This window comes from Monodelphis domestica, chromosome 5, assembly GCF_027887165.1.
Source record: "Monodelphis domestica isolate mMonDom1 chromosome 5, mMonDom1.pri, whole genome shotgun sequence".
Taxonomy (NCBI): Eukaryota; Metazoa; Chordata; class Mammalia; order Didelphimorphia; family Didelphidae; genus Monodelphis; species Monodelphis domestica.
In genome coordinates, this window is record NC_077231.1 from 39,115,295 (window position 1) to 39,692,010 (window position 576,716).

The 576,716-nt window shown below is 38.6% G+C and overlaps 4 protein-coding genes and 1 long non-coding RNA gene across 8 annotated transcripts; 4 read left to right on the forward strand and 1 right to left on the reverse strand.

Moving 5' to 3' along the window:
- The first annotated feature begins 434 nt into the window (after positions 1-434).
- On the forward strand, positions 435-40,055 carry SMCO2 (single-pass membrane protein with coiled-coil domains 2). Of its 3 annotated transcripts, none has more exons than XM_056798390.1 (14): positions 435-828; positions 7,567-7,867; positions 14,752-14,898; positions 15,517-15,625; positions 16,794-16,850; positions 18,237-18,293; positions 21,100-21,159; positions 23,212-23,366; positions 25,782-25,931; positions 27,953-28,049; positions 34,310-34,366; positions 37,004-37,060; positions 38,201-38,361; positions 39,795-40,055. In XM_056798390.1, exons 2-14 carry the CDS (start codon positions 7,734-7,736, stop codon positions 39,991-39,993), a joined length of 1,440 nt encoding a protein of 479 aa, XP_056654368.1. In that variant the 5' UTR covers positions 435-828; positions 7,567-7,733; the 3' UTR covers positions 39,994-40,055. The 3 variants fall into 3 exon arrangements, with proteins under 3 accessions (XP_056654368.1, XP_056654369.1, XP_056654370.1); XM_056798391.1 differs by having other exon boundaries at positions 435-603; XM_056798392.1 differs by lacking the exons at positions 16,794-16,850; positions 18,237-18,293 and having other exon boundaries at positions 436-828.
- A 25,825-nt stretch (positions 40,056-65,880) lies between these two features.
- Positions 65,881-103,568, forward strand: RXYLT1 (ribitol xylosyltransferase 1). Its single transcript, XM_056798394.1, has 6 exons — positions 65,881-66,326; positions 67,652-67,819; positions 71,714-71,816; positions 99,282-99,596; positions 100,678-100,848; positions 102,944-103,568. The coding sequence occupies exons 1-6, from the start codon at positions 66,146-66,148 to the stop codon at positions 103,362-103,364; spliced, it is 1,359 nt and encodes a 452-aa protein (XP_056654372.1). The 5' UTR covers positions 65,881-66,145; the 3' UTR covers positions 103,365-103,568.
- A 36,689-nt stretch (positions 103,569-140,257) lies between these two features.
- Positions 140,258-480,726, forward strand: SRGAP1 (SLIT-ROBO Rho GTPase activating protein 1). Of its 2 annotated transcripts, none has more exons than XM_056800690.1 (22): positions 140,258-141,639; positions 292,549-292,744; positions 302,753-302,915; positions 341,198-341,260; positions 371,551-371,733; positions 372,191-372,319; positions 392,181-392,402; positions 394,300-394,401; positions 405,774-405,971; positions 406,098-406,182; positions 414,910-414,937; positions 420,688-420,721; positions 425,657-425,717; positions 425,855-425,932; positions 428,061-428,195; positions 445,365-445,470; positions 454,451-454,675; positions 457,172-457,251; positions 466,758-466,938; positions 469,071-469,205; positions 469,456-469,801; positions 474,240-480,726. In XM_056800690.1, the coding sequence occupies exons 1-22, from the start codon at positions 141,570-141,572 to the stop codon at positions 474,615-474,617; spliced, it is 3,198 nt and encodes a 1,065-aa protein (XP_056656668.1). In that variant the 5' UTR covers positions 140,258-141,569; the 3' UTR covers positions 474,618-480,726. The 2 variants fall into 2 exon arrangements, with proteins under 2 accessions (XP_056656668.1, XP_056656667.1); XM_056800689.1 differs by lacking the exon at positions 420,688-420,721 and adding an exon at positions 420,011-420,113 and having other exon boundaries at positions 140,297-141,639.
- Positions 480,727-517,837: 37,111 nt separating this feature from the next.
- Positions 517,838-541,118, reverse strand: KICS2 (KICSTOR subunit 2). The gene is made up of 3 exons (XM_001364905.5): positions 540,809-541,118; positions 537,186-537,474; positions 517,838-522,250 (listed from the first exon to the last, which is right to left on the reverse strand). Exons 1-3 carry the CDS (start codon positions 541,041-541,043, stop codon positions 521,434-521,436), a joined length of 1,341 nt encoding a protein of 446 aa, XP_001364942.3. The 5' UTR covers positions 541,044-541,118; the 3' UTR covers positions 517,838-521,433.
- Positions 541,119-553,422: 12,304 nt separating this feature from the next.
- Positions 553,423-556,032, forward strand: LOC130454748 (uncharacterized). Its single transcript, XR_008912562.1, has 2 exons — positions 553,423-553,803; positions 555,828-556,032. It is a non-coding gene; the product is annotated as an uncharacterized LOC130454748 (long non-coding RNA).
- Positions 556,033-576,716: the final 20,684 nt, after the last annotated feature.

Sequence of the window (576,716 nt, forward strand, 5' to 3'; positions counted from 1 at the left end):
TTCTCCCTAAACTCTCATTCCCCTCTTACCTTCTTTATTACTATAAAGGGCAACACCATCTTCCCAGGTTCTCAGGATCACAACTGAGGGGTCATCCTGGATCCCCCCCCCAATAGAAATCCAATCTGTTGGTGGATCAGTTTCACTTTCTCCACATCTAACATGGCCCACAGAACACTGTTATTGAAGGGATTAGTAAAGAAAATATTTTAAGAGAGCTAAGGTGGATGGAACTGAATATATGGGAAATAATAGGGTAAAAAGAGTTACCTTCTAAGATCTAGTGGTATGGATGAATGAAGGAAGCAGAAAGGTGAGAGACAATCTGGAGGCAAGTTAGTGGTAGGGAAGGATTGTTGAATAGACAGAACCTTATTGGATGAAATTAGAGGGTTGACTGACCTCAGTGTTCCAATTAGAATGATGAATGTGGCAAAGTAGCCACAAACCTGCCTTCCCAGATTTGCAGGGAAGGTAAATGGCTCCATTTGTGTTTCCACTGATTGAGGGAATGTAAGCTAGCTGCAAGAAAAATTCCCAGGGGATTTAGCAGATTTAAAGTACATGTTGACCCTACCCTCTTGAAAGCCTTTGTGATAAGAGGTATTTATCATCAACAGACTGATAGTTAAGGTATATACTGGTTTAGACATCTTTGCTCTGCATCGCCCTATCCTTTGTGACAGACTACCTCTGGTTCTTGATTACATCAAATCCCTGACTATTGGGGTTCATCTCTTGGTTGCTATCACCCCATTTTGGACAGCAGGCTGATCCTAAAAGTAGAGTTAACTGAGTGGTCTGGACTGAAGTGAATTTTCCCCAAATGTAAGTTTGATATCCAATTTTCTTTTTAAATAATTATTCTGCTTTCTTTTGACCAAAACATTATTTTGGTCAAAAATCACATAAAAAGCTATGGCTTTGCCTTTTTAAAGGGTTTTAGTGTCTGAGGGGAATCTGATGAGATCAAACAAAATATTCTTGCTTCTATTTATTATCTCCTTCATAACTTCTTTCTTCCCTATTCTCTGTATTTTTAATGGTTTCCTGGATATTTTTTCTTTCTTTTGCATCATTATCCTCTCTACAGTTGAGTATCAATTTAATTATCTAGCTTTCAACAGCTTTTAGAAAGGGATATTTTTTAAATAGTTTAGTAAGAAGAGTTAGTACAAAACATCCTCCCCAAAGATCTATGGTATTCTCTCCCACAAGTACATACAGATCCAAAGGAGAGTAGACTCAAGCTTAGAGCACTAAAGTCTAGCTAGAAAACTGGTGAAAATATGAAAGTCCAAAATGTTTCAGACTCTTTGAATCTCCTTCAACTATATGATCGAGGAGGTTGGTGAAGGATACTGGGCCAAAGTTTTTCCTCTCTTCCCCTTCCAATGTCTGGAATTCCAACGTCTTTTCAACTCTATACTTTATACTTTTCAACTCTATACTTTACAGATGATACTTCGGGGCATGCACAAATTTTCTTGCCTATGGCGATGTGATTCTTGTCCACTATTCCACTTTTAATTAACACTTAGTTTAAAACCTGTCATTGACTGATCAAATGAATGAGTTATATACTCATCTTATTAAAGTATCAAGGATGAACAATTTTCTCTATAGAAGATAAGACTTTATTTTGATAGATTGAAAGAGTTTTGATAAGACCAATTGACTCCAATAACCACTATACTGGAAGGCAGGCTGAGAAATATTTATAATGTATTTAATTCAAGGAATGTACTGAATTGATCATTTATGTACATCAATTCCCACATTTTATGTTAGGTTGGCCAGCAGGGATGTCTCTATTCCCACTACATATTTAATGAAAATTGTCCATTTTTTCTTTTATGATCTTTCCATTCTTTGTGGAGCCAAAAGCATCTCCTTCATCTATAGTTATGAAAGTTGGAATTCCTAACTTATCCAAGATTGTTTTCTAATTTTACCAAAAGTTTTTATGGAATAATGAGCCCTTACCACTCATTTGTATCCTTGAATCTATCAAGCAATAATCTACTTATTTTCCCTTGTGAACATAATCGGATTCATACATCAACTTTTTTCTATTGTAAAATCAGTAATGATAATAGCTACAGTATCTAGATCATTGAGGCATATAAAGAACATTTCATACATATCTCATTTGATCCTCACAATAACTTTATGAAGAAGATACAATTACCTTCATTCTATGGATGAAAAAACCGAAGCTGAGACAGATCAATTGATTTGCCCAAGGTTACATAGCTAGTAAATATCTGAGGCAGAATCTGAACTCAGCTATTCCTGACACCCAAGGGCATCACTCTATCCACTATTCTAGCTTTTTTCTTTGATTCTGCCTGGTTAAATTAATTTATAATTCAGTCTGGTTCTGGGTTTAGGTTTTTTTCCCTTGGAATTACTTTATGATTTGTATAATTTCTTTATGAGGTTGGGTTATTTGAAAAATATTTGTTCTATTATTCTAAGTATTTTATGGTTTTATTATGTTTATCAATTATATTTTTTAAATTATATGTTATTTTTTAATCAGCAAAAATATGGCCTCTCCCCCTCCCTCTGACCCAACACCTCCCTCTTACCCCTGCACTTTGAAGTCTTTTCCTTCTCTATCAGTATCATTTTTCATCCTCTGGAATCATGACGACATTTACACTGATCAGAGTCCCTAAATTATTCTCCTGGTTCTGCTTATTTCACTCTGCATAGTTCATACCAGTTTCTCTGAAACTATACCTTTATCATTGTTTACAGCATAATTGTATTCCATCATATTTATATGCCTTAACATTCATCCACTGCCAAATTTATGGGTACCAACCTCAGATTCCTATTTTTTGCCACCTCAGAAAGAGCTATAAATATTTTTGTATGCCCTCAGGTAGAGTTTGTTTTGCTCATGAATAATCTACTCTTAATCTACTCGCTCTAATTACCCTTTCTCCCTTCTCCCATTTCTTTGCTGAATAAAATGTTTGTTTGTTTTTTCTGTTCCCAGCTCAAGGTATATGTGTATTCTTTCCCCTACCCCCTAGTTAGTTCAAATGAGATTGAGGTTCAAGTGCCAATGCTTATCCCCACCTCTTCCTCCTTGCTTATTTGCATATCTATTTCTATACTCTGATAATATGGGATAATTATTCCTAATTTTTCTTTCCCTTCTAATGTATTCCTCTTCCTCTCTAACCAGTCTTCTCTTAAGATCATACAGAACCACTCCCTGGCCTAATTAGACTCTCTGATGATTATAGGCTTCTCAGGGATATATATATATATATATATATAATCTCCCCATCTTTGAATATAAGCCATTTATCCTTGTTTGGTTCTTTATTACTGCTTGTTCATATTTACTTTTTTATGTTTCTCTAATGTTTGAACTTCAGAGTTTCTATAAAGCTCTTGTCTTTTCATCAGAATGCTTGGAGTTTTATTGGGCAAGTTATTCTTGGCTCTAAGCCTATATTCCAAGCTCTCCACTCCTATAAAGTTGTAGCTGCTATGTCGTGTGTAATCCTGATTGTGGCTTCGTGGTACTTGAATTAATTCTTTCTGGCTAGTTGCAGTATTTTTTTTGCCTACAAGCTCTGGAATTAGGAAATCATGTTCCTGGGAGTTTTTATTTTGGAACTTTTTTCAGGCTATGACAGGTGGAACCTTTCAGTGTCTACTTTGCCCTTTGGTTCTATGAGATCTGGGCAGCTTTGCTTTTAAGATTTCTTGAAATATGATGCTTAGGCTCTTTTAATTGGTTATAGTGTTTAGGTAGTACAATGATGCCTGTTTTTTTCTTCCTTGACCTGTTTTTTAGGTTACTTTTTGCTATGAGATACTTTAAATTTTCTTTTTTTTATTTTGACTCTTTTGATTTTGTTTTGATAATTATTGTTGTCTCATCAAATCTTAGGCTTCTATTTAGTCTATTCTGATTTTTAGGGAGTATGTTATTTGGGCAAGATTTTGTACTAATTGTGCCAAGCTGTTACTTCTCTTTTCACTTAGTTGGTACCCTTTTAAGGGTGATTATAGATTTAAAAAACTTGGTATTGCTCAAGAGCAGAAGATGAGAGGATTAGCACATGAGCTGGATAAAAGATAGACACCAAAGGTAGATGAACTGTCCTGCAAAGGGATCAGGAAGCCCTTATTCCAGAAGTACTAGTCCTCTCTACACATTCCATGTGTTCCAATTATGTGTAGTACAGTTATGAGGAGTAGTAAATCCTTCCCATCTTCCTCATTTCTTTCCAAGTGTATTCCTTTTCTTTCCTCTCTTAAAACCAATTAGATGTACTCCTTGGCCCTTTTGTTGTCTTGATTTGCTCCCTTTATTCCCTTGAATCATGAAAATGTTGAGATTCTTAAGGGACACTTGCCTCTTCTCTCCCACAGAAGTCTCACAGGGACATGCTTTAATGTCTTTAGTCTGATCAGGGACAGCCTGCACCACTTAAAGTTACTTCTCTTGCTAGTTGCTCTCCTTCTGATCCTCACTCTTCTCCAATTGTGCAAAATGTCCCTTTTTCTGCTCTTGAACAATGCCAAGCTTTTTAAAGTCACAATCACCCTTAAAAGGGTAGAGAAAAAGTATCTCACTATTATATAGTTGCAAGCAAAGTCTCAAATCAGAAGTATAAAACTCAGGTTGGTTCTCTGGACAATGCAGAAAATCCCAGCCAGCTCTTTACTCAATAAGATTCTGTGTCATCCAATCAACCAGACAACTCTCAGGCATATCTACCTCCCTATTAAATAGGAAACTTTATTGTCCAGTCAGATCCAACTCTTTTAAAGCAGAGCAGCTACAAAACCTGTCTTTCCCTCTGTTTCTCCTCAAACCAGAGCACATTCAAGAAGTTTCAAGTCTCTTGTACAAAAATATTTATAGCCAAGCTCTTTGTGGTAGCATAAAATTGGAACATGAGGGAATGCCCTTCAATTGGGGAATGGCTGAACAAATTGTGGTATTTGTTGGTGATGGAATACTATTGTGCTCAAAGGAATAATAAACTAGAGGAATTCATTGTGAACTGGAAAGACCTCCAGGAACTGATGCAGAGTAAAAGGAACAGAACCAGGAGAACATTGTACACAGAGACAGATACACTGTGGTACAATTGAATGTAATGGACTTCTCTACTAGCAGCAATGCAATGATCCAGGACAGTCCTGAGGGACTTATGAGAAAGAACGCTATCAACAGCCCCAAGAAAGAACTGTGGGAGCAGAAACACAGAAGAAAAACAACTGTTTGATCACATGGTTCAATGGGGATATGATTGGGGATGTAGTCTCTAAAGGATCACTCTAGTGCAAATATTAATAATATGGAAAGAGGTCTTGATCTTTACACATGTAAAACCCAGTGGAACTGCTCATTGGCTAGGGGAGGGGGTGGGAGGAGGGGAGAGAAAATATGAATCATGTAAAAAAGGAAAAATTATATAAATTAATTTATTAACTAAATAAACTTAATTAAAAAAAGTTTCAAGTCTCAGTCTATAGAGATGCTACAGGAGGGCAATATCTCAAATTCCAGCAAAGTTCAGTTCCCTTCCAATTAGATTCCATCTTTCCAACTGTTAATGTTAAAATTTATGATTGAGACTGAATATATTTTTAGTTGGTTGCCAGGGATTTAAATTCTAAATCCCAATGAAATGCTCAAGTCAGAAGAGAATTTTATGGTGGTTTATTTACAATAGAAGGAAGAAATTAAGAATGAGAGAGAGGAAAAAGGGAAGGATAGCTGTCCCGGCCTGGTCAGAATCAGGAAGGAGTTCCGAGGTCTCAGCAAAGGGATGGGCCTCTCCAGAGGCTGGTGCCTCCAGAAAGCCAAGGAAAGGAGAGTCAGTTGTCTCACTCACCACATGATTGTCTAAGGGAAGCAGTCTCAGGTCTCACACTCAAGCTCCTCCATGGTTAAGTTCCAAGATCAAGGCCCTCTCACAGGAAGTGATGCGAAATATAAAGGCAATTCTTTACGTCACTTCCTCTGTCTTACATGTACCAATAGTGGCTTAAACTTGTCTTTGGACGGGCCAGGGGGTTAGCCAGTTGTTTCTGATTTGTCACTTGCTATCGCACATGGGTCATAGACCTTCCTCCCCCACACTTGATCCTTAAGTGGGGGTGTATACATTCCTGGTTGCCAAAATTCTAAAGACTAAGCAGGGTAGAGTAAATCTAAAATTCACACAACAATCTGCAAATTCCCAGTACAGTAGCTGAAGTCCTCTTGTCCAATAATGCTCCTGCCAGCTTTTTGGCTTCTTTACCATACACTAATGGCTCATGCTTTTGCAGCTATAACTCTGTATCCCATTTTTCATTGAAACACTAGATAAGATAAAAGTTCTCTCCCTTCTTCCAGGCTGGCTTCAGTATCCTCTAGTACAATTGCCATAGAAATCTCCAGATACTTCAACTGACAAGAACATTAAAATAATATCTCACATTTACCTTTGAATGTTGGCTCTGGTATTTTAACAATTCACCTTCAGTTTTGAGAGGAACCCCACTTCATAATTTAAAATATATTTTATAGAAAGATACAATTCTGATTTTGTTTTTTTCCTTCAAAATACTTCTTTTTTCCTCTGAAATTAATAAATATCATATACATTGCTTTCAATATATATCATAAGTTCAACATATTTTTTTAAACCCTTTCTTTATTTCCTAGTAGCAACTCTAAGATAGAAGGGCAAAGGGGGTGTTAAGTGACTTGTCTAGACTAGTTCTGAGCCCGGGTCCTCTTGACTCCAGTCCTGGCACTCTATGCATTGTGCTACCTAGCTATGCCAATATATTACTTTCAAAGGTGTACTTGTCTATGTTTCCTTTTGAAACTTTCTATTGGGTGTATTTTTTTAAACCTTTACCTTCTGCCTTAGAATCAGTACTGTATATTGGTTCCAAGGCAGAAGAGTGGTAAGGGCTAGGCAATGGGAGTTAAATGATTTGCACATGGTCACCCAGCTAGGAAGCATCTTAGTCCAGATTTGAACTTAGGGCCTCCCATCTCCAGTCCTAGCTCTCAATCCATGAGCCACCTAACTGTCCTCTACTTGTGTTTATTTTAAAGAATCAGAAGACATGGGTTTAAATTTTGGTTCTGTCACTTATGGAAAAAAAAGTATAGTCAGTAACTGCATGGAAGAATGCTCCAAATCACTAATTCCTTTATTAGTGATTTCTTCCTTTAGATAATAAATATTTGTAGAGGATGTGGGACACTCATGCATTGCTGGTGGAATTGTGAACTGATCCAACCATTCTGGAGAGTTTGGAATTATGCCCAAAGAGCTTTAAAAGAATGCCTGCCCTTTGACCCAGCCATACCACTGCTGGGTTTGCACCCTAAAGAGATAATAGGGAAAAATACTCATAAAAATATTTATAGCAGTGCTCTTTGTGTTGGCAAAAAAATTGGAAAATGAGGGGGTGTCCATTGATTGGGGAATGGCTGAACAAATTATGGTATATGATCGTGATGTAATACTGTAAAAAATGTAATACTGCAGATTCTTGAAAGTGTACTTTTCCCCCCAGACAGCCAGTTGGTAAATATTTACCAGGTCAGCACTGGAAGGGGCAGGATTGAGGAGCACAGTACAGAAGCTCCAGGGTAAGAAAACAACCAAGGAAGAGGTAGAAAAAGTGAGGAGAATCAAGAGAATAGCTGCTGTAAGCTGTGACTGGTTCAAGCATTTCCTCAAATGGAGATTCCCAGCCAGAACTCATCAGTGAGAGAAGGGGCCCAACTGAAGGAGTGGAAGCATCTTCAGGAAGAGAAGGAAGCTGAACAAGAGGTGGAAAAATCTAGAGAATCAAAAGCAGAGCCAGAAGAGAAGTGAGTATGCTCATTTCCATTTCTATTCAGTAACCACCAGAAATATGGCACATTTAATTGCTCAAAAATTCTATAATCGGGGCTGCCTACTTTTTCCCTCCCAATCTTGTGGATGTGAAATAAAACCCAAGAGTTGTTTTAATTTGTATTTCTAAAGTTATTAATAATTTGGAGCATTTTTTTCATATGGACTTAATAGTTGGGATTTCTTCCTTGAAAATTGCCTGTTGTCTTTTGGGGGATTTATCAATTGGAAAACATAAACTCCTCATTTTACTGAAGTCATTAACTTCTTTCATGTTTATCTTTTGCTTAGATTTATTTAAGTATAAGAGTAAAGTACAATAAAATCCCCAATTTTCTGTCTTTTCCTTCCTGTGCATTGATTATCTTTAAAAAAAAAGAATTTAGATGCTATATCTTTTGGCACATATATGTTAAATATTGGTATGAATTCATTATCTATGGTGTCTTTAAGCATAATATAACTTTCATGTTTCTTCCTTTTTATCATTTTTGCATTTATAGTACCATTATCTGAGGTCATGATTGCTACTTTTGCATTTTTTTAGTTCACCTGAATCGTATTATATTTTGCTAGTTCCTTTTAATTCTTTGTGAAGTTTTCTATTTCAATTGCATTTCTTATAAGCAACATATTGTTGGATTCTCCTTTCTATTCTATTATGCTGTCCTAAGTTGTTCTTTTTTTTAAACCCATACCCTCCATCTTGAAATCAATACTGTGTATTGGTTCCAAGGCAGTGGTAAGGGTTAGGCAATGGGGGTTAAGTGACTTGCCCAGGGTCACACAGCTGGGAAGTGTCTGAGGCCAAATTTGAACCTAGGACCTCCCATCTCTAGGCCTGGCTCTCAATCCACTGAACTACCCAGCTGCCCCCTGCCCTAAGTTTTTTAAGATGAGTTCATTCCATTTATGCTCACATTTTAACCTTATTATATTTTTTACTTCTTTTCCCCCAGACAGAAGCATCTTCTTTACAGAAAAAGTGTGTTTAACAGATGAGTGTGTTATATTTGATAGAATTCATTTTCCTTCCACTATTCTTCTTTTCTTCTTCCTAGTTTCCCACCCCAATCCCTGGTTTTTTCCTTTTCCTTCCTCTTATCCCTCTGAAGTTGGGTTTTACTTTGATAATCTCTCTCCACAACTATCCTTCCTCTTAATTCCCCTCTCTATCCTCACCTGATTTAATTCCCTGATGAATTTAATATATCGCTACATGAATTCTCTCTCTGTGTCTCTCTGTCTCTCCATTCCCCTAACCCCACCAATTCTCTTTTGTCTGGTTCAGTTGAAAGTGAAATTTATGTGATACCCAAGTCTCCAAACCCTTTCTCCAGTTTTTTCCTTTGGAGCACCACATTTATGTAAGAGAGTGTCATCCCTTTCCTCCCTTTTTTCTTTTGCATTCCTTTTACTTCCTTTTTCTTTTTTCTCTTAAGATCTTCAAAATTATAAAACTGCTTCAATGCCCTCTGTCTTACTTATTCCTCCTATAATCTCGTAGACATTGGGGTTCTGAGGAGTAACCTGTTTCTTCTATCTCTATTAGAATATAAATCACCACTCAATATAGCCCCTTACAGATGCTCAAATATATTTACTTTCTATGTTTCCCCTGGCTTTTGTGTTTGTTTTTCAAAGGATCTGCTTAGCTGTGGATTCTTCACCAGGATTTCTTGGAAGTCCTCTACTGTGAAGATGGAATTAACAGCTTCAGTAAAAAAGGAATAATAACAACTTCAGAAATAATAACTATAGAAACAATAATTATAGATATAATGACAATCAAAATAATAACAATGCTCCAAGTGAGGCAAATGATAATACACAACAAAAATACCCAATAACAATATATAAAAAGTGGAGCTCATCCATGCTATACCTGGGATAAAAATTCCCCTCAGAGTGGAGGATCCGAGAGGAATACCCAAGCATCTTTATGAAGATATGATGGGGGGGGGGGGTAAGGGCCTTGGAATCAAAGGGTGAAACTTTTGATTTTCCATACTCTGGTGTTTTAATGCAAATTATCCTTATACACTCCCCACCCACCCCACACACATAGGAATGACCCCAAGCCCTAGCCATAGTTCATCGCTCTGCCCATACAGGTGGAACTGACCCTGTCTCTAGGAAAATGACTGGGTAGATACTACTGCAAAACTTGCTAATTTAGAAGGACCTGAATTAATTTTAACTTTGACAACAAATAACAAACCAGATTCCTCACTTTCCTATAATGAAAAGGAAATGGAAAAATGGAAGCAAAAATTTAAAGCAAAACAGATTAATGGAGTATGGGTGTCATCTGAAGGAAAACCCCTGTTCCCTAGAAGTTTTTAGCAACAAACATGCCAATCTGCACATAAAAACTGTCACTTTGGCACCTAGGGCATTGTAGACTCTATTAAAAGAGTATGGATAGCCCCTGTTATAACTATTATAGTCTCTAAAGTGTGAGCAGCCTGCCCCACCTGCCAAGCATATAACCTGCAGCACTCTTTTCATGGCAAAGCATTTGATGGATGCCCTCTGGATTATACACCTTTTGAACTATTTGCAAATTAATTTCATTAAGATGCCAAAGGCTGGACATTATAAATTTTGTCTAGTCATAGTGCATCAGCTGACCAAATGGCCAGAAGCTTTTTATACCACATGAGCCACAGCAGCTTTTGTTGCCAAGGTACTCTTAAAAGAGATTATTCTTTATTTTGACCTGCTAGCATCAATTGATTTGGACAGGGGAACTCATTTTACTGATTTGGTCCTGTCCCAAATTTATTCCTGTTTGGGGATAATTCCTTAATTCCATGTACTGTATCATCCCCAGAGCTCAAAACAAGTTGAAAGAATGAACAGAGAATTTAAGACTATGATTGGCAAATTATGCACTGAGACACATTTAAAATGGCCTGAAGCTCTTCCTCTAGCTTTATTTTATTTCTAAAGCAGGCCCAGGGGAGATCCACACATCTCACCATTTGAGATGCTTTTTGGACATCACCTTATAAAGGATAAGTCTTTTCCCCCTGCACATACATTGCTGTTGGTGGTGGTGGGGGCACTTCTAATGCTTCCTATATACAGGAATTGCAGAACAAATTGCATGAACTCCATGAATCCAAAGCTGCAGTACAAGTAGGACCTATAGACTTTCACTTCATGACCTGAACCCAGGAGACAAGGTATACATAAAGAATTTCCAGTGCACTGGAACAACTCGGCCTACTTGGAAAGGTCCATTTCAAGTACTGTTGACCACTCCAACAGCTATAAAAATTGGAGAAAAAGACTCTTGGATTCATTGCTCTCATGTAAAGAGAGTAACTTCTATTGAAACTGATTGACTGTATCCTGCCACAGGCATTGGAGATAAAAGTTCATAGACAAGTGGACATTGTTTTGGGAACACATTGAATTCCTGAATTTTATTTTATTATTGCTTTTCTTTTTCTTTTTAATAGAATATTTGATTTGTCCCCTTTCTTATTTCTTGTACTTAAAGTACATATAATCAATATTAATCTTTTTTTGTTTTGTAATATAGTAAGTTAAAAATATACATTTGTTCTAATATTAATGCATACTCAAAAGCTTTAGATTATGGAAACTTTCCATTGATTGGTAATTGTTATGGGACTTTGATTAATGATTGTGTCTGATTTCAGGATAAGGGATCACAAAAGAGCCATTATATAGTTCCAAGGAAGCACAAAGTAATCTGCATAGTGCCTATGAGCACAAGGTCAAAGAGACTAACCAATGTAACTGTGAAAATATGGTTTTCAAGACTGTGAATTGCCAAAACTGTAAAGATAATTTTGGTGTCTTGATTTTAATCAAAAATAAGTGGTCACCATGGGAAAAATTCCCAATTATGAAAATACCCAAGTCAGCTGGGTTTTATGGAGATTTTAATTAATGCAAATGAAGGAATTAAGGGAAGGGAGAGAGACAGAGTAAAAGGAAATAGTAGGAAGGGCCTAGGCCAAATTGCCTAGGCCTGAGCCTTAAGAGAGACTAGTCAGTCTTTAATCACTCACCACAAGATTTGTCCCAAGCAAAACTCCAGTCCTTCACTGAAATCCTCAACTCCTGAACTGAGTTTCAGAGACCCAGCTCCTCCAACTAACCCCAAACTCCAGCTAGTCCGAACTCCCCCTAAGTTCAGAGAGCCAACTCCTTTTAAAGAGAATTTTCTCTTATGTCACCTCCCCTAAATTTTCACATCTACCAATCACAGTAGACATTTTTCCCCAGGACTGACCATTCTTAGTTCACATCTCTCTTTAGTTCTCATCTCTAGACTAAAACTTCACACCTCTTTTGTTAAGCTTGCCTTTTGTAAGTTGCTTGACCTTTTAGTGATTAATTTAACCTTTATAGGAACTTAGCACCCTTTTGTAGTAGATCTAAAAATAGACCTAGCTTAAGGTTTTAGCTTCACTTTAAGTATGAGTTGGGGACTTTTTCATTGTTCAGTAAGGAGTTTACAACTTTATCTTCCCCTAAAGTATGCCTAAGTATGGGTGGAGTAATGTTAAAATTCCCAATACATTCCTGATCAAGTACTTTCATTTGATACAATAAGGGAATAGCTTAACCAAATCTTCTAAGGTAGAGTCTGAGAAATTTTAAGATTCACACCAATCCTGGTGGGATTAATAAGAATCTGTGCCAAAACAGAGGACTTCTTTGAGGTTCGAGGTTGCAGCTGTTTGATATACGTCAGACACAGGTTTTCCCTGAGCCATATTCCCACAAGTACCAAAGTTTGGCTACTATCTTGGCTCCCCTATCCATGAGAGTGAAGGTAAAATCAGACCAGAGAAACATACTTCTATTTTACACAGAAAATGTAGTCCTTTCTTTCTCTAATAGTATGGCAACTTCCTATAGTTCTGGCTGTCCAATGGGTAAGTGCATATTACTACATTTGTCCTAGACTTGGGGGACAGAAATTATCTTTGATTGAACCATGATTTAAGAACTTGTTTTACATTGATTCTTGTTTACTCATAAATTTTTATATACATAGATTTTTGATATTTTCCTTCTGATTTTGAATTTTTTCTTTTCTCCCCAAAATTTTTTTTTCTGTTTTGGGGTTTTCTTTTGACCCTTGACACAACTTATTCACCCCATAACTCAACCATTTAGCCTGAGTTGATCTGGGTGTTGGTCAACACCCTCCTCAGCAAGGGAATTGTATGTTTTTCACAAAATCCACAATTTAAAAATTTTCGAGAAAAATTTCAGGGAAAGAAGCTTTCTAACTCCTTGAATACAGAAAATAAACTATTTGGAGAAAGATGCCTGCAGAAACCTACACGGCATCAAGAAGATCCAGAGTGAACTTTTGTGTGCAATTGATTGAAATCAAAAGGGGTTGAACACAGTTATTCTGAATATAAACTTTTATGCCAAAGGGGACTACCCCCTAATTGTTTTTTTTTTTTGTTAATGCGCCTAGCAAACATTGGTTTTGCTGTCTCTCTCTTTTATTTCCCTCTTATGTCTAACTATTGCCATTTTCTCTTAGAAGGTGCAATATTGTAGGCACCTGTAGTTAAAAGATCTTTAGATGTATAAGCTGATTATGTTAAATGATCCATTGGGGAGACTAGTCTCCCAAAGGATCATGGGGGGAGAATTGTGAAAATGGGATTAACTCTCCTCTTGCCTACTTTTAAATTTAATCAACAAAGGAAGTCCATTAACTACTTATTAAAGGGGTTTGTGTCTCCAGGAGCAACTGACTGCCTCCTGGGCAGTCCTAAGCAAATTTAAAGACTACAATTGGTCTTTTAAAGTGGAAGAAGGAACAAGAAATGATGCAAAGAAGGTTCTTTAAAAGTGGCTAAAACTTCCTGTCATGAAGTCTTCAAGCACTTTTGAGGTTCTGGAGGCTGGTGGAGGACCTTCCTCAGAGTAGACCTGGGAGTCTAGCATTTGGTAAGACTACTCTTAGATCACCCCCTTTGGACTACAACGTGGGTGAGTGAAAAGCTGACTCCTTTCCTGGCTTCTGGAGAGATTAGTTTCCAGAGGAGGCCATGTGGTTATTCACTACCAGGTCCTCTGGCTAAATGGCCCTTCAGCTGAGGGTCCTTTGGTGGAGGGTTAACAAGCCCTGCTTGAGTTGAGCCAGGCACCAGAGAAACATTTAGGATGATAAGCTAGACTGCTTACTCTACCTGCTTTTACATTTCTCTACTTTACTCTTTCCCTCTATTTTGTAAATAAAGCTGCTAAAAAAGTCATTTTGACTTGAGTTATAATATCGGAGATCACATTCTCTTATATTTTGTCAAACCATTAATTTTATCCCCTACACTACTTAATTAAAGATATAACTCTGCCTTACCCCCAGCTCCAAGATTATACTCAACTTTTCTGAATAAATTATTGTAGGTAGTAAGGCTTTAAAACCTTTTGCCTTTGGGAATAGTATATTCCAAGTCTTCCCCTCTTTTATGTGATAATTACCAGGTCTTCTGTGATCCTAACTATGGTTCCTTAATACTTGTACTCTTTCTTTCAGGATGCTTATAAAATTTTTTTCCCTTTCACTTAGAAGCTCTGAACTTTGGCTATAATATTCACTTTTCATTTAGGAGCTGATTGGTACATTCTTTCAATTTTCACTATTTGATTCATATTTTTTCTTTTTTTTTTAAATCCTAACCTTTTGTCCAAAAATCAGTACTGATTATTGTTTCCAAAGCAAAAGAACAATAAGGGATAACCAAATGAGGTTCATTGACACTGTGACTTGCCTAGGTCTCATAATTAGCACATCTGGGCCCCTTTATTCCTTTAAAACTGATAGTATTATATAATGTTCCTGCAGGACTGAAGAGTTATTTCTCAAGATGAAGAATCTTAATGAAATGATTCTGCTGCAAATGAAAATAGTTAGAGATGAACTCCAACAATGGATTGAGAAAAACAACAACTTTCTCAAAAAAATTTACTCATCAGAATATACAATGCAGGGGTAAGTAGGGTTGAGCCCAGACGAATAACTGGGAATTTGATCTCTGTGGCAAATTCATGATGGAGGAGAGAGGCAGAATTTCAGGGATGCTTAGCGACCAGCATCCCCACTGCTCAAGGAAATTACTATGATTCTCAGCCTATTGCAGACTTGAGCTCTTTGAGTGCTCAGGGCTGTCTTTTGCCTCCTTTTTTATCTCCAGTGCTTCTTAGCATAGTGCCTGGCATACAGTAGGAGCTGAATAACTGTTTATTGATTAAAACTGAAAGTTTGTGCATAGAATGGAGCCACTGGGAAAAGTGGGCCCTGAGAGAGGGCTGCCAAAGTGATGGCACCCTCAGTAGGTAGTGGGGGCCTCCAGGATAGGGAAGGGATATGGAGAATGTTTCTCCCCTCAGTGATCCTCCTCACCTCATCAAAGGAAGGAAAATGAGTGAGATGGGAGAGAAGTGAGCTTTGGTATAATTAAATTTTTCCACTGTGCTAAGCCCTGGGGATACAAATAGAGTCCAGCCAGAAGTAAAGACTATGTCGTCTTCTTTTTTGTACCTCCCTCTGTACCTTGGATAGCATCTTTGCATGCAGTAGATATTTAATAAGGCTCTGTTTGTCTTGCAGTTTATTAAGAGAAATGACCAAAATAGACTACCTTATAGAAAAATCAGATGATGAAGATAGCAGTCTATCCGGAAATGAACACCCCCAAAAACTGGAGGCCAAAAAATGGGTAATGTATCCCAAGGATTTTAAGGGCTATTACTTTTCTCTTTTCTCACAAATACATGAGGGGGAAAAAGTTGGGGAATTCAACTATTTCTACCTGAATTTCTGTAATGAAAACAATAAAATCCAAAACAATTAACAGTGGTCCAGAACCTATGAGCTCTGGTTTTGGACTATGACAAATACTGGGGGACTGACTGCCTTCCAAATAATCATTCTTTAGCTCATTCTGCTCCCCTCCAGAACTTTCTCTGGGAACCTCTAGGGCTCCACAGATGTTGGTAAAAAGGGCACCAGATATAAGCAAGTGCTCAAGCTAATAACACAAGTACAAGACGGCTTTTATGCCACCTCACAAACAATATAGAAAACAGAAAGGACTTCAGAAACCCATCAGTGTAGAAACATGCAGTAGAAACTCTCCTCTCCCCCAGTGAGTCCCCTTTCTACCCCAGGGACCTAAAGATCTGGCCTCAGCTAGATGCAGTGGAATTTGGGACTATTTGGAGAGTCAACCCTTCTAAACCACAAAAGAGTGACTTTGCCTTTGCCTTCATCATCTTGTCTCTTCTGGCTTTCTTCCCAACTCTGTTTTGTGGTCAGTTCCACTCTCTCTGGATTTCGTCTTCACTTTTATCTCATAACAATGTTTGTAATCCTTTCATATTGCCATTTTTTCTCCTACCTTCCTTTAGTCCACCCCATTTCCCGAATAGCCAGTCATCAATCTTCAGAATGTTGTCATATCCACTACTAAGAAAGAATTGGGAGGAACTGAAGACTAACCCTTATCAATTATCTTAAGCATCTTCCTGTGCTTTAGATGCCATGTCCTTGGGCCAGAAATAGTACTGGTTGGGTCATTTTTGTGCACCTCTGGATCAGGAATAAAGATTCTAAATTTTGCTGTAACTTTGGGCTGAGAATTGAGAAAGGCAGAGACACACAGAGATCTTTTTCTTGAGGGGCTCCAGGGGACTCACCTTCTACTGAGATTCCACAGCTAGGAAAGCAGGTTTCACTCATCAGCAAGTCATGTAATGGCACTTTGCTAGTCTTAACCATGCCCGGTACAATTAGAAAAGACATGCATGGAGTTTTATCTATTTGTTTCTCTCTTTATATCTATTTGTTTTGGATATGGAAATCACTCATTCTGAAAATATGCACAGAGGAAAATGGACTCAAAAGAATATCCTTCCCTGGACAGTATCCTCAAAGAGTCTGCAGTGAGTATACAGGGAATAAAGATTAGTAAAAGGGAAAAATGAAGAGGGCAGCAAAGTAGAGAAGTGAAATGGAATAAGAATGAAAGGGTAATGGCAAATGAGAAAAAAGATAAGAGAGTATAGGGGATGAAAGGGAGAGAGTGAGGAGATTAGAAATGAGGAATAAGAAAAGGGAGTGAAAAAGAAACATGAAAATATAACCTGTTATTTTATTTTATTATTTTAAAAAGCCCTTCTGTCTTGGAAGCAGTGTTGTATATTGGTTCTGAAGCAGATCAGTAAGAGCTAGGCAGTGGGGGTCAAGTGATTTAGCCAAGGTCACCGAGTGAGGAAGGCCAGATTTGAACCCTTCTCTAGACCTGGTTCTCAATCTACTGAGTCACCCAGCTGCCCCTACATTTGATTTTATAGAGAAAATGATTTTTTTTTGGTAAACTCCATGAGATATTTGCCCCTGAAATTCAAGAAAGCCAAGTGGCAATTCAGCTAACCATCATAGGGCATCTTTCTTGAATTTAGAACTTGTATCCTTTGGGCTTAGCACAGGGCTTGGCACAGAGAAGATACTTAATAAATTTCATTGACCGAAATAGGACTCTAAAAGACCCAATATAATTAGATAGTAAGCTTGTGCACACTTCTCACTTGGACTACCAGAATATTGTGTCCAGGCTGATATCACATTACTCCGACCACTTTATATTGCTTACACATGCTCTCCTGACTCTCCTTTCCCCCTCCCCACCAGCTTGGCACAAACCGTCCCCTCCTACCTCATCTTTGCCTCTTAGAGTTCAAGATCCAGATCAGCGCCACTTCCTACAGATGCCCACACCATAATTGTGAGGACTTTCCCTCTTTTACCCCCAAAATTACTTAGCATATGTTTATATTTATATTTATTTTACTTATTTAGTAATTTATATTACTTTTCTGAATACATGTAAAATATATACTTCTCAAGGGCAAAAAACTTCTCAAAGTTTTCATTTTTGTCTTTGTACCCCCAATCTTACTTACACATATTGTCTGGTACTTAAATATATGTCGAGGGGCAGCTAGGTAGCTCAGTGGATAGAGAAGCCTTAGAGACAGGATGTCCTCATTTCAAATCTTTCATCAGATACTTCCTAATTGTGTGACCTTGAGCAAGTCACTTAACCCCAATTGCCTATGACTTACCATTCTTCTGTCTTGGAAGTATCCATTCTAAGACAGAAGGTGAGGGTTTTTAATAAAGAAATAAATCTGGTTGAATTGAATGAAAAAGAACACCTGTATTAAAACTCCCCATTTTGTTACTGTAGAACAAGCAGTCTTTTTTTTTCTTTTTCCTAAAATAGGCTTTTTTTACTTAGACAAACTCTTATTATTTTTTTTTAATAGGAGAAGATCATAAGGATTAAAGGGCAGGTACAAAATACTGACAAAGAATTAGTCCAGGTAAACAAGCTTTGCTTAATTAATGATGGGGCTGGTATGGGACAGAATTAAGCTAGATTCCTAAACTATAGTAAAACCCCAAAGTGTGTATTTAGAAATTCATTACATTGTGAAGCAGGGTGTTTCTGGTCATTAGAAATGTCCAAGAGCAGCCTGATTGATTAATCAGCGGTCAGGGATGAAGTAGGGGCAATTTCTAGATGAGATGAACTCTAGGATCCCTTTATACTTTGAGTCTAGCATTCTGTGTAATACACGTTTCACGAGAACTGACATTGTCTTGTGTAATCAGTACCATATTAGGACACGAAGAGGAAATCTAGGTTTTCCATGCTCTAATTTTCAAATTTATAACATGGGAAGAATACTTGCCACCTGCCTGATTCAGAACTATAGATGCTTCTCGTAGATATGGCTTTGTTATTCCATCAATGTGGGGTACTTTCTCCAACTCCACAGATTTCTCAGCTCATCCAGGCTTTCATATTCTACATGGATCTTGCCCTTGTCTTTCTATTACTTTGAAATATGGATCTATTCATCAAAGAATTTTAGGATCATAAATTTAAACGCTGGCTGGTCCAACCCTTTCATTTTACAGATAAGAGAATTGAGATGCAGAGAAATTAAGTGACTCACACAGAGATAATAAGAGAGAGGCAGGATTGGAAACGTGGATTGCAAATTCACCACTCTTTCTACTATGGCAGACTGCATGGATACCAGGGGAAGGGAGCATACACATTGTCCTACAACTCTCCTTTGCTTTCTCTTTTTTTCTGATCATACATTTCTCTGATGACATCTTTTATTCCATTTTTGTATAATTCTACAGCCTTCTTATGTTCATGATGAGACTTTTCCATTGCCCTTTGGATGACCCTTCATTTCAATATTATTTTATGACTAACAGCCAAACAATATGGAAGAACATGGAAGCAAAACACAACTGGTCTTTGTTTCAGGGAAAGGCAGGACCATCAAAATTCCTTCAGAATTTCTCAAAGGCAATTGGGGTTGCTCTCCTTCTACTATCAGTGTTGGCTCAAGAGAGATAATATGGTTCTCTGATAATGAGCTCCATCCAATGTCTGGACAATAATCTTTTTCACCTACCTGGACTTTTCTGTGTGGTCAAACTCTGACTACTGGAAATTCCAAACTGGATGCCTCATAGATCTTTCCAACTCAATATGTTAAAATAAAAACTCATTTTCAAACTCAACCCTCTTCCACACTTCCTTGTTTCTCTTTGGGCATTCCAATCTTCCAGGTATACAACCTTGATCATTCTCTCCTCGCACAACCATTTAGTTCTACATTCTCAATATCTCTCATCTGACCCTTTTTCTACTCATAGGGTCGCCATTCTCATTCAAATCTTCATTGCTTCTCAACTGAATTATTTTGTAATAGCCTTCTTTTTGGTCTTGCTGCCTTGCCTCTCCTCTCTCCAAAGTAACTGGAGAGTCAAACCATGCATTTCTCTGTTCAGTAAACTTCAGTGACTCCTTATTCTCTCTCAGATAAAATATTAACTTTGTCACTGAAAGCCTTTTACAACCTGGCCCCAACCTGTCCTCATATTCTATGGTCAAATAAAACTGTCTGTACTGGGATAGAGTAGATTCAGGCCAACCCTAATAGATTAACTTTGGAACTGGAACAAAGTGAGACATTTGTAAACCACTGAAGAGCATTTCTAGCCAAGGCAACTCTTGCTTCCTGTACCACCAGGGCTTGATGTCCTTTCTTCTCCTGGAGTCCTCATGGACTTCCCTGCCTGGGAACAGTATCTCTACTTTGCAAGTCACTCCCAGAATCCTCCTCTCTCTTCAGCCAAACCATCAATGGCCATGGCTCATTCTCCCGGGAGTCTTTGCTCTGATGGCAGGGATCATGGCCCCTGAGGCATCTTTTCTTCAAGTAGCTCTTCTTCTCTGCACTTGTCTGATCAGAACAGTTTGATTCATCCAAACTGGCCTTTGTCTGTTGCTCACACAATTCTTTTTCCACCTTCCACACTTCCCATATTTTAAGGGGTACAGGTCATAGACCAATGTCTTAAGTAAGTTGGTCATCTTGGTAGTTTGCCCCTTTCTGTGATTACATGTTGGATTTACTGGGCATGAGAACTGGTGGGGGACCGGCTCCTTTATATACAACTGTAAATTCTGGTGTCTGAACCTTACTCCTCTACTAGATTATACATCCATAAAAACAGAAACTCTTCTTTTTTTCATCTTTATTTTCCCTCCAGGCTTAGTGTGATGTTTAACAAAACGAGCAAGCATTTTTCTGAGGGCTGAACTCAGTTTCATCTCATGACTATCTTATTTGTACAAAGTCCCCAAATGTTGGCTTCTTCTCCCTCTTCCCACTTTTTGACAGTTTTGCTACATCATTTTGGCACATCTTCTTGATATCATAGAATCATAGAGGAAAAAACCCTCAGAGATCATTTAACCCTTTATTTTACAAATTAGGAAACTGAGGTATTGAAAGATTAAATTATTTACATAAATTTAATCTAGCTAGTGGAGAGTTTAGAACAGAAATCAGGTCTCCTAGCTCCAGGTGAAATGGTTTCTACTTTACCAATTAATTCTACTGATTAAAAAAAAATAAAATCAAAGGTTTGGTGGGAGAATTTGTAACTATTTTTTAAAAAATGTGATTTCATTTAGCTATATTATTTTAACCCATTGAACAAGTAATTCAAGAGACTTAATTGCCTACATTTTGAATTTACACACAAGTTTCTATTTTCAGAGATCTATTTACCATACCTTTCCCTTTTCTTTAGTTTAACAATACTTTTACTGAAGTTCAGAAATTCAAGACGAAACTTCTTCAAAGGATAGAGGTAAGATTTCATGGTGCAGATATTCCAGAACTTAATTAAGATAATTATAATAATAAAATATGATCATATCTTTTTAATAGAAATAGGACGGGAGGTAGGACTTATTTAGCTGGAGAGAAAAACTAGACACAGTTTTGGCCCTCATTCTCAAATAGCTTGAGCCGCTATTTCCCCATTTCTCCCTTTAGGCATCCCCCTGCATGGCTCTCCTCTAAGACCCCACTCCACGCAAGTGAAGGATAGGGAGTTCTTTCATTGAATCTATCTAGAGCCCCATGGGGATGGGGGATTTGTCTCACGCCACTGAGAATCTACTCCAGCTCTTCCCTGCCAAATCTCTCCTCACCAGAACACCAATGGCTCATTTTGTGTCTGTGTCCAGAATCACTTAATGTTTTCCCAGCTTGGAAAGTCATACTAATAGGTCTCTATAAACATCTCTTTGGTTTATCTCTAGTTCCCAGATGGTAACCCTTAGCAACTGAAAAGACAACTCTCCCACACATCCACCTCTACCTGTGAGCAACCGCTGCCCCCCTCAACCACTGCTTCTGATCTCTCCAAGGGGACACCCACCCACCCACCCACACACCCACTGCTATCTTAGAGTTACTAAGGCCAACATAGAAAGTGAACACACTTTAAAAAAATAAATAAGGAATATTATTTTTATCATTTTAATTGGTATAATTATTATATTACATATAATTAATAATAATCATTAATATTATTTTATTATCTATTTTTTATTTTATTTTATTTTTTAAGAAATTTTTAGAAATAAGGGATATGGGCTCCATGAGAGAGCCTGAATGAAGAGAGAGGAATCTCTCCATGATTCTCACAGAAAACTAGAGGCTCTTCCCTATATAGCTTCACCCCCTTCCTCTTTCTCCCCACTCCAGCCTCTTATCTTTCTTGTCTTTTCATTTGTTCTCCCTCTTGACAGAGCTTGGAAGAGGAGGCTATGGTGGGAATTGGTGGCTGCTCCCTTGTCTCCATTCTCTGCTGCTTTCATCTCTATCTCTGTTGGGGCATCAGTTTGTGCTTAGGGACCTTACCCATCATCCCTCAGTACTCTTGTATCCTCCTTCTGAAGAGATTTTGGTTCCCCTGCTCTTATCACAACACCCTGAGGATTGAAATCAAGTTGTATTGTAATTCCTTGAGTAAGAAGGTGCTACATGTTTGTTTGGTGCTGTATAATTTAAATCATATTTCAAAATCATCTTGTGGAGGTCCCCATGTCCCAGGGAAGTCACCCTCAGGACTTTCTCCCAGGGACTATAGGCTTTGCCCCCAAACCTTCTGGAAGATAGAGTTCAGAGAGTCCTTGCCCATTCAGATGAAGACAAATTCAGGTTTGAGAGGAAAGACAAAGGCAGAATCTGCTCCCAAAGACTTCTTGGATACGTCATCCCATTTTACAAAAAGACAGGTTTCTAGTCTTTAGTTGATTTCATGGTGAGTACCCAGAATATGTGGCAGTCAAGAAACTTGGGTTCAATTTCTGTGTGAGCCAAGTATCTTAGACAAGTTTCTGAAGACTCCCTTTCAATTTTCTTCAACTTTTGTGGCTTTGCAGAAAGTATGGGATTATGGATTTATCTTCTTTAAAACCTTTCTGGCCTAAGAGGAATGTATAAGACTGTAATATGTAAAAGAATTATTTATCTATCTAATCAAAGTTTTCCTTTAAGAAGCATTATTGATTTCTCATGATTGTTCAAGGTGTCTTTGAAGCCTGAACCTATACTGGAGCATAATAAAACCTAGGTTTGGACCCCCATAATTTCTGCATTGTAGTATCTATATTTGGCAGCAGTTACAGTACAGGTTGGACTTGATGGCTCTGAGTTGTCTTCTATCTCTAAAATACTATAATTCCCTCTCTATAATGGGGAGAAAGAACTATACTCAAGGTTTACCACAAAATGTTATATTTGTACAGTGTACGACTTCAGGAAGCATCCTGTGTAATTATTTTAATATTCACAAAGCTTGAGAGGCTTAATTTATGTCCTGTATAATTCTTTTCTGAATTGATACTAGGATATGATGGATTCAGATGTTGAAAAGAATGAGGCTCAGTCAAACCAAAAGAATGGGCAGAAGATAGACGATACTAAAACTCAAGACCTAGAGCCTCTGCTTCCTGTATCTTCATTCTTGTCAGAAGAAGACACTCTCTCTTACCCTGAAGACCAGTAAGTTTTAACAAATGTAACAGAATAACTTGACATTTTTTTTGGAGGGGAAAGAGCATAATTACCCAGAAAAATTACATGGAAAAAGTCAGTATTATGGCTTAGATCTAAATTGAGGAAAAACAGAATATTTAAAATCTGGGAGAAATTTTAACTTCAAAATTTAATGTAATCAAGAAAATCTTACAAATGACTTGGCTTAAGAAGGCATAAATAGAGCACCTTTCTACCCTTGTCCTCAGAATGTGTGGCAAACATTTGGAAAGTGGTAGACAATCTTTTCTGAAAGCTTTGAATAGGGACAAAATTTACATATTTCTTTTGGTAGAATTTGCAAAATTATCATTGACAGAATCTCTTTTTTTTTAAAGCACTTCATTGATGCCTTTTAAATTTTATATTGGTATTACTTCTCGATGTACCTTCCCCAATGGTACCTCCATCTAAAGAAAGAAACATCATTAGGCAAAGTAAACCAATATTTGGGCATATCTAACAACATATACTTCATCCACAAGAGAGAAGTAGAAGGCAGATTAGCTGTTACATGTCCTTTAGTCTTACTTTCTTATGCATTATGTTACTCATTTTGTAAATTATTGTCCTACTTTTGCTCTCTGCTCTGATGACATACATACATCTTCTCCAAGTTTCTGTGAAATCTTGATAGCCATCATTTTTTCATGATGTAATATTATTTCATTGCATTCATATGCCATAACTTTTTTCAAGCCACTTCCCTAATTTCCAATTTTTTTTGTTTTTATTTTTTGCCACCATAGAAAGTGCTACTATTAATATTTCAACATATGTGGAATCTTTGCTTTTGTCTTTGGACACCAAAGGGGTCAAAGGATTTGGACACTTTAGTGACTATTCTAATATGGTTTTGTGAGATTTAAAATGGTTGAGATCTTAAACTAGTGATTAAAATAGTGGAAGATATAAATTGTGATAGATATAAGAGAGGGTGAGTAAATTTGACCGCAGAAATATGTTTCACTACAGTGTCTTGGGTTTTAAAATAAAATACAAGGTGGTCGCCATGGAAATATTCCCAATTATTCAAATACCCAAGTCAATTGGGTTTTATAGAGATTTTAATTAACAATACAATGAGTAATCAAAGAAAGAGAGAGAGAGAGTAAGAAAGGAATAAGTATGAAGGGCCTCAAGCCAATATGGCCTAGACCTGAGTCTTAAAAGAGAAATCAGTCAGTTTTTTAACACTCACCACAAGGTCTGACTAAACAAGGATACTAGTGACACCAGGCCAGTGTCCTTCCTCAAAGAGTCTTCCAGCCAGAGATTGTTTCAAAGGGCCTCTCTCAAGAGCCTCCAGAGCTCCTACCCCAGAGGGACAGAGCCCCTCAGAGGAGCTCCTCAAGGAGCTCTCCTTCCGAACAAGATTTCCTCCAAGAGCACTTCTCCTCAAAGAGATCTATCTCCAAGGAAAGAGCCCTCAAGCATCAGTCCTCAAGGAAATGAGTCTCTCAGAATGAGATCCTCCAGAATGAGAATCAGAAATCGAGATCCCTGAATGAGATCCAAGCTCTTATTTTTAAGGGCAAAATTTCCTCTGTCACCTCCCCTAAGTCCTTACATCTACCAATCACTGTAGATGTTTCTAAAGGACTGCCCATTTTGAATTCACAGCTGAGTAGTTTTAATCTCTTTAGTAAGTCAGAAAAAAATGCTGCTGTGTCGACAAATTTCATTAAGAAAAAACCTCTGAATAAGTTATCACCCTTTTAGGTTTAAGTAGTTTACAAGTTGCCCCACCTATATAGGTACCTAGCATCCCATTGTATCAATTTTAAAAACAGGCATGACTCAAAGAACTTCCTGTCCTTTCCATAAGGATGGGTCAAAGCACTTTCATTGTTCAGCAAGGAGTTTTCTGTCCTAAAGCAGTCTTAAGTAGGGTGGAGTAGGGATATTCCCAAGGCAAGGAGTTTTCACATTCAAGTAGAATTCTCACTATCTGCTAGGGAATTTTTTTAAGTAGAAGATTCCCCAATGGGGAAATTTCCAACATTCATAAGTCTGAGAAATTTTAAGGTTTACAGTTTCAAACTGATTCCCAGAATAGTTGTAACAATGCTTAGCTAAACCAACATTGAAATAATCTCTAGTTTTCCTCCAATTAAAAAAAGAGCTAAATCAAGAGTAAAACAGTTTTAAAAGAGAAATGATTTTATTTAGCTTTTTAAAATAATGATGAAATATTTAAGGAGAGAATAGAGCTAAAAATTAGTCCTCTTTTCTATTTGGTTCTCTTTGGTGACAGAGCAGGGTACAGGTTCTATGATCACAGAGAATGAAAGGAAAAATAAAACTGCAAGGGTTAAGGATAGATGTTTCGAGAGTTTTCCTCTTTATCCCTAAATATTGATCCCAGAAATATTTCTGCAGGATTGAAAAGAATATGTTATGTAAGCTAAATTATTGGAATGCAAGGATGTTTCTTCAAGTGAAAAAACTTGGAATTGATCACAAAGACTGGATTGAGAAAAATGACATAATTGTCCAAAAAATAAAAGCAACAGAAGAAACAGTAAAAAAGTAAGTAAATGTATTCTACTAAATATTTGTCTCGTGTTGATGAGAATAAAAATGATTTAAGTCTAAACTAGCCAAGGACAAAAACTGCAACTCTGTTGAGGTAAAAAGCCTTAAAAGCTAGTGTTTCAAAGTCCTAGTTTAAAAGTTTCAAAAGCTCGCTCATTCAACATTATTCTATATTCAATATTGAATTGCTTCAGAAATCCTTTCCACCTTTAAAGCCTGATCCTTTGATCCTAGTAAGTGATACTATCTGGGAAAGTTTGAAAGTTAGCAGTAGCACTTGGCTTCCAATTCCTTCTTTCCAGATCCTACCGTCTTTCTCCCAGTAGGTGACTTTTCTCTTGGTCCATGCTCCTACTCTATGGCTTTTGAGTTGGACACTAGAACTTTCCTGATTCATCTACATCCTAGTGACCTGACATTCTAAGGGTGAAATTGTCCGTGCTCATCTTTTTTCCCCTAGAAAGTTATTAATAAAACCCAAATCATAAACTTCCTCTCACTTTTAGTTAACCCCCCAAACCAAGATGAAATCTTATCTATTCTCAACCAAGGACCTCTGTCCAGTTTAGGTTCTGTGTATTTCCATCCAGACATTAATATGCTACATTATACCTCAGTTGTTTCAGTTATCTGTCTTATGACGCCATTTGGAGCTTTCCTGGCAAAGATACTAGAGTGGTTTGCCATGGTCTGGTACCCTATCCACTAAGCCACATAGCTGCCCTCACACCTCCTTACAGGGAGTTTTGATCCACTTATGATCCACAAGCTTTTTTTCCCCAATGAGGCCAAATTGGGAAATAGGAATAACTTTAAGAAATAGACAAAATCATATAGAAAGTATCTTCCAGAAATAGGCACAGGAGAGAGTGTTAGAGGGTGGGTGGAGTTGAAGGGGCGAAGTAAACTTATCAAGTATTGTATGAAGGTCTTAAAGGTATAGCCCCATCTAGCAGTCTCATTCCCTTCAAGTGATATCCTGCCTTGCTTCAGAGTTCTTTAATTAACAGTCTCTATTCAGAACACCCACCCTCAGTGCATCCTATTCCAAAACCCAAAATTGAAACTCATGCCCATCATAGAGCCTTACAATAATCTCTCTCCTGGTGCAGAGAAAAAACAATGCTGTCTTTTTAAGACAAAGAGTTCATATTCCAAATTCCAAAGAGTTCATAGTCAGTTTTCAGAAGTCTCCATCTTTTTCCAAGGCAAGAAGAAAAATTGTCCCCTCATTAGATTGTGAGTAACTCGAGAGTAGGAACTGTTTTTTGTTTGTTTTGCTTTTGTTTTTTCTTTGTATCTTCAGTTCTTACCACAATGACTGACACATAATGGGTTGTTCTTAATAAAGGGTTATTGACTTGACTTGACTGGCATAAAGGCTTTATCCTTGACAGGGATAGGAACCTGATGATATCCAGGAATATTACTTTTTGGCAGAGGAGTAAGAACCCCCCCCCCCAAAAAAAGAAAAAAAGTAAAAAAAAAAGGAGTAAGAAAAATGCCCAGATAACATTACAATCTATAAATGCCTACTACCAAATACTGAAGAGAACAAAAATGGACATTAAATTTTTTTAATTTAAGAAAATATATAACTAGATCAATGACTGTTTTATTCCTATATTAATTACTTATTGCATTAATTATTTAATTACTATACTAACTATTATTCAGACAAAGGTTTTGAGAAGGTTTACTTATATGTTTGGTCAGGCTAGTGGTTCCTGGGCTTTTTTCTTACTAAGTTAGGGCTAGAGATGGAAGGTCCTGGGTTTAAATTTGGCCTCAGACACTTCCTGACTGGGCAAGTTATTTAACCCCATTTGCCTAGCCCTTATCACCTTCTGCCTTGGATCCAATACTTAGTATTGATGCTAAGATGGAAAGTAAGTTTGTTTTTTTCAATTTGCTAAAATAATGCCTATTCTAATCAAAAGCTTCATAAAAAATATATTTAGGAAGGCTTTGTGCTACAATGCAATCATTCTTTTGGTCTTTTTTTTTCTTTGTAGTTTATTAAATGAAGTGATTAAAATGGAAAACCAAATGGAACAGCTAGAGGCAAATCAATGCCAATACCTTGAAATTAAAGAGGAGTTAAGCAAGCAGGTAAGAAGGTCTGAAAAAGACTATCACGTAGACTTTTATTCTTCTGATGATAGTATTCATCCTTCCCTCACCATCTCCAAGACTGTTATTTTCTTTAGAGACATATTAAAAACTGACAGCAGTTTCTTGACAAAACTTAGAAACTCTAGGATCAAATGGTAAGGACTGGGATGAAGTTTTTAGGACTTCTAATCCCATTCATTGAAGGTAGAAAAAGGTTTGACTTCACTGTTTCAGCCAATTAGTACAGTAGGCATATTTGATAGACTGGTGGAGTATTCTCTCCATTGTATGATAAAAACTTCTGAATTTAGGAAGTTAGAATTTCTTCATTGATCTTGAGCTTTGTTGAACTATGTCTCTTCTTGGAGAGTCAGAACTCTCGGTTTTTTCTCCTTTTATCCCTACAAAATAAAATGTATTTTTACATTTAAACTTTAATAATCTAAGTTAAAAAAAAAGAATGAATGATGAATGAAGGAAGCATTTATTAAGCACTTACTGTGTACAAAATATAGCATTAGATAGTGAGGATGCAAATACAAAAGTAAGACAGTCCCTGCTCTCAAGGAGTTCACATTCGAATGGGGGAAGATACCTTATATGGAAAATTCTATTTCCAAGTCAGATAGAAAAGTTCCATGGTCCTTAGGGTATAGAAGCAGAGCAAATGGTTATAGGTCTCCTTTAATGTCATTTCCACTGATAAAATCATATGAATTTCTTTTTTTAAAAACCTTTTCCTTCTGTCTTAGAATCAATATTGTGTTTTGGTTCCAAAGCAAAAAAGAGCAGTAAAGGGCTAGGCAATGGGGTGTGTGTGTGGGAGGGGGGGGACTGGTGTTGGTGGAAGTAAGGGACCTGCCCAGGGTCACACAGCTTGGGAAGTGTCTGAGGTCAGATTTGAATCCAGGACCACTTGTCTCTCTCTAGATCTGGCTGTGTCTCCTAACTGCCCTAATCCACTGTGTCTCCTAACTGCCCCTGAAATTCATATCAATTTCCAATGTTGAACCATTAGACAGAGCTAAGGGCTTTGGTGGCAAGAACTCTCCTTTCTAGATCTTCATGTAGGAAGTAGCATTTGAGGTGGTCCTGAAGAAAGCACAAGCTAGGGATGGTCAAACCAAGTCAACGAACATTTATTAAGCATAAACAAATTCAAGCATAGTGAAGAAGACAGAAGACAAGTGTCTTCCCTCCAGGAAGACAGTACATAAAAGGAAATGGAAAAGTGAGGAATGGAGGAAAGCAAGCCGTGCAAGGACGGCATGGTGGGGAAGTCCTGCAGAGATGAGTCCGTCTGACAGCTTGCCAAGGAATGAATGAAAACATCAAAAATCAAGAAGATGAAATAAAGGGCTGCTCTGGAGGAAGGGAGGAGTTTCTTCTGAGGCTGAGTTCCTCATGTTATTGGCACCTTTACGTGGAGACTTTAGCAGCAAAACTGTGAGCCTGTAGCTCCACTGGGCTCTAAAGAGTTTATAGTTCTATGGAGCTATAGACTCGCCAATCAATTACCCAGAAATAATCAATTTAAGCCAAGAGGGCCCCTTCGATTGCCAAGAAAGGGAGCGTGTAGAGAAGAGGACTGAGGATAGAAGCTTACAGTTAGAAGACAGGAGAAGAAAAAGGAGCTAAGAAGGAGATGGAGCAATCCAATAGGCAGGAATAGAAAACAGATGAGTCTGGGAAGCGGATAACAAACCTGGTACAAAGGTATCAAGATCTGCTCTGGATTGCAGTCCCTGGCTAAATTAACTACATGTTCTAATGGCCCCTTGGGAGGAAGCAACAACTCTGAATTGGTCCTCATATCAAAAGATTATGCCAAAAAAGATTGGCCACTGAATGTCAACTGGGAATGGATGCCTGGTAAAATCTCTTCCTTCTGAAGGTTATTAAAAAATATCAGGCCCAGATATGGGAGGTCCTGGGTTCAAATCTGACCTCAGACACTTCCTAGCTGTATGATCCTGGGCAAGTCATTTGACCCCCATTGCCTATCCCTTATTGCTCTTTTGTCTTAGAAATAATACATTGTATCGATTCTAAGAAGATAAGGGTTTAAAAAAAAAATAAATAGTAAAAAATATCAGAGAGGCTCCATTTCTTTTATGCATATCATTTGGGCATATCATTAACTCCCAACAAGAAGCCTTTCTGTCTATCCCAGGGCAATGGTGGCTCTTGAGTTCCACATGAATCTTCCTTCTGAGCCTTTAGAGAGATGATTTTATTTTATTTCACTTTTTTTTAAGGACCCTTTTAGCAGAAGAGCAGTAAAGGCTAGGCAAGGGGGGTTAAGTAACTTGCCCAGGATCACACAGCAAGGAAGTGTCTTAGCTAAAATCAAATTATAATTTGAATTAAGAGGCTAATTCAGCAATTCTACATTGAGCTAAATCAAACTATAACTTGAATTAAGAGGCTAATTCAGCGATTCTACATTGAGCTAAATCAAACTATAATTTGAATTAAGAGGATTTTAGTGGGGACAAGAGGAGGGAGAGAGGCATTATTTTAATTCTCAGAAATGAGTTTTGGTGGAGGACCCCAATCTGTATAGTAATCAAAATAGAATTTAGTTTCTGATGAGAGTTAGATTTTAAAGCAAACAAGGAGATTTCCAAGTGGGTGTGTGAACTCTTTCCTTCTGTCTTAGAATATTAATACCAAGTATCCAGGTTCCAAGGCAGTGAGGACTAGGCAATTGGGGTTAAATGGCTTGCCCAGGGTCACACAACTAGGAAGTATCTGAAGTTGCATTTGAACCCAGGACCTTCCATCTCTCTCCAAGCCTGGTTATCTACTGAACCAACTGGCTACCCCACTCTCCATTTATTTTTTGTTGAAAACCTTGAAATCCTAACCCAGCTTTACAAAATTGGCCAAGGAGGGCCTAAACATCCCCTATTTGTTTCTCAATCTGTTCTACTTTGGGGATCCAACCTGCAAACTAGTGTGAGTTAAGAGTTAGAAGGGGTAGCCTCAGGAGGTTATTAGCCCTGGAAGCTAAGCTTTTCTTAAAATAGCCTAAGATGGTATTAAATAATTTTTGCCTGTCACATCACATTGCTGATTCATTTTGAGTTTAGGCTACCCTAAAACCTTTGGTCAGTCTACTATGTAATCACATCTAAATGTGAAATTGATTTTCTTAAAAAGATTTGTAAGTTTTTGTATTTATCCCCATTGCATTTTCTCTTCAGTCGAATGTTCTAACCTGTCAAGGGCTTTTTGAACCCTGACTCTGTCATACAGCATGTTTTATGTAGTTTGTAAATGGAAAACTCCAAAAAATACAAAGCACACAGATCAAGGATTAGTATGCCTTAGACAGCTTCATCCAGAGCTGGAGCTAGTTGAAATGATGCCTTGAGAAAATTCTCTTGAGGGACAGGAGATTGATGCAGCTTTGGGAAAAATCCTAGAAGAGGGAGGGAGACTCATTCCTAAGAGTCCCACTTCTTCTTTCCACAGAAATTGGAGAGGAAGGAAGGCTTCAGGCTATGATTAGCAAGACACAATTTGGTTGAGCCCAGGGCCAACAGAGAACCGTGAGAGTAGACATGGTGCTGAGGTCACCTAAGAGATTTATTGCAACTTCTCCTAGACCCTCTTCATTTCAATGCCCTGCATAAAGTTTCATTCACCCCATGATAGAGTTAGAGTTTTGACTCTCTCTAAAAGCAACAGAAAATATCAAGAGAGTGAAAAGAAACGAATAAAGAAAAAAGAAAATTGGGAACAAGGAAAGTGGGAAAGAGTTAAGTTGAGAAAGGAGTGACATGATGAAATTCATCTAGAAGAACAAAAAGTCAAGACTATGTAGAGAAGCAATGAAAAAAAAATTGCAAAGGAAGGTAGCCTCAGCAGTCCCAGCTTTCAAACTGTGGTAATCTCAAACAAAGTGGTAATCAGCAAAATGATCTGGCATTGGCTAAGACATAGTGGTGGACCTAGTGCAAATATTAATAATAAGGAAATGGCTCTTGATCAGTGGCACATGTTAAACCCAGTGGAACTGCGTGCCAGATATGGGAGGGGGTGTGAGGAGAGGAAGAAGGAACATGAGTCTTGTAATCAGGGAAAAATTATTCTAAGTCATCTAATTAAATAAAATTAAAAAAATTTTTAAATAAATAAATAAAAGCCCAGCTCCTAAAAAAAAAAAAAGAAAAGAAATAGTGGTGGATTAGTGGACTAGATTAGGTACACAATACACAGTAGTAAATGATCATAGTAATCTACTGTTTGATAAATCTAAAGATTTGAGTTTGGAGACAAGAACTCACTATTTGACAAAAATTGCTGGGAAAACTGGAAAGCTGTTGGGCAGAAACTAGGTATGGGCCAACATCACATATTCTATATCAAGATAAGGTAAAAACGAGGACATAAATTAGACATAGAGGGTATTATCGTGAGCAAGCTAGGGGTGCATGAAAATTTTTACCAGTCAGATCTATGGATAAGGGAAGGATTTGTGTCCAAACAAGAGATAAAGAGCATTACAGGATGTAAAATGGATAATTTTGATTACATTAAATTTAAAAGGTTTTACACAAAACCAATGTACCCAGGATTAGAAGCAGAAATTTTTTTACATCACATTTCTCTGATAAAGGCCTCATTTCAAAAATATGTAGAAAACAGTGTCAAATTTATAAGAATACAAGTCATTTCCTGATTGATAAATGGCAAAAGGGTAGCAACAGGCAGTTTTCAGATGAAGAGAACTTAGAGCAAAATATAGTCAAATACAAAAATGCTCTAAATCATTATTGGAGAAATACAAATTAAAACAATTCTGATTTGCCACCTCACACCAATTAGATTGACTAATATGACAGAAAAGAAAAAATGCCAAATGTTGGAGGGAATGTAGAAAATAGAGACGTCAATGCACTGTTGATTGATATGTGAACTGATCCATTCTGGAGAGCAATTTGGAACTATGCCCAAAGGGCTTAAAACTGCACATCACCTTTGAACTCAGAATTACCACTATGAAGTCTGTATCTTAAAGAGATTTCCCAAAGGGAAAGGGGAGGAAAGGGACCTATAGTTTTAGCTGTATAGTTATAGCAGCTCTTTTTTTTGTAGTAGCAAAGAATTAGAAATCAAAGGGACATCCATCAATTGGGAAATGGCTAAACAAATTGTGATATATGCTTATGATGGAATACTATTATGCTATAAGAAATGATGAGTAGAATGCTTTCAGAAAAACCTGGGAAACTTATATGAACTGATGCAAAGAGAAGTGAGCAGAACCAGGAGAACATTGTCCACATTAGCAGTAATATTGTACAATGATCAACTGTGAAGAATTTAATTATTCTCAACAATATAATGATCCAAGCCAATTCCAAAGGATTGATGATGAAAAAATGTTATCCACCTCCAGAGAAAGAACTGTTTGAATCTAAATGGAGATCAAATAATTTTTTAAACGTTATATTTTTCTGATCTGTGTTTTCCTTCACATGACTAATTTGGAATATGTTTAAATGACTGCATGTGTAAAACCTATATCAAATTGCTTGCCTTCTCAATCGGGCAGGTGGGAGAGAGGGAGGGAGAGAAATTATGCTGGAGAAAAATGTATTTGACGAAAGAAAAGAAGCATGGAATGTACTGAATTTTCTATGTAGAGCCTAGCTACAAGGAGATCCATGTAATAGACATGTAGTAAAATTGATCTTTATTTCAATCAATCAAACAACATTTTTTATTAAGCACCTATAAGAAGCTGAGAGTAAAAAGGGAAAAGAAAAAAAATTGTCTTCAAAAAAACTTGGATTTTATTGGGGTGGTGGTAATGTTGTACACATTATAGTATCCACAGAATATATACCAAGGAAGTAAATTTGATGTAAAGCTCCAGGTTGCATGTAAAATCTATATCAGATTGCTCCTTTTTTAGGGAGGAGAAAGGGCAGGGAGGAGGAAAGGAGGGAGAGAATTTGGAACTCAAAGCTCTTTTAAAATGAATGTTAAATACTGTTTTTATACGTAATAGGGGGAAAAGTTAATATTATTTTTAAAGTTAAGTACTTTAGAGCTATTGGGAGAAAGAAGTTATTGACAAGGCAAACGGGAGTGATTCCTCTTAAGTCTAATTCTATCTGGTCAAACAGCCCTAAAAACAATCTTATTCTTTTCTCCTAAGAGTGATCTATCTTTCCTACAGCTGATTTATTCCAAACCCTGCAAGTACCTATTCAGCTCAACCTCATACTTTCTTTACATAGGAGAAGATCATGATGATAAAAAGAGAATTGGAAGAAATGAACAGCAAGTTTGTTCAGGTGATAAAAGATGGCTGTGCTACAAAGAAAATATGGTGGAATTCTTTGAAAAAATCTCTGAACCAAAGAGAGCTATGATTTGGGCATTCTCAACCCATTTAACTCTTGTGTTGGGGTATCACCTCTGATGTGAAGGGCTTAGGTATACTTTGGAGGTTTCATGTCATTATTACCCAGATCATTTGTGAGCTTCAGCATGACACTCTTAGGCTCTCAACTCTCCTTAGAAATACACAAGTTTATAAAGTTTAATTACAAGTCTACAAATTAATAAACCTATATTAAAAAAAAACCCAAACCAAACCAATATAGCAAGCTGATGAGCAACCCTCTTCCTAGGTACCCATAATAGCTTTAGTCCCTCACAGACCCTTGGGCAGGGGTCCCATGCCTCTTCTGGTTGGGCCATGCCTGCCATGTAATTTAGCCTTCAGTGTTCCTCATCTTCTAGGAAATGTTGAACATCTCATGTTTGCTCAGTCTGAGGTGAGGGATCTGACCTCATTAACTTTTATGGGTAGGACTTCTGCTGTCCCCCTCACTGTTCTTAGCTATGTGACTTCATAGGAACAAAGGGAAGACCAGAACTCTCTTATCTGAACTGGAGATAAGGAGGTTGCCTCAATGTGCCTTTCCAGGTCAACTTCTGGGAAGTGGAAATTTTGGAGTCCCTGCTGGACTGAGATGGAGAAACTGAAGTTCAAGGTCTCTCTGTGGGTTTGCACTTTCATAACTATATCTCATGAGGCCCCACATATTTATTTACTTTTGATAGCCAGTTGACACAACTCAAAATAAAGACATTTATTGAAAATAAGTCATAAGAAAAAAATAATAAAACCAACTACAAAACATTCTCCCCATAACCCTGGGGAGCATTCGCCTACTAAAAGACACATATAGAGTATGCTAGAAGAGAGGTCCTGACATGACTGATTCTCTAGAGACAGGGTTCTTAACCTAGGGCTTATGAACTTATTAATTTAATATATGGATAACTGTATTTCAATATAATTTATTTCTTTAATAATGTTATGTACTTTATGTAAACATTGAAAAATATTCTTTGGAGAATCGATTCAGAGGGTTCAAAAAAGGTTAAGAATCCCTGCCCAATAGAGTGTCTTATTTTTTTAAAGGATCAGTGGGGAGGGAGACAGACTTATACAAATATATATTTTTTGTGTGGTAGCAAAGAATTGGAAATTGAGGGGATGTCCATCCATTGGGGAAGGGCTGAACAAATTGTGTTATATGAGGTGATGGAATACTGTCAGAAAGAGCTGGAAAGACCTCCATGAACTGATGCAGAGTGGAATAAGCAGAACCAGGAAAACATTGTCCACAGTAACAGCAATATTGTAGAATGATCAAATGTGGCAGACTTTGCTACTTGGAGCAATACAATGATCTGGGGCAAATTTGAGGGACAAAGAATAGTATCCATTTCCAGAGAAAGAATTGTTGGAGTCAGAATGTAGATGAAAGCAGATGATTTTTGGATTGTTTATTTGGGTTTATGTCTTGGGGTTTGGGTGTCATAAGATTCCTCACAAAAATGAACAATATGGAAATATGTTTTACATGATGATAAATGGATAACCCACACTGGATTGCCTGCCAGCACCAGGAGGGGGAAGGAGAAGGGAGCAAGGGAGATAAATTGGGAAAACTGGCATGGAACTTGTTATACCATGTAATTGGTAATAATAAAAATAAAGGCTCAACAGGAGTTTGGTTGAGTCTTGATGAGCCAGTGGCTATTGGAAAATTTCACACCTAGAAGAGGAAACAGAGACTTTGAACACTTCATTTGAGACCTTACCTCCTCCTTGTCTCTGTTACCCATCTTATATTTTTGAATTTCTTTAACTGAGGGGAGAAGGGAATCAACTGTTCAAAAGTGTCCTGATCCATTCTTCCCCTTCTCCCCACGACCACATGTACAAAATGGAGAAATGCTCTACTGGTTTTTATAGAGAATGACTTCCACATTCAGCATCATATTTTGATTTCTTAAGTAGAATACTGGCATTACTGCTCTGAACAATACTAGGCTACTGCGCAGAAGTCTTTATATTCACATACAAAAGACAAAGCCAGTCCTAGGAAAATAAGCAGGACCCAGTAAAGAGCTGCACTCCCTAACCCGTTATATATTATTGAATAAATGACCAGAGTGGTCATGGAAGCCAGGAAAGGAAAAGGAAATTGGGTTTCCAGCTATGGAGCCTTTTCATTTATATTCATTATAAAAATGATTTGTCTGAATAATAGGGGATTTTAAAAAGAAATCATTGTTATCACTTTCAAGAGCATAACTACGCACTAAACTACTCTAGACCATTAGGGGATCAATGGTAAGGAAGAGCGAAGCATTATGCTACGGAATTCGCACTTCAGTTATCATACTATAAACAGTGTTTCTGAAGTGCAGGAAAGTCGAATGTTCTTTGAAGTGTTTGGAATAATTCTCCTTCACTATATAGTGGTTACACTCCTAACTGGAACTATTGTGGAAGAAAATTGTTATTTTTAAACAGAGACTTTTCTGCCCAAATAAGTGAAATCAGAACATCATCATCTGTAATATCACCACGATTATGTTATTTATTATAATTGTGTGAATTTGTTTAGGTGAATCCTTGCAACGAAGCCCAGGAACTGAAGAGGAAACTCATCGTCCAAATAGAGGTAAGATTTTAGGTGCAAACATTCCTAGATCCAGAGATTGAAGGGATGAGTTCGACCTTCTCATTCTACAGATGGGGAAACTAAAGCTCAGGGAAAGAGCTTAATTTGCCAAAGCTTGCCCAAGTAGTAAGGGAAAGAGGTAGGTAGTATTTGTACCTTCAAAGCCAAACTCTTCCCGTTGAACTGGACAGCTTCGATTTTCCTGCACCAATAAAATGGGTCACTCCATGAAGATAAAGTGACTTTGTTGTTAAAATAATTTTATTACTGGTGGTTTGGGGTTTTTTTTTTTTTTACACCAAAAATGGAGCCAGGGACAATGCTTTTCTTCCTCCCACCTGGATGGTCTACTGACTAGAGTTCGATAAAGGTGGGGATCATTTTCTTTTCTGTTCCAGATACTGTAAAAAGCCTGCCTTTGCACTGGAGCCCCGAAATCCGTGTTTGAACCACAGTTCAGGTGTTTATTGATGGGGCACCCTTAGGCATGTTCACCCATTTATCCCAATCTTGGCTTCAGCAGCTCTAAAATAGAGGTGATGCTCATGGTTAGGAGGCTGTCCAATGAAACAGTGCGGCATGGTAGCCATTGGACAAGGGTTCAATTTGGAAAAACCCCAACCCTGCCCAATGCTGGGCAAGTCATTTCACTCTCTCTACCCGAGTTTCCCCATCTATAAGATGAAGAGGTTGGCCCACAGCACAGCTCTAAATCTCGAATTCAAAGTAAACGGTAAAGTCTCCTTTAAGTCCTTTACGGTTTTCCCCCTTTCCTCTGCTCTCCTTCCCACCCTTCCCGCTACAAATTTCTCTCTCTCCCAACGGGCTTTATTTCTGTCAAACCCTTACCGTCCGTGTCAGTGTTCATTCTGAGACGAAGCAATGGCCAGGGCTGGGCACCTGGAGTTAAGTGACGGGCCCAGAGTCACCCAGCTAGGAAGGGTCTGCGGCTTCACACAGAGGGAGTTATTAATGCCGTTATTGTCCGTATTAGCCGTTTAAAAGGTTTTTGTTTGTGGGACGCAATCCGCAGCTTCCTTTACGCGACGCTCTGATAACACCGGCAGGGCTCCAAAGAGCTTACTCTGATGTAAATCGGCGCTTCTGGGTGTGTTTGTTGTTTCTTCTTCTTCTTTTTAGAACTTCTACAAGGACATGACGGTCATGAACACCGAGCTGGAGAAATACCAGCTGAGACAGCTAGAGGAGACTGAGGCGGAAATGATTACAATGAGGGATGTTGAAGACACGAAGCCGATGGCTCGTCGGACACTGTTTTTAGGGACGAACGCTTCCAAGTGGTAGGTAAAGACAGGGGAAAGCCTGCTTTAGCAAACAAAGGGAAAAGTGAGCAAAGCAGCTCAGACGTGGTCATGGACTTGGACGCTTCCCTTGCCGTTCCACATCTGAGCGCCGCAGATGGACCCTAACAGAATAGAAGTCCCTCGAGGGCAGAGGCTATACATTTCCTCTTCCTATCTTCCGTCCCTACCTTGTACAAGAGTCTGCGGAATTGAATTGAATGAGACAGAATCAGAAGGCTCTTTGCTATCAGTTAAAGAAATTGGAGTGATTATAAAACTCCCATCTAGAATGTGAAGATAAAAATAAAATTAAAAAACCGGAAAAGCACCATGTGGTCGAGAAAAAGAGCACAGTGAAGCCTCAGATACTTCCTAGCAGTGTGATCCTGGACAAGTCACTTCACCCCCATTGCCTAGCCCTTACCTCTCTTCTGTCTTAGAATAAATATTTCTTATTTTTTTTAAACCCTTACCTTCCATCTTAGAATCAATACTGAGTATTAGTTTCAAGGCAGAATAGTGGTAAGGGGCTAGGCAAAGGGGGTTAAGTGACTTGCCCAGGGTCACACAGCTAGGAAGTGTCTGAGACTAGATTTGAACCCAGGACCTCCATCTCTCTACCTGATTCTCAGTCTACCGAACAATCTAACTGCCCCCAGAATAGATATTTCTTTTTAAAAATTTCTTTTAATCGATTAATTTATTTATTTTTAAGTATTTTCCAAGGTTACATGATTCATGTTTTCTCCCTTCTCTCTTCCCTCCCTGCTCCTGGAGCAGACAAGCAATTCTGCTGGGTTATATGTGCATTATCACTCAAAACACATTTCCATATTACAGAAGAGATATTTCTAAGAGAGAAGGTAAGGGTTAAAAAAAAAAAAGCATAGTGTATAAATCCCAGAAAGCTTTCCATGATAATGTTTAGAGACAAAAAGAGGAAAAAAGGATTTCAAATGAACAATCTGGACTTTTTTCAAGGGGGAAAATATTTAAAATGATTAAAATTATTATTTTAAAACTTAGTAAGTGCTCTTGAGTGCTCACCATTGGGGTCTTAGTCCCGTTAGGTATGTAAGATCTCATTTAAGGACGTTTTAGAAATGAAAACCAATGGCTAGGAAAGAGATGTGTAGGTATGTGTGTATACATATATGCATAAGCATATGTACAGAAACATATATGTATTTCACTGTACTTGAATGATAAATAAAAAATCTTAAAATATTAATTAAAATATAATTTAATTTGACTTGTTTTGAAAGCTCACATTGCATAAAGGGAAAAATCTCTCTCCAAAAGTGTCCTAATTCAGTATTAACACACTATTAATGGTCTTTAGAAAATCCTGGCTCCCCAGCGGCCCGCGTCCTGTCTGTATTTTGAAGGTACATGGCTTTGCTTATCTAATGACATTTTCTTTTTGGCAGGAAACGTGTACTGTGGTCTTTTGTGTTTTTCTATGCCTCCACCAGCATTGGATTTTTATGTTACGTACTTTTTATTGATCCGACATTCATCTTTGAAACCATGATCCCTGGGATTCTTGGGCGCCGAAGAATGTGGGAGCTGAAAGAGCTTGTTGCTCCCTTCTGGAATCTGGAAATGGAAGACCTGTTGCCTTCTTAAAGGAAAGGCATATGCCATTAGCCTATTCACTTTTTCCCATTAAAATGCTGGCTATTATAGAATTGTTATTACTTTGTTTTTAATAGAATTCCACTTTTGAAAATATTAAGCCTTAGATGACCATAAAACAAAAATAAAGTATTCATGTTCTACCTTAGAAATAGAAAATTGTTTATTCTACCCTCTGACTACCTGGCTGACACCTAAGAAAAAAGGTCAGTAGTGTGAAGAAGATACATCTCAAGTAGTTAATGAAAAAGGACTGTGAATAAGAAGAATCTGAGTGGCTTCCCCTTGAGCAGTGATTCTCAAACTTTTTTGTCTCCTTCCTTTTACATTCTCAAAAATTATTGTTGATTATTGCAGTGATCAAAGTTCTTAAGTCTTTTAGATTTGTTTGTTTTGACAATATTGATATTGTGTTATAATCTTTTCTCCTCATTCTGCTTAATTCATTTTGCATCTGTTCATACAATTTTCCCAGGTTCCTCTAAAATTTGTCATTTCTTAAAACACAATAGTATTTAATCACATTTACATACCATAACAGCCATTCCCCAAATGATGGGCATCCCCTCAGTTTCTAATCTTTTGCAATCACAATAAGAGTTGCTATAAACATTTCTCTACATAAGAATTCTTTCTTTGGTCTTTTTGAGGATATTGCTGGGTCAAATAGTATGCAGATTATAATTGTTTTGGAGAAATAGTTTCAAATTGATTTCTAGACTAGACCAGTTCATAGTCTCACCAACAGTGCATGAAAAAAACTTTTCTCAAAGCTCCTTGAGAATTTGTCATTTTTCCCTTTTTTGGTCAATTTGGTTAGTCTGAGGGGTGGGAGGTAAAACTTCAGAGCTATTATAATTTGTGCCTTTCTAGTTATTAATTTAGAGAAAATTTTCATGTGACTTTTGATAGCTTGGATTTTTTTCTCAAAAGATTGCCTGTTCATATCCTTTCACCAACTGGGGAATGACAAGTAATACAGGATTTTTAAAAGGACAGAAAGATTTCATATCACTACCTTGGAATTTTAGTTATACGAGACCACAAATCCTTCTGTGATTCTAAAAACAGAGATTAAGGGAGAGTAGGATCAGGGCAAAGAGAGAAATTAGATAATGGATATATATATATATAGAGAGAGAGGGGGGGGGGGTGTTCGAACACCATGAAATCTTTCAAAGCAAAAGCAAGTCCATACCATAGACATTCTTCCAAATGGCTGAGTTAATCGACCACATTTTCCTAACGTTCAAAATCGATTTCCAATATCCAAACATCTCATGAGTAAATCCTTATTCTCTTTTTGCACGTTTCTCTAGACCTCCCAGACTCTTGAGCTGAGGGTCTTCTTACAGACATTGCTGATAACTGAGATTAAGTTTTTCAGGTGATCTGGCAATCTTGAGCACCACCACCAACACCCAAAATAAAAATCAAGTCAATTTAATTCACAAACACATAGGAAAAAACAAATCAATGATGGGTCAGCTGTTCTCTTTAGTAGTAGGGGCAGGAGGGGAGTTTTACATTTTTAAAGATAAGATTCCTATCAAAATCTTATTTTTCTGTTAGTATGACAGGTAAATTACTTTTTGTAATAGTCCACACATAAGATAGATGTTTGATCTATGGAATTGTATTAAGAAATGCATGGTCAGACCTGCGCATGGCAGTAAAGGTCTCGACCTTTGATCTCAGCATTCTTAACATTCTGGTGCGAATCCAGGCTTCTTTGTCTTCACCTGGTTAGAATACTCCACACCTGGAACTTGTTGTAATTTACATTTGAACCAATGGCAGTCCACAGTGTGCTGTTGCATATGCATTACGTACCTCTTACCTCATTATCCTAATAAATAGAGAGGAACACCCAGATCTGCCCTCTTAACTTCCTTTTCTCTCTCACTTGGAACTTGGCTGCATGCCAAGGAATCACTCCCTCTATGGAGCCCCATTGTACTCTCTAAAGATCTTCTTTCTTTAATCTTTCCTTCCTTCTCACCTGACTGAAGGCCAGTGCAATCTGCACTTAGAGCTGAGACTCTCAGATCTGCCAGCAGTACCTGTTCTTCCATTGATCTATAATCTCATACCTGATCCACATTATCGTGATTATTTTTATCTTTCTCCACTGTGTACCCTACAAAGAAAGATAACAGGAACTTATCTGTGCTGTTCCTCCCTGCAATCTGATCTGTGTGTGTCTGCCTCAGTTTATCAAAACCTCTCTCCGGCTTCTGTTCTCCTCAAAATCACATTCCGGTAGATATTCCCTTTTATGCAGTAGCTGCTGGCCGGCTTTCTATACTTTTGGTAACCAAGAAATGACAGGTGATTTTTTTTTGTGGGTTTTTTTTTCAATTATGTTCAAGTTACAAATAAACTTGAGTTGTATTAAAGGTTTCCTACCAAGGGAATGAAAGCCACAGGCCAATATTAAATGGCTTCTGAGCAGTTTTGTCTTGTATCTATTTTTTTTTAATACAAACTGTGTTGTGTATGGTTTTTGACTTACCTGGCTTTAAGAGGTTATAATAAAGAACAGATGCAAATTCCTACCATCCATTAGAAATTCTTTCCTTTTTGTGGCAAGAAGACTGTCCTAAGCTCCAACCATCCTTCACCCACATGAAAATTAGGCTAGTTTTTCCTTTAAAAGTATGGAAAGTGTCTTTGAGACATGATTGGCTCAAGAGACTAAAGTTGGGAGCAGTGATGTAGTTTCCTGACCATCTAGGTACAGACTGGCCAGAATGCTAGCTAGAGGCTGGTGCCCTGATAGAAGCTTTTTTTTTTTAAATATTAGACCATGAACAGCAGTGGGAAGCTATGATCATCTGAGGCAATATTTTATCTCAGATATCTCTTCCCTGCTCTGAAAACCTTTCCCCTAACATGGATAACAATTTGTTCATTGTTTTTATTTATTTTTATTTTTTAATCCTTACCTTCCATCTTAGAATCAATACTGGATATTTGATCAATACTGATATTGATCAATACTGGATATTGATTCTAAGGCAGAAGAACAGTAAGGGCTAGGCAATGGGAGTTAAGTGACTTGTTCAGGGTCACACAGCTAGGAAGTGTCTGAGGACAAATTCAAACCCAGGACTTCCCATCTCTGGAACTGGCTCTCAATCTACTGTGCCACCCAACTGCCCCCTTATTCATTGTTTAATGCATTCCAAGTTTCATTTCATTGCAGTTTTGGACCTAAACTACCAATAGACAGATCTTATTTGGGCCCAGGCAATAGCTTCTCCTTTGAAATGAATGCTAAATGTTTGAATTTGAATGACATTGATGTTTAACTGAGTTTGAGAGAACAACCTCATTAGTAGGTCTAAGCCCTCCAGCACTCCTTTGACACATTTTTTGTGACAGAAAAAGAATTAACAGCATCTATTTCCCCCCCCAAAGAGGATGTGGCTTGCACATTGCATTAATGCTTTATTTTTCAGATATGTTTAAACCACTTGTTTCAACACTTGCAAATAGAAAAATGAAATGGCTACCATTTTATTATCAGCATATAGGGGCCATTTTGGGGGGGGGGGGAGAATAATTTTGTATTTTGTTTTACTCAGACCAGAACTAGTTTAAAGACAATATATACACAAAAGGTGCTTTTGGTTTTGTGTTACCTTGAAGTCTGCTTGTGAGTCAGAATTGTTGTTCACATTTCAGGGCTTTCAAAAAAATCTTAGATCTGGAAGGCTGGACTTGAATCCTACATCCGATATGTTCATAATGTGTACATGTAACTTGATCCCCCTCAGCCTCAGTTTTTTCATTGGCATAATGAGGATAATAATACTTGGAAAGCTGATTTTTTAATCTGAAAATTTTTATTTAATTAATTAATTCAGAATATTTTCCATGCTTACATGATTCATATTCTTTCCACCCCCCCTCTTCCCACCTCCCTCTCATAGCCAATAAGCAATTCAACTGGGTTTTACATGTGTCATTGATCAAGACCTATTTCCATATTATTCACATTTGCATTAGGATGATCATTTAGAGTCTACATCCCCAGTCATAACCCCATCGTTCCATGTAATCAAGCATTCTTTTTCTTCTGCGTTTCCGCTCCCACAGTTCTTTCTCTGGATGTGGATAGTGTTACAGGATTGTCCTGGATCATTACATTGCTGCCAGAGAAGTTCACTACATTCGATTGTACCACAGTTGATGAGCTGATTTTAAATGTTGTTAGACCTAAAGGGTATGGCCACAAAAATATGGTTTTCAAGACTGTGAATTGCCAAAACTGTAAAGATAATTTTGGTGTCTTGAGTTTAATCAAAAATAAGTGGTCGCCATGGGAAAAATTATGAAAATACCCAAGTCAGCTGGGTTTTATGGAGATTTTAATTAACACAAATGAAGGAATTAAGGAAAGGGAGAGAGACAGAATAAGAGGAAATAGTAGGAAAGGGCCTAGGCCATTTGGCCAAATGGCCTGGGCCTGAGCCTTAAGAGATATTAGTCAGTCTTTAATCACTCACCACAAGATTTGTCCCAACGCAAGCTCCAAACCTCCGAACTCCATCTCCAACTACGAACTCCAACTAGTCCGAACTCTCCCTAGTCCTAACTCTCCCTAAGTTCAGAGAGCCAGCTCCTTTTAAAGAGAAATTTCTCTTATGTCACCTCCCCTAAATTTTCACATCTCGCAATCACCTTCTCTGGGTAGACTAAAGCTTCACACCTCTTTGCTAAGCTTGCCCTTTGTAAGTTGCTTGACCTTTTAGTGATTAATTTAACCTTTATAGGTACTTAGCACCCTTTTGTATTAGATCTAAAAATAGACCAGGCTTAAGGGCTTGGCTTCACTATAAGCATGAGTTAGGGACTTTTTCATTGTTCAGTAAGGAGTTTACAACTTTATCTTCCCCTAAAGTATGCCTAAGTATGGGTGGAGTAATATTAAAATTCCCAATACATTCCTGATCAAGTACCTCCATTTGTTACAATAAGGGAATAGCCTTAACCAAATATTTTATGGTAGAGTCTGAGCAGTTTTAAGATTCACAAGGGAAAACCTCATGCCCCAAACTCTATTAACATAAATCTTATTGTTATGTGATAAATGCCTTAACAGGCATTTATCTGCATAATTATGCAGAAATGCTTTTCTTTCTCCCTGGTTGACCCCTTGGGAGTTTTGGGGTATCCTCCAGCCACATGTGATTGAGCACTGAAGTATGCTTGCTTTGAAATGACAAACAGTCATTCCATGACTGGCTGCCAAATAGGAATTGCTAATGAATCAGGGGCTATTTAAAAGGTAGAGTAAGAAAAATAACTAAATAAAAATAAAAGGTGGCTCCCTTCTCTTCTGTTTCCAGTCACTTCCCAGGAGAGGTGATAGAGGCTTGATTGTCCAGACGATCTCTTATTCCTGCTGCCCTATGAATATAGCCCAGACTCCATGTTATCATGGGGACATTTCTTTCCTTGGCAAGCCTGATACGAACATTTGGACTGCTCTTTTTCTGTTCATTTTTTCCGTATCTTAGATGAGTGAGTATCCTAAATGAACATGCCCAGACTTGGAGACAGCCCTGTGAGTTCAAGAATTTTAGAAGTGTTTCCTTTTGATCAGAGCTAAATGGTATCAAGTAGAAGAGTTGGCAGCAACTATTCCAATACTCTTGGACGAGATGACCTTCTGTAGCAGTGCACTGGCTCCTTGGGGGCTTCCATTTAAGGCACGCTCAGTCCCATTTAGTTAAGCACATGAAAGCTTAGAGTAGAATTGCTTTTGAGCATGCATGAGCATGTATGTAGAGAGATACTCCTGTCCCCTCAACTTCAGTGCATGTCATTGTTGTTATTCCACTGTTCAGTTGTTTCTGACTCTTGGTGACCCCATGGACCAAAGTCCTAGGCTTTCTCTGGTGCAGGGAGGAGAGGGAAGGAGATACCTGGGAATTCTGATTAGTCAACAATTAATGACTTACAATTAAAAATAAACCAACAAATAAAAACAAATAAAAATAAGCTTGGGAAGAAGTAGGATTGCACTTTTTTGGGGGGGATTTGTCTTTAAACTGAAAAAAAAAATAAAATTATGGGTAGCATAATAATACAATATGCAAGTATGTAATAAGTCACAATATTTTATTATTGAAGAGAAACAAATTCTTACATTTGTTATGTTCAAAAAAATCTACATCTCCTTCTTCTTTTCCCTATTCCTTCCTTAAGGAGGCCGGTAATACAATATAGGTGACTCTGGGCAAGTCACTTAACCCTCAATGCTCTCCCTTTCCTCTCTTCTGCCTTGGAACCTACACTTAGTATTAATTCTAAGGCAGAAGTTAAGGGTTTAAAAAACAAACTTGTGAATTAAATACTAAGTAGATGACCTGCTATTATCTCCAGAATGAGAAAGCAAGACAGAAATGTCAAAAGACTGAGAATTTGGTCTAAAATAGAGATCTCCAACCCCTCCTCTCTCTGGAACGACTGACCGCATTTTCCTTTATCCCTCTCAAGCGTAAGCATTGCTGTCAGAAAAGATCCTGTAACAACGATTGCTTCCTGGTGTGCCTTCCCTGTGGTGGATTTTGAAACAGCTCAGATGATTGTTTTGATTCAAGAATAAAACATCCATCGTTACTCTTTCATTCATGAGTCATACAAAACCAGCTTTATGAATGCATCCTCCAGTCTAGACATTTTATCTCATTATATTCACAACTCCAAGCTGTGAAAAGATAAATTTGTTAAGGCAAAAAGGTTGAGAAAAGTACTTGAATGAAAACAAATAGGAAGCCTATTTCCATTGGGGACTGAGATGTTTTAAAAAACAACTTAGATACTGAGTCTAGATTAAATACGTGATATATTATGTCATCCTAGAGGGAAGACCCTGATTTTCATATTTCTCCTATCAAAAGTAGTCTAGATTCCTGGGAATATAGTAGCATAATAAAAGCTAACTTGTATATGCAGCACATTATCATTCATGTATCATGTATCACTCATTTTATTCCTGAACAAATAATTCCCCTCCAAATTTTGTGAAATGAGTGGTACAGATATCAATGGTATGATTAAAAAAAAATCCAAATGGAGGTAGGTAGGTAGCACAATAACTGAAAGCACTAGGCTTGGATTCAAATCTGACCTTATATACTTCCTCTGTGACCCTGGGAGAGTCACTTCACCCCAATTGCCTACCTTTGCCACTATTCTGTCTTGTGATTGATATTAAGACAGAAGGTAAGGGATTAAAAAAAATAAGACTAATCTTTTGATTCAGTCACTACATTTAGTTATAATTTTTTGTAATTGGAGAATCATTGGAACTGTATCAGCAGATAGAGATGAGATAAAATCTCCAGTAGCAAAATTTGACTACATGAACTTAATAGATCCTCATTTTATAGAAGAGGGTTAATTGATTTGCCAATTGTCATATAGTGTCACATATAAGTGACAGAACCAGAATTTGAATGCAGATCTTCTAAATCAGAACTTTCCCCCCCAACACTATTCTACCTAGTCAAAACACTAATTAAATGATGGACAGATGGGTGGATAGGTTGATGGTTGAAAAAAGTCTTTATTAAGCTCTTATTATGTGCCAGGCACTATGCTCCATGTTGTGGGTACAAAAAGTCAGCAAGATAGTCCTTGTCCTCAACAAGCTTATGCTCTAATGAGGAAAACATGGATAGGGGAGCTAGAATTAGAAAAGGGGGAAAGGGAGAGGAGCTGGCCAAGGAGAGGGCACAGTGGCCTGGCTCCAGGCAAGATTGTAATCTCCTTGATATCCAGGAGTGTCTTTTTTCTTCTTCTTTTTATTCCCAGTGCTTAGCATGGTACTTGGTACACAGTGCGCACTTAAAAATTGTCTATCAAGTTTATGAACAAAAATTGTCTATCAAGTTTATGAACAAATATTGAATGAAGATATAATGAAAGCTCACCTATTTGGAACCCATGATGGCAAGGGTGGGTCAGTTAAAGTGAATTGATTTACATCTATAGTGGTTTGGTATTATTGAAGTATATCAGACACTTCACACTCAATTCTTGATTCCCTTATTATAGAGATTCAGTGTTAAGGAAAAATATATGGGTCAAGCCCTCATCAAGAAACTACTCTCTGAAAAGATCAAGTCCCATTTGGGTTGCATGGTTAAGCTTGGGGTGGCTAAGTGGATAGAGCACCAGGTCTGGAGTCAGGAAATCTGTAAAGGATAATTTTAGCATTGTGACCTAAACTATATTAATTATTGGTTGCCATGGATATCCCAAATAATAAAAAAAAAAATTTACCCAAGTCAGTCTGGAAATTTATGGTGATTTAATTAATATAGTGGAAAGAAATTTAAGAGGAAGGGAAAAGGAAAGGGTGTAGGATTTCTCCCGCATGGCTTGTGCCTGGCAGGAAGATTAGAGGCTCTAGAAGGTAAGGTTTTGGAGAGTAAAAGAGGAAGGAATCAGCCTGAACTCCAAGAGGGCTCAGCCAAGATGCCTGAACTTGAATTAGCTCAAGGGAAAACTCACCGCCACAACCCAGACAAATAGCTGCAACCATGCCAAGATGTCGGAACACTTAGCACGCTGCCAGCCAGAGACGCCTCTCCGGGAAAAGAGACCAAAGAGAGGAAGTGACATGCCCTATATAGACGGTTTTACATCACTTTTCTGCATCTCATCTGTACCAATGTTAGCTTAGCTTGACTTAGGACAGCCCAGGGGTCTGTCTGCTGTTTCTGCACATATCTGTTGAAGGCCATTTTCTCAGATACTTAATCCTTGAGTATGGTGCAGACATTCCTGACCTTGTTAAACTAAGTAGGGTGGAGAAATGTAGAGTTCCCAAGATGATTTTGTTAGACCAAGTATCTCCATTGTTATGAATCAGGAAATAGATAAATCAGATCTTCTAAAGTACAGTCTGAGTAGGGTGGGGGTAGTTTTAAAATTCACAGGTCTGGGGTTCAAATTTGGCCTCAGTCACCCTTGGTCAAGTTAAGTACTTAACCCCTTGCTGTTCTTTTGCCTTGGAACCAATACTCAGTATCACTTCTAAGACAAAAGGTAAGGGTTTAAAAAAAAGATCAGAAAAAAACTTTGCATTAATAGCAAACTATTTAATTGGAAAAGAATAATATAGAAGGCTTGAATGTATGCCCTTATATACAAATGACAAAAAAGTTACAAAAGAAAGTTAGTGCCTGGGATAGGTATTAGGAAGAGAGAGATGTTTAACTCCACTGTTTAAAAGTCTAGATTAGAAAAAAATCTAGCTAGGGGTTTTCTTGATGAATTTTGAATGATTAATATTTGATAAACTTCTTGAAGGAAAGTAAAACTGGTTCTAGGGTTTCTTCATTTGCCCTTAGGCTAAAGCAAGTTAGTAATCATTGCTGTCTGGTGAAGAGGGGAAGGGTAGGGGAAAAAGCCTGCTGAATCACCAATTTCCCCCATTGTTTTCTTTCCACACATTTTCAGAAGATATTCCCCCAAAAGGGTGGAGCAAAGGTAGTAAATGGAGAGTAGAAACTCTTGGTGGGAAAAAAAATGTAGATAGATCTAGTTAGTTATACCCACATTCCAAGGGTTGGGGCCAAAGGAGGAAGGAGTACAACTCCTTTTGGTTATCAGTTGCAACCTCAAAAATGAGACTGTACTAAAGGCCATAATAACAAGGTAAATAGTAGAAGAAAACTCCAACAATAGGATCATTCTCAGGTCCCATACACAAATGAGTACAGTCTCCCCAGAATCATGTGCTTGTAGAGAAGAGAAAAATGTCCAAGGAAAATTCACATTTCAACTTCGGTACTTTTTTGTTTTATGTCATGGCTGCAAAAACTCCTCATGCCTGAGTTCATAGCTCCATCTCCCAGGAATCATTTGTATCTTGCTGGTGCCATTAGTTGTTCCTTGGCAGAGTTCTGGAATTCCCTTGCCACTGCTTTCCCCTCCAAGTTCATTTCAACTTAATCCTGGTATCCTGAAATTTTTTCTTCTTCTTTCTCCCTTCCCAGAGTGGTTTAGTCATTAACATTCCTAAATTAGTGCAAGTTGGTACCCATTGAGTTTAACTGATAGTTTATCCTTAGGGGAAGATTTTGCCAACTCTAAGAATTGGAAGTAATGAGGGAACTTCTGATAAGAAAGTTTAGGGAGGGTAGAGAGAGGGGGATGGAAATGGGGATGGAAAGGGGAGGGGGTTGAGAAGGGAGGGAAGGAAAGAGAGAAAGAGAGGGAGAGAGAGAATTTATTAAGCCCAAAGCACTTGGAATACAAATACAAGCTAAAAAAAAAGACAGATCCATGGAAAAAGAACAACACATAAAAAAGAAACAAAAAGGAAGGAAGGGGAGGTGAAAGGCTGGGATAGTCCTAGTCCAGGGGCTGTCCTAAGCAGGGAAGGCTTAGGCACTTCCTCAAAAAAAGATTGGGTAATAGGATGTACAATTATAAGCACCTTCCAAGTTTAGAAGACTTCTATTAGAATTCACATCTCTCTCATCATTAACCCAGGAAAAACAAGAAGAAAATTTGAGAACCCTAGTAATATAATTGGTTATTCTTTCCATTAAAAGTAACTAGGCAAGGTGCTAAATTTTTCCTGGAACTCAATGAAGCAGGATATAGGTTTGTCTCTTAGGGATGGTTTATGGGGATATGAGTTCTATTTCTAGATAAGAGATTGAATTCTGAGAATCCATTGACTGAGCAACCTGTTACCTTGCAGGAGTCCTCCCCAAATTAGAAAGAGCCATTTTTATGATTGTGACCTTTAAAAAGATTAAAAAAATTGTAATAGGAAAAAATCCAGGACTTTGAATCAGAAGATCTGAATTTGGGATTCTTCTGAATTATGTGACCTAGAAAGCCACACCACATCCCTAGACTTAGTTTCCTCATTTGTAAATGGATATAATAATAGCTGTACTACTTACCTCAAAAATGTAAAATGTCAAGTAAAGTTCAAAATTAAATATGTGACTTACTTTTTCTATAAACATAAAGTTCAGTGTTAATCTTGAACTATTACTATTTTTAAAAACTAAAATTATCTTCTTTCAAATTTCATAAGAAAGACTGAATGATTAAATTTGAAGACACAGCAGCTTCATACTGAAGTTTAGACTTGAAGTTGTCTATAGGCGTGAATTACCAATCACACTATTAGAATATTCAGTGGCAGGATATTACCATGATATTGGTAATCAATATTTGGGGTGTGTCTGGAAGCTGGGTCCATAATGAATTAAGTGAAGCATGAAGTGTATAGTAGAATGCAGAGTATAGACTGGGTGTTAGTTTAGCTTGGAGTAATCTGGATTGGAAGATGGTGCTATAGAAACTAAAAGGGACTTCCCAGGTTAAGATGGCCCCAGAGTAGAAGAAAGGCTCTTCCTCTCCTCTCCACCAACTGACATAAAGTGCCTCAAAAGGACAATAATCAAGATCAGATGAGTGAAGGGGCTTCACTGGAGGGCACAGCATTGAAGGCAGGCAGAGTTTGGGCATTTCCACACTAAAAGGTGGCAAAATTACTCCCACCAAAGCACAAGCTCATAACCTCTCCTCCACTCCACCTATGGCACCAGAGTCAGAGAGAGTATGAGGCAACCTCTAGGTTCTTGGGGGTGGGGGGATGGGCTGAGGACATCACAGACTTACCCCTGAGAGCAGTGAGACTTGGGATCCCAGGAGACTGAGGAAACATGGAGATTGAGCATGGAGATTGGGCAGAGAGGGACTGCTCACAGTGTGGACATTAAAAAATAGCCTCGGGGTAAAAAGTTCTCTGTAGCTCAATACAAAGATTTCCCACCTTCCTCATTTAGACTTCTGACCCTGGAAGGAACAAAGCAATGACCACCAATAACCAAGAACTACAATCCACAACTACCAAAAAAAAAACAAAAAAAACCCCAACAAGAATAAAAACCTTGACCCTAGATAATTTTTATGCAGAAAAATTCCAGACCACAGAGGAGACAGTAGAAGATGACAAAAAAAGTAAACACATTCAAACCTTCCAAAAAAATGGAAATTGGTCACAAGCTCTTGAGGAGCTCAGATTTGAGATTTTGAACCAAATTAGAAAGATAGAAAAAACTTGGCAAGAAAAGTGGGAAATAGTTCAAAAAGAAAATGACAGTTTAAAAGACAGAAACTCCCACTTGGAAAAAGAAAGCCAGAAATCAAATGAAGTGATAAGCAAATTAGAGAACAGAATTGAACAGCTGGAAGCCATGAAAAGCAGGATAGACCAAACTGAAAAGGAAAATCAAAATAGCTGAAAACCAGCTCTCACAAGACAGCAAGAATTAATAAAGAAAAATAAAAAGAATTACAAAATAGAAGGAAACATGAAATATCTCACTGAGAAGATGACTGACATGGAAGACTGATCTAGAAGAGACAATTTGAGAATCATAGGTCTACCTGAAAACCTAGAAATAAACAGAAACCTTGACATCACAGTAAAAGAAATTATCCAAGAAAACTACCTTGATGTTCTTCAACAAGAGGGCAAAATAGACATTGGAAGAATCTATAGATCACCCTCTACATTAAATCCTCAAAAGATAACTCCCAGGAACGCAATTGCCAAATTCAAGAGCTTCCAAGCTAAGGAGAAAATATTATAACAAGCGAGAGAGAGACAATTCAGATATCAAGGAGCACCAATCAGGATTATACAGAAGCTGGCAGCCTCCACACTAAAGGACCACAAGGCTTAGAATATGATATTCAGCAAGGCTAGAGAATTGGGTCTACAACCAAGGCAACCCATCAAAATTGGCTATATACTTCCAGGGGAAAGTATGGGCATTAAGAGTTCCAAGTATTTATTTATTATTATTATTTTTTATATTTTATGAGGTTTATTAAAGGTTAAGGATTAAAGAAAATACAGAATAAGAAAGCACATGCCTAGGCCAGAGAGGCCAAGACAGGATAACCTCACATCATGGAAGAGACACGTCTGCTCCAAAATGGAAGTCCAAAAGAGGCCGAGCCTATTCACAACCAGGTTTAAATACCCCATCTCGCTCTCAGCCCAGGTGAGAATTCAGTGATATTACAAAGCATTCTGGGGAAGTGGAGCAAGGAATTCTGGGGATTGAAGTCCTGGATTTGAGTCTATTTTTTACATTTCTCCTTGTGATCATTTTTGGAAAAAATTAATTTTTTCACCAAAAGGATCATGAAAACATAATCAACTTAAAGATTACAATAATGTGAGGATAAGAGGGGGAAAAAACAAAACCAATAATTGCTGGTCGCATTGACAAAAAGTCAGTTAGGGGGCAGTCCCCTTTGGCATGAAAGTATACATACAAATAAATGTTCAATCAACCACACCCAAAGTTCATTTTTGTGCACTTGTGGTCTGGAGGCTTCTTCATGGTATCTTCTCCAACAGTTCAGTTTCTGAATTCAGAGAGGTATCATCTTTCTTTACCTAAAATTCTTCTCAAAAAGAATTTAAACTTTGCAATTTAAATAATAATATTTTTTTTACATTCCCCCTTTAAGAGGGTGATTGAAAAAGAAAAAAAACCCCAAAATACGGGATCACTTAGGGATGCATGGCTGAGGTATGAGGTATATGAATCAATTGGCAAGAGAAATTAAAAGACATCAGAAAAATCCAAATAAAAAAGAAAAATTTCTGGATGAAAATTAAAATTAAAAAATTAAAAGAGAACACATTTGAAATCCCCAGATAAAAAGAAAATTCAAAATCCTAAAAATTAAAGGATAAATTAATAAAATTGAAGGATAAATTAATAAAATTGAAATTGAAAGAACTATTGAATTAATAAATAATACTAGAAAGTGGTACTTTGAAAAAACAAATGAAATCCATAAAGTGCTGGTTAATCTAATAAAAAAAGGAAAGAAAACCAAATTAATAGTATCAAAGATGAAAAGGGAGACCTCACCTCTAATGAAGAAGAAATTAAGGCAATCATTAAGAACTATTTTGCCCAATTAGATGGCAATAAATATGGCAACCTAGGTGATATGGATGAATATTGACAAAAATATATGTTGCCTAGATTAATAGAAGAAGAAATAGAATACTTAAATAATTCCATATCAGAAAAATAAATTGAACAAGTCATCAAAGAACTCCCTAAGAAAAAATTCCCAGGGCATGAGAGATTCACAATTCAGTTCTATCAAATATTCAAAGAAAATTAAATCCAATACTATATAAACTCTTTGGCATAATAACCAAAGAAGGAGTTCTATGGAATTCTTGTTATCACACAAATATGGTATTGATTCCAAAGTCAGGCAGATCAAAAAAAGAGAAAGAAAACAATAGACCAATCTCCTTAATGAACATAGATGCAAAAATCTTAAATAGAATACTAGCAAAATGACTCCAGCAAGTGATCCATGAGGGTTATTCGTCATGATCAGGTGGGATTTATACCAGGATTGCAAGGATTTTTCAATATTAAGAAAACCATAAAATTGACCATATCAACAAGCAAACCAACAAAAATCACATGATTATCTCAATAGATGTAGAAAAAGCCTTTGACAAATTATAACATTCATTCCTACTGAAAACACTATAAAGTATAGGAATAGAAAGGCGTTTCCTAAAAATAACAAACAAGATATATTTAAAATCATCAGCAAGCATCATCTGCAATGGGGATAAATTAGAAGCCTTCCCAATAAGATCAGGAGTGAAACAAGGATGCCCATTATCACCTTTATTATTTAATATTGTACTAGAAACACTAGTAGTAGCAATTTGAGAAGAAAAAAAATTAAGGTATTAAAATAGGCAATAAGGAGTCTAAGCTATCACTCTTTGCAGATGATATGATGGTCTACTTAAAGAATCCTAGAGAATCAAGTAAAAAAGCTAGTGTAAATAATCAACAACTTTAGCAAAGTTGCAGGATACAAAATAAACCCACATAAATCATCAACATTTCTATGTATTTCCAACACATCTCAGCAGCAAGAGTTAGAAAGAGAAATTCCATTTAAAATCACCCTAGACAACATAAAATACTTAGGAATCTATCTGCTAAGACAAACCCAGGAACTATAAGAACACAACTACAAAACACTTTCCACACAATTAAAACTAGATCTAAACAATTGGAAAAACATTAATTGCTCATGGATAGGATGAGCTAACATAATACAAATGACAATCCTACCCAAATTAATTTACTTATTTAGTGCCATACCTATCAAACTACCAAGAAACTTTTTTACTGAATTAGAAAAACTGTAACAAAGTTCATTTGGAAGAACAAAAGATCAAGAATATCAAGGGATATAATGAAAAAAATGTGAAGGAAGGTGGCCTAGTAGTATCAGATCTTAAACTGTACTACAAAGCAGTGGTCATCAAAACAATATGGTACTGGCTAAGAGACAGAAGGGAGGATCAGTGGAATAGACTTGGGGTAAGTGACCTCAGCAAGACAGTCTATGATAAACCCAAATATCTCAATTTTGGGGACAAAATTCCACTATTTGACAAAAACTGCTGGGAAATTTTGAAAACAGTGTGGGAGAGATTAGGCTTAGATCAACTTCTCATACCCTACACCAAGATAAATTCAGAATGGGTGAATGACTTAAATATAAAGAAGGAAACTATAATTAAATTAAGTGAGCACAGAATAGTATACTTGTTAGATCTTTGGGAAAGGAAAGATTTTAAGACCAAGCAAAAGTTAGAAAAAATTACAAAATGCAAATAAATAATTTTGATTACATTAAATTAAAATGGTTTTTTTTTAAACAAATAAAACCAATGCAAGCAAAATTAGAAGGGAAGCAACAAATTGGGAAACAATCTTTATAACAAAAATCTCTGACAAAGGTCTACTTACTCAAATATATAAGAAGTTAAATCAATTGTACAAAACATCAAGTCATTCCCCAATTGATGAATAGGCAAGGGACATGACTAGGCAATTTTCAGTCAAAGAAATCAAAACTATTAATAAGCACATGAAAACGTGTTTGTTAATCAGAGAGATGCAAATCAAAACAACTCTATGGTACCACCTCACACCTAGAAGATTGGCTAACATGACAGCAAAGTAAAGTAATACATGTTGGAAGGGATGTGGCAAAATGGGGACATTAATGCATTGCTGGTGGAGTTGTGAATTAATCCAACCATTCTAGATGGCAATTTGGAACAATGCCCAAAGGACGCTAAAGGACTGTCTTGCCCTTTGATCCAGCCATAGCACTGCTGGGTTTGTATGCCAAAGATATAATAGGGGAAAAGACTTGTACAAAAATATTTTTAGCTTCACTCTTTGTGGTGGCAAAAAATTGGAAAATGAGATATCCTCTGATTGGGGAATGGCTGAACAAATTGTGGTATATGTTGGTGATGGAATACTATTGTGCTGAAAGGAATAATGAACTGGAGGAATTCCATGTGAACTGGAATGACCTCCAGGAATTGATGCAGAGTAAAAGGAGCAGAACCAGGAGAAGATTATATACAGAGACAGATACACTGTGGAACAATTGAATGTAATGGACTTCTCTACTAGCAGCAATGATCTAAGACAATTCTGAGGGACTTATGATAAAGAACACTATCCACATTCAGAGGAAGAACTGTGGGAGCAGAAACACAGAAGAAAAACAATTGCTTGATCACATGGGTTCATGGGGATATGATTGGGGATATAGACTCTAAACGATCACTCTAGTGCAAATATCAATAACATGCTTATAGGTCTTGATCAATGACACATGTAAAACCCAGTGGAATTGCATGTTAGCTATGGGAGGGGGTTTGGGGAAGTGGAGAACATGAATCTTATAAGCATGGAAAAATATTCTAAATCAATTAATTAAATAAAAAATTTCAATTTAAAAAAAGAGAAAGAAACTTACTGCCATCATTGCCAAGTACAAATTAAGGCAGTCTTAAGTTAATGCAAGTGTATGGAAGTTAGAATTGGAATACAGACAACTGGAAATTTGGGGGGAGCATTTTGGGATTTAGGTAAGAATACCTAGAGATTTAGGTATGGAATCCTTGATCAAAATTTCATTTCAGTATCACTGAGTAGGAATGATTAAGAATTTAGGCAGAACTCTTAAGTAGTCAAATCTAGTTAGAAATAATAAGGCATTATGGGTCCAATGCCAACAACCCAAAGCAATTCCAATATTTGACTTAGCCCTGATAAATGTTATCTAATATTCACTGTTGAGTGCCAGTGGGTGAATTCATACAATCCTACCTTAGTAATAAAATTATGTATTTATAAAGACCCTAATAAATTTTATGAGTCTCCCCCAACCAACTTGAGATTACAAGGCAGGAGGGCACCTCCCATGGAGGTAAACATGCACCCTAGTATTTTGCTGTGAGGACACAGGAAATTTTACTTGCCTCCAAGATGACTGGTAAGCGAGAGTTGGGGAGATGGACTATTGGCAGAAGAATAATCCTTTTTCTATGAGCTATAAAATTCATCTGTGAAAGGCCTGGCCACTTTTCACATACATTTTCTCCTTCAGTTTTCCACTCCAAAAGGCAGCAAAGGGATTTGAGGGGAGGGAGGAAATAGAATTTATCCTTCCCTGCATTTCCCTAGTGGTAGATTGGAAGAGACCTTTTAGAGACAGAGAAAAGAGTTCCTGGACTTCTAGTTTCTGGTCTCTTTCTCCCTTCCTCTGTCCTTTTCTAAGCAGAGGTCATATTTGAATTCTCAAAATTGGACTTTTCCAGTCTTAGAGGTTACCTTGAATAATCCTGAGTTTGAGCATTTCAGAATAAGACTTATTGTAAGAAAATTTCCTTCATAGAATAAAACATTGAAGAAACCTCTCTGTTATTTGAGGTCTCAGAACTGTTACAGTGTGCTGATAAATGTTTAACAACTGACTTTTTGAGAAACAAAATGTGCATGGAACATATTTTAAAATTTAATCCATATTATTAACATTCCCCTCCTATCACTTACTTAATTTTAAACAATTAGCAAAATAATGTATTATCAATGTATATCAAGCCCTGATTTGTAACATTTGCTCATTTTTAATGTATAAATGCTCATATTGAAAATTTAACAATTGTTTCTCCCAACCTGGCATGAGCTGACTCTAATAAATCTCTGGTGATTGGAATGAAACAAGGCTCTCAAAAGTCTTTGACCAGTTAACATACCAAGGAAATACAATGGGGACACAGCAGGACTTGGCTTATCTTGTCTCTGGCCAGTAGGATAAGGTACTTGTATGATCTTCAGAAATTCACCCAATTGTAGGGACCTTTCATCCATGTGGACAGGACATTTTATTGCCTTAGATCACCAATAAGCTGTCTCAAAGGAGACAGGAACCAATCAGGTGTCAGGAACAGGCTGATTGCCTTTTAGGGAACCCTAACCCTCTCATATCTTTATCTCTAGTCCATCTCTTTATTGAACTCAGACCTTTACCACCAAATGTAAATGGAGGTGCAGAGAGGACTAGCTCCTCTGGTGTGAAGGTGTGCCAAGCCCTTTTCATTCACCTTTTGTGTCTATCTTCTACCCAACTCTCACCTGTGGCTTCAAGAAGCTGTAGAATACTCAGCACCCACACCCTAGTAAAACTATAATAGTGTAAGAGCTAACCTATGTTAAGGATAACTGACCATCAGTGACTTAGGGTGTTTTTACCCCAAGTATGTGAAGACTTCCAGTGAGAGAATGGGCAGATGAGAACACTTTATTCCAATGGCCACGAAGCAGACATGGTAGAACTCTTACGATTCAGTCATACATTAAAGATACCAAAGTTGTTCAGAATATTCTGGACCATGGCCAGTTAGATTGAATTAATTTTGCCACTGGATTTCCATGACTGAAACAGAGTGAAGCTGATGACTTTGTGCAATTCTTCCTCACTTAAATCCAATTTCTGCACAAGTTAAGACATCATCCTGGGATATCATGGATCCTCTTCAAAGTGAAGGATGAACAAGAATCACCAAATGGAAATGAAAATTCTCCAAATAAATGTGATGAAAAATATTATCCACAGCCACAGAAGAAACTCTGAGGATACGAATGCAGATCAAACCATAATGCAAATATGAACAAACATGGAATCCCTTCACTAACAAATGCAATTCATGCTGAATCTTAACCATAACACTAGTACCCTACACTTACACAGAAAAAAAAAATATCAAAACCCAACAGTAATTCTGAAATCTAAATGAAAGCCAATTCAAAACATCTTATTAACATTAACCTAAAATTTAATTTTTAGGCTGAAACAAAGCAAATAGGTGAAAGAACACAAACTCTGCCTCAAATGTAACTTTCATGAAGAAACTAACACAAATATGAACAAACACAGAATACCTTCACAAACAGATAAAATTTATGCTGAATCTTAAACCTAACACTAAACCTAGGTACCATACACCTAAACTTAAACAAATCTCAAATCCCAAGAATAATTCTGATACCTAAATGAGAGCCAACTTGAAACATCTTGTTAACATTAACCTTAACCTTAGATTTTAATCTAAAACAAAGCAAATATGTATCAGAACACAAACTCTGTCCCAAATGTAACTTTCACAAATATCTAATGCAAATATGAACAAACATGGAATACCTTCACTAAAGGATTCAATTCATGTGGAATATTAACACAAATACTACACTAATGTACCATACACCTAAACCTAAACACATCTCAAAGCCCAACAGTAATTCTGATACTTAAATGAGAGTCAATTCAAACATCTTGTTAACATTAAATTTAACCGTAGGTTTTAAGATAAAACAAAGCAAATAGGTACAAGAACACAAACTCTGTCCCACATAAAACTTTCTCGAAGAAACTAATGCAAATATGAACAAACACAGAATCCCTTCACTAACAAATACAATTCATGCTGAATCTTAACCCCAACACTACATTAAAGCACCCTATACCTAAACCGAAGAAAATCTCAAAACCCAACAGTAATTCTGAAACTTAAATGAGAGCCAATTCAAAACATCTTGTTAACATTAACCTAAACCTTAAGTTTTAAGCTAAAACAAAGCCAAATAGGTACAAGAACACAAACTCTGTCCCAAATGTAACTTTCACAAAGAATCTAATGCAAATATGAACAAACAGAATCGCTTCACTAACAGATAGAATTCATACTGAATCTTAACCCTAAAATTACACTAACGTCCCCTACACCAAAACTTATACAAATCTCATTGCCCAACAATAATTCTGATACCTTAATGAGAGCCAATTCAAAATGACATCTAAACATTAACCTTAACCTTAGGTTTTCAGCTAAAACAAAGGAAATAACTACAAGAACACAAAATCTGTCCCAAATGTAACTTTCATGAAGAAACTAATGCAAATATGAACAAACATGGAATCCCTTCACTAACAGAAACAAATCATGATGAATCTATTTTTTTCTTCAAAGAGCTTTTATTTTATTTCTTTTTTTTCCATTTGAATTAGTTTATTTAGTCAATTGAGAACATTATTCCTTGGTTACAATAATCACATTATTTATCTTCCTCCCCTCAACCCACCCTTCCTGCAGCCAATGTGCAATTTCATTGGGTATTACTTGTGTCCTTGATCAGAACCTATTTCCATGTTGTTGTTTGCACTAGAGTCTACATCCTCAACCATATCCCTTCAATCCACGTATTCAAGCAGTTGGTTTTCTTTGGTGTTTTTACTCCCACAGTGTTTCCTCTGGATGTGGATAGTGGTTTTTCTTATAGATTCCTCCAAGTTGTTCAGGGTCATTGTATTGCCACTAATGGAAAACTCTATTACATTTGATTGTACCACAGTGTATCAATCTCTGTGTACAATGTTTTCCTGGTTTTTTCACTCTGCATCACTTCCTGGAGGTTTTTCTAGTCACCATGGAATTCCTGCACTTTATTATTCCTTTGAGCACAATAGTATTCCATCATCAACATACACCACAATTTGTTCAGCCATTCCCCAATTGAAGGGCATCCCCTCATTTTCCAATTTTTTGCCACCACAAAGAGCACAGCTATGAATATTTTTGTACATGTCTTTTCCCTTATTATCTCTTTGGGGTAAAAACCCAGCAGTGCTATGGCTAGATCAAAGGGCAGACAGTCTTTTAGCACCCTTTGGGCATAGTTCCAAATTACCCAAATGTTTGGATCAGTTCACAACTCCACCAGCAATGCATTAATGTCCCAACTTTGCCACATCCCCTCCAGCATTCATTACTTTCTTTTGCTGTCATGTTAGCCAATCTGCTATGTGTGAGGTGATACCTCAGAGTTGTTTTGATTTGCATCTCTCTGATTATAAGAGATTTATAATACTTTTTCATGTGCTTATTAATAGTTTTGATTTTTTTAACTGAAAATTACCTAATCATATCACTTGCCCATTTATCAATTGGAGAATGGCTTGATTTTTTTGTACAATTGGTTTACCTCTTTATAAATTTGATTAATTAGACCTTTGTCAAGAGGTTTTTGTAATGAAGATTGTTTCCCAATTTGTTGCTTCCCTTCTAATTTTGGACACATTCGTTTTGTTTGTACAAAAACTTTTTAATTTGATGTAATCAAAATTATTGATTTTACATTTTGTGATTTTTTCCCTAGCTCTTGCTTGGTTTTAAAGTCTTTCCTTTCCCAAAGATCTGACAAGTATACTATTCTGTGTTCACCTAATTTGCTTATAGTTTCCTTCTTTATATTCAGGTCATTCACCCATTCTGCGTTTATCTTGGTGTAGGGTATGAGATGTTGATCCAAACCTAATCACTCCCATATTGTCTTCCAATTTTCCCAGTAATTTTTATCAAATAGTGGATTTTGGTCCCCAAAACTGGGATATTTGGGTTTATCTTAGACTGTCTAGCTGAGGTCATTTACCCCAAGTCTATTCCACTGATCCTCCTTTCTGTCTTTTAGTCAGTACCAAATTATTTTGATAATCACAACTTTATAGTATAATTTGAGATCTGGGACTGGAAGTCCTCCTTCCTTTGCATTTTTTTTTCATGATTTCCCTGGATATCCTTGATCTTTTGTTCTTCTAAATGAACTTTGTTATGTTTTTTTCTAATTCAGTAAAAAAGTTTTTTGGTAATTCAATGGGTATGACACTAAATAAGTAAATTAATTTGGGTAGGATTGTCATTTGTATTATGTTAGCTTGTCTCACCCATGAGCAATCAATGTTTTTCCAATTGTTTAGATCTAGTTTTAATTGTGTGGAGTTTTGTAGTTGTGTTCATATAGTTCCTATGTTTGTCTCAGCAGATAGATTCCCTAGTATTTTATATTGTTGGTGATTTTAAATGGAATTTCTCTTTCTAATTCTTGCTGCTGAAATGGGTTAGAGATATATAGAAATGCCGATGACTTATGCAGGTTTATTTTGTATCCTGCAACTTTGCTAAAGTTGTTGATTATTTTGACCAACTTTTTGATTCTCTAAGACTCTTTAAGTAGACCACCATATCATCTGCAGAGAGTGATAGCTTGGTCTCCTCCTTGCCTGTTTTAATACCTTCAATTTCTGTTTCTTCTCTCATCGCTACAGCTAGTGTTTCTAGTACAATGTTAAGTAACAGAGGTAATAATGGGCATCCTTGTTTCACTCCTGATCTTTTTGGGAAGGCTTCTAGTTTATCCCCATTGCAGATGATGTTGGCTGATGGTTTTACATATGTGCTGTTTTTTATTTTTAGGAAAGGCCTTTCTATTCCTATGCTTTCTAGTGTTTTCAATAGGAATGGGTGTTGGATTTAGTCAAAGGCTTTTTCTGCATCTATTGAGATAATATGTGATTTTTGTCAGTTTGCTTGTCATTATGGTCAATTATGTGAATGGTTTTCCTAATATTGAACCATCCTTGCATTCCTGGTATGAATCCTACCTGGTCATAGTGAATAACCCTTGTGATCACTTGCTGGAGTCTTTTTGCTAGTATCCTATTTAAGATTTTTGCATCTATATTCATTAAGGAGATTGGTCTATAGTTTTCTTTCTCTGTTTTTGACCTGCCTGGCTTTGGAATCAGTACCATATTTGTGTCGTAATAGGAATTTGGTAGAACTCCTTTGCTTATTCCGTCAAATAGTTTGTATAATATTGGGATTAGTTGTTCTTTGAATGTTTGATCGAATTAATTTTTGAACCCATCTGGACCTGGGGATTTTTTCTTAGGGAGTCTCTGATAGCTTGTTCAATTTCTTTTTCTGATATGGGGTTAGAACCAATATGGTGTATTGGTTCTAAGGGAGAAGAACAGTAAGGGCTAGGCAATGGGGGTTTAGTCACAGTGTCTGAGGCCAGATTTGTACCTAGGACTTTCCATCTCTAAGCCTGGTTCCTAAGTCACCTAGCTGCCCCCTTCTATTTCTTCTTGCAGGATTTTGTTAGTGGTATATGCAAATGCTAATGATTTATGTGGCTTTATTTTCTATCCAGATACTTTGCTAAAATCACTGAATTTCATGTTTTTTCTGAATCTCTCTAGAACATCATTTATCTGCAAAATGAGATAGTTTTATTACTCTTTGCCCATTCTGATAATTTCTTTTTCTTTTCTTATTGCTAATTGCTGCTAGCATTTCTAATACAATATTAAATAATATTGGTGATAGTGGGCATGCTTGTTTCACTCCTGAAGCTCACCCCAGAAGCCTGGAAGGCTTCTAGCTTATCTTTACTACAGAAAATACTTGTTGATGGTTTTAGGTAGATATCAAGGGGAAAATAAATCTATGTATGTCTATGATTTCCAGTGTTTTTAGTAGGAATGTGTGTTATATTTTGTCAACAAGCATTTATGAAGTGCTTACTTAATAAGCACAGCCAGATCCTGAGAAAAGCAGAAGATAATGCTTTTCATGGACCTCTTTAGTAGTCTGGTGAAGCCTATAGATCTCTCCTCTGAATAATATTAAGTTCATACAATCAAATATAAATACAAATTAAGCACAAATAAAATAGAATTACAAAGTAAACTAGTTATATTGAAAAGTATTTGTCAAAACATTAAGTTCACAAAGTTTTGCCAATACAAAAAGAAGTGCTCTAAATATATTTGAACATATTCTGTGCAATATTTTGGATCTTTTCCTTAAACTGAGGGAATGCCCCTCACCTGGGAAATAGCTGAACAAATTATAGTATATAAGTATAATACAATAACTATTTTTTAATTAAGAAAAAGACATGTCAGAGAAATAGGAAGATCTGTATAAACTTGGAATGGAGGTACAGGGTCCCTTGGACACCCCAAATCTCTAGAGAAATCCCAGGTCAAAAAGAGTACACTAGGATCCCCTTGTTTTATGATGAGGTTTTAAGGAATTTATACCTTCTATTTGCACCTCAAACATCATTAGATTTTCTGAGATATGTAATACATCCACCTTTATAATTAGGGCTTAATATCTGTGCTTCTACCCTATACATAAAGGTACCTCACACAGGTTATGTCACCGAAACTTCCTCGTTTGTTCCCCTCCCCACCTTCCTTTCCTGGTAAGTAGTCTGTTCCTTAAGGTACAAAAATCCTGGACTCATATTCCTCAGAGGCAAACTTCACCTGCACCTGCCTCCCTGCCATTCATTCAATAAATTCCTCCATTTTTAAAGATTCATTAAAGTCTAGTAGTTAAGTGGGCACCCTTCCAAACCATTTAATATCAATTTCTCCCACAGTAAACTGAGGCAGAGAATAATCAGAACAATTTAGAGATAGAGCTTAAAATTTAAGAATCCCTTCCAAAGAGCTTTTATGTGATTATATCAATATTTACCTTTTTTACAAATCATTACTAACAGCAACTACTATTATATAGTGCTTTAAGGCTTGCATAGCACTTTACATACTATCTTGTTTTGGTCCTCATAAGAACCCTGAGATAGGTTCTATTATCCCCATTTACAGGTGAGTAATCAGTGGCTGAGAGGTCAAGTAAATGCTCAGGGTCACATAGCCAGTTATTAAGAAAAAATTTTTGAACTCGCAGACCCCATGAAGAGGTCTTGGGCCCACTAGGGGTCCTTGATCATACTTTAAGAACTATTAAGTGTAAACTATAACATCAATATAATTTTTTTTTTTAATTCCAAAAGCTATGAATTCTGGATCAAAGCAATGATCATGTTTCCAGAGGATGGAAAATGTTGCCTGTCTCACCACAGTAAGGATAATATGTATAATGTGAAAGTTTTATACTTCAACCAAGTGACATTTTGTTTAGCCTAACAAACCTCATAGGAAACAATGTTTCTTCCTTCCTTCCTTCCTTCTATTCTCTTTCTTTCTCTCTTTCTTATAAGAGTTTTCCTTTCTCCCTTCTAGGATACAAAGGTTCTCATGATACAGGAATGCCTTTCCTCTTTTCTTGATACAAGGGTTCTCTTTTTTCTTTCTTATGATTCAATGGGTTCTGTCTTCATCTTTCTTATATTACAAGAATACTAGCTTCCTTCTTTATTATATAAGATTTCTCTTTCTTCCCTCCTTTCTTATGATACATTTTCTTCTTACACAAGGATGTCTTTTCTTCTCTTTTGGAGGTATAAGAATTTACTTTCTTTTCTTACAATATGAGAGGTGACTTTTCTTCCTTTTTTGTCTTTCCTTCCTTCCTTCCTTCCTTAGTGAAACGAGTTCTCTTTCTTTCCCAATGACACTAGATCTGTCTTTTCTTCCTTCCTTTCTTATGATAAAAGAATTCCCTTTAGTAGGAAAGAATAAAAGTATTTGATAGTTTGTTTTTTTTTACCGCTTGCCCATTAAAAAAATATAAAACAAATGCCAGAGATGCCAGTGCCCGGAGGGGAGCTTAAGTACACTTGGCTCATGCGCACGTGCATGCGGCCTCTCCGAGTTCTCCCTTCTCTAGCCCAGGAGGAGTCAGGCCGTACAGGGTTCGCCGGGTCTGGGACAGAGGGGAGGGGACGCTCGCTGAGCCGTCGGGGCCGCAGCGGGATCCCCGCCTCCCGGGGTGGGGGAGGAAGTGGGGATAGGGGAGGTGTCCGCACCGCGGCGCGCGGTGGCTGCGGCTTCTGCTCCGGGCACCATGGAGGCGGCGGCAGCGGCGGCGGCGATGGCGGCCTGAGGCGGAATGCGGATCACGCGGAAGCGCCTGTGCTCGGCGCTCATAGCGACCTACTGCCTCTTTTCGCTCTATGCCGCCTACAGCGTCTTCTTCGGCAGGCGCCGAAGCCGTCAAAACGCGGCCGCCTCTCTGCAGGGCCTGAGGGGCGGGACGGCCCAAGGAAAGGGTCGACGCGGCAACCGGGGAGGTAATGTACGCTCCCTCCTTTTTCCACCCCCGCTCCCTTCCCAGCCTAGGTAGCGAAGAGCAGCCCGGCTCTGTACGGAGGGGGCGGCTCCTCCGCCCGCGCCCGGCCTGTGGCGTGCTCTGCGTCCTTCCGCCGTAGCTGGGTGGGGGAGGGGTATCAGACATCATCTTCGACTCCGCCCCTCCCCTTCCTGCAGTTTATCCCGTATGCGGAGTGCTAGTCCTAAGAGCTGGAAAAGGAGTTCAAATCCCGTCTCAGACACTTTCTAGTTGTGTGATCTTGAGTATCACACTACTGGATCGTTGTAAACACCGTATGTAATAATGTTTGTTAAAAAAACAACAACAAGAGATGGGGCAGCTGGCCTGGAAACAAAAAGGCATGAGTTCATGAGCTTTGTGACTCTGGTCCAGTCATTTAACTCCCATTGCCTAGCCCTTACTGCTCTTTTGCCTTGGAATTAATACATAGTATTGATTCTAAGATGAAAGGGAAGGGTTTAAAAAAAAAAACATATCAAAGAAATTCAGGAATGTTGTCTGAAAATTATAACTAATATCGGATCATAGAATTTAGACAGGGTTGGGGATGAAAGACCTCTATAAATTGTGCAGTTTAACAGATTGAGAACATTGAAACCCCAAAAGGTTAAAAGGCCTGTCCAAGATGTCATATGTTATAAATTGCAGAGTCAGGTTTTGAACCCAGGTCTGCAGACCCCCTTTCTTTTGAACTTGACAGAATAATTACATCAATATTTGAAAACTGGTTGTTACTCTGACAGACTATGTAATTTTTATAGTGAATAAATGTTACATTGTCTTTAAAATATGGCATTTTTATGCACAGAGGATTACTTATGTAACAATAAACAAAGACATAGAAACATGTCTGTAATGATATACCTTAGCCAGTTCAACAAGCCACTTTGGAGGAGAAATCTATATTGCTTCACATTTTAATTCTCAAGCTTTTTCAGAACTCAGAAATTCATTAAATAGTGAACTAGCTACTCCTAAAAGTTTCAATTGTGTGCTATTCATTGCACTAAATCAAATTTTGCTTTTCATCATTTCCACAATAAACTACCAAACTTCTGATGAAAGTAGATATATCTAACATTTAAATTATTTGAAGAAAGCTATAGCTAGAGTAGTGAGAATTATGCTTTGAAACTATTCCCTTCCCCTACATTTTTTCCCCCTAAGCTATTTTATTTCTCCTAAGTTATATGCATTTTAAGCATTCTTGGGTCCTGGGAATCTTTCATGGAGAATTCTTGAAGGTGTTCTTGATATCATATTAACATGCTTTTTAAAACACAGAATCCTCTCTGATGAATGAAGAATGGAATCCCTGGGAAGCAGATGAAAAAAATGAGCAACTTAATGTACAACATAGACATGAAACTAGCCTTCAGATGCTTAAAAAAAAGATATTTCAGAAAAGAAAAATAGACCTCAAGGTACAGATCTGGGGCAAGGCTGCCATTGGTGAGTTACTGTATAAAATTATAATAAAATGCATCACAAAATAATTTTGCTTGTAACATTAAATTAAATTGGTATTTTTGAGTGCATCTTATCTTCATCCATGACCAATGATCAAGCTATTAGAATATATATGATATATTATTATATGGGAAGCATTCTGAATTTTTATTGTTATTCTGATAACAATAAAACAGTATATAATAATATATTGTTATTATATCAGCAAATGAGCATTTTTACATACATAGAACAACTATATCAAAAGGATTCGACATGAAACCACAAATCTCATTACATATCTAGCTCATATTTTTACAAAATTCAGCATGCTAATTTCAAAGCTATTCTACTTGTCTGGGTCTTCTTCTGAAGGCCTTCTGTGCTCTTCTGTACATTAGGCAATAATATTTGTTGAATGATTGTATCTTCTCTACATATGCTAAGTATTGTGCATAACACAGTTGTAAAACACTGTCCATACCCTCAGAAGACATACAGCTGAATTGAGAAATATTGGACTAAGAATACATAAAATGATACTGAATTCCAAAAAATGTATAAAATTAACCATTGATTATGTCCATTAGATAGTAAACACTCAAAAAGTTTGCAAGAGAGGAAGATTAATTTGGATAGTTGGAATGCCAATGAGGATAATCATGGTTTAACTGAGAGTTGAGATAGGCCTTGAAATATGGTTAAAATTTGTATAAAAGAAAAAAAATCTAGAAACATTATTACAGGCTAAGGCAAAGATATGGAATTGGCCTTTTTTCTTTTCTTTTTTTTTAAACCCTTACCTTCCATCTTGGAGTCAATACTGTGTATTGGCTCCAAGGCAGAAGAGTGGTAAGGGCTAGGCAATGGGAGTCAAGTGACTTGCCCAGGGTCACACAGCTGGGAAGTGTCTGAGGCCAGATTTGAACCTAGGACCTCCCATCTCTAGGCCTGGCGGCCTTTTTTCTTAAATAAATTTTTGTTGATATATTTTGTTTGTATGTCACTTACCTTTCTTAATGCATCTTTGCCCTCTCCCAAAGAGTCACCTTTTATAATGAAAAATTTGAAAGAGAAGGGAAAAGTTCATCAAAACTAATATATTAAAAAAAAAATCTGATGTTATATGCAGTGATGTATATGCAGAAGTGATAAGATCACTGAACCCAAAGAACACATGAGCAAAAAACATGAAAGGTTGTGTTCTATGAAAAAAAATGTATTGTTATATTTTGCTTTTATATCATCTATATTTCTTTAAGCATCTTTCCTCTCTCCCCTCTTGGAGAGTCATCCTTTATAATGAGTTAAAACAAGGAGAAAATGTTCAAAATTAATTAGCATATTAAACAAGTCTGACATATACAGAGTTCCATATCCTAACCCCACCACCACTATCACCTCTACAAAAAAGTCATTATAATTTTATAGCACTCAGAACCAAGAAGCACTTTGTCATAGCTCTTCTCCCATCAGTTTTAGTCTTGGAACTGTAGAAACATTCAGTTTTTGTTATTTTGCTCTTGTTTTTTATCATTTACTTTGTTATATTCATTGTATTTATTATTTTCCTAGTTCTGCTTACTTCACTTTTTATCAATTCATGTCACTATTCCCATGATTCTCTGTAGTCACCGTTTCTTACACACTCAGTAGTGTTCTATTACATTCATATGCTTCAATTTGTTTTGCTAGACATGTTTTGACGTAGATCTTTTTTAATCAGTGGAGCCTATGGATACCATTGGAATGTTGGGGTCCCAGCATACAGACATTTTAATCACCCACTCACCCCCCCCCACACACACATACACACACGCCCCAGCTTATAATTACAAATTACGAAGCACATTCTCTCTGAGGTTGCCAGGGACTCCCCAGCTCCCAAATATAATGATCTTCTCAATCCCAAAGTTATCTCCATCATCTCATCCATTATAGAGTCATATATGATATTAACTTGAAAGAAAGAACATCCTATTGGAGGAGAACTTTAAGGATCTGTAATTTTTTTCTACTTGACCAAAGATGGTATTGGTGTTTTTTCAATCAACAACTGATACCTTTGCTTATCTTCACATCTCTCAATAAACTTTTTGGAGTTGCTATAATTGAATGCAATGTCATCTTCTCACCCTTGAACCATTTTGTAAGTATTTGCATTGCTCTAATCTTTAGATGATCTGCATCTGCACATTGGAATTTGGAATAATTTCTCTGCCTATATAACCAGTTCTATGTGTGTCCTATTAAAATAGACATTTTCCTTTTTTTCCCCCAACTCATTCCACAAGCATTGTTAAGAATCTAATATGTGCCAAAACTATTTTAGGTGCCGAACCTTCAAAGACAAAAGTGTCCCCAAACTCAAGGAGCCTTTATTTTATTGGGAAGAAATGCTATGCATGTTTATAAGGAAATATAAATTAAATACAAGTTCTTTCCAAAGAAAAACCACAGCATCTAGCCTAGAGGATCAAGAAAAGCCTCAAGAGGGAGTTTCTACTTGAGCTGAGCTTTGTAAGAATCCTGGAATTCCAAAAGGCAGAGTTGGGGATGAAATGTGTTTCAGGCAGAGACTGATTACAGAGGTATAGAACTAAGAGATATAAGGAATGGCAAGAATACTGGTTTGACTCCATGAGTTATGTAAAAAGAAATAGAATGTAATAAGTCTGAAGGTAGTTTAGAGCCACGTTGTAAGAGACTATTATAAATACCAAACAGGAGACTGAATTTATCCTAAAGGCACTGGGGAAGCAGGCAACCATTTCCTAAAGCTTTTTGAGTGTCAGAATGACATTATCAGACCTGGGCTTAAAGAATATCACTTTGGCAGTTGTGTGAAGTAGGTACATGACGGTCCTTTCCCCCATCTGGTCTTCTCTCTATTCTCTGATGAATGTTCCACCTCCCATCCCCACCCCTTGACACTGGTTGTCTCCAATGCCTGAGATGCCTTCCATCATCTCCCACTCTTCATCTTATAGAATCTTCTCCTCCTTTGAGATGCAACCCCAGCACTACATGAAGCCTTTTCTAATCCTGCCAGCCGCTGGTCTCCTCTCTCCCAAATGACTAAACTACTTTGTATTTATTGGTATTTATTCTTGTTATATTTATTCTGTATCTAGCTATGTCCTAGTTGTATATTCTACTGGAACTTAGGTCTCTAGAGCAAATTTTGTGTATCTTTTAAGTGGGAGAAAACAGTTTAAACACTTGTGTAATGCCCCTGTTGAGATGTTAAAACTGTGTTCCACCCAGACATTCATGGATCACTACAGATAGAAGTCTTGATTATGTGTTTTGTACATACTTGTGTGAATTTTAATAATGACTAATATTGATATTGTATATTTTTAATAGATTGCCAAGATTTTCCTTCATCCCCCTATCTCTTTCTCTCCCAAGAGAGCTATACCTTATAAGAAGGAAAAAGGGGGGAAAAAAGAGATCAAAGAGAACAAAATAAATAATAGTAAAAAAAATTGACATTTCATATTCTGTCCCACCAAATCCATATTCCCCACCACCACTTCTGCAAAGGAATGGAACAATAGAGACTAACATTCTAATCTGTAAAATGGTATTTAGAATATTAGTAACATTTATAGGTTTATTTTTAATATGGTGCTTATTTCAAGCAGTAACTAATTAATCAGAGTTACAAAGAAAATGGACATGAGACCATGCATGTGTGAAAGTTCATAAAGAAACAAAACAGAAGAAATGTTTCTCTAGTCAATTGAAATAAATAAGTAAATTTAAAGTCATTATATGAATGTGTATATTTGCAATACAGTATGTACACATCTGTGTATGTGTATGTACATATATATATATATATATATACACACAAATACATAAAATATTGATTTTTTTTCTGGTTACCAGGTCTTTATTTGTGGCAGCATATTTTTGAAGGCCTACTTGAACCTGCTGATGTTGCTGCTCAGTGGAGAGAAGGAAGCTTAAAAGCAGGAAGAACACATTTCAGGTACTAATTATGTAACTTTTTCATTTTTGATGGTATATAACACCATTTGCTTTCTAAGCAGAGGAAAATATATTTACCTCAATTGATTTTTATTCAACCAACTTACTGTAAGAATAGGGAAATAAGCCTCTTGGATGACAAATTATTGTTTAAAGTGGTGTCCTTGGACATTTTCTTAAGAAATTTAAAAAAAAATTTTTTAATTACCAATTCACGTTGACAAGAAGACAGAATTACACTAAATAAATCCTAAAGAACTTTGCATTTTGCCTGTTTCTGTATGCCTGGTGTCTTTTTTCTTTATATATGTACCTATGTATATAATTATATTTGAGTTCCAAGTTGTTACTCTCTTTCCCTCCCAACTTCACACTAGAGAAGGCCAGCATTTGACACTGATATATCTGTGAAACTATATAATACATAGTTCCATATATTAGTTCTTTCTCTGGAGGTAGATGGGCTCTTCTTTCGCAGATCTTTTGTAATTGATTTGAATCTTATAACTCAGAATGTCTTAGTCATTCACATTTACTCTTAAAGCAATATTGCTATTATTCTACATAATTCCTCTAGATTCTATTTATTTCATTCTTCATTATTTCATGCAAGTCTTTCCATGTTTTTTTCCCCTAAAATCAACCTACTTATCATTTCTTACAACACAGTAGTGTTCCATCACAATCATATACCACAACTTATTCATCCATTCCTTAATTGATGGGCATCCCTTCATTTTCTAGTTCTGTGCTACCACAAAGTAAGCTGCTATATTAGAAATATAATATAAATTAGAAATATAAATGTTAGAAATATTAGAAATAAAAAATAGAAAAATCCTTTTCTCTCACTCACCTTAGGAAGTAGATCTAATAGTAGTATTGCTGGGTCAAAGGGTATATATAATTTTATAACTTTTTGAATATAACTCCATATGGCTCTCCAAAATGGTTAGATCAGTTCACAGTTCCACCAAGAGTGTAGTAGTGTCCCCATCATCCCCTCCAACATTTGTCATTTTCCCCTTCTGTAATTTTAACCAATCTGGAAACTATGAGATCGTATCTCAAAGCTGTTTTAATTTGCATTTCTCTAATCAATAACAATTTAGAGAAGTTTTTCATATGACTGTGTATAGCTTTGATTTCTTCTTCCAAAAACTTCCTTTTCATATCCTTTGACCGTTTGTCTGTTAAGATTAAAATTCTCTGGAGACTGTTTATTATTTTATAATTATTTATTAGATAGTAAAAGAGAGTTGGAGAGAGAAAAGGAACATAATTGCATGGCTGCTTGCCTAGCTAATCTGAGTTTGCCACTCACTCATCTCTCTGTTCACTAGCAGCCAAAAAGAGACTGCAATGCTTTTCCTTTGTCCCTAACATACAACTCTGGTGATGTCAGTTTTTCTGGGTCTCTCTGGTTGGACAGACTTCACCTCAACCCAGATTAGAAGCCAGTCATCCCCAAGCCAGGAGTCATGTGGGACAAGAGGCCATCATCTTCCAGGATGCCAGGGAGCCAGAGATGTCTCCTTATACAGAGAAGCCTCAGACCTCTTTTCCAATTCATTCAATGAGTAGGGATGAGATCAAAATGAATTTTCAAAACTTTCCTTTCAGAAAGGATAGAGGGGCACAGATTTTGGTTAAGTTCATACACCTTCCCCCTCTGATTCTTTGGGAGGCATGTTAGTCTCCTGAATGAATCATCCCATATATGATTGTCTCAACAGGATGCGTAAGGACCTAAAGGTGTTATACATTTCATGGAGGGTCTAACTACATTTGGGTGTTTCTTAACATATTAAAAATGATTGATAGATGCATTGATAAAGAACCATTGGGGCATTTCCCTTTTTAGGCACAAGGGTTTTACAATCAAGATAAAATGGGAAGGCTAGAAATAGATGGAGAGCCCAATCCCCCACAATTCACTCCATTATATCCAAAGACTTATTCAGAGTCTCATGATGAAGTGCTTAATTTCTGGGGACATCATCTGTTGCAGATTTTTTTAGTCTATCTGGAATCATGTTGGTCCTCACAGCATCTTCTCCAGGATATCTGCTTTCCTGGTCCAGGCCATTGGCTACATTTTTTCCCTAAAATTACTTTAAAAAAATTCTTAGTCTATGGTTTTTTAGGATACCTTCACAGTCCTCCCTCAGGAGGATGAGATACAAACACATACACAACCTGATGGTAACACAAGATATCACCCTCTTTCAGGGATTGTAATTATCAGAGCTGATAAGCCAGTGATTACAGATATCAACAAACCTTGTAGGGAGTAATAAATGTTAGTGCCAAAGTAGGGGAGCTGTCTCAGGGGAGAATCAAAACATCTTTTGGGGGAATGATTCATATTCTTATAAATTTGACAAAGTTCTCTATATATTTAAGATATGAGACCTCTATCCCAGATACTGTCTAGAAAAAAAATTTTTCCCAATTTTCTGCCTTCCTTCTAATCTTGGCTCCATTGTTTTTTTTTTGTACAAAAAAAATTTAATTTAATCTAATCAAAATTATCCTTTTTACATCTCACAATGCTCTCTGTCTTATGTAGTCATAATTCTTCTCCTATCCCTAAATCTGATATGTAATAGTTTTCATGTTCTTCTAATTTACTTATAACATATCCCTTTTTGTCTAGATCACATATTCATTTTGACTTTATATTACTAAGTTGTATAAGATATTGGTGTATACTGGTTTCTGCCAGAATGCTTTGTAATTTTCCAAACAATTTTTAGCATGTGTTGAATTCTTATCTCAAAAGTTTAAATTTTTACATTTGTCAAACAAACATAAACCTGTTGTATTATGAAGATGTATTCAGACCATATAAAAAGAATACTTTGAACTTTCGATATTGTAATGTTGAATCTTTGGGAGATTTTTGGAAGGTAGAGGTAAAAAGGACTCTTTTTTTTTTTTTAAACTCTTACCATCTGTCTTAGAATCAATACTGAGTATCAATTCCAATGCAGAAGAACGATAGGGGTTAGGCAATTAGACTTAAGGGACTTGCCCAGGGATATACAGCTAGGAAGTATCTGATGTCAGATTTGAAGCAAGGTCCTTCCAACTCCATACCTAGCCCCTTAGCTGTCCCACTGACAAACTATTTTAACATAGATGCCTTGACTTTACAAGTTTTTTTGTTTTATTGATAGAAAATTTTAAAATGGAGAAAGTTCTAAAACTCTATACTCAAAAGAATTTAGTAAAAATCATATTGGAAAATGTGAACCAAAGAGCTTGTTTCTATTAGGTTTCTATTTCTTCCTCATCAATATAAAGAAGAAATAATCACAGTCATTATAAATAATTATTAATGCCATTTTAGCTTTCATTACCAGTTAAATTCTTTATTGTTTATTTTTGGCATTCTTAAAAGACAGTTTTTTTCCATACATATCTTTTCAAAATAATCTCACTTTAAAAGCATCAAGCTGGGACAGCTAGGTGGCTCAGTGGATAAAGAGCCAAGCCTGAAGCCTAGAGGTCCTGGGTTCAGATTTGACCTCAGACACTTCCTAGCTGTGTGCCCCTCAGCAAGTCACCTAACCCCAATTGCCTAGTCCTTGCTGCTCTTCTGCCTTGGAATCAATACTTAATATTGGTTCTAAGACAGGAGATAAGGGTTTTTATTTTGATAAAATATAAGAGTAAAATAAAATAAAAATAAAATCATGAAGCTTTTTGTTAAATATGGTAACAAAGTAGTTACAAAGTTTTAGTTTTCCTTTTATCTAAGTGTCATAGTCACCTTTTTTGTTTGCATTGTCATACACTTGATGCATACTGAGTTTGCCTTCCACTAAAACGCATAGGTTTTTTTCAGCAATGATTTTCTGACCATTTTTTCCCTATCATGTACTTTTTCCATTGATTTTTTTTAAAAACCCTTACCTTCCGTCTTGGAATCAATAATGTGTATTGGCTCCAAGACAGAAGAGTGGTAAGGACTAGGCAATGGGGGTCAAGTGACTTGCCCAGGGTCACACAGCCAGGAATTGGCTGAGGCCAGATTTGAACCTAGGACCTCCTATCTCTAGGCCTGGCTCTCAATCCACTGTTGCCCCCCATTGATTTTTTTTAACCCCAAAGTAGATCTTTACATTTACTTCACAAAGCATTAATCTTCTTAAAGGTAATCCATCATTTTAGTGGTCAGGATCTCTTTTGGCCTCAAGTCTATCATGCAGCATGTTAACTCTCTCTTCTGGCTTTGAATTAACTGAAGATTTGATAACCATCCATTTATCTGTATAAATGTAAATATGAGCTCATCAAATAGGCATCTCCTATAGCACTCCATCTAGACTCTCAAAACATGTGGCATTTTTATTTTAATACTGTCAAAGAATTGGGCAGTGTTCATTCTCTCTCATAAGAGAACCTTACTCTCCAGTGCCCTGGTTGAAGAGTAGGTGATGAATGCTTTGGCCATAGCAGTCCATGGAATAGGGAAAAATACCAAAGTGCCCCTCAGTCCTCTCTAGTACACTACTTAGTTCATGCATTGATGAGAACAGAATAACACAAAAAGAGACAAAAAGATAACAGGCCATCAACTCTAAATATAAGATCCTTATCAACTCAACTTTGAATTGACATACGTTCAGAGGAACTGAATTATACACATTAATATTGATTTTCAGTTCAATCTAGCTAAGCTAAGGAGCTCTCCAGAGCTTCCTGAAGGAAAGGGAACCTGCCAATTAAGGGGGACATGGACTGCTTCCCTGAGAGTGTGTAGAACCATCTGACGGGTAGAGAAGATCAACTAGGACCATGTCCAAAAGTCCATCCTGATCAAGCCAGCCTTTCTGAAGGCTGGATCCAAAAAACTACTGGCAGGAAGAAATCTCCCTTTTCTTGGGGTAATGCTGATTTATCAAAGACATAGCCTTTAGGAGGGAAGGCACAAAACCCCAATAATTAAGAGTGTGAAGATGAAGCCATCACTTTAAACAAGCTGCCTCAGAGTGATACAGAAGAAAGAGAATCCAGCAAATGTATGTCTAGAATTATCTATAGTCTCCTATCTGGTGAATCCTTTTTTTTAAAATACCCTTACCTTCCATCTTAGAATCAATACTGTGTTTTGGTTCCAAGTTAGAAGAGTGATATGGGCTAGGCAATGGGGGTTTACCTGGGGGGTTTCCTGACCAGGATCACACAGCTAAGATGTATCTCAAGCCAGATTTGAATCTAGGACCTCCCATCTCTGGCAGGACTGTGGTTCTCAATACACTGAGCCACTTAGCTATGTCCTATGTAGTGTATTCTTAAATTTTTCACTGAGAGGACTAAGCCCTAAATTTTCTTAGGGTTAATCTCCTACCTTTTATCTCTCATGTGACTGAAGATCTCTGCCTCTATGCTCTCCTCTGGCCTAAACAATATTACATCATCAATAAAGTTGCAGTCATTAGTGCCCTCAGGAAATGGGATATCTGAGTTCTCTGCCCAACAAACTATGAAAATATGAAGGAAAATTCGAATAACCCTGAAGAATATAATGCTGAATGCATTTCTAAGTAAGAGTAAACTGCTTTTGACTGGTCTTAGGCTCAGAATTGCAGTAAAAAAACATTGTCGAGGTCAGAAATTTGATACTACTCCCCCAGGAGCTCGACTGACCAGACCAGTGACTGGCTCAGCAGCCTTCATAAGGTATAAATTCATGTCTTAATAATCTGCCAATCATCAACTATCATCTGTCTTATTTTCTGTCCACACAAAGTTGTTATGAAGGGGGTTTAATAGAATAAAATATTTCAGATTCCTTTTTCTCTATTACTAGGAAGACCATTCCTTTCATTCTCCCTGAGGATTGGTATAATTTAATGTTAACTACACTGAAGAGTAGATGCAACTTCATGGACTTTCATTTAATCCTACCCACAATAACTGTCATAGAAGCTACCTGTAGTATCTATACAGGGACTAACTCCCAAGAAATCATAATATCATACATGGCCCTTTTGTCAGTGCTTAAAACTGAGACCGAAACAGAGGATCTTCCATTTGCATACACCTGAGTAAGGACACTCCTTCCCTTAGTGATTTTACCCCCCAAATATCCAGGAGAAACTATCTGAGGGAGAGGGTGCCCCAGATTGTGGTAGTGAAATATTTTATAACTAACTATTCTTACTATGATGTCTTAGTAAATGCTTTTGCTAAAAGCAAATTAAGTCTAATGTCTTATTGTTAATATGAAGCACACCATTGAAGACTAGTGAGCTATAGTAGTAGGGACAGTCACCCATTAGGTCAGAGGTCCCCAAACTATAGCCCGCAGGCCACATGTGGCCCTCTGAGGCCATTTATTTGGCCCCCACCGCACTTCTGGAAGGGGCCCCTCTTTCATTGGTGGTCAGTGAGAGGAGCACAGGATGCATCCTGTGCTCCTGAAGTACTGTATGTGGTGGTGCCACAAAGCATGGCATCGCTCCCATACAGTACTACTTCCGGTGACGTAATCCTTTGTGTGGTGCCTTGTTCTGAGAGTAACTTAATGAGAACGAGGTGCCACACAAAGGATTATGTGGCTGCACAATGGAAGACGTCAGCAGGTGAGCGGTGATCTGGGGGAGGGGATTCCACATTGTGTATACTGCTGCCCGGAATAGTGGTGGCAGTGATAGGCCTGTGCAAGGTGTGACAGGTCCATCCCAGCCAGCGCTGCAGCCTCCGCTATCCCAGATGGTGGTATACAATGTCACAGGCCCAGCATTGCCTCCAGTACTACATACAGGCATCAGATAGCAGTGATCTGGCCTGTGACATCAGCGGTGGGCCTCTACTGTGAGAAGCCCACCACTGCCACTAGGTGTTTTATAAGAAACTCCCTGTTTTGGGGGGGTCAAATTAATATGACTATCTTATTTTTGGGGAAACATGGTAGTACAATGTCCCCCATACTCCCCCAGATGCACAACATGCCCTGTTATAGTGGGCCATTATGTTGTGCATCTGGGGGTGTATGGGGACCATTGTATTGGGTAGTAATGTGGGGAGAGACTTTTGGGCAAAGGGAGGTGGGGAGTATGGGGACCATTGTACTATGTGGGGGAAGTGAGGCATGAGTTTTTTGTATTGCATGGTCTATAAGTACAGATTCATAAATAGGGACTGCAAGAGGGCACACACTAGTGTCATGCCTTCTTTTTTCCTGCTATGGAATCTGATCACATGGGTCTTACCCACACGATCAGATTCCTGTGTGAGTTCACAGGCCTGCGGGCCGTAGTTTGGGGACCTCTGACCTAATGGGCGGTTCACACAGGGTTATGTGAACTGGAAAAGTGGTGGAGGAACTGGCTCTATAATCATGCCGGTTTCCGCACTGCACCAGTGTGAGCCTGAGGTAAAAGTGGAGTTCCACCAATATGGCCACTGGTGAGACTGAAATGATGTGGACTGGGAAGGCTTCATTGATGGACACAGATCAGATTGCACTGATGGGCAGTGCAGTCTGCCTCTGTGTGGGCAAAATTATTATTGGTATATTGTTTTTGTAGGGATGAATATATATATATATATATATATATATATGTATATATATATACATGTGTGTGTATTTTACTAATAGCAATTTGGAATTGCTAGGAAACAATGACATCAAGAAAGAGAAAAATGGACTTGCAGTGTAAGATATTCAAAGAACAGTGGACTTATGATTACTTTTTCATGCAGTACAAGAATAGAGCTGTGTTTTTGATATGCCAGAATATATAGTGTCTGTGTTCAAAGAATACAATTTGTGTTGACACTATCAATCACAACATAAAGATAAATATGATTGTTTGATCAGAGATGTGAGAAAAGATAAAATATTAAAACTGAAAAATACATTGACAACTCAGCAAAATACTTTTGTGAAGCAGAAGCAGCTAAATATTTTATCACTTTGAGCAAGTTTTCAAGTTGCCAAGCTAATAGCATGCACTGGCAGACGATTCATGGAGGGAGAATTTGTTAAAGAGTGCATTCTTTCTGTTGCCAAAGAGATGTTTCCAGAAAATGCAGACTTACTTAGTATAGTTAGTCTTTCAGGATCTACAATTACGTGAAGGATTGAAGAAATGGGAGACAATTTGCATCAGCATTTGCAAAACTCCGCAGGAAAACTTTCCTATTTTTCCTTGGCACTCGATGAGAGCAATGATGTTCGAGATTCTGCACAGCTTCTAATTTTTATTCGTGGGACGAATGACAATTTTTTTTTTAATTTTATAGTATTTTATTTGTTCATTTCCATGCATTTTTCATTAAAGACAAAGATCATTTTCTTTTCCTCCCTCCCACCCCCTGTGGCCGACGCGTGATTCCACTGGTATCATATGTGCTCTTGACTTGAACCCATTGCCATGTTGTTAGTATTTGCATCAGAGTGTTCGCTCCGAGTCTTTCCTCTGTCATGTCCCCTCAGCCATTGTAGTCAGGCAGTTGCTTTTCCTCGGTGTTTCTATTCCCTCAGTTTGTCCTCTGCTTTTGGATAGTGTTTTTTTCTCCTTGATCCCTGCAGATTGTGCAGGGACATTACACCACCACTAATGGAGAAGTCCATTATGACGAATGACAATTTTGAAGTCATAGAAGAGCTTACTGCACTGCAAAGCATCGTAGGAACAATTAAAGGAGAGGATATCTATGAAAACGTTTCCCAAACTGTGAAGGATTTGGAGCTGAACTGGACTAAACTAGCCAGTGTGACAACTGATAGTGCTCCTAGCTGGTGGGGTCTAAGAAAGGAGTAATTGCTCACATTAACCAAGAGATGGACCAACGTAACTATTCTCATCCAATAACCATACACAGCCTCATCCACCAACAAGTGCTGCTATGTAGTAAATCATTGAAGTGGGACTCTGTTATGAAAATTGTGGTATCTTGTGTTAATTTCATTAGAGCTAATGCACTAAACCATAGACAATTTCAGGAATTTCTGTCTGAGCTAAATGTTGCCTATGAAGATGTTCTGTACCACACAGAAGTCCATTGGCTGAGTCGAGGGAGAGTTTTGAGACATTTCTAGGACTTACTTCCACAGATTACAGATTTTATGCTTTCAAAAAACAAAGAAGTACCAGAGCTCAATGATGCAGAATGGAAATGGCACCTCGCCTTTCTAACAGATATGACATAACTACTCAACAGTTTCAATGTGCAACTTCAAGGAAAAGTGAAGCTCATCTGTGATATGCAATCACATGGAAAGCATTTGAAGTAAAATTAGGCCTCCTTATCAAACAAGTGAAGGAGGAAAATTTCTGCCATCTCCCCTTAACTCAAAATCTGTTAGTGGCAAAATCCTTGATTGCATTCCCAAAAGAAACGTGTGGATTCACTGGAAAAGTTGAAAAAGGAGTTCTAATTTAGATTTAAAGAGCTTCATCTCCATGAACAGGACATATAACTTTTCTGTAACCCATTTTTTATTGACATTGAAAATGTGGATACAATTTACCAAATGGAACTGGCTGAACTACAGAATTGTGATTTTCTGAAAGACCCATTCAAGTCAAGCAGCTTGCCTAATTTCTATGCATCTCTCCCCTCTGAGACATATCCTAATATCAAGAACCATGCGTTCAAAATGGCAACCATTGTTGGCAGCATTTATGTCTGTGAACAGACTTTTTTCAGAATGAAACATATGAAATCTCCAGCTAGGTCTAGATGCACACTTGCATCACTTGTTGTGGCTAGCAGTGGCAAATATGGAACCGGACATTGACCATCCCATTAGCCAAAAGCAGGCCCATAGTTCCCATTGAAATACTGGTTAGTTGGTTGATTTAAATTTACTTGTTCTTTATTTTAAATATTGTATTTGTTCGTATTTTGTTTTTTTTTTACTTTCAAATAAGATATGTGCAATGTGCATAGGGATTTGTTCATAGTTGTTTTTTTAATAGTCTGGCCCCCCAATGGTTTGAGGTTCAGTGAACTGGCCCACTGTGTAAAAAGTTTGGGGACCCCTGCATTAGGTTATCCTGAACCTGAAAGTAGCTACAACCCTCTCAGGACCTCTTTTAATTCAAAAGTTTGGGATTTAATGTTACTTTTTTTGAATTTTTAAGAATAATTATTTTTAGCATGGATACTGTTTGTTCTCCATACTTTTCATAGAATGCACTTTTAAATCTATCTGGATCAAAAATTATTTTTGGTAATTCATTTATGGACTATAAGATTTTTCATTCTGAGATTGAGTTATTTTAGATACCTAGTTTGGGCAGTTTTAAAAACTTATTTGATATTTTAGAGATAGAGAATTATTTTAAATTTAATTTTCGATTTAGATAACCATTTCCTTTAAATGCTTAGTTTTGCTAGCATAAAATTATAAGTAATACATTCTAATAATTTTATTTTCTCTTCTCAATTATGAATTCACCTTGTTCATTTTTTATTTTGGTCATTTATTTTATTTTGGTCATTCTGTTCTCTTTTTATCAATTAGCAAAATATTTTTTTGCTGATTTTTTATCTTTTAAAAGCATCTTTTAGTTATGATTATCATTTATGTAGTATTTTTGTTTTTTACTTTATCTATTATTCCTTTGAGTTTTGATCTTTCTTTTCTGCTTTATCAGCCACCTCAGGTTAAGAAAGGCTTGTCATTAGGTGATAAATTATCTTTGACCATAGAAACTCCTAAAACCATCTATTTATAAGTGGAAGAATTGTTATCTAAATTTCATGTTTTTGAAACTGTACATCTTTTGAAGAACTAATGTATAATATCAGGCATAGACATTACACTTTCAGGGTAAGTAAATGTTAACAATGAAAAAGAATAGTAATTTGTTTAATTGTTCTCTTCTCATCTTCAACTAAAATGAACTCTTCCTTATACTCCAAACATGTCTTCTGTTTTCTTCCTTTTTCCTAGAATGGCCTCCCTCATTTTTTTTTTAATTTCCACAGATCCTTTGAAATCCAACTGAAATAACTTCTCCAGGAATCCTTGCTTGATCCCCTCCCCTTATTATCTCTTCCTCTCCCCAATAAGAATATTTGCTTTTGGATCTCATATATTGTATATTTAGGTGTGTATCTTTCTTAGCACTCCACTAGATGTAAAGTGCATGAGGGAAGGGTTTATAGCCGAGTTATACTTTATATCTCCTCCAGTGCCTAGCATAGTGCTCTCTGTGTTTTACTTTTGAGTCTATTGAATGAATATTGAATACCTATATCTAATGCAGTCTTGTAGAACTAAAATTACATGACCTCTAAAATACGGATAATCAGGCTTTATATTTTTATACTGTTCTATCTAACCATATACGTCAGACTCATTTTTCTTTCTTGTGAACATCTTTTAAAAAAACACTCAATCTAGTAATACTTCAAACTGCTCAGTGAAGGTTGGCTGTCCTTTATTGTTAGATCTAGGAAATAATATGTATGGAGCAAATTTCAATCTCATAAATTCAAGAAAACAGAAGGAAAACTAGGTCACAGCATTTCAACATTATGAATTGGTTTTGAACAAAGAAATTTAAATTGTGTATATGCAAGGAACTTTGGGAACTGAGGATAAAAACCTTGAGGGAAAGGCTGGGGTGTTAAATTACTGGAGAAAAGTCAAAATGAAGGTATCACATTTCCAGTAGAAATAGACTTTTGACCATTGGGTTAGAAGCAAGTGTTACTAAGATGGACACCAAAAGCTTATGGAAAAGAACAAATTAACCTTTCAATTCACTTAACAAATATGCATTGATTGCCTACTATGTATAATCATGTTAAGTGCTAGGAACACATAGATAACAATAAATGTGTTCTTTTTCCATGTGAACAGAGAAGTAAATACAGGAAAGAACTCTTAACAACTGTGAACAAAAGGAAAATTTTCAGAGGTAGCACCAAAACTGAGCCTTCAAGAAGGAAGGTAGTGGGGGCAGCTGGGTAACTCAGTGGATTGAGAACCAGGCCTAGGGACAGGAGGTTCTAGGTTCAAATCTGACCTCAGACACGTCCCAGCTGTGTGACCCTGGGCAAGTCACTTGACCCCCATTGCCTAGCCCTTACCACTCTTTTGCCTTGGAGCCAATACACAGTATTGACTCCAAGATGGAAGGTAAGAGTTTAAAAAAAAAAGAAGAAGAAGAAGGAAGGTAGTGATTCTAAAACAGGAGAGTATAGTCTTGGCAGAGGGGACAGGCAACCTATGCAGAGACACAAAGGCAGGAAGCAGGGAACATCTAGTGGTTCATTTGGGTAGGAAAGTTTGAGTAATATATGTCTCAAAGAGTACATGGGAGCCAGATAGCAGAACAGTTCAAATGCCAGACTAAAGATTTTGTGTTTCATCCTAGAAACAATAAGGAACCAATGAAAATTTTTGATGAGGGAAGTGAAATGTTCACACCTGTGTTTTGGTTTTATAGAGATAAATTAATGGAGAATGAAATTAGAAAGACAAGTCAGAAAGATATTGCAAAAGGTCCAGGATTGTATAAGTGGAAATTTTGTATCTTTGAACTATGTTCCCCAGAATTCCTTTGGTATCTCCCAGAATTTCTCTCCTCTCTCCAGCACGATGCATGGTCAAGTTTTGTGTGTATATATACACACACACACACAATATATGCAAAACAATATATTGGCTGTAACTCTGCCTCTCAGGCTCTTCTCTCACTACCACGGCCGAGTTAGCTCCCTTTTTACTCTAGCTTTTTAAATTTTAGTTATTATTAATAAATCTTATTAAATATAATACTTGGAGTATTTTGGATATTAATTTCTAACCTGAAGGACGAAAGTGATGAGTGCCCTCCCAAACCAGCTTGGGATTAAAAACAAGAATCCTACCTTATGTTGTCCATAAGAAACACACTTGAGGCAGGTAGACATACACAGGGTGAAGATAAGAGGGTGGAGCAGAATTTACTGGGCTGCAACCGAGACCAAGAAGGCAAGCATAGCAATTATGATCTCAGACAAAGCTAAAGCAAAAATAGATCTCATTAAAAGAGATAAGGAAGGTAATTACATTTTGATGAAAGGCAGTATAAGTAATGAAGAAATAGCAATACTCAACTTATGCTCATCAAATGGTTCAACATTCAGATTTCTTAAAGGAGAAACTAAAGGAGCTTAAGGAGGAAATAGTAAAACCATACTATTGGGGGACCTTAACCTTCCTCCATTAGAACTAGATCAATTGAACCAAAAAATAAATAAGAAGGGAAGTGAATGAAATGTTAGAAAAATTAGAGCTAATGGAGATGTGGAGAAAAATAAATAGGGATAAGAAGGAATTGGATATGGGGATTGGATAACCATATGGATGGATTTAAAGTAAAGACTAGAATCAATAAATGAAAAAAGCTACCAAGTTTATAAGCAAGGTTTTTCCACATCATTTGAAAAAAACATGAGACAATAGCTGTTTTAGAAAAAAATACAAACAATAGGTTTAAGGAAAACATTTTGTATCTAATTGGATCTTTGACATTTCAAGGGTTATAGGCATAAATTACCATAACTAAGGATTTCTTCAGAAATTATATAATAAAAGAACTTTCTATTTTTTTGTTATCTGATTTATCTAATTTATCTATGCTTCTGAATAATTAGCTATGCCTTCCTTAAATCATAAATGCTGATTTTAAAAGAATAGGTACAATGATAACATACAAACTTTGCCCCAGATAAGAAATGAAAAAACTGCATCCACTTCTTATTGAAGACTAGATGTGGAATATACTGCATGGCCTCAGAATGCATTATATGTCATATTTGGTTTTCCTTAACTTTTGTTTCCTATTTATGTTTTGTTTTCATCTTTGTTAAGGGAAGATTTTAAACTAGCAGGGAGGAGGAACATATTTTGAAATGAATATAATGTTAAAGGGACAGGTATCAATAGCAATTTAAAAATAACAAAGTATAGGGACTGAAAAGAGTGACCCAAAGTATAGAATATTATAATATAAGATATATAAATAAATTGAAAAAATTGAAAAGTAGTAATTAAGTCAAGTGAAATGAAATCATTGATAAAGAGAACAAGGAAGTACAAAAATGAACAAAGTAACTCAATATCTTTATAGGTAGAGACCTAGCATGACAACCCTTGAAACAAATAAAAAAGATGTAAAGGCCCTCAGCCCTGCTATTCAGTAGTGGTCGTAGAAGAATGGCAGAAAGGAAGTAGAACACCTCTCTGCTTAAACCATTAGTACTATTAGCTTTTTTTGTTCAGCGACCCACAAATCATCCTACTCTTGGAAAAACTGAGCCTCATCAGTATTGGCATTCTTATGATGAATAAAATGAGAAGACAAAACAAAGTTACATAAAAATGCAAAGATGATTCATGAAGTCTCCTTAGGGAGGTAAACATGTTGTGTTCCAAATCACATCAGCATCATTCCCAAATCTTTCCACTTTGACTTCATTCTTGGAGAAAGCCTCTCCAAAATGCTAACTCAACTCTGTGCTCTTAGTTCCCTCCTGGGATTTTCCCCCTTTGACCATCCTTCTCTACCTAATTTTTAATCTATCCTTATCCACCAGCTCCTTTCCTACTGCTTATACACATGCCCAGTTCATACCCCTCACCTTAAAAACCCTCACTTGATCCAACTATCCCTTTAAGCTACTATCTTATCACAATTCTCCCTTTCACAGCCAAAATCCAAAATTCCAAAAGGAAAATCTTTCTATACTATTGCTAGCGCTTTCTTATCTTCTATTCATTTCACAATCCCTTGTCCTGTTCTCCACCTCCTTACTCACCTAAATCTTCTTCCTACAAGTTACTAGTGACATACCAATTGCAAATCTGATGGTCTTTTTTTCAATACTTATCCATCTTAACCTCTTTGCAAAATTTTACACTGTTGATTATCCCCTCCTTCAGGATATTTGCTTCCTGGGTTAGGTTTGGTTTTTCCCCAAAAAAACTATTCTATATTTTTTTCAAATGGCCTGAAAAAACAATTTTAACATTCATTTTATGACATTTTGCAATTAAATTCTTTCCCTCCAATCCCCTTTCCCCTCCCTGAGGAGGCAAGCAATACGATAAAGGTTGTACATGTGCTATCATGCATTACATATTTCCATATTTGTCATGTTATGAAAGAAGACACATATCACACATACAAGAATATACTCATGAAGGAAATAAAGAATGGCATTCTTCCATCTGTATTCACACTCCATTAGTTCCTTTTATGTCAGTGGATAACATTTTCCATCATGGAGTGGTCTTGGATCCTTGCATTGCTGATAGTAATCATTTACAGTAGATCATCATACAATATTGATGTTACTGTATACATTGTTCTCCTGGTTCTACTCCTTCACATACAAGTATTTCCAGGTTTTTCTGAAATCATCTTGTGTGTCATTTCTTATGGCACAATATTATTACAATCATATATCATAAGCTATTTGGCCATTACCCAAATGATGGACATCACTTTAGTTTCCAATTCTTTGCTACCACAGAAAAAGCTGGAATCAATATTTTTATTCAAATAGGCCTTTTTTTTTTCCTTTTCTTTGATCTCTTTGGGATACAAACCTAATAGTATTTCTGAATCAAAAGGGATGCACTAAGTGCAGTTTTATGACCTATTTTACATAGTTTCAAATTACTCTCCAGAATGGTTGTATCAATTCACAGCTCCATCAGCAGTATATTATCATCCTTATTTTCCTATGTCCCCTCCAACATTTATTATTTTCCTTTTTGGTCATATTAGCCAATCCAATAGATGTGAGGTAGTACCTCAGAATTGTTTTAATTGCATTTCTCTAATCAGTAGTGTTTTGGAAGGTTTTTTTTTTTTATATGACTAGAGATAGTTTTAATTTCTTCATCTGAGAACGACCTGTTAATATCCTTTATCAATTAGAGAATGACTTCTTTTCTTTTAAATTTACTCAGTTCTCCATATTTCTGAGAAATGAGGCCTTTGTCAGAGACATTTGCTATAAAAATTTTCCCCAGTTTTTTGTTTCTCTTCTAATCTTAGTTATATTGGTTTTTTGTTTCTGTTTTTGTTTTTGATTAAACCCTTACCTTCCATCTTGGAGTCACTACTGTACATTGGTTCCAAGGCAGAAGAGTGGTAAGACCTCCCGTCTCTGGGCCTGACTGTCAATCCACTGAGCTACCCAGATGCCCCAGTTACATTGGTTTTGCTAGTGCAAACCCTTTTTAGTTTAATGTAGTCAAAATTATCCATTTTATATCTTGTAATGGTCTCTCTATATCTTGTTTGTTCATAAATTCTTCCCTTATCCATAAATCTGAGAAGTAAATTATTCTATGCTCCCATAATTCATTTATGTTATCACCCTTTATTTCTAAATCATATACCATTTTTATTTTATCTTGGTATATGGCATGAGATATTGGTCTGTGCCTAGCTTCTGCCATATTGTTTTCCTCACAGTTTTTGTCAAATATTGAATTCTTCTCCAAAACGTTTGGGTCTTTGTGTTTATCAAACACTAGGTTACAATAGTAATATATTTCTTTGTGTTGAGTACCTAATCTATTCCATTGATCCACTACTCTATTTCCTAGCTATGCTTCTGATGCTTACTGTTTTATGATACATTATGAGATCTGGTACGGTTTCCTACATATCTTCTTTTTTCATTAATTCTCTTGATATTCTTGACCTTTTGTTCTTCCAGATTAATTTTATTTATTTTTTCTAATTCTATGAAATAATCATTTGGCAATTTGGTGTGGTATTGAATAGATAAATTAACTTAGGGTAGAATTGATATTTTTATTATATTAGTTCAACCTACTCATGAGTAATTAGTGTTTTTCCAGTTCTTTATATCTGACGTCTGAAGTGTTTTGTAATTGCATTCAGATAGTTACTGAGTTTGTTTTTGCAGGTAAAGCCCCAAGTATTTTATATTATCTACATTTATTTTAAATGGAATTTCTTTTTCTGTCTCTTGCTATTGGACTTTATTGGTAGAATTTTAAAATGCCTATGATTTATGTGGGTTTATTTTATAACCTCCAACTTTGCTAAAGTTGTTAATTGTTTCAATTAGTTTTTTTGGTAGATTCTCTAAATATCCCTTCATATTATATGCAAAGAGTGATAGCTTGATTTCCTTATTGTCTATTCTAATTCCTTCAAACTTATTTTTCTTCTCTTACTGCTCTAGCTAGCCTTTCTAGTATGATATTGAATAATAGAGGTAATAATGGGCATCCTTGCTTCACCCCTGATTTTAATGGGAAGGCTTCTAGCTATATCATTACAGGTAGTGCTTGCTAATGGTTTTAGATAAATGCTATTTATCATTTTAAGGAAAGCTCTAGTGTTTTTAGTAGGAATGGGGTTTCATTTTGACAAAAGCTTTCTCTGCATCTATTGAGGTAATCATATGGTTTGTTGGTTTTGTTGATGTGGTCAATTATGCTAATAATTTTCCTAATATTTTTCTCCTGGGTTTTTGTAATAACCCCTCGGTAATGATTCTCTTCCCGTCTGCCAGGAAAAAAATTCTTCTCTTTAGTTTAATACTAAACACAATATTCAAGAAAACACACAACAGACCTCAGCTTGTCTGAGGTCAGAATAGAACTCTTCCCTCTCAACTTCTCCTTTCAGCATAGTCTGATCGTTCTATCAGACTGCTAGAATGCATTTTATTCTGTGTTTTATAAGTCTATAAAAAGCTTGGGGGTGAGAGTCACCTCATGAGGAATAAAGAAAAAGCAGCTAGAGCACTCTCCTCTGCTTGTTTCACCAGTCAGAGCATTCTATCTAATAAAAGTTCTCATCAGTTGAGAAGGCTTGAAATAAAGCTAGTTCTGCAGATACTGAGGCTATCCGTGGAATGTGTCCCTCAATGCATATCTATTAAGCACCTACTACCTGCCAAGCACTATGCTAATTGCTCCCCACCAGGAATGGCATGAAGTAGATTTATAGAATGAGTTCTATTTGGTACTTTCCTCTACTTAAGGAAGTTCTATTTGATGAAATAAAGTCATATAACATATTAAACCTGCATCAGAGTCAGGACTCCTTTGGTTCAATTCTTAATTCTGAGATATGCTGGCTGGGTGAGTCTTCTCAATGCCCAAGCTCACTAAAATTAAGTGTTAGAGATGAGTAGACTCTAGTCTCAGTGTGGGGGGTTTCCCTAAAAACCTTTTAACTGCTACTAGATATTGAGGATAGTACCCTAAAAGCCATATATATGCTTTAGTATAGGTTACATCATAAAATTGGCTCATGTCAGATTCATTAGGAATAGGCCTAGGGTAAAAGATGTTAGTATAGAAACTACCCACAAATGCTACAGCTTGAAATCAGTCTATTCAGATGAGGGAACAGAGCTAAAAAATAGGAAAAGGTGGGATACAGGGGAAGGGGAACAGTAGAAGCAAAAGTATGGATCTTATCAACATTTCCTTTAAAAAAAACATTAACATTGTAATATAGTCGTTCCCAGAGAGGGACCCAGAAGAGCCAGAAGCCATTGTAACCCTTTGATCTGCTTCCTCCTTCCCAAGGAGATGGCAACTGAAGGCCACACCAGTTTACAAACTCATTTGTAAAACTGTAGAGGATCATGGCAGTTCATGGGTGGTATTGCAGTGTTGTGCTAATGGACAGAAATGACCCCAGAACCAGAAATAGCTGGGTTCAGATTCTACCTTGGACACATACTGGCTATGTGACCATGGACAGATTACCTCACTTCTCAGTGCTTTGGGAACCTAACTCTGTGATCAGAAGATGCAGGGAAGGTGTAGATCTGAACTGGTAGAGAGAATTTCTTCCCCTTTGTTTCCTGTGCCAGTCAAATCACTTCAATAGTGCCTGTCGCAACCCCATTGCAATTTAAAACAATAAAAAGGAAAGAAGATGAAAATACATATAAAGACAGTTCAGAGTGAGACATAACTAAATTCACTTTAGCCCAAGAGCATTCATAGAAAACAGTGGCAAGAAATCTTGCCACAAATCAAAGAAAATGAAATGATCTTTAATATTTTCATAACCTTTTTCATCAAAGTGGAATTGTTTTGAACTCGAAGGTCACTTTAAAAAAATAGAGAAGAAGAGTGGTTGGATCAGATCAAGTGAATAATCAGTGCAAATGGTGACATGATTTCTAGATTATTAACTGATCATTTTATATTGTATCATGGAGATTCCCAAAGGATAGGGAAAATGGACCAATATTATTTCTGCTGAAAAAAAACACTGAGTACTGGTGTGCATACTGATTTTCTCATCTTTATAAATCACTATTAAAATGTTTTATTTAAAGAATTGAAGTAATCCTTGAAAATATGAGAGGAGAATAGCGAGGCTTTTGCAAATGATTGTCTACTTCAAGCCCAATCTTTAGAGTCACACAATTGACTGGAATTGCAGAAAATATATTCTGCTATGTTAACTGATAACAAAAATCCAATTGACTCAGTAGGGCAGGATGCTATCTTGAAAGCACTTCAAAAAGGAGTCTCTCTGTCTTTGTTAAAATTGCATAAGATTCTGGGGCAACTAAGTAGCACAGTGGATAGAGCTCCAGGCCTGGAGCTGGGAATTCTGGTCTCAGACACTTCATAGCCATTTGACTTTGGGCAAGTCACTTATCTCCAATTGCCTAACCTTTATCTCTCTTCTTCTAAGACAGAAGGTAACAATTTTTTAAAAATGTTATAGAATTCCTGTGATATAATTTTAGGGGTATAGTTTTCTTTTCTTAGTTTATATTAAGCAGACATTGCCCTGGCCACCCTAGAACATATTTTCTAAAAGATAAAGCAACTTTGAGAAAACAAAGATTTAAAACATATTTAAAATATAAACTATTCCCATATTAGACTTAGATAATTTGCAGTTCTCTAGGTCTTTTTCACATGAACTATTGTTTGCTCACGCCTTTATCATCTTGTTGATATTTTGAAACATGATTTAAAACGAAATTTCATAGGGATCCACATAATTAAATCTGGCTCATCATTCTACATCATTAATCTTTGGGGATCTTTATTCTGCCATCCAGCTTGTTAGTTATCTCTTCCAGCTTCATGTCATTTGCAAATTTAATAAGCAAAAATTACATATCCAAGTTTCCTAATGGAGACCCAAAAATTAAACTAGGGAGAGCCCAGAGCATGAAATTGCCTAAAATTTTGGAATTGGAGAATTTAGTTCAGGGACTAGCAAGCTAGGCCACAGCATCAGGCCTGAGAAGCCAGGATGAAAAGAAAGCAGGAACCAAAAATGATACATTGGCCTAAAAAGTGGAAAGAATTTGGGGAGCTACGTTAATGTTAATTTTAGGATTAAAGTCTGAATATATTAATTAAAGGTCGCCAAGGATTTCACTTATGAAAATCCTGAATGAAACACTCAAGTCAGAATGGAGTTTTATGGTAATTTAATTACGAGAGTAAGAAATTATTAGAGGGAGAGAGAGAGGGGGAGAGAAGGGAAGAGGGAGAGAAGGAAGAGGTTAACTCAACCTCCTGGCAGAGCCAGAGGGAGTTTTAGGCCTTGGAGGGCCAAGGCAGGGAAGGGAGTCAGTCCTTCTCACTCACATTGACCGATCTGAAGGAAAGCTGTCTGCGGGCTTCCTCCCAGCTTGAGCTCCAGGATCGAACTGGCGCCTAGCCCTGTCCACAGGAAGTGAGCGAACTCCAGAGCTGTTCTCTACCTCACTTCCTGCGCCTCCCACGTGCCACTGGTGGCTCGAGCTTGGCTTAGGACAGCCCAGGGGGGCAGTTAGTTGTTTCTGATTTGTCATTAGCTAGCACATGCCCATGTAATGTGGGTGTGCACATTCTTGAGTGTTAGACCAAGCAAGATTGAGGAAGTTTAAAAATCACAGCTACCAGGTGCTAAGCTGTGAAATTCACCTGTGAGTCACATTTCACTTTTTCAGACCTTTCACATGAATTGATTTTAAATTTCAGGGGTTTTAGATAGTCTAGCTTTAAATTTAATTAGCTATAGCCAAAATGAATCATTTTTTACAAGTTTTGCAATTGCTGAATTGAAGATAGTTCAACTGAAAAACTGTGGGAAATTGGCTGGCCACTGATTGCCTTCCTGTGCAAATATAGCTATGTAGTTACTCAGATTCTTTATGTTGAAAAGTTCCCAGGACATTCTGACATTTGATTTTTTTTTTCACTGTTGTTAAAGTAATAGAGACAATATGAAATAATAAATAAGGAGCTGGCCGTGAAGCCAAGAAGATCTCAGTTTAAGCTCCCCTCTTACACATTCCACCTGGGTGATCAGGGGCAAATAATTTAATTTCTAAATGTTCTAAATCTAGACACCTCTCCAAGATGATAATTTGCAGAGAAGGTTCCAACCTAGCAGTTGGGAATTTCCTCACCCACAGAATCCCCTATACCAAAGAATCTCCAGACCCTATCCCAAAGTAACATTTTTTTCTTAAATTATTTTAAAAAATCTTTTAAAAACATCAATAATTGAGAATTTTAGTTTATTCTCAAAATGTCATCAGGTTTTTTATTTTGTCAATTTTTAAATTTCCTTTTATAAGTTTCCATTTTCTTATTCTGAATACTTTCTAAATTTAAATTTATTATGAGCTCTCTAAGATTACTTAAGGACATTTTGATAGCTACATCTTCCTTTTCCTATTCTTTAAACATCAATATTGTACTAATAACAAGAAAAAATAATTTTGATATTTCCCAAATTTATGATAAATGTATTTATGACACAAGGTCAAACTTGGCGTTTTCCAAACTTAATACTTCACCATATGCTTCTATGTCTCTGTCAATTGCACCAACAACCTTTCAGTCATCAAGGTACGATTGAAAAAATAGAGCCATCTTTGACTCTTCTTTTCAAATTGATTTTCTTCTATGTTGATGCTAACTAAAATCTCTACTGGCTTTAAAGACTTTTTGTTATCTTAATCCATCTTCTCTCTAGTCAACTTCATTTTCTACTTCTATATCTTTCTTATTAGGTTAGGTTCATTAATAATTCACATTCTCTTTGTTTACTTTCCTTTTTCTGGAACATCCTCCTTAATGCCTTATGCCCTGTCTAATTCTCATTGATTTCCCACTTATTGGAGCTACAACACAATGAAAACCATCATTTATCACTTAATTATATATGGTATATTAATTATATATCTGTTGATTTTTTAACTTTTGCTAGATTATCTGCCCTTTTAATTCAGGCACCATATCTTTTGTTTTTTTCAAAACCTGAATTTCACGAATTAGAAGAGAAAATGAGAATTTTACATAAAACCACAAATCACTGCAGCTTGCTTTAAAAAAATTATAAATTCAACATGTTATTTTCAAAGCTGTCCTGCTTGTTTAAGTTTCTGAACTTTCTTTTCTTTTGAGCACTTTTAAAATGTTTCTGTGACCCTCTTTTTAGTTCTTCTTATGTGGGGGAAACACTGTTACTACCCCTTTTCTCCATATCCCCATTTAAAAAACAGCACAAACAAATCTATTTTTGCCATGTCCAAGACATGTGTCCATTACCCTCATTTTCATGCTTGCATAAATCATAATTCTTAAGTCTTTCAGAGTTTTTTCTTTATTATATTACTGTGTAAATTGTTCTCCTGGTTCAACACACTTCACTCTGTTATCAGTTCATAAATTGTCTCATTTCGTATCCTCCATTATACCAGGAGCATAAATAAGGTCTCAGCAAATAGTTGTTGACTGCTGTAGTGTAACCCAGCTGGTTGTAACAGAACTTTGGAGTTATTTTCATTCTTTCTTAAACTTATTACATTGATTTCCAAAACTTCATTATTTCCATATACCCATTTTTTTACCCCAGATGTGAGTTTAATTTACTTTCCTGCCAGTTTTACTGGAAACATTTTGTAAATCAAATCCATTGTTCTGCCAGTTTTCCATGGTCATTTGGGAGGGGAAAAGGTTAAAAACTAGTGCAGTGATGGCAAACTTTTTAGAGACCACATGCTGTGCTGTGCCCCACTCCCCACTGAGTGCTGGGCATGTCCTGGCCACCCTTACCCCACACAGGGGAGGGAGGAAGCACTCCCATTGGGCTGCTGGGCAGAGGGATGGGGGAAGTGAGGATTGTCTTCCGTGAGTGTAGAGAAGGGGGAGGGGAGTGACAAGGGCTCTGCTCCCCTCTAACTCTACCACTTGTGAACTGTCCACCATACCCCCTGTGCACTCCCACTGGGCTGCTGGACAGAGGGGAGGGGGATGTGAAAAAATGTCATCAGGTGCCATGGAGAGAGGGAGGGGAGCAGCTCCCCAGAGTCCTTCTGCCTTTCTAATAACAAACTGGGGGGGGGGGGCACTTGCCCACAGAGAGTGCTCTACACACCATCTTTGGCATAATTTCCACAGGTTCACCATCACTGTACTAGTGCATTCATCAGGAATCAACACCAATAAAACATGAATCAATTCACTGTTTGTTACATAAATGTGAAAAACATCCTTCATGGTATATGTGTTCATGGGCAGATAAAGCTATCATGTTCTTCATGTAGCTTAAGAAACAAATGGTTTTTAATTTACTTTCTATGAATCCATTCTTCTTTCCTTTCTTATTTCATTCCAAAACTTAATGTTGCATATCTTTGTCTTATATAGTTAGAAGTTAAATTATTACAAAATTTTATTCTTAAAGACAGATGAAATAAAATTATTCTGCAAAATAACTTGGTTATTAAGCTATTAAGATATTAATCAGGTCAGTAATAATAAATGTTTTCAATGTTTCCAGCTATTTTTAGGCTCATAAATGTGCCATATTACTTTAAAACCCATTATTAATAATAATTTTATTAAGGTCTTCCTGTTTTCTCTTTGTTGCTTATATTAGATACTCTGTATAAGCAACCCATAACATGGTCCTGACTCTCTACTAGTTTTACACATTATGTATTATATAGGTACATAACGGGATACATATGATGCCTAATAGGTAGGCATGTTATGATATGCCAGTTTATAATAATTTATAATAATTGTTTTCATAAGCAAGCACTCAATTGAAAGGCAAAATAGAATGGTGATGAGATAACTGATCAGATAAGTGGAGATGTTCAAGTCCTATCTCAGATACATAATAATCTTGTGCCCAAGAGCAAGTGACAACCTTGAGACAGCTCTGAGACTGCTAGTTATCTAAGAGTTGCTGCTCCTCTTCATTGAAGGTAGCTCACCCCACCTCAAGTCCCAAAGTTAAGGAAACTATGGTAGATAGTCCCCAACTTGGGAATTGGTTATGTTTTTTAAAGTTTTCATATGTTATTTAGAATATATTTTCTATTAGAAATAGAAATTTTTGCTACTAGGGACCTAAGGCCAACTCACAAAACTTAGGTAACCCATCATGAGTTAAATTAAATTATTGTAAAACCCAACTTCTATCTCTTTGAGAAAATAGACTCTCATCAATTTCTTCCTACTGCCAAGAAGTTCTAGTGAGAACTTGCCCAGCCCTGAACCAATGGCTGTAGCATCTGGGGCATGGATTGTAGTAGGATAGGGACTGGAAAGGAGGGAGAAAACAGAACCTCATGCATAAAGAGGAGGATAAGGACTAAGGGATAGGAGAGGAGAGCTCAAAGTCCCTGCCACTATAAATTCCCAGGAATGCTGACCTAGGCTAATAAAACTTTTTAGCTGTCCCCTTTTTTTGTTCTTCAGGCCACAAGGAGTGCTACTCACCTATTTCCTTGTTCACTTCTCTCAGACTGGGGAGAAAAGGTCTTCTCCTGCGTTGTGGAAATGTCAAGAATTGCCTATTGTAGAATGCCCTTAGTTTTCTCATATTTGTAAGCAATCAGAAATAGTAAGTGAACTTTGTATCACATTTCTCTTTTTTTTCATCTTTAGGATTTTAAAATATCTGAGCTCAGGAAATATACAACTTCTTTTAAGATGGATCCAAGTGGTATTTAAAAATTATATATATATATATATATATATATATACATATATATAGCCTTAACTTATTGGGACCTAGAATACCTAGAATAGCCCCCTGCACATAGTAAGCACTTAATAAAGTTAATAAAATCATTAATTATATTTAAAGATCTTTAAGGGCAATCATTATCTATGGTTTTCCACAATCCAGTAAAAATGCTTGGAAACTGAAGTCACACAAGTTATGTATATTATATAGATGTGCAAAAATTCTAGGAGATTCTTAGCCTAAATTCAACTCCCTCTCCCAAAACTAAATTAAGTTAAATTGGTTTATGAGTAAATTCATAATTAGAATGTATGTGTAAGCCTAAAAGGCTGTCCCATAAAGCAGTTATTCCTATCAGGTCAATCATAATCAGCTCTTAATTTGAGAGCCAATAAGTGTACGTACATTCTCTCTCTGTCTCTGTCTGTCTCTTTGTCTCTGTGTCTGTCTCCCCCCCCCCCCTTCTCCTCTCCACCCACCCATACTCCATCAAGCTCTGAGAAAAGTGACTTGTAAAAAGGTGGGGAGATGGGTTTTTAAGGTCCCCAAGTCTCAGCGCTTTAAATGACCCTTTCAGTGGGGATACACAGAGCCTTCCCACAGTTCATCAATATTCCCTCTAGCCAGTAAGCCACTCTGTGACCATGCTTTGTCAGGCAGGTGCCATCTAGATAAAGCTCTGGGTTTGGAGGCAAGAAGATGTGACTTCAAATCCAGCCTCAGATACTTACTAACCATATGACTCTGGGCAAGTCACTTACCCTCTGTGTGCCTCAATTTCTTTAATTGTAAAATGGAGACAATAAGAGCATCTGCTTACCATGATTTTTGTGAAAATCAAATGAGATATGATTATAAAGTCCAAAGCACAGTGTAAGCATATAATAAGCCCTATATAAATTTGTCTCATATATCTCTTTCTGCATCTTAAGTTCATCACCTCTCTGCAAGAGGTGAGTGGTGTGTTTCATCTTCTGTCTTCAGAAACCAAATAGATATACCCTTAGTTTCCAATTTTAGGCTACTCTGAAAAGAGCTGTGCCCCTTTATGCCAGTTTTCCTACAGCTTCTTGAACATCTGTCACTTTCCTCTCTTCATTATCTGAATTGTGTGAAACAGAACTTCAAAGTTGCTTTAATTTGCATCTCTAATTATTAGTGATGAAGCATGTTTTCTGGTAGAATTATTGATAGCATAGATTTAATATACTTTGGAAGTTGATGTTTTTTAACTAAAGTATAAAACTCTATAATGTTTCTTTATATTTTTAACTTGTCTCTTTCTAGCAGGTCAAAATAGACTCCTGACTCTGTTAGATACTCTTTTAGCTATCCATCCCCTCCTTTTTGTCTTTTGCAACTTTGGAGACTGTTCCATTTCTGTGTTTATCCAAATCATTGATAATACATCAAGCAGCAAAGACCCAAGCACAGATCACTAAGACACTGAACAAGAGTTCTTCTCTGGCACATCAGTCCAACCACGCTAGTCTCCTTACTGTTCCTCCCACATCACGTTCTCTCTCCCATCTCTGTGCCTTTGCCCAGGCTGCACCCTTTTCCTGGAATATATTTCCTTGGAATCTCTCAGCTCCTTTGAAGTTTGCCTCAAATGCTACAATCTAAATGAGGCCCTTCCTGGGTTTCCCAGCATCTAGTGTCTTCCCCAACCTGAAAAAAAATTAATTTTGTATATGTACATCTCTCCTGTAGAACATCAGCTTCTTTTTACATAAACTGATGCAGAGTGAAGTGAGCAGACCAGGAGGGCATTGTATATAGTGATAGTTGATGACAACTGTGAGTGACCTGGGTATTCTCAGCAACACAGTGATCCAAGACAGTCCCAGATACTCATGCTGAAAAATGCCTCCTGCCCTCCAAGAAAAAATTAATGGAGTGTGAAAAATACTATATTTCATTTTCTTTCTTTTTCTTTTCATTTTTGAGATCTCTTCCATAAAATCACTGAAAAGGAAAGATGTCTTGCATAATTACTTTATCAAATTACTTATCATCTCAGGGAGGTTCAAAAGAAAGTAGAGAATTTGGAACTCAAAACTTTTTTTAAATGTTTAAAAAACTTTTCACATGTAGGAAAAATAAAATATTGTTTAAAAAATAAAAGGAAAAAGCGGGGGTGGAGAGAACATCAGCACCTTTTCATGTGTGTCATGATTATCCCTGTGCCTGAAATTGAGAAGGTGCCCAAAAACTGTTTATGAAGCTAGATGTGTTTACCTTTGCTTTTGATCTTAACACCTCATGTTCTGGATGCTGCTTTTGCTTGGCCTATGATTATTTGGCAGTATTCGACGGCTGTACCCCATCATTTAAAGTTTGGCTTCAAAAGAAAGTCTACCATACAATTATAGAAAATATTTACATGAAGAATTGGGTAAAATTTTAACAGGCTTTACAATGAAGATTAAATGTCTTCACATACCCAGATGTCTGGTTCCTTTGTTTTAATGTTACAGCTTCATCACTGGTCCAGCTCTCCACCCAGGATACTTCTCATCTGATGTAAAAAATGTGGTGCTTGTTTTAAATGGTAGAGAAGCAGCAAAGATCTCTTTTGCCACACAGTGGTTACTCTATACAAAAACTTTGGTAGACACTCAGAAACTCCAGCATGTTGCTGTTGTCTTACTTGGAAGTGAACAATGCAATAACAAATGGATCGATCCGTATCTGAAAAGAAATGGAGGCTTTGTGGAACTACTTTTTACAACATATGACAGCCCCCGGATTAATGAAGAAGATGTTTTCCAATGGCCATTAGGAGTAGCCACGTAAGTATAAACTCTAGGAATCACATTTTCTTTCAGAATTTTAATTCTTTAATTTCTTTGCCATTATAAAGAAAATTATGGAATCAACTTTGCTTAAAGATTTTTCAAGATAGAAAAATCAGTTCTATGCCTGAGTTTGCTAGATATGAGTATAATTTACAGAAGCGAGTTGATAAATTGATTTAGCTGTCCAATTCTCATACTTCTATAACTAAGATATAGAATTCAGTGTTTTAAAAATTCTTTTTGGTGAAACATTTTAATTCCCCATAGGATATTCAGTTCCATGACTATGTTACTGTCCGGCTCAGAATTTTTCATTGGCTCCCTAATAAGGAGCCTATATAGATTAAAATGCAGGCCCAATTCCCAACCCCTGCTGCCACCAGGTGAAATTTTTCTTAAGCCCTTTCTCTGGGTCACTTTGTACTTACCACTTTTTTATCTTATTTCTTACTTATTTGTGTACATGCCTTATTGACACACCTGGTCTATAAGATTTTTTTTAACCCCTCACCTTCCATCTAAGAATCAATACTGTGTATGGTTCCAAGTCAGAAGAGTGGTAAGGGCTAGGCAATGGGGGTTAAGTGACTTGCCCAGGGTCACACAGCTGGGAAGTGTCTGAGGCCAGATTGGAACCCAGGACCTCCCGTCTCTAGGCCTGGCTCATCTATCCACAGAGTCAACTAGCTATTCCCCTCAATGATGGCCTTTTAAATTCCCATCATCTCTGTGGAATATTGTAACCTAAAAGGGAGTCCTCACACACAAAAGTTTAGGAGCATCTGACCTAAGTCTCTTGGCCAGCCAACATGCAAGGACCATGCACCAGTCATTGTTGGGAAGCTCTGAAGGCAGCAAATGTAGATTAGTGATGGGAGGCAAACAAGGGGAATAGAGGTGCCCCTTGGGCAGATGACTGTCTATCCAAAACAAGGTGAAAGAAGTCAGTGTCGTTGGTGTATGTCAGCATAGGGGAGTCAGTGGTGAAAGATGATGTTAGCACCACCCCTGCCTCGGTGCTGAAATGCAGACTGGTGTGAAAAACCATCACTAACGTGCATGTTTCTTCTTATAGATACAGGAACTTCCCTGTGGTGGAACCTAGCTGGTCACTGTTGCACGACGAGAGACCGTTCTTGTGTAATTTCTTAGGAACCATTTACAAAAATTCATCCCGGGAGATTCTAATGGACATTTTGAAGCATGATAAAAACAATAAATTGTGCTGGGTTACAGCCAGAGAAGAGTAAGTTTCTTTCTTTTTGCATTTTCTCTTGGTTTACTAAAGTCAGGCAGAAGACCTCGTTGGCATCATTGCTGCCCTTTCAGGGTTGTTTATCTGCACGAAGTCTGGTTGTGTCTGAAGCCGTTAGGGGCGTCTTACAGGCAGAAGGCAGGGCTGTAAGGGGCAGAAGTTCCCGCAGGGTGACCTTAGCGTGATACTGGAAGTCAAAGGCAAATGTCAATTGCCAGCGCTTTCCTTTGGCATTTGCTAAGTTAGTCTGATGCCCTTGAGAAGTGGTGAATGCCAGGAAGATGTAGCATTCATTCATCTCAGCAGCATGAATTGGGCTGTTTTGGGACTGTGCAGCTGCCATCACAGCTTGTTAAAAGGGAAGGTGAGTGAACCCCTGGGACGATGGATTAAAGGTAGGTCAGTCTGGGTTGCTGATCTAACTCCCCAAGGGTCAGCTGATGGCTGCCCTCTGACCCTCTCAAGTAAGATGATGGCACAAGTAAAGCAGAGGTCTGTACCAGATTGGGGAACACCCCAGGAATGGAGAATGATGGGTAATTAGGAAGTTCTGCAAAAACCTGATCTTCCCGGGAAACCCTCTGGTAGAAAAAACCATTGCTGTAGGAAGACTGATGGTGGCCGAATCAGGACTTGGCTTTACCTGATTCTCTTAGAGATCGACCTCCCAGACAACACCTGCAACCCCCAAGCTTCTTTAAAGATCTGACTGCTACTGAATAAGCAAACACTATTTCTTTGGGATAGGATAACTGTGATGGGGTTAGGGAAGTGGTCAAACAGATGATGATGATGAGTCCTGGAAGCTTTCTCTGTCTCCTTGAGTCCCCTAGGCTGGCTGTGCTAAACTAATGTTAAAGTAACAACAAATGTCTTTAGGTATAGCTGACCCAGAGGGAGATGTTTCTGTCTTCAGGACCGACTCAGCCCCACCTCCAGGGAAACCCTCCCAGGCAGTTGAATGTTCAGTCAGTCCACACAGGTCTTGAGATGGCAGAGATCAGGATCAGTTCATAGACAATATGGGCATTGGGTTCAATTGAGAAATCCTCAGGACAGTGGTGGGTTTCAAATCCTGAGATGAGGAAAGGGGCTGTTTTCAGTCTAGTGTTCAGAACCGAACCTCCCTTCCACTAGCTCACTTCCCAACATCCTCTCTCTCCAGTCTTCCAACTGCCCTGCCTGTCCCTCTTGCTTCTCCATCATTCCATTTCACCTCTGTGTAAAATCTTCCTCATCAAGCCTCAGTGATCTCAGTGCCACCAATACCTTGTGATCGGGAAGAGAAGGATGGGAGTGCTCAGCAAACATGGAGCAACAACCCAGAAAACTGATAGAGGAAATTTCTGTTTGCTTCGCTTAACACATCAGAAGGATCAAAGAAATGCCATTATAATGATCCTCAGAATTTGGACCATCTCATATTTTTTTGCATGGCAGTCAATGAATAAATATTTTAAGGGCAAAAAACCCAGGCTTTTCTATGAATATCAATGGAAGACTCATCTAAAATATTTTAATCATTTTTTAAAAATGTGTTTTTGTAAGAACTTGGAAATTGCATTCTTTGATTTTCTTCTTTATTTTAAAAAATCCTTCAGTAAAAGTAAGCTAAACATTTTTATTATTGTCCTCTTGATAATAGCCCCCCAGAAAGGTTTTATTTAAATTATTCTAGTAGATACTTTGTTCCAAAGCATTGAAGTCTATTCTCAGTTCAGTTTTTAAAGTTAATTCAGTGTTTTATATTGAGAGTACAGAATTCTCTAAGTCAGTTCAGAGAGAAAAACAGGAAAAACATATGTAAATATTATTCATAAAAGTCTTTAGGAAACTACTGGATAAAAAAATTGGTAATTGTAACACCTCAGTAGTAGTCCCAAAATGTTGTTTATTTATTGTGAACTTGAACATCAACAAGTTTTATAATGCATTTATTTCATTCTTTTTAAATAAGATTTTCATTTTCTGATTCACCTACATATTCTTTTTTAGCCATTTCTAGTTCTTGATATTCGAATATAATTTTTAACTGGAAAAGAATTAGTATGGAATGGGAATTCACATTCACTTTCTTCTTTTCTAGATGGAAGCCTCAAGAAACCAATGAAAGTTTAAAGAACTATCAAGACGCTTTACTTCAGAGTGATCTCACATTGTGCCCCATAGGAGTAAACACGGAATGCTACCGAATTTATGAGGCTTGTTCCTATGGCTCCATTCCTGTTGTAGAAGATGTAATGACACCAGGCGATTGTGGGAAGACAGCCGCATCTCCTAGCACTCCACTGAAGCTACTTAAGAATATGGGGGCCCCCTTTATCTTCATTAAAGACTGGAAAGAACTTCCTGCCATTTTAGAAAAAGAAAAAAATATGAACTTACAAGAAAAGATTCAAAGACGAAAAACACTACTTGGGTGGTATCAAAACTTCAAAGGTCAACTCAGAGAGAAATTTATTAAAATTCTAGAACGCTCCTTTTTAATGAATAAAAGAAGAGGTTAATTGTTCATTTGAACTCAAGAGTTCAGATGTGATTGAAAATGTGCTTTTCAAAACTTTTTGTGTATGTATATATTTTTAATGAAAAATGTATGTTTTGTGGTTTATAGTTATTAGACTCCTAAGCATTGGTGTGCAGTGTTTGCTGTGAGCCTTCTTGTGTCTTCAAGCAGGAAACAGAATTAAATATTTTCTCTGAAAATCTAACCTGTCTCACCCTTTCTGCCCATTTTATAAAATTTGGTGGCTCTTCCCCCTAGCTTTATTTACTGTGTTTTAAAACAGACACACCTAAGTGAATATATGTGTATAAATATATGTAGAGAGTACTTCTTTTAAAACCCTTACCTTTTGTCTTATAATCAGTACTGTATATTGGTTCCAAGGCAGGTGAGTGGTAAGGGCTAGACAATGAGCATTAAGTGACTTGCCCAGGATCACCCAACTAGGAGGTGTCTAAGACCAGATGTGACCTCCTGTCTCTAGGTCTGTCTCTGTATCCATTGAGTCACCTAGCCATCCCCGAGAAAGTACATGTTAAATTCTGTAGTTCACTCCTCTTGTCTTCAAAAAGGAAAAAGAATTAAATCTTTTCTCAGAAATTCTAACTTCTCACCTCATTTGTTCATGTCTCAAAATTCTATAGTTTTTATCCTTGAGGCTGTTCTGTCTGACCTTTTGGATTGACATATAAATGTATATTGATTTATGTACCTTGTTCTTCCCCATCTTCAAAGAAGAAATGGAATTAAGTTTTCCCTTGAAAATTTTAAGCTCTTCTCACACCGTGTGCCCATTTTCTAAAATCCTATCCCAACGGCTATCCTGTTAGTATGCCCTTTTGTGTGTGCCATATGTGGGTATGTTCATTTGCAATAAGTAATTGAGTGCTCTGTCCACAACCTATCAGAGGCTTCAAGGCAGAGAGGACCCCCAAGGGAAAGGTTTCAAGAACAAATATCCTCAAAATCAAGTTAGTCGGGTAGCTGGCTATAAAAGACAATTGTGGGTAGGAAAAGCATGGGGCTACCCAAATAACTGACAGAGATAATCAAAGGAAAGAAGGAATCGAGCCAAGAAGCACTGGGTTAGAAACTGAAGGTTCTGGTCATTAGGATAGACAGGGTTTGCAGCAGAGATTGCCCAGGATTCTGGATAGCTCCTAAAAGAAATCATTCTAACAAAATAACCCAGGTCATCCTGTAGCCCTCTGACCACTAAAGTGACCCACTGCTTCTCACCAGCTCTCATAGACATCCTTTCTCTAGTTGTGTGCGACCTTTTAAATTATTTAATCTCACTAAGGTTCTATTTTATTGTCCATAAAATGAGGGTAGAACTTAAAACTGCTTCTGTTCCTAAAATTGTGTAATTTTGACCAAAACTATCTCTTGGCTGCCAATGCCTCCAATTAATTTGTAATGAATTTATAAAAATTATTTTTTAAAAAGATGCTCAAATTGTAATCCAGGTATTTAAATTACTTCCCAAGACCTTCGTTTGGACAGACGCACACTTTCTTACCAGTTTCCTAAAGAAAGAAAATTGCTTCAACATCCTAGCTTAGAAGGGAATTTGCAAAGATAGTAGTAATAATAATGTCTTTTACAACAAGCAAAAGAAAGGAATTTTACTGCAACTCCTCATCCAGTTCAGCCCAGTTCACGGCAAACTATCCATTTTGCTTTCTGAAACAGTTGATGAGCATGTATTGAATACTACAGAATGTATATAGGGTTTTCATGGAGGACTAGCACCTCTGGTGTAAGGGATTACCAAGCCCAAAGGACTGGTTGTCCACTTTTGGTGTCTTAACTTTCACCCACCTCGCACCTGTGACTCGAAGAAGCTGTAGTAGCATGTGAAGTGGCCACACTTGGCAAATAGGCAAAACCTTGTTGAGAATGACCAAGAGTGAGTTAGGGGGATGTCCAATATATAGATGGAGATTTTGAACCCTAGACTTCATTCCCCAGAAGTCCTTGGCATTTCCCAGAATTCTCTATAATCTATCCTGTGTCTCCATGTTGGTGAGATCACATTATTGGCTCCCATGATCTCTCTTCTTGTGTGATGCATCAAGTATGGTGGTAAGCTAAGCAAAGGGATTTTAAATGGGCACGTGGTTTTATTTTGTATCTTCCTTATTCCTTGATTTCTAATGATCTTAGATAAACCTCATGAAATACAATAATTTTATTATTAGATATATAATTTAATTTTTATACCACCCCACGCATGTGAAGAGTTCCACCAGCTGGATGGGCAAATGAAAACGATTTGTTCCAGTGGCCATGAAGGTAGGCACTGTGCAGCACTTAAAGAGAGCATGGTCAGACATCAAAAAAGCCCAGGTCATCTACTATATCCTGAGCTATCACCAGGTATCTTGACTTTTGTCTTGCCACTGGACTTCGATGACTTTGGAAGAGTGAGGCCAATGACTCCCTTAAATCCAACTCACTTGAGAGTCACGCTATCACCCTAGTGATATCATTGCAAACCATGTAAATGCTAATTAATAATATTATTAACCTTTAGAAATAAAGGTGAATTTAAATGAAATTTTGTTCACAATAGGTTTTTTAGGTTTCTTCAATAAGATTTTGGGTTTTTTTTAATGCCTGATGGAAAAAGACGCTTGTTTTCACTGTATATAAACACTAGGTGGTGCTAAATTATTGTTTATTTTTTATTCCTTATTCCATCAGGAGTGATTCTCAAATTTGTTCCTGGCCACTTCTGTGGATCAAAAGGTGGAATCAATCCAGTTTTGCTCATCTTCTCCCTCTTGGCACAAACAAAAGAAAAGAAAGATTTCTTATTGGAAAATGGGTTTTAGTTCTGATGAAACACCGATGATGAGAGATGGTTCCATACTGATTATCATAAATGATGTCTATATTCTGATAGGGAGAGACCTTGCCGTTCCATGAACGTCAATACTACGGGAGACCAGCCTATGGAAGTATGAAAGTCTTAGGACCAAACGCTGAGAATTGTTTGAGAATCTCCAGTGCTTGAATGAATTTCGATCACTGAACTTCTCAACAATAGGCAATTTTCCATTCAACATTTCAAGCTATATGGAAGCCCGCGAGAGCTGGAAAATAAATGCCTGGCACGTCATCAAGCCATTTTATCCAACACCATCATTTTCAGATGAAAAAACCAAAGCCTAAGACTGGCTGGCCCTAAGGTCCCAAAACTTATTCGTGGCAGTGCTAGAACGAGAACCCCACTCTACTGGATCCTCAAGTTTGCAAACCGCACTCATGACTTTGGATATTTATTACAAGCAATGTACAAAGACTATCAAAATCTGAAGTATCCTGTTGCCTTTTTCTTTGTGCTTTCATATCTACTCACACTATTATAAATCTTTATTGATGTCTATTTAATTTAATGTCTATTTAAAGAAAGATTTGAATCCATTTATTCCCTAAGAAGTTATAACAACTTGGAGCCCTCAGCCGTGGATTTTTAAAGACTTGTTGATCCTTTTTCTCTTTAGGAATGCCCCTATTAAGACACTATTTAATGAAATGTGTTATTATATTGTTTTGGTTTTCAGGAAAGAAAACTACTATGTGGTTGAGGGTAACCTCTTTTTTGTTATTATTGTTCAGTTGTGTCTAACTCTGTGACCCCTTCTGAAGTTTTCTGGGTAAAGATACTGGAGCGGTTTGTAATTTCTCTAGCTCATTTTGCAGATGAGGAAACTGAAGCAATCAGGATTAAGTGACTTATCCAGGGTCACACAGCTAACTAGTATCTGAGATTAGATTTTGAATTTGGGAAGAGAAGCCTTCCTGACTCCACTTTTGGTACTCTGTCCTCTGAATCAGATTTGGACTCAGGTCTAACTTAGTGGAGCACTCTGACCTCACTCTGGGCAAGACACAAGGCTCTTGCAGGTACCAGGAGTCAGGAGACCTTTAGAATGACTGCAGAGTGGGCATACCCACCACTATTTTTCCTCCACCCCATTGTCTTAAGTGGTTTGTTTAATGTTAAACAGCAAGCTTTGTTTTTATTCTTAATCAGCCAGAGGGTGGGATAAGAAGTAGAGTTGTGCTTCGATCTTAATATTAAGCCATTCTCCCTTTTTAAAATCCGGTTTGTCTTGGGTCCCAAAGAAAGGGGTTCAGGCTAGTGTTACATTTTCACATCCTAATCATTCTGCTAACTTTCAGTCCAATTTCCAACTACCTATTGAACATCTTACATTGGATGTCGCATAGATGATTTAAACACATCAAGTCCAAAATAAACTCAGTATCTTCCCCGTGCCCTTTCCAAATGTCCATATTGCCATTGAGGGCAGTGCTGTCCTCCCAGTCACCCAAGCAAACAACCTATATGTTATCTAGACTACGAGGATTCTTTCCCACTCTCCATATCCAACCAGTCTCTCTTTCTCTTCTCTCTCCCGCACAAATATACAAATTCTTATAGTTGAAATTAAGTGTGTTTATAAGACAAATTTATAGTATAAGCAAAAGCATTAAGTTGAAAAAACATCAATTTTGAACTTATTTTAATTAAATTTCTTTTTTCCAGTTTGTGAAAATTTATCGTCTTTCTCTCCCATCCCAGAGGTACTAAGTCTTCGAGAGCTCTTTGCTTCTTACAATATTGGTGTCTCTGTACAAATTGTTCTCTTGTTTCTACTGACGATTCTAAATCAGTTCATACATTTCTCACCAGGATTCTCTGAAATCATTCCCTTCATCAGTTCTTACAGTACAGCAACCTTCTATCATATATATTCCAATGCTTTGCCAGCTCAAAAAGAGCATTAAATACTTTTGGACATCTTTAGTTAGATTTTGTTTTGCTGAGGACTGATCCCTCCATTGGGGCAGCTGGGAAATGATTAGACTGTTTGACGATATGGCCTCAGACTGTGGGACCCTGGGCAAGTCATTTGACACTGTTTGCCTCAGTTTCCTTAACTATAAAATAAGCTGGAGAAGGAAATGGCCAACCACTCTAGTATCTTTCCCAAGAAACCTCCAAATGGGATTACAACTGAGAACAACTCAACAACAAATCCCTTTTTTAATCTACCCTTCCTCTTATTCCCTCCATTTTCCTCCTTCTCTTTCCCCCCTATTTCCTCTGATGAGTGAAATGTATTTCTATACCCAACCGTATGTGTACATTCTTTCCTCCTTGGACTAGTTCAGATAAGAGTAAGGTTAAAATATCACCTACTCCCTGTAATAAAAAGATACAGTTGTAATAAAGGGGATACTAGGAGACAGATACTACTGAGGGTGTGTATTTAGAGATGCTAGATGGCTAATGGATCAAGATTTTTCCTACCCTCCTCCCTCAATACCTCCTGGTTTCCACTTTCTCCCTCCTGCCTCCCTTCCCCTCCCCCCCTTTTAGTCAGCCATTTTCTAAGTAACTCAAGAGGAACTATGAGGTTTATGAGGAAAAACTCCTTTCTCTTCCTTTCTCAAGTAAGGAGGTTTATTGGGGAAGACAGGACAAGGATAGAGGATGAGGTAAAAGGGATGGGGGTTTCCCTAGTCTAGCAGGTTTGGATGATATTGGAGAAATGGCAATCAGTCACTATCAGAGACAGTCAGAAAGCTATGAGGACAATTGTTTTCTTCTTTCTTCTTCTTCAAAATCAATCTCAGATATACAAGTAGTTCTTCAAGTTCAGCCACCACCATCAGCCACACTAGCCAAAAGTTAGTTCAAAAGCCTCTCCCCCAGCTACAGAAGCCACAAGGGTCCCTCAGCCTAGGTCAGAAGTTAAGAGCGGCCCAGTCAGAAGCCTCTCTGCCTAGCTCAGAAGTAAGTCTCTCAGTTCAGCTGCAGGCCTGGCCCCAACTGCTTTTCCTAGTAGCATTCCAAATGTTACCTTTTTATTGACAGATGATGTCCTTTGCATTCATTGCAAATTCTCTCTTTTACATCCCTCCTCCCATTTTTTCATGATATCAATATCTATTTGCTCATCTTGATTGAAATTATTTTCCCTAAACTTCTTTTTCCTTCTTTTCTCCTTCCATGGCCATTCCCTTCCCATTCTTCATTTAAGACCATTAAGTGAAGAACCAGTTCAAGCCTTCTGGTATAAGTAGACTCCCTCTATTCACCCTAATGATGAAAAGGTCCAGCGGAAACACATATGTCATCTTCCCACATTAGAATGTAAGCAATTTAGCCTTGTTTTTCCCCCTTATCATTGTTCATTGTGTTTATCTTTCCCCCAAACCTACCCCTGCCTTTAACACACCTGTTTGAATGTCAAGGTTTCTACACAGCTTGGAATTTTTTCACAGGAACACTTGGAATTTCTCAATTTCATTTTTAAAAATCTACTTTTTCTCCTATTAGATTATATTTAGTGTTTCTGGGTGAGTTGTTTTTCACTGTAAGCCTATCTCTTTTGCCTTCTGTAATGTATTCTATAATATCTAACCCTTTATAGTTATGGCTGCTAAATAATTTATAATCTTAACTGTGATTCCTTAGTATTTAAATTCTTTCTTCCTAGATGCTTGCAGATTTTGTTTTCTTTGACCTGGAAGCCTTTGATTTTGGCTATATGTTACTAGAAGTTTTCACTTTGGTGTTACTTTCAGGAGATAACCATTGGATTCTGTTTCCACTTTGTCTTATGGTTCTTAGAGATCTGGGCAGTTTTAATATTCCTTGAAATATGATGTTTATGGGGGGGTTGGTCATACAGTTTAGGCATTTCAGTCATTATTAAATTTTTTTCTCCTCAATCTGTTTTCCAGTGTAACAATTAAATTAGTCTCTAATAATAAAAGTATTATATTTTATGAGGTTTATTAAAGATTATTAGAAATCAAGGATACAAAATAATAAACCACTTGCCTAGGGATGATTAGCCCATTCACAGCCTACTTACTACATGTTGCAATGTCTGAGTAGAGGAAGAGAGAAGAAGAGGTAGGCGTTACAGCCAGTTTAAATACTAATTGTGATCTCGCCCAGGTGGAGACTCAGGTGAGATTATAGGGAAGTACCAAGGACTTCTGGGGATTGAAGTCTGGGGTTCAAATCTCCATTTTTACACCAGGTGAGTTGTTTTTCCTATAAAATGCCTTATATTTTCTTTAGTTTTTTTACTTTGTTTTAATATTTCCTGTTGTCTCAAGGAAGCATTAATTTCTTTTTGATCCATTCTAAGTTTCAGAGATCTTGTTGCTTTGGCATGGTTTTGTACCTCTTGTGCAAAGACATTAATTCTCTGTCCAATTCTTTTTTTTCTGTAGCTCTTATTTCTTTTCTACTTTTCCCCCTAGTATTGTTGTTTCAATTATAAAAACATTATTATATAAAAACATTTTAAAAAATCTTTGCTTCATCTTTCAGGAATTTTAGTTGAATTTGTACCCAAGTTATGTTGTTCCTAAAAATATTGAGGAGTGGGGTTTGGCTGGCAGTAATAAGATTTGTATAATTAACCTTATCATATGAATTTTTTAAGTCAGAAAATTAAGTTAATATAAAATAATGGCTTCAATACATTAATACATCTATCATCTCAGGGATGTAAGTATTCCCTCTAATAATGTGGATTGCAGCCCCATCTCTTCTTGCTTATTCTCTGTGTCTCATCCACTTCCTCTGATAAATCTTCCATAGTCAACACAACATTCTAGAGACCTTCCTTTAGATCTCTTGTCATAGTATGGATGCCAGAGACTCTACATTCCATTCTTCTGTTCTCTGGCCCTTTCAGAATATGACCAGCAATTTGCTTGAATTCATTTAATCTCCCATTAGGTAGCATTTATATAGTATTTTAAGATTTATAAAATATTTCATGTATGTTATCTCATTCGATTTCCACACCAGCTTTATGAAGTAGCTGCCATTATTAGCCCCATTTTACAGATGAGGAAACTGAAGCTGGGAGAAGTTAAAGGATTTGCCCAGGGTCAGAGTCAGGATTCAAACCCAAGTCTGCCTGATTTTGAGTCCAGTGCTCTACTACACCATAGCAAGGAATGGCTAATGCATTTTTTCACTAGCATGAAAAATATTCATGAGAATATTCTCATATTTATGAGAAATGACAGATAAGTTAAAAAAAGAAAATAAGAAAATTGTAATCTACTAAAGTATTTGGATTTTTTAAAAACAAACTTCACTTAACTGAAAAAAGATTATTTTAATTAAAGGATGAATTTTTAATTTTAGGATAAATTAGGATAAAAAAGGATAAATTTTAATTTAATTAAAGGACAAAACTTCTAAACTGTTCCAGAAAGAACCAATTTCAACTTTAGCTTGGAAGGGTCAGCTGTACAAATACGGTTATCTTGGAATTAATAACACATTTCTAGTAGAGCTCCTGAAACACATTTGTTTATAATCACATCATTGACCCTTCATCATTCCTACACACACTCACCCCCACCACTGTCTTATGCTAAATGCAAGAGATCACCAATTCCAGAGCCATAATTTTACAGATGAAGAAAGTACAGTCAAGAGGGAGTACATAATTAGACCACGTCCATAAGACAAGTAGTCAGTGGCAGAACTAGGATTTAAATCCAGGCTTTATGATTAAATCCACCATGAATCACTGCAATATGCTCCCTCTCCCGTGTTTAAAAATGTCTCAGATGGCAGGTCTATGGCTGAACAATTTACATCTCCACACCTGCCAACTCTGTAAATCTTCTGTATTGATTTTCCACTCTCCACAATTGTGCTTCTCAATCTCGGAGCACATTAATGAGGTTCTGGACTTTTGATCACCCTATTAATTCCTTTCTTCTATTCATTGGGGGCCAGGGGAGAGTGTGGGTGAGAGAATTACAAATTGCATTTCAAGGACTTGTTGAAAAAACACCAGGAAGAAAGAGGATGGAATTCTGCTGCCAATGGTGGATGGGGCTAGAACCTCTTGCCAAGAAAGGCAGATCTGCAGTTGGAAATTGGGTTCTTTCTCTTTTGAACAAGAAGAGAGGAGCATCCTGCTGAGCTCAACCTGTCGTGGTCCCTCAGTTATATGAAGAAAATCAGATTAGTCATCAATTCCTCATTAGTGGATAGACTTTTCCCTTTGGTGAACAGAAGAGACTATCCACTAGAAGACATCTTCTCTATCTGTAATTTCTCTAGATCAGGAAAATCCGACAGCCTGACTCTACATCTCTCCAGGGTCTTAGGTCCCCAGACCTGAGCCATCAACCCCTGAGGGGGAATTTAGTATTAACAGTAGTTTAGGGATACCTATTTTCCCTCTACCCTAAACCCCACATTCCTGTCTTCTCCAAAGAATAAACAGACTTTATTATTTAGAAGAAACTGATCATCCCTTTTCATCTAATGTGCTAGGGGAATCAGGAGAATCTCAATCAAGGGAAGCAACCAGAAATCAGAGACTGAAGGGGATTTCCTCTTTAGCTCTCAGCCCTGGACCTTGGTCAAACCTCTCCTCTTCCCCTGTGTAGTCCTACCTAAGAGAGGAAGTAGTGCTTTCTCTTATCTGTCCCCTCTCTCTTAGACCTTTCTGGCTTTGGTTCCTGACCCCTCTAGTACAAAAGTAGGGGGGAACCAAAGCAATGGGAACAAGTCCTAGTGCTAAAACAGGCAATTAACCCTGAATATACCAGTGGTTAATTATATGGAGAGTCTCCTGGGAAGAGAAATTATTATTGATTAAAGAGTAAACCCTATTCATAATTCAAATTTGGTACCCCAGGACTCCATTTCCCAGAATCCCACTTTCATCCTCACGTTATGTCCTTATGTTTTGGAGATAAAGTTTCTGTAGCCCTGCCCCCTCTTCTCTCTTTTCCCTGCCAATGCAGCTGGAAAAAACTTTTCTTCACTCAGGCTTTACTTTTATCTCTTTATTTCCTCTAATTCAAGTGATCATTAATAAATATTATATGTCCCATGCCCCATGTGCCACAAACTGTGCGCCTCAGCCTTTGGACTTCAAAGCCACATGAGGGTACATCAATCGATGATAATGCACAAAGACAATTGTCATTCTTGGTCACCGAGAGACTACCACTATAAAATAGAATACTTGGTGTTATTGGATATTAATTGGAATCTTATAGTACTCAATATAAGATGCTTCATTTATGGAATGGCATCACCAGAATATGATTCTTTTCAGCCTGTCAGTAATTGGATTCACTGCTCTGTTATGAAATCATTTGCAGACATGTTTGCGTCACAGAGCCAAACTCCAATCCAATTTTGTCTTCCCTTTTTTTATGGATGGGGCAATGGTGGGGATCTGCACCTCCAAATTATATGGGGATATCTGAAGAATAAACTTTCTCTGACAAGCAAAGCAGCAATTCTTTTAGAACTTACTACTAAGAGAATCACCAAGGGCACTTAGGGGTTAAAAAACTCAACACATGGCCCCGTTATCAATCAATCAACAACTATTTATCAAATGTCTATTATGTGCTGAGCACTATGCTACTAAAGCACAACTAAAATCCGGATCAGCCTGCTTCATGGCCCTCTCTCTTTATCTACTGTGCTTCACTGCCTTTCTCTAGCCATATACATGGAATTTGACTGTCACTTATCATCCCCCATTCTCCTTCGGCTCTCTACTATCTCCCTGGTCTAAATCCTTTGATCATGCAGCCTTCCTTCCTGGGTAGAATTCCCCTGCTCATCTCAACACATGGAATTCTTTCCCTTTCTTCAAAGATGCTGCTATCTCCTTGGTAAAGGCTTCCCTGAGAACCCCTGCTAGAAGAGAGAAGTACAACCGATGCCATGGCTGTGGCTTAAGGAGAGGACTGTAGCTCTGGAATCTTCGGACCCAAACTCAAACTCAATTTTGCTACTTAGTGGAGATGTTTAAACTACTGGACCTCTATGGACCTTTGTCCTTCCTTCTAAGATGATGTCTAAAGGGCGATGCACCTTTATCTTTCCCTTCCCAAGCTTCTTGTAATACTCTGGACTTCTCCTTTGCCTTTGTCATATTTTAATTTGTGTTATAGATATTTATGGACATGAAATTCAATTGTAAATTCTCTTGTGGATAACTATGCCGGCTTCTTGTTTAAACCTTCAGCAGTGAGCTCGTATAGTCTTGTATAGATCCTAAGTTCTTCTCAAATTGAAAATCATTATACTAAACTTAGCATCTTATTGATGACTGATTGGCCAAATATGGCCTTAACCTCTCACAGGGAGGAAATGGCATGGAGGCAAGACCTGGTGCAAAAAAATGAATGAATGAGCATTCTACTATCTGCCAGGCATTGGGCTAGGTGGCTGGCATCCAAGAACACAAATAATATAGTCTCTTCCCTCAAGAAGTTTACTTTTTTTCCCTCTTAAATTATGCTGCCAGTCTTCCAAGTTACAAGTTTGAATTCAATTCCCTATAGAAACCTTGCCGGGCATGATGGTGTTCCATAGTAATACTGACTCTATACTTCAAATTTTATGGACAAAAGGCTTCCTAGGAGCTCTTTGGAGACACGGGCCATTAAGTTCCAAATGACTGATCTGTAAGCGAACATCTAGGAGGCTATATGTGGGCAAATTGTGGGTCTGTCTACATAAAGCGGAAAAGTCTAAATGAAGGAGATTGTAATTGGAATAGAAAGCTGATGAAGCACAGATACAATATTTGTCCACTTGAGGGTGCTGTGACATAGCACATAGTATGGTTCCCCATGACTGTGCATCTTTGCCTCCCTTAAGTCTAGTTCATGAGCAAGTCAAGATATCACCCTGTGATATCATTGGCCCTCTTCGAAAATGAAGGATGAACAACAACCTTGTACAGTAATTCTTAACAATATAAATTTTACCCAAGAGCTACACAGATTATCTTCCCTTCCTCCATTTAGGAATAATAAACAACTTTTAAAAAATGGGGGGAATTCCAGTCAAGTACAAGCAAAAGGGAAGGATGAGGAGAGTTGAGACCAGATTTAAATCTAGGACCTCCTGTCTTTAAGCCTGGCTCTCAATCCACTGAGCTTCCCAGCTTCCCCCTCTTCACTGATTTTAACTCCAATTTATGCCAGCTATACCTTCCCTCACCAGGTTTCCCTCTTGGAGCAGTAATTGATGATGGGAGCCAGGAATGAGGGAGACCTCTAGCTACATCAACACTCCAGTTTCAGTCTTTATTCAGAGTTCCTGCTGGAGTATCTCCATCTCCGCAGTCATCAGTTCCAATCTGGCATGGTCCTGCTCCCATCTCTCTTCCTCTCCCCTTCATATCTGTCATACCAAACCTCTCTGAAACTCTTCCACCCAGCTCCTTCAGCTCAGTCTCCTTCTCCAAAACTCCGATCCTTCTCCTTTTAGGTTAGGTTTGAGAGCTAGGGCACTCAAACTCTTTTTTACTATATAAATTTACTGAATAAATATTTCACTACTATTCCCAAAAGTCCCTATTACCAGGTCCCAGAACTTCTCCATGTCCACAGGGAAATTAGTCTGTATTCTTGGATACATTTAGAACAGTGCCAGGTACTAATGGGAGGAAACTTTTTTGAGAAGGGGGTATCTTTCTAGTTGTCTTCAAATCAAAGACGTAGGCAACCACTTGAGAATAAAACTGGCCGAAGTGACCAAGGTGACCAAAATGAAATTATATTCTCAGGATCTTGCCTAATGAAAGATATGCATGTGTGTGTGTGTGTGTGTGTGTGTGTGAGCACGCGCATGCGTCCACACTCATAGATATAACTATATCCAATTGGTTTCCTAGAGTTGAATGTTTCTTGATAAAAGTTCCTTGCCACTGCTTCTAGAGTACATGTAGTACACATTTTTAAATTCATTTATTTCTGTGAATTTATTTGTTTGTTTGTTAGTTACATGAAAATTCCCAGGTTTCTCTCTCCCTCCCTCTCTCCCTTCCATACACTAGAGAAGGCATCACTTGAAAAAAATGTATATATAAATTAAGTCTTTTGTGTTTCTATTTATCAGTTTTCTGTGAACATTTACAAGTCATTCTTCAAACATTAATTCTGTAGCTATATATAATGTTCTCTTGGTTTTACTCATTTCTCTTCTCATAATTTCATGCAGGTCTTTCTGAGTTTTTAAAAATAATTTAATTTATTTGGTTGTTACATTAAAATATGCAGTTAACTCTCTTCCTTCCCTCCTCCCATTAGAGAAGGCATCATCTGGCAAAATATATATATACAGTGATCCCTCACCTATGGCAGAAACTATGTTCCAGAGACCCCTGCAATAGGTAAAAATCTGTGAAGTAGCAGCATTTTATATATATATAGCTTTAGTAACCCTTCTCACTCTCCTATAAACCTTTTCCACACTCTTATAAACACTGAGCCAATCAGCACCCAGGACACAGAACACAGCACTGCGGTTGGCCCCCAATAGCACGAAAACTCAGTGATACAGAATTGGATTTTTTTAAACCCACAATACAGTGAAGCCACAATAACTGAACCATTGGAGGTGGACATACACAAGTTATTCTTCAAATAATATCTTTGTGGCTGTATATAATGGTCTGTTGGTTCTATTCATTTAATCAATTCTTACAGCATAGTAGTATTCCATCACAATTATATGGTACAATTTGTTCAGCCTTCCCAAACGGAGGAGCATCTTCTCAATTTCCAGTTTTGTGCCACCATAAAGAGAATTGCTATAAATATTTTGAACTGTTAGGTTCTTTTCCTTTTCCCCTGTTATCCTTGGGAAATAGACCCGATGGTGGTATTTCTGAGTCTAAGGATATGCACAGTTTGAAAATTCTCTGAACATAATTTCAGATTGTTCTCTAAAATGGTTGGATCAGTTCACAGTTCCACCAACAGTGTATTAGTGTCCTCATTTTTATACCTCCAATACCTTCAACATTTGTCATTTTGCCCTTTTATCATGTTATTCAATGTGATAAGTGTGAGATATCTCAGAGTTTTATTGATTTGCATTTCTTTAATCAATAATGATTTAGATAATTTCTTCATATGCCTATGTAAAGATTTGATTTCTTCAACCAAAAACTATCTATTCAGCTCTTTTAACTATCAATTGGAGAAAGGCTCATATTCTCATAAATTTAAGAAAATTCTCTACATATTTGAGATATGTCTTCTATCTGAACTGTCTATAAAATTCCCCTGCCCCATTTTCTGCTTTCCTTATAATCTTGGCTATATAAGTTTTATTTGTGCAAAACCTTTTCAATTTAATGTAATCAAAGTTATCTATTTTACATCTCAGCATAATCTCTTGTGAATCTTAAAAACTACTCAGACTATACTTTAGAAAATTTGATTTAGCTATTCCATTATTATAACAATGGAGATACTTGGTCTAACAAGAATCAGGAATGTATTGGAAACTTTAAAAATTACTCCACCATAATTAGACATACTTTTGGGGAAGATAAAGTTATAAACTCCTGATTGAACAATGAAGGTACTTAACTCATACCTTAGAGTGAAGCTAGAACCTTAAGCTAAGTCTATTTTTAGATCTAATACAAAATGGTGTTAAGTACCTATAAAGGTACAATTAATCACAAAAAGGTCAAGTTACTCACAAAAGGCAAGCTTAACAAAGAAGTGTGAAGTACTCAGAAGATATAGTCTAACCAGAGAAGGTGAGAACTAAAGAGTGGTGAGAACTAAGAATGGGCAGCCCTGGAAAAAAAGCATCTACTATGATTGGTAGGCATGAAAATTTAGGGGAGGTGACATAAGAGAAAATTTCTTTAAAAGGAGGGGTAAAAAGTCAGTTCAGAGAATTCAGTTCAGAGTGGAATTTGATTCTGAACTCAGTTCAGGAGATTGAGTTCAGTGGAGGACTGGAGCTTCCTTGGAGATAGTCTTGTAGTGAGTGATAAAACTGACTCCCTTTCCTTTAGACTCAGGAAGGCCACTTTGGCCAAGGCCTTTAACTACTCCTGGCTCAGCCTGAGCCAAAGCAGTTTAAATTCATTCTCTCTCCCTCCCTCCCTCCCTCTCTCTCTCTCTCTCTCTCTCTCTCTCTCTCTCTCTCTCTCTCTCTCTCTCTCTCTCTCTCTCTCTCTCTCTCTCTCTCCATAATTCCCAGCTGACTTGGGTATTCTATTATTTGGGAATCATTCCTGGTGACCAATTATTTAGATTTAGATCAAAACACTAAAATTATCTTTACACTCTATCTCTTATTTACTTATAAATGCCTCTCCTATCTATTAATCTTAATTAATCTGATAGGTAATATATTACCTATTCTTCTAATTTGCTTATGATATCTCCCTTTATATATAGGTCAGTGGTGGTGAACCTTTTAGAGATGTTAAATTTATGGTTGAGACTTGAATATTTAATTGGTGGTTGCCAGGGATTTAATTTCTAAATCCCCAAATGAATTACTAATGTAAATGGAATTATGGTAGTTTATTTTACAATAGAGGGAAGATATTAAGGATGAGAGAAAAGGGGAGGGTGGGGGGGAAGAGAGCTCTGACTTCCTCAGAGCCAGGTAGAAATTCTAAGCCCCAGCCAGGGGAAAGGAGTCTCAAGACTATGGGCCTTTCTCAGAGGTTCACACCTCCAGAAAGGCAAGGAAACTAAGTCAGCCTTTCACAGTGACCATATAAAAGGAAAGCAGTCTGAGGTCTCCTGCATGATCTCCTTTAGGGGTCCAGTTCCACAGCCAAGTGTCTTCACTCCAAGTCTGAGTGTCTATCTTCCAGTCTCTCCTCAAGGGTCTCTCTTCGCTTCTTCCAGTCCAACTCTGAGTGACTGAATGATATTGATCTATTAATCTATCTATCCATCCATGTGTGCCTCTGTTTCCTCTATTTAAATACCTTTTTCTCTTGTGTCACCTCCCCTAAATTGTTATTTCTACCAATCACAGCAGACGCTCATCTCCAGGACTGCCCACTCAATGTATGAAATGGGTGTCACACCTTTTGTAGTTAGTTAACACCTTTTTTGGTTAGTTAATACCTTTTTGTAGTTAAAATGGGTTGATCTACTTTAAATACTGAGTTAACACTTTTGGGGATTAAAATCTAAAAATAGGGGATTATAATTTTATCTTCACTGTCAAAGAAGAGCCAAATCTAATCTTCACAGAGACCTTAGAGACCAAGTACTCAAACTACAACCATCATGCCACATGTGAGTCCCTTGCCTTACCCCAGACAGGGGATGGAAGAAGTACTCTCATTGGGCTGCTGGGCAGAGGGGCAGGTCATGTGAGAAATGTCCTCACATGCATGTGGTGAGGGGGAAGGGAACAGCCTCCTTCAGCAGGCTTTAGCACATGTACCATAGGTTCACCAACATGGATCTAGATCATGTATTTATTCATAGGTCAAATTTATTCATAGGACCATAGAATATATGTAGAGCTGATAAGGGATATTAGAAGCCACCTAGTCCAATCCTATCATTTGACAGATGAAGAAATTGAGACACATAAAGAAGTACCTAGCCCAAAGTCACACAAATAATAAATGTCAAAGCCAAGATTCACACCTAGAGCCTCTGACTACAGAGGCATTTTACAACCCTTCCCAAGTCACATTTGTCTCACCACTGTACTTCTGACTGTAGAAGAAAGGCTAATGACTTTGTGCAACTCTGCCTCATTTAAATCCAGTTCATAAGAAAGTCAAGATATCACCCATAATGTCACAGATCCTCCTCAAAACAAAGGGCACAACAATCACTGCCCTACCCTATTCCATTCTTTCTCCTATCCAACATTGCCTCCCTTTCATCAGGATTCAATGGATTTTCTTGCTGAAGATGTATATTAATCATAGTGGGAACTCAAAGTATCCTTGTGACATGGAGGATAGATACATCAAGCATGGTCAGGAATTCAACAAGAGCTCCTTCTGAGTAAGTGTTGGACAGTCCTTTGATATTCTATTGATTGCTCCATGAATGAGGAAATATAACCATTCTTGCAAGCCCAGAGCTGGGTTTGAACTAGATACATTATGCCTTGGCAGATATATGGCACAGCCTCTAGCAAAATCCAGTAGCATATGCTGTCCAAGCAACCCCCAACAAGAAGTTATATGGCACCTCTTAAGACTATCTTGGATTTTGCCCTTCTTTTCGTTGTTGTTCAGCTGTTTCAGTTGTGTCTAACTTTTCATGACCCCAGTTGGGATTTCCTTGGCAAAGATAGTGGAGTGGTTTGCCATTTCTTTCTCCAGCTCATTTTACAGATAAAGAAACCGAGGCAAACAGTGTTAAGTGGCTTGCTCAAGGTCACACAGCTAGTAAGTGTCTGAGGCTGAATTTGAACGCAGGATGTCTTTCTGACTGTAGACCCAGCACTCTATCCATTTTACTAGAGGACGTATTGTTTTTTAAAAGGAATTTAGCTACAGCTTGACAACATAAGTAGAAAAATTTCCTGTGCACACAAGACACTCTCCCACAGCTTCTCATGCTTCTAATGGGAGCGAGAACTGGTGTAGCCTGGACTTCTCTTGTCATACCATGAAAAGAAGGAAAGTCAAAAGAAATGATTGATTTGGAAGGTCACGCTTGGCTAAACCACAAAACACTAAGACTTCTCAACCTATTGCCCTTTTTAGATGAAAAAATGGGGAGTTCAATGTGAATATGAATATGTCGGGTCTCACAGTGACCGATGTTTCCTGTCTAAAGTTCAAGGTCACGAACTATAAACCTACACTAAAAGTCATTAGCTTCCCTTTGGTTTTAGAGAACCAGAATAGGCAGATGCAGCAAAGTGGCAAGATTTTATTACATCATTTAATTATTTTGTTAGCTCACCCTCTCTGCAGGGTATCGGGAGGGTTATTTAAAATAAATAAGGCTATCTGTAACCTGAATCCCGCCTATATGTACCCCCTAAAAGTTACATGGAGGTTCAAGACACAATTTAGATCAAATGCTTCAAACGACAGCTCATGAGCCCCTATCTGATATGTCTTTCTAAGTTCAAAACAAAGGTATTTAATTAAAAACAGACTACCAAAGTAAATAACCAGAACAATTCCTCCATGCAGACAAGGCACTTTCCCTCACCTTTTCAGGCTTCTAGTGGGGGAGGGCACATGAATTGCCTGGACAAATCCAAGGATAAGAGTCATTCTGCCTCTTACAACTACACCCTGCTGCTTCCTTAAAGATCTGCTGATGTCATCCTCTGGGCTGCTTTCTCCACTGAGTTGGCCATCTGTTTATTCCCTAATGAGTTTCTACAAACAGTTATCGATTGTCCATTGAATTACAGTTGTCACAAAGCCTCTTTTTCTCCAGGAGGTGCTTGCAAACCATCCTTTATTCAGCTACCAAAGTCATCTTCCTAGAGCTCAGATTTTGTCACACACTCTCACTCCCAAAAATCTCTGCTGGATGCCTTTTGCCTCCAAGATCAAATTAAAAATCATCTGTTTGACCTTCAAAGCCCTTCATATCCTAGTGTCCTCTGACCTTTCCAGTCTTTTTACACCTCTCTGCCAAGTACTCTTCAATGCAGTGACAATGACCTCTTTGCTATTCCACAAAAAAAGATGCTTCATATCTCGGTTGGCCATTTCCTTTGGCTGTTCTCCATGCCTGAAAGGGTCTTCTATCTCCTGGCTTTCTAAGACCCAACTTAAAACTAATCTTCTTCAGGATGATTTTCCAAATCCCCCTTAATCCTACTGCTTTCCCTCCTTTAATTATTTCCTATTTATTTTATATATAGTTTATTGCCTCCATTAGATTGAGTTCTTTCAGGGAAGAGATTATCTTTTGCCTTTTTTTCCCTCCAGAGCTTAGCACAGTGCCTGGCACTTCATAGTTACTTATAAATGTTTGTCAGTCATCTGTTTTTGAAGAAGAGCAATTGATGAGAATGATTCTTGACTTGCTTATGAATTGGACTTAAGTAAGGCAGAGCTGCACAAAGTTGTCAGCCTTGCTTTCTTTTCTAGTCATTGATGTCCACTGGTGAGACAAAAGTCAGGCCAGCTGACTATGACCCAGGCTGTAGTGGATGGCCTTGGCATCTTCCACATCTAACCAAACTCTAAAGCACTCCAGAGTACAGGTGCGAGTCTTCACATGCTTGAAGTAGACAACTCCAGAACTCACCAGTAAGTCTGAGACTCACTGCTTACCCTTAAACTAGTCTAGCCCATCAGCTGAGAGGGTTTTACTGGGATGTGACCACTGGGAATGCTACAGCATCTTGGAGCCACAGATGAGAGTTAAGTGAAAGGTGGGCAGCAAAGGTAGATGAGTGTCCCTGAACTGACTGACTGACTGACTGACTGATTTGCTTCCAGATCATTTGTAATCACAACCCAAAAACTATAGTGTTAAGGCTAATTTTGTGAGTCAAACTCACAGCAAAATATATCTTTTAAATTATTTTATTCCTTCTTCAATGACACCTACTTCAGGCTTTCCTCATATTTGGGATAGGGTGAATAGAAATCTTTTCATTCCCACTCTGCCCTGAGGTCTCACTTACACATAAAATAGTTGGTGAAATCATCTAATTCAACCCTTTCATTTTAAGAGATGAGGAGACTGAGAACTGTGAAGGGAAAATAATTTGTCCAAAATAATATGGTAATAAGGAATAGTACCAGGATTTGAACATGGGCCTCAAATGAGGTCCTGAAGATCAGAAACAACTGAAAAATGACTCAACAATAACAACTTCTTCATCTGAATGTAAGAGTTTTGAATATTGAAAAGGGGGGGTCACTTTTTAAATTAATTTGCATTTAATTAATAAATAATAACAGCTGTGTATGTTTGATAAATAATAGTCATTCATATTTGTTAAAAAAATCATATGTTCATTATACAGAAAGTGTGTTTGCTGCTTATACTGGTCACCCGCATATTTTGTTGGAAATAAAGAAGAAAGTAGCAAAAAGAAAAGAGGGGGTGATTTCTCCAAGGCCATATAGGCATGTCATGGGAAATATGAACCCTGATATTGATTGGTATCAATATTTGTGGATAGTTTTATGTTATGGATTATATAGTTATGGATTGGTTTAAGGAAATTCAGTTGTTGGCAGTTGGAGAAAATCTGCAGGAGACTAGTTATAAAAAATCTATTTATTGTAATTATAAGAAAGGGTAAGGATAGAATATAGGTATTAGCGATGAGTTAGGATAGGAGTTATTAAACATACTTATCTCTAAATCTAATCAAGCCTAAGTAATACCCCTGTTCCCAATCTGCCCGCGTACCTGAACTCCTTAATCTATCTATAATATATATTATCTAATTAACTAAGCTAATCCCCTTTAAAATCTACTTAGACTCCTTCTTATAATATATCTTCAAAAAATCAATTCAGCCTTCTCTGTCTCTCTCCAGTATCCAAGCTCCAGCTTCTGATGCTGTAAGTTTCACAGAAACAGTGCTCTCTTCTGCCCCCTCTGGTAGATTAGAGAACAGTCAGGGTCACACTCTGGTCTTTGAAGCCTTCTTCAGTCTTTCTTGAAAACAAGATATTATTCCCAACCAGCTATCTCCAAAATCCTCAAGGAATATCAGAGGAAAACCACCAACCATGCACCCTTTGAGCATCAAACCCAAGGAGTGAGTCTTGTAAATCCCAACTGCCCTTCCAAGGGAAACCTGAGGATTCCTTCCCATGATCTCATTGGGATTCCACTGTTGGAATGAAAGGAGTCTGCTTCATTCCACCCATCTTCTCTAGCCAACCACCTATTCCCAATGATCAAGAATCTCTAATCACTTAACTTATTAAGAATTGACTTGTTACAGGTAACAAGTAACAGTGTCAAGATGGCACAGGTCATTCCAAAATCCAGGCTCTTTCCAATATGCCACAATGCCTCCTCTAACAGGTCACTATTTCATCTTCATTTGCTTACCTGAATTAGCAAGACCAGGGTCTTCTGCAAGACTCTCCAGTGTCCACTTAGATTTTCATCACTCCATAGGCATAATGTAAAGAATGAAATCTCAATTAAATGGAATCTTGTCTACCCAGCTGAATTGTTTATTCAATCTTTTTCAATCATTTTTTAAAAATCAGACAAACATAAATTAGTTGACAAAAGGCTTGAGGTATATTGGCTTAAGGATGAGAATCTTTCTAGTCTCATCCAAAGATTTCAATTTTGTTCCCACTCTGGATAGGTGAAAACTATTGCAGAAAGCCCAGCACATCATTCCTGTTCTCTTTCATCCACTCACCCTTTTTTCTGTCTCCCTCTCTCAGTTCAATTCCATTCAATGCCAGGAAAGTGAGTCATCTTGAAAGTGTGAGGAGATGGATGGCAAAGTGGAGTTAAATCCCATGGTCCCGGCAGATCTGTAAGACTGTCTGTCCAGCTTACACGTGATCTCAATAGTGAAGATAAATTATCATCATATCCCATAGTACAAAACTGTATACACGGCAGCAATCCAAAGAACTTCTAAATGAAACTCATGATTAATGATGTTCTCAAGCAGGAAAATAGGAGGATGACGCATTATTTTTCTCCTGTTCCTGTTGTATTTATTCATAACTGAGCTATTATTCATGGAAGCATTGCTTTGTCTCTTGGCATAAGGATTTGCAAGTGCCCACTGCCATTTTAAGGCTGTGATTTTAATAGTGTCAGAAGTATAGAAAGTACCAGATCAAGAGGAGGGAAATCTTCCACCAGACTGCATTTTCCTAAAAGTATCAAAAGATATGTCATTGAACTACAATTTTAGGTCATTATCATCTAATATTTTTATGAAGTCTTATCCAATTTGTTTTTAATATAACATCCATGTGATTTCTAACCTAAGACCAGTCGAGGAAAAATGATGAAGTCAAGATTTCTCTTCAGGACTCTTCTATACCCTGTGGGACACGTATTCTTCCCTACGGATGCCATCTTGTCTCCTTGTTTCAAATGCCATGAGTCCACCACTTTGAAATCCAGCTAGCTCTGTTCTCCCAGGCATCTATTCTCGAGTTCTCAGGCCCTCCTTTACAACCTACCTTTCTTTCCCACAATTTTTCAAGGGTCTTGTTAGTTTATTGTCTTACTGATAAATTAATTTGTCCAAAGTTAATGGTAAAAAATGCTTTAGCATAGAGGTTCTTAACTTGGAGTCTGAGAACTTTTTTTTTTAATTTTGAGAAATGTTTCAATACTGCTGGCTTCCTTCATAATCATATGTACTTTATTTTGTGAGTTAATTAATCTGAGAAGGGATCCATATACCTCGCCAGACTACCAAAAGGATCCACAACATAAAATTTTAAGAACTTTTGCCTTACTGCATTATCTTTTCAAGGCAACCTTTTGATTTTAACAATTCATGGAAGGAAATATGGAATATTTTGTGCGGGGAAACTTTTAATGCCTCTCAATTTAGCTAGTAAATATATGAGACAGAATTTGAACTCTGGCCTTTCTGATTTCAAGTCTACTACTCTCTGTGTTGTGCCAACCAAACTTTATATAGTGCTTTAAGATTTACAAAGAGCTTGCCTTACTCCCACCTAGTGTGGTAAATAATAATAAATTGCTATCTAATTGATTTTAGTACCTCAAGTCTTTTCCCACTCCCATCCAATCCTCCATTCAACTATCCAAGGGATTTCTCCAAAGTTTAGTTCAATCTCCTTATTCAATAAACTCAGTGCCTCTCTACTACCTCCACGATTGAAGCATTGCCTGTCTCTGTGTCTTTGTACAGGCAAACCTCCATGACTGGAATTCGTTCTCTCTCATTTCCACTTCATAGAGTCCTTCCAGTCTTCTTTCTTTAAGATATAGCTCAATCCAGAACCAGGAGAACATTGTACAAAGAGACTGATACACTGTGGTACACAAATGTAATGAACTTCTCTACTAGCAGCAATGCAATGATCCAGAACAGTTCTGAGGGACTTGTGAGAAAGAACACTATCCACATCTAGAGAAAGAACTGTGGGAGCCGAAACACCAAAGGAAAACATATGATTGATCACATGGTTCATTGGGGATATGATTGGGGTTGTAGATTCTAAATGATCACCTTAGTGTAATTATCAATAACAGGGAAATAGATCTTGATCAATGACACAGGTAAAACCCAGTGGAATTGTGGGTTGGCTACAGGAGGGGGCTGAAGAGGAGGGAGGGAAAGAACATGAATCTGGTAACCATTGAAAATATTCTAAATTAATTAGTTAAATAAAAATTTTCAATTAAAAAAGATATAGCTCAAGCACTGTCTTCTGCATAGTCCGTCAACTGTCAAACATCCATGTAATCCCTCTCAAACTATTGTATTTAGCTACTTTGTCTTGGTGGCATGATGGATAAAGCTTTGGGGATGCAAATTTATCACAAGATTCTTACTAGATGTGTGATGTTGACTCAATTTGCTCATCTGTAAAATGGAGATAATAATAGCACCTACCTCCCATGTTTATGGTGAGGATCAAATGAGATAATTATAAAGAACTTAGTATGATACCTGGCACATAGTAAGCATTATAGAAATGTTAGATACTATTATTCACATTATTTTTATTTGCTATATACTCATATGTTTAATTGTCTTCCCGCATCTTGGGAAAAAGGAATCTTCCATTCTTTGTATTTGTGTCATTCATTTTGCTTGGCATCTAGTCAGTTCTTAAGAAATGCTCATTGATTGTTTGATATGGATGCCAATCTGGAGAAATTGGAAGCGGTCCCTTACAAAGAGAGTGATGCTCTATTACAAGTATGAATACTATGGAAATAGGATTTGATCAATGATACATGTAGAACCCAGTGGAATTGCTTGTCAGCTCTAGGAGGGGGATGGAAGAGGGAAGGGAGAGAACACAAATTATGTAACCATGGAAAAGTATTTTAAATCAATAAATACATTTAAAAAAAACAAAGAGAGTGACGGTCACCAGGATCCAATTATATTTGAGAGTGGAGGCTTGTTATTCCATATATAAGACGGAGCTCTTGGTTGCCAAGTGGGTTTCCACTGTGAACTTCAAAGACTGCGTATAAAGCAAAGTTGCAGGTGTGAACTGACAACCATCCACCGACATATTCTGACCGAGTGAGACACTGCTGGTCACAGATGGGTAGCAGCACCAGCCAATTATACATTCAGCATCCACTATCAACCAAAGAAGACTAATGTGGATGCTGATGGCTTGTCCCAAAGGCCACATGACATTCATGAATGCTCTGAAGAAAGAGTGAAGCCCTGGAAGCCTAGTGTGGATGCCGATTCCCTGCCCCAAAGGACAGATGGCATCAGATACCTAAAGAAAGAGTGAAAGCTACTGAGCTGAGCCACCCAAAGAGCTGGGCTACAAGCAAATGTCAATGCAGCTGAAAGTTTGGGGTTTCTATCAGATGGCAGGCCAGCAGAATTGCTGACTCTAGTTCACTGAATGAACCATCTTTGCCTCTGTTATCTGGGCACGACTGGTGGTGAGTGTAGATGGTTTGTGAGGAAGGGTAAGAAAGGAAGCAAGCCAAGAAATGAGGCAGGGATGCAAAAGAACTCTACTTCCAGGCCCTTGGAAGCAACCTGCTGCTGAGATGGCAACAGAAGTTGATTCTGGGCGATGGAATTCCATATGGACTCACAACTAATTCCTCACACGTACGTCATTCCAGGAAGTAGTTGGTGCTCTCCAGCACGTGACACGTCAAGGCTATGAAAGCTTTACACAATGGCTCCTTGAACACATGGGTCCAGAGAGAAGTTTACTGGCTCAACCTGAGTGCAGATGTCACAAAGAAGTGTGAGTTGTGCTCACTGTGTGGCAAGAAAAGCACCATCAATTTGTCCGGCATATTTAAAAAACATAGCAAACGTTGGGAACTTGTCTCTACTGGCTCCTTATCTCTTGAACCTATGACCATTTCACAAGATAATATATAAGCCTTCTTTGTCAGGAAGCAGGAGGCTTCTTCGGCTATTAAAACGTTCTGGGAATAACATTTCCTGAGTGTTTGCTACCACCTGCCAGGATCCATTCAGACCAAGGCAGAGACTTGGAAAGTACGCTTTTAAAGGAGATGCTAGCTTTGGCTGACATCGCCATCCTAGAGTCTTCATGTTTCAACTGAACATTGCTGATGATTTTAGGGACACAGAAGCCAGGAAAACAAAACAAAACAAAACAGTCGAGTCAACATGTTGCATTCCAAGTACAGGGAAACATTTTTGCCAGGAATTTGGCACTGTTGCTATTCCATTGTTTCAAGTTGTGTCCAACTCTTTGTGACCCCATTTGGAGTTTTCTTGGCAAAGCTACTGAAGTGGTTTGTCTTCTCCAACTCATTTTGCTGATGAAGAAACTTCAGGGTTAAATGACTTGCCCAGGGTCACACATCTAGTAAGTATCTGAGGACAGATTTGAACTCAAGAAGATGTCTTCCTAACTCCAGGCCTGGCATTATCTCCATTATGCTACCTAGCTGTCCCCTAGCTGACAATATTTGAGTGACAGCCTTGCCTACTTTTTGACTTGTGCTTTGGTATCTCTGAAGATAGGGAGATTGCAGACACATAATAATGGAGAAATAAGATAAAAGAAACTTATCACCTAGTTACAACAGCCACTCAGAAGAGTTCTGACAGAAAGACTTGTCAATATGATGCCTGAGTTTATTATCAAGATTGTCAATGAGGAGACAGATTTGTGGAGAAATCTCAGGGTTGATAGTGTATACAAGACACAAAAAAGATGGAAAGCTATACTATATCTAGTGATGGAGAGAAGAGGGAATTTGCTCATTTTCAGAATAGTCCCAGAGCTTATTGGAGACCCTGTGTAGATCATTTCCCATAACCATTTATTACTTATAAGTAACTTGGTTGGCCTCTTATGAACAAGTAGAGAATGATGGTCATTCTTTTTAAAAACCTTTTTTTATTTTAATAACAAATTTCCACAAAGGTTTTCCAAAGTTAAATGATCCATATTGTCTTGCTCCCTTCTTCCCTCCTCCTCCCAGAACTGACAAGCAATTCGATCTGGGTTATATGTGTATTATCACACAAAGCACATTTCCATATTTTTCATTTTTGTAAGTGAATAATCTTATAGAACCAAAACCCCCAAACAAATACCCAAATAAAAAAGTGATAAATCATATGTTTTCATGTGCATTACTACTCCAAAAGTTCTTTCTCTGGAGGTGGAGAGCATTTTTGTACTAAGTTCCTCAGAATTGTCCTGGACATTGTATTGCTGTTAGTAGCTAAGTCTATCACATTTGATAGTTCCATAGTATTACCATTGCTGTGATCTCCTGGTTCTGTCTGTTTCACTCTGCATCAGTTCATGTAGGTCTTTCCAATGCTTTCTGACATCATCCTGTTCAAATGATGGTACCTCTTAACAGACTTCAAGCAAAAGAGAATACCGCTGCTAGCAAGACTACACTGTCCGTAAGTTCAGGATCCGAGTTCTGTTGGGGACTATGATTTGATAGCTCATGTTTTGGAGAAGATAGGTCTCAGGAGAGCTGGATCCATCTGATGTTGTTCAGTTGTTTTTCCTTGTGCCAGACTCTTCATGACCCCATGTGGGGTTTTCTTGGCAAAGATCCTGAAATGGTTTGCCATTTCTTTCTCCATTTCAATTTGCAGATGAGGAAACTGAGGCAAACAGGATTAAGTGGCTTGCCCAGGGTCACTCAGCTAGTAAGTGTCTGAGGTTGGATTTGAATTTAGGAAGATGAGTCTTCCTGACTTCAGACCTGGTGCTCTATCCACCTCACCACTTATTGGTCCAATCTATCTCTCCAGTGACCACATCAACTTACAATGCCATGGGAGTAAGTGGAGAAGTATTTATGCATGTAATCACATGACAATACTAATATTTATCCATCTAATAATGCATGCCTTACTTGAATGTGTATGTTTATTGATTCATCTCCTAACCTATATGTACTTTGAATGGTTTTTTCTATCTTTTTTGGTTTTAATATTCATTTTCTTGTGTTAATTTTATGTGTATGTTGTCGACATGTCTGTTGGCTATGCATAGTTTTGCTATTTCTTTGCCCAGATAGTGTTTCCACAAGTTTTGCTCTTCTGAAGGCCTTGTTCCCATGTGCTTTGCTGTTAAGAACACTTTTTGGTGCTTTCTGCATATGCACGTGCTACTCTGACAAGTGCATATAACTTGTTCCTCATGTGATTCAGAACTGTAGTCACTGAAGCAGTCTGTCAAACAATGCTTTAAAATGTACTCTATCTAAAGTTCTGGACCTAGAGTCAGGAAGGCCTTAGTTCAAACCCAATTCCAGATTAGCTTTTTGGCACTGAGCTAGTCACTGAACTTTGGTCTGCCTCACTTTTTTCATCTGGAAAATGGGGATAATAATAGCACCTACCTCTCAGGGAAATAATATAATGCCCTTTGCAAACCTTAAAGCACCCTAGAGGGGGAAGTTAGGAGGCTCAGTGATTTGAAAGCCAGTCCTAAGGATGCAAGGTCTTGGTTTCAAATCTGGCCTCAAAAATTTTCTGGCTATGTGATCCTGAGCAAGTCATTTAACCCCCATTGCCTAGCCCTTACTGCTCTTCTGCATTGGAACCAATACACAATATTAATTCTAAGCCAGAATGTAAGGGTTAAAAAAAAAAAGCACTCTAGAAATACAAGCCCTTATTATCATGAGAGCCTGGAGAGGATCCAAGAACCAGACCACACCACCAGGGGGAAGCTTTTGCACTCCTGTCACAGACAGACAGACAGACAGACCGAGGCAGAGAGACAGAGAGACAGAGGCAGGGAGAGAGAGAGAGAACAGCTGATACACAAGAGGCAACAACTGAATCAGAACAACTAACTTTAGCTCTGCCACTTCAAGGGGGAAGGAGATTAGGATGCAAGTGTAAGTAAGTCAGCCAGGTGAACATAGAATGCTGTGCCCATTGCTCTTTGGAGATGGATGACCTCAGTACATTCTCCGTCATCCTCAATCTAATTTCCTGCCCTCTCATTAAATACAAAGTGAAGGAGGGAAGGCTAAGGGAGCACCAAGGAGGCAGAGGAGAGGAGCGGTGGACCAGGAAAGGTCTCCTAAAGAAGGGAGCACTTGGGCTACTGCACAAGAGGATTTATGGAAGGATGACTTCAAATAACAAGCTGTCTTAATGAACTAAAATGTACTATTTTCAAATATTTGACCTACATGCTAAGAGCCCTAAATCTAGAAACAGAGCACCTGGCTTTGATATCATAACGCTGCTATCTGTGTGGTCATGTGCACGTCATGACACTGGAGGGCCTCAGTTTCCTTAACTGTCAAATTAAGAGGTCTCATCCACCTCAGCATCAATGGCACAAAGACACTATGACTAGATGATCTCTGAGGGATCGTCTTGCTCTAAACTTAGGAGCCTAAGACCATACCATTGTGTAAAATCAGACTTATCACTCTTTTGTTTTGTACTTGGGGAGGGCAGGATGGGATGAAATAGCAGCTCTCAAGAGCTGATTATTAAATTTCCAGTGAAAACATTCACATCTCAGAAATACTAGCAAAACTGGGCTTAACTTTTGCCAGTTGAAGTTCTTTGAAACCCTTATTTTATGTCTTAACATGAATTCTAAAACAGAAGAGCAGTAAGGGCAAGGCAATCAATGGTTTTTTTTAAGTTCATTTATTTAATTAATTAATTTAGAATATTTTTCCATGGTTACATGGTTATGTTCTTTCCCTCTCCTCTTCCCAACCCCCTCCCAGAACCGATGCACAATTCCATTGGGTATTACATGTGTCATTGATCAAGACCTATTTCTATATTATTGATATTTGCACTAGGATGATTGCTTAGAGTCTACATCCCCAACCATATCCCCATCGACCCCTGTGATTGAGCAGTTGTTTTTCTTCTGTGTTTCTGTTCCTACAGTTCTTCCTCTGGATGTGGACAGCATCTTTCTCATAAGTCCCTCAGAATTGCCCTGGATCATTGCATTGCTGCTAATAGAGAAGTCCATTATGTTTGATTGGAGGCAATCAATGTTAAGTGACTTGCCCAGGGTCACACAGCTAGAAAGTGTCTGAGGTCAAATTTGAACATGGGTCATCCTGATTCTTTTTTTCTGCCACTTGTAGCAGGATGCCCTACACCTATATGGAGAAGCTGGCAGAAACCAAATAGGAAAGGTGGGTAGAAAGAAGTTTGGCCCTGAAGGAATGATACTTGGACTGAGAAAGAAGGGATAATGAAAAAATGAAATAACTAAAAGAGGCAAAGGAAAAATAGGACACAGATTGGAAAGAGGCATAGATGAATGGGAATTTGTTTTCTTGATAGTCCAGATTTAAGAGAATGATGGGAATAAATGTTGAAATGAAGTAAACTTAAAAGTATGTCCAGAGTGCTCCCTGCATCACCACAAAGCCAGTTATTAAATATTTACCAGAATATTTCTGAATGAGAGGCAATATGTCATTTACTTTCTGAAATGTTGCCTCTTGCATTTCAGGGGTTAATAAACCCTTGCTAGCCCTTCATCAGCATCCCTCCCTCCCAATGATCTTGACAGTCCCTGCTGTCATTATTTGTTTCACTTGGGCTCCTTCCCCTTGAGTAATAATATCTTCATTTTTGCATGAATGATAAGATTTCATACATTCTTCTGGGTTGCCTTGTTGAATATTCATGTTTTGCTTACACTGTGTGGCATCTGTTTGGGAAGCTGTGCTAGGATTTCAAAGTGTAGAAAAGCAGGAAAGAGAGAGAGTCTTCTGTTCTGGATAGAAATCTGGCCATGGAGCCAGGAAGAGCTGAGTTATTTCTTTTAAATAAGCATTTCTTAGGCATTTAATATGTGCCAGGCACTGTGCTAAGTGCTTTTTTAAAATAACCCTTATCTTCCTAATTATAATCAATAACAAGAATCAGTTCCAAGGCAGAAGAGTGGTAAGGGCTAGACAATTAGAGTTAAGTGACTTGCCCAAGGTCACCTATCTAGGAAATAGCTGAGGCCAAATTTGAAGGATCCAGGACCTCTCCTCCCTAAGCCTGGTTCTCTATCCATTGAGCCAGTGTGTGGTTTTTAAAAAATATTATCTCACTTGATCCCAACAACCCTAAGAGGTAGGTACCATTTTAAACACCATTTTCCAGAATGGGAAACCCAATATCAATCTGCCCAGGTCACAGGCTATTTAGTTTCTGGGATAACATTTGAACTCAGGTTTCCTGACCTGAGTCCAGGGTTCTAGCTGAGGTGATAACTAGTTGCCTCTAGGCAGAGAGATAGTGATGCCAGGACCTGAATAAGTCATTTATCATCTGATTTCTTTCCTCATTGGAGTGTTTTCTAAACCAGTGAAATCACAGATCTGATCTAATCTCTACACCTATAAAAGCCAGGAAGAAACAATGGATCTGGTGCTCTGCAAGCACAGGTGAAAATCAGATCTCAGAGATGAATTAAATGTAGGAAATGCTGCTTACTTGATGACTGACTAAGTGACTTAAGGGATGCCTGAGCACAGAGGACTAAAAAAAGTATGAAACCATCTCAAACCATGCCTTTTGGGGTGTTCTATTTCTCTCAAGACAATCAGAATTTGGCTGTTGGGGAGTTGGGTGCTGAATGACAAAAATGCCTTCTTTTCCTTTTTTGGAGGAGCATTCTTATCAATTTATTGCTCTATTTCCTTCCCATTCATCTCTGCCTTCTTTTCCCCTTGGCTCTTTGATTTTTTTTTTCTTTCTATTTTCCATCTCCCCTCCCAAATACCATTCCTCCAGGGCCAAGCTTCTTTCTACTCACCTCTCCCGTTTGGTTTCGGCCAGCTTCCCCACACAGGAGTAGGGCATCAAACAGCAATTGGCAAGCTCTCCTGACAGGTTGGCATCGCTACTCCATTGCCAGGAGAATTAAAAAGATCTTTATCTCATCCATCTCACCTAGCTAGCTACTCTTACATGGTGAGCCAAGTTTCTTTAGGAGACATGTCAATTAATAGTCACTGAGTGTCCACTGGCCACAGAATACAGTATTGGTCTCAGTGGACGGGCTATTTCCCAAAGCTTTTGGCATAGTCCGGTAGGGCATTCTTTAGGATGTTTGTAGGATTACGATGGGCACAGAGAGAAGTGGCCCTTTTGGTTAGCACAGGGAAGAGTGATTTTTCTTCCAAGAACCCTAAAGCTCTTCACAAAGACAATCTCATCCATCACAACACAGTCAAAGTGGGAAAAAGGAGTGTAGATGTCATCTCAATCTAATGGCCAGGAAAATAAGCCTATCCACCATGGACCAGTCTGAAATCTCAGTGTGTTCTAGGTAAAGCAATGAGAGAGAAAATGATGCTCCCATCACCTGGAATCTTACCGGTTTTCCGGATATTGACTCAGAGACAGTGACAGGAAGCATGTGGATCTGGACTTATGAAAAGCAAAATGAAATATTGGAAGAGAGGGGAAGGAAGGGAGGAACATCAGAAAAATAAGGGGGGGGACATTGCAATTCTGTTCGGTTATTGGAATAGAGAGGCAAAGAAGCAAAACATTATCAGGTTCGCTAATAAGATTATTAATGGCATTCTATATACTACATAGAAATGTTTTTAAATATATACAAGTATATGATAATATTATGTGGGATGGAATAAATATATGTTCATATGATATATTAATATATGAAAATAAATATATATGTAATAAATTATAGCTATGTAAATTTTAAAATAAATACATAAACCAATCAATCCCTATACATATAATAACTAAGGAAGCTAGGTGGTACAGTGAATAGAATACTGCAATTGAAATGAGGAAAACATAAGTTTAAATTTGGCCCAGATGTGTGCTGAACGAGTCACTCAATCCTCTGCCTCAGTTTCCTCACCTATAAAATGGGCATAATAATAGCATCTACTTCCTAGAGTTACTATAAAGATCAAATGAGATGATATTCATAAAGCACTTTGTAAGTCTTAAAGTGCTACACAAATGATGGCTATTACTACTTTTTAATATTATATATAAGAAATAATTGATATTATTTGTTATTAATATTATTGTACAACCAATCATACAACATGCTTGCTAGATGTTTACATTAAAAAATAATGGACACTTGGATCTTTAAGACTGAAAGCATTTTTTAATCCTTGTGTTTAGTTCAGTGCAACCATTGCTAACTGAGTGCCTATTCGGTTCAGTTGAGTTGTAGAAGGCAGTAGGATGAACAGGAATTAGTTCCTGCCCTTCATTTATTATTGTTGTTGAGTCATTTTCAGTCCTATCTGATTCTTCCTGACCCCACTTGAGGTTTTCTTGCCTTACTGAAATGCTTTTCCATTTCCCTCTGCAGCTCATTTTGTATATAAGAAAACTAAGGACAACAAAATTAAGTGACTTATCCAGGGTCATATAGCTAGAAAGTGGCTTAGACCAGATTTGAACTCAGGGAGAAGAGTCTTACTGTCTCCAAGCCCAGCTGCCCTTAGGGAGCATAGGAAGGGATAAGATGAATAGCGTGTAATAATATACTAAGGGGAATAAGTAAATTCAATGAAAGCATGAGAGATATTATTTCTGGCTGGGCAAGGGGAAGGCTTTAGGGAGGAGATATGGTAAAACGTGAGCTGATCATTAAAAGACAAATAGGATTTGTTGTACAGGTAGAAAAGGCATGGGGAGTGCTAATGGGTTTCAAGCAGAGGAAGCAGCATGAGCAAAAACAGAGATGAATAGGAAGTCACATGATATATTCAGGGAACAAAGAGAAGTTGAGTCTGGCAGAAATTTGGGGAGTTCTGAAGTGAATAGTGTGGGATGTGACTGGAAAATTAGATTAGGTCGGATAATGGAGGATTTTGAATGCAAAACTAAGTAGTTTATACTCAATAAATAGACAATAGGGAACTATGGAAAGTTTTGGAGCAGGGGACTTGACAGCTGTGATTTCATAACATTGTTCTGGTAGTATTGTATAGGCTGAATTGGAGAGTGAGACTAGCTAAGAAGCTGTTGTAGCTGTCCAGGAAAGAGGATGTGAGGATATCTGCTGGTGGATCTGCCTACTTGTGTCAGGTCTGTCTCTGCTCCAATTTATACTCCATTCATCCATCAAAGCGATTTTCCCAAAATGCAAGTTCAGCCATTTTACCAGGCTACTCAAGAAGCTCCAGTGGCTCCCTATCACCAAAGATTCAAATATAAAATCCTCTGCCTGGCATTCAAAGCCTTTCACAACCTAGCCCCTCCTACCTTTCCAATCTTTCCCCACTTTACTCCTGACCTGCACTCTTAATCCAGTGAGGCTAGCTTCCTGGCTGTTCCATTCCATTTCTGAGCTTCTAGCATTTTCTTTGGCTGAACCCTGTGCCTGGAATGTTCTCCCTCCACAATTCTGCCTTCTGCCATCCCTGACTTCCTTTAAATCCCCCCCAAAATCCCATCTTTTCACAGAAAGTCCTCTTAATTCTAGCACCTTTCCTCTGTTAATTATTTGCTATTTATACTTTATATGGTTTCATTGTATCTATTTGTTTGCATATTCGTATATAGTCTCCTCCATTGCATTTTGGGCAGAGATTGTCTTTTGCCTCTTTTTGTATCCTTCAGAGCTTAGTACGGTGCCTAGCTCTTAGCGGGCTTTTACTAAATGTTTAGAGATTTGATTGCTTTGAACTAGGATGGTGACAGGAATGGAAAGGAAGGGACAAATGTAATCAACCAATCAACAAGCACTTATGAGACATCTACTACCAGGTGTCGTGCATTTTATGGAGATAGAATCTAGAGAACATGGGATTGTTTGGATCTGGGGAGAATGGGAAGGCAAAGGTAAGGGGGAAGTTGAAAACTACCTCGAGGTTTGTCTCCTGAGAGGACAATGTCATTATCAGAAAAAGAGCTGGTTTGGGAAAGCAGATATGGTCTAGACTAGAGGAGTAATGAGCTTGGCTTTGGATACTAAGTCATAGTATACCACAGCTTCTGAAGAATTGCAGTGGATGTCCACCCAAAGGGGCAACTGGACAGGGACTTAGTGGCTATAAGCCCAATGAATGCCATGAAAGACACTGCAAATGAAGAATGACAAGGGAGAAAGGGAATAAAGGATGTTGTCCTTGTCATACACAAGATTGAGAAATAAGATATGATAAGAGTGACATAACCAAGGATTAACCTACATTAGAATCAATAAAATTTTGTTTTGTTTTGAAACCCTTTCTTTCTGTCTTAGTATCAATTCTAAGACAGAAGAGCTTCAAGGGTTAGACAACCCAGTGACACAGCTTGAAAGTGGCTGAGGCTGGATTTAAATTCAGGTCTTTCTGACTCCAAGTGCAGCACTCTCCCCATTTAGTTGCCCAAAATTTTTGTCTCTCTTCTAAGTGACAAGCCTTCAAATTCTTTTTTCTTTTAGGAAAAAAAATCCTTACTCTCTTAGTAACAACTCTAAAACAGAAGGGCAAAGGGTAGGCAATCAACAATTTAATTAATTAAATGATTGGCTCAAGGCCACACAGAATGGAAGTGTCTGAGACCAGATCTGAACCTGGTCCTCCAGATTCCACTAGGGCACTTAACTACCCGATATCTATGAAATTTGAAGGGATGAAAAGAAATGATACTAAAGCTTGCATTTATATAGCACTTAAATGTTTACAAAGCACTTTAGAGATATACTATTTTATCTACAACATCCTTGGGAGGGAGGTGCTATCATTGTTGTTTCCACTTTGTGGATAAGCAAATGGGCATAGAAAGAGCTAAAGTAAATTGCCCAGGGTCCCAAAGAGTGAGTTCTGAAGTAAGTTCTGAATTCATGTCTAGAGTCCTATCTACTGTGCCACTTTGACTGCCTCTAGGGTGGGCAGATGTAGTAGATTTACAAAAGGACATAGGCAAGAGTCACACAAGACAGGCAGTAGGGGTACTCAGCCTATAGATGGAGATTGCAACTCTAATTCTCCTTCACTGGCAGAAAACCTCCATCATGGTCAACAATTCCTCTGAACTCAGCCAGGTAAGAGCTCTTAACTACTGACACATAGTCTGTTGCTTATCCAAACTTGAACCTTTCCAGGGTGGTAGGACTGTCATTTTGTGATGCACACACATAGTCTTTAATGGCCCAGGGTCATCTCCTTGATTGAAGTTTCAGTGAGGTATAATCCAAAGTAAATCAGCAGATGGTTGGAGAACACTTAGCTTCTTTCCATGAGTTCAGCTCACCAGACCTAGATGTGAAGAAGATATTTCGACATCTTATTCTAATATCTTAGTAGATATGGAATTATATGGACTAGAAGACAGCATGATTAGATGGAATCAGAAAGTTAAAACGATTGGATGCAAAGAGTAATTATTGGAACAGCTAGTGTTCTTAGCTGTGTGACCCTGGGCAAGACAAATCCAATTGCTTAGCCTTGGAACTAATATTTAGAATTAATTTTAAGACCGAATGTAAGGACTTCTTTTTAAGTGTAATTATTAATGGATTGATGCACATTTAGAGGCCTCTAGTGAAATTTATTGAGGCTAGTGATTAATGATATATTTATCAATTATTTGGATAAAGACTTAAATGGCCTTCTTATAAAATAGCATATGCCACAAAAGTGAAGGGATAATTAATGAAAAGAATGACTAATTCAGGATGCAAAGAGATGGTCCTGGGCTAAAATCTTATACTGAAATAAAGACAATGAAAACAAACAGGGTTTAAATCCTATCTTGTTCAGTCCTTTGAGTGGCTTAGACTCTTCATTATCCCATTTGGAGTTATCTTGGCAGAGATACTGGAATGCTTTGCCATTTCTTCCCCAGTTCATTTTATTCCTGTCCACACAGGGGTTAAAAATATCTGCGTAATTGTGCGTTAGGGGAGGAAAGGCTGAACAGTGACCAGGATCTGGGAACTTTAGTGGCTTCCAAGTTCAACAAAAATTAGGATGAACCGGTGATACTGAGGTGACCATCATGTGTACTCAGCTCTAGTGAGATCCCAGCTGGAGTACTGTGCTTAGTCCTGTTTGAAAGACACTGATCAATTGGTGTCCACAAGAAAAGGATGAGAACCACGAGGCAACTGTAGATAATACTATAAAGATGGTATCATCTTTTACTGCCAGGATAAAGCTTAAAATCTTCTGTTTGGCTTTTTAAGTCCTTCATAGCTTGGTCCCTTAGAGTCTTCCTTCTATCTCCAATTTATCTTGCTTGTGTGTGGCTGTTTGCCTTTATGTCTCCATTTGAGCTGGGAGCTCTTTGAGGGTAGGGGCTGTTTGTTACTGCCGTTTGGGACCTTACCTGGTACGCACTAGGTGCCGAATAAGTGCTTAGGGACTTATTTTCTTTATGCTGAGGTACTTCAATTGGAAAAGAGAGGGGACAGAGGTAAACCCCAGCTGTCTGCATTTGCCTGGAAGAGGGATTATTTCCCTACGCCCCAGGGGCCAACTAGGAGAAATGGGTGGAAAACTACTGACCCCTTCGAACAATGTGGAATGGCATTTCCTACAACGACCTTTCAAGCGATCCACATTTATGAAGCGCCTACTATGTGCCAGCACTTTGCTAGGCGCTGAAGTGGTGCCTTTCCCATTAGCGAGGATCTCCAAACAGATCGTGGAGGGGATTTCTGTTTAGGTACGGATGGATCTAGATGACCTTAGAGATCCCTTCCAATTTTGTGACCGAGTTCCAAGGGACCACGGCTGGAGTAGGAGGGAGGGCCCGCATCCTGGAACCACACTTCTGCCTAGTCCTCTTGGGGATGTCGAGGATCACGTCCGTCCTCTTCGGTTGGGTGTAAGTAGGCTGGGTGGCCTTGCGCCCAGGCGGGAGTTCGCTACACCCAGGGCGATGGGCAGGCAGCGTCGTTGTGTTTCCCGACAGCAGCAGCCGCCCAGATTGGTGCGTTTCAAGCTTCTAGGGCTCCGAAGGCAACGGCCAGCCACCTCCGTCGAGACCCCAGCTCCCCAGGAGGGAAGCAGGAGCTGGAAGGGTGTAGAGCTGGGTGTGAGAGGCTGGGCTGCGGCGGGCCACCTGGGCCATCCATCTTCTCCGGCGAGCCCTGGGTTTCCTCGCGTGTAGAAGAGGGTGGGGAATGGGAGGCACCGCCAGCCTCCTCCTCCTCCTCGCCTTCCCTTCTCTCTAGCCCGCCCACTGCCTGCTGCTCCGCGGCCGGCCGGCGAGGACGCTGCCGCACCGTGGACTCAAGGTTAGCCGCTGAGTCCGCGCGCGCTCTCGGCCCGGGCAGGCCAGAGGGGAGGCGCAGCTGCAGGGCGTGTATCTCCTGCAGGCTCGCTCGCTGGCTGGTGTGCGCGCGCGCGGCCGTAGGCAACTTTGCAGCAACCCGAGGCGGGGCTCCCCCTGCTGTGTGTGCGTGTACATGTGTCACCCGCGGCCTCACTGGGGCAGCGGGGGGAAAGAGGGAACGAGAACAAGAAGGCGGCGGCCGCGGCAAAGAAGAAGGGAAGTCTGCGCTCTCTCCAGATGGTGGCCTCTGCGATCTCATTCGGGCAGAGCTGAGCGCGCCGCCAGGGAGGCCTGGGTCTGCCTTTATCCTCAGCATCATTAGTCGCCCCTGTCCCGGCAGTAGCAACAGTGTTTTCCCCGGAGAGGAAAGAGAAGAGGCAGCGGCAGCATCCCCAACTACAGCGGGACTAGTTTAGTGCCAGGGCTGGTGCCCGCTTAGCCGGCGAAAAAAGAGAGCGACAGAGAGATGTGTGTGGCAGCCAAGGGCCCCTCGCCACTCTCAGCGCTCTTCTTTGCAATTGGGGGTGCTGGGAGCGCGCTCCCCGGGCTCAGTTTCTAAAGCTCCGTGCAGCTCCGGGAAAGCTTTCTCCAGGGCCAGGCTTAACAATGGTGAAGAGAGCCGGCGTGACCCGGCGGCTGTAGAGGAAGTGGGCAGGGTCCGGGGTGGGGTTTCGAAGGTGGGAGACGCCCCCCGCACCCCCACTGGCTGCTCTCGGGCTGGAGTTTGCCTCACTTCTCTGTCCTCAAGCCCCTGGCTCTCCTTTCCCTTGGCGATCGCGGACTCAGCGTGGGTTGGGAGGAGATGGTGCCAGCACCTGGATTAATCTAGTAGTTGGCTTCAGCTTCCTCGCACCCTCCTCCTCGTCCTCGTCCTCGTCTTCTTCCTTTACCTCCCGCTGCCGCTGCTGCTGCTGGGAACCCCGGCGTGTGGGAGTCTAAAACTCTCTACCTCTTCGAGGACACTGTGGTTTGTGACCATTGCCCAGAACTTGCCCGTTTTTTAACCCCCCGTTTCCCCGAAACAACTGGATGATGTCCACCCCGAGCCGATTCAAAAAGGACAAAGAGATCATAGCCGAGTATGAAAGTCAAGTCAAAGGTAAGCGGGGCGGGGGAGCGGCTACCTTTCCTTTTGTGTGCGTTCGTGGCTTTCTTTGTCACTGGGCTCGGGGACTTTAATCCCGAACTTGCGGGTCAGCTTTGCAAAGGGGCTGGCAGACAGACCTGGAGATGCTGCCCCCCGGGCTTTGTACGGGGCTACTCAAAGTCCTGCTAGACCCAGAGAGAACTGGGAACGAGAATTGCTCTTGCCGGGCTGGCTTCCTACTTTAAATAGGGATAATAATGGGCTTAACTTCATTTCCCACTGCCAAATAACTTACAATGGAGGCTGGCATAGGGGTGTTACTGAGACTGCCCAGTTTATTTGTGTTTCTAACGTTACCATTATGGTGGGGGTGGGGTTTTTTCCTAGAGATTAAGGGTTAACTACCCCTTTAAAAAAAAAAAAAGCTTGCCTAATGCATAGCAATTAGACTGAGGAGAGTCTAAAAGAAGCTGACTCCTTGATAAATTCCAGGATACTGTGCCATCTTTCACACTTATACAGTAATATTGTCTTAGCGTGTGTTGGAAGTACTTGCTTGTAAAATTAGAGTTCCAGTATTTGAGTATTACCTTCAAATCCCTTATTATACATTACAATTGATGTAGATAGCACAACCTTATTTAGGTTGATTAGGCAATTTTCTTTTCTATGGCTACTTATCTGCCTAGTAGGGGCTTTTTTCTTCTTCTAAATATTTTTTATTTCAGTAAAAGTGTTTTGGAGGGGTATTTTTGTGGCTAGTGTTTTTAAATATGAATTTCTGTGGCTATTGTAGTCTCTCTGAGATACCTTTCCTGACTGAGACAATGGGTGGAGTCTAGAGAGAGCTGCTGTGTTCTGTGGAATTTTGAATGCAAAGTTCATGAGGCTCACGCTTTTTATCTGCTTTCACACAGAATCTTAATGAAAGGACCAGTAGAAATTTAAGGGTTTTTAAACTTGTCTAGGGCAAAGGCAGAGGAAGCATAGATTTTTCTTTTGTTGTTTTCTTTTGTTTTCACAAGTTGTGAAAATAAGACTAGAATTTCATCAAGAGACCTTGGTGGGGAAGTATGAATCTGAGGCAACTTGGAATGGTTGTCAGAAATTGAGACTTAGAAAATCATTGACACTTACCATCAATCCATGCCAAGTCAGAATTGTGATGGTATTAAACATTTGTGATCCCAAATGTTTGCAAGGAGACAGATATTTGTCTGATAAGAAATTATAATTATTTGAGCATTTGGGGGATGATTTACAGTGTTAATGATTTTAACTGAGTTATTTCTTTACTGCAAATGCTTGTAAAATAGAGACCAAATAAATTTTCTTCTGGGTGAATGAACTCCACTGGGATTTCTTTTAATGTAGGGCTTACTCTTGTTTGCATAATTTGACATCACTTTTCTTTTTACATTTTTTCCATTGACTCCTTTGAGACATCTCCAAGCATAAAATAGTCTGGTGTTCCTGCTGCAGTGATAGTTACCAGAATGTACTTCTGAATATTATTTTAGTTAATTCAACTTGAGCATCATGGATCACTTGCCTATAATCGGAGCCTTGTTTGAAAATACTTCTATGGCACTTCTTATTCAGATGATTGAGACCATGGTTTCATGGCCACTGGATGGCTTCTTGGTGCCAAAAATATCAAATGTAAATCTTCCACATCATTAAAGCATGAGCAACCTTGAACATATTCCTTTGTAGTATTTGACATTATTCTGAACCTATATGTCATGGTCAACCGCAGGCAGGAATGTGGAATAATTGAAGATGTCTTCAATAGACATACATTCTCTATTTCCAGACCCCTGTTCCTTGACCTTCCCCATCAGTACTTTCAAAGTTGCCATTTAGTTGAGCAAGAATACCATCCCATCTTGTTCTGCCGCTCTTGTCAGGATCCCTATGTTCCAGATATTTCGTTCTCCTGATAAAGTTTGCTAGTCTAATGCCCCGCTGCCTCAGGGTCTTACTTTCTATTAAGGAGATGACAAATGAAACTATACTAATATGAAGCCAGACTAGAAGGGCTAGCATTCCATTTAGACTGCCTGCCCCAAGCTTGTAATTATCTGTAAATTGCCAAATCTGATGGCCTTTTTTCTCAGTTTTATCCTTCATGACCTCTCTACATCATTTGACTGTTGACTACCCTCTCCTTCCTTCTTAGGTTTTTGTAATACTGCTCTATCCTGATTTTGTGTCTTCTTATATAGTTGCTTCTTCACCTAGCACCTATGTGTAGGTATATCCCAAGGTTCAGTTCTTTCTCTTTCCCCCTACTCTCTCTGTGATCTCATAGGCTTCCATGGGTTTAGATTTTATCTTTGCATGTATTTGACTCATAGATCTTTATTTGTTGTTTATTTTTCTTTTTTCTTTTTCTTTTCTTTTCTCTTTTTTCCCCAGTTCTGGCTATCTCTTCCTGACTCCATTTTGGGGGGTTCCTTGGCAAAGATACTGGAGTGGTCTTCCTCAAGTCATTTTACAGACAAGGAAACTGAGTTTATATCCAGCCCCACACTTTCTTCACATTATTAACTTTGTATTAGGCATCTCAAATTCAATATGTCACAATAGAACTCATTACCTTGACCCTCCAGTTCCCCCCACTTATCTTCCCAGTTTCTTCACCTCCCTCCCTGCAGTCATCCTTGACTGCATCCTTGACATCCTTTCCCTAATTTCTTACATTTAGTCAATTGCCAAATCTTGTCCCTTCTACCTCTACAGAAACTTTTGTTTTTCTACTCACATCCATCTCAGTTCAGGCTCTCATCAGCCCCTCTTTAACTATTATAATACCTTTCTAACGGCTCTCTCTACCTACTGGTTCTCCATTTTCTAATACAATGGCCACATAACTGGCAAAGTGATATTTCTAAATCACAGATCTCATAATGCCATTCACTTTTCCAAGAAACTTTCTTTACTGGCTTCCTAAGACTCTAGGGACAAAATACAAACTCCTCTGTTTGGCTTTTAAAGCCCTTCACAGCCTAGTTCCAACTTAACTTTCTGGGATTATTGCACATTACTCTCTCCTCTACACACTCTACACCCTACACAAACTGACCAACTTGGCTGTTCCCTTTAAACAATATTTCATCTCCTGCCTTCATCCCTTTCTTTCGATGGTGCCTTGTTTGGGATTCATTCCCTTCCTACTTCTACCCTCTAGAATCCCTGCCTTCCATCAAAATTCAGCTCAAGGACCTCCTCCTATAGGAAACTTAGCCTGTACTCACTAGCTGCGAGTGCCTTCTCCTATAGAAATTACTTTATATGTTTCGTATTTGATTTGTTTGTTTGTTTACATGCTGCCACCCCTCCCCATTTCATTTTTGTCTTTGTGTGTCTAGGGTCTGGCACACAGTAGGTACTAAATATTCATTGTTTCGAACTGAATAGTAGTAGCTTTTCTTCCCCATCTCTCTGGCTCCCAGTGCTCCATGTATAACATTTTCATTTTAATGTTGGCCTTATGGAAACAATATGTTTGCCCAAAGTAAAGAGATGCCTGGAAGTGGGCCAGAAAGAAGCCATTTTGGCTGGAAGATTTGATGAGAAGGCAACCAGTTAATTGTTACTTGTTAACAATTCAGTGAAAAGTTGGTTGTTTGGGAGGAGAGGAATTGGAACTAGTGGCTAACACAAAGTTCCACGTTTATCTCTGGATTTCAGTGACCCATGTTATATTTGCAGTATCTATAGCAGAATTTAGTAATGTCACACATGGGAACTCAACAATGCAAGCGACACATTTGGACTTAACGGCAGAGAGGTTGTGTTTGTTGTTAATGACTTTCGCTCCATAGTTGATAGTTGCTATGAACTGAGTTATTTTCTTCTACCACTTTTCCAGGGGTAACTCCTATACTCATCTCTATGCATTATGCACAGAAACTGCCAAGAAAAATTTGTTGTTTTTGAACCACTCTGCGGCCCAGAATACAAATAGTACATTTTAGGAGCAGATGGAGCCTGAAGACATGCCAGTTCATTTTGATATGGCCCCAGATCATGCCACAGGTTTCCATGTAGAAATTAAAGCTACCGTGTCACTAGCGTGTTGTTGCAATTTAGTCTTTTTTTTTTTGACCCATCAGAAAGGAACAAGTGAGACAAATGAAAACGAATAAAATGCTATTTTCCAAAGGCAAAAGCAGGCTGCCAATCATGGAATTGTGGAATGTTAGAGTTGGAAACCCAGCTGAGTGGCCATATAATCCAGGCTTGCCCTTTTGCAGATAAAGAAACTAAGTGCTAGAGGATTTGAATGGCTTGTCCAAAGTCATGGAGGTAAATGGAAGAGCTGGGTTGTGAACTCAGGTCTTCTGACTCCAAATCTAAGACTTGTTCCATTGTGGCTTGTTGTCAACCTCTTGGCACTGCATCCTACAAGAGTCTCTTCAATGTATCTGAGTCTCAGTTTTGTTATTTGTAAGGGAGAGGTAATACTGAGGCCATTTCATATTTATCTTGCTTTCTGCAGTGCCTAGAACATAGGAGATGCTTAATAATTGCAAAGTTACAGAAATGGGAAACAGTAGCATGGAAGTTTGGGAATAGACTGCAAAGGTATGTTGTAGCTAGGTTACGAAGGGCTTTAAAAACCAGAGAAGTTTACATTTTATTTAGGAAGTACTATGGAGCTTGTTGAGAAGGCCACTGGAATTTGTTGGGAGAGGTAATGATTTGGTCAGACCTGTACTTAAAGAAATCTTTTTGGCCTCTGCATATAAGATGCTTTGGGGTAGGGAGAGAGTAGAGGTATGGAGACCTTTGTAATAGTCCAGGCAGTTAGTGATGATAGTTTACTTAAGGGAATGGCTAAGAGAAGGGGTCAAATGTAAGAGATGTCAAGGAGATTAAAGGGTTAAACTTCAACTGTTTGGATAAGAGAGAGAAGGAAAGGAAGAGGTTGAGGATAATGTCAAAGTCTGGATGGGGATGACTTCAACGAAAATAGAAAAGTTAGGAAGAAGGATAGACTTGGAGGTAAATAATGAATTCTCTTTTGGATATATTGAAATTGAGATGTCTATGTGAAATCCAATTTGAAATATCCAATAGATAGTTTGTGGTGTAGGACTGGAACTCTGGAGATTTCCTAGATATATAGACCTTAGAATCACCTGCAGAGAGATGAGCATTAAAATTATGGGATGCAGATGAGGTTGCCTTTAGAATCTATAGAGAGAAGAGACAAATACCCTGGAGAGATCCTTTATATCTAGATTTAGAGGCACCACATAGAAGAAGGTGACTGTGGCTCAGTGGTTAAGAGCACTGAGCCTGGAGTCAGGAAGCTCTTAGTTCAAATCCAGTCTCCGACACTTCCTAGCTTGAAGGATCCACTGGATCTGCTGGAGAAGAGAAGAACAAACTACTCCAGAATCCTTAAGAAAATCCCATGGTTTTCATGGAATCACAAAGAGTTGGACACAACTGAAAAACAACAGCAACATGGAAGAGCTAGAAAGGGAGACTAGGAAGAGTGAGCAGCCAGATGAGAGAATCGAGGAAGAATAGTGTTAGGAGGATGGGGTGCCCAGCCGTACCAAATGCTGCAGAGAGTTGAAGGATGAGGACTGAGAAAAAGGTTATCTGATGTGGAAATTAAGAGATAATTAGGAGTTGCTGAGCCACTGTGGTAAGAGGGGTCTTTTTGTTGAGAGTTTCTTTTGCCCATAAAATAAGTGCCAAATCATGAAAATGAAAACTAAAGGATACTTCCTTCCTTCAGACTTCAAATGGTCACATGTTGTAAGGGTGTCTCACTTTCAGGCCTTTCCTAGGATTTGCTGTTTAGTTGTTTTCAGGCCTGTCTTACTCTTTGAGACCCCCTTTGGGGTTTTTTTGGCAAGGATACTGGAGTAGTTCACCATTTCCTTCTCCCATTCATTTTATAGATGAGGAAACTGAAGCAAACGAGATTAAGAGACTTGCCCATGATCACACAGCTAGTAATAGATGTCTTGAACTCAACTTTTCCTGATTCCAGGCATGGCACCCTACCCACTGTGCTATCTAGCTCCCCCACAGTAAAGGATTGTTGCTGTGCAGTCGTTTCAGTGGTGTCTGACTGACCTCACGGTAGAGTTTTCTTGGCAAATATTTTGAAATAGTTTGCAGTTTCCTTCTCTAACTCATTTTATAGATCAAGAACTGTGGCAAATAGTTAAATGATTTGCCCTGGGTCAACACCACTAGTAAGCTTGTGAGGCCAGATTTGAACTCATCAAGATTAATCTTCCTGATTCCAATCCCAATGCTCTACCCACTGTGCCACCTAGCCACCCCTAGTAAAGAATTTTAGACTTTAATCGGTAGTTTACATGTATAAGGGTCAGGAAATTCCCTTGAGAATTGTTGAAGTCAGTGGTCCTAGTTTTTCTCTCCCCTCTGACTAGGGTCTGAGAATCTTAGAATTAGACTTTGGGATGGTTCTAATTTTTGACTACTATCCAAGAAACTAGGGAACAGAGGTGTCTCTCTTCTGCTTTAATCCTCTCCTCAAAGTCATCTTGAAGCAAAAACACATCGTTGAGCCCAGCTGAAGAAGTAAATTAGGCTCCTTAGGCAATAGTTGGAATAAGGTCTCCTTGAATTCAGGGAATTAAAAAAAAATGAAACTCAGTTTCTTCTACTCATTTCAATGCATTTGACAGCAAAGATTTTTCCAAATGAAAGATGATGTGGCAACTCTATGTCTACACTGAGGAGGAGAAAACTAAAAGCATGATTATATTTTGGACTTATGTGTCCAAAAGGAGACTTATTAAAGTATATTCTGTATATCCACTTGAGGCATAAGGAGGGCTGGAGATGGGAGTGGAATGTTGTAGCCTTTTAAATCCCTATCTGAAGTGGGGTGATGGTTTGGCAGATCTAAAGATGGCTTCCCAGATTTCCATTTCTGTATATGAAAATTTCCTTCTCTAATGAATGTTAGAGCTGATCACTCTTGTAGGGATTCTAGGATGGTGATTGAAGAAGTCAGGTGTTATCTACTATTTGTGCTTCCAGAACTTTGCTTTTGAGTGCAGTACTTTTTTGAGAAGGATGAGAGTAGAATGTTCCCAGATGTACCCAGTTTACGCAGGAGGATCTGATGAGGGGTCTTATCTATAGTGTCAGGTGCTAAGGGCTGTCCTGGTCCAGATGGACACTTTATCTATGAAGTTAATATTGGATAAGGATGGGGAGACATTCTTGGATTGTTTTAAGGGTGAAAGTAAAAAGCAAAGGGCAATTAACCGTTATGGGATCCATGCCAGTTATCTGCAGAGGGCCAGGAAAATTGTCTTCAGTTATTTTCTCAGGGGATAAATCAAACACGCCTCAAGGAGGTACTTATGTTTTCTTTCCCCAAGGGATTCTAAATGTGAAATGTTGACTCAGATTCCATGGTGAGGGGAGAAACTTCCAATACACAAAAATTATAACAAGTAGAGGCCTTACTTATTAAGACAGCTGTCTACAAATAGGTGGTGTGTGTGTGTGTGTGTGTGTGTTTGTATCAAGCTATATTAATTCATTTATATTCCTCAAGAGTGAGGAAGGATAGTACCTGTGATTACAAAATTCTAAAAAGCTTACACATATCCTTCTTTATAGGTTAGAAGTAGTCTTAGAAACTACTGACACCAGACATCAGGGAAAGCATTGTACCACTTGTCAATGTTGGTTCTTCCATAGGCTACCATCTTGAAGTCTCTGAATGATGGTCAAATTTCGTAATTGTTGAAGGTATGGGCAAAGGTATGAACTGATGCCACACTTGGAGGTCATTAGATAGTAACCAAATTAGAGTGGGTTTTTTGGTATCCTCTGCCATCAGTACTGACCAAAGTTCACCACTGTCTTAGATTTCCCAGTACCATGGATCAGCACAAAAGAATCATATAAACATTTGTACAGATATCAAGGGAAGAGGTTTCACTCTTTGGTCTCTAACATTGTAGACTTAGGAATGACTGATGATAGAGATATTGGGATTAATCATAAAACATTTTAGGGTTTTCTGTAGTGCTCAGAGGAATTTGTTGTGAAAGAAGGAAGAAGGTGTTAACAAATTCAAACTGTCTTGTTGAGCTTCAATTTGAAAGTCCCAGACTGACCTAGGCATCATTTGTGAGACTTTCTTAGCTCTACTGCCAGGCAGGGGTCATTTAGAGTGGCTAATTCACATACTAGAATGTCTTGTTATTCAAGACATATTAGATCATGTGCTTGGCTATGCCAAGTGGGAAACTTTGCTGTTTAAAGGAGAAAATACAAAGAAAAATCTTGATTTTTAAGGTCTGATTTTCCTTTCAGTTTTTGGTTCTTTTTTCAATTGGCCCATTTATTCTTGTGTCACTTTCATTTTTCTTCCCCACTTTCCTCTGCCTCTCTCTTAATTGTTTTTTAATTGTTTTTCCATTTGAATTAATTTATTTAGTCAATTTAGAACATTATTCCTTGGTTATAATAATCACATTATTTCCCTCCCTCCCCTCCACCCACCCTTCCTGAAGCCAATGCGTGATTCATTGGGTATTACTTGTGTCCTTGATCAGAATATTTCCATTTTGTTGATGTTTGCACTATGATGTTCATTTACAGTCTACCTCCCCACTCATATCCCCTTGACTCCTGTAGTCAAGCAGTTGTTTTTCTTCTGTGTTTCTACTCCCACAGTTTTTCCTCTGAATGTGGATAATGTTTTTTTTTTTTTCTCATAGTGTCCTCCAAGTTGTTCAGGATCACTGCATTACCTCTAATGGAGAAGTCCATTACATTCAATTGTACCACAGTGTATCAGTCTCTGTGTATAATGTTTTCCTGGTTCTGCTCCTCTCACTCTGCATCAATTCCTAGTGGTTGTTCCAGTTCCCATGGAATTCCTCTACTTTATTATTCCTTTGAGCACAATAGTATTCAAGCACCAACATATACCACAGTTCGTTCAGCCATTCCCCAATTGAAGGGCATCCCCTCATTTTTCAATTCTTGGCTACCACAAAGAGCGCAGCTATGAATATTCTTGTACAAGTCTTTTTCCTTATTATTTCTTTGGGGTACAAACCCAGCAGTGGTATGGCTGGGTCAAAGGGCAGACAGTCTTTTAGTGCCCTTTGGGCATAGTTCTAAATTGCTCTCCAGAATGGTTTAATCAATTCACAACTCCACCAGCAATGAATTAGTGTCCCAACTTTGCCACATCCCCTCCAGCATTCTTTACTTTCCTTTGCTGTCATGTTCGCCAATCTTCTAGGTGTGCGGTGATACCTCAGAGTTGTTTTGATTTGCACTTCTCTGATTATAAGAGATTTAGAACATTTTTTTCATGTGCTTATTAATAGTTTTGATTTCTTTAACTGAAAATTGCCAATTCATGTCCCTTGCCTATTTATCAACTAGAGAATGGTTTGATTTTTTTTTGTACAATTGATTTACCTCTTTATAAATTTGGGTAATTAGACCTTTGCCAGAGGTTTTTGTAATGAAGATTGCTTCCCAATTTGTTGCTTCCCTTCTAATTTTGGATTTATTAGTTTTGTTTGTACAAAAACTTTTTAATTTGATGTAATCAAAATTATTGATTTTACATTTTGTGATTTTTTTTTCTTGCTCTTGCTTGGTTTTAAAGTCTTTCCTTTCCCAAAGATCTGACAAGTATACTATTACATAAATCAAACCAAAAAATAAATAAGAAAGAGGTAAGAGAAATGAATGAAAGCTTAGAAAAATTAGCATTAGTAGATATGTGGAGAAAAATAAATAGAGACAAAAAGGAATACACCTTCTTTTCAGCAGCACATGGTACATTCACAAAAATTGACCATGTATTAGGGCATAAAAACATTGCAAACAAGTGCAAAAGAGCAGAAATAATAAATGCAACCTTTTCAGATCACAGTGCAATGAAAATAATATTTAGTAAGGGTACATGGAGAAGTTCTCCAAAACCAGTTAGTTAAAGAACAAATCATAGAAACAATTAATAATTTCATTGAAGAAAATGACAATGATGAGACATCCTTTCAAAACCTATGGGATGCAGCCAAAGCAGTACTCAGGGGGAAATTTATATCCTTGAGTTCATATATTAACAAATTAGGGAGGACAGAGGTCAATGAATTGGGCATGCAAATTAAAAAACTAGAAAGTGAACAAATTAAAAATATTCAGGTGAAGACTAAATTAGAGATCCTAAAAATCAAAGGAGAAATTAATAAAATTGAAAGTCAAAGAACTATTGATTTAATAAATAAGACTAGAAGCTGATACTTTGAAAAAACAAATAAAATAGACAAAGTACTGGTCATTCTAATAAAGAAAAGGAAAGAAGAAAATGAAATTTGACAGTATCCAAGATGAAAAGGGAGACCTTACCTCTAATGAAGAGATTGCAAGGCAATCATTAAAAACTATTATGCCCAATTATATGGCAACAAATATAGCAAACCAGGTGATATAGATGAATACTTACAAAAATAAAAATTGCCTAGACTAACAGAGGAAGAAATAGATTACCTGAACAACCTCATATCAGAAAAAGAAATTGAACAAGCCATCAAAGAACTCCCGAAGAAAAAATCCTCAGGTCCAGATGGATTCACAAATGAATTCTATAAAACACTCAAAGAACAACTAATCCCAATATTATACAAGCTATTTGACAGAATAAGAAAAGGAGTTCTACCAAATTCATTTTATGACACAAATATGGTAATGATCCCAAAGCTAGGCAGGTCAAAAACAGATAGAAAATTATATACCCATCTCCTTAATGAATATAGATGCAAAAATCTTAAATAGGATACTAGCAAAAAGACTCCAGCAAGTCATCACAAGGGTTATTTATTTACTATGACCAGGTAGGATTTATACCAGGAATGCAAGGGTGGCTCAATATTAGGAAAACCATCCACATAATTGACCATATTAACAAGCAAACCGACAAAAATCACATGAATATCTCAATAGATGCAGAAAAAGCCTTTGACAAAATACAACATTCATTCCTATTGAAAATACTAGAAAGTATAGGAATAGAAGGGTCTTTCCTAAAAATAATGAACAGTATTTATCTAAAACCATCAGCCAACATCATCTGCAATGGGGATAAACTAGAAGCCTTCCCAATAAGATCAGGAGTGAAACAAAGATGCCCATTTTCACTGCTATTATTTAACATTGTACTAGAAACACTAGCTGTAGTGATTAGAGAAGAAAAACAAATTGAAGGTATTAAAATAGGCAATGAGGGGACCAAACTATCCCTCTTTGCAGACAATATCATGGTCTACTTAAAGAGTCTTAGAGAATCAACCAAAAAGCTAGTCAAAATAATCAACAACTTCAGCAAAGTTGCAAGATACAAAATAAACTCACATAAGTCATTAGCATTTCTATATATCTCCCACACATCTCAGCAGCAAGAATTAGAAAGAGAAATTCCACTTAAAATCACCCTAGACAATATAAAATACTTAGGAATCTATCTGCTGAGACAAACACAGGAACTATATGAACACAACTACAAAACACTCTCCACACAATTAAAACTAGATCTAAACAATTGGAAAAACATTGATTGCTCATGGGTAGGATGAGCTAACATAATAAAAATGACAATCCTACCCAAATTTATTTACTTATTTAGTGCCATACCCATTTAACTACCAAAAAACTTTTTTACTGAATTAGAAAAAAACCATAACAAAGTTCATTCGGAAGAACAAAAGATCAAGGCTATCCAGGGAAATAATGAAAAAAAAATGCGAAGGAAGGAGGACTTGCAGTCCCAGATCTCAAATTATACTATAAAGCAGTGCTCATCAAAACAATTTGGTACTGGCTACGAGACAGAAAGGAGGAGTAGTGAAATAGACTTGGTAAATGACCTCAGCAAGACAGTGTATGATAAGCCCAAAGATTCCAGTTTTTGGGACCAAAACCGACTATTTGTCTTAATTGGTTTTTTAAGTCTTTTTTGAGCTCTTCTAGAATCTGTGTTCAATCCATATTTTTCTTTTGGACTTTGTGTGTTTGCCTTACTTCCACTGTCTGCTTCTGTGTCTGTACCTTGCTCTTTCTCTCCATAAAAAGTCTTTAGAGTTAGGTGCTTTTTTTGTTGTTTGCTCATTTTCCCTACCTTTTTTAGGTACATTCTGTTTTTTTTTTTTCTGGGAGGTTAGGTTACCCTCTTCAACTTCAGTTCTTCCTTGATACTGCCTTAGCTTTTTTTGATTTCTGCCAGTTTTAGTTTTTCTTTTTTTTTTAACCCTTACCTTCCATCGTATCAATACTATGCATTGCTTCCAAGCCAGAAGAGCAATAAGGGCTAGGAAATGGGGGTTAAAGTAACCTGCCCAGGGTCACACAGTTGGGAAGTGTCTGAGGCAAGATTTGAACCTAGGACCTCCAATCAGTTTTAGTTCTTCCAAGGTGATAAGATGGCCTGAGGCTGGGAGCTCTGAGAGCCTCTTCCCACTGCTGTTTCAGTGAATCCTTGAGATGCTGATAATTTAAAAACTTGCCTCAGGCTTGGGCATAAGCTTTTGATCTGAACTTGATCAGGTCAGGGGCTGATCAAATCCTAGTCCCAGACTTAGGAGCAAGTTTTTGGTCTCACTGTGTTCTAGATTCAATCTGGCACACAGCTGATTGCCCTGTCCAACCAACTACCCCAAGCTAGGGTCTGTGTCCTCACCACATGCTTAAACTGGAACTCCTGGCTTCCTCTGAGCCCACACAGATCACCCACTTCAGCACAGACTGCCTTGGGCTGGGGACTCTGGACGTCACCACAGGTTCAAAACTTCAAAGGTTATGCATTGGCTTAGACATTTGTTTGTCCAGGCAAGGTGTTAGGGTCTGAATGTTGACTTGGGCTTAGATTCTGAACCTGGGACATCAGATATCAGGTCTGGGGGGTGTGGTGTGCCCTTAACTTGCTTTTTACTCCTTGCTATTGTCTTGCTGACTGTGCTCCCCGCCCACCCCAGTGCCCTAGATGTTCTCTGCCTACCTTTTAAGTCTTTCTTTTCTTGAAAGTTGTTTCTGTATGTCTTCTTGTTGGTTCTTTTACTCCTATATTCGTTTTGTTGCTTTTTAAAAATATTGATTGGAGATGATTCTGATAGTGACCTTGAGCTGCTCTACCTTACTCTGCCACCTTGACTCCACCCTATCTTATATGAAAGAGGGTCTTGAGAAACAAGGATTCTGTCATTCATTACCTTTGTAAGACTGTCCTCTCTATCATTAATCCAACTCACTTGCTTATCATGGGTATGTGCACAGTGGATTGCTGACTTGGCAGCATAAACATTTTTGTTGTTATTTAGTTATGTTTGACCATAACTCCAATTGGGATTTTCTTAGCAAAGATACCAGTGTGGTTTGCCATTTCTTTCTCCAGCCTTATTTTACTATTGAGAAAACTGAGGCAAACACTTGCCCAAGCTAGTAAATGTCTGAAGCTAGATTTGAACTTAGGGAGATGAATCTTCATGAATCAAGGCCCAGCACTCTATCCACTGTGCCACCTAGCTATTCTAGGTAGTGCATTATAGTAAAGCCCCAAGAGTCTCTACATCTGATGACTCAGGGTTCAGTTATTATCAAGCTGACATCAGTACCAGCATGTTCACAGATGTCGCATAAACAATTGAAAACATTCATCTTTTGTACCCATTAAACTTATACTATATCCTTTCTAAAAGCTTCCTGTTCTTTTCCTCTCGTCTTCATTTAACAGATTCTGATACAGACAACAATTGTGATTATTACGTTACGAAGACTACATGATGACATTGAGTCATTTGAATCAGCTACCCCAGCAGGGCTCAGATTTGTGTAAGGGACATGGCACAAAATAATTTCCATTTCAGTACAAAGTACAGACAGGTTGTTTTTTTAAAAGCAAATTAAGGCAGTTTTTTTTTTTTAAACCCTTACCTTCCGTCTTGGAGTCAATACTGTGTATTGGCTCCAAGGCAGAAGAGTGGTAAGGGCTAGGCAATGGGGGTCAAGTGACTTGCCCAGGGTCACACAGCTAGGAAGTGGCTGAGGCCGGATTTGAACCTAGGACCTCCCGTCTCTAGGTCTGGTTGTCAATCCACTGAGCTACCCAGCTGCCCCCTTAAGGCAGTTTTATAAAAGCTTATTACCTAGTTGGGGGGACTGCTGTTATATATCGTAGGAGTGCTCGGAGGAGAGTAAGAATCAAGAATGGAGAGGGCATGCCCTACAAAACCCTTGGGGAACGTGGCAGGTGCCATGCCCTCCATCCCTCATGATTCTTTCTCTACTATGTCCAGGCTTAACATAACACCTAGGTAGGAAAACATTTCAATCGAAGCAATGTGAAAGTTAATATAACTCGACAATCACTGTCCATTCACACCAAGTTCAAGATCCCTTTCCCTATTAGTAAGCTGCCCCTTAGGCTTGGTTTGGGGCTGAGCTGGTTAGAGCATCATTGATAACAGAAGGTAAGGAATCTAGGACTCTGGGAAACGCTCTGGCATTCCTTATCTACTGTGGTTCAGATGGACATTGGTGGTTGCCTGCTGTTGGCAGAACAAAAAGAAATCATCCAGCTCTCCCTCTGAAGAATGGGAAATACTTTCCTCTTTGGGGAACACAGGAATTAGGGTGTAGGCACTTGCCAAGTGACGAGAAAAAGGAGACTTGGCAGGTGTGTAAGTATGCCCACCGACTGCCTTAGTCTAGAATGTGTCACCTGTTAAGGTTTTAAGTTATGCTCTGGGGGTTTGAGAAGTCAGTGAGCACCAGCAGTGTAGGCTAGCTGGGAAGATATAAGGAGGTGCTGGTCACCTGTCAAGGGTAAATCTGTAGCATTGCAAATAACTTCTTTTGTAATTACTCTGTGTCTCCTTTGATTATATTTTAAGTAATCCCAATTCTCTCTTATGAACTATATTACTTTAAGCCGTGTGTTCTTGCATAGTTGTTTAGATGTTCTAAAAAGAGGTCCTGACTACTCATTGGTCAGTTGTTGCCCTTCAAAGAGGACCCGAATGACATCCCTCGGTGAGGTCTTTTGACAATAGCATAGACTGAATTTAAGTGAGGCAGAGTTGTGCAAAGTTGTAAGAGAAAATCAAGATGACTGGTGATGACACAGGAGGCAGTGGACGGCCTTGGCTTCTTCAATGTCAAAGCTTCTTGTGCTCTCTAGCCCCCACTTCTGCTGCCTTCGTGGCACGTGGAACAAATTGTTCTCATCCATCCCTTCCAAGGCCTCTAGAGTAGAGAAGGGACGAAAGGAAAGAAAAACCTGGGAATTTTAATTTAACAAATTTTTAAAAAAAGAACTTGAGATCAATAAAACTCTTAAACTGCAATAGAATAACTATTCTCGTGTTTGGTAGAAGGAGGTCAGGCTAAGGCAAAGCCCTAATCTGCTGTAAAAGTCCAAGATTCATAAAGCTTTTCAGTCCTAATTAATTTAAAACTTTAAAATCTAAAAAATGATGAGTCATCTGGATCTTCATCCTTTGCCAATGTTCAAGAGTTTCCTGACTGACTTTCATATGCAAATGGCTAGTTGAGACCTGACTACCCTGATCAAATCCAAGGGGGCTATTCAAAACCCCAAAAGGGCACATCCTCAGAATTTGCTGATGTGACCAATCCTTGTCTGAAAAGGGATTCCATTTTATCTCATTGTATTTGTTCCTTACATCCCATAATTTCATCTAGTAGACTGAATGAGGGGAGAATTTGATGGATCCAGTGTTCCCGGTCTAATCTCTCTCTCCATATATATCAAATAAAATGAACTTTTATTAGTTTCATTTACCCTTTTAGTTATTTTTGCCCTTTAACTCAATGCCAATGTGTTGGAATGAAAAGTCCCTTTAGTAATAGCTACTGACATACTTCTGATCTAACAATCAGAAAATGTAAATCCCTGAAGGATCTGACTGTTCCAGAACTCCCTCTACACTGTGACTACAACAGTTGGCAATCCTTCTAGGACTTGGGAGATAAGACTTAGGGAGTTGCCTGAGGCACATAGGCAACAAGTGAATTGCCAAGGGTCACATAGCTAGTTAGTGTCCTAAACTGGTTCTGAACCAACTCCCTCCCTCAATCATCTTGGCTCTAGACCCGGCACATGTTCCCTTATGTCACCACCAACACTAACACCATAATGATTCCTTCATCAGCTACAGTTAGATGTTCTTAAAACTCAGAACAATGTATCATCCAAATGAATACTGCATTTTAAGGAGGAGAAAAATACTGTATTAAGTGGATATGCTGTGGTTGGGACTACAAGGGCATTAGCTGTAAAGTTAGGAGACTCTACTCTTTCAATGACAGCCCAATAGCTTTTTCAGCCAGCTAAAGTAGTATTAAGCACACATTTTTCAAAAGTGGGGGTACTTTAGTAATTTAAACTCATTTGAAGAAATACAGAGGAGTTTTAATTGGAATATTTAGCTTTTGTTCCCTCTAAAACCTTAGCCACGTCATTTTTATTCTCTAATTCTCCTAGGACATCTTAAAAAATGATCAGGTGTGCCATTTGGAGAAAGCACATTTCCATGGTACCATTCACAAATAGTGACCTGACTGTAACCTAGATTTCAACCATGGCAGCCATCAAAAAAATGGTCTGGGGGCCAGCTGGGTGGCTCAGTGGATAGAAAGCTGGGCCTAGAGATGGGAGGTTCTAGGTTCAAATCTGCCCTCAGACACTTCCCAGCTCTGTGACCCTGGGCAAGTCACTTGACCCCCATTGCCTAGCCCTTACCACTCTTCTGCCTTGTACACATTATTGATTCCAAGACAGAAGGTGAGGGTTTATTAGAAAAAAAAAATGGTCTGATTTTTGTGGGCTCTTGTGGCTGAAAGTTTTTAATGGCTGCCATAGCTAAACTTTCTATCACCCTATAGCCAACCTGATGAGACATCCCAAATGCAGCTAGACCAGTCCTCTTGACAAGAGATGTGCAGTGGTCCTTCATGTCCTCTGCTCATACTTTGAGCCTTCTAGGTTGGTAGGACCTATCACAGACTGTTCTCTGCTGGGCATAATCTTTGAGAATCCAAGGTCACCTTCATGATGAGACTTTGGGTAGGACTTTTTCCTTAAAGTTAGCATCATAGAAAATCATTTATTGCCTTGAACAGGGAAGAGCCATGTGATGCTGATTCTATCCCTGCCAGAAGTTTATATTCAGAGACTGATATACTAATGTAGCCATATATGTAAAAGGAAGTTAAAAGTATCAAAACTGATCTAATAAAGGCATGAAATTACTTATATAATGTATCACTCAAGGACCCTCCATTAAAGTTCTACCTTGTCTTACATTAAGGTGATATGGAGGGGTCTTTGGGTCTATGGAGCAAAATAGAAATTCTGGTAGGTTCTATCAAAGCAAAAAAGCTTTGGGTATGAGCCCCACGATACATTGTTTGGATATCATTTGAAAATTAGTCTGGCTAAATTAGGAGAAACTCCTCCTGAGAAGTTAGGTCATCTGTGCAAACTGGCACAATGGATAGAGGGCTGGGCTTGGAGTCAAGAGTTCAAATTTGCCTTCAGACACTTATACTGGCTCTGTGACCTTAGGAAAATCATTTAGTATCTGCTTGCCTCAGTTTCCTTTTCTGTAAAATTGACATCATAATAGCACCTACCTCCCAAAGTTGTTGTAAGGATCAAATGAGATGAGATTTGTAAAGCTCTTTGGCAATAACTGGCACACAGTAGGTACTATGTAAGTGTTAGCTGTTATTATTAAGATTATTATTATTACCACATGAATTTTTGGGAGGAGCCACAGCAACCCAATTGCCTTTTTTTAAGGAGATACAGTCTGTATTACTGGGGGCCATTTTGATGACATCATGCATTTTTCAACTAGAGATCAATCAAGAAACAAAATCTAAGAAGTTCTATAATCAGACTTGGGCCGTTCAAAGGAAACAATTGGGCCCCTCTGTTATCTAAAAGATTTTAGAAGATGAAATAAAAATTCCAGGGGTTAATGATGATGAAAAAGAGAAAGTTAGGTGAACTTTGGTGGAAAAGGTGCCCTGGATCAGTGGTATCAAACTCAAATAGAAACAAGGTTCCTAACCATAATAAAGATCCCCCATGGATGATTTTAATGCCTACGTTTTATTGTATTTTTATTATTTTGATACATTTCCCAAAACATTAAAAAAATTAAAAAAACCCTCATCGTCCATCCTGGAAGCAAAACTGTGTATTGGTTCTAAGGCAGAAGAATGGTAAAAGCTAGGCAATGGGGGGTAAGTGGCTTGCGTGGGGCCACATAGCTAGGAAGTGTCTTGAGACCAGATTTGAGCTCCAATTACATTTTAACTTGATTTACACAGTATAGTTGAAACTTCTATCCTATATATGTGATAGCGTAAGACCTTGCTTTGGTAAAGAGTTGAAAAAAAGGGGTAAGCTTTAGGAGAAAAGAGAATGAAATCATTTGGAACACGTTGGTGAAATCCTTTGAAAGGCAAGATGCAGGGGAAATGTGTGGGTCATATGAGCAATAAGAGAGAGGACTGGACATTTTCTCTGATCCCTTCAGCCTCTCAAACATCTCCAAAACAGAAGTCTTATGCCAAAGATAAAGCAAATACAGCTGTCTCCATGGCCTGGGACACTCAGAATCCAAACAAAATCAATAAAAAACAAACCCATGCTTCTGCCCCTGAGCTCTCTCAGCACCCCATTTCCACCTCCCATGCTATTGACATAAGGCCACACTATACAAACAGCTCCAAGAACCTGATAAAAGTTGCCACAAAACCCACCCTTGTACCCGGCTCCCCCCATTCCTCTTTCCAGGGCTGTGGAGACCCTGGCTTCAGGCTGTAGAAGTTTGCCTAGGCTATGCTAGACAGCCAACATGGCCTCAGCCACTCAGCATCTGCAACCTCTAGTACCAGTATTGCAAAGCTCTGAACTGGTGGAGCTGCAGCAGATAACTCCAGAGCTGCTCCATTCAGGTCCCAGAACTAAGGAACAAATGGAATGGACAACAAGGTAGGGGCCAGTCATGAACATCTCAACATCACTTGGGGCAGAGAGCAAGTAGTAAACCCTGGGTGGGAAGCTGGGTGGCTTTGAGATCCAGTCACCAAGAACAACCTTCAGAGGGGACAGTCAGGAAATGAGTGGGGAGAAAAAACTACATTTACCAAAGATCTCAAGAAAACTCAAAGCCCTTCAACATATGTAGATCAGACAGCAGGGAAAACATTAACAACAGAGGGAATTATGGCCTCTAGATCTAGTAAATACATTCAGGAATCTATGAGTAAATAGTGCAAAGCAAAGGAAAATGATTCAGCACTTGGTGAGGAAATGGATCCTATGAAATGTGAGGAGAACATGGAACCACAATATGCTGTACTTAGTAGCTCAAAAGAGAAATTAGAATTATGAGAGAATTTATGGTTCACACAGCAAAAGCCCTGGGTGGGCAGAATAGAAAAAATGGAATCTCTGACAAGTCTCGCCAAAGAAACAAAAGAGAGAACAATAGATTGGGAATGTAAATATATAGAAGTGAAGGACAATGTAGAAGAAGAAAACTAAATAAATAAATAACATTAAAGGAAAATATGGGGGGGGGGGCAGGTGGATGGCTCGATTGAGAGCCAGGTCTAGAGACAGGCGGTCCTGGGTTCAAATATGATATCAGATACTTCCTAACTGTGTGACCCTGGGCAAGTCACTTAACTCCCATTGTCCAGCCCTTGCCACTTTTTCTGCCTTAGAATCAATACAATACAGTATTTATTCTAAGACAGAAGGTAAGGGTTAAAAAAAAAAAGAAAATATACTCATTCTGCCAGCAATACATACTACTGATCTTAAAGACAAGATGCATAGAGACAACATAAGGATCACAGTTTTCCTAGAAGAACATGACAGAAGAAAAAACCTTAACACTAGAATGCAGGACACATTAGAAGAAAATTGCCCAGAAGCTCTGAACTTAGATAATGAAATAACTATTGTAAACAATCCTCAGATTGTTTTCAGAAAAAAACCCAAGGCTGCAAACTCCTGGACATAGAGTGACTAAATTTAACAATTCAGTTAAAAAACAACAAGTTTTGCAAGTGATCAGGAGAAATCCCTTTACATACAAAAGAAGGGAAATTCAAATAACACAAGACTATTTTGTACCCAGCAGATAATGTAGGAGGGAATGGAATAATGTGTTCCTAAGAATAATGGAGCTCAGGATGCCTGCAAATTTGAAACCATACATGAAAAGAAAAAGATGGATGTTCAGTAATAAAGAGGAGTTCGAAACATTTTTAGAAGGAAAAAACCCCCAAACTGAAGAGGTTCCATTCGTTTCTCAAATACACCAAATCATGGAAAGATAGGACACCTGAAAAAATGTAGCAACAGAGTGATAGACAAACCAGAATCTTCTTTCTAAATGTACACCAAAGAAAAAGATGAATGTCATAGTCTGTTGGAGGTAACTGGTACCTGAAAGAGGCAGAGAGCATTTACCCAAGGGGGAAATTTAGAGGCAAATGAGGCAAAAATAGTAACCACGGAATGGTATGGCTTGGTGATGTTGTGTGTAATCAGGGACATGGTGGAGTTGGGGGCCCTATCATGGAGCAATGTCTTCTCTGACAGCTGTAATATTTGGAAGTGATGCACATTGGGAAAATGCGAATCCAGGAGTCAAACTCTACAAGGTAGTGACAGAAACCACTAGAAAGGAGAGCCTAGAATGAATACCTTGGAAGCTTTGATTGCATGAGGAGAATAAGGGAGAAAAGAAACCAGATAATTATAGGGATCATAGATCAAAGATTGAGAGAGTAGAGTAGACAAAAAGAGAGTATGGAAGCGAGAATGAGAGAAATTCTTTTTGTAAAGGGTAAAAAAATGAAATAAAAAAACTAGTGAATTGAACCAGTTGAAGGGGAGGAGAGAAAGAATGAATCTACATGATTGAGAGAGGTGGAAGAAGGGAAGAATTATATAACCAGATAAATGCAAGAGATTAAAAGGAACTAATAAGCAACCCCTCACCTTCCAAAAAGAGTTAACAAATAAGAGGACAGGATTGAAGGTAAGGGTAAGAGAAGCAGTGGAAACAGGGCCACCTTAATAAAAGTTAAGGTAAAGTAACTGAAGGAACATAGTCCTGTGTTTATAGCAGTAGAGGTAAAAAAAATCATGATTTGAAGGGAAATAAAAGGATAGTAGATACAGATGGAAGAAAATATAAACTCTTATAACTTTAAATATGAATACATTAAGCCATCCAATAAAATAAAAAAGAATGACAGATTGGGCAAAATCCTATAGTCTGTTGCTTACCAAAAAACATTTGAAAAACAATGACATACACACACACACATACACACACAAATTACTGAGGGAATGGGAAAAAAATTACTGTGCATCAAATGAATTCACAAAAGCAGAAGTTGCAATTATGCTATCTGACAAAGCAAAAACAAGTATTTGAAAAATAAAAAGGATATAAATGAGGAAACTATATTTGTTGATAGAAACCACAGAAAACAGATCAATATTAGCAATAAACTTATTTTTATGCTCCAAATGCCAGAGGGTCTAAATTCATAAAGGAAACATTTAATCTACAAGAAAACAGACAATAACACAATAGTAACAGGAGACTTCAATATCCCCCTCTCAGTTTTTGAGAAGTCTAACAGAAAGATAAACAAAAGGGGAAATGTGGAACTGAACAAAGTGCAGGAGAAATGAGAGTTCAAAACCTTATAGCACCTGGGACAGCAAAAGAATATGATATTTCTCAGCACCACTTGGAACCCTTACACAAATTGACCATTTACACAAAGATATTGCAAAGAAATGTAAAGATGCATAAGTAGGTAATATATCCTTTACAGAGCATAATACATTAAAATATTAATTGGTTCAGGGACAACAAACAAAAATAATTCTTAAATAATGAGTGAATCAAAGAACAAATTGTGTAAAAGAATATGGTGGTGATGAAAAAACTATCAAAACTTATGGTATGTAGCTAAGATAGTCCTCAGGGGGAAAATTGTCATTATAAACATGTCTTGAAAATACTGAGGGGAAAAGAGGTGATTAATGAACCGAATATGCATTTAAAATGAGAAAATAACAATTGAGTACAAAGAAGAGATAATTAAAATTAGAGGGTTCATAGAGAAATTGGAAACAACCCCCTCCATGGAAATGATAAATTAAACTAAAAACTGATTCTTTGAAAAGACTAATAAAATGGACAAACTCTTTGCTAATCTGATTAAGAAGAGAACAGAAAATCAAGTCAGGAAGATATCAGATGATCAAGGTGAAATTATAGCAAAATCAAAAGAATAATCATAACCTATTATGCATATGCCATACTATCAGAAAACCAGATAAAAATCTTAAACAATTCAGGCTTAGAAAAGGAAATAGATCCAACTGTAAAGGAATGACTACAGTAAAATACTCCTTGTCCTGATGACTTCAGATTTCTACCAAACTTTGGAAGAAAAAATAGTACCCATACTTCACAAACTATTCTCAAAAATAGAAAAAGAAGAAGCTTTCCAGAACTCTTGTGAGACAAATAGAGACCTAATACTTAAACTAGGGAAAGATAAAGCTCAGGAAGAAAACTGGTCATCATCATTTATAACATCGATTCAAAAACTTTAAACAAAATCCTGGCAGATTACAGCAATTGTTCTAAGAAGTCCTACTGACCAAATGGGTTTTACATCAAGGAGGCAAGGATGAGTCAACATTAGGAATACACTCAACATGATTTATGTTAAAAACCAAAACATTCCAAACCATGTAATCATCTCAGTTAATGCAGAAAAAACCTTTGACAAAGTACAACACTCTTTTTGCTAGAAACTCTAACAAGTATAGACATAAAGAGATCAATATGTAACTTAATAAAAAGCTTCAATAAATTCAATAAAAACCAAAATCAAGGATCATAGGCAATAGGTATACCCTAAAACCTTTTTCCATAAATAGGGGAGCAAAATAATGTAAACATGGAAAAATATTTTTAAAATGAATAAAAATTAAAAAATATATATGGGAACAAAGCAGAGTTACCAACCCCCCCCCCCATCCCAGTTTATTGATATAATTCTAGAAATGCTACCAGCAACAATAAGAGAAGAGAGAAATTAAAGGCGTAATGTCAGGTAAGCTGGAGATAAAACTATCTCAGTTTGCTTATAAGAGGATGGCTTATTTGGAAAATCCTAGGGAATTAGCAGATAATAATTGAGATAATTAATAGCTTCACCAAATTGAAGACTCCAAAGTAAATTCTCAAAAAATAAAAGCATTTCTATAAAATGATAACAAAACACATGAAGCAGTCATAAAAAGGGAAACCCAAAGAACTTTAAAATGCATAAAGTATCTGGAAATCAGCCTCCCAAAGCACATGAAACACTTGTTATAGCTTCATTTACAAAGTTCTCCTTAAAGAAATAAAGAACAACTTATATAGTTGGAGGAATATTCAGTGTTCATGCAATAAATATAATAAAAATAACTGCCAATGTAATTAAAAGAACAATTCTACCAAAATTATTCTTTTTTTCCCTTTTAATCCAATCAAATTCCCAAGAGAATATTTTATAGAAGTTGATAAAATGATAACAAAATTCATTTGGACAAACTATTTTCTAGAATATCAAGAGAAATGATGAAAAGAAGAAGGAATGAAGGGGGAATAGCCCTTCCAGACCTCAGACTATATTACAATGCAGCCATCACCAAAACCATTGGGTGTTGGTTAAAAAATAGAGAGAGAGATATCAATTGAACTTTGGAGCTTAATAATAATTCAGTAATTGATAAGGTAAAAAACATAAGTCACGTAGGGAAAAATATTAATTTATTTTGAAATGCTGGAAAAACTGGACTCAGGGAGAAATTAGGCTTTTTTTTTGGTCATATTTAAGTTTTTGTAATACCATTTGGGGTTTTCTTAGTGGTTTGCCATTTCCTTCTCCAGTTCATCTTACAGATGAAGAATCTGAAACAAGCATGGTTAAATGACTTACCTAGGGACTTACATACTTATTAAGTGTCTGAGGCCAGATTTGAATGCAAGAAGAGTTCGGTGCTGGATTCTACATGCAACATGCTATCTGTTGAGCAGTCTACTGGAGCCAGAGACCTATATTCAAATCCAAGACCTGCTAATTGCTACCTATATGATTTTGGACAAGATTCTTAACCTTTTTTGACCTCAGTTTCCTTGTCAGTTAAATGAGGACACTGGACTTAATGACCTAGATTCTGTGATCTATTTCCCTCCCCCAGTCTCTTCAGTTTTGCAGATGAAAAAGTTAAAAACCAGAGATAAGTGACTTGCTCTGGCTCACTCAACAAGTAGAGACAAAATCCAGGGGCCCTGAATGAGGCTCATTGCCCTTCTCCATTTTCCCCCTACTTTATTTGGATTTACATTTTAATAACAAATTTCCACATACGTTTTCTGAAGTTATACGGTCCATGTTGTCTCCCTCTCTTCTTCCCTACCCCCTTCCCTGAGCTGACAAGCAATTCACTCTGCGTTATACATGTATTTTCACACAAAACATATTTCCGCATTATTCATTGTTGTAAGTGAATAATCTTATGCAACCCAAACCCCCAGATCATACACTCAAATAAGCAAGTGAAAAACCATGTTTTATCTGCATTCCTGCTCCAACATTTCTTTCTCGGGCTTTCTCCATTTCCTTCAACAAGCAAACCTTTTTGATTTAATGTTGTTTTTTTTTTAATTTGCACGAAGACTAAACTCTATTTATATTTGTAGAGAAAAAAGAACGATGGAGTATAACAGAAATCATCACTTGTATAGTTAGCAAAGAGGTATTTGATGTTTAATAATAGGAGAATGTCTTTTGAAAAAGATCTCAGCTTATATTTTTAAATTGGTGTGAAACAAGGCTACCGCTAGTAAGGAATAATATTATACTCTTCATTATCAAAAACAAAACAAAAAACCCCAAAAAATCCAATTACAGCTGATTTAGCTGATGGCAATTTCCAGGAAGTGATGCTGATTGTCATATATATGTGTATATATAGCCACCGTGGGAAAAAATCCTGTGCTCGAACTGGTCACTCAGATGACTTGCTCATCGCCCCCACCGCTGTGTCCTGTTTTGTGCTGTTAGGAGGGTGCAGAGCACTTTGTGCTGTCTGACTGTCCTCCTTGGTGTGAAGACCTACTTACATGCCAAGTATCGGAGCACTTGGGAGGAGGTTTGTTGTGTCTGCCGATCTTTTCCTCCACATATGTAACAGTCAGAACGTTCTCAAAATCATATTACTGATGTCCAAGCATTCTTTTCAGTCCCATCTAGTACGGTACTCTTCTAGTTGTTTTCCCTAACGAGACAAAGTTGTTCAGAGCACCAAATTCAGCCTGGTGACTAATTCTACGTTTCTATTGTTTTTCAAAGGGGAAGCGAGAAGGGAAAAGAGACATGGAGAGAGTCAGACTTAGGAGGAAGGGAGGATTTCCTTCAGAAAGCTATTGTAATGTATCCTCCGACTTTATTACAAATGGATCATGGATGATTACAGAAGTGTGTGTGTGTATATATATATATATATCTCAGTGAAATATTAAAATATTTGTTCATTTATTAAGTAGTCAAATGAATGCATATTTATTATATTACCAAATATAACTATAAATGTGTTATTAAATATTATAATATAGTTAATAAACACACATATTCTATAATGAATAATATAATATATAAACATAATATTGTATATAATGTAATAAGTATATAAAATGATATATAATATACAATAAAATAAATATTGAAATAATATACTATATGTTACTCTATATTATATATAAATAAATATATTTAATAAGATATTCTTGTATTTGACCCACATGTCAACTCTTCTGAAGTCAGTGCTGTTATTAAACCTATTTTACAAATGAAGAAACTCAGAGAGGAGAAGGGATTGCTCAGGCTCACACAGCCAGTGGGGCATTCAAGGAAGATTTATTAAGCACCTACTTACCATGTGCCACCATGTGCCGGGCACTGGAAAGGCCAAATTCAGAAAAGAAGGAAGGAAGGAAAGCCCCTGCCCTCAAGGAGCTCACAATTTAATGGGAGAGAAAACATGCTACAGAAAGACAACTTATATATGGAATAAATTCAGTGAAATCTCAGAGAAAAAAACACTACTAGTATTAAGGATGACTGGGGAAAACATTTTGCCAAAGGGGAGACGTTTGCTGAGGCTTGAAGGAAGCCAGAAGGCAGAGAGAACTGGCAGTGAAAATGCTCCAAGTCCACAGATGGAGTACTGAGTGCAAGGAACAGCAAGGATGTCGTTGTCCCTGGATTGGATTGAAGACTACATGGTGGTGGGGGAAACGTTGAGGTGTAAGGAACCCGGAAAGAGAGTTAGGAAAGTTTTGAAAGCCAAACTGGACTTTTTATTGGATTCAGGAGGAAATCCCCTAAAGTTTATTGAAGAGCTAAGGGGGCAAGGGGAAGCACAACTGTGAAGCCAGATCAGACCTCCACTTGAGGAGGCAGTTGAGGAAGGGATACGAATCAAAAGCCCATTGCAGGGGGCATCTAGATTGCTTAGTGGATAGACAACCAGGTCTTGAGATAGTAGGTCCTGGATTCATATTTGGTTTCAGACACTTCCTAGCTGTGTGACCCTGGGCAAGTCACTTAACCCCCATTACCTAGCCCTTACCACTCTTCTCTCTTGGAACCAATGCATAGTATTGATTCTATGATGGGTGATAAGGCTTTTATTATTTTTTTAATTAAAAAAATTTTTTTACGTCTTCGGGTATGCCTTAACCTTCAAATAAATCACATTTCCTCATCTTTAAAAGTGAAGAGTTTGGACGAGATGGTCCCAAATGCCACTTTCAGGTCTGAATCAATGACCATATGATTTTGGTGAAAAGATTATGCATTTGCAAAATGCTAGAATCCCAACAGGACTTAGTAGTGCTCAGGAAAATTTGCTCTTGGTAAATGTCATTGGCTTTTTGGCTGACAATATTCCTTCGTTTCCCTGTGTTGCATCATCTCTATTAGACAAGCTGGAGCTTAGTGTAATGACTTACCTCTTCTTTGATGTGCCTGATTGCAGTTACGGATGTAGATTGCTTTGCCATTAATCTCCTCTAGCTGTTCATTAAGAGTTGCCAAAAATAATTCATCTGCTGACCAAAATAGAGAGAAACAGTAGTTAGTCTCGCTTGATTCCGAATGCCTAATTCCGTCATTATGTCCAGATATGGAAATTGGAAAATAATTTTGAGGATTTAAAATGATTATAGGTTGTATTTCTTGCTAATGAAATCAAATAGATTTCTAGGACTGGGAGAAACTGGATTCCAAAGGGAATCAAAGCTATTTCCTTTCTTCGATTGGGACCATCCATTTATCCAGAAGAGATGTTGATTCTCTTATAAGAACCCTACACAGAACTCGTCTTGGAGACTTCGACTGTTAAACTCTCTATCCCGGTGGCCGAGATAAATCATGCTTAACATTATTTCTTCCCACCTCAGATTTCTCTTGTTTTCTCACATGTGTTTGCTATTGAAATCTTTATAATTTGATGAGAGGAGTGTAATCTCAATAGTGAAGGGCTTTGAAGTGCATGCTGTATAGGGATGCGTAGAAGAAAACAAGGGGGCAACTAGGTGATGCTGAGCCTGGAGTCAAGAAAACTCATCTTTCTGAGTACAAATTTGGCTTCAGACACTTTCTAGCTGTTTGACCTTGGGCAGTTCCCTTAACCTTGTTTGCCTCAGTTTCCTGATCTGTAAAATGAGCTGGGGAAGGAAATGGCAAACCACTCCAATATCTTAGCTAAGAAAACTCCAAATAGGGTCATGGAGAGTCAGACAGAACTGAACAACAAAAGAAGGGAAGTCTGATGTGAAGAAATGTGTCCTGGGTAGGTGAGGAATATGATAGCTTTCTATCCTTGGGTATTTGAAGGGATTAGACTTTTTTTTTTCCCTGCTTGGCACCAGAAGGTGGAATTAGGAATAAGGGATCAAAGTTGCAAAGGTTCAAATTTAGGCTTGATATTGGGATCTATTTCCTAACATTAGAACTGTCCAAAAGAACAGAGGGCCACCTGGGGAAGTGGTGGCTTCCTCTTCATGCTAGTCTTCCAGTAGAGACTAGATAGCCACTTGTCAGGTATCTTCCAATGAGGACTTGTGCTAGATGACCTCTGAATTGAGAGTCCCTATCGGGTCTCTCCAAGGCTTTGAGGGGAGGATAGTAGAGAAGGAGTTTTTATTCCAGTTTAAGTTCAATTTTAAGGACTTGGAGGTCCCACAAATGGGCAATTCATCGATTCTGATTTGTTCTGGACTTAGATTAATTTTTCCATGAAAAGGAAATTATTAGTGCACCTGAATATGTGGGAGATGCTTTAAATGACCTGATGCGAGGTTTTAAAGTCCAAATAATTAATAAAGAAGTGTAATTGTTCATTTCTTTCTCTTATTAAAGATGACAGACAGGGACTTTTTTGCTACCTTACTTACTCTAGTATTCCTTTTCTTAAACCTTTGAAATACTAGAAGCCCTCCCCTCCTTTGTACTATCATACATGGACCAGCTCAAGGAGGATTTAGTTTATTAATAAGCTGATGCTTTATTTTTGTCTCATGAGATTATCTGATGAGGAAGCTTATGATGAAATTTAAATGTTTTAAAACTATATGATACGAAGGAAAGACTGGTAAAAGGAATAAAATCAGTTTTACAATTGAGGGAATCTTCGTGAGCTCTGTGTCCTTCATGTATGAAAGGGGCTGGTGCCCTAGTTTCTAGGGCTCACTCCTCCACATACATTTCTCATGAATTATTGTTTTACATAACCTAGATGGCAAAGTGGATTAACCACTGGACATCAAGTCAGGGAGCCCTGAGTCTAAATCTAGCCTTAGATACAAGCTGTATGACCCTAAGCAAGTCATTTAACTTCTGGCAGCCACAGTTCCCTGATATGTAAAATGAGGAGAATAATAGTACCTACCTCTCATGGTTCTTTATAAGGAGATAATATCTGTAAAGTATTTTTCAAACCTTAAAGTGTTATATAAATGCTAGTCATTGTCATTAATAATAATAATGGAACTAGTTCATTTGGTTTTTTTTCCCTAAGGAGACAATTTTCCCACCATGCATATATGTGCTATTTTATTTTTATTTTTGCTTAAGACTTTGATTCCTTTTTATTTATTTATTTTTCTCTTATAAACATTTTTCCAGGGTTCTGGTAGGGAATAATAATCATCACTTGCCACAAGACTTCATTAAGTTAATTCAACTAATTTAGATGCTAATTTTTTTACCTATACCCTGGGATTTTTTTTAATCATTCTCTCAAACTGTTCTTTTTTCCTAGATGTGGGCATAATTCTTTAAACTAAGGATATAGACAATAAAATTTGTGCTCTTCCTGTATGTCTCCCCCCACTTTCATTTCATTCATTTTTTCTTACTTAAAACATATTTTGAGATTTTTGCAACCAGGAGATTTTTTTTTCACATTACATTTCGCTAGGTATAAACATGAATGACCTTTGGGAAATCAATTTTCTGTTTACATTTAGTGGGATGGGGAAAAAACCCTTTCCTTCTTTTCCTAATATCATCACTATTATTAAATGGTCTGAGGGCAAGGTGAATTTATGGAAAACTTCTGAATATTACAAAGTTATGGCGAGATTTGGTTTGCTATACTCATAACAGCAAAAATGGAGTGCGGGCTTATTGAATTTGGAAGATGTTGTCATTTGTATTAAAGATCTCAAAGGTCCCTTCCCCTGCTAATATTAGATATAACATTATCCTGTGATCTGACTGGTCTTCAGTCAATTTCAATTTATTCCTCCTAGTTTAATTCCATATTTTCAAAGGATGCAACATAGATAAGAACATCAAAAAAAAAGAGCTATCAAAATCTTTTCTGTGACCATTTGAAGTTTTCTTTGTGCTTATCTCCATTTGAAGATGGTTGACAAATGGTTTAAATTTTAAATGCTTTAAAAATATTAATAAAATAATTTAAATAATAAAAAATAATAACAGTGATACTTCCTTGGACTTAACTGTTTTCAAATCAGAAAAATTTAAGGTTCTTTCATGCATGTACTTTTTAGTTCTTATAGCACTACAAGATGGAAAGTGACATTTTCATTTACTAGAAGGAGCCCATACCTTAGACCACATCGATGGTGAATTTGAAACAAGATTATGTTTGTATGTGTATTTCTGTGTATATATACACAATAGATCCTGATTGTTAATTATTAAGGGCTGTGTGTGTGTGTGTGTGTGTGTGTGTGTGTGTGTGTGTGTGTTTCCTGATTGTTAATCCATCTGCTAGACCCTCTGGGACTCTGAATTTCACCCTTGTTATTTCTTTTATATAACAGTAAGTAATTACTACTGCTAAAGTCTTTTCTGAATTTCCTTGAGAATACACACATATATATACACACAGCCTTACCTTCTGTCTCAGAATCTATACTAAATATAAATTCCAAAGCAGAAGAGTAGTGAGGTCTAGGCAATTGAGGTTAAGTGACTTGCCCAGGGTCACCCAGCTAGGAAATGTTTGAGATCAGATTTGAACCCAGGACCACCCAACTCGAGACTTGGCACTGTAGCCACTGGGCAACCCAGCTGTCTCCAAGTATTATTTTAAAATCGTGAATACTATTTTTCAGCCCTTCCCTGTTAGCAGTTTTTCAGTACAGTCAACTGTGGGGATTATGCTTGTTGCAGCATCTTCTGGTTGGTGCCCCTCTTCTCTTGGACAGAAGTTAATCATGATGGAATCCAAGATGATTGACAGAATGTGGATGATGTGTGTTCATGTGTGCCCAATAATGTAACTCGGAGGGATCGGATTGCAACTTAAAACCAACTCTAGATGATTTGGGGTTAGCCGTTTTGTAGTGTGTATTTCTTCTTTTTGTAATAGATGGTTGTGCATTTCATCTGTTATCAGGTTAGACTTATCACTGTGGGAATTGCCACCAATTGGCTCTAACCTCCAAGCATTTATTAAGCAACTGTTATGTGCACTCCACACTGGGTTAGGTACTTGGGATACAAAAGACAAAACCAAAGCCAGTCCCTGAACTCTAATAATGGTAACAGTAGCTAACAACGATATGGTACTTTCTGGTCTAGAAAAATGCTTTACATGGGTCGTCTCATTTAATCTCAGAGCTCTTACTCGTCACTGGAAAGGGTGTAACACGAAACTGAGAAGTATATACAGGTGAATTTGAGGAAAGAGCACTCGCCTGTAGGGGTCTCAGGAAAGCTCTTCATCTTTTAGCTTTTTCTATTTCTATTTCTTCTAAACTAGTTTGTTGCTTTTCAAGATCCTAGCTCTTCTGATTTGCACTTTCTCCTCCTATTTTCGTATTAAGATGTCCCAGAGTGAACTTATTTTTAGGACCATTTCTAGTACAAGAGAAAGAGCCCAAGCCCTGACCCAGCTCTGTGGCATGAGATTTTTGTTTCAGGGAGATATTTTTAAAAATGGCTTTTTGGTTTATCCTAATAAAAATCCATACCTTGTTCTGTTTGTCCCTGATCCCCTCCTCCTTTTCTTGGGGGGAGGGGAAGGGAGGGTTGTATCTGTGACTTCATTGGCATGTGAACTTCCCCACCACTTGCAATTTATCATCTTGGAGAGTTGCCTCCTTTAGGGGACTGTAGTTGTCTAGAGCAGAGGTTCTGAGTGCAGCAAGTATATCCAAAGCAGATTAAAATGTATTTGGGGAATATTTAATAAAATCGATAAAAATACAACAGAATGTTAATATGTGGATTTCTAAGTCAATATATGATCTGCGGGGATCTTTGTGTGGTTTAGTAGATCCCCTTTTTATTGAATTTTTAAAAAATACTTTCTTTGTAATAATTCTAATGACAGAAGGGTCTAGGCAAGGGCAAGAGATAAGGAGTAAGTGACTTGCATAAAGTCACGTAGCTAGGAGTATTTGAGGTGATATTTGAACACAGGTCCTCCCAACTCCAGATCTGGCACTACCCACTGTACCATCCAGCTGCCCTTTTACACTTGAGTTTGACACCACTATTCTGGAGTCATAGAGTTAAATGTAGCAGAGGTCAAATTTGAACTCAGATCTTCTGGATGCCAAGACCAGTTCTCTTATCTACTTTGCCAACTTGCCTCTCAAATTATCAGTTTATTCAAGGTTTTAAAATTATGAATCACATTTCAATATAGTTTCTTGATATGAAAACCTCGTCTATTTACCATGACTGTTGAATGTTTTGTACGGTATTAGGAAAATAAAATTTGGTATAAGAATTCCATGTCTCTCACTCCAAACCCATTTAAGACCACCAAGCAAAGCAAGGATCAAATTTTTATCATCTCTGTTATTGTCCCAGAACAGGTGGGTCACTTGATGAGGATACTATTAAATTTTCAAGTATGATTAATCTACCCTTAGTTGAGTAAAGACACAAAGCAATGAGAACCTCATTTTTAATTAAAAAAATTTTAATTAAAAAAATTTCTAATTTTAAAGTGTGGAGAAATCTTTGTATTCCAAATAGCATAGTATTAAATTTAAAAAAGATTGCTTTTAAAGATAATGTTTTTAGATCAGAGTTCCAGGAAAGCTAGACAGCCCAATGGATAGAGTATTAAGCCAGTTCAGAGGATCTGGGTTCAAATTTGGCCTCAGACACTGTAGCTATATGACCTTCAACAAATCACTTAACCTCGGTTACCTAGCCTTTGCTGCTTTTCTGTCTTAGGATTTATACTAGAACAGAAAGTGTAAAGGTTTAAAAAAAAATCAGAGTTCTTCCCCTTTTCCCCCATCATCCAAATGGCCTTTCAATTCTACAGAAGTACTTCAAAAGATAGGGTCTGTCCAATTTTAGATTACTTGGACGGGCATCAAAGTATGAACGCAGTAGAGTAACCACAGATGTATATTTGACTGACCTAAAGGCTACCTACAAGGGGTGTGTGTGTGTGTGTGTGTGTGTGTGTGTGTGTGTGTGTGTGTGTGTGTGTACACAGATGCTATAGTGGGTAAGATGCTTATGTTTGACAATAGCAATGTTTGACTATCGAACGATCCAGCTTGGATGGTTAATTATAAATAGGAGAGCTCCATGCTCTAATTGCAAGAAGAGTCACTCCCCAAGATTCGTGAAATTTCTTGCTGATGTCTATCAGGAAATATCGAAACTCATCAGAAATTGCCAGCTGCTGTTTACGAAATCAAGAGGAAAATGCACTTAATGAAAGTAATATGCTGACAGCAGTGTTGATTGTTTTAAATATCGCAGTTGTGCCCATTGTATCTGTTCTAGAATATTCCATAGGGCATCCCTCCACGATGCCAAACAGTACCAAAGGGAGAAATGTCCCCCTATTCAGAAATGGGTAGCCAAGTCAAATTGGAGGAAGGTAGCTTCTTTGTGAGCTCTGTATGGGAAAGCAAAACACAGGGGAGACTTGAAGAATCTGGAAAGCTCTTCTGTCTTTGTGAAAGCACCAAGAAATATTGGTGTAGCAAATCCAGAAAACAGTGTGGGACACTTTAATCTTTTCCAGTTTTCAGTGTCCTTGGATTTCGAAATTCACTTCATGGTGATTTCTCCGAATCACGAAAACAACGCTGAAATACCATAGACTAGAAAAGTGTAATCAGGAAGCTAATGTAATCAGGACATCATGACCTGTTATATAAAACAACATTTGGTGAGACTGGCTGAGCTACTATAAATGAATGCTAACAGCATCTTATCAGCTGCATGTACTATCTTTATTACATAATCTGAATATTTATAACCCTATTAATAGATTTAACTGTGAAATTATAGTGTTTTTGAAACTACGATTCCATGTAGGATGTGGATGGAGATGAATTATACTTTAGGGGGGACAAATATCAATGGATATTACCGAAATGGAGGGAGTGCTAACATTTCTGGCGTAGGCTACGGTGTGGTAGGGGAATTGCCTTCTCAAACTCTTGTCCTGTGGCAAACAGAAGGCTCCATGATAAAAGCCAGAATTGGGAAAAGAACTACGCTTCAGATAACAGTTTGTTATGTATGCAAATCAAGTATGTAATGGACAACTGCAAATTCCCCAGATCAAGCAGAATTTCCTGTGCCAAAGCTGCTGTCTTGACATCATTCATGCCTTTGGTTGACTGTGTCTCTGTTCTTTCCACTCTCAATTGAAAAGGGCTTAAAGGACATGCTTTCATCTGAATCAGATCTTTAACTTGAACAACCTGTCCTGAATCAATAACATTTCCGACTTAAATAATGGACAGGAGATGGTCTGTTTAGTTTATTAATCCAGACTTTTGTGTCCATGAGCATGTGTGTGGTGTGTGTACTGACTGTACTCTAAGCAAGTACTTTCTTGCTTTGCTGAGAACATAGACCTCCAAAAGAGATTTCTTTTTAATGGGATTAAAATTTTCAATGCAGATTTTTTTTTTTCCCTTCAGAGTAGAAAGTACAATTCAGAATGGAACAAAGAAACTTGTAATTAGGATGTGGGTCTCAGTTACAGTCTTTTCTGTCTAGTGTTTTTAAAGCAACCATTTAAATATGGAACCATTTCAGTAAAAGGAGTATAGAAATTTCAAGAATCTAAAGGACTCTCTTCTCTTACTTGACTTTCTCATTGCTCTTGTCCTACCATGCATCATCTCCCAAATAACCTGCATCTACCTTCTTCCTACTCCTCAGTGGTAGAGTTCTGCTAGAGGATTCAGGAAAACTTGGAAAGTACTCTCTTATTTTTGAAACCCTTACCTTCTATCTTAAAATAGATACTGAGTATTGGTTCCAAGGCAGAAGAATAATCAAGATTAGGCAATTGAGGTTAAGGGACTTGCCCAGGGTCACACAACTAGGAAATGTCTGAGGTCGTATTTGAACCCAGGACCTCCCATCTCCAAGTCTACCCACCTAGATGCCCCATACTACCAAATTTCTTGGGAAAAAAGAATCCTTACTTACCATTTTTACTACCTCACTCTCCACTTGGTTCTCAACTTATAACCACTTTCTCTTTTGGTGGCTGTCTCCAAGGTCTCCAATGACTCCTGCATTGCCAAATTCAGTGACCTCTTCTCAGTTCTATTCTTTTTTTAGGTTTTCTACATTTAACACCATTGATAACTTGCCCCATTCCTTTTTGCCCAATCCTCATTTGGCTTCTGTGACATGACCCTCACCTTGTTGGTTCTCATTCCTCTTCCCCCAGTTCTTAACTATAGGCATTGCCCATGGTCCTATCCCTCAACACTCATCCATTTTCTCCATTTTCCCTTGGCAATCTCATCCATTCCCATGGCTTCACCTCTAGGTTTGACCTCAGTTTTTGCACTCTTTCACTCTTGAAATTACTTTATATTTCCTTTCCCAGTGTAACATGGTGCACCCCACAATAGATCTATAAAAATGTATGTATTTTTTCCTTTGCACCTAGCACAAGTATCTCTGGCCTAGATAATAAGTCACACACAGTTAATAAAGGTTGATTTAATTAAATGGAATTACCTTTGAGGTTCCTACAACTGCTAGACTCAGTCTCTTCTTGGAACTTTGCCTGCTGAATATCTCCAACTGAGTTTCTCACTGATACTTGACCTCCGATGTGTCCAAAAGAGAGCCTATCTTTTTGATCAGCCAGTTGGTCAGTTCTTGTCCAGCTCAAACTCTCTGGCCCTGCAATTTTTTTCTCTGAAAATAGCCTTTCCTAATAGCTTCTTAGTTTCTTTTGTTTCCAGCTTGCTTCTGATCACCTAGTCTCTAAGCATGAATTTTCCTGGACTTTTCCTTCTCCCTTCTCCTTCCTTTGTATTTGATTGCTAAGAATGGTCATTTCTACTCCCGGGTATCTCTCACATATATCCTTTTTCTTTTCTCATTGCCAGCACCCCCTTAGGTTTTTTTTAATTACATATAATATCTAGTGCATGCCACACAGGGCTAGGTGCGGAGGATGACCCAGCAGTGCCTGGTTGACCAGTCTTTCCTGCTGAAGAATTCTTTCCTCTTGGTATTCTTGATACTTCTCTTCCTTTATGTATCTAAGCACTTCTTTTCAGTCTTCTTATTAAATGATCATTTATGTGATAATCATTAACTAGAACCCCACTTTTTCCCCTCCATATACTTTATTATATATTTATTACTTTAATGCTTATTATATACTTTGTTATTATTTCTCTATATACTTTATTATTATTCATATACTCTATTTTAATTTATTACTTGACTTCATTTCCCATGAGTCCAATTATCATCTCTATGGAGATGACTCCCAGATTGATATCTACAGCCCTCTTTTCTCCCCTAAGCTCGGGCCCTGAATTACTAGAAAACCTGCATAGGTAACTACAGGAGATTAAGAGAAATTTAAAAAATGTTTACATTATTTTCCATTGGTATTTGATCATAATTTTTCATTCAAGTTAGTGGCTGGGCAAACCTTCAAAGCCTTGTTCTGATGCTGTGGCCTCTCATTTACTACCTTTCAGGCTGGAGGGTTTGTAAGTCAGTTCAGATAGGTGATGAGAAGAAATATATGAGAAGAAAAATAGAAAAAAAAATTACAAATATGTATATTTTTAAAATCCAGGAACTCATAGGTTTTGAACAATGATACATGTATAACCCAGTGGAATTACTTGTCAGCTCTGGAAGGGGGGAGCGAAGAGAGAAGGGCAAAAACATGAATAATAAACATGGGAAAATATTCTAAATAAATAATTTAATTCTTAAAACAATTAATTATTTAAAAAATGAAACCCAGAAACTCTAACTTTCTTAGTATCAAATAAAATTTGTTACAACAACTTTCTGAGAAATGCTATATTTATATTTAAGTACTATTTATTTAACTTAAACTTAAAATAAATATTTATATTTATATTTAAGTTATATTTAAATGTCAAGCATCATGGAGATGGGGTTGCCCTTGAACTCAGGAGCACCTAGGTTCAAATCCTTTTAACCCACACTGGTTTTGTAATAATGGACAAGTCACTTAACTTCCTCATGCTCAAGACCCATGTTAACTTACAGAAAAGTTGCTGCTGTGGATTGGGAAAGGAAATATCCCCCCAGGAAATTCCCCACGCTGATGAAATAAAAAGTTTAGGCACCCTCTATCATTGTCTTTTCCAAATAATCACAAAGCATGTGTGTTCTTTCATTTTATGTGCAACTGAATATGATCATCTGGAAAACATTCATTTAATTGGCTTATTACTTAAATAGAACATTGATCTATTTAACTTAACACAAGGTAGTGTTAGTAGTCTGCTGTGGTTTAAAAAAAAAAACACAGCTGCAACTACAGTAAATTCACCAAAGCCCAGTAAACCCCCCAAAGCCAATCCCCGTCTTTGACTCTTAGAGAAGGAAATGGCCAATTTAAAAATCAAATTAAATGTAATTATTTTTTTCTCTGGATAAGAGCCAGGATACGAGTCTCTGTTCAGACCAAATAAGTTTGATTAGAAAGCGCTTATTGGGGCAACTAGGTGATTTAGGGGATATCAAGTCAGGCTTGGAGGTGGATAGACCTGGGTTCCAATGTGACCCTGGACACTCTCCTAGCTTTGTGACTCTGGGCAATTCACTTGATCCTTATTGCCTAGCCTGTGTTACTCTTAAATTACTGAGACAGAAAGTTAAAAAAGAAAGAAAGAAAGAAAGAAAGAAAGAAAGAAAGAAAGAAAGAAAGAAAGAGAGAGAGAGAGAGAGAGAGAGAGAGAGAGAGAGAGAGAGAGAGAGAGAGGGAGGGAGGGAGGGAGGGAGGGAGGGAGGGAGGGAGGGAGGGAGGAAGGAAGGAAGAAAGAAAGAAAGAAAGAAAGAAAGAAAGAAAGAAAGAAAGAAAGAAAGAAAGAAAGAAAGAAAGAAAGAAAGCAAGCATTTGCTAGTGTTTAAGCTAAATGCAAGCTCTCTGGAAGATTATCAAAATTACAAGCAAATTGCTGAATTGTATCAATGACGGGCTGGGAATTCCCCACACAGATAGCACCTTGGGGACGTATGAAAAGCCAACTTGTTTACTAGAATCGAGGTTTTTCCTTGTATGTTTATCTACTAAGTGGTCACCAGTTTCATGGAATGGCTTCCCTGAGACAATCATGGCGGGTTGTTTTGTCGTCTGTTTCTGTAGAATTTTTTGGAGACCAAGAAAACACAAACAATCTTAATGTTTTTGTGATGAGCTAACAGAGCCCCAAAGGAATGTCTTGTGTTCCCTCTTCTGTTGCAATTTTAGTTTCTTATCCAAGTTAGATTTTGTTTGGTCCGTTACTGGATTGCAAAATTATCGGTTGCAGTAAGAAATGAAAAGCATTCCAAATTACCATCTGTCTAGGTAGTACTTAGGAGATCCACATACATGCCTCTTCCATTGTTTAGCTTTAGGGTCAAGCCAACAATTTGGCCCTAGATGTCTGCAGTTTTACAAAGTTTTCTTTTTCTTTTTTTGTTATTCAGAACTTGATAGATTTCAGTAAACATGAAAGTCTTGTATAGAAAGGACAAAAAAAGAGGAATATGAAACAATGTTATACAAAGCTATTTTCAAAGTACTACTTAATACTTTTAAGCAAATACTCAAGTTAGCACTTTTGTTGTCTTGTTTGTATATATTGTACTCCAAACCATCTAATCTCATCTGCATTTTTTTTATTTGATTAAGTTTATTTAGTCAATTTAGAACATTATTCCTTGGTTATACTATTCACATTATTTACCTCCCTCCCCTCCACCACCCTTCCCGCAGCCGACATGCAATTTCATTGGGTATTACATGTGTCCTTGATCAGAACCCATTTCCATGTTGTTGTTTACACTAGGATGTTCTCTCATCCACATTTTTCAAAATGCTTCATTTATAGCTTTTTCTTCCTTTTTTTGAGGGGGTGGCATCTATCCTTAGTGCCCCCTTCCTAATTTCCCCTCTCCCAATGCCTCCCTTGTAAAAGTTAGCAGTCAAGCAAAACAAATTCCCGCATTCACTGTTTGAGAGTGTATGATCTATTTCCTCTGTCAAGATGGGGAAAAGTTTCTTCATCATCATAAATTCTCTGAAGTTGGCCAATTAATTGATCAGAGTTCTTGAGTCTTTACAGTCACTCACAATATAAATTATTCTCCTGGTTCTTTTTACCTCACTGCATCAGTCCATATAAATCTTCCCAGGTTTCTCTAATTCTGGCTCTCTCATCATTTCTCAGTATTCAATAATAATCCATTACTTGGATTTATTTAATTTATTAATTTAATTTATGTAATTTATTAATCCATTATATTGTTTAGCTGGTCCCTAATTTGATGAACACTTGCTTAGCTTCTAGTTCTTTGTGTAGTTCTTTGTTCTTAACTTTATTCATAACAATATATTAATTTATTAAACTCTTAATTAAAAAAAAAACTTAGGCTATATGCCAACTGGTGATTTTGCTGAGTCAAGTAGAAGGCACCATTTACTGACTTTTTGGATATATTTCCAAATTTCTTTTGGGAACAGTTGGACCTCTTCACAGCTCTACCGAAAGTATGTTTTGTGTTTGTTCTTCTACCTTCCTTCCCCCTAGCAGTTGTCATTTTCCTATTTTGGAGTCATTTTTGTGAATATAATATGTATGAGGTAGAACTTTCAAATTGTTTCCACTTGGCTTACTCTTATTAGTGAATTTTGAAGCATTTAAAAAATACAGTGGCTTTGAAAGCTTGGATTTCTTCTTTTGAGAACTGCCTATTCATATTCTTTGATTATTTATAAATCAGGGAATAACTTTTTTTTATTACATTCCTCAGTCAAGTCTTGATGTATCTTGGATATCAGACTTTGATCAGAGAAAAATGCTGCAAAGATATTTTCATAGGATAATAGTTTTCATCTTGATATTACCTTAGTGATCATTGAATCCAACTTTCTCATCCTACAGATGAGGAAATTGAGGCACAGAGAAGAGGTCTTGCCTGGTATCACACAATCTTTAAGTGCCTGTCGTTGGATGTGAACCTATGTCTAGATGAATAAGTTTGGCACTCTTTCCTTCACCATACTGCTTCTCAAATTTAGAGAACCAGTTAACTATTTCCCTTCTAATTTTACCTGCATTAATTTTATTTGTTCCTTTATAGATAATACAGTTTTCTTGTATATTTCTTTTAACCATATCTCTAATTACTCATTTTAATTCTGATATTTTCATTGGGAGTGCTTGAAAGTTTTCTGTTAAAAGTTATTTTTTTTCCTTGGAGGTAGAATCTTACAGGTTAAGTTGTTTTTTGGTTATTAGCCTTTATCTCATGCCCTTTGGAATTTTGTAGTCTAAGTTTTTCTCTCCTTTAATGTGGTTGCTGTCAAGTCTTGTGGAACTCTGTCTGTGGTTTATTGGTAAATGCATTTTTACTCTTTTCTTCAGGGTTTACCTGTCAGGACTCTTAACCTTTCTTATTTATACCTACAGTTTGTGTGTGTGTGTGTGTGTGTGTGTGTGTGTGTGTGTGTGTGTGTGTGTGTGTGTGTGTATGTATATATATATATACACACATGCTTTTTTCTTATATTCTTATTTCTTCATGGTGTTTGGGGGTTTCTTTTTGTTTAGTTCTTGATTTTTTTTACCTTTTTTTTTTTGGCAATAGGGCCAGTCTTTTCCCCTCTCATGCTCTTAGATAATCAGGCCCCATTTGGTCCTCACCTTGACTTTCTGGGCTCTTGCCACTGGTTTTTACTTTCTTTATTCATCTGAGCCTAGAGCTCTGTCTGGCTTCAGAGTCCTATAGTTGGGTTGGCCAATCCTATTGCAAGAGCCATTCTCTCTCCCCTAAGGTTGAGCTCTTGCATCCTTTATTCTTCCAAGAAGGTTTTCGTGTGGGCACTTTTGTAGGTTTCCAACCTGTTCCCTTGAGCTTGTCCTGGCCTTCTGGCAAGATGCTGCCTCTGGTACTCTCAGGTCCTGGCTGCTTTTTTGGGACAGTCCTAGGCTGGATAAAGAGGATTGCTATTTCTCTACAGATCTCTTGATTATTATTCAATTGAATTTTTTAGATCAATACAGGATCCTTTAAGATATTTTCTGCTGCCATTTTAACTGGTAGACCTTGTCATGAAGTTTTCAAATCATTTAGAAAGGCCAGTGGTGGTTTTCTTGGGAGTCACATGGTCTGCTGTTAGTCTTCTCTAGGCTATCACCAAACCTGTTTCTAAAATTGAACAAATTTTATGATTCAAAAAAGGAATAAAGATATTTCTCTTAACTACAATTTCAGGGGTGTTGACTTGGAAAGTTACATCCCTTTATTGGAAATTTGCCTGTAGATTTTGGGGATGAATTCATTCACTGGAGCAAAAGAATCCCTTTGGAAATTGAAGTTCTGTGGCCTGAATAATCCTCTATGACTAAATGTGGATGACTTTTTGCATGTACTCTTCATTGAACATGTAAATGGCTGTGGATCAGGATTATGTCTAACACACTGACAGCTCCAACCGAGGCTTGCTCATCGGCTAATAAACAAGGCATACCTCAAATTTGGCATTTCCTTTAAAGGAAAATACTTTTGAATGTATACAGTGAGCAGTGTGGGGAGCATTTAGTCACCAAGTTGCTTACAGGGAACAATATGAATGTCACTGTTTGCTAGGACCCTTTTTTAGGTTCAAGTAGTTTCTAAATTCATGTATCGTGTTTGACTGGCCCAGTTTAAGTAATGAAGTGGAGACAGAGCAAAATGATTTCAGTGCCTGCTGACAAATGCCACAAGGGTGTTGTTGTTTTTTTTTAAGTGAGTCACTGTAGAAAGCATGAGCCAGAAATCTAAAGGAGCTTCCATTACAAAGAAAATCCTAGTGACCAGAGAGGTGATTTTCCCCTAATGATCTATTCTTTTTAGGAGATAAAAGTCACACAGATGATTGGCAAGAGGAGCTGCTGGTTAGCTAGAGCTGTGAAATAGGGTTAATTCTATAACTGGTTCCCATCCAGTTGTTGCTGCTCAAAATTATTTGTCATAGTGTCACAGTTCTTTGACTTGGGGGACTCATATAGAATCAGAACAGGTTACCTGAAGGACTCCCTGAAAGGCTCTGGATTCTGGGGTGTCAACCCTTCTCCCCCAAAAGGTCAGTTCATCTCTTTGACTTTTCTCTCATCTGGAGGATTGTGGGAAAATCTCTACATGTGCTACAATACATCTCATTTGTAAGTTTCTCCAAATGTGAATAACAGGAGCCCCAATTTCCTCACAAGGACTCATAGGCATTAGATATGAACCAGCTGTAGAACATGCATATGATGCCCAGGACTCAAAGAAGCCCATAAACAACTATAGAAACATAACACATTTCAGCATCCTATTAGATTTATTAGCGTCTCCATTTCCTTCTCCTTCTGGAAAGGAAGGAAGATCTAGAGTTCCTGGATTTATATGATATGGTTGTCTTCCTCTAGCCAAATAACCCACATTGGTGATCTTCTTCCTCCTCTTAAGGAACCCACACCCTGATCTGGAAGTCCCAGGGTGATAAAAGTTTGGGAAAAGGGAAAGCCAAACCATTTCCTAGCTAAACTTTTCTATAGGGAAAAGACACTTTTTCTGATGAGTTCTCCTTTCCCCCCACCCTTTCTCTGATGCATACTTTTGGCAAACATTTTGAGTACAACACTAGTCGGAACTTGGAATAGAAGTCTTCCTCAACCACACTTCTTGAGAGGAGATGGTTGGTTCCTCCTAGCAGTATTTTCTTTCTTTTCAACAGTATAGAAATCTTCCCATTTGCCTCTTTCTCTTACACTATACCCCCTCCTTCTGCCCAAGGTACAACCATTATTATTTGGGGCTCTGAAGCCCTTAGCTCCTTCCCTTATCCCTATTCTAGACACTCTTCTTTCATAAGGTCCAGCCAATGGCTAGAAAGTAAGACTTCTTTTTTCTTTTTTTTTTTTTTGGAAGTAAGACTTCTGCTGCACATCAATCCCCCTTAATTCATTAAGATTCTTTGGCATTTGCTTACTTGCACCACACAATATATCACTTTATTCTACGCAAATAGTCCCTAATTTGAAGTAAATTATGTTCCAAAAGTTATGTGGAAATTGGTTATTTGGAATTTGGGTTGGATTTTCCCATTGAAAGAAGCAGGTTTGCAAATGGAAACATTTTCTCTGGCTAGCTTAGAAAAACTCATTTCTCCAATAATATGCAGAAAAAAAAATCAAACTTAGAACTAGGTTCCATCCACAGTGTTTCCTTTAGGACATACCCTGAGCTTTATGACTGGTGGTGTAGGAGAATCAAAGATCCTTCCATCAATCCTTCCCCAACCTTTGAGGCAGTGGGAGTAGAGACTGACCAACTCCAAATCATTGATAATCCTTTTTAAAAAGAATTTTTATTTTTAAATATTTTTTCCATGTTCACATATTTTGTTTTCTTTCCCCTTTTTCCTCCCCCCTCCCAGATCCAATAAGAACTTCTACTGGATTATACAAATGTTATCACTTATACCTATTTCCATATTATTCATTATTGGTAATCCTTCTTGCCTTGTTGAATGGGGAGAGTCATGGCGGAGAGAGGGACACGAGTAGAAGGGTTAAGGATAAGGTTGGTATCTCCAAATGAACCTGCTCCTCACCCACTTAGCTCCAACCATAACACTAGTGAATCTGAAGAAGTCATACTGAATGGATTCATGACAAGGTTTTCTATTATTAAAAAGGCATACCTCTTAAAATCCTTTGATTTTAACTTTTTTTTCATTAGATTTAGATCCCTAGATTTTAACTTAGATTATATCTTTTTACGCTTTTCCCAAGATATCTCATATTATTCTTGTGGAAAAGATGAAGAGATTTTGCTAGATAATAATAAAAATTAATAGGTAACCCTTATATAGTGCTTACTATGTAAGGGGCACTGAGCTAATAAGCCTCTTATAGTTTGATAGATGAGGAAAATAAGGGTGAAGTGACTTACCCAAGATCAAACAATTAGCAAGTGTCTGAGGCCAGATTTGGAACTCAAATTTTTCACATTCCATGCCCAGTGCTTCTTTCTACTGGGCCACTTAGCTGCTGCTCCTCATGAAGACGGCACAATTAAAAATGGATTAATAACTGATTAGGTGACCAAGATCCACAAAGATAGTCACAAATTAGAACACTGGGACTGAAATGAATAAGATAAATTCAAGAGTAATAAATGTTATAGTTTTACACTTCAGTACAAAAAACAAAAACAAACCTTTGAAAGTATAAAATTGAGGCATAAAAAAGATCTGAAGATCTTAGTTGACTGCAAGTCTAATAAAAGTCCTCAGTGTCATATGGAAGCCCAAAAATTCTAGGGGGACCTGTTTTCAAAAAGATGTATTCTTCCAGAAATAAGATCCCTCATCAGGCCTCATCTGGGTATTGTGTCACAGTTTAAGAAGGAAATTGATAAACTGGAAAGCAGTTAGAGGAGAGTCATTGAGAGGGTAAAGACTATGAGTCCATGAATGATGGAAGATTGGTAGAAGGAACTTGCTGATGTGAACTGAATCATTGTCCAAAGCATTAGAAATCTTTCGGGTTCCACAAATTGAAAAGCTTAGGATTATCTCTGACCCTTCTCTTTCCTTTGCCCCCCACATTCAGTCAATCACTAAATCTTGTTATTCTTACAATATTTTTTTTTTCAGATTTATCCCCCTCCTTTTACAGTTTTAGCTCAGAACCAGGGCAAAGCCTCTTCTCTGTGGAATAATTTAAGAAAAGCTTCTCCGCCCTAAATTATTTTTCTCCTACTGCTTGAAATTCTTCACTGTCACATTGTGTGAAAAAAAATTATTTTAACCAACTATAGGTTCATTTAAGTTTGATCTGCTTCTTTAAAAATGCAAATTCCCCTCCAGAATGAGAGGCTGTCAGTCACTCACACCTACCAGGAATTGTTATAATTGGATCTTTGTTATTATTTTTTGAGCACATATTTGTTAAGCTGTTTCCGAGTGTCCTGCTCTGTCCCAGATAGCCTTTTTGGAGTAGACAAAAAATATGCTTTTACTTGCCTTCTTGAGGACTACACTTGAGCTTTGGAGTGACAAAACCTAGAACTGGGAAGTCAAATAATAAAATTAGCTCCTCACCTTGCTAAGATTAATTGTACTATAGAAATGGAAGTTTTCATTAAAAGAGGAGAGTGTCCATTTAATTGTCACAGTATGGTATGATGGCAAGAACACTGCATCAGGACTCAAAGGATTTGGGTTCAAATTCCAGTTTTGCCTAAATTGACCCTCTGTTTGACCTCGGATGAGTCACTGAATCTCTTTGGGATTCAGTTTTTTTCTTCTAGAAGATGAATAAAACTTCTAAAACCCATTCCAGCTCTAACTCATGTTAGCTGAAAAGCTCTGAAGGAAAGAGGTAATTTTACTGAATGGGATTCTGGGGAATGGCAGGGCAGGATGGGGGTTTTATGAAATAAGTGTTTTATGTTGAGGGGTTCAGAAAAAGAGACGGGAAAGTATCAAAGAAACTTGGCCAACTTTGAAATTTTACCTGGTGTTGGTTCTATACAAGTCCTGTCCAACTCTTGCTTGGACAACTATAAATGTTCGAAATGGCCTCATGTGTCTCATCCCTTCAAAGCTTTCCTCATATATAGCAGCAAAGATCATTTCCTGAAATACTGTTTTATATCAGATCACAGATTGAGAGCTCAAAGGGAGCTTCGAAACTATTAAGTTTAGCCCTTATTTTACAGATAAGGAAACTGATATCGGTTAAGTGACTTGCCAAGGGACACACAGCTATTAAGTATTTAACCCAAGCCCACCTCAAATGCAATATTTCTACTCCAAGACCTATGCGAAAACATGAAGAGTGAAACAAGCAAAACTAAGAGAACATTTTATACAGCAACACAAATGTTGTTTGAAGAATGACTTATCAATGTCCACTTCCCAAAGAAAGAGCTGATAAATCAAAATAAGTAAGATATATACAATATTTTTTTGGTTAAATGATGCTTTCTCTACTATGGGGCATGAAGGAGGGTGGGAAATACTTAGGAATTTTAATAGAACAAATTAAATAAATAAAAAGAAAGCAATAAAATTTTTAAAGGAATTACCAATCTCAAGGAGATAATTTGTAAAAAAGACCCTCTATATGAACAAAATCCATACAGAATAGATTGGGGATCATTGCAAAGGGAAGGCACACTAGCATTAAGGAGGAGTGGAAAGAGTTTCTTGCAAAAGGTGACATTTTAGGAAGCCAGGAGGTGGACATGAGAATGGACAGAATTCCAAGGAAAGGAGAACAGAGAGCAAAAATCCAGAGTTGGGAGATAGAAGAGCAAGGAGGCCAAAGTCAATAAATCATAGAGTACATGGACACAAATAAATAAGGTGTAAGAAGACTGGAAAGGTGGAAAGAGGCCAAGCTAGGAAGGACTTGAAAAGCCAGATCGAATTTTATATTGGATTTTAGGGTTCATATGGAGCCACTGGAATAGATTAAGTAGGAGAGTGATGTGGTTAGAGCTGGGATTTAGTCAGATCACTTTGATTCCACAGAATCTTGAAGGGGCTCTCCACCTTTAAATTCCTATCTGGAAGCACATCCAGGACATTCCTAGAAGAAGGGGAACAGAGAACCCCCGAAGAGTTCTAAAGCCACCCTTCTTTAGTCACTGCTCCTTTGCCGAGGAGAGGAGCCACATCTTTTCCATCTGCTGCTTCAGCTGGAATGTCCCCATTGCCCCCCAATTCCTTTGTATTCTTTGGGGAACATTTCAGGCTGAAGATGCTGGCAGAGGCAGGAGGTGAGGAGGGTAGAAAATGGTAGTACAGATTTTGGGTTGGAGCTGCTGTTGCTTTGGTTACTGATAAACAATGGTGGAAATGTCAAGAAGGAAAGCTGAGGTATATCCTTTGGGGAATGCCTATGATAGGTGAGGGGATGCTCCCCAATAAGACTCAAGAGTGTGTCTGTCTTGTGGAGGGTCCTTGTAGCTCAGGATTGGAAGAATATGATCATGAACAAAGTCATTTCACAGGTTAGTTTCTTTATTGGTAGAATGAAAGCTCAAACACGTTTCTGGAAATTGATCTAAATGCTTTACAGAAGGAAGGAAGAAAGAGAGGAGGGACGGAATAAAGGAAGGATGGAATTATTCTTATTTTTTCTCTGTAGGCATTGCGTGTCAGATTGCCAATGACCAAGATCCAACAAGATCTTCACAGTTTAGAACATTGAGACTGAAATGAATAAGATGAAATTCAATAGGAATAAATATACAATTTTACACTTAGGCCTGGTGCTCCATCCTCTGTGCCACCTCCTGTGGGCAATTCTCTAGGACCATAAGTTGGAGAGAAGTGCTGACCTACATTGGTAGAAGGAGTTTCCTCAACTGGGAATTCCTTATGGAAAAAATTCCAGCTTTGGTCCTTATCACTAAAATACTTGTTTGCAAAACTGAAATGTCTATTCTAAGAAATATATGCTATTTACTTAGCAAAACAGAATATTGCAAATAAGCTTATTTTGGAGGAATTTTCACTTCTTTTTCAGTTTGAAAAAGAAATGATAGAATTGATACAGGAATTCCCTGTACTTTGGCAAATTACAAACCATGTATAACTTAGAATTTTAGCTGCCTGTGGTACAGAGAAATTAAGTGCTTTTTATGGTATCATGACTATCAGAGGAGAAATTTGAACTCAGATCTTCTTGAAACTAAGACCAGCATATACATATAACAATACCAGTGTTGCTACTGAATGATCATTATGGAAATGGATTTTCCCTTCAGCTAGTTTCAGAAGCTCCATCTTCTGATATTTTCGAATCCCATCTTAGCAGGAGGGCTTTGAAAAAGATTGTATCTCTGGGCTTAGACAAGTTCTTCTGAAATGTTATTGAAGATAAAGATACTCTTGGACTAAAGAAACGAATGCTACTTTAAAAAAAATCCCCAGATGCCTCATTTTGGCAGAAAGAAAAATAGTTAACTATGGTTGGTAGATGAGGGAGGTGGTGGGAAAATTATTTTTTTAGGTATAAGGTAGAACTTTTATTTATCTTAAAAAAATCTTACTAAGTCTTAGCATCAATACTGTGTATTGGTTCCAAGGCAGAAGAAGCAGTAACACTAGACAAATAGGGGTGAAGGGTCTTACCCAGGGGTCCCCTAGCTAGGTAAGTATCTGAGGTTAGATTTGAATCCAGGACTTCCTATCGTTAGGCTTGGTACTCTCTCCACTGAGCTATTTAGCTGCCCCTGAAGGTAGAAGTTTTAACAAATTCATTTAAAAATTTTAAATATTATTTAAAATAAAAATAAAATAAAAATATTTAAAAATACTGAGCTAATGGAAGCCAGAGTAGCTATAGATTATTCTTCCAAATAGAGTTGATTTTCTGAGACTGTACTTTGTTAGATAGGAGGCCATGTTGTTTAAGAATGGAATTGGGGAAAGGACAAGGCTGGAAGTTGATGTAGAAATGAGGATCTCGTGAATACTCTGCTTCTTATGTTGGCTCTTCCTCAGCAAATCTGGCCTTTTCTCTAGTTTAGCTAGTGTGACTCTGATTATGCCCTTCCCCCTGACCCTCCCACCCCCCAATCAAACATTGTTTAGCTTATTAGAAAATACATACTGTGGGTGTCAGATAAACACAGGGTGTCATTCCTGGGCTCTGTGGACAAAGCTGTAGTTGGGAAATTGAAGATCCGAGAACAGTGGTTCCAGTCCTGTTAGATAAACATTATTCTGAGAATATTCAGGTCTTGGAAATCTAGCTGGGAATAATTAGAGGCAGTGAGGTAATTACGAGACACAACGAGGTGCCATGAGAAAAAATACTGCTAGACTTTAGAGTCAAGAACACCCTGAGCTCTATTCTTGCTTCAAGATACCAACTCACTGGTCAGGGCATTAAACTCTCAGACTTAGTTTCTCCATCTGTAAAATGAGAAAGTTCAACATGAAAGCCTCAAACGGTTCCCTTTTGATTTTAAATCTAAGACTCTATGGGTTCAACTTCTATGTTTGATAGCTATTAGCCTTAGGAAAAGTAACAGTCTCCCTATTTTTTATGACACTGGTGAGGAAATCTCTGCTGCCAATGCCAGGCAGTGCCTTTTCTGCATCTTTTATTTATACCCTTACCTTCCATTTTTGAATGAATACTGTGTGTTGCTTCCAAGGCAGAAGAGCGGTACTCGTCCAGAATCACCCACCTAGAAAATGCCTGAGGTCAGATTTGAACCCAGGACCTTCTCTCTAAGTCTGCCTCTTAATCCACTGAGCCCCTTTCTTAGCTACCTTCTTCTCTACATCTTCTATAGCCCTAGAGAATTTCCAGGACTGCTGAGAAGCAAAGTGACTTTTGAAGTGTTTCAGAGGCATAACTTGGAGCCGAGTCATTCTGCTCTCTACTATAGGATGCTTTTCTCTTTGTAGCCTTTTAAAGGCTGAAAACATTCTAGTCTTGTTAGCAAGTGCTTCCCCTTGTGTATGACACTAGAATAGTCACTGGGGGAGCCAAAAGGAATGATTCAACAATTTGATAGCTAGGAGGAAGCTTAGAGACGAACGTCATCTACTCCAACCTTCTTATTTTGGAGTTGGGGAAGGAGAAGCTAAAGTACCACTGCCTGATTAACTGGGTGATCCAAGGCAAGTGATTCTGTATAAAGCAGGGTTGTAGATCTAGAGCTTCAAGGGGCTTCAGAGACCCTTTAGACCCATCCCCCTTCAGATGAGGAAACTAAGGCTCTGGGGAGGCTGTGACTTTCCTTTCTCAAGGTCACACAAGTAGCAAGCATCAGTAGAATTATTTGAACTTGGGCTCTCTAGATTCCAGAACCACTCACCCAGCATTTCTGTTTGAGAATACTTGCCCATCCTCTGTCCTTCTCTGTGCTCATGAAGACCCTGTACATTGGGATTAGAGTTCCCTCATAATCTACATGAAGGAATTGAAACTTCCGAGAGAGGTCAGTGAATTTTCAAGATCACGGGTAAATTTATGCCAGAGACAGGACTGGTTCACAGGTCTTACTTTGAAAATTGTTTCACAGTTTATTCCAGCAGCAGCCTTCAGGCTGTTGGGAAGGGGAAATCATTCCATAAATCCAGTTAGGCATCCCATTTATGCCATTTTTAAAGATGTTATTCAGTTGTTTCAGTTGTATTTGACTCTGTGACCATACGTGGGGTTTTTCTTGGCAAGGATACCATAGTGGTTTGCCATTTCCTTCTCCAGCTCATTTTATAGATGAGGAAACTGAGGCAAATAGGGTTAAGTGACTTGCCTAGTAAGTTTCTGGGATTTGAACTCAGGTCTTCTTGACTCCAGACCTGGCACTTTATCTGCTGTGTCATCTAGCTTCCCAAAACAAAGTCAGAGTAAGGAATACCACTGTCTATTGTTCCAAAGAGAGCTCTTGGCCAGAGTTGCATCTGGAATGCTGAAGTGAAGCGATCATGGAGGGATCCCTGAGGCCATCTATCAAATCCAACTTCTCTCTGTGTGTATACTTATTTTATTTTTTTAATGCCACATGCCTCATTACTGCACTGTAGGATGCACACTGAGAAGAAGACCCTGAAAAGATTACTGTGGTTGTTGTAAGCTACCAGAAAGATCTAGGGTAAGTAGAACAAAAAAGATGAGAGCTTGGAGAGCAGAATGCTGGAAAATTCTGCTGCTGGGTGCCTTGTAAATTCCCCACCTGACTCCAGGAGCTTGACTATGTAGAACAAAGGGGACATTTTCATATATGTCGATGATGTTTGAGGACAGCTTATTGGCTGGCCAGAAGAATTTCCCAAGTCAGACTTGTCAACACTGACTCCATAAAGTCCTCAACTTCTCTGGCAACACCTTCAGTTGACTATTTGAGATAGAGAATAAAAATAATCTGATTTCTTCACACTTACTTATAATTATAGTAATTTATAGTAATAGCAATTCTAGTATTTTGTAATATAATGATGATGAAAATGTCAGAGCTCAGAAGAAAATAGAGAAATCAAGAGAAACCTAGAAAAGTGAATACATTTGACCACTTGGAAGGGGCAAAAGAAAGACCAATGGCCCTTTGGAATCCTGGTGTCTTCAAGGATCACAGAGGAAATTATCACAGAAATAAGACCTGAGTGTCATTTTATTCTATTTTGTTGATGTTAGGAAGGGAAAAGAGGGAGGAAGAAAATAACAGAGAGGGGGAAAATAAGGAAGATGGAGAGGTACAGACTCTTCTGAAGAGTTGGATATAAAAAGAAGAGTATATACATTAGATGAAGGAATGGATGAAAGCAAAGATTTTCATGAAACTCACACTTACCTAACCCCAATAGGGGCTGAAAAACCATACCCTGCTTATAATGGAGAAATCCTAGTGCCTAGTCTCATAAGATTGAGAGGAAAGCAAAATGTCCAGTATTCTTAATACATGCCATTTTAGTAAGAACTAAGACAAGAGGAGGACTTCCGGTCAAGATGGCGGCTTAGAGAAAGCTAAAGTTCAGATCTCTGGAAAACTCTTCCCGACCGACCTCAAACTATAAGCTCCTAAGGTGCCGAAATTCAAAACGATCAACAGCATAGACCCTGGGAATCCTCCTCCTGGACCTGGACCTGGATCAAAAGGTACGGCCCCGCTCAAAAGCCAGAACCCGAGATCACTCGGACCTAAGGGGTAGGAGCGCAGAGTCAAGGCTACGAGAAGCCGCGGCCCTGCCCCCCTCAGAGAGCAGGGTCCTCTGAAACAACAGCAACCCTCAGGGCGGGCAAGACAGCCTCACCAGCTAGATCCTGCTATCCAAGTCTCAGTGAAAGTCACTGCCCTTGGAGCTCCCGGAAGCCACGGCCCCCTCCCCCACAGAGAGCAGGGTCCTCTGAAACAACAGCAACCCTCAGGGCCGACAAAAAAGCCTCACGGCCAGCTATTCTGAAGGCAACTTCCAGAAAGCAACCCAACCCAGTTGAGGGGGCACCTTAGCAGCAAGGAAATAGAGAGAGCCGGGGGAGAGTGTGGCCCCCTGGTCCGACCCTTCCATTCCAGTTCCACTGAAAGTCATTGCCTTAAGGCATACTCAGTTTAACCCAGGGAAAGCTCATAGAACCGACAATTTGCCCAGGACTAAAGCCTCTGAACACCAGACAGAGATAAGAAAAGATAATCCTCCCCATTCAGAGATGGCAAACTCCACAGAAGCACAGAAGCTCCAAAATCCCAAGAAAAATAAGAAGAAAGGGGCGACTTTGGACACATTCTACAGAGCCAAAATACAAAATACAGAGGAGATAGAAGACGATACACAAGAAAATGCTCCGAAACCTTCCAAAGGAAATGGAAACTCTCCACAAACCCATGAAGAATTTGAATCAGAAATGACCAAAAAGATGGAAGCCTTCTGGGAGGAAAAGTGGGAAATAATGCAAAAGAAATTCACGCATCTACAAAACCGGTGTGACCAAACTGAAAAGGAAAACCAGGCTTTAAAGGCCAGAATCAGGCAGCTGGAAGACAACAATCATGTAAAAGAGCAAGAATTAATAAAGAAATGCCAAAATACCAAGAAATTAGAAGAGAACATAAAATATCTCACCGACAAGGTGACAGATCTGAAAAGTAGAGGGAGAAGAGATAATTTAAGAATAATTGGACTTCCAGAAAATCCAGAAATAAACACCAAACTCGACATCGTGATACAAGATATAATCAAAGAAAATTGCCCAGAGATTCTAGAACAAGGGGGCAATAGAGCCACTGACAGAGCTCACAGAACACCTTCTACACTAAACCCCCAAAAGACAACTCCTAGGAATGTAATTGCCAAATTCCAAAGCTCTCAAACAAAAGAAAAAATCCTACAGGAAGCCAGAAAAAGACAATTTAGATATAAAGGAATGCCAATCAGGGTCACACAAGACCTTGCAAGTTCTACTCTGAATGATCGTAAGGCATGGAACATGATCTTCAGAAAGGCAAGAGAGCTGGGTCTTCAACCAAGAATCAGCTACCCAGCAAAACTGACTATATACTTCCAAGGGAAAGTAAGGGCATTCAACAAAATAGAAGACTTCCAACTTTTTTCAAAGAAAAGACCAGAACTCTGTGGAAAGTTTGATACCGAAAAACAAAGAGCAAGGAATACCTGAAAAGGTAAATATTAAGGAAAGGGGAAAAAATGTTATCTTCTTCTTTTACTCAAACTCTCTTCTGTAAGGACTACATTTATATCAATCCATGTATACTAACATGTGGGGAAAATGTAATGTATAAATAGGGGGTAAAGAAAGACCAAATAGAATAATGGTTCTCACACAAAGATTCACATGGGAAGGGGAGGGGAAGAAAACTCCTATAAGAAGGAGAGGAAGAGAAGGGGGGGGGGTTTACTCAAACCTCAATCTCAGGGAAATCAACTCTGAGAGGGAAAAACATCCAGATCCATTGGGATCTTGAAGTCTATCTTACCCAACAAGGGTAGGGAGAAGGGAAAACCAAGGGGGGAAGGGGGAGAGGGAAAACAAAAAGGGAGGGAAAGAGAGGGGGGAGGGGGAGGGAACAAAAAGGGAGGGACTAAAAAGGGAAACATCAAGGGAAGGGACAAGGGGGTCTGACTCAAAGTAAATCACTGGATTAAAAGGTAGAGTCGAAGAAGAAAAGGTTAGAATTAGGGAAGGCTATCAAAATGCCAGGGAGTCCACAAATGACAATCATAACTTTGAACGTGAATGGGATGAACTCACCCATAAAACGTAGATGAATAGCAGAATGGATTAGAATCCAAAACCCTACCATATGTTGTCTTCAAGAAACACACATGAGGTGGGTTGACACCCACAAGGTCAGAATTAAAGTATGGAGTAAGACCTTCTGGGCCTCGACTGACAGTAAGAAGGCAGGAGTGGTAATCATGATATCTGATAAAGCCAAAGCAAAAATAGACCTGATCAAAAGGGATAGGGAAGGTAATTATATTTTGTTAAAAGGGACTTTAGACAATGAGGAAATATCATTAATCAACATGTATGCACCAAATAATATAGCACCCAAATTTCTAATGGAGAAATTAGGAGAATTGAAGGAAGAAATAGACAGTAAAACCATATTAGTGGGAGACTTAAACCAACCATTATCAAATTTAGATAAATCAAATCAAAAAATAAATAAGAAAGAGGTAAAAGAAGTGAATGAAATCTTAGAAAAATTAGAATTAATAGACATATGGAGAAAAATAAATAGGGATAAAAAGGAATACACCTTCTTCTCAGCACCACATGGCACATTCACAAAAATTGACCATACATTAGGTCACAGAAACATAGCACACAAATGCAGAAAAGCAGAAATAATGAATGCAGCCTTCTCAGATCACAAGGCAATAAAAATAATGATCAGTAATGGTACATGGAAAACCAAATCTAAAACCAATTGGAAATTAAACAATACGATACTCCAAAACCGTTTAGTTAAAGAAGAAATCATAGAAACAATTAATAATTTCATCGAGGAAAATGACAATGGCGAGACATCCTTTCAAACCTTTTGGGATGCAGCCAAAGTGGTATTCAGAGGTAAATTCATATCCCTGAATGCTTATATTAACAAACTAGGGAGAGCAGAGATCAATCAATTGGAAATGCAAATGAAAAAACTCAAAAGTGATCAAATTAAAACCCCCCAGCAGAAAACCAAACTAGAAATCCTAAAAATTAAGGGAGAAATTAATAAAATCGAAAGTGATAGAACTATTGATTTAATAAATAAGACAAGAAGCTGGTACTTTGAAAAAACAAACAAAATAGACAAAGTATTGGTCAATCTAATTAAAAAAAGGAAGGAAGAAAAGCAAATTTACAGCATTAAAGATGAAAAGGGGGACAGCACCTCCGATGAAGAAGAAATTAAGGCAATCATTAGAAATTACTTTTCCCAATTATATGGCAATAAATACACCAATTTAGGAGATATGGATGAATATATACAAAAACACAAACTGCCTAGACTAACAGAAGAGGAAATAGAATTCTTAAATAATCCCATATCAGAAAATGAAATCCAACAAGCCATCAAAGAACTTCCTAAGAAAAAATCCCCAGGGCCTGATGGATTCACCAGTGAATTCTATCAAACATTCAGAGAACAGTTAATCCCAATACTATACAAACTATTTGACATAATAAGCAAAGAGGGAGTTCTACCAAACTCCTTTTACGGCACAAACATGGTACTGATTCCAAAACCAGGCAGGTCAAAAACAGAGAAAGAAAACTATAGACCAATCTCCCTAATGAATATAGATGCAAAAATCTTAAATAGGATACTAGCAAAAAGACTCCAGCAAGTGATCAGAAGGATCATTCACCATGATCAAGTAGGATTTATACCAGGGATGCAGGGCTGGTTCAACATTAGGAAAACCATACACATAATTGACCACATCAACAAGCAAACCAGCAAGAACCACATGATTATCTCAATAGACGCAGAAAAAGCATTTGATAAAATACAACACCCATTCCTATTAAAAACACTAGAAAGCATAGGAATAGAAGGGCCATTCCTAAAAATAATAAACAGTATATATCTAAAACCATCAGCTAATATTATCTGCAATGGGGATAAACTAGACGCATTCCCAGTAAGATCAGGAGTGAAACAAGGATGCCCATTATCACCTCTACTATTTGACATTGTACTAGAAACACTAGCAGTAGCAATTAGAGAAGAAAAAGAAATTGAAGGCATCAAAATAGGCAAGGAGGAGACCAAGTTATCACTCTTTGCAGATGACATGATGGTCTACTTAAAGAATCCTAGAGATTCAACCAAAAAGCTAATTGAAATAATCAACAACTTTAGCAAAGTTGCAGGATACAAAATAAACCGACATAAATCATCAGCTTTTCTATATATCTCCAACACAGCTCAGCAGCAAGAACTAGAAAGAGAAATCCCATTCAAAATCACCTTAGACAAAATAAAATACCTAGGAATCTACCTCCCGAGACAAACACAGGAACTATATGGACACAACTACAAAACACTCTCCACACAACTAAAACTAGACTTGAGCAATTGGAAAAACATTAATTGCTCATGGATAGGACGAGCCAATATAAAAAAAATGACCATCCTACCCAAACTTATTTATCTATTTAGTGCCATACCCATTGAACTACCAAAATACTTCTTCACTGATTTAGAAAAAACCATAACAAAGTTCATTTGGAAGAACAAAAGATCAAGGATATCCAGGGAAATAATGAAAAAAAAAACCACATATGATGGGGGCCTTGCAGTCCCTGACCTTAAACTATATTACAAAGCAGCAATCATCAAAACAATTTGGTACTGGCTAAGAAACAGAAAGGAAGATCAGTGGAATAGACTGGGGGAAAGTGACCTCAGCAAGACAGTATACGATAAACCCAAAGATCCCAGCTTTTGGGACAAAAATCCACTATTCGATAAAAACTGCTGGGAAAATTGGAAGACAGTGTGGGAGAGACTAGGAATAGATCAACACCTCACACCCTACACCAAGATAAATTCAAAATGGGTGAGTGACTTAAACATAAAGAAGGAAACCATAAGTAAATTGGGTAAACACAGAAGAGTATACATGTCAGACCTTTGGGAGGGGAAAGGCTTTAAAACCAAGCAAGACATAGAAAGAATCACAAAATGTAAAATAAATAATTTTGACTACATCAAACTAAAAAGCTTTTGTACAAACAAAACCAATGTAACTAAAATCAGAAGGGAAACAACAAATTGGGAAAAAATCTTCATAGAAACCTCTGACAAAGGTTTAATTACTCATATTTATAAAGAGCTAAATCAATTGTACAAAAAATCAAGCCATTCCCCAATTGATAAATGGGCAAGGGACATGGATAGGCAGTTCTCAGATAAAGAAATCAAAAGTATTAATAAGCACATGAAGAAGTGTTCTAAATCTCTTATAATCATAGAGATGCAAATAAAAACAACTCTGAGGTATCACCTCACACCTAGCAGATTGGCTAACATAACAGCAAAGGAAAGTAATGAATGCTGGAGGGGATGTGGCAAAGTAGGGACATTAATTCATTGCTGGTGGAGTTGTGAACTGATCCAACCATTCTGGAGGGCAATTTGGAACTATGCCCAAAGGGCGACAAAAGAATATCTACCTTTTGATCCAGCCATAGCACTGCTGGGTCTGTACCCCAAAGAGATAATGGACAAAAAGACTTGTACAAAAATATTCATAGCTGCGCTCTTTGTGGTTGCCAAAAACTGGAAAACGAGGGGATGCCCATCAATTGGGGAATGGCTGAACAAACTGTGGTATATGTTGGTGATGGAATACTATTGTGCTAAAAGGAATAATAAAGTGGAGAAGTTCCATGGAGACTGGAACAACCTCCAGGAAGTGATGCAGAGCGAGAGGAGCAGAACCAGGAAAACATTATACACAGAAACTATTACACTGTGGTATAAGCGAACGTAATGGACTTCTCCATTAGTAGCAGTGTAATGTCCCTGAACAATCTGCAGGGATCTAGGAGAAAAAAATACTATTCATAAGCAAAGGATAAACTATGGGAGTGGAAACACCGAGGAAAAGCAACTGCCTGAATACAGCAGTTGAGGGGATATGACAGAGGAGAGACTCTAAATGAACACTCCAATGCAAACATTATCAACAAAGCAATGGGTTCAAATCAAGAAAACATGTAATGCCCAGTGGATTTACGCGTCAGCTATGGGGGGTGGGGGGAGGAAAAGAAAATGATCTATGTCTTTAACGAATAATGCTTGGAAATGATCAAATAAAATAAATAAAAAAATAAAAAAAAGAAACTCCTTAAAAAAAAGAACTAAGACAAGAAAAAGAAATTGAGGAAATAAAGGCAGAGAAGAAACAATTGTTTCTTTTTTTTAGATAGTTTACTTCAAGAACCCTACAGATGAAAGTAAAAATTAATTGAATCTATAAATAACTTCCACAAAGTTGTACAATGTAAAATAAAACCCATATAAATAATCCTTATGGCTTAAAATAAATATAAAATAAAATGATGGTTGACATAGTATGATAAAATTTAGCCAAAATGAATTGATGATTACATCATTAATCACATCCATAAAGCTTCATAATATATAAAACAAACCCAGACAAATCATCAGCCTTTCTACATATCATCAACAAAACCCAGTAAGAAGAGTTAGGAAAAAAATTCAGAATAAATAAAGCTCATATAAAGTGTCTGGAAGTCCAGTTATCTCAATATCCAGGAATTGTATGAAAACAACTACAAAACACTCTTTACATAAAGAAAAAAACTGATATTAAAAGGTAGACTTATTAATATTAAATTATATTATTAGAGTTTTGTAAATTTATCAGTATATATCTCTTTATATAAATTCTATATTTTATATAATTTTGTAATTTATATAAAATATTAAAATGATACTTTAAAAGCAATTTAATGTTCACAGTTGGGCTATGACAATCTAATTTTATTTATTTATTATTTAGTTAGTTAGTTGTTAAATGGCTTTACAATTAAACTGATAGGGATTTGTACATTCATTTGTTAAACAGCATTTCTCCTTGAACCATACATAGCTCATTACAAAAATGCCATCAGAGGAATGTATTATTATGGGATACGTGCTAGAACATGGAAAGATATTCATTATACAAGAATGAGTGGAAATACTTAAAATGATATTGTATAGTTAAAGGAATTCTTACTAAGGGTTCATTTCAACATAAAGGTATAACCAATCTAATTTTGAAAAGATGATACTTCCTAAATTAAACTACAGATCCAATGCTATACCAAACTATCCAAAAGTTACTTTAGAAAACTAGAAAAAAATTAATGAAATTCTTCTGGAAGAACCATATATAATGAATCATAAGGGAACTAAATTTTTTAGAAGTGTAAAGGAAGGAACCTAGTCACACCAAATATCAGACTACACTGTCATGGGAATACATGAAATTATTTCTTGATGGTTAAGAAATTAAAAAGTTGATCAGTGGATCAGATTAGGTATACACGATGGAGAATTACTAAAATGCAGTAGCAGGGTATTCGGTAAATCCAAAGTCTCCAACTATTGGAGGAAAGGCACACTATTTGACAACAGCTGGTAAAAGTGGAAAATTGTCTGGCAGAAATTATGTTTAGACAAGCATCTCACACTGTATAACAGAATAATCTTCAAATATATATATATATATATACACATAGATATACAAGATCATATCATAAATACATTAGTAATGTAGGGAAAGAAATAACTTTCACAACTATGGATTGAGAAAGAGTTCATCACCTCATAAGATAAAGAAGTTCATAGGAGTTAAAATGGGCAATTTGGATCACAACATTGAAAGGGTTATGCACAAAATCAATCTAGTTAAAATTAGAAAGGAAGAAGTCAAATGGGAAGAGTCTTTGCTGCAAGTTTTTAAAATTCTGTGATTGAAGATTCAGAAGGAATTGATAGACATATCTAAGGACAAGACCTATTTCCCAAAAGAAAAATCATCAAAGAATATAAGCAGGCAGTTCTCTGAAGAAGAAAGGGAAGTTATCAACAGGGATCTTAAAAAATTGTTCCCAATGAGTAATAATAAAGATCAATACAAATGAAAACAACTGAAATATCTATACTTCATTCAGCAGAGATGGCAGAAAAGGAATTTTCTTTTTATTTGTTATGGGAGATGTTGAAGGACAACACAGTAACATGCATGGTTGGTGAAGCCCTAAGTTGATCCAGTTATGGTATTCTAGAAAGTGATTGGAAATTGTTTCCAAATGATTCTTGAACCCTTGAAGCAGTGATCCCAATTAACAGGCATAGACCTTAAAGAGGTCAAGGAACAATATGGAAGATCCATAGGCACAAAAATCTTTCTATCAGGCTTTTAAGAATCGGAAATGAAGGGGGACTCATCAGTTGGGGCTATCTTCTCCCTTCCCTTCCCTCTTAGAATCAAGGTAAGGGCTAGGCAATGTGGGTGACAACTTGCTCAGGATCACGCAGAAAGGAAGTTTCTGAAATCAGATTTGAACTCAAAATCTCTTATCTCTAGGTCTGGCTCTCAATCCACTGAGCTACTTTGCTGCTCTCCTGGGACTCATAAGTTGGAGAACAAATTACAGTACATTCATGAAATGGAATATTATGTCATAAGAAATGGTAAAAAAGATAGTCACATGAGAAGAACCAAGAGCTTATTTCTACATTGACTACAATTATAAAAGAAAACTGATGATAGACTCATGAGTTAGCTAGGAGTGGGAGAAGGGCAGATTATGGAGAGGATTTAAGTAGTGATAGTGATACCAAAATAAATGAAGAAATGAATTTCAATGAAACATTTTACACACACACACACAAAAGAGCAAAATGGAATTCCAAAAGGGACAAGAAGGCATATTGGAATTCCCAAGTTATTTGATAAATACTTAAAAAAAATTATTGCAGCTATTTTTTTTAATTGAAAAATTTTATTTAATTAATTTAGAATATTTTTCCATGGTTACATGATTCACGTTCTTTCCCTCTCCTCCTCCCTGATAAATACTTAAAAAAAAAAAAGCTATATCTCTGTAAATTCATAGTGTTTTATTCAATCCTTTTTATTTTCCTTTGTATTAGGGAGTCTGTGTTTATCTTTTGTACAATACATGAATTAAAAAGAAAACATAATTTTGTAAAAGTTTCAGCACTTCAAAGCACTGTTGTCTTGCCCCTCAGCACAGCTGCTGTCAAGTGATAAGAACCCATTTCTCTGTTCTTGCTGACTTTGTCTCAAATGGAGCCCTAAACCAGAAACTGTTGGCAGGGAGCGGGAAGAGGAGAAAAAGATTCCTGAGAAATGTAACTAATGTCAGTCTTTAAATAGGAATAATATGAAAGCTCAGAGCAAGGCAAAGTGAGGACTACTCATACAGGATTTCCTGGGCTGGCAAAGGAAGCTGTGTGGAAGCCACTTTTTTTCCCCTCTCTTAATTCATTCAAAAATTGTGAATTGATAATGGCTGCTCAGCACCTGATTCAGCATATACAAATATAGTACCTGATCTTAGTCAATGTGTTCATGTTTCAAAATGAGTCAAAGTGGGACAGGAAAGTGGCTCAGTGTTTAGAGAGCCAGAACTGAAGATGGGAGGTCCTGAGTTCAAATATGACCTCAGGCATTTCCTAGCTGTGTGACTTTAGGCAAGTCACTTGACCCCGGTTGCCCAGCCCTTAACTCTTGTGCCTTGGAACGAATACTGATTTCTAAGACAGAAAGTAAGGGTTTAGAAACAAAACAAAATGAATAAAAGAAATACAAATAAAGGAAAAAACCCAAAATGAATAAAATAAATATTTTGTTTTTTATAGACTATAATAGAGATAGTCTCTCTCTCTCTCTCTCTCTCTCTCTCTCTCTCTCTCTCTCTTCTTTCTTTCTTTCTTTCTTTCTTTCTTTCTTTCTTTCTTTCTTTCTTTCTTTCTTTCTTTCTTTCTTTCTTTCTTTCTCTCTCTCTCTTTCTCTCTTTCTCTCTTTCTCTCTCTCTTTCTCTCTTCCTTCCTTCCTTCCTTCCTTCCTTCCTTCCTTCCTTCCTTCCTTCCTTCCTTCCTTCCTTCCTTCCTTCCTTCCTTCCTTCCTTCCTTCCTTCCTTCCTTCCTTCCTTCCTTCCTTCCTTCCTTCCTTCCTTCCTTCCTTCCTTCCTTCCTTCCTTCCTTCCTTTCTTTCTTTCTTTCTTTCTTTCTTTCTTTCTTTCTTTCTTTCTTTCTTTCTTTCTTTCTTTCTTTCTTTCTTTCTTTCTTTCTTTCTTTCTTTCTTTCTTTCTTTCTTTCTTTCTTTCTTTCTTTCTTTCTTTCTTTCTTTCTTTCTTTCTTTCTTTCTTTCTTTCTTTCTTTCTTTCTTTCTTTCTTTCTTTCTTTCTTTCTTTCTTTCTTTCCCTTACCTTCTGTCTTGGAACCAATACTGTAGCAGAAGAGTGGTAAGGGCTAGGGAATGGGGGTCAAGTGACTTGCCCAGGGTCACACAGCTGGGAAGTGTCTGAGGCCAGATTTAAACCTAGGACCTCCTGTCTCTAGGCCTGGCTCTTAATCCACTGAGCTACCAGCTGCTCCCCCCTCCCTCTTTTTTAAAGAGAGATAAAGACCAGATCTATCATTTCATTAAATAAGGGGAGCCCGTGGATGGGGAAATTCCCACTATCCATATCAGTCAACACCTTCCCTTGCAACCTAAAGTCTTTTTTTGTTTTTGTTTTTGCTTTTTTAATTATTTTTTTTCATGTTAACACAATTTAAAATAATTGTTTTCTGACATTTTCCAATCTATGTTCTCTTCTTCCTCCTTCCCATCCCCAAGACAGCAGGTTATACATATGTTATCATATCCATATGCCCATTCATATGTATCCTATTAATACATATGATATATGACACATATAGCTCCATGTCCATTGTGTTGTGAGAAAAGATATGTATTGCTTGCACTAGAGAAAAACTAATGGAGGAAATAAAGGGATGGACCCAAAGTCTTAGAGAGTTGTCTAGAACAATAAGAGGTTAAGGTTGGCTTGCCCAGGGTCCTACAGCTCATATGCATCGAAGATGAGACTCGAACCTAGGGCTTCCTGACTTTCTATCTACTTCAGCATCCTACCTTTTACACTATTCTGTGAAGCCTAAAAGCAGCAAATAATTTTAATACCTGTAAAATATGCAAGAGCATTTATGCCAGGAATTTATTCTCCCCCAGCTAATTTTAAAATGTAATTCTGTCAGGTATAATGGGTGCTTCCATTTGTGTACCATTTATAGTATGCTTTCTCATAGCCATTTTAAATGCACTAGCAGGATGTGAAGGAACATAGTGAATGATGGCTTGGTCTGTATTGTAAAAGATTTCCATCCCATAGCGGTTATGGAATTGAACTAGACATTCTGAAAGCACATTATTGAGTCCCAAATCACTTAAAGCAAGGTAGAAACCAAGAGTTCAAAGCAAAAAGCATTAGGTCTTTTCATTGTGCAATGATGGGCACTTAGTTAGTTATTTTTTATTTTGAGTCTTTATGAATGACCTTCTGTTTGGTTGCTTTAAATGATGAAAATGTTGGCCTTTTCATTAAAAGAAAACTTTTTTCCGTGAGAAGACAGAAAGAGTCAAAGGCAGCCTCATCCCCTTGAAAGTTTTGCCTCTGACGAGCTCCACTTAATGTTGTTATTTAGTCAGGTCTGGCTCTTCATTGACCCCATTTGGGGGTTTCTTGGCAAAGACACTGGAGTGGTTTGTCATTTCCTTCTCCATCTCATTTGACATATTGTCATCTGAAGTCAATAGGGTTAAGGGATTTGCCCAGCATCACCTGGGCACCCAGTATGTGTCGGAGGCCAGTTTGTACCCAGGAAGCTGAGTCTTCCTGACACCAGACCAGACGTGGCTAGCTGCCCTTAGAGGAAAAAAAAATCATATTTGATGATGAAGTTAGATTATCGGTTGTTTGTTTCCCACCCAGTTTAAAAGTTCCTGGGCAGAGTTGGAAGAGACAAAAAAATTTTTTTTGGTCAGGAAATCCTAATTGTCTCTGGTCTTCACTGGCTGTGGCTTATAAATAAGTCATTCTTCTCCCTGAGTCTGTTTTTCCCATCGTTAGATTGAGGGGCTAATACTTTCTGACTCACTGTATTTTTGAGATGATAAAATGAGATCCTCTCATTTGAAGAAACCTAAATTCCTTCTGCTATAATCTGTTAGTATAAGCAGTCATAGCCTATCTTTAGTAGGCACTGAGCTTACTTGCTGGCACTAATATTCTGGATATACACATCTCTGATGTCTTATGTTTGTGCATAAATACATGCATAAGGAACACTAGTATTATTGCTTAGATGAGAACATGAGGACCAAAGACATTAAATAACTTGTCCAGGGCCACATATAGAGAGTAATGAACTGAGGCAGGATTTAAAGCCAGGTCTTCAGACTGCACATCCTATGTTCTTTCTTTTTTACTGACTTTCAATTACATATAACTTTTATTATTACTTAATAATCATCAGCAAATGTGAATATTACCAGATACAGAAGACAGAAAAGGAAGTTTGTATATAGACCCTGAATTTTTATGTATAGCTTGTTTCTTTCTATTTATCCATCTATCATCTTTCTAATTCATCCATCTATCCATCCATCCATCCATCCATCCATTTATCTATCTATCTATCCATCTATCTATCTATCTATCTGTCTGTCTGTCTGTCTATCTATCCATCTATCTGTCTATTTGTCTATATGTAGATTACATAGGTAAATAAAATTTAACATATGTGACAAGGAAATCACTTTAAAAGACTGATATATATTAATTTAAGGTCGCCAAGGAATTCAGCTATGTAATTCCTAAATGAAAACTCAAGTCAGCAGTCAACCTTTTATGGAGTTTAATTACAAACAGGATGAAGAAAGGTATTAGAGATAGAGAGAGAGAGGGAGAGAGAAAGGGGAGAGAAGGGAATAGGGCTTAAATACCCCTTCTGTTTAGGCTGGGCCAAAAGGCCCAAGCCCTTAGATAGCTGGGGCAAAGAAAGGAGATCAGTCCCTATTACTCACGTGACCAAAATGGAGAAACAGTCTCAGGGGCCTCCACCTCCAGCTTCCTTCAGAGCAAGCTTCTCAGAGCACCTCTCCAACCACTCAGAGCCAAAACTCTCCAACCAACCACCCCTCAGTCCTCAGACCCCTCTCTCTTTAAGCAAACCATCCAAGTTCCCTCCCCTCAGTTCTCACATCTACCAATCACTGTCCATGTCTTCCCTGTGCCAATGGTGGCTCTAGCTTAACCCAGGGCCGCCCAGAGGTTTGTGGCTTTGCACATGTCTGTTGAAGGTCATATTATCAAATAATTAAATCTTGATCCTTTGCTACAGCCCTTCCTAAATCCTGTTACCCTGAGTAGGGTAGAGATTAGAATAATTAAATTTTGATCTATGCTGCAGCCCTTCCTAAATCCTGTTAGGACTGAGTAGGGTGGAGATTGTAATTTCCAAGACCTGGTTCTGTCATTCCAAGTATCTCTATTGTATCAATTCTAAAATCAATCATGACTCAAAGAAATTCCTGTTCTATGCTTAAGCATGGGTCAAAGCCCTTTCCATTGTTCAGCAAAAGGTTTCTGTTCTAAAGTAATCTTAAGAAGGGAAGAGAAGGAACCTCCCATGCCAATGGGGTTCACATTCCAATAGAGTTCCCACTCTCAATAGGAAATTTTTCAAGTATGAAATTTCCCAATGGTGAAATTTCCAACATTTATAAGTCTAAGAAATTTTAAGGTTTACACATGATAGTATCAACATTACCCTACCAGTCTGCTCCCTTCTAAACTACTTTCTATTCCCATCTGTTTTTAAAACATTTCATTCAGTCTTTTCATTTTGCATCATTATCACTACTCCCTGTCTAATCCCCAATAAAAGCCCTCCATTGCAACAATAAAGAAAAATCAAAACAAAATATTTTTATTTGTATTGACATTTACTGAAAATGTTTGCATGATCCCCCACATAGAGGCTGGCCTTCACCTCTTTGCCAAGAGAAGGAAAGCATTCTTGGGCATCTGTCTTCATCCAGACTTTTCCCACTACATCAGGCTTCCTCTTGTTAGTGACGGTTGAAAAGAAAAATGGTCTCAGGTCTGAAGTTGCCTTTTTAAAAATACAGGAAGAAATGCCTTTTCTATAGAATTTTCTAGACAATAGTATTTTGGCTCTGACTTAATTCATATGTGTGTAGATGTACATATATAAACATATTACATATATGCTTACATATGAACATTTCAGTAGGTGTCTACACACATGTTAATATATTATAAAAATATGCACACACATATATACAGAAATATCCATGCATACATCGAGCCAGTCAAAAATTTTTGTAAAGCAACATTTCTGAATCAAATTAGACATGACTGAAATGACTGAACAACAACAATTTACTAAACACCTACTCCTTGCAAGTGGGGGCATACACACAGCAGCAGCAATAACATGATGTATTGGATAGAAAGTCAACTTTGGAACTAGAAAGCTGTGTGACTTTGGACAAGTCATTTGACCCTCCCTAAATATATAGGCACAGCTCTAGGCTGTATCAGAGAGATGCTTGCATTCCTTATTAGTGTCAACAAGTACGCATATTTCTGTCTCTTAATGGAAGAACTGCTGACCTTATGATTTCCTATCATATTCCATATCACATCACTTCCTATTCTATATGAACAAATTAGAGTGGGAGGAAAATTCAAAGTAGACATTAGACACTCTACAAAGAGATTGTGGGACCCCAGACCACAGGACCTCCTGAGTGAGGACTGGCTAGTTACTACTTCTCTTTGAAGACTCTCTTTCTGTGACTTTTAGGTGTTGCTTTTCCTAGAGACAGTGGACAGCTGTTTAACTTCTCAAGGTACCATCTTTCCTCTGGTTTTGTAATGATTTACACAGGAACATTTATCCACATTTATCCATGTGATTATATCCTATGGGGAATATTTTCCGTTTTTATTTGAAAGGAAATAGAAAAGTATACAGCCTTTCAGCTTCCGTGTTTATGATGGGAACTGATCATTAACAGTGTCCTGGATATGAAATGATATGGCGTGTATTAACACTAGGTGATCTTTTTCTTTTTTTGTAATTGAAAATATTTATTTAATTAATTAATTTAGAAGATTTTCCATGGTTATAAGAACCATGTTCTTTCCTTCCCCTCCTCCCATCCCACTCCTGAAGTCAATAAGCAATTCCCCTGGGTTTTACATGTGTCATTGATCAAGACCTATTTCCATGTTATTGATATTTGCACTAGAGTGATCGTTTAGAGTCTGCATCCCCAATCATGTTCCCATCAACCCATGTGATCAAGCAGTTGTTTTTCTTCTGTGTTTCTGCTCCCACAGTTCTTTCTATGGATGTGGATAGCATCTTTCTCATCAGTCCCCCAGAAATGAAGGAACTTAACTTTTAATTTGTTAACAGAAAAAAGCAAAAATACAGTTGCCTTTGTTCTTATTTAAGGGGGGAGGGGAAGAGCATTCCTACACAGAACCTATTATTTTGACTTGTTTACTTTCATCTTAAATGAACATAGTAAAATATTTCTTGTCACTACTAGAAGTTATAAATCAGGAGCTTTCACTTGCACGCTAGGTGTACCTCAGAATCATAGAATGTCAGCGTTGGAAGGGTTTTGAGAGGCGAGCTAGCATAGTAGCCAGAGCACTGGTCTTAGGATCAACCCCCCCCCCCCAAGTCCACAACTTAGCTGTTACTTCAGGCCACCAATCTAAATTCTCTGACTTTGCTTACCTGCTCTGTAAAATGACTATAAGAAGTCAGTCAACTTGAATCAAGTCAACAAACATTTGTTATGCACCTGCTATTTGCCAGGCATGGTGCTAAGGGCTGGGGATACACAGAAAGACAAATAACCATCTCTGCCCTGGAAGGGTTCGTAGTCTGGTGGGGATGATGACATTCAAACAACTAGACTTAGCGTGATACATGGGAATCGCTTTTTAAAGAGAGATCAGTATGGACGGGAGTGATTCCAAGAGGCTTCTCAGGAGTTAGGGCTGGAACTGAACCTTTAAGGAAAGATGACTTAGCATGAGAGGAGGGAAAGGGAGAGTGACTCCAGATGTGAGACAAAAGCATCAGCTCAAGAGTCAGAGGACCTTGTTCTAGTCTCTGTGTGCTTGTTTAACTGATGAAATGAATGAAGGAAGCAAATCTAAAAATCTTTAGCCATTTAAGGTCACTGTTTTGCCTACAAGATTTCACTGCCTGGCAGATGCTCGTAGTTACCTGATATCATGAACAGGAAATTAGTTTTTTCTCCATCACCCCATTGTCCCAAATACCTTTATGTTCATATGCCCAGGCTTTCTATTTCTGGATTCATTTGGAGCTTAAAGAAGCAGGTGAATGGATTACCATCTTGATTTCTTTAGCTGACTTTTTTCACTGGCCCTCTAAATAAATTTTAGCACGAAGAATTATATAACAAAAGAACACCTCTCTTTTCATTTTCATAGATGTAGAGTTATATCTCTAAACTGATCTTTGGGTGCTAATTTACATTTTTAAGAGGCACGTGAGTGAGCTTTATGGGAATGTGCATTAGAACTTTGTAGCATTCAAGTGCTGATGTATACAAAGTAAAGAGTAAAATAATTATGACAGTTTATAGTCAATGACCCATTTATAAAGGGGGTGGGTGGGTGGTGGGGCATAATCTGAGATAATAATATTCATTTCTTCATAGTTGAATTTATGGTCTAATTGGGACACATGCTTCCTTCACGTGGTAGTTAAGTGGCTCAGCGGATAGAGCATTGAGCCTGGAGTCAGGAAAACCTGATTTCAAATCTGGACTTAGACATTTACTAGCTTTGTGACCCAGGGCAAGTCACTTACTCTCTGTTTGTCTGAATTCTCTGAAGAAGGCAAAGCACTCCAGGATCTGCCAAGAAAATGCCATGGATGCCATTGGATTGCTGCTGTGGTCTACAGGATCACAAAGAGTTGGACCTGACAACAGTAACAACTTCCTACCCAAGTACAAGTTGAAACCACACCTGGTTCTTTGGGATTTCTGGCTGTTTTTAGGAAAAACGAAAACTATAGCTTGTTAAAGGTCCTCCTGATTCTTTTCTTATCTAGAGGGTACCTAACAATAGCTCTAGCTCTATCTTGCATGGAGTACCTCCATATTATGACTTTTTTCTCATTCGTGTTCCATCCAGTCATCCATGTCCTCAATGATGTCTTCTCATGTGAAAGCCATTGCTGCTGATAAGCTTTAGTTGATTTCTATTCAGTATGGGTTTTTCCATTGTCCTTATCAGTATTAAAGTCAACACTCTAGTAGTAAGGTTGGGGGCAGGGTTATGAAGGCTGTAATAGATTTGTGTATGTGTGTGGCCCCTTTATTCACATCATAGTAAAGAAAATGTGACTTCCTACCCTTGTATTGGTTGTCTGTCTTCCGGCATGATCCATGATTACACTTAATGTGATGCTCCATCATGGAGATGAGAGCCCACCATGGATGAAGAAGAGGATAAAGAGCCGAATCTAGCCTTACAGCCTTTACATATTTAGGGGAAAAAAATCTTATATGTACTAAGTCTACTTGGGGCAGGAGGATGGCATAGTGGATAGACTGCTGGTCCTAGAGTCAGGAAGACCTGAGTTGCAATCCTTCCTAGATACTTACTAGCTATGTGACCCTGGGCAAGTCACCTAACCCAGTTTGCCTCCGTTTCTTCATCTGCAAAATGAGCTAGAGACGGAAATGGCAAACCACTCTAGTATCTTTGCTCTAATTGGGGTTACGGAGAATCAGAAACGACTGAAAAACAATTCCACTTGTGAGATAAGACCATTGTCAGCTTCCTCACTCAAGTCATTAAATTTTTGACTTAGACTTTGTGCCCACTCTCTAGTTTACTCAGTAACTGAACAAGAAGCCCTTTATGAATATATACAGCAATTATCTGTTCATTCTCAACTTGAAGATTCCAATGAGAGAGTACTCACAACCTATTAAGGCAACCTATTCTACTTTGGGGCAGCCAAATATAAGAAGTTTTTTTCATTAGTCCCAAATATGTCTCATTGCACCTTCTACTCACTGACTTTTAGCCCTGCCATCAGAATAGTTTTAATGCTCCTTTTACAAAAGAGCCCTTCCGCTACTTTGACAGTTATTTTGTACTCTGTCCCTCAAGTCTCTCCATCCAGAAAAGCCTTGTCCAGTGTATTCCCCTTTGAAGAATCTTCTGATCTCTGAAAAAAAAAGTAATTTTTTTCTGTATCCCAAAGAGATAATAAAAAAAAGGAGGAACCTACTTGTTCAAAAATAGTTAGAGCTGCTCTTTTTGTAGTGGCAAAGAACTGGAAACTATGGGGATGTCCATGGGGAATGGCTAAACAAATTGTGGTACATGTTGGTGATGGAATAGTATTGTGCTATAAGAAATGATAAGCAAGATGATTTCAGAAAAAGCTGGAAATATCTACAGGAACTGATTCAAAATGAAGTAAGCAGAACTGAGAGAACATTGTACATAGTAATAGCAATGTTGGACGATAATCGTCTGTGAAAACTTGGCTTCTCTCAGCAATGCAAGATCGGAGATGATCCTAAAAGATTTTTGACAGGGAATGTTCTCTACTTCCAGAGGAAGAACTGTTGGAGTCAGATGGGTGCGAATCAAAGCATACTATCTTTCACATTAGTACATTTATGGTTTTATTTTGGTTATATATGAGTATGCTCTTATAATAATGACCAACATGGAAGTGTGTTTTGCATGATAATAAAAATAAAATTAAAAAAAGAAAAAGTGGATTAAAAATTATATTTCATTTTTTCAGTTACTTAAAAACAATTTTAACATTCATTTTAAACATCTTTGAGTTCTGAATTCTCCTTCCTCCTCCCTGAGGTAGTAAGCAGTTTGGTATAGCTTATACATATACAGTCTTGCAAAGCACATTTTCACGTTGGTCATGTGAAAGAAAACACAGACCAAAACAAGCAAACAAGAAAAATAAAGTTTAAAAAAAAAAGGATGCTTTGATCTGCGTTCAGATTCCATCATTTATTTCTTAGGAGATGGATAAAAGTCTTTGAGAACTGACTTGGATCATTGTATTGTTGAGAATAGCTAAGTCATTCACAACTGATAATTATTGTATAACTGCATTGTGCATATTGCTGTTATTATGTATATGTTTTTTGCCCATTGTATATATTGTAAATATTGCTGTTACTATGTGCAATTTTCTCCTGGTTCTTCTCATTTCACTTTGCGTCAGTTCATGTAGGTCTTTCCAGGATTTTCTGAAAATGTCCTGTTAGTCATTTCTTATAGCACAATAGTAAGAATAAGTAGATTTACATCTTGTCTACATTTGGCTGGTCAGCCTCTGGCCTGCACAGATGGTTTTTCAGTTTCAATGACTTTGTCGCAGCAGTATTCCTGATCCATGTAGGCAGCAGAGATATGACATTACTAAGCTGATCTCCTTAAAGCCCCATTTGATTGCTGTCTTCTCTATGACTGCTAAATTAAGTCAGACTTAAATTCCAGACCCAGAAATGCTGTATCGTCTTTCACAGTGTCTTGTATGGAATACCCATGTTGCACAGGGTAGTTGCTCCCCAGTTGTCAAACTTTGAATGAACTCTTGACAGCCCTCCTAGAGATGTAAAAATATAAGTCTTTGCTGGGATTACTTTACATTCCTAAGTGATGTTAAATGTTTTAAATAGAGCTTATGCAAACAAGCTTGGATGATTTCAGCTTTCTCTTCTAGTAGCAGTATCTTTTAGTATTCTGAAATACAATACTTCTATTTTCTTCTATTTTTAGAACAAACAAGGTGGAAATCAGGACCGAAATAAGCTGTTCTCCATTGATTTTTTCCTGAGTTATTTTTACAATAGAGACCTAAATTTAGTTTTCTTTTCTCCATTTCTAATGCACAAATGACTTTGGAGAGACAGTATCTAGATAGAAATCAGGAGTTTTGTACCTTTTGAATGATTACGTGAAAGGAAACCCCTTACTTTTCTTCTGCCTCCATTTCATCATGAGTAAAATGCAGCAGAAGAAGATTTCCATCTCCATTGCCCTTGCAAAAATCCAGATGTTATCTAGTAGGGATAACACATTGTCATTATCATTGTTTAACACATTATCATTAATATTGTTTACACTAGTCAGGAAACTGTTGTATAATGGTTTAATATGGTTCTCTTTAGCATTTAATAACAATTTTATCTCCATTAAAATCATATTAGTGTGGGCAGATCATAAATGGGCCCCTTTCCCCCTTTCTCTTCCCTTGGCATGGCCTACCAGGGATTGACAGCAAAGGGAGGGATTTGGCACTGAGTATCGATAAAGAAAGGACAGGATAAGTGATCTGGATTCTAAGGTATTGTTTTTCTGAATAGAAGGAAATGATCTTTGGAGTCTGGGTGCAAACTTTATGCAGATTGGGGGAAAGAAGCATAGCATGATCTTTTCTCCATCTTTGTCTGTTCTTGACTTAGAACAAGAAACACAGAAACTGTTCCAGCCGCAGAGTGGAAGGGGTAGTGACCGACTGTCGCTGCAAAGTTGCTTCTTGGGCTGAGCTTTTATTTCGGAGAAGGACTGATATGGTGCATGTTCATCTCAGTAATGGATAAGACATTTCCAATTTATCTGAGAAAAGAGGAAGCTTTATTAACACAGTGTGACTTTTTAAGGAGCCCCAGCCTGAAGGTGGAACTTCCCATGATTGGTGTGGTGTGGTTTTGTTTTTTTTTCCCCCAGCAGGCAGAGAGGGGAGAAATGATTGATTGCTGACTCTTGTCAGCCCTCTTTCTTTGTCTCCACGGTACCCCTTTCTTCCATCAGAATCTTTTTTTTTTTAGAATAGTCTCTTAGATTCCAGAACATTTCTTCAAACAGTATCATGAAGCAGGAAGAGACTTCAGCATCATTTTATCTACCTCTCTCCCTACTTTTTAGAAAAACTGTCACTAGACTGTACCCAAACAGATGAGAATTTCTCTAGTTTTTGAGGAGCTTTGGACAAAGAGATCACACAATATTATTCACTTCTGCAGCAACCATTCCTTGACTGGCATGAGAGTTCTAAGAATTTCCCCTTAGCAATGACTTTTTTTTCCTTCTTCTTCTACAGGAGTATTCTAGTTTCTATGTAGGACATAGTACAAAGAGTTCCAGAGAAAGACCCGGATGGAGTCCTGGTTCTGATTATTACTAGAAAAAATTTGGAAAACATTGACGAGCTATGTGGTTATACACTATTATTATCATTGATTTAAAGCTGGAATATCTGAAAGATCATCAAATGCAATTTTCTCCAAACTTTTTGGATTGTTCAGCTCTACCAGTAAAACATTTTGAACCTGCATCCCAATATATATATTGGGATATATATATATATATATATAATATTTATTTATTTATTTATTTGTGAATTATATAGGTATAGTAGTAGTTGTCTCTCGGTAACTGAGGATGACGATTGTCTTTGTGCATTTTCATCTGTGATGTAGATGAGTGTGCACAAAGACACTTGTGCATGAAGGAGATTTAAGTGGAAAAGTGGGATGCAGGTTCCACTCTACTAACAGGGCAGCTGAGTGATACAGTAGAAAAAGTACTGAGCCTAAAGTCAGGAAGACTCCTCTTTCTGAGTTCAAATCTGGTTTCAGACATTTACTAGCTGTGTGACACTGGGCAAGTCACTTAACCCTGTTTGCCTCAGTTTCCTCATCTGTAAAATGAGCTGCAAAGAAAATGATAACCATCCTAGTATCTTTTCCAAGAAAATCCCAAGTGGAGACACAACCAAATAACAGTTGTACAAATAGATTATGATTCATAAAAGGTGAACCAAAAATGTAATTTTAAAAGGATGAGTTAGATATCAACCTTTCTGGGTCTTATTTTGTTCATTGGTAAAGTAAGGAAGTTGGACCTGATGACCTCACAGATACCTTCCAGTTTCAAATCTCTGCTCCTATGAAGTAAACAGTATTTTAAAATGATTTTTTATTTTATTAATAGGGCAAAAACCTCTTTGCTGTCACTGAAAATGTTACCAAGTGACTGACTATACATCATTACTTCTGGAAATCTTGATTTAAACCCATACAGCAATTCACAAGTCTGGTTCTAAATTTAGTTTATTTTGATATGTGGTTATAATAGGTGTCATAACGAAAAGAATTACATCACAAAGAATCCAAATGATAGAAGTATATTATTGGCTACATGGATTAAATCATGATACTATTTTTAAAAATTCCATCCACTATTTATGCAAAGATTTTTTTTTTTAATTTGGCTAATAAATTTCCAGTCATGGGTGAATGGGATGATCTAATATTTTCTTTGAGTTCCCCACTGGAGAGTTTGTGTAGCCCTTGGGAGTTATTCATTTAATGACTTATTTAGGAGTCTATCAACTTCCCACTTTCCTGTATATATTCACTTTGGACATCACTGATCCAATCCAACCCCCTCTTTTTATAGAAAGAGTGAGAAGTAAAAGAAACTGTCTGAGAGCAAGAAAATGGTAGAACAAGAGTCCAAACTCAAGTCTTCAAAATTCAAATCCAGGGCTCTTTTCACTGAACCCTCCTGCTCTCGTTATCAGAATTTCACTGTGCCATTGGTGCTGGTCTCTCCCCGGGAATCTTGCACAGATTCCCGGTATTAGCTTTCTAGAAAGTGATTGGGAACCAGTTGTTTGGGGAGAGAGAGCATCATAATGAGCAGAGCTACACCCATGGGGGGAGCGGAAAGGGAATGAGTATTTATTTCTTAAACACCAGTATTATGTATATCAGGTACTGGGCTAAGAGCTTTACCAAGATTCTCTCTTTTGGGTCAGTTTATGATTGTCCCAGCCAAAGTCAATCAATACAAAAGTTCCTCACTCTTTCTTTCCTATCTTTAAAAAAATGTTTATTTGCTTAATTCAACCTCCCTGCCTTTCCATTCCTGGTGACTTTGCCTTAAAGCAATGCAATGAGAATTTATTTCTAAGAACTCATCATTTCTCCTATGTCCCGTAGTAACCAAGAGGCATAGCGAATGACTTGGGAGTCAGGAAGGCTGCTTTGGACAACATGCACAAATCAATGATTTTAGCCCTTCAGTACCTCAGGCAAGTCTTTAATTTTTTACTTGAAGAGCACATTCTATACATTCAATTTTTAACTCTCCACCACGTTAGAGAAGCTTGGCCCAGAATGCTTGAGTAGAGGGCTTTTAACTAAGCTGGGGACTTCCCACAGTGATAAAATCACCAGCCTCCCCAAAACAGCAGCAGCCAAAATCCCATCTCTACCATTGTGAGGCCAAAGCATTACGAATGCCATAGAAGAAAAACTCTTTTATTCCATGAACAAAATATGCTGTGTGTCATCTTCCTTTGTATCGGTCCCCATGAAGACTTGTGCTAGGTAAGCACTATGGCTCCCTCACTGTTGATGGAAATTGCTGCTTGGCATTTCTGTATTTGTTGCCAAAGTGCCACAAACCCAGGAAAACGTCCTACCTCCTGCCATATGAGACAGACACAATAATCCCCCTTTTTGGGTACAGTGTGTCCATCATTTCCTCCTTTTTTTTCCTTAAAATGTTTTCCCTATAGTAGATTCTGGTAATTGGTCCCTTGAAAAATTACAGAAGGAGGCTACATTCCAATTTATAGCTCATTTCTAAATGTTGGAACATATTTAGCTTTTTTCTTTTGGATGGAACATCCTAAGAAATAAAATTTCAGCACTAGTAAGACCAGCGTTGTTCCTGGTTATTGAAGAGAAGTGGTTTTTCTTTGTTGGGACAAATGACCACTTAATAACATTCAAGTACATCGAGTTATTGGATTTTAGTTTCTATAAATTCCATTTTTAAGAGTTCTTATGAACCATTATACAATAGAAAGTGCTTTGAGTACTTGATTATTCCAAACAGTCAAAAATTAAATCTTTAGACATGAAACCCAAACTTTCTATTTTCTTTCATTTGGGAAACAAACCCTAAACATGTTGCATAAAATATGAGTGAATTTTAAAAAATTCCAAGTTCACTGACCTATTTGTCTAAACCAGAAATACTTTTTTTTTGCGTCTCAGAATCCTTTGGCCTATAGACCTTTAGACCCCTTCTCCAAAAAATATTTTTAAATGCATAATAGAAAATGCAGAGGAAACCAATTATATCAAAATATAATTATAAAAATATCTAAAAATCTGTGGTTTTAAAAACTGAGCTCTCAGATCCCCTATTAAGAAACCCTGATCTAAGTAGAATAGAGGAGGATTTGCCAGATTTGAGCTTTTCTTTGTTGTTAATTTTCATACCTCTTCTAGGACAGATTAGCTTGGCTGAAAAAGATATGTTGGAGAAGCCAACTGAGAGTTAAATATTTTCCCTGACTCAAAGCAGGAAATGTGAGAGTTTAAATGATGTCTTTTAATGGAAAATAGGCTTGAAGTCTATACTGTGGCACTTTCACTGCCAAATTAAAAATAAAACATCAGAATGAAGAAGCAAATTTTATAGGATCCCAAAGTATTGTGAATGGTGTGCATGTGTGTAAAATGTAACCTGATTTTTTAAAAAATGGGTGATTTGTACTTATGGAGGGGGGAAAAACCTATGTAGGAGAGAAAAGCTAATAGAGAGGAGATGAGAGACAGAATGAAAGGCTGCAAACCACATTTCGAGGATTTTTTAGCCTCGAACACTGAATGATCATAGCAACCGTCACCAAGGAGACCACTGGAAATCTGGAAAATGCCAAGGTCACACATGAGCTCAGAGACATTCCCTATTGATTAACAACTTCTAGATGTATCAATATTGCTTTTGCTTCCTCTTCTGTGCTTCTAGTCTTAAAAAAAAAAAGAGAATTATCGTAAGAGAAAGAAAAGACAAAATGTGCTTGGCCCTCAGTGGAAAAAAGCAATGTATCAGAAGAGAAACTGTTGAGAACACAGAGGGCCACCTTAAACCCAGGCTCCCTAAACTCTTCAGAAATGTGGATTCTAAAGAAGGCAAGGCTCACAAGCCTTACACGCTCATTTTGCTAACTGGCTGTGGTAGGATTATTGTTAGAGTGAAGAAAGATGGAAATTTACATTCTGGTCCCCAAAGCAAAACGAGCAGAAGGGGTTCCCTTCCACCTAGTTAAAAGCTGATCAGGCAGACTTCCAGGGAGGAAGGAGCCCCCTCTTTCTATAGAGAGCATTGTCCATCAGGGATTGCTAGCAAATTATTTCAGCCTTTAAAGGAAATGATGATTTGCTCTCCAGTGAGGCATAATGGTTTGGTAGGAGTGAGAGAAAAGGCACCAAAACTGTTAATGACGTGGGCTCTCACACACAAGTCCTTGGAGAGTAGAGGAGACTCTCAGATCAAGCCCTTTTCTAATTAGGCAGCCTAGACTATATTCAAATTACTGGGCCATCCCATAGTCCTCCCTTCTGGCAAACTGACCCCCTGCCCCAGGGATATGTGTGTAGCAAATACACAACAGTATTTCATGGAACCCCTGTTTGTCAGGAGGGAAGAGACACAGACAAGCATGCCATGATTTCTGCTGCCTTCCTACCCTGTGCTGTCTCTTTCTCTGGGGAAACTTGAAAGTGGAGACAGAGAGTCTCTCTACATAGTGTGGGACTCTCCTTACATTTTTCTTGGTTTCCTGGGTGACGTTTATGAACCAAGAGGAAAAGAACATCCCCCAAAGTGTACTACCCATGGTCCTTTGTACCAATGTCAGGGCTAAAATTTAGGTTTCTTGCTCACTTCTCCTCATCCCTTCTACCTTCTCTTCCTCCTTTCACATCCTCCTCTCTGTCTCTCTCTCTCTCTCTCTCTCTCTCTCTCTCTCTCTCTCTCTCTCTCTCTCTCTCTCTCTCTCTCTCTCTCTCTCTCTCTCTCTCTCTCTCTCTCTCTCTCTCTCTCTCTCTCTCTCTCTCTCTCCCCCTCCTCTTCCCAAGACATTGAAACTTAAAATCTTGTTCTGCTATTCTAATCAAAACTGCTTACCTCCTAAATGTGATCCAGCCCTTTTGTAATCCTTTTATTCCTCAACACAATGGATGAAAGCTGTTATTTTCTTATAGTAGCCTAGAGGGAACAAGCCCATGATAATCATCATCATCATCATCATCATCAAGTAGTTTTGAACTACTTAATTTCAATTTAATATGTAGAGTAACAATAGTAATAATAATAAGGACTAGCATATATAGAAACCCTTAAGATTTGCAAAATGCTTTGCAAATAATCTCTTATTTGATCCTCACAGCGACTGTATGAGATAGGAGCTCTTATTAGTCCCATTTTACAAATGAGGAAACTGAGGCTGATCAGCAGCTTTATCATCGACATCATCATCATCATCAACAACAACATCATCAAACGTCAAGCGATCTTCTGAAGAATAGACTTATTAGGCATCTAAGAGAGAATTTGATCCCAGATCTTCCCAGCTCCAAGTGTAGCCTTCAGTTGCTATACTATGAAGTTAAATGGAAATTCTAAAACTTTTAGAGAAGCAGTATAGCTCAGTGTTTACTAGTTTTGTAGTCAGGAAGGCAGAATTCATATATGTGTTAGAATTAAATTAATAAACTATGGAAAATAAGAACCTGGAGTTATTCATTTAGATCTCACATATGTCCTCCATCATTTACTAGTTGAGTGAACCTGGTCACATCACTTAATTTAACTAAGCCTTATTTTTCCCATCTGTTAAATGGACCTAACGATAGGGGGTTGGAATTGTGTGACTAATATGAGCAAACTTTTGGAAAGTACTTGGCTGACCTTCTGAGCACTATAAAAATATTTTTCTGATGTTTTCCCAACTTCCTTGTTTTGGGGATGAGGAAATTGGGATCCAGAAAGTTTAAATGAATTGCCTAAGGTCACTCAGCTAGTCAGTTAATAGTCAAGCCAGGATTAGGACACACAAACTCCTCTTTTCCCCCTATAAGCCAACACTGGTGTGGCTGAGTTGGATGCCAGTGAGCTTTCATGTGTGTTCTGGGTCTCTCAATCTCTGAATCCAGGGAATGTTTGTAAAGTGAGTGTAGTGAAGCTCAACCTGTGGGGCCCGCAGAAGGGCCCTGGACCTTTGTTTATCAAAACCAGGACCACACTCATGCCAGCTCATGCCCTTTGGTAGAGGAGTTTTGGGCATTGCCCTCTGGCATAAAATAGCAAGAAATTAATATCTACAATAGGGAGCTATCATAGGGAGTGGGGCAGGAATCATTCCCATTCATCATTAAGAACATACACTAATTAAAATGACTTTAATTAATCCAACTTTGATCTGTGACTCAGGAAAAGCATATGTATGGCATTTCTGAAGAAGGGTTCTCTCTCTACATGGCTGTGTCTTTTCTTTCAGGGGTCCAATAGCCCTTTCTCCTTATGTAAAATTATTATTACTAACTGTAGGTGACATTTTTCATGCCCCTTTGAAGTTTCAAAAAGTCCTTTATATGTTATTTTATTTGATTGGTCAGAATCATCCTGCCTCAAGGATGGTACAAGTAGCACTTCCTCTGTTTTACAGATAAGGAAACTGAGGCTCAGAATAAATGGAGAATGTGTGACCAAGGGTTACTTAATTGCACAAAGTGATAAAGTCAAAATTCAAGCCCAAGTCTTCTTTTTCCACCTCTGATTCTCTTTCTACTATAGAACTTTTGCCTTTCAACTTACACCCTAGGTCAATTAATGCACTGTGTTTATGTGTGAAAGAGAAGGAAAGATAAAGATGAAGACAGGGACTCTTTTGGCAGTTTGGTGAAGTCAATGGGTCTCTCTCCTCGGAATAATTTTCTTTTAATTCATAATTGAAGGAAATGCTAAATTTCAGGAGTACGTTAGTGAAAATAAAGCTATAATTTTTTTTTTGCCATCTAAATCTGCCATTGGATTGGACCCTCAGGTTAAGAACCCGTGCCTTCGGTGAATCACTTATAATGGCGCACCCATTCTTGGATCAGATATATCTTATGGATATTTATTGAGTTATCACTTATTTATGGAGTTTATCATTATAAACATCTTACAGCCCAACAATTAGCATTGATCATAAGTTAATGGACTCTATACAAAGTATTTATGATCTTCATAATCTGAGAAAAATATAAACCTTCAGCCCCTTTAACTTCCTAATCTTAAACCCTATTTTTCATGTTCATGCATGATTTCACCTTGTGGAATTACTCCATCCCACTCTTTCCCTGCCCATTGGCTCTAGTTAACACACTTTTTGGTTTAAACTCCAGTGTGTGTTTCTACTATTTCAGCAATAATTTAAATTCTCTTTTAGAAGCATTGGGGTAAAAGGCATGTGTCACTGCTCGTTTTTTGCTCTGACTTTGGTGGTGGGTTTTTGGGGTGTTTTGGTTTTGTCTGGCCAGAGATTTCACTTGGGTAGAGAACTCTGGAAGGAAATTGCCTCTCCCAAAGCAGATCACTAACTGTTCTACAGCTGATTCTTAGAGTAATGTTTCTCCAGCTGTGTTAAAAGCAGGGGCAGGCTGGAACCAGCCTGAACCAGCTAAATTTTTAGTGTGAATGTTTGCACCTCAGCAACTCCCGCCTGCATTTATCGTTTTGTTGATTGTCTAGACTGAAGAAAGTGCTGGAGAAAATGGTAATAAAGAAGATTAAACTTCAAAGTGTATCATGAACACATTCTCTTCACGCTCAGAGCCAGGTGTTAAATATAGTACACACCTGGCAGAAAGGAACTCTGAACCACTCCATACTGTATTTCTTTTAATGAATTTTATGCTATCGTCTTATTAGGTATTAAAAATAATGTTTTTAGAGGATTTTACTGCAGGGGTTCTGCCAAAATTTTGTTTAAACTGAAAGTTTTACCTCTGTGGAAAAGTTTGAGAGTCACTGCCTTAGAGAGGTGTCTAAAACCCAGAGAGGTTAGTGACTTGCTTAGGATCCCCATGGCTTTCCAAAAGAAAAGGCAAAATAATTTTGACTTGATAGGAGAGGCCTTGGTAAGAACCCTAGGCAGGGATTAAAGACATTCATTTTCTGTAAAATGGAGATTTGAACCCTGGACTTCAGTCCCCAGAAGTCCTTGGTATTTCCCAGAATTCCCTATAATCTCACCTGGGCGAGATCACAATTTAGTATTTAACAGGCTCTCTGCCTCCCAAGAGTCTCTTTCTCTACTTGAAACATTGCTACGTGTAGTAAGTAGGTTTCGAATGGGCTAATAAGGTCTAGGCACATGGCTTATTATTTTGTATCCTTGATTTCTAATCATCTTTAATAAACCTCATAAAATATAATATTTTTATCAGTAGAGACTAATTTAAATTTAACATTTCTATGTGCTCCTTCCCCATTAGGCAAGTCATTCAATTTCTCTGCACAGTAATTTCCTCTTCTACGAATTGTTCTATTGGTTTTTGGTTGTGTTCTACTTTCTACATTTTTTGTTTTATTTACAAGAAGTGACTCTAGATTTCATTATTCTCTGCCCTCTTTGGGGTTAAACCTTCACACAAATCTCTTCCATTCTTTAAAAAGAAAAGTTTAATCCTTCTAGTTCCTCAAACTGTATATATATATAGTACACACCTGGCAGAAAGGAACTCTGAAACATTCCATACTGTATTTCTTTCTCCTCTATTTCATGTGTAAACTTAAAAAAAAAAAAGTCACCCATTATCCCCACCATTCATCCGTGATCCTATTTGGAGTTTTCTTGGCAAAGGTACTGGAGTGGTTTGCTATTTCCTTCCCTAGCTTATTTTACAGATGAGGAACTGAGACCAACAGGGTTAAATGACTCATCCAAGGTCACATAACCAATAAATGTTTGAGGCCAGATTTAAATTGATGAAGATAAGCTTTCTGATTCCTAGCCCAGTGTTCTATCCAGTCTGCCACCCACTTGCTCCAAGGAGACTTCAGTGGACTGCTAGAGCCATTTTCACATATTTAAAAGGCTGGCCAGAGGGAATGGATTTGTTGAGCCACCAAGGACAGTACCAAAAGTGATAGGCATAAGTACAAAGAGATCAATTTAGACTTGACAGCACTACCGACCTCCTTACAGTGAGAGACGTCCAGAAGTGGAATGGGTTTCCTCGAAGTATCCAGGTCTCCTGTATCAAAGGTTTTAAAGAAGAAACTGAATGACTGTCACCTTTCAGAATTATTGCTGCTATTTGGCTGCTAGACGAGGGCCTTTCCAATTCTAAAATTCTTTGATTCTGACACGCCAACTTTTTTTTTTTCAGAATACCTATAACAACTGCTAAGATAATTTTATGAGAATTAACATTCAATATGAAGGGCTTAGTTTTTCACTAATGGAGAAGATAAGCACTGTGCTCTGGAACACCAGGTCTCTGAATAATACTTATTTTAGGAAGCAATGAAAAGATAAGTAAGACTCCCAGGATTTCAGTCCTAATGAGGGGTTTCAAATCAAATTAAAAGAAGAAAAAAGTGCACATACTTGCATGAATTAAAAGGCCTCATTATTTAAATTTAGCAATTTTATGGATATACCTGCTGTGTGTGGAATTAAAATACATAAATGACTTCACTTAACATCTCTTTCAATATCCTGGGAATGTGTCTTTTTGCACGTCTTCTATCAAAGACATTCTTTGTTCTAATGATAGATGAAAGATTAGGATTTTTACCTCTGAAATCAAGTTCACAAACATTTAGTATATACCTGTTTCAATGCCAAGTGCTGGGAGAAAAGAAACTTCAAAGATCAATAGGAAAACATGACAATTTAAAGAAAGAAAACACATTCCATGTGAAAATTATCCTTTTCATCAGTAAGGATTTCATTTTTTTTCATTAATAAGGGGTGACTCAATTTCACTCAGAATTCTGCCTTCTTTTGGAGTAAACCTTCACATGTCTCCTCCATCCTTAAAAACAAAACAAAACAAAAAACAACTTAACCATTCCCTTTCCTCAAACCGTTGTCATCTCCATCTCCTCTCCTTCTAAACATCTAGAAAAAGTCATTTACTGTTCCCACCATGCTACTAAAATTGTTCTTTCAAAGGTTTGTGACAATTAAAAATTCTGAGGGACTGGCTTCTGGATAAAAGCAATTTATTGGTCAGGCTAACAATAATTTAATTTCTCTCTCATATATTCTGTCTCTGTCTGTCTGTCTGTCTATCTGTCTCTGTCTGTCTGTCTGTCTGTCTGTCTCTTCCCTCTCCCTTGATGATCCATAAATACAGCTTTGAAAGCCCATTATCCAGCCCTCCCCTGGATAATCTAAGGCATCTCTACTGGCAACTAACCATCAAGGAGGGATTCCATCAACCTTTCAAATCCTCCCTAAAGTCATAGTGGATTATCGCATATTTGGTCCCATGCCCCTAATGCATACTCTATTGGGAGTGACCTTCTCCAGTGTCTCACAATGGGACATTCAAGGCCTTGGTTCTGCTGATGAACTGACCTTCTCTAGCTTAGCTTATTCATATTTATTGAGAAGACAGAATTCATAATCTCACTTTGCTATCTATCACCCACCAATGGGAGAAACTCTAGGATGGAACATTCCTTGAAGTTTCTAGAAACAAAGGAATGAATAGGAAAGCCTGAGGACTCTCTTCAAATCTGAGACTCACTTCAAAACCCTGAAATAGAAATAATTCAGTATATTAGAACTAAAACCTCTCAGGTTGCTATTAATTGTAAATGATCTTTAGGGTAAGAGAGAACTTTTCTCATTCTCCACCTCTGCAATATTCAACACACTTGTGTTGATGAAGATCTCTAAGAAGATCCCTCCTCTTTCCTTGGCTTTTCTGACACTGAGCTCTCCTGGTTTGCTGCCTACCCATCTTGGCTACTCCTTAGTTTACTTTCACAGTATTCTTCCCACCACCTAAGCTTCAGGCTTCCTCTCTGCTCTGATTTTTTTTTAACCTGAGTACTCTTTTGCTCTTTCCCTCAGTGAGTACATTTTCTCTAGTACATTTCGCTATCATCTTTATGCATATAATTCCCACCTTTGCATCCATTCCTGATCTCTCTGACCAGCTCATCTCCAACTGTTCCCTTTTTTTCCTGCATGCTGAACATCACTGCTTTACCTCCAGTATTTCAAATTCATCAGGGCTCTAGTTAAATTCATCACCTCCTCCAAAACTTGCCTGTTTCTCTTGCTGGTATCATCATCCTTCTAATGATTCAGAGAGAAAATCTCAGTTTCCATTTAAGAGTTGGAAGAGCTAGCACCCTAAGCACCTCATCTAACAAGGAATCCCCACTGCCTGAAGACCCCCTCTACGTAGCCCTTTCTTCATTTGGATGGCTTTTATTATTAGGAAGTTCTTTCTGATATCGGGCTCTTTGTCCCTGGGGCCAAAGAGAACCAATCCAAATCCCCTTTTTATGGGATGGTTCTTAAAATACTTGAACACAATAGGTCCAACCATCCTGGAGAACAGTTTGGTGCTATGCCCAAAGGGCTATAAAACTGTGCCTACCTTTGACTCAGGTCTGTACCCCAAAGAAGTCAAAGGAAAAGGAACTATTTGTAGAAAAATATTTATAGCAGCTCTTTTTGAAATTGAGGGGATGTCCATCAATTGGGGAATGACTGAATAAGTCATGATATGTGGTTGTGATAATGCAATGAGAAATGACAAGGAGAATATTTTTAGGAAAGCCTGGGAAGACCCATATGAATTGAATATAGAGTGGAAGTGAGAAGAACCAAGAGATTATTGTACACAGTCATAGCCATATTATAATGATGATCAACTGGGAAAGACTGCTCTGCTCAAGACAAGATCCAAAACAATTCTATAGGAGTCCTGATGAAAAATGCTATCTACCTCCAAAGAGAGAACTGATTTAATATAAAATTATTTTTATTGTTTATTGTCATACAAAACCTGCTTCCATATTGGTCATCGTTGCTAGAGCACATTCATACATAACCAATACCCCAACGTAAAACCGTAAATACACTGATGGGAAAGATGGTATGCTTTGATCCACAACCATCTGACTTGGCCAAGCACTGATGGAGCTCTTGAGGACAAATGGAAATATATTTTTACTTCATTTTCTTGCTTTTTTGCAACATGGTTAACATGGAAATATGTTTTGTATGATTTCACATCTATAATTGATATCATATTGTTTATCTTCTCAATGAGAAGAAGGGTTGGGAGGAAAGAGAATTTGGAACTTAAAAATTTAATGTAAAAATAAATTAATAATAAATTACAAGAAAAAAAGAAATATTTAAACATGGCTGTCATATCTCACTTCATCCTCCTCTTCTTCAGAAAAAACAAACAAACAAAAAAGACTGCACCCCCTCCTCCCCCCAGCAGCCTAGCAACTGATCCTCATATGAAATGATTTCAAAGATTTTCCTCCTCTGGGTTGTTCCAGATCATCAATGTCCTTTTAAAGGACTTCTCAGAGGGATTATTCCAATATTTCTTAGAACCTGTGGCTCTCTTAATATGGACTGAGATGATATTAGCTTTTCTGGAGATAACTTCTCTTCCTCACTCCCATGACTAATCACTCACCAAGAACTGTCTTTTCTGCCCCCACAATATCTTAAGCAGGAAGGTCATCCAGTGGATAGAACACTTAACCTGGAGTAAGGAAGCCCTGAGTTCAAATCTAGTGTCAGATCCTAGGCAAGTCACATAAAATTCTCTTAGCCTCAACTTCTTCATCTATAAAATGGAATGATAATAATAATATCTATCTTGCAGGGGGTTGTTGTGAGGATCAAATGAAATAATAATTGTAAAGCACTTACCACAGTGCCTGACACATAGTAAACTCTATATAAATATTTGCTATTATTATCTTTTGCATTTGTCCTTCCTTTCCATTCATATGGATAACCCTTGATTTCATTTCCTCATCTCTTGCCTGAACTACCTTAATAGCCTCTTAACTCAAGGCTTCTCTCTCCTTAATCATTCCATTATTCATTTCTTTAGTCATTTTTTTCAGTCATGTCCAACATTTCTTTGCAAAGATATGGAGTGGTTTGCCATTTTCTTCTTGAGCTCATTTTACAGATGAAGAAACTGAGGCAAACAGGATTAAATTACTTGCCCAGGGTCACACAGGTTTTTTGGTCTTAAATGTTTTTTTTTAATGTTCTAAGCATAGTTTTCTCAGATAAAGGAAGCAATTTGGTTTTTTAAAAGGCTCATTATAGGAGAGCGAAATAATCAAAATCTTAATATCCCCTATGGGAGAAAAATAAAAAGCCAAGGCCAGGAAAATTGAGGGAAGCATAAACAGAAAAAAAGTTGTTCTTTTCTGAATTAAAAGCTCCCCCAAAGGAGTCCATTTTAGGTAAAATAAGCACTGGATTTGGAGTCTGCAGACCGGAGCAGAGATCTACTTCTATTCTTAGGAGCTATAGGCTTCCTGAGCATGTTTTCTCCTCTGTAAAACAGTGATAATAGTAGCTACACAACAGACCTTAAGAGTTGCTAGGAGAGATGCACTTTGTAATGCGTCAGAACCTTAGGGTGGCGAGTCCTTATTATTTGAGAACTACTGATATATTGACAGTAGAGTCCGTTGCCACTGGGATGGACATTTAGAGAGCCCTAGTTCTCCCCCAACCCTAGCAGTCATTTAGTGCTGCTCTGTAACCTCACTCAAATTATCTTAAAGAATAAGCGAAAATGCATGAAATGTGGATTTATCATGAACAAGAAAAAAGAAAACTTCATGATAAAACTGAAGAGCAGCAGCCTGGAGATGGCCCAAAGCAGACTAAAATGTAAATTGGAAGGGCAGAGGGAAGCAGCTAGGTGGCTTAGTGGATTGAGAGACAGGAAGTCCTGGGTTCAAATCTAGCCTCAAACACTTCCCAGCTGTGATACCCTAGGCAAGTCACTTAAACCCCATTACCCAGTCCAGTGCCTTGGAACTGATACACAGTATTGATTCTAAGATGGAAGGTAAGAGGTTTTGTTTGTTTGTTTGTTTTTAATAGCTTAAATGATTATTGTGGAATTAAAGCAATACCATTAACATTGTGCCTGTTGCCTAAGAGATGAGAATTGTTTGTCAGGACTATCTTGTTAGATCATAAATTCCTTGAGGGCAAAGACTGTCTTTTTCCTCTATTTTTTAAAACTCCTCAAAGCTTGGCACAGTGCCTGGCACAGAGTAGGTGCTTACCAAATGTTTATTGATTGACCAATTATCCCTTAGGCTTTTCCCCCTCTGGTTTGATAATCTGCCTCAAAGTATACTTTGTAAGTCACACAGTCGTTTGAAGGGAATAAGAGAGAAAGAAATTAGGGAAAAAACCTTGAAAGTAGATGGTAGAATTCCATGAATATTAGTCAAAAGATTCCCAATAGGAATCTAAGTCTAAGGAGCTGGGGCTGTATTTTCTAGGAAGCAAGGGCATATTACATTTCTGAATAAGTAGTCGATATAATTGGAACTGGGAATTGAGAGGTTTTCTGTGGCAGCAGCGTGGAGGGCCCATCGGAAGAGGAGAGAGGACAGTTGGCAGCCTTTCAGCACAGTCCGGGAAGAGGTATAAATCTGAACAAGGGCGGTGATGGTGGGAATAAAAAGGGAGGGCAGGAATTGTTACTTCATTCAGAATGAATAGGACTTGACAGCGAATTCGACATGAGATGAAGGGAGATGGAGAACTCAGAACTGGTCTGATGTTATAATCCGGAGTGCTCTCTTCCTCATTATGATATCTGTGCCTCATTGTGGCATGGAGATGGCCCTGAGACAGACAGACAGACAGACAGACAGACAGACAGGTAGATAGGTAGATGGACAGATAGACAGACAGACAGACAGATAGAGAGACAAATCAATAGATAGATAGATAGACAGACAGGTAGGTAGATAGGTAGATGGACAGATAGGCAGACAGACAGACAGATAGATAGACAAATCAATAGATAGATAGATAGACAGGTAGGTAGGTAGATAGGTAGATGGACAGATAGACAGACAGACAGACAGATAGACAAATCAATAGATAGATAGATAGACAGGTAGGTAGGTAGATAGGTAGATGGACAGATAGACAGACAGACAGATAGATAGATAGGTAGATGGACAGATAGACAGACATAGACAGATAGATAGGTAGATGGACAGATAGATAGATAGATAAATGACAGGCAGGCAGAGATAGATAGATAGATAGATAGATAGATAGATAGATAGATAGATAGATAGATAGATAGATAGATAGATAGATGATGGACAGATAGATGTACATAGATAGATAGGTAGATAGGTAGGTAGATGGACAGATAGATAGAGAGACAGACATAGATAAATAGATAGGTAGATAAGTAGATGGACAGATAGATAAATGACAGGCAAGCAGACAGATAGATAGACAGACAGGTAGGTAGGTAGATAGGTAGATGGACAGATAGACAGACAGATAGATAGATAGATAGATAGATAGATAGATAGATAGATAGATAGATAGGCAGACAGACAAGTAGATAGATGGATAAATAAAATCAGAGTGAGGGGGGAGCTAGGTGGCACAGTGAATAGAGCTCAGGGCCTGGAGTCAGGAAGACTGGTCTTCCTAAGTTCAAATCTAACCCCAGACACTTACTAGCTATGTGATTCTGGACAAGTCACTTAACCCTATTTGCCTCAGTTTCTTTATCTCTTAAGTTACTTGGAGATGGAAATGGAAAATTGCTTCAGTATCTTCGCCCAGAAAAACCCAAATGGATTCCCAAGAGTCAGACACAAATGAAAAAAATGACTGAACAACAACAAAAAAAGACATCAAAAACAACAAAAATAGCACAACACAAGCTCTGACTAGGTGATACAATGAATAAAAAGTTGAACCTGAAGTCAGGAAGATCTGAGTTAAAATCCTGCCTCAAATTCTTACTATGTGACCTTGGGAAAGCCAGTTCACCTCTGCCTGTCCCGGTTTTTTAATTTATTAAATGGAGATAATAATAGTACCTACCTTCCAGGACTATTGTGAGGGCCACATGAGATAACATAGGTAAAAGCCTTTTGCAAACCTTAAAGTGCTTTATAAATGTTAGATGGAAAGACTTCTCAAATGGACAGTGATAGACTGTCTTTGTCATTCAAGGACCAGCCTTGGCTACCAGATGATGAAATGTTTTGGCTATAGTAACCAATGAAATGAAAGCATCAAAGGATTGTGGTCTGTGTGGGTAGAAAGAGTTCCCCAAACCAAGGGCTCACTTGGATCCATTTCAGTGTATAAATCTAGTCCCTGGAAGCAGGTGGCGCGTCAATGAAAAGTAATGTGCTAGATTGGCAAGAGCTCTGTCCCGCTTTGTGAAGAGTGTTGGCCCTGAATCTTTGCTTTGCTCCTTGCTCGCTGGGGGGACGGGAGCAGTGGCTTAAGCACTTTGAGCCTTAGCTTCCTTATCTGGCAAAAATGGCTACTAATGCCTGCCTTACCTGCTTTATAATGTTGTTAACTACAAATGATTCTTTGTTATCAGAATTTGCTTACTTACTTACTGAATTTTTTAGAGGAAGCTGGGAAGAAGTGACCAGTTCAGTAATAAGTATTTCTAAGTATTACTCACATTGAATCAACCATTTCCCCCAAGAGAAATGGTTGGAAATAGCTACAGTAGGGCACCCAACAGAAAAGTTCCTTTTCCCTTTAATCTTTGCTTCCTTTCAAATGAAATATTAAATAGCTAATTCACTTTTGAGCACAATAGCCAGTTCATAGTTGGCAGATAAAAGACTTGGAATTTTAGAAGACGCCAGTAAAAACACTTCAGTGTTCATTTTAACCACATGTGGACTATGAAACTGATAGACTTTCTACTCAGAGCTCTGCTCGTTGAAAAGTCCGGACTTGTGAATGTGGCTAGTATTCGAGGAGCCATCTCAATGAGGGGCATCATAAAATGGGTTGGATCAACTTGTGAGTGACTTGGAAAGAGAGACCATTCCCTGGCTCATTTGTGTACCGAGGGGAAGAGTAAATTTCCTTTTGGTTCCATTAGTGTAAAAGATGATCTCGTTCATTAGAAACTGCAAGAAAAAAAAATTCCAAGAATGTTGGGCTATTCATGAAGATGCTGTAATTCTGCAAGACTAATTTTTAGATTTGTCCTTCTGCTCTTTAAATAACTGGAGAAGAGACAATCTAGAGGGACATGATCATTGTGTTCAAGTATTTGAACAACTGCTACAGAGGAGAAGGACTTGTTTGTTCCATTTGGACGCAAGGGACAGAACCAGATAGATGAAAGATAAAAAAGGACCATTTAAGCTTGTCAGGAAAAACCTCCTAACAGTTTTAGCACTGTCCTGACATGGAAATGGGCTGTCTGGAGAAGTGGATTCTTCCTTGCTGTGTTCAGGTAGAAGCTGGGTGACCATTTGTTGGGTTTGATACAGTGGGGATTCCTTTTAGACATTGGTTGGATTTTTAAGGTCCTTTCCAACTTTGAAATTCTGTGATCCCTGTGTTTATATACAAAGGTAACTGATACATACAGATTCACAAATTCCTTCTGAGTTATTCCTCTTAAAATGCAATTTAAAAAAAAAGTTCGCTAATAATGAATTCCTAATACATTGGATTTCTATTGGCAAAGATTCATTTTCAACCATTTAGATTGCCTATGCATCTTTTTTTTTCTTTTAAGAGTAGAAAAGAGTCCCTAATGCAAATACTATCAACAAAGCAATGGGTTCAAATCAAGAAAACATCTAATGCCCAGTGGACTTACGCGTTGGCTATGGGGGGTGGGGGGGAGGAAAAGAAAATGATCTATGTCTTTAACGAATAATGCTTGGAAATTATCAAATAAAATATATTAAAAAAAAAAGGGGGGAAGAGTAGAAAAGAGTCCAATTAGGGAAAGGAAATCTACCATAATTCTTTCTGCACATGTTTCTTCAGCACTAATGAGATCATGATGATTGCTGTCTTTTTTTGGTAACTCTTGACATGTGGTTCACATGTGCACCATGGTCATCATTATTCCAGCATTCCGTCATCAATGAAAGAGAGAAGTGGTATAGTATTGAACCTAGAAAACAGAAGGCTTCTCCTCTGCTCTTTCTGATCTCACTTAATTTACCCTTGTGTCAGTTTTTCCTTCTGCAAAATAGACAAAATAAAGTCATTCCCTTTACTTGTTTAAGTTGGCCAAGAGGTGTGAGATCACTAGAGAGTTTGGCAAAGCTAGAATTTATTTCACTGGCAAAATAAAGTTTCACCTTATTAAAAATAAAAATGGCAGGTGACTTTTCTGCACAATTTAAAGTTTTGAAACTTGATATTTGACCTTCAAAACTTCACAGAGATTCTGAAAAATAACACACTATCTCACAAGGGCAGGGGGTAGGTATTTTCCATTTGAGAACTTTTTAAAAATCAGATTTTTTTATTTACTTGGAGTAAGGGAAAGAGCCCTAGATGTGGAATCGGGTAATCTGGATTTGAGCTCAGGCTGACACTGGCAGTGCTACCCAAGCATTGATTAAGCACCAGGTGCCATGCCACATGACCTTGGATCTCTCCATTTCCTACTCTATAAAAGGGCAGTCATGATATTTATGCAACTTATCTTCCATGGTTGTTATGAGGAAGTCTCTTTAGGTATCATAAAGTGCTCCATGAATGCGAGTTAAACAAGTTGTGGCTATCTTCCTTGAGATGACCCTTAGTCATTCCTTAGTATTTGTGGGAGTTTTGTCAAGAGAGGTTACCATGTTCTGCCAATCTCGGTGGTTGGTCTTTCTGCCTCTTGTTTTTCTCTTTTCCTGTCTTCCCAACACTCATTAGCAAACCAATTTTCCTAAAATCTAGGTCTAACCATGTCACCTCCACCCAGTCAGTACAGTCCAGGGACTTCCAGTTCCCTTGAGGATCAATTATGCATGACCGTTAAAATTCTTCATAAACTAGTTTCCTTCCTATCTTTCCTGGCTTCTTTCACATCACTCTCCCCCTGGATACTCCAAGATAGAGAGCTAACATTTTTGCTGCTCCTCATACAAGATACTCATCTCCAACTCTGAGCATTTTCTTTCTCTTTTCTTTTTTTTTTAATCAGCCTTTACCATGTCTCTTAGAGTCTGTACTAAGTATTGGTGCCAAGGCAGAGGAATGGTAAAGAGTAAGCAATCAGGATTAAATGACTTACCCAGGGTCAAACAGCCAGGAAGTATCTAAGGCCAGACTTGAACCCACATCCTTCTGACTCCAGGACCAGCATTCTTTCCACTGTGCTTCCTAGCTGCCCCACACCTTTGGTTTTGGCTAAAATTTGTTTGCATGCTAATATGGAGAAGAACTTGAGAGTCTAACTTTAAGTTGGATGGTTATCTGGAACCCAGAGGTGGAACTGAAAAGAAAATAGCTGGGTGAGTGCCTGGTGCTAAAGTAATAATAATAGACATGTAAATATCCCTTTAAGATTCTGTGAAGCATTTAAAATACAGGATCTTACAACAAACCTATTGAGGTAGATAGTACACATGTTGTTATGTAGATATTTCAAGAGAAAATCAAGGTATAGAGAGATTAAATGGCTTGTCCCTGGATGTCTTGGAGGGAAGACTTGAACTGGGGAATTTCCTGACTCCAAATCCCAAATCCAAAGCTAGTTCAGCAGCGACTATAAAGCCAGGTCTGATTCGACTTCGCCTCCTAGTCTCTCATTCCTTTATTTCACTTATTACCCCAGACCCATGGCTAAAATTGGACCCCAGAAATAATTTTACTAAGTCAGTCAATATGTGCTAATTGAGTATGTCTCCTCAGCACTATTCAGAACTTTGAAGAGAAAAAAAGAAATCTTTCTCTTTGGGAAGGCTGGGGCTGAAGAAGAGACCATTTATTGCTTATAAAAGACTATAAGGAAACACTAAAAATAAACCATTTAAGATAAAAGGTTTAAGCACTTTGAATTGCAACCTAACATGAGAAAACTCTGGGAGCTCATAAAATTTTAACAGTGATGAGTCCTAAATTTAATGAGGCAGCCCCACAATTTGAACCGAACCACTCATTTACAAAGGTTTCCCTATTGCATGGGATGAAATAGAAGCAGACAGTGGCACAGCAAGGTTAGTAGGAGAAGCCAAGTTAAGGACCTCTGGCATGTTTGAAAGAAAGGAGGAACACTGTCATGTGAAAATGACATGCAAAATGCAATGACCCAGGACAATCCAGAAGAACTTATGGGAAAGAGCGCTATCCACTTTCAGAGAAAGAACCGTGGGAGCAGAAATGCAGAAGAAAAACATATGATGCATCACATGGTTCGGTGGGGATATGATTGGAGTTTTGATGTTAAAAGATCACTCTATTGCAAATATGAATAACATGGAAATAGGTCTTGAACAAAGATACATGTATAACCCAGTAGAACTGCTTGTCAGCTTCGGGAGTGCGGAGGAAAGAGAGGGAAATTGTAAATCATGTATCCATGAAAACAATTTTAAATAAATAAAAAAGAGGGAAAAAGAAAATGACATGTGGCCCCAATATTTAGGAGTTATGTGATTCTTTCCTGGTGTAAGTCATGATTCAAACAGGCCATTTTTCTTAGGTAGGTTGACTATTCCTGGATGAAAATGGACTTCTTATGAGGCATATAAATACCTCCTTGGAGATCACATCTACTCCCACAGTTCTTCCGATTTCTTCACTCTATAAGGGACTGACATTTTTTCAAGCCCTGACCTCTCTTGAGTTCTACTTCTGTAGTCCAATTGCCTGCTAGATAGTTCCACTTGAATGTCTCACTGCAACTCAAATGCAGCCTTTTTTAAACTGAATTCAATCCTAATCTTTCCCATACTAGCTTTCATCATAATCATAATACTTGAAGAGCTGGAACTGATGCTTCCAAGTAAGGGAACTTATGAACTATCAACATAACCTCTTTATAGATTCTGGGGTCATCAGAACCAAAAGAAATTCTAGATAATGTCATAACTGTTTAATGTCACAGATGAGGAAACTGAGGGCCAATAGGAGTCTAGACTTTCCCAAGGTGATACAGGGCAGTGAGAATCCAGCCAAGACTTGCATCTATGGTCCCTTGACTCCATTTTCAGAACTCTGTTGACTAAATCCTGCTGTCTTTTGTGAAGTGATGATTAATTCAGAAAAATATGAAGATTACCATCCTTCCTCTTCTCCATTTACTCCCTTAATTTAGCAGCCTATTATATATCATTTTGTTCAAATCTGACCTGTCTGTGTCACCCGGGCCTCACAGATTAATTAAAGTAGGGATATAGAATTTAGCCAAGTTAGGGGCAGCTCAGTGGCACAGTGGATAAAGAACTAGTCATACAGTCCAGAGGACCTGGGATCAAATCTGGCCTTAGGCATTTCCTAGCTGTGTGACCCTGGGCACATTTGCCCATTTGCCTAACCCTTGACCTTCTGTCTAAGAGTTGTTACTGAGACAGAAAGTAAGAATTTAGCCAAATTCTATCATCTTCAGAAAAAAGATGGGAACGTCCTAACATTTTGAATTCTCTGCACACAGGGACCTTTTGCCTGTGAACAAGAAACAGGCCTTTGTAACTTCTTAAAGAGACACACAGTTTATGTCTTGTTTGAATGTTAATTAGCGAGCGTGCACTAAGAAATAAAAACAAAGGCATGCCCACCCTTGGGTGCACTTCCTTTCTCTTTCTTCTCTTTTCCAATAAATCCGTTGTGTCCTCCTCCCTGCTTCCCCCCCATTGAGCCTTTCTAATATATCGCCCGCACCCTCTGCTTTCAAATTGGCATTGTCTGGGGGGAAAGTGTTGTCCCTAAGACGGTTTGTGACTTCCTGGGCACGGGGGACTGCCATGGCTTACCAGGTCGGCCAAAAATCCAGGCGAGTGTTTTGTGCATTAGCAAAGCATATGGGAAGTCAGTGATGTGGAATAGCCTGGGGCAGGGGAAAGGAGGAGATGCTTGGTACTTTTCCATTGGAACCCATGCTGTAAGGCCAGGGTACTTCATCTGGGATCTATGAACTTGATTTTAAAAATTAGGATGGGGAAGAGTGACTAAAAATAATGGGTTCTCTTTGTAATCTACGGGTCGTATTTTCTACACTGAAAAATATTCTTACAACAAGTGAGGCTCTGACTGACTGCCAGAGCAGTTCAGAGCACAAGAAAAGATTTAAGAACCCCTTTTGGTAGCAGGGAAGTCCAAAAGCAAGACGTGTCTTGACATGGCTGCCTTCCTAAAGGGTCACCGAAAACAAGGCCAGAGGAAGGCAGCCAGTGGCCGAGCATCAAGCATTACCGAGTTGGGCTGCCTTAGGGAAGAGCTGTAATTTCACAGATTTTTGAAATGTCTCACACTGGATTGCTGCCTTCCTTGCTTTAAAAATTAGATGTTCTCATTTTGAAGGTCATAGGATTGAGGCCTGGAAGGACTTTAGAGATTAGTCAACTAACTAATTCTCTCTGTCTGTCTGTCTGTCTGTCTCTCTGACTCTCTTTTTCTCTGTCAGTCTTTTTCTCTCTCTGTCTCTTTCTCTTTGTTTCTGCCTTTCATTCTCTTTGTCTCCATCTCTATTTTTCTCTCTGTGTCTCTGAATCTCATTCTTTCTTTCTCTCCATCTCTCTATTTTTCTTTATCTCTCTTTCTTTTCTCTCTGTCTCTGTCTCTTTGTCTTTTTCTGTCAGCTTCTTTCTATATCTCTCTCTGACTTCTTCTGACTCCCTCTGTCTCTGTCTCTTTTCTGTCAGTCTCTTTCTCTCTCCATATCTCTCTCTGTCTCTTTCTTTATCTCTCTGTCTCTGTCTCTCTCTACAACTAAGGAAACAGAGATCTGGACAAGTTAAGTCCAGATTTTTGTCTCCCTTCTCCCCCCACTCCCAGAAATCATGTAGGGGCTTTGCTGAGTCCATGTGTGTGTAGGGGAAAGACTCTGAGGACACTTTCATTTCTGAGTTGAACTTCCTGGCTCTGAAAAGGATGGCAAGGGGGCTTATGGATCCCCACCTGTCATGAGCTCATGCCAAGGAGCTACAGAAGTGTCCTACATCTAAAGTTATTGGAATCCCTTGGCCTCGGTAAGACCCTCTAAATTCTTCAGGCCTTCTTTCTCCTGGAAAGCTTTTTGGGGGGGGGGGTTACTGCTTTCACTGCTCCTGGGTGTTTTTTTTTTCCTTTGTGACATTTAAAGTGTGTATGTAGAGAGGGGAAAGGATGGCCTCAGGCTATTGAACAGCTCTCTCTCTCTCTCTCTCTCTCTCTCTCTCCCTCCCTCTCCCTCTCTCTCTCTCTGTCTCTCTGTCTCTGTCTCTCTCTGTCTCTGTCTCTCTCTCTCTCTCTCTCTCTCTCTCTCTCTCTCTCTCTCTCTCTCTCTCTCTCTCTCCCTCTCTCTCTCTCTCTCCCTCTCTCTCTCTCCACTCTTTGGGATATACACTGTTTAGGCATGTTTGGAAATAGAGCAGTAACATTCACCAGTGAAAAACTTTTGCTTTGGGAGAGCAACATATGAAATATATTGGGTTGAGGAGAGGTGAGGAACTCTGGGTAAAATCTTGTATACCTTCTCAGATGTGGTTTCTGTGTTAGTCCTTTTTGCTTAACTGCTGTGGTTTTGTTTTTTGCTAAAATGGAGGGTTCAGAGGGGAAGTATCCAGAGAAATGACTGATATTTGTTAAAATGCATCAGTTTTTTAAAATGACATTTAGCAAATTGGTGCCTATCTCTGTCCTTAAAATATTTCAGAGAAGGCTTACTTTTAAGGCCTGAACACGAATTTTACCAATTTATAGTCTCTTAAACTTAAAGCTAGTAGTGGGGGGCAGATTTGTTACTCAGTGGATAGAATGCCAGACCTGGAGTCAGGAGGTCCTGGGTTCAAATTTGGCCTCGGACACTTCCTAGTTGTGTGACCCTGGACAAATCATGTAACCCCCATTGTTTAGCTCTTAATGCTCTGAAAAGGTTAAAAACTAAAGAGCTGAACTAAATATATGAGAAATGTGGCCTCTGAAATTAATTACTCAAGTCAGAACGACTTTTATGGTAGTTTATTTACAAAATAGAAAGAGTGAAAGTAAAGGAAATGAATGAGAGAGAGAGAGAGAGAGAGAGAGAGAGAGAGAGAGAGAGAGAGAGAGAGAGAGAGAGAATTATCTGGCCTGGTCCAAACCAGACAGGGCTTCAGAGACCCCAGAAAAATGGGGCCCAGAGGTAAATTAAACAAGGGTTCTAGTTACAAGGCTTCCTCCAAAATGAAGGGTCTCTTTGGAGGCTAGTATCTCCAGAAAAGCCAGAAAAAGGAGTCAGTCTTTTCACTCACCCACATAGCAGTCCTAAGGGAAGAGCCAAGAGCAGTCTGAGGTCCCAAGGCAGAGCTCCTCCAAGGCCAAGTTCAAAGGAGAAAAAGCCCCTCACAGGAAGTTGCCACCATTTTTAAAGACAGTTCTTTGTGTCACTTCCTGTGCCTTCTTTCTACTTTTACGTGGACCAGTTGCAGCTTTTGCTTTGCTTCGAACTGCCCAAGGGGACAATCAGTCATTTTTGACTACTAGCTCATGTGGGTGATAGACTCCCTCTCTTAATCCTTAAGTGGGGGTGTATACATTTCTGGAGGCTAAAATCTAAAAATTAGGCAGGGGAGAGTTAATCCCATCTTCATAGCTCTTCTGTCCTAGAACCAATACATAGTATTAATTCTAAGATGGAAGGTAAGGGTTTTAAAAACAAAAGCTAGAAGGAATCTTAGAAGTTGAATTCAAACTCATCATTTTGCAAAGGAGAAAACAAAGGTCAAAATTATATCTTCTTGCCCAAAGTATACATGGGCAGTAAATGGCAGAACCATACTTCAATTTCATGTCCTTTGACTTGAAATCCAATATGCTGGACAAGTTTCTACCCTGTCACCTATGCACGTGTCTCAGTTTTAAGAAGAATATGATATTTGTATTCCTGAGCATAAAAATCTGAATTAGAGTGGTATATCAATGAATATTAATGGAGTCTGGCCATCCTACCAGCTCTGAATCCATCTGATTGTAGTATTGTCTTGTCATGTCTCTTTTTCTCCACACGAGCAGTATGAAGTACTTTATTCAAAGATTTGCCCAAATCTAGGTGAATCATATCCATAGGATTCCCCTTGACTTCTGGTTTAGTGGTCCTGTCAAAAAATGAAATGCTTAGTTGGGCAAATCTTGCTCTTGGGGGAAATCATGCTGGCTTTTTGTAATCCTCACTTCTTTATAGATATTCATCCAATGAAATCTTCTAGAATTTCCCCAGGGAATTGAATTCCTGGGAATTGAACATTCATTGGCCGATACTGTGAAAATGGCAGCTATATTGCACAGTGGTTAGAGTGCTGGGTCTACAGTCATTCTCCTGAGTTCAAATATGACCTGAGATTCTTAATATGAGACTCTGGGCAAGTCACTTAACTCTTTGTCCCAGTTTCTTCCAGTATCTTTACCAAGAAAACTACAAATAGGGTCTCAAAGAGTTGGACACAATTGAAACAACTGAGCAACAACCAAATACTGTGAAGACTCTGTTCCCTTCCTCCCTTTTTTTGAAAACAGGAGAGGTTTGGGGCAAATCTTGTCTTGATTTGTTAAATTATTGTGACTCAGGAATTACACCTGCCTTTTCTTCCAATACCTGTGGTGAGTCATCTGAAACAAGTGGCCTACATTCATTAAGAACATTCTTTTTGGAGTATGTCCCATTCTTCCTGGACTGACTTCCCAAGTGGTGTTGTAGTTCATGGGATCATTTACATTTTTCCTCAGAACTCTTCAAATTCTGCTTTCCTATAGGCTAGGGCACTGTGTCACATGATGCCTGAATTTCTGGATATGTCATTTCACCTGAAGGTTCACATCATTTCCAATTCTTTCTATTAGTGAGAGTCAGAACCAGAAGAGGATTTTATCTTCTTGTTTTTTCCACCTTGTGAAGGATGAATTTATCACCAAAGTAAGCCAAGTGTTTTGGTTTTGGCAGAGAGAGTACTCCAGCAGATGAGTCTAGATAATTGAAATCTCCCATCACTACTAGAACTTTCCTTTTTTTGCCAGTCTTATGATCTGTCTCCCAAGCTTTTTGCTTAATTGCTTTTTCTGTCTTGGTGGTCTATAATATTAATCTAAAAACAACATCCCTTCTGTTTCTTCCTTTATTGAATTGCATCCAAATATTCTCTACTATGCTTCTACTCTGATTCCCAGATTTCTCCACACTCTACAAGAGTATTTGGGGGCAGCTAGGTGGCGCAGAAGATGGGACTGAAGTCAGAAGACTTTACTTTAGATACTTACTAGATATGTGACCTTGGATAAGTCTTTAACCCTGTTTGTCCCAGTTTCTTCATTGGAATTGGAGAAGGAAATAGCAAACCACTAAAAATAGTATCTTTACCAAGAAAACCCCAGATGTGTCCCAAGAAGGGTCAGATATGACTCAATGATAACAACAAAGTATTCCATTCCTTCCTCCCTCCCCTCACCGTAGTACATACACCTTTTGCTTATCTAGTTTCTTTTGAACAAAGCATACTTATCCAGAGCCATGACCCAGTCATGGATTTTCCCACCAAGTCTCAGCGCTGACTAGAGGTTACATTTGCCTCCTTTCATTAGAATTTCTAGTTCTTCTTGGTCCTTTTTTCCCTCTTAAACTTTCAGTATTTATAGATAGAAATTTGAGGCTTTGGGGTTTATTTTCTTAGACTTTGTTGCTGAGAACTTCTGGGCATTTTGACTGTTATTCTTCCTTCTTTGTAGGTACTCTCTAATTTGAGGTATGCACATTGTTATTCTCCTCCCTCTCCCATCCTTTTTAGTTTAGAGCCCTTTTGATTAAATGGGCAAGATATCTTGGAATTGCATTCTTACCAGCCCATGTCAGGTCCAATATAGCCAATCATATGTTATCCTGAACTATGGTTCAGAAATCCAAATCATCTGATCCCTAAAAGACATCTAAAATGAAAGGAAGTTTATTAATTATATAGCAAGAATCCCAGAGGACACAGTGTAGAGCAGACACTGTGCTTCCTTCCTAACTTCCTAACCTTGATGTTAACCTTGACTCCTCACTCTCACCCATCCCAGTGGCCAATTAGTTGCCAGACTTGTTGCCATTTAGTCTCACAATAACATCCCCATTCCACTGCAAAATCCCTTCATCCCACAAAACCCTTCATATACCAGTAAACTTTTTGCAACAACATATGCCAGTGCAATGAAGCAAACAAATACATACATTGATCATGTCTGAAAATGTGATGTATCTTGGTCTATACTTCTCTTGGTTATTTATTTTCAGTATGTCCAACTCTTTATGATGCCATTTGAGGGTTTCTTGGAAAAGATACTGGAGTGATTTGCCATTTCCTTCTCCATCTGATTTTACAGATGAGGAAACTGAGGCAAACAAGGTTAAATAAGTTACCCAGGATCACACAGCCAGTAATTATCTGAGATTAGATTTGAATTTATGAAGATGAGTCTTCCTGACTTCAGGTTCAGCACTCTATACATTTTGCCACCTAGCTGCCCCAAATCTCTTCTGATCTCTGCCAAGAGGTCTGGTCAGAATTATGATTTTAGTTATCCAGAATCCAGGTGATCATTACATTAAGTGTGGTTTTTAAAACTTTAAGAGTTATTATCCTATTCCTGTGTTGTAGTCATTGTCTGAAATATTCTTCTGGTTCTGCTCATTTCACTCTGTATCAGTTTGTGCAAATTCTCCCAGCTTTCCCTGCATCCATATTTTTCATAATTTTTTAATGACAATTTTTTCAAACCTTTACTTTTTTGTCGTAGTAATAATCTAAGAGAGAAAGGCAGGGGCTAGATAGTCACTGTTAAATGACTTGCCCAGGGTCACACAGCTAGGAATTTCTGAGGACAGATTTGAACCCAGGAGTTCCCAATTCCAGACCTGGCACTCTATCCACTGTGCCACCTAGCTGCCACTGCCACTATCATATTTCATATAATCATTTACAATATTTGTTCAACAAGGATGGATATCCACTTTGTTTCTTGTTCTTTGCTACAACAAAGAGTACTGCTATCAAGTGCCACTTTGTAGAGGAGGTCTTTTTCCTGGTTCTCCTCGCAGCTTTTCCTCAGCCACTTTATATCTACTTTGTATCTCCCATATTCCCTGGGTGTGTTCTTCTTGCCTTCCTCATTAGCTTGTAAACTCCTTGCAGGAAACTGTATTCCATTTATACTTGTATCATCAGCACTTAGCCCAGAGCTCAGAGAAGTGGTAAGAGTTTAAGGAATGTTTATTGAGTGACTGGACATTTCCTGGGTTGGATTTAGAGTGGGATTGTGGGCCAGTAAAAAGACAACTGAATTTGGAATCTGTGGACCTAGGTATTCCAGTTCCACCAGTATCACTTAATACCTCTTGTACTTTGGGTAAACAATTTGGACTTATAATTAGAGAGTTGTATTAGATGCCCTCTAAGGTCCATGCCCAGCTGAAAATCCATCATTTCATGATCTTATGATTCGTCACCTCATTTCTTTCCTTTCACAGAAATTCAGAGTTGGAAGATCACTCAGAATTCATGAAGTTTAACCCAGATCTTTATTTTGACATGTTTGCTTCCCTGTATAAATAACTGTGGTTCTTAAAGTAGGCTCTGTCAACTTGATTTCTTTTTTTTTTAATATATTTTATTTGATCATTTCCAAGCATTATTCGTTAAAGACATAGATCATTTTCTTTTCTTCCCCCCCCCCAACCCCCCATAGCCGACGCGTAAGTCCACTGGGCATTACATGTTTTCTTGATTTGAACCCATTGCCATGTTGATAATATTTGCATTAGAGTGTTCATTTAGAGTCTCTCCTCTGTCATGTCCCCTCAACCGCTGTATTCAGGCAGTTGCTTTTTCTCGGTGTTTCCACTCCCATAGTTTATCCTTTGCTTATGACTGGTGTTTTTTTCTCCTGGATCCCTGCAAATTGTTCAGGGACATTACACCGCCACTAATGGAGAAGTCCATTACGTTCGATTATACCACAGTATCTCAGTCTCTGTGTACAATGTTCTCTGTCAACTTGATTTCTAAAAAATATTTTGATGGTGGCATTTCCATGTAATTGATTTCCTTTGTAATCTACATTTAAAAACATAATTTGGAGGCGGGGCCTCAAGGCTTTACCATCCTGCTGAAAGGGGTCTGTGACACACACAGAATTTAGAATTCCTGGTCTCTAGCCAGTCCTTCTTCCCCTTTTCTCCTACTCCATCCTGTTCTTCAAGCAGCCTTTTCTTTGTCACACAGATGTTTATCTATTTTCCCTATTTGCTTACCCCCCAAAAAAGCTGATTTGCAAAACTCATTGCTGGTGGGGAGGGCCAGAGACCTTGCAGGTCTGCAGGAAATGGGAAGCAATTTTTATTTTTCCTTGATTTACAGGCCAGCTGCAAACTCATCTTCATAGCTTGCTGAAATAACTTGTGCTTAAAACATGGGCCAAGCTAAGTGTCTGTGGTGGAAGAGAGAATTGCTAATTGTCATTTTGTTCGTAAGTGTTTAGCAGACCACGAACCACAGTATACATACCCAGTGTTTAGGAAGATTTGTTTTTACCTTCTTGTGTCTCTTAAATGCCAGTGTCATTAGCATCTGCCCGAGGAAAACAATTAGGCCTGCAATCTTAGCGAGAGTTGGAACATGACTTTGGCATGGCCTGAGAAAATGCAGATTCTCTTTCCCAAATGTTGCTTCCAGGTGGGGCCTTTTAACAATGGATCCACATCTGTCATCATCTGCAGATGGAGTGCTTTTAAGGTAGACGTGAGTTTGGGGCACAGTGGCAGAGCCTTGAAAGGCAGAGGGGTTTTCAGTATGAACATAAAGCCGTCTTTAGAGGCCCACGTTGTCAGAAAAGCTCAGTGGGATTACTCAATCCCATCTTTTCTCTTTGGGGTTTTGAGATGGGAGCAGTTTCTGGCAGTCATACGTATCTTAGTTAGCTTTGTTTGTCCTCCAAACAATTTATCTTCTATTATTTTCTCCTCCTTTGTAAATCTGGTACATCTGCACAGATGTCCTTCCTTGACGTGTTGAAATACATAAACTGGTATCTTTCCTGTCCCCACCAAGCAAAAATTTCCTTCTAGACATTTTGGAAAATCATAAAGGGCCAGCATTCAAGACTCGAGGAGTCTGTTCCCAACTCTGTTAGAAGACAGTCAACACCACAAACATTGATTAGATGCCTTCTCTGGGCAAGAAGGCACTGCACAAGGAACCCGTTTTCTGAGTTACTTAGCTATCAGTTTGGGATAAGAGGTCAGCAGTGAAGCCAGTGGTTTTCTTCATGATTTGGAGGTTATAACTACGGTATTTGAGTTTTAGCTCAGTAGGTTGTCTCATTTCACCAGATATGTCCTTTATGCAATATAATCTCTGCTCTCTGGCACACTCAGAACTCAGATGGGGGAGTGGGAAGAGTAATGATATCCATTTCTCTCTCTCTGTCTCTCTGTCTGTCTCCCTCTCCCCACCCCACCCCCCATCTCTATCCCTGCTTCTGTCTTACAATCAATATTGTATATTGGTTCCAAGGCAGAAGAGCAATAAGGGTTAGGCGATAGAGCTAGTAAATATCTGAGGTGAGATTTAAACCTAGGACCCCTCTGGGCCACCTAGCCGCCCCCTTGATAATCCATTTTCTTTCCAAGCTGAGCTTGGTTTCCATACTTTCTCCCAAGTGGATTCTTACTAGTACGAATAATAATAACTCACGTTTATAGTGCCTTAACCTTTGCAAAGTTTGCCTTATATATGTTATCTCATTCGAGCCTTACAACATAATTTGAGTTTGGGATTCCAGATATCCCATTTTAGAGATGGGCACACTGAAACTTTTAGAGAAGTGACTCTTGATTTCTAGTGGATGGAACTCAGTTCCAGTTAGAAGTAACAAATAGGTACTTAATGACGGAATTAACATTCAGACACCCAGGATTTGAGCTTCAGTCTCTCTTACGCCTAATCTGTCAACTCCTCTTCTTTTGTGTGATGCTTCAACTTTTCTGGTGCCAGCACCCTTTTGCATTCATCAAAATGATCAAGATGCCCCCTGAGCTTCTCTTTACATGGGTTTCAGCTAACAAAATTCACTCTTCCAAATGAAGATGCTTTTATATTATTATGAAAATCATTTTGCCCAGAGAAGCTAGGTAGCTTAGTGGATAGAGCACCAGGTTTGGAGTAGGGAGGACCTGGTTTCAAATCCAGCTTCAAACATTTCCTAGATGTGTGATCCTTGGCAAATCTCTTAACCCACATTGCCTAGCCCTCTTGTGCCTTGGAACCCATACTTAGTATTGATTCTACAACAGAAGGTGTAAGGCTTTAAAAAGAAAATCATTCTGACTTCATTGATTCCCTGAAATAATCTTGGCAATTGGTCCCTGAACCCCACTTTGCTCTATGAGACTAAGGGGCCCTATTTTGATACTCGTGATACTGTGCTGGCCTCATATAAGACTAGGTTGTTTTATTTTTTTGCTTAGTCATTTTTAGTCCCCTTTCTTCATGATCCCATTTGGGATTTTCTTAGAAAGATGTTGGAATGGTTGGCCATTTCCTTCCCAAGTTCATTTTACAGATGAGGAAATGGAGACAAACAGATTTAAGTGACTTGTCCAGGGTCTCACAGCTAGTGAGTATCTAAAACCATATTGGAACTTAGGTCTTTCTGCCTTAAAGTATTCTTTCTACTCTCAGAGGTACCCATTTGAAATGGCGTTGTGTAGCTGTGATTTCAAGTTTTGCACGTCTGCTTTTTTCTACCTTTTTTCTTCCTTTCTTACCAGCTCTCACTCCTCATTGCTGTCTGTGTGTTTGTCTATAGGAGAATATTCCCTTTTTATATGGCTTCTGATTTACTGTAAGCTTCGAAAACCAGATACCCAGCAGGCAGGGCAGAGCTGTCCTAATGCTATCATTTGGTGGTAGTGTCCTAGCTGGCTGACTGTACCCTAGAGAGCTCATTAATGGGTCATTGTCGACTGCAGGGGAGTCTCCTGGGCATTACCTCCTTCTCTGCATGCACTCCAACTTCAAATGTGGGACACAGAACTTGGTACTCAGGATATGGTTGGACCATGTAGGGCACAACAAAATGATCAAATCTTTTTTTCTGGACATACTTCTATTAATGGGACAGAATATCACTGTTTTCATTTTGTTTTTGTTTTTTTGCAGTGACTTTGCACAATATTCACCAATGAAGCCCCTTTCATGTGAACTCTCTAGACATATAGCCCTATCTCTGCAACATATGGGGTTGATAATTATTATTTTAAAATTTTTCTACAGGGAGTCGTCTCAAGTGTCATTCTCCAGCTTCTCTTTCAATTATGAAATCAGCATTGTTATTATATCTGGCTCTGGAAGTAAAATCTTAATTCTTTTCTTTTTAAAACCCCATACTTTCTGTCTTAGAATCAATGCTAAGTATTGGTTCTAAGGCAGAAGAATGGTAAGGGTTAGACAATCAGGGTCAAGTGACTTGCCCAGGGTCTCACAATTAGGAAGTATCTGAGGCCATATTTGAACCCAGGACCTCCTATCACCAGACTTGGCTCAGAAATTTCAAAAATAGTTTTTTAGTGTTTTTTTAAAACCCTTACCTTCTGTCTTAGAAACAATAATAACAATCAGTTCCAAGATAGGAGAGTGGTAAGGGCTAGGTAATCAGAGTTAAGTGATTTACCCAGGGTCATACAGTTAGGAAGTGTCTGAGGCCAGATCTGAACTCAGGTCCTCTCAATTCCAGTCCTAGTATTCTCTTACTATGCTACCCTAGCTGCCCCATTCATTTGTATTAATCATACGTATATTATCCCCCATTAAAAATGTTAGCCCTTTGTAAATCAGGATTGTTTCACTCTTTGAACTTGTAGCCCAAATGCCTGAAACTTAGTAAGCCCCTAATAAATAAGAGTGAACAGCAAACCGGTAGTTGAAGTCCACTATAGAAATAAATAAGACAGTTTTATTTGTACGTGTATATTTTTGTCTATTGATGCCTTCTCTATATGGGGAGAGGAGAGGAAGGGAGAGAGTTAACGGGATATTTTAATGTAAAAGATAAACAAATAAAAATTTTAAAAATGTATTCCATATACAGCAATCCCTAAGATCTCTAGGACCCATGCTGACCTAAGCACAATGGGCTTGTGCAGTCATTTGTAACATGAAGACTTAGAATGAGATGATCTCCAAGGTTCCTTCCAGCTACTGAAATATTCATGAACAGGCTCTGGTGACCCAAAAAAGCAAACAGAATCTTTCTTATGCTCTACTAGTATAAGCGCTCATACTTTTGTTGGTGTGGCCCCTCTCGCTGCTGGTACTGATGCTTTGGGGCTGCCCTTGTTCACTGGTGATAACCCTCACTGGTTGGCCTTGACTGTATATAATGAATTGCTGCCCTGTCCTTGAAGCCTTTCCAGCTTGGGGTAGGATTTGCTCTTGGCATGTCATGCTGAGATGAGGCATCTTTCTGCTGGAGGAACGTTAAGTATTCTAAGTTGCATTAATGAAAACATAATTCTCAAAACAAAGGAGGCAAGAGGCTCACTATATTCCACCCTGGCCAGTCCTCATCTGGAACATTGTGTTCCTTCTGGGCACCATGTTTCTAGATGGATATTGGCAAATGGAAATTCACACAAAGTGGGGAGGCAAGGTATGAAGCTATGCCATAATGATCTGTTCAACAAGTTAGGGCTGTGCCCTGAAAAAGAGAAAACCCTGGGAGAAAGGGGGCAAAGGGAACTTGAGATTTTTGAAGGGCAATTATTTGTAAGAAGGAATTCAAGTTATTCCATGTAGTTCTAGGGGATGAAACTGGGTTCCATTGTTGGAAGTTAAAAATAGATATTTAATGATGGAATTAGCAAGTCAAAGAGGAAAAAAGATCTTACTTGTATATTTGCTGGGTACTAGCATCATCCACTAGACCAAATAGACTGGCTTAGTTTTTCCCTAGGAGAGAGGAAGGAAGGAGAGGAGAGAGGGAGACTGATCATAGCCTCAAGTTGTTGCTCTGGTTTCCTGGTCAACGAGCACATAAAAAGCCCAATCTCTGGGGAGTCATAGCTCCTCAGATTTGACAGATGGCCCAGTGCCATGCACTCTTCCTGCCCTACACACCCATCAGATTAAATGTGTTGTCACATGGAGATAAGAACAGCTGCTTACCTAAACTAGTGCTGTAACCTTGCTGAATATCCTTACTATGCTATTGTTAAATAAACGCCTTTCTTTGTTAAACGTTAGCTGGTCTATGGGTGTCTCATTATGTTCTAGTCCAAAGTCTGAACCACTAGACTGGCCTGAGTCTGACCTGGCCCATGGCACCATATAGGAAGAAGGGCAAATGGCATAATGGATATGGGGATCAGATTTGGAATGAGGAAGGACTGAGTTCAAATCCTGCTCTGACATATGCTAAGTTTGTGAACTGATGCTTATTTAATGCCCCTAGGAAACTCTAAAATTATAAGTCACATGAAAATTGCTGGTCTGCCTCAGGAGAAGGGAGTTTCTAGACTGTGTTTCTATACCAATGAAATTGTAGGCCCAGACAAGAAAGAACTAAAGATATCCCAAAATGGAATAATTTGTCCTGTTAAGAATTGAGTTTCCCTGCCACTGGGAGTATTCAGACAAGCTAAACAACAACCATTCAGGATTATCTTGGAGGGGATTCCTTCATGGCATAAATGCTTTAACTGGATGATTTCTCATTTTTATATGACTTTGTGAAAATCACTTGACTGAATTTTTCTTTCTTTGTCTGTAAAACAAGAGGATTAGATTAAATTAGAGATTCTTAGTCTGGGGTCCATGAACTTGTTTTTTTGACGATCATATTTCAAAATAATTGGTTTCCTTTGTATCTTGTGTCTTTAAATTTTATATAAATAAATAATAAGCATTATTCTGAATAGTACATAAATTTTATCAGATTTCTATATCAGATAAAATGGTTAAACCTCTGGATTTGATATCTTATAAGACCTTATCTATTTTTAACATTTTGTAATTTGATGTCCAAAATTGAAATTGAACATAGTCATCGCTGCCCCCCCACCTTAAACTTTTCTTTCTTCTTTCTCTTGTTCTGTTTTGTTCCTACTGTTGCCTGGGATCATATAAAGGATCCCCCTTTCTGCTGGGCCTTGTCCTATTTCCTAATGTCTTCTCTGGACCCAGTTATATCAAATGCCCCTTCTTCCTCTTTATTGTGTCTTTAGCTTGTCTTTCATTGACTCATTTCATCTTTGTCTAGAAAGATACATGTATTTCCCTTATCTTAAAAAAAAAAAAGAATTCTCAGAGTAGGTAGGTAGCACAGTGGATAGAGCACTAGGTCTGGAGCCATGGGGTCCTGATTTCAAAAGATACTTCCTAGCTGTGTGACCCTGGACAAGACACTTAACCCAAATTACCTAGCCCTTACCACTCTTCTGCCTTAGAATTGTATAAATGGAGATTTTGAACCCTAGACTTCATTCCCCAGAAGTCTTTGGTATTTCCCAGAATTCCCTATAATCTCTCCTGAGTCTCCATGTTGGCGAGATCACAATTGGTATTTAACTGGCAGTAATGCCTCCCACATTCTCTTCTCTTCCTTTGCAATGATGTAGCAAGTATAATGGTAAGCTAGGTGCAGGGATTTTAAATGGGCACATGGTTTTTATTTTGTATCCTCTTTATTCCTTGATTTCTAATAATCCTTAATAAACTTCATAAAATATAATATTTTTATTAGTAGAAATATAATTTAATTTTCACAGAATCAATATTTAATAACTATCAAAAGAAGGCAAGAACTTTTGTAAAAAGAAGAATTTTCTACCTACTCTCCCTCTCCTTAAAGCTGCCCTCTCAATTACTAGACTTTTTCAGAGAGTAGTCTTTATTCTGTCCCTATTTCCCCTTACAATCCATTTTTTGTCCCGAGCACTACACAGAAACTCTTCTCTCTTAAAGATTACCAATAATTTCCTAATTACCAAATACAAATGTTTTTTCTCACATCTCATCTTTATTGATCTCCAGGCACTGCCTGGCATTGTTGATCTTTACTTTTTCCTCAAGCTCTTTCCTCCCCCCCCCCAAAAAAAACAACTAATCTTTAATCCATTTGACAGAGTTAACAGAAGAAAAATACAACTGTCTGTTTTTGCCTCAATTCTTCTGTGGTCATCAAAACCACTTAGCCTGCGTGACTCCATATTAGAGTCCTATCATTGTAAATATAATATCAAACAGTGAATGGAGCATCAATAATATGAAGTTTACAATGATCAATAAAGAAAATATAGCAATTTATGTTAGAACTTCTACCATATGACTGTGCTCCGGTAACCCTTTTAGACCATACACAGGCTACTCTGAACCCAGGAGTTCTATAAAGCTAATTGTTTGCCCTCCTCCCTGACCCTTGCCATTTCTCCTACGAGTGGACAAAAGTAGGATGCACCAAATAATCTCTAGTTGATGATCAACTCCAGTAGTCAGTAGGACTAGTCATTAGACGAAGACCCAAGAACTCTAGACTTGGAACTCAGTTCCTCCTTGCAGCACAGGGCGTAGACTTGGGATGTGCTGCTTTTCCTTTTGGTATCTTGTCATTTGCAGAGGTCCTCGGGCTCTGTCTTATTAGCTCCTCAGCCTTAAGAAGGGACATGTCACTCAGGTATCCCTGTAGTCTCAGACCAGAAAACCTTTCACTCAACTTTCTGGTGGCATTCCTTTGCAGTTTCAAAGTCCTTTTATGACACTGGACTCTCGAGCTTTTCTTCAAGCTTGCCTTCCTCCTTTTCCATTTTCCTATCATTTCTTTCTATGCGATTTCCATCGGCAATCTTATCTATCCTTCTGGCTTAATGATTCCCAAATCCAGATCTCTGATTCCAACATCTTCCCCGAGGTCCAGTCCTACATTCCCAACTGCTAGCCACATTTTTAGCTCTGATATCTCCATCTGGATATTCTGCCATCACTTCAGACTCAACATTTCCAATCTGAATTTTATCATTCTTCCCTTTTCCCTTCTTGTAAACTGATGGCTACCTCCACATGGGAACCATCCCTTCCTCTGAACTTCATCTTTCTGTTTAAAAACATCAAAATGCTTCCTGTTCACTTAGGTAGTATAGTAGATAGAATGCTGGACCTGCAGTGAGGAAGAGCTGAGTTCAGATTGAGCTTCAGAAACTTACTAGCTGTGTGACCCTGGGCAAGTCACTTAACTCTGTTTGTCTCTATTAACTGAACTGTAAAATGAGGATTATAATTGTCCCTACTTCCAAAGGTTGTGGTGATTTGCTATTATCAAATGACATAATATTTGTAAAACACTTAGCACAGTCCCTGGCATATAGTAGGTGTTTTAGAAATATATTTATTCCCTTCCCTTCCTTTCCTTTCCCTTCCCTTCCCTTCCCAAATAAGATCCAGACATCTTAGCCTACTATTCTTCAGGCTCTAACTCCAGCCTGCCTTTCCAAACTTATCTCACTATTCCCTTAAAATTCAGACTAGCCGGATTCCTCAGTATTCCCCAGACATAGCCATGTTTTCTTCCATTCCTTTGCTATATTTGCACTTTCCCACTTCCCTGCTTGTTGAAATTCTACGCATCCTTTGAGATTCAACTCAAAAGCCAACATCTTAATGAATCTATTGATGGTTCCTTTAAACGGGGTATGGTTTCTCTCTCCTCCAAATGCCAATAACTCCTTCACACATTTCTAGTAACTCTTATAGAATTTACAAATTCAATCTGAATCGTCTTTTCTCCCATGCCACTGAGTTTGCTGTTTGCATTGCAGTGCAGCCCGTTAAAGCTGAAAGAATACTGGATTGTAGGACCTGATTTCAAGTCCCATCTCTGCAATTTTAGTCTCTATGTGACCTGGGGAAGTTGATTAATCTCTCTGTGTCTGTGTCTTTAAATTGAAAACGAAGAGGTTGTGTAAGATGGCTCTAGAGATCTCTTCCAATTCCATGTTTGTGATACTGTGATCCCAGAGGGCAAGATTGTAGCTTACAAATCTTCATGTCTCCCCTAGTGCCTAGCACAGTGGATTCACAGCAATGGTATGTGTTGGATACATTTTTGTTGAATAAATAACTGAATGATTGCTTCAAGAAATGCTGCATTTGTATGAATTCTATGTGCCTCTTTTCTCTAGCTATTTTCTTGATCATTTTCTTTCGCTTTTCTTATGTTCTTCCCCAGAGTTTATCTTTTTACCTTCAATCAATCAACAAATATTTAGTTATTTATTTTAAGCCTGTACCTTGTCTTAGAGTCGATAATGAATATCACTTCCAAGGCAGAAGAGTGGGAAGGTCTAGGCAATGAGGGTTAAGTGACTTGCCCAGGGTCACACAACTAGAAAGTATCTGAGGCCACATTTGAACCCAGGATTTCTTGTCTCCAAGCCTGATTCTCTATCCACTGAGTTGCCTAACTGCCCTAAACAATGAGTATTTATTAAGCAACCTTTTGGGGCCCAGGCACTGTCTTGGGAGTTGAGAATATAAATTTAAAAAATGAAGTAACTCCTACTACTCAAAAAGAACCAAATTCTAGTGGGAAGACAAGTACATATAAAAACCAATATGGCTTAAACAAAAATTTAATAAATACTCAGGGGACACCTGGGTGGCTTAGTGAATTGAGAGGCCCAGAGACTTGAGGTCCGGGTTCAAATATGGCCTCAGACACTTCCTAGTTGTGTGACCCTGGGCAAGTCACTTAACCCCCATTGCCTAGCCCTGACCACTCTTCTGCCTTGGAACCAGTACATAGTATTCATTCCAAGACAGAAAGTAAGAGTTTTATAAATGAACAAACAAATAAATAAATACTCAGTTAAACAAAATAGTTAAAGGTGAGGTAGGAAGTCCTCTATCTCTTGGAAAGATCAGGAATGGTTTTCATGCAGAAGAGATTCTTTGAATTGCATATTAAAGGAGTAGAGGGACTCTGTGAAAGACAGGTGCAAAGGGATTGCCTTCCAGGAATGAGCCCAGGCCAGGGCAAAAGCAGAGGGTCCTAAATGAGAAACCAAGATAGGACCAGTTTGATCCAGAATTCTGGAGGAAATGTAGGAGGACTTTCTAATATGGAAGGAGTAGAAAAATAGGTTGGTTCAAGATGTGTGTGACACCAGGCAGCTAGGTGGTTCAGAGAATGGAGAGCCAGGTCTGGAGACAGGATTTCTTGGGTTCACATGTGCCTTCCTACACCTCCTAACCATATGATCCTGGGTCAGTCACTTAACCCGTATTGCCTAGCCCTTACCACTCTTATGCCTTGGAATTGATAACTGGTATCCATTCTAAGATAACATTTTTTAAAAAGCTAAATTAAAGAATTTATATTTTATCTTAGAAACAATAGGGAGCCACTGGAGTTGGTTGAGTAGAGAAGTCACATGGTGAGATCTATACTTAAAGAAAATTATTTGGGCTAAAATAGGATGAATTGGAGCAGTTGGGGGGGAAGCTCAATCAGAAATGGGGGTTATTAAACCATACATAAAGATCCCTGCTGTGGCATACTGACTTAAAAAAAAATGACATCTGAACAACATTTAATTAATTAAAATTATATATTAAAATTATCAATGTTCTATTGTGTTTTTATTTTCCTTTGTTAAATATTTCCCCATCAAATGTTAATGTGGTTCTAGCTGCATTACTGGGGTAATATGTACATCTTTGTTACCTCTGATCTGAAGGTCTGGAGATTTGAGACAGAGATACCAATCTGGAGGTGGCTGCTGTGATCTAGATGAGAAGCACGGATGGGCTAAACCAAGGTGCTTCTGGGTCATCCTGGTAGTTGCGTCTTCTTCACAGAGACTTGTCTGTCTTGTGATCCCTGTTTTTTTTCTGTCCCTTCCTTCTTATCCATGAAAATAAATTTAGTCTGGAATTATCAAGATGCAAAGCATTGTCTGTCTCCTCTAGTCTCCTGGAAGAGAGATGGCGGCTTCTGCAGTCTCAGGCATAAAAACATGGATGGAGAATTTAGCTCAATTGGGTCATTGTTTGATTCTCCAAAGTGGGCTAAGAAGTCAGGGCACGGAAAGGGATCTAGAAGTGAGAGCAGAGTTAGAGTCCCTCCTCAGGGTTCCTGTTTTGTGCATTAAGAGAAATCCTTGAACAAACATGACAGCTTCCGATTCTTCCTTTCTGAAAGGGCTTCTTTGTTAATGACTGGATCCTCACGGCTGTTTTACATAAGCAGCAATTCAGAGAGTGTCATAACAGGGGAATATAGGGAAGCCAGGCAGAGTGGCCAAGGGAATAGATTGCTGAGCTTGGAGCCAGGAAATCCGAGAGTTGGATCCTTCCTCAGTTTCGGGCTCCTCATCTGTAAAATGGGGGAAATACTGACTGTAGTATTTGCCTCAAAGAAGATGTGAAGATCAAATCCGATTTTATAGATGATTAGATAGAGATAGATTTGTGTATGTGTATAATATGAATTACAGCAGCAGTAGTAATAGTCATTACTAGTAATGGTATTATAGCTGTCATTGTCCAAAGAAGTTACATAGGACTTTTAAATTCTGAGTTTAGAAAGCCCCTCTCCTTATTCTTTCTCCATTATAAAATTCACTGATTGGGGCAGCTAGGTGACTCAGTGGATAGAAGTAAAGACTGGAGATGGGAGGTCCTTGGTTTAACTCTGACCTCAGACACTTCCTATTGGTATGACCCTGGATAAGTCTCTTACCTCCAATTACCTAGCCCTTCCCATTCTTCTGGCTTGGAACTGACAAACTTAGTATCAATTTTAAGACAAAGTGAGGGCTTTTAAAAATTTTATTATTTTTTAAAGTGAAGGTTTTAAACAAAATAAAATATACTGTTCTCTGATGGAGACGGGGTTCCTTTCTTAGCTCCCTAAAGGGACAGAAATAAGCAGATCTTATTTCTTAAGGTCTTTGATCTCCTAAAAAGCCAGGGGTGGGATCTTAGTAGCAAGTGTCATTTTTAGAAGATTGTTGTTTTATTCTTAAATGCAGAAATCAATTAAAAATATGTCGTAGCTGCCTAAATCAAACTGTGAATTTGAAGCATGTTTAAAATATTCTGCAGTTACACTAATAGATGGTTGGCAACGAGCCTTTCAGGCGATTGCTAGAACAAGCCAAACATTTTACTGTCCTTTTCTGAAAAGATCTCTCTGATCGTAGAACGTAGAGAAAAAAAATATCCCTTCATTCTGATATTGGCTGAAATTAGTATCTTTTGTTTGGGGATTCATATTAGAGGGGAAAAAAATTGGAAATCTCTTTTTAAAACAATGGGTCTTCTGTTTTCTACCAAAATCCAGCAATTGTGCTAAGCATTTCAACTGGTTATCAGACCTTAGGCTGCTGGTTTGAAGAGTGAACTTTGGCAATAGGAAGTTGGCTTTCAACCTTGTTTTGCAGCTGGCTAGAATGTGAATAAACTTCCTATTGAAAGAGAGACATATCTTCTTAACAAAGTGGGGAGGGGGGGTGTCTTCCGTGTAATGACCTTCCTCCAGTTTCTATCTGCCTTTCCCAAAGTAGCCAGTTACCATTGTTTAAAAGGCATCTGAAAGTATGAAAGAAAAAAGATGTTTTTAGACTCCCACTTCCTAGGAGGGAGAGAGAGAGAGAGAGAGAGAGAGAGAGAGAGAGAGAGAGAGAGAGAGAGAGAGAGAGGGGGGAACAGGAGGAGGGGAGGGAGGGAGACAGAGAGACAGAGAGAGAGAGAAGGGGGTAACAGGAGGAGGGGAGGGAGGGAAAGAGACAGAGACAGAGAGAGAGAGAGAGAGAGACAGAGAGAGAGAGACAGAGACAGAGAGATAGAGAGAGAGACAGAGAGAGAGAAGGGGGGAACAGGAGGAGGGGAGGGAGGGAGACGGAGAGAGAGAGAGAGAGACAGAGAGAGAGAGAGAGAGAGACAGAGAGAGAGAGAGAGAGAGAGAGAGAGAGAGAGAGAGAGAGAGAAGGGGGGAACAGGAGGAGGGGAGGGAGGGAGACAGAGAGACAGAGAGAGAGAGAAGGGGGGAACAGGAGGAGGGGAGGGAGGGAAAGAGACAGACAGAGAGAGAGAGAGAGAGAGAGAGAGAGAGAGAGAGAGAGAGAGAGAGAGAGGGAGGGAGAGAGAGAGAGAGGGAGGGAGAGAGAGAGAGAGAGAGGGAGAGAGAGAAGGGGGGAACAGGAGGAGGGGAGGGAGGGAGACAGAGAGAGAGAGAGAAGAGAGAGAGAGAGAGAGAGAGAGAGAGAGAGAGAGAGAGAGAGAGAGAGAGAGAGAGAGAGAGAGAGAGAGAAGGGGGGAACAGGAGGAGGGGAGGGAGGGAGACAGACAGACAGACAGACAGAGAACTAAATGCTAATTCTTGGAATCCCCCTGATATTTCTTGTGAAATGGTTCCATTAAGAATGAAGGGTTTCTGGCTTCTTCACTCATTAAAGAAATTGTGCAAAAACTGAAGGCCTTTGTACAAAGTGTACAACTGCTGAGATTCACTCCTTTTCCTCTTAGGCATCTTGGTTTCTCTGTGACAGACCCAGTTCTAACATTTGGCCCCATTCCGAGCTGGTGACAGCACTTGACCAGCTGTGAGCTTTTTGTAGGCTATATTGAATCGGAGCAACTTTGTGTCTGTTTGCTTTTTGGACCAATGAGCGCCTTCATTTAGACCTTTCCTTCCCCCCACCCCACCCCACCCGCCATGAATAGCCGGGTATGAATGAATAGAATTTCAGACTTGGGAAGGTCCTCAAAGACCATCTAGACTGACTTAAGCTCAAACAAATACCCTCAGTACAACAGACCAAACAGAACTCGGGAGCATCCAGCCTTTGCTTAAAACCTTTCAGAGATTAGAGTAAAGAGGAGATAAGGGCTTGGATAATTGGGGGGGGGGGGGTTGTAAAGGAAAGAGCTCTCCATGGATAGAATAGCATCAGTTTTTTCATTGATGTCTGAGGCAAGACCCTCAGCTGAGAGAACAGGAAGAGGAAGCCTAGGAGAAAGGACAAAAGATTTGTAGTCACTGGGCTCGGGAATCAAATAGAGAGGAACAGGATTGATTGCCTTGCTGCAGGGAGGGTCCATTGTCCCTTATTGTATCCTAGTGCTGAGCAACATGCCTGGCACATAATAAGTGCTTAATAAATATTTAGGGCAGGTAGAAGGCACAGTGGATAGAGCGCTTGTCCTGAGCCATGAATTCAAATTTTACTTCAGACACTTCCTCCCTGGGTTACCCTGAGGGACCACTTAACCCTGTTTGCCTCAGTTTCCTCATCTGTAAAATGAGCTAGGGAAGGAAATGGCAGACCACCCCAGTATCTTTGCCAAGAAAAATCCCAATTGGGTCACAAAGAATCAGCCACAACTGAAAATTTGAATAACAGATAAATGTTGATTGATTGATTGACTGACTGGGCTTTTAGCACCGTAGTTTCTTCTAGCTCCATTCAGTCATCAATTAGTAGGCACAAATAAGACAAATAGTGGGAACACTCCAGGTGGAACTCCTCTTCCAACCTCTTCTGGTTGAATTTTCAAGTGCAAGCCCTTTTCACCATGTTCTGGAGTGTATGGGTATATGGGAATACCGAGGCTTTTAAACCACAGTTCAGAGCATCATCTTAACTGGACTGCTTCTGTGGTTTTTTTCTTCTTCCCATTTTGAATTTCTTTTAGGAGGTGACCCAGGGCTTTTTTCTATTTTTGCTTTGCCCTCTGATTCTATTTTCTGGGCTGATTTTCTTTTGTGATTTCTCAGACGAAGGTGGCCTCATTTTGGGTTTGCTTGTATTTTTCAGGGAATCTCCTTGTTCATAAATTCTCTCTCTTCTTTTCCAGGTCAGTTCTTTATGATAGTAACTCCCTTACACATTTTTCTGATTTTTCAGTCTTCTGACATTGCCTTGCTCTTTCATTGAATCTTTGGGTTATGTTTGCTCCATTTTATTTCCCAAGATGTCCATAACTTGGGTCATGTTTTTCATCGACTGTTTTAAACTCTTTCTTCTTTCCATCTTTTCCTAAAGAGCCCTAATTTTGGTTTTTAAATTTCTAATTTCTTCCATCCACTCTTAGAGAATTTGTGACCACGCTGTTCTTTTTTTGAGCCTCTACATGTACTGATGGTGTAGTTACTCTCTTCTTCTGGGGTCCTATTAGAAGTTTTCTTCTCCTTACTTACATTCTCATTTACTAAATTGGGCCTCTGAGCCAGGGTCCTTCTCAGCCCCATCCCACATTAGGTCGGCTAATGCATAGCTCGTCCAAAATGCAATCCGGATGCTGCAGTGGCTATGGTGATACGGTTCCAGTTGGAAGTAATTGGTTCCTGGTCCCTCTCCCTGCTCTGTGCAGCAGACCTGGCCCTACCTCCTGCTTCAATTTCTGGCTTCTTTTTCTGTCTCCTGGTGGCCCACTGGAGGAATTTGGGTCACCCTATCTCCTTTTCATTGTACAGGGCTACCTTTGTCTGCGTCTGTGGCTCCAACAGACCCCTAAGGGACTTAGGTCTTACTACTTTCAGGCCCTTCATTGTGCCTCCAACCAGAGCATCCATATTCTTGTGCTATATTTATGTACAGTCTTGAGCTGGATGGGGAAGCTTTCATTTTACTAAGTCAATGTTTCACATGACACACTTTTTCATCTTTGCTAAGACATTTCTCTGGAGAGCTGGGTTTGGCTGGAAGCTTTCACATTGTCATTTTTGCTAGAAGAATCTGCACATTTTAAAAATTGGTGCCTTATAGTATGTTCTTTTCTATATCTATTTTCTATAATATCTATGGGGATTCAGTATCTATATTGTTTTTTAATTAATTAACTTGTCTGCATTGTTTTTTATTTTTTATTTCTTTAATTCTTTATTGCTTTGGCTTTTCTCTTCTACATACTTTATTGTGGGACTCTCTCTGTGTGTCTTTCTGTCTGTCTGTCTCTCCCCCCTGTTTTTCTGTCTCTCTGTTTCTCTGTCTTTCTGCCTTTCTCCTACCTCTGTCTCTTTTTCTCTCCCTGCCTGTCTGTCTCTGTCTCTGATTCTGTCTCTGCCTGTCTGTCACTGTATCTGTCTCTCTGCCTCCGTCTCTTTTTCTGTCTCTATCTCTGCCCTCATCTATCTATCTATATATAACACATGCATGTATATGTATATATGTATGTAATAATATGTATATATAATATACATAGAGAGATAGGTGAATAGAGATAGGTAGAATGAGAGATAAATAGGGTGGTACAGATAGATATATATGGATAGAGACAGAGAAAGAGATGGATAAATAGAAAGATAGATAGATAGAGATGGATAGAGATAGACAGACAGACAGATAGATAGACAGACAGACAGACAGATGGATAAAGATTGAGAGAAAGCCAGACATAGATAGATAGAAAGATAGAGACAGACAGACAGACAGATAGATAGATAGATAGATAGATAGATAGATAGATAGATAGATAGACAGACAGATGGATAAAGATGGAGAGAAAGCCAGATATAAATAGATGGATAGATAGATAGATAGATAGATAGATAGATAGATAGATAGATAGATAGACAGACAGACAGACAGACAGAAAGACAGATGGATAAAGATGGAGAGAAAGCCAGATATAAATAGATGGATAGATAGATAGATAGATAGATAGATAGATAGATAGATAGATAGATAGATAGATAGACAGACAGAAAGACAGATGGATAAAGATGGAGAGAAAGCCAGATATAAATAGATGGATAGATAGATAGATAGATAGATAGATAGATAGATAGATAGATAGATAGATTGATAGATAGAAAGACAGACAGACAGATGAAATTTGTCTCTCAAACAGGAAGGTCAGTCCTTCTGAGTGAGTTGGTCTGCTCTTCACATCTGGAAGGAGATGCCTACTAAAGAACAAGCCTATTGCGGTATTTTTCTCCTATCATGGGTGCCTCTAGCATCTGACTCTAGTAGTCTTTCCCCAGCTGGCTCTCTGCTTTTTTGAGCAGTCCCTAATCTCAAGGAGCTTCTGAAAAAGTCAAAGGTAAATGAAGAAGCCTCCTTTTTAGAGCAGAAGGCTTGGTGAAGTCAGGAGGTTATTTCACACCCTGTCTGGAGGAAGCAGGGCTCTAATTTATTCCTGTTATTCCATCTTTGTTTTTCCCATCCCTTAAATCTCTTCTTTTCTTGGAGTTGCTAAGTCTTACTTAGCCCTGTTCCCATAATGTCTCTTAATGCCATCTGACATCATCTCATTTATTTGTAATCTGTTATATCATTTGATCTTTACAAGCAACCTGGGAGATAGATACTGTTAGCCCATTTTACAGATGAGGAAATTGCCCCTCAGAGGGACTAAGTGACTTACTTGCATGCAAAAATGTTAAGTGTCTCTGCAGAATCACAAAGCAACAGTCTGTGGCTGGATTCTGGCCTAGATCTTATAGCCTCCAAGTCCACGTCCTTTATGGCAAGGGTTGTTATCCTGGGGTCTATGGACTCTTTAAGAAAAGTTTGAAAATATTTTGCTAACCATGTTTCAGTGTAATTGGTTTCCTTGGTAATCCTATTATTTTATTTATGCATTTAAAAATACAATTCTGAAAGGGGGGGTCCGTAGGCTTTCCCAGACAGACCAAGGCCAAAGGAGTCTAGGACAGGCAAAAAAAAAAATTACAACTGTTGCTCTAGACCACAAACAGACCTAAAAGCAGAGTTCAGAGTTTCAGTGGAAGACTGATAGGGTATAAAGTTTAATGAGGCCTGACTCCTAGGAGGAGTCCATGAAAAATTCCAGATGGCAAGCTGCTTTTTGACCACTTGTCCCTTTCTTTTCAAACTAAAGTACATGTTCAATGGTATGATCTCTTGGGAAAGACATCATGGATGCCTTTTCACCAAATTTATTTTTCATCTTTTTATTGTCATGTAAAACCACTTCCGTATTGGTCAGTGTTGTAGGAGCAAAATCATAAATAACCAAAACCCCAAAATAAAACTTGAAATACACAGATGGGCAAGACAACTCCAGCAGTTCTCTCTCTGGAGGTGGAGAGCGTTCCTAGTCATAAGTCTTGTAGAAGGGTCCCAGATCAGCTTTTCACAAAATTAATTAGAGAATCAGAGACTGAAATAGCCCCTGCCCTCTAGAAAAGTGCCCTTTTCTGTGTCTTTGCTGTCAGTGCCCTACCCATTGTTAGAACCATTCAGCATCCCAATTATTATCGGTGGTCTTCATGTTGACCCAGTGGACTGCAGACTGGTGTACCTTCTAGGGAAGTTAAGTCCCCTCTTCTGTATTTCATTTGTTCTTCCTTTGGTTCAAGGAGCAATCTTCTATATCATCAGAGGAATGAGCCAAGGAATTTTCGGGGGAGAGGGCATATAGAAAAATCTACAAAGTCTTCATAATTAGAGGGGAGCCCTCTGGCTCATAATCAAGGAGCATTTATTAAGTGCCAGTCAAACACTGTGCTAGGTGGGCACTGGGGAAACCAAAACAGGAGTTAAATGGTTCTTTCCCTCAAGAAGCTTGAATTTTATTTGGGCTTTGGAGATACAGTATGTTCACATAAAAGTAAGCTAGGATGGGTTCAAATACATAGTTGTGAAGGTTGGTTTAGCTATCTCCTGATTGTAACAATGGAGATACTTAGTCTAACAAAATCAGGAATGTCTATACCTATATTTAAGAATTAAGTATTTAGGAGGATGGCCTTTGATAGACTTGTGCAGAAACAGTTGATAGACCCCTGGGCTGTCCTAAGTCAAGCTTAAGCTACCATTGGTCCAGATGAGACACAGGAAAGTGATGTAACACTGTCTATATATTTGGCATCACTTCCTCTCTTTGGCCTCTTTCCCCAGAGAGGTGGCTCTGGCTGACAGCTTGCTAAGTGTTCCAACATCTTGGCATGGTGGCAGCTATTGTCCGGTTTGACGGTGAATTTTCTTTGATACTATACTGGGAGAAGCTGAGTAGCTAGTTCAAGTTCAGGCATCTTAGCTGAGCCCTCTTGGAGTTTAGGCTGATTCCTTTCTCTTTTACCTTCCAACACTATCCTCTTAAAAGCCACTAATTTGAACTCCCCCTGGCATAGGTCAGGTGAGAAAAATCTTACAACTTTTCCCTCTCCCTTCTCCTTAATTTCTTTCCTTTATATTAATTAAAATCACCATAAATTTCCAGCTGACTTGGGTATTTTATTTGGGATATCCCCTTGTGACCAATAATTAATTTAGTTTAGGTCACAATCCTAAAATTATCCTTACGTAGTGATTTAAGTAGGGAGTTGTTGTTCAGTCATTTTTCAAACTTGTCTGACTCTTTTTCATTACATTTGGGGTTTTCTAGGTAAAGATACTAAAATGGTTTGCCATTTCCTTCTCCACCATATTTTACAGATGAGGAAATTGAGGCAGACAGAATTAAGTGACTTCTCTTGGGTCACCCAGCTAGTATGTGCCTGAGGCCAGATTTGAATTCAGGAAGAGGAGTTTTCCTGACTGTAGACCCAGCACTCTATACTGTAAAGATAATTTTAGTGTTTTGACTTGAAATCTATATTTAAATGGTTTCCAAATAAAATTCCCAAGTCAGTCTGGAAATTATGGAGATTTTAATTAATATAGAGAGAAGGAATTAAGGAGGGGGAGAGAGAGAGAGAGAGAGAGAGAGAGAGAATTAATTTAAACTGCTCTGGCTCAGGCTGAGCCAGGAAGTAGTTAAAGGCCTTGGCCAAAGTGGCCTCCCTGAGCCTAAGGGTAAGGGAGTCAGTCTTATCACTCACCATGAGACCGTCTCCAAGCTGGGTTCCAGTCCTCCACTGAACTCAATCTCCTGAACTGAGTTCAGAGACCTCCACACTGAACTAAATTTTTTCAACTGACTTTTTACCCCTTTCTTTTAAAGAAATTTTCTCTTATGTTATCTCCCCTAAATTTTCACATCTACCAATCACAGTAGACACTTTTTTCCAGGACTGCCCATTCTTAGTTCTCACCACTCTTTAGTTCTCACCTTCTTTGGTTAGACTATATCTTCTGAGTACTTCACACTTCTTTGTTAAGCTTTGCCTTTTGTGAGTAACTTGACCTTTTTGTGATTAATTGTACCTTTACAGGTACTTAACACCTTTTTGTATTAGATCTAAAAATAGGCCTAGCTTAAGCTTCTAGCTTCACTATAAGGTATGAGTTAAGTACCTTCATTGTTCAATCAGGAGTTTACAACTTTATCTTCTCCAAAAGTATGTCTAATTATGGTGGGGTAATTTTAAAAGCTCCCAATACATTCCTGATTCTTGTTAGACCAGGTATCTCCATTTTTACAATAAGCTAAATAAAATATTTCTAAAGTACAGTCTGAGTAGTTTTTAAGATTCACAACACTAGCTTACTGCCCTTAAGTAGGGAGGGGCAGCACTAATATCTGGAGGTAAAAGGAAAGTTCCAGAAGGTTCCTAGCTTTAATTTCTTCATCCAAAAACTGTTCATACCTTTTGACCATATCTATTGGGGAATGGCCATAATCATATATTTGAGAAAGTCATAGATAGATAGATAGATAGATAGATAGATAGATAGATAGATAGACGACTTCTTTTAGAGAAACCGTCTAGAGTTGTTTTTCCCATCTTACTGCTTTACTTCTAATCTGGGCTACATTAGTTTTATTTGTATAAAATATTCTAATTTAATGTGCTCAAGAGTAACCATTTTATATCCCACAATGCTTTTTATCTCTTGTTTATCCATAAATTCTTCTCCTGTCTATAAATCTGATAGATAATATGTTTCCTGTTCCAATTTGCTTATGATATCTCCCTTTCTGCCTAAGTCACGTATCCATTTTGATTTTAACTTGGTAAATGGTGTAAGATACTGGTTTACACCATCGTCATAGAAAACATTTTTTAAGAAACCCTTATCTTAGAGTCAATACTGTGTATTGGTTCCAAGGCAGAACAGTGGCAAGGGCTAGGCAATGGGGGTTGTGTCTTGCCCAGGGTCACACACCTAGGAAATGTCTGATACCAGATTTGAACCTAGGACCTCCTGCCTCCAGATCTGGCTCTCTAGCCACTGAGCAACCCAGCTGTCTCCTAATAGATATCATTTTGAATGCTGAATGTTATTAACAAGGGATAGAGTACAGATGGCAATGGCACAGAAAATGGAGGACAAAAGGCTACTTGAGCCTCAGATTCCCTAATAAATTTTGTGGAAAGGCAGCTATGATGTCTTTCCCAGGAGATCATGCTATGGATCAGATTAAACTTTCCATTCATAAGAAAGGGGAAAGTGATCCAAAACCTGATATTGGGGACTTTTTCAAGAGCTTCTCCTAGGAGTCAGACCTCACTAAATTCTAAACATCCTGTCAGTCTCCCAATAAAAGGACGATTACTGAAGAGTAAGAAGTTATTTCAGCCTTTCATTTCTTAATCTAGCTAGTGAGCATCCTGGGAGAGATTCGAATGCTAGACCTTCCCAACTCTAGGTTCAAAGCTCTCTGCATTGTGCCCACCAGCTGTCATAAGAAAGGAGGTGAGAGAACATTCCAGGAATGGGAGAAGAGTCTGTATAAAGACACAGAAGTGGAGATGGAAGTCTAATATCAGAAATACTGGCCAATAGACCCATTCGTGAGACAGGGCATGTTTCCTCTGTGTGTTTTCTTTAATGTTTGATTCTGAGCAGAATGTTAAGGTGCAGAAACACCATCAAATGTTCAACCCATGTTAGTAGAAGTTAAAAACCTCTTCAGTAGCAGCAGCATTTCATATGCAGAATGACATTCCGTGAAGCCAAAGAGTGGATGTGATTTCCACACTCTTCTCCCATCCTGTCTTTTCATATTGAAAAAAAACAAAACATATGGGAGCTGGAAATGAGCATATGGGTGGCAGGTAAAACATTCCCCAAGGGAAGGCAACACCCCAGTCATTTTGTCTCTACCAGCTTCTTAGTTTACTCTCCTAGGAAATTAATGCAGGGTTTATAGTCCCTACATTCCAGTGCCATTCAATGGCACAAATGATCTAAAACCTCGGCATTTCAGAAGGATCAGTCAGTCAACAAGGATTTGGTAAACTCCAACTCTATGCCAGACACCGGGTACACAAAGAGAAAAAGAAGAAGTCCCTGCTTTTTATATTATGTTGGGGAAGGAGGCAGGACACACAGCATATTTGAAGAAAGTTAACGATAGTACCTATGGTGTGGATAGAGTGCTGAGCCTGAAGTGAGGAAGACTCATCTTTCTTGAGTTCAAATCCAGCCTCAGACACTTATTATATGTGTGACTCTGGAAATGTCATTTAACCCAGTTTTCCTCAGTTTCCTCACCTGTAAAATGAACTGAGGAAGGAAATGGCAAACCACTTCAGTACCTCTGCCACTAAACCCCCAAATGGGGCCATGAAGTGGCAGACATGACTGAAACAACTCAATGAGAATACCCCTACCACCAAGTAAGTGAGAGGAGGGAGAGTCACAGTTTGGGGGATTCAGATAGGCTGCCTGTAGGAGAGGCAGCTGAACTGAGCTTGGAAGGAAGCCAAGGATTCTAGAGCTGGAAATGAGGAGAGAGTATATTCTGGGCATTTTGATGGCCTATGCCAAAGTGGGAAAGGAAGTGTTATAGAAAGGAAATACAAGTAGGCTAGTTTCTCTATAATGTATATTTTTGTTTGTCATTTTTTTTAAACCCTTACCTTCCGTCTTGGAGTCAATACTATGTATTGGCTCAAGGCAGAAGAATGGTAAGGGCTAGGCAATGGGGGTCAAGTAACTTGCCCAGGGTCACACAGCTGGGAAATGTCTGAGGCCAGATTTGAACCTAGGACCTCCCATCTCTAGGCCTGGCTCTCAATCCACTGAGCTAACCAGCTACCCCTTCTCTATAATGTATAAAGTGTGTGAAGAAGAAGGAGAAGAAATGATCTGGGAGCCAGGTTGTAAAAGGCTTTAAAGCTAAAGGAGTTGGTATTTTTTCCTATAGGCAAGAGCAGAGAATTAAAACTCTTTAGTAACTTTAGTTATAAATGCTTTAGTAGCATCAGTTTGGCAGTTGTGTGGAGGATAGATTGAGAGGGCAGAAACTTGAGGCTGTGAGACCAAATTGGAGGCTGTTGGAGTACTTCTGGCAAAACAGAATGAGGGCTTGAGTAGCGTAATGGCCCTATGGGTGGAGAGAAGGGGGCAGGATCTGAGTTATATTGTTGAAGTAAAATCAATAGAACTTGTTAACTGATTGGATTTAAGGAATGAGGGAGAGAAGGAAGAGTGAGTTGTGAAAAATTGGTCATTGGAGATGCGCTCAATGGAAATCATGAAGTTAGGAAGTGGATAGGTACCCCTTGGCCATGGGTTATTTCTTAGAGATGTGTAAATAGCCCTTGAATGCCGCCTTCTGTCTTCATTTCCTTTATAGTTTAAAGTTTGTTTCTGGTACATCTCTTCAGTGATGCTTCTCATGAGTCTTCTCCATCTTCTTTCTCTTCCAAGTGTAGACATCTTCATTTGGATTCCATTCCCTGGCTGACTAATCATAACATTGTATCTTCAACTTAGATGGCAGATTTTCCATAGTGGTTACCAATCATCCATCACCTTTGCTCTGTGAACTTGTATCATGGCTGAGTTTTTCAATCTGGAGTAGACATGTTGGGGGATGTGAAGCAAAGCCAAAATAATGGGATATTTTCCAGTATGTCTCTTTCCCCCAATACAACAAAAGTTCTAATCACCCCAAACAAAGGAAACACCAAACCAGTCAATTTACTCCAGCCGATAGTAAATTTGGTGTAGCAATTACTTAATATTATACATATATATGTACACACACACACACACACACACACATATAGGATGTTAGCAGTCCTGTTACATATATTATATATGTGAAAGTCAAGTTTGAATAAATGCCTAGAGAGTTTTGAAGTGAATTTGATCTGCAGCTACCACTGTCAGCTGGTGTGATCTCTTGACGTAGATGAATCATAATGTCTCCCTGCTTGTTTCATTTGAATGTGAAGCTTTCAAACTCTGAACTAATCAGTCTTTATATGAATGTTAGAAGCACTATAATATGTTATATTTCTCACCGTCATTCATTTTGGAAAGTATGGTGTAGTTATCTGGTTTCCAAAAAAACTTTATCTTGAGAATGAACACTCATAATGATTTACATTTTCAACCATTAAGCTAAAGATTTAGTTGGTTTAGATTTGTATTGTATTTTAAAAGTGGAATATTATTTTATTGTGGATAAATATAGTACTAGTTTGAAAAGAAGATCCACTGGAGCCACTGAATTTAGCACAAGCGAAGAAGAGAGGCAACAAAACAAATACAGATAGAGGAGGCAAAGAGCCCCAATCCAAAAAAAAACATTATTGGTACCATTGGGATTCCCAAGTGCTGTTACTGATGGAGATTTTTTGGGTGCAAGTTCTAGATTCACAAGAAACAAAATAGTAAATCAAAACATCTTGAAAATGTACACTTAAAATCTATTGACAAGAAGAGAATTTTTTTCAGAGAAAATTAGATGCTATTAATAAACAAAAACTCTCTTTCCCCCCACACCATGGCTGTAATATAAGAAGGATTACTCACATCCCATAAGATTGTTTACAGAATTGATGATTGTCATAAAAGAAAGCTTCATCTGTAGAAGAAATGATGGGCTATCCAATGCTATTGATATGGTAAAAATGATGCTTTAAGTCATATGCAAAACAATTTCAAATGGCTCCACATGGAGAAAATACAGTAGGAGAGAGAATGGTCCATATGTCTAAAGACTTTTGTGATCAATTAATTGAGTAATTGATCTCTTCCTTTTTTGCTTTGTAAACAACAGATGTAGTTAAAGATGCTCACTTGATTATATAAATATAATATGTTGCTGGAAGTGATATTAGGGAAGATTTCTTACTTTCCAACCCTATGATTGGCAATTCCACATCAGGAGGAATTTTCAATGATTATAGTTTTTAAAAATAAATTTTATTAATGTCTTTTTATAGCACCAACATTTCTCCCATAATCCTCCTGATCCTATATTAACTGATAGATTTTTATAATGAAAAAGTATATAATCTGGGAGAATTGTATTGAGCCATGCCTTGATGAAGCCTAGTTGGTAATAAATAAAGCACAGGTCTATAAGCACTAATTTAAGAGTCCCTCATTCAGTCTTCATACAGCACTTGTATCAAGAAATATGAGTGAGGAGCTGCATGCATTTTCCCAAGTTGTTACAAGAGTCATTAATTTTTAAAACCTATTAAAAGGAAGGCTCTTTAAAATCGAATAAAAGGAGAGAGCATAGGGTGTTTTTATGTTATTACAAAACATATTGACTTTCTCATACCAAAATTACTTTGAAGGATATTTAAGATGAAAAAGAAAGACTGAAAAGAAATTGCCATTTTTCTTAAGGATAATAACAAAAATCATAGAATTATGGACTTAGAACTTATTGTTTGGTCATATCCACTCTTTGTGACCCAGTGAACCATATCATCTGTGGGATTTTCTTGACAACGATACTGAGATGTGGTTTGCCATTTCTTTCTTCAGAAGATTAAAGCAAACAAAGTTTAAGTGACTTGCCCAGGGACACACAGCTAGTAACAGCCTGAGGCCAAATTTGAACTCAGTTCTCCCTGACTCCAGGTCCAGTGCACTATCCACTGAGCCCCTTAGCTGCCCCTGAATTTAAACTGGAAGAGACTATCAACCTGAAATCCCAATCTCCAAGTCCATTTCTTTCATTTTTTAAAACCCTTACCTTCCATCTTAGAATCAATACTAAGTATCAGTTCTAAGGCAGAAGAGTGGTAAGGGCCAGGCAATGGGGGTTAAGTGACTTGCCCAGGGTCACACAGCTAGGAAGTACCTGAGGGCAGATTTGAACCCAGAACCTAGGCTTGGCTCTCTATCCACTGAATTGCCTAGATGTTCCTCTAATTAATTTTCAATTTTAGGTCCCAGTCCCCCTCCCCCTTCCTCATAAGCAGCAACTTCAGGAATACTATTCTCTCCTTTTTTGGAAACTGAGGATCATTCAGTTAATTATGGACCCCAGTCAATCTAACCTGAATTTCCTTATGATGTGTACCTAAAAGATAATTCCCTAAAATATTTATTTTTCAACATCTTCTGCTAGATTTTCCTAAGACTTTGTGTGAGTGCATGCACACACTTGGATCTTTACAGTTCTAGCTAACCTGAGTTGTACTTCTTCAATCTTATTAGGAAATCATTTCCAAGACAAGAAAATGTAAGATTATCAGCTCATTAGAATCAGTTTTGTTATTTAATAGACATTAATCATAAATTGACTAGGGCTTCTAATTATGTTAACTTTTAACATCTCTAACTCCAACTTAATAAAACCTTCCCATATGCATTCTATATCTAGACAAATATTCTTCTCTATATATACATACATATGTGTGTGCATGTGTATACAATATTCTGTTTCCTTTTCCAGGAGTTTTTGGATCGACCAATAATTCCTCCTATTTTGTTATTATACTCTCTAGAATAAAAACATCCCAGGGTGTCTCCAGTGAGTGTCAAAGTCTTGTGCCATGCTCAAAACAAAATAAAATTTAATATTAAAAATGTACCGAGCCATGTAACTATTAAAAATCTGTCCATGTTTTGGGGACCGTTGGGGTGTCTCAGTGGATTTTGAGTCAAATGGGGGTGTCCTAGGTCATAATCTGACCTCAGGTACTTCCTAGCTGTGTGACCGTGGGCTGCCTAGCCCTTTCTATTCATCTGCCTTAGAACTAATCCATAGTATTAATTCTAAGATGGAAAGTAAGGTATTTTTTTTAATTAATAAATTCTATCCATGTTTCAAGGCCTGATCAAGGCTCTCATGATCCTGCTATATTCCTGGACTACTTTAGAGAAATATTGATATTAAATTCAATGAATGTTTATTAAGAATTTATGAGTTAAACTCCCTTTGCACTGATTGTTCCATAAAATATCTATTGCCTTAAAGGGGCAGAAACTCCCTGGCTCTGGAGTCCATGGGCCTGGGTTTACATCCCTCCCTTTTCCCTTACTCCCTAGATGGTATGGAACAGGATCCTGAATTTCATTTTCCTCATCAGTAAAATGAAGGGGTTGGAATAATGATGCCCAAGGTTCCTTTCCGCCTTGGCTCTTTGTTCCTTTGAGCCTCTGATGTCTTTTTTGTTTCGTGTACTTTTGTTACTTCTATCAAAACCACAAACTAAATCTTTCAGGGCAAGGAAGAGATTTTAATCACTTTTCAAAATGTAGAGTGGAAGGAAATCATTCTGTCCCTAGAGTCAGGTATGGCTTTCCTGGCTCTCACATTTAGTGGATGAGTGACCCTATAAAAATTGCCTTGTATGATTTTTGTGAGTTCTCCCTCACAGCATTTAGCATGATAAATATTTGTTCATTGGGGTGAGATGTAGGGAAAGTCATTTAAACATCATTAGAGGGTGGTAACTCTGAAAAGGTTAGGGTAGCTTGTGGGCAGAATGCTTGGCCTGGAGTCAAGAAGACACATCTTCCCAAGTTCAAATCTAGTTTTAGAAACTGGCTGTGTGACCCTAGAGAAGTCACAACTTCTGTTGGCCTCAGTTTCCTCATTTGTAAAGTGAGTTAGAGAAAGAAATGACAAACCACTCCAGTATCTTTGCCAAGAAAACTCCATGTGGAGTTACAAAGAATTGTACAAGACAATTGTACAACAGCAACAACAACCTTCAAAGGGTAGGAATTACTAGAATGCAAGTTAATGGATGATTAGGTTGGGGGAGGATATTGACATCCATATATGTGATTGATGGAAAGTCTTGATGTTTAATGTAATTTGGACTAGGCATGAAGGATCTTTTTTTGCTTGTATCATTAGCATTGAATCATGTGTGGCACTAGTAGGTAGTTTTTGCTTTTGTTTCTGTTTTATTCCAAATGTTTACAAATCTGAGCAAAACAAACATTTCCAATAATAATGGAAAGGGAAGATATTACACAAATAAAATCACAGATCTTCCATATGTTTAACTCCCTTTTCTTTTATATCAAAATAATAGATCGTGCCCACTACTGAGCCAACCCTTCCCATTCTTCCCACATCAAATAGGATATTGTCATGGAAGCCAACATGTTCGTATAAATTAAGTCTTTCCTGTTTATTCTTTCGGTGCCCTTTCTGGAGGTACCTTTTCCATTTATTCTTCTAGTATTTGTTCTGGCTGTGTGTAATGTTCTCCTATTCACTGCTCATTACCCCATCCAGTTCTTTCCAGAAGTCTCTACAATCGGTTTGTTCATCATTTCTCAGGGCGCAGTAGTATTCCATCACAATTGTATACCACCATTTGTTTAGCCATTCCCACTGGTAGGTGGTTTATAGATGGTTAATGACTGGTAAATGCTTGTTTTTGCTTGATGGCTAAAAGCTTTTTAGAGCTGGAAAGGACCTCCCTAGAGATTGTCTCATCCAAGCCCTGGATTTGACATGTCCAGAGACTGAGCAACTCAAGCATTCATTCAAACTGTGGACACGCTTTCCCTCTTTGGTAGATAAGTTTGCCACAGCTGTGATGGAGCTGATTTGGGATGGAAACAGGCAGCTAAAAGTAGCCTCCCAGGCTGATGCAGTGTTTGCCAAGCTGGGACTGCTGAATTATAGCAAGGGATCTCTGAAACCCTAACAAAGTGCAATAGTACCTTTTCACTGACCTACTTGGTCTGAACCAGTGAATTTATTGATTCAGGGAGTTCCAAGAATGGCAATGCCTCCCACAGATGTAGATATGCACATCCTCTTTCGTTGAGAATCTTAGATGGCTCCTTCACTCACGAAGAGATCAAATGGTTCAACAGTCAGTCAGCACATGGGAAAGGCAAAAAGATCCTTGCACCCTGGCCAGCATTCTCTCCATTATCTCACTTTGCCTATATATTACTTAAAAAACAACAACAAATAAACAACCTTACCTTCTATCTTATCCATCCCAAAGTAGAAGAGTGGTAAGGGCTAGGCAATGGGATTAAATGACTTGCCCAGGGTCACAGAGCTAGGAAGTGTCTGAGACCAGATTTGAACCCAGATCCTCTCAATCCACTGAGCTACCTAGCTGTCCTGTTGCCTATATGGGATCCTATGTCCTGGATGGGAAGGGAATTCAGAGTCTACAAGTCTAGTGGGTATCAAAATCAAACAGAAATGGAGTCTATTAAACTATAAACTATAAAAAAAAATGTAAGGATCCCTGTGGGGCACATGTATCGATGAAGAAAACCATGTATTTGCATTATATATGCTCTACTCTATTTTCATTTTTATGTTTAATAATTCCAAATTACATTTTAGACTAGTTCCTGCCAAACTTGGGAGGGTTGTGGGCCCCCTAAAACCCTGCAGAGCTATGTTCAACATCTCTAATCTAATCCAGTTGGGCAGCTGGGTGTCACAGTGGATAGAGAAGAATGCCAAGTCAATGTCAAGAAGGTTCATCCTTACTGAATTCAACTCCCCCTTCAGACACTTTCTAGCTGTGTGGCCCTGGGCAAGTCACTTAACCCTGTTTGCCTCAGTTTCTTCATCTGAAAAATGAGCTGGGGAAGGAAATGGCAAACTTCTCTAGTAGCTTTGCCAAGAAAACCCCAAATGGGGTCATGAACCGTTAGACCTGATGAACAACAACAAGCTAGTCCTCTTCATTTTTCAGGTTAAAAAACAAAACAAAACAAGGTTTAGAGAGATGACATGATTTGCCAGAGTCACATAGCTATTAAGTATCTGAAGTAGGATTCAAAGCCAGGTTCTTTATGTCCAAATCCAGCATGCTTTCCACTATCCCTCTCCTCCCCACCATTTCCTTCTCCTCTTCCTCCTCTCTCTGGGTGTATGTGTGTGCATAGATAGATAATTATATCAAATATGTCACTATCAGTTCTAAAAGTACATATACTTTTGTCATTGATATTGATAAAATTATATGTGATCATTAATATATTTGATAATATTATATAAATACTTCTGTTACTTTTGTTGTCATCTTTCAGCCATGCTAACCCTTCATTTAGAGTTTTCTTTTGGAGTAGTTTGCCATTTTCTTCTCCAACTCATTTCACAGATGAGAAAACTGAGGCAATCAGGATTAAGTGACTTTTCTAGGGTCACACAGCTAGGGAAGAGGAGTCTTCCAGACTCCAGACCTGATGCTCTATTCATTGAGGCATCTAGCTCTCCCATATGTTTTTATAATTGCTGTAACTTCATTTAAACATATTACTGAAATCATAATCAATTTCCCTCATGTATTATCTCACCCAGTGTATCCTAAAGAGGACAAGGACTTTCACGTGGGGCTTTATGAAATTTTTGGACATCAAAAAAAGGGTCCTGCTTAGAAAGAGTAAGAACATTGGCAAATTTGGAGTCAGACCTGGATTTCATTTTGCTTCTTACAAAATGTGGGCAAGTCACTTTTTCTGTGCCTCAGGTCTCTCATTGGTAAAATGAGGAGTTTGGACTAGGTATCTCTAGGGTAATGATGGGTTTAAGGACACTGCGATGTGTGTTCGAGGCATTGATGACCTACTTCTGAAAAGTAGAAGACAAAAAAGGCACATGATTAGAAGAGGAAGTGAGCCAGGCATTGGGTCATTCAGTAAGCATCTATCCAAGGCTATGTGATTTGGTAAGGCACTTAACACAGCTCCTGGCACATAGTAGGTACTTAACAAATGTTTATTTTGAAGAGATAGTTAGACAACACAGTGGATAGAGTCCTAGGCTTAGAGTTGGGAATATCCTAGTTCACATCAAACCTCAAGCACTTTCTAGCTGTGTGACCTTAGGTGAGTCACTTAACCTCTGTTTGTTTGCCTCTACTTCTTCAAATGTAAAATGGGGGCAATGTTAATAATAGTACCTACCCCCTAGAGTTATTGTGAGGTAAAATGCAATAACAATTGTAAAGTGTCTGGCATAGAGGTGTTAAATAAATGCTAGGTATCATCATCATCATCATCATCATCATCATCATCATTATTGGAGTGAAAATAAAGGGAAATCTCAGAGGGAAGACACTGGCAGTGGCAGGGACTGCACAAGTCTTCTGTAGAAGGTGAAATTTCATGATGAGTCTTAAAAGAAGCTAGGCAGAAACTAGGAGGCGAAGTTGAGGAGTCTAAGCTTGAGGGACAGCTAGTCAAAAAGGCAGAATCAGAGGGCAGCTGGCTTAGTGGATAGAGAGCCAGGTGTGGAGTCAGCAGGACCTGGGCTCAAATCTGCCCTTAGACACTTCCTAGCTGTGTGACCCTGGACAAGTCACTTAATCCCAATTGCCTAGCCCTTACCATTCTTCTACTTTGCATTTGATACTTAATATCAATTCTGATAGCAGGTAAGAGATTAAAAATAAGTAAATAAGTAGACATTAGAGGAATTTGAAAGAGCTTTTAATGCCAGAGGAGTTCATATTTGATCCTGCAGTTAATGGGGATCCATGATAGTTTATTGAGAGGAAGACTGATGTGATTTTAGAACTGTATTTTAGGATACTCACTTTGGTAGCTGATTGGAGGTTGGGACTGAGTGGGGAGAGTAGTCCAAGGGAGAGAAGAGATGAGAGCCTGCACTTAAGTGACAGTCCTATGAGAGAAGAGGAGACATATTTGACAGACCATGTATGTAGAAATAACATTATGAGATTTGATAATAGGTTGGAAACATGGGATGATTATGAGTGTGGAAGCCAGGATTTGAGACTGGGTAACTTAGAATATGGTATGGCTTTTTCATAATAATGAATTTTGGAAAAGAAGAAGACTTTGGAGAAAAGATAATCGATAACAGATGGACAGTCCTAATGCCCGTTCTTTGAATCATAAAACAAAACAGAAGGCCTTCAGCATGTTGGGTAGATCTTTAATGAAAAACTTATGGAAATATATGGACAAGAAATACAAAGAATAAGAAGTTGTAGGTGGATTGTGATCTGTTTCAAGGAGGAAGGTCACGGAGCCATTTGAGTAACTTTTGAAAGTTTAATTTTTTCCCCCATTTCCCAAAGATCATGGGATCATTGATTTAGAGCTGGAAAGGATTTAAACATCAGTGAGTCTAATTTGCTCTCCTCCTCTATAGACAAATGAGAAGACTCAGGTACAAAAAGTTTGCCCAAGGTCACACAGGTAATTTCTGAGGATGGCCTTGAATACGGGTGTCTTCTTGACCTCAAATCCAATAATCTATGGGAATGTTGCCTTTCTGCTTGTGTGTTTAATTTATAAGATGGCCCATCAAATCTGGCCTCAGACACTTCCCAGCTGTGTGACCCTGGGCAAGTCACTTGACCCCCATTGCCTAGCCCTTACCACTCTTCTGCCTTGGAGCCAATACATAGTATTGACTCCAAGATGGAAGGTAAGGGTTAAAAAAAAAAAAGATGGCCCAAAGATTCACTGAGGTTTCTTTATGCCTCTACCCACCTTTCAGACCTCAGAAATACAAAGAACGTGTGCACTAACCTCAAGAAATAACTCCTAAGTCATTTGGATTTGGAGCTGAGTGTGTTCTTTTGTGGTGATCCCAACCAAAACAACAACAATAACAACAACAACAACAGCAACAACAGAAACCTGTGATCAAAGTGAGAGAGGGGGATTAATTAGACCAGTGCTGAGCTGCTGGCATCCATAAGGCACATTCACAAAGGGAACGATGCCTGACTTTGTAGGCTGCCTGCCTGCCTGAAATCATGGTCACTTGGCACCTGTACTCAGGGAGCTGTCCAACAGAGTGGTGGAAGGCTCCATGCCATCCATTCAGACAGCTCCCTAAGTGCAGGCAGCCAAAAGAACATGAATTGTGTCTGTGAATAGCAATGGTTCCTTGCCAGAAGTATCTAAACTTCATTGTACTAAAAAAATAGAATTTGTTTCTCTGGTTGTCAGTGGCAGACTTTTAACTCCTGTAAATTAGGTCCCATGTTGCCAAAGAAGAAGGTAAAAAGAGCCTTCTAAGAGATTCTACCTGCTTTTAATTGCTTTCCAGGATGTCCCTGCCCTTGAGGTGGCAAGATTCAATAACTTAGAGGCTAGACTTGCTCACAGCTAGACATGTGAAAAAACTGAAAGAGGAGGACTTTCGTGCTTTGGATTCAGAACTACATTTGATTTAAGGTTCTTTGAAGAAAGGTGAATTCTTTTCTTGGCAGACTCCATTAATATTGAAGTCACATGTTCACAAGAGGTGAATGTGTAATGACTACCCTAGATTTAACTGAATTACCATGCAAAGCTAAAACTTGCTACCAATTATATTCCTTTTGCAGCTAGGAGCAGCAAGTTTCGGTGTCAGGAGGAAGCATTCAGAGGGAGCTTGCACCATGTTTGACCTTGAAATTTTATCCTTTAGTAGACCATTTTGGGAGAAATTTTTTTACAATTTGGAGCTCCATAAAACATCAATTAAAATGAGCATTTCCATATACACATTAGAACAGAATCAGGATATTACCATGGAACTGGGACCTTCTATTATATACAACTTGCTTTTCTTTTGAAATATACAATCTATTGAATATATAACTTTCAAAGCAACCCTGTTACGCCTTTTGGGCTTCTATCTACTTCTTCACATCTAAAATATTTCAAAGAGAAAAACAGTATTTCATTTATTGTCTGTTCTCTTTTTTTTTCATTTCTTGGCTACCATAATCCTAAATTCCCTTTCCTCTCTCCAATTTGAAGGGGAAGGGGAAGAAGGGGAAATTTCCTTGTGATAAGCATGCATAGCAAATGAAACAAATTCTCACATTGGCCAACTCCAAAATTATATCTTATTCTGCATCTTGAATCTGTCATCTCTTTTTTAAGAGGTGGGTAACATGCTTCATCATTGGTCCAGAATATGATTAGCCATTGCATTGATCAGAATTCTTAAGTTTTTTAATATTGCTTTTCTTTATAATGTTGTTCTGGTTTGAATAATTCTGGTTCTGCTCATTTCACTTTTTATCAGTTCATACATGTCTTTCCAAGCTTCTCTGAAACTACCTCTTCCATAATTTCTTATGGCATAACAATATTCTATTACCTCTATCTGCCATAATCTGTTTAGCCATTCCCCCTTTGATGAGAATATGAGAATTCCCTTAGATTCCAATTCTTTACTATCACAAAGAAGAGTTGCTATAAATATTCTTATTTATACGCACATATGGGTACATACATATACACACACACATATATATATATCTTACCTCTTTGATCTTTTTGGAGCCTTCAGGAACTATATTCTAATACATACATAGTTGGCTAAAAGGAAATCGCAAATTTCAAGAATCTCCCGAGTATTGTTAAAGTAATGGATTTGGGGAATGGTTTTAGGGAAAGGGTAACAGATGATAACAACAATATATATAAACAGGGGTATATTTCATTTAAAATGGTAAAGGGAAGATAATCCATCCAAGTAATAAATAAAATAAACTTAACTAAACTACAAATTACTAAGGGGTTATCAATGTCCACAGAGCCAGATTCTCACAAACTTCAGATGGTAGGGTCAGCCAGAAGGATCAAGTTGTAATGTCCTCACAAGGTCCAAAAAAGGAGAAAGTTCTCATCATTCACAATGTCCACCAATGTGAAGGGAAGCACTCACTCAACCTTTTGGTAATCCAAAAGTCCTTGGCAGCTCCTTAATTGGTTCTTCAGAGAGATCACTAGGCACACCTTCTAGTCTGACTAGCTTCAGGGAGAGAGAGATTTCTTTTTTTTTGGGGGGGGGGGGCCTGGCTCAAGTTTTATTTTTTTTTATTTTATTTTTTTTAATTTTATAGTATTTTATTTGATCATTTCCATGCATTTTTCATTAAAGACAAAGATCATTTTCTTTTCCTCCCTCCCACCCCCCATGGCCAACGCGTGATTCCACTGGTATCATATGTGTTCTTGACTCGAACCCATTGCCATGTTGTTAGGATTTGCATCCGAGTGTTCGCTCAGAGTCTTTCCTCTGTCATGTCCCCTCAACCATTGTAGTCAGGCAGTTGCTTTTCCTCGGTGTTTCTACTCCCTCAGTTTGTCCTCTGCTTATGGATAGTGTTTTTTTCTCCTTGATCCCTGCAGATTGTGCAGGGACATTACACCGCCACTAATGGAGAAGTCCATTACGTTCGATTATACCACAGTGTGTTTGTCTCTGTGTACAATGTTCTCCTGGTTCTGCTCGAGAGAGAGATTTCTAACCACCTTAGAATCCTGCTCCAGCCAAGTCTGTGGAATCTTGATCTTGCAAGCTACTAGCCTGCATTTCTATGCCCTGCTAGAAATCCTTTCCTACAGTATGAAGGTTTGGACCTGATGACTTCTCAAAGTCTTCCACCTATTAGATCTGCCTTGTTTATGGTGCTTCATTTGTAGTTTTAACTTGTAAATGTGCCTTTTACTATCTCTTGCTCTCTGTCTCTCTTGCCTGCTTCCTCCTCTTTTCTCCTTCATGTTCATTCATTTTCTTTCACTCTCTAACATTTATGTCCAATTTTGATCTCGTTTCTCTCATTTTTTTGCTTTCTTTTATTTTGTCACTTGCTTCTACCCTTCTCTGTCTGTCTGTCTGTCTGTCTGTCTGCTTTCTCCTACGTTATACTCCTTCCTTTGTTCCTACATACACAGGAAGCTAGAGGAGAGAAAACGTCCAGCATGCTGTGAGCAGCAGAGGGAAAGATCTAAGAAACAAAATTTCCCTGAAAGATGAAGATAAGATACTAGATCTTAAATAATATTAGAGAGTAGGCCTGAATTGGAACAAAAGATTCAGAGGGAACTAGAAGAAAAGATTTCAGGTGTCAAGAAACTGCTCTAAATGCTTTTAAAGGATATAGACCTTTAAAAAAACTAATCTACCCCAAATAAAGGCATACATGGAAAAAGGTTTTGAAGGCACGTTCATGTTAATGTTCTGTTCAAGGGATTGTGAAGATAAAAAAAATCAGATATTTACACCGAATCCAAGGATACTTTATGCATCTAACACCAGCACATCTAGAACCTTTAATATATTACTTTATGAGGATTAAATTATATGAATGGCTTGTTCTTTTAAGAAAGATAAATTTTCCTTTAAAAATTCTTTGTTATAACATATATTGAAGAAAGGGATATAAAGATAAAAGATAGCAATAAAAACTTTAAAAGATAACTTGAAGACTATTGTAGATGTAGCCACCAAAATATTTGAAAAATAACTTGTAAATGCCCAACTCCAGAGAAAGAATTGATAAATGGAAACATGCAAGGCATAGTTTTACAGATACATATTTTCTATTGTAATTAAATGGCATCTTCTCTTGTGGGCTGGAGAGGGAGAGAGATGCTTGGGATTTTTAATGTAACCAACAAATTGAGAAATAAATAAAATATCTTAAAAGTGTTTTTGAATCCTAAGATAGTTAACACTAAAAATAGAGGCATAAGATGTTTAAATATAAAGTAATATGAGGAGCAGTAATAAAAGCTAGATCAGTCCTAAGATCTTCTAGAGGAAAGAAATAATATTTCAGGGATGATGAAAATATCAAAAAACACTTCAATTGTAATATGGTTAACTGTAAAAAGAGTATTGCTTATAATATAACAAAATGGAACTCAAGGAATAAAAGGTAACACCTTTGATTATGTTTATATGGAACTCTATTTCCTATCTTCTGTATTTTTGAATATAGCAGCAACTAGCCTCTTTTCTTTCAGTTAGCATAAAGCTGTCTAAAAATAATCTGCAGAAAAATCTATCCAAAATGACGGCATATAGATCTCAATTTCTCCAGATCTTGTCTGTTAGGCTCTAGTTATGATTATGTTTCTTCACTGTGTGCTTTTAAGTGCGCATTTGTCATTGACTTGTTTGGAAAATTCCTTCCTTATAATTTGGAACAGGTAACAGGAAATGAGTTCATTGCTTGTTATGTTTCATCATAGAATAGAAGATCTTGCATTCACATTATCTATTCTCTTAATCACAGTATCTAGTCTCTTTAATTACTTTTCTGTTCAATAACATTTTTAAGCATCTTTACAAGTCAAAATTTCTTTATTTGCTGCAGTATCTGATATGCAGATGCAAAGTACACTATTTTATCTTTAGCTTTCTTTAAGGCTCTGCTCAGCAAAGCCATGCAAAGCCTTCTTTGATTTCTCCCATACCATCACCCCTACCTCCTTGACGATATTCTCTCTCTCCTCAGAGGATCCTCTATTATATTTATCTGTGGATGTATTGTACCCCAGAAATAGTATATAAGCCTCTTTCTTTTTTGGCTTTATACTTCCAGTCCTTTAAGCATGATAGGAATATGTAAATACTTATTGAATTGAAATAAATCGAATTGAATGGAAAAGTCTGGAACTTTGAATGGAATAAGCATCTCAGTGGTCACAGGGATAGACAGATAGGCTTGTAGCAGGAAGACCTGAGTTCAAATATGGCCTCAGACACTCACCAGTTGGTTGACTTTGGGCAAGTCACTTAACCTCTGTCTGCATAAATTTCCTCAATTGTAAAATGGGGCTAATAATAGCAGCTTCCTCCCATGCTTATTTTGAGGATCAGAAGAGATAATATTTGTTCATTAATGTGCTTTAAAAATACTTTTGGGGGTACCTAGAAAGCACAGTAGATATCGGAATTTAGAAGATCTGGGTTTAAATTTTATCTCAAACACTTCCTACCTGTGTTACCCTGGGCAAGTCACTTAACTCTGATAGCCTAGCCCTTGTAACTCTTCTATCTTGGAATTGATATTAAGACCAAAGGAAAGGTTTCTTTTTTTAAAACTTGTTTTCATTTGTGCTTTTATTTGGGATAGATTAATATTATTTAGGGAACTATATCCATAGAAAGCATTTTTTAATGTTTTAGCATTATTTTATTTTTATAACAAATATCCACATAAATTTTCCAAAGTTACATGATTCATGTTGTCTCCTTTCCTTCTCCCTTCCCCCATCCCAGAGCTGACAAGCAATTCGATCTGGGTTGTCTGTTATTATCACACAAAACATGTTTCTGTATTAATCATTTTTTCAGGTAAATACTCTTGTAAAACCGAAATCCCAAATCATATAATTAAGCCATTTTCTTGACCCTTGGAAACAGCATAGTGCCTGGCAAGTAGTAGGTGCTTAATAAATGGTGGGTTTTTTTTGGTTTGTTTGTTTGTTTTAACCCACCCCAGTATCTTGGCCAAAACAGGTAGTGATTTCACAAGTTAAGGAAAGTCCGCCTGGTTTCTGCTAGGTCCCGTGGATGAATATTTGCCTATTTGATCCAACTTCTAATACTTCAGTCCTTCACCATAGAGTTATTTATCATCTCTGTTTACTCAATGCTACAGGATATAAAAAGGAATATAGAGACACTGGTGTTGCTCTCAAGCAATTTATCATAATTAAAAATGTAATTGCAGATTACTTTGGAATGACTCTGTGAAACATTACATAGCTGGCATTTATCAAGTGCTTTAAGGGTGGCAAAACACTTTACAAATATGATCTCATTGTAGCCTTGCAACCCTTAGAGGCTCTTGTTATTATTATCACCATTTTATAGCCGAATCAGACAAAAGTTGCATGACTTGCCCAGAGTCATATATCCAGTAAGAATTTAAAGCAAGATTTGAACTCTGATCTTTCTGACTGCATCCAACACTTTACTGAAAGGGGTTATTTACATTTTATTTTAATTAGTATTATTTGAGGTACAGGAGTTTGGTCAATTTTTAATATTTACAAACGTAAAAATTAGACTATAAGTATGGATGGCAAGGATGTGAACTATCAGTTGTTTGTTTAAAATTAAAATCAAAATTACATTGTACGCAGTAACAACAATATTGAGGAATGATCAACTGTAACAGACTTAGCTACATTTAGCAATGTAACGATCCAGGACAATTCTGAGGGGCTTAGGACAAAGAATGCTCTCCACCTCCAGAGAAAGAACTGTTGGAGTTGGACTGCAGATCAAAGGATACAATTTTTCACTTTAATTTATTTGAGTTTGGGTTTTATATGATTTTTCTCTTACAAAAATGAGCCATATGGAAATAAAAGTAAATAAATTTAAAATTGCTCTAATCGCTGTTCTGCTTCTCATTGGGTTTTTTGTGATGATCAAACGAGACAGTGTATATAAAGTACTTATTATTGCTTAGATTAGCATCCTACATATGTTTGGAACACTTGCTGTAGGCAGATAATTTTGCATATAAATTGATAACTTTCTTATTCTTTTCATTACATATTAAAGTTGTTTCCCATTTTCTATCTAATAGTGGCCTCTGCAAATGCTTTTAAATTCTAATTACACTTGAGAGAAGAAAAGTCATCTCATTTAAGATCAATTTACAATTTCAAATCAATCCCCTGTGAAAGATTTCAATTAGGTGAAAAATGCAGCTTTAAAACTTGATCAAAGGGTAACATGCAACAGAACTTGGTGTTCTTAAATGCATCTCCCTCCTGTCGTTATTAAGGATAGAAGGAGACACTAGCAGTGAAGTGAAAAAATAGAATGGACCTAATGTGCATCAGTTAGGTAATCATCTCTGCCCAATGCCCATCTTTGGATTCATGCTCACTCAACGTGACCCTCCTCTCTGACGCTGCTTCCAGGAGGCTCTTCACCTTACACCAGTACTATTGCAGTAGAGTTAGGGTTGCTCTCCTTTCCTTGAGACTCTCTCCACTCAAGGCTCTCTTCCATTTTTGCTGTTACTCTTGATTTTCTTTTAGCAAAGGCCTGACCGTATCATGCCCCTCACCCCTTCCCCAAATAAATAAACTCCAGTATCTCCATTTTGTCTTCAGGATGAAATACAAAATCCTCTGTTGCGCATTCAAAGCCCTTTGTAACTTTGTCCTCTTTCCTACTTTTCCAGTCTTTTTATACCTTATACCCACATAGCCCAATGTGGCTGCTCCTCAAACAGGACATAGTCCGTGTCTCAGCTCTGGTCACTGTCACTGATTGACCAACCTATGCCTAAAATGCTCTCCCTCTTCATCTCCTCTTCCTATCTTCCCTGCTTCCTGCAAGTCTCAGCTCAGATTTCATCTTCTGTAACAAACCTGTCCCAATTCCTTTTTTTGTTTGTTTTTAAACGCTTACCTTCTGTCTTAGAATTGATACTGAGCATCAGTTCCAAGGCAGAAGAATGGTAAGGTAACTGGGGTTCAGTGACTTTGAACCCCAAACCTCTCATCTCCAGCCACCTAGCTGCCTCCTCAATTCCTCTTCATTCTAGCACCTTCTCTCTGTTGATTATTACCAGTTTAGAATGTATTTATCTTGTTTATACAAAACTGGCGGCGGGCTGCCTCTCCTGTTAGACTACAAGTTCCTTGAGAGTAGATGCTGACTTTTGCTTCTTTTTGTATCTCCAGTGCTTAGTATGATGCCTATCATATAGAAGGCACTTAATAAGTGTTTATAGACTGTCTGATTGACAAAAGCTAAAGAGATTCAGTGCTTACCTTGAAATCAGAGTATATGAATGCTTCAGTACTCTCTTCTGGTACTAAAAAAAAACAATCAACCTGTTAGCACAGATTTCTAATAGGTTTGGTTTCAGTTTCTTAATTACAGAGAACTGAATAAAGTCCTGCTTCCAATAAGACTTGAAAAAAAAAGTACCAAAGTAAATAATTTAGCTCAGTACTTCCTTAAACTGACTCTTTCTTCCAGAAGTACATAAGCCCACTTTATTGATTGCTTTCATTCATTCTCTTCTTTCTTGTCCACCTTATCTCCTTAGAAGATTGATGACAGTGTTGCTTCCAACATCACAGAGGAGAAACAAAGCCATTGGAGGTGTAGCTAGACTACTTCGTATGAAAAAAGCCCCTCCGTCTTGTGTGAACTAGAAATTCAATCTGAGTCAGCAGTGGATTGTGGAAGAAAGGGAGAGAGAGGGAAAGAGAGAGACAGACAGAGACAGAGACACAGAGAAAGAAGGAAGGAAGGAAGGAAGGAAGGAAGGAAGGAAGGAAGGAAGGAAGGAAGGAAGGAAGGAAGGAAGGAAGGAAGGAAGGAAGGAAGGAAGGAAGGAAGGAAGGAAGGAGGGAGGGAGAGAGGGAGGGAGGGAGGAAGGAAGGAAGGAAGGAAGGAAGGAAGGAAGGAAGGATGGATACCAGACCAGGGTTATCTACCATAATGGAGCATATTATATGGGACGAGAAGAAATGGGGGTAGTGAAGGCTGGTCTTATGTCAGATTCAAGTTACCATTTCTAATACATGTGAACAACTTGACCATGATGAATGCTTTCAGTTTTCAGTGACTCTAGGAATTTTTAAATATCATAAATTAAATATAATGAATTATATTCATTAACTAATAATTATATATTACATTATAATTATATTAGTAATAGATTAAATATATCTTACCGATCTATATCAGAAAAGGATTTTCTTTGTGTAAGTTATGGGCAGCTAAGTGGCACAGTGTACTAAAATGGGGAAGGCTGTGTTACCCCGAGCAAGTCACTTAATCCTGTTTGCTTTAGTTTCCTCTTCTATAAAATGAACTAGAGAAGGAAATGGCAAATCACTACATTATCTCTGCCAAGAAAACCCTCCATGGGGTCCCAAAGAGTCAACTGAAAAGTGACACAATTTGTAAGTTCCTCTATTGATTAAAATTGCCGATCTAGATGGTTCTATATCTATCCATCGGTCTGCCTAGCTAGCTAGCAAGCACAAGGGAAATATGGTGCTCGTTACATCTCCTACCCATGTCAGATCGCATTTAGAATATTCTGTTTATTTATGAACAGCACATTTTAGAGAACACATTGATATATTGAAAGGTGTCCAGGACAATGAAGGGACTTCACTGCCTTGATGTATATGAAGGTCAATAGAAAGAATTGGCTCAGCTGTTCTAAGAAAAGAGATGACTTGGAGAAAATGTTCTAGTCATCTTGGAGTATTCTCAGAGCCCTTCCATTAGAGAGGGATGTAGCCTTGTTGTGCTTGGCCTAGAGGGCGAAACTAGGAGCAGTGGAAGTTCTAGATGGGCAGATTTAAACTTGACACAAGGGCAAATTTCCCAACCAGTTAAGCAGATCCAAAGCAAAGCTGCCTCAGGAAGGAGTGAATTTGCTCTCACTGGGAGGCTTTCAGACAAGGCAGATGACCAATTATCAGGCATGTCAGGGGCATGCTAGAACCAGCTTGTAACAGCGCTTAAGAACTGATTGTTAAATTTTTGATGTGAGCATGTACACCCTGGGAATCAGCAGAGGGCTTGATTTATTGTTTTGTTAATTGTCTAAACTTAAGACTGGAGAAAATGTTAATAATACAGATTATACTTTAAAATGTGTCTGTCCATACATCCTTTTTTCTGGAGAGCTGGTTGTTAAATATTCCAACATATCTAGTGGCAGAGGGATTCTTGTTGGAATACAAGTTGAACTAACTGGCTTTCGAGTGCTCTTCCAATTCATATATTCCCTGATTGCTTATGGATTGAAAGATTGGTTCCTTGTTGCTTAACTTGTCTGAGAATGATACTTATCCGTACCCTGCCTTACATTCTATTGATAGCTATTGGATATTTTTCTTCTTCTCCTTGGTAACAATTTTTTTAAAGTTTGATAGCAGCTAGGGATTGAGAATGGGATTGAGAGCCAGACCTGGGTTCAGATTTGACCTCAGAATTCCTGGCTGTATGAACGTAGAGAAATCACTTAACTCCAGTTGCCTAGCCCTTATCACTCACTTTTCTGCCTTGGAACCTTGATACTGAGTATAGATTTTAAGAGAGAAGGAAAGTGTTTTTTGAAAAGTTTGTCATAGAGGTTCCATTTTATGTACGAGTGTTTTGGTTTTTTAAAAAGTTGAACACGGAAGGGGAAAAGTAAAATCTGTATTTAAATCTATAGGGGATGCTTTGTCAATTGAAGCCAATTTCTAAAGAAAATAAGCTTCCAAAATTAGAATTTTATTGGGCTGAATTCATTGGGACAAAAGCTACCCCACCGACATGAGGAAGAGCCTTCAATCCATTCTGACTAAAAGGTTGGTTCCCTCCTGTCGTCCGTCCTCGTGGGGGGTGGTGGTGTTACAATTGCTTTGTCCCTCCGAGCATATGGCTTGGCCACAGTGCTCAGGGATGAGCTTGTTGTTTCAAGGTCAAAACAACCTGTTTTCATAGCTGTGCATAGCAAACTCCACCACTGACAGCACAGTGTGTGTAAGAAGGTGGATAAAGATCTCCGGGAGACAGTTTTATCCCCCAGAGGCAGGAAATGGTTTTTGATCTCGTCTCTCACTCCAGGACTTCAGCTTTGTAATTTGGCGGTTACTTCAAGAGCTATGTTTCCATCCCCAGATTTTGTATGGGAGCATTTTACAAGTGCTACATAGAGTTGGCAAAGGCAACACAGATGAGAGAGCCTTAGGAATGTCTTGCTGGAATTTCTTTGTTAATTATAGAATGGGTTTTGGGGGGGAGCATTAAAAAGAGAAAGAGAGGGGCAACTAAGTGGCTTAGTGGATAGAGCACCAGGCGTAGAGTCGAGAAGACCTGGGTTCAAATTTGGCCTCAGACACTATTTACCATGTGACCTTGGACAAGTCACTTAACCCTCTTTGTCTAGCCCTTATCACTCTTCTGCCTTGGAACCAACATTTGCATCAATTCTAAGACAGAAGGTAAGGATTAAAAAAAAAAAAAGATGCAATAGGCTGAAGGTGGCTCTCCTTCAGAGGATCCTTCTACCTGTTCCAGCTTTAACTACTACTAAGCCACCATCTTGGCTACACCCCCTGAAGGTGGCTCTCCTTGACCACTTCTTTTATTCTTTTTTCTCCCCAAACACCCCTATCTTTTTCTATTTCTGATGCCTTCTCCACTATTTTCTGCTCAACAGAACCTCTTTAATGATGGCTTCCTGACTAGTACAATAACAGTCCTTCTCCCTTTACCAGATGCCTTTGACAGTTGTATCTACTACACAACTTAGCACTTATGGAAGTCAATGACTGCTTTGCGTTTTTATTGTTCATATCAATTATTTTATTAGTATGGGAGAACTCCAGTTATAGGAACCAGTCATATATTGCTTTTTTTAAAAGTGATAGTATTATTGTTATCACTAGAATAAATATAAGTATTAGTTCCAAGGCAGAAGAGCTAGGCAATTGTGATTAAATGACTTGTTCAGGGTCACACAGCTAGGAAATGTCTGAAGCTAGATTTGAACCCAGGTCCTCCCAATTCTGGGCCAGGTACTCCATCCAATGTGCCAACTAGTGCCCTATGGGACCATGGGTTGTAGCAGAAAAAACCTTCATTCCCTTGACTCTCAGCATTTTGCTAATGAGCCTCTTCACACTTTAATAAGCTTTTTTTCTGAGAGGATGGAAATGCAGTCCATTGCTGGCCCTTTACTTGAAGTCTTCCCAACTTGGTAGGACCTATAGGAACTTACACTTCCCTGTCTTTGAGTTCCCAGAGTCACCACCACCCCATGATAACACATCAAAATAGGAATTTATCACAACATCTTATGATTTGGAGCTCTAAGGGACGCCACTAGGCATCTAGTTCTACCCAAACTGAGACTTAAGGAGGTTATATGGTATGACCTACAAGTAAAAGTAACTGAATATTTGAACCTGCTTCCCTCTCGATTCCAAGACCAACATTCTTCCTACTGCCCCACACTGCCTTCCTTCATGAAAGCCAGTGTCACAGAAGGTCTCGAAATATTCCTCGTCTTTCCAGTATTTCTGCTGGCACCGCATCCCTTGTTTCATACCTGAGGTTACTTTTATCATTTTCCAAGATACTCTGGAGAGCATCCTCGACACCAGGGAGACATGGGTTCAGGTCCCACCTCTGACCCATACTGGCTCTCATGCTGGGCAAGGCACTTAACCCTTCAGGGTTCTTGCAGAGAATATGCTGACTTGAATTTGTAGGTGGAGTTTCTTCATCTGTGAATCCGTGAACTCCTAGGACCAGTCCCTGTCCCTCAACTTAGGACAGGGAAGAGATTCGCCCAACATATCTCTTATCAGTCTTTGAGAGGGCATTTATTGCATTTCAGGAAATCTAGAGCCTCGCTCTCCATTTAAATATTTTTCAAAATAGCACAGTGCTTCCTACTTAGTTAGATTACTTAGACCCAACTAAGTCAACCCCCCAGACAGGCAACTACAAGAACAGTTTGGGTAGTGTGGTGGGGTTTTTAATTGTTGTTTTTTTTTAACAAATCTTAACAATGAAGAATATACATTACTCTTTCCAGTAACCATGACCAAAGAAAGAAGACAAATTAGACATAGCATCTAAGAATGTCTCTGCAAAGCTTTGACACTTCCCTTCTATTCAATTTCCCAGGGAAACCCCAGTGTGTGTTTTCCCTCACTTGTGTTTTGGTCCGAGGGTTTCTGCTCTGTCACAGGAAGAGTTTTCAGCTCCCTCTCATCCTTCCTTAAGCAACTGCTGTTTTAGGGTTTGTTTGTTTTTTCCCCTTAACACAGCCAGATGTGCTAAATGTTCTCTTGGTTCTGAAGTTTGACTGAGATTGCTCAATGAAAACTCTTGATCATTCTTTTAAAGGGGAAGAAAAATTCCTGGTGCCTACATATGTTGAGAGAGAGGTTGGCAATCACACTGATTATAGTTCTGGGTTATAAAGCAGCTTCTTTGATCAAGTGACAAGCAGATGGTGGTGGTGATAAACTCTCTGAAATGGTTTGCTCTGGTGTTCAACAACCCTGTGACAGGTAGAGCATAGATTTCTTTTAGTCAATTAATCAATCAGTGAACATTTTATTAAATGCCTCCTATTCCAGTGTGTTGTCACTATTTCATAGAAAGGGAGAGAGAGCCTCCAGGGAAGTCAAGTCATTTACTTTTCCAAGGGAATAGATCACTTCTGTGACAAACCCACACCTAGAACCTAAATCTCCACATTCTAAGGGTCTTGCTTGAAGTTGAATAAAATTTTTTAAATGTTATCTCCCCTTTTGACCCTTGAAGATAATAGGGTTCTGAAGGGACATTGGTTGCTTTTTTCCCTATCAGAATGTAAGTATCTAATCAATATAGCCCCTTCCCATTTCTCAGATTTATTTTCTTTCTTGGCTTCTTTTGACTCCTGTGTTTATATTTCACCATTTTTATTCAGCTCCTATCTTTTCATAAGAAATTCTTGGAAAGTACTTGAAGTTCCACTTTTTCCCCTAATGGATTTTGCTCAGTCTTGCAGGATTGAATTGTTCTTGGTTTTCATTATTTATCTTTTGCCTTTTAGAACACTGGATTCCAGAATTTCCTCCCTTTTAAAATACTTGAAGCCTAATCTTATAGAATCCTGACCGAGATTCCTTTTTGATAAATGGTTTTCTGCGAGTCTGATCATTCTTAGATCTCTTTTTTTCCTGGTTAATTTTTTTTAATAGTAGATGCCTTGTAATTTCTCCTATTTTTCCCAGTCTTTGGATTTTGTTTCAGTATTTTGGTTGTTTCTATTCTGATTTCCAGGGAGTTTCTTGTACAAAGTTTTCCACCTTTTATTTTAAGCTATTTTGTCTCCTCCCAGTTCTTCCTGCCTCCTCACTTTTTACTTTACTTACAATTTCATTCAAAACTTTTTAAAACTCCATTTCTTACATTCTTGTAGTCCGTATGGATTAGTGATTTTTTTTTCCCCTCTGAAGCTCTGGAATGAAACCCTTCTGAGACTGTGTCTTGGACATCTCTGGATCCAAAATATTTCTTCATAATATTCATTGTCATCTTTAATTTACTATTATCTCCAGCCCATGTTTCTAATTTGGCTCGTTTTCCAAAAGTAGGTAGGCTGGGCTCTGCCCCTTCCAGAGACCATTTGATCTTGACTCTATTTTCTATATTTCTAATGCTGGTATTTACTTCCCAGGGTATGTTTGTACTTAGATCATTTGCAGATAAAGGTTCAGAGTGCTATGGTCCTCTGGAGTTCTCAGATCAGAGGCTACCCTTCAGCTCTTAGAGTGGCCCTCAGAGATTTCTGACCTCTCTTTAGTTTTCTTATCTGCAGTCAGGTACCCTGCACCATGGATAAGTGCTTTCTGGTCGAAGCTTTACAGGTGTGTTCATCTCTTCTCGTGCTGGTTTTTCGGGTAGGATTCCTTTCCCAGTGCCCACAGGTTACTGGCTATTTTTCTTCTGTAGTCTTGAACCTGGACAAAGGTACTTAATAATTTTTCTTTGGATTTCTTGAGTGTTATTTGATCAAGTGCTCTTCTAAGCTGGCCTTTTCTCCAACCAGTCAAGTATCCATTTTAACCAAAGTCCCAAATTATGGTTCTAAGGAAGCTAGGGATTCTAGAAGAGAAGGAGGCAGAGCATCGCCTTGCATGGATTGGACATTTCATTATATATCTATACCTATCTTAAATAATAGCAATCGAGTCAAGGAAAGACTCTTTGAGCACTGTTTCTCTGCTACTCTCATTAGTGTTTTCAGACTCATTTTATCCAGATGTCTCTTGAAGTCAGTAATGAAGAAAGGAGGAGTTTTCCATTATGAAGATATTTCATTTTTGGAAATTGTAGTTCTGTCACGGGCCAAAAAAAGTCGGTAGTTGTTAGTTACAGTATCACATTTTCCAAAACACACATCATTTATTGTTACCCATATCTCTGAGCAACTTTGTATAGCACATTTTGTTCTCCTACTTTGGGGAAAGAACAACTGCTAAAAGCTTAACCTTCACTTTTAATCAATTGAAGATGGGAAGTCAGTTCATTCTCCCCATGTGGTAGAGGTATCTCTAAGCTATTGGTTGGAGCAGGTTCTGAACAGCAAATCTTAAGCTGAAGGTGCATATAAGTTTTGTGAATGGATCCGTGAAGTGGATTCCCATTCTGAAGGCAGCCTGATTGTGCATGAATTATTTGGAAAGAAAAAAAAGAAGCTATTTTTAGAAGCAGCATCCCCATCATTCCGAAGCTGTGTATTTGACAAACTAGAAATACACGCACTAAATAAAAATTACCAGATGTCAGTCTCTGTATATTGCCAACTGGCAAGACATGTGGTGGATTAGAAGCCGGGAAGAATGATGCTCTTTTCTTGCCTGTGCTAGCTCAGGGTTGATTGAGGTAAGGTCTTGATTTCAAAATTAAAAAAAAAAAATCTAGAGTATATTTGGTTGTTCAGAAATATTACAAAAGTCCTGGTTACTAATCGTGGCAATAACTTGATTTTTTTTCTTCCTTGTGACCTACAATTGCATCTTGCAAAATATTCATTTTTCTTTTGTTCACTCATTTCAGCCATGTCCCACTTTTTTGCGATCCCATTTGGGGTTTTCTTGGCAAAGCTACTGGAGTCACTTGCCATTTCCTCCTCCATCTCATTTTACTGCAGAGGAACTTAAAGTGTCCAGAGTTAAGTGACTTGGCCAGGGTCACACAGTTCATGTCTGAAGCCAGGTTTGAGAGTGGGGAAGATGAATCTTGCTGACCCCAAGTTGGCACTCTATCCATTTTGCCACCTTGCAGTTCTGAAAAATATTAATAGTAGTAGGATAGTACTTTTTGTTGTTTGTTGTAGTAGTTGTAGTAGTAGTAGTAGTAGTAGTAGTAGTAGTAGTAGTAGTAGTAGTAGTAGTAGTAGTAGTAGTAGTAGTAGTAGTATTTAACAGTAGTAGAAAAATGGCTGTAGTTTGGGTTTTTTTTTAATTGATTATCCTCATCCTTATGCTATGTTTAAAAAAAAAGACTAGTACTTGACCTGGAAACTGAAGCCTAAATTGAATGTGGTCAATATTAAATATGATGAGAGACCGATTTACTTCCCCCTCATATATTCTACTCGTGTTCAAACCTCTTCTTACTTTTCCTGAACTTGCTCCTTCTGTTTCTTTTTTAGAAATTCGAGCCCAGCTGATAGAGCAGCAGAAATGTCTGGAGCAGCAGACCGAGATGCGGGTACAGCTCCTGCAGGACCTGCAAGATTTCTTCCGCAAAAAAGCCGAAATTGAGACTGAGTACTCCCGCAACCTGGAGAAGTTGGCAGAGAGATTCATGGCCAAAACGAGAAGCACAAAAGATCACCAGCAGTACAAGTAAGGGTCTCTACAACAGTCTTCCAAGAGAGGACCTGTTTGCCCACCAACCTACTCTCATTTTGCCTTTTCTCCCTGTGCATAGCTGTTGAACAGACAAAATATTGTTGATGATAAAAGAATAACAAAATGCAATTTTTTGTGACAAAAATTACCCCTTTATTAAAACTTTTTTTTTTCAAATGGGCCAAACTTTGGACAAATGAATTGTTTAGTACCATTGGGAATAACAGAGATAAAAATGTGTGTATTTGTGTGTGTGCCCACCTGTAAACAGAGATATGATGAACCCTTTAGTCATGTCTCCAGAAGTAATTGGTGGCAAATTAACACTTTGATAGGATTTTTACAAGTGTTGCTGTACATTCCTTTAAGGTTTGCAAAGTATTTTACAAATATCATTATCTCATTTTGTTCTCATGGCAAACTTGTAAGTAGAGTCAGTTCTCCAAGGATTATTATTCATTATTTTACAAATGAGGAAACTGAGGCTCTCCAAGGTTCAGTGATTTGCCTGTGTTCACTTAGATAACATGCTTCAAAGGTGATATTCAAACTTGGGTTTCTTCTGACTCTATGCTCATATTGCTGTTCAAGTCAAATATATTTTCCTTTGGTAGAGTTTCTCTTGTTTGCCACAATTTGCTTCTCCTTCACTTTCATTGAGATACTCTTGTAACAATGGGGCAATTAGGTGGCACAGTGGATAGACTTCCAGAAGACTCATCTTTGTAAGTTTAAACCTGGCCTCAAGAAATTCACTAGCTGGTGAAAAGCTGTTTGCCTCAGTTTCCTTATCTCTAAAATGAGCTGGAGAAGAAAATGGCAAACCACTCCAGGATCTTTGCCAAGAAAACTCCTGATGAGGTCACAAAGAGTTGGATTTGACTCAAGAGCAACTGAATAATAGAGTTTAATTCAAATTCAGAGTATACAAGTAGCATCTGAGTGCCTAGCACTGAATTTTCCTTTAGTCACTCAGACCTGCAGTAAATCTGTGATCTCATCAGGGCAGCATGGGCATTCTCTGCATCTGTATAGATTGTAACTCTTCCACACCTTCTCATCCTGTGCCGCCTTGTTCTCCGTGTTCTACTTCAGAGGAGATCTAGCCAGTGGGATCAGTTAGTGGACCTTGGGGAAGTGCTTGGTTCAGCCATCTGTTATCCTTGGTCTTGTTACATGGTGGCTCACCTTGGTTCAATCATACTTCCATTAAAAAGGGTTTCCTGACCTCCTACTCTGTATTTAGCACTGGGCAACATGGGAAGAGGTAGAGTATGTGATCCCTGCAACTAGTTGGCACAGTGAATAAGACACAGAGCTTGGAATCAGAAATGACCCAAGTTCAACATGACTCATACATCAATTAGGTACGTGACTCGCAAAACAAGTTCCAAGACCTCTCTCAGCTTCGGTTTGCTTATCTGTAAAATGGAGATGATAATGGTACCCACGTCATGGGGCTGTTGTGAGCATCGAATGAAGCAATGGATGTGAAACATTTTGCAAACCTTAAAACTCTATCTAAATGCTTCTGTTGTTGTTAAGTCATTTTTATTCATGTCTGACTCTGTGACACCATTTGGGTTTTCTTGGCAAAGATACTAAAGTGGTTGGCCATTTCCATCTCCAGCTCATTTTACAGATGAGCAAACTGAGGCCACAGAGTGAAGTGGCTTGCCTACAGAGCCACCCAGTTAGTGTCTGAGGCCAGGTTTGAACTTAGGAAAATGAGTCTACTGATTCCAGGTCCAGCGCTCCACTGTGCCACCTAAATGCCCCCTGTCTAAAGGCTAGCTATTCTTATTAAAGGATCTTTAGGATCTAAGATTTTTAGGATAAAAGGTCTTTAGGAATCAAAAGAAAAGAGTAGAAGCACATAAACCAAGAGTTGATTAATTATATCACTGGAGAAGATGTTATATGGCATCTTCCAATTGATTAGATATCATTTGAGTGTGAAGAGGTAGCATGTGCTGTGATTCATGGGCATTGGGCATTAGAGTATTGAATGAAGAAGGTGAGAATAGCATGGATCCTGGAGGGACAGGTAGGAGTGGATGGATGGAAAGGACAGTGTAGGCACAGAAGATGGTGCAGACTTAAACTTCAAGTAGGGGAGTGAGCGTGACATGTTCATAGTGGGATGGCGGAATTTGAATGTATATGTGTCTTTAATATAACTCTTGCTAGTATTGGTCCTCGATTTTTAAAAGCCTTTACTGTCTCTCTTAGAATTGATAGTAGATATTGGTTCCAAGGCAGAAGAGTGGAGGACTAGGCAATGAGAGTTAAATGATTTTCCCAGAGTCACATAGGTAGGAAGTGCCTGAGACTAGATTTGAACCCAGATCTTCCCAATTCCAGGGCTCTCTGTCCACTGTGCCACTTAGCTGCCCCAACACTAGATTTAGAAATACCTTTTCTGTTCAGTATTCAGTTTTTGAAATGGATACTTTCTGACTAGGATAAGCAGACTTATCATACTAGTAATTCTTAAGCTCTCCTACCCTACTCCCCACCACCACCACCAAGAGGGCATACCTACACTTATCTGCTGTCTGCCAGTGTTCCCCTTCTTATCCAAGAATCTAATTTCTATCTGTCTTTGGAGTTCTCGAGCTTCTAATACATTTATAAAACATAAAATTCCTTTTAAAAATTAATTTATTTAGTCAATGTAGAACATTATTCCTTGGTTACAAGAATCACAATCCCCTCTCCCCACCCTTCCCGCAGCTGACACGCAATTTCATTGGGTATTACGTGTGTCCTTGATCAGAACCTATTTCCATGTTGTTGGTGTTTACAGTGGGACGTTCATTTAGAGTCTACATCCCCAGCCATATCCCTTCAACCCATGTATTAAAGCAGTTGTTTTTCTTCTGTGTTTCTACTCCCACAGTGTTTCTTCTGAATGTGGATAATGTTTTTTCTCATAGATTCCTCCAAGTTTAAACATAAAATTCTTGAAGAATCACAGATTTGGGTTAAAATGGGAACTTCTGCAGATAAAATAAGGCATTATGTCGAGAGAATCTTTATCGAAATTCCTTACAAATTCCTGTTAATGGCAGTTACTAAATGCCACTTAAGCAGAAAATCCAAGCTTATCGGGAGTAATAGAAAACCCTGTAATCTCATTTATGGTCATACTTCAAGTTGCTGGATTGAGGCAGGTAAAATCCTACCAAAAGTTGAAGCAGAAACTTGATCTGGAGCCTAAATATTTTTTGAGGAGGTGAAAGATTGTCGTGTATATAAACAGTGCTATGTTCTCAGTCCCTGTGCCTTTTTTGGTCAGGTATATAATCTGTCTTTACTGATGAGGAAAGACTGTCAGTATCTTCCCCTGGTCCCCCAATCCTACTTCTGCTAATTATACAGTACACAATACAATAGCCCATAGAAAAGGAAGAACAATATATTGTAAGATATTTCTAACAGAAGGCAAAATTACCTCTCCCTTGCTCCTTCTCTCTCTCCCTCTCCCTCCCTCTCTCCCTCTCTCTCTCTCTCTCTCTCTCTCTCTCTCTCTCTCTCTCTCTCTCTCTCTCTCTCTCTCTCTCTCTCACTTCTCTCTCTCTCTCTCTCTCTCTCTCTCTCTCTCTCTCTATATATATATATATATATATATATATATATATATCTGTGTTATCTTAAAGTAGAATGAAACTTTCAAAACATCAAGGAAAGGGGGCACAGCTAAAGTGTAGCCTCATTTGAAAATAATGATGCCCAATTTTATTGTTCACATTTTATTCTCCATTATTAGTGTGGAAATGAGTTCTTTGTTTTTTGAGTCTAGAATGGATGACCACTTTTTAAGGATGTTTTAGCTGGAGGTTGTGATTTGGGTACATTGGACTGGATCACCATTGTTGTCTCTCTAGGATTTTATGGTCCTCCTAGGTTCAAATCTGGCCTCAGACACTTCCCAGCTGTGTGACCCTGGGCAAGTCACTTAATCCCCATTTCCTAGCCCTTACTGATCTTCTGTTTTAGAACCACTACAAATTGATTCTAAGTATTGCATTGTTCCCAAGAATTGATTCTAAGATAGAAGGTAAGAGTTAAAAAAAAAAACAACAGATTTTATGATCCAATAAGAAATCTCAGTATTATAAAAAGGATTGTCCCTATTAGATCAACCCTTCAAGGCGAGATAGAAGAGAGCCAGTAGTGCCCATCCCCACAGTTTTACTCCCATATTCTTTGTCAGTAATTAGCTGTCCTACCAAGGAGCTGTGGTAGCATTTCTTGGCCCTATTGCATAATTGTGGTTATATTTTGTGTTAAAGTTACTTATTGGGCCCCGGGATTGATGTATATACCTTTTTTCCTCCCGTTGAATTGTAAACTGACAGCAGGGAGCCAACATGATAATGTGGATGGTGTGCATCTCACTCTTGCTATCAACCAGCTCTTAGATGATGGGCAGGATGATAAGTCTCTTCAAGTGTCAATTTTGTCCTATTTCAGATCAATTGAATATTACCTGTAGTACCTACCTGCCTCATAGATTTATTATGACAAATGCCAGTTGAATGTTTTGTATATCTAAAATGGTATATCAGAGATATGTTAATAATGACTCTTGTTATCAAGCTGCTTATGAGCAGAGATTGTGTCTGACTTACTTTTGTGTCTCGTGGCATAGTGTTTGGAAAGCTGGCACCTGGTAGGCGTTTATTCAATCTAAATTTCACTTAAGTTGATAGTAAGAAAGGTTTTTAACTGAATCAATGATAAGCTTCCCTTACTCCTCCTAAACCTTTTGGTTCTTATTAAAATATTCTTAAAAGCCAGAAAGCAGTTGGAAATTCCTTTGAGTTTTTCTAACTCTGGATTCTTAATTACCCAATAAAAATAATTGGCTATAGGAAATGGTTTCTAAGTTCTTACAAAAGGGGACCAAAAGCAGGAATAAGTATGAATTGTTGATGAACCATCTATAGAAATAACTAAATCATGCTTAGAGAGAGCCTCAGAAATTATATTAATTTAGGTTGTGCTTACTTTTTTCATGAGTTTTCATGAACAAAGAATCCATTACTTAGTGGCCCTACTTAAGTAGCTAGATGGGATGTGTCCAATAGATTCCCAAGATCATACTTGGTCTTTCCAGTGTGATGGAACTCATAAAAACTTATATTTAATTGAAATAATCTCATTAGCTCCTTCTACTTATAAATGATTCTGCTCTGATTACATTAAACCTTAGGCTATTACTGGATCTCCTTAACTAATGGATAAATGAAAAAGTATTTTATTCAGCTTTTATTTTGTGTCAAGCATGGTGCTAAGTGCTGAGGATAAATCAAATACAATCTCTGCCATGGAGGGCCTTATATCCTGCTGGAGGTAGGAGAGATAATACTTACAGGGGAGTGATGACCAATAAAGGCTATTGTGGTTTGGAAAGTTACAAGGATGGTAAATAGGTCCGTAGGGGAATAAATAGACACAATTTGTCCAGAAACAGTGAAATCAGTGATTATTCAAAAGAGATTAGTGGAATAATCTATAGAGGAAAAAATAAATGGCTGGCAGTGCCTGTTATTCAGAGAATTACATATAATTAGATAGCCAATCTATTGGATTAGTTACTTAAGGGACTCATGGTACTTTGATAGTTGAAATGTGAAAGGACTCTAATACATGTTTCCTAGATGCATTTTCTACCACTTTCTCAATCCAATTCACGGCTCCTCCAAATATCTGCTAGGAATTCCTCCAAGGCTTGGTACCCAAAGTAAGGGCAAGGGCAGATCTCTTTTATTGGGGACTTTAGCGGGGAAAATGGACAATGCCAAAGTCTTTGTTTCCTCATCTGTAACAAGGAAGGGGTTTGGACTAGATAATCAAGACTCATATTTTCTAAAAATACTTTGTGTATACTATTTTATTTAATCCTCACTGTACAAACTAGGGAGATGCTGCTGATCAACAGTTTTTGCTATAGTGATAGTCTGTGTTATTGAAGGGAGCAACCAAGTAAATAAGATCAGAGAGTCCTTTGAATATTGAGAACTAAGATCTTTGTTTGTGGCAACCTTGTGAAATGAGTGCAAATATAATTACCCTCATGTTATAGATGAGCAAAATGAGATTGGGAATAGATATGAGACTTATCCAAAGTCATATAGCTGGTGATTGTTGGGAATTGTGATAGAAATAAAAATCTTCTGATTTCTATCTTCTTCCTATCATTTTTTAAAGAGCATTAGCTTTGATGGAGGGGAAGAATCAACTTGTGAATTATTTAGAGAATAAGGATTCAAGAATATCAGTGAACTGGAATGGCAAGAGTAAAAGGCATGGAGGTGAGAGATTACAAGGCATATTCAGAGAAAAATAAATTGAACAGTTTGACAAAAGCAGAGGGATTATTGGTCTGTAAGGTCTGTACAGCTCTGAACTTATCATCCTGTGGTCCTTTGTAATGTTAAATGAATTGTATGTTCCATGATGGCAAGGACCATATTTTATTTTGTTTTTTGTATCTCACCAAGCACCTAACACCATACTCTGTACACAGTTGAAATTTAATAGATGTTTATTGAATTGAATGAGAGGTAAGGGCCATCGTGAATTCCAAAGTAAGGAGTTGGAACTTTATTATGTAGACAACAGGGAATCATTGACAGTTTTTGCATAGAGGGACCAAGTAAATAAGCAGCCTCGTAGGAAGTTTTCTATCTTCCAGAATAAAGGCTGGAGAATGTAAAAGTAGATGGAGAGTGACTGGTGGCAAGAAGTTTGTTGCAATAGATTGTTGCAATAATGAGGTGTAAAGTGAACCTAGACTAAGATGGTGGCAGTGGCAATGGAAAAGGCAGCATACATGCAGTGAATAGTAGCTCTCCTAATGGTGAGAAGGAATGTTGCTGGGTTTTGTTTTGTGTGGGGTTTTTTTGCCCCTCACCCCCAAACCTTCATTGTCCTGCTGGTAAAGTCATCATTTTTAGGCTAGTGGATGATTTCCAGATTGGGAAGAGGAGAAGTTCTAAACCAGAATTGACCTGGACCCACCCTTCATACGTTCATCATTCATTCATTTGTCCATTCACTCTCATCTGACCGTATCCTTTTAGCTGGGCAGATGGGATTGTTTGAAAAACAGATGCCACAGAACTTTCCTTCTGTTCTCCGTCTGATTAGCTAACATTCTCCTCATTCAGTCAAGGAATGCTTATTGAACATTGACTCTTGGAATATTATTCTGCTAGGTGCTGCCATGGAAGTTCTTGAAAAATATAGAGAGCTGTTAGCTGGGGTAGTCCTTGAACAATAAAGAACAGAAGTTCCTAGGAATATCCTTATTTCCAAAAAGAATTACTTTCCTGCCACTTGGTTTTTGTAAAGCCAATATTACCAAGTATTGGGTGGGTGGGTGGGTGGGTGTGAGACAGACAGACTGAGAGGTGGTGGGGGTGGGGGAGAGAGAGAGAGAGAGAGAGAGAGAGAGAGACAGAAAGAAAGGATACCAAAGGCTGACACAATAAAAGGTTCTAATAACTTCAAGATGATGATTTCAATTTTTTTTTTGACAAAAAAGTAACTAGTCACCAGATGTAACACATCTGTAGTTGTAAGGGTCTACCTTAAATAAAAAATAAAGTAAAAATAAAAATTATATATCTATATATATTTTATAAACCAAATCTCTCTTCTTGAGCCATGCTGGTTCTTAGAGTCTGTAAATCTGTTCCTATTAAGAAAGCTAGAAGTGATGGGGAGAGTTTAATAAGAAACATAGCATTTTCCTTATTAACTTAAAGCCTGCCTCTATATATCCTGCATGAAAGACAAGAAAAAATAACTACTGTTATTAATGAATAACTGCTCAAGTATCCTTTATCTTTCCTAGAATTTGTTTGTCATTAACCTGCAAATGAGTCAAGAGAAGAGATTGTCAAATTTGAATTTTTTTTTATTTTAATGACATTTTAAAAGTTAGAAGTTTCTAAAGGTCTCTTGTAATAATTCCTTCCTGTTGGAATTTTCCCCCAAAGGATAGTTGGCTTTGACAGAACTAATTTATTTTCTTTTTAATTAAGTTTTAAAAAAATAAACAGAAATCTTGTGTTCTTTTTCTCTCATCTCTCCCCTGCCCCTATTTGGGAGAAAAGAAAAAGAGAGAAAAATTAAACCCATGTAGGAAATAATGCATATTCAAGCAAAACAAATACCCACATTGGCCACATCCATAAATGGGCATGTTGACAGAGTATACCTTAGATCAATGAAATAGAATTTTGATTTGTTGGGATGTTGTTGTGAACAGTGTAGCCGAGTGGGAAGAAAACTCTGACTTCATCAGCCATCCTATCTTGGCTATATTATAATTCATGGACCATCAATGACCATGAGTGGTAACCTTCTAAACCTGAGTCATACAGAGTTTGTGGGTATTACTCTGTACGTTTGGGGGCTGTTATGTGGTTTTTTTCAGAGTTCTTTGCTAGTGTCTCACAACAACACGAAGGGTACCACTGGCTTCTTGAAAGTGATGTCAGCAAAACATGAACTCTGCCTTATCCTACCAAAATGGAAGGTGTTTGAGTAGGGGCCCACTGATGGCCTGTATATCTGTCATCTCAGAACCTACTTGGCTAATTTGTATAAGGTTCATCACTAGATTGGCCACCCAGCTTTGAAATTTTTGGCTGCAGGTCATGATCTTGTTTTATTCTCAGTTTCTCTTTACTAACTCCATAGGGAACTTGTGATAGGCATTAGAGGATGATGTATCTCCATTGATGAATTCGTAGAGCTTTCAAATATAATATCAAAAGACTCATATTTTGAAAGTGTTTTATTTATAAATTGATAAATAATATTTATAAAAATAATTTATCAATTTATAAATAATATAATTTCAAAATATGAGTCTTTTGATACTATTCTTTTGAAAACAAAGTCTCTAAAAGTTCTACCATTTAAGTTATGCTCAACTAATAATTTTCTTGGAGATTGGGAAATCAATATTTAAGAAACCAATGTGGAATTTTGAATTTAAATAGACTGTGTTACAGGTCTGTAAGCTAACAGCCTTCTTGCTCTCATTTGGGATGTCGAGTTAAGTCAACAAGTCATTAAGTGCTTCTAGTGTGCCAGTCACTGGGCTAAGTACTGGGAATACAAATATAAACAGAAGGAGAATCCCTGCCCTCAAGGAGCTTACATTCCAACAGGGGAAATGGCACCTAAAAGGAAGGCTGAAATTGGGGAGGGAAAGACCAGAACCTTTTGTTTCCATTGAACTCCTAAAGGCACCTACATCCCCACATGGGATATGATCCCATGCCTGGTAAAGAAAATCCCAGAGAGTCATGGCTGGCTTGGGCATTTTCCTTAAAATGGTAGTTCTGAGAGTAGCTAGCCAATCAGAGGAAGGTGCCATGGGGGTGGAGTGTATTTCCAGTGTGAGAAGACCAGGGGGAGAGATGCTTCTGTGGCATGATAGAAAAAGTTCACAGAGTCCAGATACTACATTAATCCTTTAGTGTTCTCACTTTGGGGGACTTCTTGGGTGAATGAAGATAGTTACTCCATGAATTTCCTTCCATCCCCCTGGAAGCATCACGAGCCAGATCTTTTCTGACATGCAATGAGCCGAATTTTCCTAGCAGATTTTGAACAGTGGCAAACCACATTCTTTCTGTGAGGCAGGAATTTATCGATTTAAATGTAAACATAAATAGCTTTCCTTCAATGAGATGTTTCAAACTAAGAACTTCCCTGAGCTCTATGGATGTGAGGGGTCCCAGGGCACTTTGCTAAAGAGTGTGGGTTTTGACCAAATATTCTTGGCCTGAATTTTCTCCCTCCAAGCTTGGGGATCAGCTGGCCACGTGCCTTCTGCCACATAGAAGAATAGATTGCTGGGGATGGTGTGCCTTTCGGAATTCAAGTGCAGCCTATTGTGCTCCTTTGTTGGAACCGATTGGAGTGTACTCTGGGTACTATTTATAATACTGCATTTCTTTGAATCCCCAGGAAAGACCAGAACCTTTTGTCTCCAGTGAACTGCTGGTATTTACTGCTAAACCAAGTAAGAAGAGAAAGCAAGGACCACGCCACGCTAAGTGACATCTATCTGAACAATGTCATCATGCGGTTCATGCAGATAAGCGAGGATTCTACCAGAATGTTTAAAAAGGTAACAGCATCATTCTTGCCACCCTGTGCCCCCTTGAACATGTATTTTAAGCAGTTGGGTGCAAAGTTAGACTCCTGCAGTGTTAGAGGAACCAGTACCATGAAGTATTTTCTTTCTCCTTTGCAGTATGTGTAGGAGCTGGCATCTGATTGTAAATGAGAAACCCTGGTGGGATGTTCTTGGTTAATTACAACCTTGCCCAAAGGAAGGGACTCTCTGCAGCTGGAAATGTTCAAACTGGGGAAAGAAAACTTGGGGTTCAAGGAGAAGTTTAGAATAAAGGAAGAACCTATCTGCAGCTTTAGCTACCTGAAAAATGCCAGACTCAGGCCCCCACCCTGAGGACCTTCCCCCTTCTGCCAGAGGGCTTCGTGCCACCAATTCAAATTGGAAAAGAAGCCGGACTAACAAAGTTCTTATTGCACAGCTCTTTTTGTTGTGTGGATATTTTCATTTTGAGCAATGAGTAAGTTGGCTCTCTTCCCATGTACAGAGTGCAGCTCCTGCCTAGTAACAAAGCCAGCCTCTGTTTTTTGATGTTTACATGACCCAGAATTTTTTCCAGCTGTGGAGTGTCATGATGGTTGTTTGGTGCAGATGCTCTTACCTACTCTTCTCCAATTAATCATGAAGTCTTAGAAAAAGGGGAAAAAAACCCATTACATATTAACAGCATATTTATAGTTGAAAGTTTTTAAACAACAAAAGCATAGTGGTAACAAGAGGCCAGCTGGGAAATTTCCTCCTGATGTTTGGTGTGGCCACCTTAGCTTTGACTTCTGTCCTGTAAATGGAATTTGATAAACCCTAATGGTCTTTTTGCTTTTTCTCTAATGGGGAAAATGGTTCTAGTTCAAAGGGAAAGGAAGGGGATAGCTGGGTGGCTCAGTAGAGAGAGTGAAGCTGGGGTTTAAATCTGGCCTCAGATATTTCCTAGTTTGTGACTCTGGGCAAGTCACTAACCCTTGCACTCTTTAATATTTAATTAATTAATAATTTATATTATTATATATTATATATATAATATATATTATATTATAATAATTATAAAAAATATAAATAATTAATATTTAATATTAATTCTAAGACAGAAGGGAAGGGTTGTTTTTTTTTTTAAAGCAAAGGAAGAAGTCAGAGTCTAGAAACAATTCCAAAAAGGAAAAGATAAGTCATATTATCTTAAGTTATGGGAATTTTTTAAAGAAATGATTCTATAAATGAAATTGAAGAGACCCACTGACCTATTGATTAGCTATGTTAATAATTGATATTTATGTAGTCCTTCAAGCTCTCTTGAGAACTTTTTATGTACCTGCCAAGCTAGCATGATTTTAGATCAAGCATGTGATGATGAAAAAGAGTCTGTAGAGTGGGGGCTCGTAGCCTTTTTTTGGCAGGCTGCTGAAGTCCATGCACCCCTTCTCAGAATAATGTTTTAATGTAATTGAAAGAAATGCCAAATTCCAGGTAGTGATAAAAGATCTATTGAGCACCTTCTATGTGTTAGGCACTGATGCTTCACATTGAGGTTTCCAGAAAAGGCAAAGGACAGTTCCTGCAAATTAGTGAAAATGAAGGTGCTTCCCCCTGCCCCTCATCCAACTCCATAAATCCATCCTCTGACTCCCATGGGGGTCCATGCACCCCAGATTAAAACCCTTTGCTTCAGAGTAAGAAGAACACATCCCAGATATTCTCCTGCACAATATTTTCAGCCAACCAGCTAAATCTGGAAGAATCTAAGTTGAAATAACAGCCAAAATTTGCGTAGTGATTTTTAAGGTTTACAAAATGCTTTCCACATTATCCCTTTTCATCCTAACAACCCAGCAAGGAAGATATTACAGGTTTAACTATCCCCATTTTACAAATGAAAAAACTGAGACTCAGATTCTAGGAGTTTCCCAGGGGCACACAGCTGGTAACCATCACTATCCCATAATGGCTCTCCATTTGTAATTTTGTCCTTTATCTCAGTAGTTCCCTTTCTGAGCTTTGTGTGCTCACCCATTTAAATGTACCTTCTAAGATTAAGGATCTCAATATGAACCTGCTGGAAAAACTGTACTATCCTTTGTATGCTGTGTGTTATTGTGGATTTGGAGGCATTAACTTGATGGAAGAAAGTGTTCTGTGGGGGCTTTTATGCTTTAGTATGTACCTCCATCACTGATGAAATTAAAAAAAACAAAGAAACACCAAACAGCACAATGTAATTCAGAAAGCTCCAAGAGACCCCTATGATTGTTTACCTTCCCATGACTCTATCATCCTATAATCTCTTCTGTCTCACATGTCTCCATCTTGTCCACAAGAATATCCATTTTCTTTCTTTCTTTTTTAATGCTTACCTTCTGTCTTGGTATGATTTTTAAGAGAGAAGATAGGCAATTGCAATCAAGTGACTTACCCAGGGTCACAGCTAGGAATATGAGGTCAGATTTGAACCCAGGTCCTACCACTCCATGCATAGTGCTCTACCCATGGTACTACCTAGGTGCCCCTCCACAAGGATATTCTTTTTTTTTAAATTTTTATTTCATTTGGTCAATTTCAAACATTATACCTTGGTTACAAAAATCATATTCTATTTCTCCCCTCCCCCTGCCCTTCCCACAGCCAAAGCGCAATTTCATTGGGTATTACATGTCCTTGATCAGAACCTATTTCCATGTTGTTGGTGTTTGCACTAGGATGTTCATTTACAGTCTACCTCCCCAGCCACAACCCCTCAACCCATGTAATTAAGCAGTTGTTTTTCTTCAGTGTTTCTACTCCCACAGTGTCTCCTCTGAATGTGGATAGTGTTCTTTGTCATAGATCCCTCCAAGTTGTTCAGGATCACTGCATTGCCACTAATGGAGAAGTCCATTACATTCTATTGTGCCAGTCTCTGTGTAAAATGTTCTCCTGGTTCTGTTCCTCTCACTTTGCATCAATTCTAGAGATCATTCCAGTCCCCATGGAATTCCTCCACTTTATTTTTCCTTTGAGCACAATAGTATTCCATCACCAACATACACCACAATTTGCTCAGCCATTCCCCAATTGAAGGGCATCCCCTCATTTTCCAATTTTTGGCCACCACAAAGAGTGCCGCTACGAATATTCTTGTACAAGTCTTTTTCCTTATTATCTCTTTGGGGTATAAACCCAGCAGTGCTATGGCTGGATCAAAGGGCAGACAGTCTTTTATCACCCTTTGGGCATAGTTCCAAATTGCCCTCCAGAATGGTTGGATCAATTCACAACTTGACCAGCAATGAATTAATGTCCCGACTTTGCCATATCCCCTCCAGCATTCATTACTTTCCATAGCTGTCATGTTAGTCAATTTACTAGGTGTGAGGTGATCCCTCAGAGTTGTTTTGATTTGCATCTTCTGATTATAAGAGATTTAGAACACTTTTTCATGTGCTTATTAATAGTTTTGATTTGTTTAACTGAAAATTGCCTATTTATGTCCCTTGCCCATTTATCAATTGGGGAATAACTTGATTTTTTTGTACAATAGATTTAGCTTTTTGTAAATTTGAGTTATTAGACCTTTGTCAGAGGTTTTTGTTATGAAGATTATTTCCCAATTTTTTACTTCCCTTCTAATTTTGGTTACATTGGTTTTGTTTGTACAAAAACTTTAAAATTAAATCAAAATTATTTATTTTACATTTTATGACTTTTTCTAAGTCTTGCTTGGTTTTAAAGTCTTTCCTTTCCCAAAGGTCTTACATGTATAGTGTAGCTTACTACATTACTATTCTCTGTTCACCTAATTTGCTTATAGTTTCAGGTCATGCACCCATTCTGAGTTTATCTTAGTGTAGGGTGTGAGATGTTGATCTAAGCCTAATCTCTTCCATACTGTCTTCCAATTTTCCCAGCAGTTTTTATCAAATAGTGGATTTTTGTCTGAAAAGCTGGGATCTTTGGGCAGCTGTCATGCTGAGGTCACTTGGCCCCAGTCTATTCCACTGATCCTCCTTTCTGTCTCTTAGCCAGTACCATATTGTTTTGATGACCACTGCTTTATAGTATAGTTTGAGATCTGGGATTGCAAGGCCTCCTTCCTTCTCATTTTTTTCCCTCATTTCCCTGGATATCCTTGATCTTTTGTACTTCCTAATGAACTTTGAAATGGCTTTTTCTAATTCAGTAAAATAGCTTTTTGGTAGTTCAATGCGCATGGCACTAAATAAGTAAATAAGCTTGGGTAGGATGGTCATTTTTATTATGTTAGCTCGTCCTACTCATGAGTAGTTAATGTTTTTCCAATTGTTTAGATCTAGTTTTAATTGTGTGGAGAGTGTTTTGTAGTTGTGTTCATATAGTTCCTGTGTTTGTCTCTGCAGATAGATTCCCAAGTATTTTATATTGTCTTGGGTGACTTTAAATGGAATTTCTCTTTCTAATTCTTGTACACCTATATTGGTGTACAATTCCACTTTTAAATTGTTTTGCTCTTCACAATTTGGAAATTTCATTGATGAATAAAAGATGGAAAGAAAATGAGATGGATAGGTCTTCTCATTCTTTTTCACTTTTATTCCTAAAGCAATGGCTGTCTTTTCTTGTTTTTATTTATGCTCTAAGTATGGCCTGAAAAACAAACCTACCTTTTTTGATCATTAGCATTTGTTACAAACCTTGTGTTATTCTGGATTTTCATCAGAATTTTCATCCAGAATTTTCATTTTAAACTCTTTTCACAAGTGAATGCTACTGTCTCTTATTTCTCTCTGTTATTTTCTATTTCTGATTCATCTGTTTAAATTATTTTGTCAGAGAGCTCTTTATTCAGCTACATTGATTTCTTAAGATTCCTCTCCTTTTTCCTCATCCAGATCATTCTTAATTGTATGATCAGAATTTCATTTTGAAGAACTCCATTTCCTTCCTGAGCTGAATTCCCTTTGATAGTTTCTAGCTATATATAATAGTTATTCATTATTTGATTAACATTTATGCCTTCAGCCTTCTAAAAGTATTTCAGACAGCTTATAGATGAAACATAATAGCCTCCTAACTGGTCTTCCTTACTCAATCAAGTTCCTTTCCCCACTCCAATCTATTATTCTCTACAGCTAGCAAGTGCTTTTCCTGAAGCTCAAGGTAAGACCATGTTACCCACCCCACCCCACTTAATAAACTTGATTGGGTCTGATTACCCCCAAGATCAAGTATAGACACCTGTTGTGTATGAAAGCTCTTCACAATCAACAACTATCCATGTGTCTTTTTCGTTGTTTAGTCATTTCAGTCCTATCTGACTCTTTGTGACCCAATTTAGGATTTTCTTGGCAAAGATTCTGTAGTATTTGGCCATTTTCTTCTTCTGTTCCTTTTACACATGAAGAAACTGAGGCAGAGTTAGTGACTTGCCCAGGGTCATACAGATAGTGTCTGAGATCAGATTTGAACTTAGGTCCCCCTGACTCTAGACCCTTCTAACTTCCATCAAATATCCCTCTGGTTTAGACCAACATTCCTCTCCTGACATTGGCTGTCCCCAATGTCTTGAAAGCTCTTTCTCTTCAATTGTGTCTCAAGTGAATGAATTTATTAGTTTCCTTTAGAAATTTCAATCAGGATCAATGATACATGTAAAATGCAGTACAATTATCTATCGGCAACCAGGAGGAGGGGGGAAAACATGAATCATGTAACCATGGAAAAATACTCCAAATTAATTAAAAATTTTCAATTAAAAAATGAGAAGGTAACCATAAAAAAAAAGAAAGAAATTTCAATCAGGTACCATCATCTTCCTGAAACATTTCATCACTACTACTTCATCCCCCTCAAATTACTTTGGATCTGTTTTGTCTATACCTATGCATACACATTTGACACCTAGCACTTAAAAGGTACTTGAGAAAAATAAGGGCAACTGAGATTAAAAACCAAATGGGGTCCCAGCTCAAGAAGGATAAGATACCCGAAAAAATTCATTATATCTGAATACTGAATTAGGCAGAAACTCTAGAGGTTTTGTGATAGCTTAAACAAAAAAATCAGCCAGTCAATCAACGTTTAAGTACCCGGCATTGTGCTAAGACCTGGGGATGCAAAAGGAGCAAAAGATAGTCCCTTCTCTCAAGTAACTTGCAATCTCTGTCTTACACAATATTAATATTCTGACCAGAGAAAGCATCGTAAATCATTCATAGACAGATCTTTTTCCTCGTACTTCACTTAAGCAGAAATTGACCATTGTGGATGCTTTAGTAGGAGGTAGTGAGTAAAATAGTGGACAGTGGTCTAACTGTGGTTTTTTCAAAGATGCTGTGACCCTGTTGAAATGAGTAATTCTGGTACTGACCTTGTATGAAAGAAGAGAGGATAACATGAAATCTTAATCCAGCAAAAGCATTGCTGTGAAGAGCTGAGATAATAAGACCCAGGCTCTTTGCTTGTCAATGACCTAACTTCCTACACAGCTGGTCCTTGAAGAATCGGGATGACTGGATAGTTAGCTAACATGCCCATTAGACTATCTCCCCTCAGTTATCAGATATCTTAAGGAAACCCTTGGCAGGTGCTAAAATACAGTCATTTCATGGTTGAACTATCTAACATACTCCAGTCTTGGAGGGGAGGAGGAACGTTGTTATTCTTTTGAGAAAGTCCAGATAGTGGGCACATCGCCTTTCTAAAGAAAGAGTTAATATATTCCAACAAAAATTATTGTATCAGTGTCTTATTAAGAACTAGTCCCAGGGGCAGCTAGGTAGCTCATATTTTAGAAAATCATGCCAGGAGACGAGTTCTTGGGTTCAAAACTGGCCTCAGACACTTGCTAGTTGGGTGACCCTGAGCAAGTCATTTAACCCCCATTGCCTAGCCATAACTGCTCTTCTTCCTTGGAACCAGTACTAAGTATTGATTCTAAGACAGAAGGTGAAGGTTTTTGGAGGAAAAAAAGGAAGAAGACTTGGTTCCACTACCATTACCACCACCACTATAAGGCAAAAGAGCTAACTTGAGCCTGAAAAAAAAAACAGGCATTATGGATTTATTACATTCTCTATATGACTCCTATGGAATGCTGGATTTTATAAAGGACTGATCTTGACAGGCTTACCATTCATTCATTCATTCAGTAAATACTTGATCACTTAATATGTTAGAGACCCTATAGAGAATACATAGAAGAGGGAGGCAAAGATGTTCACCCTTAGGGAGCTTAGTAATGTCCTAGAGGAGATAAGACATGAACACAATTATGTTAGATTATGTCAAGCCTCTTGGAAACTGTAAAACATATGAATGTTAATTTATTGTAACTATATATGTAAGTATAATTATAGTTATAGGAACTTATAGTTAGGTGTGGATAGTCTTATCTCCCCTACTAAATTACTAAGGTATTACAAACATATCATGCAACATAAAGAAGACAGTCATCTTTGTGAAGGATATAGTCAGAAAAGCCAGGATTCATATAAGATTTCATTTACTTATTAGATATGTGCCCCCCCTCACCTCCCCGACAAGTCCTTTTACCTCTCTTTACCTTTACCTCAGTGTCCTCATCTGTAAAATGAAGGGGTTGGATTCATCTAAGCTTCCTTCTAGCTCTTAACATCTCTGAACCTATGATCTGGGTTCTCTTCCAGGAACTAGTTGTATAACACTGTTCCAGAGACTTAACTTCTCAGGGCCCCCAGGTAATTCCCCCAAATTTAAATTTTAAAATTGAAAGAAAAGGGGCTGAGCTGGACCAGTAAAGGAAGCTCTACCCTACGGAAAGTCCTTACACTAATGAAGTCATACATAGATCTTGCCCCCTGTGATGGACTGACTATATTTATGCCTGTTGTCTGAAAGCCAGTATCAACATAGATTGATAGTATTTAGATTCTGTATCCAATGTCGATTTTGTTTTTAATATAAATTTGTGTAATATATGAATGAATTGAATGAATGAGTTGAATGAATGAATTATATGGATGAAAAAGTGTTTAAGTGCTGAGAAAATGGGGCTGATGAATTTGTGCAACTCCATCTCACTTAAATGCAATTCATGTGTGAGTCAAGATATCTCTCCATGAAGTTATTGGTACTTTTCTTTTTTCTGTTTTTTTTTAAATTTCCATGTTGTCCAGTTTGGTAAGTGAATAATCATATAAAACCAGACCCCCAAAACATAAAATCAAATAAACAAGTGAAAAATGGTATCCTTTGATCTACATTCCAACTCCAACAGTTCTTTCTCTGCCCCTCAGAATTGTCCTGGATCATTGTATCAGAGTAGCCATGTCTATCACATTTAATTATTCCACAATATTGCTGTTACTATGGACAACGTTTTTCTGATTCTGCTTATTTCACTCTGCATCCGTCCATGAAGGTCTTTCCAACTATTTCTGAAATTATCCTGTTCATTGTTCCTTATAGCACAATAGTATTCCATCATCATCATGTCCCACAATTCGTTCAACCATTCCCCAATTAATGGGCATCCCCTCCATTTCCAATTCTTTCCTACCACAAAAAGAGCACCTATAGATATTTTTGTACAAGTGGGTCTTCCCCCCCCCATTTTTATTATCTCTTTGGGATATAGACCTAGCAATGGTATTACTAGATCAGATGGTATGCCTTGTTTCACAGCCCTTTGGGCATAATTCCAAATTGCCATTGAGAATGATTGGATCAGTTCATATCTCAACCAGCCATTCATTAGTGTCCCAATTTTGCCACATCCCCCCCAGCATTGGTCATACTTTTCAAAAACAAAGAATGAACAACAATGTGCCAGGCTGATTGAGAATGCCATATTTATATAGTTAGCATTTTTATATGTAGTTCCTGCTCTCAAGGATCTTAAAGATCTTACATTCTAATATCAAAATGGCATCACATTTGGAAGTAGAGATGGGAAGGGAACTGAGTCATAGGGATGGTGAATAGAGTCAGGGCATCAACTTGTACTTTAAATGGTCAGATCGATTTGAATACTCTTCCCAGAGCTAGCTAAATAAGGATCGTTATCTTTAGATATCTACAAATTATCTTTAGATAAGACTAGAAGAATGCATGATGATGGCTAAGGAGCAGCACCCAGATTGGTTCAGGCTAGTTATAGTGAAGGCTCGCCTGTCCAGAAGCCCAGGGCTGAAAGCTAGGGCAGAGCCTGGGGCTGGATCACAGGTGCATGGTGTGAAAGTTCTTAGGGAAGGCTAGCTATGTGGCACATCTGGCTTGGGCAAGTTATGGGGAAATAAGGATCCCAGGCACCTAAGGCTGTGTGTGGGTATAGTATGCTCCCTATGTAAATTAATTTAATATATAAACCATACCCCATAAACAAATATATGTTCATCCTCATATTGACTTAGAAAAACACCAATTAGCATTATCTATATTGTATTGTAGTTTTATTTATTTGATAAGATATTTCCCAGTTAAATTTTAATCGGGAGAGGCTATAACTTGGGACTTTGGGGGTTATGTGTTTGATTTTGCTGATATACTATGCAGAGGGATAGAAGAACTGGCCCTTTGATTTTACTGGTATAGGGCATTCACCAATGAAGAAACTACACCTACTATGTGGCATGTCACCTTGTCTGCCCTTTAGAGCAAAAAAAGGTAAACAATATGCCACAAAGATAACCAGGTAAGATTTATACCAGCAAAACAGTTTGTTATAGACCTAATTAAATACATTAATAACAAAATCATGGGTCAGCTAGGTGGCATGATGGATTGAGAGCCAAACCTAGAAACAAGAGGTCCTGAGTTCCAGTATTGCCTCAGATACTTACTTTCTGTGTAACCCTGGGAAAGTCACTTAACAGTTGCTTAGCCCTTATGGCATTTCTGCCTTATAACCAATCCTCAGTATCAATTCTAAGATGCAAAGTATGGGCTTAGAAATAGTAAAAAGAATAACAACAAAATCAACAATAATCACAGACTAGATGCAGAAAAAAACACTTTTGACCAAATAAAGAACCCATGTTAAAAAAAATACTGAGAATAAATGAAGAAATAAATATCATTTCCTTAAAATGATAATAACTTTTGTCAAAAAACATGTTGACCATTATATGTAATAGAGATAAACCAGAATCCTTTCCCAAAAAGTCAGGGATAAACAAAGATGTCTTTTGTTACTATTTCTGTTAGACATAGTAGTAAAAATGCTAGCTATGGCAATAAGACCAAAACAACAACAAAAAAGAAGTTGAGGAAATAAACCTAAGAATTAGGAAAGTTATCACTTAGCAGATGATATGATGGAGTATTCAAAGAGCCCTAATGAGTCACTAAAAATTAATTTTTGATTAAATTAGACTATTTAGGTAGTATACTAAATTATTTCAATATAGGGATAAGAGACAGTATGAGCTGACAACCTAGATGTTCTCCTCTATTACCCACTCTCATCCCTCATCCTATATCTAGTCAGTTGTCTAGTCCTGCCATTTCTTTTTTTATTATTATTATTTTATTTTATTGGTTAATTTAGAGCATTTTTTTCAGGATTACAAAAATCATGTTCTTTCCCTCCCCTCTCCCCAACCCCCTCCCATATCCAGCGTGAAATTCCCCTGGGTTTTACATGTGTCTTTGGTCAAGACCTATTTCCATGTTATTGATATTTGCACTAGGGTGATCATTTAGGGTTTATAACCCCAATCATATCCCCATTGACATGTGATCAAGCAGTTGTTTTTCTACTGCCACAGATTTTCCTCTGGATGTGGATAGTGTTCTTTCTCATAGATCCCTCTGAAGGGTTCAGGATCACTGCATTGCCACTAATGGAGAAGTCCATTATGTTTGATTGTACCACAGTGTATCAGTCTCTGTGTACAATGTTCTCCTGGTTCTGCTCCTCTCGCTCTGCATCACTTCGCTGGAGGTTGTTCCAGTCTCCATGAAATTCCTCCACTTTATTATTCCTTTTGGCATAATAGTATTCCATCACAATATATACCACAATTTGTTCAGCCATTCCCCAATTGAAGGGCATCCCCTCATTTTCCAATTTTTGGCCACCACAAAGAGCACAGCTATGAATATTCCTGTACAAGTCTTTTTCCTTATTATCTCTTTGGGGTACAAACCCAGCAGTCTATGGCTGGATCAAAGGGCAGACAGTCTTTTAGCACCCTTTGGACATAGTTCCAAATTGCCTTTTCTAACAGCTAATATGCTGCCTTCTCTCTCTACCTCTGCCACCATTCTTAGGCAGGCTTTGCTTTATGCCTTAATTGGTATAATAGCCAATTGGTGAGTCTTCTTTCTGCCTCAAGTGTCTCCCCATCCTAATCCTCCTACACTCAGCATCAGATCTTCCTAAAAAGGAGGTCTGACCATTATCACCCCACTTTCCCATTTAGTCATCTCCAGTGATTCCCTTATTCCTCCTGGATCAAATGTAAAATCTTGTTTAGCTTTTAAAGCCCTTCATAGCCTGACTTCTTCCTACCTTCCCAGTCTTCTGATACCTTCCTCTCCCTCAATGTACTCCGTAATCTGGTGACATTGTTTTCCTTGCTATTCCTCACCCCAATACTCCATTTCCTGATTCCAAGCATTTTGACTGGTGATCCCCCATGCCTGAAATTCCCTTCCTCTTCACCTCTACCTCCTGATGACCCTCTGGTTCCCCTTCTGGAAGAAGGCTTTTCTGGTCCTTCTGAAGCTTAGTGCCTTTTTTCTGAGATTTATCCTCTTTGTATCTTATTTGTTACAAAGTGGCTTCCATGTTGTTTCCCTTATTGGTCTTGAGTTCCTTGAGAATGAGGACTGTTTTCCCTCTCCCTAGCCTTTGTATCCCTAATACTTAGCAGAGTGCCTAGCCTATACTGGACATTTAATTAATGCTAGTTGACTGAGTGACATGTCTGAGGACTGGGCTTGTTAGTTTGGGTCACTATCATGGCTACAGCCATGGTGACTTGCAGAGATCATCTGCCATGTTACAGCATGGTTATGATGTGCCTTGGTGAAAGGAGTACCCACATTGGCCAAATCATAAATTGTTCAAGTACTGTTAACAGGTCAAACAGTTGCCTTCTAATTATTCTGTAATTAACACTAATATCTAAAGATAGCTAATATCTACATAGTGCCATCAAGTTTTCAGACCCTCAGTACATGTTATCTCACTTGATCCTTACAGCATTCCTGGGAGGTAGTTGCTGTTATTTTTTCCATTTTGCATATGAGGAAACTGAGTCACAGAGATTTAGTGACTTGCTTAAGGATACATGGTTAGTAAGTGTCTGACACTATTTGAATTCAGGTCTTCCTGACCCTAGGCTCACTGTCTTCTGCACCATCTTGTTGCCCTATTCTTTAATATGTGATATTAATTTAATTTAATATTTGATATGTATGATTTAATTTTTTTTTAATTTAAAGAATTTAATTTAATTTGACATATATGATTTAATATATGATAGTTATATCATAGTTTTTCTAAAATATATTCATTAACAGTGGTATGAATGAAGTTCTATGGGAACTCATAGGATGGAAAAACTTCTGCCAGGCATGGTTTTGGAATGATTGGAAAGGATTTTATGGCAGGAGTCGCATTTGAGATGATTATTGAATGACGGATGGGCAATGGAGAGATGGAACTAGAGGGGAAATACAACACAGGTGGAGGAAATGGTGTCAGATTAAGCAATTGTCTATCCTGTCTCTAGCCCCTTATGCACACTGACATATTTAAGCTTATATTTGATTCTGGTTATAAAATTTATAAGCCTGCAGATCTGATTGTCCTTTTCAGCTTCTAACAAATCTGTATTGCTGGCATTCAGTTAGTTATGAGGATAATTAATATCTTCATTTATGCTCCTTATGGCTGTATCTTTTGTTGCTCTGAGATAATAACTTGGGCAATTTTTCTTTTTCCTTGGCATCTGAACACGTGCTGGTCAGTTCTTTTTCTGGGTTGCCCAGGGAAAAGTCTATACTTTCTGCTATTTAGGAGATATAGAATCTGTTCAGGAATTGACTTTGTTTTGCCAGAGAACTTCGATGACACTGGAAAAGAGAGTAAGGCTGACAACTTTCTGTTATTCTGCCTCACTTAAATCCAATTCACGTGAAAGTAAAGACATCACTCCCTGATGTCACTGGTCCTCTTTGAAATGAAGAATGAACAGCGATGTCCTCCACCTGCCTTGGGCACCCTTACCAGAACCTGGATGTCCCTGGAATATTGGCACCAACCTTGGCAAGGGACAGTGTGTGGTAGTACTAAAAAGAGTGCTGATTTATGGAGGCCCAAGAAACCTGGGTTTGGATCCTTCTGCTGCTGTTCTGTTGGCTGTGGAAACATGGCCTGGTCATTCTAAGCTTCATTTTAGTCTTCTACCTTGATGTACTAAACATCTCCAGTAATTGTCCCATAGATGACTGTTGTGGGGAGCAAAATGAGATAATTTATGTAAAGGGCTTTGTAAGTGTGAGCTTTTGTTAGCATCCTTATCATCATTTAAGTGTCGTCCATTAAAATAGCTGAATCAAGCACTTCCCAGTAAGATGACAACATGGAAGGTCCTAAAGAGCCCCAACTCTCTCACAAATATTCCAGTGAAGTTTTCAAAGTACACCAATAGGAAGAATGATACAGAAAACCAAAGTCTAATTCTTCTTTTTTCTTCTGCCTTGAGGTGGCTTCAAGTCAGTAAGATGTGCCTCAGCATCAAAAATGATACTTGTTTCCATCTTTCCTAGAGCAAGAAAAAATGCAATATGCAAAATTACAGTATCACCTACCAGGAAAAGTCCTTTGAAACCCACCAAACTAACCTATGAAGGAATTTAGGATCTTAGAGCTCATCTGTTCCAAAAACCTCCATTTTACAAATGAAGAAACTGAGGTTGAGAGGAAGTGACTTGACTAAAGCCAAATGAATCATTGAGAGGCAGAGCCAGGATTAGAATCCATGTTCTCTCACCACAAGTCCAGTGGGCTTTCCTTTGAATCCAGCTCCCAACTGCCATGTTCATCAACAAGGGTTCATCCAACTTGAAGATCTTTAATGAAGAGACATTGGTGTCCACTGGATATTCACCTAGTAGCTCTATCAAGTTTTTGACTAAGGGTTGAAAAAGTTGAGATGCTGAGATTCCATCTCTCATGAGACTATTCATGTTTAATCTTATTTAAGAGGTAATATTTTGACATCAATATCAATAAAAAATGGTATTTCAGTACTTTGGAAGCTCCTGTCTGGGTTCTCATAGTACTTAGATCCTTGCAAGTTGTGTGACTGAGCAAGTCATTTAATTTCAGGGACTCATTTTCCTCCACTATAAAATGAGAGGGGCTGGTCTCGATGATTAGTAAGGCCCTTTTGAGCTCTAAGACTTGTGAATGAAAGGGCAATATAATATTTGTGTTCTTAAGAATGGAGTAGGTCAGCCATCCCAAAGGAATTACACCTCTAAAGTTAGCTAGGAAAAGGAATGTGGCAAAGAATGGGACCCACCATTTATGAAAGATTTGGGAAAATTCTCTGATGAAATCTCCAAGGGCTTTTACAGTTTTATATGATTCATCAGAAAGTTTAGAGCAAATGCAGTTACCATCTCCCAGCTGGGAAGATCACTGAAAGCTACCAAGTACAGAAAGTCAGTAGGAGAACTGTCTCTGAAAGTCCAACTTCATTCTACTTACTGTGCATTGGGTTATAATTAAAGGAGACGTGTCTCCCAAAGACATTGTGGGTAGAATGCAATGGAATCCATAGACTTCAGAAGGTCTAAGTATTAGGAAATCTTTACTCTTTCTTACTTATTTTAGTCCCCAGATCTCTGTTTCAAATATGTGTGTGGTCAGCAATGTTAAGGCTCAAAAGAAATGAAAGTGAAAAACGATCCCTTTCTAATGTGGTCTGTGATGTCCTTCTTTAGGGAGGAGAACAGTGGTTGAAGGCTAATGAGTCAGGATGCCCAGAACCCTGGTTGGAGTTCACTTGCAATCACATCTCTAAGCTTACCCCCAAGACTGCAGTTTACCATTTTAAGGTTAACGTGTGGTAATAAATGAGTTTGACTAAATGTTCTCCCATCTGATTTGGTAGGGAGGGAGAGACAGAGACAGAAAGACAGAGAGATTGTGTGTGTGAGAGAGAGTGAGAGAGAGACAGAGACAGAGACAGAGAGAGAGAGAGAGAGAGAGAGAGAGAGAGAGAGAGAGAGAGAGAGAGAGAGAGAGAGAGAGAGAGAGAGTGTTATTTTATGGAAAGGCAGTTTTCCTCATTTAGATTTCCTTCGTAAAACCAATACCAGGCTTGACATTGATTGAATAATTTGACCAACTGGCAGAAATCTTTTGGTGAATATATTGCTTATAAAATTATTCGTTCCCAAGTTCCAAGGAATTGGTGTGCAGAGTTTATGAATTGGGAAAGGGGTATATAAATATACAGCCATTTACATTTTAATTCACATGTGTATATGCATATGTACATATATACACACACATAGAACAAATTGTTCTGATTGGGGAATTGGATCAAGCCTGGGAAAAATATTTTTTTTGTTATCATGATGATGATGACAGCTAGCATTTATATAGTACTTTAAGGTTTGCAAAACACTTTACAAATATTATCTTATTTTATCCTCACAACAGCCCATTGAGGTAGATGCTATTTGTTTACCCCTTTTTATAGATGAAGATACTTAAGCTGAGAAAAATTAAGGGACTTGTCCAGGGTCACACAGCTAGTGAGTGAGCTACTGAGGCTGGATTCACACACTCCAGTCCATCATTTTATCCCCTGTACCTCTAGCTGCCTGTCCCTTGGGTCAAAACATTCTATTAACTGAAATCAGATTGACAAGTCTACCTTTGCTCTTTCCCAAGTGACTGTTCCAGGTGATTTGATGGGAAAAGGACCTCAAGACCTCAATACCTTCCTCTTGCTCCTAGGATAAAATACTAAATCCTCAGCTTGGCATTAATGCCCTCAACATCCTGGCTCCCATTTATCTTTCCAGCTTTATTCCATATTATGAAACTTCATGTATTCTCCATTTTTGTCTAACTGTCCTGAGAGCTGTTCCTTGTACACAACAACATTCCATCCCTTGCCTCCATGTGTTGGCACACCTACTGTCTGGAATACCTTCCTTTCTTTCCTCTGCCTCTTAGACTCTCTAGCTCCCTGCCAAAACCTAGCCTAGCACAGGTGCTAGCGCCTACACAATGCCTTTCAGTTCTTCTCCAAGACCCCTAGTCTTTATCTTTCTCTATTTTTTGCATTTGCTTTGCATTTACTTATACTTTTATCTGTCCTGACCCAGCCCCAAGTCTAATTTTCTTAAATCATTCTTTAGCCTTGAGTTCTCAGGGCACAATGGCCCTTTAATCCTTGTCCTTTGAGATGAATTGAATTATTGAATCGAATATGGGGTATATATCCTGCCTCTATTTCCTTTACTCTGAGGAAGTCCTCTTTCTTCTAGTCTAAGATTCTTGTCTCTCTTTAGAAACTCAGCTCCCTTCTAGTTCTCTGAATTCTCTCAATATGCCCAGTGTTCCTGTCCTTCAGCATTTTGGATCAGGTTTTTGTTTTGTTTTGGTTTTGGATCAATCCTTTGATTTAATTGGTGTAGGGGAACCCCAATGTGAAAGCTGCTCCCTTTAATGCTGCTGATGGTACTTCCTCTGCAACAGAGAAAGTGTGTGTGTTAGGAAGTGAATTGTCTTTGGCGCTTGAAGATTAATTGATTTCAAATGAAAATGGTACTAGCATCTTCTTCTAAGGTTCTGATCATTCTTCCATTAACAACCATCCTGTTCTTGTTGGCGGAAAGTAAGCTCAAGAAGTAGTTGCTTTACTCATTGTAGCTTCTACTTTCTGAAACTTAAATTATCATTGAGGTAAGTGAATATGTCGAGTGGTTTGCTTTTATTATCCTGAGATTCCTAACGAATAAATGTTGGGGTAGTTGGTAAAGTCCATCCCTTCTGCAAACGTGGCTCCTTCCATAGGTTGCACTCTATACCTGCATCAACAATACCACCAATTCATTTGAGTATCTTTGTCCTCTATCATAGATGAGCAGCCTTCTCTAGAAATCTTACCTCTTTTTCTTCATCTTGGGAGATTCTAACAGAAGATCAGAGAATTACACAGAGAATGTCCAGCCTAATCCTGCCGGAGTTTTGTGGGTATTGTTTGTTCTACAAAACTTGTTGGGTAGGGAATTTGCAGTTTATATAACCCAGTGTTTAAGTTAGATTTTACATTTTAGTTTTGGGGTGTATATCTCCATGGTGTCGCTCCTCTTCCAGATGTGGCTTTTTGCTCATTGATAGAGGCCACTAAGTCTCATACCTCTGGCCTCCCTACTTCCTGACTCTCAGCAAGAGTGTGGGATTGAATATTTTTAGTAAATATCCTTACAGGATTTGGAACATCCATATAGGATTTTAATTTGGACTCATTCCAAGGAATGAAAAATTCCATAAACATTTATTAAGTTCTCATGTGCATGGCATTATGTCAAGAATTAAATTGAAAAGAACATCCCTCAAGAAGTCCACCAGAGTCTACTAGAAGATTCAGATTACACTCTATGGGAAGAGCTTCCTGCATGCTGTATCCATTCATTAGTACATCATTTCTTTTTCTTTGCTTTCTATTTTATAATCATGTTTTCCCAATCACCAACTTTTCACATTGATCCTTTTCCAATCCCTTTGGAATCTTTGTTTCTAACTTCCTTACTAGTGTGTTTCTTTTATCCTACCTACATTAACCCAACATCATCTCTAATAAGTTAGAGAGCAGAGAAAATGTTTTCAAGCCCTCTCCACTTTTCCAGTGGACCAGTTTCATACCGTATATAATTGCTCACTCCAGATAATAATACATAGCATTTTTTAACACTACTGAAAATTCCCATTTATCTGTCTCTTTGTTCTTCTATTGATAATACATTTTTTCCCTCATTTTGTTCTTTCATCAAACTAACTTTATGTGTAAGTTGTAAAAGTATTGGCCCATTTTCTGATGGTCAAAGGTTATGAGCTTCACACACTGGGTCTCCAAGAGATCGTGAGTTGCCCATATTTACTTTATTGCTATTAAATGCAGAGCCAACATTTTAATCTAGGTTTATTGACTCCAGTGCTAATGCTCTTTTCACGGCATTAGGTACCTTTGTACCCTGCAGATGGGCATCACTTTGTCCTTCTGAGGGCTCAAGGAGAACTCTCTTGTGGCTTCCCTTGGAAACTGTTGTCTTCAGCTATTTTACTGTAAGCTTCTGGTTGCCCTGGAGCCATCTGGGATGCTCCTTTGAGTCTTCCTTGGCTTCTCCTGAAGTACTCACATCTGCTAACCTGCTAGAGTATTGGGAATTAGTACAATGAGCAGGAGTTCACCTTTGCCTCCTTTCCGCAAAAACAGACCAGTAAACACACAGAAATCACTCTGCTCTCTACATATTTATAGCCTGTTCATCAATGAGAAAGAATGGGGTGGGCAGGGGGAGACTGAGAAGCTAAAGAGTCCATAGTAAAGCTCAGGGAGAAATTAGTTGTGTTAATGAAGGGCCCTTCAGGCACCATGTTGTCAAAACAAGAAGAAATCAACATCCAGGTTTGTCACAAGGGTTGAGAATTTGACATTCCTTCTTCTGCCTCCTTTTTATCACTATCAACCTTTCTCATCTTAAATTTTTCTCCCATTTCAGTGATACAAGGAACTTTTTTTAATTCAGTCTTTTGACCAGCATCTCATAGACCTAATAAGTGCTTATTATGTGCCAGGTACTGTGCTAAAAATGCTAGGGGTGCAAAGAAAGACAAAAATGGATCTCTCCATCAAGGAACTTGCTTTCTAATGGAGGAGACAACACGTAAACTAGATGCACACCTAGGTGTAAGGGAGGGAGCCAGTTGAGCCAATCTGTGACCCAGCACCATTTAAAATAATAAGTTGCTTCATCCTAATATATCTTTAACTGGGAAAAAAAATCAGTCAAGCTAAAGCATTGGCCATTTGGTGTTTTTGATCATTTTGAAGGAATGAAAGCTATTGGTTGAAATGAAAACAAGTTACATAGTGATGTGTTGGTGTTGGCTAAAGAAACTCAGCTCCACCCCATGGGGTTATATACAATAATAAGGCAGTTCAGGACCCAGACATTCAAATAACAGGTCAACCTAAAACAAAATGAAGTCCAGCCAACGCCACAAGAGAGAGACTCTTGGATGCGGGGCAAAAAGAGAAGAACACCTGCCTCTTACGAACTCAAAAGAGCGAAATATTTGAGATCTCCCATGGACAGACAGTCTAGCAGCATTCCAAGAATAGCAGAGGTGGAGAGCAATGTCCAAGGATAGTCTGAACACATAAAAGGAAAGACAGTTTCAGGGATCTGTTAGAAGTCTGGCAGAAAGCTACATAGTTCCTAAGAAAAACTTCCTGAGGGCCCTATAAAATGAGCACAAAAAAGAGTGAGGGTGCATTTCTGGGAGATTTTACTCCATTTACCACATTACGTGCTTTAAGCTTGAATACACTTTCCCCAAACATTGCATCAGTTTGGACCAGTGTTTGGTACCAATTATTCTTATTCTTATTATACCATTTTAGTAAATATCCATTTCTAGGAACTCTGGCTGGGTAATTTATAGCAACTGATAATCAGTAGAGGATGCATACCAATGGGGGCTTTTGAACAATAATGGTAGAAAAGCCCTAACAAGGAAACAGCTACATGGAATGAAGAGATCCTGGGTTCAAATGTGGCCTCAGACACTTCCTAGCTGTGTAACTTCAGGCAAATCACTTAACCCCCTTACCTAGCCCTTACTACTTGGAACCAATATATACAGTATTGATTCTAAGGCGGGAGGTAAGGGCTTTAAAAAAAAAAAAGAAAGAAAGAGAATCCCCAGCCTCAAGGAGGAAAACAATAACTTCAGTGGAGTGTCTCAGAATACTGGAGTGCTAAGTCCTATGGTGTTTTCCGAAACATGGCCACTGAAATTCACATGAGAATTTAAAAATTCTACACAATTGTTTTATTAAGGGAGGGCTTTTTACTTTTTTCTCTGTAAATTATTCTGCTATCGAATGCCTTTATCTTCCATTTATTTCTAAATAGCCCTCGCTAACTGGTTTTCTTGCTAATGTGTTTCATACACCTGTGTGAGTTGTTATATGATATTACCTTAGGACTTGTACTAAATTCTCCCAAGATTTGGAGGCACAATTGTGGGCAATTGTGGCAAAAATATTGTAAAAACACGGCAGACCAAAATGTACTGATGCTTCCCAGTTTTGCTCCCATATGGAATCATGTACAATAGTTATAGAAGCACTGAGGAAAATGTATGAAAATCACTTTGGGGGTTTAAAAGCACTGACTGAATGTGAATTATTGTTTTTGCTATTGTTGGCATTCTAAGATATATGACTTTAGCAGTATAATTCCCTTCCCCTTCTCTCTCACAATAGCCTCGTTTTACCTCCTACCAGCACTTCTGTTTGGGAGATTATGTGTCTTCTAAGAGTGTGACTCCACCAGCTCATTATGGTGTGTTATAGTATTTCTTAACCCAGGGGGAAAGCAGATGGTAGCTAGGTAAAAATGCACAATAATTATTCCAGGTGGATATCATTAGCTACTTTTCAGAAGTGGACTTGGCAGTCTTTTCTCTCTTGTATTTGATCTCTTTGGTCCTGACATTGGTTGGTCACATTCTCCGGACCCCTTCTCGTGTTTCAAAGATTCCTACCTCCTTACCACTTAGTCAATGAGCCCTATCCTTTCAGCCTGAAAAAAGTGCTCCCCCCCCACCCCCTTTGGTACAACATTATAATAAAAAAACAAAGAATCTGCATAAATCTAGAATTAGCAAAATTCAACTGCAGTCCTGGTCCCTTCTGAAATTTGCTGTAAAGACTACTTCCAGCCAATGGAAATCCATTTAGTTATCTAAATATTTTATCTTGCCTACTAGTTTAAAAGGAAACCGATGGAAAATATATTCTTTGGAGGGGCATCAGAAAATTATAAGAAGGGTGAAATGATTCCTCCCACTGCTTGGATGAACAAGAGTCATGAGCTACAGTATTTTCAACTAGATCTTTCAATTAGACCCCATCACACTCCAGCTCTCATCTACCCACCCAGGCACTGCCATTTGACCTGCTCATGAGTAATCTAAGTACTGTGGGCCTTGAAATCTGACACACCTCCATACCTTTAGGACTTCTAGGACTTTCCTTTTAAATATATTGTGGCCCTTTAAAAATATTTGCATAGGGGCCAGCTGGGTAGCTCAGTGGATTGAGAGTCAGGCCTAGAGACAGGACGTCCTACATTCAAATTTGACCTCAGATACTTCCCAGCTGTGTGACCCTGGGCAAGTCACTTAACCCCCATTGCCTAGCCCTTACCACTCTTTTGCCTAGGAAGTGATACTCTTAGTATTGACTCTAAGACAGAAGGTGATGGTTTTAAAAAAGAGAAAGGGTGGGGGAGAAAAAGGGGTGGGGTGGGAAGGCAGGCAGGCATGGTTGAGTGAGTTTTAGCTGCCAGGAATCCCTAAAGGTGGGTTTCTGAGAATAGCACACTAACAGAAGTAGGAAGGAGATGTCTGGGTAGCAGGAGCTGAATTGTGCCATTAAACTAAAATTCTACTACCTTTGGCAATATAGCACAGGTACTAGAAATTTATTCTTCTTTCAAAATTGATTTAAAAGAGTCCTGACTGTATAGGTGAAAAACAATTTGAGTTGGAATTATAACATCTGGGTTAGAATTCTGGACAAATTTTGTATGTCAAAAAAGGGAGTGAAATGAAATGCCCTTTGTGCTGGTACTTTCAAACTCTAAATCTATGATGAATGAATGATATTTAGCATTTATCATGAGGCAGATATGTGGATATAGTGTTTGGAGTCAACAGAACCTGGATTTAAATTTGACCTCAACACTTCCTAGCTATGTGACCCTGGACAAGTCATTTAACCCCAATTGCCTAGTCCTTGCTGCTCTTCTCAGAATTGATACAAAGAAGATAAGCTATATAGATAGATAGATATAGACACATATTATATTCATAACAATATATTGTTTTAAATAGGTAAATATGTTCAAGTCAAATCTATACTATTATAAATTTTAGATGTCATACTATTATATATAATATATAGCTAATATGAAGACTCTTTTACATTGTTATAATAATATAAAAAAGGTCCATTTCTCTTTCACCTTGAAGTTTATATTATCATTTCCTCATAACCAGTAAGGACCTTGGGTGTCATTTTCCTTACAAGAGAAAATTTTGTACACTGTACTTTAAATATAAACCTTCTAGGAATAATCTTGGTAATTTAAGTTACACTAACCTAGGCATTTCTTTTTAGAGAAGGGAAAATTATTAAAGATGGGCAGTTATTTCATGATTTAAAATGTTTCTTCGACAAGCCGTTTTCAAGTTTAAATTGTTGATAGTCCTTAACAGAGAAAATTTCACAATATGATAAAATCAAGTTTCAGAACTCAGGGCAAACATTTGGTAGCACATTGCTTCATCAAAGAGCCCAGTAGCCACGTATCTTTCAACACACCCTTGGAGAATCATTTTCTCAAAACTATGTACTCTCTGCTCATTGACCACTCCCTTTAAGGATTATCCTTTCCAGAGGCCAAAGGTGAATTACTTCCATAACAGAAGTAATAAAAACGTCTTCCTTCTTTTATTTTGATTGTTACACTAACCCGTGGTAGTAACCGTAACTCAGAAAAGAGGGAGAAATGCATTAGAAAATGGTTCGACCTCTGAGAATGATATAGGAAGTTTCCCATACAGGATTTCATTTCCAATTGATAGTTAAAGAAAGACCAGTGAAGTCTTTCTTTAATTTAGCCCAAAGGCTTCAGACTAAGACAAATTTCATCTGCTTTCTTAATATTTTCTTTAGAGGGAGGGGAAGATGGATTCCTTCACCCAATTTTATAGGTAATAAATATAATGTATATTTGTCATATATTTCCAAAATATAGATCATATATAATAGAATTTATGATAAATCATGTTAAATGGTATAATATAAATTATGTATATTATGAATTTAAATGATATGACCCCACAAATTACTATTTTGCTACTTATTTTTATATATCATATTTAATAATTCAAATACATATGCTATATATTCCATGATATGATATATTTTGTAAGTATAATATATAATACTACATTATATATTATAAATGAATGCATAAGTAGTTAACTTTTTGTAGAGATTTGTGTTCACAAGGTTACCTTTAGATAAACTGATTCCTCATGTGATCTTTTGTCAATAAACCAACCAATTGGATAAAATTCTTCACTTCAGAGTTTTTGGCAGGAAGATGTTGGACAGTGTGTAAAATGTCCTCAGAAAAAATCATTTCTCTTAAGAGAAGGCTACTCAGAAACTTCTACCAGTATTAAATATTGGTAAATATTTCCTTCAGGGAATGTGAATACTTTATAGCAGAAAGCTTCTGTCTGAAAAGAATGATTTAATTTTTAGAAGGCTCTGGAAGCATCATGGTATAGTTGGAAAGTGAGTTAAGTGCTAGGCACTTTATATTATCTCATTTGATTTAATCCTCACAACAGTCCTGTGAGATAGATGCTATTATGATCTGCATTTTACAATTGGGGAAACTGAGGCAAATCGTGGTTAAGTGACTTGTCTAGGGTCACACAGCTAGTAAGTTTATGAGGCTTGATTTTATCTAAGGCTTTTCTGACTCTATTACAGGCACTCTACCTACTGCATCAACAATCTTTCTTATAGCAGTTGTTGTCAATCATATTGTGTGCTCTGTGCTTTGGACTCAAAGATATAAATGAGATGGTTCCTACCCTTAAGGAGCTTTTGTTCTATCAGAGAAAATAATACATACATAAAAATAAACCTGAAATGTATCAAATTATCAGTATTTATTCAACATCTACTATGTGCCCAGCACTGTGCTGAGCCCTGAGAATACAAAAAGAGACATATTCAGAGTAATTGGGGAAAGGGATACACTAGCAATTGGAGAGGTCAAGAAGGTTCTCTTGTAGGTGGTGGCCCATGAGCTTGGCTTTGAATGAATCTAACTAGTCTGAGAAGTGGAAATAAGGAGAAGAGTAAATTTCAGGCATGAGGGAGTACCTGTGCAAAGGATGTGGTATATAAAGAATGGCACATAATCCTAGGTGGTACCTAGAGAGACTCAGGGGAGGAATATGTTGTAAACCTGGAAATGTAGGCTGGAACAAGATTGAAAAGGGCTTGAATGCCAAAGAGATGTTTGGAGGCAATAGGAAGCCTCAGAAGCTTCTGAGCAGAGCAATGGCATGATAAGATCTATGTTTGAGGAATGCCACTCTGGGAAACTATGGGGTACCTCAAGGAGCAGGGCTGGATTCAAATTTGGCCACAGATGGTTCCTAGTTGTGTGAAACTGGGAAAATCACTTAACCCCAATTGCCAAGCCATTGCTGTTCTTCTCTTTTAGAATTAATATTAAGACAGGAGACAGACAGATGGAGGCAGAGGCGGAGAGAGAGAGAGAGAGAGAGAGAGAGAGAGAGAGAGAGAGAGAGAGAGAGAGAGAGAGAGAGAGAGAGAGAGAGAGAGAGAGAGAGAGAGAGAGAGAGAGAGAGAGAGAGAGAGAGAGAGAGAGAGAAAGAAAGAAAGAAAGAAAGAAAGAAAGAAAGAAAGAAAGAAAGAAAGAAAGAAAGAAAGAAAGACGTGTGGAAGATGGACTGGAGAGGGGCAAGGTTTCAGAGAAGAAACCAAATTAGGAGGAATATGGTAGTCGTCCAGACTAAGATAACGAGGGCCTGAACTACAGTGGTGACCATTTCAATAGAGAGAACACAGATGCAAGAGATGTCATGAAGGTCGAATCAACAAGAGTTGGAAAATCATGTGAGAGTCTCCTTAACAAGATAACATATTAAAAAGAACCACATGTAACCGAGTTCGACATTTTTTCGCATGACCGTCTTCGGAGCACTGTGGTGCTAACTATTTTTGTGTTCACAACAGTTGACCTGACAATTACATTTTCGAGAAGGGCCATAAACAACCTCCCAAATTATAGTTTGTAAATGCTAATTCTTAAAGCAAAATTGGCTCGAATGAAAATACTATTCACTGTTTATTGTAAAAGAGGGAGGAAAAGCCAAACCCAGTAAATATTTTTTTTATCCTGTAATCCTGCCTATTTAGCAGAGATTTGGAAAATATTTCAGCACTGGTGGAAGGCCATCATGCATTGTATGTGGTTGGATTCCCCTGGTTGCCTTATTTGATCATTTGGATTAAAAATGGACTAACCTTAGTCATTAAGGAATAGAAAAGTGGAACTAGAAACAGTGAAGCCTAATCTGATTCTCACAGACTAAGAAGGGAATTTGTTACTTTATGAGGTAAACCGATTGAGGGAACAGACATGACTACCATAAGTTGAGGTGTCTGGAGTGTCTAAAGTGACTTTATGAATATTCTGACTGGAGTCTTGGGATGGAGTCAAGATGGTAAAGTAACAGAAAGTACAGTCAAGCTCATCCACAAAGACCTAAAAAATACACCAGACCAAGTCCTGATGAGGAATTTTTTTTAAAAAATCACAATGAGGGGCAGCCTCTAGGTTGCTCAGTCGATAGAGAGCCAGACCTGGAGATAAAAAAAAAAGTCCAGGGTTCAAATCTGGCCTCAGACACTTCCTAGCTGTGTGACCCTGGACAAGTCACTTGACCCTTATTGCTTAGCCCTTGCCACCCTTCTGCCTTAGAACCAATACTGAGTATCGATTCTAAGACAGAAGGTAAGGATTTTTTTTTTTTGGTCACAGTGAATCATATTTCTAGTCTACATCATCATAGAGAGGCAGAGAGGTCTGTGAATATTGGGGATGGTGTCTAGCCAGCAACATGCCATGCAGAGCATTCCAACGTGCCAGAAATGAAAGAGAACAAGACTGGGTACCAGAATAAGAAGTTTTAACCCACAAAAGGGGTCCTGACATCATAGAGTGTGCAGGAACTGGAGCCAGCTGACAATTCTGTTTTCACTCCCCAGTTCTGGGTCACAAATCCAGGGTGTACTTAGGAGGGAGTCATCCTCAGGGGAGAGATTCCAGTGAGGAACAGTCAAGAACTATAGGCTCGGTGCTGAACAAGGAGCAAATTCAGAAGCTAGTAATAGCTGTGGCTCTGATCCAGGAGGAGGGTCTCAGTTGCACCCTGAAGCCTGTAGTAGAATAACCAAGGCAAGAAACCTGCTTCTGCCACTCACCCTTAGAGCTTTCCTCTGGCTGATGGTGGTGGCTAAGTCCAGCAATAGTCTTTTGGATCCCCAACAAGGAGAGGGGGCCAGAAGGGTGTTGCCCAGACCCAAACCAGGGTAGGAATTTGCAGAACTCAGAAAGGTAGTGATCAGACCTTGCCCAGGCTCAGACCACTCTGGTTGTCCTGGAAGTCAGCAAGTCTCCAGCTTTACAAATTATGGAATCCCAAACCCTCATTTTATATGTGAGAAAACTGATGCACAGATAGGTTAATTGACTTGCCTAGGGTAACACAGATATTAGATATCTGAGGCAAAATTAAAACCCAGATCTTCTGAGCTCCAAGCCCATTACTGTGCCTACCTCTGTTGCCTCTTTATTCATTTGCAATATATTGCGACATGTATAAGTAGAGTTGTGGCTTATATTCTCCAGTTTTCACTGATTTACCCTCAAGATGACTTTAAAAGTGACTTTAAGAAGATTTTTGCCAAGAAACTTCATATTGAAGCTACTTATAGCAGTAAGAAAAAGCAGAGCAAAACACTTCTCTTGGTATGGGCTGTTCTTCAGCCACCTTATGGAGAATGACAGCTTAATATCATCTGACGTCCAGAACCTCACCGCAAACCCCGGAAATTGTCAAGAAGTCACTGAAACAGAGATTTCCCTTGCTTTAAACGCGTGTCATGCCATAAAACGTTCGCTACTGATCACGTGAAACTGTCACGCTTATGTAGACTCTGTAGTAACTGTGCTTTGGACATGAAAAACAATGTGTGTCCCCATAAACATTTCTCATCTCCATACACTGCCCAGAATTTTTAAAGCCAGTTCAAAATCTCCCAGTGAGTTTTAGCAGATTTTGTACACATTTGTCGAAACATACAATTTAACACTCGCGTAGTTTATAAGAGTAACTGATTAACATCAGGGAAGATGGAAATCTCCTAGCTAAGCCTTTGCAAAAATAGCAAGTGACAAAGAAAAATGTTTCATGATGCAGTGGGCACAGCCAGTGATGGACTCCTTCCATTTGAATCGACTTGTCTTTGTGAGGTAACAGCCATGAAACCAAGCATCAAAATGAGCTGAAATGAGCTGCTTGCGTGTCGTCTCCCCTGCTCTGATGAGCTCCTCGGGATCCGAGGCTGTGTTTTTGCCTTTCTTTGTTGTTATCCGTGCCACTTGACATAGTGCTTAGTAAATACTAACTTGTCACTCACTCAGGCTCAGTCCTTTGAATTGCGATCGCACAAAATGTTAGACCAAGACTCAAAAATAATGGAACATAATCCAATCATTATTCTCATTATTAATAAGTTTTTATAGCATGTAAAATAGTTGTTCAAATGTATTTCATTGTCTTATCCTTTTAAAGTACCTACTTTTGCATGCTTTCTAATAGCCATGATATACAGGCTCCCTCAAAAGTATCAGTGCATTTTTAAACTTAAGAGATTAAACTAAGATCTTGTTGTTGAGAATGTGTGTGTTCCCTATAAAACACCTTGAATCCATAGACTACAACGGATTTTTAAAACTGTTTATAATCTCCCAATGTGTTGCAATGGATTTTGAACCCATTTTATTAAACCTAAAATTCAACATTCTCCATTAGTTTTATTGCTAAAAACAATATCCCCCCCCAAAAAAAAATCCTCTCATATTTGATTACTGTGAAGAATTCCTTCTGCCTTGGCATTGATATTGACTCCAAGACAGAAGAAAAATGAGTAGGCAGTTGGAGTTAAAAGTGACTTGTCCAGGGTTACACAGCTTAGAAAGTATCTGAGGTCAGATTTGAACCCAGGTCCTTCCAACTCCAGACTTGATGCTCTATCCACTATGCTACCTAGCTGTCCCTCTATAGATTTTTTTTCCTACTGAATTTTTAGTGACTTAAAACTTCAGTAAGATTTTTGTGCACAGACTCTGAATTATTATATTTCTAGGTACATGAGCGTATGTAGGACTTTCTTTGTCATGTTACCTGCTAGCAATAATAATAATAGCTGGTGTTTGTATGGTGTATGATATAACATCATTAAAATATACATATTGGAGTGCATGCTCAATATTTTTTATTGGCAAAGATGGAATATCAAAACAAGTTTAGAAATCACTGCTTTTGCATTAATGAGATAAAAAAATAATGCTTAGTTATGTTAGGACCAGAGTGAGAGAAGAAAAGGCTGGTGGGCATATGAAAAAATGGCTTTAATGCCAAGTTATTGGTGAGAGGATATGATGAATGATGACCTAGGGGATGGACGGATGGCGGGATGGATGGACGGATGGATGGATGGATGGATGGATGGATGGATGGATGGATGGATGAGTAGATAGATGGGTAGATGAATGGGTGGACAGACAAATAGACAGACTTGTGCACATGTATTATTATATACATTTTTAATATACATTTGTGTTTGTAACCTACTGCTACATCTGACCTTAAACCTTTTTTCTTAAAACCAGTGTCACATTTAAGAGAGATTAGCCAGTTTGGGTTCAGAGAGCATGTCTGAGGAGTATCAAATGAACTCCCATTTGGGTTCTGTCTAAATACATTCATGACCTTGGGCAAGCAGCTTATTTATTTTCTCTGGACCTCTGGCACCTCATCAGTAATATGAGGGGGTCAGGCAAGGTGACCTTTGAAGTCCCTTTCAACTCAGAATCTATAATCCTATTTATATTACATATTTGAATTCTAGGTGTTGGATTTGTCTGCTTCAGGCTATGTTCCTAATGGTCAGTAGGTTAAATAAGGAATTCTTTAACTATTTCAGCTGATGTGAAATAAAGATTTAAATAGAGATTGGTTTGGCTTAGCCCATCAGAATTATATACTTTATGTCTCTTTGTTCCAGTGAATGGCTTTTTAAACATTTTTCACTGATCCTGGTGTTATTTTTCATGGTGAAGGCAAGACCTCAGGGGCTATCCATTGTGGACCAGTTATCTCCACTACCTTTTAATGGACTGCCTATTGTCTTGTGAATCAGAGCTTATAGAAGCAGGATGGGACCAGGCAAGAGCCGGGAGAGGGAGAGACTTGAAGACCAGGCACAATATTGAGCATAATGGTAGGAATCCATTGAAGAAACAATCCTAGTCTCAGGGCTTTGTACCATCTTTGTATCCTGGAAATGGATTATTATTATAGTTCCAAAACAATAGTAAAGAATTTGGAAGCCATATATTTGCATCATTTTACATAACATTTGATCTGTTATTCATGTAGGTAGTCAGCCGTGCCCAGTCAGGACATTAGTGGCACATTCGTTTAGCAGCAGGGAAAAGGTAAGCATCTGAGATCGGTTTTTCAAATAGAGAAATAACCCCCGAGAGAGTCTACTCTGAAATGTTCATGTAATCTAGTTCATAGAATCGTAGATTTAATGCTAGAAAAGGAAACTTAGAAGATCATTTGGGTGTTTAAGATTTTCCTGATCTCAAATCCTCAAAGTACCCTTGTTATTTATGAGGATGTAGCACCATTCCCTGTAAGATTATACATGGTTCAGGCTCGTGTGACTTTCTTTGTCATGCTATCTGCTAGCAATAATAATAATCGCTGGTATTTGTATGGTGCTTTCAAGGTTTGCAAAGTACTTGACATGTTCTCTCATTAGAACTTCAACCACAGTCATAGGAAGGAGTTAAATCTATTATTCCCGTTTTATAGATAAGAAAACAGAACAGGTGAGAAAACTGCATTCAAGCTAACTTGACATCAACTCTCTTCCTACCAGCTACACTCAGATGCCACAGTAACCTAGCACTTGGATTTTCTTGGGGCCCTTGCAGTTTTATTGGCTTTGCTTTGTTTTCTTATTATATACATTTATCGGTTACTCTTACTTTGTGAAAAGTCAGTTGTGACAAGTTAAATAGTTAAGCAAATCTATACCCCAAATATTTCCCTTCATAAATTGGACTTTGTCTTGCTGGGAAATGAGACCACAGCTGACCTCTAAAATCAGATTCGTTTTCCTAATTCATCCTTTCTCCCCAAATAGACGCATTTAGAATTTTGCCTAATTGGGAAATGAGTTTTTCTCCCATGGGTATGAAGTATTTTTTGAAGATAGATTCATGTTGTAGTAGTAAGTAACTTTTTTTTAATAAGGTCAAACCACAACACATAGGAGATAGCATGCAAATGTGTCAAAACTTCCTTATTAAATGTTACCCAGAAGCCTGGTCCAGGTCATAAAGCCAAGCACAACTTTCTAAAGACAAGCCTTTGTCTTTAGGGGGAAAGGGAGCTCTGGTGCTTTTGTAATCTTCCTTTTGACATGAAGTCAAGAGGAGGAAACTTAACAGGATCCAAGCCATGGAAAGACAGTATGGCCATTTGCCAGAACTGACATTCAAAACTTACCAAGTGTAAGCGACTGAAGCCATCTGAAACCTCCTCATTAAAAATTTAATCTCCTTTTCCTTCTCTCTTCATTCTCCCTCTTACTCAATATAAGGTCATTCATTCTTCCTCTGACTGGTCATCATAGGGAGTTTACTTTAAAAAATACTGATGGGAGTGCCCAGGGGTTCTCGGCAAAGGTCATTTAATCCAGCCAGACATCTCCCATGATTGATCACTCAATATTCTCTCCTGTTGTTTTGGCTGTGCTCATTATCTCCTCAGCTCTATTTTTCCTGAGGAGGTTTCACCCTCCCCAAGAACACAGCTGCCACAGACCAAGGAAGGGGCATCCCACATATCAATAATTGAAACTTTACTGGATGTTATTTTTCATTCTGGTCTTATTTTACCTATTAAAGGGAAAATCCCTTTTTCCAAGTCTCCTTTCCAGTACTTAACACAGTTCCTAATACATATTAGGCATTTAAAAATGCTTGTGGACTCGTCTTGTCTTTCTGTTATAGTTAACCTTCTTCAAACTCATACGGTACCTGCCCACAAATTATAGAAGAGCTTTCCCCTTTTTCTAGTTCCTCCATCTATGAGTCAGTTATGTCTGGGTTCATCTGTCATACTCTCTTGTCCAAGTAAATTTAAGTGCAAGGAAAATAGTTAATGTTTATGTCTCTTTAGAAAGTTATTTTTTCTCTCTTATTGCATGAAAGGACATTAGAGGCTTCCTTAGTGCATTATTCTTTCACTAATTCACTGAGTAATGTTCAGCATTCTCGATTGACTTTCCCACTTGGATTTTAAAAGAAATACAATATAGATATAGGCTACGTAATTTTAACTGATTGCTTGATAGCTCCTGTCTCCACCCAAAAAATTATTCTTGGTGCTGTTCAACATATTCAAAACACTGAAGATTCTGAAGGCATAGTCGTACCTCTTAAAAAAAATAGTTAAAATTGAGGTTTACAAAGCCCTTTACATTTATTATCTCATTTGACCCTTTCAACAACCTCTGAGTTAAGAGCTATTATTATTCCCATTTAACAGATGAGGAGACTGAGACTGAGAGAAATTAAATAACTCGACCAGACGCCAAAGGTTGAGACAATCCTAAGTGAATATTGCCTATTTAACAGTTTTACAGAGGGTTGCCTTTGGAAAGATTAAAAACCAACGTATAGGTGTGCTTCTCCTAGAAGGCTGATTTGATGGCTCCTAGGATTTGCTTATGTCTTTACCAGTGTTTGTCCTGTCTGTTTCCTTTCAACTAGGTTTCTTCTACATGTTTGCAGCAGAAATAAAACATGTAGGGGAGAATAAATTGATTACTGATATCTAATGTCCCTTCCTACTCTCAAACCCAATTAATGGCTTCAAGTAGATTGAAATCCTATGCAAGTCCTGACTCTTTCCCTGGAGGTTCTGGTTTGGGGGCAAATCTGAACCCTAAATGAGGCTTTGAACAAAAACCCTTTTCTTGCTAGCTACCTGAAACCTAGGGCTACTTCTAAAGTGAAGGGGAGGCTAGCCAGGTGGCCTTTGATCCCATTAAGGGCTTTCAAATTGGTGACTTGGATCCTGAAAGAAATTTGATATTGAAATGATAACATCTAGCAAAGGCTTTGGAAGATTTTGATATCATTTATGAGTTTAGGACATCTGGATTTAAAAGTAGAGTGTGGGGCGCTTGACTTTCTTTGCTTCCCTTTGGATCTCATTTTAGCCTGGAAAGAATTTTGCCCCATCCTATAACTCAGCAAAGAAGATAGCACCCTGAAAAACAAAAGTCCCCAGAACCTCAGTTTCCTTATTTGTAAAATAGGAAAAGTATGTTGAGCACATCTGATCTGTACACTCTGTTCTAGCTCCAAAGCCATAATCTCTCATTCAAAATTGCTCATCAAAATATGTCAACATTTGATACAAAAAATATCCCTCTCCTTCTCAGTACATAGAGCAGAACCAATGGTGGGAGAATTCTGCCAACAGATATAGAATGTCTTTTAGTCGGATACTTCTCCCCCATGATCCTCCTCACACAATGCATGTCTTAGCATTTCTGGGTTTTGTTTCTTTCAAAAGTTTGCCAGCATCTGGTAGCCTTGTCCTTATAGATGGGTATGCATGTGCCTTTTTTAAAGCAATTTGCTGTCTAGGGGCCTCACCTCTTGTTCTCTGAGTAGTGGCAGCAACTAGTCAGACAACTGACAGGGATAATTATTCACCTATAACAATCTTTGTACCACAGAAGTAAAGTTTTTCTAATAACAAGTTTGGGAGAAAATGATCCAGTGTGAAATATGTATTCTCTCGATTTAATTTGGACTGGTAATTTCCTGGTTACCCCCCCCCTTCCCAATATAGATATATATATATATATATATAATTGCTCTTCAGCAGAGAAGCCTGTGACACAGCGAGGTTAAGATATTTGTCCAGAGTCTCCTGGCCAATGGGTTCCCCAGATTGACTTGAGCTTAGTATAATACTTCTCTTTACAATAATACAATATAGTTTCAGGATATACAATAAACGCACATATCATACAGTACAATATGGTATGGTATGGTTTGATAACTGGCATTTCTATAGCTTATAATTTAACTCTATATAGTAGCCATCATAGGTATTATTAGCCCTGAACAGGCAGGACTAGCACCCCTCATGGGAGGGCTTGCCAAGCCCTTTCCAGGGCTGCTCATCCACCTTTGGGATCTACCTTTCACTCAATTCTCACCTGTGGCTCCAAGAAGCTGTAGCGTGCCTGGCAGCCACACCTCAGTAAATGGCCTCAGCAGATGGGCTAAACCAGACTGAGGACAATTGATGCACCACAGACCCGTCAGTGATTTAGGGGGATGTCTCCCCAAGTATGTGAAGACTTCCACTGGCTGAATGGGCAAATGAGAACAATTTGTTCCTATGGCCATGAAGGCAGCAGCAGGCACTGTGGGATGCTTAGAGTTTGGTTACATACCAAAGGCATCCATTGCATCCTGAGTCATCACCAGTCATCCTTGTCACTGGCCTTCAATGACTGTGGAAGAGAGAGTGAGGCTGATGACTTTGTACAACTCTGCCTCGGGTAAACCCAATTCATGCACAAGTCAAGACATCAGTGATGTCATTGGATCTCTTTGGAAAGGAATTAAAAACAACAATATCCTTATCTTACAGATAAGAAAACGGAGGCTCAGATAAGTTTAATGAATTGCCCATGATCACACAGTCCTTAAATGTCAGAGTTTGGGTTTGAGCCCAGTTCTTATCCAACTCCATGTCTAATTACTATTAAAGAGCCCAGTTTTTTTGTGATTCCATGTCTAATTCTCTTCCTTCTAATTTTGCTCCATTGCCTCAGTGTGGCATGGAGGTGATCCTGGGTTTGAAGACCTTGCCTGTGGAGTACCAACTGATAGTCTTTGCCACGTTGGAAAGGATTCCAATATGGGTCCAGCAACAGCTGGCTGATACTAGTCTAAGTTCACAGAGTAGTATGTCACCCATAGGCTGGCCACTTGGTAATGAATTCATTGGCTATGTGTCCTATGTATGAAACAAATACAAGGTAACATTGAATGAGTAATGGAAAGAGTACATAATGTAGCTGAAAGAGTACCAGATTTGAAGTCAAAAGCTTTGAGTTCAAGTCTGGATTCAACAAACAGTAGCTATAAGACCTGCCTAATAAATATTCTCTGTCTCTGTCTCTCTGTCTGTCTGTCTGTCTGTCTGTCTGTCTGTCTGTCTCTCTCATTCATTTATCCATTGTCGGACTAGGTCAGTCAGCAAACATTTATTATATACCCATATTATGTGCCAGGCATTGTCCTTAGTGCCCAAGATACAAAAAGAGAAAAAAGAGAGGGCAACTGGGTGGCTCAGTGGATTAAGAGCCAAGCCTAAAGACAGGGGGTCCTAGATTCAAAAATGACCTCAGACACTTCCTAGCTGTGTGATACTGGGCAAGTCACTTAACCCCCATTGCCTAGCCCTTACCACTCTTGGAACAAATACAAAGTATTGATTCTAAGACGAAAGGTAAGGATTTTTCTTAAAGAGAGATAAAAGACTCCAAGCCCCCAAAGAGCTTACAGTCTAATGCACTTAAATAGTAGCATTTAATAAATCTTTATTGATTGACTGAAGAGGGAGATAGTAAGCAAATAAATATATGCAAATAGGCTATACACAAGAAAAATAAATAATTAAAAGATGGAAGGAACTAGAATTAAAGAAAGATTGTGAGAGGCTTCCCTGTAGAAGATTTTAATTGGGACACAAAGGAAGCCAGAAATACCAGGAGATGAAGGGGAAGAGGAAGAGTATTCTGGGCATGGAAGACAATGAAAATGCATAGAGTCAAGATATGGACTGTCTTGTTCATGGAAAAGTAAAGAAGCCTGTGTCACTTAATTGAAAAATAAGTGGTGAGGATTATGGAATAGGAAGCCTGGAAAGGTTGGCGGGGAGGGGACAAAGTTGTAAAGGTCTTGGAATGCCAAACAGAGGATTTTGTATTTGATCATGGAGGTGATAGAGAACCACTAGAGTTTATTAAACAGGGGGATGACATGGACAAACTTCTGTTTTAGGAAACCATTTTGACAGCAGAATGGAGGATGGATTGGAGTGGGAAGAAGCTTGAAGTAGACAGACCCACAAGTAGGCTATTATTAGTAATCCAAACAGGAGGTGATAGAAAAACCCATACCAGGATGGTAGAAGTATCCGAGGAGAGAAGGGAGAGTATTTGAGAGATGCTACAGAAGTCTAATGAACGTGTCTTGGTCATGCATTTGATAATGGGGGGTGGGGGTGGGCCATTAGAATAGAGGATGATTCCTAGATTGTGAGTCTGAGTGATTGGGACAATGTTGTGGCCTTTGACAGTTATAGAGTGAGGGTTTAGGGGAATGATAATGAGTTCTATCCTGGACATGTTGAGTTTAAGATTGTCTCCGGAGCATCCAGTATGAGGTATACAAAAGATAATTGGAGAATTATCTTAAAGTGTAATTAAATCTAGAAGAATGAATGGAATCACCAAGTGAAAATATAAGGGGAGAAGAGAACAGGCCCATGAAAGAACCTTGAAGAACACCTACAGTTAGAAAGGGTGACTTGGATGAAGATCTAGCAAAGGAAACTGAGAAGGAGCAGTTAGATAAGAGAAGAACCAGGAGAGAGGGATGCCCCAAAAACCTAGAGAAGAGAGTACCAAGGAGGAAGGTGATCTCCAAGATTCTTTCTGGCTCCTAACATTCTATGAAAACAGGAAGTTGGAATCATTTATGAATTTCAGTATTATGGTCCCAAATAGTGGTCTTAGCCATGTCCCACATAGTTTTTTCCTTTTTTCAGCTGACTGCCCTTTGGGGTATGATTTTAGCTAAACTAGCTCAAACAGGCTCTGCCAGAAAAATGTCCAGATAATCCCGAGATGAAGAGGTAGCATATAAAATATATTTTAAATGTAATTATCTCATCACTGGAAAGAAATTATTAGATCCTTTGGTTTCATCCATGACCTGGTTGGTTTGTTGTTGTTTTTTTTTTAAGTGGAGAAAAGCAAAAGCTTTGTAGACCATAAAGGAAAAAACAGTTTAGCACATCGCTTTCCAAATGACTTGCTTCTAATTAAAACTGCGATGTATAGTAATTGTGGTTTGGGGGAAATGGATGGGAAAGAAAGAAAAACTTCATTTTCACCCAGAGTTTCCATGTTAGTTAATACTTCATGAGAATCTCACCATGGAGTTACTCAGGACAATTCTTAAAATGAGTTGGCAGATGATTTTTGCTCAAAAAAAACAAAACAAAACAAAAAAAGATTTTTGATTCTCTTCCCTACTTCTGACTAAAAATAAACTGTTCCCAAATATTTCCTTTCACCTTCCCTTTTAATTCTCTCTTTCCTTTTCTCTTCTCTACCCAAATATTTAGTCAGATTTATTAGGTGGCTGGGAGATTTAGGGGAATAACAAAGCCTAGGCTGTATCTGGGGCAAATACTCTGATGGGGTTTTTGGTTGATTGATTTTATTTCCAATTTTAAATATTGCATTAGTCAGTGTGATATTACTAAAGCCAGAAGGACCCAAGTTTAAGTCTGCCTGCCCTTGACAGGCTTTGTGAACATGAAAAGCCATTTCACCTCTCATCAGTTCTAAACAACTGGAAGATGTTTCGTTGAAACAAAGGTACCAGCGACATCAATAGAGATAGTATCCTCCTACCACTATGATGACAACAAGTAGCTGGATCAGTGGATAGAGTGTCAGACCTGGAATCAGAAAGCCCTAAGTTCAAATGTGACCTGAGACATTTACTAACCATATGACCCTGGGCAAGTCACTTAACTTGTGTTTACCTCCATTTCCCCAACTGTAAAATGGGGTTAATTATAGCACTAATCCCCCAGGGCTTTTGGGAGGATCAAATGAGATAATATTTGTAAAGTATTAGCACAGTGCCTTACACATAGTAAGCATTATATAAATGTTAGCCTTTCAAAGAATTGGAAATTAAAGGAATGTCCCTCGATTGGGGAATGGCTGAACAAATTATGGGATATGATGGTGATGGGAATGCTATTGTGCTGTAAGGAGTGATGAACAGGAGGATTTTAGAAAGAGCAGGAAAGACCTACATGAACGGATGAAAAGTGAAATAAGCAGAACCAGGAGAATATTGAACACAATAACTGAAATATGGTGGAATGATCAAATGTGATAGACTTTGGTACTATCAGCAATACAATGATCCAGAACAATTCTGAGGGACTTATGAGAAAGAATGCTACCTCCTTCCAGAAGTAGAAATGAAGATGAAGACTTGTGATTTGTCACTTGTTTATTTAGGTATATGATTTGGAGTTTTGATTTTATAAGATTATTCACTTAAAAATGAACAATGTGGAAATATGTTTTGTGTGATAATACATGTATAAGCCAGAAAAAAACCAAAATTAAATTAGATTTAAATTTTAAAAATTAAAAAATAAATGTTAGCCATTACTACCAATAATAATAATAGTAATAGCATATAATGATAATAGTAATTATGTATATAATAATAGTAATAATATATAAAATAATAATAGTAGTAGTAGCTACTAATATTTACATAGTGTTTTAAGATTTGCAGAGTGCTTTACAAATATGAGATTTTATCCTCACAATAATCCTGGAAGGTCAATGCTATTGATATTCCAGTTATACACATGAGGAAATTGATGGTGAAAAGAGTTAAGTGACTAGACCAGGGTCACAAAACTAGTGGGTGTCTGAGGCTGGTTTTAAACTCAGGTCTTTCTGACTTCAAGTCTAGCATTCTCTTCCCAGCACCACCTCGCTGCCAGTGAAAATCACAAGCCCATCATTCAGTTATTGCTTTGGGGGGTATCCTTTGCTTTTTACTACTGCCTATAACTTTTAGATTGGTGTCAGAGCCTAAAGACAAGGAAAGCCCTATTAGGGCCATGGAATATCTTATCCCCTTTTCTCAGCTCTCTAGATTAATTTAAAGAGTGTAAATAATGCAGAAGCAATTTTTATTGTTTTAAAATATCCTTAATAATGTCTTCTTAATTACAGAGCAAAGAGATTGCATTCCAGCTTCACGAGGATTTAATGAAAGTTCTTAATGAGCTCTATACGGTAAGCATGTTAACTTTGTTTCAGAATCCTTGTTTGCATAAGCATGTCTCATGTCAGAATTTATTCCACATCAGACTAATGGTGCCGTTTGCCTGGTAGAGAAATGCATGCTAATAACCTAGTGGAAAGATATGCTGGCTGGGTTTGCTCTCTACCCCTGGCGTGTATATGGCAAGTCCTCTTTGTTCAGGATCGTACTTCCTTTTTAAACCTCATCTTAAATGGGCCATTTCCATGATTATAACAACTGGAGTTGCTTTATCCTGAGGCTTTCAGGTTTTTTCCCTCCCTGACTGTTTAGCTAATGACTTAGTCAGCCTCATTGGCATCTCCTTCCTTTTTTTCTTCTCCTTTCTGTCATTTTGCATGGAAGGTGGAAGCCAGTACTTCGTTTTATTCAGGCGACTGCACATAAAGGAATTACATTTTTAATTAAAAAGATTTCATTCAAGAAGCAGCATCAGTCTGTAAAGAGAAACTCGAAGCTTCAGACCTGTGGCCCTTTAAATAGTAGTCATTTGGAATTTTGAAGATTCTCTCCAATATCACTCGATTCAAACTCATCATGGAATCATAGACTTATGGACCTTCCTAGATTCATGATTTCAGTTTTATCCTCCGCCTTTATTTAAATAGCTGACAAGCCTTGCTGTTTCTGCCTTGAAAATAAAATATAAATGTCTAAAATATGAATACAAAAAGTAAAATATAAATTTCTCTAAAAAGATTATTTAAAGCTCTTCATTTTTCACTTGGTCCTAGCCTATGTTTCCAGTGTCGTTATATATTGCTTCTTGTCCCTGCACTCTGTGGACCAGGCCAACTGCACCTCTTCCTCTATTTCTTACCGAAGACATTGTTTCCCATTCCCATGCCTTCATACTGCCCCTACCCCTGAAATGCATCACCCTTACCCTCCATACACAACTCAAGGTGCCGCCTTCTACATGAAGCCTTCCAAAACTAGTGCCTCCCTTCCCTAATTACTTTGTGTTTCTTCTATGTGTTCTGTGCATATTGATGTATATACATTTTGTATCAGCTGACGGAATAGAATCCCCTTGAAACTAGAGATTGTTTCTTTGTTGTCATCTTTGTATACCTACTGCCTTGCCCAACTTGGTACACTGTAGGTGCTTAATACATGTTTGTTGGTTGATTGATTAAATTTGAGGAAACCTTAGAACTTGTCCCAAGTTCCTGCATGATGGTTGCATATAACTGGCAAGTGTCCATCTAGCCTTTACTTAGAACTTAGCACACTAAAAGTTATAGGTTTGCGATGGGGGGCAGCTAAGGATTGAGAGCCAAGCCTAAAGATGGGAGGTCCTAGGTTCAAATATGACTTCAGACACTTCCCAGCTGTGTGACCCTGGGCAAGTCACTTAATCCCCATTGCCTAACCCTGACCACTCTTCTGCCTTGAAATCTATAAGGAATCAATAAAGAAATCAATAATTGATTTCAAGGCAAGAGGTAAGTTGTTTTTTTTTAAGTTAAAGATTTTAGACAGTTCTTATTGTTAGGAACTTCTTCCTTGTAGTTAAATTAAAGCTATTTCCTTGTAATTTCCCAGTTCTCTCTGGAGCCACACAGAATGAATCTGGTTCCTCTTTTATGTGCTATTTCTTGTAAGGACTGTCTTCTGGTTTCCAAGTTGACCATCTCCAATTCATTCCATTGATCTTTAAGAAAAGGTATCAGGTCTCTTCACCAGTAATCTTCCCCCTTCACAGACTCGTGAACATTCCTCTTTGATTTTTATGAATTTTATTCTAAAAGAGACAATCATGTAGTGGCGATAATGTATATTTATGTGGGTTATAATTATTTAGAATTATTCTTTCTAAGTACACCTTGTTAGAATTTACCTATAATTGAAATAGAAATATTCCTCACGATGTCCTAAAAGTCCTGGGAAAACTTTTTGGTAAATAAAATTTTAATTAGATCACTTTGATAAAGTAATTTGATGATTCTCCTTAACAGAAGCCTAGGATCAAATTTTTTGAAAAATGAAGGAGACTGTGGTAAAATCACCCTCTTCCTATTCATAATGTTATATAGACGTGGATTTTTATTTACAAGATCTGTTTAGAATGGAGTATGTCTATGCTCAAATATAAGCCTTTTCTGAAATTCCTGCTTATGTGTTCATCTTTAGGAGTTTGGCCTTCTTATGGTGCCATGGTGAAGATCATTAACAATATTATTTGTTGTGATCCTGCCTGCCTCAGAAAGCCATATTTATTCCTAATCAGAAGAAATGAAGTTGAAAGTTGGTTAATTAATACTGTGTTTTTATAATATAATTATATAATTATAATAAAGTAATTAATACTTTATTTCTATGGTTTACTTATTTCTGATTACCTAAGATCTGAGTAATTTTCCAAAATCTTGATTTAAACTTTAATTAAATGAGTGACGGGAATTTTAAATGGCTAAACATAAGTAAGTGAAATAGCTAAAATCCCTGCTTAATGTTTACTGAAGAGGGAATTGTGATACTTCTCCTTGTGCTTTGTTACTGTGATGGAGTTGTGGTCTCCTTGAAGCGGGTCCTCATATCAAGGAGAAGCTCAGAGCCCATCCACACTTTTTCATCCAGGACTTTTGTCCATATTCTTCTTCATTTTCTTTAAACCTTGATGCATCTGAAGAGCTTAGCCTAGCAGAGTTGGAAGGGCTACCAGATGTTACATATTCAGGAATCCCTTCTCTAGCATGGCCACGCAAACACCCAGACTTCTCTTCAAACTTCTGGTGGTCTGGAAGCTCCTTTTTCCTAAGGTCAACCGTTACAATTTTGTACAGCTCTAATTATGAGAACTCTTGACATATATCAAGACTTTTCAGAAGTCCTCTACACCATCTCTCTAGTTCCGAGCCAAATGTACTATGTCTAATCCCTCTACTGTGTGTCAGTCTTCTCAAATACTTAGAGAAAGTTCCGTCGTGCATAATACCTGATGATAATAGTTAATATTTTGATCATGCCTCAAGATTTTCAAAACATTTTACAAACATCTCATTTATCTTCACAATAACCCTGGGAAATAGGACTCTTATTGAGAGAGACAGATTAATCATTTTCCCAAGAGTATACAGTTAGTAAATATTTAGATTCGAACTTGGTTCTTCCTAACTCCTTGCTCTATCTACTGTGCCACCTAGCTCCCATAAATCTTCTCTTCTGCAATTCTAATACAACATTCTCCAGTCCCCTCACCATTATGGTCACCTCCTTTGATTGTATTTGTCATTGTCAGTGTCATTGTCATTTGTCAATGTCACCCCCAAAATGTGGTGCCCAACAATGTGATACACATTTCACACATATGGTCTAGCTGGGATAGAGTGCAGTAAGAAAAACACACCCCTCGTTCTGAATACTGGCCTCCATTAATTAAGCCAAGATGGTGTGTGAGCTTTCTGGCTGCCAAGTCACACTTTTGAGCTTGGGAGATCTTTTTTAACATAAGTCAATTTTTCTCTATATCTTATTTCTTCCATTACTGTAGGATTGAGAGTGGGGCCCCCCCAAATCCATGCATAACTATTGACATTTATCACCTTGTTCCTCCATAACTGTGAGGTTGAGAATTGGGGATTTTTGCCATAAATCCTTGTGTAGGTCTTGATGTTGTTTATCACTAGTCAAATGAACTTTTGCTGTCTTTTTTGGATCCTGACTCAGTCTTCTATTATATTATCTGCCCTTCCTATATCCATATCCTTTACAAATTCAAATGGTGCCATTTTTGCCTTTATTCAAGACATCAATCAAAATGCTAAGTAACAGATCCCTGGAGCATTTCTCTCCAAAATGGCATTGATCCATTAATGACTAGTCTTTGGGTCTTGTCACTCAATAATTTTGAACCCACTTAATTATACTTTCATCTAGATTACATTTCACCATATTGTCTACATGCAAAAAACAATAACATGCAAGACCTTTTCCAGATGTTTTTCCAAAATCTAGGTATGCTTTAGAGAGAATGCCAAGCCCCACCCCGACAGAGACCACGTGCCATCCCCACTGAATGCTGGGTGTGCCCTGCCCCCCTCCTTATCCCACACGGGGGTGGGGGAGAGATAATATTCCCATTGAGCTTCTAGGCAGAGGGGTGGGTGATCTGAAAAAATGTCATCAGGCATGGTGGAGTTGAGGAAGGGAGCAGCTCCATCCTATTCCCTGTCTTTCTAGTAATAAACTCTGGGGTGGGAGGTGGGACTCCATGCCCATAGACAGGGCTCTGCATTCCGTCTTTGGCACCTGGACCATAGGTTCACTATCACTGCTCTAGACATTATCATAATGCCCTAGTCTAGTAATTCCCAAATTACATCCCAGAAGGCATTGAGGTTAGACTAGTATGGCTTCTTGTTGATGAAGCTCTGCTGACTCTTAGCAATAATCCGGGCTTTTCTCTCTAAATACTCATACACCATTTTTAAAATAATACATTCCAGAATTTTGCCAGGAATCAAGTAAAGCTGATTGGCTCATAGTTCACCAGTTCCCCCTTCTCTTTTCCACTAAAACCCTTTTGAAAATCAAGATGATATTTACCTTTCTGCAGGTCTTCCACGTTTCTCCTTTTTCCCACAAATTTTCAGCCATTGCTGGTGGCATCTCAGTACTCAGAGCCCTCTGTCTTGTGGCTAACGTGTCTGGGCTTAGTGGTTCGAGCTCATTGAGAGACTTATCATCACCTCACTTAGATTAGGCCTCAGCTTCATGCTTGTCAGTGTTTTTCTGCCCTCAATCTGAAAAATAACCTTTCTCTTTGACGGAGAAAAATGAAAACCAAATAAGAGATAAGTACTTTGGCTTTCCCCGAATTATGGTATAGTAGAAAGTGCTTAACTAGCACCAGAAAGACCAGCATTTAGATCCTCTCAGAAGCAAAAATGTAACTTTATGATTCTAGGTAAAACATTTATCCTGACTGAGCTCACAGCAGTTGTTGTGAGAGCCAAATGAGGACATATAAGTAAATAACTTTGCAGATATTAAAGCACTATCTACATTGTTGTGGCTCAGTCATTTCAGTGTGGCTCAACCCTTTAGGACACTGTGGGCATCTGTCCATGGAGTTTTTCTTCTCCAGTGGGAAACAGATGTGTGGCCTTGGGCAAGTCACTTAACAACTAGGACTTTTCTGAAGCTGAATTTGAACTCTGAGTCTCCTGACTCTAAGCTCAGTGCTCTATCCACTACAGGACCTAGGTACCCCACATATATACATTACAACTATTCAATAGTTAAAGAGAGCATTAGCCCTGGAAATATAAATACAAAGCAAATAATATAGACCCTACTCTCAAAGAATTTACATTCTAATATGGGGAGACGACATAGAAAAGGAAGCTGGAAAGAGAAGGGAAAATGAGGAGGGCTGGAGTTGGGGAGGTGGTACTTGTCAGAGGCAAGGCAGCAAGCAAGGAGAAGGAAAAGTCTAAAAAGTGAAGGGATTGAAGCAAAGCTTGACTAGGGTCTTTCCTAAAATGATGGTCTGGGGCAGGTAGGCACAGTGGATAGAGTGCCAGGTCTGCATTTGGGAGGACCTTGGTTCAAATCTAGTGTCAGATACTTCCTAGCTGTGTGACCTTGGGCAAGGCACTTAACCCCAATTGTCTAGCCCTTTCCATTCTTCTCTTTTAAAATTGATGCTAGGACAGAAGAAAAAATTTTTAAAAAATAAAAAATAAAGTGGTGATCCTAGGGAAGAAGTCACCAGTCAGGAGGAGAGTACAATTTTTAATAATATTACTATCATTTTTATTATCTTCCCCGAGCACATTCTTTGAAATTCTTCATACCTCTACCCGACTCTTCAATTAAAAAAATCACTTTGCAATTGTGTAAAAGAAAACTGAATACTCAGCATATTTGGACTTCAGGACGTCTTGTGCCAGGAATCAGTTGGGTATTTTCTTAAACTAGGAAGGCAGTATAATGAAGGGGAACATTGTAAATGCAGTCAGAAGATTTGGGTTCAAAACTCCAAGATCCACAATGTGCTAGCTGTGGTGGTCTTGGCAAATTAATGAACACAGACCTTTCTAAATTCCAACCTCCCACTTGCAGAATGGTTAAAATGATCATACAACATACCCCAGTGGTTTTTCAGGAAGCACTTTGTAAACCATAAAGTGCTATACATTCAGCCAGTATCGCATCCAAAGAACAAAGGCAGGGAAGTTTGATTTCAGAGAACTCAAAAGAAGAGCTCTATTGGTACCATTTTTGACCCTGGAATTTTTCGTAGACTTGGACTGCAAATGGAACCTGAAATTTAGTGATTATATTTGCAGAGTTGAACCAAAGAAGCCATGACTCCCAAAGACCAGCCAGACATCATGGGGTAAGGTGAACGTGGGCTCGGTGACATTATTTGAGATTGCTTGACCTCAATTCAAGCCATTTCACCTTTGTGCCCCATTTGGGGACTCAGAGAATATGGGCCGTGATGAGGTTTGAATGAGATATTCTGTAGACTACTTTGACCTCAAGAGAGAAATTATACTATAATTTGGTGGCACTGCTCAGGCAAGACCAGGGGTCAGTCATGTCCAGGGGGAAGAAATCTTTGGATGACACTCATAGTCCCAAAGCAACAAGGAGCTGATATTTGGGCTCCCTTGCATTTAAAATGAAACGGTCATAATAGTTCTTTGTTCCGTGAAATAGATCTAGCATAGTGTATCACATGTACAATTTGTGCTGGAAGGAGAGGGGGAAAACGTGAAATAGTGAAGTATTGAATTCAGGGTTAGGGAAGCGCAGTTAGAGCCTAACTGAGTGATCTTGCCCCTGATACACAGATTGACCCTGAGCAGATGAGAGAATAGCCTGCCTTTGTCATGGCCTCTGTCGATTTATGAGGAAAAGTAGTCAGTGTAAGGAATGCCTGGAAATAAAGGTACTTTCTAATGCAGTCGAGATTCATAACGTTTTTGGCATCATGAGCCCCCCAGGCAGCTGGGGAAGCACACAGACCCTTTCTCAGAATAGTCATTTTGAACTACATAAAATAAAATACCAACAGAGGGGCACAAAAGAAATCCATTCTGCTGGAATGCAGTTATCACAATATTGAGGGGAGGGAAAAAACCACAAAAACAAGTCCAAAGACCCCAGGATAATAGCCGCTGCTTTCAGAGATTTTTCTCCAGGAGAGGGGAGAGTTTGTATAACTTTTATAAAATCTTAGTCCCCTTTTTTTGTTTATTAAGAGCATCTAAACAAAGGGGGCAGAGAGCAGGGGTAAGGCAATTGGCTCTCAGCGTCCCTCTCTCCTAACATAGGACCTGTTCCCAAGTTGAGGGGGAGGATACAACACAAATATTGTAGTTATAATTAACTTTTCTCCATGCATTGCAATTTTATAACATTCTATTGTAGGTAGGGTTTGACAATAGCAGTATTACAGTCCAACATTATTTGTGTGTGTGTGTGTGTGTGTGTGTCTGTGTGTCTGTGTGTGTGTCTGTGTGTGTGTGTGAGAGAGAGAGAGAGACAGAGACAGAGACAGAGACAGAGAGGGAGACAGAGAGACAGAGAGGGAGACAGAGAGAGAGAGAAAGAGAGAGAGACAGAGACAGAGACAGAGACAGAGACAGAGAGGGAAAGAGAGAGAGAGACAGAGACAGAGAGAGAGACAGAGAGAGAGAGAGAGAGACAGAGAGAGACAGAGAGAGAGAGACAGAGACAGAGACAGAGACAGAGAGAGAGAGAGACAGAGACAGAGACAGAGAGAGAGACAGAGACAGAGACAGAGAGAGAGAGAGAGAGAGACAGAGAGAGAGAGAGAGACAGAGACAGAGAGAGACAGAGACAGAGACAGAGAGAGACAGAGACAGAGAGAGACAGAGAGAGAGACAGAGAGAGAGAGAGAGAGAGAGAGAGAGAGAGAGAGAGAGAGAGAGAACATTTACTGTGTCCTCTATAATCTAATTTAAGTTTGTGAAAACTTTCATGAAATTTCCAAGCTGTTGATGTGGGTCATTTTTTTAAACCAATCCCCAAAGCACTTTGTAAGAGCCATTTGAGGATTAAGAAGTGCTTCTTTCAGAATCTTCTCTTGCACAGGGTAGCAGCAGCCTCTCATTTACCTTTCCTGTTGTGTGTGTCAATACCACCTGTTTGGCTGTGCATTCAGAAACTGCTTATTAGAGCGAAGTATACACAACATTTCCCACTCTCCTCTGCTTCCTTCTTCCTGGACTTCTCTATTGATTCCCATGACATCTGCAGATGGGAGCTGGAAAGGGTTTCAGAGTTGTCCATTAGATTGCTAAACTCTGGAGGAGTGCATCTGAAAACACTGGTGCCAGCCGTAATCAGATATTCTCCCCTGCCCCAGCATGCCTTTGAAGCCCCTATCTGTTTGGAATGCTGGCACGAAGGAGCCAGTTGTTTTTAAGAGCTGAAGAAAACTCGTTGATCATTTCAAACCCTGCCTTGAAGAATCCAGCCTTCCACAGCTACAGAGAGAGAAGCCCTTGCAGCCAATGCTTGATGGAACTCCCCAGAGCTAAAAGACAGATAATGCCGTACAGTTGAGCAGAAGAAACTTGCCAGTGGCAAGGTTGAAAAATGGTTTTAAAAGAACCAAAGGTACTTTCTTCTTCCCCAGATCAGATTCTCTCTGTGCCTCAGAGACTTTGGATTGCTTCAAAACTCCTCCTACATGTTGAGGGGGAAGAGATATTTTTACATGTCAACATATACAGGTATATTTATACTAAACCCACAGCCCCGCAGTCCTTTGGATTGGGCCATAAAGTAAGGAGTGAACATTTGTTACAAAATGGCGGACTGAGTACAGCTATGTAAATGAGATGCAAGCCGTGCCACCTCCCCAAATGGAAAATTCACTCAAATACGAAATTCTCAGACCACATGGAAAAGTTTAGGAAAAGCAATTTTTTGAGATAATTGAGTTGACAGATTGTTTCCCCATCTCCTTCCCCTGGTTTGGATTGATAGATAAAAACAGGAAAAAGTGTGGTTCTTATCTGAAAGTGCATCCAGTCACTCCTGAGTTCTCTTGGATTGACCCAGACCCCAGCCTCAATAGCTCATTTAACCAACCTGAATTTGGCCATTATAGGAAGGGGGGGGGCAGTGAAGGCTTTTCCCCAAGAATCTCTAGAGGTTGAACATATTTGGATCAGACATTTAGAACCAGAAGAGATCTTTGAGGTCATCAAGTTTGGTCCAAAAATTCTTATGCGTGTGAGGAAATTGACACCAAGGAAAGAGATATGAATCACCTTAAGTTGGTTGTCAAGTTGGTCAGTATTGTCTTTTCCAAATCTAAGATTCTATAATAATGGATTCTGGTAATAATGGACATTTACATAATACCTGCAAGTTTGTAGAGGGCTTTACCTATATTGTGCCCCTTTTTTTTTTGGAGATCAAGAAATTGGTGGTCAAAGAGGCTAAGCGATTTGGCCTGGATCACCAAGCTAACAGGACAGGCAGGGTATGAAATACAAGCTATTTAGCATTTTGCTCTCATCTCAAAGCCTTTAAACAATTCACCTCTTTTACTTGAAATCACTTAAATTCATATTTCTAAAAACCTTTGTTCCATTCTTAAAGTGCTAGGAGATCATCTTTGCTAGGGAAGGATAGTAGAAGGTAGAAGAGCACTGCTTGCTATGATCTATGGGGACCCTTTGTTTTGAGACCTATTTTTTTTTTCTATTTTCTTTCATGATGTGACAACTTACTATAGTCCAGACTGCTAAATTGGGTTAGTGAGTGATTGTCATTGCAGGCTTAATAAGAACCTATTGTCATTTGTGAATTTTTTCCCTTTTTCCTAGAAATTTTTCATGTTTTTGATAGTCTATTTTATACAGAGATTATTTTTTAATTTCTTTGAATTCTTTGATGTTTTTGGTAATCAATCCATATGCCTTATGACTTGACCATGTATCTCTTTGTGGTTGCCAAAGATTTGTAGGAGTAAAAATGAATAAATATAAATATTCCTAGTACTTAAAAATATATAGGATTTTTAATACTAAATCAAAAGAGAGGAAAAAGAAAAAGGGTTCTTTCAGTCAAGTGAGCAGAGCAAAGAGAGCCAGAGACTCCCACCTGCAGCACTTTACTAAGAGCACAAGCTCCAAAAAAAGAGCCCTGCAGCTCATGGGTCTCAATCAAATTTATCTCCTAAGTATCTTTACATAAAATGAGGACATAACTTAAAAGGATGCTGGGAATGTAGCTCAGGTGTGGCAAAATTTCCATCTGCACAGGTCACAAAAAGTTAGACACAACTGAACAACAATAAAATATCTATAATAAAAATTGTTAGGAGGAAATAGGTTGTACCTTCCCAGAAATTATGTATTTATTGAAATAAAGTCAAGGGAAATAAAATACTATATAGTTAAAATTTACTCCCTACTACAAATGAAAAAAGTAGAAAAAGCAAATAGATTTTTTTATAAGTTGATAGAATAGAGATCAACTCCCATAACTTAATTGGAGTCTTTGGTCCATTGGGTTACATTAGGTCCTATTAGAAATTCAATTCAACACACATTTATTAAGTGTACAATACTGGGGGATAGTTCATTGGCTCAGTGAATTGAGAGCCATACCTAGAGACGGGAGGTCCTGTGTTCAAATTTGGCCTCAGACACTTCCTAGCTGTGTGACCCTGAACAAGTCACTTGACCCCCATTGCCTAGCTCTTACCACTCTTCTGCCTTGGAGCCAATACACACAGTGTTGATTAAGACATACAGTAAAGTTATAATAAAAAAGTGTATGGTACTGTGCTAAGGGCTGGAGATTTGAAAATGAAAAACAGCCTCAAGTGAGAATTTTCCATCTTTTTAGGAAGGAAAAATATGCCAAATGCACAAATATACACATTATGAAATAATTTGTGATAGAGATAATGGAAAAGTCTTGAGCGTGTCTTCACATTATTTGTATGAAAAGTATTAAGGCATTTATTTGGGTTCCAAACTGCCCTTGCAAATATAAACCCTGTAATTGCTTTGATCTGAAATAACATTTCAGGGATTGCTAAATGTTCCATTGTTGCCTATGGCATATTAAAGCAGGAAGACCTCCAGCACATTGACCAAACCCTCTATGGAGGATTTCTGGGAAATCAGGGGTGAGAGTTAGACAAGATGAGAAGTCATGGATATGATAGGGTCTGCACCACTGAAAAGAATGACTACATCAGGGAGATCTCTTGTTTCACTCAACTACAAGCAAAATAATATTTATTCCCCTTTAGGGTAAATTAGCTCTCTCTGTCATGCTCATGTTGAAGTATTAAAACTAGAGTAATTAAGCGTGGCTTATCTGCCTAATTAGAAATTGCTAAAGTGAGAGCTTATTTTTAAAAGATGTCTACAGTCATCCTACTGAAGCCAGCTATGATAGTCATCCGAAGAAGCCTGTAATAGGTCCGTCATGGGGGCATTACAACCTATAGCAAATAATATATTGCCTTTCCCCCTTAATGACCACTTAATGACTGATCAATAGCCAGTTGGGGGACTAATTAATGTCAGTGTGGTGATGGATACTTCCACATTATGGTCCATTAATTTAGCAGCAAACTAGATCGATTATAGGGATGTTGTGGGCTTCTGAATATTTCTGTTCTCTACAACAGATTAAGGATGAACAGACAATGGGGAATCCCAATGTGAATTGGAACATCCATGGAATGGTGTGTTGCTTTGTTTCATCTGCCTTAAATCATTCCAAGATGACTGAGAAAGGATTCTTTGTATTTTTTTTTATTTCCAGTTGAAATACTGTTCAACAAACCACCAGTAAACAATGCATGCATGCTATTATTCCTGTAAATTTATTTTTTTTCTAAAATAATAACATATAATGATGTAGCTGAGGAATTATATCATCATATGAGGATATAGGAATGATTTCCTCCAATGTAATTAAAGCCAATGTAGAAACTACTTGGAAATCCCCTAAAGCACAAAGAAATCATGTGCCATTCATGGTCACATAACTAATAAGAATCAGAGGCAGAGATTCAAACCCACACCTTCTGAATTACAAGCCCAAAGCTCTACCTACTCTGTCACACTGCCTCTACTTTCTGTTTATAAAATAATTTTGCGACCTTAAGTTTGGTTAATTTTCCGTGCTATTCTTTTCCTACATGGAATTCACAACTTTGCGTGGCAAATGTCAAGAGAAAGCAAGGGGGATCCCCAGCACATTTGGATGGCCCCTGCCCCAGATCTTACTATGACTGACTTATGAAAGGACACTGAAAGGATGAAGGGATGTCCCTACTGATGACATCCATACCTCCATTTGAGTATTTTGAACATGGGGTTCCCATCTTATGCCTCGCATGTTAGAACTTGATAACATCTCAATTTGGCATACAGCAAGCAATTAAGAAATGCTTTTGGGGGGGGGGATGGAGGGCAGCTGGGTGGCTCAATGGATTGAGAGTTAGGCCTAGAGATGGGAGGTCCTAGGTTCAAATCCGGCTTCAGATACTTCCCAGCTCTGTGACCCTGGGCTAGTCACTTGACCCCCATTGCCTACCCTTACCACTCTTCTGCCTTGGAGCCAATAAACAGTATTGACTCCAAGACGGAAGGTAAGGGTTTAAAAAAAAAAAAAGAAATGCTTTTTTATCCATGAGTTCATTCATCTTATCTCCATGAAGGTCTGACTTAGCAGACATGAAATAAAAATGCTTTGTCTCCTTGTTAATAACTTTCATTTGTTCTTCGCCCGGCCACTCGGTGCTTTTCCAAATTATTCTCCCCTGTAGTAATTCATGTGGTGGTCCCCATAGAGGGGAAAGAGCCATAAATTCATAAATACCTAGACTGAGCAGTGGACTCCAGAGCATTCTGCATGGTGGCTTGCACTAGTAGGCACATAATAAATATTTGTTGAATGAATGAATTATTCAGTGACAAAATATCATGCAGTAATGACAAGAGGCAGTTTTCACCCATAGTAAAGGAAAAGCCATTTCATTACAGATGGAAAAAAAAAGACTAGAAAAAATGAAATAGAAACAGTAGAAAATAGAAAGTAGAAAAATTAATAGACATAGAGAAAATACTTCTCCCTGTCTACACCTCAGCACACCCCTGAGATAGGCAACATTGTGCTTCCTGTTGCATTCTGGCATTTTATAGGATGCTGCCCTTGACTAGATAATACATCTATATCCAAGAAATATGTATTTCTTCTTTGAATCAATTCCAGTTTGAAATACAATAGCTTCTTTCAGCCATTTCTCCCTGTAATATACACAACATAGTGCTACTAGATTGGCTTTCTTATTATACAGCTATTATTGTGACACTCCTCTGCTCAAGTATCTTCAGTGGATCCCTATTTGCCTGCCAAATAAATAGTGAATTCTTTCTTGTCTGACACTCAAGATCCTTCATATTAAATTTCCACCTTTATCCCACTTTCCTTTCCTTTACACATTGTACCCGTGGACCAAACTGAATTATTTGATGGACTTGTTACATACTTTCTCACACTCCCTTTTACATGGAATGTCTCTTGTCTTCTCTCTGTTTGTTACATTCTACTCATTTTTCAAGGACTAACTCAAAAGCTGTCTCTTCCACAAAGCCTTTCCTGATTATTCCCAACTGGGATCAAATTTTGTCTCAGTGCGTCTCGGAGTATTTTATTAAACCCTTACCTTGCAACTTAGAATTAATATTGTGGATTGGTTCCAAGAAAAGTGGTAAGGGATAGACAATGAGGGCTAAGTGGCTTGCCCAGGGTCATGCTGTTAGGAAGTGTCTGGGGCCAGATTTGAACCCAGGACCTCCTGTCTCTAGACCTGGCTCTCAATCCTGAGCTGGGGGCAGCAGAGCCACCCAGCTGCCCCCAATCTCATAGTATTTTATGTCTTTATGTGCTTTGATTCAGAAGCTATTTCTGAGTAGTCGGTATGCACAGACCCAGGAAATTATAAAGACTAATAAGACACTGTCATGGCTTTCAAGGAGTTTGCAGTCAACCAGATGGGTACAAAAAAAAAATAAATCGGACCCAGATTGTCAAAAACCTTGAATGCCTTCATTACTAGGGAGCTACTAAAGATCTGGGGCAGGCAAGTGACCTCATCAGGCTCATGACTTAAGAAGATAAGAAGGGCTATGGGGGAAAGAGTAGGGGCAGAGGGAGCCTGTAAGAAACCCACTTGCATGGTGTTTGAAAAGTCTGGCAAAGAAGGCACCTGGGTGACTCAGTGGACAGACAGGAGGTCCTGGGTTCAAATGTAGCCTCAGACAATTCCTACCTATGTGATTCTGGGCAAGTTCCTTAACTCTTGTTGTCTAGCTCTTACCACTCTTCTGCCTTGGAACCAATACACAGTATTGCTTCTAAGTTGAAAAGTAAGGGAGAGAGACAGACAGACAGACAGACAGACAGACAGACAGATAAATCGACAGACAGAAACAGAGAGAGAGAAAGAAAAATTTAAAATAATAATAAAAGTCTAGGTAAAAAGTGATGACTAAACAAGGTTCTCGAGATTTAGCAGAGAGCTAGAAGGTATGTGTAGGAGGGCTAGGAAGCAGGGAAAAACCCTCAGAAACTATCTTGTTTGGTACGGATGAGGGAACTGAGGTAGTTAAGTGACTTGCCCAAAGTCATCTAGCTAAGGGCCAACACTGGCTACAACTCCAATTTCATAACTCTTTCCCTCAAGAGTTACTCAAGGCATGAAAAGAGGATTGGACCAGCTGACCTCTAACCTTCTCCTGCCTTCACTCAGTTGTATGACTACAAAAATGGCATCTGCTTTAGAATCTTATTTGCTAAAACATACCTAGTCTCTTCTCCAACCTTCATCAAAGTCACCACTGCTATCTATATAGATTACTCTCATAAAAAAATGAAAGCAAAGGGAAATGAGGCATATTAGTCACTGGTTATTGATGTTTTCTTAGTTGATTTTTCTGGGACACTTTTTCTCCAAGCCTTTGGGATCCTCCCATCCTTTTTTCTTTATTTTGACAGTTACTAGATTGCATTTTTTTAAAATTTAAGAACAATTTCCTCAAAAGCTCAGGAAAAGGAAATGTTTTTAAAAGCATAGAAACAAATTTGTATAGCACAGCTTTCTTACATCTTTTGTATGTTGAAAGGAGGAGCAGACAGTATTATGACTCCTTTTTATGTGTATGACAAATATTCACATTGAAGCAAAACAAATCCCTGCACTGACCAAAATGGTGCGATGGATAGAGTACTGGGCCTGCAGTCAGGAAGACTCATCTTTCTGAGTTCAAATCTGGCTTCAGACACATACTAGCTGTTTGATCCTGGAAAATCACTTAATTCTGTTTGCCTCGGTTTCCTTAATGAGCTGGAGAAGGAAATGACAGACCATTCTACTCTCTTTGCCAAGAAAACCTCAAATGGGGCCATGAAGAGTTACACAGGACTGACGAACAAGAACTAGGAATCATTTTATATATTGAGCCCATCACCTCTCGGTTAGGCAGTGGGATAGCATTCTTCATCACTGGTCATCTGGCCTCAATGGGTCATTGTGTGAACATTCCTCCCATTACCCCCAAATTACATCATTTTCCCCTTGAAATAAGAGTTTTATTTGTTTGCTTTTGTATATGTTTTTTCCCTCCCATAGGATATAAGGTCTTTGAGGGTAGGAACTTCATTCATTTTTGTCTTTGGATCACAAGCACCTAACACAATCCTTAAAATAAAGTAGATGTTGAATAAATGAATGAGTTAAAAAGACTTGGAATATGACTATTTTGGAAATTATATATGATGTTTAATGAAGATAATGTGTGATCATCTCCAGGCATAATAGTTGCCTCATCAATTCAGTAGCCTGATATCCAACCTTCATGATAGTCTTCAAGTTCAGAAGGACTTAATGAAGAGAGTAGGTAGATTAATAATGTAGCATGAAGAATTTAGATTAGAATAATCGAAGACTCTCCAAATATGATTGTTAAAGTCTCAACTAGGCTAGTGAGGTTAGTTATGGAGTCTTTTTTTCCCTAATAAGAAGGGGATGGTTTTCTTCTATATATTAAAAAAATTTTTTTTTTAATTTTGTTGTTGTCCTTTTTTTAGATCACCAAAATTTTCCCCAGTATCCTTCCCTTAGCTCTCCTGAGACAGCCGTCCCATATAACAAATAATATTTTTTAAAAGCTGAAAAAAATTACAAGGAACAAGGATGGCTCCACAGAAAAGGTATGAGTAAACACCTTCTTCACACCCTTTTCAGAAGCTGATGATTGTTGTACACTGCATATATTTTCAATCTTTTTCAATATATAGGTCAGTAATGCCGATTTCTACCTCTTTTTCATTTTTGTCTTTATGTTTTTCAGTTGTGTCAAACTCTTTAATCCCATTTGGGGTTTTCTTGGCAAAAGTACTGGAGTGGTTTGTCATTTCCTTCTCCAGCTTATTTTACAGATACAGAAACAGGGTAAAGTGACTTACTCAGGATCACCCAATTAGTAAGTGTCTTTGGCTAGATTTGAACTCATGAAGAATTCTGGATTATTCCTGATTTCAAACACCGCACTCTGTCCACCCACTGAATCACTTAGCTGCCCAATAATAACTTCTTGATATTTTTAAAAATTCAACCTTTTAGGGGGATTGATTAAAAGCAAACCACTGGTTTAAAAGAATATAGCAAAAGAATTAAGGACAGAACTAGGAGAGGATATCAAAATGCTGGGGAATACACAAGTGACAATCATAACTTTGAATGTTAATGGGATGAACTCACCCATAAAATGAAAACAAATAGGGGAGTGGATTAGAATCCAAAATTCTACCATATGTTGTCTACAAGAAACACACCTGAGACAGGTAGACACTCATAAGGTTAGAATTATAGGTTGGAGCAAAACCTATTGGGCCTCAACTGATAAAGGCAGGAGTTGCAATCATGATATCTGACAAAGTCAAAGTAAAAATAGATCTGATTAAAAGGGATAGAGAAGGTAAATAATCCTGATAAAAGGGAGTATAGACAATGAGGAAATATCAGTAATCAACATGTATGCACCAAATGGTTTAGCATCCAAATTTCTAGAGGAGAAACTAGTGGAACTGAAGGAGGAAATAGATAGTAAAACTATACTTGTGGGAGACCTGAACCTACCACTATCAAATTTAGATAAATCAAGTCAAAAAATAAATAAGAAAGAGGAAAAAGATGTGAATGAAATCTTTTTAAAAAATTAGAGTTAATAGATATATGGAGAAAAATAAATAGGGACAGAAAGGAATACACCTTCTTTTCAGCAGCACATGGTACATTCACAAAGACTAACCATATACTAGGTCATAAAAACATGGCAAACAAATGCAGAAAAGCAGAAATAATAAATGCAACCTTTTCAGATCATAGCTCAATAAAAATAATAATCAGTAAGAGTATGTGGAGAGCCAAATCAAAAGCTATTTGGAAATTAAATAATACGTTTCTCCAAAATCAGCTAGATAACAAATCATAAAAATAATTAATAATTTCATTGAAGAAAATGACAATGATGAGACATCCTTTCCAAAATCTATGGGATGCAGCCAAAGCAGTACTCAGGGGGGAATTTATATCCCTGAGTTCATATATTAACAAATTAGGGAGGGCAGAGATCAATGAATTGAACATTCAAATCAAAAAACTTGAAAGCAAACAAATTAAAAATCCCCAGAAGAAAACCAAATTAGAGATCCTAAAAATTAATGGAAAAATTAATAAAATCGAAAGTGAAAGAACTATTGAACTAATAAATAAGATTAGAAGCTGATATTTTGAAAAAGAAAAACAAACAAAATAGACAAAGTATTGGTCAATCTAATTTTAAAAAAGGAAAGAAGAAAACCAAATTAACAGTATCATAGATGAAAAGGGAGACCTCATTTCCAATGAAGAGGAAATTAAGGCAATCATTAAAAACTATTTTACCCAATTAGATGGCAACAAATATGGCAGTCTAGGTGATATAAATAAATATTTACAAAAATATAAATTGCCTAGATTAACAGAAGAAGAAATAGAATTCTGAAATAATCCCATATCAGAAAAAGAAATTGAACAAGCCATCAAAGAACTCCCTAAAAAAATCCCCAGGGCCTGATGGCTTCACAAGTGAATTCTATCAAATATTCAAAGAACAGATAATCCTGATACTATACAAACTATTTGACAGAATAAGCAAAGAAGGAGTTCTACCAAATTCTCTTTATGACACAAATATGGTGCTGATTCCAAAGTCAGGCAGGTCAAAAACGGAGAAAGAAAACTATAGACCAATCTCCTTAATGAACATAGATACAAAAATCTTATAAAGGATACTAGCAAAAAGATTCCAGCAAATCATTACGAGGATTATTCACTATGATCAGGTGGGATTTATACCAGGAATACAAGGATGGTTCAATATTAGGAAAATCATCCGGCATAATTGATCATATCAACTGTAAAGATTAAAATTTAGGAAACTGAAGGCAGGTAGAAATTAGTTTCTCTCTGAAAGGAGTATTATATTTTTAGAGGTTTATTAAAGATTAAAATATAAAGAAAATACAAGTAAGAGAGGCACATGTCTAGGCCCAAAGAACCTATTCACAACCACTCACATCTTGCCTGCTAGGTGGAGAGCCGCGTGTGCTCTGAAGCAGGAGTAGAAAAAAAGAGGGCAGAGCCTTTTTACAACCAGGTTAAATACCCCATCTCGCTCTCGGCCCAGGTGAGGTTACAAGGAGATTACAAAGCATTCTGGGGAAGTAGAGCTAGGACTTCTGGGGATTGAAGTCCTGGATTCAAGTTTCCATTTTTACACAACATGCAAACCAACAAAAATCAATAATTATCTCAATAGGTACAGAAAAAGCCTTTGACAAAATAAAACACTCATTCCTATTGAAAACAGTAGAAAGTATAGGAATAGAAGGGTCTTTCCTAAAAATAATAAACAGTATTTATCTAAAACCATCAGCCAACATCATCTGCAGTGGGGATAAACTAGATGCATTCCCAATAAGATCAGGAGTCAAAAAAGGATGCCCATTATCACCGCTATTGTTTAGCATTGTACTAGAAACACTAGCAGTAGCAATTAGAGAAGAAAAAGAAATTAAAGGTATTAAAATAGGCATTGAGGAGACCAAACTATCACTCTTTGCGGATGATATGATGGTCTATTTAAAGAATCCTAGAGAATCAACCAAAAAGCTAGTGGAAATAATCAACAACTTTAGCAAAGTTGCAGGATACAAAATAAACCCATATAAGTCATCAGCATTTCTGTTTATCTCCAACACATCTCAGCAGCAAGAATTAAAAAGAGAAATTCCATTTAATATCACCTTAGACAATATAAAATACTTAGGAATCTATCTGCTGAGACAAACACAGGAACTCTATGAACACAACTACAAAACACTCTCCACACAATTAAAACTAGATCCAAACAATTGGAAAAATATTAACTGCTCATGGGTAGGATGAACTAACATAATAAAAATGACCATTGTACCCAAGCTTATTAATTTATTTAGTGCCGTACCCATTGAACTACCAAAAAACTATTTTACCGAATTAGAAAAAAAACATAGCAAAGTTCATTTGGAAGAACAAAAGATCAAGTATATCCAGGGAAATAATGAAAAAAAAATGCAAAGGAAGGAGGCTTTGCAATCCCAGATCTCAAACTATACTATAAAGCAGTGGTCATCAAAACAATATGGTACTGGCTAAAAGACAGAAAAGAAGATCAGTGGAATAGACTTGGGGTAAATGACCTCAGCAAAACAGTCTATGATAAGCCCAAAGATCCCAGTTTTGGGACCAAAACCCAGTATTTGATAAAAACTGCTGGGAAAATTAGAAGACAGTATGGAAGAGCTTAGGTTTGGGTCAACATCTCACACCCTACACCAAGATGAACTCAGAATGGGTGAATGACCTGAATATAAAAAAAGTATACAAGTATATAGTATACAAGTCAGACCTTTGGGAAGGGAAAAATTTTAAAACCAAGCAAGACTTAGAAAGAGTCGTGAAATGTAAAATCAATAATTTTGATTACATCAAATTAAAAAGATTTTGTACAAACAAAACCAATGCAACCAAAATTAGAAGGGAAGAAACAAATTGGGAAATAATCTTCATAACAAAATCCTCTGACAAAGGTCTAATTACTCAAATTTATAAAGAACTAAAGCAATTGTACAATAAAACCAACCATTCTCTAATTGATAAATGGGCAAGGGACATGAATAGACAATTTTCAGTTAAACAAATCAAAACTATTAATAAGCATGTGAAAAAATGTTCTAAATCTCTTATAATCAGAGAAATGCAAATCAAAACAACTCTGAGGTATCACTTCACACCTAGCAGATTGGCTAACATGACAGCAAAGGAAAGTATGAATGCTGGAGGGGATGTGGCAAAGTTAGGACATGAATGCATTGCTGGTGGAGTTGTGAATTGATCCAATCATTCTGGAGGGCAATTTGGAACTATGCCCAAAGGGCGCTAAAAGACTGTCTGCCCTTTGATCCAGCCATAGCACTGCTGGGTTTGTACCCCAAAGAGATAATAAGGAAAAAGACATGTATAAGAATATTCATAGCTGCACTCTTTGTGGTAGCAAATAACTGGAAAATGAGCGGGTGTCCATTGATTGAGAATGGCTGAACAAATTGTGGTATATGTTGGTGATGGAATACTATTGTGCTCAAAGGAATAATAAAGTAGAGAAATTCCATGGAGACTGGAACAACCTCCAGGAACTGATGCAGAGTGAAAGGAGCAGAACCAGGAGAACATTGTACACAGAGACTGATACACTGTTGTACAATCAAATGTAATGTACTTCTCCATTAGTGGCAATGCAGTAATCCTGAATAACCCAGAGGGATCTATGAGAAAGAACACTATCCACATTCAGAGGAAAAACTGGAAGTAAAAACACAGAAGAAAAACAACTGCTTGAATACATGGGTCGAGGGGATATGATTGGGGATGTAGACTCTGAATGAACATCCTAGTGCAAACATCAACAAATAATACCCAGAGGAATTGCGCGTGGCTACAAAAAGGGTGGGGATAGGGGAGGGAGGAATAGAATATGTTTCTTATAACCAAGGAATAATGTTCTAAATTGACTAAATGAAATTAAAAAAAAAAAAGGTGGGAAAAAATTCAACCTTGAGGGGCCAGCTGGATGGCTCTGGGGATTGCAATCCACATCTAGAGATGGGAGGTCCTGGATTCAAATATTGAAATATACCTCATATATTTCCTATGTGACCTTGGGCAAGTCACTTAACCTCCAATATCTAATCCTTTACCACTCTTCTTTCTTAGAACCAATACACAATATTGATTCTAAGACTGAAGGTAATTTTTTTAAAATCATACTTGATACAATGAAAAGAACATTAAACATTGAATCAGAAGACCTGATTCATTTCCCAGTTGTGGTATTGGCTTCTTGTGTGACTTCACCCTTTTGGGCCTTCATTTGCTCATAAAACAATTGATTAGATGATTCCCTAAGGTCTACTGACCCATGGCCCTAGTGGCAAGAGTCCTGACTTGAAACTCAAAGAATTTGGATTTAAGTTCTCCCTCAGTTAATTAATAATACTTGTGTGATGTTGGGCAAGAAACTTAGCCTCATTGATTTTTAGTTTCCTCATCCATAAAAGGAGGAAATTGAACATGATTTCTGGGGTCTCTAAATCTAGATTCTAGAAACTGTTGAAAACCCATGTTGTATGTGCCTATCAACACTCTAGAAGCTGTGTTGATTTTTTATTTTTGTTGTGGGTCTTTTCTAATGTGGGCAGCCTGTCTACTGACTTAGATAATAAATAAGATTTCTAAATAATTTCCCCTCGTTGATCATTTCACAAGTTTCTATGGCCAAAAGAATGAAATTATGGCATAATGGCCCATAAATGTCAGCTCCTTGAAAGACTGGAACAACTTTGGGTTTTCCACTGCTTGGCAGATAGTAGAAGCTTAATAAATATTGTTGATTAATCGATTGGTTCCATTTATAGAGGATATAATGGTTCAGCTCAGTGGCACAGTAAATAGAGCAGTGGTCTTAGATTCAGAGCGGTCTGAGTTCAAAGCAGGACTAAAACATTTACAAGTTATGAGACTCTGGACAAGTCTCTTAATTCTGCCTCAGTTTCCTCATCCATCAAATGAACTGGAGGAGGAAATGGCAAGCCATTTTAGTATTTCTGCCAAGAAAATGGGGTCACAAAGGGTTGGACACAATTAAAATGATTAAACAGCAACATGGGGGGTGTAATGTATTGCTAGACCCATAATTGAAGCCATCTTGAGTAAGACCAGATGGAATTTATGCTTCATTGGCATAGTCTGAGATCCCAGGTTTGTCTTCATGCCACAATGACACATGACAGGGAGGATTTTGTGAAGGACTGGAGGACTTTAGGTGGGAAAGAAAAAAATGAAATTAGTATACTTCTTTCAGCACCTTCCAATGAAGGGGTCTCAGAGTATTTCATAAACCCCTCACTGTTCCTCTAGGCAACACTTACCCTTTGATCTTTCTCCATCCCACAGCTAAAGACAGAGCAAGGTAGATTAGTGAGTCCAGTGGAAAATACAGAGAATGCTGAATAGCCTTTCTTTTTTAACCCCTCACCTTCCGTCCTGGAATCAATACTGTGTATTGGCTCCAAGGCAGAAGGGCAGGTAAGGGCTAGGCAATGGGCATTAAGTGACTTGCCCAGGATCACACTGCTGGGAAGTGTCTGAGGTCAGATTTGAACCCAGGACCTCCCATCTCTAGGCCTGGTTCTCAATCCACTGAGCCACTCAGCTCCCTCCTCTCCTGAACTATAGACTTCTTCCTCCTCATCCTGGGTGGTTGTGGGAATTTTTTTTGTGTTGAAGAATAAAGATGAAGATATCTGTCCATTAAATTTGTGAATATTTTCATCCTTTTTCATTTGATATGCAAAGGACTGTGTTTAGCATTAGGCTGATGTAGACACTGTTATTTTCTCTGCCATGTGTCCTCAAAGAGGGGCCACTTGGCATAGGGAATGGACTCTGCTGACTCTGGTTGGGACCACCACACCTAGTTGGGGAGGGGGGAAGGTATCCCCACATGGGTGAAATTTCTAGTCCAACTCAAAGCACTCTCCCATGTAAAAAAAAAAAATGTATTCAGAATGTAGCTTTAAAGCCCAAAGGTTCTTTTTGATTCCTCTGAAAAGAAAGATGTCTTCTGTTTTGTTTTAAATACAAAGCACATTCGGCTTCTGTCAACAGTTTGCATTTTAAACTATGCAGTTTGCAGGCCTGCATGCATTATCTGTAATTAGGGTTCTTGAAAAGCTTTTAGCATTTCTTCTCTCCAGATTTTTAAATACATTTACTCCAATTTGTTGACATTTCAGAGCAGAGGAAAGATCTCATCAGGTCAAATACTAGACCATCTTTAGACTGAACAGTGAAACTTCTTTACCACCAAATGACACCCAACTGGATCCAATCCCAAACTGGATACACCATAGTGAGGAGCCATCGATCAATGAACTCATCTTCATTTAGCACCCCCCTAGATCATTTCTTCATACTGTCTTCTCCCTGGCCATAGTAGCCCAGGAAAATGGACCCACCCAGACTGGCCACATCAGGCAGAACTGCTGCACAGGACAGACTTGGGATATAGCTTGGGGGAATGAGCTCCTTCGCTGAATCCCCACTCACACCCCACCCAAATGGCTAACTCTTCAAACAAGTAGAGTAACTCGTGTTTCTCTAGTGCATTGAAGTTTACAGAGCTCTTGCTCTTCACTTCATCTTCACAACCACCCTTTGAAGTACGTAGCATCAATATTCCCATTTAATCTTGAAAAAAAATGGAAACTCAGATGACTCCAGCTGGGATTCAAACCTGTCTCCTGATTCCACATCCATATTCTTTCTGCTACCTCGTAGCCAAGTGGGGAAGGCAATAGACATTCAGGGGTTCCCGATGGTCCAATTACTTCCAAGATGTGTCTTTTCATGGGGATGGGTCTCCCTCTCATTGATGCAAATTTCCCTCTTCCCCCATCTCCTGCCATCCCCTACTCCCTTCGAGATGGAGCTCAAGTACAGGGCAGGGCTCCTGCGAGAGACCTCTGTTGGTTCCTTCATTTGTTAGTGCTTCCTTCTCCCAGTTATTTGGTACTCACTTTTCCTGTGTGCATATTATTCCTCCAGGAGAAATGGTAGAAAAGAGTGTTTAATTTTAGACTTTGTATTCCCAGTGCCTAACACACAGTAGGGCTGGGGATAGACACTGGACCAGCAATTTAATTTTGATATACAGAATTCACCAAGGAAGGAAATCCCCTCTATCATTGCAGGTTGGTACCCTCCTTCAGCTCTGAGAGTTCACCTCAAGACTTGCCCGGGGTTGCACAATTGGACTTGAATGTAGGTCTTCCTGGCTTCTCTGTTTACTCTGCTGCACTTTCTCCTGGCTCATAAATAAATACTATTATATATCTATATGAGTATATGTAACACACACACACACACACACACACACACACACACACATATATATATACATATATATGTACACATGTTGTATATGTGTCTTATGTAGGTGCATATTATATATACATAGTATAATATCACATATAATAATAAATATATTTAATTGACTTTAGTGATCAGCTTCTCAGAACTTAAGACACCTGATATTGCTACGCTCAAGTCTTTCTAGCTTACACCATTTGTTGTTGTTCATTTGCATCAGTTGTGTCTGATTCTTTGTGACTCCCATTTGGAGTTTTCTTGGCAGATACTGGAGTTTTTGCCATTTCCTTCTCTTTTTTACAGATGAGGAAACTGAGTTAAACAGGGTTAAGTGACTTGTCCAGGGTCACAGAGCTAGTAAGTGTCTGCAATCAGATTTGAACTCAAGAAGATGAGTCTTCCTTATTCCAGACCTGGCACTCTATCCCCTGAGCCACCTAGCTTGTACCTGGGGTTTAATAACTTTAAAGTTGTCTGTGCCCGTCGGATTTGGATTAGACATCTTTCTCTAATAGAGACTAGTGGGGACTAGATAGTAGTGAGCCATTGAAATCAAGTACATACTCTCTTCTCTACCTTTCTAATAGCAGTCAAATTTCTTCACTTTGCATTCTTTTTCTAGTACCAATTACTTAGAAGATTACAAATGACTTTAAGAAATTATAAAAGAAAAAGCTCATTTGTTTTCCTGCTGATGTGTTTGTTCCTTCTTTTTAAAACAATTTTTTTGAACGTTTCTGGACCCAGGACCCAGATGGCATGTGGATTTCTCCTCGACTTACAGCGATAGAGCCCAGCCTAGAAATGCAAGGTGGATGATAGGGTCATTTGACCTGTGCTATTTGCCCAGCTGCTGGATAAATCCCTTCTCATTTCCCAGCTGCTCCTTAGCTTCCTAATGCTGTTTTGTTTTTCTTTTGAACTTGAGTAGCAGACCAAACTTTCCCTGGCTGGATCTGATTACTGCTCTCGCTGAGGACAGATAACCTTCCAAGTTCCACTCAGCCCACAAGCAGCTGCTGCTGTTTTCAGTTTCAGCCTCTATTACATTCTCTCTTACCAGCCTCACAGAGAGTGAGAGCTTTTGGCCCCCTTTTTCTAGGGTACCTTTTAAGGGAAGGTCTCTGTCCTTTGATTTCAATCCCTGGGCTCTTGCCAATTAGAAGTCATTGGAATTAAATTGGACCTTTGAGATCATTTTTATTCTACAAATGAAGAAATGAAAGCCCTGGTTAAGGAAGCAAGTGATCTGTGGTCATGAAAGTAGTCAGGGTCACAGTTGCCAAAATAATCTTCTCAAGCCTCATTCTGACCATGTGACCCTCTCTTCCCCACTCCTAGCCCTTTAGTGGTACCCTGTGCAACTAGGTAGCGACTGGACGGCTCAATGGATAGAACACCAGACCCGGAATCAGAAAGACCTAAGTTCAAAGGCAGCCTCAAACACTTACTAGCTGTACGACCCTGGGCAAATCACTTAACTGGGTTTGTCTCAATCTCCTCATTAATAAAATGAGCTAAAAAAGAAAATGGCAAATCATTCCAGTATCTCTGCTAAGAAAACCCCAGATGGGGTCCTGAAGAGTCAGACATGACCGAAAGGCAAAGTTGAACAAAAGTGGAATACAATAAGAATTCCTTAACCTAGAACAGAACCCTTACTGATTCTTAGGATCACAGGTTTCAAGCTGTACAGGACCTTCTAGGGCAGTGATGGCAAACCTTTTAGAGGGTCAGGTGATATGAGAAATGTCTTCAGGGGCACATGAAGAAGGGGAGGGAAGCAGCCTAGTCCCACATCCCTCTGGCTGTCTAGTAACAAACTCTGGCAAACTCTGTGCTGGGGTGATGGTGTGTGCATGTCCACAGAAAGGGTTTTTAGTGCCCCCTTTGTCACATGTGCCATAGGTTCACCACCATGGTTCTAGGGCAAGTCCCCCATTTTACAGCCAAGAAAACTGAGGTCCAGACATGAGATTTTTGGGACCCCCTGTATTTTACTTCCTCTGTAACCCTTGAAGATAATAAAATTCTAAAGGAATATTTGTTTCTTTTAATCATGTCTTCATTTCCTAGCCTCTTCTAGCTGGTCAAATGTATTTGCCTTTCCACCCTCCTCTTCAGCAGCTAAGGAGCATAAAGGGTGGAGCAAAGGATTAAGAAATAATTCAGTCCTTGCCTCAGACTCTTTAATAGTGGAGTGACCTTAGGAAAATCCTTTAATTTCTTGATGTCTGTTTCCTTATCTGCAAAATGGCTATAACAGCACCTACTTCCCAGGATTGTTGGGAGTATCAAATAAGTTAACATATAAAAAATCTTTTACTTAAAGTGCTATATAAATGATAGTGCTTGAATGTTCTTTATTATATTAAAAATCCATCTTTTTCTCTTGTAAGATTATATTCAGGATATTTCTGCTTTTAAGTCTTTTATCTTTTGCCTTTTGAAATGTTGTAAGATTTTCCCTTCTTTTTGTCAGTAGTGACAAACAAGTCTTGTCTATTCCAACATGTTACTTGAATTCTTTCTATCTGGCTCCTTGCAGTAATTTTTCTTTGATAAAGAAGCTCTGAATTTTCACTATGGCATATCTGGGAATTTTTGTTTTCACATTTCTTTCAGGAGATAATCTTTCTGATTTCACTTTTATTTCTGATTCTAATTATTCCAGGCAGTTTTCTTTTATAATATTGAAATATAGAATCACAAGTGTTTTAATTTGGTCATGGTGTTCAGAGATATAGGTGATTATTAAATTACCTCTTTATCTCCTCTTTTCTAGAAACTGAAAATGAGAAGGAAAGGGAAAGATTTGTCCTTTTAGCCTAAGATAATGAGAAACAATTTTTATATTTTTTGCTGATCCATTCTGAGGTCTTTAAGGGCAGTTTTTTCCTCCATAAATTGTTCAGCATATTGAACCTCTGCTCAGAGGCTATTCTGATATCTCACTATGGGGCAGAGGTGAGCTGGGCTTCTCTCAAAGGCTGTGCCAGTAGACCAAGGCCAAGGCTAGTTTTCTCCCAAACTAGTAAAATTGAGTATCAGCAATGCTCTCTCTAGATCAGTTTTCCAAAAGCCAACCATGTTTAGAGAAACTGATTACCAAAGAGGTGGCTCTTCTGCCTTAGAACCACTATTGATTCGAAGAGGGAAGGTAAGGGTTGTTGTTTTTTTAATTAAATTAACATTTTTTTAATTAACAACTATTTCTTTTTTCCCCTTCTTCCTATTGCCACCCAGGGTTGTGATGATCAGTGTTTAACAACTGACTCTCTAAAAAAGACAGCAGGGGGGAGCTCTGTACACTTTGGTTTTAATCCTTATCTACTTCCTTAGAATCAATTCTGTGTATTGGTCCTAAGGCAGAAAAGCAATAAGGGCTAGTCAATGAGGATTAAGTGACTTGCTCAAGGTCACCCAACTAGGAAGTGTGTAAAAGCAGATTTGAATTCCAGACCCTCTATCTCTAGACCTGGCTTTCTATCCACTGAGCCACCTAGCTACACTCTCTGCACACTTTAAAATCTAATCTGCATTAACATTTTTACATCTAGAGGATCAACAAAACAACCAAGCCTTGATTTGTTGCTTTTGCCAATTTCCAATATTTAATGCTCACAATGAAAATTTAACAATCAGCTCTGTACCCCTTGAACTCACTACCACTTAAAAAGAAAATGGAAACTCGAGTGTTTTTCTCCAATTCCACTTTTTTTTTAATTTAAGAAAAAAAGTAAATTGAAAGGACTGCTATACATAAAGCACTGTGCTAAGCAAAATGTGAGTTTGGTTCTTGTTACTCTATTTAAATCAAAGTAACAGACTATAGTTCAGTCATTTAACAAAAAGCCAGTAAGCACCTCCACATCCCAGGCATTGATCCAGGGGCTATGGATACAAATTTAAAAAGAGAGAAGGAAACAATCCCCAGTCTCCAGGAGATTGTGGTGAAAGATAATGTGTCTTACTTATTTTTGGATGTGTCCAGTTGGGAGATATCTCCAGGACATAATGTTTTAGATGTCCAGTAGGCAGGTGGGGGGAAGGGGGCAGGGACTGAAGCTCAGGGGAGAGTCTGGACCCAGATAAAGAGATCTATGAGTCACTGACATAGAGATCATAATTAAGCCTATGGAAGAAAATGAAGTCATCCAAAGAATGCTCAGAGAGAGGTCCCCGTAGGGAACCTTGAGTTAGGAAATATGATATGGATAATGAGCTGTTGAGGGAGAAAGAGAAGGGGCAATCAGTGTTGTTGGAGGGAATATTCAGTCATTGTGGTGTAGTACATATTGAGTCATTCTTAGAATCACAAAGATTATATATAGTATAAACCTCTGGTTTATATCAGCTCTTCGATTACTCGAATAATTTTTTAAACCTTTACCTTCTGTGTTAAAATCAATACTAGGTATCCATTCCAAAGCAGAAGAACAGGAAGGACTAGGGAATAGGGTTTGAGTGACTTTCCCAGGATCACATGGCTATGAAGTATCTGAGATCAAATTTGAACTCGGACCTTCAATTTTCAGGCTTGGCTCTCTATCCACTGAATCATCTAACTTCCCCTACTCAAGTGATTCTTGAGAGACAGTGGGGGTACAATGGAAAGTGCTCCGAACTTGAAGTAATGGATGTGGAATCGTTGGACTTGGAGTCCAAATTCAAGCTCTTCTACTTATATTTTTATTACTGTGAACACTACTTCGTCTCCCTAAGCCTCAGTTCCCATCATCTCTAAATTAAGGGTTGGACTTCAGTCATTTTTTGGTTGTGTCTGACTCTTTGTGACCCCATTAGGGGTTTTCTTGGCAAAGATACTAGAGTAATTCACCCAATTCCTTCTTTAGCTCATTTTATAAATGGAGAACTGAGATCAAACAGCCTTAAGTATTTTCCCAGGATCACATAACTAGACTCTAAAGCCAGATTTGAACTCAGAAAGATGAGTCCTCCTAACTCCCAGACCAGTGCTCTATCTATCCACTGTGTACCTACCTTCTTCTTGGACTAGAAGACCATTAGAAGGATCCTTCGTACTCTTGATCTTTGATCCACAGTTACAAAAGATTTCCTGAGTTGCATTAGTAATAACAACAAAGATAATGATAGCTAACATGTTTATGGCACCCACGATATGCCAGGCACTGTCTTAAGTGCTTTACAAATATTTCATTTGATCCTCACAACAACCCTTGGAGGTATGGGTAATTATTATCATCTCGATGGGTAATTATTATCATCTCCACTTCATAGCTCAAGAAAATGGAAATTTTAAGCGACTTGCTCAGATTACACAGCTAGGACGTATCTAAGCCTGACTTTGAACTCAGGTCTTTCTGACCACCAAAGTAGCATTCTATCTAGTGTGTCAACTGCATTAGTGTAAGAACTTTCTCCCCGTAACTGGATCAAGTAATATATCTGGATCCAAGAATAATCGAGCAGTTTTTATCTATCCTTTCAATCATCCATTCATTTGTGCATAGACTGGTTTCCACCAATATTATCTGAAAATGAAATTTTGTCCATGCAAATATGATTTCTCCAAAATAGTGATTTTTTTTTTTGGTTGATGAGTATCCTTGCTAATTTCACTAACTATTAAAATCACAGTCGAGTCTTCACAATTCTCTGGCATCCTTTTCCCCCCAGGTCATGAAAACATACCACATGTATCATGCAGAAAGTATCAGTGCGGAGAGCAAATTAAAAGAAGCAGAAAAACAGGAAGAAAAACAAATTGGAAGGTCCGGCGACCCGGTCTTTCACATCCGACTGGAAGAGAGACATCAGAGGCGGAGTTCTGTGAAGAAGATTGAGAAAATGAAAGAGAAGGTAATTCACCCCAAATTCAGTCCTGCTCCAGTGGGAAGTCGATTAGCTTGAGAAGGCAATAAGCACGATGAACATGTTTGAGCTTTATTTTGAAACTCTGTCTCTACTCTCAAGAGGAGGATAATTGTTTTAGAAACATAAAGTTCATTTAATAGCAGCTGGACATTATTTTGTGTTGAATACAAAGTGTTTCATTCAAGATGTCAAGAACTTGAATATTAATTAGAAAGCTTTCACTAAACACAGGCTTGTGGCCAGCTGTGTAACTGTTCTCAGTTGTTGGGGTAGTGTAGGTTTGTAATAAATCAAATTTGAAATATTCTTTTCTCTAAACATTTTGAGTCATTCGTACATATTAGATATACAGTTTGGGTTAATAAAAATTCCTTGGGATTCTTCTGTCACTAAAAAATAAAATTATGATTTTTTTAATCTATTCCTACATCTTCATTCACAGAGACAAGCAAAGTATTCTGAGAATAAATTAAAATCCATCAAAGCACGAAATGAATATCTTCTAACCTTAGAAGCAACAAATGCCTCCGTGTTCAAGTATTACATCCATGACCTTTCAGATTTAATTGATGTGAGTATTTGGGATTTGTATATTTCTCATATCTGTATATATTTTCATATTCCCAAATGGGGAAGACAAAGTTTCCCCTTTTCTATTGTACTACTGGGAGTTTCTGGTTATTCAGGAAAGGAAAGTAGACATCTCGAAGAAAGGCACAGGAAGAGCTATTGGTTAGGAAATGACTTTATTGATAAAATGAAAAAATTGAAGTGGAAACACTTCAAAACCCAGAAAGTAAAATGAGTGTTTAGGAAGTAGTAGCCACCCACCAAGATAGCAACAGTACTGCCATCAACTGTAAACTGGCATCAGCCAACGTGCCACCTTCAAAGATTCTCTCGTTTGATGGCAGTGAAAGAATGAATTGCTCCGTGGTTGACAAAAAAAGGCAATAACCCTAAACATTATCTTGAAACAAATATACATACATTTCAGCAAAACTTTAGGGGACCTTTTAAACCAAAAGCAAAACAAAACCGTTGCTATGTGTTTGTTGGAATTCGTTTTCAATAAATCTTGAATTCTTGCTTAAGAACAATTTTAATGCAGTCTTCACATGATGAGCCCTATCCCAATTATGAAATATTTCAAATGATACATTGAGTATCAGATCACATTGAAAGGGTTCAAGTTCTAAACTCTAAGCACTGGTGAAACTCTTGGAAGGATGTTCACTTGCAGGTTAGAGGGAGAGAAGCACCTGGGAATGGTATAACTGGACAGGACTTTGGGTTTAAGCATTTACGATGTGCCACACACTGGGCTAAAGATATAAAGGGGAATAAAAGTAGCTCCTTCCTTCCAGGAGCTTCCCTTCGAATGGGGCAGATTACATGGACATACAAGTTATATATCCATAATAGAAGGAAGTTAACCTTAGAGAGGAAGTCACTCATACCTGGAGGGACTGTTGAAAGATGCTGTGCAGAAAATGGCAGAAGCTTGAAGGTTCCAGGGATTCTAAGAGGCAAAGACAGAAACAGTTGCCTCGTGCTTGGTGTTGGAGGTCTTGAAACAACAGTGGAGAGCGAGAAGTATTACTATTCCCTTATTGCAACCAGTGAGTTGAAGGATATATTAAAAAAAAAAAGCATAGTCTCTACTATAATTGTTGGCCCAGAAAGTACTGTCAGGCCAAGAGAACCAGGCCGTGGTGTGTGCAGAAGACAGAAAGAGCGAGAGAGAAAATAATGGTGTAAATCAAAGGAGGTTTGTTCATTATGGAGCCAGAGTTCCAGAGGACACACTGGAAGGGGGGTGCTCAGATATGGAGTACGACATTGAGGATGTGGTGTTGAAGTTGACCGGAATGAGGCGTTGGACAACTGGAACTGGAAAGCATGCTGGGAGGGTATTCTTTGGCAGAGGGGTGCACTATCACTCAGCTGGGGAGGAACAGGAAGGAATGGCATCATCATGTTAACCATCAGGGAATGGGTATTGGTGAATTCTCGTCTTGAAGTCTGGTAATTTGAGTGTTCAAGGCTGGTTCTTTAGATCCTAACGTGTTTATTTGATTCTAACCAGTATTTATTGGATTCTAACAAGGCTTTATTAACTGCAGGCACTAAATACTGGAAGTTCAAATAAAGGCAAAAATATAATCCCTGCCCTCAAGGGACTCACATTCAAATGAGAAAAATAACATGGAAATAACTCTATATAAGCTGTGTGTGTGTGTGTGTGTGTGTGTGGGTGTGTGTGTGTACATATATATATATAGAGAGAGAGTAGATAGGAAGGAATCTCAGAGGGAAGGCATCAGAATTAAGGAGGAGAGGGAAAGAGAAAAAGTCTCCTATAAATGGTAGAATTTATGCCAAGTCTTCTTTTTTTTTAAACCCTTACCTTCCATCTTGGATTGACTCCAAGGCAGAAGAGTGGTAAGGGTTAGGCAGTGGGGGTTAAGTGACTTGCCCAGGGTCACACAGTTGGGAAGTGTCCGAGGTCAGATTTGAACCCAGGACCTCCCATCTCTAGGCCTGGCCCTCAATCCACTGAGCTACCCAGCTGCCCCCTATACTAAGTCTTAAAGGAAGCTGGAGAGAGATAACCTTCAGCTGCCTGACTTGCCCTGTTGTGGTGAGCTAGGAAGTGTCTGGAAGACCTCAAAGCAGGCGTAAGCAAGTTTAAAGAAAATCCAAACTTTACAACACCAAAGGAAATTAGTGCTTCTATACACAGAGCAGACCAAAAAAACAGGTTTGTAAGTGAAACCACGAACCCAAAATAAATATATAATAAATTATAAATGTGTAATACATAAAAAATCCAACATGTTCATTTCAATTAATATTTTTCCATTGACAAGCAACGGTTTTCTCTCTTCATTCACTTATGTCCAACTCTTTGTGATCGCATGAACCAAGCATCCATGGAATTTTCTTGGCAAAGGTACTTGAGTGGATTGCCATTCCCTCCTCCGATTTTATCCAAGTAGATGTTAACTGGCTTGCTTGGTCACAGCTAGTGTCTGAGTCCGTATCTGAACTCTGGACTTTCTGACTCCAGGACCTGTTGCTATCCACTGCACTACCGAGCTGCTTCTAAACAAGTTGAGGTATCTGAACATAGAATGATATTAGGAAGTAGTTGGGTTTCCCCTCAGCAGTTATGTCATAGAGGAGAATTCTAGTTCAGTTATAGATTGGAATAGATGCCCTTTGGGGGCCCTTCAGATCAGAGATTCTTTGATTCTAAGTCCAGAAGAAGCTAGAAAAGGTTGTGTGGACCCTATTCCTTAACCATAACAACTGGCCAGTTTTCTAATGGATGGCTCCCTGCCTGATTGGTATTCCATCCTTGGATACCCGTTTGGTAGCCCAGAGCAGGCTAGACCACCGTCTCTGAGCTATACCGGCTCCTCCTAACTCTCTTCCTTTCTGCAACCAACTTCTAACAAGCAGCCTGAGAAATGTGTGAAGAAAGGCACAATTCTGGCTACAGCTGAAATTATTACTGTTGTGGATTCATTGCCAGATGAGTTGCAGACCAGTCAGCAGTCAGATCCACTCAGATAAATTGTCTCCAAAAACAAAACAAAACAACAAACAACAACAACAAAAAAAGATTGCTCTAAAAACATCCCAGGCCATGTGCTGATTAGGGTCAAGAGCAAGTTGCTATATTTTCGTTGTTCAGTCTTTATAATCATGTCCCACCCTCCAAGATCCCATTTGGGATTTTCTTGGCAAAGAAAATCCTTCTCTGGCTCATTTTACAGATGAAGAAACTGAGACAAACAGGGTTAAACAACTTTCCCAGGGTCACAATGCTAGTAAGTGTCTGAGGTTGGATTTGAACTCAGGAAGATGAGTCTTTCTGACTTCATTCAGTCCCGGCACTTCGTCTACTGTTCCACCATGGCATATTTTGCAATGGTTCTTTCTTCCTGTTGGAAGAAACCAGCACATTCACTGATTAGTAATCGCCTCTAAGGAGAGAGGAAGTGAGAAAGGGTATCAAGTCTCATTGAACTTCTAAAGGAACCCCTCCTACTATTCTTAGGAGAACTGTTTGGAGTCCCTGGAAGTAGAACCTCATAAACAACTTAGACCAAGCCAAGAATCTTGGGAGGTCTTCTTATCAGGTATGATAAGAGATCTGGGTTAGGGCAGAGTCAAAGGAATCCCATTGCTCTTTGGTTCCAAGGCTATTAGGTCCAACCACATGTCTTAGGAATAAGTAGGGCTCACAAGGTGAACATTTAGGCTAAGTACTGCCTCACCTCATCAGTTCATGGAGTACACTGCTGGTGCCTGGCAGTACTTCTCCTCTATCAGTCTGAGACAATCTGCAGAATGAAAGAACCTTTGATATTGCCCAAGGAAGGCTGCCATGTTATTAACTAGGAAGATACTAGATGGTGAAGAGCAATCCCATTCTGTGGAGGAGGAGTGGAGTCCAAATTTGGAGTGAGCAAACGAGTCAACAGACTAGACTAGGTCGTCACATCTTGAGTTCTTCAGTGTAGGAATGAAAGCTGAGAGCAGGTCAATGCCAGTTTCAAAGGCAGGATGTAAGGAATACTGGGGGAACTGACTATGTAGATGACCCAACTGGCCTTCCCAGAATTTCAGACTTTTATGACAGCAACTGATGGCTCTTCACCTGCTCCTTCTGTAGGTCTACCATAACACCAGCTGAAGACACAGACATGCCAATAAGACTGTAAGCTTGAGGAGCAGTTAAGTAGATAGAGATAAGAGGTCCTAGAATCAAATCTGACCTTAGACAAGTCCCTTAGCCCCCATTGCCTAGCCCTTACTGCTCTTCTACCTTGGAATCTATACTGAGTACTGATTCTAAGAAAGAAGGTAACGGTTTAAAATTCCCCCAAAGAAATTGTAACGTTGGATATTTGCCACTCATGTGTATGTATTCTCAACTACTGTAGTTGCTTCTGATTTGTGTAGAGGCCTTTTTTTCCAACTGAAATTGGTCTTTATATTTACAGAATTCTCCCCCTCCCCCCATACACACCTTCTTCATTGTGTGAATCATTTGTTTGTGCATCAACAGAATTTCATTCCCGAGAGCATCTCCCTTCTCGTGGGTCCGTTTCCTGTTGTTGAATTTTAAGGCTTTCTCAACTCTGTACATTTCTATTTTAAACCTGCTTTAGTGAAGCCTGGGGTGTGTGTCAGGTTTCCAGGATTTTCCCTTTTTACCCTAATTCGAAACTCAAATATGATGATTTCTCAAGGGTTCCCATCTGTGGTAGAAATTACATATACAAAAATTCCTGCCAGGTAGACGAGGTCAGTTTCCTTCTCCTCCCTAAAAAGGTATTGTGACTCTCCTGGAGACTTCATTGGCCCGGAGAACTGATTCTCAGACCATTAACATAGCTTCCTGGTGGCCAGAACACTATCTCTTAGACTCTTGCCCTGCAGTTTGACACCCTGAGGCTTCCTCATGCATACTAGCACTGCCAACAGGCAGGGAAGCTACACCCAGTTAAATTAGGGCTGCATCCTTGCTAAGTATCCTATCCATGCTCTGGCTAAATAAACTTCCTATGGTTAACTTTTAGATGGTTTATGAATGTTTCATCTCATTCCAGTCCTGAAGTTCATTCACCAAACTAGCCTGCATTACACCACCATCAGTTCAACCACGCATCACTCCAGAATAGTAATTCCACTTCACACCTTTCTCTACCTTCTGAGAGTGAAAATAGCAGTGATCAAAAATTTGTCTGGGGCAGCCAAGTGGCTCAGTGGATTGAGAGAGCCAGGCTAGAGACAGGAGGTCCTGGGTTCAAATGTGGACTCAGACACTTCCCAGCAGTTTGACCCTGGGCAAGTCACTTGACCCCCATTGCCTAGCCCTTACCACTCTTCTGCCTTGGAACCAATACACAGTACTGATACTAAGTCAGAAGGTATGGATTTAAAAAAAGAAAATACTCTCCTATAACCTGCTAAAATGCTTTATAAAATGTTTGTCATCTCTTTTATTAGCTTTTCATGTAGAGGGAGGTTCTGTTTCAAGTGATCTTTCCATTGTCATTTCTGAATCACGAGCTATGTACTATCTTTTGGTTTTAATCTTTATGTCTCTGGCGTAATGAGGCTGCTTAAAAAAATAACTTACTCAGAATTAAGAGTTTTCTTAATGAATCTGACTTTTTCCCTACATCATAAGAATTTCATTAAGATTTATCAGTTGAAATTCATCCAATTATGGTGGTGTATTCCCAATAAGAGCCGAGTCTTATTAAGGCAATTATAGAGAGACTAAAGTGTTGAGGAGTAATGATTCTGTCATCTTTTCCTTCTTTGGGATCGTGAATACTTTTTAAATCCAAAAGTGGGTTGGAAGAAGATTGTGGAATCTTCTCTCCAAGTTAACATTTCGTAGCCTTTTTTTGTACTCTTTGGCAAACTGGTGAAACCCATGGACCCCTTCACTCTGTTTTTGAATGCATAAAACACAAAGAATTGTAAAGGAAACCAGTTAAATTGAAATACAATTATCAAAAAAAATTTTTTGGTTTAGTATCCTGCTCTAAGGGGATGGATCTTTTTACAAGGTCCATAATAGTTTAATTCAACTCATCAGTTTTAAGGACATCCCCATTCTTCAACTCATTCAAATTCACAGTCTCAGAATTAACCTTAGACTCCTCATTGTTCCTCATCCAATATATCTGCCACTTCTTCAAAGGAGGAGGGGGAGATGTGCTCTCGTATCTCTACAATGGGCCAGGTTTGGTCATTATGATTTTGCAGCATTGGCTTTTTATTATTTAGTTGCTACTGTTCTTTCAGTATTCTTTGATACAGTCTTTCAGAGCATTGTGTTTCTGGTTCTGCTTACTTTATTTGAGACCTATTCACATAAGTTTTCCCATGTTTCCCTATATAATTTATTTCCATAATATTCTTTTTTTTTTTAAACCCTTACCTTCCATCTTGGAGTCAATACTGTGTATTGGCTCCAAGGCAGAAGAATGGTAAGGGCTAGGCAATGGGGGTCAAGTGACTTGTCCAGAGTCACATAGCTGGGAAGTGGCTGAGGCCAGATTTGAACCTAGGACCTCCCATCTCTAGGACTGGCTCTCAATCCACTGAGCTACCCAGCTGCCCCCTCCATAATATTCTTATGGTGTAGCGACATTCCACTGCATTTATATGCCAGAATTTGTTTAGTCTGTTTTTGACTTCCATGAAATAGAAATATTTTGACTTATATTAGGTCTTTCTATCCTTGACGTCCTTGGGATATCTGGATCCAATGTTTTAGTCATTGTCTTTAAGCAGAGTCCTGAATTGCTTTTTTAGATTGATTGGACCAATTCTCAGCTTTGCCAACTGCATATTACTGTGCCAGTGTCTCAGAAGTTCAAATCACACTTTCAGACAACACAGAAATAAATATTCATGACACAAAAAGAGATAAACAAGGAAAGTGTAACAGAAAGATAAATGTAAATCATAAAGGGAAAATATAGAACGGAATAGATTTTCATTTTATCTAGTACTATGATTTATGATTTGGAGCAATCTTTTCAATAGTTACTTAATTCTTTTGAGAACTATTGTTATTTTTTACTATCTGTCTATTTGGAAATGACTGCTTTTTTATGTTTGTGTTAATTCCCTTATATCTTAGATATCTTAGATAGCAGACAAAAGTGATGTTTTAGTCAGTGAGAAAGTAACTTCTTTTTTAAAGAAATGCATGCTATGGAGAAAACATTTTGAAAATTGATATTTAGAAATGTTTCCATCATTATGTGGTTTCATTGCCAAATGCAATATGAGTATTACTAATAAAAATGTTTATCTCTGCACATTTAAGAAATTTGGAAACAGGATTTTCCAGACTCTGAAAAAATCTTCCAAATGAAAACTTTGAATGGATTTTTTTTACTCATTTGTTTAAAAAGTAAAAATGCAACATCTTTTGGATTCATTTGCAAAAATTAATAAATGACATCAGGGAAAGGCAAAATGATGAATTTCTACAAAAATGAATTTTCAGCAAATGAATTTCAACAGTTCAACAATCGCGACAAAAACTTAAGCCTAGACTGGGATTGAAGAATTTGTTAAGTGCAATCAACAATATTCTTCCATTTGGTTCTATGAATCTCTCATTTTAATTAATTTATTCAATCTTGAATTCTTAATCTATTAAGCTTTAAGGTCCCCCTCTTCAGTTTCATTTAAAGCTCACATTGAAATAAACAATGCGGGATCATGTGTATGTAAATACATAAAATATAAATAAAAGTTTTGAAAACATAATAAATTAGTAGAGATGCATGTTCAAAGACGCCTGACTAGCCGTGATGTGCAGTCCCAAAAACTTAGAAACCATTGACTAAAGAACAGTGTCCTCATTAGGGAGAGTGTCAGAGACCTAAAAAAATTGCACACATTTTTAAAGAGGCAACTATCACTTTCTCTTGGGGAATTTTTTTTGTTATTGTCTAATTGTCCAGATAGCCCTCACCCCTCTGGGATGCAAGCATCAAATTGTGGCTGAATAGTAACAAGAGTACTTCACTTCCCTCTTTTGAGTACATATTTTCAATTTTTCTCAGCTTAAAATTCTTTAATGATGCTCATGTGGGCAACACCTTCCTTTTGGGCACCTGAAGTCAGGAAGAAAAAAAAAACAGTTCAAAACCAGCCTTAGATCCTAGCTGGTGTCCTTGTGTAAGTCACTTAATCTCTATTTTGCCTTAGTTTCCTCACCTTTAAAATGGGGATAAGAATACACCTAATAAGTAAGAATCAAATGGGATAATAATCCTAAAGTGCTCAACACAGTGCCTGGCCCAAGGTAAGTGCTATATAAATCTTCACCATTATTATAGTTGAATAAATGGGGAAAGTATATAATAATAAAGCCTAGGAAAAGATGAGAAATAAATCTAGCAGGCAAATGGGCTTTTGATCCATCGGTTCTTTGTCATTCTTTCCCTGCTGAGCACCTCTTTGGAAATTCCTTTGATTCAGAATGGTATCAGGACCTCATGGTGAACCCGAGGGGCTGGGGGACACCAGTTTGGACCTGCCTTGAAGAAATTAAATGGGCCTCTCTAGATTTGGTAGCTGGCAGGTAATGAAATCTGCTAATTGTAATTCACTTCACTGCTCTCTGGGCTACACGTGTTCATATCCACCTTTCCATTTCGTTCTTGGAATCTATTTTCATCTCACCCATTTATCATTTGGGGCCACTTATTGTTCAAGAAGCAACTGATAGCTATTCTTCCTAAGTGCTTGACCAGATGGGTAAGCTGGTGGCAAGAAGGTGCACATAGCACAGTGAATAGAATACCAGGCTTGGAGTCCAGAGAACCTGGGTTCAAATTTGGACTCAGACACTTCCTAGCTGTGTGACCCTGGGTGAGTCACTTAACCCCAATTGCCTACCCCTTGCCTCTCTTCTGTCTTAGAAGTGATTCTAAGACAGAAGATGAGAGTTTAAAAAAAAAAGATAGAAGCAAGAACTAGGTTAGAGTAGGACCCTCCTCTAATGACTCCTAGAAGCTGGACAGCTCCCTGTGTGTGCTGATAAAGACAAAGGCCCTTGGGAGAAAAGATAACTGGTCCCCACAGACCTCATAGAAGCTTGGGGTAAAGTCTACCGTCTGTCTATCTATCTGTGCCTTCCAAATCAAACATCAGAGGTACTTCTCCTCTCAGAAGATGTTATTTCTGGTGGGGAATATTGTAGCAATAAATACCACAGGAGGAACAGCTAGGTAATTGTTCTAGAGACATTTTCTATCTTTCCCTCTTTCGTATCCTTGGTGAGTCAAGGAGCCATAATTATATGATTGCTGTCCTCTTCCAGGCATCCCTGGGTTCATGTGACAGTTCACTCTTTGAAGGCAGGGGCTGTCTTTGTACTCCCACCACTTAGCATAGCGCCTGGCACATAGAAGGTATTTAATAGCTACTAATTGACTGACTAAATGAGTGATGGCTGTTCAGGCACCTTTATTTAGAGGCACTGGAAAGAAGATGGATAGTGACGATTTTTAGAGATGATGCTTCATCAGAGTAATCTGAGCAATTGACTCATAAATCAGTGAAAAGAAAAGAGAGAAGAGAACCAGTCCAATATAGGTGGATGTAGAAAGTACGAAGTCTCTCTTCTGCCTACAAATCCTACCATGTCTCTAACTCTTGAATCACCCAACCACTCCACACAATCGGTTTGTTAAGCACTGACTTGTGTGGGTGCCAGGCTGTTCCAGGCTCAAGGAATAAGTCTATAATGAGGCAGCCTTTGCCCTCAAGGAGCTTATATTCTACACATGTAAGTATATGCAAAATGTATACAAAATAAATCCTGGGTCGTTTTTCAAGGGATACTCTAGCAGCTGAGCTGTGAAAGAAACTAAGAGTGCAGTGAGGTGATGCAGTGGATAGAGCACCAGCTTGGAGTCAGGGGGACCAGGGTTCGAAATTGACCTCAGACACTTCCTAGCTGTGTGACCCTGGACAAGTCACTTAACCCCCATTGCCTAGTGCTTACCCTTCTGTATTAGAGTTGTCACTAGGTTAGAAAGTAAACGTTTAAAAGGAAAAGGAAGAAACTAGGGGTTTTAAGAGGCAAGGAAGGCATACAAAACTTGGGGGACAGACATCCTAAGCAAAAGCACAGGGATTGGAGATGTCATGCTTTAGATATAGAATAGCAAGAAGGGGAAATTTGGCTTGACTCTAGAATTCATGAAGGGGAGAAATGAACAAAAATATGAAAAGCAAAGCCATTTTGGAAATTTCAAAGCCACACAGTGTAACTTGTAGTATTCTTGTACTAATTCTATTAAATGCACAGCCCCGCCCCTCCTTTTTTATCCTGAGCTATTTGATATTTGGAACTAATGTCAATCCATTCACATTTATTAAATGGTTGTTATTTGCCAGGCACTGTGGTAAGAAAGCTCTAGAGACTCACCATGGCATGGAAACTCAGACCAACAATTCAGGTTATTAGTTCATCAGAGAATTCATTATAGTATTGTTCAGTCTCATCTGACTCTTCATGACCCATATGGGGGGTTTCTGGGCAAAGATACTCAACAGGTCTGTCATTTCCTTCTCCAGCTTTTTTGTCAGCTGAGGAAACTGAGGCAAACAGGGTTAAGCAATGTCCCAAAACTAGTAAGTTTCTGAGACTGGATTTGAACTCAGGAAGATAGAAAGTTAAAAGGTAAAGTGATATTTGCCCCTGATCACACAAGTCTTCCCTGTTCTTAAGCCAGCTTTCTGTCTACAAATGCCATGCTTTAGGAATATGGTACCTAGAGAACTTACTTCCCATGATCCCCTAAAACTATACAAATCCCTTTTCAACTTAATTTCTCATTAGTCCTCCTTATTCATTCCTCATGTTGAGCATTCATAACAGAGCTGGCATCATCTATATCCAGTTCACAGTGGTAGCCCTGATCTATGAACCTGAGGATCTACTGTGGTTAAATGAGATAATAGATAAGGGGAAGCCTTGTATAGAGGCTTCTGAGATATCCAAGTTTGGGCTCTGCCATAGTGGTTTCTTTCTTAGTTTTAAACCAGAATTTTATGGAACATTTTTAAGAAATTCATTTTAATATTTTATTATTCCGACCCTGAAAAACATCCGCAGATTGAGGACATTTCCCTACATACAGGAAAACAAAAGAGATTTTATATGAAATTGATTCTTTTTACTTCATGAATCTAAAGAATGTAAACAATTCAACCCCTTTGTCTTTTGATTTCTCTGAACTCCTTTCTCTTCTCGTCTATTCTAAACTCATTGTTAAGTGTTTGTTTGATATCCTTTTCTTGCTTTTCTTGATTGATGCCACTATTACCTCATACTCCCTTCTACCAGTTCTCCACTCTCCCCCACCCCCCCAAAAAAGCCTTCTATTGTTGTGAGTAGTCAGCACAAAACCACACCTTGGCCATGCCTCATCCTTGACCTCTTTGAGTTGGTCCCTTTTCTGTTAAGGGATGGAAGGCAGGCATCATCATCATCATCATCTGTCTGCTAGGGTTGGCCATTACATTGATGAGAATACCAAAGAATTTTAGTGATTTCTATTCTGTACTAGAGTTCAGAATCTAGTTCTGCTACCTTCCTTCCTTTCCATTTTTGTTCATTATTTCCTCTAAGATTTTGGCCTTTTTTCCTCCATATGAATTTTACCTAGTTCCATAAAATAACATTTTGTCAGTTTGATTGCTGTAGTGCTAATAAGTAAATAAATTGACATAGTAGTTATTTTTATGGTTACAGTCTAACGATGATCAGTTAATATCACTCCAATTATTTAAAGCTATCATTATGTGTTTTGTGGCTGTATTCATCTAATTCCTCCGTGTGTCTTGGTAGATATATTTCAAGATATTTTATATATTCTGAAGTGATTTTGAATAAAATTCCCCTTCGTGTGTTCCTGCTATATTTTGTTAGTAATACACAGAAAGAATTATGATTCATATGTGTTTATTTTGTGCTACTTTGCTGAAATTATTTCAATTAATTTTAGTTGACACTCTAGATTTCTTTACATAGACTATCATATCATTTTTTAAAATGACAATTTTATTTCTCTTTGTGTACTCTCGTTCCCTCATTTTTTTCTTCTTTTTTAGTGCCATAGCTATTATTTGCAAAATTATATTCCATAATAGTGGTTCCTTTTCCCCTAATCTTTTGGGACATCCTCAAGCTCTATCACAGATAATACTGGCTCCTGGTTTTTAGAGAAATGCTATTTACAATGTCAGTAAAAGATTCATGTATTCCTATGCTTTTTAATATTTTTCAAAATGAGTATTATATTTCATCAAGAGTTTTTCTGAAAGTATTGAAATAATCTTGTAATTTTAATTTTTTTAAATTGGCTACTATAGTTATAAATTTCTTAGTACTGAATTAACCATTTTAAAGATATTACTGTAGTTTCTTTTAAAATATTTTATCTATTATTTTTGCATCTAATATTCATTAGGGATTTTTTTTACTCTCTTGTCACTTTCTGATTTAAGTATAAAGATCATATTCATCAAAAGGATTTCATAGACTCCTTTCTCTTCTTATTTTAGCAAACATTTTATGTAATATTGGAATAACTTTTTCTCGGAAGGTTTGATAAAATTCACTTATAAATCCAACTGGTCCTGGTTTTCTTTGCTATTTAGGAGTTTGTGGCTTTTTCAATTTATTTTTCTTAAAAGGGATAATTAAAATTATTTCTTTCTTGTTCTATTAGTATATTTTGTATGTCTGAAAATACTCATTCATTTCACTTAAGATATCAGTTTGGGGCATATCATTTCTAATCATTTTCTTTATTTCCTCTTCATCTGTTGTGAATACTTATTTTTCATTTTTGATGTTGTCAATTTGGCTTTCCTCTATGAAAAAATTCTGATTAGTTAATGGTTTAACTTTTTTACTTTTCAAGGAAATAGATTTTTACCTTCAATTATGTTTATCCCATCTTTGATTTTTCTAGTTTGCTATTTATTGGGGGAAGTTTGATTTCTTACTATTATTATTTCTTTGGTTCCATTCCCAAACAAAAAATGGGTTCTTTCCTGCTTTTATTGATGAGTTATGAATTAGTTATAAATTTTCCCTTGACTTCTTTGGTTACATTACAGAAATGTTATGCTATCTCACTTTTGTCATTTTCTTTGATAAGATTGTATTTTTCCTACTATTTTTCTTTGACTCACTAAGTCTTTAGGATTGAATTATTTAATCTCTACTTAAGAGGCAATAAAGTGATGCAGTGGGTGGAACAATGGACTCGGTATCAAAAAGGCCTAAGTTCAAATATGTACTCAGGTACTTAGTAACTGCATGACCAAGGACAAGTCACTTAACCTCTCTCAATATCCATTTCCTCATCTGTAAAATGGAGATAATGGCACCCATCTCCAAGAGTTGTAGTTGGGATTAAATGAAGTAATATTTCTAAAGTGCTTTGTAAACCTCAAAGCAGAATATAAATAGATGGTGGTGGTGGTGATAGTAGTAGTAATATCCACTTAATTTCAAATATTTCCTTCAAACACCTTATTGATTCTAATTTTTATTTTGCTGTGATAATTAAAGAATTGCTTTTAATTTTCTGAATTTATTGAGATTTGTATGCCCTAGCAAATAGTCATTTTTAAAGGTATTATGTGAATCTGAGCAATATGTATATTCCTTTCTACCCCTATTCCATAATCACCAGAGATATTTCTTATCAAATTTTTCTAAAATTCTACTGAAATCATTAACTTCTTTCTTCTTTAATCTTTTCATTAGATTTGTCTAAGTCTAAAAGGAATACACCGATGCCCAGCTATTATAGTTTTGCTATCTGTTTTTCCCTGTGATTTGATTCATTTTTTTCATGTGTTTAGTAGGATGGCATGCATTTAAGTCCATACGTATCAAGGATTAATATTATTTTCTTGTCTTTATTTGTCTTACAGTTAATGTAGTTTTTGATATTTCTTTTAACATCTCTTTTTACTGCTTCTTTGTCTGAGATCCTAATCATAATAATACCTAAAATTTAATATCCTTACTATATGCCAGGCACTATGCTATGTGTTTTATTATTATTATCTCATTTATTCCTTACAACAGTTGAGAAGGTTGGTGCTATTATTATCCTCTTCTTTCAAAGGAGGAAACTGAGGCAGAACTGATTTCAAGTGACTTGCCCAGGACCACACAACTAGTTAAGTGTCTGAGGGTGGATTATTTTGATTGCTAGTATTCTATCCATTGCACCATGATTTTTATGTTTTCTCTTAAACATAATTCTGCTCTCTGGACCTTCATTTTAATATGTGACTGTTTGTTCAAAATATTTGTCCTAAAGTATTTTACATTCTGGTATTTAATTTTTTCTATTATTCTCTTTTATGAATAGGTTCATCCCATTCATGTTCAAGGTTTTGAATATATATGGTATATCTCTTGCCATTATATCCTCCTATAAACTTTTCTTTTGCCCTCATTTAAAAAAAAGATGACAAAAGAGAACAAATTTGATCAATGCTAGTAATCTCGAATTAAACAAAAAACAACAACAACAACAAAAACAACCTCCTTCCACTGTTTTGCTTTTCCTTCCATTTTTGCTCCCAGTTCCCAATCACTGATTATGGCACTGTATTTTCTTTCTTTGTTTCTTTTTCAAAATCCTTCCCCTCTGTCTTACAATCAATACTATGTACTGGTTCCAACGCAGAAGAGTAATAAGGACTAAGCAATGGGAGTTAAGTGACTTGATAGTTAAGTCACACAGCTAGGAAATGTCTGAGGCCAATTTTTAACACAGGACTCCCCATCCCTAGACTGGTTCTGTGTCCACTGAGCCACCTAGCTGCCCCCTGAATTTTCTTTTAATCACCCCTTAAGACCCTCTTCCTTCCTGATTCAGCTCATCCTCTGAAATCTCCATTTCCACTTTTCCCGCTCCTACCTATTTACTGGATATGGTTAATCTATTTCTACCTAGCATTGTATATTCAACCTTCCTTTGTCCATTTCAGATAGAAGTTTATATGATGTTCACTCCCCCTTCCCCACATTTGTATATTCTTCTAATGCACTTGTATTAATTATGAGAAATATTCCGTTCTACCCTTCTTCCCTTAATATATTCCTTTTTCTGTCTTTTTTCATTCATTTTCATTTTAAAACATGCTCCAAAACCAGCCTCCCAGCCCCTCACCCCAACTGGAAAATGTATAGAGACAATTCATCTCTTCTTTTATTAGAATGTAAGCTCTCTGTTTTCCATTAGTGTCTTCCAAATTTTCAAATATATTGCTTTCCCAAGTTTCTCTTGATTTCCTCTTTTCATTTCAAGGTTTTTGCTCAGTTCTGGTCTTTCATGGGGAATATTTGAAAATCTATTCTACTGAAGAGCCCTTCCCCCTGCAGGATTCTTGCAGAGTACATTATTATTAGTTGAAAACCTTTCTCTTTTGTCTTCTTAAGATTGTCCTGAGACCTGTGGTCTTTAAGTCCCTGGAGTAGCCCTGGTCTTTGCTCTGAAGACTTCCAAACCTCCTTGAGTATCAGAAGATTTTGACCTCCCTCGAGCTTCCAGTCACCTAGAGTATTCCAAAGGTCACATCAGTGTAGGCTTTACTTAGGTGCCCCTCAAGAATCTCTGGTCAGCACACTAGCAAGCTTTGCTTGGTAAAATCCCACTCCCAAGGACTCCAAGCCATCTTTTGTGTGTTGTCTTGGGTTCCATTGTTTTCTTTTGGATTTCTTGATCACTCATTGATCTGGGTCCCCTTTTCAGATCTTTGCTAGAGAATATTTGGGAGAACTGCACTGTTCTATGGCTAACTAGATTGACTCCCTTACAGAATTTTCCAGCTTCCAATACTTCCTGACTTTTGTTTTTATTAGCTCTTTTATTGGTTTCTCATGTAGTCCATTAAATGTGCTGGGATTATAACTCAACTCTTTGTAGAGAGACTGGCTTTTCAGATCATCATTAATAATTCATAGGCTCTGTTGAATTACATTATGGTCTTTTAACCAAATTCCTGGAATCTGAATGTATGCGATCTTGTTCCAAATTCCAATGTGGAAAAAGACAGTTCCAGTGCCTGCCTTGCTGCCTCAGGTGACATGCCCTTCCCCGAAGAAGTACTTGCATTATATCACTTTTTTTTAATGATATTCCCCAGAAGGACAATTAAAAACCTATACTACAGCCTCAGAGTCTGTAGTGTTGATTATTTACAAGCTGTTGGGAGGAGTTGAGGGGGGAATCATTCCCACTCAGAAGCTAATTGTAGCAAGAAAGATGGATGAGTGTGTTATTCATCTGCTATAGTTTTCCAGGTATGCCCTAAGGAGCTTCTTGGATCTGTTATTAAGCACTGTGTTCCCTTCCTCCCTTATTCATCACTGAAGTCATAGAAAAAAAATCAAGATATATGGTCATTGCTGTTGAGACTCAATATATGTGGGTGTATGCAACTCAACTGAAATGAATTCATCAGAAAGGCAGGTGCTGAGACAGAGACTTAGATTAGATCTGAATTTCTGAATTAAATTAACTGAATTGGATTCAGTTAAACAAACATTTATTGCCTACTGCATGCAGGTTGTGCTAGGTGTTGGGGGTAGAAGTCCTTATCATTTTGATTGCTTTGTAATAGTTTGTTTTCATCTCTCTTCCAAGTTTGACCTGGCAGTCTTGGGCGATGACAGACACACAGTTTACAATTTATTTCATGTACTAAAAAACCTAAAGGAGAGCTTTAGCATTCTGTTGTAAAAAATCAGACCGTCTATTGTATAATTTCATTCCTCCCAGTTTGAATTTCCTTCCAAGTCCCACCGGATTCCATATTCATAAAATATAAAGCAGCTGGCCTGATCAGCAGGCAGCTTGATTCCTTTAATTACCAGGAGTCTGTCAATATCCACATGAGTGAGGCACATTCAAGGCATCATTTGGCCCACAGAAATTTAAAACTACTTCATATACAGCTAGGAGTTTTTTTGAGCCTTGAATTTATGGAAGGAAGAAGCTGAGAGCTATTTTGAATTTTTTAAATAATCATTTTAAAATTTCAGTGAGGTCCATGTAAGAACACATTGCATTAGGGGGCAAGAAAAGTAAAAGAAATTTCTTCAGTTCATATGTCTAAGACTAAAATTTAAAAGACATTAAATAATTAAATTTTTGTAGCTTAATGGCCTCCATCCATCAAGGGTCATAAGTAGAATGGATGACCAATGACTTGCTTCCAAAAGGCAAGTTGCAAATGTTGATTTAAAATGTTTTTTCTTGGCATGATTAAGGAATATGACAGCATGACAGCAGTTTGTCTGGTTGAAGATTTCTTTGGCGTTGTTCAGTTGTGTCTGACTCTTTGTGACCCCATGGACACCAGAGCCTTCTCTTCTCCACTATCTCTCAGTGTCTGTCCTAGTTCATATTCATTGGTTCCATGACTCTAGCCATCTCATCCTCTACCATCCCTTCATTTTGCCCTCAGGCTTTTCCAATAACAGGGTCCTTTTTTTCCTGCTCAATGGCAATGAGATTTCAATCTGGTATTCCCAAGTTGGAGAAGGTAGTTCCATATCTAGAAATTCCAGAGTCTGGGGAAATAGAAGATGGTATCTGGGGAAGAGAAATCATGGAAAGGGAGCAGACCAGTAAATTACAATCAAGTTGGAGGGGATCTCTTCGGTGAAGCTCACCAACTTTCATCATTATGCCACAGTCCACTTTCTTTGAGCCCCTTGTTTGTCTTGAGCTTGCTCAGAGAACAGAGAAGCATAGGAAATAATCTTAATGGTAACATAATCAGAAGAAGCTAGCACAAAGCAGAGTGAATCCCTCTACCCACATTGAAGGAGGGATTTAACCATAGAACAGTGCCCTTTGTGATCTGGCTGCTTCTACATCCAAATGCAATAATTAAATTACCAGTCCTTCCTCTGAAGTTCATCACCTAGGACAAAGCTTTGCTTGCCACCATAGCTATGTCTTTAGGATAAGATCTATGTACCATTAAGACATTTATGCATAAAAGTCCAGAGCTAAATAACTTAGAAATAATTTTCTTGTCACCTGAGAAGGCACACAGGACAATTTGGACATTATCTCAGTAAGCCAAGGTGTTTTACTTTGTAATTTCCTTGTATTCGTCGTTCTTCTTTGTCCTGGAACAGGGCAAATCACATCTAATCCTTCGCCTTCATGATAGCTCATCAGATATTTTAAAGTAATGCTCATGTCCCCCTGAGCCTTCTCATCTCCAGGCTTAAACAGCTCCAGCTCTCAGATAACCCTCCTGTGACAAGGTTATCAAAGCAGTTCTGATGAAGAGTTATGCTTTTGCTTTTGAATTCAGTCTACAATGAAGAGATCTGGTTTTCTTTGGGTACCTAAAACCCATCAGCATTCTTTGGAGAACTGAAATGCCGTGTATACACTGACTCGAGGTCCATCATGCACACATCACTAATGTATGAGGGTCCTATTTTTAAAATTAGCTCCTCTGAGAAAGAAAGGAGAAACATGAAAAAGGGGTGAAGACTGAAGAATTCCAAGACCTCTTTCCTATAAGGTGGAACAAGAGAGTACGATACCAAGGAGAAAAGGGAATGATGGGAAGTGACATTTCTGTTCTTTTCCCAGATTTAATTCTGCTTTTACTTCCATCTTACTTCCTCAGATATTCAACAAGCCATTCAACTCCTTCATTCTAGAAGCAGGTGGTGGCTCAGTGGATAGAATGCGGGGACTAGGGTTAGGAAGACCCAAGTTCAAATTCAGCCTCAGATACTTATGAGCTCTGTGACCCAGGGCAAGTCACTTAATCATTATCTGCCTGTTTCCTTGGCAATAAAATAGGGATTATAGAAGCACCTGCCTTGCCAGGTTGTTATAAGGATCAAATAAGATAATATTTGTATACAGCTCAGTGTCTAAGACTGTGGCACCAAATATTTATTTACAAATTTCCCTTTTCTCCCACCCACCATTTATAGTTCCTGTGTGTGTGTGTGTATGTGTGTGTGTGTGTGTGTGTGTGTAGGGATAGAGAGAGCTCACACATATAGATTACTGTGCTAAGTGCTTAAAAGATACAAATTTAATGACAGTTCTTGCCTTAAGGAGCTTACAGACTAAGATACCAAGAAGAGTAGCTATTTATCATATTTGATGTAACAAGACAAATGTGTTTTTTAAAAAAGGAAACTAAGTGGCACAGAGAATAGAGTACCAGGCTTGGGATCAGAAGGACCTGCATTCAAATTTGACCTCAGACACTTCTAGCTGATGCCCCTGGGCATGGCATTTAACCCAATTTGCCTAGCCTTTGCCCTTCTGCTTTTACTATGACTAGGTAAAGGTTACAAGTACGGGTTGGGGGGGGGGGGGTGGACAAAAAGATATGGAAGAAATTTCTAAGGAAAATGAGAGGGAGTTACTATTAACAATTTCCCCTTCTTTGTGCTCTGGGAGAAACAGTGTGATATAATAGAAAAAGCCTTGAATTTGGAGTGAAAGGACTTGGGTTTGAGTCCCAGCTCAACTGTTAAGTACCTGTATAACCTTAGACACGTTAATTTCACCCCTCTGTAAAGTAGGAGGAATTTGGACTAGGTTAAATTTTAATTGTTTAAATTATTAAATTATAGTTTTAAATCTACGATCCTTTGATTTTATAGACTTGGATGTAATTGTCAAGATCTGAAATACTAATGTAGCTTTGCATTCCTCCAGGTTTTATCTACTAGATTACAGATTGTAATCTCATTGTCTGTAAAGCAAATGTAAACGATTCTGTTTTATTATTTCCTTCCTGTGATTCGTTTTGGTTTTGCTTCTTCCTTTCTTTAGTGCTGTGATCTGGGCTACCATGCCAGTCTGAACAGAGCCCTCAGAACATATCTTTCTGCAGAGTATAACCTTGAAACCTCCAGACACGAAGGCTTGGACATTATTGAGAATGCAGTTGATAATTTAGAGCCCCGGAGTGATAAGCAGAGATTCATGGAGATGTACCCTGCCGCCTTCTGCCCACCAATGAAATTTGAGTTTCAGTCTCACATGGGTGATGAGGTTCGTAATTGATGACCGCTTGAGCTAGAGTGATTCTCCTGTTGTCTTTCCCAACACCGATACCAACCCAGTGTAGTATCTCATTCCATTGTCTCACAGAATATTATGATTATTGCTTCCAGCCCTCCCTGTTAGAATAGTATTATGCAAAGTTCGGTCAGTACTGCCACTTAAAAAATGCCATGTGAAGAACTCATTTTTAAGTGGCAGGAAAAGTTGGAGAAGGAAAGACTGTATTTAAAAAAAAAACATGTCTAAGGGGGCAGCTGGGTAGCTCAGTGCATTGAGAGCCAGGCCTAGAGACGGGAGGTCCTAGGTTCAAATCTGGCCTCAGACACTTCCCAGCTGTGTGACCCTGGGCAAGTCACTTGACCCCCATTGCCTAGCCCTTACCACTCTTCTGTCTTGGAACCAATACACAGTATTGACTCCAAGACGGAAGGTTAAAAAAAATAAAACATGTCTACAATGGTAGAATCAAAAATTACAGAGAAAAATATTTTCTTAAATCCTTGTTTCTATTCATTTTCTCAAAAAATGATCACTGAAGTGAATTTTGAGAAATAATTATTTACACTTCTCTATAGTAACTCAAATTATGACAGCTACTAGAAGAATAGATTATTTGGAATTTACTGTGTAGAACTAGAACAGAAGGAATAAAGATTTTAATTGCTGTGGTTATATCAAGAAAACTGTGTAATCTATGTATTGATGATGAAATCATCTGTAGAAGATAAAGTTAATGTCATCTTTTTCATATGAGATAAAGTCTATATATGATTTGAAAACAGAAAATTCTGTTTCTAAAGTATTTCTATTTTAATTATTGTTTTATTTGCTCTCCAAATGAATGACTAGATTAGACATGTCTCAAACCAACTAGCATATGCTCCAAGACACAAAATTCTGAATAGGAAGATAGCTGTGATGCATATGTAAACTTTTTGAGGAGGCAGATTATCTTACTTTTGCATTTGTGTGCCCTTCATAGTGCCTTGTAAATAGTATATATAGTAAATAGTTCTGGGGCGGAGAGAGAGAGAGAGAGAGAGAGAGAGAGAGAGAGAGAGAGGAGAGAGAGAGAGAGAGAGAGAGAGAGAGAGAGAGAGAGAGAGAGAGAGAGAGAGAGAGAGAGAGAGAGAGAGAGAGGAAGAAAAAGAAAGGACGCATCCTAAGGTAGAGGTGGATTCTAAGACAGAAGGCTTAAAAAGAATGTTTTCTAAGGAAGGAAGGAAGGAAGGAAGGAAGGAAGAAAGAAAGAAAGAAAGAAAGAAAGAAAGAAAGAAAGAAAGAAAGAAAGAAAGAAAGAAAGAAAGAAAGAAAGAAAGAAAGAAAGAAAGAAAGAAAGAAAGAAAGAAAGAAAGAAAGAAAGAAAGAAAGAAAGAAAGAAAGAAAGAAAGGAGGAAAGAAGGAAGGAAAGAAGGAAAGAGGAAGAAAGGAAGAAAAAGGAAGGAAGGAAGGAAGGAAGGAAGGAAGGAAGGAAGGAAGGAAGGAAGGAAGGAAGGAAGGAAGGAAGGAAGGAAGGAAGGAAGGAAGGAAGGAAGGAAGATTGATTCTAGGGAGGGAGAGAGTAAGAGAGTGAGTGAGTGAGTGTTCTGGAGCATGAACATCACAGTCAATGCCTAATCAATCTCCAGGTTAATTTGAGCTAAATTCTACCCAGATTCTGTTCTCATGTTGCTACCTACCTCAGCCATGTCACTGCATGCTGTTCTTGCCATTTATGTAACAGGTGCAAATTTTAAATTGAGTTCTTGAGCTGGCTATTAAAAGATGTCTAATGGAGATTCTAAAGGGACCAGCAGTGACTCATCTGGTATTTAAAATTTGGGAAGAATTTCTGGCTTCTTGAATTCAGGCTGGGGCATAAGGATGCTTTGTGGTTCTTTCTCAGGTGTGTCAGGTCAGTGCCCAGCAGCCAGTGCAAGCAGAGCTCATGCTCAGGTACCAGCAGCTGCAGTCACGATTGGCCACACTCAAGATCGAGAATGAGGAGGTGAGATTTCTTTCTTCCCATGAGAGCCATATTGGTGTGGGTCATTGTTTGCACCAAATAAGCATCTGAAAATCACCTAAATATTGTACTAAATATTATGTTCATAACACAACACATCCATTATGACATTTTACATCTAAAAATAGCTGGTGGCATTATATGTAATAAGTAAATCCGATAGTCTTATTGCCTGCTATTGGTAGAAGATGTAGGGGTTAAAGTATTCATCTTGGGGTCAAAAGCTGAGTTCAAATCCTGCCCTACCTCTTAACAGCTGTGTGATCCTGGGAAAGTCACTCAACACTTCTCAACCTACACTTCCACCCCTTTAAAATAATAGTAGCACCTACTTTCCAGGGCTGTTGTGAGATGATATTTATAAAGCATATTGCTAGACAGCTAGGTGGCTCACTGGATAGAAAGCCAGATCTGGAATCAAGAAGTCCTGAGTTCAAGTTTGACCAGAGACACTTCTTAGCTGTGTGACCCTGGAGAAGTCACAACCCCAATTGCCTCTCCTTTACTGCTCTTCTGCCTTAGAACTGACACTTAGTAGGGATTCTCAGAAAAACAAGGTACAAGTTTATTAACTAACTAAATGCAAACTTTAAAGTACTAGAAATATGTTTGCTATGATTATTATCATCATCATCCTAAAAGAATTATCGGAGGCATGGAACTGTCGTGAGATGTTATGGCCCACTTTATGAGCTGTGGTCCTTGCTAGACTTAGCAAAACTGGTCTTCAGATGAGTGCCACAGAGTCCATCATTCCTGGGTCTGAATCCGCCATGCTGGATGCTTAAGTGATGTTCAAGCTTGGAAAGCTCAACCTAGAGATGACCCTGAATTCTCCAGACTCCAGATCCCAGAGCAGACCAAGCTCAAGAAGGTTCTACCAGGCTAGAAGAGTTTAGAGAACTGTCTTAGTGGCATCCTGTGTCTGCTAGCCAAGCACCAGCCTGGCTAAGGGCAGAGACTCATCCCCAAAAGGTAGCCATTCGAGTTATTACATCAGAAACAGATTTTAGAAGTCATTGAACAAGCCAGTCCTCAGTTTCTTTGGTGAGGATGACGAATGACACCATTATTAGACCACCTAGAAACATCGATGTAAGTGCTGGTACTCTGACTGTGCAGGACAGTGAAGTGACCCAGTGGGCAGTGCCTGACCTAGAGTCAGGAAGATGCCTTTTCCCAAGTTCAAATCTGACCTCAGAAACTTACTAGCTGTGTGACCCTAGGCAAGTCACTTAACCCTTAGTTTCCTCACCTATAAAAGTAGCTGGAGAAATGGCAAATCACTATAGTATTTCTGCCAGGAAAATCCCAAATAGGAGCATGAAGAGTTGTACGCAACTGAAAATGACTGAGTAACAACAATTCAACGTGCCACCTTTGTCCAAAACCTAGTCAGTAGAGTATGAGGAGAACTGAATTGTGTAAGTATATAAGCATTCTCTTTAAAAGTAAAACCAAAGGATTTTATGTTATGGCAAAATGAAAGGTTAACTTTTGGTTAATTGGTCTTAGAGTCAACACCTGAGTTCAAATTCTGCTCTAGTTGTTAATAACCATAGGACTCAGAAAGTCTCAACCTTTTTCAGCCTTAGTTTCCTCAAAAGGTAAAGAATCAAGAAATGAAGGAAGGATTGGTAGGGTGGGTGGCTCAGTGACTCTGAGAAAGTCTCAACCTTTTTCAGCCTTAGTTTCCTCAAAAGATAAAGAATCAAGAAATGAAGGAAGGATTGGTAGGGTGGGTGGCTCAGTGACTCTGAGAAAGTCTCAACCTTTTTCAGCCTTAGTTTCCTCAAAAGATAAAGAATCAAGAAATGAAGGAAGGATTGGTAGGGTGGGTGGCTCAGTGATTCTGAGAAAGTCTCAACCTTTTTCAGCCTTAGTTTCCTCAAAAGGTAAAGAATCAAGAAATGAAGGAAGGGTTGGTAGGGTGGCTCAGTGAATTGAAAGCCAGGCCAAGGTCCTGGGTCCAAATTTGGCCTCAGACACTTTCTAACTGAGCAAATCACTTAACTTTCATTGCCTAGCCCTTGTTGCTCTAATGCCTTGGAACCAGTGCACAGTACTGATCCTAAGACAGAAGGTAAGGGTTTAAAAAAAAAAGGCAAATGAAGGAAGCCAAAAGATTGATAGGCTACTCAGAAACCTTACAATATCATGATTACTTTCTTTAAGGAAGACAAGTATGTGGCAAGTACACCAAGAAGAAACTCATTATCAATATGGAAGCCATGCCAGAATCTATTGATTGTGTACAATCATATCTTTGATGAGCATAAAAGTGGAAAGCAATTCTAAATTAGAGGGGAATAAAAGGTTTTGTAGAGATGAAACTGAACAGATAATAAAACTGTTTAAGCAAAATGCCAACTTCAAGATACAGGGAATGGACAAAAGCAAAGATATTAACACTGGCCGTCACCATTTCTTAGAGAAATTAACTGATAGAAAACAGTTGTCAACAGTGCTCATCCTCTTTTATCTTCTCCAATGTTTCACAAGTTAATTTTGGAGCAATCTGTAACTTTGCTTCTCTTTGCTTGGGCAAGAAAGTCAAATGGGGGATTTCTGGGTTCTTTTGACCTCATTGTAGTGAAGTGATGGGGAAAAAACTGGGCCAGTATGAAAGCAAGAATGTGCTTGCTTGAAAAGATGGAAACCTTGTGTGTTCCGAAAATCTACATTAAGCTTTAAGTGACTAAAACTTAATTCTGAATTAAGACTTCTTCCCTGGATCACCCCTTATTATGCAGGGGTCTACAAATCATTAAAAATAGCCAAGGGGTTTGGGGATGCAGACTCTAAGCAATTACCCTACTGCAAATATCAATAATATAGAAATAGGTCTTGATCAATATCACATGTAAAACTTAGTGGAATTGCACGTTGGCTATGGGAGGGGGGGAGTAAGAGGAGGGGAAGGAAAAAATATGAATCCTATAACCATGGAAATTTTTTCTTAATGAATCAATAAAATTTAAATTTAAAAATAGCCAAGAAAAACTCTGATACTACATTGAGTAGTTCCTTTATGCTGGCTGTGTAGGAAAATTTGAACAAGATTTATAGAGGATGAGAATTTGGAGTTAAATTGCAGCCTGAGATGATCTACACTCAGTATCCTTGAGGAAATCATAGATTCATTGAAATACTGATGTATGTTTTTGTGGTAGCAAAGATTTAGAAATTGAGTGGATGTCCCTCACTTGGGGAATGGCTGAACAAATTATGGCATATAATGGTGATAGAATACTATGTGCTCCAAGGAATGCGGAACAGGATGATTTCACAAAGAACTGGAAAAACTACATGAACTGATGAAGAGTGAAATGAGCAGAACCAGGAGAACATCGTACACAGTAACATCAATAATGAATGAAAATCAACTGTGAAAGACTGAGCTACTCTCAGCAGTGAGATGATCCAGGACAATTTGGAGGGACAATAGGACAATGAATGTTATCCACCCTCAGAGAAAGAACTATTGGAGTCAGAATACAGATCAAAGCAGACTATTTTTCACTTAAAAAAAAATTCTGATGTATAAATGTTGAAAATGGTCCCCATTTAAACACAACAGTGTTAGTTATTATGCAACTCACCGTTTATTTTAAGCCACCATTAATATTCATCATAAATATTTAGGACCTTTGGGCTTGTGTTTTATTTCTCTTTCTCCAGAATGGTATGAGTGGTCAGTTCAGTCATTTTTCAGTAGTTTGATTCTTCATGACCCCACTTGGGTTTTCTTGGCAAAAATGCCAGTGCTTTGACATTTGCTTCTCTAGCTCATTTTATAGATGAGGAAACAGAGGCAAAAAAGGATTAAGTGAAGCCCAGAGTCATCTAGCTATTAAGTGTCTGAAGCCAGATTTGAACTTAGGAAGATGAGTCTTCCTGACTCTTGTCCTGACAGTCTATGCACTGTACCACGTAGCTGCCCTGGCCTAAGTATATAGATCCATGCCTTGTGAATTCATGTTTGTCACATAAAATGTGGATTATAAACACATGTGTATCCAAGAGATAACATGATAATTCATAGTATCGGTAAATGAACCAGCATTTGTTAAAGCGCCTGCTATGTACCAAATACTATGCTAGAGACTAAAATGAGCAAAACAGTCCTTTCCCACAAACAGCACACATTTTATTGGGAGATACAACATGGACATGTGCTGGTAGATGCAAAATAGAGATACGGTGGTTTTTAGGGTTTAGGACACCACAGATCAAAAAAGAAGGGAAGAAGGAAAAGGAGGGAGGAGGCATTATATAGTGTCCACTGTGTGCTAGGCACTGTGCTAAGGGGTTGTAGTTTTCAGTTTGTTTTTTTTTTAACAAATATGATCTTATTTGATCCTCTCAAGAATCCTGCAAGTTAAGTGCTGTTATCCCCATTTTAGTTGAGGACACTTTTATTTATAGTGAAGATTTATTTTTTTTCTATTTCTAGTTAAGGCTAAAAAAGATTAAATGACTTACCCAAGATCACACAGCGAATAAGTGCCTGAGGCTGGAAGGTCTTCCTAACTTCAGAAAGTGGCACATAAACTGAGTCTTGATGGAAACTAGGGATTCCAAGAAGTGGACATACATCCCAGGAATGGGGGTCATCCCAGGAATGGGGGTCAGCATGGAGGTGGGAAATGGAGTAAAAAACAATAAGAAAGGCAGCTTGACTAGATTATATCCGCCATGTGTGAAGAGGAATAATGTCTGATGAGGCTAGAAAAGTAAGATGGGTTCAGGTTGCCAAGAGGTCTAAATTCCAAAAAGAAATTAGCTATTGAGGCAGCTTGATGGCTCAGTGGATAGAGAGCTAGACCTTGCCTCTCTCTTACTATTCTTCTGCTGCCTTGGAACCAATACTCATGGAGGGGGAGGGAGAGAGAGGCGGGAAAGAGAGAGAGAGAAGGGGAAAAGAGAGAGAGAAGGGGGAAAGAGAAAGCTAATCTATTTGCTCTTAGATGTAGTAGGAGAGGGGGCAGCTGGGTAGCTCAGTGAATTGAGAGCTAGCCCTAGAGATGGGAGGTCCTAGGTTCAAATCTGGCCTCAGACACTTCCCAGCTGTGTGACCCTGGGCAAGTCACTTGACCCCCATTGCCTACCCTTACCACTCTTCTGCCTTGGAGCCAATACACAGTATTGACTCCAAGACGGAAGGTAAGGGTTTTATTAAAAAAAAAGAAGAAGAAGAAGTAGTAGGAGAGAGATGCACATTGGGAAAAATCAGTGGCAGCTGTGTGTAGGATAGATTAGAGTGAGTCAAGATTTAAGACAAGGGGGCAGCTAGGGAGATAGAGAACCAGACCTAGGGAGAGACAGGAGATCCTGAGTTCAAATTTGACCGCAGATACTTCCTTGCTGTATGACCCAGGGTAAGCCACTTAACCTCAGTTGCCTAGCCCTTGCCACTCTTTTATCTTGGAACCAATACTAAGTATTGATTCTAAGAGAGAGGGTAAAGATTTCACCACCAACAATAAAAGATATAAGACAGGGCTCCCAGTGTAATAGATCTGACCCGAAATGATAAGCTCCTCAAACAGGGTGATAGCTATGTAGATGTAAAGAAGATGAGGGATGCAAGTGAATGTGGGATTGAAGATTACACCAAGAGAGGGAAGGGGATCTATAATGAGTTCTGTGTGCTGAACTTGAGATGCCTCTGGGACTTCCAGATTAAAATGTTTCATAAGCAGTTGGTGGTGTGGGACTAGAGCTCAGGAATGAGTGAAAATGGATGGAGATCTGAAAATTGTCCACCTAGAGATGATAATTAAACCTATGGGGACCTGATGGTGCTACAAAAATGAAAGGAGCCCTTTTTATAGAAGGAAGAGAAGGGGACCCAGGATCATGATTCGAGTTCCTTAGAGACCATCTAGTCTAACCTCTAATTCCTTGTGTCTGAAATGAATCCAATTAGATCTAGTAAATGCTAAAATAAGAATTCTGAATAATGAATTGTCTTCAAAAATGATTCTTATACTCTAGTTCATCTCAGCCTCATTTAATTATTTCTAATGTGTTTATCTTCATCGGGATGTGAGTGCATCGATGTTTCTTAACCAATTTTCTTGGATTTCAAATCAGCATAATTTCCCAACTCCCATTCCATCTACAAAAATCAGGCCACCCTTGCTGAAATTTGTGAATTTATGCTAAAGCCAAGGTAATTAGGCTTTTTGAGATGTATATACTCTAGCAACTGAATCTTTCTTGAAACTGAAACCATTGGCTTTCCTTCTGGGCAGAGTACTACATAGTTTGGGGCTTTGGCAAGTCTCCCAGTGCATTTTACTAGGTCCCATTAAGCCTCAATTTTGTGTGTCCAGGAACTTCCAAGCATAAAAACCCCACACATACCCTTATTACTGCTGCTATTATGGAACATTTGCTGAGCTCCCCAGGCAATGATGTGGATAAGCACATCGTAGGTACAAACTGGATAAGACAAGCCATACTTTGAACGTTAGAAACAAACCTGAGGAGGAATTAATTGGGTTTCTTCTGATGTTTCTGCAAAACACACCCTGAGTTTTACATCTATTATTGCCATATGGAACAGAATTCCCATTGTGAAACAAGGAAGGTAGAGACCTGGGAGAGACTTCACAGGAAGCATGTAATAGTCGACAATCGAGAAATTATTATTTCTGTAAGATTTCACCTCAGTCAACAAGTACATTCTTAATATCAACTCTACATGAGATGTTCTGGGGACTATAACAAAATATAGGGGGCAGCTAGGTGGCTTAATGGGTCGGAAGGTCTTGGGTTCAATCTTAGCTGTGTGACCCTGGGCAAGTCACTTAACCCCCATTATCTAGCTCTTACCACTCTTCTGTCTTAGAACCAATATGCAGTACTTAAAAAAAGAAATGTAAGATAGGACTGCCATTTTCCAGGAGCTTGCAATCCATTTTGAAAGATTATTAACATGAATAACTGCCCATCTAGGATTTTTTTTAATGGCCCAAATAGAAGAGATGGAGAGTAATCATTGTCTTTGTTTCATAATGTGGAAGAAGGGATCAAGCATTTGAAGAGAAGCATGGATGGGATTTTGATAGATGAAAGAGTAGGAAGAACACCCACATATTTATGCCAGTTCAGATAATAAGGAGAAATGCCTCCATGCCCAAATCCCTTTCCAATTGGGCAAGAGAACCAATAATAAAAGTTTCCTAAGAGATTCTGAAATGTAAAAAAGGAGAGAAATTGCAGAAAATGGAAGTCATATTCCTACAACATCCCTCCTCTCCCCAAAGGGCAGTGGTGAGGGGGAGACAGAAATTCTAATGACTCCCATCCAGGGACTAAGTACACCCTGGTTCTGTGCAGAGACGTCTTCTGCAGAGCAAGGATGGGCACCTGCATCAGAAAGGTCCATCATCAAGTATCCCCAGTATCACTGGAGAGGGTGCCCGGGTGTAATTTGATTGGCCCCAGCCTCTGTTCTCTCTAAATATCGATTGATCTTAATCTAATGGAGAAGCTCGGAAGCAATTTTAGCTTCACACTGCAATAGCAGAGGCAGAAGCTTTCCTTGTACTTTCAGCTGTCGCTATTTTTAGGCTGTTCTTCGTCACTCAGTTCCCTGGTACACCTTATTCCACTGAAGGTATTCTAGTCTAGTCGACAAGAATAAATTAGAACGCTCCATTCTGGGAAGAGAGAAGATGAAGGGTCGATCGATCATCCAGATGTATAAAATAATTTATGTTCTGGATAGGATGAACACACTCTTTTTTCATCAGACCCTGGGATATTTGGATTCCAAGGACCTTGAGAGTAACGGTAGAGCAAACAAAGGGAAATGGGAATTATCTTAGCAAATTTATGGAATTTATTAACCCCAAGGAGTAGTAAAGGCTAAAAATAAAAGTTGAGGAAATGTTTGGATAAAGTAATGAATAATGAATTTGTCATGTTAGGATGTTTATTGCTGGTTCAGAACTTTTAGACTTGCAGATTCAACCTTTCAAACAACTGTTTCCACCATATGATCTGAACTATAAAACATATGCTTTTCCCAAGATGCAAACTCGCTGATTTATAAGCTTGAATTTTTTTGTGGTTTTTTTAGTTGTTAAAAATAGGGGATGGGGGACAGGCTCAGTGATTTCATTAGGATCAGAAATTCCCAGGTGAGAAAATTCCCTCTCCCAATGCAGATCAGCATCTTCTCTGCAATATGAAGAGGCAGAGAACAGGGATACTTAATTTGGGCTCTGAGAAATTGTATAGGAGATTTTTTTTTTTGAGAATGAGAAAAGTACCTGCATATAAATGCCTACTTCAGTTTAATCAGTTTCCTTTGTAATATCTTATATTTATTTTATGCATTGGAAATCACTATTCTGAGGAAGGATCTGTGTGCTTTACTATGCTGACAGAAGGGACAATGACAAAAAAAAAAAAGTTAAGAAGCCAAGCCTTAGAGAGTTGATTAAGGCACTGAGAAGTTAAATGACTTCTCTACCCAGGGTCCTATAGTGTATGTCAGCCCAAATCTGAAGTAAGTGCTGTGACCACTAGACCATACTGCTTCCTTATTAAAATAACTGAATTCATACATTAGCAAACACTTTTTAAAAAAACTCTTCCTGCCCTAGTAACAACTCTTAAGACAGAAAGAGACTAGGCTTTGGGAGTTACGTGACTTGCCCAAGGTCACACAGCTATGTAGTGTTTGAGATCAGATTTGAACCCAGGACATCCCGTCTTTAGGCTTGGCTCTGTCCACTCACTGAACCACCTACATACCCCAAAACATAATTTTTGAACATGGCCGATGTGGAAATTTGTTTTGCTTGACTATGCATATTTGTTACACACGTTTAATTCTTTTCTCCCTGTTGTTGGAGGCAAGAGAAGATGGAAGGGAGAGAAAATAAATGCTTGTTCATTGGGGGGAAAAAAAACAAATATAAGCTTCTTAATGTGTGGCCTGGTAGTGCATTTGACCTTGAGTGTGTCCTAGTCTTTGAACATCTTGGGAGGTCCTGATGTCTTCCTTCTTGAGACTTTTGTGTCTCCGGCCACAAAATCAGGGCTTCTCATTTCCACCAATCATGAGGAGTTGCCAGGAGAGCTCCATGAACTCTACTTCATCCTTCTCTTTCTCTTATGACGTGTAAATACAGCTTTTATCTATAATCTTGGGCTGCTTCTTCATTGGGACCAGCCCATGGAATCATACTCTGCAGGGCAAGGCAAGCCATCCCACATCTCTATTCCATCTCGGATTTAGCTGGATGATTCTGGATTGAATGGCCAAATCAGTCAGCCTTCGGGGAGTCGAGCATGGTCAGTCAGGCTCATGGGGAAGTGAGAAGTTTGTTTCTCACAAGACATATAAATATGTGCATATGTTTATATGTACTGTGTGTGTGTGTATATGAATACTCTACAGAACGTCTTTTCAGAAGAATAGGAAAAGGGCTTGTAAAAGTAGGTACTCCTGGTATTGTTGCCTTTTTGCAGAAAAGAAAACTAAGATTCAGAGAGACTTCATGACTTCTTGATAGTTCTGTGGCTAATTAATGGCAAAGGCAGGATTTGAACTCAAAATCTCCTGAATCTATTCCTCTCTCCAACACTCCCTCTCAAAAGCCATATCTTAAAAGCATACTCAAGGTGGTAGTAGCTTAGAAACCATCTGTTCCAAGGACTATCAACTTTTAAGGGAAAAAGCTGAATTATCTTACATTCTATGACATTATTCTGTCATACCATTATATGTGTATGGATATATGCAAAACAGTTTACTTAAGTATTTAAGAATCTGTATGAGAGGCAGGGGTAGAGAAGAATATGTTCTCCACCAATGGGAATCATAATCGCTCTGTGACTCAATAAATGACCTGGGAGAACTTCCAGAACCAAAATACATTACTTTGTTGCCAACATAGTGATGACACACAGTCCACCATTGGGTCCAACCTTGACATCTTGCTAGCTTAGTTGGACTTGACTAAGTTTACATTCTGATAACATAGGATGCTCTTATCATTCATTCCAATGGCCACGAGGGTGGCTGAAGCCCTTAGAGCATCAGAGACACCAAGCTCATCCATTACATCCCAGGCCATCACCAAGAGTCCTGACTTTTGTCTTGGCACTGGACTTTGATGACTTTGGGAAGAGAAAATAAGGCCAATTATATTTTTTGCAACTTTGCCTCACTTAAATCCAATTCATGCACAAGTCAAGACATCCTATTCATGATGTTATTGGTCTTCTTTGGAAATAAAGGATGAACAACGACTCTTGATAGCATAGCATTCCAAAACAGGGTCAACTTGCTTGTAAAATGAGGAATTAGAGGAATTTAGTAAAGAATGACTAAATTGGGACTTTAGTAAAGAGTTGACGTGTGTGCTATATGTGTGTGTTTTTATACTTTTTATACTTCAATGAATGTTTGATACTTTAATGAATTTTTATACTTTATATATTTTATACTTTTTATATATAATGTATATTATAATAACATAAAATATATACATTATAAATAAATATAATATAAATTATAATTTAATGAATATGTTTTATAAGAAGAACTATACAACGTGAAGAACTGTTGTTAACACATATGTATTGTGAAGGAGCTAAAGAGGATGACCCTCTTCCATTTATATATTATTATAGTGAGTTGCCAAGGACACACAGCTAATGAGTAACTGAGACAAGATTGAAACTTGGGTCTTCTTGACTCCAGATCCAGGACTCTCTCCCCTGGACCACCTCCCTGCCTCCAGTGTAGTGGGTTACCAACACCTGATAGCTGAAGTCTCTTTCCTTCTTAAATAGAGATAGATGAGAAATGAAGCTACTTGCCCCCAAACACTTGACTAGTTAGTAGTACAACCAGAACTAATACTCAGGTCTTCTGACTCTCTTATTTTTCTTTCCCAACCTTTATCTTCCATCTTAGAATCAATGCTGCGTATTGGTTCCAAGGCAGAAGAGTGATAAGGATTAGATGATGGGGGCTAAGTGACTTGCCCAGGGTCATACAGCTAGGAAGTATCTAAGACCAAATTTGAACCCAGGACCTCCTATCTGCAAACCTTACTCTCTATCCACTGAGCCACCTAGCAATCTCCACACCTGATTCTTAATCCATTGGTTTGTTGGTTGTTTGTTGTTTCTTTTTGTGTTCAGCTAAACCACACTGGTTTGTTGCCTTCCCCTCAGATATAGTATTGTCTGATTACTTCTGTTAACCCTAATTCTTCATGTCATTTCCTAATTTCCCCATTGCAAGGTATCTAAAGTCACTTTTATCATGGTTGATGTTTCCTTCCTATGAGATAAAGGAAATGTTTTGGTGTCCCCAGGTTAAGAAAACAACCGAAGCTACATTACAGACAATACAAGACATGGTCACCATCGAGGATTATGACGTCTCTGAGTGCTTCCAGCACAGTCGATCCACGGAATCCGTGAAGTCCACCGTCTCAGAAACATACTTGAGTAAACCCAGCATTGCTAAAAGAAGAGCCAACCAGCAGGAAACTGAGCAGTTCTACTTCATGGTATGTCATTCATTTCCTAAACCAACATGACCCCTTGAGGATAACATTGATTGCAAAATGCTGACTTTTGGTGTTTTAAAAAATATATTTTTTTTCTATTTTGAAAATTAATCTTCTCTCATACAGAAATTCAGAGAATACCTGGAAGGCAGTAATCTCATTACCAAGCTTCAAGCCAAACATGACTTGCTGCAAAGGACACTGGGAGAAGGTAAGCGATATAAAAGCATCACAACAAGTGAGAAAGTGGTCTGGAATTGGAATCGGCTTTGCTGCTGTGTTTGATCTCCTGACTAGGAATAAAAACTATTCCAAGGGGAAAGGGGTTTTGATTAATTCAGTTAGAGCTTCTTAGTTTATTTATTTAAAAAACTGAAAATGAAACTAGAAATATAAAAGGAAATCACTACTTTCCCAGAACCAGAGTTCATTTCCCTTCGCTCTCTTTTATCCACATTTTATAGGGTCACCTGAGATTTAGTTGAAAGTGAAAAGGACAGATATGTCATCTTCTCTTCTCCTTTCCTAGAAAGTAAACAAATTTCCTACCTTCTTTCTCAGTATCTGCCACTGGTCTCTTTTCTCTAAGTACATTGTCATCATCTCTCCCCTGGACAGTATAAGTAGTCTCTTAGCCTCACGTCTCTGCCCTCTCCAGTCCATCATCTCAGACTCAGCTGCCAAGGTGATTCTGTTTTTAAGTGCCATTCCTTCTGTCACTCCCCTACTCCATAAACTCCAATAGTTCCCCGGTGCCTCTAGGATCAAATAGAAACTCCCTTTCCAATCTAATTGTACATTACAGCACTTCCTTCTCTTTGGTCCACCTTCTTGCTATTCCTCTCACCCTCTTATTTTATCTTTTATCTCCATGCCTTTGAACTGGTTTTCTCCCATGACTAGCATTATGCTCCTTCCTCACTCACCTCTGCCTCTTAGAATTCTTTATTGTCTTCAGAATTCAGCCCCAAATGCCCTCTTTTATAACTGACCTCCAACTGAAATGTAGCCTTCCCTTCAGTTATCTTCAAAAATGATTCTGAAGGGACCGTTGTCATCCCAAGGCTGCCAAAGGGATCTATGATATTAAAAAAAAAGTTTAGAATCCCTGCTATGCATTAAGGCTTTCTTTATCCATTCCTCTCCCCTCCCCCCAGGTTCTAGTACCATCCATGCAAAAAATGTACCTAATATTTAGTTCATATATTCTTATTTTTTTTATTTTTTTAAATATATTTTATTTGATCATTTCCAAGCATTATTCGTTAAAGACATAGATCATTTTCTTTTCCTCCCCCCCCCACCCCCCATAGCCGACGCGTAAGTCCACTGGGCATTAGATGTTTTCTTGATTTGAACCCATTGCTTTGTTGATAGTATTTGCATTAGAGTGTTCACTTAGAGTCCATCCTCTGTCATGTCCCCTCAACCTCTGTATTCAGGCAGTTGCTTTTTCTCGGTGTTTCCACTCCCATAGTTTATCCTTTGCTTATGAATGGTGTTTTTTTCTCCTGGATCCCTGCAAGTTGTTCAGGGACATTACACCGCCACTAATGGAGAAGTCCATTACGTTCGATTATACCACAGTGTATTAGTATCTGTGTACAATGTTCTCCTGGCTCTGCTCCTCTCGCTCTGCATCACTTCCTGGAGGTTGTTCCAGTCTCCATGGAACTTCTCCACTTTATTATTCCTTTTAGCACAATAGTACTCCATCACCAACATATACCACAGTTTGTTCAGCCATTCCCCAATTGATGGGCATCCCCTCGTTTTCCAGTTTTGGGCCACCACAAAGAGCGCAGCTATGAATATTTTTGTACAAGTCTTTGTGTCCATTATCTCTTTGGGGTACAGACCCAGCAGTGCTATGGCTAGTTCATATATTCTAATATAATAATATTGACCACCACCACAGTAATAATAGCTAATATTTCTATAGCACTTTAAGGTTTGCCAAGCACTTTACAAATATTATCAAATTTGATCTTCACTCAACCCTGGAAGGTAGATGCTATTATTATCTCCATTTTACGGATGAGGAAACTGAGGCAAATAGATTAAACAAATCTCTTAAATTGCCCAGGGTCACATAGCTAGGAAGTATCTTGGGACTGGACTTAAACGCAAGTCTTCCTGACCCCAAGTCCAGCCAACTAGTTGCCTACATACATGTTGTCTCCCCCAGATATATATAGTAAGTTCCTTGCAGACAAGGGCAATTTCTGGTTTTGTCTCTGTAGCCCCATAGTAGGCACTTAATCAATGCTTGCTGACTGACTGGCCAATTATGCTTCAAAAATGTAAGAGAAAAATTTTTGCCTTAGGGGGAAGAAAAACTCAGAATGACAAGTTTTGGGAAAACTTGGCTTTGCATGTGTCTTTACCCAGCTTTCTTAGCTTTTCAAGTCTGTCTGTCTGTCTGTCTCTCTCGTTTTCCTTCTTTCTCCCTCTCCCTCTCTCTCTTCTCACACACACACTCTCTTTCTCTCTCTTTTACAGATACTCTCACACACACTCTCTTTCACACCCATAAACACACTCTTTCACACACTCTCTTTCACACACATAAACACACACTCTTTCCCTTTCACATACACACTCTTTCACACACACAAACACACTCACTCTCTTTCACACAAATAAATTCTCACACTCACACAAACACACTCTCTTTTTCACACATGCTCTTTTACACACAAACACACATATAAACACACACACAAACACACACATTCCTTCTCTTTCACACACACACACTCTCTTACAAACTCACACACACAAACTCTTTCACACACACATACTTTCACACACTTTTTCTCTCACATATAAACACACACACACTCACTCTTTCTCTTTCACACGCATAAACACACTCACACACACAGTCTCTCTTTTACAAATACTCACACATGAACTTTTTCACATACTCATTCACACACACACTCTTTCACACACATTTTTTTCTCTCACACATATAAACACACACACACACAAACACTCTCTTTTACAAACACTCTTTCACACACACTCACTCTCTTTCACACTCTCACACACACACACACACACACACTTACTCTCTCACACTCACTCCCTGTGTCTCTGTCTCTTTCTTCTCTCTCTCCCAGAATGCCCAATAGAATTGCATCCCCTGAGGTCATTCCTGAGCACAAGGGCATCATTGATCCTTAGTGAACATTCAGGCTCACAGGCATTCTGCATCCTACCTACAGGACATGACGTCACTTTGCAAATGGCACTCTGTGAATTCATTCTTGGCACCAGAGACTACATGAGTTAAGACAGTTGAGGTCACGTTTGTAGAGTTTTTATAGAAGTGATTCACTGTCTAGAATGGAGTCTTCATCTTCCCAATAGAAAACCCAAACTCTGAATCTTATTTTAATATGCCTTTATTGAATCCTGCCCTATTCTGGTCAGCTGTTGATCTATATCCCAGATTCCATCCTCAGCTGCCAAAATGCCTCCCAGGGGGCAGACACATTGTACATGGTGAAATCTAAGCCTGCCATTTCTTTATCTAGAGCTGGGAAATTCACTCTGAGCTGTTGTGGCCAAGGGTGCCAAGTCCCCACTGGACCATTTCTCTTCTGCATGAGGGACCCGGATTCCCTCCACATAATAGGAGGTCTGTTCTTTGTTTAAGATATTGGGAGAACACCAAATATAGGCCACCCCTCTGGCCAGGGAAAAGAAAACCAACTGGTCTAACCTGAATGTGACTTCAGGCACACACAGCTGCGTCTTTATCGAAGCGTTTGTGCCCAGTTCCATTTCCCTTTCTCTTTGGGGAGGGAGGGAGGATCATCAAGCCCTCTAGAGCAGATATGGTTGATCTGGACACTTTCAAAGGAGATTTGTGTTCAAGATTGTGTGGTTTAGCCTTTGTTTACCCCTGAGGTCCTATGAGCCATGGGAAGACTTTGTATTCATTCATTCATCTAGCAAGTATTTATCGAGTGACTGCTTTGTCCTAAGAGCAATGCAAAGACTATAAATAGCACAAAGCCCATATCTTCAAGGCATTTAAGATCTAATTAAGGGCACAAGTGATATGCATAGGAAACATTTAACTAATAGTTCAAGACAGGGGGGTGACAAAGTGCCCAGAGGACAGGGAAGATGGTGGCGTAGTAGATCCAGAGTCAAGCAGATGAGAGCTCAAATGGTTTAGAAGATAGCAGAGTTGGATGACTCCATAGGAGAGCCTTTGATTTAGTTTCTTCCATTTTTGCTTCGCTCAATAAATAATATAAATCCATGGATGTTGGGAGGAGCCTGTGATGGAGACTGGAGAGCATAGACAAGGTGAGGGTTTGTGCCCATGAGCTCTGGCTAGAGCCTGTGCATTCCACACTTTACAATTTGAATAATATTCCATTTCATTCCTTAGATAAACTTTACCCTCAGCTAGCAAGCTGCAAACTGGAAGAGAATAGCCTAAGCATCTCCACTGAATACCCTGCGATGGCAAGTGGGAATACTATTGCCTTTTAGACATGCTTTCCCATTGTGATAAAGGATGCAGTGCAATTGCAAACCTGTGCAAAAACTGAAAAGTGCAAAACTTTCCATCCTTTATCACACCATGCATACACCAGAGAGCTCTGGTGACACCACCGGCATGGTGGGCAATTCATACATATATTGTACTCCCTCACTTAAAATTAATAAATAGGGTTGGCGAGGGCAGGTAGGTGGCTCAGTGAATTGGTAGCCAGGTCTTGAGTCAGGAGGTCCTGGATTCAAATCTGGCCTCAGACACTTCCCAGCTGTGTGACCTTGGGCAAGTCACTTATTGCCTAGTCCTTAACCACTCTTCTGCCTTGGAGCCAATATACAGTTTTGACTCCAAGACAGAAGGTAAGGGTTTAAAAAAAAAAAAGTTACATCCATCGTAAAACAAGTCGCTTTTTGCAATGGATTTTACACAACAAAAATTACAACCCCAGAGATGGGTTTGCTTATCCTATGCATTACTTTTTTTAATAAAAGATTTATTAAGCACTAGCCAAGAGCTAGAAATAGAAAATAAGCAAAATCTGCCCTCCAGGAACATGTATTTTTTTAATATTTTATTTTTTCTCCAATTACATGTAAAAACATTTTTAAACTTTTTTTTTTACATTTTGAGTTCCAAATTCTCTCCCTTTCATCCCTTATTCTCTCCTCCTCTCTCTGAGACAGTAAACAATCTCATATTGTTTTTTATGTACAGTCAGGAAAAATATTTTCTCACATTAGTCATTTTGTGGAAGAGATCTCAAAAAAAAAATGAGAAGAAAAAAGTGAAATGGATTACCTGTTGGTTTGCATTCTGACTCCATCAGAGGCAAAGGGAATGTCTCATCAGGAGACTTTAAGATTGTCAAGGATCAAGAATAACTAGTTTGCCCTCTTATTTTCAAGGACAGTCATCCAGGTTCACAACTTCGGCTCTTCTCTCTTAGCCCACATAGCCCATCAGTCGCTCAATCTCGTCATTTCTTTCTCCGTATCTCTGGGACATCCCCTTCTCACTATGCACATAGCCACCCCCCTAACCCAAAATCTCAAGTCCTTTTCAGCCTCTTTCCTAGACTAGGACTCCAGTCCTCCTTCCATGTGGTTGCCAAAGTAGTTTTTCTAAAGCATGACCATGATCACACACACTCACTCAAACCCCCTACTGCCTCTAAGATTAAATATAAATTTATACATATAATATAAATTGTTATCTATTTAAAGCTCTTCACACCTTAGATCCTTCCTGCCTTTTAATCTTCTTCCATTCTACTTCCATGCACTCTGACCCTACTAGCCTACTTGTTGGAACTTCATGCACAACACGACACAACCCTCCATCTTGTTTCTCTGTGCCATTTGGATTGGCCATTATTATCCATGCCTGGAATCCCCACCCTCCCGATATCTGACTCTTAGAATCCTTGCCTTCCCTTAAGATTCAGCTCAAGGATTATTTCCTCTTCCAAGAGACTTTTCTTGGTCTCCCCACTACCCCAACAGCTGGCACCATTCCCTGCCAGGTTACCTTCCAGCAAGTCTGTATTTATCATGAGTGTGCTGATTTATGTATGTTGTCCTCTCCATTAGAAAGTAAGCTATTCGGAACAGATTGTTCACTCAGTGGATAGAGATCCCAGACCTGGTCCTGGGTTCAAATGTGACCTCAAGACACTTCCTAACTGGGTGACCAGGAGCAAGTCACTTGACCCCTGTTGCCTAGCTCTTATCATTCTTCTGCCCTGGAACTAATACACAGTATTGATTCTAAGACAGAAGGTAAGGGTTTTTTAAAAGAAAAATATAAATTAGCTAGCTAATTAGTTAATTATCAGGGCAGCTAGGTGGCTCAGTAGATAGAGAGCCAGGCCTGGAGATGGGAGGTCCCAGGTTCAAATCTGGCCTCAGACACTTCCTAGCTGTGTGACCCTAGACAAGTCACTTAACCCCCATTGCTTAACCCTTATCCTCTTCTGACTTGGAACTAATACACAGGGTTAATTCTAATTTAGACGGTAAAAGTTTTGTGTGTGTGTTTTCTAATAAATAGTCATTAAATTTAGGGCAGCTAGGTGGCTCAATGTATTGAGAGTCAGACCTAAAATCAGGAGGACCTGGGTTCAAATCTAGGCTCAGACACTTCCTAACTTTGTGATCCTGGGCAAGTTATTTAATAACATTTGCCTATGTTTTGCACTTCTGACTTAGAGTTGTCACTAAGACAGAAAGTAGGGGTTTTTAAGGCTTTGAAAAACAGTAATTAGAGGCTGCAGCTATTGAAAAGAATCACCGAATTGTGAATTAGAGGACGTAGACTTTAATGTCAACTTCATCATTTAACATCTCTGTGTCCTTAGTAAAATAACTTCTCTGGGCCTCAATAGTCTCATCTTAAAATGAAGGGGTTAAGTCATTTGATGGCCAAGTTCTCCTCCAAATTGAGACCCTGTGGTTCCAGATGAGACCTTTAGTGAGTAAGTCTTCCCTGAGGGGTAATTGATTTACCGTTCTTCATCAGACAGAGAGATGCTGAATACCACTGGACTGCTTAGTAGACGAGAGGGGATGCTTGGCTAGAAAGTCCTTCAGTGGCCTGGTACAGTTCATTCATCCCCTACAACAGGGTACTTTAAAAACTCCATCAATTTAGAATCCCAGCTTTGCTCAATTTAATTTGCTCCAGGAACTTCACAGAGTGGCATGGGGTTGGTAGGATACTAAGGATATACCTTGTACACAAGTAGGTAAATGCAAACTATATAGACCATAAATGTAGAATAAAGGGGGGGGGGGGGGACCCTGATAACTACGAGAATCAGCAACGGTCTCACGTCATGGGATGGAGCTAGAGATCCCAAAAGGGTGAACAGTCCAGGCATGGCAAGATTAAAGGCTATAAAGTGACCCTCTTGGACCAGGCCTATTTCCAAGCTGCTTTTTGGGTTGCTTTAGAGAATATTGGGTGCGAAGAGCACCCTTCCCTCTTTTCTAGCCAACCTGAAATATCAGTGCAGGTGGCAACCTCAAACCCTTGCAAACTTAAAATTAGCTTAGATTGTGGGAGCTCTACAAAAACACCAAATCACACAGGAGAACAAAACCGAAGAGTCAGAAACTTCTAAAAAAAGGACCCATCATTTGAAGTGACAGAGAACCCAAAAGGAAGGTTTTTTAGCTCATCTGGTAGTAGAAGCAGATAATTGAACGCTCTCATGCCTTAGTGTCAACAACCAAAATGTCCTTGTGATCATAAAACCAAACCACCTCCCAAGCTTCCAATTGCGTATTGCAACAAAAATACTCATGTGATCCCAAGGCAGGCCAGTGTGTGCTCTGCCCCTGCCCCTAATGCAAACCATCCAAAACCACTCATTGACATTTGAATCCTGGTGGCATTTTGGTAGCTTTTTATCATTCTTTACCCTTAACCAGAGGCTGGCATAGGATCAAACAGGGCTTATTGCATAGAAATTGAAACAGCATACCTCTTCCCCTTTCCCCAAAATGCCAGAGAGTAGCATTGTTTCCCTTCCTCTGTTTGTCCCAGACAAGAAGGCACAGAGTTGAGATCCCAAGAGACCGCATCTCGTTTTGAACCTTCAGATTCATTTCCATTCAATTCAGCATTTGCTCTATACACCATGGTAGGACACTTAAGGAAAACTGGCCTGTCCTCAAGGAATTTACCTTCAAATCTTATGGGAGGTTTAATACCCAACAGGTTTGAGCAGAAGAATGTATATAAATATGCTGGATATAGTTATATATTATGTGTGTATAGATTTTGTATGTATAAATATGTATATATAGCATATGTGTAAATAGATTTATGTATATATTCTGTATATATAAATATACACATATAGTCTGCATAAATCGGTATGTATTCTTATGTGTACATATTCTGTATATTTTTATGTATGTATGTATTCTGTATATATACATGTTTTATATGTATATATTCTGTATATATACATATTTTGCATGCATATATTCTGTATATGCACATATTTTGTATGCATATATTCTGTATATATAAATATATAGAAGGAAGTATATAAATCAAAGAAAGGCAATCTTTTGGGAGGCCTCATATGGCTGGTGTAATTCGATTAAAAACATAAGCTGGTCTAACTCTTTAAAGATGTTATGCGCAATGCCAAGTTGGCCTACAGAACTTTTTAACATTGCAAGGGGGTTATTGGAAATATTTGCCTTGGAATGTGTTTCAAAGTTTATGTTAACCTCATGTTTCCCAGTAGAGTATTAATATCCGCTTAGTGTGTGAGTAATTGTAAATTTGGTACAGAAAAAGAAAAACAAAAGCATCACAAGAGCAAGTGATGAAGAAATGGAAAATAACCTTCATTATCTGTTTCCATCAACTGAATCCATTTTCTTTGTGTCCCTTTAGGTCACAGAGCTGAATATATGACCACAAGGTAGGAGAATGCTTGAGTCTTGTTCATAACGTAACCTACCCCTTGTTAAGGGATAATGAAAATTTTAAACCATTATAAATGGAAATATTTTACTAATGTATATGAAACCCAGCATTGGCTTAACAAAGCATCAACCAATATGGTAGACTCCGGTTTCTAGTGAAACCAGATTTGCTTTTATGGATTTCTGTGGGCTTCCCAGTGGGATGGTAAAGTACTCTTATGAGGCAATTTGGTAATAGGAGCCCAAGGTGAACATTTCTTGGATTGTCTGAACGAGAGCACTTTGAGGCTCCAGAAAGATTCTGACAAAAGAGAATTATAGGACTGGATCATTCCATTAACAACCATTATTACATGATCTATTCTGCTAAAAAAGCACCCCAAAAAAGCAAATGTGGTCACTTTCCTCCTCCCTACTCTCTTCCTTCCTTGTGAGAGAGGAGGTCACAGAATCACAGCATCTCGGAATTGGGACAGACCTAGGATGCCATCTAGTCCAACCCATGCCCGAATAAGAATTCCTTTTCTACCCTGCAAGATAAGTGATTGTGAGAAAAGAAGGGGAAAACTCTCCTCTCCAGAGGTACCATCTTCCATTTTGGGACAACTTGAATGGTTAAGAAGCTTTTCCTGGTATCAGGCTTATCTGTGCTTCTTTGAGACTTTGTCACATTCCTCCTAGTTGTGAACTTAGGGTTCAGGAGAACAAGCCAAATTCCTCTTACAGATGATAGTCCTTGAAACCCTTGAAGACAACTATCTATCTATCCCCTCTCTCCATGCTCACTTACTCCCAGTCCTCATGTCTTTTAAAAGTTAAATATTTCCAGTTCCTTCAACTTATTCTCATATGAAATGATATTGAGGCTCTTTACTGGCTTTGGTTACCTTCCCTTACATACTTTCAGTTTATTACTGTCCTTCTAAAATATGGCACCAGAACTAGAATACTCTAGATATGATCTACTCAGAATGGATACCAGGCAGCCTTAGATAACATTAGCTTTCTGGAATATTCTTTTACACTTGTATCAAACTAAAGTCCACTAAAAACAAACCCTAGGTCTCTCTGTATGTGAAGTGCTATTGAGGCATATTTTGTCCCATCTTGACCTTGTGCACTTGCCGATTGACCCAATTGGGGTAATCTTATACCTCTTCAAAAACCAATTCTTCAACTTTAATTTAACTCTTTCAGATAGCTATAGTTCTGCTGTTATGAAAAGACTTTGGAGTCACAACTGTAGGTGATCAATGAAATGATTGGTTAATCAGATTCCAGTTCAGATTGGAAAAATTGAGGAAATTTGTTTTTCTCTATAACTTCTGATAGATGCAGTGGGAACAATCTAATTAGCATTAGAAAGTTTATAATTTAATTACAATGGGATGGCAAGCTTTCTTTGGGCTGAGAGGTATATTTAAGAAATCGCTATGTCTGTCCTTTACCAAAATTGGCCAGATAGTTTTCAGACCTTTTATAATGTTCCTATTTGAGAGTGAACCTGTCATTTTTTTTTGATGAACTGACTAGACAGAGTTATGACTATTGTTCTTCCAAGATTTCCAAAAAGAAAGCAATGCTAAGCTTTAAATTCTGTGTCAGAAATTGGCAGTAGCAGTTTTGATTTATATACCAATCATTTCTCAACATTACATTAATCCCTCTTTAATAACAAAGAAACACAATTAAGAGAAACCAAGCAATAAAACAGATGCATCTGGCAGAATCCATTCTGTGCCCATCGGTTGCCACCTCTCTACCAAGATGGAAGGAAATGTATTCTATTATGTGTCCTCTAGGACCACGACTGGTCATTGCTGGTAATCTGAACTTAGCTTCCTTTTACTGTTGTTTTATTTATATTACTACTGGGGGGACTCTCATTCATTCCAATTTTAGAAAAATATGGAATGCTTCACTGTAGTCTTTGCATATGTGTTTCTCCTGGTTCATCTTACTCAGCTTAGTATCAAGTGTTCCAGAATTTCTGAGTTCCTTATATTCAACATTGCCATAAGAAAGAATGTTCCATTTTTCATGGATCTCAATTTCTTCTACCATTCCCCAATCAATAGGCCACCATCTGATCCCTTCTCCAGAAAGAATTCTTTGACGAGGGCTTTTCCTCTCCTTTCCCAAGTCTAACGTAAGACATTCCATTTTAATCTAAAATTTCCTTCTTTGGGCCACTACTAGAACATTAGCCAAGCTTAAGCTAATTTCAGATAACAACTTCTTTTAATGAAGACTTTGTCAGACTTTGAGTAAAGGAACAATTAGGAATCATTCGAGGCATGCATGCCAATGACCTGTTTCTAGTAGTTTTCACCTATTCTGAGGCAGAAGCCTTGACCAGTCTGACACTTACATCACCCACAGATATTTAATATTTATATATAATAAAATTATTTTTATAATTTTTATTTTTATATACATTTTATATTCTTATATATTTATTTATGTTTTATATGGAATAATTTTATATAAAAATATATTTATATATAATAAAAAAAATTTAAGTGATGTTCTAGCTTGATCTGTCTCCCAATCACATTTTCCCATTAATCAGTGACCTTCCAGAAACCCTAACTTTAAAGGGTCCTTTCATTGGTTTTAATGGATGGGATTTCAATCTGTTGAAAGTGACTGAAGTAGCTAGCTGCCACCCGTTATCATATTTTTACTCTTCAGAGAACCCACTGGGCAGCAGTTGAGTTGTTCTCTGCCTCCTGAGGCATTTCCTATTCAGTAGCCCACATACCTTTTCTCACCTCCTAATTAAGACTGCAAAACGAACCCAGTAATTGCAGTTACTACAGAAAATCCCAGCCTACCTAGCTAAGAACGTGACACTCTGGTCACAGTCCTTTCCATTGTCCTTCTCATTTTCTTCTGTTGATAATTACAAAGGCACCAATTTGCCTTCAAGTCATGGGGTTCAAGTCCTTCCACTGCACTGGTCCGGTGAACATTTCTACAGATGAGTTCTTCAAATAAGCTAGGAAACTGAAAACCAGACTGCCATGAAACCATCAGCTGTTGGTTTCTCTCCTTAGGGGTAAAATTGGTTCATGTTCAAGACCAAGAAAAAGAAGGAACTGATTCTTAAATTTTGCATTGTTATTCTCCGTATGTAGCCAGGTTTCTCAACAGATGTCAATTCGTTAGTAACTCTTCTGTGGAAGCTTCTGAATTTGTCATATCTTTTATCAATTAAAGAAGTACATTTTCCAAAAGATTGAACTTTCATCTATTTCCTGTGGCATATTGTTTCTGTTATACCTTATTCAAGGACACATTTTCCCTTTTCAACTAACATAAAACCCTATACATCCATAGTAACTGGAAATGAATGCCAGCCAAATGTTTTAGGACCCTTCCCTTGTGTCTCTCTTTTTAGCACAATCAAAACACACACACACACACACACACACACACACACACAAACACACACACACACACACACACACACATTAATTTGGACTCCCCTTTCCAATCCCCAGTTTGGAAGACAAACTTTTGTTTGAGTCCTAACTTTGCTTAATTCTCTGGTCCTTGAATTTTCTCTTCTGTAAAATGAAAGGGTTGGACTAGATGGTCCCTTCCAATTTTAAATCCACTTTCCCTATGGCATTTGCCATGGGAAATAGGCTGAAGAGATCTCTTCGTTGGTGTACATTAAGGTAAATCAGTGTGATATCAAAAATATGCATATATTGAGGGGCAGCTGGATGGCTTAGTGGATTGAGAGCTACATCAGGAGCCAGGAGGTCTTGGGTTTAAACCTGGCCTCAGATACTTCCTGGCTGTGTGATCCTGAGTTAGTCACTTAACCCCGCCACTGCCTAGCCCTTACTGTTCTTCTAATTTGGAGCCAACACACAATATTGGTTCTAAGATGGAAGGTAAAGGTTTTAATATATGTAGAGAAATAATAAATAACAATTTAATAAATGTAATTAAATATATATAGGAAAAGGAGAAGGAAGCCCCCATTATGCACAATAAAATAGGTCAAAAGAACTCAGGCAGGAAACAAGTTTGCACTGTATACAGGGTAAAACCTATGTAGCTCTGTGATAAAAATACCAAATTTGAAGTTAAAAGGCTTGTCTAGATACTAATTCTGGCTCTACCACCACTCGAGGGCTGTCCATGGGTAAGACATCACAGTCTCAATTTACTCATCTACAAAATTAGATGTTTGGGCTAAATTCCTTTCTGCCTCTAAGTCAATGATTTTGGGTAGATAGATAGATGAATATATAATTAGTGGTGCAGACTCACTCAGATGGAGTAGATATATATCGAGTATACTCTAATTGTCCTATGAAAAACACACTTTAAGTAATGTGACTTGTTTTAAAGAAATAATGTTGTTGCATGAGCTTATTTCCCCCATGAAAATATGAGAGTAGATCTTCAGTTTAAGGAGTTTTGAGCATCCCACGTTTGCATGGAGGATACAAATACAAAAGTGAGTCCATCCCTCCCTTCTTCCTTCAAGAAAATAACTGGGTACAGCACAAATATGGGAATGGTGGCCAGGGAAGGGAGTTTTTTGAACCCCAATTTTGTATTTATAATTTAATCATAGCAACTAGTACCCAAGATAAAAATCCCAGCATTCTCCTGATGTATTTTTATTATTAAACACTGATAGAGTGCTAGATCAGGACCATAAATCATTTTGTTTGAATTTGTAAAGTTCCACCCTGTTCGCTATTTTGTTATTTTAGTAGGACTGTGATTTCTTAACGTGTGTTGTGATAAGCAGTGTATGCAACTTCTGCCCTACCGATCCAGATGGTCCATAATTCTAGATACAAAATGTAGGGGGGATATCAGAAGTCTGATTCAGTGTATTGTCTTATTAATGAATAAAGTCAATGGTGGAGGGAGGGAATGAAAGCAGAGAAGACATGATGAGCTTCTCCTGTGGGTGGGCAATGAATGGTGAATACTTAACAGAGGTTCCTATGTGTGTAATTTTGACATGACCTTTGGGTGTTTCATTTATTGTTTGATTTTTTTCTCTACTCAGTAATTATATTCCCTTCCCTTAGGCCTCCAAATGTTCCCCCTAAGCCCCAGAAACACAGGAAGCCCAGACCCCGATCACAGTATAATGCTAAGTTGTTTAATGGGGATTTGGAAACATTCGTCAAGGTACTGGCACAAGCCATTTGGGTGGCTGATCTCCACACTTATTACTATAATGGTCTAGACCTCTTATAAAAGGAGGCAGATCATTATATACAAGTCTCTCCTGGGACTCTTTGCTTTTCCAGAAGAGCAATATAATATTTCCTGAAGTCAGAGGGGAAAGAAGAGAATTTGATCATTGGATTGAGTTCCCTTGGAGGAGAGGCTTGATCCTGGGTGCTGTTAGTTTGGTTTGGTATATACCAGGCAGCCCAGCATTGAGAACTTTTCTTGTTGTGGTTGTTTTTCAGAAGTATGTAACTAATGGCAAAGAGAGGCTACATTATCTTTTACAAAAATTTGATTAAATGGTATTTTTTCTGCTTGCAAAATGAGTGATATAGAATAAATGATAGCCTCGTGACAAGGGGCAGGGGTGGCAAGGGAACCCAAAAAAACAAAATTGTTTGGATTTCCCATGACTTGAGGAATTCATTATATTGGGTGAAATTGTGAGACCTGATAGTCTGTACCTTGAATCTCTGCTGTATTTACTCTCTATCTCCTTTTCATCCTGTATTTCTAATAATGCTTCTAGCCGAGGACGAAGGAACTCGCACACGAGACATCAGGTATAGTGTTAGTGGGAAGAGAGGGCAGGCTCTCTCTCCTCTCTCTCTCTCTCTCTCTCTCTTTCTCTCTCTCTCTCTCTCTCTCTCTCTCTCTCTCTCTCTCTCTCTCTCTCTCTCTCTCTCTCTCTCAATTGCTCTCTGTATCACTTTCAGATTGAAGTCATGCTTGGCTTTAATTAGATCTCTAATACATTAAAAGAGAAATGTTTGCCTTCAGAGAGTCAATTGATTCACCCAGATAGTCTCCTTTAGACTGGAACTATGGAATTTAAAACTCTGGGAAATAGAAATCTCCAATTTTTTCTACCAAGTATTTATCTAATTACATGGAGCATATTCCCAAAGCTCCATTACTCTACAATATCCATTTAGAAAAAAAAAATCTTAAACTGGAAATCAGAATTTTTGGTAAGGTAACGCAACTGCTCATAGAATTCAGCCTTTGGATAATGGGTCCATTTTAAGTTAGATCTGCAGTTTACTGTAGAGAAAAAGAAAGATTTGAAATCCTGGGTCAGCTATTCCCTTTGAACCTTGATTTAATCAGGCGCTTTTTTTTTCCTCTCTGGGCCTCAGTTTCTTCATCTGCAAAATTAAGTGGGAACTCTCCAGGGCACCCCCTATTCCCACTCAAAAATCCTTTGAGCCTTAAAGACTTTGCTACCAGTTAATGGATGAACTTGGGAACTCTCCCTTAGGGCTTTGGCTGATTCATTATGAAAGAAAAAGGGTCTCTTTCTCCTTACTCACTGAAATATGTTATCTGCTGGGAAGGGAGTATTTCATGGAGACTCGTGTCTTCACCTCTTAAACCTGCCGCCATTGTATTATTAATGAAATCTTATTTCATTATTTATTGTATATATTGCATAAATTGCATTTATCACATGATCATATTATTCCTTTTATCTGGACTTGTAGCAGCCTCACCCCTAAACTTCTAAAAAGAAAGGCCCATGAATTTCTTCAGAAGTCATAAATTTCCTGTACTCACACCAGACTTTCAATTTTTTACTTTTTAACACTTAATGGAATTAAGAACTTTGGTTATTTTATTTCACCCTTTATAGTAGATTAGAAGCTACAAACTGGGAAAGTGAGAGGGAAGATTGGTTTTTCTAGACAGACACAATAGCCCGACAAAAGGTTAAAGAAAAAACTCCAAAGAGGACATAAAACGGATGGATATTCCTATAAAGAATAAGCTTTCTAATAACCCTGAGTCAAGAAAACATTAGATTGTCCTCAGAGTCCACTGTTTATAACAGAGAAGCATTAGATATAATTTAGGAAGATTTCCATCAAAAACATTCTCGTTAATTATATATTTCACAATTGGAGGGTTAAGTTTCACTTGTCCAGAATATTTATGTCAGTGAAGCTGTCCAGTTCCCAAGTAATGCCAAATACACAATAACTGGCATTTATATAGAGCATTGATGCCTGCAAAGTGCTTTACATACTTAATGTCAGTTGATCCCCCTAGCAGCCCTGGGAGGTGGACATTTGGGGTATTGATATACCCATTTCACAGATGGGTAACTGGAGCCCAGAAAGGTAAAGTCACTTGTCTGTAGTAGTTCAGCTCATCAGTGTCAGACAAAGCTGGGATAAGCGCTCTTTTTACTTGATTAAATATGGCAGATCTACATTTATTTTCTTTTTTCATACTATGACTATGAAGCAGTAGGAGCCAAATTATTTTTCCCATTGTACAGTTGGAGAAACCAAAGCCCAAAGAGAATTGTTCATATTCACAAAGCTGCTTGGTGGTCCATAGAAGCACTTCCCAAATTCTTACTGCTCATAAAATATTATTTTTTAAAGCCCGAGTTTAAATTCTTCACATTTACAAAATTCATGATAAGCAATAAACTGTCCATATAAGGAGGAAATACGTACATAGTTTACGAATCCTGTAACAATATATTGCAGTCTCTTTGGAACTTTCTTAATGCAAACATTTTCCTTTTGATCATCTTTGGTTCACTCTTTTTTTAAGCTTTAAATACATTGAATGTGCAAACTAATAATATTCTTCCCTTTTTTGCTGACATTTAAACACAATGCTATTAGAAATTATGGCATTCTTTTATTTGTTTCTGTAAAAGGTTACTTCCTTTAAATGATACAAATGTACAAGTTTTTAAAGATGAATCAACTCATCAAAATTATAAATTGTGATGTTAATTATTGTATTGCTGTTGAACTGACCGATCATTGCCCAATTCAGAGCAAAGTCCTAATTTCATTGCCAAAAACATTCCTTACAGAAATTGATAGTCTTGAAACAGACTCATGACAGTCATTCAGGAAACTGTAAGGAATAATACCTACAAAACCACCCCAAACTATTAGCCATGAAACTTAGAACAATCAAACTGCTTCTAACATTTTACTTTATAACCACTCTTTTCCTTGGAAAGATAATATCCATCCAAGAAGTCAGCAAGCATTTGTTAAAAGCTACCAAACTCTATGCTGGGTGTTGAGGATAGAAATGGATAGATGGATGGATAGATAGATAGATAGATAGATAGATAGATAGATAGATAGATAGATGGATGGATGGATGGATTGGTGGATGGATGGATTGGTGGATGGACAGGTAGATGGATAGATGATAGAGAGAGAGAAGGATAGATAGACAGACAGATAGAGGAATAGATAGATAGATAGATGGATTGGTGGATGGACAGGTAGATGGATAGATGATATGATAGAGAGAGAGAAGGATAGATAGACAGAGGGATAGATAGATAGATGGATAGACAGGTAGATGGATAGATGATAGATAGATAGATAGAAAGACAGGTAGAGGAATGGATAGATAGATAGATAGATAGATAGATAGATAGATAGATAGATAGATAGAAATTGATAGATGGATGGATAGATAGATAGATAGATCGATAGATAGATAGATGGATGGATGGATGGATGGATGGATGGATTGGTGGATGGATGGATTGGTGGATGGACAGGTAGATGGATAGATGATAGAGAGAGAGAAGGATAGATATACAGACAGATAGAGGAATAGATAGATAGATAGATAGATGGATTGGTGGATGGACAGGTAGATGGATAGATGATAGAGAGAGAGAAGGATAGATAGACAGAGGGATAGATAGATAGATAGATGGATAGACAGGTAGATGGATAGATGATAGATAGATAGACAGGTAGAGGAATGGATAGATAGATAGATAGATAGATAGATAGATAGATAGATTGATTGATGGATAGATTGATGGATAGATTGATTGATTGATAGATATCCAAATAGATTAATATGTGCATGCCTATAAAGATCTATCTATAGCTATCTATCCCCAACACCTGGTTCAAAAAAAATATATATATATATATACCTGTGTATATAGATTGCTATATTCATCAACATAGGCCTATGTCAATCGATTGAGTTGTCAATCAATCGATATAGGTCTATGTTGACATGGATAGACCTAGATCTATCAATCACCATAGACTAGTTGTTACCAAGATAGAAAGTAAGGGTATTTTTAAAATCTGATTCATAAATGAGCTAAGGCTTAAAAAGTACATGAAAAATAACTTTTGTAGGCAGTAACCTTTTTTTGAAACTACAGATAGTGCATGACATTATCACATGTTTAACTGAGACTGCAGAGTCTCCTTCAATCTCCTACATCAGTAAACACTTATTTTGAAGTACTACCAGAATTCACATTTACTCAAAGACCATAGTGACCTTTAACTGCCAAAAGATGTGAAAATGGAAGTTTCAGACGAAATGTCAGTATAAATAAATGTGATGGGTCTAAGTGTGATTTCCTAAATAAATTTTTAAAAAATTCTGAATCATCGAAAAAGTGTGGGAAAAAACATCTTGATATTCATGAGTAAGTTCTGATGCAAACTGAACAAATACAGGACTAGGGGCTTACCGATTGCAAGATCTCCAGAAGGAAGGACTCAGGCTGGTATGGAATCTTTAGCTAGAGGGAAGGATAAGGTTGAACTAGATGGCCTCTAAGAGCTCAGCCAACCCAGATTGTGTTCAGATGAGTAATTTGTAAAGTTCTTAGCCCAGTGCCTGGCACATAAGAGGCACTATATAAATCCTATTTCTTATTCTCTCCTGAGATTTTTTTCCAGTGTCTTTATGGCAGGAGGTGAGCTGATAAATGTTTAGCACTTGGTTATTTTAAAAAACACAATACAAAACAGCTAGGTAGTTCAGTGGATTGAGAGCCAGACCTAGAGACAGGAGGTCTTAGGTCCAAATGTAGCCTCAGACCTTTCCTAGCTATGTGACGCTGGGCAAGTCCCTTAACCCCCATTGCCTAGCCCTTGCTACTCTCCTTCCTTGGAACCAATATACAGTATTAATTCTAAGTTGGAAGGTAAGAGTTGTTGAGGGCGGGGGGGGGGGGGGTTAAGCATGATACTTTTTAATTTTTAATCTGCATTCTCATTTCAAGTCAATTATCATTTAAGTCAATAAAACAATAAATCAAACCTTCATTTGTTGCATTTTCCTGTTTTCCAAGGTATAAGTGCTCACAGTAAAAATTTAACAACCAGCTTTCCCAAGCAGGTACAATGTTTGCTCTGAAGAATGTTACTTGATTATATCAATTCTAGCTTTGAGAGAAATTTGAATTCATTCGCAGACACAGGAGCCCAAGTTAGAACCAGAACTGCTCCCCCTGTGTTTGATTTGGCTTGCTTCAGAATTGAAACACACCTTTATTTAAATAGAAATCATTTCCTCTCCCTTTCTTTCTGACTTATAAAAGGTCTAGTAGTGGGAGAGGGAAAGCAGATTTCATTTTTAGGGATTGGATTCTTTGACTTTAATTAAGTTGAATGAAACTCCAAACATTAATTTTGCATGTGATTATGTGTTCTCAATGGAGGCCAATTGATTTCCATTTCTTTCTACAGGATTCAGGGCAAGTCATCCCCCTCATTGTGGAAAGTTGCATTCGGTTTATCAATCTGTACGGTAAGCTGCAAGCATTAACTACTCTCCACATTTTAAGTCAACTTGGCTTCTTATTTGTTAAAGTCATTTGCAGAGCAAGCCTAGAGGACAGACTGCAGTTTTTCACCTTGTCTCCCCTCCTTTCTCTTTTTTAATAGGTCTTCAACATCAGGGGATTTTCCGAGTATCTGGCTCCCAGGTGGAAGTCAATGACATTAAAAATTCATTTGAGAGAGGTAATCGCATTTTTATCCAAACAAGCAGCGGAAAGACCTCTTCTCAAACCCTGTTAAAAATTCATCATTTTCCTGAGTGCCAAAGGGGCGCAACCACTCGGTGCAACCCTCTACATCACACTTGGGGTGGAGGGTAGAGGAAGGAGCAAGAGGAATCATAAGACCAATGGCCAAGAGCATACAATGCAGGGGAGCTGGCAAATGGAATCAGCTGAAATGATGCAATTTGTTACCAAGGTCTAAGAAGCCATAAAACATTACATCCTTGACTTAGGACAGGATGGGCAGCCTACAAAAGGACCACGCAAGTGATTCTGAGTGACAGAACCAAGGGAAGCTATCTACAAGCTTGTAAATTATCCAGGGCATCCCTGCTTCCTCTCTCTGTTTTCTGATGCCCTTTTTATATTTTCCTCCCAACTACCAAAACTTGTTACCATTTTCTCTCTTTTAAAAAAAATAACCCTTCCCATCTGTCTTACAATTAATACCAAACATTGGTTCCAAGGCAGAAGAACAGTAAGGGCTAGGCAACGGGAGTTAAGTAATTTGTCATAGGTCACACAGCTAGGAAGTATCTGAGACCAGATTTGAACCCAGGACCTCTTGTCTCTGAGCCTGGCTTTTTAAGCCACCCAGCTGCCCCTTGTCTATGAATTTTAATTAAAAAAATTTTTTTTGTAATAACATTTTTTAAGCCTTTCCCTTCCGTCTTAGAATCAACATTGTGTGTTGGTTCCAAGGCGGAAGAGAAGTAAGGGCTAGGCAATGGGGGTTAAGCAACAAGCCCAAGATCACCCAAGTAGAAAATGTCTGATGCTCTATCCACTGAGCCACCTAGCTACCCAGTACATCACTTTTTACACAGATTCAAACTAATCAGAAATTATAGATTTAACTCTAAAAAAATAGAGAGAATCTTTTTAACAGGAACACATTCTCCCCGAGGGAAAGGGGATCATCATTGCCCCTTTTAGCTGGCTCAAGCAGCCAAAGACTTTCTCCCTCTTAGTTCTTATCCAAATAATTTATAGCTCCCTATTATACTAGCAGCAGCAGCAGCCATCTCTCCTAAAAGCAAAAAAAATGAAAGCTTTGGAGACACTCTTGCAAATGTTCAAAAGCATGATAGGCTATTTCCACCCTCCAGGTTGAGAGAAAACAGCCGATCTCTTTACAATATACTCAGCCCCTCTTCAGTCTAAGAGTCCTTAAAAGCCAGATAATTCTGTTACAGGCAGCAGAACTTTATTCCTGGTATACAATTTCTCCATGTTCAAAAGATATCAATGGTTATACTTGTCGGTGATTTCCTAGCATGCTGTTCCTGGTAACAAGAAAGGAAAATGAGGGTGTGTGTTCAAGAACCAAAGAAGGAGGCAGCAAAGAACTCTTCACTTGAGTTAAATGAGAGAGTGAAGATGAGTCAGTTAAGAATTTGTTTAATATATAAATGCCTTTCTAGGAAAGTAGATTTCTGGCTAGCAAACATGGAATCAGGAGGCAGCTAGTGAGTTGGTTATTTTCCTGGTCTTGACGTTGGCTCTTTCACTTTTATTTAACCAAACAGATTTGGGATCTCCCTCTACAAAGTGGGCCAATTCATAAATGAGTTGTAATAGGGACGAAAGGGTACACTGGTCAACCCAGTGGTCCCAACATGTAACAGCAAAAAAAAGATTTCGCTCCTGTGAAGAATTCTTTGTTGTTTCCCTCTGGTTCTTGAGCACACGCGCTTTCATTTCACTTCCCCAGGTAGACACACATTGGAGTTGGACACTGTAGCAAGGGAATTCTGGAAAGAGTATTCAATTCAAACGTTAATGTTGCGTTGCTCATCGGGAAGGGAAAGAACCTTGGGTAGCATTATGAATGCCACAATTTTTTTTCCTTTACATTTTGGCATATTGTAAGGTATTATTTGGTAACAAAATATAAAAACAGCTTTATTTAAAGCACCTATTTTTAGTATAATCACAGGGTGGGCTTTCTAAACCAGTGATTTTAGTTTTAGTTCCATATAAAATCTCACTAATTATAATTAACAGCCTTATAAAGAAATGTCAATGGTTTTCATCAAAGTGAACAAAAATATATGAATAATTTGGTTTTTACTCATTTATTCTAGGTGAAAATCCCTTGGCTGATGACCAAAGTAACCATGATATTAACTCAGTTGCTGGAGTTCTGAAACTTTTTTTCCGCGGGCTGGAAAACCCCCTCTTTCCTAAGGAAAGATTTAATGATCTTATTTCATGTGTCAGTAAGTAGAATTTTTAAAAAATCCTTCTCTTTGCAGAAACTGTGTATTTTAGTCAACAACTTCCTGGAAAGGGCAAGAGACAGCCCCTTGGATTTCAGAGACAATCTGTTTCCATTCAGGAGCAGTTGTCTCCAGGGTGAGTCTCGCTCCATAGCCTGGGTCACTCCCTTTATGGAGTGGGGCTGAATATTGCCGCATTCCCTGGTTGGAGTACAGTTGTGAGGATATTTCTGTATCAAGTATGGAATCTTGAAGCGTCCAGGACTGTTCATTTTCTTCCACGTACAAGGATGGGTTCCAGCAGGCTGAGGGACAGAGGAAGACAAGACACACACAAACTAGAAGCATGGTTCTTCTCCTAGCCCAGTTTAAACATCTAGTAACACATGCATGTTCTGATAATTGCTTTAAGGAATTCCTGAGCCATGGAGGTGAATTCCTATTAGCATGCATTAGTATCACTGGGGACTGACCCTCTTTCTGTTGCTGTTCTGAGAAGTTTGAGCTCCATCAGAGTGGAGAGGGAAGGACAGCTTAGGAGAGAGAGTCCAGCTTCTGCATTACCGGCCTCAAGTTTTGGGGAGTCCAAATGAGATTACATGGGTTTAACAGCTTTGTAAAATGTTATAACTTGACAGTGAAGCAGTATTACATCTCAGGAGACTCCAAAGTTGGCATCCCTAGCATGGTTGGGAAGAGGGGAGATCCAAACTCTTTAAAAGTGAAAAAATGATCCTAGGGATTGTAAAGATTAAGTTTATGGTTTTACTAAATATATAAGAATTCTATTTTTTTTATTTTATTTGGTCAATTTCAAACATTATTCCTTGGTTACAATAATCACATTAATTCCCTCCCTCCCCTCTCCCCACCCTTCCCTCAGCCAACGTTCAATTCCCACTGGGTATCACATGTGTCCTTGATCAGAACCTATTTCCATACTGTTGATGTTTGCACTAGGATGATCATTTAGAGTCTACATCCCCAACCATATCCCCTCAACCCATGTAATCAAGCAGTTGTTTTTCTTCTGTGTTTCTATTCCCACAGTTTTTCCTCTGAATGTGGATAGTGTTCTTTCTCATAGATCCCTGCAGATTGTTCAGGATCACTGCATTGCCACTAATGGAGAAGTCCATTACATTCGATTGTACCACAGTGTATCAGTCTCTGTGTACAATGTTTTCCTGGTTCTGCTCCTCTCGCTCTGCATCACTTCCTGGAGGTTGTTCCAGTCCCCATGGACTTCCTCCACTTTATTATTCCTTTGAGCACAATAGTATTCCATCACCAACATATACCACAATTTGTTTGGCCATTCCCCAATTGAAGGGCATCCCCTCATTTTCCAATTTTTGGCCACCACAAAGAGCGCAGCTATGAATATTCTTGTACAAGTCTTTTTCCTTATTATCTCTTTGGGGTATTAACCTAGCAGTGCTATGGCTGGATCAAAGGGCAGACAGTCTTTTAGCACCCCTTGGGCATAGTTCCAAATTGCCCTCCAGAATGGTTGGATCAATTCACAACTCCACCAGCAATGCATTAATGTCCCAACTTTACCACATCCCCTCCAGCATTCATTACTTTCCTTTGCTGTCATGTTAGCCAATCTGCTAGGTGTGAGGTGATACCTCAGAGTTGTTTTGATTTGCATCTCTCTGATTACAAGAGATTTAGAACACTTTTTTCATGTGCTTATTAATAGTTTTGATTTGTTTAACTGAAAATTTCCTATTCATGTCCCTTGCCCATTTGTCAATTGGGGAATAGCTTGATTTTTTTTACAATAGATTTAGCTTTTTGTAAATTTGAGTAATTAGACCTTTGTAGGAGATTTTTGTTATGAAAGTTGTTTCCCAATTTGTATTTCCCTTCTAATTTTGGTTACATTGGTTTTGTTTGTACAAAAACTTTTTAATTTGATGTAATCAAAATTATTTCTTTTACATTTTGTGACTCTTTCTAAGTCTTGCTTGGTTTTAAAATCTTTTCTTTCCCAAAGGTCTGACATATATAGTGTAGATTACTACATTACTATTCTGTGTTAACCTAATTTGCTTATAGTTTCCTTCTTTATATTCAGGTCATTCACCCATTCTGAGTTTATCTTGGTGTAGGGGGTGAGATGTTGATCCAAACTTAATCTCTTCCATGCTGTCTTCCAATTTTCCAGCAGTTTTTATCAAATAGTGGATTCGTCATTTCCCTGGATATCCTTGATGTTTTGTACTTCCTAATGCACTTTGAAATTTTTTTTTCTAATTCAGTAAAATAGTTTTTTGGTAGTTCAATGGATATAGCACTAAATAAGTAAATATGCTTGGGTAGGATGGTCATTTTTATTATGTTAGCTCATCCTACCCATGAGTAGTTAATGTTTTTCCAATTGTTTGGATCTAGTTTTAATTGTGTGGAGAGTGTTTTGTAGTTGTGTTCATATAGTTCCTGGGTGTGTCTCTGCAGATAGATTCCCAAGTATTTTATGTTGCCTAGGGTGATTTTAAATGGAATTTCTCTTTCTAACTCTTGCTGCTGAAATGTGTTGGAGATATATAGAAATGCTGATGACTTATGTGGGTTTATTTTTGTATCCTACAACTTTGCTAAAATTGTTGATTATTTCCACTAGATTTTTAGTTGGTTCTCTAGGATTCTTTAAGTAGACCATCATATCATCCACAAAGAGCGATAGCTTGGTACCCTCATTGCCTTCAATTTCTTTTTCTTCCCTAATTGCTACTGCTAGTGTTTCTAGTACAATGTTAAATAATAGCAGTGAAAATGGGCATCCTTGTTTCACTCCTGATCTCATTGGGAATGCATCCAGTTTATCCCCATTGCAGATGATGTTGGTTGATGGTTTTAGATAAATACTACTTATTATTTTTAGGAAAGACTATTCTATTCCTATACTTTCTAGTGTTTTCAATAGGAATGAGTGTTGTATTTTGTTAAAGACTTTTTCTGCATCTATTGAGATAATCATTTGATTTTTGTTGGTTTGCTTGTTGATATGGTCAATTATGTGGATGGTTTTCCTAATATTGAACCATCCTTGCATTTCTGGTATAAATCCCACCTGATCATAGTGAATGACCCTTGTGATGACTTGCTGGAGTCATTTTGCTAGTATCCTATTTAAGATTTTTGCATCTATGTTCATTAAGGAGATTGGTCTATAGTTTTCTTTCTCCGTTTTTGACCTGCCTGACTTTGGAATCAGTACCATATTTGTGTCATAAAGGAAATTTGGTAGAACTCCTTCTTTGCTTATTCTGTCAAATAGTTTGTATAGTATTGGGATTAGCTGTTCTTTGAATGTTTTATAGGATTCACTTGTGAATCCATCCGGTCCTGGAGATTTTTTTTAGGGAGTTCTTTGATGGCTTATTCAATTTCTTTTTCTGATATGGGATTATTTAAGAATTCTATTTCTTCTTCTGTTAATCTAGGCAATTTGTAGTTTTGTAAATATTCATCCATATCACCTAGATTGGCATATTTATTGCCTTATAATTGGGCAAAATAGTTCTTAATGATTGCCTTAATTTCCTTTTCATTGGAGGTGAGGTCTCCCTTTTCATCTATGATACTGTTAATTTGGTTTTCTTCTTTCCTTTTTTTATTAGATTGATCAGTAATTTGTCTATTTTGTTTGGTTTTTTTTAAAATACCAGCTTCTTGTCTTATTTATTAGTTCAATAGTTCTATCACTTTCAATTTTATTAATTTCTCCCTTAATTTTTAGGATCTCTAATTTGGTTTTCTTCTGGGGGGTTTTAATTTGCTTTCAAGTTTTTTGATTTGCATGTCCAATTCATTGATCTCTGCCCTCCCTGATCTGTTAATATATGAACTCAAGGATATAAATTTATCCCTGAGTACTGCTTTGGCTGCATCCCATAGTTTTTGAAAGGATGTCTCATCATTGTCATTTTCTTCAATGAAATTATTAATTGTTTCTATGATTTGTTATCTAACTAACCGATTTTGGAGAATCATATTATTTAATTTCCAGTTAATTTTTGATTTGGCTCTCCATGTGCCCTTACTGATCATTATTTTTATTGTGTTATACTCTGAAAAGGTTTTATTTATTATTTCTGCTTTTCTGAATTTGTTTGCCATGTTTTTATGACCTAGTACATGGTCAATCTTTGTGAATGTACCATATGCTACTGGAAAGAAGGTGTGTTCCTTTTTGTCCCTATTTATTTTTCTCCATATATCTATTAACTCTAATTTTTCTAAGATTTCATTCACATCTTTTACCTCTTTCTTACTTATTTTTTATTTGATTTATCTAAATTTGATAGTGGTAGGTTCAGGTCTCCCACTAGTATAGTTTTACTATCTATTTCATCCTTCAATTCCACTAGTTTCTCCTTTAGAAATTTGGATACTATACCATTTGGTGCATACATGTTGATTACTGATATTTCCTCATTGTCTATACTCCCTTTTATCAGGATATATTTAACTTCCCCATCACTTTTAATCAGATCTATTTTTATTTTGGCTTTGTCAGATATCATGATTGCAACTCCTGCCTTCTTTCTGACAGTTGAGGCTCAATAAGTTTTGCTCCAAGCTTTGATTCTAACCTTGTGAGTATCTACCCACCTCAGGTGTGTTTCTTGTAGACAACATATGGTAGGATTTTGGATTCTAATCCACTCTCCTTTTCATTTTATGGGTGAGTTCATCTCATTCACATTCAAAGTTATGATTGTCACTTGTGTATTTCCCAGCATTTTGATATCCTCTCCTAGTTCTGTCCTTTCTTCTTTATATATATATATAACCTTTTAAACCAGTGGTTTACTTCTAATCAATACCCTCCCTTGATGTGCTTCCCTTTTTGGCCCCTCCCTTTTTGTTCCCTTCAGGTTTTTTTAGGGTCTATTAAGTTTCCTCTCCCCTCTCTTTCAACTCCTTCCCCCCTACCCCCCTTAGTTTTCCCTTCTCACTTTCCCTGTAGAATACAATAGAATTCAAGACCCTAACTGATCTAGATGCTCTTCCCTCTCAGAATTGATTTCACTGAGAGTAAAGTTTAAGTATCACCTATTAACACTCTCTTCCTCTCCTTCTTATAAGAGTATTCTTCCCCTCCCCCCTTCCTGTGTGTATCTTTTTGTGATAAAGGTTATCCTATTTATTTTATTTCTTCATGTATCTCTTGGTGCCATCTTCGATTTCCCCCCTCCCTTTTTCTTTTTTTGTATATCATCTCATAGCACTTATTACCCCAATATCTTCCTGTGAATGATTCTTCTAATTACTATAATAGTGAATATAATTTAGGGAGTTACAAATAACATTTTCCCCATATATTACTGTATATAATTTGATCTAATTGTAGCCCTTAAAGAAGAAAGGTTGAATAAATAAAAAATATGTTTCCTCTTTTTCCACTCTTTCTTATTTACGTTTTCATGTTTCTCTTGATCTTTGTGTTTGGATATCAAACTTTCCACTTAGTTTTGGTCTTTTCTTTACAAATACTTGTATATCTATTTTGTTGAATAACCATACTCTCCCCTGGAAGTATATAGTCAGTTTTGATGGATAGGTAATCCTTGGTTGAAGACACAATTCTCTTGCCTTTCTGAATATCATTTTCCAAGCCTTATGGTCCTTTAGTGTGGAAGCTGCCAGGTCTTGTGTGATCCTGATTGGTGCGCCTTGGTATATGAATTGTCTCTTTTTGGCTTCTTGTAGAATTTTCTCTTTAGCTTGAAAGCTCTGGAATTAGGCAATTACACTCCTGGGAGTTGTCTTTTGAGGATTTAGTGTAGAGGGTGTTCTATGAACTCTTTCAATGTCTATTTTGCCCCCTTGTTCAAGAACATCAGGGCAGTTTTCTTGGATGATTTCTTGTAGTATGACGTCAAGATTTCTGTTCATTTCTGGCTTTTCAGGAAGACCAATGATTCTCAAATTGTCTTATCATGATCTGTTTTACTGATCTGTCATATCTGTGAGATATTTTACGTTTTCTTCTATATTGTCAATCTTTTGACTTTGCTTTATTAATTCTTGCTGTTTCGCAAGATCATTGTCTTCCAGTTGCCTAATTCTGGTCTTTAAGGACTGATTTTCTGCTATAATCTTTTGATTTTCCTTTTTGCTTTGGTCTATCCTGCTTTTTGTGGCTTTCAGCTGTTTCTCCAGGTCAGAGTTCTTGTCCTTTAAACTGTTATTTTCTCTTTGAATTATTTCCCACTTTTCTTTCCAGAAGGCTTCCATCTTTTTGATAAATTCCAATTTAAATTCTTCAAGAGCTTGTGAACAATTTCCATTTTTTCTGGAAGGTTTGGGGTTTATTTGAATTTCCTCCTATATTTCCTCTCTGGCCTGGGTTTTTCCTCTGTAAAAATTTTCCAGGGGCAACCCCTTCTTCCTGTTTTTCTTGGAGGGAGGTTGTTGCTCCTGAGCACAATTTGCCATCACTGTGGTGGTTTTTCCTTCCCTTTTTAGTCAGAAATCTGAGTGAGATGGGCAGGCTCTCTGAGTATGGAGCTAGGGAGCAAGGATTTTGTCTGAGGCAAGCTCTCGAATCTCCAGAGCTTCTGCTGTTTGCCGCCCTTCTCTGTGCTATTTTCCCACAAGCGCCCACGGTCTGAGCTCTTCATCCTGATAGAGTTTCAAGTGTAGCTACAATCAGGGGTAGGTGTTTTGTGGTCTTAATCAGTTCCCACAGACCTAGAGGTGCCCCTTACTCACTATAGAGGTGCCTCTCGCTCACTGATTCTGGTGAGCGATGGCTCTGACTCTAGCTCTGTAGATGGGGTGGGGGAGGGTAGAACATCTCGCGATTTTGGTAGGAGTTTTTTCACCCCCTTATAGTGTGGAAATGCCCAAATCCCACGTACCTTCAATGCTGCACCCTACTGTAGAGTCCCTTTGTTCTTCTTAATTTGTTTTTTTTGTTTTTTGAAGTAGTCTATATCGGTGGGTGCTGAGGAGAGGATGAGTCTTGTGTCTAGACTGCCACCATGTTTACCCGGAAGCCTCTTGTACTCTTAAGAATTCTAAAATAATACGGTGGTCACTGATTTAAAAATATTGTAGCTAATATAGTCCAAGGTCACAATTTTTCCTTAATTCAATTCAGTGAATTCGTCACATACCAACTATTTCAGGACACCATGCCTGGTGTAGAATTCAAATTAATGTGCAATACTTGAAATATTATATTTAATCAAGTTTATTATCTGACAAAATAGGGCCATGTGACTATGTTTTTTCTACCTACTCAAAAAGCCCGCTCTACCAATGCCTTGACAGGAAGGAAAAAGAGTCCAAGACACCGAACTCCACCCAATTTATATCCTGTCTACTTCAGCCCGTAATGACAGGAAGTAAGTAGGGTGTTGGGAATCGTGGTTTTGCTGGGGATCATAGTTTTTAAGATAACAGATTCAAATTATACACTGGCCATGAAAAGACCAAAAAGAAACTGTCATCAACATGCTTGCCTTTTACTAAGTGGAGGAAATTAGTAAGAAGAGAAGGGGAATGTGAATCATATACATTCAACTAAATTTAAAATATATACTAAAAATAAGTAAATAAGTGATATATAAATATATTTGTAAATCTTATATACACCTCTACTCCCTATATTTTGATACAATTATGCCAGGGGCTTAGTTGTCCCAATAATACTTGTTTTCCACTCCTGGTTAAAACACACATACACACACACACACAGACATTGAGAGCTAGGCTCAGAAATGGGAAATCCTGGGTTCAAACACTTCCTGACTGTGTGACCCTGGGCATGTCACTTAACCCCAATTGAATAGCCCTTCTGTCTTAGAACCAACAGATACCATTGATTCTAAGACAGAAGGAAAGGGGTTTTCAATAAAAATACAATATAGGTATGTGTATATGTATATATACCTTGATAGATATTTTAATATAGATATATATAGAGAGATATCTAAAAACATACCTATATTTATAAATGTATAAGTATATATTTATAAATAATATTAATATATAATATAAATATATAAATATGAGATAATATCTAGATATAATGTAAAATATAAATAAAAGTATTAATATGATAAACAATTAATAAATAATAATGAAATTTAAATATAAATAAACTTCCCTATATTGATATAGATATATAAACATATATCTATATGTTGAGATATATAGATGTATATAAATATCTTTATATTGAGAGATATATATATATAAATATCCAGAGAGAGAGAAAGAGAGAGATTTCAAGTTAATACAAAGTGCTTTCCAAAGGGAGAGTGAACTCCCAACTATTATAGTTTTTAAGAACTCTGTTCCGAAAAAGCTTCCTCTAGCTCAGTTAGATATTATTGTGGGTAATTCAGAATGTCTCTGAAGCATTTCAGTATTCATGCATGGGTGTGCACACGCACACACACACACACACACACACACACACACACACACACACACACACTGCCTGAGTCATCATAGCAGACTTTTGACCCAGCTGGAAAAAGAACTAGAATTTTTTTCAAAGAGAGATGTCATGATCCAGGAATTCCCTGTTACCATGACCAGAGCTTTCCCTCACATCCTGAAAGCTGCCTTAAATATGGGGAAATAGGCACTCTGGGGATTTTCATCTGCAACATTCAGCAGATTTCTAGTTGTACAGATCACATTGTCTTCTTTAGGCATCCCGTGTGACAGATGGAGGAGAGGATGTTGGGCCATGGAACTAGTGGTAGGCTGCCTTTAGCTCCAAGCCCTACTCCCCATATTTTGACACAGTCATGCCAGACGATCAGTCAGCCCATTAACACTTGTTTCTCACTCCTGTTATATTTTTCCTCCAATAGGTCACCCCATAAGGACCTCTAAAAAGAATCAATCAGTTAACATTCATTAAGGACCTCCTATGTGCCCTCATGGAGCTTACAATCTAATGAAGGCAGCTCCAGGCATACACACACACATATGAACCAAGCTATATACAAGGTACTTAGGACATAATTGCCAAAGGGAACATACTAGAAGTAAGAGGAGTTGGGAAAGGTTTCCTATAGAACTTAAGGTTTTAATTGGTACTCCTAGTTAAAATTCTCTAAATGAATTAAAGTTCTTGTCTCAGAACTGGAGACTTCCCATGTCTTCTCTCTAATGACAGCTCCAAATGGATCCATATCTTGTGCTACCTTGAAACATAGTTTTTGTTTGGAGCTATGGTAGCACTGGAATAGGGAACTCCTAGAGAAGCCAATCCCTCCATCAATACAAATAGCAGCTCTCATTAGATCTCAAACATTGTCTAAGAATGTGAGAGGAAAAGGGATTTGCCAGTAGGTATCAAGAGGCAAAATTTGAACCTGGTTCTTTCAAGGCTTCCAGGCTGGTCCTCCAGATTATTTCTCTTGTACATATTTGTTTGTGTCTCTCACCTTTCCTGTTAGACTGTAACTCCTTGAGGATAGGGAATTGGAGTCTATAACTCTTACAGTGTTAGATGTCCAATAAATGTTCCTGGATTTAAAAAAAAAAATCTACAGCCCTAATAAATGCTTGTTGAACGATTAATAACAAGAAATGGTTTCTGGGAGAGGCAGGGAAAGAGATATATTGGGAGATAAAGGTGAACCACAAACAAAAGGAAGCTATTTTAAAAATGTTAAAATGAAGTTCATCCATGTGATCAAAGGACTTGCTCAGCTCTAAATCAGTGATCTTTATGAGGGGCCATAGTTCAGTGATAGAGTGCCAGATCTGGAGTTGGGAGTTCCTATGTTCAAATCTCATCACAGATAGCTGTGTGACCCTGGGCAAGTGACTTAATCCCATTGCCTAACCCTTATCATTCTTCATCTAAGACAGAAGGTAAGGATTAAATAAATTAGAGACACACAAATCACTCTCAAGTCTCCCATCCCTCCCCCTTAGGACTTGCTATTTACTGTTTTGTTTGAAAGCAAGGCAAAGAGTAATCGAAATGCATTCAATTTAGCAACAAGGTTTTCCTCTCTATACTTCTTCCTTCCTCTCCTCCTGCCCCCTTTCCCTCTCATTTTCTCTACTCCTTTCTTCATCTTTCTAGCTCTTCCAATAAACTTCACATGCACATTTGTGCATGTTGAAAAAATAAAACATGAGCACTTACTTAAATATGTAACTGAACTGGTAAATTGATCTTGGAAGCTGAGTATTTAGTGATGGATGGATGTCAGGAACATTTGCGGCAACTGCCATTAAATAAATACCTTTTCTAAATGTAGGCACCCTGGAATTTCCGCCCATGGCTTAGGACTGAAGGATAAGCTAGCAAGGAAAATAGCATTCAGTGATTTAGCATTTGCTCTCTGGCAAGCACTTTAGAAAGGCTGCCACCAAAGATCCAATTCAAGGAGATGATTTGTGGTTCGCTTTTCTTTCATATGGATCTTCTTGGAGCTATCAGGTCATTAGAAAGCAGACATGCAAAGTCTCCAGTTCTGAGACAAGAACCTTAATTCATTTACAGAACTTTAACTACAAGTATCAAGTCTAGCTGAGAATTCCCCTTTTCCCAAGTAAATGAGCTTATAAAGTGCTTATGGCTTATGAAAATAAACAAAACTTCGGCAGTCACAATTTTTCCCAGAAAAAAAATTGTGCCCCTAAAGAGCAAATGTGGCCTTTTTGCTCTTTTTTAAATTCATAATCACATTTATTTCAGGTATGCCACTCACATGAACATCATTGAGCAAAATTGGATTGCAGACAAGTATATAAATATCATAGCACACATAGGAACCTACATCCATCGATAATCGCTTGTCTTCTCTTCCAGAGAGGATGGGGAGGGAACATTAGATTCCACATTCATTCACAAACAGGTATAGACAGAGACGTTTTCTAGGTTACCAATGACAACTGTTAATGTTGGCCCCAATTCTGGGCCCAGGAGAGCGTGCCAGGTGCTGGAGCCAGACCACAAGCCGTGCTGGGCATGGCTGTGCCTAGAGGAGTCTGCCAGGGGAAATTCTCCATTCTGTCTCCCACCGCCATACCTCAAGCCCCCACACTGCTCTTTCAGGAAAACCAGACAGCTGCTGATTGCCCTACATTACACTGATAGAAAACAGAGAATGGAATTCCAGGAGCTTTCCTTTAACACAACATTGTTTTCCTCATCTCAGTGGCTTGAGCCTGAGATTCTTTGGCTTCTGTCATGAGCAAGAGGGAATGTAACTCACCATTGGCAGCTTAATATATTTTAAATCTTCTCTGAAGACAGACTTTAATTTATTTAAGTATTATATTGAGTATTTTAAGGGTTAAATCTTACGGTATTATATATTATATTGATTATTCTATTAAGTATTATGTATATTATACTCAGTATTATATAGATTATGTATACTATATTAAGTATTATATATTAGACTATTATATTGAGTATTATATATAATATTGAGGTTTATAAGTATTCTATTAACTATTGTATATATTATATTAAGTATTATGAGGATTATATATTATACTGAGTATTCTATTATTATGTATATTATATGAAGTATTATACTGAGTATTATATATTATACTAAGTATTATATTAAATATTATGTATATTATATGGAGTATATAGTGATTATATATTATACTGAGTATTCTATTATTATGTATATTATATGAAGTATTATACTGAGTATTATATATTATACTAAGTATTATATTAAATATTATGTATATTATATGGAGTATATAGTGATTATATATTATACTGAGTATTCTATTAGTGTATATTATATGAAGTATTATACCGAGGATTACATATTATATACTATGTATTCTATTGAGTGTTATATGTATAATTGAAAATCTGTTACCCTAAAAAAGAACTACATTTCCCGAGAGCCCACTGATTTCCTGTCATTAAGTACTTCCTGTAGACAAAGGATATTAGTGAGTGGGCAGTCATCTTGGGTCTCTTTCTTGGGCTTGCAGCCATCATGGTGGCAGTGGTAAGCTAAGTGCGGGGATTTTAAATGGGCTAAACAGCCATAGGCATGTGGTCTTTATTTTGTATCCTCTTTATTCCTTGATTTCTAATGATCATTAATAAATCCCTTAAAATATAACATTTTATTATTTGAGTTTTAATTTTAATTTTTACATTTATGGCAACCAAAAGGGATGAGAAAAAACTCTTAATTTTTTAAAAAATAGCTTAGATATCCAAGAAACAATGTTTGAAATTGACCAAATAAAAATAATGTTTAAAAAAGTAAAAAAATAAAGATAGCCTAGTAAATTTTTTAAGCCATGTTTCTCCTGCCAAGGCTCTTCTCCCACCCCACCCACCAATCCACCCTCACAGACTCCGAGAGAACTCCGAACTCTTGTTGGAGCTGCTGCCTTTTCCTTTCCCTACTTTTTGCCGGTCACTCTCCAGGCTATTTTTAGCAGGGGGACTCTGCTTGAGCCCATGTTCAACTCCCTCATTTTATAGACAAGGAAACTCAAGACCAGAGATATGCAAGGATTCACCTAACATTGCAATGGCAATAAATAGCACAGGTGGGATTCGAACCCCAATCCTCAGACTCCAGAGCTAGAAGTCTCTAGAGTTGACCAGAATTACCCAAAGGATCTTAGATCATAGTGACATTTCTATAGAAGCATGAACTATGGTTTTGTATATCCTACAGATAAACAAGAATAGCTAACATTTATCTAATTAATGCTTACTATTAGCACTGTGCTAAGTGTTTTTTAATTATTGTCCCATTTGATCTGCAATGACCCTGGGAAATAAATGCTATTATTATCCCCATTTTACAGGTGAGGAAACTGAGGCAAGTGGATTAAACAACTGCCTTGGGTCACACTGCTGGGTATCTGAAGCCTGATTTGAACTCTGGTTTTCCCAAACTACAAGCCTGGCATTCTTTCCCCTGCGCCATCTTGCTGCCAAGCTAGGATTTCATAAGGCTGAATTGGGACAATGATTGTCAATGATGATTCTTTTAATTTTTTTAAATTTAGAATATTTTTCCATGGTTACATAATTCATGATTTCCCCCACCCCTGATGATTCTTTTTTAAAATCAAGGAACTAAGATAACCTGCTGACCATCAACTCGAACACAATTAACCAACATTCCTCAGCCTGAAATTAGGTTGGTAACTCAGAAAACAGTATCCTTGGGGCAGCCAGGTAGCTCAGTGGATGGAGAGCCAGGGCCAGAGATGGGAGATCCTGGGTTCAAATCTGGCCTCAGACACTTCCTAGCTGTGTGACCCTGGGCAAGTCACTTAACTTTTGCCTAGCCCTGACCACTCTTCTGCCTTGGAACCGATTCTAAGAGCATAAGTATTCTTCACTTCCTCATTAAGTGATGCATTCACCTAACTTTTGTAAATGATGCATTCACACCCACCTGTGTGGCTGTGACTGTGCTCTTAATGACAGCTCCAGAGACTATTTCTAAGCAGATTGCTGTTAGTGGCATAGGTCATCTTCAGGTAACTTTGCTTGTATTCTTCCTTGGCATGATTCAGTTTGAGACAAAAACTAAGGACAACATATGTTTGTCTTGATCAGAGAATAACCCCCCATTTTTGCTTTTAAGAGTGAGTCTTGGTATGTACGACGTGACTCATGTTACCAGGATACTTCAAAATATGTAATTATTTTACACTGTGTGACAAACACTAATTAGAGATGGTATAAGTGTGCTGTTACAGTTTTATTCAATGCAACTAAACAGTCAAAGATAGCATTGATCATAAAAAGCTAAATAGAAGCTCACTCAACAAGCATTCATTAAATATTTGCAATTTTGCAAGACTCTAAGAGGTAGGAATACCACGGCAGAAGAATGCTAAGGGCCAGGCAATAGGGTTAAGTGACTTGCCCAGGGCCATGTAGATAGGACATACCTGAGACCAGATTTGACCCCAGAACCTCCCACCTCTAGGTGTGACTCTCTACCCACTGAGCCACCTGGCTTACCCTCTTACCTTGACTATTTCAAGACTCCATTGGACTCCTTGTCCCAGTGCCCCCATTCCAACCCATTCTCTATGCTGCCACAAAGATAATTTTCTTAAGGCACAAGTCCTCCCTACCTATTACCTCCACAATAAAATATAGTGTCCTCTGTGTGGCATTTAAAGTTCTTTCCAAGCTAGCATCCTTCTAATTTTCCAGGCTTTTGCAGCCACATTAGCGTACTTGCTCTGCTGTCTCTCTCCTCTACTTTGCCTCGATTTCTGGCTTCTTTTAAAACTTGGCTTAAATAAACCTCTTATAAGATGGCTTTCCTGGACCCTAGAGATGATGATGTCTTGTCTTCCAAGATTGCTTTCCATCTACTTGATATTTGCCTCACATACACCGATCTTTATATTGGGTCTCTCCCATGAAAAGCTTCTTAAGGGCAGGACTATTTTTTTTCTTCTGCATTGGGATCCCTAGCAAATAGCAAACATTTAATGAATGCTTGTTGAGCAAGCTTATATCAAGTTTTTTATGATTAATGCTCTCTTCAGATATTTCGTTGCGTTGAATAAAACTCTAATAGTACATTTATGTCATCTCTAATAAGAGTGTGTGTCACACAGTGTTAGATAATTATCTGTTTTGAAGTTTCATGGGAAGCATGAGTCATTCTTAAAAGCATCTCTATGGACCTCAGTTTCCCCCCTTCAGATGGAGTTGAATTAGATGGCCTCTCAATTTCTTGCAAGCTCTAAATCTGATCCTACATATATAGCTCAGTTTCTCCTCTGCTAAAAAAGACTAAGAATATTTACATGCCCCCACCCATCCTTTGAGAGAATCGTTGATCCAAGGGAGTTCGTTCTCATGATGACCAGAAAATAAACTTCTTACATTGGGGGACATACGTTCATTTTTCCATGTCACTCAGAATGCACTTTAGACAGCCGCAATGACAACTAGCCATTTGAGTTCTAGGGACCGAAAAGGATTCACCCATCTCCAGAAAGAAAGCAATTTCTCTCCTTTTGCCAGAATGGAACAAGGCAGTGCCCGAAAAGTGTGATGAACCAAGGCACCATGTCTAACCCATCTCCTTTATAGCACCCAGGGCTCATTCTGAAGCATTTTATATATCATAAATACATTTGACCACAAAAATAAGAGTTTCCGATGCAGCTAGGTGGTACAGTGGCATAGAAAGCCAATCTTGGAGTCAAGAGGACCTGGGTTCAAATCTCAAACATATCCTAGCTGTGTGACCCTAGGCAAGTCTCTTACCTCCATTTGCCTAACCCTTGCCCTTCTGTTTTTTTTTTTAATTGAAATTTTTATTTAATTAATTAATTTAGAAGATTTTTCCATGGTTACATGATTCATGATCTTTCCCTCTCCTCCTCCCACCACATTCCAATAGCTAACAAGCAGTTCCACTGGGTTTTACATGTGTCATTGATCCAGACCTATTTCCATGTTATTGATAATTGCACTAGGTGATTGTTTAGGGTCTACATCCCCAATCAGATCCCCATCAATGTGATTCTTGCCCTTGTCTTAGAGTTGTTACTAAGAAAGAAAGGATCTTAAAAAAAAACAAACACAAATATATATATATATCCATTTCCATAGTGCTCAAATAATAGTGTTATCATTATTTTTCATGTTAACATAGAGGGTACCTTTATAAACGTTGCAGTGTTTTGGAAGTGTAAAACAAGTTCTTTAGCTCCATTTCGTTTGAACTTTGGGGAATTCAGTAATCTTCAAACACAACAGCTCCAGTTCAAACCGTAGCATAGCCCCTGATGGAGCAGGGATTGATTTTTTCTGCAAATCTTGATTATGTGATGGTTAAGTTACTTGTACTGTAGTTCAGCTCATTTACAACCTGGTGCAGATCAGCTGGGAATTATACAGCCAGGTATTCCTCTCCTTTCCCATCACCAATTAAAATCCTCTCCAGCTGTGCAAAGAAGCAACTGTCTCCCCTCACTAGCAGTTTTGTAGTAAGTGGGCAGCAGCCCTAGTTAACCTTTTCCTTCTCAGTTTTAACCATTGTCCTTCCACTTGGAACGCAGTGAAGGAGCTGGGAAGAACTTAATGAATTAACGTGGTTGTTCATGCATTTTATTTTTAATTTGTTGATTATCACCTATGGGGCTGAACTGGTGTTGCTAGGACAATGAAATTGGAAGGCTCTCATCTATTTGGTTACATTTGTCCACTGTTTTCTCTTCTTTTTATTAAATGTGATGATCAAAGGCTATTGAAACTCTTGAGGGGGGAAATCATTCCAGTATTCTCATGTTTCCCATTACAATACTCTCTCATTTGCACACTCATCAATTTTCTCAGAAAGCTGTGCAGAAAAACAGAATGATGAAGTGGAAAGGCTCCTGGGCAGGGAGTCAGAAGACCTGAATTCTAGCTCCTAGCTCTCCCACTTACTCCATCCCTAATTTCTCCGTATCTTAACAGAAAATATGTCTAGATTGCCAAAAAGAAAAGCCAACTTATCACCCTGTGACCAATCCCAGATTAGTTCTCAGACTCTGAGATCTTTTAAACTTCATAGGACTTACCAGAGAGCCTGAATTCTATTTGCTGAAACCCAGAGAACCCAGGGTTACCTTCAAAGCAAGATCTGGCAACCGAGTAGAACTTTAGTGAGGGAAAAAGTGGTATTCATATCATTGTTAACTTGATTATCCCTAAGAGTAATCTTCTTTGGAAACACTGCTGCTGTGCTGAGAAGCTTCAGAAAAGCGTGCTTCAGTAGAGAAGAAAACAATACTTGGAAATGCCAAACATAGGAAGTCAAGGGAACAAGTCAAACATAGCAAAGGAGGTCCTTCCCTCCCACCTCGGAGAAAGGAGGGCAGAAACTGGTCAGAAGAATGAAGAAATGTCAACCAATTTAAAACCATTTTACACGAAACAGAGGAAAAGAATCTTCTTGGAGATCACAACCATAGCAATGCAAATGGGAGGGAATATGGTGGTTGGGGAGAGGTAACATTCCCACAAATGGTGCCATTTGACTTCAACATCAGTTCCATGCCCATAGGGCAAGTTGGAGGATCTGACCCATCTATGAGCATTTTTCTCATAGAGGATAACCGATTGTCTGGGCATCGTTCTACTTTAAAGTTTGTTTAGGTGAAAGAACCTTACCAATGCTTGCTGTCTTCTGTTTACAGGAATAGATAATCTCTATGAGAGGGCTCTTCACATCCGTAAACTCCTCCTTACTTTGCCCAGATCGGTCCTTATCGTGATGAGGTACCTTTTTGCTTTCCTCAACCAGTAAGTATCTTTGAGGCTGCTGTGAAAGTACTGATCTATGTCTGAATTCTGTCTAGGCTCCCGTGTCCTCTACAAAACTGGCATGTGTGTCCTCCTTGGTTTGTTTTATTTTTAATTTAAAATTTAATGAAGGGGGGAGAGAATGATCAAATGCACACCGAAAATGTTTCTTCTTGGGGAATCAAGGTCACTGTTAGATTGAAAGCCCTAGCCCACATACTTCTTCAGAAGGAGACCTTGGGAGATTGTGGGAGATAGAAGGACCTGGTCTGCTCTGGTCCTTCGGGTCATGAAGAGTCAGAAACGAGTGAACAAATGAACAGCCACCCCAAATGTAGAAATTAGGAGCAGCACTCCCCAAATAGCCGCATCTTCTTGAAAGGAACTAAACTAACAGTAGCTAGTTTTTGAGGGTTCTTTTTTTAAGTCAGAATGAACTAGGCACCTGTCTGCTGTGGAAAGTTACTATTATCTTCATGCAGTTGGGGATGGGAAAAGGAGAAATAACGGATATGCCCCCAATTCAATGAGAAATACTATCATTTTAGTAGAATGAGATTTAGTAAAGATTTGAATGCATTCGTAAGTCATTTTTCCATTAATAATGCAATAGAAATCTTAAAATATAGTTTTGATTTTCAGAGGAACTTTTTTCTTTCTATTTAGTCCATTTATTTTTCAGTTAAAAAAAAAAACAAACAAACAGCAGAGCTAGTTTTCTTATTTCCTGGTGCATATCCAGCCTTTTAAGAGCATCCTGGCCTGGTTCTAGATAAACTCTTCCCCCTTTCCTACTCCCACCTCATGTCCTCTATCAGTATTTCAACTAAGCAGTTGGAGCTAAGGAAATACAATGGATGTCGGGGGTTGGGGGGAAGTTCACCAATGATTTACTGAATCAACTTGAGGAAATGCCTTTTCCTCTTTTCAGTGTACATTGTCCATTTCTAAAATTAGGATATTCTCTTCTCTCCACTTCCCTGAAGAAGGAGGGGAAGTTTGCATATTGCTTTGAGCTCTCAAAAAAGACGTCAGGACAGTTGTGGACATAGCCCCTTCTGGAAAATTAACGGCCTGATGGGAAGTCTTCAGAGCAGTCCAGAGTCCCTGAAGATAGGAAGAAGCTGGCATTCAGTAAATATTTGTTTAAATGAATTCAGTTGGATGTGAATAAAGACAGAGAAGTGCATGGCTAATGCTGTAGGACCCATTCCTTTCCCAAAAGGTTCAGAAAGAAATGTCTGTTGGGATCGAATCAGGTCACCGTTATCTTTAGGCTCCATTGTAGCCTCATCTTTTAAAATATGTTAATGGTGTCACAGTGGTATAAAGGCATTAACAGCACAATGGAAGATTATGGGGAGAGAAATGAATAAAAGTCTCCAGATTTACTGTGTTGGATTCTTACCACGTTTGCCCTGCACCTAGGAAAACAGCTTACAGCCCTCTATGTAGATTTTCTCTCTCCATTAAACCCTCCCTGCCAAAAATACTGCGCTGATCTTTGCAAATAGTGAGGCACTATTTGAATTTTACCTACTTCTCATGACTTTACAACCCATATCTATTTTTTCATAATCCCATTCTCCAATCCTTTGAGCATCCCTCTGCTCAAGAGGAGTCCACATTAGCCCTGAAAATTCTTCTCTCAGCTCTTGCTCTCACAAATGAGGTGGGGCCTTATCTCCCCTCCAGGGTTCTAGAGATACTCTTTGGAGGGCCAGGGAATCATTCTCTGATGCCCTTGTCCAATCCCCAACTAGAATGCTTCCCCTTCCGTAGCCCACATTATCACTTACAAATCAATTTTGTCAACCAACCTAAGTAATTTTTAGTAAAAGAAGAAGATAACATTTTCCCCTTTCCTTAATATTTACCTTTTCAGGTATTCCTTGCTCTTTGATTTTCGGTATCAAACTTTCCACAGAGCTCTGGTCTTTTCTTTGCAAAAAGTTGGAAGTCTTCTATTTTGTTGAATGCCCATACTTTCCCTTGGAAGTATATAGTCAGTTTTGCTGGGTAGCTGATTCTTGGTTGGAGACCCAGCTCTCTTGCCTTTCTGAAGATCATGTTCCATGCCTTACGATCATTCAGAGTAGAACTTGCAAGGTCTTGGGTGACCCTGATTGGCATTCCTTTATATCTAAATTGTCTTTTTCTGGCTTCCTGTAGGATTTTTTCTTTTGTTTGATAGCTTTGGAATTTGGCAATTACATTCCTGGGAGTTGTCTTTTGGGGGTTTAGTGTAGAAGGTGTTCTGTGAGCTCTGTCAGTGGCTGTATTGCCCCCTTGTTCTAGAATCTCTGGGCAATTTTCTTTGATTATATCTTGTATCACCATGTCCAGTTTGGTGTTTATTTCTGGCTTTTCTGGGAGTCCAATTATTCTTAAATTATCCCTTCTCCCCCTATTTTCCAGATCTATCACCTTGTCGGTGAGATATTTTATGTTCTCTTCTAATTTCTTGGTATTTTGGCTTTGCTTTATTGATTCTTGCTCTTTTACACGATCGTTGTCTTCCAGCTGCCTGATTCTGGCCTTTAAAGCCTGGTTTTCTTTTACAGTTTGGTCAAACTGGTTTTGTAGATGCGTGAATTTCTTTTGCATTATTTCCAACTTTTCCTCCCAGAAGGCTTCCATCTTTTTGGTCATTTCTGATTCAAATTCTTCATAGGTTTGTGGAGAGTTTCCATTTCCTTTGGAAGGTTTTGGAACATTTTCTTTTATATTATCTTCTGTCTGCTCTGTATTTTGTATTTTGGCTCCATAGAATGTGTCCAAAGTCGCCCCTTTCTTCTTATTTTTCTTGGTATTTTGGGGCTTCTGTGGTTCTGTGGAGTTTGCCATTTCTGAATGTGGAGGATTAGTTTTTCTTGTCTCTGTCTGGTGTTCAGAGGCTTTAGTCCTGGGCAGATGGTTCTATGAGCTTTCCCTGGGTTAAACTGAATATGCCTCACTGGAACTGGAATGGAAGGGTCGGACCACGAGGCCACACTCTCCCCCCGGCTCGCTTTCCGGAAGTTGCCTTCAGAATCGCTGGCCATGAGGCTGTTTCGTCAGCCTGCGGGGGGATGGGCTGCAGCTTTCCCAAGCTCTAGGGCAAGGACTTTCACTGAGACTTGGATAGCAGGATCCAGCCCGTGAGGCTGTCTTGCCCGCCCTGAGGGTTGCTGTTGTTTCGACCAGCTCTCTGCAGCGGAAGCCCCAGGCAGTAACTTTCACCGGGACTGTAGAAGGCCCTGAGGGTTCTGCTCTCTGAGCCCGGCCGGGCTGCGGCTTCCGGGAGCCTTGGACTCTGTGCTCCTACCCCTGAAGTCCGAGGGATCTCGGGTTCTGGCTTTTAAGGGGAGCCGTACCTTTTGATCCGGGTCCAGGTCCAGGAGGAGGGTTCCCAGGGTCTGTGCTGTTGATCGTTTTGAATTTCGGCGCCTTAGGAGCTTATCGTTTGAGATCGGTCGGGAAGGGTTTTCAGGAGATCTGAGCTTTAGCTTTCTCTAAGCCGCCATCTTAACCGGAAGTCCCCTAAGTAATTTTTAGAAAGGGGTGTTGGGCAGCTAGGTGGTTCCATGGATGATGAGTCAGATGAAAGATGAGAGATTGTGGGTTCAAATCTGGCCTCAGACACTTTCTAGCTGTATGACCCTGGGCAAGTCACTTAATCCCAATTTCTTAGTCCTTGCAGCTCTTCTGCCTTGGAACCAATACTTAGTATTGATTCTAAGACAAAGGTAATGGTTTACTTTTTTTCTTAAAGGGGAGGCTGTTGAAGGAAGTTGACATAAAACATTCCTCCACCAAAAGTCTGACATATCTTTCAAGGACATATAGTATCCAGGGCAAAGTGGGCTCAAGCTTAGAGAGCCCATGAGCCAAATAGTCATCTAACAGCTCTTAGTCCTTTTCAACAATAGCTAACATTTACACAGCACCTACTATGTGGCCAGGCACTGTGCTAAGTGCTTTGCAAATACCTCATTTGATCCTCACAACCCTGGAAGATGGGTGTTATTTTATGAATGAGTAAACTGAGGCAGACAGAAGTTAAATGACTTGCTCAGGATCACACAGCTGGTAAATGCCTGAGAATGGATTTGAACTAGATCTTCCAGACTTCAGGCTCAGTACTCTGTCCACTGAAACAAGAAGTTCACCATAAGCATAATGAATCTTCCTTGATCTTTCACATAGACATTGCTACCATTTGATGTAGGACACTTTTAAGAGAATATGGGAGTCTCTTGTAATGGGGGTATAATGCTAGGAGACCCAACCTCTGCCAGATTCTTAGATACCTTCCAAGCTAAACGAGGAAGGACACCTAGCCAGAGTCCTGCCACCCAGCCCAGCTCTGGCACTTCCTTTCTAACTAGAAATCTACAGTGCTCCAGCTGACCCATAGATTTTATTCTGGATCCAGAGGAGGCAACAATATCTCCCATCAAATTGGAACAGACCTCTTGTATGATGGAAATTCATTTTGGAATGATGGATGGATGGATGGATGGATGGATGGATGGATGGATGGATGGATGGATGGATGGAAATCCAAATGGCTTTTAAGACTTTTCACGCTCATTCTATAATCTTTTAATGATAAAGATGTTCTGAAATAATAAGGTTATCAGGAAAAAAGGGGTGGAATGCTTCCAACTCCACCCTTTTTTTTTTTAACCCTTACCTTCCATCTTGGAATCAATACTGCATATTGGTTCCAAGACAGAAGAGTGGTAAGGGCTAGGCAATGGGGGTTAAGTGACTTGCCCAGGGTCACACAGCTGGGAAGTGTCTGAGGCCAGATTTGAACCCAGGACCTCCCATCTCTAGGCCTGGCTCTCAATCCACTGAACTACCCAGCTGCCCCCCCCCACTCCACCTTTATACAAGCAATTAAGCATTAAGTTAAGCATTTTTAAAGTGCCTACCTACTATGTGCCAGGTACCATGCTTCCCATTGGAGAAGTAAATACAAAAAAAGAAACAGTCCCTCTTCTCAGAGAGCTTACTTCTAGTTGTTGGAAATGAACTTACCTGTTCATAAGCCTGTCAAAAGAGAGAATTTAGAATCAAATCGTATCTTTCCCTGAATATCCTAGTGAAAAGGCCAGGTGGGAAGGCAATGGGCCTCCACTCCCAGGCATGCGGCCATCTTGCCTTCTAAAGAGATTGGCCTTGGTGGGTGTTGTTTGGGTGTGGAGCTTTGGGAAGGAGCCCAAAGAGAAGGGGTTGATCATTCATTGGAATTATTAAAGAATGCCATGAAAACATAGCGTGTACTTTTAAAAAAATCAAAGTATACATTACAAAAGTCCACAGTTTCAGAAACTATTGTGGAATGTTTGTTGTGTGTAAGTTAGTCATCTTCTCTTTTTGTTTTCATGTTCAAATGCTCCCTTTTCAAACAAGCTTTCCTTTGAAAGCCGGAAAGACTCATTTCACAGGCCTCCTTGATTCCAGTGTTTCTGATAAGGAAATAAGGATGGCAAAGGTTAGATGCCTCTGGTCCATCCCAATTCTTTCTTTCTTCCTTTCTTCCTTTCTTCCTTTCTTCCTTCCTTTCTTCCTTTCTTCCTTCCTTCCTTCCTTCCTTTCTTTCTTTCTTTCTTTCTTTCTTTCTTTCTTTCTATCTATCTTTCTTTCTTTCTTTCTTTCTATCTTTCTTTCTTTCTTTCTGTCTTTCTTTCTTTCTTTCTTTCTTTCTTTCTATCTTTCTTTCTGTCTTTCTTTCTTTCTATCTTTCTTTCTTTCTTTCTTTCTTTCTTTCTTTCTTTCTTTCTTTCTTTCTTTCTTTCTTTCATGCCTCAACTTCAGAACAAAGGGTTTCAACCAGAGAAGCTCTAGAAACAATGATTCTCTTATCTTGGATTCAGTTTTAACATTTATTAAGTACTTTCTTTGTGTAAGGCACTAGGGATGAAAAAAATAAATAAATAAAATAGGGCATTCACCTTCAAGAGACTTATATTCTGGTAGAGGAGATAAGACATGGACACAATGAACTGTAATACAAAATGGAACTTGGTAAATACATGAGAAGGTGTACAACTGGAAAAGCTAAATGAACGATCAGTGCAATGAAAGCCCCAGGAAAGAAAAAATCATTTGCAGCTAAAGGGATCAGGATGGGTCTTGTAGCTACTGTTCATGCTATGTGATTTCAATAAATTTCCTTGCTTTGAACTAAAAAAATAAAATAAAATAAAGGGATCAGGAAAGGCTTCAAGGAGGCAGCAGTTGTGACTTCAAGTGGCAGAAATGGGCAAAAGGACATTTCTAAAATAGAGGAAATGGCACAAGTAAAGATCTGGCCCAGTTTGAAGAGCATGACTCTCCCCCCTTCCCCCCAAACTTTTACCGACTGTCTTAAAGGTTTTGGTTCTGAGGCAAAAGAGTAATATGGACTGGCCAATTGGGGTTAAATTATTTGCCATGGGGTACACAGCTAGGAAGTGTCTGAGACCATATTTGAACTCAGGACCACTCCAGGTCTGGCTCTCTACCCGTTAAGCCATCTAGCTGTCCCCATTGTAGACTTTTTATTTTTTTATTTTTTTCCCATTTGAATTAGTTTATTTAGTCAATTTAGAACATTATTCCTTGGTTACAATAATCACATTATTTCTTTCCCTCCCCTCCACCCATCCTTCCCGCAGCCAACGCACAATTTCATTGGGTATTACTTGTGTCCTATAGACTTTTTAAAGACTGTGCACTCAGGGATGCTATGTAACAGTTGTGGAAATTGTGCACGTTTTCACCATTCTACTTAACCAGACTACTTTATGTCACAAAAAGCGTATGATGGCATGCATTATGGCGAGTCATGTTTAACTTCGACACCACCTTGTTTCCATAGTGCACAGTTTCCTCCCTTCAGTTTGTCATCTTTTCATTCAGTACAGCTCAATCCAACAAGCATTTATTAAAAATCCATTTTGTGCCAGGCATCTGGACTTTTAATCCTTTTATGACCAAAGGACACGAGCATTGCTAAAGTAAAATTAGTTTTCCTAATTTGCTTCCTGCCCGATTTAAACAAAGAAAGAAGAAAGATAACACATGTATCTTATCATATATGTAAGCCCAATTATAACCATCACTTCTGTAGGAGTATAAGAGAGGATTCTACTCCCCCCCCCCCTTGGGTCAGTGCATGTAATAAAAAGAGGTAATGAGAAGTTAATGTGGGGGCAGACAGATGGCCCAATGGATAGAGAGCCAGACCTGGAGGCAGGAGGGGCTGGGTTCAAATGTGGCCTCAGACACTTCCTAGGCAAGTCACTTAACCCCCATTGCCTAACCCTTTCAACTCCTCTGCCTTAGAACTAGTACTTAGTATTAAGAGTTTTTTTAAAATGTTAATTAGTTGTTAATTAACATTAACAATACTTAATATTAAGGGGTTTTATTTTTTAAAAAGAAGCTAATGTATTAACAGTAGTTAACACTGATCACTTTAAGGGATATAAATAGGTCTCTTGAATGAATTAATGGAAACACCATTGGATCAGCAAACAAATTGGACACAACCCTGGGTATGTTTAATAGCTAAGCCCCAGGGATTTCAAAGGGACCCAGGTTCAAGATGTCTTTATGGGGGAGGGGGAAAAGATTTCTCTCTCCTCCCCATCTGATTAGTCATGGTGTCTAGCAACAATTTGCCCAGAGAGCAACACCTTTCAGCAGTTTCAAAGTTCATTGGTTTGGGAGACCTCAGGGTACAGTTGAGGGAGCAGATCTGTGTCTAAATAGCCATGGATACAGAGAGGAAATTGCTTGAGGGGGCAGCATCTTTGAGGAATGGAACCTCTCAGAACAGAAAAAGAGCTATCCCTATCCATGGAGAGGATTAAACCTTGGGACCCCAGCTCAACAACGTTCTTAGCAGAGCTCTTATATCTATAGGATGTTGGGAGAGAAATCTAGGAATGACTGCCAGACCAGTTGTACCAGTAGTTATAAGATGCCGTTGCCAGAAAAGAATCCTACATTCATTCTCTTGAAGTGAAGCCTTCTCTTCCCATAGATGCTATGTACCAGTACACCCCTGACTTACAGAGAATGTTTTTGGCTATTGTGGGGGCTCACCAATTCAAGTGTCAGAAGTAGGGACCCCTAAGGGTTATCCTTGAATACAAGGCATCAGCTGCCCTCTCTCCACGAGGCGGAGGACTGGTTGGGGGAAATAACCCAGAAAACATAATTCATTATTATTCATGAAACTAAACTTTGTAATTATAACAAGTCATCTAGAGATCTTCGAAAAGCAAGCAGCTCACGATCCATGGATGAGATGGGAAAATGGGATTTATTTTCCCTAAAAATCTGTTGCAGAGGTGCCACAGAATATTTGTGTTCCTTTGATGCGGGTGATGTGATAGAGGTTGGGGGACTATTGCTTAGCTTTGGAGACCAAACCGATATTTGAAGTCTCTTACATTGATTTTAAACTCCAAGAGTTGCTCATTTGCTTCCTCTCGAGGGGCAAGGAAAGAACCATCTTTCCCACTTTCGAGAAGGAATTGGGGGGGGGGGGGGACATTAGGGAAGGAGGAGGGATTTTAGAGAGCTAGACACAGCAGCCATGTAGGGCGTCTTTCTGTTCCTCCCAGATGTGTCTGCTTGACATTTAATGGTTGATTGTTTACTTTGTCTCTTACAGATGGAACTCTGCTCATTTTATCCTAGTTCCCAATTGTACTGAGAACCATAATAAATTCTCTTCCCTAGTGTCCCAGAATGCTACTTAATACTAAAGCAAGCTGAATATACAATTCTCTTTCAGATGCTGCTCAGTACAGTTAGAGCCATCTTTGTTTTCATTTGAGCAAACTGCTGTCGGGTAGGATAGAGGACCATAATTCATAATTGATCATCAAAGGGTTTATGCCCCAATTCTTAGAATTTGGCTATTTTTAAATATCAATGAATTTTTCTATTTTAAAAACAATCTGTTTACAATTCCTTGTGTTTCCTTTTCTAGCCTCTCACAGTACAGCGATGAAAACATGATGGACCCCTATAACCTCGCCATTTGTTTTGGGCCAACACTAATGCCTGTTCCAGAAATACAGGACCAGGTGTCTTGCCAGGCTCACGTGAATGAGATTGTCAAAACTATCATCATCCACCATGAGACCATTTTCCCAGATGCTAAAGAGCTAGATGGCCCAGTTTATGAAAAGTGCATGGCTGGGGATGACTACTGGTAAGTCAGAGGGGATTCAAACAGGAAAGAACCTGGCAAGTGCTTTGTACCCCTAAATTCTTACATTTCTCAGACTAATAACAATGACAATAGTTCTATAAAATTAGCAAAACAGTCTACAAATATTTTCTCCTTTTGTCCTCGCAACAACTGTGGGAGGAAGGTGCCATTATTGTCCCCTTTTTAAAGATCAGGAAACTGAGGCAAATGGAGGTTGAGTATTTTGTCCAGGGTCACCCAACTAGTAAGTGGCAAGAGCCTTTCAAGATACCTTGAAATTTAAGAAACAGGTAAATTAGAGTGCCAGACCAGGAGTCAGAAAAACAGTTCTTCATAAGTTCAGAGCTGACCTCAGACACTTACTAGCTCAGTGACCCTCGGCAAGACATTTAACCCTATTTGCCTCAGTTTCCTCATCTGTAAAGTGAGCCGGAGAAGGAAATGGCAAGCCATTCAGAAAATGCTGACTAAAAAAATTTAGTAGCATTGAAATGATTGCTAGAAACTAACTTGTTATCAAGGAAATTCAGACTTCAACCTGGAGTTTATCACCCTGTCTAGGTCTAAAAAGTATCTTTTTCCAGTAGTCAGATTTGGAATAAAACAGTGTAATTCATATTTGTATTGATTTATATTAACATACTAATTTGAAGTGAAAACAGCTGGAAATTTCATTCAGCTATATCTAGTTCCTCTCAAGTGACTGATGCAGGCATCACTTTCCTCCGTCCACGTCTTTTACCAGGTAGTTATGATTCTCCCTAACGTTATATACATATATGTGTATATATCACTTAGAACTTCTGAAAATTAAAAAATTATGAGCCTTTTTTAACCCTTATCAGGTTCTACAGCTCTAAGTGGGAACCCAGCATGATTTTAGGATAGGTTATATTGTACAAATACATTAAAATTCAGCTATTAGAGAATCCACAGAATTTTAAAGTTGGACAAGACCTCAATAACAGTCTAGTCCAACCCAAACACCCTAAATTAATCCTCTACTCTTAACATACCCAACAAGTACTCAAGTATCTTCTTCAGGACACCAGTGAAGGAGAAACTGAGGCAGCCGATTTCACTTTAGGAGAACTCTCATTTTTAGGGAGTTTTTTTTCTTGCTATCAAGCCCGAATTTGCCTCTTTGGAACATGGTACAATATTCCTTTTTCCGTCCTCTGGAACCAGACAGAACTAGTTTAATCCCTCTTCTATGCCACAGCCTTGAAAAAATGAACCTTGGTATAGAAATCAATCTGGTCATAAGAAAAATATAGTCTGCTTCCATTACCCATAGTCCTATAAAGGGGCAAAATAGTGTGAATTTCCCAAAATAACCCCCATATCATTTATATTTACTCTAACATTTTTGTATTTATATTTGATGTGTATCTAGTGTTCAAAAAAAATATACACACCCTACTGGGACAGTCCTTTTCAGGAGGAGCTAGAAAACTGTCTAACCAATTTCGACCCCTTCCCCAGAATACCTGACTGCCCCTACTTCCTTACCAGGAATAAATAGGATCACTGCTCAGTGCAAATCCCAGGGCAGGCATTAGCCTAAAGCCTAAAAGCCTAAACAATAAAACAAAATAAAATAATTATATTCCTGCCTTCGGATGCAGAGATTATTATTTTGATTTAATATTTTCTTTTGCCTCCTATATTAGATATAAACAGTGTTCAAAGAAAAATAAGGAATAAAGGGTACTATATTAAAAGTAACATGAATTATCAATAGTATCAATAAGTAGTGTGATCAAAATATCAATTAATAATGTCCTTAAGTTCTATTATCAATAAACAAATCATTTTTAATACCAGTAAGGATTATAAATCAGATCATTTATCAATAATAGCACTAAATAGAGGGGAAGGAATAAGCATTTATAAGGTGCCTATTATAAACCAGACTCTGTGCTAAGTGCAAATAACATCTCATTTCACCCTCAAAGCAGCCCTGCAAAGTAGGTACTGATCTGATCCCCATTTTACCATTATGGAAACTGAGGCAAATAAGCAAGCCTTAAAGGACTATATATAAACATTAGCTATTATCACCATTATTATTTGAACCTTCTAATCTTGTTTCCATTAAATGAAACAACACTGTCTGAAGTCTCCTGCCAAATTCTTTTTATCAGGTAGCCCATTGACCATGATTTCTTGGTCTTTTTAGGTCTAATCCAGTCAATTTTCAGAAACTATTTTCGAAAATATACCTGAACTCCATTACAAAATGCCTTGCAGATTAGTTATAGCATGGACTTTCTTCTTATCTCTTTTAAACAGAGTCCTGAGGGTGATATCTCTCATCAACTCATCAGAAAGTCACAAATATCATGGTTACACTCTCTTCTGATACCAACATGATGAATTCTGAATGTCCTTGCATTGTGTTTTTTTATTTAAATTCTCAACTGTTTGTTCCTCAAATCTCTGTGCCACCCACCCGCCCATGGCTTCCTAAAGATTCTCCTTTCTGCTTCACAGTGACAGCCCATATAGCGAGCATGGTACTTTGGAAGAAGTCGATCAGGATGCTGGTACAGAGCCTCACACCAGTGAAGATGGTATGCCTCATTTCACCATGGTGTCAAAAAATGTTCTCTGTGTGTATGTTTTTAAATAAGATGAATTCCCATTTTCAGAACTTACAATCAATCTCATTTGCAAGTTGTCATTGAAAATGACATACAATGTTCTCATTTCAGTGGAATTGCCTTTTCCCAAGCTACTCAACCCCACGCCTTTATCTACTTTCTTTTATCCTGTATCCCTTGTTTCTTTCTCTAGAAGGTTTGTTTTGGAGCTGTAGGCTTCTACAAGGTTTCTTCCCATTACCCAGAAAAATGTAGAATTAAAAAAATTAATGCTAGGTATTATATTAATACAAATAACTATCTAACCCAGTTGGCCAATTGTCAACTGTTTAATTATCATATACAAATAATTGGCCTGTACACATCATGTGTTTGTACTTTAAAGGAGCACTCTGAGTATGCTGGACAAAAGAAAAACTTTGGAGAAAAAGAGACAGAAAGACTGTGTGTGTGTGTGTGTGTGAGAGAGAGAGAGAGAGAGAGAGAGAGAGAGAGAGAGAGAGAGAGAGAGAGAGAGAGAGAGAGAGAGAGAGAGAGAGAGAGAGAGAGAGAGAGATGAGAGTGAAGAGAAGAGAAGAGAAGAGAAGAGAAGAGAAGAGAAGAGAAGAGAAGAGAAGAGAAGAGAAGAGAAGAGAAGAGAAGAGAAGAGAAGAGAAGAGAAGAGAAGAGAAAGACTGGAGAGAGACAGACAAAAAGAGAAAGGAGACAAAGAGGGGGAAGAGAGAGAAGAAACAGGCAGAAGAGGAACGACAGGAGAGGAGAGAAAGAAGAGACAGAGAGGGCAGAAAGACAGGAGGGACAAACAGATAAATTGAAATCAGAGAGAGAAGAGAAAGGCAGGAGAGAGAGACAGAGACAGACAGAGGAAGAGAGAGGAGACAAAGGGGGGAAGAGAGAAAGAGAGAGAAGAGACAGACAGAAGAGGAAAGACAGGAGAGGAGAGAAAGAAGAGACAGAAGACAGAAAGACAGGAGAGACAAACAAAAATTGAAATCAGAGAGAGATGTGTCCCACTGAAGCCATGCCAAAGCCTAATTAAACAAATTAACATAAGTATTGCAGGTTTCTTTTTCTGGTCTAAGCATTGTATTTTCCTTCCTCTGCTGTCTGATGACTTAACAGGGGTGTTTTTTCTTGTTGTTAGCAAATGCCCAATTGCTGGTTTTCTCTGTATCAATCTCCCAGGGAAATAGATAGCAGGTCAGATAGTGAAAGAACAAATGATGTTGAAGCCTCAGAGGGAAAACTTGGTGTATTTAGCATCTGGATAAAGTGGCAGGTAATGGAAACATGGGACATGACACCAGCACCCAAACAGATGGTCAGCCTTGCTAAGTTTTCTTCTCCTTTGGACAGAAAAAAGGATGGCCATTCAGGAAGGTGAGGCCACCACTCCTCTTCTCTTCTCTTATTTAGTCATTCATTGGAATCTCATCTGAGATCTCTGAAGCACTATTAGCCAGCGTCTTTGTTTGGGATTGCCCTGTCTTTTAAAGATACACAGAAATAAGTTACTCATTTCTCCAAAAAGATGGGTGGGTCCTACAGGAAAACAAGAAAGGGAGACATTTCTTAAAGCTTAGTTAAATTTCTTAAATGTAAAAATCTAAATTGCTTTTTTTTTTAATTCAGTGTGTGAATTTATTTTAAGTCAGTCTGAATGGCTGAAAAGGCAGCTAGTAAGATTTATTGCTCATTCATGAGGATGTTCTTTCATGACCTGGTTATTCTTTTATAATCTATATTTAGATGAAATAAAAAGGCCAACCTCTCTTGTTAAAATTTTCATAGAGGAAGAGATTATGATGGTCTGGAATCAGATGACCTCACTGCAGACCCCAGCTATGCTACTGTCTTCCTCCTATGTGACCTTGAGCAAATCATTATCTCTGTGACTTAAGTTTCCTCATCTATAAAATATTAAGCTCTTACTAGGTGCAGAGTTGAACTGGATAGCCTGTGAGGCATTTGTCAGCTCCTAATTCAGCCTCTTAGCTAATAACTGTAAACCATATGTGGATAAAATCTATCATATGACAATATAATGACACAAAGGCATGTTTTATAATTAGAGCTCTAAATAGGAATTTTTGTGCCTGGGGCAAGGAGGAGTGAGACTCGCCTGCCATGCACCCAAGGAAAGAAGCCTGCCATGGGATGCTGCAAAATTGTTTTTTTTCTAGGAAATTGGAGGAAGGCACTAAACAAGGGGCCAGCATACAGCCATAAGAGGATAAATCTGAGTAAGGCTATTAGTAACCTCTAAATTTTTGTTCCCTAGGAAAAAGTCCCAGTTGTCCCATCCTAGTTACAGTTCTGTTTATAACATAATCTTTAAAATGTCAAGTTCCAAATTAATATCATTTTGAGTCATTAAGAATTAAGTAGGGGCTGCTAGGTAGCTCAGTGGATTGAGAGTCAGACCCAGAGATTGGACGTCCTAGGTTCAAATCTGGCCTCACACACTTCCTAGCTGTGTGATCCTGGGCAAGTCACTTGACCCCCATTGCCTAGCCCTTACCACTCTTCTGCCTTGGAACCAATACACAGTATTGATTCCAAGACAGAAGGTAAGGATTTTGGGGGCAGCTGGGTAGCTCAGTGGATTAAGAGTCAGCCCTAGAGACGGGAGGTCCTAGGTTCAAATCTGGCCTCAGCCACTTCCTAGCTGTGTGACCCTGGGCAAGTCACTTGACCCCCATTGCCTAGCCCTTACCACTCTTCTGCCTTGGAGCCAATACACAGTATTGACTCCAAGACGGAAGGTAAGGGTTTAAAAAAAAAGAAGAAGAAGGTAAGGATTTTGTTCTGTTTTTTTTAAGAATTAATTAATATAAGTGAATAAATAAATAAATGAATCAAATACTGTTTTTACTCTTGTAAGGGGTACATTTGGGGTTTTGACTAATATATTATACTATGGTCACAAGGGATTTAATTCAATCCCAATAAAAATACTCAAGTCAGTTTGGGAATTCCATGGTGGTTTAATTAATATAGAGGGAAGGAATTAAGAAGAGAGAGGGAAAAGGCTATAAGATTTCTCCTGCCTAGCCTGAGCCAAGGGGAGTTCAGAGACCTCAGCCACAAGGCCTCCTCCAAGATTTAATCTAATTCAGCTACCAGCCATGAGGCCTCCTCCGAGATGAGGGGCCTCCTAGGAGGATGGCGTTTTAGAAAAGGTAAAGAAAAAAAAAAGGAATCAGTCTAAACTCTGAGAGAGCTCAGGGAAGACACCTCATATGACCCATGCCAAGACGCCAAAATGCTGCCACAAGCCACACTGCAATTTGAACCCAGCATCTCTGAGAGACCCCGAGTTCAACTCCTCCACCACCAAAAAGAGAGAATGGCAAGAGGAAGTGACGCGAATATACAGACCGTTTTTACATCACTTCCTGCGTCTCACATGTACCAATGGTAGCTTAAGCTTGACTTCAGACAACCCAGGGGGTCTGTCAGTTGTTTCTGATTTGTCACTTGCCAGCACATGTCTGTTACAGGCCATCCTCCTCAACACTTAATCCTTAAGTAGGGGTGTATACATTCCTATTTGTTAGGATTTTAAAGATTTAATCAGGGTGAAGAAAATCTAAAATTCACGCTCTTCTATTGAACACATAGATAATAGTAAAAATAAAATAAAAACCGCTAAAAATAAGTATTTTGTAGGCTGTTAAGTATATTTTTACAAGGTTCCTATATCATATTGGTTGTTATCCTGGTGAACCACAAATCCTAGTATTTGGGGAGTTACTAATAAAGTAATTCATTTTCAGTAAACTATTAGCTCTTGCCTCCTCTACCTAATGTTCATCCATTTCACTTAAGACCAGCTAAGTATGTTGCAAGCTCTTTGAGAATGGGGACTGTGTTATTTTAGTCTTTATTTTAATTTTTTAATTATTCAGTGTTATTATTTAATGTTTTAATGCCCCGGCCTCTGGAGTCATAAAGTCTTATCTTACCGAATTCAAATCTAGTTTCTGAAGCTTATTAAAAAGTCATTTAACCCTGTTTGCCTGTTTCCTCATTGATGAGCTGGAGAAGGAAATGGCAAACCATTAATGTATCTTTGTCAAGAAAAGCCCAAATGAGGTTACAAAGAGTTGGACATGACTAAAGAGAACAAATAAAAGCCCCTTGGGAAATATTTGTTGAATTGAGTAACACGAATTGTAGAGCTCTGATATCAGATTAGCAAAGACATTACACTTCTCTAAAAGTCTCGAAGCAAGTTGGTTCTTTTCAGCAGGAGTTCTTAACTGGAAGCTAATGTAAACTTTAAAAAAATATTTTGATAATTGTTTTTGTTTTCTTTTGCAGTCATACATGTTTTATTTTATGCATTTAAAAACATTCTGAGAAGGGATCCATGGCTTTACCAGACTCCCAAAGGAGGCGCTCACACACACACACAAAGGCTAAGAATGACTGCTTTAGACTTATAATCACTGTGTTTTTGTAGGCAGTTACTGAGGCTGTGGGCAGGTACAAGGGTGAGGCTGTTGGCAAGTCATTGAATAAATGGTAATTTTAAAAAAAGAATCAATTATCAATATTCACAAGAATTACGTTATATAAAGTCACCATGAACACTGAATTAGCAAATACTGAACCAATACTAATACTCCTAAGGGGGAAACATTGTGAACCTCTGAGCACAACTTTTTTTTTTTTAAATTCTTGCCTTCCATCTTAGAATCAATATTGTGTATTGGTTCCATGGCTGAAGAGTGGTAATGGCTAGGAATTGGGGGTTAAGTGACTTGGCCAGGGTCACACAGCTAGGAAATGACTGGAACCAAATTTGAGCCCAGGATCACCCATCTCCAACCCTGACTCTCAATCCACCAAGGTACCAGCTTCCCCCACATTTACTTTAGTGCATTGAATTGACAGCCAATGATATTATAACCTCTGGCTGAACAAATCTATTTTCTCCGTTAGGGACATCATAGCCTCCTCATACTTGGGAACACTAGACAGTGCCTCAGCGCCAAGCTAGGGGGCCATTTTAAACAACAAAATCTCCCCCCAAATTCAAAAAAATTTGGCACCAAATAGACCACCAAAAAAAGAACACTTGTTCACAGTATGAGAGCTAAAACAAGAAAGCAAAGGGTTCCCTCAATCAGCCTCAGCTAGAAATGGACTCAAGGGTTGGCTCAAATTCTTCATCACTCTGCCCATGACCTTGATTGCCTATGAATATTGATTTTAGGGTCACCAATAAATTTTAGCCAATAGGCAAATTTCCAAATATGGAATCAGAAAATGAGGGTTGGCTGATAATAAGAGATACAAGGGAGGAAAAAAAGAAATAGCTCTGATGTAGTCCAAAGATTGGTCACAGTCTTTAGATCATGCATCAGAGGCATGGTTCTATAGCCTAAGAACCTGGTCCAGTTGGAGATTTTTAGATAAGCATTAGGTCTTGGCTTATCTGATATCAGAGTCCTACAATTTATCCTACACAATTCAACAAATGTTTCTTAATCTCCGAGCTTGAGCTATCAGTATACAGTATTGATTCTAAAATGGAAACTAAGGGTTTTAAAAAAGAAAAGACATAATTTGTTTTTGCCATAATGTGCATTTCTTCTCAGAAATATAGACTAAATAGCTATTTCTTTGGAAATTGCCAGACCTTTGACACATGATATAAAGATTATATTCTAGAGCCAAAGGGCTAAAGGACTTTTAAATCCTATTAAAATTATTTGATCTGTGAGTGAATTTTAAAACTCTAATCATTCTTCCCTGAGTCACCAACATGAAATATTTAGTTAATAGGCCCTGAGATGAGGCCTTTTTCCCTTTTTTCTTTCAACATTTGAGATATGTAGTTATAATTAAAACAGACCTTAAGATGAGACATGGGTCTATTTTTTTCTAGCATATCTTAAATCCCAAGATCTTTCCTTTATTTCTTCAGACATGAGTTGGAATTTATCAATGGATAATCAACTTAAGTTAAGCTTCCTAGCCTAAAAATGAAATTAATTATTCAGTGTCATCAGAGAAGATATTACAAACCTAGTTTTTTTGTTGTTTTTAATTGCCAAGAGCTGCTTCCAAGGGAAACAGGAAAGCATTTCTCAGGAAATCTGAGACACATGGGTTGTTATGATGTATGTACATGTGTATTCTTCTAGCAGAAGAGCTTATGCTCACTTTTAACAAATTTGGCTTTGATCATGGCTTGGAAACATCCCTGCAAAAAACCTAACCCTATCCCCACCCCCTTTGGCCCCTTGGATTCCCATTTAAACATTTAATTACCTCCAAAGAAGCAGGAGAAACTGTAAATTGGAGGAAACTAAATATGAAATCAAGTTTGGCAATGTACTGAGTCTCAAACAACTTTTCTTGGTCTTTAGGAATTTAGGATCTGGGGCTGTAGTTATCAAGGATCAGAACAAAAAAAAAAAAAAAGCCAGAGTATGGGATTTATGCAAAACTTGCATTTTAAGTCAAGGCTTTTGGTTTGGGGAGCTAGGGATGCCAAGTTCATGGATCCTGAAAGTGTTCATAGTGATGGAAAAAAAAAAAACAGATTTTGTATTTGGTGTTAGAATATCAGTTTGAGCCAAAAAATATATATATATTTCTATAGGGACACTAGATTCAAGATTTATTTAACATAGATGCTTTTTTATCACCTTGATTTTTTAATCTAATGGATTATGAACTGCCTTATGTTCTTGAGTAGTAGTTTTTCCATGTGATAAATATTATCAACACGTCGCAATGAAATCACAGCTACTCCATCATTGTCAGTTTGATATTGTAGTAACCATGAAGGAAATTGCATTTCAGTGAAAGTCTTGATATATATCATTGCAAAGTTCAGAATATTGTTTTATTATGCTTTCATTATAACCTTAGAAGAAGGCTGCGGAAATGAAAATCTAAGATTTAATGTTTCTTTGCCTCAAAGCATACCAAACAACAACTTCAGAAATATTGCAGTTCTGGTTAATAATCAGTATTTTACACTGGCTTTGTGATCTGTTTATTGATTGATGTATTTTCTTGTCTGGATGATAAATGACCAATTAGCAAGTCTGTTTAGTTCTTATTTCTCCCAGTTCCCAAGCTCTATCTTAATGCAAAGTGTTTGTTTCACTTGCAGATAACAACAGAGTACAAATTAAAGTTTGGTCATTTTCCCTACTAGTTTTTAAGCCAGATGGGTGCTGGTCCCAAGTACAGGGACAAGCTCTAGAGAGGTTGAATAAAATGAGGCACGAAAAGAAAAAGAGGGTGACTAAATACAATTTACAAGTGGACTTTATTCAAGGATGCACAGTGATAGATGCAATTCTCCATGCATCCGCCCTCGGGGACATACCCAGGCCAATCACAACAGCACCCAAACTGTAATGAAAAGTCCATCTGGTCTAAGGAGCTATGTGTCCTTCTCCAAACCAATTTATATAGAATTCACCAAAAAGTGAACCTTAAAAAAAAAGTGAACCTTTAACCCTAAAACTAATACACAGCCTTTAAATCACAGGCTCTGTGGTTACTCAGTACCTGAAAGATTCTGGTTTAGAAAGAATAAATAATGCCTAATATACTACCCAAATTAAACAAAAAAAAAATTGTGCTAGCATCTGATAGTCATCTAAATAATCATATTAGACCACTGTATTGTACTTTAAATTTTCAAAGTACTTTGAAAAGCTTAGTCTTCATTAACGATTCATTCCACAAACATTTTATCAAGTACCTGCTAGTATGCAACACAGTGGTGGGGTAGAAATGAAATTTAGATGAGAGTTTTGCATTTCTGGAACTTACAGCCTAATAAATAATCACATCCATTCATGAAATCACCATTATCCCTACTGTACATATGGGAGACTTAAAGAAATATTCTCTAAAATTAGAGCCCAGTACTTCTAGGTTGCTAACCTTATAATGCCATTATGCTGGGACTTACTTCGGAAGCTTATTCCTTTTCCTTATTTAAGCATAGATGGTAGTTACTTATGCTTTCTCCCCTAAGTATACTACACTGACAAATATTTAGTCTTTGGTAAGAAATTATGGTAAGAATTGGGAATATAAAAATAGATGTATTTTTTAAAGGAATTATAAAGATAAATGATGCAAGCCCTGCTCACTAAGAATTTACAGTCAAATGGAAAGAAAGGCAATGATAATAATAATTGTATTATGGTTATTACAAACAAATTACTGTAATGCAAAGAAGAGTGAGATAAGTACAATGGAAGAGATACCAGCCAAGTGCTTTGAAAAATCTGGAGGAGAGATCACTTTTATCTGAAAAAGGAGGGCTTTTAAGGAAGAGCTGGCACCTGAATTGGTATAAAAGTGAAAATGGAAAGAGGCCATTCTAGGCATGGGAGGTAAATATAAAGATAGAAGGCAGAACAAGAATAAAGGATAGATGGTAGTTCAGTAGGATTAGAACCCAGAGTCTATGAATTATAGTATAAGAAACTTTAGAAAGCCTTGAATGCAAGGATTAATTTCTATTTTATCCAGTAGACAGTAAAGAGCTTCCATTACTTTTTTTTAGTTATGTTAGTAATATGACCCTAATCATTAATATAGTTTCAGGCAGACATGTGAAGGCTTTATTTAAATGGAGGGCAAGAAGTGGGAAGGGTAGTGTGGAGTATTTTATGATAATAGAGTTTAAATGAGAATAGCTAAAAAAAGAAGAAAATTCTAAGTAAGTAAATATTCTGACTTCATATTTTGAATGTAGGTATTAGAGAAGATGCTAAATAAACGTACTCTCCACAAGTAAGAATTATTACTGCTGCTTAATATTTGCTGCTGGGCATCAAAACCTCCGCATGTGATCAGGCAGATGGTGCCACTCCCAAAAGTTACTCTAACAAATGATCTTGAATGCCAGAGTGGATTTATGATTTCATTGAGGAACGCAACTGAAGCTCCTCTCTCCACAGTAGCAAGAGATCACTGAATTTGCAGACACCATTGCCTTTTGTCAGTCCTTATCCTCCCTGGCTTCTCTCTAGCATTTGACAATGTAGAGAAATGAGTTGCTTTTTCTGGGTATTCTCCTCCTGTGTCCGTATCACTGCGCTCAGTTCTCCTTCTGCCTTACTCCTCTGTGGTCTCCTTTGCTACGTCATTATCCATAATCCAGTTGCCTAACTAGAGGTCTGTCTTGTAGCCCCTTCGGCTCTGACTAGGGCTAGATATACAGATCTGGCATCATCTGCCAAGAGATTATAATTGACTCCTGATCAGTAAGCTCTTTGCTCATATAAAGATGGCGCTGTGTTCTAGAGGTTTCTTCTGGATCTGGCTCCCAAAGCTAAATTTCTAAAAAAGTACTCCAAAGGATTCATTCAATTATGGAAAAGAAAATTAAGGGAATTTGGAGATACCTTTCAGAACTTTGCTACTAACTTCCTAAGCCCACTGTCTCCCTTACTGATTTTTTTTTTAATATGGCTTCCTCACAGAATGTGAACCCATTGAAGCGATAGCCAAGTTTGACTATGTTGGGAGGTCCGCCCGAGAACTGTCCTTCAAGAAGGGGGCCTCACTGCTCTTATATCACCGAGCATCTGAGGACTGGTGGGAAGGAAGACACAATGGAATTGATGGCCTCGTACCTCATCAATACATTGTGGTACAGGATATGTAAGTATCACCCAATCTTGCCAATAACCTCTAAGGGCCCTGTGCCTGAATGATGGGGAACATATTCAGAACTGGGATATTCTTTCTTAAAATAGAAAATCGACCCATAGAACAGAATTATCCCACAAGGATCTCATGAAAGAGTTCCAAAGGGACTGTTACAGTTCATTAGCACTTCCCTCTCCTTTAACAATTTCTCCCCCTTTCCCCCTTCTTCATGCCTGTCCATGATTGTACTGTTAGGTTTGGGAGTAGATCAGGGATGATTGGGAAATTATTTTGATTTTCTTTCCAAACCCTCACATTCTGTCAATAGATTCTAAGGACAAGAGCAGCAAGAGATAGGCAATTGGGGTTAAGAGACTTGCCCAGGGTCACATAGCTAAGAAGTGTCAGAGGCTAGATTTGAACACAGGTCCTTCCAACTTCAGATCTGTCTCTTAATCCACTGAACTACCTAGCTGCCCCTGCCATCGGAAATTGTTGAAGAGAGAATTTCTCTTAGAGGTTTCATATTCCCAAGAATAAAACCTACTTTATAAGGATTGCTTACGAGATAAGGTGGCCTCGATCATTCCAACAGCAGGTGTGTTGGTGCTTCTGCATAGAATTCAGTGGAAGAAGCAGTTTTATCTCGTACCTGTTTATTGCCTTAAGGACCAGGTCTCAGAGGGGAAAGAGAAAGGTCTATGGTACTAAAAACATTCACAAGTCAGCAGGCATTCCCTAAGTGCCTACTCTTTGCCAATAACAGCAAAATCTAACATTTAAGTCTAATCAAGTCGGCAACAATTTGTTTAGCACTTACTATGCTCCGAGCATCATGCTATACAGCAAAGATGCAGATACAATAAAAAAATAGACAGTCCCTGCCCTCAAGTAGCTTACATTCTAATGAAGGAGACCAAATTGTAAACACGTGGATACATATAAGATGTATACATGGAACTGATGAGAAGCACTCAGCATCTAGCTCTTAAAAATTTACTCTCTACAATATTTCATTTGATCTTCACAATAACTCTCACAAAGTGAGTACTACGGGTATAATTTTCCCCATTCTGCAGATGAGGAGGGAGCAGTCAGATGATACAATACATGCAAAAGAGTACCAAACCTGAACTAAGGAAGATTCATCTCCCTGAGTTCAAATCCAGCCCAGATTCTTAACTAGCTGAGTGTTCCTGGGCAAGTCACTTAACCCTGTATGCCTCCAATTCCTCATTTATAAAATGAGCTGGAGAAGGAAATGGTAAACCTCTCCAGTATCTCTGCCAGGAAAACCCCAAAAGAGATCATGATGAGTTAGACATGACTGACAAACAACTAAACAATAATATAAATGAGGAAACTGAGGCTCAGGCGACTTACCCATAATCACACAGTTGGTAAATATGAGGCAAGACTAAAATCTGTGTAGCTCCTAACTTCAGCACTTATTCCAATGTCCATGCTGCTGCCATCTCCTTTGTAGCATCTCTGATGACAAAGACACAGCTTAGAAAACCCCTCAACTCTTAATGGAGATAGCCCAGAACCCTAAGCACTTTGGGAATTGTAGACCTCTAGCCCACCCCCCAACTAGAGACCCGGCCATCACTCAAGGAAGCAGTCACTGTAGTGACACTCTAGCTTCCTTGCCACCGCCATCTTTGTAGACCTGGCCAACCACCACTGATGGGTTCTGGGCATGGTAGCACTCTTCACACAATCGGTCTTGCTTCCATCTCTGAAATCATCATCCCAGAAAGCAACCCCAGTGGAGCTAAAATCCAACAACTGTTTCTGTGGTTGCTGTATCCCATGATTCCTCAGGACCCACAGCTACTAAAGAACCAGAAAAGAAAGTCCTTGACACTGTTCAGACATCATATATGACTTTATCACTAGAAATTACACTGAAGAAGACTTATGACCATCTGCTTTGCTGCTGTGCCCCAGGGACCCCTGAAACCTTCTATACATATTGTCTCTCTAATTAGGATGGGAACCCCTTGAGGAGAGACTCTTTTCTATTTGTGTCCCCAGAACTTAGCACAGTGGAAGTGTTCTGTTATAAATTAAAGCTTCACACCTTCCCTCATCATCTCATCACAGGTAACTAGCTTCATCCTCTGCTCTTTTATTTGCAGGGATGATACCTTTTCTGATACACTGAGCCAAAAAGCAGACAGTGAAGCCAGCAGTGGGCCCGTTACAGAAGATAAGTCTTCATCCAAGGACATGAACTCCCCAACTGACCGTCATCCCGATGTCTATTTACCCAGGTAGGCTTGGCCTGGTAGTCATGTCCCTCTGTATCGCCTGCCAGCGGGGCATAAAATGGCAGGATTTAGAGCTGAAAGGGACCTTGGAGATCATCTAATCTCCATCATACAAGCAAGAAAAGTGAAGCCCAGATACGGTGGCAGAGCTTTGACTGTGTCCAGCATTCCTTCTGTTCCACTGCATCTTTGAATTCACGTTGCCCAGCATACTTAAAGGAACTCATTCCCTTGTTCTTTTCATTTTTTTTAGACAAAGAAAAAGGGCTGAACCACCCCTTCCTTCAAGGCGTCCTGGCAGGACCAGTGATGGCCACTGCCCTATCCACCCACCACATTCACTTTCCAACTCCTCAGTTGACCTTGGGTCCCCTAGCCTGTCCAGCCACTGCAGCCCCCGAGCCTTGCTGCAGAACCGCAGCTTCAACAATGATAGCCCGGAGAGAAGGCGCCGTCCTGGCCATGGCAGCCTGACAAACATCAGTAGGCATGATTCTCTAAAGAAGATCGACAGCCCTCCCATTCGGAGATCAACATCATCGGGCCAGTATACAGGCTTCAATGACCATAAACCATTGGACCCAGAGACAATTGCTCAGGTAGGATGCTGGTTTGCGTTTGTACTGTTTTGTTTTCTTTTGGTAGAATTTCTGTAAATGGGGGAGAAAAATTTTAAAAAGGTCTTTGTATGTAAAAGAAGAAGATTCCAGGTGTCTTCTGGAAGTCATCTAAAAGACCAGGGAAACAACCAAGTAGAACCCCGATGGTGGTTCTAGTGTAAACATTAGTTACCTTGAATGACGCCATCTCTCCCCAAACCAAGGAGGGATAGACAGAAATGGCAGAAATGTAGGAGGTAGTGAGAAAAACCCAGATTGCACTTCTTAGAAATCCATGAAATGGGAACTTCAAATCCATTTTCACTTATTTATAGGAATAATTGACTCTAATGAAAATAGAACTTAAACAACAAAACAAAACTAGTCAACCAAGTTTAAACATAACCCTAAATGGCAAATTGGCTGTTTCTCTCCCTTGCTATACTCAGCACTCTTTGGCCTTCTTTTTTTTTCTTTTGTGTTTGACTTTTACCCATCACCCAGACAGGTGAGCAGGATCACTCTTTTTTAACATTATTTTTAACCCTTACCTTCTGTCTTAGTATGAATTCTAAGATAGAGTGACAAGGGTTAGGCAGTGGGATTAAGAGACTTGTCTAGGATCACACAGCTAGGAAGTGTCTGAAGCCAAATTTGAACCCAGGACCTCCTGACTCCAGGCCTGGTGCTCTGTCTGCTGTGCTACCAAGCTTCCCCTCCTTTTTTAACTTTTAGAAAAAAATTGCTTATGCACATGTGATGATTTATATTATTAATCTCTGCTGGTTGAGAAAAATACATGATGAAGAAACTACATCAATTCAAAAGTACTTTTTATCACAATAGCACCTTCAAAGCTTGAAAAGAAAAGTAATCATGCAGATAGAAGCATGCTGCATTGCAAGTACTAAAAGGAGATCAAGATGGCACTACTTAGGAGGCAGATGGATTCACAGGCCCCTTGCAATAGACTCTGCAAGTACCTGGGCTTCTGATGCCCACAGATAGGAACCACCGACACAGACCATTAGAAAATATTTTTGTACGCAGTCCAAAGAAAGATGAGCCATGCAGTGCTAAACATAGTGCATTATTGCTATAGCCATCCATGTCATTGGTCACAAACATGAAGATTAAGTAAGTAAAAACAGAAGGGAAATGGAAGGAATGAAAAATGGGGAAGCAAAAAGTAGAATTCTTTTCTAATTTAAAACTCTCACAAGGGGGTAGTTAGGAGGTTTGGTGGATTGAGGGCCACACCAAGAAAGAGGATATCCTGAGTTCAAATCTGGTCTCAGAAACCTCCTAGCTGGGTGACCCTGAGCAAGTCACTTAACCCCATTGCCTAGCCCTTACCCCACCTTCTGTTTTGGAACCAATACATAGTATTGATTCTAAGGCAGAAGGTAAGAGTTTGGAAGGAAGGAAAGGAGGGAGGGGAAGGTAGAAAGGAGAGAGAGGAAGAAGGAAGGAAGGAAGGAAGGAAGGAAGGAAGGAAGGAAGGAAGGAAGGAAGGAAGGAAGGAAGGAAGGAAGGAAGGAAGGAAGGAAGGAAGGAAGGAAGGAAGGAAGGAAGGAAGGAAGGAAGGAAGGAAGGAAGGAAGGAAGGAAGGAAGGAAGGAAGGAAGGAAGGAAGGAAGGAAGGAAGGAAGGAAGGAAGGAAGGAAGGAAGGAAGGAAAGATTTGTAAGCAGTCCAAGGAAAGATAAGCCCCACAATGCTAAGTGTAGTCTGTGGGCTTATTGTTAAGACTGTCCATGTCATTGATCACAAACATGAGAATTAAGTATGTAGCAATGATAGGACATAAAAGGGAAATGGAAGGAATGAAATATGGGGAAGCAATAAAGTTGAATTCCTTTCCATTTTACAAAGCACTCAAGGACCCTTGTACCACAATGCTCGACCCCCAGCCTATTTTCTTATTGCTATTGCTCTAGTTCCTCTCTGGGACTCACAGAATCTTGGAAGGCAATTTAAATTGCGGAATTGTTCAGTACCGAAAAGTTTAAACTGATTGTAAGCAGCCCCGCCTTTTGAAAGCAGAATCAAACAAGCTTTGGGTTCATTATTATATGTTCACAGAACCCTTTAGTACCTTCGATAAACCCATGAAATTGCTGGTTTTTTTGTAAGCACAAGAAATGTGATTGGAGGATGCAAGGAGGAAGGGAATGAAGAGGTGAGAGGCAGAGTCATAAACTTTGTGTAATTCTTTTGAGTCTGGATTCAGAATTTCCTTATATTCCAGCAAACAGGATGTGATTGAACAGAGAAGTAGCCTTTGTGCATCTTCTCCTAAACAGATACATTAAAAAAATGACAAATCCGGGGCAGCTGGGTTTCTCAGTAGATTGAGAGCCAGGCCTAAAGATGGAGGTCCTGGGTTCAAATGTGACTTCAGACACTTCCTAGCTGTGTGACCCTGGTCAAGTCACTTAACTCCCATTGCCTAGCCCTTACCACTCTTCTGTCTTAGAACCAATACACAGTATGGATTCTAAGACAGAAGGGGGGAATTTTTTTAAAAAGAAAAAATAAACTAAATCTACATCTTTCAAGGAAAGTAGGAATAGCATATGAAAGTCATCTCCTGGAAAGTGATGTCATCATCCAGTGTTCCATGTAATGATTTCCAGCTCTGCCTTGCATGCAGGAATCTCCCTCCACACTGAGACTTAAATGTTGCAGCAAGTACTAGTGGATATGACATTATAGTGTGGATACAAAAAAAGATAACAACATGGATAATATGGGGAGGAAAGGGGTGGGGGGGGTTTACTCAAAACTACTCAACTCAATCTCCTCCAAAGAGTAGGTTCTCTTTTAGAAGCTGCAATGGCTACATGTGGCAATTATTGAACGCAGTGCATGGTTTAGCTACTGTATCTTGATTGTCTGCAGCTGGGTTGGATTCCCAAGAACATGACTTTCTTTCGAGAGATGTAGTCATTGTGTCTCTACTCTGGTTTCACCATAAATTAAATAGTCAACATGCAAGTCCTCCGACAAATGATGTCAGAGTTCAGGTGTGTGTGTTGGCGACACGCCATCAGATTTTAGGCTAAAATCATGGACTCTTGAGACTCTTGCCATTCTTCACCTTTTTTTTTAATTACCTAAAATCACGTTTTTCCTTTTTAGATGGGGGTCTGGTGCTTTTCACTAATACGGGGAGTTTCTGGGGTGGAGAAGCCCTCTGCTCTTATAATTTAACAAGAGTTGTAGAGAGGAAACAGCTAGGTAACACAGCAGATAGAATACCAGATCTGAAGTTGGGAGGATCTGGGTTCAAATCTGATCTGAGACCTTTCCTAGCTGTGTGACCCTGGACCAATCACTTGCCACTCTTCTGCCCTAGAATCAATACTTAATATCAATTCTGAAATAGAAGGTAACAGTTTAAAAAGAGAAGTCATAACTTGGAGTCAAGAGAGATTGAATGCTTTGTTATTCCTATGCCTATAGGTCACACAGGAGGGACAGTATGTCGGAAATATATGTTATAGCTAGTCTTCCTGGCTTTAGACCTAACCATTATGCCATGCTGCCTTTCCTAAAGTCATGGTTTCATCTAAAATACTATAAGTGAAAGACAATTTATATGAACATGCGGACCCCCACTGGCAACATCCTATTTGAGGAGAGTGGGGAAGGGCTGGGATGCTTGTGGGCAAGATCTCTTATGTAGATAGGAAGAAAAGTAAGGTAAACATATAGGAAATGTGTGTAATATCTGCTTTTTCTTTATATATGGAAATACTTGTTTTTGTAAGCATTTTGTTTGGAAGGATTCTCAGAGACGTTCCAGCTTTCACCACTACTGAGCCACCATCTTGCCTCAGCTCTCTTTGTATACATTTAAAATAAAAATAGTTTTTAAAAGGGAAAAAAAAATAAAATAAAATACTGTGTTAAGAAGGCAGCTGGGTGGCTTAGGGAATGGAGAGCCAGGCTCAGAGATGGGAGGTCCTGGGTTCAAAACTGACCTCAGATACTTCCTAGCTGTTGAGTTGACCCTGGATAAATCACTTAACTCCTACTACCTAGCTTTTACCATTCTTCCACCGTGGAACCAATAGACAGTATCAATTTTAAGATGGAAGGGCAGGATTTTTATTTATATATACACACACACACACACACACACACACATTTAAGTATATGTGTGTGTATATATGTATATGTATATGTGTGTATATAAATAAAATAATTATGTTAAGAGAAGCCTGTCACCCAACACTGTGCTTGGAGTTTAAAGAGGAATGCATTTACACATAGAAATGTTATATATGAATATAGGATGAATAACTTCTCAAGTAATGCCTGTTTTTTAATTTTTTTAATTTTTAAAAAATAATTTTTAATTGGGTTCTTCCCACATTCATTCATTCATTCTCAAGAGTTCCATCTTCTCTTCCTCTTTCTCACTGGCTTCAGGATATCGAAGAGACAATGAACACCGCCTTGAACGAACTCCGAGAGCTGGAAAGGCAGAGTTCAGCAAAGCATGCCCCGGACGTGGTGCTAGATACCTTGGAACAAATGAAAAACTCCCCCACACCTGCCTCCTCCACTGAATCCCTCAGCCCTCTCCACAATGTGGTGCTCCGGAGCACCGAGCCTCAGATCCGACGTAGCACGAGCTCTTCCAGTGACACAATGAGTACTTTCAAGCCCATGGTGGCACCCAGGATGGGCGTGCAGCTGAAGCCCCCAGCTCTTAGGCCAAAACCCATCGTTCTTCCAAAAACAAATCCAACTATAGGACCCACACCTCCTTCTCAAGGGCCAGCAGACAAATCGTGTACGATGTAAAAAAACAAACCAACAAACAAACTGATGATCCAGAAGGTAGAAAAAGGGGTTGAAGAAAGGAACAGAATTGTGGGGGGGAAAATGTCAAGGCTTCTTGTCTTCATGAGTTTTGTGCTTGTAACTGGAGATACTCTGGCTTTTCTGTCTTTTTGAATGTAACGTCTGAGACTTGCTACATTAACACAGGCATTTGTATTTTGTATTTTGTTTTCTTTTTAAAAAAGCTGGACATTTCTACATGTTTTAAAGACAATAGAAACACATTAGATTTACTTGAAAAATCAATGCTGCACCACTTGTAAAAAGAGATTGGAGCACAGTATGGTACAGGATGTCACAGATTTAGCCTAGCTGATGTTAGGAAGAGATTTCCTGAGTGAAGGGATGGAAAATTAAGGACCAGAGTTTGTGGGGATTTTAGCCCCTGCCAGCAGACTGTATGGAGCTGGGATGATGGGTCAAAACTGATAAATGTAGTGGCGAGAGACGATTCAGTGATCGTGTCAGATCTCAGACACAGAAGGCATGCACTCCACAACTAGGCTTGTCACTGATGCAGATTAGTACCCCTGGATCAGCCCAGGCTTGGGTGAGATGGGTGGTTTAATTATTCCCCACCTATAAGAATGGCTTATCCAAAGTCTGGGAAGTATGTCATGATTGGAATAGCCTCGGATCAGATTTAGAAGATCCCATCTGAAGCACTGCTCTGCTACTTACTACTTGTGTGATTTTGGGCAAGTTACATAATAACTCTGGGCCTTGGTTTCCTCATCTATAAAATGGGATTGGAATGGATGACCTCTAAGATCCTATCCAGCTCTAAATCTAGGATGCCATAAGCCTAAGACTTATTATCCATGGGAAACCTACATAATTATACTTGAGTTTAACTGGGGAGAAGGAAGATGACAACAACCACTTTTCTAGAGCTATCAATATTATTCTTTTCATGAATATAAATAGAATCCTGGGGCTTTGAAAGGTCACCTAATTTATCCCTCTCCCCTCAGGTAAGACTGCACTATACTGATGAAAATCCTGTTATTAAAGGCTGCCAGCTATTCATACTAATACCTCTCGCTGATGTATTTTTAAGTAATTGTCATAAAGCTCTTTTTTATATATAACCCAGATCCTTGCGCTGACCTTAATGGAATGGCGAACACACTCTTTGAATCTCGTATCCCCTTTGGACTTTGCTTCCTCAAGCTAAATAATCCTCGTGTCTTTTCAGTTTCCCCAAAGATATGATGTTCTGAATTTTTAATCATTTTTTGAGAATCTTTTATAAATTCTCTCCAAGTTCTTTAAATTAGTCATTGCTACAACCCAGAACTGACCTTAGTGCTCAAGGAAATCTCTGACCTATTTTTAATCAAGTGTTCTCATCTCCTGGCTCTGCCCTAAAAGCTCATGGAAGAGAGAGATGGAAGGAATCTTAAAGACCACTGAATCCAAATCCCATATTTTACACATGAAGAAACTGAGGCCCAGAGATATTATGTGACTTGTCTAATGGCACATAGATAGTAAGCAATAGGAGAAAAAAAAAGAATTCAAACCTAGGTCTTCTGACTTGAAATCATTGTTCTTCCCACCATATCATGCTGCCTCATGCATAAACTATATCTTCATGTTCAATTAGGCACCATTTTGATTTTATAAATAAGAAAACTGAGGCTTACAGAGATTTGAACCCCCTACACAATCTCTTTCACTCTTCCACAATTTTGAAAGGTTCTAGGTGACTTTAGTTACCATGAGAGATAGGACTATTTTGAATAACCTGTAACCCATTTCAAGAATATCCCTCTAGACTTCTTCCAATGTTCCTTCCAGCTCTTGATCCTGTCTCTGCATCCAGGGGCAAGCTTGTTCCTTCACTATAAAACTTTATTACAAATTGGCTTGTTACCCACTAGGACCATCCATATCTTTTTTCTTCCATGCTTCGACACATCCAGGTTTGTCTGTTTTGTCTTTGCACAGATTTTTTTCCCTGTTCCCAAATTTATTACCCTAAATTGGCCTTATAGGACAGCCCTTTCTTCCTTCCTTCCTTACCTCCCCACCACTGATTGCTTCTTCAGTTTACAAAGACCACTTTAAATCCTGGGTTATATTTTTCAAGACAGTAACTTCATTCTCTTCATCTATAAAATAAAGAGGTTGATCTTTAGTGCCCATTTCAACTTCTTTGCTTCCTAGAATTCTAATTCCCTTCCCATCCTTCCACCCCCAAACTGTTGTCATTGGCAAAACTAACTAAACAGTTTGAGGTTCTCTGTGCCATCATGAGTGACTGGATAAAAATATTCTTCCAATTAAATAAGTGAAAGACCCAGAAGCAGTCTCGGTAGGTTAGAACTTCTACCCCTAGATTAACACCAATCCATTAGTAATTGCTCTGGAGTTATTACAAGTAGACTTTACTAGACTAGCTCCAGGAAGAGAGGGACCATATTCTAAATACTTTTAGTGCCTAGCATAGGGCTTTGTATATAGTAGGTGCTTAATAAATATTTCTTTAAACCATCCAACTGGTTGTGTGCCTGCCCATCTTGTGTCTAAAATAAAGGGTGTGATTTTTTAGCCTTCATCATTCAAGAAGGACTTGGAGCCTTTACTAAAATCCAAAGTGATCACATTGATTTCTCTCCCTTGATTTACTAGACTAATTCTTCTGCCTCAAAGATTAAATGAATGAGAATGAATTATGACACCCATGCCTACTACTACTACTCACCAAATGGATTTCTGATGGATTTTTCCCTAGTATTTTTCCTAGGTATAGACATGATGCCCTGGTAATAACCTGGTCCATTCTGTTCATTTTACAGATGGTAAAACCAATGCCCACAGAGATTGTGACCCTCTGTATCATCTCCCTCACTCTTCCACCGATTTTGTTGGTTTTAGATCCTCTGGGAAATATCACCATATCTGACAGTAGGGAATAACATTTTGCCTATCTAAAGGTCTTTGTCTAGAAGACTTCTAAAGCCCCTTCCAGCTCTGGACCTTTGGCCGTGGAATTCTAGGATACAATTTCCCTCAACATAAAAACCTCCCAAGTTTTCCCCTCCAACTTGGTTTCCACTCTCCCTACCTCCTTGTTCCCAGAACCTATTATTCGTTGGATAGGACATACTTTGGTAAAATAAATTTCAATGTTTTAGGAACAAGAGAAGGGTGATCAAAAATGTTGAGCCAGGGAGATAGTCACAAAAGTCATCCAAAAAACAGAAATGTTTAATTTTTCTCTTCTGTATTTGTGTGTGTGTGTGTGTGTGTGTGTGTGTGTGTGTGTGGCAAGTTGCATAATCCCATTCCCCAGCTTTAGCTTTTCAGGCCTTTGCTCTTTCTGTGAACTGCTCCTCAGCAATCCTGCCCAAGGTTCTACCTTATATGGCATTGGCCTCTGTGATTTAAGATGGAGTGATACTCCGAAGACAGCTAAAAGCACAAGACCAGAGGATTTCGCAGGGACTCAGAGGTCAGCAGTTTCTTAGGCAGAATATCTTCTGGTCTTTCCTTCATTGTTCCTCCCTGGTCCCTAGCCTCCTGCTGGATTCCCAAAGACTCATTATTTGTGCTAGCACACGAGAGGGACCTTATTCAGAAGCACAGCAAGGGAAGGATGAGGATAAAGCTATCCTTGCCTTGCTTCAAGAATCTTCCACTTCCAGATCTGAAATCAGATGGCCACTATACAAAGTTGCCAAAATCAACTTCTCCTTGATGCCCTTTTGACACAGGACAAAGATGCCCTACCTCGGTGACTATGCAAAGACCCCAAGGAGCTGTGGCTGAGTTTCTTTGTGAGGTCTAAAGTCATGCAGTAAGGTCATTGAAAATGTCAACTAAAGAGGAATCCCCCTTGGCACCCCTTAACCTTTACAACTAACCACTGTTAGGATGGAGCATCCTAACACCACACAAAGACTAGAGAAGGATTGGCCTGTGTCGTTGAGAATACTAAGATCATTTCTGATTTCAAGCTTATAAAAACTCACTAATAGCATCATTGGGGAGTGGGGAATGGGTGAACCATTTTATTTGATGGAACCAATGATGCTTAACTCAGTTCGTAGAATTGAAGTTTCTATTCCATAGAGTCCTTTGATGTTAGTTATTCCACGAAAGTCACTTTTTTGGTAGGGAAGCAAGTGGAAAGGATTGAAGGTCAAGAGAGAGAAAGGTATATTGGTATACTTTTTTTTGAAAAGTATTTCACAGACACTTGTAACATGGTCAACGGTCCTTTGTTAGACTGGGAGTGAGAGGAAAGAAGAGAAAAGGAAGGGAACATGTCAACTCCAATGAATAGCAGTTTTGCACATTTTAACAAGATATTATAACTTTTTTTAAAAATTATTTTCCATGCCTGCCTCATCCATAGGATAATTTATATCAGGTTCTTACATGTATACAGTGCCACTGCCCTATAGACTCTGGCTGAGAAACATGTCTCAGTGGAATTGTCTCTAGAAGTAAAAGTGGTTTCAGTTATGAGTTGCCTGTCCTAATAGTAGTATCTCACTGGAATTTTTTTCTGGGCCCAAGTTAATTGGGGAAAAGGAGAAATGAGTATCTCACGCTTAGTTTCCTTAGCATGAGAGGCCAGAAAAATGGGTCTCTTCAGGATTTGAGAATGACTTCGCCTCTCTGGGATTTTCTAACTAAATAAGGATTTGCCAGTCAACAGGGAATCCAAAATCCAGAGTGTCATCCCCAAGACGTGACCGAGAATCTATGCAGTGGGTTTAGGAACAAGCCTTCAGATTTTGGATGCTATTTAGAATTGGCAGTGGTATGTATCCCTTTGTCCTTGGTCTCTGAAAACTGTAAATAGCAAGAGTGGTCTTGAAAAGATGGCATATAAGGGTCTGCTTTGGGACAGAGTCCTATCTTTGGGGCATCAGGCGGTGTGGAAGGGAAGGCTACCACTCTATAACCAGGGCCACCATCTATCTAGCTTGTTTGAATCGAGCATCTCTGGCCTGATAACCCTGACCTCCAGCAGGATTCTGAGGTCAATCCCAGTGTCTGGGTGCCTTTGGGACTTCCTGTCCAGGACCAAGAATTACTTTTATAATCTTTATAGTAAGATTAGTAGGATCAGTGGAACAAACTGGAATTTCAGCTTTCATTCACATGCAGTTCTAGCCTAGTATTGTTTCTTAAAAAAGAAAAAATAGCCTATGTGGTATAATTGAGATGGATCCTGTATCTTTAAATTCCATAGGGGATTTTATGTGTCTAAATAATGTACTGCATTCCATAATGCTTATCTTAGAAACTGTCTAGTAAAAGAAAATATTAGGAACCATGCATTTTGTGGATGCCCCCAATCCCCTTAGAGCATTCACACAAGTTCAATGTGTAGTTTGATGGTTATTATAGCTATTTAAAGTGTAGTAAGTGGATATGTAACAGGAAAGACTGAGACAACTACAGATGTACTTGAGTAAAGGTAACTGCTGCACACCTAATTCAATCAGTATTGTCCTTCACTACCGTTTGATCAATGGCAGTCCCGGTGGCTCCCTGTTTGTGACTGTTACCTACCTAATTGTGTCAGTGTACATCTGTAGTATGTACATGTGAAAGTGCCTTTAAATTTTTTAGAGGAGCTTTGGCCTTGCTCTGTACTGTTGCATTCCCTCCGTCTCCTGCCCCGACCTCCCAAAGCGCCTCCCCTCCATTTCTTTTCTACTTGCCCACCTCCTCCTACCTGCTGCTTTGCCCCTTGTGTTCCTATGTACTCTGATATCGTCTTGCCTTCTTCCTGGCCCTCCCTCCCTCACACCGCCTCATCATTCCCATTGGGTCCCCTCGGTGTCCAAGATGGCGGTATGGCCATTGTGTTCCCCTGTGCTCTTGTGCTGCCCGTTTCCATTACATTCCTTCCATCCTTTGAGATGAAAAGAAAGGGTGATGATTTTACAGTTCTGGAAGAAGCAATGTTCTGTTAATCTGTCGTGACGATGCACTTTTATGTATAATACTGTACATTTCGGCATGGACCATTACAGGCTTCAGTACGCATTCAGATTTGTTCCTCATAGTGTATCTTTATAATAAAAAAAAAAGATAGTCTGTCTGCTCTTGTCTGGTTCCAATTTGGTGTGATTCTTGCTGTGGTGTTTGGGCTTTTTTGGAGGAGGGGGGTCATTTTCCTCTGGACGTTCTTTGTTGTGTTAAGGGATATGAAAATATAAGCTTAAAAAATGCTGGCCATCAATTACATTTCTGTTCTCTAGACTTTGTAAAATTGGATACTCTGCAACCCGCCTGTGTTATCCTCAGAAGTTGGAAGATGCAGAGAGTCAAATTCAGGCTCAGCATCAGTGATCCAATTAGAACGGTCGAATGGACTGCTTCAAGAGCTAGTGGGTTGGGGGCAGCTGGGTGGCTCAGTGGACTGAGAGCCAGGTCTAGAGATAGGAGATCCTGGATTCAAATTTTACCTCAGACACCTCTTAGCTGTATGACCCTGGACAAGTCACTTAACCCCCATTGTCTAGCTTTTCCTGTTCTTTTGCATTGGAACCATTACAAAGTAGAGATTCCAAGATAAGGATTAAGAAAATGAGTTGGTGGGTTCTTGTTTCTTGGAGGTCTTCAAGCAGAAATTAGATGACTGCTTGTCAGAATGTTATAGTGGGGATTCCAGAGTGTTGGGGGTATTGAGATCGGCACATAGTAAGCACTTAATAAATATTGACTAATTGATTAGATGACAAATCCAAAGTCTTCACTGAGGCCCCTTCTGACTCGAAGCCTGTGAGTCATAAGCCTTTGTTTGGTTGAGATAAAAATTGATTGCCTTTGTATAGACAGCTCCCAAGCCGGAAATGCTGTCCACAAATTTACATCAGCAATTCCCCAACAACTTGTTTTGAGAGCCCATACCTTCTGTCTTCAAGGCAGAATAGCAGTAAGAGCTAGGCAGTTGGGATTAAGTAACCTGCCCAGGGTCACACAACTAGGAAGTGTGAGGCCAGATTTGAACCCCAAACCTCCAGTCTCCAAGCTTGGCTTTCTATCCACTGAGTCGCTGAGCTGCCCCACCACCAATAACTTTTAGTAAATGAAGAATAGTGTTGGAGTGGAAGTTTGAATTAATGAGATCTAGTAGTCTCTAATGCATTTTCTCTACCATAGACCAGATATCAGCAAGAAGTTATTTCCCACCCCAGCCCCCCAAGGAAGATTATTTAACATACTACCTGATCACATCGGTTTTATTTTATTTTTAAACCTCACCTTCCATCTTGGAATCAATACTGTGTATTGGCTCCAAGGCAGAAGAGTGGTAAGGGTTAGGCAACGGGGGTCAAGTGACTTGCTGTGGAAGAGAGATTGGAAAGGCATGCAACAAGAAAACATCGAAGTGAAGACCTGCCAGGCAACTATTCTGATTTGGAATGTTACCGGGAGGAGCAGTTGGAAGGGAAGGAACAGACCAACTGAAGGGTTTTGTCTTTTAACCTTGAAGACAGAGAGGAGGAGGCCTGGTGACTTTGAAGGAGAAGAAAGGACGACAAAAGTCCAGATATCTCTCTGCCTTGCTCTGTTGTGATAGTGACTGAACTTCCAGACCTATCAGCCATTTCTCTCACTTGACCTATATTCCACCATCCTCCAACCTAAGACTCATCCTAGTGATAGGGAAATCCCCAACCCTCTTACCTCCGTTTCTATCCTTTCCTGTCTTCCCCAATAAACCCTTTATCTAAGATAGAAAAGAGAAAAGTATTTCATTTGAAACATCTTAAACTCACCCTTTAGTTGATTTAGAGAAACCAGAAGGAAAATCACCAGGAAGGGGGGAGGCAAGAGGGAGGGGAAGGGAGGAAGAGAAAGGAAGAGGGAAGAAGGGAAGAAGAGAGGGAGTAGAGAAAGCAGAAGAAAGAAGAGAACAGCCCAATTTTTAATTATTAATTACCAATCAATATAGTCCCTTATTATTACTTATTACATTGCCCAGGGTCACACAGCTGGGAAATGTTTGAGGCCAGATTTGAACCTAGGACCTGGCTCTCAATTCACTGAACTACCCAGCTGCCCCCACATCAGTTTTATTTTGAATAAATTGGTGTATAACCCCAAGGAAGGTACTGGCCATATTTTGAATTCACCACATATTGATTTTTTTTCTATCCTCTACAACTCATACCAAGTGAGCCCAACTCAAGCCCTAGAACTGCATCTCATCCTCCGCCCCATCTTTTGCAATGGCACATGTCCGGTCATCAGATTGAAATCACTATTCAGCGCAGGGGAAAAGGTCAGGTGTGATCAAAGGCAAGCGCGACCTCTGATTCAAGCATTTTCTGAGTATGACTTCGGTCTCAAATGCTGGAGGCCATCTTGACCAGCGAGCCAAGGAAATTTCCAAACAACCCACTGCTCAGCATCAACTTTCTGTGAAAGAACATTAACTTGGCCAGCGGAGGCAGTGAACAATAGGAGAATTGTCTCTTTTCCAAGGGAAGAATCCAAAAGATGCCTGCAGATGCCATTGTCAAAGAACCTGCTTAATGCTCTTCTTCCTTGGCCACAATCAGTGGTTTAAATCAACAAACATTTATTAAATCAGGTGTTTTGTGTCCGGTGTTAGAGATTCAAAGACAACCAAAACAGTTCCTTCTCTCAACAAGCTTACATTCCACTGGGGAAAATAACATGCGTGTGTGTATGTGTGTTGTATGTTAAATACAAAACCGCCTGGGTGGCATCAACCTCCCTGCCTCATATGAGCAGAGTGTCTACAAAGAATGGTGCCCAATGTGGCGCCCACCTTCCCTTTTTCTCTGGTCTCGGAGGTCTGCTTCAGGGCTGGACCCTGGTCATTTAGGTTTGGCACTGGAACACAATCAGAAACAGTTCACATAAAATGGTTTGCTGTGTCCCCAGTGAAAATACAGTAGCACTTAGTTCTAGTGTACGCAGTCCCTCTCGCCCCCTTATAGAAATGTGTCTGGACAACAACAGCACAGAATACTGAGCTTTGTGGTCTCAGCAAGTCTGCCAGACAAGTCCAAAGGCTTCCGACTCTTCAGGAATGGACCAAAGGGCCATTTCAATATGGCCCAAGGCTACTGGAAAGCATCATCATGGAAGATACAACCTGAGACTTGGTCCTCTGTGCCAGACAAGTCCTAGGGACAACTTTTTTGCCATTTAAGGACTATTCTCTAACTACTCCCCCATGCAACTGTCAATACCAATGTGTTTGGAATGGCATGGCATGGCATGGCAAGTCATCTGGAGACAGTGGGGCAATCCTGGTGTTTGGGTGGTTGTATTCTTCTTATCTGTCAACTGCTTGTCTGTGTATTTCTTAAGGTTTGTTTTAGCCTCTTCCTGTCTGATCTTCCTTGAACGATGCCCCCAAAAAGTGCAAAAAAAGAAGTGGGTCATAAAAATGAGGAGATCATTGAATTTTAGGACCAACTCGTTTGGTCACATACTGTGCACAGATGGACTCATCATCAGTTCCACAAAGGATTTGAGTTGTTTTTCTAAAGCAGTGATAGGTGATAGACCCTTTCCCAGGCCCCTCTGCTGACTGTAACTTTAGTAAATTTGTAATAAACCTAATTAGCAACATCTGGTGACTTCCTCTTGTTCAAGAGCAAGTTGGGGAAGTGAGGGAAGGTGAATAACAGAGAAGAGAGGATTAGCCGAGTAGAACAGAGGAAAGTCAAGAAGCCAAGGGTTGAAGAATGAAGAAAAGTATATGGTACACTTCATAAGTTCAAAACCAGGCTCAGATACTAACTGTATGATTCTAAGTAAGTCATTTCAACCTGCTTGCCTCAGTTTCCTCACCTGTAAAATGAGCTGGAGAAGGAAATGGAAAACCACTTCAGTACTGTGTAATTAGAATCTGTTACCCTAAAAACTACAATTCTCAGCACCCCACTCTCCTCACCTTACATGCTGACATAGGGAGGTTATAAATTTTGTGTAGCCTCACCTCTTGTGCTCTTCTTCCTGTAATCGCAGCAGTTTACAGTGTTTGGTTTTTTTTTTTTTAAACAGGAAGGAGAATTTAGTCACGTGGTCTTATTTTGTTAGATAATTACTTTTTTATTCCTTTACTTCTGGTAATTATTAATAAACTTATAAACTATAATACTCGGAGTATAGGATATTAAATACTACAGTATACTTGTCAAGAAAACCCCAAATGGCATCATGAAGAATCAGACACAACTGAAAATGGCTGAATGACAACTTATTGTTGATAAAAACTGATCTAAAGCTCAAGACTGTGAGAAATAAAGCCAAATGGTATAACAGGGAAGGATTGATACCAAAAAGAAAAAGTTCAAAGGAAAGAAGATATAGCAGAGGTAGAAAAACAGAAGTTTGGAGTCAAGGTGAGGATTTTAAGCTTCAAGATATTAAAGTTAAGGAAGTATTAGTGAGATGAAAAAGTATGACCTCACCAGAGCTAAGTCAAGAATAATTAAATCTTAAACCCTAAGTCAAAAAGGTTGGTGTGTGAAATACACAAAGATTGCCCCACTGGCTCATCAAGATGAAATAGGGCTTCATATATAAATCTATACACTTTCGTCCTATCCGCTTTGTAACTGGTCAGTAAGTATACAGTGATGAAACCAAAAAACTTTGTGACTACAAAGTGAAGGTCACCCATTATTTCAGGATCATAGATTACAAGGGTCAGAGTCATAGCTCATGGGATGCTGCCCTCAACACTCCTCGCCCCACAATAAAAGGTAATTGGGAAATATTTAATGAAATAAACATGATATATTGATAATATGATATTTATAATTATTACAATAACATATAATATAGATAACATTACATTTTTAAACTGTCATTATGAGGCTTACTAGGATCCTTATATATGAATTGTGACCCACTTTATATTTGAGTTTGATTCCTTTATTATATAGATCATAGCTCCAGACCTGGAAGAGAAAACTCAGTCCATCTAATCAACCTCTCTTTCATTTTACAGACAAGGGCACTGGGGAAGTTAAGTGCCTTGCTCAAGGGGCCTGATTAGGTATCATATTCTAGAACTAGCCCCCTCTTGATACCAATACTATTATTGCTAAATGCTATTGAATAAGGTTGTTTTACAAATCACTTTGATAATTCAGGGATCTGCAATTCCTCCCATGTTGTTGTATAATCCCTCCACTCACTATCATCGCCATCTGAATAGAATCTCAAGCAGGAAGCCATCTGGTCCAACCCATACTTGAACTTGAATTGCCTTTAAAGTATCCCTGGTCATTGGTGATTGATTAATGAATGGGTGGATGGACGGATGGATGGATGGATGGATGGATGGATGGATGGATGGATGGATGAATGGATGGACGGACAGATGGATGGATGGATGGATGGATGGATGGATGGATGGATGGATGGATGGACGGAGCTAGCTTTTTTTCTGAAAGCCTCCAGTAAGGTAGCCCTTTCCACTTTAGTGGAATATTCTAATTAGTTCTAATAATGAAAAAGAGTTGTTATTGTTTGCTTATATCTAGTCCAAATTTGCTACTCTGTAACTTAATCATTTTTGTTCTGTGCTCTTCCATGGAACAGCCCTTTGGATTCTTGAAGACAGATATCATGGTCCTCCCAATGAACTGCTGGGGCTATAAAATTGTCACCTGGTGGTCAACCCATTATCAATGAATCTCCTTGAATTCATAAGGTATAAATGTACGAAGGACACTACAGAACCTTTTTTAATTTGGTAGGACCTGCTAGACTTTATTGTCTACTGGCAAGCTACAAACATCTCCACACCACAATGAAACACTGGAGATTGATAATGACATCCAAATGAAAATAAGTTATTAGTTTGCTTCTTTCTTATAAAAAAAAAAACATCTCTCTCTTTTTATATATATACACACATACATACATACAAATATATTTTATCTGGGACATTTTATGTTGTTGAGTAATTATGGGATAACTAGCATATTCAGGGCACAGAGTCAGAGAGCAATTTTTTAAAGAGACTAATGTGGCACAGCCTCCATTCTCCTCTCCCAGGCCTGGTGAATTGAAATCACAACTGATTAGATTATTCTTTTGAATAAATGAAGGGCAAACACAACTTAATTTATCATACTCTGAGTTTAGTAATTGCAGTAATTGGAAATTTCCTCAGACGCCACACTGTGAGGTGAAAATATTTAATTTCCTGAGTAGAAAGGAAATTGAAAATCCAACTCCAAATCAAATTACATACATGATACATGCTCTAATATCCAACAGGACAAGCTCACAATTAGTCACTTCCATTTAGGAAGAAAGCTTATGGATAACCCTGGTGTTCCCTGATAGTTTTTATAAGAGAATTAGGATGACGTATGTTATCAGAATGAGAAAACATTTCCAATTTACTGAGTTTTCATCATCTCCTTTGTCCCAGATTTGCATTTGGTGTAAAAACTTTCTTGATGCAAAAACAGTAATGTATCTGTATTTTATTATCTTAGAAAACTGCCTGAAATATGGAGAGGTTAAGAAATTGACCCACAGTGGGGGTAAGTGGTGGGGGCAACTGGATAGCTTAGTGGATTGAGAACTAGACCGAGAAACAGGAGGTTCTGGGTTCAAATTTGACCTCAGATACTTCCTAGCTGCATGACCCTGAGCAAGTCATTTAACCCCAATTGTCTAGACTTTACCAATGAAAAATATTGTTCTTAAAATTTTTATGATTCGGGGCAGGTAGGTGGCTCAGTGGACAACACCAAGCCTAAGGACTGGAAGTTATAGGTCCAACTCTTGCCTCTGACATTTCCTAGCTGTTTTGACTCTGGGCGAATCACCTAGCCCTTATTGCTCTTCTGTCTTGGAACCAGTACTTAGTATTGAGAAAGAGAGAGAAATTGACCCATGGTCACACACCTAACATTGTTAGCAGTGGAACTTGAACCCCAGTTTTCCCCTAACATCAAGGAAGGCTCTCTATTCACTATGCCATTCAGTGTCTAAAAATACTTTTTTAAGCAAATATGAAGAAGGGTTCTGAATGTGAAACATGTCAGTTCTCATAATGACTTTGCCATCCTTGACTTTGAGTATATCACTGACCATTTCTAGGCTGCAATATCTCTTTGGAGATACCAGTACCTGACTCTGTATACATAATAGGAAGTGGAACATCACATGTGCTCCATCTTCCTCCCTAAATTGAGGAGGGGGGGGGAGGGTGAATTGAAATCACAACTGATTGGATTATTCATTCGTGTAAATAAGGAGCAAGTGACTGAATGTGGATTGGAAATAATCCAGTTAGAACTTTTTCTTAGCTTTTAGTTCTGTTTTGAAATTTAAATTGGAAGAGAACTAAAAGTTTCCAAAAGCAGAGACATCTCAGGAAGTTTCAATAGGGGAAAAAACGATAAGATTTGTTTTAAAGGATGATTTATGAAGATTATCAAGTCAATAACCTTGATATGAAGAACATATTGAAATTGTAAAAACAATGCAGACATTGAGCCCTGTTGTTTTTTAAACTGTATAGTGGTTCCAAGGCTGAAGAGCCCTAAGGATGATATTAGAAATTAAGTCTTGTTATATTAGTTTAGAAGTAGAGAAGCTGGCTTGAGAAAGAATTGGAGTTTGAAGCAAAGCTGAGACAGAGTGCCAGTTTCAAATGTTTGACAGTTTAATGGCAGTTACTCTCTCTGGGAGGCAGGTGGCTGCTACTCTCTCTCTTGGAGTGCTGGGAGCAGGCGACATCTTCTTTTCCCTCTCTCTCCTCACTGTCTGAGGTAGAAAGAAAGGAGGGAAAAACCTGAAGGGGCTAAGTGAGTTTCCTTTTCCAACTTGGGAAATACTAGTGACTGTCTAAAACTGTCTAAAAACATAATATGTTTTTTTTTTTTTAATTTCTGAGAAGACCAAAGAAAGGCCTGGTCTTTGGTTTGGATTCTAAGTCTCTTAAGACTGAGTTCTGACTTGGTTCTTGCTGAGGCTCAGCCAGCCGTCTTTGTTTTATAGACCAAGTTAAGAGTTATCTACTTCTTATAAGGGTAATAATGTTTAGCTTATTGAAGAATAGTGAAAATTCGGGTTAGTCAGATCAGGAATGATCAGTGTAGCCTGTGGAAACAGGGGAAGCGATTCCTTGTGGAACCAGGGAGTTTTATTTGGGTGGAGGTAGAATCCCTTAGAGTTATAAATCCTTTTTTCATCTTTATATTCTCAATAAATAGTTTATTTTTATAAAACAAGAGTCTCCTTAGCATTCTTGCACCTAGCCTTGAACAGAAGTTCACTTATGAGCTTTGCTTCACTGATATAAACTGAAGATACTTTGTAAGCACAGCAAACAGAGAATCAAATCAGTTTAAAATCAATTATCAATTCTTTTGACTTATTATTTTTATCCTAGGCAATGGGGGTTAAGTGACTTGCCCAGGGTCACCCAGCTAGGAAGTGTCTGAGGTCACTTTTGAACCCAGGACCTCCCTTCTCTAGGGCTTACTCTCAATCCAGCTGCCCTCTTCAATTACTTTTTAACAAATAAATGCTACTTCCAGTTTCCCAATGGTTGTGGGAAAAGAAAGGGTACGGTAAAGGGATGAGGAGAGACGCTGCTTTGGAGTCACAGAAACTGGGTTCAAATTCTAACTCAGCTACTTCCTGCCTATATAAACTTAGAAAAATCATTTAACTTTTCTTGGTCTCAGTTTCTTCATCTATAAAATAAGGAGATTGACCAAGGTGACTTTTCCTTTCCAGTTTGAAATCTACAACCCTATATTTTGAACTAAATAAAGGAAAGTGTATAGATGACTTAGAATTTGAATGAATGAAGAAAGCCAAAAATGGAATTTGGGAAATTTGAAAAACAGTCTCCGGGTCCCAATTCAAACCTCTGATTTCTATGAGAAAAGTCTAAAGGATCAAGGAATAAGTAACTGATGAGAAAGAGTCATAGATCAAAGACTTAGAGAGAGAAATTAGCCTTAGAGGTCATCCAGCCCTCCCCCTGAGGAAACTTTTGGCTCAGTGGATTTTAAATGGCTTAGGATCATAGATTCAGAGCTAAAGGGGACCTCAAATACCATTCAGTCCAACTCCATCATTTGGTAGATGAGGAAACCAAGGTCTAGGGATATTAAGTAATTTTCCCAGTGTTACAGAGACAATGTGAGAGGTGGGATGTGAACCCATGTCTTTTTTTTAATTAATTAATTTAGAATATTTTTTCCATGGTTACATGATTCATATTTTTCCCTCCCCTCTTCCTCCCACCCCCACCCTCAGCTGACGAGCAATTTCACTGGAGAACCCATGTCTTTTGACTCTTGAGTCAAAAAGTATCATAAAGTAGCTGGAATAGGATTTGAAGCAAAAGTCTCAGACTCTAAATATAATATTCTTTCTACAACACTCTACTACCTCCATTATTAAGAGATGGAAAGGGAATGTAAAACAGCTGGGTGGTACTGATAGAGCACTGGCCTGGGGTCAGGAAGACTCATCTTCAAAAGTTCAAATCCAGCCTAAGACACTTACTAGCTATGGGACCCTGGGCAGGAAACTTCACCCTGTTGGCCTCAGGTTTCTCATTTGTAAAATGAGTTGAAAAAGAAAATGGCAAACTGGTGTGACCCTGGACAAGTCTCTTCACTTTGTTGGCTTTAGATTCCTTATCTATAAAATAAGCTAAAGAAGAAAATGGCAAACTACTCCAGTATCTTTGCCAAGAATATCCCCAAAAGGGGGGGCAGCTGGGTAGCTCAGTGGATTGAGAGTCAGGACTAGAGACAGGAGGTCCTGTGCGACCCTGGACCCCCATTGCCTAGCCCTTACCATCTTCTGCCTTGGAGCCAATACACAGTATTGACTTCAAGAGGAAGGTAAGGGTTTAAAAAAAAAAAAAGAATATCCCCAAAAGGGTCACAACTGAAGTGACTGAATAAAGACCCCAAATTAGGAAGTAGAATATATGGAATGACTGTAATTGAATGTCACTATGCTGTAAGAAGCAACAACAACAACAACAACAATTCAGAGAAATATGGGAAGTTACACAAGCTTTCGCTGGCTATCCCTCATGCTTGGAATGCTCACCCCTCTCCCCTCCAACTATTCACCTCCCTGGCTTCCTTTAAGTTCCAACTAAAGTCCCACCTTCTAAAAGAAGCCTTTCCAACTCCTTTTAATTCCAGTGTTTTCCTCAATTATTTCCTGCTTTGTATATATTTGTTTGCTTGTGATTGTAAACTCCTGGAGGGCAGAGCCTGTCTTTTGCCTCTTTTGGTAAACCCAGAGCTTAGAATAGTGTCTACCATATATATGGCTCTTGATAAATGTTCACTGAATTAAAATTCCATGAACTGATATGAAATGAGGTGCACAGAATCAGGAAAAAAAGTATTCATATATATGTATGTGTATATATGTTATATATTATAAATATTCTACAACAATATAAATGGGAAAAATAATAATAGCATAATAATTAGAATCAAATGCTGTCAATTTATGGTGACCAAGTTTGGCATCAAAAAACAGATACAAAAAATGCCTCTTGTTCTTCTTTGCATTGATGGAAGAGACTATGAGTTAGGAACACTTTCTATAATGTTGGATTTATTAATACAGTGATTTACTTTAAAGGAACTATTTTTGTTATCTCTTTTTTGTTGTTCATTGTTATAAAGATTAGTTCTCAGGGAAGGGAAGAGGAAAGAGGAAGAAATTCAGATGATATCAAAACAAAAAGTATGGATCCTCAAGAAGAGAGACAACAGACATAAATGATGATGCCATGAGGACTTTAAGAAGTATTTCTAGGGGGCAGCTGGGTTAGTGGATTGAGAGTCAGACCTGGAAATGGGAGGTCCTAGGTTCAAATCTGGCCTCAGATACTTCCTAGGTGTGGGTAAGTCACTTAATCCCCATTGCCTAACCCTTACCACTCTTCTGCCTTAGAATCAATATTAAGTATTGATAATTTTTTTTTTTTTACTAAAAACCCTTACCTTCTGTCTTAGAATCACTACTGGGTATTGGTTCCAAGGAAGAAGAGTGGTAAGGGCTAGGCACTGGGGGTTAAGTGACTTGCCCAGGGTCACACAGCTGGGAAGTGTCTGAGGTCAAATTTGAACCAAGGACCTCCTGTCTCTAGGCCTGGCTCTCAATCCACTGAGCCACAGAGCTGCCCCCTTAAGTATTGATTCTAAGACAGAAGGTAAGGGTTAAAAAAAAAAGTATTGCTACAGACTCTGAGTTTTATAGAGTTTCTTATTTATTTCACTTGAGACAAGAAATTGTAGAACAAAATTAAAAGATAGTAAATAGGAAAACTAGAAGAAAAATTAAACTATAAAAAAACAACTGACCTTAAAAATGATGTCTAGAAAGATAATTTAAGAACCATTAGACTTCCTGAAAAATGTGTAAAAAAAAAATTTTTTTTAAGCCTGGGTACTCTGTTTCCAAGAAATCATTTTTAAAAGAAAAAATGTATATGCACAATGAATTAAATTTGTAATTAATTTTGTTTTCTTTTCATTTTTGCATTATAGTTATTTCCCAACATACAGTATCTTCTTCCCCTAGGGAAAAACTTCTTTTATAACAAAGAAAAAAAGGTTGAGGGGATGGGAGGGGGCCCTGCCAGTCCTGCATCACCAACTGCCTTTGGAACCTTGAACTGCATGCCTGTAGGCATTTCAATCAAAATCTGTCCAAAATAGAATTCAGTTTCCTTCCTCTCCCACCCTTTTCTCTTCAGAACTTATATTTTATCATCAAGGACACCACCATGCACCGTCAACCAGGATCACAGCTTAACAAGAAATCAAATTGCTGAGATCTGTTAGAAATCAGAGAGCAAATCAAAATAGGAAGAATTCGCTGATTATTTCCTGAAACTCTAAAATTATCCCAGAATTATTATAGCCAAAATCCCTAGTTCCCACATAAAAAAAAAATGCTACAAGTGATCAGAAAGAAAATGTAATAAGAAGCCAGTCAGCAAACCTGTCTAAGGCTTCTTCTATGAATGAGATGCTATCTTGGAAAGCAATATTTCAAAGGTCAAAAAAAACTTAAAGGCTTACAACCAAGAGTACTCTAACATGTGAAGCTAAGTATAATCCTGCTCATTCTTCAGGGAGTAGGTGGGGAAGAGGAGGCTATCTGCATTTTTGATGGAATAGAAGACTTTGAACCCTTCCTGATGGAAAAAACCTAGGAAGGTAAATTTATTTGAATAATTGGAAGGAGCTAAACATTGATGAAATGCTAACAGTCTAATATTTGGAGGAGAAAAAATAAGTAGGTCTTCAGAACCTGAATGTTTTTGAAAGGATATTGAATGAGCTAAATAAAAGAGAAGATTCTGGGGGGAGGACATTAAAAAAAAAACAAGTAAAAAGAATAATACAGAGAGAAAGAAAAGAGAGGGTTACAGTTTCTTATAATTAGGGTGAGCAAGAAATATAGAAACATGGAGGAAGAGATTCAAAGAATCCAACTCTTATCTGAACCAGACAAAAGAAGTCACCCAGAGTTTAGGGTAGAATACATCAAACTTGAGAGAAAATAAAGGTATAATTCAGAGAAAGGATAACGCCAGAGAGGGAACAATAGCAAACAAAGTAAACAGCAGTTTTGAAAGGTGAATACTGAATGTGTTGTAAAAATAAATTTGGTGAGTAATAAAAATAAAATATTTAGATGGAAAAATGGTTCCAATATAGGTTCAAAACTTTTAAAAACTGTTTAACTTGCCAATCAGGTTCAAACTGTTTGGATACTTTTGATAGAGGTAATCAAAAGTATCTTCAGTGATGAAGTGAAGCTCAAATGTGAACTTCCCTTCAGGGCCAGGCACAAGGACAATAAAGAGACTCTTATTATAAAAATAAAATCTTTATTGAAATATATGAGGACAAATAAAGGATTTATAATTCTAAGGGATTCTAAATCCACCCAAATAAACTCCCAGGTTCCACAAGGAACCGCTTCTCCTGTGTTTCACAGGCTACACTAATCTTCCCTGATCTGACTAACCCAAATTTATACTATCTAAATAAAAACTACTGCTATTATCCTTATAAATCTTAACTTTACCTTCAAATTATAAAAGAACAAAGGCTAGCTGGTTGAGTCTCAATAAAAATCAAATTAGGACTCTGAGTCTGTTACTCAGAGTCCAAACCAAAGACCAGGTTTTTCTTTGGTCTTCTCAGAGTTAAACAATCTATAAAAACCACAATAGATATTCAGTAGTGTTTCCCAAGCTGGGAAAGGAAAACACTGAGCTCCTTCAGATCTTTCCCTCAGACAGAGAGAGGCAAAGATGTTACCTCCTCCAGCCCTGAGAGAAAGTCTCTGAGAGTGTGTCTCTGCCAACTGCCAGAGAGAGTAATTGACACAGAAAAATGGTTATAACTGTCAATATCTGAAATCAATATGCTCTCTCAGCTCTGCTTCAAACTCCAGTTCTTTTCTCAAGCAGCCACATTACTTCTTATCCCTAAACTAATAAAAAACAATACTTATTTTCTAATATCCTTACAGTGCATAACTACAAGGTAGAAGGAAAAAAAAAAGGTAAAAACCAGTAGTTAGGGTCTGGGCAAGGGGAGAGAAGACAAGAGAAACAGAATCTGTTACAATCAGAGAAAAGTCAAGATAAAAAAAAGGGCCCACCATTCATCTCCAGAAAGGAGCTTCTACAGGAAAAGTCCAAAGAATGTCATAGTCAAAATTCTACAAAGGAAAAATACTGAAACATCCAGAAAGGAGTTCCAGTACTAAATAGTACAGTCAACATTATACAAGACCTGACGACTTAAAAATAAGTAAATATTTTTAAATGAAATCTTGGACTATCATATTCCAAAAGGCAAAGGAGATGGGTTTACAAACAAAAGTAGCAACCTGAAAAGTTGAGTATGGTCCTACAAGAAGGCTAATGGAATAAAGGACTCTCAAGTATTTCCGATGAAAAGACCAAAGACGAGTGGGAACTTTGAAATCCAAACACAGGAATAAAAAAAAAAACTAGAAAGATAAATTAAGCACTTTCGAAGAAGCAATATGATAAAATATGGCAACATCCTAATAGGGAGAAAAGAAACAAGTGTCCATTTAGAAACTCAGGATCCTTAAGGTATATTGAAGGAGCCAGATAAAGAAAATGAAGGTCCTGGGAGTGGATTGGTTCCATTTTGAGAGTTTTAAGATGGAAAGGAGGATAAAGAAGAATACATTAGTATAGAAAAGAGGGAAAAGAGGGAGACGGCTTGCTATTTTCGCATATTTCAGATGAGTGAAAATGTACATAGATGGAGGAATGAGGGAGAATGAATCAGATAAACCCCACTCTTATCTGAAATGAATAAAGGAGGATTAAACCCACACATGTAAAATTTGGAGTAGAAATACAGGATTTTTCAAGAAATCATAGTGAGTTCCTAAAGTATCAGAGCTCAAAACTGTATTAAGACTTATGAGACATTCCATACATCATATTCCACATGGAAACAATTGAGATGAGAGGAATAAAGAAGGATAATGTGGGGAAGGAATAGTTACAAGCAAAATAAACTTCTGAGAGGACTAAAGGGAGAAGGGAAAGAACCTAAATCTCAGGGAGTTGAGTCTTTGTTTACCTTTTTAGACAAGTGAGAGATGATGCATTGAAAGTGCACATCCATTTCCAAAGGTTTTGTGATTCTAAAAGATACAGCATCAGCAAAGTCTCAGTGATCTCCCGTCTTGGCAACTGAGGCTACATGCAATTATTAGGAAGATGGAGACTTGGAAGGAAATAACAGGAAAAGAAGAGAGAGGGAGGGAGGGGAAATGAAAATAAAGAGAGTGGGAGGAAAAGAAAACATTCTGCAAGCCAAAGTTAGAGGAAAGATGGGATTTAGTTTAAGAAAGAAATAGGATGCCTTCACATCCTAAGTACCAGATATCCCGTCTACATCTTGGAGGTAAGGGGTGCAGTGCCCCTGTGATCTAGAAAATCTGGGTAAAAAAAATGCCCTTCCCTTCATAGCAGAGGGAAAAGCCTAAATTTTTTTCTTTTTCTTTTATGGTGTATTTAGAATGCCTTGTTATAAAATTCAGGTTAAGCATTTCGTCATAGGCTATATGTAGGTCAGTGTTAATAAAAATACTATATGAAAAAGAAACTTAAAATATGAATATGAAAAATATTCAAAACTGAAACAAATTTGAGGAAAATAATGCTGAACATACTGTAGAGATAATATCATAGTAGAACACACATTTTGTGTGTGTATAAGTTACTAAACTTTTTCAGAAGACTCTACATTTCTAGTGTGTATGTCTACTGACTTTTGTGTTCTTTTTACAGTCTTACTTTTTACTTATTTTTAACTTTAAAAAAGAAACGGTGAATATACAAAGTTGATATTATACAATACTAAATATTTTTAATGCATTTCTGATTTTCAAAACTTTTTCTGTGTTGTCTGCTAATAAAGTCCCATTTTATTTCTTATGCCAGATGGTGAGATATCAAAACCTCAATGGGGAAAGCTGAGATATGGAAGGGACACCTGTGCTGAGTAGGTACCTACTTATGCTGGGACGTTTATAGAAAAAAATGACCCATCTCAAAAGGTGCTTGAAATGTAAAATGGACCGCACTGATGACATTAACTAGTTATGGGACACCGTGTTTAGAAGACTGGGCCTAGAATTAAGAAAACTTGGGTTCAAATCCAGTTTCAGAAAACTTACTGTCTGTGTGACTTTGGACAAGTCACCTTGCCTTTGCCTCATTTTTCTTGACCATAAAATGGGAGTAATGATCTCACATGCTTTCCAGAGTTGTTGTAAGGATCAAAGAACAGGAAATTTATAAAAGCACTTATCACGGTGCCTGGCATATAGTAAATGCTATATAAATACTAACTATTACAATGATGATGATGATGATGATGATGCATACAAATAAGTTCATGGCTCAGATGTTTTGTCAGTTTTACTGAAGACTCAATTGCCTTAAGAGGTTAATATTGATTAAATTAACTGCTGAATCTCAGGGAATTAATTGAATATACTGCTCAGGTCTGATGGGTGGGGGAAAATCTCTATTAAACATTTATTTAGGGGCAGCTTGGTGGCTTCCAAGATAGGTGACCCTGGGCAAGTCACTTAATTCCCATTGCCTAGCCCTGACTGCCTTTCTGTCTTATAATTGGTACTGTGACAAAAAGTAAGGGTTTAAAAAGAATGGTTGTTTTATTTACATGGATTGCTCTTTCTACTTTGCCCATATGGTGTCCTGATCTAGTTTATAACTCTTCTGTGGTACACCCAAATGATGAGTTTAAATGATACTATGTGCTATTTGTTTGCTTTATGTTGTTAAATGCATCTATGAATACTCGGACTTCCAATTTTATTTGGGGAAGATCACGCTTTGGAACGGAGAAGGGATGGGAGGTGGGGTCCAAATAATTAACATCATACTTCAGCAGACTGCGGGACTTCAAGTTAGATAGACTTGAGTGGGAATCCCAAGCTGTGATCATGGGCAAGTCCCACAAGCTTGGGTCTACCTCCCAAGCTCCTCGGGCTTCAGTTTTCTCTTCTATAAACAGATGACTGAAGTCTCTACTCCATGGGGTTGTTATGAGACTCCAACAAGACCATCGAAATGAAAATGCTTTTTAAAAATAGTCATTAGTGCACTTCCCAGTTGTGTGACCCTGGGCAAGTCACTTAACCCCCATTGCCTAGCCCTTACCACTCTTCTGCCTTGGAACCAATACACAGTATTGACTCCAAGACGGAAGGTAAGTGTTTAAAAAAAATAGTCATTAATACTGTTCTTGTTGCTGTTGTCATTAATAGCACCATTATGCCCCTTACAATTCTCACCTTCAAGTACTGGCTCCATTATCTAGGGAATGAATGAGAGCAATTTCTTTTAAGCTTCTGCACTTAGCTGGTGGCACAGAAGTGATGAAAAATTCAAGGCTCAATTTATAATCATTCCATACCATTATCACTTACATGGGTTTCTTTGTTATTGTTATTTTTATTTACAAGGTGCCATGTCCAAATTTGTGCCTGAATTCTTGACTCTTATCATTTCACAGAACTTGGCTAACTAATTTAGCTCCTTGCATTGAGAGAGATCCCAGACCCTCAGTGAAGATGGACTGCTGCTATGTAACCCTACCAAGGAATTTTCCAGAGGAAGAAGCTCAAGTTTTTAGGATGCCACCATCATCATTCTTCTTTTTTAAACCCTTACTTTCTATACTAGTGATAATTCCAAGACAGAACAAGGGCAAAGGCTAGAAAATGGGGGTCAAGTGAATTGCCCAGGATCACATAGCTAGAAAGTGTCTGAGATCAGATTTGAACCCCGGTCCTCCTGACTGCAGGGACCTGGCATTCTATCCACTATGCCCCCTAGCTGCCCCAGGATGCCATCTTGGTTTTTTGGTTTTTTTTAATCTTGCCTTCTGTCTTAGAATAAATACTGCACATTGGTTCCAAGATAGAAGAGTGGTACAGGCAGGGCAATGGAGGTTAAAGTGACTTGTCCAGGGTCATACAGCTGAAGTATCTGAGGCCAGATTTGGACCTTTACTGTTCTTCTGCCTTGGAACCAATGTGCAGTGTTGATTCTAAGATGGAAGGTATGGGTTTAACAAAACAAAAGGAAAAAAAAGAAAAGAAAAAAGAAAGCTATTCCTTTGCTGCAGTGGGACAGACCTTCTTCTCATACTTCACAGCTCAATCTATGAATTGAAATCTAGCTCTCTACCTACTCTTCACCCAATAAAGAGAAAAACTTCTTGCAAATACACAGTCATTCAAAACAAATTTCCACATTAAAATTACATTTTGATCTGGATCAGGTCATATTCAGGAGTATTGTAGGCTGCATACAGCTTGTAGACCAGATGTTTCACCCCAGTGGGCTAGCTGTGTGACTCTCGGCAAGTCATTTAACCTCATTCTGCCTCAGTTTCCTTAACTATGAAACAAGGATAATAGCACTTACCTCCTTGGGTTGTTATGAGGATAATAACTGTAAAGTGCCTGGCACATAATAAATGTTTGCTTCCTTCCTTTCTCAGAAGACAGACTTAAGAACAACAGAGACAGAGCAGATTCCGTCTCCATATCAGGAAAAGCTGCTGCCAATAGTTAGAGCTACGGTGGAATGGGTGACCTTGGGAGGATCTCCCTCACTAGCCACAGAAATGAGCTCAACAAATGCCAATTCAACTAGATGCCTTCTAAGGACCCTTCCACCAGATTCTGGGGTTTTATGTAAATAGCAAACAATAACAAGAAGATATAAACTAGCCCACATTTATACAGTGCTCTCTATGTACCAGGGACTGTTCTAAACACTTTGAAAGATCACGATCTCAGGCTCAAAGGCAGAAGATAAAAGAGGTGAAAGCGCCCTCCCCTGAAGACCCTGCTTGGACTGTGCTTCTCAGGCTCCCTCCATTTACCAGGATTCTGAGATTTAGTCCTCCTTAAAATGAAGCATTGGTCTTGGCAGCCCAAGAGTCCCCTAGGCAAGAACAGTGAGTTCAAGTCATGAATGAATGAATGAACAAATGAATGAATGAATGAATGAATGAACGAATGAACGAAAGAAGGAACGAACGAATGAATGAATGAATGGATGGATGGATGGATGGATGGATGGATGAATGAATGAATGAATGAATGAATGAATGAATGAATGAATGAATGCCTTTCTTTCCAAAGAAGCCCTTCATCTCCTTTCTAGGAAAGAGAGAGAGAGATTGTTGGTGAAGTTTTTGAGACTCTAGCTGTACAGTTCATGAGAGCCAACCTGAGGAAACAAGAAGAAATCAGTTTAATCTGTAAGGGTAGCAAGCTGTTAGACAAAGCAAAATTGTCTTTTCTTCAGTCACGTGAAAGGGACTGTGGCCAGAAAAAGCTTTGTGGATTTCTTAGATTAGCCTTCTCAAATCATTTTTGATTGCATAACCCTTTCAGTAAAAACATCTTCACATGCCCGCCCTCAATACATGCATATTTGTTTACAAATCACGTTTACTCTACTAATGTCATTTACATAATATGAAATTTTAAATTGAAATTTTTTTGTTTTATTTTTTATTTATTTTTCTAATAAACCCTTACCTTCCGTCTTGGAATCAATACTGTGTATTGGCTCCAAGGCAGAAGAGTGATAAGGACTAGGCAATGAGGGTCAAGTGACTTGCCCAGGGTCACACAGCTGGGAAGTGTCTGAGGCCAGATTTGAACTTAGGACCTCCCACCTCTAGGTCTGGCTCTCAATCCACTGAGCCACCCAGCTTCCCCCTCACAATCTGAATTCTTGAAGGAACCATATGGCTTAAGGAGGTCATTAATTCATTTAAGTATGAGTTTTCTCTAAAAAAATCTGAAAATTAAGAAACTTATTTGACCAGACTATTAATATTGCCTTTTCTCAGTGGTCAGGGAGTTCCTTGAAATCTGCTAATCACACCAATGCACTTTGTATATGATGCACATTTCCTGTTGATAACCTCCAGGGACGAATGAATCAAAAACAATGTCAGAAGAGGAAAAGAAGCCAGTTCTGCTCTTTCTCCAAATTTCAGGCTTGAAAATGGAGAAGGTTCTAATCACAACACATAGAGCTCTTTAAGCAAGCCACATAAAGAGGGACTATAATCTTTTCTCACTTATTCCAGTTGTACCAGAATCATGACCCAAGATTAAGAGAGCCCTAATGAAGACCAATATCTCCCAGGATACAGTCTGAGAATGATCTGGCTTTAAAACACATGCACACCACCATGGACCAAGTTTTGTGACACCCTCCCACCACCTTTCCCCCCCAAATCCAAATGGACCAATCTTCTCTAAAGAAATTGTCCTCCCCCATTACCATTCCATTGCCATGACAACTACTACTACATCATCACCATAGTAACCATTTGAAAACCATTGGTTTCAAGATGTATTCTGATTGGCCAGTCAAGATTCTAAGGCAGAATGGGAGCCTCAAGAAGCCCCACAGTGAGGCTGCTCTGCATTCACAATGCTCTTTTCCCCTCCTGTGTCTTTCCAGCTCTCTGGTGTTTGCTTTCCCAAAGCCAAATGTTATGGTCAGAGTAAGAAAATCTCAGGAAGTGTTTATGATGGGCAAGGGCTTCGTCCTTCTGTAAGTTACAGCTGGAATTGAGACTAGTTACTCCATTAGTTACTCCATCATTTCTCTAGGGTTTGATGATATGACAGCCACACCCTCTGCCAAGCCTCAAATTTTAATCATGATATCACCAGGTTATGAAAACCTGGCACGCTATCCATGCTAGAAGCCAGATGTCCAGATGTTAAACTCCATTTTCTGTACTTTAAGGAAACCACTGATAAATAGAACTAGAGAGAAATGTAAGGGGACAGAGGTCAGAGTAGCACTGAAGTCTCTGGGAAAGACAGAAAACAATAGAGGGGAAAAAAACAGATGTTCTTGCATAGGCGGCCACCTTTAGGACACACGTGCATTGCACATATACTTCTCCTCTCAAGTTGTTCTCCCAATCGAGGTCTTTCTCAAAATCAACTTCATTTTAAAATTAAATAAAGAAAGAAAAATATTGCAGCAAATGACTCTGATACCAGGGAGCATTCCTTAGGATTTTCCCCAATCCAAATGGAAACTCTACCTTGAAATAGCAACAGACCCACAAGATGGTCAGTCCCTTAGACATTGTAATGGAGAACTCCATCATCAAGTTGTTTTAATGCCAGTTAGAGTGAGGACAAGATTCCAGAATTCAGTCCAAGGGCATATGACAAGACCCAGTCATTAGGAAGAAATTATGCTGAAAAGAAATACTCAAAATGGGAAGAGGCAGGCAGGGAGAATGGAGCCAGGTCTACCAAGGGTCTGAGATTGAAATGGGTGGGATGAAACTGGTCAAAATCCAATGGTTTTGACCTTTATTTGGGTCAAGCAAGACCAAGGGGTGAGAAGTCTGGACCTGGATAATTGGTGCTAATTTATGCTCAGTGGATAAAGAGGAGCACCTGGGGTCCTACCAGCTAGTTGATATTCAATCAGAAGGTTTGAGGATCTCAGGGCTTCTTCTTCAAACTCCTTCCACAGACATGTTCTACAAAACTAAGTCTAGAGTGCAGTTTTCCAGTCCCAGATTTCCTAGGCTTAGGTCCTTAAAACTACTTTGTGGGGCAGCTCAATGGCTCCAATTGGAGATTGGGATTGAGAGCCAGGTCCAGAGAAGCCTCAGACATTTCCTAGCTGATAAATCTAGGTAAGTCACTTAACCGCCATTGCCTCCCTCTTTCTGCTCTTCTTCCTTGGCACCAATACACAGTATTGATTGTAAGATGGATAGTAAGGATTTAAAAAAAATTCTCATTCATCTCAGAAGTTGGCTAAATTGAGAACGATAAGCATTTGGTCAAGTGCTAGAGCGAAGTTCTTCTGAGTAACGTCAGTGGGAAATTGGTTGCTAAGGCAATATAGGGTGTATACAAGAGAGTAACCTACTCAGGGAAATAGTCTGTTTCCAGGCCCTCCAGCAGTAACCAGTGGCGCACAACTAGATATTAATTACAAATGATTCATTAAAGCAAACTGACAATAGCTTGCTACAGAATATACTAAAATTATATGTATTTTAATTCCAGAATTCACTATATTTGTACCAATCTCTTCAAACTAGCATTTTATTGTATTTTTGTAAATTCTCTAAGAAAAACAATTATGTAATCTCCTCCTAGCATTTACTAACCAATTTTGGTTTTAATTTCCCAAAGAGGCTTGAAGGACATCCCTGAAATTTTCTCACCACCTCTGGATTCAATTCCCAAATCTGCTCTGGGCTTCTTGGATGTCCTTGAAATTTGACTAAACTATTTGTCCTTTGGTAAGATCAGTAAATGCCTATTGACCAATATTAATTCTAGTTATATTTGTAGCATTCTCCACAATCCCTTGGAGGCCATGGGGAATGCTCACCCTGCAGCCTGATATATTAGTCCTGGTCTTCACAGATCCAGAGATATATTCAGGTATTTATTAATTAGTAAAATTATACACCTTACACAGCTACAAAACACTTTCTACACAACTAAAACTATATCTGAGCAATTGGAAAAACATTAACTGCTCATGGGTAGGACGAGCTAATATAATAAAATTACACACCTTTCTCATTAGTTAATCAACAAATTTGGAACCCTCATTCCAGCTTATTAAATAGGACCTTGACCTATGATTTAATTGGAGATCCCAGGAGAAGAAACTCATTTAATAACTGTTTTTAATGAACTAGAGAAGCCTCATTTTCTATTAATGATTGTCCATATTTCTATAGATTATCAAAACCTCTAACATCTTCAGATAAAATAAACATTAAAGTTCTTGGCTATGCAATTTGTTAACAAGGGAAACAATAATGACCAAAGACATAAATTATTTTGGACAGCTGGGTAGTAGAGTGAATAAAGTCTTGGGCTTCAAGTCAGGAAGAAAGACTTGAATTCAAATTTTATCTCAAACACTTCCTAGCTATGTGACTCTGGCTACATCATTTAACTCTGCTAGCCTAGCCCTTGCAGTTCTGTCTTAGAGTTATTACTAAGTCAGGAAGGAAGGAAGGAAGGAAGGAAGGAAGGAAGGAGGGAGGGAGGGAGGGAGAGACATGGAGAGAGATGAGGAGAGAGAGTGAGAAGAAAGAGAGGGAGGGAAAGGAGAAAAATGGGGAAAGGGAAGAGAGGGAAAGAAAGAGAAAGAGAAAGGAGGGAGAGGGGGAGAAAAGGGAGAGAGTGAGAAGAAAGAGAGAGGGAAGGAAAGGAGAAAATGGGGAAAGGAAAGGGAGGAAGGAAGAGAGGGAAAGAAAGAGAAAGAGAAGGGGGAAGGGGAGAGAGAGAGGGGAGAGGGAAGGGGGAGAAAGAATGGAGAGAGAGAGAGAGAGAGAGAGAGAGAGAGAGAGAGAGAGAGAGAGAGAGAGAGAGAGAGAGAGGCTTTTTCATGCTCATTCTCTGTGACAATCTTCCTATCCTCATGGCTCTATAAAGCAGTCTCTTTACAGATGACTATTCAAGGGATTCTAAACTTTCACTTTGGCCTCTCTTAAAGACTCAGTAGCTCTTTCTATGGGAAAAGCTACTCCAGCTATCTTTACTACTTTTTATAGTTTTGCAATTTGCATAATATTTTGGCTTCCATGGCTTCATTTGAGCCTCCCAATAATCCCAAATTAGAGAGTATCCTTGTAGCCATTTTACAGATGAAAGAACTGAGACCCTGAGAAGTATAATTCGCTCAGGGTCACACAACAAGGAAATAAAGGAGCTGAAACATAAACACCAACCTTTTGACTCCATGGGACAATGACAACAAATACTAGATTCAGAGTGAGAAGATCCGGGTTCAAATTCTAGCTCTGCTATTTACTATCTCTGGTATAAACTACATCGAATGTGGTCCAGCTTGTTCTTGAGTGAACTTTACCACTGACTTCCCCCTAATTCTCTCATTAGAATATTATGTCCTGGACCTCAATCAGGGGTGTATCTCAAAAGCTGAAGACTGTTAAATGTTCAGCATGAGCATGTGCACCCCTGAATCACACAAACACTACAAATAAGACTTTGATTTATTGCTTTGACTTCTAGACAAAGTGATAGAAAAAAATGTCTAAAATTCAGATTAGAATAAAATTGAGCACACTATGCTATATATACTATTGGATATATGGGGGTGGGGAAGGTTCCCAAAGAGTCCATTGTTAGTATATAGCTAAGAGGCATAGTAGCTAGAGAGCCAGGTCTAGAGACAGTTGGTCCTGGGTTCAAATCTGGTCTCAGACACTTCCTAGCTGTGTGACCCTGGGCAAGTCACTTAACCCCCATTGCCTAGCCCTTACCTTTCTGTCTTAGAATTATTTTTTTCCATTTGAATTAGTTTATTTAGTCAATTTAGAACATTATTCCTTGGTTACAAAAATCATATTCTTTCCCTCCCCCCACCCTTCCCACAGCCGACCCTCAATTTCATTGGGTTTTACATGTGTCCTTGATCAGAACCTATTTCATGTTGTTGGTGTTTGCACCAGGATGTTCATTTAGAGTCTACATCCCCAACCATATCCCCCTCAACCCATGTATTCAAGCAGTTGTATTTCTTCAGTGTTTTTACTCCCACAGTTCTTCCTCTGGATGTGGATAGTGTTCTTTCTCACACAAGTTCCTCTGGATTGTCCTGGATCATTGCATTGCTGCTAGTAGAGAAGTCCATTACATTCAATTGTACCACAGTGTCTCAGTCTCTGTGTACAATGTTCTCCTGGTTCTGCTCCTCTCGCTCTGCATCACTTCCTGGAGGTCGTTCCAGTCTCCATTGAATTCCTCCACTTTATTATTCCTTTGAGCACAATAGTATTCCATCACCAGCATACACCACAATTTGTTCAGCCATTCCCCAATTGAAGGGCATCCCCTCATTTTCCAATTTTTTGCCACCACAGAGAGTGCAGCTATGAATATTCTTGTACAAGTCTTTTTCCTTATTATCTCTTTGGGGTTGTCTTAGAATTATTTTAAGAAAGAAAGTAAGGATTTTTTTAAAAACACTCTATTGCTAATAAACGTTCACCAGCACATACTTGGTCTCGATATACCTCCATGTGAAATGAACAGGTTGGACTAGAAAAATCTCAAATTCCTTTCCGTTTTAAATCTTCTGTCCTATCCTACGATTGCACATCTCACTCATTTTCTACCGCACTGCCTTCTTCCCTAGTCACACCAAAAGGATAAAATTATTGCCATAATAATTCATGAGAATCGCTGCGCCAATAAACTGTAAGGGAACAGAGCCTGGTATTCATGGTATTCTTCCAATGGTCACTTTGGCTAGCTCAGAGCTTGTAACTAGAAATAGAACAAAGATAACTCCTATGGGCATATTGTTCACAAGAAGAATGAGGCCAACCCAGAGATCCCCCATAGAACCAACCATTGACATAAATAATGAGTGCTTGGGTTTCAATGTCATACATTAGCCCTGTTCACAGTTTCAGAAAAATAAGCTCTTGCCTGTCCCACATTTGTCCTCTTCTGTATTTTCCATTTTCCTCAAGTTTTCTTATAAATGCATTCCATTTTGATCCGGATTGGTTTATTTGTTTGTTTCCAGACACAAAATCTTTTGACTAATTTGCAGAGCTGCTTTCTTGCCTTTGTTCAACTACCTGCACTGAAATCGCATTTGAGACACTTTCTTTCCAGCCTACATGCTAAGTTTGGTGTCTCCTTTATTATAAACTAAACTTTTTTTTTAATGAACATTTAGATGATAGTAATAACTTTTGTCGGGTACTTACAGGTTATAAAAAATACTTTAACAGTAAAGTGGATACTATTATTATCCTTACTTTATGGAAGAGGAAACTGTAACTAAGAAAAGTTAAGACTAGTTCAGGGTCAGGTTAAAATCTGGCTTCAGATACTTCCTAGCTGCGTGACCCTGGGCAAGTCACTTAAGTCTGATCACCTAGCCATTACTGCTCTTTTGTCTTAGAATTGATACTAAGACTTAAGGTGTGAATTTTAGATTTTCTCCATTTTGCTTAGTCTAGCACCCAGGAATGTATACACCCACACCACACTGGCGTGTGCTAGCAAGTGACAAATCAGAAACAACTGACTGTCCCCTGGGATGTCCTAAGCCAAGTTTAAGCCACCATTGGCACATGTGAGATACAGGAAGTAATGTAAAGAACTGCCTTTAAATTCCTCCCCCTCCTTTCTTAATTTCTTCCTCCCATTGGAAATAAACCACCATAAAATTCCATTTTGATTTGAGTGCTTCATTGGGATTTAGAAATTAAATCCCTGGTGACCAACTAAATTTTTATTCAGTCTCAACTCTAATTTTACCCTTAACAAAGGTAAGAGTTAAAAAAAAAGACATGTTAAAGATCACGTAATCTCTGTCTGAGGTTAGATTTGAACTCAGATTCTCCTGACTCTTGACTGTATTAATTGAGCTCCAACAAAGTACAGTGATGTAAAACAAATTAAAACGTTGGCCATTCCTGAAATTTCTCACCTCTAGTCTATTACCTTTTTGCCAATAGATTTTGTTGTCATTCAGTCATTTTAGTTGTGTCCAACTCTTCATGACCATATTTGGGATTTTTTTGGGAAAGATACTATAGTGATTTGCCATTTTACAGATGAGGAAACTGAGGCAAATAGGGTCAAGTGACTTGTCACAGGGTCACAGTTTCTGAGACCAAATTTGAACTCAGCTTTTCCTGATACCAGGCTTGGCACCCTATCCACTACACCACCTAGCTGCCATTTTCCAAGAGGTGGGAAGCATAATTCATCATTGCTAGTCTTCTAAAGTATTAATTGGCCACTTTGTTCTTCATAGTTTTTTTTTTTTAAACCTTTACCTTCTGTCTTAGAATCAACACTAAGTATTGGCTCCAAGGCTGAAGAGTGATAAGGAATGGTTAACTGGGATTAAGTAAGTGACTTGCCCAGGGACACACAGCTGGGAAGTATCTCCTGTATCCAGGATTTCCCATGTCCAGACCATAGTACTGTATACCCTGAGCCACCTAGTTGCCCCTGTTGGTAACAGTTCTTAAATCTTACACAGTGGTTTTTCTTTCTTCACAATGTTGTTCTTGTATAAATTGTTTCTTCCATTCTTTTGACTTTATTTAGTGTCCTTCCTACTTTGTCTCTTGTCATTTCTTAAAGTCATTAACATCCCATTAAATTCACATACTAAACTTTGTTCAGCCATTCCCCAAATAATGAATATCCACTTTATTTTCAATTGCTTGTTGTAACAAAAAGTGCTGCTATAAATATTGGCATCCAATGGATCTTCTCCATCTTTAAAGGGTATAAAATTAGTAAAAGTATTGCTGGGTGAAAGAGTATGTATAATTTCATGACTTTTGAAAGATGGTTCAGAACAGCCTTCCAGAAGGACTTCATAGTTCCACCGTCAGTGTATGAGTGGACATATCCTTCCAACAATTGCCATTTTCCTTTCTTATCATTTTGGTCAATATGATAGGTGCAAAGGGGAACCTCAGAGTTGTTTTAATATATAAATGAATAGTATTATCTTTTTATTAGTGACTTGAGGCATTTTTTCATGTGGCTATTGATAATTTGCATTTCTTCTTTTGAAACTTGACTCTTCATGTTCTTTGATCATTTCTCTGTTGGGGAATGGCTTTCGTTCTTATATATTTGTGTCAATTCCCTGAGTATCTTCAATATCAAGTATTTATCAGACTGATTTGCTGCAAGATTGTGTCCTAGTTAAATATTTACTTTCTAATTCTAACTGCACTAATTTTGGTTGAGTAAAACCAATTTAATTTTATGCATTCAAAATCATCCATTTATCTCCTGAGGTACTCTCTGTCCCTTGTCTGATCAAGCTCTCTCCCCCTCCCCATTGCTGTGGGCACAATCGCCTTTCCTGAACCTATAATTCTTGTGTTTTTTTTTAATATTCTGAACTTAAGTACAAAAAGACCATTTCTATATGTATAGCAGAACCCTGAAAGATTCTATACAGAACCAACACTCTCCATTTCATAACACTTTATATATAGGATAAATAGGTGTGCATGTATATACACACACACTATTAGTTCCAAAACTATCCTTTTTGCCTGTGCTTCCTCTGAAATTTCCTTCTGTTCTCTGTGCATTTAAAAAAATTACCTCAAGGTCCATTTTTTTTCAGCACATCACTACTGCGAACATCTCTTCTCCCTCTCAATCCGGTCCACAGATTAACAAATCAAGGGAAAGAAAAAAATTCTTGTAATGAATCCACAAAGTGACTATATCCAAAACTATTTTATGTCCATCATCTATCAACAGATGTGAAACCTAGTTCACCATAGGTCCTTTGGGGCCATAGTTTCATCACACTAATCAGATCGTAAGTCTTTCAAAGTTTACAGTTTTGCTGTCCTTATAAAAATTGTTTTCCTGGTCATTTATCAGTTTATCCAATCCAAGATGCTCTGAAATCATCTCTTTTGTCATTTCTTATTCTTGTGGAATTTTATTAATATTATTTAAAGTAATTATAATTAAGTAATTAATAATAATAATTAATGATATTAACAATATTCTGTTGTATTCCTTACACAATTTGTTCAGCTGGTCAGTCCCCAGTTGTCTAAGAGGCAATCTAAGATATACTCCCCTGATTCAAGTCCTTTGCTTTTTTTTTTCCTTCTTTCCATTTCTAATGACTCCCTTCAGAATCAGAAACTGTGTGTGAATCCGCCCTCACTCGTATTATACTCCCTCTCTCCTTTTCTACTTATTTCCCTGTTGATTTCTACACCAAAGCATTTTCTGGGCATGTTTATCTTTTCTTTGTCAAGTTCAAATAAGGGTACAACTGAGACCCAAGATCTAGTCTCAAGTTTTCCACTAAATAACTGACCTGAAACAGAACATGCTTTCCTTCTGTGCCTCAGTTTCCTCATCTTTATAATGAAATATTTAAACCAAATGGTTTGCTAAGGTCCCTCCTGGCTCTAAACATTCTTTGATTCTATTTTTTTAAGGGGGAGGGTATAGGGTTAAGGACTGGATCAGTAATTTCATGAGGATAGGAAACTACCAGATGAGGAAACTCCCTCTGCCAGCTGCAGACTGTCACCTCTTCAATTTACATTCTTTGAAGAAGAATTCTTAACCTTTTGGTGTGTCTTGGACCCCTTTGGCTGTCTGGAAGCCTATAGACAGACCCTTTCTTAGAATAATGTTCTTTCATTCATAATTAAAGGAAATGATGAATTTCAGTTAGAGGAAATAAAAGACGACTTTTTTTTTCATCCAAGTTGACAGGCACCATGACATCTATCCACAGTCGGAGTCTGGGGGCCCTGTTTCAGAGCAAAGAGAGAAAGAATGGCCTGCTTGTGATATCATAGTCAGTGTTTTTCAGAAATAGGATTTGGCCTCAAGTTTTCCTAGTCCTGATGTTTACTCTGTTCTAACCACAATCCCTTGCTACCTCATAACGTAAGTATTTTTTTTAATCTTCACAGGGGAATTTATTAAAATCAAAGCAACTTTTCCGTAATAATAATAATGTGTTATATTTGTTACAGGAACCAAAGAAAGGAATTGACTTTCTTGGTGATCATCTCCCAGGATATTCTCTGTCTCTTATCTGATCAAACTCTCTTCCCCTCCCCATAGCTATGAGAGGTCTTTTCTTACCCTGAACCTATAATATTTTTGGTAGCTTTTTTATATTTTTATTCTGGACTTAAGTTAAAAAAAAAAAGATCATTTCTATATAGACAGCAGAACCCCAGAGATCAGGGACCCCCATCCATCCCAGCTCACAGGGATGATGGAAGAGAATTCTAGTGATGCGTTTTTGAAGGAGTTTCCAAACAGCTTCATTTGTCTTAATGAGCCTTCCAACAACCAGCTATTTAGGAGAAGGGCAGGCATGAGAAAGCCGTGGTTTAAAAATGAGGAAACTGAGGCATACGTGAAGAAATGATTATCTGAGATCCATTCTTGAAAGGAAGACAGCTGAGAAGTGGGGATGGGGAGGAAAGGAAGCAAGGAGCAGCTGAATATTTTAGGGGTGACACAGTCTTTGTGAATGACTCTGAGTCAGGAGTAGTCATAGTCACTAAAGGAAAAGAGAGCATAGAATTTCTTGGTCAAAATTCAAAGGAAATCACTGATTTCGGTTCTGACTCATTCTGCTATTGCCATAAAACTTGCCACTACAGATTTTTACAAGCAGAGTGGCCTGAGGGATTCACCAGCAAAGAACTCGAGTCTAGCCTCTTTGGAACAATTCCTGAGCCAAGAGCTTACACTAAGCTGAGCAAAGGGTTTTCTAATTCCTGGAAATGAAGCAGAGGCTGAGAAAAGCTTCGTATTCAGAGTGCTCTCTGCTGGCTAACTCCATGTTCCTCTTGTTTCCATAGTGAAGCTGGAGAAATCGCGAGTGGGGTAGCTGGGTGGCTCAGTGGATAGAGAGCCAGGCCTGGAGTCTGGACCTGGGGTCCAAATCTGATGTCAGACACTTCCTAGCTATGTGATTCTGGGTTAATCACATAATCCCAATTGCCCAGCTCTGGCCCTTCTGTCTTAGAGCTGTTATGGAAACAGAAAGTTGGGATTTAAGAAAGAAAAACAAAACACTAGGACTGGGTCACAAGCCCTGGGTTCCAATCTTGGCTCGCTCACAATGTCTCTTATTAATGACCCAAGCACCTAATGTCTAAGAAAATCAATCAACAACCCTTAGGACATACTTGTCTCCTGTGGGACCCAGTGCTGGGTACTAGGGATGCAGAAGCAGTCAATGAAACAGTCCTTGCTTGCAAGGCGTTTATATAAGAATGGAGGAAGCAATAAGAATACAGAGTAAGTAACTGTAGAGAGAATAAAATGGAGCAGTTAAATATTAGAATAACCACGCTTTGCACATGCCCATATCGCCTAACCTGGAAACCGCCTGGAAGAGGCCAGGGACCAGCTTCAGGGAGAAAACATTCTGCAGTACTCTAGCATGGCTGGGAGTAGGCAGTTCTCCTGTTTCCCACAGAGCAGAATGCATTTTCCCAGAAGATGCTCCCTGGTCTCTTTCATGTGGGTGCTCCCAAGGTAGGTGATCTGTTTGAAGAATAACTTGTGGATGTTTACCTCCAAGGAAAGAGCTAATAAACAGAAACAAGCAAGATTATATAGGCAGTGTAAAATGGAGATTTGAACCCTGGACTTCAATCCCCAGAAGTCCTTGGTACTTCCCAGAATTCCCTATAATCTCACCTGAGTCCTCACCTGAGGCGAGATCACAATTTAGTATTTAAAGGGCTCTCTGCCTCCCAAGAGCTCTCTTCCTCTACCCAGAGATGACAAGATGTAGTGAGTAGGTTGTGAATGGGCTAATCAGCCTAGGCACGTGGTTTTTCTATTTTGTATTTTCTTTATCCTTAATTCTAATAATCTTAATAAACCTCATAAAATATAATACTTTTATTACAAGAGACTAAATTAACTGTTACAGTTAGTAGGTAGATAAATAGATGGATGGATGAATAGATGGATGGATAGACAAATGGAAAGAAAGTAAAAAAGAAAGAAATGATGCCTTCTCTAGTGTGAGAATGAGAAAGGAAAGAGATATCTGGGAACTGTAGTATAACAAATAAACAAAAATAATAAAATTTTTTTTAATGTTATTCTAGGTAGTTTGGGAATGAGAATGCTCTCAATTCAGTCATTTCCAGTCCCATCCAACTCTTCACAATCCCTTTTTGTGACTCTTCTGTTCATGGCAAAGATACTGGAGTGGTTTGCGATTTTCTTCAGTTAATTTTACAGATGAGGAAACTGAGGCAAACGGTTAAATGTCTTGCCCAGGGACACCCAGCTGGTAAGTATCTGAGGACAGACATGAACTCAGGTCTTCCTGACTCGAGGATCAGCACTCTATCTACTATACCACCTAACTGTCCTAGATGTCCTTCAACTTTGAGCTTAGGGGTTCAGTAAAGGTATAGAGGTGGTGTCTGACCTGAGTCTTGAAAGAAGAACTTATTTTTATGAGATAGCAGAGAGTAAGGAGTTCATGAGAGACATGGGGGATAGCCAGGGCAAAAATGGAACCAGAGGGAAGGCCAATCTGGTCAGATCACATAGTCCTGGGGTGATATTCAGTGAGCCCGGAGCGAGAGGTTGAGACCAGGGGGTTCAAGGCTTCAAAGACTAATGCCAGAGTTTGTATTTGATGCTAAAGGTGATAGGGAGTGGTAGGAGAGTGGCATGGTCAGATCTATACTTAGAGAAAATCTCTTTGGGAGCACTGTACTAGAATTGGGAGACTCTTGAGGTCAGTCAACTGATGAAGCAGGGGCTGTTTGCCGTAGTCTAAGTGGCCACTGATGATGGCTGGGGCGATACAGAGAAAAAGTCAGTTGTGAGAGCTATTGCAGAGAGAGAAATGGACTTAACTCCTTCAGCTATTAAATAGAGATCAAAATATTTCAATTCTCCATTTCACAGGGTTGGTGGGAGAAAAGAGCTTTAGAAACAATGTCAACATGAGCTGCTATTATTATTATTACAATCATCCTTGTTTTCATGATTTTTGATGGAATTCATATAAAAGTAGACCAAGGACAAGGTCACTATCCTGCTATTTTCTTCCTTTGCAAAAACAAACCAACCTTACTTCCTGTCCTAGAATCAGTATCAGTTCTAAGGCAATAAGAGCCATAAGGGCTAGGGAGTTGGAGTTAAATGACTTGCCCAGGGTCACACTGCTAGGAAGCCACATTTGAACCCTGGAGGTGCTCCCCACTCCAAGCCTGGCTCTCTATCCCTAGCTGTGCTCCCTAGCTGCCCCCTGCCATTTTCTTGAACAGTTAGCATTTTGCAGACTATAACCTGGGTCGATAAAATGACTGCTTTAAGTTGTAATTGAGTAAGAGCAGTTGAATGAAAGCTTATCTTCTACAGACGCACTGAGAGTACCTTTGGAACAACTCTAGTAGCAGACAGGATGACAGGCATGACACTACCTCCTGCTGTTGCCACTTGGTTTGTATTTCTTTTGCAAGGTTTCTAGACTTTTGGAAGCTTTTTATCCCCAGAATGTCGGATTATTTTTAATCCCACAAGGATCATGAGCGTTTGGCATGCAAGTACCAATGAAAAAATGTTGTTCTTCAAATTGTTATGACTCAGGGCACCTAGGTGGCTCAGAGGATAGAGCACCAAGCCTAAGGGCTAGAAGTCCTAGGTTCAAATTTGACCTTTGACACTTTCTAGCTGTATGACCCTGGGCAAGTCCCTTAACTCCAATTGCCTAACCTGTGCCAATGAAAAATGTTCTTAACAATTTTCTAACTCAGGGCAGTTAGGTGGCTCAGAGGATAGAGCACCAGGTCTAGAAATGGGAAGTCCTGGGTTCAAATCTGACCTCTGACACTTCCTAGCTGTGTGACTTTGGGCAAGTCCCTTAGTCACAATTGCCTAGCCTTTACTGCTCTTCTGCCTTGGAACTGACACTTTGTCTTGATTCTGAGACAGAAAGTAAGAGTTTCAAAAAGAATTTTCCAGATCAAAGTTATGTCTGACTTTGCGGTGTGGAGGATGCTCTTCCCCACCTTCTCCTTAACCACAAGCTGTGAGCATATGGCCATCTCTGTTCCTTCTGTGTTTATTCTTACTTGATTCTCTGGTGAAGGTTGTGAGTCTGGACTTTCAAATAAAAAGGACATTTTATATAGCAACAGAAATACTGTGTGTGTGCGTGTATGCATGTGTGTGTGTCCACCACCAGAGAAAGAACTGATAGAGACAAGCAAGACATCATTTTACATAGACATATTTCTCTTTGTCAGATGATGACATCTTTAGTGTAGGGAGGGGAAAAAGGGAGGGAGATACCTGGGAATTTTCACAGAACAAACAAACGAATGAATGAATGAATGAATGAATGAATGAATGAAAACAGAAAAAGACAGCGACAAAATAGTGAGTGGCCAGAGTCGCCCTGACTCACCTCCACTGCTAGTTGACATCCTGAAGTTAAGACTTCAGTAGTGAGTCTGCATCCCCTTAGAGATGCCCTGGACCACCAGCAAGCAAGGAAGATACACAGAACCGAAGAGGAAGTGTAGCCAGAGCAGAGGGGACCCCAAACTCGAGAGAGAGTGAAAGCAGTAATTTGGGGGATCCAGTCTCAGACCCTGTTAGCTCAGGTCAGAATGGTGTTGGAACAAAATGAGAGACTCTTCGGGCATTCAACAATTCATAAAAGGTTTGCTAATGTAAAAAGGATATTCTACAAGGATACGATAGCACTTCGCTCTGGTAGTGATGCCCCTATGTTGTACCTATCCAGAAATGCATTGGTCTTCAGGGCTGAGTAGGGATTCCTGAGATCTTGGAACATTTTCTAGGATTTAAGGGCCAAGGGTGGGCTTTTTAATGCCCTTGGGTCAGAAGAAGCCGTTTCATCCATAGATCTAGAGGGTATCAGGTAAGTGTATAAACAGAGATACGGCTTGAACCTTCCCAAACCCCATACCAGTCAAGCTTCAGTTTTTTAGGGAAAAACAACTAACCCAAGTTGGAGTTGAGAGAAACCCTACTAGGTATCAGCCCTATCAGAATCCCCCTCTCCAGCTACCCCCATTAATGTAAGCTTCTTGAGAAGACTGTCTTGCTTTTTAAAAAATATTGGTATCCCTGGCACTTAGGATGGTGCCTGATACATGGTAAGTGTGTAATCGATTTCTTTTGATATTTGTTCATTCATTCATTCATTCATTCATCAGACACTAGCTCCAGCACCAGGATTCTTCCCCTCATCATGACCATTTTTCCCTTTACTCTGCCCAGAAGCTAGGTCGCTGTGGCAACAACTCCATCAAATTCTTCCATCCATTCCTTTCCAGTTGGCGCCCCATTTTGTTTTCTCACCTCCCTTGACAGAATTACTACACCAGAAGCATGGGAGCAAGACCTGACTGCAGAAATATTGGCAGAGTGGGGAAGGAGGGACAAATGACCCTTAGGTTCATTCAGATCCCTCTGCCTCCCTATGTCGGCTTTCCTGTGCCTATCATTCTCTAGAATTATTTTTTCAAGACCATATGTTTCCAACCTTCACTAACACAGAAATAGATTTTGTTAAAGAGCAGATTGAAAATATATTCAGATAAATCCAAATGTTTGCATTAATGGTTCGCTGTGGAGTTTCATGATTGGGAACAGAGCTGTATTAAATCAGACTGATTTCTTTTAGGGAAAGAGGAATGAGGAAGACAAGGAGCCATGGAATAATTGGCATTTGGAACAGTTATCTGACAGAAAAGAAAGGAGATGAGGGGAGGAGGAAGGGATTTCTGAACTAAACTCTACCTGCAGTGTTTTCTAATAGTCGGCTGACTTTTTAACTTATTTGCATTAGGGCAACCAAAAAAAGCACACTCCATTATTAATGTTTTCCCTTGAGCAAAAAAAAAAAATTCATAGTGTAAATTATGAATCTCCATATATGGGTATGGTGGGAGCAAACTCCTATCTACACCCTCCCCCATGTAAATTGGGCTAGTTTTTCCTTAAATGGTATTGAAACCATCAAGATAGTTTTTCCCTTTTTTAAATTGAAATGCAAAACCAACTTCCACATTGGTCATTGTTGTAAGAGCAAAGTCATACAAAACCAAAACCAGAAATACACTGATGTGAAGGACGACTCCAACAGTTCTCTTTCTGGAGGTGGAGAGCATTCCCTGCCATAAGTCTTTCAGGATTGCCCCAGGTCATTACCATCAAGATTTAATTGGCTCAGGAGTCTGATAATGGCTCAGGCTGCTGCCATCTGACTATTGCCATCTGATTATAAACCATCCACAAGGAAACACCAAGACACTTTCTAATGATTGGCTGGTGGACCAGCATGGACATCTCAGAGGTAGAGGACCTTCCCTCACCTGAACCAAGCTGTGGGGACTTTGATGAATGTGCACATTGAATAGCCTTCCCTTTCCACAGCTAAGGAGCCATAACAGTTTCATTAACTGTAGAATTGCCTGCAGGTATCTCATTTCATTCCAATATCAAATACAAACTCCCAGGAGGACTAGCCCAGCTCAGAACGCTAGGCTTAGAGCAAGGTCAAGAGAGTGAGAAAGACTGAAAGAAGGAAAGTGGGGCACGGGAGAACTTATTTCAGCATTTAGAAATCCTGAAGCACCCTTTGAGAAGCATTGACTATAGAGGCACTATGTATCTAAAATAAGGAATAGATTCAAGTGGTGCTTCCCTGAGCTGGATTTATAGGGCAATGGCCATCAAATTGGTATCCCAAGACCTGGGAAAGTCACCATTTTACAACAATAAGAGCCAGGAGGAAGGCAGAATTTATAGGCATGGAAATAGCTGATGTGAGTACTCTCTCCAGGGGCATAGCTACCCACACCTTTTTATTCTGTAAATTCTGTATTTTGTCCATGCCCTCCAAAAGATCCTAAGAAAAGGACTGGCCCAACATGCTAGAAGCTTTCTGTCGGTCTTTGACCATCTCTTTCTTTCTCCACATCTCTTTCTTTATTGTGATGTTGTCTTGCAGAGGTTCTGTTCCTCCTTGTTGAACTAATCCTTATCAAACTACTATACAGATTCGTTGTCCCTATCCCAACCACACTATACCTGAATATACTCAGGGCTCTCTCCTGACACCTCTTCTCACCTTTCTCTATACTCTCTCTTGTTAATATTATCAGCTCCCATGAGTGCAACTATCGCTATACAGCCAACTCCCAAGTCTACAAATCTAACATTTGTCTATCATCTCATTTAGTTTCCCAGACATCTCACTAACTGCTCTGCTGCCCAGTCAGAAACTGAGCTCTGGAAGACTTGTTTAAGTTATTCAAAGTCTCTCACAATTTGCCCTGTTAATCTTTCTGGGCTTATTATATAGTACCCCCTCTCTAGATTCTACCTTACAGTCAAACTGGCTTCCTTCACTGTTTCTCATATAAAACCAACTAACAAAAAAGTGTTAATTACTTATTATGAATCAGACACTATGCTAAGGGCTAGGAATGCAAAAAAAAAGATTTTTTTAAATAGCCCATGCTCTCAATGAGTTCACAGTCTAACAGTGATAAATTATCAAATGTATAGATGGCACAAAGTGGAGAGGAATAGCCAATACAGTCAGTGACAGTAAGGATCCAAAGATCTTTATAGGCTAGAACAATAGTTCTCAAAATTTTTTGGTTTCTGGGACATTTTAAACAATTAAAAATTACTGAGGATCTCAAAAAAGTTCTTGGTTATACCTATAGATATTTGTTGTTGTTCATTGGTTTTTCTAACGCTTCATGACTCCATTTAAAGCTTTCTTGGCAAAGATTCTGTTCTCCAGCTCATTTTCCAGATAAGAAAACTGAGCCAAATAAGGTTAAGTGACTTGCTCAGGATCACACAGCTAATTATCTGAGGCCAGATTTGAACTCAGGAAGATAAGTCTTCCTGACTCCAGGCCTGGCACTGCACCACCTAGTTGTCTCTATAAACAATGTTATAATTAAAACATAAAATTTTTAAATATTTTAAAATAAAAATCAGCCTACTACATAATAACACAAATTTTAATGAAAAATAATTGTTACAAAACATTTCATTTGAATGACATTGTTTTACATGTTTTTTGCAAACCTCTTTAAGCCAATCTAGCTTAATAATACAAGTGGATCCTCATATCTATTTCTGTACTCAACAGTTTGTTTTGATAAAGAACATAAAGACAATCCGGCCTCACACAAATATTTGGTGGGGAAAGGGAAGAATATTTTAATAGGCAAATAACAATGTTACTATGAAAATAATTTTGACCTTGTGGACCCTTGAAAAGATCTTGAGGACCCCCTAGATCACACACACTTTGAGAACTTGAGTGAGAACACTGGGCTGATTTTAAGATAATATTCAATAAGGATAAATGTAAAATGTAAAAGTCTTGTTCAGTCATTGTGGTTGTGTCTGACTGTGATCCTATTTGGGGCTTTCTTGGCAAATACAGGAGTGGTTTGCCATTTCCTTCTCCAGCTCATTTTAGAGATGAGAAAACAGAGGCAAACAGGGTGAAGCTAATATCTGAGATCAAATTTGAACTTGGGTCTTCTTAACTCCAAACTTGGCAACTCCCCAAATGTATTATTTCCCTTGGTCTTAGGCAAATTACTTTATCACTTTAGGCTTTGAATAATGGAGTTAGACTAAATAAACAAATCAACAAACATTTATTAAACACCTACTATGTGCCAAGCACTGTGCTAGGTGCTGAAGATACAAAGACAAAAATGAAATGGTCCCTGCCCTCAGGAAGTTTACATTCTACCACAGAAAAGAACAGGTACATATCTAATTGGTAAACCATACCCAAAGTAGACTGGGGGAGTGGTGGGGAGACCTTAGCAATTGGGAGGACCCCAGATGGCTTTCTGGAAGAGATGGTGTCTGAGCCAAGTCTTGAAGGAGAGAGGTGGCACTGAAGAGGCATCCCAGCACAGACAAGAGATGGAACAGCAGGTGGTGGGGGGACAGCAAAGTCAGCTTGGCTGGTCTCAAGAGACCGGAGTCAGGTGGCAAAGGGCTTTATATTTCCAAAAATAGGAGCCAATGGATAGTATTGATGATGCCTTTCTGCTCTAAATCCCATGGAAACCAACCAAGCAAATTGACTTCTAGTGCCTGGCAGCATCCTGCATATAGTAGGCATTTAACAAATAATTTGTTGAGAGGCAACTAGGGGACTGGAGAGCCAGACCTGGAAATGGGGAAGTCATGGGTTCGAATCTGATCTCAGACACTTCCTAGCTAGGTGAACCTGGGCAAATCACTTAACTCCACTGCCTGACCCTTACCTCTCTTCTGCCTTGGAACTGATACACAGTATTGATTCTAAGACAGAAGGGTTAAAACAAACAACCATTTGTTGAGTTTGATTTTTGTATTGCATCGCTTTTTTTTCTTTAAACTGACTGCTGGAAGCTTCCTTCCAAGTCTGAATTAGTCTGGCTTTCCTGCATCCGAATGCCAACCCATCAAGGCTCCCTTCTCTTGAGGGTTCATTTCCCTTTCCAGCCCAGTTCCAAATACTCCTCGTCTCACTGGGGGCATCCCATGTGAGGTCTGCCTTGAACCAGTCGGGAGTGAACTGACCAGCCCATTCCATCTCACAGACTCTGAAGTGGCCATCAGGTAGTAATGGCTGGATTATGCCTTGGGGCTTATTTGTATTCTGAATCGATAACCCTGTTGTAAAGGACTCCATACCCCATTAAGCCTCCCCTGATCCATCCAATCCTCATAAACGCCTGTCGACGTCAAGCACATGTTAAGATGTATAGCTGTGCCTAAATATAAATTAGCAGCAGAAAGGCAAAGACAGACCAAATTCAGCTGTGTTTAAGTATTTTGCCATTTACCCAAGGTCTTGGGAATACACAAGTGATGTTTACAAGTACAAGGTAGTCCCAGCTTCCTTCTGGCTGTTTGAAAAATGGGTCACTGAACGTTACAAATCAAGTCAAGAAACCAAGGCTAGATGATGGTGGTTGCAAAAAATAACCAGGAAGTAAGTGGTTTTTAAAAATGAAGATTTCAGAAAAAAATAAAAGTGATAAATGGAAAGCTCTGGAGATAAAGAATGGACTCCTGCTGAATTATGGATTATCCGGACTCTATTCCCTCATCTGACACTGAATGATTAAGTGATTGTGAGCATTTCTCACAGGGCTCTGGGCACATCTCTGAAACTTTAAATTGCAAAGAAGGTAGATATCCTGCCCTGGTAGAAGGAATTTCCTCATTCAGGAGTTCTCAGTCCCCAAGAAATCAAAGGTTCATGCCTCTCCCTATTTTAATGCAACTTGAGAAATTCTACACCAAAAGGTACATGTTCCACCAGCCTCTGCCCCAAATAACGATAAAGCTAAAGAATGAATGGAGGAAGGTGTGCTCAGATTACAAAGAAAAGAAGCCATCTCTGAGGAGGGAGATCTTTCCAGTGTTGTAGAAGGGGCAATTCCATTGCTGCTTGGCCTCCCCCTCTGTATGATTCGCTGAAGGATACAAAGTCTTTTTATTAAAGCAGAGAAGAGTCAGAGGAAAAATATACATCCTTTCTTTTGCTTTGCAGACAGGTAGGACAAGAAGGACAAAACACTCTAAACCTATACATTATCAGATACAGCCACCAGATTGGTTATTTATAATAACCAGGTGTTTGTTGTTTGGGGGATTATTCAATTTCTGCAAGATAGAGAAAAAATCTCTGAGATGGGAATCTCTCTGGTATGCACAAATGATTATGGGAGAGATAAAAACCAAAATTTTGCAAAATAAAATTTAGTAAAATAATTTTTTAATCCTTTTTTAAACCCTTACTTACCTTCCATCTTAGACTCAATACTTTGTATTGGTTCCAAGGCAGAAGAGTGGTAAGATCTAGGCAACTGGGACTCAGTAACTTGCCCAGGAAGTGAGGAAAATAATTTTAAAGAAACTAGAACAGTGTGCTCATCATTTGGGGGTCACAAAAGATCACTTAATAAATTAGAATCCCCAACATGCCCCTTTTGCAGTGGGCAGATTTCTTGACAGAAATCATATAGTTGTGAATTCTGTAAAGGCCATTTAGTGTTCTCCATCCTAATTACTTTTTCCACAAGACGGGGGAAAAAACATTGCACTAGAATTCAAGGACTAGAACATGATAGAGCAGCTGGCAGAAATCTCTCTGTCTCTCTCTGTCTCTCTCTCTCTCTCTCTCCCTCTCCCTCTCTTCCTCCCTCCCCCTCTCTCTCTCTCTCCCTCTCTCCCTCCCTCCCCCTCTCTGTCTCTCTCTCTCGCTCACACACACACACATATGACAGCCCTGCCTCTTTTACCACTTCCTGTCCCACAAAGTTAAGGACCAATAAATAAATGGTCAAGTCACACACAACTCAAGAAAATGTGGAAAAAACACTGAGATCACTTATTATAGTGCTCTTTGGATGTTTAACTTAAATGGCCATAATTACATTTAAATGTGCAATACAAGTCAGGACAATTTTCCTTTAATTTAGCTCTTTAAGACTTAACGGACGTGACCCGAATCCCCAGGAATTACAGCAGTCTTGGTAACCAGCCTTGAGAAACCGTTGCTCCAAGAATTTGGCAACTATCCTTTGGATCCAGGTTTCAGGCTCGCAAATACTTTGGGGTTTTTAAGAGCGTGTGAGAGTTCATTGAGGAAGGAGAGGAAATGAGAATCTTTCTCTGATTTCTTGGACTCAAAAATGACGACGAGGGTAAAGTGAGGCTCTGGCCGGGTGAGGAAGTAGGTGCTCTGGACCTTGTCATCATAGAAGTGGACGATTTTCTCCAGGGTGTTCAGGTCGGAGGTCCGGTCAGTCATGATCATGATGACGTTGGGCCAGTGCATGACGGGCCTGTCGCTGGGCAGGGACACCACGGCTGGGTACTGGTCCACTCCCTTGGGGGCCTCTCGGTAGGAATGGGGGTGGTGGTAGCCGTGCCCCTGGAAGCTCTCGGACCCCCGGTTGTCAAAGATCAAAGAGACGTTGGCGGCATCGTACTTCCTGATGAAGCTTGAGATCTTCCCGAAAAGGTCGGGGTTGGCCTTGGCGGTCAGTGCCTTCATCTCCGAAGCGGTCGTCTGGCGGCTCAGGGCCTCGTGGAAGTAGAAGCTGAACTTGGCGAGGAGCATGTTCTTGAGCTTCATCAACCACAGGAAGAGGTGGGGGGGCTGCACGGCCTTCTGAGACTGCCCCCCGAACAGGTGCTTCTTGGTCTCCCGCTGCTTTTCAAAGATCTGGCCCCACGTCTGCAGCTTGGTGTGGGCGCTGTGTAAGTTGACCAGGGACAGAAGGAACTTCCACTCGGAGATCTGAGCCTGCGACTTTAAGAGATGGGCCAGGACGTCGACTTCCAGCTGGAAACTGCTCTCCAACGGGCTGAGAATTGGGTGGTGAAATCTAGAGGGAGAAAAAAAATGTTTTAATAGAAATAAGAAATATGACTCCATGTCAACTTTGTGGCCAAAAAAGCTGACCACTGGGTCAGCTACGGGAGAGGACGGTAGGTTTGGCCCTGCCTCCCAAACATCGGACATAGTGAAACAGCAGAGTCCCTACTAACAAAAGCCAGCGCCTTGGACTTTATAAAGTGCTTGCTGTATCTGATCCTGCCCTGACTTCTGCTGCTGTTATTATCCCCATTTCACAGATGGGGAAACGAATGCTGATTAAGGGTCTTGCCCTGGGCGAGTGTCTGAGCACATCTTGACCGCCATACCACCAAAATGTTTTTAAAAAGGCAATCAGTAGAGTTACACTATAATCTTTTACGATCTTTATTTTAGCTTCTTCTCCACTCACTGTCTTGAGTCAATAAGGCTCACACTCACCCAGAACCTTTTCACTCTCCCCAAAACAAGGCAGGGGTGCACAGGTACTGGCTGCAGCTCCCCTCACTCCCCTTAGTTCAGAAGTGGAACCCTCCTGGCTGCCCCCCATCACTTCCAGGTTGTCCCCCCTTCCTCCTTTCTACCATCCACTCAAAATGCCAGCAGCTGTGGTCTACAGGCTCTCGGGTCTCTCCTCTTCTTTCCTCAAGGAGGTCAGGCCACGGCTCACCATCTTCCCTCCCTCCTGCGAGGGGATGTCAGAAACTCTGGCTCTGCCTCCAGTAGCCAAGTACTCCCGAGCCCTCCTCCTCCCGCCATCCTCAACCCCCCAAAGGTCATGCCCCTGCTCTTCCAGCACCCCCAAACGTACACCCTCCCTCCTGGCTGGGATCTTCTAGCACTTCCCTCTCCCTCCTGCTTCCTAACCCGACTTTTCATCCTCACATTGTCCTCCAATCCCGTCAGCCCTCAATTCTCTCTCAGGCCCTCACCCTGCCCCAGCCATTGCCCTCTTGTCTGGACACCATCTTGACCCCTTGATGAAAGGACTCAACTTTCCTCTCTGGAATCTCCAGCCCTCTTATCATTTCACTGATTATATCCAGGCAAGCCCCTGCCTTAGATCACTGCCTTTGTGTCTGCACACGTGCTACTGCAGAGGGCTGAGATAATCGCAGGAGCACCTCAGATCACTGGGCCCTCGCTGCGGCCAGGTAGCCCTGCTGTCCTCTCTCCACAACTGCTCCTTCCTCCTCCTCCAAGCTCCCACGACCCTCGGCTGACAGCCTTGTCTCCTATTTTACAGAAAAATCTGAGCTCTTTCTTCTCCCTTCTTTCTCGTCTCCTATCCCTCGGGAGGGAGCTTTTTGCCACTCTCTCCTTTAACCGTGTCTAGCACGATGAAGTAGCCTTCCCCTTCACTAAGCCTGACCCCTCGAACAAGCCCATTCCACCCTCTGTCCTCCAACAGGGAGCTCCCTGTCATCTCCACTCTCACTGACTTTCAGTCTCTCCCTCTCTGCTAGCTCATTCCTCCCCATCTACCTGCAGAAATGCCCGTGTCTCCCTGATCCTGAAAAAACCCTCGCTCCATCCTCCCATCCCCACGATCATCCTCTCTCTCTTCTGCCCTTTGTAACAGAACTGGAAATGGCCCTCTACAACAAGGGCCTCTGCGTTACCGTTTCTCACTCTTTTCTTAGCCCCTTACAATCTGGCTTCTGATCTCAGCACTCCACCAAAACAGCTCCCTCCAAAGTTACCAAAGATCTCTTAAGTAACTAAATCCAACGGCCTTCCCCATCCTCATTCTTCTTGCCGCCTCTGCAGCCCTAGACCCTGTTCACGCTCTCCTCTCTCTGGCCTCTCCTCCTGCCGAGTGACACTCCTTTTGTCTCCTTTTCTGGGCTCCCGCCATAAGTGGCCTCTAACTGGAGGTGTCACTCATTGACACTCCCTCTATGCTCCTCCTCTTGGTGAGCTCCACAGCTTCATGGATTCCATGACCAGCCCTATGCTGAGGATTCTCAAATCTCCCTTTCTTGTCCCAATATCTCTGCTGACCTGCAGGCTCATATCTCCAACTGGATATCCAGCAGCCATCCTAAACTCAATTACCAAAATGGCACCCAACACCTGGACTACTGCAATAGCCACCAGGGAGTGGGGGTGTCTGTCTGCCTCAAGTCTCTCCCCACCCTAATTCAGCTTCCCTTCAGCCAATGCTGCAATCTTCCTAAAGAGCAGGTCTGACCATACCTCCCCTCTTCTCAATAAAGCCTGCAATTCCTCACTGCCTCCAGGAGCAATTACAAAACTCTTTGGTATTCCAAGCCCTTCCTCCTTTCTGGTCTTCTCGCACTTGACTCTTTTATACATACTCCTCAGCTGTTCCATGAACAAGGCATTCCATCTCTTAGCTCCAGACATTTTCTCTGGTCTCTGTTCCAAATATTCACACCACTGGCTTCCTCCAAATCCCAACTAAAATTCTACCTTCTACCGGACAGCTTCCCTCACTAATGATTTCCTGTTTATCTTGAATATAGCTTGCTTTGTGTTATGGGTCTATATGTCATCTTCCTCATTCAATTATAAGCTTTCATAAAATTTTAAACCCTTACCTTCTGTCTTAGAATTGATACTAAATACTCATTCTTCAAAAAAAAAAATAAATAACCCTTATCTTCCATCTTAGAATCAATACTGTGTATTGGTTCCAAGGCAGAAGAGCAATAAGGGCTAGGCAATGGGGAATAAGTGACTTGCCCAGGGTCACACAGCTAGGAAGTGTTTGAGGCCACATTTGAACCCAGGACCTCCCATCTCTAGCCTGGCTCTCAATCCACTGAGCCACCCAGCTCCCCCCCCCCAAGTACTGATTCTTAAGGCAGTAGAACAATAAAAGTGGGGCAATGGGGGGATAAGTGACTTGCTTAGAGTTACACAGGTAGGAAGAGTCTGAGGCCAATGTGAACCCAGGTCCTCCTGACTCCATGCCTGGTGCTCTGACCACTGTATACCTCGATGCCTCAGATTATAAGCTTCTTGAAGGCAGGGCCTGTTTTTTGCCTCTTTTCATTAACTGTGCTTGGCACATAGTAGGCACTTAATAAATGTTCACTGACAGCCTGACACAAGTGACTAATAGACCCATTTTATAAATAAGAAAAGTAAGACTCAGTAAAGAGATTTTCCTATGGTCATACAACTAAGGGGCACTGCCAACTCTCAAACTTTGGATTTCTGACCCCAAGTCCAGGGCTGTCTAAAATATAATAGGCTGCCTGTGTCTAATCTAATAGCCTAGTTATAATTTATCTTTGTTTCTCCTCAGGGCCCACTTATCACCTTTTTCTTTCCTCATGAGAAAAGCCTCCTGGCCTCATATTCTCAGATGGAGGCTGTACTGATTCAGGAGTTCTTTCTCCTGTTAAATACTCAGGAACCACCCTTAAAACTGTACAACCTTTAGAAAGATTTACAGAAACTGCAATTTCTCTGGCAGGATAACCTTAACAGGGGAGTTTCTTTTACAAAGCTAGTCTATGGGCATTTAGATATCAGATTTTGAGAGGTCTCCCCATCCATACCTGGGGGAAATGAGAAGGAAAAAGGTAAGGGATGAATAAACTCAGATTCCATGAAGATAGTTAGGTGGTTCAGTGGACAGAGAATGGAACTCTGGAGTCAGGAAGACCTGAGTTCAAATCTAGCCTTCAGGCACTTATTAACTGTGTGACTCTGGACAAGTTACTTAATTGTTCTGTGTCTCAGTTTCCTCAACTGTAAAATGAGGATACTAATAGCACCTACCTTCCCAAGTTGATGTGAGGATAAAATGAGATATTTGTAAAATACTTTGTAAACTTTAAAGAGCTATGTAAATGCTCACTATTATTATAACAACATTTTTAAAAATCACATGTAGCTAATGTCTTTCCTCTAGGGAGCTCAAAGTCCTTTCCTTGTAACATATTGTACCACACGATGGAGTGGAAGAGTATCTGACTGGGAGTGTTATGTGAATCAACATGGGGATGCAACAAGGGCTCTTCCAGGACCAAATCTCATCGCCTCCAAATCCATTTTCAGACAGTTCTACTGGTTACAAAGCTTCTCCTTAGGATGAATTAAGATGTCTCCTTGCAGCTTTTTGTCGTGGGTCTCTGAAGAGGAAAGACCAGGCCAATCACTTTTCTATGTAGGACCACAAGATGGTGAGCTTGGAACAAACAGGCAACAATTCAAGAATCTGAAGGCGCCATCCAAATTTCCATCTTCCCTGACCCGAAGTGTTCTCTTTTCTAAGCAAAGCACTGCCAACTTCTTTAACTTAACATGGCATAGCATGGTCACCTCCATGACCCAGCTGATATATTCTAAAACGGGGCCCCAAACTATTCCCAATACTAGAGTGATGGTTTGTGAGAGGGATCCAGTGAGAAGTCTAAGGAGTGGTACAGTAAGAGTGTCCCCCTTCCCTGCTATAGGGGACCCAAGCTTTTATTAATATGGCCTAAGATTATAGACCTAGAAAAGACCATGAAGGAAGCCTCTGGGCAAAGCCTCTATGGCAGATAAATGGGAGGTCTTGAATCAGAATCAATCATTCAAACAATGAGAATTCATTATGAGATTACTATTACCAGGAACTAGGCTAGGTGCTAGAGATACAAAAACAGAAAGGCAATAATCCCTTCCCTCCAGGAGCTTATATTCTATCAGGAACTGCAGAGATGAAAATCTCACTGAACTTTGCACCATTAGAGAAGAAATTGTAGTCTCTGTAAATCCTTCTAAAGATTATATTGTTTTAGGGGTGGTTCCTGGGTAGTTAACAGGAGAGAGATCTCCTGAATCAGTACAGCCCCATCTGAGACTGGGGTGGAGGCTTTTCTCATTGTCTTTGGGGGGTATACTCTGAGAACATATAGTCAATGAAGGAGAAAATCCCACAAACTTTTTTCATCCTGCTGCTCTCTCACCCTGAGCTTGCCCTTGGCCAGAATCCCTAGGTCTTTTTCAAATGAACCGCTCCCTAAACAGACCTCCCTCATTCTGTCCTGGTACTGCAGATTTCTCAGAAGCCACATGCAAGATGGTGGGTTTATCTTCACCACATTTCCCCTTGCTCACCTCTCACCTGTGAAATGCTTTGGGCACTCAATCCTGTCAGCCAGCAAGTAGCCTATCCCTATCTACTGTGGTCACTGAAGAATATGAGCAGCACCTGGCTAGTGTCCAGTCAAAGATAAAATGCTAGATGGAACAGGGCCCTGAGGACACTACTGATCCTGGAGTTCTATTAAGGAGGGAGCTACTGAGATCCAAATAAAACTATTTTTATTTGATTGAGAATCTATTGCCATCGAAAAATCAATAAACCCCTATTGAGCCCTAATATGCCCCAGGCACTGGGCTAAGCAGGGGGATACAAGAGGCAAGAGATACGCCCTGCCCTCATAACCTAACAAGGGAGGCAACATGCAAACAAATACAGACAAACAAGCTACATATACGATAAACAGGAAATAATTAACAGAGGGAAGGCACTAGAATTAAGGAGCTGGGGAAGGCTTCTTGTGGAAGATGGGATTTTAGTTGGGGTTTGAAGGAAGCTAGAGAAGTCAGTAGCTGGAGCAGAGGAGGGGAAGCATTCCAGACATGGCGGGCAGTCATGAGATGGAGCATCTTGTTCATGGAAGGGCCAGGAGTCCAGTGTCCCTGGATTGAAGAGTATGTGGGGAGAGTGGGGTAAGGTTTAAGAAGAATGGAAATATAGGAGGGGGATAGGTTATGAAGGGCTTTGAATGCCACACAGGGTATATGTGAACTGCTCCTGTAGGCCTGAGGGAGTCAGGGGAGTTTTTGAGCAGTGGGGGAACAAGGTCGGTCCTGCCTTTAGGCAATTCACTTTAATAACTGAACGGCCCGTAGTGAGGGAGTGATTTGAAGCAGGCAGAACACCAGAAGATACTCTAGTTGTTCAGATGTAGGTGTAGCGATCAGATTTTTACCCAACAAAGAATATGAGACTTTCTCTGGGAATAACGTTGTTTATTAAGAGATAATATGCATCTGCTAACAAAGAATGGCTCTCACTGGCTTCCTAAGTGAGAAGAGAGTGAGCAAGTACTGCCTTGCTCTAAAGGGAGTTGTGTCCTCTTTCTGACTGGCCTGGCTGCTTGACCTCAGATCTCTCCTGACAGTTCCTAATTGGTGGTTATTTCGAAAGAGGAGGTGAATTAAGGACCTCAACTCCTCCCTCAGTGCTTCATCATAGAAGGTCTGGGTCCTGGAAGAGGCTGGCACATTCTGCCAGTGGCCTGTTGGAAGGGAATTTCTCTCTCCATTATGTCACTTTGTTAGATGTCATCAATCAGTGATCTGAAGGTCATTTACCACTGAGATGTGCAGGTATAGACAAACCCTTAGGGAAAGGAAGTTGAGACCAACTAGACAGGAAACCACCCCCCTGGGAGGTTCCAGGAAAATTGAGAAACTATGGTTGGTTCCTGAGATGTGATGTGTGAGTTAGTAGGTAGAGAAATTTGCTTATAAGGTCAGACCCAGCAGGAAGTGAGCTTTGTCTTCTGGCTGGAGCTTGGAACCTGAAGGAACCCATGTTGGGGGCCATCATAGCGGCCTATAGAGTAGTAAGCAAAACAACTCTCTACCTCTTCCTCCCTTTCCCCTCTTTACTATTACTACTTTGATGTAATAAAGTTATTAAAGCTATAAGCAGTCTCATAATTTAATTTTAACTATTACAGACCAGACCACTGTATTTGAAGTGAGCTCAACATGGCAGCTCAACCCACTCTTTATCTTTTAGCTGGGTCAGGGTTCACCATGGCTGGTCAGCCCTGCCCTTAATACTTTTACCTTAACATAAGTTCCAGCCCAGTTTCATAGCCTGGGGGGTGAAACTGGATGTCTGGAATTCTGCACAATTTCAGCCTGATCTTGGGGCGCTAAAGGGAATATTATTTCACAAAAACATCACAATTCAATATTAATTTTCCACAGAGGTAATAAGAACCTGCAACTAGAGAGATGGCAGCGTCAAAGGAAAGAAGGGGGCATATTAGAGATATATTGCAAAAATGAAATCAATAGGCCATGGCAAAAGCTTGGATATGGGTGGAGGGGGTAAAAGAGTGTCTGGGATGACTCCAGGGTTGTGAGCCTGAGGGACTGTGAGGGCAGTGATGCTTTCTACAGTAACAGGGAAAGTAGGGGAAAGGGTTTTAGGGGGAAAGGCAATGAGTTCTGTTTTGGACATACTGAGTTTAAAGATGTCTACTGGATGTCCAATTTAAGACAATATCTGAAAGGCAACTGGAGATGGGAAACTGAAAGTCAGCAGAGATACTGGGAAAGGAAAGGTAGATCTGAGAATCATCAACATAGAGATGGGAACTGAATCCAGGGGAAGATGATCAGATCACCAAGTGAAGAAACAGAGAAGGGGGTCCAGGACGGAACCCTGAGGACCATTTTCCCTCTGCCATCAGATATGGCAGTCAAGAAAGCCAAAGTGATCTTCAGCTGCATTAAGAGAGACATAGCACCTATAAATAAGGAGCTGATGGTCCTACCCAACTCTGCCCTAGTCAGATCCCAGCTGGAGTCTTGTTGCCTTCATCAATGCAAACCCCGAAAAAGCCATCTATCTCTAAGACTGTTTTAGCCACAAAACCCTCTAGGAAAGACTGACAGAACTCATACACGGTGAAAATGGAGGGGAATATTGTGGAGAAATTCTGAAAGTAAGCTGAGTAGATAGCTTATAAGCTAATACAGAAACATTTTTGCATATAGGAAGCATTTGATACATGTAATGAATATTCCCTATTTTTGAGGGTAACATTCTTGCCAACATCAAAATATTCCTCACAGTGATAATTCTGTGGGGCCGACTACAACCCTTACTATAGCCGTTCCACTTCTGATCAGAAGCTATAAGGAGGCAAAGGGAGGCTTCCAACCACTGCTCCTAGTTCACAGGATCACAGGGTTAGAGTGACCCTAGAGTCCAACTCCTTTATTTAAAAATGAGGAAACCAAGGACACGGAGGCAGTGAGTGTCAGAAAGGACTAGAACCCAAATTATCAGACTCTAGGGCCAGTGAGGTTAGCTAATCACAACGAATCAAAAATATCGGAAGATGGTCATATCTCCCCTAGATTTTGTTTCTTCCAAGTTAAACGCCATATGCCCATGTGGCATAAACTCTGAATTCTGGTTTAACTCCTTAAGATTCCATGTCCTTCCTAAATCATGGCAGCCAAAATGGAACCCAGTCCTAGTAATGTGGTCTGAGGAGGAGAGTTTCACCTCCTGATCCCTAGATGCTATCCCTCTCTGTGCAGCCAAAGATCTCATTTCACTTTGGTGCAGCGCTACCACTAAGTTTGCTGTCCACAAAGACTCGCCAACCTGATTCATATAAATTACTGTATAGAGAAGGCAGTTGGCACAGTTGGATAGAGCACTAGACTTGGAGTGAGGAAGACCTGAGTTAAAATCAGGCCTTAGTCACTTACTAGTTTGTGTGACCCTGGACAAGTCCCTTCCTCCCAGGGCTGTTATGAGGATGAAATCGTGTATTCTGTGGATCCTTTGTGATCCACCAGTTAGAACTGGTAGGGAACCAAGAATATGGCCAGATAGCTGCTGAAATTACTTCTTAAATTAAAAATTTTTAAGTGTTCTGTAATAAACACTGTCAATAGTTTTCCTATCTGCTTCCCTTTTCCTCATTTCCAATATTTTCCTTAAAAGACCATGAATTCACTGTACAATCCTTGAGAAAAAATGTTGGCCTAGCTCTTCCCCAGACACACAGAATGCACCATTTATTAGAGGTGAGTGACAAAGTTATTTTTTCATTCTTAAGAGCAGCTAAAAAATTCATGCTAATGGAGGCTTCAGATTATCAGTACACTGCATCATCTCCCACTTCCATGCTGTTCGGTGTCTGGTAGCTTTTCATGTTTCACTCCAGAGCAAGATTTGTTAAATTGTTGTAATGCAAAAATACACATTTTTGCCTTGCTGGGGATCTTGAAGATCTGAAAGTAGCACAAATGGACAACTTTGTGCTCAGATCTCCTCTAATTATTGTAAGGCTCAGAACTGTCTTCAAGAAGCAAAAGGGATTCTAAAGACAGGTTCTTACAACATTCTAATGAGCACATAGCAGTGGTCTGAGAAACATTCAACTTGCCAAACATTTACACAATTCTGCATTCTTCTGAGGAATGTCCAGACCCTTCACTTTAAATAGGCTGTATCAGCAGCAAGTCCTTCTGGGGAGCTGAAGCCAAAGAGGGAATCCATTCTAAAACATAGGCCTGGAGCCATAGAACCTGGGTCGGAAGCACCTGTATAACCTTGAGCAAATGGGCAAATCTCTTTGGCCCTGTTTCCTCTTTAAACAAAAAACAACCCTGTGTATCCATTCCAAGGCAGAAGAGTAGTAAGACCTAGGTAATGGGGAGAAGTGACTTTCCCAGGGTCAGACACCTAAGACATGTGTGAGGCCAGATTGGACCTCCCATCTCTAGGCCCTGCTCTCTATCCACTGAGCCACATCACTGCCCCTTCCTCTTCTGTAAATTAAAAGTAGATTAGAGCACCTCTAGATCAGCTCTACATCTATGAACCCTTGATTCAGGAACTCATCTAAAAACACACCATTTTCATTTGGGGCTATAGCAAGAAGACTGGGGTCAAGAGGTCCAGGTTCCTGCTATTAACTGATTGTGAGACTTTAACTAACCCTGGTCCTTAACTTTCTCATCTCTAATAGAAGGGAGTTGGACTAAATCAGGGGTTCTCAGTCTTTTTGGTATCCTAGATCCCTTCAGCAGGTGGTTGAAGCCTGTGGAGCCCTTCTCAGAGTTGTTTTTCAATGGCAGGTGGAATTGCTAAATTTCAACTAAAAGTTATTGAAAAATAAAGTTATCTTTTGTCATCCTATCCAAGTTTAGTAACTTTCTGAAAACTATCCATTGCCCCCTTGGTCAGGAACCCTTGTTGCAGATGATCTATTAATAGCTAACCATCATTTACATGCTGCTTTAAGACATGCAAAATACTTTGCAAATATTACTCCCTTTGATCCTCACAACACCTTGATAGGTAGTAATATTATCCTTATTTTACAGATGAAGAAAATGAGGCAGACAGAGGGCAAGTGACTTGACACAAAGCTCTTATTTGGGGCTGGATCTGAATTCAGGTCTTCCTAAGTCCAGGTCCAGAGCTCCATCTACTGTACCACCCATCTACCTTCAGTATCTTCTGATTCTAAAATCTTCTGATTTAAAGCAATGGCCAACAGTGATACTGAACCTGTTCTCCATATGCATATTAGGTGCCTCTAGGGCTCTGTGTCTAAAGTCATTCCACTACAGTAGTACTGATGGGCTTAGGATATTTTTTTTTTTAGTAAGCATTAACCCAACTGAACCACATATTAGGAACTTACAAATTGTTTCATTAATAGTCTTGCCTTCGGTGAGAATTCTAGCAATTGAAAGAGCTCCAACAGAGAAGCTTTGTCCTCTGAAATGCAAATGGCAACCACATGAAGTCCTGTTATTTCAAATGATACTATTTCTATTCCAGATATAAACTTAGGTAAAAAAAAAATGAAAACCATTGAATAAAACTTCTCATGCCATGGAAAACAGCAGGGGTTCAACGTGTGTGCTCCAGGAGATTACTCCTGTTATAATAAAGTGTCTTATCCATATTCTTATTCTTCTTTCATGAGATTAAATATTAATTTTCATGAAGAGGCATAGACAAGTGTAGGTAGGATGCAACATAACCAACAAAGAAATGAGAAAAACAGGCCAAAGGATATTCCTGAGAAATTGTACGGTAGCAAGAAAACATGAACTGACCGTGTGGCAAGAGGGAAGGATCACAGGTAACCAGTCAGGGGATGCCACTGGTATCTTTGAGATGTTAAGAAAATAAGGCAGGGCTCCAGAACCATAAATGCACCCCCTGAGCAGAACTAGGGGATTGAGGGGAACAAAGACAAGAGAGACAGGATGACCAGGCACAGAGAAAGTGTGATCTGGATGATCGGAGGGAACTCCTGAACTTGAAGATCCTCCATCCAGGAATATTTAAGTATCTTACAAGATTTTTTTTTTTACTGGGCAAAGAACGAAAAGATTATTTGGTATTGTTTTGTGTTCACTGTATACTGCAGAAGCAGGTTAAAATATTGAAAGCTAACTAGCACTGGGCTGGAGAAAATCTCTACTGCTACAGCTTAAAAAAATATAACTCACCATCTCCCACTGTCCCTTTAGGAATTTACCTTCTGAAAAAACAGTCATGCTTACCCAGCAAGGGCTGAATTAGAACAACCCTCCTACCTAGGCATTTATCATACCTGCTTCAGACCTTTAACCTGCTGAAAAGCCCTTTATTTGAAAGGCATTGCCACAAATGGTACTCAAGAACACATAGCGGCCCAGTTCATTTTATCTTCCAGAATTTAAAACCAGAAAAAGAGAGCAGGAAAAACACCTTCAAAACTATTCCACTCTGAACCCAATTAGCATTCTCAAGGAAAACCAGGGGAAAAAAAAAGGTTTTGTTTTTTTTTTAATCTGCTTCCAATTTATCTCAGCAAGCAAGCTGCGTCTTTGCAACAACTCACAGTAGACAGGCCTTTAAAATCAAAGCCAAGGTTTTAGGCTTTATGTATTCATCAAGTTTGTTCTATTTCTGAATACAAAAACATCCTTTTAGTTGAAAGAGTATACTAGCTGGAGAATTTTTTATGATGCCATTTATGCTCTGAATGTAGTTTATTCACCCAGCAGGAACTGACCCATTATGTCGAAAATTGAGTGCATTAGTTCTTCTGAAACAATATGGGACCAAAGGGTAAATTACTCCTTCAGAATGCTGAGACCTCAAAAAAAAAAAAGAGTTAATAGTTCTCTGATGCACAGCACCAAATCAAAATCCACCCTGCCTGCCACAAAGGCGAAGTGCCACGCAAAGGACAGTATTCTTGTGGATCCTTCATCCTAAGGAAACTCAGAACAGTGCACAGAGCTTTGAACTTTAAGAACTGGCAAAATTGGGAACTAATTTTGGGGAAGTTAATCCCAAAATCTCTAATTGAAGGAATTCTCATATGAGAGTATATTGCGTGCTAGACAAAAACACCCTGGGAAAGTGGGATACTATGGCTTTCTTTTATCAAATGTTTCAGGGCTAAGAGGGATAGGGTCTGGGTGGGTGATTTCATTGGTCTGAGAACTACCAGAGGAGGAAACTCCCTGAACTGGGAACTTTACCAGGAAGTTAAGTGATTCATCCAGGGTCACATAGCCAGTAGGCAACAGAGGCAGGACTGGCAGGCTGGGTCTTCCTGGCTTCCCCCATGTCATACTGCCTCTCACCTAAACATAAACGGAACATTAAATACCCATTTAAAGAAGGAGAGACTCAAGCCCTGGCAGCTGAATATAAAACCAGGGTATTTTTAGAAAAAGATGAAATATTGATGACTAATAAATGCTAGAATAAAGTGGGGAATAGCTGAACAAATTGAGGTGCATGAATGGAATGGAATATTGCTGTGCCTGACAAAAAAGCCACCATAGCACTTAGAGCCTCAATGGAAGGGCAAAGCCAAAGACCCCAAGAAAAACATCTATACTATACTATGTAAAATAAGACAACCTGGCTGGGAAGTTGAGGTTAGATTAACTGGGATGACCCAGTGTCCACACAGACATTAAAATGCACATCCCTCCTTTAAGCAGAGAGTGTGAAAGGCTGCCTACATGAGCACCAGAGGCAGTTGTCAGGTGGTTTTCCTTCATTGTAAATTCTCTTTTGTCAAAATGGACTCTTCCATCTGAGGCAGGGGGTGACGATCATTCATAACTTTAGGAATAAAAAAGTCCTAGGGCTCAATGTTCAGTCTAGAATTATGAGGGGAAAATCAGAAAGTGCTGTTCTGGCAGCAGGTAGGTGGCTCAGTGGATAGAAAGCCAGGTCTGGAGACTGGAGGTCCTGGGTTCAAATCTGGCCTCAGACACTTCCCAGCTGTGTGACCCTGAGAAAGTCACTTAACCCCATTTGCCTAGCTTTTGCCACTCTTGTACTATTCTTCCTTGAAATGATACTTAGGTTCAATTCTAAGACAGAAGGTAAGGGTTTAAGAAAAAAAAAGATTATATGTTACAGAGGCAGCTAGATAGCTCAGTAGATAGAGCACCAGGCTTGGAGTGGGGTGGACCTGAGTTCATATCTGCTATGTGACCCTGGGCAAGTCACTTAACCCTGATTGCCTATCAATAGCCTAGAAATTAAGAATTTAATAAAACAAGTTACAAATGAATCACCAATCTGAATCAATGGCAGAAGTTTCTGCATAACAAGTTCCCTTCATGGGTGAGATTCCAAGTTTAATACTCTTCCAACCACCCCCATACTCAGAAGCCAAACTTAAAAATTTGCACCCAAGAGACATGTCATAGTGGATACAGAACCAGTGTGAAATCAGGAAAACTTGGGTTGTTAATTTACTTTTGACACAACTTGGTTGTGTGACCTGGGAAAATCAACTCTGAGTTATAAACACCTATATGGAAGTAATGTTCCTAATTACTAATAAGAGAAGTGAAAATTAAATCACCTCTGAGGTTCCACTTCACATTCACCAGAGGAGCACAGAGGACAACAAAGGAAAATGACAGTCACTGGAGGTACTGTGGGAAGATGGGCCCACTCATGCTCTATTGGTGGAGCCAGGAAATGATCCATCCACCAGGGAGGCCTATTTAGAATCCACCCCTCAGTCTGTACCCCAAAGAGATCAGAGGTAGAGGGAAAGGATCCACATGTACAAAAATACCAAGGGAAGCACTTTTTGTTGTAGCAAAGACCTGGAAGCAAGGGGTAGCCATCAACTGGAGACCAGCTGAATCAATTATGGTGTAGGAAGGTAATAGAATATTACTGAGCAATGTGAAATGGAGAAAAGGATTCCTAGAAGTCAGGGAAGATTTGAATGAAATTATGTCAAAAGATCTGAGCAGAACCAGGAGAAGAATGTATACAATTACTATATTGTTATCAAAGAAAACTGAGAGAAAAAAAAGAGAATTCTGTTCAATATAAGGACCACACATAATGCTTTTTTTCTATTCTTTATGTAAGGAAAGGTTCACATTTGCCAAGCTCTTAACTTAATTCTCAGTGCTCCATGCAAGTGCTCATCCCTGTATGAGTTCAATAGTCTCTAGGTCCAAAATGGATGATAGATATTTATATACATATATATGCATATACACAATAAATACCTGCACACATGTATACACACACACAAGTAAATGGCACAACTAATAGAGTCCTGGGCCTGGAGTCAGGAAGACCTGACTAAGTTCAATTCCCGTCTCAAACATTTATCAGCTGGACAATCATTTAACTTCTGTTTGCCTCAATTTCCTCATCTGTAAAAACTAGATAATAAATGTGCCCTCAGAAACTTCCTAGTTGTGACCCTGGGCAAATCACTTAACCCCCACTGCCTAGCCACTTACTGCTTTTCTACCATGGCAACAATACACAGTATCAATTCTAAGATAGAAGATAAGGGTTTAAAAAAATTGGGATAATAATAGCATCTTCCTCCCAGGGTTATTGTGAGAATCAAATGAGATAAAAGCAAATAAATCAGAAAAGATAATGCTTTACACTAGGTGCTCCATAAATGTTAGCAATCATTGTATATAATAATTTATGATGAGATTGTAGGAAAAGAATTATGTGTGTGTGTGTGTATACATATACACATACACGTACACGTATATATAAGATTCTTTCCCTACAATCTCATTATACAGCATAAAGGAGAGCTAGGGGAAGTGGGGAGGCATGGGGGCTCTCCCTAGCCCACTGGACCTCCCAGACCCCCAAGTTTTCTCAGGATGTTGTGAACACTGACCTGGAGCTATATTTCTTTAGGATGGACTCCAAGAGGCTGACTAGCTCTTCTGAGTTGATAGACTTCTGAGTGCTCAGTGTATACATCTTCTCATAGAAGTCAGCAATTTCCACTCGAGCCTGAACAAAGAAACAGAGCTGCTCGGACAAATGGGACAAGAGTTCTTCCAAGTGAGGAACGGTCCCTCCTGCAGCACCACGGCCTGTCACCACCACCTTCTTTAGCTCATTGTGCAGAGAAGTGTAGATGGTCCGGATGGAATCTTTTCTGCTGAAGAAGGACTGGCCACCTGTTTGGGTAAATGGTAGGGGCAGATTACTGTGTGAAAAGGCAACTAGAGGAGTTAAAATCCACTTTCCAAAATATAAAATCCCTCTGACTTCAAGATCTTACTCTGCAGGTTCTTCACAGTGTTCATGGAATCCTATTATCATAATTTGAATACCTCCTGATTTATGATCTCGCTAAAAACTGATTAAGGGGAGACTTTATTACTATGCTCTTGAGGAAAAAAAAAAGTCTTCACCCCACTTTTTAGGGTCAGATCTGATTCAATGGCTATCAATCTGATTCAATGGCTATTGCTCTGATCTAGAAGCCACTATGTGTTTCCTGGCAATTTTAAATGAAATAAAACATGCAATTCAGAACAAGTCTATTAAACCTGGCCTTCCCAGGCACTCCCCCATTCTAGACTTTTATATTACCATATATCTTAACATTAAGTAGAACCTGCATCTGAAGTACCTATGGAAACCATTCACAAAGAATCCTGTCTACACCATACCAGGGCAAGAAAAACTTCTAATACTTGACAAGGGAGTAGATACTAACAAGAATTACAATTTAAATTTTTGATAGCAAAAGCCAAGCAGGAATTCAACCATGACTGCAGCTAAGGGGAACCTGCAAACCTAGCAGCAACTGTAGAGGGAGACAACATTTCATCAGCTCCTTAGCAATCACTGGCCTCTGTGTAGTTAATGAATTTAGATGGCTATCATGCTATGCAAACCTGCATTTTAGGAAAAGACCAAAAACAGCACAAACTCAAAAGAAGGACAGAGGGCAGCTCTCATGATCGTCTTCCTATTCAAATATCTACACCATACAAAAGATGGTTTGCTTAAAAACCTTTGAGAAAAGTGAAGTTGTTTACTGACATGACCTATTTAGGCAGTTAATCCCAAACCAGTCAATGAAGGAATGCTTTCCCTATATTTCCCAATTCTTGTCCATTTTTGATTCAGATAAGAAGTCTTATTTATATTCCTTTTCCATTATCACCTAAAAACAATTTCATTCAAAGTTTTTCCTGATTTCCCCCCCAGATCTTTAATTTCATTGCCATGGGAATTCCTGGCATGGAAATTCTTCTCAATGCAGATGAACAATTAATCTAGTAATTTATAGTCTCAGTGGACTATCTGGGATCTGAAAGGTTCAATAACAAAACTGATGTGTGCTAGAGGTCAGTCCTTTATACAATACACCATACTGCTTCTGAATTTTGCCAACTATCAGCTCCCAATAGGTAACAAGAAAACAACAGTAGGCAAATTCTGATAATAATGTGTGTATATATATATATATATATATATATATATATATATATATATATATATATATATAAAATAAATTCAAGTCTCAGATCCTATCTAGCCTGTAATCACTTGTGAACAAACTTGGAGCAGCAGAAAATCTGTGGGGGAAGAAGGTTCTTGGCAAGGAAATAGAAAGCATGGAGGTGGGAAATGAAGGTTGTATATGGGTGGTGGCAATTTGGCAGCTGCATGAAGGTTAGATTGGAGAAGGAAAAGAGTGGGAGGCAAAAAGATCACCAATTTGAAGTCCATTGTAACAAACCAGGTGAGAGATGACAAGAGTCAAAAGGCTGAAGGTATAAAAAACAGACTGAGGATAAGGTGGGACAGTGGATGGGGAGGGTAAATTGTGAAGGACTTTTAGTTTTTGAAAGGATGGACAAGATCTTTTAGGCAACAGGAATAAGAACAGTCAAGTAAAGGGTTTTTGCTTTGGCAAGAAAGTCCACTTCTTCATGATTTGTGATGTTTTTGCCAAAGGGAGACCAATATGATGTAATTATGTGGATGGAACCCAATTTACAAACTTGGATTTTAGTCTGAGCAGTTTCCTCATTTGTGATGATAACCATACCACTACTTGCCTTATAGAAAACTGTAAACATGAGAGTAACTTTAGACTCTGAGCTCCCACAAAACAGCTACCCTAATATGTAATATGCTTGAAACTAAGAGAGGAAAGACAGATAAAATCATATCTGATCAGTGCTGCCAAGGAATACACATCAGAATTATCAACTTCCCTTGTATTTGAAATCACTGACACAGGATTCATGCTAAAATTTCAGAAGGCCTAGCCCTATTTATCCACACTAAAAGTTTTATAAACAAGATGGCACAGGAGACAATTGGAGTAAAATTTAAAACTGAGAAGGGCAGGTAGTTGGCTTGGTGGATTGAAAGTTAGGCCTAGAGAGGGGAAGTCCAGGGTTCAAATAGGGCTTCAGATACTTTCAAACTGTATGATCTGGGCAAGACAATTAACCCCCACTGCCTAGCCCTTACTGCTCTTCTGCCTTGGAATCAATTCTAAGATGGAAGATAAGGGTTTAAAAAACAAAAAACTGAGTCATTAACCAGACATTAATTATTCTCCCAAGAGCATAGTATTACATCCTTCAAGGTTACTACACAGACTGTGTACATGTTAGACTGAAAAACAAGACCGATGACGAATTCTAAGTACGATTAAGGGCTGGAATTTTACATGTATAAGGTAATAATAGTTCCTCATCTTTGATAAGGAATAACATTTACAAGATGCAAAGGGAAGCAAAAGGTAGAAGTGACTGCTGAAGGGCACATCTTGGGCCACTTAAGCGAACCAAGGTGCTGGAGGCTGGAGTGGAATGAGGAAATGAGCCCCCTTACCACCCTCACATACTCCACTGGTGGTGAGAGCAAACTGGAGCCATGGAGTTTTTTTAATGTTTTTCCAGTTCCTATTTTCTGAGGGGGTGATCCTTAGCCCTTTCTCTTTAGAACATTAAAAAAAAAATACAGTATATCTCTTTTAAAAGTACAGCTTCTATAACTAGGGTCTAAGAGGCGTTAGCAATAGCCTTTATGGCATTTGATGGGAGGTGCGGGTGGGGGGATGACTTCCTTATCACCAGTCAAGGCAACATTATTAAAGAAAAAGAAAAAAAAAACACGGTTTGGGACCAAACCCCTCCCCTTTCCCCTCCCCCCCGCTGAGTGAGCCGATGGAGGCGGGGGAAGGTTGTTTTTGTTGGGAAGGGTAGAAGCAGGGGGAGGACGGGAAGCACATCTGCATGGAGCGCACAGGTGGCCCACGAGTAGAGAACAGGAGAGGGTTGTTGTTGTTGCTGCTGCTGCTGCTGCTGCTGGGAAGGGAAGAAGCGGGCCGGCGGAGGCAGCGGCCGGAGTGCACATCTGGGTCCACGCAGGACAGGGTCACGAGTGGAGCCCGGACAGGCCTCCTGCAGCGGCAGAGCCCTAGACTCCCTGGGTCAATGCCGGGTAAAGGTCAGGGGCACGGGGTAGGGGCAGCAGTACCTAGTTTCTGCCCCAGGTAGGTCAGGCTGTGATAGGCCTTCTCGGCGACCGCCAGGTGGGCCAGGGCGGCCAGCAGCGCCAGCCAGCTGCCCCCCGCGCCCTTGTTGGCCTCCCGCTCCTTCTCCACATTGTCCTTGGCCTTGTCGTAAGAGAAGATGCCCAGGTGCGAGAAGAAAGTCTCCAGCACCGCCTGCTCCACCGGCACCGGAGCGGCCAGCGGGATGGATTCCCCCATGCGAGCAGGTCCTCCCTCCGCCCGCCGGAGCTCCGCCTCCGGCCCCGCCCTGCCGGCCTTGGCCTGAAACCCACGTGGCTGCCGGCTCCCCGCCCCCACAGCTCCTGCTTCCGGGTTCTGCGCGTGCGCGTGCTCCTGAGCCGCCATGCGTACGTGCTCGAGCCCGCCACAGAGGCGTTGCTCATCCACTTTTTTGCTGGGCGGTCCTAGGAAAAAGAGAGAATAAGAACCGGGCTCTAGCTCAGACTTCGAGGAAACCCGTGTCCTGAGCCCTGGCCTGGCCTAGCCTAGCCAAGCTCCTGCGGGCAGATCGGGTCATGACCTAATTGGAATCTCACATATATTTATCCAATTTCAGAGCACTTAGTTTGCAATAGAATGGAGTCTCCCTCTGGATTAGGACGGCTGGTGCCGACCTGAGTTCATCTGCAGGGAGCGGTGGTTAACGCGATGGAATGGAGGAGTACGATGCTCCCTTGCAACTTGCACTCGGTCTGAGCCCTTCTTCCCCCCACCTTCCCCCGCTAGTCCCTGTCCTCCGCGAGCTTTCAGCCTAGTGTATAGAAAGGCCCTACCATAGACAGTTATGGTGTCTTTATTACAGAGGTAGCACATGGAAAAGGGGCAAAACAGCCTCTGTGTTTGACTGAGGGGCGGCACAGCCCTGAAAATGAAGACTGGGAGGTGCCTCAGGTCACATGACTGAGCCGCTTGTTATAGGCGAGGATCAGGCAAGGATATTTATAAAGCACTTAGCGCAGCATCTGGCACATAGTAGGAACTATATACACGCTAGTATTATGATATTATATAATTGAGGAGGTGAAATGAGGTATTAAGAGTCTTTCTTCCCGTTTCTTGCCTTTGCCAACAATGAACACAATTGCTAGCACATGGTAGATGCTAAATACATGCTATTATTAGACTATTGATATTGTTATAATTATTATAATTTTAGGAGATGAAATGAGGTATTAAGTGTCTTTCTTACTATTTCTTACTATTGCCAGCACGGAGCACAGTTGCTAGCACAGAGTAGGTGCTATATAAATGGCATTATTAGAATTATAATATGATCTCAGGAGATAAAGTATTGTGTCTTACATTTCTTAATACTGCCAGCATTTAGCACAGTGTTTAGCACATAATCGGTCCTATATACGCGCTATACTTAATAATTATTATTAGAATTATAATATATTATCTGGGCTCAGAGAGATGTAATGAGTAGCCCCAAAGCCTCCCAGGTATTGTGTTTTTCTTTGTATTGCCAACACTTAGCATAGTGTGTGACACATAAAAAGTCCAATAAATGTGGCTTGAAGTAGAAGAGGCAGGAACTGAACCCAAATGGAATTCCATTTTTCTTGTCTCAGGTTCTGATTTTACTTGTTATTTTTTAAAATTTGTTTAATTAATCTAGAATATTTTTCCATGATTACATGATTCATGTTCTTTCCCAAGCCCACGAACAATTCTACTAAGTTTTACATGTATCACTGTTCAAAATTGGGTTTTGATTTTAAAGAGGAGTGGATTTAGGTTGAAGGAATTGATGGAGATTAGGACAAGGAATGGTTAATTGTGGGAATTGAGTGAACCACACTGACTCCATTTTGTGACTCAGTTCTGGAACTAGTTCAGTTCCCTTTCTGTTCAATCATAAGTCTAATCCAACTTCTGTCCTGTAAGAAAACTTTCTTTGATTGTGGGAATTGCACTGTTTGAACCTATCCCTTCATAGCTGGGAAATTGAACCACCTATGGCTGCTGTTTAGAGACCCTTAAACAGGGACTTAGGTCATACTTACCTGAAATTCAGATCTTCAGAACTGAATTAACTATTGTTCTTCCCACAAATCCTTCCCTTTTCCTAACTTCCCTATTACTGTTGACCTTCCTGGTCCCCCAGATTTACAACCCAAGTTTCATACTTAACTATTGATTCTGTCACACCTCTGCTATTCAGTAAGCTGCCAAATCCTGTCCATTCTACCTTCAAAACAGAATTAACAGATGGCAGCTGGGTGGCTCAGTGGATGGAGAGCCAGACCTAGAGATGGAGGTCCTAGGTTTGGCATGGGTATTGTACCTCCAGAAACTCAGGCAGACCATTATCAGGGAAATTCCTCTGCTCCCTTAGGCCCTCCTGACTCCCAACCCAAAACACTTGACCTTGAAGATTACCCTCCTTTGATTGCCCCATTGAATTGAGGACAAATGAGACACACCTCATTCATTTATCCTCCAAATCAGGAGAACCACCCCCATGCCCTCCCACCCCCCCCAATCCCTTGCTCCAGAGTCATGCCCCCACTGCTGTAGAAGAATATAAAAACCCCAGAATGGAGGCATTTGGGGAGCAACCTCCAAGGCTGCTCTACTCATGCTATCTTGCTGGCCAAAAATTCAACATTACTAATATCTCTCTTTACTTTTAGATTCTTGCATTCTTGCAAAAGGTATCCTTCCCAAACCTCAGGGGTACACCTTTACATTCCACAACAGGTTCAGATCTGGCCTCAGACACTTCCCAGCAGTGTGTCCCTGGGCAGGTCACTTAACCCCCATTGTCTAGCCCTTGACTCCAAGACAGAAGGCAAGGGTTAAAAAAAAAAAAGAAGAATTAACAGCCTGGAACAAGAAATACAATTTCTTACCCAAACAACAGACACCTTGAAAACTGAATTGAAAATTTGGAGCAGCCAGATGGCTAAGTGGATAGAGCACCAGGCCTGGAGTCAGGAGGACTTAGGTTCAAATCTGCCTTCAGATGCTTTCGAGCTGAGTGACCCTAGGCAAGTCACATAAGCCCCATTGCCCTGTCCTTACCACTCTTCTGCCTTAGAATCCAAATAAGTATAGTTTTAAAAAAAAAATTAGGTGTTACCTGAAACAAGGAATATTAAGACAAAGTAAAAACAAAAAAGCTGAAGCATCTCTACCAAAAGATTAGTTGCCAAAAACAATTTACCTGAATGAACAGGATGATTTAATAAAGATCTGGAAAGACTGTCATGGACTGATGCAAGTAAAATAAGTGGAACCAGGAAGACACTGTAAACAGTAACAGCAATATTGAGGAATGAGCAAATGTGATAGACTTCACAGTTATTGGCAATATAATGACAAAGAATGTTCTCCACAACCAGAGAAAGTTCTGTTGCAGTCAGAATGTAGATCAAAGTGCACTATTTTTCATTTGGGTTTATGTTTGGAGGTTTGGGTTTTATAAGATTACTCACAAAAATAAATTCTGTAAATAGATTTTGCATGTTATACATGTATAACCCAGATCAAATCGCCCACCAGCACTAGGACAGGGAAGGGTGGAAGGGAGATAAGCTCAACCATATTACTTAGGAAAACTTGTGTGGAAATTTATTACATGTAATTAGTAAATATGTTTATATTTTAATTTTAAAATTTTAAAAATTCACCTGGAAAACATATCAAGTGGAGATCATTTAAGAATCATTAAGAACCTAAAAGCTATGACCAAAAAATAGTCTTGAGATATCACATTTCAAGAAGTCATAAAGAAAACTGCTCAGCTCACTTAGAACCAGAGGCAATGTGGAGACAGAAAGAACCTGCCAGTCACCTTCTGAAAGAAATCCCCCCCAAAAATTTTCCAGGATTGTAGCCAAAATCCAGAACTTCCAAGTAAAAAACAAACAAACAAAAAAACCCTTGAAATCAGCCAGAAAGAACTAAAATACCAAGGAGCCTTAGGTGATCACATAAAATTTAGTAACCATACTGTAAAGAAGCAAAGAACTTGGAATACAATATTCCAGAAGGCAAAAATAAAAAAGACATACTACCAAGAATAACCCAGCAGATGGGGGGCATCTAGTTGACTCAATGAATCAAGAGCCAGGCCTAAAGGCAGGAGGTCCTGAATTAAAATTTGATCTTAGATACTTGTAGCTGTGTGACCCTGTTGCCTAGCTCTTATCACATCTCTGTCTTGGAACCAATACTTAGTACTGATTCTAAGACAACAGGGAAGGGTTTAAAAAAAAAAAGCGAAAACTCTGAAGCAATGACTAACCAAGATTCCAGAGGATTTGTGATGAAACATATCACTGACAGAAAATGAACTCCTGATACGTCTAAAACATCTAGATTTTTTCAGACATGGCCAATACAGAATACAGAAACCTATTTTTGTTTTACTATGCATAATTGTTATGAGACTTTTGTTTTTCTTTCTTTTTCAATGCATGAGGAAGGAGGTAAATTTTCATTCAGTGAAGAAAATCAAGTTTAAAAAAATTAATTGAAATTAGCTGCTCAGTTGATATGGAGGAAAACTCAACTGTTAAAACTGATAACAAGGTATTAATCACTGGGATCAGTTATATTGAAGAAATCTGATTTGGCATTGGGTGACTAAAATTCAGGAGAAAACTATTGGAATGGTGACTCAAATCACTAGCATTACGAGAAACACATTGTTCCTCAGAGGTATGCTTAGAATTCTAGAGGGAAGAGGGAGCAGTAGCCTTGCTTTGGGAACTTAAACTGCCAGTGCAAATGTGAATTGAAGTATAATTCCAGTCTTGTTACATATTTTTATGTATGTATTATAGGAATATATGTAACTATATCAGATATTTTGTTTCCCCTAATATGATATAAAATCCTTTTGTCTTTGTACTCCCCACATCTAGCACAGTGTCTAATATGGAGTAGATGCTGAAGAAATGCTTAATTTTACAGAAAAGGAAATAGCTGCAGAGATATGAAGTATGGTCCCCAAAGTTATTCTAGTAAGGTACCAGAGCCAAGATCTGAATGCAGTTCCTCTGATTCCAAACCCAGAATTCTTTCCATTCCACTATTCTGATTCGAGTGCAGAGAATTATATGAATATGAGATTCTCATAGTGGAGGCTGAAAGAGGAAAACTGCCAAAAATACAGAAGCTAGGATTCCAGGCCTTTTTTAAAATATTAAAATTTTAAAATATTTGATTTAAAATATTTTAAAATTTTTGAGTGACATGGGCACTGTACCCCCAGAAACCCAGGCGAACTATTATCAGGGAAACTCCCTTGCCTTTGCATCCTCATGACTCTGAACTTAGGAACCCACCTAGGGTCCTGAGATGTTTATCTTCTTTGATAGTCCTCTAGATTTAAGATGGACAAAGAGATGAATCTTTATGCCTCCAGGCATGCCCCAGTCAGATGACCACCCCACCCCACCAAATGCCAGAGGGACTAACACTCTATAGGTCAGGTCCACACCATGACATAGCATCTGTTGTAAAGAGTATAAAAGCCCCAGAAGTGATGTCGTCTGGGGGACAGCCTTTCTACCCATACTGTCCCCGTGGAGGAACAGCCTTTCCATTCATGCTATCCTCCCAGGAACTGCTCCCCATCTTGCTCTCCCACCTTGCTATCCTCCTGGTCATTCTCAACATTACCTCCTAAATTAATAAATTTCTTTTTGTTTTTAAGCCAAGTTTTGGAGTCTTGCATTCTTGCAAAAGGTATCCTTCCTGAACCCCAAAGGTATCCTTTCCTGTCCATAACATGAGGACTATAAAAAGATATTTCATATTTTTCTTTTCCATCTTTTCAGTAAGCTGGCAGGTAAGCTTCTCTGTTTAGTTATTTAATATATAACATCAATCAGGAGAGACTAGAAGCTTCTTCATACTTTTAAGTGGAAAATAAATATGTCAAATATTTTACATTTTGTGGTTTTTTTCTAGCTCTAGCTTGCTTTAAAAGTCTTTCCTTTCCCAAAGATCTGACAAGTATACTATTCTATATTTGCCTAATTTGCTTATAGTTTCCTTCTTTATATTCAAGTCATTCATCCATTCTGAGTTTATCTTGGTGTAGGGTGTAAGATATTTATCCAAACCTAATCTCTCCCATACTGACTTCCAATTTTCCCAGTAGTTTTTATCAAATAGTGGGTTTTGGTCCCAAAAACTGGGATCTTTGGGCTTATCATAGACTGTCTTGCTGAGGTCATTTACCCCAAGTCTATTCCACTGAGACTCCTTTCTGTCTCTTAGCCAGTACCAAATTGTTTTGATGACTACTGCTTTATAATATAGTTTGAGATCTGGGACTGCAAGTCCTCCTTCCTTCACATTTTTTTTTCATGATTTCCCTGTATATCCTTGATCTGTTATTCTTCCAAATGAACTTTGTTATGGTATTTTTTAATTCAATAAAAAAAGTTTTTTGGTAGTTCAATGGGTATGGCACTAACTAAGTAAATTGATTTGGGTAGGATTGTCATTTTTATTATGTTAGCTTGTCCTACCCATGCTCAATCAATGTTTTTCCAATTGTTTAGATCTAGTTTTAATTGTGTGGAGAGTATTTTGTAGTTGTGTTCAAATAGTTCCTGTGTTTGTCTCAGCAGATAGATTCCTAAGTATTTTATACTGTCTAGGGTGATTTTAAATGGAATTTCTGTTTCTAATTCTTGCTGCTAAAATGGGTTGGAGATATATAGAAATGCTGATGACTTATGTGGGTTTATTTTGTATCCTGCAACTTTGCTAAAGTTGTTGATTATTTCAACTAGCTTTTTGATTGATTCTCTAGGACTCCTTAAGTAGACCATTATATCATCTGCAAAGAGTGATAGCTTGGTCTCCTCATTGCCTATTTTTTTTTTTTAAAACCCTTACCTTCTGTCTTAGAGTCAATACTGTGTATTGGCTCCAAGGCAGAAGAGTGGTAAGGGCTAGGCAATGGGGGTCAAGTGACTTGCCCAGGGTCACACAGCTGGGAAGTGTCTGAGGCCAGATTTGAACCTAGGACCTCCTGTCTCTAGGCTTGGCTCTCAATCCACTGAGCTACCCAGCTGCCCCCTCCTCATTGCCTATTTTAATACCTTCAATTTCTTTTTCATCTCTTATCACTACAACTAGTGTTTCTAGTACAATGTTAAATAATAGAAGTGATAATGGGCATCCTTGTTTCACTCCTGATCTTATTGGGAAGTCTTCGAGTTTATCCCCATTGCAGATGATGCTTGCTGATGGCTTTAGATATATACTGTTTATTATTTTTAGGAAAGGCCCTTCTATTCCTATACTTTCTAATGTTTTCAATAGGAATTTGTGTTGTATTTTATCAAAGGCTTTTTCTGCATCTATTGAGATAATCAGGTGATTTTTGTCGGTTTGCTTGTTAATATGGCCAATTATGTGGATGGTTTTCCTAATATTGAACCATCCTTGCATTCCTGGTATGAATCCTACCTGGTCATAGTGAATAATCCTTGTTATGACTTGCTGGAGTCTTTTTGCTAGTATCCTATTTAAGATTTTTGCATCTATATTCATTAAGGAGATGGGTCTATAGTTTTCTTTCTTTGTTTTTGACCTGCCTGGCTTTGGAATCAGTATGATATTTGTGTCATGAAAGAAATTTGGTAGAACTCCTTCTTTGCTTATTCTGTCAAATAGTTTATATAATATTGGGATTTCTTGTTATTTGACTATTTGATAGAATTCATTTGTGAATCCATCTTGACCTAGAGATATTTTTTCTTAGGGAGTTCTTTGATGGCTTGTTCAATTTCTTTTTCTGATATGGGGTTGTTTAGGTAATCTATTTCTTCCTCTTTTAGTCTAGGCAATTTATATATTTGTAAATATTCATCCATATCACCTAGATTGCCATATTTGTTGCCATATACTTGGGCATTATAGTTTTCAATGATTGTCTTAATTTCCTCTTTAAAGCTTCCTCAGAGGGGAGAGAGAAGCTTTAAGGTAGGAAGATAGAGAAAGGATAGAAGTTTTAGATACCATGAGGGGGATGACGGAGTCGAATTAGAGATATGAGGTGGCAGGAATGAGTCACAAATGCATGCCTTATTAAATGTCAATGAGCTACAGCCAAGCTCCGATCAATGGACCCTTCCGAAGGCTTTTACCAGTCCAGAGATCCAGATTTAATACCACACAGGTCGGAGAGATGATAGAGGAAGATTAAAGAGGGAGCCTGGCCAAAGGCCAGGTTCCAGCAAGGACAGGCATTAGTGCGAGCTGGAAGGGAGGAAGAGCAGAAGAGAGAAAGGCGGAGCTGGCTGGGGCATATTTAATCTCTTTGATATGCAAATATACACAGTACATAGGGATGATTATCATTGGTTAATGACAAGGTATAGGTGTGGTTTCTCTTAAACAGGTGAGCACAAAGAAACCTGTGTTCCCTCCTAACCTGGAGGAAGCTGGGGTCAAGGGTCAGAGGCTTTCCCAGCCACGTGCAATACTGAGCATGCTCAAGCCTGAGCATGCTCTCTTCTAAGGCAATCTGTACATACCAACTGTTTCCCTTGCCCATAGCTAGGGGTGGACTGCTACACTCTTCATTAGAGGTGAGTTCTCCTTTTTCATCTTGGATACTGTCAATTTGGTTTTCTTCTTTACTTTTTAAAATTAGATTGACCAGTACTTTGTCTATTTTATTTGTTTTTTCAAAGTACCAGCTTCTAGTCTTATTTATTAAATCAATAGTTCTTTGACTTTCAATTTTATTAATTTCTCCTTTGATTTTTAGGACCTCTAACTTAGTCTTTATCTGAGGATTTTTAATTTGTTCACTTTCTAGTTTTTTAATTTGCATGCCCTATTCATTGACCTCTACACTCTCTAGTTTGTTAATATATGAACTCGAGGATATAAATTTCTCCCTGACTACAGCTTTGGCTGCATCCCATGGGTTTTGAAAGGATGTCTCATTATTTTCATTTTCTTCAATGAAATAATTAATTGTTTCTATGATTTGTTCTTTTACTAACCGGTTTTGGAGAATCATATGGTTTAATTTCTAATTAATTTTTGATTTACCTCTCCATGTACCCCTACTAATTATTATTTTCATTACATTGTGATCTGAGAAGGTTGCATTTATTATTTCTGCTCTTTTGCACATGTTTGCAATGTTTTTATGCCCTAATACATGGTTAATTTTTGTGAATGTACCATGTGAAAAGAAGCATTTTTTGTCCCTATTGATTTTTCTCCACATATCTACTAACTCTAATTTTCCTAAGATTTCATTCCCTTCTCTTACCTCTTTCTTATTTATTTTTGGGTTTGATTTGTCTAGTTCTGATAGAGGAAGGTTCAAATCTCCCACTGGTATATTTTTTCTATCTATTTCATCCTTGAGCTTCACTAATTTCCCCTTTAGAAATTTGGATGCTATGCCATTTGGTGCTGTGAATCTTAAAAACTACTCAGACTGTACTTTAGAAGATTTAATTTAGCTATTCCCTTATTGTAAAAATGGAGATACCTGGTCTAACAAGAATCAGGAATGTATTGGGAACTTTTAAAATTACTCTACCCTAATTAGACATGCTTTAGGGGAAGATAATGTAAACTCCTGATTGAACAATGAAGCTACTTAACTCATACCTTATAGTGAAGTTAGGACTTTAAGCTAAGTCTATTTTTAGATCTAATACAAAAAGGTGTTAAGTACCTGTAAAGGTTAAATTAATCACAAAAAGGCAAGCTTAACAAAGAAGTGTGAAGACCTCAGAAGATATAATCTAATCAGAGAAGGTGAGAACTACAGAGTGGTGAGAACTAAGAATGGGCAGTACTGGAAAAAATCGTCTACTATGATTGGTAGATGTGAAAATTTAGGGGAGGTGACATAAGAGAAAATTTCTTTAAAAGGGAGGGGTAAAAAGTCAGTTAAAGGAGAATTCAGTTCAGAGTGGAGATTCTGAACTCAGTTCAGGAGATTGAGTTCATTGGAGGACTGGAACCCAGCTTGGATATGGTCTTGTGGTGAGTGACAAGACTGACTCCCTTACCCTTAGGCTCAGGGAGGCCACTTTGGCCAAGGCCTTTAACAACTCCCTAGCTCAGCCTGAGCCAAAGCAGTTTAAATTAATTCTCTCTCTCTCTCTCTCTCTCTCTCTCTCTCTCTCTCTCTCTCTCTCTCTCTATTTGTCTCTCTCTCTCTCTCTCTCTCTCTCTCTCTCTCTCTCTCTCTCTCTCTCTTTTCCTTAATTCCTTCTCTCTATATTAATTAAAATCTCCATGATTTCCAGACTGACTTGGGAATTTTATTTGGCAATCATTTAAATCTAGGTTTCAAGTCACAACACCATAATTAATATTAAAGTGCATACATGTTGAGTACTGATATTTCCTCATTGTCTATACTGCCTTTTATCAGGATGTAATTACCTTCCTTATCCCTTTTAATCAGATCTATTTTTACTTTGGCTTTGTCAGATATCATGATTGCAATTCCTGCCTTCTTTTTATCAGCTGATGCCCAGTAGATTTGGCTCCATCCTCTTACTTTTACCCTATGCGTATCTACCTTCCTCATGTGTGTTTCTTGTAGACAGCATATGCTGGGTTTTGGATTCTAAGCTACTCTGCTATTTGCTTGCATTTTATGGGTGAGTTCATTCCCTTCACATTCAGAGTTATGATTACTAGCTGTGTATTTCCCAGAATTTTGATTTCTATTCCTGGTCCTGTCTTTTCTTCTTTCACTATTTCCTTCTATACCTGTGTTTGTTTTTAATCTGTCCCCCTAGTTCCCACCCTTATTTTTCTTCCCCTTCTACCCTCTCCCTTTTTATCCCCCCCCTTATTTTCTTTTCAGTCTTTTTAAAACTACCCCTCATCCACTCCCTCCCTTGTACTGCTTCCCTCCCCACCAGTCTGTTTTTTACCCTTCTACTCCCCTATAGAGCTCAAATCTATTCTCTGCCCCAATGGATTGGATTGTTCTTCCCTCTTTGGTCAACTTCAATGCACCTAAGAGTTGAATATTTCCTATCTCCAAACTCTTTACCCTTCCAGCGTATTGATGTTCTCCCCCTCCAGCCATTAGCTTCTTTGTGACATATAATTTTACCTCCTTTTGTTTCTTTTCCCATTTCTTTTAGTATTAACCTTTTTTTAGCTCTAGTTGTATATATACATATATATATATATATACACACTCATGTATATGTATTTATACATACATATATCTATATACATATTTATAGATTGTCATTTCATCCTATACAGTTTGGCACTGTTCCCTCTAAGTGTAATTCTTCTAGCTGCCCAGGTGATAGCAACAGCTTTTAAGAGTTACCTCTTTTCCTATAGGGATACATATAATTTTAACTTATTCGGTTTCTTTAAAAAAAAAGTTTTTTTTGTTTATTTTGTTTTGTTTTTCTTCCCCCCCCCCTTTTTTAATTACCTTTTGATGATTCTCTTGAGTTCTGTGCTTGGGCATCAAATTTTTGGTTCAGGTCTGGGCTTTTCCTTACAAATGCTCAGAATTCTTCTATTTTCTTGACTGACCATACTTTCCCCTGTAAGAATATAGTCAGTTTTGCTGGGTAGTTGATTAGTTGATTCTGGGTTGTAGATCTAGTTCCCTTGCTTTCTGGAATATCATATTCCATGCCTTTCGGTCCTTCAGTATAGATGCAGCCAGATCCTGTGTTATCCTCATTGTGGTTCTATGGTATCTGAATGACTTCATTTGTCAGCTTGTAACATTTTTTCCTTTGTCTGATAGATCTTGTATTTGGCTATAACACTCCTGAGTGTTGTAAGTTGGGGATTAAGTACAGAAGGTGATCTATGGATTCTTTTAATCTCCACATTTCCCTCTTGTTCTAGAATATCGGGTCAGTTTTCTTGGATAGTTTCCTGTAGTATGATGTCCAGGCTTTTTCTTTTGTCATAATCTTCTGGTAGACCAATGATTCTTAAGTTGTCTCTCCTGGAATGATTGTCTAAATCTTCTGTTTTGTGAATGAGATGCTTCATATTTTCCTCAAATTTTTCATTCTTTTGGTTTTGTTTTATAGTGTCCTGATGCCTTGTGAGGTCACTTAATTCTAGTTGTATTCTGGTTCTTAAAGACTGGATTTCATTCCTGGTTTTTTGGTCATCCTCCTTCTGGATCCTCATTTTCTTTGGAAGACTTCTTTCATTCTCTTTACCTCATCTTTCATCTCCTTTGTATCATGTTTCATCTTCTTTGCTTCATCTTTCATCTCCTTTGCCTCATTTTCAAGCTGGTTGATTTTGTCTTTCAAGACACTATTTTCTGTTTCCAGATGACTTATCTTAGTTTTTAAGTTCTTTTCCCAGTTGTCTTCAGCCTCTCTTAATTGTGTTTTGAATTGCATTTTGAGGTCTTCCAAAGCCTGTATCCAATTTGCTGGGATTTCTGTTTTATTGCTTGATGTTCTCTCCTCCTTCCCTGTTTCTTTTGCTCTTTGTTCATTGCCTGTATAGAAGCTGTTGATTGTAATTTCTTTTTTCTTTTTCTATTGTTTGCTCATATTTACCCCCTTCTTTTCCCCCCTACAGTTGTCTGTGCTCTTGCTCCAATCTCTCTCTCTTTTTTTTGGTTTTGGGGTTTTCTGTCAGTCACCCCTCTTGGAGTTTTGTCAGGAGATCTCTCAGTGCAGTCTGAGGGGGAGGAGTGTTGGAGCTTGAGCTTCCCTGTCCTCTGGAAGCTTTGATTGGATTAAAGTCCAGCATTCTGTGGGGGAGGGGTTGGAATATTGAGGTTCCCTGACTTCTGAAGACTTTTGATGGCATTAAGTTCAGCTGGGTTGGGCTGGATGTGTCCTGAGGCCAAAATATCCTGGAAAGTTGGAGCAATTTGCAGGGCCTCCGCCACTGGGACCAGGCTGCCCCCTCTGTGCTCCCTCTCCACATCCTTCCCCACCACCTGTGTTTGATGCTCTGAGCCTGACACAGCCCTGCCCTCAAGGTACTCCCTCCAGACCAGTGCCTTTGCCTGCCCAGAGGTTCCTGCTGCCTCTGGAGGCTTAGTGCTCTTCTTCTCCTTCCCCTTAAACCCGAGTGTTCTCAATTCCTGGCTTTTGGGGGGAGGGTGTACCTTTTGAATTGAGTCCAGCAGGGGGGGTTCCTTGGCTCTGTCTTGTTGTTAGGTTTGATTTTTAGTCCCCTAGGAGCATTTAGTTTGTAGTTGGTAAGGAAGGGTATTCAGAGGTCTGAACTTTTGCTGCCTCTACACCGCCATCTTGACTCCATCTCTTTAATCCTTTGTTTCTTGAGTGATCAGCTTCTGTGCCATGTCCAAATGGAAATTTTTCCTGATTGCTCCTGTACTCTCCTTCTTAATATTTACCAACTTAAGAATGATACCCTCCTCATTAGGATTGTACTAAACTGGGCCTGACTTATGCCAGTCCCCTGGAACTGAAAGAGATTTTTATAGGTTGTTCAACAGTTAACAAAAGGATATTCACTTAGCCAGAGCAGGAAAAAGATATTCAACAAGGCTTTGCAAGGAGATCTCAAACTGATTTAGCAAAGTAAAGCTTCTTGTCCCTCAGTTGCCCCTTGAGCTTTTCCAACTAAGCCTCAAAGAATGCCTGGAGCTTCTAATGGCCCCTCCATTCTCAAGTAACCAGGAAGTGATATCAGTAGCCAAAAACTTTCATCTCTGAGCTAATCAACTCTTGTGAATGGATTCAATGCCTTTAAAACAAACTAAAACAAAACCCCTTACCTTCACTCTATAGAATCAGTACTATCAGTCTGAAGGCAAAAGAATGGTCAGGGCTAGGCAATTTGGGTTAAGTGACTTGTGTAACAGTTAAATTAGTTTCTCTACTAAAAGTATTATATTTTATGAGGTTTATAAAGATGTTTAGAAATCAAGGAAATAAGAAATACAAAATAAGAAAAGCACGTGCCTAGGGCACATTAGCCCATTCACAGCCACTTACTCTACATCTTGCATGCCAGGTAGAGAGATGCTTAAAAGTGGAAGAAGAGAGTCTTGGGAGGCAGAGAGCCCTTTAAATAAAAATTGTGTTCTCGCACTCAGGTGAGGACTCAGGTGAGATTATAGGGAATTCTGGGAAGTACCAAGGATTTCTGGGGATTGAAGTCTGGGGTTCAAATCTCCATTTTTACCAAGGACTTCTGGGGATTGAAGTCTGGGGTTCAAATCTCCATTTTTACACTTGCCAAAGGTTACACAAATAGGAAACATCTGAGGTTTGATTTGAACCCAGCACCTGCCTTCTCTAGACCTGGTTCTCTATCCAGTAAGCCTCTAGATGCCCCATTCTATATATTTTAAGGAAAAATTAGCTTAATTAGTCTGAGGGTAGGGGTTAGGATATTTCCCCCATGACAAAAACAAACAACAAAAACCCCTCAAGGATAGGATTTGGTTTTCATTTTGCCCTTGTACTTTAAGTGAGTGCACCATGCTTTCTGTGTTTTGGGTTTTTTTGAGTGCTCAACAAGTCACTGTTGGTTGGTTTGAATATACAAATGACTGGCCTATAGGCAGTTTTCTCAAATCTATATTCTTTGGTCTCCTTCCACAGAGGTTAGACATGCCTCTTGCATTAAAATGTAAGCTCCACAAGGGTAGATAGATGGATCTTCTCTTTCCACTGTACTTCTTACCAGTGATGTCCTGGAGCCAGCTTGAACCAGCTTGAGAGAAACAACTGTTAAGTTTGTAGTGGATGTATTTGTGGATGTATTTATATCTCAGAAATCAGAAAACACTACAAATCAGGGCTTGATTTATTGTCTTATTCATTATCTAGATAATAATTTGGTAGAGAAAATGTTAATGATGCAGACTGATTAAACGTAAAACTTTGTATCAGGTGGTTTATTTTCTTTCCTGGAGAGCTAGTTGTTAAACATTCATCAGCATAGCCTTATGTCTTTCTCAGTATCTAAGATAGTATGATACTCTGCCCATAACAAAATATCAATTGTTGTCATTGGCTTTGATTTTAGAGTTGGAAGTAATGAGGCAAGAATGAGTTCTACATAATATCCTGTGTGCATTAATAAACATGCTCATTTCGCCAAATTTTCATGACGCTTGCCATCAATACCACACCATTTGGAAGCTGCACCAGCACAGTGCCTAGCAAATATTGACTCAAATTCTGACAGTGGAATATTCTACAAGGTCAATAAATATTTGAAGGAAAAATGAGTTCTGGGTCACTTTGCATTATTCTCTAGTTGCTATTTGTGTAGGGGCCTTATTTCCCAACTAGACTGTAAGCTCCTCTATAATCTCCCCAATGAATCATTCCATATATAGCATTTATACATTTCAGGATTGTCTCACATAAGGTTCAAACATGTCATGTAGGGTCTAACTACATTTAGGTGTTTCTTAACATATTAAAAATGACTGATAGACGCATTGACAAGGAGTCATTAGGGGGCACCTCCTTCTTTGGCATAAGGGTTTTACAATCAAAATAAAATATCAGTGAATGGGGAGGACCCAACCCACACAGCTCAGTTCATTATGTCCAAATGCTCACTCAAAGTCTCATGACATAGTGACTGATTTCTGGGGACATCTTCTATTGCTGTTATTTTTTTAGTCCATCTAGAATCATAATGGTCTTCTCCAGAAGATCTGCTTTCCTGGTCGAGGTTACTGACAATATTTTCCTTTAAAATTACTTTTTGAAAAACCTTAATCTATGGACCTTTAGGATAGCTCCACAATCCCCCGTCAGGAGGGTGATATACTGCCCAGGATTTAATGCTATATACAAGCACCTACTTAATGGTAATGCAAAAGAATGTTCCAGCATGATGCATATTCTTTTACAACATCAATGAACTTGGTATAAGTGTATGGCTAGGTGAATTATTGAAGAATGCATTAAATAAGTCACCCAAATAATGTATGAATCAGCTTCTCCAAAATAAGAGACAAAAATATGTAAATTAAAAAAATATAACAAGGCCCTGATACTTAACCACTATCTAGTGGAGATAGCTTATATCCTATAAGCCTGTAGGTTAGGTGAAACAATATTGCAATTACCCACCATCTCATAACCAGAGAAAATTGCCATATCAAAGAAAAAGAGGGACAGAAGTATGACGAAAATGGGAATGTGATCCCCTGGCCTGATTTCTATTCCATACAAGAGGCATAGGGATAGGATAGCAAGCCAGAGTTAGAGCAAAGTGAGAATATTTTCCACAAAAAGCAGATATCCTACCGCACTAAATCAGAAGCATCCTACCTCAATCTTTGCTGAATGCTCACTCTTCCAGCCCTCTCCTGAGACAGCTCTCCCTACCTTGGCACTAACATGTAGCACCCCCACAAGGACTGTTGGCATCCATGGTCATCACTGACTTAGCACTCCCTTTGTAGTTTATCTGGAAATGAGACTCAAACATCAATGATAGTCCCAGAAGAGTTAATCACCCATGGCAGATTTCAGTAGTCTAAGATTTGAGGTATGCTATGTTGTTAGGGCTATTAGGCATTGTAAACTGATCCTTCAATAACAAAATATCAAATATAATTCCATAAACTCAAACAAAAAATCAGACTTAAAATTAAAAAACCAAAGAGAAGGGAAAAATCAAAAGGAAAATCATTTTCAAAACTCCATTAAAAAATAAAGCTAAACATATGTATTTTAATGAAAGAGATTGGTTACTTAAAAGTTAAATCCATTATGTCTCTAACATAGCCATGATTCTCAGTATACTTATGCAGAAACTTTTCCCCTGGCAAAAGATTGGCATAAACTCTAGTAGAACAACTAAGGCAAAGTCTGAAAATGATAATAATTCCTAGAATTTAAAAGGCCCATTCGACCTCAGTTGCTAACAAACCTGTAGCCACAAGAGATTCCAACCAACATGCATCATCATCAAATGTCACATGGATCTCTATTGAGATTTGCTGAGTGTCATTTATAATTCTTTGAAGCTCATGGATATTTGTAACAATTTTCCCTAACCTATTTATGACAGAACAATAAGATTAATTAATGAGAGCACAGACACCCCCAGGAGCCACCATCATCATATAGTTACATGGTTTTGTATGACTGTCTTTGCCAAGGAGTTAATCACCTTCTGGAGGAAGAAGATAGCTTTAGAAGTTTGGGTAATGACTTGAACTGTATCCTGAGCCAATTTTTCAACCTCAGCAGAGACATTTCTTTTTTTTTTAATTTTTAACATTATTTTATTTTGTCATTTACATACATTATTCATTGAAAACAGAGATCATTTTCTTTTCCTCCCCTCCCCCTCCCACCACCCCTCCCCTAGATAATGTGCGATTCTACTGGGTATCACATGTGTCCTTGATTCGAACCCATTTCATTGTGGTTGGTATTTGCATTAGGGTGTTCATTTAGAGTCTCTCCTCAAACATATCCCCTCAACCCCTGTAGTCAAGCAGTTGCTTTTCCTCGGTGTTTTTACTCCCACAGTTTGTCCTTTGCTTGTGGATAGTGTTTTTTCTCCTAGATCCCTGCAGATTGTTCAGGGACATTACACTGCCACTAATAGAGAAGTCCATTACGTTCGATTATACCACAGTGTATTAGTCTCTGTGTACAATGTTCTCCTGGTTCTGCTCCTCTCGCTCTGCATCACTTCCTGGAGGTTGTTCCAGTCTCCGTGGAATTCCTCCACTTTATTATTCCTTTGAGCACAATAGTATTCCATCACCAACATATACCACAATTTGTTCAGCTGTTCCCCAATTGAAGGGCATCCCCTCATTTTCCAATTTTTTGCCACCACAAAGCACGAAGCTATGAATATTCTTGTACAAGTCTTTTTCCTTATGATCTCTTTGGGGTACAAACCCAACAGTTCTATGGCTGGGTCAAAGGGCAGGCAGTCTTCTATCGCCCTTTGGGCATAGTTCCAAATTGGCCTCCAGAATGGTTGGATCAGTTCACAACTCCACCAGCAATGAATTAGTGTCCCCACTTTGCCACATCCCCTCCAGCATTCATTACTTTTCTTTGCTGTCATGTTGGCCAATCTGGTAGGTGTGAGGTGATACCTCAGAGTTGTTTTGATTTGCATCTCTCTGATTATAAGAGATTTGAACATTTTTTTCATGTGCTTATTAATAGTTTTGATTTCTTTAACTGAAAACTGCCTATTCATGTCCCTTGCCCATTTTTCAATTGGAGAATGGCTTGTATTTTTGCACATTTGGTTTAGTTCTTTATAAATTTGAGTAATTAGACCTTTGTCAGAGGTTTTTGTTATGAAGATTGTTTCCCAATTTGTGGCTTCCCTTCTGGTTTTGGTTACATTAGTTTTGTTTGTACAAAAAAATTTTAATTTGATGTAGTCAAAATTACATTTTGTGACTCTAAGTCTTGCTTGGTTTTAAAATCTTTCCCTTCCAAAGGTCTGACATGTATACTATTCTGTGTTCACCTAATTTACTTATAGTTTCCTTCTTTATGTTCAAGTCATTCACCCATTTTGAATTTATCTTGGTGTAGGGTGTGAGGTGTTGATCCAAACCTAATCTCTCCCACACTGCCTTCCAGATTTCCCAGCAGTTTTTATCAAATAGTGGATTTTTGTCCCAAAAGCTGGGGTCTTTGGGTTTATCATAGACTGTCTTGCTGAGGTCATTTACCCCAAGTCTATTCCACTGATTCTCCTTTCTGTCTCTTAGCCAGCACCAAATTGTTTTGATGACCACTGCTTTGTAATATAGTTTGAGATCTGGGACCACAAGGCCACCTTCCTTTGTATTTTTTTCATTATTTCCCTGGATCTCCTTGATCCTTTGTTCTTCCAAATGAACTTTGTTATGGTTTTCTCTAATTCAGTAAAAAAAGTTTTTTGGAAGTTCAATGGGTATGGCACTAAATAAATAGATAAGTTTGGGTAGTATGGTCATTTTTATTATGTTAGCTCGTCCAACCCATGAGCAATCAATGTTTTTCCAATTCTTTAGATCTAGTTTTAATTGTGTGGAGAATGTTTTGTAGTTGTATTCATATAGTTCCTGAAACACAGACAAACAGTCTCGGCAGATAGATTCCTAAGTATTTTATATTGTCTTGGATGACTTTAAATTGAATTTCTCTTTCTTATTCTTGCTGCTGAGATGTGTTGGAGATATATAGAAATGCTGATGACATATGTGGGTTTATTTTGTATCCTGAAACTTTGCTAAAGTTGTTGATTATTTCAACTAGCTTTTTGGTTGATTCTCTAGGATTCTTTAAGTAAATCATCATATCATCCACAAAGAGTGACAGCTTGGTCTCTTCATTGCCAATTTTAATACCTTCAATTTCTTTTTCTTCTCTAATTGCTACTGCTAGTGTTTCTAGTACACTATTAAATAATAAAGGTGATAATGGGCTCCTGGTTTTACTCCTGATCTTACTGGGAAGTCTTCTAGTTTATCCCCATTGCAGATGATGTTTGCTGATGCTTTTAGATATATACTGTTTATTATTTTTAGGAAAGGCCCTTCTATTCCTATACTTTCTAATGTTTTCAATAGGAATGTGTGTTGTATTTTATCAAAGGCTTTTTCTGCATCTATTGAGATAATCAGGTGATTTTTGTCGGTTTGCTTGTTAATATGGACAATTATGTGGATGGTTTTCCCAATAGTGAACCATCATTGCATTCCTAGTATGAATACTACCTGATCATAGTGGATAACCCTTGTGATGACTTGCTGGAGTCTTTTTGCTAGTATCCTATTTAAGATTTTTGCATCTATATTCATTAGGAAGATTGGCCTATAGTTTTCTTTCTCTGTTTTTAAGCTGCCTGGCTTTCGGATCAGTACCATGTTTGTTTCATTAAAAGAATTTGGTAGAACCCTTTCTTGGCATATTCTGTCAAATAGTTTGTATAATATTGGGATTAGTTGTTCTTTGAATGTTTGATAGAATTCATTGTGAATGCATCTGGACCTGGAGATTTTTTCTTAGGGAGTTTTTTGATGGCTTGTTCAATTTCTTTTTCTGATATGGGGTTGTTTAGGTAATCTATTTCTTCCTCTTTTAGTCTAGGCAATCTATATTTTTGTAAATATTCATCCATATCACGTAGATTGCCATATTTATTGCCATATAATTGGGCATAATAAATTTTAATGATTGCCTTAACTTCCTCTTCATTAGAGGTAAAGTCTCCCTTTTCATCTTGGATAGTGTCAATTTGGTTTTCTTCTTTCCTTTTTTTTAATTAGACTGACTAGTACTTTGTCTATTTTATTTGTTTTTTCAAAGTACCAGCTTCTAGTCTTATTTATTAAATCAATAGTTCTTTGACTTTCAATTTTATTGATTTCTCCTTTGATTTTTAGGATCTCTAATTTAGTCTTCATCTGAGGATTTTTAATTTGCATGTCCAATTCATTGACCTCTGCCCTTCTTATTTTGTTTATATATGAACTCAAGGATATAAATTTCCCCCTGACTACAGCTTTGGCTGCATCCCATAGGTTTTGAAAGGATGTCTCACCATTGTCATTTTCTTCAATGAAGTTATTAATTGTTTCTACAATTTATTCTTTAACTAGCCAGTTTTGGAGAATCATATTGTTTAATTTCCAATTAATTTTTTATTTATCTCTTCATGTACCCTTACTAATTATTATTTTCATTGCATTGTGGTCTGAGAAGGTTGCATTTATTACTTCTGCCCTTTTATACTTGTTTGCAATGTTTTTGTGCCCTAATACATGGTCAATTTTTGTGAATGTACCATGTGCTGCTGAAAAGAAGGTTTATTCCTTTTTGTCCCTATTTGTTTTTCTCCACATGTCTACTAACTCTAATTTTTCTAAGATTTCATTCGCTTCTCTTACCTCTTTCTTATTTATTTTTGGGTTTGATTTATCTAGTTCAGATAGAGGAAGGTTCAAATCTCCCACTAGTATAGTTTTTCTATCTATTTCATCCTTGAGCTCCTCTAGTTTCTCCTTTAGAAATTTGGATGTTATGCCATTTGGTGCACACATATTGAGTACAGATATTTCCTCATTGTCTATACTGCCTTTTATCAGGATGTAATTACCTTCTCTATCTCTTTTAACTAGATTTATTTTTACTTTGGCTTTGTCAGATATCATGATTGTGACTCCTGCCTTCTTTTTATCAGTTGATGCCCAATAGATTTGGCTCCATCCTCTTACTTTCACCCTATGTGTATCTACCTTCCTCGTGTGTGTTTCTTGCAGACAGCATATGTTAGGGTTTTGGGTTCTAATCCACTCTGCTATTCACTTGCATTTTATGGGTGAGTTCATTCCATTCACATTCAGAGTTATTATTACTAGCTGTGTATTTCCCAGCATTTTGATTTCGTCTCCTGGTCCTGCCTTTTCTTCTTTCACTATTTCCTTCTACACCAATGTTTGTATATAATCAGTCCCCCTAGTTCCCACCCTTATTTTACTTCCCTTTCTACCCCCTCCCTTCTTATTTCCCCCTTTATTTTCCCCTGTAGTCTTTTTTAAATTTCCCCCCCCACCCTCTCCCTCCCTTGTTCTGCTTCCCTCCCCACCAGTCTGTTTGTTACCCTTCTACTCCCCTATAGGGTGTAAATCTATTCTCTGTCCCAATGGATTGGATTGTTCTTCCCTCTTTGGGTTAGTTTCAAAGCACTTAATAGTTGAGTATTTCCTATCTCCAACCTCTTTACCCTTCCAGTGTATCGACGTTCTCCCCACCTCCCTCCATGAGTTTCTTTGTGACTTATAAATTTACCCCCATTTGTTTCTTTTAGTATTAACCTCTTTTTTTAGCTCTGGTTGTATACACACACACACACACACACACACACACACGTATATGTATTTATGCATGCATATATCTATATACCTATTTATGTCTTGTCCTTTCATCCTATACAGTTTGTCACTGTTTCCTCTAAGTGTAATTCTTCTAGCTGCCCAGGTGATAGCAACAGCTTTTAAGAGTTTCCAATGACCTGTTTTCTTATAGGGATACATATCATTTTAACTTATTGAGTCTCTTAAAAAAATTTTGTTGTTGTTGTTTTGTTTTGTTTTTCTTTTTCCTGTCTTTTTAAATTACCTTTTGATGGTTCTCTTGAGTTCTGTGTTTGGACATCAAATTTTCTGTTCAGGTCTGGTCTTTTCTTTATGAATGCTTGGAATCCTTCTATTGTGTTTAATGACCATACTTTCCCCTGTAAGAATATAGTCAGTTTTGATGGGTATTTGATTCTTGGTTGTAGACCTAGTTCCATTGCTTTCCAGAATATCATATTCCATTCCTTTCGGTCCTTCAGTGTGGATGGAGCCAGATCCTGTGTTATCCTCACTGTGTTTCCATGGTATCTGAATGGCTTCTTCTTGGCAGCTTGTAATATCTTTTCTTTGCTCTGATAGTTTTTGAATTTGGCTATACCATTCCTGGGTGTTGTCAGTTGGGGATTAAATACAGGAGGTGATCTGTGGATTCTTTCAATCTCCACTTTTCCCTCTTGTTCTAGGATATCGGGACAGTTTTCCTGAATAATTTCCTGTAGTATTATGTCCAGATTTTTTCTTTTGTCATGGTCTTTGGTAGACCAGTGATTCTTAAATTGTGTCTTCTCAAATGATTTTCTAAATCATCTGCTTTGTGAATGAGATGCTTCATATTTTCCTCAATTTTTTCATTCTTTTGGTTTTGTTTTATAGTGTCCTGCTGCCTTGTGAGGTCACTTAATTCCAGTTGTTGTATTCTAGTTCTTTTTTTTTCACATTTCTATAGCACTTTAATTAAAAAAAAAAAAACACCACCCATACCTTTGTCTTAGAATTGGTCCTAAGAATCTGTTACAGCAGTTGGGGTTCAATGACTTTTCAATGAAATGCTAAAGGTCATATGGCTAGGAAATGTCCAAGGCCAAATTTGAACCCAGGCCCAGTGCTTTATCCACTGTAGCATGTGGAGGCTTAAAAATGTCCTTCCTTAATGATGGGTAAACTGAGCTGTGAGGGGGCTGAGCACCTTGTAGAAAGGACATATGGATAGTAACTAGTGAACACTGGATGTATTCTGGTTCTTAAAGACTGGATTTCATCCCTGGCTTTTTGGTCATCCTTTTCCTTCTGGTCTGATTTTCTTTGAAGGTCATCTTTCATCCTCTTTACCTCGTCTTTCATCTCCTTTGCCTCATCTTTCATCTCCTCTGCCTCATTTTCCAGCTGGTTGATTTTGGTTTTCAAGACAGTATTTTCTCGTTTTAGTTCAAGTGCCTCTGTTTCCAGATGACTTATCTTAATTTTTAAGTTCTTCTCCCAATTTTCTTCAGCCTCTCTTAATTGTGTTTTGAGTTCTTCCACAGCCTGTATCCAATTCCCTGGGATTTCTGATTTATCATTTGCTGATCTCTCCCCCTCTGTTCCGTTTCCTGAATAGAAGCTGTCTATTGTAGTTTCTTTCTTCTTTTTCTGTTGTTTGCTCAAGTTCACCCCTTCTTTACTACCCATATTTATCTGTGTTCTTGCTCCTCTCATTTTTTTTTTTGTTTTGGGGGCTTCTGTCAGTCTCTCCTCTTGCAGCTTTAACAGAAAATCTCTCAGTGTAATCTCTGGTGGGGGGGTTTTGGGATTTGAGCTTCCCTGTCCTCTGGAGGCTTTTGATTGGCTTAAAGTCCAGCAGTCAATGAGGATGGGTGTGTATTCTGGGCTTCCCTGAGTTCCGGAGACTTTTGATGGGATTAAGTTCAGCTTAGTTGGGCTGGGTGTGCTCTGAGTCCAAAACTTCCTGGAATGCTGGAGTAAATATGGAGGATCTCTACAGCTCTGGCCAGGCTGCCAGGTCTATGCTCCCTCTCTAGCTCCTTCCCCGTCATCTGTGTTGGATGCTCTGAACTTGGCCAGCCATGCTCGCAAGGTATGCCCTTCAGACCAGCACCTTTGCCCGCCCAGAAGTTCCCGCTGCCACTGGAATCTCAGCGCTCTGGGTGGGAGAGGGGATGGGTCCTGGGACCTTCCTTCTGTCTTCCCCTTAAACCCGAGTGTTCTTGGATTCTGGCTTTTCGGGGGACATATCTTTTGAATTAAGTCCAGCAGGAGGGTTCCTTGGCTCTGTCTTGTTGTTAAGTTTGTTTTTCAGTCCCCTGGGAGCATTTAGTTTGTAATTGGTTAGGAAGGGTATTCAGAGGTCTGAACTTCTGCTCCTTCTAGGCCACCATCTTGACTCTGCTTCTCCTCAGAGACATTTCTGATAGACTCTATTACTGCCATCATCCTCAAAGTAGGCATAGCAACCCAGAAAAATCTCTGTGCTGCAGAGGAAATGGCTTATATCTCTTGCTCCATGTATTCCAACAAGTGTCCAGATTCCTGGCCATAGCCTTATCTACCTGGCCAATAAAATGATTATACGCTGACATTGGTGGGGTTACACAGACAACATTGTAAGTCCCATAGCACCCATGGGGAAGGCAAGAGAAAGTTGAAGAGTTACACTCATAGAATTACCCAAGGGCTACCAAGCTCCATGGGAAAACTGTCTTCAACCATAATGAGGCAGTAACAGTTGCAAAGGATATATCATATTTATATGACCCATCCTTAATCCTATTGCGGCTTGTCTTAGCACAGATTATGTCATAGGGAACAGAGGGGGAGGCTGCACTTCACATTGTCTCCCATGTATCTACTCCCCAATAGTCCCTTAAGTTTTCTTAACACCGAAGTCAAAGGTGGGTAGATGGTCCATGAAGGGTCCAAATATCTGGTGTTTTCCTTGGCAGACATACTGAGTCTGAGAATCTGTGAATCTTTCAAAGTCTAATGACAGCAGTTGTTATTAGGCAGATGTGCTCCATTTGTCACTATTGTGAGCCTTAAAAATTCTCAGACCCTACTTCATAACGTTGGATTGTGAACCTTAAAAATTCTCAGACCCATAAGGTTAGGTTAAGACCATTGCCCATTTTAAACAATGAAGGAACTTAGATCAGGAATGTGAGACCTCTACTCCACCCCTACTTAGGCATGCTTTAGGGGAAGATAAAGTTGTAAACTCTTTGCTTAACAATGAAAAGTACTTAAACCCATACTTATAATAAGGCAAAAAGTTCTTAAGCTGTGCCTATTTTTAGAACTAATACAAAAGGGTGCTAAGTACCTATAAAGGTCAGGCAACTTGTGAATTTGCAAAGAGGTGAGAACTTACTCAGGCATGAATTACTCAAAAGTTTAGACTTCTTAGGTGTGAATTAAGAATGGTGTAAACCTCAAAATTTCTTAGACTTATAAATGTTGGAAATTTCACCATTGGGAAATTTCATACTTGAAAAATTTCCTATTGATAGTGGGTCTTGGCTATTGGAATGTGAACCCCATTGGCATGAGAGTTTCCTCTTCCTCCCTTCTTAAGATTACTTTAGGACAGAAACCTTTTGCTGAACAATGGAAAGGACTTTGACCTATGCTTAAGCATAGAACAGGAATTTCTTTGAGTCATGATTTATTTTAGAATTGATACAATGGAGATACTTGGAATCAATCTCCACCCTACTCAGTCCTAACAGGATTGAGGAAGGGCTGCAGCATAGATCAAAATTTAATTATTCAAATCTCTACCCTACTCAGGTTAACAAGATTTAGGAAGGGCTGTAGCAAAGGATCAAAGATTTAATTATTTGAAAATATGACCTTCAACAGACATGTGCAAAGCCAGAGACCTCTGGGTGGTCCTGGGTTAAGCTAGAGCCTCCATTGACACAGGGAAATTGATGGACGGTGATTGGTAGATGTGAGAGCTGAGGGGAGGGAACTTGGAGGGTGGTGGTTGAGGAGTTTGTCTGAGTGGTTGGAGTGTGCTCAGAGAAGCTTGCTCTGAAAAAAGCTGAAGGTGGGGGCCTCTGAGACTGTTTCCCCAATAGGAAATTTTTCAAGTATGAAATTTCCCAATGGTGAAATTTCCAACATTTATAAGTCTAAGAAATTTTGAGGTTTACAATGGTCTGTCCTTTGGAAAATGTCTACTGTGATTGGTAGATGTAAGAATTTAGGGGAGGTGACATAGGAGAAGATTCCCTTTAAAATGAACTCAGAAAGGGAGCTGAAGACATTCAGATTCTGATTGAGATTCAGATTCAGGATTGAGCTGGTGGAGTCAGCTGAGATGAAGCTGGCCTGGTGTCACTAGAATCCTTGCTTGGATAAATCTTGTGGTGAGTGATTAAGGACTGACTGATCTTTCTCTTAGGGCTTAGGCCTGGGTTGGCCAGAGCTGCCCTGGGCCAACCTATCCTTTTCTCATTATTCCCCCTTTCTCTTTTTCTCTCTTTCTTTAATTCCTCATTTGTGTTAATTAAAATTCTCTATAAAACCCAGTTGACTTGGGTATATTTAATAATTGGGAATTTTTCCCTGGTGACCACCTTATATTTGATTTAAAACAAGACACTGTCATGAAGCCATATTTTCTACGGTCACAATTTACTCATCCACTCTTATATCTACTACAATTTAAGTCTTTCACTATTTTAATCATTACACTATTATGTGAAATATACTAAAAACAAAAGGGGCAAATGGCTTGTCTGGTAATATATGACCCTCATGAGGTACAAGTGGTGGCAAAAATCTCATTTCTAGGAATTGGAGTTGTAAGATTTAAATTAATATAAATTAATAACTCCAAGTATTATATTTTATAAGATTTATTAATAATCACTTGAAGTAGAAAGAAAATAAATTAAAAGAAATAGAAATTCAAACTTAATTATCTAACAAAAATTAACTCATTTCAGTAAGTTCTTCTGCCTGCCCAAAAAGCCTGCTTCCATGGCTCAGATCAGGAAAAAAAGAAAGAGGCACAGGCCTACACAAAACTTATATCCTCCATATCTTAGCACGTAAAATGAGAAGGAATATGGAATACTAAGAGAGAGCATCCTGGAGAGCAGATTCTAATTACACAGAATTGTTGCCCATGATAAAACAGAGCTCCAATGAAGCTGGTAACAGATCCAGCCTTTATATGGTCCAGGGCTTTCCTTGGTGTAGAGTATGTCCTACTTGGCAATGGAATTTAATAATAACATTATTCTTAGTTCAGTCATCAGAAAAGGGAACAAGAGAGGAAAATATAATTTAGCTTAATGCAAAATAGTTCCAAAAAGGGGAGCATTTTTGAAGACAGTAAATTAAATTAGGCTTACCTATAAATTCCTAATTGCAAAAAGAATAAAAATAAAAACAAAAATAAGACAAAAAGGCGATAATGTATAAGGAAAGCCATGGGATTCAGTTAGTTAATAGAAGGTACCAGTTTTACATGAAAGCAATGAATCCACAAGTCTTTTTCTCCAGTTTTGAAGGCAGTTGAAATAGTTAGCAACAAAAGGGGCCTTTCCAAGCATGTTGAAGCCTTCCAGTCTACTGAAAGTTCTTCATCTGCGCCTTGTTTCCTGGGTGTAGATCATGAAATGAGAAGTCCTTCCTGTACTGCTGCCCCAGAGTCATGAAGTTCATGTAATCTGACATGTAATTAATTCCTATATATAAGAAGCAACAGAGATTCCTCTTGCCCCCAGGAATGATGTATATGCAAGTGAAAAGGTTTGGCCTGACTAGAGGGAAGTCCAAAAAAAAAACATTTCAAATGATGAGACAGATAGATCTCTCCCTAGGTCTGCTGCCCAGATAAGGTAGAGCTAAGGGGAGAAAGAATCTCAGGCCACATCAATGAGCCTGTTTATTCATGATCATTTTAAGTTCTCTATTCACACATTCAACTTGTCCTGAGCTCTGAGGATGGAATTTGGGAGTCATCCCCAAATGAGAAAAAGCCTGTGATAAAACATTAGTTTTAGTATTAGTAATTAGTAAATATTTACTATTTGTAATTAGTAAATTAACTATTATTAATTTACTATTAATTAGTAATTTATTGTTTTTACTAAATTTACTGTTACTATTTTAACTAAATTTACTAAATTGCTAAAAATTAGTAATTTACTATTATTAATAATTAAATGAGTGCCCCTTCTCTGAATCAATGTGTGTAGGTGGGCCAAATAGGGGAACAATCACCTACAATAGCATTTTAGCAACAAAAGCTGTTGGGGCCCAAGGAAAAGGGAAGACTTCTTCTATCCATCTAGTGAGCTGGTCCATTATAAGACAAACTTTATAATGTCCAGCTTTAGGAAGGATGATGAAATCACTTTGCTGTGTCAGCCAGAGAGAAAGGGCAGGGGGGAGAGAGAGAGAGATAGACAAACAGACAGAGACAGAAAGACAAAGACACAGAGAGAGACAGAGAGAACTAGATTGGTAATACTGGGGTCACCCAAAACTCTTTTAATTGAGTCTACAATCCTCTGAGTACCAAAGTGACTGCTCCTATGAATAGATAAGCCTATTTGATGATAGAAGCTTCTGGGAAGTAGGAATTTTCCTTCTGAAAGACACCCCAGCCCTATTTATTTGTTTTGCTTTTAACATCGGCTTCCACTTCTCTACTTCTTGTTCATGATAAAGAAAGAGAAAATTTTGGTTCCTTATTAGGTGTCCAAGTTCCATTTAACTCAGGTCCTTTTCAGGTCACACGTTTAGCTGCAGTATCTGCCCACAGATGTGTCCCAAAGACATGTGCTTAAATTCATATAACTAATCACAGAGCTAGAAAGAGAACCCTGGGACCCACAGTCCTGTGGTATCAGAGTCAGTCTACTTCTTTGCCACTTCTCTCCTTGCTCAGTCTCAGTCATTATTGGTCTGCCCATAATACAAATTTGGATGACGAGGGCAGGTAGGTGGGTCAGTGGAGAGCGAGCCTGGCCTCACATGTTGGTAATGGAATACTATTGTGCTCTTAGAAATGAGAAGCAAGATGATTTCAAAAAAAGCTGGAGAGATCTTCAGGAACTGATGCAGAGTGAAATAAGCAGAACCGGGAGTACATTATACACAGTAACAGCAATATTGGATGATGATTATCTGTGAGAACTTGGCTCCTATTAGCAAGGCAATGATCTGGTACAATCCGGAAAGAATTATGATGGGGAAAGCTCTCCACCTCCAGAGAAAGAGCCCTTGACTGGATGTGGATCAAAGTAGACTCTCTTTCACATCAGTGTATTCATGATTTTATTTGGGGTTTTTGGCTAGGTACAAGTGTGCTCTTACAACAGTGACCAAAATGGAAGTGAGTTTTATATGATTAAAAAAAAATAAAATTATTTACTTTACCCAAATTTTACAATGACACTTCCTGGGTGTATGGCCCTGGGCAAGTCCTTTAACCCCAGTTGCCAAGCCCTCCCCTCTTCTGCCTCAGAACCACTACTTCCTATTGATTCTAAGAAAAAAGATAAGGGTTGTTTTTTTTCTAATTGCATGACAAAGCTCTTTTGTGTTGTCTTGTTAAACTCGGGAAATACCACCTCTGCTCTCAGCACAAGATCTCAGAACCACTAAGATTGCTAATTGTGACCCTAAAATTTCTTTTCTTAATACAGGGGAGTCCTTCAATGGGGGAATGGCTGAACAAATTGCAGTCTATGATGATGATGGAGTACTATTATGCACAAGGAACAATAAACTGCTTGATTTCCACATGAGATGGAAAGACCTCCACCAACTGGTGCAAAGTGAAAGGAGCAGAACCAGGGGAATGTTGTACACAGAGACTTATACACTGTGGTACAATCAAATGTGATGGACTTCTCCATTAGTGGCAATACAATGATCCAGGTGTGAACTTTAGATTACTCCACTCTACTTAGTCTAACAAAAACCGGAATGTCTACACCCATACTTAAGTATTAAGTATCTAGGAGGATGGCCTATGACAGACATGCTAGCAAATGACAAATCAGAAATAACTGACAGACCCCTGGGCTGTCCGAAGTCAAGCTTAAACTACCATTGGTACATGTGAGACACAGGAAAGTGATGTAAAAACCATCTATATATTTTGTATCACTTCCTCTCTCTGGGCTCTTTCCATGGATAGGTGACTCTGGCTGGCAGCGTGCTGAGCGTTTCAGCATCTTGGTGTGGTGGAAGCTATTGTCCATTTTGGCGGTGAGTTTTCCTTGATACTATACTGGGAGAAGCTGAGTAGCCTAGTTCATGTGAGGCATCTTAACTGAGCTCTCTCGGAGTTTAGGCTGATTCCTTTCTCCTTTACCTTCCAAACATTATCCTCTTAGAAATCCTCTAATCTTCTTCAGAGACCTCATGGCAGAGTCACGTAGCTAAGAAGTGTCTGAAGCCAAATTTGAAACCAGGACCTCTTTACTCCACAGTGCTACTTAACTGCTCCAACCATTTCATTTTGATTCTGACTTTTGGAGAAAATATTAAGGACTCTGTAAAATGTAAACTTTTTTTTAAATCATAGGTAAGCTTAAGAACAGGTGCTTGCTGCCCCTGGGATAGAGAGAGAAGGGAAGTGACACTCTCAATATTCTCAGCAAACAATGATGGCTATAGTCTTTTGGTTATATGTTTCTCATGGTTTCCATATGGCTTAGCCATTGATCTTGGCAGCAGTAGCAGTCAGCAAAAACAACAGTAGTGGCCCTCATCCCCAGGAGTTCTTGCCAATTCTGTCTGTTTCTATTTGTCTTCATTTCTTTCTTTGTGTCTGTATCTGTGTCTGTGTCTGTGTCTGTCTCTCTGTCCTCTCCCCAAAACATGTCATTCATTCTTAACTCCAACAATGAAAGCAGGGAGTCTCTCTTCTTTCTAGAAATTTAGGTGAGTTGCGGGGTCTTTACATCTGTGTGCAGTTGTGTCAGATTCCTTGTGACTCCATTTGGGGTTTTCTTGGCAAAGACACTAGAGTGGTTTGCCATTTCCTTCTCCAGCTTATTTATATATGAGGAAACTGAGAAAAACAGGGTTAAATGACTTGCCCAGGGTCACCCAGCTAGTAAGTATCTGAGGCCAAAGACAATGAATTCCAACACCCACTACATTTGTTTCACCTTTCACTGTGCCCAATTCTTAACAAATGGTTGTTGATGGATTCCATGGTCATATTTTTCTATTACAATTACTTATGTATATGCCTCCACTACAAGACTATAAATTCAACGAGAGCAGGAACCACACCATCTTCTTTGTATCTCTCACAATGCCTTGCACATAAGAAGTAGGTGCTTTGAAAATGTTTGGTGAGTACATGAATAAATGAATATAGACTGTTGGGCTGGGCTGCAGTCAGGCCAGTGCACTGCCTTAGAATGGGGGATCTGAAATTTGGTTTTGGGTCATGAACCCCCTTTGAAGTCTGGTGAGGCCCGTAGATACTTCTTTGAATAACGGTTTCTTGTTTGTATTTATAACTGAAGGAAATGTTAAATTTCAGTTAGAGATTAGTGAAAACAAAGGTGTCATTTTTTCCCATCCAAGTGAAATCTAAGAACTCCTCTGACGGATAAAATTCAGTCAGATTTTTCTGATTGGTGTCTACTGATATAGATTCTAAATTAATGAAGACAAAGCACATTGTGCTAGAAAGAACACTGAGCTGAGATTGAGAGGTTTGATTGTTTTTCAGTCATTTTGTGACCCCATTTGGGATTTTCTTGGCAAAGATACTGGAATGGTTTGCCATTTTCTTCTCCAATTCATTTTATAGATGAGGAAACTGAGGCAAACAGGGTTAAATGACTTGCCCAAGGTCACTCAGGTAGTAAGGTTCTGGGACCAAATTTGTACTCAGATTCTCCTAACACTAGGCATGGTACTCTATCCACTGTACCACTGAGCAGCCCTAGCAAATTGAGAGCAAATTGATTCCAAATCCTTGCCCTATAACCCTAGACCATTCATTTATTTCACCTAAAAAAAAATATGCCAGACCAGATGATCTCCAAGGTCCTTTCCATCTCTCAGAGTGAAAGAAATAAGAACTGGTAAATCTGGGAGAATTTTGATATTAAATAACGTATAAGCAAGTTGTACCTAAAGTAACAAAACAAATCAGGTCAACAAGTGTTTATTGAATGCCTGCTCTGTTCTAGGCTAAGCTGGGGATACAAAGAGACAAGAACAGTCTCTGCCCTCCAGAAGTACCCAGGCTAATGGGGAAGATAATTTGTAGACAACCATGTACATGTAAGAAAAGACAGGACGAATGGGAGCTAGTCTCAGAGGGAAGGCACTAGGATGAAGAAGCAAGAGAAGCCAGAAGGCAGAGATTCACACCCAGTCCTGAGTTGCCTCTATCTAAGTGCTGCTCCTTTTTTCCTCTCCTTCTTAGCCATGGATGGCCACACCTTTACAAAGCAAGAGACAACAGGCAGCTGGGTGGCTCAGTGACTGGAGAACCGGGTCTAGAGATGGGAGGACCTGGGTTTGAAGGACCAGCCCTGGGACCCATTTTCTCCCTTCCCTGACCCCCTACCCATAGAAACCCTGCAGGCAAGTCATCACATCCTGACATATGCCAGGAGCTGATGGACCCCAACCCCAGAAGTTCCTGCCACTCCCCCTCCTGACATGTGCCAGGAATTGATAACACCCCAGCCCCTGGAGTTCCTGTCAAGTTCCTGTTCACCCCCCCCCCACCCCAGGAATTCCTGTGCCCTCCCCCTACCACTCCAGGATAAAAAGCCCGCAAGCCCCAGACTCGGGGCTCCAGCCATTTTTAGAGTGCTGAGCCCAAGCTGCAGCTTGTTAAGTTAATAAACTCCCTCCTGTGGGTTACATTGTTGGTCATCGTTTCATCCTTGGGATCGATTCACCGGGCACTTCAGGTTCCAATCCGATCTCAGACACGTGACCCTGTGCGAGGCACTGAACCCCAATGGCCAAACCCTTGATGCTCTTCTGCTTACAGCAGACCCTTAGTAGCCATTCTAAGACAGAAAGTAAGGGTTTAAAAGCAAAACCAAAAGCCCCAAGAGACTGGCTACGTTCTGAAATGATAGAGAAATATAGCACTTTAAAATGTGCAAAACACTTTCTATATTTCATCTCATTTGTTTAGAACAACCCTGTGGGGGAGGTGCTCTTATTATTCCCATTTTACAGATGAGGAAATCGAGGCTGAGAGAGATCACAGTTAGGAGATGATATCTGAGCCAGGACTTGAATCAAGATCCTCCTGATCTTTTTTTTTTTTTTTAAACCCTTACCTTCCATCTTGAAGTCAATACTGTGTATTGGCTCCAAGGCAGAAGGCAAGGGCTAGGCAATGGGGGTCAAGTGACTTGCCCAGGGTCACACAGCTGGGAAGTGTCTGAGGCCAGATTTGAACCTAGGACCTCCCATCTCTAGGCTTGGCTCTCAATCCACTGAGCTACCCAGTTGCCCCCTCCTCCTGATCTTATCAGGCATGATATCCACTCTTCCACATTCTTTCTAAATATTTGGATTACTCACTTCCCTTATCAGTTTGGCAGCATTTCCTTAATAGGGGCATGTCAGGTCCAAGCCAGATCCCTGAGGACTGAGAGTTCCACTGACTAATGGGAACAACTGAGAGAATCCTTTCAGGTCCCACCCCCTCTATCTTGTTCCCAGCTGATACTAAAACCAGGGAAACTCATTACTACGGAACCCAATTTTTTATAAATAATATTTTATTTACCCCCAATTACATGTAAAAACAATTCTGAACATTTATTTTTCAAAATTCTTCCCTCCTTCCCATTCTCCCTCCCACTTCTCCCAATCCCCCTTACCCCCATGAGCAAAGTGATATAGATTTTACATGGACAGCACTTAATTTTTAATTTTCCTTAATTTATTTAATTTTTCCTTAATAATTTAATAATAAATATAAATAATAAAAATAAATTTCCTTAATAACACCTTGATTTCACTTTTCACCTCAGCAATATATATTTGCACTGTATCCAGTTATTTTCATTTGCCTTCTGATTATCTCTTTTTTCTCCCTGATTTCTTTTAGAATAAAATTAAGACTGACCCCTTCCCCCTTTTTTAAATAGACTGACTATACCAGCTCCTATGACTATCCATTTAACAATCCATGTCCTGTTTGATGCAGCAGAGCTTTCAAGGTCTACAGATTGCAGCTGGAAGCCCAAGGACGAGCCGAGCACCGCCGTGCATTGTATTTGGTGTCCCAGACGTTTCTGAGGTTATTTGGAAACAGTTGGTTAAGTTCTGTACTGCATAGTCCTTTTCCAGCTGCTAACGAGACGGGGCCAATCTCCTACATATCAGCTTCTGAGCTTTGATCAATAGTAAAGTTCGGTCATCATAGTCCTAACGAATAACAACAATAGTTATAATAATTAATACATATAATAATTATAATATTATAATAACTATAATAAAACCAGATATTTCTTTTTCGACTTTTCTGGTACAAGCTGAGTGATGCTGACCTCTTTCCAGCACAGATGGAAATGTAACCCAGCCAGGAAAGGAATAAGTTAAACTTATCCAAGTCTGCTGAGTAGTTTGACCCAGTTCCCTGAAACAAGAATGAACTAGAAAGTAAAATCAGTTGCAAATATATTTTCTTCTTCCTCAAAATTACATTGGAACCCCTGGGAGTCCAAGAAAAGAATCCTCTGCTTTTCCAAGCACTTCATTCCACCTCTACTGAGAGCCTTGACTTATATCCTATGCAGCTTGGGGAATTGATGGACCAGGAGTAATATCTGACTGTATTGCACTATGTATGTGAACATGAAAATAACTCACAGAACCAAGGAATTTAGAGGCAGGACGGGCCTCAAATGGTCACCTAGTTCAAACCATATTAAAAAGAAATCCTTAATATAAATATCTGACTCCTGACCTTTGCCTAAAGAGCTCCAATAAGGAGGGAGCTACCACTTCATGGTACTTGAAAACAGCTGTATGTTGTCCTTTCTCTTTCGCGTTTCTTTCAACCAATCCTCTTATGATATGTACTCATTTACTACCTTGGCCACTCTCCTTTGGATACTCTCTAGTTTATCAATGTTCTTTTAAATCTGTGGAACACAGATCTGAATACTTCTCTAGATGTGCTCTTAGAAGAGGAGAGGACTGCTAGGACTGGAATATTCCTGCTATGCCCCTTGTTATTATTTATTCATTTTTCAGTTATTTCCAACTTTTCATGACTCCTTTTTGGGGTTTTCTTAGCAAAGATTCTAGAGTGGTTTGCCATTTCTTTCCTTCTACAGCTTGTTTTATAGATGAAGAGACTGAGGCAGACAGTGTTACGTGACTAGTCCAGCGTCATATAGCTAGTAAGTATCTAAGGTTGGATTTGAACTCAGATCTGTCTGACTCTAGGTCTGGTGCTCTGTCCACTGTACCACCTGGCTGCCATGCCTCTTGTAAAGCTGGTCAAAATCCTTTTTTGGCTGCCACTTCATACCACTGGCTCATGTTGAGCTTTGGAGTCCCCCATTTCCTTCCTCCTCCCATATGACATCTGTATAATCGCACTCCCCTATCCTGTACTTTAGAAGTTAGTTTGAAAAACAACAACTGTATAATTTTACACTTATCCTTATTGAATTTCAGTTTATTAGATTCACCCTAGTATGCTGGATTATAAAGATCACTTTGGACTTTGGATCTTTCAGCACATTAGTGACTGCTCTCCACTTTGTGTCAACTATGTATTTAATGAACACCCACCATCTATGTCTTTATCCAAGTCACTTAGAAAAATGATGAATAGCACAAGGCCAAAAACTGATACCTTACACACTCCACTGGAGACCTCTTACCAACTTGACATTGAACCATTGATGACTTTTTATGAGTCTGCCCATTCAACCAGATAATTGAATTATCTGATCTATATCTCAATATATTTTCCACAAGAACTGAATGGGATACTTTATCAAATGCTAGGGAAAATTTTTAAACTGTAGCATTCCCCAGATATATTAACTTAATAACCCTATTTTTAAAAATCCAGAAAA

Coding starts and splice junctions, on each gene's coding strand:
- SMCO2 (XM_056798390.1), top strand. CDS start 7,734: ATGGAGATTCCCAGCCAGAACTCATCAGTGAGAGAAGGGGCCCAACTG. Junction 18,294..21,099: donor CTGACAAAGAATTAGTCCAG/GTAAACAAGCTT, acceptor CCTTTTCTTTAG/TTTAACAATACTTTTACTGA. Junction 23,367..25,781: donor CTCTCTTACCCTGAAGACCA/GTAAGTTTTAAC, acceptor ATATTTCTGCAG/GATTGAAAAGAATATGTTAT.
- RXYLT1 (XM_056798394.1), top strand. CDS start 66,146: ATGCGGATCACGCGGAAGCGCCTGTGCTCGGCGCTCATAGCGACCTAC. Junction 67,820..71,713: donor CTGGGGCAAGGCTGCCATTG/GTGAGTTACTGT, acceptor TCTGGTTACCAG/GTCTTTATTTGTGGCAGCAT. Junction 100,849..102,943: donor TGGGTTACAGCCAGAGAAGA/GTAAGTTTCTTT, acceptor CTTCTTTTCTAG/ATGGAAGCCTCAAGAAACCA.
- SRGAP1 (XM_056800689.1), top strand. CDS start 141,570: ATGATGTCCACCCCGAGCCGATTCAAAAAGGACAAAGAGATCATAGCC. Junction 406,183..414,909: donor GCAAAGGACACTGGGAGAAG/GTAAGCGATATA, acceptor GTGTCCCTTTAG/GTCACAGAGCTGAATATATG. Junction 469,206..469,455: donor CCCGATGTCTATTTACCCAG/GTAGGCTTGGCC, acceptor CATTTTTTTTAG/ACAAAGAAAAAGGGCTGAAC.
- KICS2 (XM_001364905.5), bottom strand. CDS start 541,043: ATGGGGGAATCCATCCCGCTGGCCGCTCCGGTGCCGGTGGAGCAGGCG. Junction 537,475..540,808: donor CTACCTGGGGCAGAAACTAG/GTACTGCTGCCC, acceptor TTACCCAAACAG/GTGGCCAGTCCTTCTTCAGC. Junction 522,251..537,185: donor CTAAAGAAATATAGCTCCAG/GTCAGTGTTCAC, acceptor TTCTCCCTCTAG/ATTTCACCACCCAATTCTCA.